This window comes from Poecile atricapillus, chromosome 3, assembly GCF_030490865.1.
Source record: "Poecile atricapillus isolate bPoeAtr1 chromosome 3, bPoeAtr1.hap1, whole genome shotgun sequence".
Taxonomy (NCBI): domain Eukaryota; kingdom Metazoa; phylum Chordata; class Aves; order Passeriformes; family Paridae; genus Poecile; species Poecile atricapillus.
The window spans coordinates 81,869,312-82,446,027 of record NC_081251.1 but is presented as its reverse complement, the minus strand read 5'-3'; the positions used below and the strand labels follow the sequence as shown (position 1 = coordinate 82,446,027).

The 576,716-nt window shown below is 40.9% G+C and overlaps 6 protein-coding genes and 2 long non-coding RNA genes across 9 annotated transcripts; 4 read left to right on the top strand and 4 right to left on the bottom strand.

The window, feature by feature from the left end:
- Nucleotides 1–12,309: 12,309 nt before the first annotated feature.
- LOC131578295 (uncharacterized) lies at nt 12,310–28,320 on the bottom strand. Of its 2 annotated transcripts, none has more exons than XR_009277434.1 (3): nt 28,271–28,320; nt 15,534–15,662; nt 12,310–12,393 (listed from the first exon to the last, which is right to left on the bottom strand). It is a non-coding gene; the product is annotated as an uncharacterized LOC131578295 (long non-coding RNA). The 2 variants fall into 2 exon arrangements; XR_009277433.1 differs by lacking the exon at nt 12,310–12,393 and adding an exon at nt 12,859–12,975.
- A 74,711-nt stretch (nt 28,321–103,031) lies between these two features.
- On the bottom strand, nt 103,032–141,003 carry ADSS2 (adenylosuccinate synthase 2). The gene is made up of 13 exons (XM_058834898.1): nt 140,675–141,003; nt 126,049–126,151; nt 123,538–123,606; nt 122,084–122,134; nt 119,749–119,815; nt 116,649–116,756; nt 116,279–116,360; nt 114,488–114,614; nt 111,462–111,616; nt 110,911–111,035; nt 109,821–109,918; nt 105,092–105,241; nt 103,032–104,350 (listed from the first exon to the last, which is right to left on the bottom strand). Exons 1-13 carry the CDS (start codon nt 140,834–140,836, stop codon nt 104,298–104,300), a joined length of 1,350 nt encoding a protein of 449 aa, XP_058690881.1. The 5' UTR covers nt 140,837–141,003; the 3' UTR covers nt 103,032–104,297.
- A 22,749-nt stretch (nt 141,004–163,752) lies between these two features.
- On the top strand, nt 163,753–178,612 carry DESI2 (desumoylating isopeptidase 2). The gene is made up of 5 exons (XM_058835610.1): nt 163,753–164,174; nt 170,468–170,540; nt 172,421–172,514; nt 173,012–173,153; nt 174,973–178,612. The coding sequence occupies exons 1-5, from the start codon at nt 164,136–164,138 to the stop codon at nt 175,204–175,206; spliced, it is 582 nt and encodes a 193-aa protein (XP_058691593.1). The 5' UTR covers nt 163,753–164,135; the 3' UTR covers nt 175,207–178,612.
- Nucleotides 178,613–196,689: 18,077 nt separating this feature from the next.
- On the top strand, nt 196,690–200,649 carry LOC131577603 (cytochrome c oxidase assembly protein COX20, mitochondrial). Its single transcript, XM_058835611.1, has 4 exons — nt 196,690–196,929; nt 198,401–198,515; nt 198,660–198,723; nt 199,183–200,649. The coding sequence occupies exons 1-4, from the start codon at nt 196,897–196,899 to the stop codon at nt 199,322–199,324; spliced, it is 354 nt and encodes a 117-aa protein (XP_058691594.1). The 5' UTR covers nt 196,690–196,896; the 3' UTR covers nt 199,325–200,649.
- Nucleotides 200,650–210,693: 10,044 nt separating this feature from the next.
- Nucleotides 210,694–225,167, bottom strand: HNRNPU (heterogeneous nuclear ribonucleoprotein U). The gene is made up of 14 exons (XM_058835608.1): nt 224,187–225,167; nt 223,214–223,325; nt 223,017–223,090; nt 220,534–220,673; nt 218,864–218,963; nt 217,638–217,750; nt 216,949–217,212; nt 216,578–216,697; nt 215,847–215,975; nt 215,308–215,476; nt 214,533–214,772; nt 214,086–214,288; nt 212,970–213,041; nt 210,694–212,548 (listed from the first exon to the last, which is right to left on the bottom strand). Exons 1-14 carry the CDS (start codon nt 224,920–224,922, stop codon nt 212,495–212,497), a joined length of 2,526 nt encoding a protein of 841 aa, XP_058691591.1. The 5' UTR covers nt 224,923–225,167; the 3' UTR covers nt 210,694–212,494.
- A 19,856-nt stretch (nt 225,168–245,023) lies between these two features.
- Nucleotides 245,024–277,277, top strand: EFCAB2 (EF-hand calcium binding domain 2). Its single transcript, XM_058835512.1, has 7 exons — nt 245,024–245,115; nt 262,937–263,021; nt 269,964–270,036; nt 274,120–274,199; nt 275,827–275,869; nt 275,970–276,036; nt 277,024–277,277. The coding sequence occupies exons 1-7, from the start codon at nt 245,088–245,090 to the stop codon at nt 277,158–277,160; spliced, it is 513 nt and encodes a 170-aa protein (XP_058691495.1). The 5' UTR covers nt 245,024–245,087; the 3' UTR covers nt 277,161–277,277.
- Nucleotides 277,278–297,741: 20,464 nt separating this feature from the next.
- LOC131578309 (uncharacterized) lies at nt 297,742–299,220 on the bottom strand. The gene is made up of 2 exons (XR_009277440.1): nt 299,082–299,220; nt 297,742–298,478 (listed from the first exon to the last, which is right to left on the bottom strand). It is a non-coding gene; the product is annotated as an uncharacterized LOC131578309 (long non-coding RNA).
- On the top strand, nt 298,472–574,738 carry KIF26B (kinesin family member 26B). Its single transcript, XM_058836915.1, has 15 exons — nt 298,472–298,788; nt 299,022–299,423; nt 385,759–386,292; nt 412,436–412,602; nt 474,162–474,345; nt 513,461–513,667; nt 515,310–515,403; nt 517,509–517,771; nt 520,450–520,633; nt 525,108–525,267; nt 553,639–553,801; nt 554,947–558,373; nt 571,049–571,251; nt 572,232–572,382; nt 573,966–574,738. Exons 1-15 carry the CDS (start codon nt 298,726–298,728, stop codon nt 574,112–574,114), a joined length of 6,351 nt encoding a protein of 2,116 aa, XP_058692898.1. The 5' UTR covers nt 298,472–298,725; the 3' UTR covers nt 574,115–574,738.
- Nucleotides 574,739–576,716: the final 1,978 nt, after the last annotated feature.

Below are 576,716 nucleotides of genomic sequence, written 5' to 3'. Positions count from 1 at the left end.
TTACAGAAAAATGAGGTTTAAGGGAAAGCACATGTTGAAAGACAGAGCACATTAATCAGGCTATGGGAATGGGAGGTATAAAGACTCTTTTCTACACCACTTTGATTCTTACTAAGGACAAATGCATTATGAGTTTTTTCCTCCCTTTTTTTTTTTTTTAATTCTGGCTTTTAGGAAGGAAGCAATATACTACAGCAAGGCTGGGAGCCTCACTCCTGATGCAGTCCTGGAGGATGAAACATTTTTAATTCATCTCAAAGGCTTCTTTTTTTTTATTTTGAACAAAGAAAGGCAAAGCTCCTCCTCATAACTTTACAGATGTCAGAATCACGGTTTTGAAGCCCACACCTGAAGTCTCATTGTTGGGGCAGTTCAAGACCCTATCCCTGGAGCAGAGGCCCCTGGCTTTCTCTTGGTCTCCTACTGAATGAGGCATTGGGAATGGGAAATCCGTGGCCAATGTTGCTTGGTAAAATGATGTGACTAATTCAAAGCCACAGAATGTATTGAAGAAGGATGAAAAAAAAATAAAAGAGAATGAAAGTCATCAGTGAAAGTCATGTTTTTCCTGAGGCTGGATGCAGGGTTTGATATTTCAGAGTGTTTTCATCACATCTTCTGTGCTACCTCTCCAGCCCCTTTGTGCACTATGTTTGATGCCTGATGTTAGGCTTGGCTCCGCGCCTTTCTGCTGTCGGCAGATCCGATTTGAACGCGTTCTCCCAGAGTTATTTGTTGCTAAGAGAAAACAATTTTCAAGTCCTCTGGAGAACACCGGAGGAGTATGGTTAAATAAAAGTTCATCCCTGGGTTCTGGGCAGAAATTAAGCTAATTATGGAAGTGTTTGTTCCATCACAGATCCTTCTGAGATACTTGCTGGTCTTCAGTGGGCACTTGCTGCAACCCCTGGTTTGTGTTTACACTATTTATTTAGAAAAATAGGAAAGAGCTACTGACTTTAGCTGTAGCATTTTTCCAGGTTATGTGCATACTCCTGCGACTGCCCCATTTCCTTTCCACCTCCCTAGCCTCGTTTTCCCTGGGAGACTGTTTTGCCATCCCGGGTACATGCCGTGAAGGAGGCTTTCTCCTGTTGTGCCGTGTGGAAGCGGGCTGTGAATTTCGGCAGTCGGCAGCGTGGCTGTGAGCGCGCAGCCTGGTGCCTGTCAAGCATCTTGTTAGCACAGCATCCACAAGAAAACTACTCTGAGAAATACAGCTGGGGGGTTGGAAATCACTGCAAAATTCCACCCCCCCCCCCCCCCCCTTTTTAAATACCACTCTTGTGCATGACTGGTGAGGGGTGGTGAGGAGAAGGAGGGAACAGGGAAGGGATTTTGCTCCTAAAATTGGGGTTTACTTTCCATTGCAGTCCCTTGGAAAGTGCTGCTGCCTGAGCTTGCAGCAGCCACACAGGGTAATGAGGTCAGCAAGGCCAGGCAAGTCAGTACAAAGGCTGGTGGCAGGTTCATGGCTCTGCTGTCTCCTTATGGTGAAGGAGAGGGAAGCACTCCTGGCCCCATGGGGTGGCAGCAAGACAGGGAGGTCCTTTCCCCAGCCTTTTGGTGAAGGGTGAGAATGCTGTGGCACCAGTGCAGGGCAGCCTGACCCCTGAGTGCAGCTGGGCTTTGCCATATCACAGCTGCACAGTGCATTTCTCCAGGCTGTGTGCTGCTCCTGGATGAAGGCTTCCCCTCCACAGCCAGCTCCAAACAACAGGTCCTACCCTGCACTTTGGTCAGAGTGAGGGACGCAGTGGCCCTCGTCTTTCTGTTTGTTTGTTTTTTGGGGCATACTCTAATATTTTGGAAACTCTTGCCTGATGATAGTCTCAGAGCAATTTCAGTCTCCAGCCGTCCATCCTCCTCGGGCCTCGGTTTGGGCACATTTGCGAGCCAACCAATGCCACAAAAACATCCGAGTGAGATCTATTTTTTCCTTCTCCTTTGTTGCTTAATGGATGACTCAACTTTCTTTTGTGACTGGATAGCTTTAATTTATAGTTTTTAGCCGAGCGATCGTTCCTCTCATTATTTTGGGTTAAATATTCTTATTTGTTGATTATTTAATAGTTTGTTTGGATAAAGATGGAAAAAAAAAAAAAAGCAGCTTGGTGCCATAGACTGAGTCCAAAAGAAATTAACTGCTCTGCTGCACATATTGGAGCAGGGAGTTTGCGGAGAATGCAGCCCCGCTAATGGACTGGCAAACTGATAAAGGCTTTAAAGATTCCATATAACCCCACGCTGCCTCGTTTTATTAATTAACTCTCCTTGCTTTGTAGCAAGGTTGTCCTGGCTATGGAATAAATGAGTGAAAGGAATGGCCAGTACACATTAAACATCATTTTACGCTTAGCCTTGTGGAGAATTAGGGCTTACGAGGGGTTTGGGGTGGGGTTTTTGTTTTCCAAATATCCTTCCTCTGCTGAGATTTTTCTCTGTGTTGGAGAGATGAATGAGGTGAGGGATTGCACCTGTGGCTATCCATGGCATCCCACAATGACAGCAGAGGTGTGGCCTGGGGGCACTGGGACGCTAGAGCTCCCACGCCCAGGGGTCTGCACATAACCCACCTGCAGAGGGGAAAAGGGGGCTGGGGTACCAGGGAAGTGATTGCGGTTTTTCTCGTGAGGGGAGGACAAGGAGCCACAAAAAACGAGGCACCGCTCACAGCAGCGGTGAGCGATCGTTCCCAAACAACGATTGACTTCTCAGTTCTGCATCCTGGAGAACAGGCGCTGTTTTGATGGACTGCTTTATTTAATCACTGTTTATCTGGAGAATGGCTCCGCTAAGGCATTAAATATTTCCGTTAAATAAAGGTCATTGTGAGTTAAGTTTTTTAATGATTCACTAAATATTAAAGCTGGTTTTTCTTCTGCTGCATTAATTTTCTAATATTCCCTCTGTGTGTTTTCTTTTACAGGACATTCAGATTATTGCAAAGCCTGTTAGCCAAAAAGGGGCAATAGATGAGACAAAAATTATTTATTTATTTATTCATTTAAACTACTGTGATTCGTGGGACAAAGTTCATTGATGCATCACACGATCCACTCTCTGTCTGGACCAAAGCAGGGGTTTTTTGTACATTTTTTTTATGGTGTGGTTTTGGTTTTTTTTCTAAAACATTACTTCTTGGCAAACTAGATATGCAAATGCCAGAATACACTAAAACCACATTTAATTGGACCCACTTGCCAACTTCTTGAACACAGCTTGGATTATTTCACTGGAGGCTGCTTCTGTTAAAAGATGGGGGAGGAGGAAGTGGCATATTGACAGGGCTTCAGATAATTTTTTTTCCACTAGAAGTACAACGATGCCATGAGCCAAGTTTGGAAGTATTTTACTATGTTTAATAATTATTATTATTATTAAAGAATATTGTAAACATACACATTTAAGTGGAATGTAATGGGAACACAATCATGTCACTGATTTAGCTTTGGATTAATCTTCAACTTTTTTTGAGGGGTAACTGACTCCTGCAGTAACTGGAACCTGTGTGGGGCTGTGAAATGCTGGTTTAGAGAGAGGACGCATATCCTTTTCCCATGCTAAATGAGCTGATTAACAATATTCATTCCTTTAGGAGATCTGTGAAATTTTCATCTCTCACTAGCAACCAATTAAATATAAACCATATAACAGGATTAAAATGACAAGGTTTACAGAGTTCCCAGCAATTTCAAGTGCACGTATGGATGCATATGTTATACTTTGGTATTTTCAAAGACAAACAGAAACCTCAATAAATTATTGCCCGAATAATACCGATTCTCTGAAAGCTGATCGGAGGGGATTACAGTCTCTTTCCAGAGCCCCTTTTGTGCGCTGAGGGTCACTTGCAAATGTGGGTGAGCTGTGGGGCACCAAAGAGCCGATTTGCTGATGGTGGTGGCAGCCGGGGGCTGGGTAAGGGCAGGCACGAACGCTATCGGCGGGCTCGGTGCGAGATTCGCCTGTGCCGTGTACTGCCCGCGGAGATGGGATCGGCCCCGGGGTGCTGCGGCCACCCTGGTCACGGCGATTTGATGGGTGCCCTTTTGGCCCAGGAAATATTTCCGCCTGATGCCCCCGGGCATGAAAGACGCTTTGTCTCCACCTTTATCCCTGCAGGAAGAAAAGTCTCGGTGCAGGCAGGCTGCTCCCCTGCCTACCGCGGTGGCTGGGCAGGGATGCTGTCAGCCTCCCTTGTGCCAAACTGCTCACGGTGACGGCAAAGCTCCCAGTTTTTCCCAGCCCGTGACCTATCGCAGCGCCTGGCTGCCGGTAAGCAGGAGCCACGGCTGCTCCCCTCCGGCGGGGTGCCCTGTCCCACCGGGATGGGAGATGTGGCCAGGCCCTGGCACCATACCAGGGGCTGAATGAACAGGAGGAGCGGGAGTCGAGGCAAACAAACAAATATTTCTTGGTGTGTGCAAGTTGTCGGAGATGTTGGTTTTCAGTGTCAGCCTCAGCTTTTTCTGCAACCGCCTCCCAGTCGAGGGTTTTGCACTTCTTTTTATTCCCATTTGCGATTTGGGGCAGCAGATTGGATGTGACGGGGTGAGGTGAGGACAGGAGCAGAGCGGTCCTCGCAGCACAGCACAGGCAGCCGTCGGGGGGGACCCACACCTGCCCCCATCTCCGTTAGCAAGCACTACCTCTCCAAGCAAGGCTCGCTCCCGAGGCTAAAACATGGTTTTACTGTCTACGAGGGTTTGGAAAAAAAAATTAATCTCACATAATAGTGGCATTGCAATTAGGGAAGAGGCGTCACTTTAGATAATGAACATCTTTTTAAGGTACTTATGCAATCTGAAAAATCATAGCTGGGCTGGTTGTTCTTTAATCTTGCCATCTACCCAAAGCAAATTTGCAAAAGAGAGGGTTTATTGTCATTAGAGGAATTCTTTCAGCTATCAGAGGAGAGAACAATTTCTTTGTCATTAGCAAAATCCCTGGCTTTCTTTCAGCACATAAACAGTTTACACAATGCAGTTTTAAAATGTGCTTGTCTGTAAGCCTTCGCAGGAGCCTGAATTGTGAACATTTCGGCGTTTGGATGTAAAATCTGGGATCTCAATTTAGCCTTCTGTAAATGCAAGGATGAAGGGCAAAGCACAGATCTGGGCATGAATTTTTAAATTAAGGGTATTCAGTTTCACAGTTTTAGGATGGCACCTATATGCAGTCGACAACCAAGATGTCTGAGCAGCTCACAGTCTGGAGTTTATTCTTAAATAGTCTGTGAGGCCTGGATTGTCTATTGTCCCCCATACATAAGGTTCGGAGATGCATTGGCCCAGGCTACGCCAGCAAAACTTCTCCATGCAAACCTGGCAAGCCACAGCAGTAGAAAAGGTTTGAAATCGTTTGTGTCCCTCCTCACGGTACCTCTGCTGATGGCAGCATAATGGGGGCTGCATTTAGAGGGATATAACATTCCTCCCTCGGGTTAGATCATTACACTCAGGGAGCAGGGCTTTTTTAAGGATGTCCGAGAAAAAGGCGTCACCTGCTGCAGTGGGCTGTAACTGTGTTTGGGTGGTGGAACTGTGCTGGTGAGCCCTTGCTGGGGCACTCAGAGCCAAAGAGATCAAGTGATCATTCCAAGCCTTGCGGGAAGTCAGTGCCAGAAAAGAGATTGCATCACAGTCCCTTGCATTGCCTCTCAGTGTCCCAAGCACTGAACCGTCCCATCTCTAGTCCTAGCTCTGTTTAAAAACAGTAAAGGGATGATGTTGAACCATGGCTTTGTGTAAGAGTTCAGTGATCAGGCCCCCAGAAAAGAGACCAAACCTTTCAATACCATACAAATCAGTTGTTTGAACATAAAGATGAACCTAAGGCAGTGACTGTGGCAATCTGCGTCCAGTAAAAGTGAAAGCAATTTATTTCAGTTAACAGAGAATTCTTTTTTCTAAAAGAGCAACTGGGTTTCTATGATGGGGCTGGAGAACTGGTGTGTGAGGAAGATTGAAATAATTGGCATGGTATGTTGGGCCAAGACAAGCAGGAAATAAATCCATGGGTGCAAAATGTAAAAAGAGCCAACAGGTAGAGGGTCTCAATGATGGAATGATCCAAGGCACTTTTTACATCAAAGCAGCATGGAAGTCCAGGTGAGTTGCACTGCAGAGTAGCTGGAAGGTTAGCACATAGGAAACCTCCTAGGTTCAGATAGTTTTTGTCATTTGCTGATCTGAACACTGGGGTCACAGGGAACAAACAGAGAGTGATGAATGTGCAGGGACCTCAGTGCAGGGAAGGAACAACCCCTCACAGTTAATGTCACAAGCAAAGGTAGTGAGATGTAACATTTTTAATTAACTTCTGGATGAAAACTGTGGGAGTGGCCTGTGAGTCAGTGCGCTCTACAGCTCCAGCATCCTGAATGAGATGGGGACACTCATGAGCGGGAATGTGTCACTGAAATGCCTCTGTGGCCCCAGTACAATCAATGCCTGACCATGGCATCACATTATGTGTGGACACAGGCAAAGCTACACTTCCAGCAGTTCAACTTTTTCACATGTGTGTAACTCTGAAATGCACTGGGTTCAGCAATAGCTGATTTTCAGCTGCGGATGTGACAGATGTGCTGTTCCTGGCCCAGTTGTGCTGACCTGCAGTAAATCCTGAGGGGTCGGAGGTGCCCCATCTGGGGCAAAGCCTTACCCACAGCAGGACCTAGGCCACATCTCTCCTCCCTGCAGGGAACCTGTGCTGCAGACCCACACTGGCTCTGCAGCATCAATGGCTCTACAGTGCTGGTTGATGATTGAGTTGCCGTGACCGGCCAAGGAGAGGAGGCTGATGTGTTACCACAGTGTCAAAGATCACAGGAGGGTTGAGGTCGGAAGGGGCCTCTGGAGGTCATCTAGTCCAAGACCCTGCTCAATCAGGGCTCCCCAGAACCAGGTCCAGACAGCTCTTGAGTGTCTCCAGTTGCAAACACCAAGCAAGACAGATGCCATTTTGCTTGGCCAGTTTTCCAGAGAGCTGTGTTTGTGCATGGGACCAGAAATGCCTTACCTGCAACTGCACTGGACATGGAGTTAGTGGACCCAGTACCAGTAGGGACATCACAGTTGCCCACCTCAGCATCTCCCACACTACCCAGTGAAGGTCTATCAATAGCTCTTCTAACATCACAAGGCAATTACTTTGCACTGCAGAAGTGTGACTTTTGCACAGCTGAAGTGGCTTTGGAAACATTTGAAGGCAAAGCAGCTCTTGGATATGAAGGTGGTATTTTGGAAGGGGCAGAGGCCAGTTTGCCTGCTTTTAAATGAACTGTGATCAAGGGAAATGACAAGACATTTCCAAGTTGCAAACACACATCAGTATTTATCTTCCTTTTAAAGAGCTGAACAAAGTTGCTGGTTTTAATAAACTTGAGTTTGAATCAAACGAGAAAGCCTGAGGTCAAATCTTACATGAAAGCAATCCTAGCAATCTCTGATTAAGAGGTGGTCAGATAAAATTTGGTAAGTCAAAATCTGATCCAGATATTATTTAAATGCAGGTAGATTTCAAAGGCTGGGTCATTACAGAACATGAGATTTCTGTGAATCAGCATGTTACATGGTCTGATGTATTGAGACTCAAACAAACGTTAGACATATGGAAAGACCTCTGTATATAATGAGAGATGTAAAAAACAGAATGGCTGTTTAATTTAGGAATAGGATAAGGAAGAAGGGCACATTAGAGGTATATAAGGCAGGGAACAGCACAGCAGAGATAAGCCAGTGCTTCTGTTCACTCTCTATGAGACTGTAATTTCTATTTACTGACACATAAGCACTAGAAAATTTTCTCCAAGCACAGGTAATATACCACTGTGCCACAAGGTACCTGCTCTTGGAAGAGCATATAAAGGTTACAGAATCTAGAAAAAAATATGTATTTATATGGATAATAAGCTGTAAATCATGCTTTAGTAAGTAAGCCAACTAAATCTTGGGAAAAAAATGTCCCCTGTGAGCCACATATTTCCAAAAAATGCCCCAAATGGAATCCTTGCTCTCAAGGGCCTGTGGCTGTTGGCATGTGCAGCAGGTGAGGCAGGTCATTGATTTGCCCTGTGATCTGAAAAATTACTACATTTTTTTCAGCAGTAACTGCATCTCAGATGTCCCTCTGCACTTGGAGAGAGCCACTCCAAATGTGGCCCAAGGGAACTGGATAAGCAAATCCCAGGGCCCCAGCAAACACAAAGTAATCAGTGGCTGGAATAACCCTCCTGCCCCTGGAGGTTGCATTTGGTGTGGCTTGAAAAGGGACTCTGGAGCAGCCCCTGCCAAGTGTATGCTGGCACTCAAATCAGTGGCCACTTGACTACGCTTCCCATGTCTGGTTTGGCTGGGGACCCGTCTGACCGTGGCATGGTGGCACCGGCTGAGGGGCCGGGCCGCCTGGGTGGGGCTCAGCCACAAGCTGCGCATTTCTGCGAGGTTTGGTCAGTGTTACAGTAATTCTTCGCATCCTTCACCGGGCTGGTAAGGAATACACTCTAACTCAGAAGCGAGAAAGCAATCAGCCTCCTCTTAGCTGGATGGGAATTGTATTAGGAGCCAGGCTGGCTCAATGAGACTGCTTTTCTGGGAGAAAAAGCAATGTGGCAAGAAATGTACATGCCCAGACCAAATGGCAGCAAACTTATGGTAAAGCCCCTGCATATAATCTATATTCTAATTAATACTCTGCATCATCTAATCACCAGAAATCTTCTGGCACACACGGTCCGGTTTGCAAACTATTCAGCAGAGAGGCTTTTCTAGCCTCTCCATAGATCAGAGTAATTAAGCAAAGCTGCTGGAGGGGCTTCCCCCCGTAGCTTCTTGAATACTGGGAAGGGGGAATGGCACTGAGAAAACCCAGGCAACCTCTGGCAACCTCCCTCAGCCCTGGAAGGCTCTCTGGAACAGAAAGAAGAAAAAAATTGCCTTCCTTTGCTGCTGCTGTTGAGCTGGTCTCGGTCCCGTTGTCGTGGTGCCAGTGCCGAAAGCCCATCCTGCCTCCCTCGCACTGCGCGTACTGTCCGTCCTAGAGCAGATGCAAAGGCGGCACTGGGACCGCTCAACTTCAGAGCCTCTCCAGCAGCCTCCCAAGTAGAAGAGCACAGCTCTTCTCACAATATGCTGTGGGGGAGGAGGAAGGAAGGACTTTGGCCCTGTTTGCTTGTGCTAATTGATGGCTTCTGTTGCAGCTATTCACACTTTTAAAAGATGGTAACAAGTCTACTGATTTAAAAGCAAAGAATAAAAACCCAACAGCCTCAGCAGTGTGGAGAGCAGACAAAGCTGCGTTGAAGAGCACTCAGCAGAGGCGCAGCAAGGGGCTGGGCAGAAGAAATGACCCACCTGCAAAACACTGAACTCTGCACAGACGCACAAAAATACTAAAATACTCCATTTGTTGGGGATGTACCGCGACACTCTCCTCTGCAGCGGTGGGCTTGCAAGTCAGGGCTCAGCCCCGGCACTGACCTGCTCTGTGCTCAACCTCCGTGCCTCACCTTGCTCAGCTGTGGTGGCTTCTGCCTTCTTTATAAAACATGTTCTGTGCCTCTGACTTTAGTGCTCTCCAGGTGAGAAACATACTTCTTCATGTAGCCTCCTCTCCGTCTACCGGGTCTCCTGTGCTGGTGTGGACAGGTGCCCCGGAGCTGTTTGGAGAAGGGCTCTGCACCCTTGCTCTCCCACCCTTTTCCTTGCAGGCAGACATTGTCTTCTCCTGCTGGGAGAGCACCGTACCTTGCTTAGCAGTTTACATGGTAAATCTATATTGCAAGTTGGAGGTGTGATCACAACATGCCTGGGTGAAACCCTGCTTGCTTTAATTTAGCGAGCTGAGATATTAATTTCAGAGGAAGAGGCAGCGGCATGCACTTTGGAGCCTGTGGTCTGGGTGGGCTTGCGGAGCCTGTGGTGTTTCAGCTTCCCTGGCATCGGTACCCAGGCAGCTAGACGGAGCGAGCTGCGATGTGTGAATAAGCAGTACAGCAAAAGACAACTGCACTGAGCAGAGGGAGCTGGGCTCCAGCCACACGTCAGGGACACCACGGGCTCAGCGGGGCGAAGCCTGGACATTTAACAAAGCCCTGCTGCCCACATCTCCCCGCCTTCCTGGGGACCCGCTTAGTGCACCTCCCTACCCAGGAACTCAATTATTCTTCTGTAAGGAAGGCAGACCCGGTTCTCACAGTGAATTTATCTCTGCCAGAGAGACCCCTGGCAGCCGCCGAGGTGAGTCAGCTGCTGCTGGCTGCTCGTCGGGTGCCTCTGAAGCGGCCGCGGAGCGGGGGAGGCTGTGTCCTCCCACCCTGCTTCCCTCCCTGCAGTCCGCAGCGGCATCTGCACACTGGCCTTTGCTTATTCTTGCAGCCCTCCCCATACTAATTGTGATTCACATCTGGGTGCATTCAGCCTGGTAATTTCTTATTCTGAGAAGGTCACCCAAAATATGTGTTCCACAGAAGTGCTCTCTATTTTTAACATAGAGAAACCTCATAAAAAGTCAGAAGACTCATGCAAAATAATAAACGAGATATTTAGTCATAGGTCTCCATCACATTCGCATTATAAACAGTTCAGAAATTATTTCCCCTTCTGAGACAAGATTTAATTGTAAATCATAGGAAATGGTGTGATATATATTGTCTGGAGCAGGGTGGTAAACATATTTCTGGGTCTGAAGGGTGAAAATAAAGCAAAATGTGTGTCACAGTCCGTGTGGACCCTGACCACATTTAAACCAAAGTGCATGTCACCCAGGCAGCAGCTGCTTTTCTCTAGTGCAGGACCACCAGCCTTCTTTTGAAGGCTCTTTCATTTTAGCTACAGAGGAACACTTTTCTGCTGTGATTTTGTGGTACCCAAGGCTTTGTTACTGCTTTCCTCCCATGAAGCTGCTTTTACTCCAACTTAAGCTGTTCCTTAAGCAGCACGAAACCAGCTCACAACTTAAATGGCAAATGCACGGCAGCAACTTTCCTAGCTGCAGAAGGTGATATAGACAAATCTGTTGCTGATACCAGCAAGTACTGAGCTGAGCCCCTGCTTCTCATTTGGAGTGCATTGCCGTGTCTCCTCTGACATGTTTCTTCATAGCACTGAAAAAGAAGCACTTGGAGAAACAGCTTTTCTGCTTGGAGAAAGCTTTAACTCCAGGGTTGTAACTCAAGTGCAGTAGTAGGTAATCAGCAGAAATCAAAGCACTTACAGTTTTTTCCAATGTAGAAAGAGGAAAAATCAATTTATTTTAAGTAGTGGAAGCTGATTTTTTGGTTGGTTAACCTGTTGGGAGAAACTTATGTGGGGTGAACATTTGGATTTCTCATTTATTTGTGGGTTTCAACCATTCAGTCGAGTTGGTACTGCTGGTGGAGCAGCTGCTGGTCCTCATGTGTGTGCTTGTTGACTGCCCACCCTGAGACTGAGCCACCGTCCTTCAGCAAACAGTGCTGTGTCTGTGTCTCCTCTTCTGGCTGTGTGATTGCCAGAGACAGGGAACAGTCTGCTTCAGTTGGTGCCCTGCTTACCCAGTGAGTAAAACAAGAAGGAAACAGCAACAGCTTTGAAAGGGGGGCACCCTCAGCCTGGGAGCAAAGCAGCTCTCCTGGTGCTGAAAAAAAATATAATATGGAGAAAGGAGCTGCTGGCTTGTACCTAGCCAGGGAGGCTCGAGGGTCTGCCTGGTTGAAAGCTTGAAAGTTAATAAGAAATAAACACTTCTCAGACCTTTTACTCTGCTTTTCCAGGGTAGTTTGCTGGTCTCCACACATTGGTTCATGCTGCAGTTTTCTTGCAAGTTCATGTATATAATACTTCACAACTGAAATATTATACTGAAATCTAAAGCAATTTTAAACCTAGTGTTTATAATACAATACAGCTGGTTTCCAGCATTAAGGAAATTTTAAGACTGAAGTGGCTGTAACCTTACCATGTCCACCTGAACACCCAAGCAATGCTACAGAAGTGTATCCCCCTTCACCACCCTCCTGCCTCCCCTCTCCTGGGCTTACCCGGCTCCAGAAAACATTGCCTTGTGATGCACATAATCTTTTCACTAACTGGAAATAGGAATCTTGCTCTATCCATTAGTTAGTGTATATGCAGTTTGTATATATAATATTTATATTTTTCCCCAAAGTTGTGAAATATATAAAATATAATTCCTCTAGCTGAGAGCTCATCATTCCCATGACAAGGTGCAATCAATAAATTATGCACCACTTGTGGTTATTCTGCATGTCAACTCATATTTCCATGTCGCTGTCCTGACTGTTACTGAGTGTTTGTGTTGTTGTACCTTTCCACCTCCTCAGTGTTGATTTAGGAGTTATTATTCTGGGCTCATAGTAACTGCAAGAAAATCAAGTTCCAAGTGTTTCTGCCAAAAGAAGGAAATGAAATGAGCAAGTCAACAGAAAATTCCACTTGTCAAACACCATTTGCTTACGACTACGGCTTTGTTAAAGAAACTTGCATTCGGACAAGTTACCCAAAGGAAACAATTCGTCTTTGCGGTGGGATAACCCTCGTGCCCGGCAAGGACTCTTGGTCGTGACAGCTGTGGTCCTCAAATGAGCGAACAGGAAAAAAAACCAAAGCCACTTCTGACACTTACAAATTATATCTCCTGAATAATGCATGACTCATCCAGATTGGCTACAGGAGGGGGGTACGGGGGGGATGCTTTTTCAATGGACAACCAGACGGATGAGGATTGTATTATAAGAAGAGTTTGACATACCAAGAAGGGAGAAAAAAAAAGAGAAAAAAAAAAAGAAAAAAAAGCCCAAGTACTCACACACACTTTGAGATTGACTGTCAAATCATTTCACATCTGTACCTAAAGCAAACAGACATAATGCTAACAGCTTGCTGGAGCTCAGAAATGCCACCCACTAATCAGTCCACCTGTGGAATTCTCAGTCCATCTTGCAAGTCGTGTACCCGATTGCCAAGATGCCTGACAAGAAAATGTATATTAAAATGTTGAGTAAGACTAGAAATACAATGTGGTGTAGTATAAACAGAATGCACTTTCTGGGCAGGAAAACAGAGATGCCTTCTAATTTCTCTCGCCATGACCCAGTGCCGCTTGCTCCTGCCTTTGCCAGCACTGGATGACAGAGACTGCTTGCCGCCCGAAAGGCACGTTCACCTCCTGTGCATGATTGTGTCTCCCTCTGCTTTTGTGCAAAAATAATAAATAAATAACGAAATAAGTATGGGCTCTGCAAAACCTCTATCCATCTTAATCACTTTTTTTTCTTTTTTTTTTTTTTTTCTGTTTTTGTACTTGGATATCATTAACAATTGCTTAAATACAGGCATTGGCAAGATAAGTCTCAATAAAAAAAATAGTGAGAAATAATCTCTCCTGCCTGATGAATGCACCCTTTGGGGTAAAACAAAGGGGTAATTCAAAGGAATGGTTTGTTGAGATGGTGTGTTGCAGGAGCACAATTTTTCCAGGCTAAATTACATTGAGGATTACAGCACCGGATTGCTAGTCGCTGTTTAATGTGCTGGCAAAATGATCATTTTGCTCTTTCCATCTCCAAAAGGAATATAAAGGAATAAAAGGAGAAAGTTTACTGGGATTGTAAGAGGAGGCAAGAATGGATGGGGAATGCCCCAGGGAGGATAATTATTCTGCGCAAGGCACCATCAAAAGGTTACGGGGTTTGTGGTGTAGCGGGAGGCGGCGTGGCACAATTAGACGCTTTAGCTTCTCTTTTCTACACATCCTGAGCTTTTCCATTTGCACGGTAGCCGTTTTCTCTCTCTGAGTACAAAATGCTATTTTAACATCTGTTCTTTTAAGGCTATTTGCTCTGGGAAGGCAGTGTGTTTTGCCATAAATTTAGGTCATTAATTTGTATCTGTTCTTTGTTTATTTAAGAAACAGGACAAAAGGGCAGCTGCTGAAACATTTGGCTGTGCCGAGGGGTAGTGGGCTCGGCATGCTGGAGTTGTGTGCACGACCAGCTTGAGTTTGCATCCACAGCTAGAGGACAGATCTTTATGGGAAACCTTTGCCAAGGCGTGTGGTGCTCCCCTCTCCAGCGCAGCCCTGCCTTTCTCATTACCTGCGTGTGGAGGGGCTGCCATGCACAGGGACAGGGTGGTGGGGACACGGATGGGGGCCACGTGCTGGTGGCAAAGCAAAATCCTAGAGAGTTGTATGAATACTCTGGTCTTGCTGTTGTTTCTGGGAGAGATGTATAAAGGAATTGTTTTTCACTGTTCTGAGTCAGAGGTCTGCAGCTGGCTACCGAAGGTAACAGGCTACAAACAAGTCTGACCTATATAATTAGACATTTATAAAGAGAAGCACAGTAATACCCAGCAAATTGATTGTTCACAGCATTTAATGCTCTTAAATTGCTCATTAAGTATAGAATGATTTCAGGGGTATTATTGATATTATGAAGCAATAAGAGAAGTTTTATTTATTCTTGTAAGTCAAATGGACGCAAAGAATTTGAATGTATTTGGAAAGGCCATTTTTTGCTTGTAGCATCTTCCAATATGTTTAATCAGATTAAACAGAAAAAAATCACTCAGGTATCTTGAAGCATCTTTCATTTCCACCTTTCTATTTGACATACATAAATAGGTGTATCTCAGAGAGCCCAGCATTACCATCTAGGCATGAGAAGCCCAAGTTTCCAGTTAGAGCCAAAAGCTGAAGAAGTGCTGGTGAGCACACTGGCTGGCACACATTGCCTGCAGCCCAGCTGCAATCCAGCTCTCTGCTGCTCTGTGGGCATGAGGTTTCACTTCTCCCCTGAGCCCATGGAAACCAGAGAAGATATGTGTCAAGTAAGTCACTGCAGTGTGTCACTGAATAAGTTGTTTAGATCTGGTCTGGCTTCTGCTGGGGACAACAGTCGGTCTCATGGCAGCAGCATCAAGACCCAGTTTTCAGAACTGGCCCCCAAACCCAGATTCAAAATATTCTTCATTGACTCTGATCTTTAGAGAAGAAAATTAAAGGCACTACTGACAGTTCAAAGTATGTCTTATTGCCATTTGTGTTTGGCAAAGAATTTCTCTGATCTTTGCTGGGTTTTTATATGCAGTAAATCTTGAAGTGCTCCGGGTGCCCAGACACACATGGCAGCTCTCAAGGGCAGATTTTTAAACCATTGCAGCCTTTTACTTCCTTAATCAGTGGGAAGGAGCACCTAAATGTCTATATATCTGTCTCTGTATCAGACACTACTGAGGAGCATACTATTTAGCAAAATCCCAGTGTAACTATTGTAAAGGGGATGAAACCAAAAGTGTTTTACAGAAATATTTGGAGTTAATCTAGCATTTGTTGCAGATCCACCACCTTAAATACTGACAGTGAGTTTTATTAAAACCTTAATCTTGTCACAGTGTGACTCATGACTTCTAGTATCAAGGTGCTTCTGATTGCCACCAGATTTGAGGTGAAGTTCATACCTCATTTCTGTTCCCCCTGACCCCACTACCACCCAGCCCTTGGAAGACTTTTTCTTCCCCACTTACCAATAAGGCAGGCCTCTCTGGCTATTCTTTATTTCCAAGGCTACAACCATGTTCGTCTCAGATGCGGACATGGCTCAAGACAGGTGGGCTGGGAGCCAGAAGAAAGCAGGGCAGAATGGGAGAAGGAGTCTGGAAAAAAAGAATGGGCAGTAGTGAAGAAAAAGTGGTGGGGGACTGGGGTTAACGGGAGGCTATGGGGTAAGAAGCCCTGGTTGAAGCCCCTAGAAGCAAACACCTGAGAGAGGAACAGGGTCAAGGGCTGTAGGGGTCAGGCTCAGGGGAACTGAGACTTTAGTTTGGTCCTCAGCAGACCTTGAGGTCCACTACAGACCTTAGTGTGCACCTCTGCTCTGCCCCAGCCTCCCCAAATGGGGGGGGGGGGGGGGGAAGTGAAGCTGGGCAGCTGTGAGCAGTGTGATCATCCAGCACAGAAATCTGTTGCAGTGTTTTCTTTACAATGTGGTGAAGAAACAGTTAAAATTAAATTTCTCCAAGATAATTTTTGGTGTGAAAGAGGAAGAAGGAGTAAGGAGATGGGGGGGTCTACCAGGGTTTCATGTTCAAAGCAAAGGCAGCCCATATGGGCAGAGGAGAGATTTTCCTTTATTGCTGTTCCCCAGACACTGCTGGCAGAGAATGTGCAAACTTATGTCTTAAAATTGGACTCTTTGGTGGACAACTGAGCAGATCAGTATAAAAGCCTGGGTGAAAGGGGATGCCATCTCTGCAGCCCTGGGATTTTGGAGGGCTTCTTGCTACATGTGTGCTCCCAAACTGGCCACCTATATGGGACAGTTCATTTTTATCTCTCCAGATGATTTGATAAAAGAAAGAAAGTAAGAAAGAGGCAAAACAAATCAGAAAAAGAAGAGTAAATGAACAGTTCAGGGAATCAAACTAAAATTGTCCAAGCTTTTTGAAATAAGGACCTCCAGGAACATGCAATGTTTTGTGAAAGATGTGGATAATCGTCGACATACGTTTTAAATTTAATTTTCACTGAAAAATATTATTTCCCTGTTTCAAATAATACAACATATTGTGAGTGTAAACTATTTCATCTCTGTAACTCAAAGGCTAAAGCCTACAGCTCTTGCTCATTCCTTACTCAAATAACACTCCTACTTACTTGTGGAAAAAGAAGAGATTTAGAAAGGGAATTAAATGCTGCCTGGGTGAGAAGCAGGACTTAGGCCCAGATCTGGGAAATTAATGGTGTATACTATGAGAAGTTAGGCTTGGTTTTTTTTAAAGAATGGGCTACTCTGCTTGAAACATGTCAAAACTTCTTTGTGGCTTGTGCTTTCTTTAGGTGGAGTGAAAACTAGCAGCTGGAATGGGAAGATGAAATGCTTGGACCAAAATGGCTAATTCTCCATTCAGAAGCAACAGGTGGCTTGCTGAAGGTGGCAGAGGCAGTTCACATCCAAGAAAGCAATGTGCTTTGCACATATAACCTCTGCACTTAAACATCCCCATCTGTAAAAGGAGAGCAGCTAAGCACAGTACTCAGCTTTCTGAAGCATTTTGGAGTCTTCAAATGAAAGGGTTGCATAGATACATAAGTGTGTGTGTGTGCGTGTGTGCGTGTGTGTGTGTGTGTGTGCAGCAAAATATACACACGTATATGTGCAAATACACAGATGAGGGTTTTTTTAATTACATGTATTGCATATTTATATTTATACTTATATGTAATACAATTGTATTTATATTCAATTCCAGTCTCACTCGTGTCACCTTCCTTATAAATGCTCCTTTCAACCTATGTTTCACCATCTTTTCTAGAGCATTTTAAAGTACTAAAATGTCTGAGTAGATTATTCATTTCATGCAAAAGTCATCTCTTTGAGTACAAAACTTAAAAATGTCTAGTTGGAAAATGTTTAAAGGAAGAAGAATTTTAATAGCAATAAAGACTGATTTCACTAAATTCTGTGTTGTTTTGATTACAGAAGAGATACACTTTCAAACAGTATCATGCCTTTTCTTTTCTCTGCTCACACTTTGAACTTCCTTGCAGTAGCATCAGATTATTCTGTAAGAGATATTTCATGCTTTCTTACTATTTTAAACCAGTTTGATTGTATTTGGAGAAGTATCCCCTACTCTATTTACATATGCAGCTGTCCCTGAAACATGAGTGAGTTTGGCTAGCTGCTTTGGGAATAGGTCATGCTCCTACATAATTTTTTTTCTTCAAACTAGAGTATTTTTCATCAACGACACTTCACAACAGGGAAGAACGGGTGTCAGGTTTCAGTCTCATATGTTCTGCAATTTTACATTCTGTGGCAATGCCCACGGTGCTGGAATAATTTGAAACAGAACTACAATCTTTCCAAGTTTTGTAGAATAAATGTTTAGAATTGGTAAGAGTTTTGAAATGCAAATGTCAAATTTTTTTTCAAACAGTATGTGATTAATTCTTACAGTACTAACAATGCTTGTCTGTGCATGGAATCAGTGACAGGGATGGAGATAAGATAACTGCAGGTAAAAGAAATGCGGGTACAGTTTTGGACAGTGAACCTGCAGTGCTCATTACCTAAAAGCTGAGACCCAGCCCCTAAGGAAGTGATGCCAAGTTTGGCAATTATAAAACATTCCCACATCCCTGAGCTCCCCAGGACTGCTGCCATAAACCCAGCTCTACCTATGGAGTAACTCCTGCAGATAGGGCGCCCACAGAAACCAGCCTGGCAAGAGTCTTCCCAAAAGGACACCCAGGGACAACCTTAACATTAAATTGTTACTCATATGGGGTCATTGGCACCAGAACCACTGTGGTCCCATCTTCACTCAGGGCTGTAAAAGCTTTGACTCATTCTATTGCAGACAATCACAGTGATGTGTGAATTGCCACTTACAGTCTTGATCCATGTGAAAGGCCAACAACCTCCTCCCCTCCCTCAATTAGCGGTGCTACTTGTACTTGTACTTGCAAGCTTCCTCCAATCCTCTGCCAGCAATGGGATGGGCCAAGAGCATCCAGCACTGAACTTGTGTCTTTCCTACCTGGTTATCTTGATGAGAATCACCACATAGGTGGGGAGCTTAATAGCCCTCACCCTACCTGCAACAGCTAGGTTTCACTCCCCTGCACCACCTGGCTTTGCTTACCAAGACTCCAGAAAAAGGAGTCATCGGCTGGCTCCAGCTGCCATGTGGGTGGCCAGGGAATCAAGCTGTGTGTTAAGGACAGGTGATGCGCAGGCTGTACACAGTAGAAAGACAGGAGATGAAACAGGAAGAGCAGTAAGGCTTCCTGGACATGAAGCATTGGAGTGGAGTCCCTGCTGTCCTATGACAGGTCCCATAAGACTGGGAGAGCCCAGTTCTAACAGAGATGATGTCCAGAAAGCTCAGAGCTGTAAGCCTGAGGAGCAATCACAGATTGGCACCAGGTGTCACAAGAGGCTTCAAACTCCCTTTTAGCTGGACTGCTGCCATCAGTCTTCATAGGGAACAAGAAGTCATGGACATGGCTTTCATGTCAGAGCTACTTTTAACTTTCCTTCCTTCTCCTCTTTCCTTCAACTGCAACAGAAGAAAGTCTCTCCAACTGTTGTTCAAATATTCCCACTATGGTTTTAGTAGCAGCTGCCACTCCAAAGAGACCCCTGTTATATCTTCTTGGGAAGAGTACTCAGCCTGCAAAAGCCATTAGCTCACAACATCTAAGCATCCTGAGTGTCTCTCTGGAGACACTGCTGGGACACCTTACTCTCCTGAGTGACCACATGCAACAGGCTATTATACAGAGTGAGGAACACACCAATTCCTCCACTGTGCCAAATCTTACCATTCCTGTCCCCTTTCCCATCTCCTCACATTTGGGGATCATGCTTAAAACAGGGACAGAAGCAAATATAAAACTTGCCCCTGGCCCTCCCATTTGGGTTTGTCAGTTCCAAAAAAAAGTGAGGGTAGGCATCAGAAATATACAAATTTTCACCAAATTTCTCTGGATTTCAAAATTTGTTTGAATGCTAATTCTATTTTAGCCTGACTGCTTCTCCATTTAATACTTACTATGGCTGTAAAAACAAAAAAGGCTGTCTGGCAGGCAGAAATGTGACCTTTCACGCTTTCTTCCACAATGTTTAAATAATAATATCCAATTGTATCTATGCAGACTGAAAGCCAGTGATGGGTATTGCTGCGTCTGCTCCAAGTAGTGACTCCCAAAGGCCAAGGCTGGAGTCCCTTCTTTGTAACTGAGCTGCTACATAGTAGTAAGTCTGACTCTACCTGAATATTTCCCCTTGGAGATGTTGCCAGTTAACATAGCTTTCAAATGCAGAGATCATCATCTGTAAATATAACATTTGCCATCTAAAAACTTCAAAAGCCCTTTTTTTTTTTTTCTTGGAAAGGATGTTCAGTGTAAGAATCAAGAGATATATTAAAGATAAGTTGGTATTATTATCTACAAACATTAGCTTAAATGAATAATCTTGTAAATTGCTAGCAGTTTACTTTATTGAAATCCACTGCAAATGTGTCCCAAACCATGCTATCTATATGCAGAAGATTATAAATTGTTTTTTTCATGTTTAAGCTGCAAACAATAAATTTTGTATTTTAAAGTCCTTCAATGTGTTATTTGGGGATTTATCTTGATGACTTTCTTGATACTTTCAAGGAGTAAAGAATCTGTCTCTCCTTGTAAAGAGAAAACAGCTCATATGACATGAAGCTTTGTCAAATGCCTGAAAAAGCTGTCTGGATTAATTACTCTACTTTTGCTAACACTGAATGCAAAATTAGTGATTTCAACTGTTTCTTTAAAATACAAAGAGGGTGAAAAAAAGGTTAAAATATAATACTGCTGTAAATCTATATCTACATGACTACAGTGTCATAGAACAGGATTTAACTGAAAAAAGGAGTTCTAAGTATAACTACAGACATTGAAATGTCTTCAATAAAGACATTGTAGCAGTATAGGTTATTTCAAACCATAATATAAGTGCAGGATAATTTAAATTAATATAAAAGATCCTTTGGGGGTTGTATTTTTTAATTGCAATGACACAATGAATATTCGGTACCTATATTTGGTATATAATGAGGATTAAAGCTATATTCCCCAAACAGAAGTTTAATAACAATGTAAACTACTGTGAACTTCATTAGAGTGGCTAAGATATTAGAAATTAGATTTAAAGTTGGCCGAGGGGAAAATCAGAAACTTCAAACACCTCTCCTAATATAAATTGCAATATCTAATATAAAACATGAAGAATTGATGTAAGCCTCAATCAAAGTGCTAAAAAGCTGCCTTTGAAACCAAGCCATCCCCGAATGAAAACCCTGGAGCTACAGACCCTGCCCTCACCCCGAGGATTAGCGTGTGAAAGCCCAGCTCCGGTGGGAGCCCTGCACAGGGATCTATTGCCGGCCCCCTGGCCGGGCTCCCGCCTGCAGCTGCGGAGTGCTCGGAGCGGCTCAGGGTGGTGTCGGTGCTGCCAAGCATCCCCGCCAAGGCCAGGGATTGCACCACAGACCTTCTCAGCATAAGCCTCCACAGCTTTTGCTAAAGAGCAAGTCTCTTGGGCTGAGAATAAGAGCAGAATCCTACTTTGCAGCGCAGCCGTAGAGCAGGATGTGCGATGCTCATTGACCTGTGGGTATATTATGTATTATGCAGAGCGTTTGCATTTGCTCCTTCTCCCTGAGTCACCTGTGAGCCAAAAATTGCCCTGGTCCAACAGCAATGCCACCTTCCCAGGGTAGAAAGCTCAGCCACTACTGCTCCCTCTCTGGGAAGGTCCCATGTACATTGCATTGTGCCAAAGCACCAAACACTTTCTGTGGTGGGAAAGCACAGTCCATCCTCTGCCTCATCCCCTTTTATAGAGACAGTTTCAAGGCCTATGGCACTGGTGCAGAGTTGAAGTAGAGTTGAAGAACTGTGAGGTTCTAGACTTTTATTCTATGGTTTCAGTCATTCAAAATGAAGGGTCATAATTTTTCAGAAAAGGACCTTCACACAAGGCTCCTAAGTCAGTCTTTGGGCTCTAGCCAGGTATTAGAAAACACAAAATAATTAACAACCCCCTTAAGGTTCAGTGGCCTTTCCAAACTCAGGCTACATATTTTCATAAATATTGCCTGTAAACCAGCGTCCAGTGTCACGTGCCTTCCTCTGCCCATCTCAGGTTAAACAGAGCAGCTTACCTCCTACCAACCAGAAAAGTCTTCCCCACCACACACTGAGGATGCCTGTGCATCACAGTGAGGCCATAGGGTGCACATTCCCACCTGCCAGAATCCCACCCTGCACCAGGAGGTCCTCCTCCAGGTATTTCATACTTGGATCAGTCTTAGAGTAAATAACTATTCCCAGATACATATGCATCCAAGGTGTCTCACAGGTTGCTCCCCTCTCCTCTGACAAAGGCTTTAAGGCAGCTCACATCCCTCGAACACATTTTCTACCACATAAATAAGTCTAAGTACATGCCTGTCTTTTCATGAGCAGACAGTGTTATTTCCAGCTGCAGCAGTTTGCGTCACTTGACTAAAAAGCTAAATATACTTATCTATACATCTATATGTATAGATGTGTGCACGCATGTGAGTATATACATACACTATATACAGATGCATGCAGATCTACATGTATGCAATTGTGTGTATTTATGCATATATTTATCTGCCCACCTTCACCTGTGTGCTGGCCAGGACAAGTGGTCCATAGCACCCATCCTTTACTACCGTAGCAAATGGCATCATCTGGGCACTGCCTGTCATGTGTCGCATCCAGAAATGAATTATATACCTGCAAAGTGCAAAGCAGCGCCTTCTCTCAGCTCCAGTTGCTTTTGTTTTTACTTCTTTATTAATCATCTTCCGCTTATATGTGGGAGAAAATTCTGATGATGAATATGTGTTAAATAATTTGCAAGCATTCATTTTTTTTTTGTCCTGGTTTTTCAATGTACCAAACTGGCATAAATATTGGCAAAATTTCATTTAATCCTCCAAGGGATCCATGCCTTGCTCTCCATTCTGAGTCCTAATCTCTCTAATATGTTGTTGGGTCAGTTTTCCAAGATGGAGTGTGCATATCCTTTCCTGATTAATTTTCTTTCTCTTTCCCTTTTGCCAACATTGCTTTTGACAGGAGAATTGCCCCCTCCCTCTCCACTCATCAGATAAATCTGTGTCCCACCCTAGACAGAGGGGAGAATGAATGGAGTAGCTAGAATTTTTAGACATGAAGTGGTACCTTTGTGGGTCTCTAATTCACCCTTCCAAATCTCGTAATTGCCAACAGAGGTCTTTTTTCCTTCTCGTAATGTACAAAATGATCTGCCCTTTTATGATTGCCTTGAGAATATCCCACAAAGCTGACGGTGAGGGAGCAGATGCCTCATTCAATTCCAAATAGAAGGAAATCTGTTGTCTCAAATAATCCCTAAATTCAGACACTTTCAGCCAGCTATTATCAAGAGACCACATTTTAAGAGCAGATGTGTTATTAAGGCTGAGAAATGTTATGAGTACTTCGTGATCTGACAAATGAATTCAGGCTATCCAGCATTCCAACATTTGATCTTTTAATAATTCAAAAAACGAAATGGAAACTGCTAAGCGCGGGGGGAGGGGGGGGGGCGGGCAGGCAGGGAGGGGGGCAGGGGTTCCCTTCCACAAGACACTGACCTGGAATTTTAGGGCTCACATTTTCCAGAGAACATTGCCAGCGGATATTTGGGGTTCCCGATGCCTACACCAAAACATCATTTTTTCCCTGTGACCTCTCGACCTCTGCCTTACGAGTCAATCTCGTATGTTTGCCACCCGGATTTGTTCTGCACACCCACCCAATGAAAGGGTTCATTTGGATACAGCGGCATTTAGAGGCTACTAAAAAGGCGAGTCTGGTTCTCATCTCACTTTGGCGTGTGTGAGTGTGCTGCCTGCTATAGCACTTCTGCTTCCCACATGTGTGAGAGAGCTTAGACACGGGGCCGGGGTCGTGCCCAAAGGGCGTGAACAGTCCATAAAAGTTTCCCTTGCCAAGATAACAGCTAACTTGCATTTCACCAGACGGCACATAAAAATTGCTGAAACCATCTTTAAGGGGTGTCTGGAGGAACTGCTCATTTTCTCTCCTGATGTCGAGCTCCTCGCTCCAGCTGATGTTTGAGCTGGTGTCCTCAGGGGCAAATGGAGCCTGGGCAGCAGGCAAGGAGTGAATGGAGCTGCAGTCCCGTGCAATGGGAAAGCCCACAAGCAAATGTGTGCAAGAAGGGCAGGAAGGCACAGGGCAGGAGGTGCTGGGGCACTGCCGTCTAGACAGGAACCAAATGAGCAGTCTGGGTCTGTGGAGAAGCATGCATGGCTGTTTACCTGGCTGCAGTACTTCAGCTCACTCGTCGCTGGCACTGCCCACAGAACAGCTTGCTGTGGGTTACTTGGCTCCAGGCTGGCACCAGGAATGTTTTGTCCTACTCACAGACACAAAAGTGAGGAAGTCTCTCCCTCACCACTTGGTTGCTGGGTTTGGTAGCATTGACTTCACAGGTTCCCCTTCCCCTTCTGAGTCATTTGAGCTTCCAGTACTCTATAGCTGCTATCTGGGGAGAAAAGCAAGCTGTGACAGACATACTGAGCCTTTTCAGCACCCACAAACTCTCTGCTCCTCTTTGTGCAGCTCCAAGATGATGAAAAAGTTTGCTGATTTTGAAACTTTCCCTGACTCCGCTGGGGTCCCTTTACAGAGGACAGCAAGTACATACCACCATTGTCAGTGTGCAGACCAAAAAACCACGGATCTGTTAAGGTTAGTGGTTTCTCCAAGAAAGAAGTACCAGAGCTGGAAATCAGAGGCACTCTTACATCACCTGGGCTGCACTGCCACTCAACAAAACCACAAAATGTGCAGAGTTCTTTCTGTTCACATGTCCTGGGCTACACACACCTCTAGATATTTGCAGTGGGAAGTCCTCATGAAAGGAAAGCATATAAATTCCTAAAAAAAAAAAAAAAAAAAAAAAAAAAATCAGCTAGCAACTGCATTGCCTGGGACTATCCCTTGATCAGGAAAGCTGCAGATAAAGCTTTCAGTGGTGTTTAAGTGTCACAGGTGCCCAGACTAAAAACTCTTTTGTGCACTTCTGGGATTACTGCTCAGCATTCCCACAGAAAACCTTTCAGATTTTCTTCAATTCCTCTCTTCCATGTTTTCTATTAACTTTGACACTTTCAGATTTGAAGATGGAGAAAGGGACCCAAGACCACAAGTGAAACGGGGGTGAAATGGGGAGCCTTTAGGAATGTCTTGCAGCACCCACATCTTTAGTAGACTGGATTTACCGGCAGCAAGAACATGCTGCATTAGCCCAGGAACCAAAGCCAAATGCTGCTCAGACATGCCATCTGCAACAAAAAATTATACCCTCCTCCATATCATTCTGGGATTTTTATTTCAGTTTGGTCACTCTAAGCTTTTCTGATCAATAGAGAAAGCCTTCTGCCTCTAAGCAGGTTTGTTCAAAAACCATATTTTTGACATCTTTTACTTCTGAGCTGGAAAAGAGGCTGCCTGCATAGAAACCTAGTTTTCTTCACTAAGATGTACCACATTTTAAATTCAGAAACAAAGAGATGCACATGGATAAGTGAAAGCACATCTTGCAGAGATCATCCAAGAGCTCCTACATTTTTCAGACTACCACCATAAACACAACTTGCCGACCACTTCATCTGAGGGAAGAAATGAGAAATTATGAGGGTCACCAAGCACCCCATGTATCTCCACTGCTGCAGTTATTTAACAAGGCATTTACTGTAGTGGGGACCCCAGGAGAAGGGACGTGCTCCTCCGTGGGCTCCACATGCTACACTGCCTGTGCACTGAGGTGGCTTGGCCACCACAGAGAGGACGAGTTAGCAAACCCCCCCAAACAGAGACTGTTTCCCAACAGCCGGGACTGGGGTGTTATCCTCATGTTTGTGATTCTTTTTCACAGGAAGATTGCAATGTGTGGGGTTTTTTTTCCCTTTCTTTTTAAATGCACATTTAGTCTGAGCAGTAATGCAGGAGATTTGAGGTGCTAATATATGATGTGAGGAAGGACTGAAGTCTCCTGGGGGGTGGGGGGGGCGGTCTTTTTGGCAATGACTTGCCTCAGTGAGGGATTTGAATGAGGAATGCTATGTGTACCAAACATCACTTACAGGACACATGCATACAAAGGTGAAATCTTGGTTGGTGCACAGAGAGAGCTTCCCCTCTTCACACTGCTCCGCTCATGACCCTTCTTCCCCATCCCTGGGAGGCTCCCATCCTGGTTTCTCCATTTCTCTCTTCTCAATGCTTCCCCAGCAAATTCTTCTGCAGGTCAGAACTGCTGGTACACATGGCGCTGCAGGGGCAGGACTGGCACGCATCCAGGTCATGTCTCAAATGGATAGGATTTAATATGTGCACGAGGCTGGATTTGTGGGTGGGGGTTAGAAAAGCTATGATTTCCAAACTGGATTCCTTACTCCTCAGGACAAGCAGTGATGCCAGGTTTTCTGCAGCAGACGTAACCGTCATGCCGTTGGCACAAGCAGCCCCACCAGGTTGTACCAGCTCTAAATCAGTTACTAAAATAAATAGCAGTACTAGTTAAATTAGTTATTTCTGGTCAGAAATGAAGACGAATTAGCAAAACTAAATCAAATACAGAAAAAAAAAATCCTGATATTTTAAATTAGGATTTTTTTTTCAAGTCAAGATTCTGAAATGGAAAGTAAAGGTTTTAAAAAAGCAAGCAGTAGACATTTTTAAAAATGGATGAGCCTACACACACTAACTTTTCCCCTATATTCTACTGTAATAAAAGACATCTCTGTGATCAAAGCTGATACCATCAAGGGTGTTATGATAGGTGTCCTAGTAGCCTGCACATACACTCTTTACCATATGAAAGCCCAAAATCTTTCAAACTGCTTTGGAGGTTTACAAATGCTAGACTGCTTGGTCAGTACTTATTTAAAGATTAAAATCAGGGCAATGCTTTGATTGCAAGGTAGCATATTTGACAGACAAGTTGCTTTCAGTTGCCCAGAGTTTTCTGGATAGACCTGAGGAAAGGATTTGTGGAAAGGATGCCTCTAATCAGTAGGCTAGATTTGCTGCTTAGCATGTTTAGTAGTATCACAGAATTGCCATATGGGTGAGGTTGTAAAGACCTCTGGAGATCATCTCATCCAATCCCCCTTTTCAAGCAGGGTCATCTAGAGCTATTTTCCCAGGACCACGTCCAGTTGGCTTTTGAATATCCCCAATGATGGACAGTCTACCACCTCTTGGGACAACCTGTGCCAATGCTCAGCTAACTGCAGTGAACTGCATAAAGCATTTCCTGATGTTCAGACAAAACCTCTTGTGTTCTAATTTGTGGCCATTGCTCATGGTATTTCCAGTCACCACTGGAAACAGCTTGGCTCCATCTTCTTTACACTCTCCCCTCACATATTTGTATATATTGATAAGAACTCCCTCTGAGTCTTGTCTTCTCTGGACTGAACTGTGACAGCTTTTTCAGCCTTTTCTCCTGACCCTTAATCACCTTTATGGCCCTTGGCTTGATCATCTTTGGTAACTTCATCTTTCTATGACACTGGGGAGCCCAGACCTGGACACACAACTCCAGCTGCGGTCTCACTGGTGCTGAAGAGAGAAGGATCACTTCCCCTAGACTTATGGCAACACTCCTCCCAGTGCAGCCCAGGATATTGCCATCCACCACTGCCACAGGGACCTGCTACTGTTGAACTTGGAATCCATCAGGTGCCCCGGGTCCTTTCCTGCAAAGTTGCCATCCTGCTAGTGGGCCCGTGTATGAAACATATGGAATGTTAGAGTGCAATTCTAGGACGCAGTTCACTGTGTTTAGAAGGGTTTTCTCAGTCATAATGTGCTGTGACACCTTGAATAGGTAATGTCCTCATCAGTAGCAGGGTTCACTGCTTTCTGTAGAGATACATAGGGCACTCTGCCATCAGTCGTGGTCACAGTTAAGGTTCACAGAGCTCTAAGACTGAATCTTTGAAGTATATTTTGAAATATCTTGAAAACTTTGTCTTAGTTTAGAATTTCCAAACTGAATATGAAATAGACTCAACATAGGAGACTATTTTTTTCCTTGTAGTACATATCTGCATTTACAGCCTAAGCATGTTAATTAAGCTTTTGATATACAATTTTTTAGGGATTCCTTCCGCTACACTTTCTTCAAAATGGTCTTGGGTAAATCTTGCTTGTGAAGGGAGATCATCTTTATTCTAAGCAAAAAATAAGGGGGAAAAAGTCTGTTCTGTGAAAAGCTTATGTGCTCTGCAGGAGTTTATTTGTGGCAGTAACAATCACAGAAGGAGTTCTGGGTGACAAATATGCCCAAGCCTTCAGTGGCAGATCTTTATCAGTGCTGTAATGCTACATGGTAATAATGCTCTATTGTCAAAGCATCTGGATTTTCCCATGGGCAGTGTTTCTTCATCTGTGAACTCCAAATTACACAAACCCTGTGGCCACTTGTTTCAATATGTAATAAAATTTGGTGACTTTAAGGCATACATAAGGTATACTCTTCCCTGAAATTTAAAATTTCAATGTCACTACAGCACCACCTAAAAGTCAGAGTACTAAGACCAGTATAAATAATAGCATTTCTAACTCCCAGAGCAAGACAAACTTAGATAAGTATCAGGAAAGAAAAAACCAAACTTACTTTTTAAACCTCCATGTTGTCAGGAAGGCAGATTTTTTTCAACACATTTTCTAAAAATAAGGCAAAATATCTATCAAAAGAATAAATCTATACATTCATAAACCTATGATTATTAAGGTCAGTCATTTAAGGTTAGATGATGCTAGGATGATAGAAATTGCATTTTTTCCAACAATTTAAGTACGTTGTTATCTGCAGAGACTTTATCAGCTCCCCATAATAATGTCCCATCTCTAGAAGTACACTTATTCCTTAAAAACAATCAGTTGCAAATTTGAATATAACCAAATGCTGTAGGGAAACATTTTATCTATGCATATTTCCCAGGATTGCTCCCTTTTCTCTTTCTCTTCATTCCTGGTGATAGAAGACTTGGTGTAAAACCACACCAGGCAGCAGGACCTTTCTGCACTTTACCACAGACTCCGTACTACACTGGGTTTGCACCTTTTTTGTGTGAAGAGGAGAACTTGCCTTCACAGCTTTGCATGCAGAAAGGCCTGTCTACAGCAAATCAAGTTACAATTTTGAGCCACATTCTGCTTTCCATGTTTGCATAAAACTCCCACTGACATGAATAAGAGTGCTGTGTATATCATGCTGTGTAATAAATAGCATTCAAAACAGAACCTATGCAAAGCTTTCTCACTGTTTTGGGCTACCAATTTATCCTTGTATTTACAGAATATTGATGTAAGCAGATGCCCAAACTGCCTGTCATTTTTAAAATATGCAGAGATGACTGGTGCAGTGGCTACTGACTACAAAACCAGCACAAAGTTTCTGGGGCTGCAGTCTTGCTGGTCTCTCTCATCTGCTTCCCCAAGACCTGGCAGAAGATGCCCTCACCCTGACTCAGCCCCATGCACACACACACACCCTCACGCAATTTGGCAAATGATGCACAACTGAGCTCACCCTTGCCTTCACTGGCACATCACTGTCCTCACAGCTATGTTGCCTCTAAACTGAGGACGGGGGAGGAAAATGAAGTGCAACTCCTGATCTACCCAGTTTTAGGTGGAGAGGTTTAATACAGCTTTATCTGCCTATTGAAAGGAGCAGATCCTTCTGTTCCCTCAGGCTGTGAACCCAAAAGCAGAGCAGCAGTTTCCACAGTGATCAGACACAACAGAGCAGTTCCCTCTTCCCACAACACATAGACCTCTGACTCTTCCGTATTTCTAGCATCAGAGGGATGATTTTCCTTCCTCCCATGTACAAAGTTCTCTCAAAGTTTCTAGGTCTTAATAAGGCAATTGATGAATAGCATCAACACAGCATAAATCAAATGCTAAATATTTATGTGCCATATGAATCTCAGGAACTGTTGTCATCTTTTGTCTACCCATTTCAGAACCTCAGCATGCTCATTACTTGTGCTAAGGGGGACGGAGAGAAAATGAGTAACTAAGCTGGTTACGACAGCAACCTTCCTCACAAAGGTCTAATGTGCTTAATGAGAGGCAAGCAAGGCACTCCAGATTTATGTATGAAGGTTGTCGTCAGTAAGCACTGTGCTTCGAGATGTAGGGATGGCTCTGTTAGGTATTACACCCAGCTTTTTGAATTTTTGTGAATATTATCCTGTGATTAAAGTTCTCCCAAACCAGTTTTGGCCTGGGGCATGAGTTCATGGCAGCTGTCACTCTCCCCTCCTGAAGGCCAGCACAACCCCCAGTGCATTGCTGGCACCTTCCTGTGCATTGTCCTTCACAGGGGATGCTGGTCCTGTCCATTCTTGCCCTTTTGGGGAGTGGCAGGGAAGCAGAGGGCAGGGCAGGACTGCTTTTCTCAGCTGTGGCACACCCCCAGAACAGAAAAACAGAGAAATCCTATTCAGCCTGGCAGCAGGCAGCACTAACTAGTGTCCTCCAACAGTTGACTTCTCCCCAGCCAACAAAATAGAATAGCTTTGTGCCTGCAGTCCATGTGTGTGTGTGTGTGTGTGCGCCTGCATGCCTGGGTGCATGCAAATAAGCTTTCCAAAAGCACCCTGTCCTCTCTGAGTGTGCTTTGGAGGTGTGCCACTCCACAAATATTGGAAAAGCCCTGTGGAGCTATTTATTTTATTTTTGAGCATTGCTAATATATGATGATATCATTTCCACACCACAGATGACTTCTACATTATTTCATGTTGATTATAAAACCATTTAATAATGATTTTAGTAAGTTACATTAATAAATGGAACTCAGATGTCTTTTGAAGGGAAATAAGTGGTTCTGCTGTCTTGGGGAAACCAGAGGAGACAACTCCCAAAAGATATCTGAATCCACACCTTGTATTGAGGAAACAAGGTCGCTGAGACAAGAGCAAAAAAATTGCAGCTGGTAAATCAGAAATCAAAATTTAGTTCTCTGCACAGAAAAAGGCACTTTCAAGTCAATTAAATTTTGGCTAAACAATATCTGCAGCAAGGCACCAAGCAATAACACAGTGCATCATGAAAGGAAAGATACTGCCACACAGTTGTAATGCTGTCATCAGTGATACTTAAATTTTTAGCAACTGGACACTTTCATTTAATGACTTTTGAGAGATAACGGGCCCTCAGTTGTCCTCACAAAGCTGGTTCCCATAGAACGTTTTCATATTCAAATGTTTACAATTTTAGCTGGTGTGCATGTGGCAAATAATTTTGAAGCCGGAGACATTCCCATGCATTTCCATGAAAGTAAATCACTTTTTGTATGTTTAGTCAGACCAGGATTAAAAACACTTAGTGATTTTCTACACCTCACTAATTGATTGTACAACTAAGAAATCTGACATTTGTGAGGTGTTTGTGGAACAAAAAACCAGCAAATTCTGAGTCTTATTTTTTGTTTTGTAATTTTTGCTTTTGAAATCAAAGCACAGTTTTTAATTATTTAATTTTTTTGCATATTTTAATGTGAAGTGTTGACCTTAAAAGATCTTTTAGGATGCATTAAAATCTGCTTTATCTTGTAAACAACAGGGGAAGACAGAAGCATACTAAAAATTAAAGAGGGGATAATAATGATTACAAATTATTTTGGCCTGTTTTTTGTTATAAATACTGCCCACAGCTTTGTATTATAAAATCAGGGGTTTGGCATCTTACAGCTGTGCCAGACATTAATGATTTGAAGTTAAATTTGCCATACTGTTCAGTTGATTGATTTATTTTTTTGGGAAAATTTCTGATCCATCAGCTTTGGCTTTTCCAAGAACAAGGTTTGGGAAAATATGTTGTTTTGCCCAAATTTAAATGTTCTGGCAACTTTTTCTTGGAACCATTGCATCATTCCCATGCTTCAAAGCAGGGCTTGAAATCTGGCAGGGGTTTGGCCTTGACTTCAGGGATATGCCTTGTATCATATTTCTGAAAAATCCACCTAATTTGGCCAACACATGCTTTTGAGGGAAAACCAAAAATCTCACTTCATAGCTGCTCAGTGGAGACTCTCTAGATGTTCAAACAGATAAAGACCCCAAGAATGCCACTGTCATGCTGCATGTTCCATCTCATCATTATCTCCAAGAGATTGAACATATACCTCTCCATGAAATAGCAGAGCATGTCTGAGGCCAGTAGTACAGCAACAGAAGCCAGTTTTTTCCTGTAGTAACTCTTCTAGGCTGAGTTAGAGCCAGCACTGAGAAGAGGGGCCATATCTGTAGTGTACAGAACTTTACCCATATAACAGCTGAATCTGGTGGACCTGCAAATATGTCTAGCTTCTTGTAGGTGGATGGGGTGGGCAGAGGCTCTGCCAAGGTCTCTGATGCAGTTAACTGGGGAATTGGGACTGCAAATTACAATCCCTTGAGCATTTTCTGCTTAGTTAACTTATTGCCTTAGTGACACTCCTGGTAGGTTTTAAGTAGGAGGCTTCAAATGCAGAGAAGACAGCAACTGGAAAGAAGATGGAAAAAGGGATGGAAAAACTGAAACAAGAGATCTGTTGACCCAGAGAGCCAGGAGAGCAAGAACAACTAGGGTTGGGATTAGCTGTACAAGTAGACTGGGAAGAGGACTCAGGGGCAGGAAGGAACAGAGCATTGAAGTGAGGGAGCAGTGGAGAAAACTGTGGACAGCAACAGGATCACCTGTGTTGCTGAGACACAAGGAACGTTGGGTTTTAGGAAATGATGAGATAAGTGGAAGTGAAGAACACAACCAGCAGAAGAAGACGAATTGGGTAAAGTGATTGCAGAGGATGGCATGGTAACAAGAACTAAAAGTGCCAAAATAAAGGTGGATAAAGAGCACCAGAACTGGACAGAAAGCTCAGGAATGCTTAACTAGGCCTTTTGGCCAGTATGAGGAAAAAAGATGTAGACCATAAAACACAGAGTAAGTTGTCAGGAAGAGACTGGATCTAGTAAGGTAGGGAGCTAAATAAATTTAAAGCCTAGAAGGCAAGAATAGGGAGCAGAGAGGCTGGGACATACATCATGTGGAGGGCAGGAGACCAAACAAGCCAAAGCATGACGAGGAATGTGCAGATCAACCAACAGCAGCAAAGAGCACTTTTTATTGACTTTCTCACAGCATCTACAAAGAACTGCATTGTTATGGGGGATCCCAATGGATTTAAATTTTGGAGAACTGTGTTCTCAGGAGTGCACTGTCGATGAGACTTCCTTGACATGGGAGACATGGCAGCCAGCATGAGAGAATTCCAATTTGGATTTCCTTATGTGTGCAAATCGATGGACTGGAAGTTGGCAGATGCTTAGGGTCATTTTTCATTACCTGAATGCACTCACTACACCAGAGACAGTATCTCCAGTACTACGTGTACTTGACATTTGAGAAGGGCTAATACCTCAGGGTGATATGAAACGTGAGGAAAGCTAGGAGTAAAAATTTGCAAAGACACCAAGAAGGGTGTGTAAGAATACTGAGGTCATTATATGGTCAAGTGGTCAAGCCTTCACAATTAAGAAAAAGAAGGCAGATTTGCCTGACAACTCACTCTGTTTGCAGGGCAGAGGAGTCATCTCGTAGGAGAAAAAATGCAAATGAAAGGGGAAGAGAGACCAAACAAGCAGCACTATAATCTAACAAATTTTAAAAAAACAAACCACAAAGAGCAGGGGAAACAGCAGACTGAGGTCAAGAACATTTTATTTAATATAGTAGAAGCAAATGAAATTTGCATTAGCCTATTATTGGGGAAGAGGGGAGATGCCAACCTTGTCAATAATGCAGAAACAATGCATATTTTCATTCTATTTGGAAAAGAGTATGGCAACATATCAGTATCAAATGAAGATATGAAAATCCTTTTCAATCTACAAATAACTGAAGGGTATATTAAATGACTCCTAAAGAGATTAATATTTTAAAATCAGCTGTTCTGGAAACTAGCATGCAAGAGTTGTAAAAAATTTGCTGAGAGAATCTCTTTGTCACTACTATTCTTGGTAAATATTTGTATATGAAGGAAATCCCAGAAAGCTCCAGAACATCCTACATTATGTAAGGCAAATCATTGAAAGCAAATTTTCTACAGTGAATAGATGATAAAAGTGCCTACTACAGTCTATTGTGTAGAAGTACCAAGCTTTCACATGCAGATGGGAGCCTGTGTTTGAAGCACAGAAAGCCCAGGAACCCCATAGGGGTCACCCTGAAGAACTGGAAGCCTCTAATCCCCCTGTATAATCTACCATCTAAAAATGGGAATAATTCCACCTTCTCATATCCAAAAGATGTTATGGAAATGAAGCCCACTGACACAACATTGGTAAGTATACTGGAATCACAGAATTGTTTGGGTTGGAAAGGATCTTAAAGATCCCTTAGTTCCAACCCCTCTGCCACAGGCAGGGACACCTTCCACTGGACCAGGTTGCTCAAAGACCTGTCCAGCCTGGCCTTGAACCCTTCCAGGGTGGGGCATCTACAACCTCTTGGGCAACTTGTTTCAGTGCCTCATCACCCTATGTGTAAAGATCTTCTTCCTAACATCTGACCTAAACCTACTCTACATTTAAAGCCATTCTCCTTTATCCTATCACTATATGTAAAAAAGTTCCTCTCCAACCCTCTTGTAGGTACTGGAAGGATGTTACAAGGTCTCCCAGACCTTCTCTTCTCCAGGTTGAACAGACCCAACTCTCTCAGCCTGTCTTCATAGGACAGCAGAACCTTCAGAAAAGTGAATTGCTCCATCTTCTCACTGGACTCTGAGCAGTGTTCAGTGACCAAGGCATGGGGTCTTGTACTGAGCACAGACCCAGAATAAATACTGAGCTTGTTAACTGAGCGCCGCCTGCTCCATGAGCTGGATGAGGCAGGGGTTCTGTGGGACAAACAGCACAGGATTATGGTCATGTAACTGAAGACTGCTGCAATGTGTGTATGCACAGAGGGGTCAAACTGCAACTCCACAAGCCAGCTTAGCAGTGGCTTTTTCCAGTTTCTCAGCGCTTGATTTTGTCACCCTTAGTAATGATCTTTCACTGTGGTTTGTATAAAGTCATTATGTACTCTTTGGTAAAGGACTGAAGCTGATGTGGCATTGTGGAACTCAGTGGAACCGCTTTTAATTGCTTCTGAGACATCACTGGTGTGAAGGAAGACAAAGGGCTGTAGCAGGAGTAGACAAAAGGAACTATGAGACCTGTCATACTCCAGAACACATTCAGTGAGAAAGTGAAAAGGAAAAAAGAAATAATAAATTCCAAGTGCAATGCTTGTGTGTAAATGCAAACAAACTTGTTTGTCTCCCTAAGACCCCAAACTTTGAGGAATTTTGCCTTCTGATCACGGTTCCAGCTTTGTGACTCAAGCATCATTCTCCAGATCTGCAGTGTATCTTCCCATTTATCTCTAACTAAGACAATTTCTGAGTCCTATATGAGTCATAAGTGTGTTTTATATAGAAACCAAAGAAGGTTCTTCCAGTCTCTCAGTAAGATATGCCATGCTGCCAGGGAAGCACTTTTGGTTGTTCTGACAAGCAATTGTGACTGCTCTGAATTACCAGAAATACTGTCTGAAGAGCAAAAGGATAATTTGCCATCTAAATCCAAAAGGGTTTATAATGCAATCCTTGTACTGCCTGAATGCGTTGATCCCACCTTGCAATCACTGATATTAGGCTTTGCAAACTGGCCAGATCCCAGTGGGTATAATTTTCAGGCTGGCTAACTCGCAGGGTTCGAGTGATGCCACTCAGAGGCTCAGAGCCAGCGGAGCAGAGGGGGTGGCATGCAACACACGGGAAGGGGTCTGAGTCAGGGCTCCGAAGAGCAAGGAGACCTGCCTCCTCTCTCCTTCCTGCTTCTGGAAACCACTCCTTGCAAGCCGGGTCCGCTCACTGACAGCCACCTACCCTGCAGTTAGGTCCTGTCCTTTCTCAGCTGAGACAGGAGGGACAGGTGGCCCATGCCGGAAGCAGTGGCTGCGGCACAGGAGCAAGGGGGGGTTCCTGGTCCAGAGCCCAGAGCTGCCATGTGACAAACAGGAGGCCAGGTATTAACAGGTGGGTGAGAAGACAGGGGCTGGCTGCCTGCTCAGGGAAGCGGCCGTTTTAAAACCAAGGCGGCAAGGATCACAGGGAGAGCATGCACGGTGGGGAGGGCATATTTTGAAGAGGAGGAGGAAGGAGCTGTTTTGGAATTGGTGTAAAGCCATTTGTTTGGAGTGATGCCAGGGTAACAGTAGGTGCCCAGAACAAACGAGCGCAGCCATCCCAGCACTCAGAGATTGCATGCTCGTCCTTCGCAGTACCTAAGTAGGTCAGCCCGTTTCTTCAACCTTTCCTCTTCCCTTTCTCACTTGCTCTCTTTGTGGGAGGTGGCGGTGGTGGTAGCAGAGGGGCTACACCCGTTTTCACTGATTTCCAACACTGTCTACGTGTGAACAAGAGAAGCGGAGAGAAGCTAAAGCTGCTTTCTTATTAACAGCTGGTGACAGTCCCTTTACACAGTGTGTGTCGCATTTCTTAGCCGAGGTAGAAAGGAATGAAAGAGGAAGACAGTTATTTAAAGTTTAACATTACAGATGAATTACAAGGATATTCTGAGGCTCACAGTCCCCCTCAGCAATTCTGCGAGCCCTAAGGCTGGCCCTGCCACACCTTTGCAAGTGCCTATTTTAAGCAAGTGTGCTCATCGGGTTCGGGAGGACAACTGCTCCAAGTAATTCTGGGATGCAGGTTTCGCACCACAGGATGCCAGCGGGATCCAGTGAAGGTTATGGACTGTCTAGCCTGAACTCCATCTGTGCCCTGAAGTTTCCTCTTGGCTGGGCACCGCTGAAGGACCAGAAGCAGCCAGTAGGAAGCAGTAGGCACGGGGGCTCTTGGGGAATTTAAGCCATCTGAACGTGGCACTCAGTTTTTTAAGACAGCGTTTTTTTAAGCGCTGTGAACATATTGCACCCAATTATAATTGCATTATGTACTCTGTGCCGTGCTATGAGTGCATGCCTCCTCCTAGCTATGGAGGGGCAAATCTGACATACATACAACAAGTGCCCTGTTTTCTCCTATGTAGCTTCTCCCAGCCTGTGTATCACGATAGTATTTGCATGCCTCCCAGTAGGGCACTGAACTGTGTGGCTAACATCTGCCACGTGTTGTTTGTTCTGTCCTCCTCTCCCAAGGAAGGAGGTGAGTGTAGTGGAGCATCTTGTTTTTGCAGTACATTTGTCTGGTTTTTGCCTTCCCTGCATGCAGAGCTATGTATTTGTATTAGTAAAAGTAAGGGCACAGAAATGTGTCCTGCAACTGAAAATGCCTTTATTTCAGTAAGGGGAATTATGGCTAATTAAGTCAAATTAAAAAGGGAAGGCAGACTTGATTTTCCTTATTCTCAGCATACTCTGTTTGACAAATGGGTCTTAACCACAGATGACAGTATTAGCTTCAGCCTTTCAGACAAGGAAATCTTGGCTGCTATTCCCTCTGCCCATTTATCTATGATAAATTTAAAGACACATGTTCCCCCTCCCTGGACAAACACTTTTCAATTGTTTGGGGATTAAAAAAACCCCAGTAAATTCTCTTTACATATGTCTTTATCTCCTTCTTTGAATGGACAGCCTTCTATGTGATACCTTCTGTGGATCTAGCCATACAGTAACACTGACTCTGGACACAGCTCTATTTTGTGGCACTTTGGGTCTGCGCCTGGTTTAGCGTCAGGGACACTTCTGAAGCCTAGGAGCCTGGGTTATATGTGCTTCTATCTCTAGGGCTTTAAGTATTTTAACCTTTCCATTATGCTGGGGTTTTATTAATAATCCTTACCCAATCAAATAACTAGTATTAGTCAAACAACAGTTTCTGGTATTTTAGGGCACACTGAAACATAGGACAGACTCACTTTTTGGAAAGAGAGGGAAAATCCGTATTTTGCCAGAAACTGAAACACCGTCTTGAGCCTGGAGGTGAAGTCCTACATAGAGGGTTGTGTGTATCCATGTTCCTGCTAACAATAAGCTGATTTACACGTTTTCCATGTGTAGTTTAAGATTAACTTTTTTTAAAGGGTCAGAGTGGCAATTTCTTTCCTTTAAGTTCCTGTAAAATGCTGTTTTTTAAAATCCTTGCCACTGCCTTCCAGGGTGCTCTGTCTCATCCTGCACTTGCCGACTTGATGTTATGACAAAAAGCAAATGCAGGTTCACAAAAGCATTGTATGAAGCAAATAGTGCCTTTGATTCTGGAGATTTGCCAGCCCAGCAGTATCAAAATTGAGCCTTCCCTGGCCTCTGTTCACGGGGCTGTGAGGTGTGAGGAGCCAGGCTGCGGTGACGGGGCCGGGACTCTGAGTGCCCGGGGTACGTGTGCTGGCCAGGTCTGTGCCACCTCCGGGCGCCCAGCATGACACGTCGCGTTTCTGTGCATTCAGCACCCACCAGAAGACTGAGTCCTGGGCTTTGCATGAACACAAGACTGCCTTTCCCTCTCTGTGGCTGATACTTGAACGATAAAGTGACTTTTACAGGAGACAAAAGGCAACAGTGACAGCCTCAGTGTTGAACTGAGGGTTCAGTTCCAGGGGTAGGGCAATAGAAAGCCCACCCTGCAGTTTACCGGGGCTGGGTGAGGAGTGGGCGCTGAGCTCGCCCCGAGCATGCTGCAGGGTGCCATAGCCTCCTGCGCTAGTCCTGTGCCTCTGGGACAGCCCTTCCCGACTGGACATCGCTCTGGGTAAAGCTAGGCACAGTCCCGGCGGAAACACTGCCCGGGCTCTCGCTGGCTGCCCGGCCCAGCTCCTGGCGAGGGCAGGAATCGGCACCGCGCTCGCAAGGGCTGGATGGCGTCCGCTCCTCGCCGCCTCCCCCACAAACAGTTGTTTGTCTTAAGTTGGGATTTTTTTTCCCCTGGGGCTGCCACAGATTTTCCACCTCCGGGGCCAACCAACGGCCAGGGACGGAGGCTCATTAGTGGCCATGAGGGCGGCCGTCCCCGCCAGTGCCAGGCCTGTCTGCTGAGGGAGGCGGGCGGCAGCTTCGCGTCAAATGCAAACAAGCGTCCTTGTTTTCCTTGGTTGCCAGGGTAGGAGTTGACATTGTCCCCAGCGGAGCACAAGGACTCCCCGTGACATGGCGGGGACAATGGGAAGGCATGTTTTTTTGACCCGCTGCAGGAAATCCTGTGCGTCTTGCCGGGGAACGCAGCATTTTCCTGCCCTGTCCGTGGCCGGGCAGTGGCGCCGGGGCCCCTCAGCCTGCTCGAACCTGCCGGGCTCTGAGTGCTCCTGAATCCAGCAGAGCAACCCTGCGCCGGGAGCTGGCAGGGCAGGACAGACCCTCCCTCCGGGGCTGCCGGGACACTACGTGCTCGAAAGAGCCCTGAGCTTCGCAGCTCCTACCTGCGGCCATTCCTGGGGACCGTGCTGTGCCTCCTCGCTGGAGCAGAGCCCACCGCTCCCAGTCCGGCAGCACTGCTGCTGTTGATTAACTGATTTGGGTTGTTGTTTTTTCTTTAAAGAAACAATTCAGAAAGTGACGCATTACTTCTGCCTGTGGACAGAGGGAACAGCTGAAACGTGGGAGACCAGACTACAGCTGTGTGACTACAGCTTTTTTTCTTTTTTTCTTTTTTTTTTTTTTTTTTTTTGACAACACATATTTTAGTGAATAAAAGCTACTGATTCTCTCTGCTGGTGTTTTGGACCTTATTTACTTCCCAAGGTGGTGGCAGTGGTGGTTGTAGTCACCAGATTGTTTGTGAAAGGAAAAGTGAGACAACAAGAGAAGCCACAACCTCTTCACTGCTGGGGGTCCATGCCATGTTTAAACCGCGGCAGTCACCCTGCTTGCCTTGGCTTCCTTGCCCCGCTCCGCTCATGCATACTTGTGTTCTCCTCTCAGTCATCACTTAGGGTCCTGTCCTGCAAAGCAGCCTAACTGCCACAGATGATTGCATCCATCAGGAAGATGGTGACATTTATAAGAAGTAAATATTCACAGGGATAAATTAGCCTCAGAAAGGCTTCTGTAGCCATTTGGAAAACCCTTACACTCCAAGACCCATCAAATGTTTAGGGAATATGTGTGAAACAGAAAAAAGTAGAACAAAACCATTTTTTTTTCTATACTGTGGCATGTACAGAGGCAATGCCATTAAGACTGGGTGACATCCATCACAGAAACTGATTAGTCAAAACTCCAAATAACCTATTTACTGGCAAGTCCAGGGTAGCATTTTCACATGTTTCTCTTTTTTTCCCAAATTCCTTGCCAAGCACCTATGAATAGGGGCATGCCCAAAAACTTGGTGTGACCTGCAAAATTAATGCTGTGAGAAGGCTTCATTTGTTAAGAGAGTTCATCTGCAAAAGCTAGTGGGGCTGGCTGGAAGTCTCCCTCTACCTTTTCTCTGGTTTTCTTTGCCCTTTGGAAGAGATGTGGGAAGAGCAACATCTCCTGGAGACATTTGTTCTGGAATCATGTGATTCCTTGCACTTCCAAAATAACTTCCCTTGCAGAAATGCCTGCAATGGGTACATGCAGTTGGAGCAAGAGGGATACCTCCTTTCCTACATGTTGTCTCCCAGCAGCAGTGCAACCTGGCAGCTCCCACAAGCACAATCTTACCATTAATCTATGGATCAGGGACACACACAGGCACAGGCTGACTCTCAAGAATGAGTGCACATTAGCAGGACCTCATGTAAACAGCTTCACAGAAATGATGTGCAATGTGCCAGTGGATCTCAACATGGGAAACTTTTATTGTGCCTCAGGTGGGGTTGGCTTCTGGTCCCAGTGTCAGAGGACAAGGAAATGTGTGCTGCCTTTCTGGACATCAAGCTTTAAACCTAGAAGGTAGAGAGTGAAAGAACACTGGAGCTGGGACTTTCCTCAAGCATTTATACTGATGTGGTGTGTACCAGAGAACATCTTTTAACATACCAATGTCTAATCATCTACTTCTCCAGCTGTCCATCTTACTGACTCTGCATTCATCCCTGTGCCTGGAAGATGAGGCACCTCTTTGAAGAAGTGTTTGCACAAGGATCATACACATACATTGGGGAAGAGTTAGTAATTCTGAGAGATTTTGTTTTGTCCCCCATCTGGTCGTTCTTCCCCTCTCTGCATCTCCTCACTTGCTCTCATTCCTCGTCTGTGCTTTGTCTCCCTCCTCACTGTGTGCCTTTGTTCATAACTGCCTGCCCTTGCTCTCTCTCAGCTTTTCTGCCTATTTCTGTAGTCCTGTAGCCCCTTCCTAGTGCTTGGAAAAAGAATATATGCAGTTTCGACAGGAAAAGAAAGCAAACAGTTGCAATAAGCAGCTCTTCTTCTTGGGAGCAGTCTGACCAGTGAGTCATTCCCAGGGCTTTTGAAATGACAACAGGCATCTCCTGCCTTTGCTGTTGCTGCCGTTGTGTTCCTCACAGCAATGCTTACCAGCCAGTGGAGAATGGGGCCCCCTTATGCTTGGTGCTGCATAAATCATTTTCTTTAGCCTGGGGGAAAAAGAAAAAAAACACCCAAAAACCTAAAGAAGATGAATGCATGATTCAAGGATTTACTGCTAAGATTGCTTTGGGGGTCTTTTATTCCTCAACCTTTCCTGTGTTTCTCTCCCAGGCTGCCTCTCCTGCTGGCCTAGCCCTTAACCCCATCCCATCACTCTCTCCTATGTCTGGCTGCCCCCATCTGATTTACCTTCCAGTCTCATTTGTCCCTTCCTTTGTCCATGTGCATGCTTCTCCTGCTGTCACTCTCTCTCCCTTGTGGCCAGATCCCCTGATTGCCTTCTCCATTCTGCAGTACTGGGTAGCTTTTCATCACCTTGCTGGTGGAATCAAGAGATGCAAAATATTCAGTGTGAGGTAGACACTGAATGGTTAAAACTTGGCAAAGTTATAGAAAACTGAAAACAGGCTCTCATAGCAGAAAGTGTCAGGTACCACCAGCTCCAGCTAAATTAAATTCTGTCCCTGTAGTGTATATGCACAGAGACATTTATATTCATATTTTTAACAGCCTTCTAAACTCTGCAGTTCACTGACAAACCCTTCATGAAGCTATCATTCCTTTTTTAACACCTGAACTTTAAAATGTCACATATAGCATTTAAAAGGACAGGCAAATAACCAAGGAAACATCCTAGCATGCATTTTGCTTTCCCTCCTTCTGGTTGATCTAAAGTCCATGGAAATCAATGGCAGCCTTTCCATCTAGTTCAGCAGAGTTCGCAGTCGGTAGGTTGTTTCCTCCTAAAATTTCAGACAAAAAAGACCCCACACAAATGTGGGGTTTTTGGGTTTCCTTTTACTCATGTATCTGGCAAGACTGATGTGCTGTCAAATGATCTTTTCAGTGCTAAATATACACCATTAACTACTAATAAAAAAACCCCAGGCTTTAAACATTCAGCTTCTTTTGGCATCTGTACAGAGCATTCCACTTGATCTCACAAGATGTATGGTTTGCACTAGGATTGCAGTCACAGTTTTCTTGTTAAAGCTGTCAACCATTCCAGTGTCTATCTTTACAATGCAATTCAAACCTTAGTTAGGAAAATAGGCAGTTCTCTTTGAACTATGATATTAAGATCCTTTAGCAGCCCTTTTCTGTATCCATTTGCAGGCTACAGTTCCTGTTAAAACTAGGTTGCAATGTGAAAACAAGGGAGGGAAGAGGCTGATCCCTTCTGTTTGAGACACTTCCTCTTAATGGCAGAGATACTGTGGACATTAAATGGTTCCTTAAACATGCTATTTTATAGAAAAAAAACATTTCGTTAGAACCACTTACAAGGCAAAACTTCACTGTCTCATCTTGTTAAAGTTACAGAGGTAACTCCAGAATAGAACATTGTCGTTTGACTATCTTAAAATCAGCAAAGAAATTCTCTTGAACTTTAGGTGATTTGCCATAGGATTGCATTGGTATCCGGCTGGACTCATTAGCAGATATTTGTTAATGAAATGAGAGAGGTAGAATCAAGCTGATAGTTGTTTTCTTGTGAAAACTGATCATGTTGTAAAGGTAAATGCCCAGAGCATTTCTGACAAGCCAGTAAAAATCGTCAGTCAATATTGCATGAAGTAACTTAAAAGTAATGACATAAAGCAAAGAGAGAATACAGGTATGGGATAAACATATGTCTTCTAATGCTTAGGCTCCATGGGGAGCCCCCTTATCTGCTTCCATAAGGCGCCTTATTGTGCTTAAGTAATGGGTATTAGAAGCCAAGCAGTATGTTACATCTCCTCCTACATGGTACATTCCCATACTGCCTAGATACATATGAATCCTGCATGTCACATGTCATTACATTTTCTGAGACTATATCTCCATCCATGCTAAAAATACACAGAGAGAAAGAGAGAGAGAACTTCAGTGTAAGCAACAGATACTTCTGCACAGACCCTTGGCAATACCAATGACTGAGAAATTTACACATGTGTTTATTATTCATCATTGTTTGAGGAAGAGCATTTGTGAAGACAACCAGCCCTAGGGGTTTTCATGGCAAGCACCTGCTAGGGGCTTACACCCATCCCAAGTGGGTGGTATCCAAGCTCAATACACTCAAATGAAGCCCCCTCCACCTGCCTTTTCATCTACATGGTGACCTGATTTTTTTCTGAAGTGCTTAGTTACAGAGCCATTCCCGTAAAAATAACTCCAGAGCTATCCATAAATACTCTCACTCAGAAATTCCAAGCAGTGAACAAATCTGTGAAACTCGTGACCTGCTGATGTCCTGCTCCTCTCCTATCGACACACAGGGACCGCAGAGCCCTGAGCCTGCCGTGGAGCGGAGCCACCTTCCAGCAGCCTCTGCACTTCCACCTCTCGCCTCTCCTATCACACGGAGAGGGTCCCCAGTGCTCAGCCACCCACCAGCAGCGTGAGGTGGCCTCCAGGAGTCCGCGTTGCGATAAGGATGTGAGGCAGACCTCTTGGACCAGACTCTACTCCCCTCCCCCAAAAACCCAGGAAAATTATTAGTGGCCTAAAATCTCGCTCTAGCGGCTTCATCGCTGGCACTCTGGAGTTGGATTTGGTCTCCATATGAGAGACAGGGGAGGAGCAGTGGTCCCCTGGTGACATGTGTCAGGCAGGAACATGGCACATGCTCGGAGTACCCCCAGTGTCCCGGGCTTTTGCACTTCTGCGTGAACAGCCGAATGGGCAGACCCCTCCTGCTCGGCTGCAGCAGATGGAGTAGTGAGGCAGGCTGCGTGTCTGCAGGGCTGGGCAGCAGAGCTGTGCTCTCGAGCTCCAACTAATGAAGCTGATTTGATGAGCTGATTATTCTTGTGTATTAGTGCATCGCTGACATGGTGCTCCATGCTGTACCAGACACAGAAGGAAGGGTACAACATGGGCCCCCTACCGAGCTTTCCACCTAGGCAAATGCACCAGACGATCCAGAAAGACAGGGTTCTGGATGACGAGGAGACGGAGCCCCTCTTTGTAACAGAGCACTGCAGCTCTCTGAGCTGGAATGTAGCAGCATTCCTAATTTAGATACTCCGGTTGAATTTTAAGTGGAAGTGAACAAAACATTTGAAAAGCTGTCCCTGTTCTCTCAGCAGGGAGATTTCGAGAATTTTCTGGGTTTGGGGGAAAAATACTGGCACAAAAGCAGAGAGTTTTCCCAGGTAGAGATTTGGTTCTTGGAAGCAAGCACAGGCTTTCTAGATGTGATGAATGTAAACAAAGAGGGGTTAGTTATCAGTAGGTGATTCATGATGGGAGGGATAATGATGAATAGGTGTTATGACAACAACTGCTCTGCAGCTGTAGCTCTCTCTTCTGCCACAAACTGCCAAAACCTCACCAGCTTTCTCCTGGGACCTTCTAATGGCAGTAAACAAGGCTCGACAGTGTCCAACACAGAGGCTATATGACTGTTGACCTCCTCATGGCAGGGGAAAATTGGCTAAACAATATTATGTCTCTGGGTTTTTGCAGACAGCAAAACATCCCCCAGAAAACATTCTTCCTGGTTTACATAAGCCATTAATTTTGTTAATAATGTTTTCTACCTGTGCAGTTTCTCTAATTTTAGCCCAATAGTCCTTCCTCAAAAGGCAAAAAATTACCCTCTGGGAACTCAAGGATGGCTTTTTACGTATTTTTGTTCATTTCTACTCAAAAATGAACAAGAACAAGCCCCAGCAGATTTTTTTTTTTTCAGGCAGAGTGGCAGTTCTGCTCTTGCTGAATCATGTATGACAATGATTAGGCAAGAACACAAGAATAAACATTTCTTGGCAGCCAGGCATAAATCTCCCCTAAAAAGTACCAAACCCTCCATTTAAAAATCAGAGACCGTTTGAAAAATGCTGCTCTAGGTGACTTGGTCTATGTTTGGCAGAGTGAACAAGCTATGCTGGACTTTGGGGAAGCTCAGCACAGTCCAGAGGAGGGACCAGCTATACAGTTATGATCAGATGTTTCAACAGAACAATCGTGTAGTCTCCGCCATGGTATCTGAACAAAGACAGAATAAACAGGAGAGATTTGCTAGAGTCCAGCGTGAGGCTGAATGCATACAGAGGTCTGCTGGAAAGCAAAACTGACATAATGGTAGCGTTGCTCATAGTACTTATGGTTTTGCATATATTTGAATATCTTTTCCAGATTCCTTTGCTTCAAGTGCCTTATTCATGTGAGTCCCATGCCTCACCCAGTCCAGGAGGTTTCTGCCTGTCAGGTCCCTGTCTCTGTCATTCCTCATTATGGCAGTCACCTATGAGAATAGGTAGAGAAACAAAAGGCCAGATGCACAGCTGCACAGATGAGTGAAGCACACCGCAACAAAGGAGAGCAACTCTCTTTGGACATAACTAACATGTGTGAACTTGCTTGACTGTTTGTAATCCCATTTCTTGTTGACTGTTCTCACAGCTATGCTGAATTTAAACATAAAGTGTTTTACAACCACACGTCCTCTTCTTCATAAGGCCTATTTAATCTCTGTGTTGAGGCATTAAGAAGAGTGGGGGTTCAGTGAGAAGGGATGTAGGGGAAGGAGTGAGGGTTATGGCAGAGAACTTCAAGCTGAAGTTGCTGACTTCCTTTCTCAGTTCTACCAAAAAATTTTCCTGCACAATGTTGGACATGCCACTTCATCAACATGCGCCTCACCTGGGAAATCTGTCAAATGATGAAACCTGACAGCCCACACCACAAGGTCTTGCTGGGTGTCCTGATGTGTATTTGAGTTTCTGAGATCCCACTTAGGCTAGCACTACAGAGAAGCTTTTAACTAATCAGGCTGAAAAGGAAGCTCTGAGATCAATCTGAGGATTCATGCCTGGCAAAGAATGTCAGTGCTATTGCCAAGCCTATTCTGCTGAACTTTCTGTAAGGTGACCCTTGTTTCTACGCAACAGCAAACATCCCGTGAGGTATGAAAGACAACTGCTATTTACCTGCACCAGATTTCCACTGCAAACCAAAGTACTCACTAACTAAAATTTCAGAGAAGTCATGGGATAATGCAAGGAGTGAGTTTAAAGACCTCAATCACTTGTACAGCCATTGTAGATCCAGTGGCTTTATAGCTGGACATTTATGTTGCACTGAAAGGCTGAATTTCCTACCCAGTGTCTATAAACCAGAATTTCTTTCGTGGCAGAGAATCACTGGACACTACCTTCCTACCTTGTGTATTGGAAAGCTGAGAAAAGAATGAGATGCCCAGACAGAAGACAATATTTGCTGTCTGGGGACCCCTCTGCTCCTTAAGGGGATGGGATTGGAATGGGCATGCAGTCAGTCCCTGTAACTCCATGGTGCAGGGTTTTCTGGCTCTCTTACTTCTAGAAGCGGAAGTGTGGATTACACAGTCCTCTGGCTCAAGAGCTCTGCTTCCAGCCCTGAGCTGTTGGCCCAGCACAGTACCTGTGCACAGGAGTCACAGAGCCAGAGCACACCTCTCCTGCAGAGCCATAGTCACCACCTGCCTATGACATGATCCAGGAATTCTTGCTCCACTCAGCTCCCACTATGTATTTTCTGATTGTCCATCTTGTGAAGATTTTGATAGGAAGCTTTCTGAGCCAGACAAGTTGGCTGTCTGCTCTATAGCTGTGCTTTTATGACAGTGAAGGACCCCACTTTTCAAGCTGGACAGAAAGTGATAGATAGCTCCAGGAGATTCTCTTATCTGAGGCTTATTGAACTGTCTTATAAAATTGCTGTGCCCCAGTCTATCTGTCCATTGCCTTTGTGGATTACCTCAGGTGTGTCTCAGTAAGGTGTCTTAGGCCTCCTCCCAAAGCTTTGGTAAGATAAAAGCAGACCTGAATGTGCAATGCTCCCCACAATCGTTAATAAACTGAGGATGCTGTGCCTTTTCTCCTTGTACCTTCAGCTGTGTGTTTCTGTATGCTGTGGATCACTCTTCCCCTCCTTCTTCATCTCTAGCTCCTTTTCATCCCTTCCTTCAGGGATGAATACATAGTACCCCATTTTTTAAGGGGTTATGCAACACATAGAACCACACCCACACATGCAGTGTTCCCTGGTCCATGTTGGAGACCTCTCAGTGCTCCTACAGGCCCTTAATTCTGACCATCCAGAAGCACCAACAGCTTGTTCTGAGTCAGCTTCCTCTACCATCATGTGCATGCAAATTAAACATTTTTTCCTGCACAGCCCATCAAGAAAAACTTGAGTGCTTTTTTCTGAGCCATGCTATAGCTGTCTTCTTGGTAAAGCACAGACAGTTAAAAAAACCCAATCATGCTCACTTTAAATGACTACTGAAGGAATGCCTAATGGATAAATTAGGCACATCTTGGCTGTGAAGATGGCACCTTTCAGCAACATCCCATAATAAAAGGTTTGGGAGTGATGACCTGATATGGTGGCTTGTTAATGTGAACAGCTTCTCTCAGTTACACATTTTATGACAGGACCTGAAGAGTGACGGATTAAGAATATATTAGATATAAACTGCTTTTCAGATGAGTTTCTTAATACAATAAAATTTGAAGGCAAGCTGGTAGAGTGCTGTGTAATCTACAGATATTTATGAAACAGTGAACAAACCTAAAAGGCTGTATTTCATGAATGTGATTTGGTAATTTTCTAGCAGAGTTACAAAACAGAAAAGATTTGCATTTGGATCATTGTTTTGAAGACTTGTTGCTTACCTAAATCTTGAGCCAAACTGTTTCTGGCATGGAAGCTGGGTGGGAGAAAATTCTCCTGCACCCTGTTTGCACCCCCTGTGCCCTGCGCTGGAGATGAGGTGTTGGTGAGAGTTGCCAAGAAAATGAGTGGCAGCATTTGGGGATAGAGAGGCAGAAAGCTACGCCAGGACACCTGGGAGGTGCTCTGATCCAGCACATGCACCTCCCTGGCAGGGTGAATAAACATATCAGGAACAGACTCATGCCTTGTCTTTCCTTCATCTTCTTCATTCCTCCAAAACCCAAGTTTTGCCTTACGTGCACAACCAAGCCCTAGAAAAGTTTGCTCCAATACCCTAATTCTGAATGTTGGTTTTTTCTTTAGGGAAGGAGAAATTAGGAAACAATGCAGCATGGAGGAGACTACAGCATAAGTGGGGTAGAAGCTTGAGTAAGGAAGATGAATGCTGGAGACCTGTCTAGGAAGGGCCCAGCATAAATCCTCAGAAAATTAAGCATATGCAAGGAGTAGCAGACAGTGACTATGGGAAAACCTGTCAGAACAAAGTAGCAGTCTTCCACTCTCTCCTACCTACAGACACAGCCAAACGCACAAGAATGGGGTTGGGGGTTGTTCATAAATAGTCTGGCTGCTGTTTGTCAGAGGCAACAGTTGAAATGTCCGTGCACAATTGCTACTTTAGCATGTGCTAAAAATGACAATGGCGTCCAGTCGCAATGGCCCCGCTGAGAACTGTCGTTCCAAGTCACAGTCATAAAACTACTGGTGGGTGGTCTTCATCTCCGTTTGTCCTCATTATCATTTCATTGTGTTTCTGTGGCCCACTGCACCATGGCACTCCCTGCATTTTAAAGCATTTCATTGACGGGACAGTTTGACATTCATATTTATATGTCCTTGTTGTATTGCAGTGGTTTCTTCTATTCTTGGGGTCCAAGCATTTTGTGAAATGGTGCGAGGAAGATGTGTATTCAAATCTTGGACCAATGAATTGGGTATTGTCAGGAAATAACAGAAAGTATTGAGGATTTAAACATCCTGGACCTTATCCTGCTTCTGTGGAACCTAACAGAAAAGTTTTTCTTGCCAGGGATTGAAAGCAGGGTTGTGGAAGAGGTCAGATGGGCGGCACGTACCTGGTTTGGGGTTCAAGAGCAAACTCCCTGGGTTACAATGTTAACAGGAGGCAGTCTGCTCTCCCTTCTCCTCTGCCAGAATTGCAGAACAAAGCTCCTATTGACTCCAAAATCAAAAAGTCCAAACCCTAATAATATCTCTTTTATTTCCTAATTCTTGTTTAATATGCAAGACAAAAGCTAAGCAAAGTCTATATGCAGTTCTGTGACTGGGCAAAGCTTGAGCTGTAAAAGCAAAATGCTTGCCAAACCTGTGAAAAATAAAAACAAGAGACAGCTTACATAGTAGAAAAGGGGAAAAGAAAACACCCAAACAAACTAGTGAAACCTTAAGATTTACTTCAGTTGTTTTACTTGTGCTCTTGGCTGGTGACTCCTATGCTTCAGGAACTGGGGCCAGAGCAGAGGATTTGTCCCCTGCCTCCCTCCCTTCCTCAGGCAGGATGGCCAGGGACACAGCAAAGACCTGATACCTCTCTAGCTGGAAGGCAGAGTAAAGTGGGCAGGCGTAGGAGGCACGTAGGGCTTCTGCCATTTTGCAGGGCCAACGTGCACATGGCTGGCTTGCTGTGTGGCAAATACCCCCGTTCTGCATACATCGGGCTGCACTACATGGCTCTCCTGACTTTCCAAGCTTTGCTTGTTCCAGGCACATAAAGGAGCAGCTGCTGCTCATGTGTGCATGTGTTGTTGCCCAGTGAGGAGTTGAGGATGTTTCTTGGCAAATGGCAAGAGCCTTAAGTTTGCAGGTGAAATGCCATGGAAGCAACATGAATAAGATAGGCCAAACTATAAATGTAAGGAGGGGTTTAAATGCTCTATAGATGACTTCAAAACACAGCAAAGCACAGCTTGCAAATCAAATTGAAGGAGGAATAAATACCTGACATGGGTTTTCTGCAGATCTTCCCAAACAAAAAACTGCCTGTGGACATGAAATCAAGGGGATAGACCAACCTTCTCCAGAAGTTCCTCTTCCTGGAGTATAGTTATTATACCTGACCACTTTCTCAAGCCATTAGCAAGAATGCCAGAACTGTTAGAAGAGTCCTCTTAACCTTACAGAATCACAATTTCCTTTGTTAGCTAGAGAATAGGAGCATACAAAAAAGAAGTGTGCAGGCATCTCATATTGCTCTTCCAAACATGGCTCAGTTCTGATCTGCAAGCTTTCAAAGCAGGATTCATCCCCTGTGCTCATTCAGCCCTTGGCCTCAGCTACTGGTGCCAAAAATGAGAGCAATGAGAGCCAAGTGGGATGACAGCTTTTGTACTGTGCTCTTTGGCCCACTAGAAACTGGACAGTGAGACAGCAATAAAGATGCCCTGCCCAACCACTGTGCCTGGATCCACAGCAAGCCACCAGCAGCAATAACTGAATTCTCTACTTTTTTGCTTATATAGCAAAGACCTGGGATGGGAGGGGTGGCTGTGGACACATGTCTCTGTGGAGCATGTCTGATATGCTCTAAGCTTAGGGCAGGATATGCCTGCCTGACCCTGCTCTGTGAGACAGCGGTCATGCCCAACAGAGCTAGCAATAGTAATACTATTGTTTAAATATTATTTGCCATGGTTGTAGCACTTCTGTTGGTGGATGATTGATGGACTAGCTGGAACTACACTGAGCATATTCATTAAGCTTTTGGTATATTTTTACTTCTAGCTGTTAATGGTTTAGACTCATGATTTTCATCCTGTGCCTTATTTATGAGCTGTTTGGGTTGACAGTCTCCTATTTGCTACTCACCCCTAATAGTATTGAGCTGATCACCTAAACCACACAATAGCTTGTCTGTTTCTTTTTGGGTAGGTGAAACTTGTCAAAGAGAACAGTAAACAAAAGGAAATACCACAAACTCATAAACATTTTTGGGTTTTACATGAAGAACATTACAAAGAGCAACCAACCACTCTGACAATAGTCAATGCTCACTTCCTTAAGGAAATATCCAGAAGACACAGCAAGGAATGACAATTCTAATAGCAAATATTCACCAGTCCTGTTTTTCAGCACTTAGCCTGCTCTATTATTTTGGACCCTCTGTCTTTGGTCATGTTGTAATCTTTCTTGGAGATAATATTAGCTTGTATTTTTAACACTAGTGGGTGATTTCCTTACGAATTCTATCACTACTCGTGCATAAGAGGGGACAGGTTCCCATTAAGGAGACTAACGATTATTTGGTTATTATTTTGATCTGTAATGTATGCTTTTAACAGCCTAAAATAGAAATTAACTTTAGACAAGGGCAAGACCTACTTGTGAAAATAAGGCCTGACATTTGAAACTTATTAAGCACTTTAATTTAAAAGGCAAGTAATTTCATCAAATGCAGGTAGTTTCCTCCCATATTTGGAACTGCACAGATGCTTAATCCTTCTGCCAGACTGGGAGCATCACCCATTTTAAAGGTGAATCACTTCCTTTCCCCAAATAACCTGCAAAAGAGAAACTAACAATTTTGTTGTGATTTAATTTTTTTGCATTCTGCCTTGATACATTTAAGAAAGACTGCAAGAACATAAGATTGTTACAAAGGATTGTGAAAAGATGAATCTTGGAAGAGAGTTCACATGAAAGACTGCTGTAAATCATGTGCAGAGACTGTCTACAGACTACAGGATGACATGGAAAGGAAAGAATCCTTCTTCCAAAATACAGAAAAGACAGGTTTAAAAACAGAAGCAAGACACACCAGAAACACTGCTGCTTTGAATGTTGTGTTACGTTTAGCTGGACTCCGTGTAACACTATATGTCACTGACATGACTCCTTCAGCATATATTCATAGGCATAAAATTTTGCACACTGGTATTTTACATTGTGAATAGCGAAGAGAAAAATAGAAATACCCTTTTGAAAAAGTGTTGCTGGGTTTTTTACTTTAATTTTTTTTTTGTCATTATCAGTACTGGAACTTCTGCCTATGGATCCTGTTGTAATGAGCAGAGATTTTGCTGTGCATTGTCCCCAGTGCCAGGCTGGCTGCTCAGAGCTTGCTCAGAAGCACTCAGCAGGGAAACAAGGTCATGTTGGGAATCAGCATGGACAGCTGTGACCCAGCAATGCCCAGTATCTGGCATCATCGAGAGGGCCCTGTCGTAGGCGGGGGAAATGCTCTGTTCCCCAGAGGCACTGTCACCTGTATTACCGTATGTACACTCTGATAGGGTGCCAACAAGCTCCCCTGCTCCCTCCAACCCCATCCCACCCACTTCTCTGGGATGCTGGTCTCTGCATATTCCCTGACTCAGCGGAATTGTTGCTTCCTGAGAGAATCAAGCTGCCCCAAATGCACTCATTCCAAGATGACTGAAAGCAGCCATCCCTGGTTCGGTTGTGCATGTGGAGGTACAGGCACTGAAGTCCAGGGTCCAGGAAGGTTCCTTCCAAAATGCTAGGAGTCACATCGTGTTTTGAAGGCTTAATTTGGTAATTGGGCAGACCCCCCTGGCCATCTGTGCTGAGTGGTATCTGTACTCCCCGGCTGGGCAGAGGTACTTGGCTCCCCTCTGACAGCAGCCTGACACCTCCGATTAGGGAGCACAGCCTCCCCACACCTTGCTATCCCCCCATACTCTCCAGGAGAGGCAGCTCTTGCCAAGAGGGTATTTGGGTGCCCAAATCCAGACCAAAGGGTGTCCAGACGGGGTCACGGCAGGAGCTGATAGCAAATACAGGAGGCAGATACATTACTTCCCTACTGCACCCTCCCAGGCTTTGGGGGTCTGTGGATCAGCAAGACAGGAGGGCTGTGTTCACAGCCAAAGCTCTCTCAGTGTCCACCAAGTCTCTGATTTCAAGGCTTTTCTTCCAGGCCTAGGCACTGTTCTTGTACATGGCTCCAAAACAGCATTGAACCTAAGCACCCAGAAACAGCAAGAAGCGGGGTTTTTTTTCCATACAGAGGTTTTTGGACATATGCTTGACGCAAGACTGTTGTGTCTTCAAAATTATCCCTCTGGAAGGAAGAGGAAGTGAGTGTGGGAATGCCTAGATGGTCTGAAAAAACGTTCAGTGTTGTTTTGATGCAAGTGGCCGCATTGCATTTCATTCTGGGAGGAATATTCATGGCTAAGCTCTAAGCCTCTGATTTATAATGGAAATACTGATAGATCCAGATCCATTTGCAGATGCTATTATAATGTTTCATCCTGGGGAGGGAAGGGGAAAAGGAAACGGCCTCCTTCCCTTTTCATTTTAAATATCGGTACACTCTGATATTGGTTTCATGAAGCATTTGGATGGGTCCTTATTCACAAATGAATAAAAATGAGTAAAGTCCTCAGAATCAAAGGTAAGCCAAAACTGGCACCCATAAGCACAAGGCAACCCAGAGAGCCCATCTGCAGCCAAACCATGCAGCAGACCCAGACACAGCTTAAAGGCTGGCAACAAGACCGCCTGCAGAATCTGCCAAGGAACCAGATGCTGTTGCTTCCCAAGCTTGGCATGAGGGTTCCTGATTGCCATCCAACAAAGAGGAAAAAGAGGAATGATATAATGTGGTGGGATAAAACACATCCCACCTCAACCTCCTTTATTGCTCATTGAAAAAAAAATTGTGGAAGATACTACTGGAAATGTATCATTGTTTTCAGAAATACATACATTAGCCACAACAATGGCCTTGCCAAATGGGAAAAGTAGGAGCTATTTAAATGTATGTGCCATTTAAAAAAAAAAAATTAAATCTTCATATGCTGTTTTGGGTATGGATGTCTTTGTGTCTTTTGTTAACTGTTACAGTGATAACCACTAAAATGAATACAAGTGTGGTAAAAAGCTTCCAGTTTTTTACAGTAATATTCCAAAATGCCCTGTCTCGGCACAGCTGTCTAGATCAGATAGACCACAATGATGGCAACTGAATGTAAAAAAGCCAGGTTTGTAAAATGAGGTGTGGAGAAATAATAAAGGAAACTGTAAATAAAGATATGTGATGAGAAAGACATTATGAAAGAAAATATATATTGAGGCATTATACTGATAAGGGCTCTGCTTTTTCTTTAGTTGCACAAGTCTATTGATGTAACTTGATTTCATTGGCATCTCACCTGAGGAAAACTGGAGTAGATTTGGCACAGGCAATATAAAAAGAAGTCATGAGTTGTGTGGCTGTGCACTGGAGGACATATAAGCCCATGAGGGCACCATCAAAAATTCCAGTGGAGAGGAGGAAACAAAATGAATAAGAAAATAAATGTTAAATAATATGCTGCAGGTAGGCAAAGAAATAGGAGGCAGTAAAAAAGTGATGTAAAAGAAGAAATAAACAAATACTCAGTTACCTGAACAATAACAGCTGTTATCATTACTCTTATCATCATCATCAAATCGTATTTTGGAAAATAGCAGGTGCTTCCACAAATGATATTTCAGGGCAGCTCAAACATATTTACAAATTCAAGTAATTTTTGCCAGAGACTTTCAGCTGAAAGAAATACATCAGAACATGGTAGACAAAACTAGTTCCATAATTTTCATTGTAAGCTGGTTTTGCATAGTCAAAAGACTCAGGCACCGGTTAAAAAGGGGGAGGCTTCCTACAAAATCAAGGACAAGGGATCCCCTTTCATTCAATAGCTCAGTGGTTAGAGCTGTCACTGAGGACAAGGAGACTCAGTTTCAATGAAACCTGTAGGGTTTCACATTTCCCACATGAGGTTGTTGTCTGAACAGGGCTGTGATGTGGTTTCACATCTTTTCTGGGCACAGGAAAATATTGGATATTAAACATGAGTCGTCCACATTAACAAAACTGTTCTGGCTGCTGTGATACTGGCCCACTTCTCTCCCATTCTGTCTTCCCATCTTTTACATCCATTACTTTTCATTAATATTTTTAATTTAAATCCTTTCTTGTAATTGTTTTACCTTAGAAAGATGTGTCATTTTCTTTATCTCGTTCATATCACTTTTTTATTTTCTTTCTTAATTCTTGTCTGTTTTGGTTCAGTCTAACTAATTTTAATTCTTTACCAAATCAAATTATTCATACTTTCAAAGAACACATTCAATAAAAACATTCAATAGATGCACAGTCCTTCTTACAATATTTTCAACAGGTTAAGTCAAAGCACTTGGTGAAATATGAGTTATGGAAATATGATTATTGTAAAGAAGAATTTAAGACAGTGAGAAATACATTGTAAAATTATATAATTACATACTAAAGGATAAAAGGTCATTCTTGGCGCATCTAAGTTCCAAATACATATTTATATTTACAGATAATTATATGTGATAAATTTATTGTATGTGTAGAATCCTAGCTGTTAAAAATTTCACTGCCATCCATGTTTATACACTGGGAACTGAAGAAATATGCTACCATGACAAGGTGCATCTCAAATGGTTTCTCTCACCTTTGCACAGCACTGGGAGATGTTTCCTTTTCTGAAGCGAGATATTTAAGATTAGTAATTAGTAAAGAAGGTTTTGGTTTGAAAGGCTGCTGTTTTTATACCTGTGTATGTGGCCTAAAAAGTATTATGATATATTTGCTTCATGCTGAGTATAACTCTCTTCCTAGAGGACAGCATTGCCTACTGAAGCAGTATCAAAATCATGGTATGATAGAATGAATTACAGCATTACAGAAAACCCAGGCACTAATGAGTACTGAAGACTGTAAGCACCATTGCCCGAGATTTTCTACTCTAAAATCTTCCTTTGTTATACTTCAACTTGGCTAAACATTGACTATTTGAGGTAAAATTTTCCATGATGCTTGGCTGTCTCAGGCTGATAATTACAGTTCTTGTTTTGCTAAGTTTTACCAAAAATAAATAAATAAATAAATAAAAACAAAAAAAAAAACCCTCCTTCTTTAAATAAGGCCCTGTGAAACGAGTTTTTACATTAACCGACTGGCTTATGACTTCTTTGATGGAAGAAACAAGAAAAAATGTCTGTTCTGGTACCAACAAGGTGTATCAGCAAAATGCCACGAGTCTGGCCATGTTACAGCGTTGAAGCAATCAGGTTGGTCTTGTCCTCCAGAGACGGAGTGGTGGCAAGTGCCGAAATCCTGCGGACAGACCTCTCTCTGGGGTGGCGTGCCTACCTCCCACTCCTCACCTTTGCTGCCCCTGGGTGCTGCTGCGGCCTGCAACACCTCCCCTTCCCAACTTGGACAGCGGGAGTCGCCTCCCCAGGCTTCAGCAGTACACTGAAACCATAGGAAATTATCTTTCTCTGGGTGCTGCGGCTGCACGGTCAAACATGGCCTTCATGACGAGATCCCCTGTGCCCGACCAGGGCACGGGGCCGTAGTGCCCAGGGGCTCCGGGAACAGCCTGCCCGACTCCTGCAGCCCGGAGGAAGTTGCAGGGGACCCTTCAGGCTATGGAGCCGGTCCCCCGCCCTCCCTGAGTACTGCTTGGGCACTGCGAGTGTGCTGGGTGCCGCCGCTGGTCCCTCCGCCGAGGCCTTCATGGCCATTGGGGTGTCTCCAGCCGGTGGAGCACCTGGAGAGCTGGCGGCCGGCGGCAGCAGCTGTGGCAGAGCAGGGCTGGCGAGCCAGCGAGCGGCGGGGGCACCCGAGGGGCCCCGGCCCCGCGAGCAGAGCGGAGAGCAGGCTCCGAGTTACTAACAGCTTCCCTGGAAGCCGAGCCGGGGCCGCGGCCAGGGCAGCCAGCCAGCCAGCCCAGCATCCCGGGAGGCTTCCTTGGCTGTCTTCGCCCACCTCTTTTGCTCCATCCAGTGGTGACGAGCCATCTTGGAGCCTCCAGGCTTTGAGAGTGAAGTCGAGGGCACAGGGCGCCTCAGCCGCCCTGCCTGAATCTCCTGCAGTCCTCAAAGCAGATGCCCCAGCCGCTCCCCCGGTAGCGGAATGCCGGGAGCGCACACAGCCCCGCTGTGCAGCCGCACCCCCGCGAAGAGCGGCGGGCTCAGGGCTCAAGCACCTGTGAGTGCAGGACAGCATCGCTGCTTTACAGCCCTGGCTTTTCTTCTGACCAGCTGCCTGACCTTACCTCCCTGGGGTGGGGTGCTGATTTCTCTGTCGCCTCTGGGGTGAGGCAGAGCAACAGGAGACGAGGGCAGGAGGGGCCTCTTCAGTCTGAGCCCAGCGGGGAGTGTTGGCTGCTGGAGTGATGCTAGGCCCCGGTTTCCATCTGTGTCCAAGGTGAAAGCAGCCTGCAGGGCCCCTCTACTACAGCCAGACCAGCTTGTCAGGTGCTTAAGGTGCTCATCACTAAGGGCAGCATTTGGCCTCCCGTCATCTGTTTAGATTTTTCTTTTTTTTTTTCTCTTCTTCTCTCTCTCTTTTTTTTTTTTTTTTTTTTTTTGGTGCCTTTGATTTTCATGTCTATTTTACCAACCAGTAAACCAGTATTCTCACAGTAATCTACATGTTGCCTAAAAGAAATGCACATTGTCCCAGAGCAGGAACCCAGCAGTGAAGAATAAGAGCCTTCATCATTCCCCCCTTCCCCATTCTGTCCTCTCTTACCCAGGGGCGTTTTGATGCCACAGGATAAAAATAAATAAAAGCGAGTACTTCCACTTCCTCGGAGCAGAGCTGATATGGCAGTAGCTCACTGGATGAGAGCAGCTCAGACCTGAAACGCTTTCTTCTCTGTTGGGATCACAGCTTGAGCGTAGGCTTGTTGTGTCGGAATGGGCCTACTGTACCCAAACATCTGAGCTTTCTCCAGCTCCTAGAGGAACATTTTATACTCATTATACATGCAGCAGAATTTCAAAATATGTCCCTGGGACCAGAATGCAGAAGGAGGACATTAAAGGTTAGGAGGTAGTAGGGGAAAAGCAAAAGGAGTGAGTAATCTGGAGTTGCCTGATAACCCTTCAAGTTTTAGCCAGAATTAACCATATTGAGATGTTGTGAAAAGGGGAGATGCGTTACTTGACACATTGAGAGAGGTTGACAAAGAGAGGTTTTCATTGCTTTAGGTACCTTCTAGAAGTAAAAAGCAAAGGATCAGCTACACATCCCAGGTTTCAAAATGTTATGATCTAAGCACAGGATTCATCACTGCCACCACTAAGAGATCATACATCCTGGAGTGCCATGAGCCATCCATGATTTGTGTCATTGCAGAGGATGATAAATCACTGCTAAAGACATAACAAGCAGCATCATCGCTGCAACACAATAGATCACGATGCATCAAGATCTTTGCTAGAATATTATTTACAGTTATCAGGGGCTTAGAATGGCAAAGCAGAAGCTGATATTAATCTTCTCTGCATTGTGCCTTTGTGCACATGATGGGCCCTCCCTGCCCTGGGAAAAATGGGATCTGTAACACTCACTGATGCAATAGCCACTGATTGCATACAATGGGGCTGAGAGGGATTTTTTATATAATTGTGTATATATATATATATATAGATTTATTTATTTATTTATTTATGGAGAAAAGGAATGACAGCAAGAGCAAGTCCCATTCCTCAAAGCTTGTGCTGCTCAGAACCCATCTGTACATGCAGACATGTTAAGGTCTCTGTTCCTTGCAGTAACCTTGGGGAGAGAATTTAGTCATAAAGCTTGAGCAGACAAGCGACTTACTTGTTTTCAAAGAAGCTCCAAAGGTCTGGAAAAGTTGTAGGAGTTCTTCCAGCTCTCACCCTATTCAGCACATGCGAAGACTTTAACAAATTAAGCTTTACTCCTCAAACTACTTTGGAAATCACTTTAAGGGAGGTGCTAAAAAACTGCTGGCAGAATTAATGTCTGGGGGGGGTTGCCTTAAAAGTAAAATTATTCAAAAATCCCATGTCCCTTAAAAAACGGAAAAAAAAAAAAAAAAACCCCAGACAATTCAAACTTCTGAAAACTACTACCAGCTATTTTTATTGGAGACTCTCTGAAAACAGACTCTCACTCTGTCAATCCAGTCAAGTGTTTCTGAGGCACTGGGGACTGTGAGTTATTTCTCTTTCTTATGCAGGACATTGCTGATTTAGGTCACATCAACAGGACTAACAGTTCCATTTAAAGAAATGCTGAGATGGATAGAAAGTTGGGCTTTTTCTTAAAAAAAAATACTTCTTGCTGGAAGGAAATCTGCATTTCCAAGCTGTTGGTGACCTTTTTGACAAAAAAAAAAAAAAATCCACAGTGCTTTACAAGAGTCTCTCCAGCTCCAGCCTTACCCTGTCAATGCAGGAATATTATCCCTCTTCTGCCATCCTAAAGACAAAAGACACAAGTAAAGTGCCTTTCAGTTTTATATCAGTTACTCATCCTGTGTTTGCTTCATGATGTGAAGCTGAACCCTCCCACAGATTTTAATTGAGTTAAATCATTGCCAGAACCTTTTAGGCTCCCTCTTGCACACCCTTCGATGTGTGCATCTCTGATGAGGCATGTGAGCAGAGACACACTCCCAGGACGTCTGGGCAGCAAGCCACCTACCTGTGGGCTCTAAATATTTCCATGAACTATATTTCACTTGAACATTTCTTTCCTGTTTAGACAATCATCAAAGTTAGGGAGGGGAATAGGGAGGAGACATGAGCAATTTACTGGAATATATACAGGCATTCCCCAGATTTCCCATCCTCCTCCTTAATTGGATATTATCCCTCATTAATGACTCTGTGAGAGACTGTAGAGTACTAATTGTCTGCAGTTCCTCTCTCTGAGCCTCCCCTCTCTCCTCACAGAGATTAGTCTTTTGTTCAAGTTCATGAAGTTTAATTTCTGTTCCTCTCACTGAGATGGGCAGCACATCCAACCTTTGTTCCACCAGAGCCCTCAGAACCTGGTGTCACCTCCCTGGGATGTTGTCTTAGGATAAGAGGAAAACCCAAAACCTCCTCCTGCTTCATTATGAGTCACCAAAGCCCAGCTATGCCAATGCCCTCACTGCAGTCCAGCACAGCTGTGACCATGTTGCCACCTTGCACACCCACCATGTTCCTGTTTCCATCTTGGAGTTATCTAAGCCTTTTAAAAAAGAGCAAAGGTTGGGTGAACATTTGCAGCATGTCACCTTCATTTATCTTTTGAGAGGCTTGTGCTTTTTTAAAGTAAAACAGCTAATCCCAGAACAACAAACAAACAAAAAACCAAAACTTAATTTAAGTTTCTATTAATCAAGGACTGATGTGAAAAACAAGTGGTTTTGAATGGCTGAATTATTCTGCATTAATGGTTGCTGGTAAGTATTTTTGCAGTAAGATTTTGGCTGGGTTTTGGCATTTTTCTGACTGGTATCTTGCTAATATATTTTAGGTCCATATAGTTAAAGGATGAAGCCCAGTAAGCCTTCCCCTGGCACTAAAAAATCCTTTGACTTGACTTTGGGTGTGATAGCCTGTTTTGACTTACAATCTACTTGGTCAGGGCCAGGGAGCATTCCTGCCATTGTTCCCCTCGTTGCTCTGGAGATTCTGGTCCCTCAGGCTGGTCCTTGTTAGTCTAAAACACTGCCGGGAGCCATCAGGCTGTGACCCCAGAGCCCGGCACAGCCCCGCCAAGTCCAGCCATTCCCGCAGCCCTGTCCTGGCATTGCAGGCACTCAGGGAAATGGGTGTCCTTTCTCTTAGACCTTATCTGGGATTTCTGCCATGCCTGTGAAGCACAGCCCTCCTGTCCCAGTTGCTTTTGTGACAGCAATACTGAAACCAAAGGCTGTGCTGTGTGGGGAGGCAGGGGGACTTTTGCTGGTGTTTTCAGCAGAGTTAAAGTGGCACTGCCTGCTTTCTGCTGTCCTGAGCACCTGCTAGCAGGAATCACAGGTACAGTGCCCATGCTTACTTTTTCCCCTCTCCTGTAACTCTCCTGCTGCTACAGCCACAGGCTGATTTGCTGCTGCCTGCAGCCAGCACAGAGTGATACAGACCTTGGCAATATGCAGGGAACATGACTGTCTTTTAACCAGTGCTACACAGGGAAGCCTTCCTTTCCAACAAGCATCAGATGACTTGAAGGCAATTCTTCAGGAAAACCCTCTATAACAGGAAATCATGACTTGAAAAAAGAGCAAACCTTTTTAAAAAAACAAAACCACAGAATTGCTTGCTGCCTTTCTGCTCGCAAAACCAAGCAGGTGAAGGTGATGGTAAGCTATTTGTCCCAGGAGCTACAGGCTCTCCAGCCACTAAGTCAGCCTGAAGTGGTTCAGTGTCCAGTTCATCCCAGGACACTGACAAGGTGATGGCAAATGATTTGGCTCCCATCCAGAGGCCTCGTGTTTCAGGCTGGTCTGTCTGTCAGGGAGGTCCTGCCAGTGCCTCATGGCTATCCATCCATTCCACCTCAGCCAAGGTCAGCCCTGCCCAGGCTGCAGGCCCACCTGCCACTTAGTCCCTGGTTTCCTGCCCCAGCATGGCTCCTGCCCCAGCTGCCAGGCCTGTGATTCATGCCTGGTGCTGAACAGGTCCTATGAGTCTTCCTCTTTGCCTTCCAGCCCCTGGCCACAGGGTAACACCACAACCAGAGGACTTGCAGGTGCTTGGGCTTCATCCCATGCTTCCTGGGATCTGTCTGCTCCCCAAACTCTCATTCTTAGGACAGCGACATCTGGGCTGACCATTCTTCTTTTGCCTGATTCACATGTGGAGAGAGCTTATTTTTCTGAAGATGACAGACGGAAAGGCAGAATGGCTTCCTCTCACACATACCAGCACTGCCCCAGTTCCAGTGGTTCAGGACACCTGGAGCAGGAGCGTTAATGTTCCTCACTTTCATCCTGAGAAATATAGGACAACAGAGACTACACCGTAGTTAGAAACTCTGCTATAAGGTCTGACCCATTTTTGTCCTCCGAAAGCAATCTAACATCTGCTCTCGGTATTTCTGTGTGCCATTTCAGAAATATCTTTGGAAGAGCACTGCTAATTCATGCCCTGCCTACTTTCAAATCGTATTATTTCAGACTCTAGTTTATATATGCTTGGGGATGGATCTTTATGTAAACTAAAACTTCCACTGAATATTATCTTGGGCATAAATTCAGTAGCAAAATGGACTTGCACCTGGCACTTAAATCTCAGCTCAGTCCATCTGTCCTGCAGATCCTGCTGCAGCTAAGTGAGAAAAAATCTTTGTTGTTCTGTGCTGAGGCAGTTTTTTGGAGTCTCTTGGAGGTAGTGAGGAGAAAGGACTTGGAAAAATGTCTCCCATTGCTCCTCAACCAGTACAGGCAGCAGGCAAGCCAGACCTGTGGGCTTGGTGGGGCATGAGAAGGAGAAACAATGGAAATGCCAGACATTGCTTCAGTGTCAAGACCTGGAACTGATGAACAGCAATCCCTGTGGTTAACCACCAAGGGAACCTCTTCAGCACTGCACAATCAAGAGGCGGAGGGATTTGACTCCATGTATCAGGGGCTTTCATGCCCTGGAAGAAGAAAATAAAATCCTTGTAGATCCGCTATGCCAACATGAGGCCTGGGAGGCCTGGTGGCTCTCAGAGGCCACTGCTAAAACTCTTGTTTCTGAGTAAGAACTTTTTGTTCTGCAGATATTATCTGCCAACAAATATTCCTCTAATTGGAGAGCCATCAAAAATGCTGGCTCTGCTTATTTTAGAGTCCATCTTTGACCTTTACCACAATGAAATACTTCTACTGATGTTCCACCAGAGGCTATAAAACATCTGGCCTGACTGTGCACCAAAGAGCTGGAATTTTCTAGCCATTTCAATGACTAGAAATTTAGTGGCATTGACCCCAAACTACAATTTATCTGCACCATTTATGAGTCCCCTGGAAGCCATTGGGCCTGAGATGCTGGGGGCAGCTTGATGCACTGAGCAAACCTAGTCCACGCCTGGGGGAATGGAGAAACCTGATTTTGAAGGAAGAACTCCAGTCTTACGCAGAATAATGCAGCAGCCTTCAAGGCAGGGCAGTGAGATTGAAGGATGTTTGCCCATGTACACACCCTTCCCGCACTGTGTCACTGCTGGGTGGCAAAGCAATGGGGAAAGCCAGGAGAGATGTAGATAACCAGGCAGGATGATGCCAGTTCCCCCTCAGAGGCTGCGTTTCACTGCCCCTGTAGCTGTGCCCCTGCCCCTCCAAATCCCCCAGGGGCCCCAAGCAGTACAGACGGGAGCCAGGTGCAGGGGTTATTTACTTGGACAAACAAAAGCAGTGACTTTCGGCAGGCCTGGGAGCAGTAGTGAGGAGAAGACACCTGCATGTCAGCAGGTGGGCTCAGCTGCTGCAGTGCTGCACTTGCTGCAGCTGCAAAAGGCATATCCCTGCCTTGGCTCAGGGTACCCCCAAAATACGCAACCAACAGATGGTGCCTTGCCCCACACCCTTATTTTCTGACTCTGTACCTTCCCCTGTCTCTTCTCCACAGACCATGGGTCTGCTGGCTGGTTAGGCTGGTGTGGACTGGATATAAATTCAATGCAATTTTCTTGAAGAGCAAACAGCACTTGACCTTGTTTCTCTCTTGGTGGGCTGCCAGGAAGGTCAGCTGCCCAGCAACATTTTTGGTGGTGGCAACCATAGCGGTGAGGCATCGCAATATGTTCAAACTCACATCTAATTCCCTGTGTGTTCTGCTACAGATGAATAGACAAAAGACCTCCTGGGCAGAGAGGGGGGCCCTGCTCCACCAGAGTTTGGATTTTTCACTGTCAGCCAAGCAGAGGATCCAAACTCCAACAATAAGCTCCCTGCTCCAGACGAAAAACATTTATAACCTCTCCAAGCCAGGCTCTGGCAGGGCAATACAAACTGTGAGCTCCACAAGCTAATGACCTTGAAAGTATCCATTTATCTTGGCCTTTCCCCCCAGCTTGAGATGCCACAGAAAATGTGAGGCTTGCTTTCTTCTTTCCATTACTTTTTTTCTTTTCCTTTTTGAGCGAGAGGAATGAATATTCAGGGAATGCAGGCAATATGGAAATTGCTCCGTTTCACCTCTCTGGCTGGAGCTCAGCACTGAGACCCCGGTGGAAATCAAGTCTGAGGGGCAATTGGTCCTGGTATTCTAGGAGGGCAATCGGTGGCAAAGAGACATCACTGCTTTGCCTCCGTTACCTGATTGCTCCACATTGGCTCTTCCTTCATTAATCTTCATCAATAAACAATATTTACAACCAACAAAACCCAATCCTTTGAGCCCATTGTTCTTATTCACTAAAGGCATCTCATAAGTTGGTGTGATGTGACAGCCTGAACTGCATTAAAATCCAGACAACAGGTTAGAAATGTCCCTGGAACAAATGGAGCTGGTGCACCGTAAATGTTATTTCCTCAGGGAGAGCAGTGACTCCCTGGAGTGTGTTACTTTTCGAAGTCAGTGTCTGTTTTCTATGCATTGCCACTGTACAGAATCCATTGCATGCCACAGCAGGGTGCTCCCTTTTTTATGGGATATACAACTTGGGTGTAAAATAATCCCACATCATTTCCTTTGGTGTTTGGTACAGACAGCTTAAAGTAAAAAGGGAAGTCACACAAAGGAGCTGACAACGAGCACAGGCAGAAGCTGCTACTAGGAAACATCCTTCTACTTACAGGGGGGAAAAAAATATTTGCCAAGATGTTTTCTGATTGCTGAATGTTTTAGTTCTCTTACAGATGTGGTGGGATCCAACCACTTTATTTGCAGATATCCTGCAGTAGATCTGGCTGCTGCTCTGCAGCACCTGCAGGCTGGGGCCTGCCTCTCACCTTTGTTCTCAGCCAGTAGAGCTGTCTGCTGGGATGAGCATTTGGTCTCCAGAGAGAATTTGCTGGCTGCTGCCTTTGAAGCAAGCACCAGCTCGTGTTTCCATTTTAGGCATACATGTAATGTACATCTTTGCTTACTGGGCACACTGCAATGCAATTCAGCCTCAGGAATTCTTGGCTTTCCTCTGGATTTTGATGACTTTATGAAAGGTGGTGTTGCACTGAAGGGGTCCATGGTAGTCATCTCCTGACTCACTGCCAGCAGGATGGAGACTCATGATGACTTAGAGTAGAAGTTTTGTTCCAGGAGACACACACCCAGAGCTGCCTGCCTAGTGCCATCACTGAACAAGTGGGTGAAGGATACCAAGGACACAGGAGTCAGTGTGACCCTGCATTGCAGGTAAAGGCTTCTATGGCTCTGTGAGCCAGATGTGTGTTTTTTGGCAGGCCAAGGAGGTTGAGCCAACTACTTGTGCTTCCTCTGTCCCACCTCAAGCTCTCCAGGTGCTGAGCAAACACCCTGGATCAATGGATAAGTCTCCGTTCAGCCAGATACTTCAGCATCAGCTTTAAGCAAGCACTCAAAAGTTTGTTAGTATTTAGAGAAGTACTTCAGGGGGAAACCAGATTGTATTCAGCTTGAATACAGCTATCAGAGTCAGGCTGCTTTAAAAGTACCTGTATGGTACGCAGGTTTAACTATTTCTTTAAAAATAAAAATCACATCACAGTAAAAGAAATGCCAAAGCCTTTTTAAGCTCCTTAACACAGTGAATAAGAAATCAAGAGTTGATTTACATAACAGAGATATACATACGTACGTATACGTGAGTGTACATTTGCATGAAAAGCATTTGCAGAGAATTCTAAAAATAGAAGACATTTCAGAGGTTTGTAGGCAAGTAAATCTTTTATGTTTTATTGCTTCCCTCCAATTGATAGTTTAAATTAAAACCCAGTCCTCCTGTCTTCTACAGTCTGCAAGCCAGTGAACCACAGACTTTGCTACAAACACCTCCTTCTAATTCCTCCACTGAAGAAGCAACCAGGAACTCCCACTGCTACCAAAATGAAGGTCAGTAAAGGAGAGACACCTTTGTCTCTAGTCTTGCGGTTCTCCTAAAATGAAATTCACCCCTTAATTTGGAGGGCAATTTTCCTCCAAGGAAGGTAGGAAAATGATAATAGTTCCCTGTGAAACCCTTACTATTTTAAGATGAAAATGTTTGGAGCTTTGAGGTATCCAAGCAAAAATGGGAGGAGGTTGGAAACCAGCTCTTGTGAACTTCTGCTCCAAATACTTGAAAAGATGCTTAACCTCAAGCTTAGGTATACCCTTACTGACTCAGGTGGAGTAGCTCCCCTGCTTCACACTAAGCGTATGTTTTACTGCTCCTCTGGGTCAGGGCCCCAATTAGCACACCAAGATCTAATTTTATTCTCAGTTACAGCTGCATAAGACTATATTAAGCCAACCACTTTATACCAGTAAAAAAAATTAGATTAAGCTTTGGCTCAGGGTAGAAAGGGGGAGCACGACACACAAAAAGGTATCTTGTTGGATGTTACTGCCTCTGTTGTGTCCATACCCTGATAGCTCTTTGTCCTCTTAAAACATCTCTGCTCCAACCTTGTCTCTCTCAGACCAGTCTAATTTCTTCTACAAAACAGCGTCTTACCAGAAAGTGCATGCCAGTAAGAAAACGCTGTTACCAGGGATCCTCCAATTCCTAAAACAAAGCCTGTTAGCCAAAATCTACACAAATCCATTGGTAAAATGCATGTCCTGCGCTTGTGTGCATGAGTAACCATGTTAGTGTCACTGTAATCTCTATTTCTTCATCCTTCCCTTCTCCATCAAGCCCTTTAGATCTTGATCCCAAGGCTTCAAACACCAGGTCCCTCGGAAGTAAAGCCCACTGATTTCAGTTTAGCTTATGTGTGTTCTTACAGCCCCTGTTTAGCAAAGCACCCCTTTTCAATGAGCTACACTAAATTATCCAGAATTACACTAAATTATCCACTTACAGATAAATACATGCTTTGGTGTTTTCCTGAACAAAATTAACTTAAACATGAAATCAAAATTATGTCTGAGAATCTTCCCCACCCAAGGTGCAACCTCTTTGGAAGATCAGCCCTTAAATTTTGTTCACCCTAGTACAAGCAGCTCCCTTCTGCATGCCAGTTTCAAAGCACCTCACACACTGCTGGATCTGCAAACACCAGCCAGTGCTAAAATATTTAGTTTGCCTGTCATTTGCACCTGTAAAAATGAGGGGTAAATCCAGAAGAGATTATTAATGGGAAGTGAGATGCTGGCCAGTTCAGTCCTCCCAGCTTTCCTGCTTACTGGGAGCTGCAGCAGGACTGGGAGACCCCCTCAACACAGCAAGGCCACAAGGTTTGGCCAAGGGCCCCAGAAGGCTCAGGGTTGGCTTTGGCCAAGCATCCAGGAGCTGGTATGTGTGATGCAGTGTCAAACAGGTCCCAGTGATTCCCACTGTGGCTGACAGGTGATGAATGCCCAAGTTAAAGCTGATGTGTGGTTTACCCCAATCTGTAGCAGAAGACTCTCTGATTTTTAAAAATATAATTTTGTCTTTATACAAGGAAAGTAGAAAAAAAAGCGTGAACAGAGGCACACTTTACGATGAACAAAGCAGAGTTCTTGTTTGAAGCACTGGCAGGAGCCCAGCATCTCTCAGGGGCAGGCACTGGAGTCAGTCCTGTCTGGCTGTCCCTGCCAGGAAAGGACAGGGAGCTTTAAATTTTATTAAATATGGTTATTTTTTTTTTCTTTTAATGGCTTACCTTTTCTTTTTAAACTTTTTATAATTTTTTTGCAATTGGCATTTGTGGTTGTGCTATGCAATATAAGCCAGAGGATTTGTAGAATTACTGGTAGGACAGCGTTGATGTGGCAAGCCAAAAGTTTGAAGAAAAATTCATGCATGCAGGCTCCTAAATATGGATCTACATGGTTATTTTCAGCCAGAGTCTTGCACATCCATAGTTCTGGGTTAGAAAACATAAGCCCCAGGTGAAGTGCATTTGGAAGATCTCTGCCATCTGATGTGAATGAAGACCTCTGTCACAAAGTCATCTGTATGACCTACTTGCTTCTCACTGCTAAGGAATTGTCCAGGACTCATGTAACAACTTCAAACTCAGGCACATTCCTCGAGCTGTGTGAGGAAGCTTGCACATTGCCTGACCACATTATATCTGCCTCTAGGCAGTGTTATCACTCCTTCCCTTCCATATGCTTAAGCAGAATTTTTACAAAAATAAATGAAATACATATGTACATTATGCAAAGAGTGTTCTTGAGCCGTGCTATATTTGGTTTTGCATGATACGTATCCAGCGTGTAGACCATTGGCACTCGTTTTTTAACTGTTAGAGATAAGCAGAGTCACAGTAAGCTATAAAAGAGTGTAAAATATGCAGGGCCTGATTCTCCGGCTCGCGGAGGCCCCTTTACATCACGCTGGCACTGCACTGGAGTCTAAAAGCAAATGCACATGTGACTGGAATCCACTTTCAGGCCCTTTTATACTGCCAAAAGAGCTTAAAGTTGCCTGAATTCAAATGAGACTCAGATGCTTGTAGTACAAGCCAGTAGCCATCATTAAAATCTTTATTAATGCTGCTGCCCCTCTGCCCCCCAGCAGTGGGGTGAGCAGCAACAGTCAACCCTGGGCATGAGGCGATGCTGGAATATTGGGGAACACTGTCCCTGTCACTATCCCTGGGGGTTATGGGGGTGTTCCTGTGACCAGACATGGTGAGATGGATGCAGTGGGGGCCACCACAGGCAGGGAGATGCAGGGACAGATGAACAGGGTGTGCGTGGGCAGCTGAACAGGGAGGAGTATATGGGGCTGAGCACCCCACTTTTCCCAGATGGCTCCATGTCCAAATTGAGATCCATATCACCTGAGTCTCCCTTTTCATGGCTGGTTTTTCTCCCTACAAAGAGCTGACACGGAACAAGCTGTATGTACAAGTGCAGGTACACCCGCCCTTAGTTTTAATCATTCAGCGCCAGCCAAAGTGGGAGGGACATGAAGACTCTGCCACCTTCCCGCTCTCCCTATGGCAGCCGCCTCCATCTCGGCCCAGGTTGAATCCAGCCACCCACCGTGCAGGCTCTGGCTCCGAGCGCCTTGCCCCAGGGCCCAGACACAGCCGCTTCTGCATCCAGGAGGGAAACCAGAGCTGCTGGCTCGTGACTGGCGCACAGATCACCAGTTCATGGCTCTCTCTTTTGAAAAAAAAAAGTTCGTTTGCATTTAAAGTGTTGGGGGAAAGGATTTTTTTTTTATTTTTTTTTTCCCTTTTCCAATCCCCAAAGTCACATGGCCAGACTATTTTAAACATTCCTGGCTATTCCCCCATGCACCAGCTCCCTTGGCTGGCACTGGGGTATTCTTGAAGCTCGGGTAGGAGAGTAAACTCTGCATGTATAATTTATCCATTGTAAAGGATGCAAAATCTACTGGGAACAGGAGGGGATAAGAAAGAGCGAAGACACTTGTGGATGCCAAGAATTCCAAGTGCCAGACCTTGCTAGCGCTCTTCCAAAATGGAGGGTCCTACACGGCTCCCGTTTAGCTAGAGCTGAGCCTAGCCTTGCCTGCTGTGTTGAGATTTGGCAGGCTGCAGCTCGCCATTGTTGTGAGCTCTCATCCAGGCGGCGGTGCCAAGCCTTCCCTCCGGCTGCAGCCCTTCCAGCGTGCACTAATCCCTTAGTATCTGCCTCTCCCAGATCCAGCAGGAACACCCTTCAGAGCTGGGGAGGGAGAGGGGGAGAGTCCTCTCTGCAGAGAACCCTTTCCCAGCAAGCTTCATGAAGAAGCCCTATTTGTTAACCCTAACAAATTGCCACTATCAATGTAGCAGAGACATTACAAATGAACAGGAAATCCATTCACCCCTGGCTCCAGAGCTGGGCAGCTCAGTGCGCAAAGGAAAGTGAGGATGGCACGGTGAACTTCTCATGCTGTCTTTAGCTTGCTGTTTCTCCTCTAATAGCCTGTCTACATGGTGAGAGCTCATAGGAGACACAGGTCACTCCCTGTGCCCAGCCATCCCGTGGACAGTGTCGAAGTGGATGCAGCCAGTGAGGGGTGTTCATCCCAGCATTCCCAACAAGAGCAGGTTAGAAGCTCTGCACTACCAGGCAGACTTGGCACTTGGGCCCCTCTTTCTATCACCTGCTCCTGGCTCAAGCACAAGAGGCAGCTGCCCCTTCCTTTCAGCAGAAGCATTCAGGGATCATGAAAGCTCTCATTCAGGGTAGGAGTGAGGGAGGCCACAGACCTCAGGCACCCACAGAGGGATCACCCTGAAACCCTCAGTCCACAGCTGAGCCCAGCCCTCCCTGGCGCTCAGCCTTTGTAGCCATGGGGCCTCCAATGCCATGGCTGTGCAATTGCTGTAATTGTGTAGGTTTTCATTAGGCATAGGTGTTTCTGTAGGCATTAAACTGGATTTTGCAAATGCAGTAACTGAGTTCTGGATGATGTCCCTGCACCCTGGCTGTCATCCCAAAGAAATTCCTGAGGGAATGGATGCAACAAGGCCCCACTGCATCCCAAATTCATTTGAGAGCAAAACAGGGTCCAAGGCAATTGGCCCTCTTGCCGAGCCCTTGGGTCTTGCCCATGGAGTGGGAAAACATGGGCTTTCTGGCATGCCAACACAGGGAAGCCAAGGGCCTGCCATGGGTGCCGCAGGGCTGCGGTAGCTCAGCCTTGCGTGGGGACAACACACATCTGGGCCACATCAGAGCAGCTTCAGGAGCTGGTGAGGAGCCCCCACAGAAGTGACCCCTCTGCACCATTGAAGCCCTTGACCCTGGGCAGGACGGGGACAGCCCATGTGAGTGATTTTCAGAGAATAGGGCTCCTTGTGCAAAAGAGGTATTATTTCAAAGCAGGCTGTGCCCACCTGCATCCATATGTTTGAAATTTTAAGACCAGAGTGCTGCTGGTCTGACCACAGGGATTGGAGTTGGCTTGAGGCTATTCCAAAACATTGATGGCTTCCCTACCAGAAGGGCAGGAGATCAATTCAGCCTTCCTGTCCTAGCAGGGATAAAATCTGCCTTTTCCATGTGATGTGATCACCACCTCTCCTCAGCAAAGCATCTGTTTTTTTCTAGCACCACTACCACAATTACCAAATACACGTGAAGCGGTGGGTTTGGCCACATCTGTGCTCCATAGACCTGCCTGTTAGCATGTGTCACAATGTTTTAGACAGTTCATGGGTGTAGCAGGTGGATGGGAGCTTTGGACAAAGTTTATTAAAGAAGCCCTGCTGCTGAGTCACAAGGGGCTGAGAGGACCTTCTTGCTTTCTAAACTCATTCTGAGACAGAAGAGCTAAGGAACAGCTGGATCTGATTTTAGCCTCAGACTGTCAATGGCTTAAGCTTTATAACTTTGCCCTACAAGTTTTAATGATGGCAAATCAGATGTATTTATAAAAGATGAGTCATTTATTAAGACAAATGAACAGTCAGAAGATCTTCATTGGAATTACTTACTGCACAGTATAGAAGATAGGCAACTGTAGTATAACATAAATAATATAGTGCACCATATTAAAGCAATTGTGTTAAAGCAATTATATTAAATCTAGCAATAGAAACATTAAGTTGAGGTTGATGTATCTCACCACACTTCTATTAGTGGAGTACTTCTTTCTCTTTCTCTCAATCCCTGAGAAAGAACCACAAAGAGGTGTCCCCAAACCCATGGGAGAAACTCTACACTTCCTAATTCAAGAAAAGGATGTGGAAGAATCTAACTTGTATGAAAGTAGACTGGACTTTTATAGCATAAAGAAGCTGGCTGCCAGTCATAGGCCTCCAGGTCAGTTTAGCAGCTTATCTGTCAAGTCTTACTTCAAAGGGACAGATGTGTGTTTGAAGCTGGTAAGCCAGGACTGCCTTTTAGCATATTCAGCACCAAAAAATACCACTGTGGTGCCACAGCAGCTGCGCTGCAAATGAAGCCAGGCTGCACCCCTTTACCCCTGCACATGTGGCCCAAGATTTACTTCAATGCCTGCCAAGGTGCTGGTGCCAGGATGCTGACCTTTGCCCTGTCCCCAGACACTGCAGAGAGTGCAGTGCACCCTCCATGAGGTGCCAGGGACAGCAGGGGACCTCCTGCCCCAAGCACTTCACTGCAGGGCCTCCCTCCAGCCTTGCTGCTCTCACCATGCCACTGGGAAAGCCTTCCCATGTTTCTGCCAAGTCGTTTCAAAGATCTCAGCTTCATGTCCCCAGGTTGCACTTAGTGTGGGAGTCAGGATTCCTGGACTACCTGTGCCTGTCCTGTTCTTTCTGGGGAGGCCAGGCAAGGCAAGAAAATTATTTTTATTGTCTTATTTCACTTTGATAATCAGCAATAAACCTATGAATTAAACAGAACAGCATCTCTGAGGCTAAATTCTGTAAGTAACTTGCCTTAGTCCAGCTTCCAGTGGGACAGAAAGGGAGGCTTAGTAATCAAAAAGAACTTGCTTCATAAAGAAAAACAAATAGAAGCAATTTGACTGAGTCACACAGCCCTTTTGAAGGAAGGCAGTCTGCATCCTTCAGGAAGGGCAAAGCACTATCACTACACAGCCTGGCTGAACTCTTAATTGCAGGCTGTCAGGTACCATACATCTCCAAACTTTCTGAAGTGCAGGAGCTGGTGTGATGGGAATGGATAACACACAAACATCACAGACTGGGCAGAGCGATGGAAAGACAATGTGTAACTGTTTGGCTCACAATCTTCCTGCATATCCAAGCTGAGAGACCACAGCATGCAGGATGTCAACAGTGGGGCCATCCTGCAGAAAGTTCAGGAGGTTCACAGATAAAGCAAGCTAATTTCATCTAATGGTTAGAAGCCGGCTGACTGAACTCAAGTTCCCTTAAAATTTCCATTAGTGGCTTATGAGAAATCAAAAATGTCCAACAGCCTCTTTACAGAGGAGCTACCAGTAAAATTACAAATTAGACCAGTCTAGAGAAATATGCCTTTGCTTGCTGACTCAGTGAAAGCCAATTGAGCATCTTCTTGAGCAGAAAACAGATAATAAACATCATCTTGAGAGATTCTCCCAGATGTTGGTTAAAGTTGAGTCTGTAGCAGGAGCTACTGAAGTCTCTGTCATAACTGTTTATTGTGCAAGCTGCACTTCAGAAAAAAAAACTGCACTGTGAGTCCCATGAATACAATGACTCATGGTAAAAACAGCTCTCAAAGGGCAGCCTCTAAATGATGGGCAGCCCCAGGTTGGTGAGGGCAGCCTCACCTTCTGCAGGGTCAGCTGGCCTAGGCACAAATCTGTGCTATTATGGAAGCTCTGGTGGGTTTTGTCCAGGCAAGATGTGGAGGGGAGCAGGATGGGCACCCCTCCAAAGCAAAGACCCTCTGCTGTCACCAGGGACTCCCTTCAGCAGGACTGCGCAAGCCTGGCTTGACAGAATACTGAAAGAAGGATGGGGAGTGCATGTTTCTGGAAGGCCATCACAGTGAATAGGCCTGGAGACTGTGTGATCACAGCAGCAGCTGCCAGGGAGGTCTTTGGCCAAAGCCCACATCACCCTGTGGAGCTCTGCAGCACCCTGGAGCCCTGCAGAGATGGAGCCAAGATGGAGCTGGAAAACCAGACGTCCTCATCATTGTCATCTTCTTGGGATGAAAATAGAGTGTATGTTCATTCCCAAATGCACAAGAGGAATATTTACTGATTGAAAAGCCCTTTTTGTATAATGTTTGACTGACAGTTTATAATTCCCATTGAGTGATACAGTGTTATTCAGATTGCCTGTGCTACTAATATGCTTTAAAAAACCCCACATTAATTGTCTTTAACTATAACTTTGTATAATTGTAATTCAATATTTTTTATGTTACCAATTCTGTGCTGTTCCTTGCCTCTTGGCAACATTCATTGCAACTCACTTCCCATTCTTCTGCTGACGTATGGAAGTCCATGTAACACAAACACCAACATTTCCAGATGCTTCATGATCAATGTGGGAGTGATTAAAGTGGGAAGGAAACCATGAAACCCATCTCTTCTGTTGGCCACTCCTGAAGGCCACTCATGCAGACATCCAGTGTCCAGGGAAGACTCCACAGGATCTTGTCCTTTATTAGTGAGTTCCTGTCTTCATTTATGTGTGTGTGCAAACATTCATATGTAGGCACAATTCGCATATAACCTTCACAAACATATTTCTTTATAAATATATACACATAACTTCAGTTTTATTCCCTTCTAATTGGGTTGGGCACAACCTCTCAATCTTTTGAGTTTAGGGATTTGGGCATTTAAGAAAATATCTTTCAGTAATAACAATTAACATTTTTCTTGTTTTCTCTGCCAGGTTATTCAGCCCATAATCTCTATCAATGTAAGCACCAAATGTCCCTAATTAGTACTGGGTTTTAATTCTTCTTTTTGCACCAAAAAAATGAGGTCATGATCATCTGGTACCTAACCAACAGCCAACTTTTATTTCCATTACTCATTTCTCCATGTCTCAAGATGGCATCCAGTGGAGGACCCCTCTGGGAGCATCAGGGCCACCTGACTTAGGAGATGGTCTTTCCTAATGCCCAGACTGCCCGCCTCCACCACAGGCAGTGCAGGAGAGGACCTGCGGAGGCTTTCGCCGCGCTCAGTCGTGCTCAGCTGTGGCCGTGCCAGTCCAGCAGTGCCTGTGGGGCTGCCAGCACTCACCTGGTTTGCATGGCAGCAGCCACCATGTCCAGCCCTCAGATTCTCCATGCCCTCCCTGGCAGAGTAATCCGGCCCTGAGGATCTTGGTGGGAAAGGTTTGCTGCCTTCCGCCAACTCCCCCAGCATGGCTGCTTCCCTTACTGTGCTCCAAGTGATGAGAGAGGCTCCTCTCCCCTTTAATCCCTCAGCCACAAATACCTGGGGGCTGCTGGGCAGCTGGCAGGCACCAGACCAACACCTGTGTGCCACATCTGTCCAGCTGTGCCAGTGGCACACCATCCATCTGCAGCACTTCTCACGTGCTGCTGCCAGTTTCTTTCCCTGGGGCCAGCTGGGAACGGAGATGGGGTCAGTGGGAGGGAGAGAGGGAGCAACAGTGAAATTTTATAACAATGCTTTGCATCAAAATTTATTTCCTCCTGTTGTCTCCTTGCATAGGGCAGGGCTCACAGCTATTGGGACCTGAGGGTGCCAAGCCCAGTGGGGCCAGGTGGTGCTGGCTGCTCCCTCCAGGGCCTGGGGCTGGGTCATGGAACATTCCTGGTGTGGCTCGTTCCAGGTGAGCAAGGGGTTCCCATACAGAATATGGTTGAGAACCCTGGTGCAGCTACCCAACATTTTGCATGGCTCAGGCACTCCAGGGATTCACTGTGTGTTTAGTTTTCCCTGCCTTGTCCAGCTTTATGCCCAGAACAGTCAATGTCAGCAGCAAAACTTCCCCTGACTTTGCAAGGACCAGCAGGGGGCTCTGGGCTCTGGGTGGGCAGTAGAAGAAGCAGACCACTGCTCTTCCAAATTAATTTTGGAGTCTCACATTCACTGGAAACTGAGGCCTGCATGATTTTGCTCACCTTCAGAGACTCACGGGAAATGAAACAGTGCTTGAGCAGTAGCATGCTCTTGGAGATTTGAAGGAAAAGCTTTTTGTGGCTGTATTGAGGGTCTCTGACCCACCACCCGGCCTCTCTCTTGGCATGTGGCTCCCAGGGCGGCCACTCTCTGAATGTGCACCTCTCACTTGGGCACATGTCCAGGCAACTACAAAGGGCCTAGCAGAGAAAGGAGGACTCCAGAGAAGTGTAAGATGTGGACACCTTGGTGTGAGCCAGGCAAGCAGTCACAGCGTGTACTGGCAGTATCACCATGGCCTTGCTTAACCCCTCTCAGAGCGAGACTGGATGCTAATTAAAGGGATGCTGGGTGCCAGTGAAGCTGGTGGTGTTGCTGCTGATCTGCATCAGTTCAGTGGAAGATTTAACAAAGAAAACACCCTTGGCTCCCTCACTGTATTTGGTGCAGCAGAGGGGTTCACCCCTCACTGCCATGACCCGCCCTCCCATCGCTCACCACACACACTGGGGCACAGCGAAGCATTTCCAGGCACGAGGTCCCTGGAATGGACAGATGGGAGCAGCCAGAGCAGCACTTAAGAGCCTGCTTCTCCCCTGATGGGAATCCTCAAGTTTCCAATGCTTTTCCACAAACTCATCCACGAACCAAAAATTCTGCATCCTGCTCCTGCTTTTGCTTTGCAATCAAAAGTCAAGAAAATCACTCCTCCTACCACCCCTGCTCTGAATGGAAAAGTTCCTTCCCCCATGCTCATTGCTACACTTCCCAAATGCCTTTTGCTTTCTTGCTTTTCTTTAAATACGTGCCCCAGTTGTCTTGTCTGGGTCAAACATGAGCTCACTGGTTCCTACGTCATTGCGCTCCCAGCTCAGCACATCCTTCCCTTCATCGTCATGCAGAGCATCATTTTCACCTGTTATTGAAAATTCAATATTGGGAGCTTTTAATTCCAAAGGTTTTGATTTTTCAATAAAAAAGTGAAAATTAATCTCTGCAGGATTGAGGTAGAAATGTTGCAAATGAGCTTGTCTCATAATGCAGAGAGGGAAGAAAAACATGGAGAAAGAGAAGGACAGAGTGAAAAAGAGGTTGCCCTTCCAGAAAAGAGCTTAAATAATTCAGATGAAAAGTATGACCAGCAGCAGTGATGTAGGTTTTTGGGCTGCTACGCACAATCCAATGAAATACAGTGCTGCTTGTTTGCTGCCCTGTGAGTTGGCTGGACCATATCCCACTGCCTCAGCATCCCTGATTGTCCTGCTTACTTCAGTGCTCATGTGCCAACAGCTCAGTTTAGACCTCTCGTGTATCAGGGCCCCCAAATTTTGCAGTCATATTATAGCATGTCTATATGTCCTTGTCAATATTATCCTCATTAAATCAGATGGGACTTTTCTATCAGGGTTAATTGGATGATTAAAACAACAGAAAAGTGGTGTTTAAAAAAAGAGTTTAATAACCAAAGTTAAATATGGGCCTTTTTCCCCTATTACTTCTAATAAAATAGCGTATATTAAGTATTAATATATTGCTTTTTGGTCTTCTTTATAGCCGGAAATCTCAGTGCATGAAGGGGAAAGTGTTAGTCCTTTGTTAGCCATGAATATATTTTTTCTCCTAGATCTAGTGCATTACTGGACACTTGACTCCTACCCAGATGAGAATCTGAAGTCTCATCATTGTGTGGACAAGCAGGGATGAGCTTGCATACAGCAAGGGTAAAACACAGCTTCCCATCTTTTGTCTCACCCTTTTGCAGATGGATCCCTGTTTCTGAGAGCTCTGCACAAGCCATTCTTCCCCCACCATTCTCCCTCCATTCATGCTTCCATCCGTCACTCCTCACTGCCTCTCCACAGAGTCACCTGGGCAGCGACTCCTGTGGGTGCCTCCCCTGGGCTCACATCCAAGCTCACTCTCTGCTGCTTGCAGATTCTTTCTGCATAACATCTCTGAGATATGGCCTTCCTTACCCATCTGTACAGCTAAAACTCTTGTCAAGACTCTCAGCATTTCACATCTCAATTACTGTAAAATCCTTCTTGCTTGGCAAATGCAGCCTCATCCAGCGCTTCCTACTCCATCTCCCTGCCCAGCCACTACCATACCCGCCAACCACAGCTTAAAATCATTTATGCTCAAAAGGATCACACACAAACACCTCCTGCAAGTTATTTTTCTTGCTGGCGATCACAAAACAACAGTGATGGCACACGTTCCCATCTGGATGTGATTTTACAGGTGCTGCCCTTGATGTTAGGAATGGTGAGCAGGAGCTGGCTCACACATCTCACGTCACACCGAGATCAAATAAAGCACCTGGGGCCAACCTCTGCCGTGCAGTATCCCTGCCTTTAGTTCCCGCTGGGAATGCTGTGAGGGCGCTGGCTGTGGCTTCGAAAGGCCCTGTCCCCGCAGTGGCACATGCCATCCCCCAGCACTGACCCGTCTCCAGCCCTACTCTGCCTTATGACTTTTGCCAAGAGGGAGTTGCTTTCCATGGATCAGCCCTTTCCTGTCCTGTGTGTTTAATCCTTACAAACCCTTTTGCTGTTGCTCTGTAGATTCTTACATTTTCTTCCCTCATCCTCTCTTCCCTGAGCTGCTTTTCTTCTTCCTTCTCCTCCTGCTGTTTCTCTCTTCCCCTCCACCTCCCCTCCACCTTGTGAGGAAGCCTGGAGCTGGCTCCCACATTTCACTCCTATTTATTCTCAGGTCTGTGTGGCTTTTACTTGCTGTTTTCTATTATGAAGATGGCAGCAAACTGAGAGCTTAAACAAATTTGGCTTTAGGTGCTTTAATGAAAAATTAACAGGTTTAATACTGGCTTCACCATCAAAAGAAGAACATTAATGTTTTATATTTAAACAATGCATCTTCACAATCATTCCATCACATTTCACATAAAGAACTCACAGTAAATGCCTGGGGTAAAGCAATGAAAATCCAAAACTGTAACACTATTTACTATTTTAACTGTATCTTTCACAGTTCATACAATATTCCTCTACAAAGAGAATAATTTTTTAATGACAACTCCCTCTGTCCTCTGCCACCGCAAAAGATAAGAATATTAGATTTCAGATCACAGTCCTGGCTCCTTATGCCTTTTTAAGACCAAGGACATGAAAATCTTACGCAAATGGGTTGCCCTTTAAATGTATCTTCAGGGAAAAAAAATGCGACAACACCTCACTGAAAAATGATTGAGTTGACATTTCATCTACAGCACATGCTGTCCAGGTAGAGGTCTCAAAGAAAATCTTCAAATGATAAAGAGTGGCTCTAGCACCCATAAATTTGTGACATTCCCCCAGATTACTGCATTAAGGGGATTTCTTGCCTTAAAATTGAGCTCTGCCTTTCATGGTGGTCAGAGCATCACCCCATGTGTGTCCGGACTCGCCCTGGCCAGGAACACCTTTCCTGGAAAGGGCAAAACCATCATGAGTGCCAGTACTTTGGGGCAGATGTTGATGGTGACACTTGGCCTCAGGAGGAGCTGTGGGCTTGTTCTCTCTCCGTTTTCCCTTCAGCTGAGGGGCAAGACTTCTGTATGTTCATTATTTATGTATAACCTTTTGACTACACAGGGATCTCCCTGATACATCATAAACAACTTGAGAGAAAAACACCTCACAAAGGAGGAAACATCAATTACCTTGTATTGCCTGGATTGGCTTCAAAATCCCTTTGCACATAAAACGAGAATGATTTCTTAAACTGAGAGTATTTAATTGGAGAAAAGATTCTCACTCTGGTAAATCTTCATCTATAAAAAAGCATGATCCAGCTGGATAGCAAGAAAACAAATCACATCCACTGTAATACAGAGGAAAGAATCTACAATGCTTCCAGATGCGTATTACAGGAAAATAATTAAATAGCAGCCCGGGTAGGAGACATCATGTTTGAAGTAGAAAAAGAAGAAAGCTTTGTTGACGTGAACCCAGAAATAAAGCAGAGGAGGAAAGCACTTAAATATAAAAAGTAATCAAAGAAGTTACGTGTCTGCCTTGATCGTGCTTCCAGAAAGTTTGTGGGTCATCTGTCCATGCAGTTTTCCTGCCTCCAAATCTAAATCCTGTAGCATAACAACTATTAGACAGGAAGAGGTGGACAGTGAAACAGGATGCAGACAAGGCTTCTCAAGCCACGACAAGAAACATCTCCTGACAATGTTGATTAAAATGTCTCAGTGCACTTTACCCGGCACAAATAAGAAGGTAAATACATCATTAGAAAAAACGCTGGAATGTGACTTCCTCAGCCACAGAGCTGGGACCCCTGCTTGCATGAACCCCTTGCTATGCCATACACCATGAGGTCACGCATTAGGATGTTTTGATTCCCCAGGTAAAAGATGTTAAGGTCAAGAATGTTCTTCTAAAAGCTGCCACGTCCAGACAGTCATGGAGTATGTGTGCTGAAGGTTAATGTTGTTTTTAATCATCCGCCTTCCTGAAGCAGCTTGGAGAACTGTTTGTATGAAACGTAATAGCTTCCAGGTGTCACCCCCCAAAGTCCCAGTGTCCCAGCACAGCCAGTCTTCTTGCTGATGGCTACCACACACCCTCAGTCTGTGAGGCTGCAAGCAGTCAACACAGAGACAACCCCCTCCACTCCTGTTCTTTGCAGCATTACTCAACTGCCTTTTTGGTTCTGCAGCTTTCTGTGATACCCTTAAGGTTTCCACAAACTGGCAGCATTTCTTCCTGCTCTTCTCCCTGTAAACTGTGCCCTCCACTCCCAGAGGAGCTGGCTTCCCTCCCCCAGGCAGGCTGATGGGCTCTGGCTGGGGGCCATTTTGGCGGGGTGGGAGGAAGCACCCTGCTCAGATCGCAATCAAGTGGAGAACATGCCGTCCTGTAATTATGCAGTTGTGCATGGCACAGTGCAGAGGGTCCTGCAATTCAAACTGCAGCTGCAATTCAAATCACAAGTAAAATGAGTAAATTTTTCAAGGGGAAACAGTGACACACAAGCCCTGGCTGCACAATGCCTAATTCCACTTTCCTTGGCTGTAATTTATTCCCCCAGCAATCGCTGCCCCATCTGTGAGGTCTTCAGCAGGAGGAAGACTTCACGTTGAGGACATCAGAAGGGCAATGTGGGGACACACTTCGATGCTCAAGAAACTTGCCTCTGTGCTGAATGGCAGTTTTGTAACAGGCTCAGCTTCTCTACGGTCTGTATCACATTCAGCAGCAGTGTTACATGTGCAAGATAAAGCCTTTTAACTCAGCTTTCTCACTTGTTTCCAGAAATTTTCACTTGTGGCAAGTACTAGGAGAGGGAGATGCTGCTTCCCTGCAGGGGCAGGTGATACCTGCTAGTTTAGGACGGTTTCCATTAGCATACGAGGCCAGGAAAATGTCAAACTAGGAAGGAGAAGAGGAATGGCCTCAGATGCACTCGCTGCACTACTCTGGTAGGAAAAGCATTTACTTCATTCAGTTGCTTGTCACAGCTTTTTTTGTGTTGGAGCCATACACAACTATGCACTTAGAGCCAATTTTTGCACACTCTTGCAGGCCCTTCACCTTGGGTATAGGAACCTGGACTTGCTGTTGGTGCACAGTGCAAATAAACAGGGTTTTATCCAAGAACTTCTTACTGTTTTGTAAGTTTGCAAAGAGCTTCACATGAAAGCCTACATTGTTTTGAAGTGCTAGACATTTTCCTGCTCTAAAGTTTCTAACAGGGAACTTCTGCTTGGTTTTGGATTCAGGTCTTGTCGGTTCCTTGGCTGCCAAAATGACTTTTGTGAGGCAGATAAAACTTGGAATAGATCTGGTTCAACCTTTGCAGCCAGCTCCTACGCCTATGAAGTTTCTGAAACAAAACCCAGAGTCTCTGCGGGAAAGAAAAAAAAAATCCACCTCCAACACTTTCGATTGTGGTTCAGTTCTCAGTCGGGTTTTATAGGTTGGGGTCGTCGCAGCCCTAAAATCAGCCAGCGAAAACCCCTTTTGCTCCGGCCGTGGCTTTAGTTTTCCTTTTCCCTTCGGAGGTGCGAGCCCCGGGCAGGGCGGGCAGGGCGTGCGCGGCGCTAACAAAGGGCCGAGCGCGGCCCGGAGCCGGCCGGGGCCGGGGCGGTGCGGGGTCCCGGGACATTCCCGCATCCGCCCCGCACGGCGCTCCGGCCTGTGCCGCTGGCGAAACCACCTGCACGACACGGTAGAAGAGAACAGCAAATAAAAAGACGACAGCACGCTAATAATGCCTGAGGTGCTGACTTGCTTTGAAAGCCCCGCTCACCGCCCGCTCCCTCCGCCCGGTCCCCGCGGGCCCCGCTCTGGCGGAGGCTCCGAGCGGAGCGCTCGGCGCGGCGGCAGCGGGCGGTCCTCGGGGCCGGCGGAGCGGAGGCGATGCCCGAGGGCGGCGGGGAAGGGGAAGGCGGCGGCGGGGCCCCGGAGCCGCCGTCCCTCGGCCCCCGCCCGCTCCCGCCCGGCGCGGTCCCGCCGCCGCCGCCGCCACAACCGTGAGCGGCGAGGGACCCCTGGCGGCCGCCGCCCGCTCCGCCCGCAGCCGCGCTGCCCCCGCCGCCCCGGGAGGCGGGGAGGAGCCCTCCCGTCCCCTGCCACCGGGTGCAGGGTCCCCCCTTGAGCTGGTCCCTCGCCTTCGACGGAAAGGACAAACAAAAGAAGTGCGGCCGGGTGCTGGCGTCGGTCCCCCGGGGATGTCTCGCCGGCTTGGCCGAACCCCGCCAGCACCCAGCGCTCCAGAGGGGTCTGGCACGGCAATCGAGAGCACAGGGGGGCTCTTTTCTCGCAGAAAGGAACCCTTAGAGCCCCCCTCGGGCAAGGGCAGCCTGAGTCGACTCCCACACTCAGCTCTTTCCCGGGGGTGTGGAGGGCGTAGGGATGTGTCGGACTGTGCTTTGTCTGGAGGGGCAGCAGAAGAGTTGGTGTTTGGGCAGCTGCTGTCACTTCGCAAAACTTTTTAACATTCAGCCCGTGTCCAGAAATACAAAACACTCTTTTGTATGTGTACGCACAAATAAATATATATTATAAATAAACATTATACATAAATATAAAACACACTTTTGTATGGAGGCAGCTCTGGAGGCCTCTTGGCTTTTCCCTCTGCAGTTCAGTAACATCTCACATGCTCATGGGCTTCCCTGGCCCTTTGCCTGCCCTTGCCCCTGCTCTCTGCTGCATTCCCCTCCCTGGCCTTATCCCATGCCCGCAGGGCTGTGTGCATGCACTATGTACAAAGCAGCAGAAGAGCAAAACCTGATGCGTTTCCCTCAAAGAAAACCCAAAAGTGACTTTAAAGAGTAGAAAGGTTGCATTTGTATAACTCTGCATATGAACTGCCGAGGTGATGCTGTGGCAACCATCCCACTCCCTCTTTTTGGCACATTTATCACCCCACCATGCAGGCACAAGCACCTCACTTTTCCAAAAGCACAGCCCAAGACTCAGGCACAGCCAAGCCTTGGCTTGGGGAATTGATCCCACTTCACACCAAGCCTTCACCAGCAAGCAGCCACCACTTGTCAGGAATGGTCAATGGCATTGCATTTCTTCGCTCTAGAAACGAGGGGACAGAGGGAGGACACGGTGATGAGGAAAGACAGAGGCAGTTTTTCATGCTGACTGGAAGCAGAGAGGGAAGTGGCACTCACAGACATCTGCAAGGGAGAGTGTCACCCAGAGAAGTGCTGCTTCTTGGCTCAGCAAGCAGGCATTTACTGTGCTCACCCTTTTTTTGGGAAAGGGATTTTAAATAAGACCTGGGGAGAAAATGTGCAGGGGCTCTTTGCAGAGGTTTCCCTGCCTTGTGCAAGGATCAGCAGCAGTCTTTGGGCACCCTACACACATCTATGGATGGCACCTGAACAAGCGAGCAAACAAAGGGGTTTGGTGGTTGTCTTGAGGGACCTCAAAGTGTGTGCATCTTGAGATTTAGGAGCCTGAGGAGAGCAGAAGTCTGGCAAGAGTCCCCAGCTGGTTTCACAAAATACCCAGCAGAGCTGCAGAACCAGCAGCAAATGCAGTGCCAGAGCCAGTGCACAGGCAGATGTTCAGCGTCCTGAGGCTCAGGGCTCTGCCACTCAGCATCTTTGCTGCTTCCACTCTCCCCACAGTCCAGACCTGGCCCCTGTTCCCTTTGCCCAAAATCTGTTTGCCCTAAATGATTGCCCCTGAATTCAGCCTGCAGGCAGTCAATGTTTGCACTCCAATGAAATCATCCCCAAGCAGCTGTTGAGTACACTGTGAAATCACCACACCTATTTCTGACTGTTTATGAGCTCTTTTAGCTCTTTTGTCCTTCCTCTGCTGAAACATCCAGCACTACAATAAAGGTATTTCTGATTCCTGCTGTGTCTCCTCTTGAGTCCGCCAAAAGTCAGATGCTGATGTACAAATACGTGACAAAATTCCTTTATTCATGTGAAAGAGAACTGGAAAAACCACCTACAATACAAAGAGGGTCTATTTTCCCACCATACAAGGTAATGTTTGCCTTGTCCTGCTTTTTTTCTTGGAAGACTGGAAGGATGACAGAGGAGCTTGTCAGATGGAGACAGAAGAGGAAAAAATCAGGTGAAAATTGATTTGCAGGGAAGTTACTTAATCATATTTTTGTCCTTTTCATTGTGCCTCGAGCTTTTGTTTATATCTGCATATCTCATATATTTTGGAGATGCTGGAGATACATGACAGTCCTGTTGATGCATCAATTAAGGACCACAGTCACAAGTGCCATGCTTTCTGAGGTGTCCAATGAGCTTTACAAGACAAGAATCAATGTTCCTGGAAAATGAACCTCAAAAGGAAAGCAAATGTCGTGGCTGGGATATCTTTTTTAATTTTATCTAGAAAAATAAAAATTGCTTTGCCCTTGTGGCCATCTATCATGAGCAATGAAGCAAGACTGTCCTTTTTTTTTTTTCCAGAGAAAGCTGCCTCCAAAACAGGCAAAGAAGAGCTGAAAGACCTAAGTATGGAGGAGGAGAAGCAGAATTGTGCATGCCGATGCCATTGCGTGCCGATCAATCTTCCCACAGTTGTACAGAATGGTGCAGACAAACACACGTGCCTGCCTCTGAGCCAAGTGCATCCTCAGTTATGCAGAACCCTTGTGTCCTCCCTGCTGTGGAAGCTGTGCTGGACCCACTGTGCTCATGATCTGAAAAACATCATCCTGAAACACAAGGCAGCAAGACACCTTCTGGAGCTGAAAGTTGCTGGAGGCTCTCTGGGGACAGTCAACCATCCTGAGGCAACATCCACCAGCTCCTGCAAGGTGGCCCCTCAGCATCACCAGCAGACAAGCAGAGGGACCATGTGCAGGGACAGGCTTGTGGTGGGGTCTATAGACCATTCCCAAATCAGCAGTGCCAAAAACTGCAAGGCCCTGTCAGCTGAGTTGGGGAGGATGGGCTTAGGCAAGAAGAATGCAGGAAGGGCGTGGAATACAGGAGAAGAGGAGATGGTTGAGGGTACTGCAGACCAGAGAATGCAACCAAGACATGATCTCCACACCGACAGATGACCCAGAATGTTTGTATGGGAGACCAGGTGAATTAGGAGAAAGCAGTAAGTCACTGAAGGGCCGATCCATGTAGTTACCAACAGTGGCTCCATCCCTGAGCTGCCAAGCAGTGGGCACAGGGGAAGCATTGCAAGGTAGGTGTTTGCCACCTGTCTGCCAGTATCAGAGGGACAGGCTGGAGGGCTGCATGGACCACTGTGCTCCAGCACAGCCTGCTCCTGGCTGGGCAGCACAGCACCTCACAAGGGCCAGGACCATGGTCAAGGAGGAGCAGGGAAATGCTGTCACTGGAGATGAACAGAGCCAGACTGCAGGGGAGATGGCAGTGGGCGAGGCTCAGCCTGCGTCGTGAGGGAATGCTGGGCTCCTTGTTAGCTCCACGTTTTCCTTTCCTCTCCCTGCTGGTGTGAGAAAACGCACACTGCATTTGTTCAGCTGCCAGGATTATGGCAGCTCAAGCACCATCTTGTTAGCTTTGCTGTGTGTCTTTTCCCACAGCATTGCTTTAAATAATGAAGGGAGTCATGATCCACCAGCTGGATTAGACGTTATGAACTTATCTGGCTCAAATCCAATGGTGATATATTTGGCCTCATTATTTTATGCACAAATGCCACAAAACAGCACAAGATATTTTTTTTTTCCTAAATACTCTTTTTCTTTTAGCACTGACATTTCTCTTATTTGCATTAAGATTTGCAATGAACAGCCTGTGCCAGACCAAATTTGTCAGATACTTCTGCTTTTATAGATGGTTTGTTCCAGGAAATCAGGGTTGGAATTGTATGCCCTGACCTCGGAGATAGGCCAGCAAGTACTCCCAGAATGGGGAACATCTTTTCACTTTCAGGGACCTACTGTGGAAGATATGGGGGTGGGGGGGTGGGGGGGGGTGGGGGGGGTGTAACTGGTGACTGCATCATGGTGCCATGGCCAGGACATCAGTTTAGGAAAATTGAAAATGAGGTTCTCATGTGATGGGGCTTTTAGCAAGCATCTGAGATGTCGAGGGAAGATAAAAACAATCAGCCTTCGTCATAAAGTACTCAGAGGCTTATAAGACATTTTTTAAATGTAGGTCTAGATGGAAGAGGTGGGAAGTGCTGTTGCATGTACCACACCCATGCTCTGGCTGCTCCCAGCACAGGGACCCAACAACGCCCGTGCAGGGTGACAGATGCAGCAGGGTAGGGAAGCAGACACACAAGACTTTCTATCCCCTGCCGTGTACTGCAAGACTTTCTATCGCCTGCAATGGGAATCAGCCCCACGTCATTGGGGAGACAGAGACAGGGAAGGTTTTGCAAGGGAGGACAGCTGACTGCATGCAAAAGCCAGAGATACAAGAAGATCAGAGGTCAGGGATGGATGAGAAATGCTTTGAGCACAGAAAGATTAGAGGGCAGAAGCCTTCACTGTGGATGCTTTGAGCTTGAAACAATACAGATCCTACAGTCTGGCCCTACCTGAAAAGCATGGAATTGCTCCAGACCAGGCTCTTGCACCCTTTGCTGTTCTAGCAAAGTAAAATAAAAAAATCACAAAGAGACGCCAGCCACCCGAGATGTTAATGCCATCAGCTTCAAAGTTATTTTTTAGTGATAAAAGTTCAAGAAATGAGGGTGCTGTGTGGGATGCTTTACCTAGCCATCCTGGCAAGATCATGCTGTGTTACAATTCAATTCAACCTTCAGGCAATGCACTCCTGCTCTGCATCCAGAACCAGTCAATGTCTGCTCTGAGTATTTCATCTGACAATCCAGAGAGAACAGGAGAATAGAGAAGCAGAAATGTACAGTATTTAGGGGGGAAAAAGAGTCTTTTCCCCTCACTTTTGTTTTGTGTTTCATATAGTGTTAGTCCTGTGCATGCTGTTGTGCTGAGTCTGCTGTTTGAAGTAGCTTCTGAGAAGTCAAGACCAAGTTCATGAGAATCTGGAAAAAACATGAACACAATGAACCTGAAAAGCAAAATCAGGCTCTCCCCATTTTGTTTTTCATTAAGCAGAAAAATGCAAGAGAGTGCTCCATGTATTCAGCCATTCAAGTGCCATGTACTCGGATACCGTCTGGGTGAGCCGAAGCATCACTCTGCAAATATTGACAGTCTCTTCATTTAAGCAAGAGCCCTCAGAGTCTAATTTTAAGTGCTCATTTTGTGTATTCCTCGATAAAAGTCAGGCAATTAGGGGAAGAACAAGCCTGAGTGTGGCTGGTATCTCTTCCAGACATTTCCACCCTGTACGACGAAGCACCTACTCATGACACGGCTGCATCATTGCTATTGTCAGAACCAAGCCTCCTCCCCCAACAGTTCAGCTCCTATATGGATGTTTTAGTCTCTCATATGAATCAAATGATTGAAGGTGAAACCTAGAAGCGCATTAAATTAATTAAATTCTCCTTTTTTTTTTTTTTCCTCTAATCTTTTGGTCCTTAGCATACTCTGGGACATTTTACAACCTCATTAAAATGCCTGCTGAACTAAAGATTTCTTCTCAAGGTGCTAAGTGCTGTTCCCAGGCACTTCACAAACCAGAATGACACGTTTGGATCTTCTGAATTCACAGTGGAAAAATTCCCAGCTCTGGGACAACATGAAGAAATTGTTTGGTTTCCTACAGTTTATTAACATAATTGGAAAACTCAGGGCAGGAAGGAGGTAATGCCTCATTCTTGCAATGTAGTTGGGATGTGGGGTTTAGGAAGCTGGAGTGCATTTCCACCTGCACACAGACACACACACACACACACACACACACACACACAGAGCCCACCTTGAATGTGCTCAGGACATGGGTATTAGTCCTGCAAAAAGCACCACTGGATGTTTAATGGCCACAGGTGGCCAGGATTTTGACTACACATCATTTGCAGACAGTTCAATAAAAGAAAGGCCAGTGAGCTTTCTCTGCTGGGACAGTCCCTAATCCCATGGCTCCTGACGTAAATCGCAGGCCATCTGTGCATTAAGATGGCCCTCTCTCTTTTCCTGGGTTACAGAAATGAGATACAATAATTAGATCCTTTGAGCTGAAAGGACATAAGGCCATGCCTCCTCCTTAATGCGATGATACGAGGCGACAGGCAGAGGTTTCAGCAGCATTTTAAACCCGCCAGATAATCAATATGGAAGCTGAGGAGGAATGGTGGGGTTTACAGCTAAACTGATAAGGTGTCGCATCACGTTTGACCTATTTCACAGCATAAGCATCACTTCTGCCCCAGTTGTCTTTTAAAAGATATCAGTGAATACTGCTACCACTGCAGAACTAGAGCTAAACATCGCGGTCATCAACAGGGTGTTGAATGAGCTTCCTCAAGAGTTAAATCACCAATCCCCAGTGCAATATCTTTTGTAATATTAACACTGAAAACAAAAACAAACAGTCCAATGGTTCAGTGGCTCAGGGCAGAATGTCAGCATGCTTCTGCTTTCACATTCCCATTGGTCCACTCAGTCAGCTTCAAGTGTATTTAGGTCCCTCCCAGGCAGCCCCATCCCTATGGAAGAGTGGGATATCGTCTCTCCCATTCCCACTCTCCTGCAGCCACTACAGGCTGACTCTTGCCAAATTCAGGGCCCTGCCAAGCTTCCAGACTGGAGCAGGCAGGCCCAACAATGTAGGAGTGCAATCATCCCAGCTCATCTTGTAAAATGAATCCTTGCTACTGGAAAAACAAGGCCATGCTGATCAGCAGGTATTTGTGTGTCGGGGTCCTGCCCCAAAGAGGTGTGTTGGCTCACATCCCAGCACCTATGGAAGGTCAGTCCCAAATGCCATCACATGCCACAAGAAAGAAATTGCTAGGTTAGGAGACTCCAGCCATTATCCTGCAAGAGTTGTACTGGACATATAAGGCCACTAGGTCAGTAAAGGTGTAGGCAATGAGGAACTGGTCCAGGTTCCTCACATATGGGGGAGAAGGCAAAAGCAGTCATAAGGACCTTTTTTCCAGGTTGTTCCACTACCTAAATGGCTGGCACTAATGACTACCTCCAGTTTTTATGTTTCAATGTACAGAAATACACAAATGATAGATGGTTCTTCTTCCCAATGAGGGCACAGATCTGCCTTGGGTGAAATCCAAGAGCATGCAAGAGAAGGACTATCCCTGACACAAAAGCACAAAGTGCTTTTCACCACTGGGACTCCATGCACCAAGTAATTTCCTCCTTAGCAAGCTGATCTTACACTGTTCTCCAGGATCTCTCGCTGCAGGGTGAAGTCAAGGCCTATGTCAGGATATTTAGAAACACAGGTAGCAATTTGTATCCCTCCTTTAATGAACAAAGCCTGTATGCCAGATTGAAACATGAACTACATGGCTTGGATCCTCATCTGGCATTTAATGAACTCTCTTCCCGATGCTACTGGCCAGGAAACAAAACATTTTGGATATATCTGATTCATAGGCAGTGGGACTGGAAGCACCTGAAGAGGACTTTCAGCCTCTCTGAACCCCTCACACATGAAGAAGAGAGGCAGGAGAACACTCCTCCAGCTTTCAGGCTTGCACACCTTTCTACCCTGTTCTCCCATGCTGACTGGGCACTGCCATTCAGTGTAGCTCAGTGCAGTTCAGGACATCTCCTATGTACCCTAAACTCCATCCTGTCAATTTCAAAGTACACAAACATGTTTCGGCCCCTAGATGGAGAAACTCATGGGAACTTCAGATTCAGTTTGAAACTAATTACAAATAAATGCTGCTGAGCAGATGAAATTCTGCAGGTTGGATCTGTAACCGCACGTTCTGCTCCTGAGTTACCTTGTGTTTAATGTTCTCCCTTTAGCATTTTCTCCATTTTGTGCTGCAAAAGGCAGATACCTGCTGCTTCAGTGCTTGTAAATCTCATTTCCTTCATGGCACCTGCTAATGCTGCTCCTGAGGTCCTGCAGGTCTGGGTTTGTTTTCTTCTCAGGTACCTATTAGGACAAAGGAACTGAACTGCAGGGACTGAACATCTTTGAGAACATCACCATCAAACTGGGCAGAAAGTTTGGGATTCCTCTGGAGGGAGCTAACAGGATGATTGTCTTGGCCTTGTTTCCACATGAAACAAGGTTAAATAAAAGCCCCACTGATAAAAACTTATGGAAGCTTCTTTCAGCCTTAGGAGAATCCTTTGCTGTCATTCCCAGTACAGCCAGCTGGTGCTCTCACCCTTCTTCTCCTTCTCACAGAAGTGTGCCAGACACCGAGACTATGACCTGTGTCGCTCAGCACTAAAATAGTCTCAATGTTTAGACTTCCTTCCCAGCCACCCAAGGGGACCATCATCTTATTTTACAGTAATGGACTAGTTCAATCTGGTTTTCAAGTTGCTTCCAGTTCCTGGGTCCTTTCCTCTTGCTGCCACAACCAGAGAGCCAGACAGGTTTCTGTGGGGTGGGAGCTGACTTCTTGCACCCTTCATTTGCTCCTGCTCATGCCTCACTGCTCCCCCTCCAGCACGAAGCTATCCTGCATCTTTCCATTCTGTGATAAGGGCAGCATATGTCTGGATCTCGTATCTGGATCAAAGATCCAAGCTGTATCTTTAGGAATCGCCAAGAAAAAAATACTCCTTGATCCAGCCCATGTGTTGCTTCTCCATCCTGGTGCCAGAGCGTATGATTTGAGCGAGGCACCCACCCACCTTACGCCTCCTGAGGACAGCTCTGCATCAAAGTTACTCTCATGCACGAGAGCTGAGAGCCGCACAGTGCTGCTTCTCTTCCTCTCTGTGAGAGTTAGATCCAGGCTGTCACACTCCTTTGCTTTTCTTGCTATTGCAGGTCAGCCCTTCCTGCAATAGTGGGTGCTTGTCCCTGGCATTGTGGGGGGAGCGTTCTGCCTGGGTGAGCCTCAGAGAGCAGTTTTCCCAGAGCTGCTGTTTATGTTAAATCACTTACTTTGTTATCTTCCAGAGGGAAATTATTTTATATTTTTTTCCCAGATTAAGAACATTAATGCCATTAAAATAATAAGAGAGTTGGAGCATCCCTTTGTTTATAGAGTGACATGCCACAGTGACAGGCACAATATAAATAGCTAAACACTGAGGTAACCAAACACTTAAGCTGATGAAAAAACCCCAGCATTTTTCTCATTCCAAATTCTTTAGAGTAATCTGATTTGACCTCCAGCACAATGCATACTTTAATGATGCCTGAATAATGACTAGGCAAGGAATTAACTCCCACAGTGGGTTAATGCACTCACTTTCACCCAGAAGACCTAGGCTCAAATCCCAAATAAATCAAATGGATTTGGTGATCTCATTCCAGTTCCTCATGGTCCTTTGTTGACACCCCGTGATTTGATGGAGCCGGCAGCCCCTGCCTGCCTCCTGCAGAGAGGGGCCAGCCTTTGGGGAACAGAGATGGTTTGGGTTGGGGGGGGGTGCAGTAGCAAAAACCAGCAAATCCCTCTGATCCAGGGATCTCAGCCAATGAAACAACAGGGACAGGGATAGGGAGGGTTTTCACAGATCAACAGTGTTGCCACATCACTTCCTGGGTGTGGGACATTCACTGTTGTCAAACACCCTGATGTTAAAAAAAAAAACACTTTTAACTGCATAACTGGTGCTTGAATATAAAGTGCCTAAGTGTGACCGACCAGAGGTTTGTCTCCCCAGGTTTGCATGCGGGAGAGCAAACATAATTTGCTTAGCCTCTTGCAGGGTTGAGGGAAGTCTTGAGTAGGTGCCTGTGCTGACAGTATTTATGAATCTTATGAAGGTGTCAGCAGGGTGGGATGAAACCATGCACCTATCAAACAGGAAACACAAAGAAAATATATTTTTCTGGTGTCTGGTTTTCTGCATTACTTTTGTGATCACTGCTAAGGTCACTTGGATGACAATGGAACCTTTGGGGGGCATTTCCAAATCCTGTAACCAAAAGCCAGACTGCTGGCACCCATACTGGAGCCTACAAAATACATCAGTGAAAGCTGAAGTTGTCCACAGCTATGAAAATTACATCACTCCTGCCTAGGAACTCCACTTTGGTTAAAAAAAGAATTGAAAGGCTGCTTTGTTTTCTATATTTTTTTTTTTAGCTTCTCCTGCTAAGACTGTACCAAAGTCACAACCAGTAACACCACAGACAAGTCCCAAGGAAATAACTGAAGGAGAATATCCTTTTACCTTTCCAAAGGTGGGCAGCAAAACATGAAGGTTGATGAAACAAAGGCCACGTATCCATGCAAATGTAACTGGTATTAAAAACACCATGCGGGTGGTGTGCTCTGTCCCAAAGAAGACAGAAACATCAGTAGTTTTACTGATTCAGCATGGAAATCTAAAATGACTAAGTGCTTTTTAAGATATTAACATGGACAAATTTTAACAAGTTTAATTGTGTCTTTTTCTCAAAGTGCCATTGACTGCAACACAGAGGCCCCCAAAGCAATGTGAAGAGAGTTTGTGACAGCTGAGTAGCACCAGCCGGTGAAATTCTGGTTACACCAGCATCCGTGGAGGTTGCACCATCATTTAAATAGTGACAGGATGTCATCCTGTGTTTCCAAATTCCTGATGCATGTATTAATAATCCAGTCTTTGTGATGATGCCCATTACTGAAACACTTAAGAAAAGAGTTTAAGTTTCAGTCAGGAAATCAGAGGAATGTTGCTAGCACCAAGCAGGATATCTTTCCTGTGCTGACTTGACAGCGAGAAGCTTTATTTCACATGTGAAACACAGGACAAACCAATGCAGCTGAATTGTGAAGCCCCAATGATGTCTGCCAAGCAGGAACAGTCCTCAGCCTTTGTCACATCAATCCTATTTATTAGCAGTGGCAGAGGGGGTGTGCAAGGCTCTTTTCAAGCTGTAGCTCAGCAATTAATGTTTCTGGGCTTAGTTCAGTATTTGTGAGCCATACCTGAGGCACAGATGCTCTGTGCTGACAGAGGACACTAAGGCACACAGGGATAATGCGGCCCCTCCACCTGATCTCCGGGAGCAGTCACATCTGGGGAGCAGAGCTGGGAAGTGATCCCAGCAGGGATCCTACCTCCGGAGCACCTGTGGCTCTTGCCTGGGAAGTGCAGGGAAGTCCATGCTGCGTCTCCAGGTATGGAAAACCACATCCAAAACCACATCCACTCTGTCACAGCTCACCACCCTAAGCCGGCACAGCCAGTCACCAAGTTCTGGTTACTGGCAGGAAGCAGGAGCCAGCAACCACTGAGGTGGGTGGGAAAGGTGGCAAAACCTTGGGTTTGTACCCAAGTGAGCCCACAAACACCCTGATCTTCTGGGTACTTCAGCAGGGAAAGCACTGCCACGCTGGGAAGTCCGCAGCAGCTCCCAGGACTTGACCCACGTAAGCCACGGGAGGCTGCAGCAGCAAAGGATGCAGAGGCTTTTAAAATATCACGCAGACCTGCAGGAGCCGGATGGGGTCAGCCTGGCTTCCCAGCAGAGCAGCCAGAGGGCACAGAGAGGACACAGGCTGGCAGAGGTGCTCCTGCCGGCCCGGAGAGATGAAGCCATGGAAGCGGGCGGCGAGGGACCAAGCGAAATTCACCTCGCCCAGTACACTCGGCACACGCACCGGGGGCTGCTGCTCCCACAGAGGCCGGCAGTTTCTAAGCCCTTCTCTGCCAGGAGGCTTTGCGGCGCTGGGCGCTGCTCTGCAGCTCGAGGTACAAGCCCGCGGCGATGGGTTTGCGGCAGGGTTTCCTGAAGCTCTCTGGCTCCCGAGGATTTCCGGAGGCCACCAGGGCCAGGCAGGCTGGCAGCCGGGGAGCCTCTGCCTTCGCCTGTGCCCTCGGGACAGGCACCGCGGCCCCGGGAGCCGCGCACGCCGCACTGTTTGTGCTCGCGCTGTTTACACACACGAATCTAAAGCATCTCCCCCGGTTTCTCCGCAAATTGCTGCATTCAGATGAAGTGGCAGCTGCTGTAATTAAGACACAGTTAATTACATATCCCCTTAATTGCAATGATAGGATTTTGTCAATTTGGTAAATAAGAATTGTTAGGTTTCTTCCGGCAAGTGCAGCCTCAGCAGGGCTCAGATGCGGCTCCCTTTGTCTCCCGGCACGGGGCGAGCGGGCCGGCCCCGGGCAGGGACGGCAGCGCTCAGGTGCCAGCGGTGCCCGCGCTCGGCTGCGCGGCTCTGTCGGGCTCCTGAGCAGCCCTTGCAGAGGGCAAATGTTGAGCCTGAGATCCAATGAAAGTGCGGTGCTGGGAAACTTCAGGAGCAGGGGGGGTAAGTTGGTAGGAGAAGCAAATTTTCTCTATTCTTTCTTTTTCTTTATTTAAGAAAGAAAAAGATAATGGAAATTAGTTGGATTCCTGAAATCTCCCGCTCACCTGCTGCTGGCCGCAGACCGTGGCCCTCAGTACGAGCACTGTCACAACCTTTTAAATTCCAGCTCTGCTCCCAAGAATGAGTACCAAAAAAAACCGCCTCCCTCTATTTCTTTATTTACTGTGTCTGTTTTTCTCCATTACTGCCTCTGTGGAATTTGCAAACTGTTCTTCTAACTCGCCAAGCTCTAGCACATGCCCTCTGTCCCTGACAATTTCTGGCTCTCACATCCTGTGCAGCCCCACAGCTGGCAGGCTGCTCTTCCAGGGACAAGACTCCACCTGCACCAAGATTACCACATTGATATAATTTTGTCTGAAAGAAGAAGACAGGAAGACAGAAGGGCTGCTAAACGCGAGGGCTGAATCTAACCATCATCACCTGTTTCTGGATGAGAGCTGAACTGGGCTCCTGCAGGAATGGCCAGAGCCTGGAGTGAGCAAAGCAGTCAACGTGGAGACCCCTTTCCATCCTGCTCTGGAGGCTGCTTGGTACCGATGAGCTGTATGTCCCTTTTGGAATTTTAGTGATTCAGTATACAGAGCTGTCATCCACATTAATTAATGAAATGTGGTTGACTTAACAAATATGCTGAGTGCTTGCACAGAAAAAGTGGCAGCAAAAAATTATCTAACTACAGCCAATTATTTAAGATCACCCTAGACTTAGTAGTTAGTTATGATTATCTAGAAGACAATGAAAATACTGTTTATTTGCCTCCCAATTCTTCATCCAACAGGCAAACTCAACCTTTCCCCTCATGGGAAGCAGCAAGCACCACCTCTAGGTGAGCAAGGCAAACTGGTTTGGCACAAGGCTCAGCAACCAGAAAGCAAAGATCAGGGTATTTTCTTGACAGCATTGGAAAGCAGTTGGTATCAGCTCAAATGGTGACACATTCAGACTTGTAGGATGCTTTCATAAGCCAACAAAGGAATGTGGTTAGATGAAACTACTTTGGAGTAGGTACAGAGTTGGTCAGGCAACAAACAAAAAAAATTACACCAAGCAAGTGGTTAATCTTCAAACAAGCAATTCAGTGAATGGGTCCTGTTTCATACAATTCAAATTTTCCATCAGTGAAGGCAGCAATAGTAAAAAGAGTGTCCTTAGTAAATGTGCAGGTGATGCAAAGCTGAAAGGAACTAAAAGTACATTAGAAATCAGGGTAAGAGTTCAAAATAATTTTAACAAATTAGAGAAATGGTCTGAGAAAAATAGGCTGCAATGCACTAGGGCTGTGGGCAAGTTTCTAAGTGTAAGCAAAAAAAATATCAATAAAGCAAATGGAAAATGGACTGGAATATGAATCAGCAAAGCAATGACATTGAAAAGATGGAAAACATCATACCACAATCCATAATTAAATTTCCTGATAGAAGATATAAGATTTCATCCATCCCTTACACTCACATGCAAACATCAATGAACAAACTGTGACCATTTTCAGGTCTCAAGTCCCCAGGGACAGAAAAAAATTAACAAAACACACCACTTTGGACATCTCTAAAAATTACCTCCAAGCAGAACGTCAGAGAATTAATCAGCCTGAGGAAAACACTGGGACACAGCAAATACACAAAAGAGTACTGCAGGGAAAAAAAGGGAATAACCTGTCCTCCCTATCCATACCAATAGACCACAGAAAAGCCAAGCCTAAACTTGCTGAGGAGGGCTCTAAATGGCTGGCAGGAGAAACTCTCCAAGGGTTAAACACTGGAACAGATTAGCACAGAGGGCTATGAGGTCTCAGGATAAGAGTTTAGGTCTCTATCACTAAAGGCAAAAATCCTCCTCCTATCCCAGAACCTCACGGTCTCTCCTGGCTCCAGGACATTGTGTCTCAAAAAAAAGCAAAGCCTGTCCTTCTTCCCTGCCCCACCTGGTTTTTCTTGAGGTCTCCCTATTCCAGTGCCAAGATGTAGGCCGTAGCTCGTATGACAGAAGGGTGCATAAAAAAATCCAGACTGAAATTACACCTAGGCTTCTAATTCCAGAAAGGTTAAAGAAAGCTCTACCTTCTGTCTACAGCAAGTAAGATGCACTGGGGAGTATGTCCAGTAAGACGTCAGAAGAAGATTTACCCTTTAAGACCCAACCCTGGGACCCCTCCCATGTCACATCTTTTTTATTTTCTCACCCTTTGACGTTCTTCTTTAAACTTCACCAGTTAGGAAATGCTTCTACACTTAGATCTAGGAGTAACTTGAGGAGAATGCAACCTGAGGACTAGCAGGTACTAGAGTCTAATTTACCAAAGTGCAGCAGCACTCAGGATGATGACTCAGGTATGCAGGGACACAAGTTTCCAAGTGATTTGTTGACAGATCCTCTCCCCTGTCCAGCTCTTAATCTCCCAAGACACCACTCCATTTTGTTGTGTATATACTCAACTGCAACACTGCCAGTAGCCTCACAAGGCTGACAACTGTAGGACTGCTCCCCTTACCCCTTGAAAACCAGTAAGGAAAGAAGGAACTATTACAAAGCTTGGTGAGGCAGAGGGTCTTGCTCCCAGCAGCTTAGCAAGGCAAAGGGAGCCCAAGCTAATAGCACCTTTGATTGTACCTGCAAGATTTGCCTTTCCTAATCTTCATCATTTATCTAAGTCTGCAACCTCACTGCATGGATGAGGAAAGGTAAGCTCACGTGGCAGCCTCAGTCTTTGCCCAGTCTGTAAGTAGAAATACCACTTAGTTAAAAAAATATTACTGGTATGGCCTTCCTTGGTTCTCAAAAGCAGTGTAGACTTCATCCTAGAAACACAATTCATTTTCAGCATATTAAGTTTGAAAAAGTTCAAAACCAAGATTATGCTATTTTTTAGTGGATTATTATTATTTAGCACAAGAAGTAGATTATGGACGGTCCTGCAAGTTTAATTGTATGGCTGTGGTATTTAGATGTACTGCTTCCCCTTGACTGCACATGCTCCCTGCAGGTCCCTACATGAAGTATTTAACCTTTGCCTTAAAGCTCCTCTCCTCCCGATGGGGCTGTCTGTTAAGATTGGAGCCACTCTTGCTCACAGCATGATGAGGTTTTTTAACACAGCAGGTTTGAAAAGGTTCTGAGATTTGTAACTAAAGTTTTGTGTGCAAAGTTACTAGAGAAAGATGTAAACCAAGCATTCTAATGGCAAATTTAAAAACTATTTCTGGATGTATATCCAGGGTGAGAGAGAAAATTCTGTAACAAGGGCCCTTGAATTGTACACCAGGAGACAGACAAGCAACCCAAAGTTTGGAAGAAACCTTGTAGATTCTGTAGTAGACACAGTCACTACTGGCATTCTCTCAGGTAGCTGGGCTGGCAACCTGAATACATGATTCCTGCTGGAGGAAGGAAGATGCAACCTCCCCCATTTCCCAAAGACGAGGGATGAGAAATGCTTCCTGCTGAAGCCACGCCAGGGTAAAACTGGAGAAGAATCACCCCCAGGGACGAGTTGGGGAGAGGAGTGGAATCTCTGTTGGTGCTGCTGACTATGATGAGGACAACAGTTGTGCAGAACTGGCTGACAGGGATATGGAAATGTTGGTAAATATAACAGTGATTCTCAACAGCTCATATTGTGTGTGAGTGTTGGAGTTGTCACTTTTGTATGTTGTATAGCTACATTTTCCAAGATTGACTGAAATTATCTAAAGCATGAAAATACATTCTTTTGTAGACTGGATTGGATAAGGAGTTTTTACATCGTGCTCTGCAACTAAGTGGAAGATGCAGTGGTCTTAGTTTCAGAAAAAAATGGAACTGTGGATGTGTTCAAGGAGTTTCTAAGATGGTTGTGTCATGATACTATTCAAAACAATACTCCCACTTAAGATCTCTGGTGAGAACAAATTTTAACATCAAACTCCTGGAGCTGCAATATTAATTCACACTCCAGTGAAGTATTGCCATGGAATAGCCAAAACATAATTCATCGACTTTGATGGGCAACAAAGCACAGAAAACATCTACTTTGTTTTCCAAATACTGGTGAGTCAGTGTTTTACACACAGCAGCCAAATTTCATTCCTCAGGAGGCAGAATAAATTATTACTTAATTGTGACAAACAAGCAGACCATATCAGACCATGGATAAAATGAATCAGTTTGTGAAGAAGTTCTGCCTTGAGTCACAGAACAGCACATTTTTGTCCTGTAAATAAGTCAACCGGTTCCCGCATTAGTTTCTGCTCTAAGACCTGCCACTAATAATGTGCAACTCATTCTAGAAACTCCTTAGTTCTGCAAAATTTAACCTTTTGTAGAACCTTTTCTGTTACATGCAGTTGCTGTTTCTTTTCTTCCTGAGGGTTTCCTAATAGGCATGCTATCCCATAGTGAATTTTGCTATCAAAATGGAGATTAATACATTCAAGCCACATAAGCATATTATTTTAGATTCAGCAGCAGCTCTTTAACAAAAGCACAAACCAACAAAACACCCAAATATTTTACACTAATGCTTGTAGGAATTTGGCATATTACACTCTGCAAAAGAAGCTAAGGGAGTTTAACAGATCCTGCACCAATCTCGCCACCAGCCTCCTAAACCACAGAGCACACAGTATGTGCACAGGTCAGGCTATCAGCTGCATAAAAAACATCCACTGAAGATTCTTAACATTCAGTGGTACATTTTTGGAGGGCAAAAGTTTGCTCAGCTTTTAATTCTTATATTCAAAAAATTGCATTCATCGTCATAAATTCACGTTTTTTCAACAGAGGCAAGATTTTTGCCTTGTGATCAATGTCATCCCATTATTCATTTGTAAGCTCTGTACTGGGACAAATGTATTTCTTTTCCATGACCACTATACAAAAAAAAACCCCTTTCCACAGCTTGGGTGGGATTCTTGCTCTCTGGTCTGCTAATTGTACCTTCACTTCACTATCTTCCATTTGCTTGCTTCATCAGCTCAGCTGTTCATCCTGGAAAGGATGTCTGGTTTCTGCCATGAGCAGTTAGGATGGCTCCACAAGTCACACGCATCCACAGGAGCTCCAGGGTAAGTTTGTGCATTGAAGTAAACCCATGAGACCTGTGGAATAAGCCTTCCCCCTTTTATGCCTATTGTGGTCAACACTGCAACAACTTCTAGAGATTTATTACTTTGATCTACAAAAGTAACAGGCAGAGGAAACCATAGCTACATTCAGAAGTTTTTTGCCATAACAGGAGTGCTGCATGGCCTGAATTTATCATAAATTTGAGAATCTTGAATGGAAATTGCTGTAAAGAAATCTGGATTTTTTTTCTCCCCCATGGAAATTTGTTGTATTGCACATTGACTTTGAAGCGTTTGATGAAAAAAAAGAAGTAAAATGTTGTAGGCTATTTATATTGGGTACTCAAGGCTTTGAAAATCCTATTGATACTGAACTAATGCAGTTAGTTGCTTGACTCAAGGCACAACCCTTATTGGGCTAATGAAGTCAGATGGAGCCAATCAAACAATACTGAATTATTAAGGTCTTATTGTACATTCTCAGGCTGTTAATATCTATTAGATTACAGCTGCATTATACTGAGTGCTCATTTCAGCAGGAGATTAGAAAGTACATTTATAATGCTGGCTACCCTTTGGGTGGATCATGGTATTTACATACCATATGTCAGCATGAGATTACAGAATGATTTATGCTTTTTGCCCAGACCTTTCAGTAAACTGCAACTGGCACCAGTAAACTACAAAGCTGAAATGCCATTCCATCCTGACTCTGACAATTCAGCTCTCAGAAAAAGACCACCAGTAACTGGTATCATCATGCTTCATTCAAAGCAAGAAATTACTTGCCCTTTCTCAACACAACAGTTTTCCTGTTGAGAGGGACACAGAAGATAAACTAGGGAGGTGTGCTTCATTATTATACAAGCTAATCCTAAATTGCATGCAGGGAAAAAAAGTGAATAGTCATCTCATGTTTTGGAAAAAAGAGCTGCCCCCAAAGCCATGCCAACTACCAACACTTAGGTACCCCAGTTCCTTATGTAATAACCAGACCACCTTTTGTAATCACCAGATTGCTGTCAACCAGGGAACAAGACAAGGAAATTCATCCATACTTGGGCAATTGTTATCTAAATATAGTTACTCAAATACACTATTGATAATTTCACTAGCATGCATCAAAAGACCTGGATGCATGCACAAATAGATTAATCAGTGAAAAAATCTAATGGAGTATAAGAAAACACATTGCTTTGATACACTTGACTAGTGGTTCCACAGTGGCAGTGAAGGACACTGGGATTTAACAGTGTTGTCTGTCTAAAGCTGAATGGAAGATATTAGAATGTGTATCTATTGCAAGGTATTTTAAAGACAAGTCAAATGGGTTGTTACACGCTGATCAACAAAAAATGGTGTAAAATTTTAAGTAAATAATGCATCAGCTGTGTGTACAGAGGCATGCACAGCAGTCTACACCTTACCTTCAGTATGTAAAGCTGTCAAACACCAAAAGTGTGTTTTGCACTAGGTTTGTTAAGTTTCACTGTTTCAGAGACTATGAGCAGTATGGCCAGGAGAAAAAAACTCACCTGATTGCATTGTCTCTTTCCTTCCCAGCTATTTTGCCCTTTATTTTTTTCTAAACTACTCACACCTTTATGTTTCAGTAAGAGATCTGGCTGTGACAGCAAAAGGTAACTATCATCTTTCATTAGAAAGCAGATTTCCAGGATGATGGTAGACGAAAGCACCGTGACATCAACATCACATCTACCCCTTCATCTGAAGGTTTCGTGCATTAGCTGCATGTCAAAACCCAATTACATGTGGAACACAAATGGAAAGGCTAAGCAGCAGAAGTATCCCTCACTTCCCCTTATTTAGTTAGTAAAGGAGGCTCACTAATCTGTAGGGACATAAGGGCTATTAAATGCTATGGTACAGCACAAGCCTGGGAGATTGAGCCTTGTAAATATTTCAGCGGCAGCAAGGACAGAGTGAGATCAAAATGCCTTGTCTGTTATCAGCCTTGTCTGGTCTAACAGGTATCCGTGCCTTCTGTAAACATCCCATTAGCAGGAGGGGACACTTGGAGGAGAATCAATTTCAATTACTATCCTATGCTGCCATCCTCTCCCTTACATGGCAGCGACTGAAGAGCCTTCAGAGAGAGAGAGAGAGAGAGCACAGAGGAAGGGCCCAAGAAATAGATGCTTGTCAAAGTAAGAATTTTTCTCTTTTTACCACAGCTTACTACAAGTCTCTGACAGACAACAAAAAGCCTTTTGCCAATGAGTGGGGCAATTCCTTTGAGAATTAGTTCAATTCCTTTCTTAACTAATAAAGTAGGGGTGAGGCAGAACATAGAATTTCATCTAGAGCTAAAAAACTACAAATGTCTTCAAAGTCATTTACCTTTGTCCCTGCTGGACACAGAGCTGAAGGTAAATTATTAGGCTGCTGTTCTGTTCCTCCTTCTTGGTTCCACAGTTGAACATGAGGCTTGAAAGAATCCCTGTAACTTGTACTATTTGCTCCCACCACACTCAGGGTGGTGATTACATCCCATCTATTACCCCATCTGTACAAGTGAAATAACGGGGACAAAAGGAGGGAGAAATTTGGTAGGGTATAACCCAAGGAAAGTATGCACCAGTCTAAGAATTCACTCCAGGAAAACCTAAGCAAAACTAGCATGCAGAAACAACATAAAACACTTTACAGATGCCAAATGTAACCACCTGAAATTGAAAAATTCTTTGTTCCAGGTCATGGGAATAAGTACACACCAACAGATCCTAGGCCACATACACCTTGGACAAGTACTGGTTGGAGAATGTTTTCAACTTTCCAGGCCTGCCCTTGAATGGAAGAATCAAAGAAAAATCTCAGCTGAATTTAAAAGACAGAAAAATAACATAAACACTACTGCATCCAAGGCAATTCTATTTTGTTTCTTTCAAAGTACTGCACAAATACTTAGTATCATTTTAGGCTACTGCTGTATTGCTCAGAAATACTGCTGCATCTGGGAATATGAATTCCTCCACTGAAAAACAATGGTAGTTTGTACAGTGGAGTTACAACAGTGGAAAAACTGAAACCTTGAAGGTCTCAGCTTGGCAGAAGTGAAACACAGCTCTATAGATGTGTTTTATTTATTCAATGACTGAAGAAGGAAACATGCCCCCATTTATTTATTTATTCACTTCTTGAACCAGCTAGGCCCACTGTCTTTGTCTGGTAGTTTCACTGACAGCACAGATCACCTTGGTGCCTCCTACAGCTATAGGGGAACAACAATACTTAGCGATTATTACCTATTGTTCACATTGCAACATCAATTCCCTCTACTGCCTAGAAAAAAGTAACTTTTTTTCCTTCTAAATAAACACTGAAATTTATATTTCACACAGTTCTAGCCCTCCTTCCTTCCATCTGGGAACTAGGAAAATATTTTCAATTCAAGATGTCCTTTAGCTAGGGAGGCATGGTATGGTTCTCTCCTGGACTGCAAGACTGACAGCAAAATTAGATCTTCACCTTCTCCAGAAAAAAAAATGAAAATGTATGACATTGCTGGCTTTTTAATACTGATGAGACTGATCTTTACATGCAATGCTGATACAAAAGTTTCTCAGTGTATTTGCCAATTTTCCAGCATTCTGTGGTATCCACCTCTTTCCTCATCTTACTCAAGTAAAATACAGCCCCCAGTAACTGCTCTGTCACATGCAAGCAATTCCATAGAAAATGCTCCATAAAAATCAGTTTTATCCTTCAACCCTCCTGTTTCTCCTCTTAGGATGAGCAATTTTATTTTGTGTCAGTTTAGAATATAAAAACTGTGCTCACCACCTCAGCAGCAGCATAGTCCAATAAATTATTAAATTTCAGGCAACATGTGGTTAGTCCAGACAAACAAGAAGGCCTCGTGTATTTTATTTTGCATTAGAAATTTCTTATATTCATTCATATATTCTTATATGCAGCCTAAATCTAAAACTATTGCCCCACCCTGATACAAACTTGGGTTTAGGAAACAAAGGAAGTTTTATTTGAAGTGAAAAGGAAGCACATGAATACCACAGCACAGTGTATAAAAACAGTGTCATTCTCAGTAATCTGGAAAGGGAAAATGCAATTACTGGGTTGTTGAAAAAATAAATCAGATTCTTTGGAATAGATAATAATGGTTATAAATTTAAATAATTCTTGAATATTTCCACATTTCCCAACAATAATCCAAAGTATGTCAGATGTCTTGAGGTGAACACTTGTTATTTACCCCACACCCAAAGCAAATACATGGAATACATTAAATGTTATTTCTAAAGCATCTTCATTTTATAAATACAGAAGTATCTGCACTTTGGCAATCCCCCAGAGAAGGATCTTCAATTGACTCTGAAGAAAGGAATTTAGAAGGGCATCAAAATGTTAGACTTCTCACAAAATATAAATACAACCCCATTTAATTAGGGGAACAGTTTAAGAAGATACACTTGGAAGCAGATCAGAAGCACACAGTTTTTAAAATGCCAGGAAAAGAAAGAGTAACATTATAAAACATTTAACTCAAAATCAGAACGGTTCTTTAATAATTGCAAATGAACTTTTTACAATATCAGGTTTTTAACTTTCTGGGCACACTTCCTGGTAAACACTTGAGTATCCTCTGTGAGTTACAAAGAGTAAGTTTCCTGTGTTATACAGCTAAAAAAACCTGGACATTCATAACAACTTGGCATCACATCTTCTTTTAAAAAAGAGATCACACAATAATTTAGACAGCATTTATAGCATTATAAAATCAGACTCCCCCTCTTTAAATCACTCACAAGAGCAGTCATTAAGAATACAACAGCCTTAGGAATACAAATAATGAGGATGTAAAACTATTTGTGCAAAACTGCATTATTTTTTACTGTCTAAAATTTCAGGGAAGTAACACCGCCAAAAGCAGAGAGAGGATAACAAAGACATAGTCATGAAAGCAATGCTACCTTAGATTTTTCAAACAGGAATTACATTATGGAATTTACATATTAGGTAAAGAAAAAATCTGATGGCACCTTGAACAACAATGACAAGTGTCCTGGTAATTGCAGTTGAACAGGAATTGATACAGGATCATGTTAAGAGTCTCTTTGAGGAGTAGCAATTGATCTGGGGGTATCAACTCTAGCATTTCTTCCCATGCAAAAATCTATCTTTCCAACATCTTTGCTTTGCGGGCTACTAATGCATTTAAGAATGAGCAGTCTTTTGAGGAGTGTGCTTTCTTCCATGCATCTGAAATCTTTAAAACAGCTGGATCATTGATTCCCTGGATTTCCCTACTCCAATCCATTTAACTGCAGGAGAGAAAAGCAAACTTCTATTGTAAGTAATACAAAGCAAGAGTAGATTGTATCTTAAGATACAAACTCATCATCTTAAGCACCACATTTTGAACAAAAACACAGCATCTACTATTCACACATTAAGAAATGGTAACTTTGTCTATTGGTTTTAAAGAATACACTGGTAACTTCAAAAAGCAGGTATTCCTGAAACTGCATAATACATTATTCACTTTTTCAAATTATAAGAGAAAAGATAGTCAGAAACTATCAGAAAAGTAAAAAATTTGCATCATCTCCTAACTCCCAGCTTTGGATGGAACCACAGGATCACCTTTATTAGGGAGCACAGAGAAATGTATCAGTTCAGGACCTCTTACTCTTATATACAGTTCATCATACTAATTAATAACCCATAGTCCCACTGACTTGACAATAGTAGCAAAACTAAATCCCAATTATGACCAGTCTAAAAGACACTTGAGCTAATTACGAAAAAAAAAAAAAATAATTGAACAAGAACTATAGTATAAGCCAAAGAAGGAATGTATATTAAAATTTCTGAAAATTTTGAGTTCAACAACTAAATAAAAAGTAGCAATATCATAATCACCAGTGGCACCAGGTACGTCATAATAAGCACAGATAGAAAATAGTTTTCAGTATTTTGCGTGTTTGGCATTAATACAAAATACCAAACAGATTTCATGGAGCAGGAATAAACCTGACAACAAGAAAATTCGTTTTACTTACCAGGAACACCCAACTCCATTTCTATAAAACGAACGTAATTTTGTGCATTTACAGGTAGCTCATCAAACGTCCTGGCATTTGATATGTCTGTAACCCATCCTGGGAGTGTCTCATACTGAACCTCTACTTTGTTTAAGACTTCGTGGTTGGCTGAGAAACAAACAGAAACAAAAATTTTATGTCCATGGGTACTGTATATTCTCTATTATGAAACATTAATGGTAAAGCTTTTATTCTTTCCTTACACACAGAGGTTTGCTCATAAGGTAATACAAGCACTGCAGCCAAAGTGTTGGGTTTTTTGTTAATATAAGCAATGGGGGAAAAAAATCCAGAAACCATCAGGATTCAGACTTTATGAATTCCAGTGCTCAGTCACATGCATATATTTTGCTGAAACCATAATTTTTTCAGTTCAGAAAACAGCTCTTCAGGAAAGTAATTCCCCAAAATGTTCTGATTTTTTTTTTTTTCCCTCAACAAATACTGAGATCCAGATCCCTCTTAATGAAGGAACTAAGAAAGCAAAATTAAGAACCAGCTTGTAAGTATCAAGCAGCTAGAACATATTTTAAAATGGCGTAGGACTGTACCTTTTACTAAACATAAAATGTAGTTAAGACTTAACAGACTTCTGATGCTCACAGACCCTTTGCCCCCAAAACTCTGTGTGGAGTCCCACAGGATGTATGAACAGTAACTGTTCCCACTACTTCTCAGAACAGAAGCAGTATTTTGTCCTTCATTTAGTAACTTGCTACAATGTTGTCCTATGAATCTAGGAATCCTGTGATGATTTCTTATACTGAAAAACATGCTAGGCATACTGTTCTGGAACTGAAATACTCCAGTAATTATCTGAACATTAAGTCTTTCAATGACACAGGGCAGCAAAAGAAAGGGCTTGAGTCTGAAAATGATCAAAATATATTGATAAAAAAAATAGGAAGAGTCAGGCATTCCTTCTTGCTTTCATGAAGAAGAGGGCATAACAATGTTATGTAGGCTCTGTGTCTCAGTTCAAGTCACTCCTGCCAGGACAGCTACTCAGCCTGGGAAAGGGTTTGAGGTACAAGAGGCACAGTAGAGATGCAACTACAAAACCACATGCTAATCTAATGTGTGCATCCAGCAAACTCAAGCTCAGCATACTGAACAATTTGTCCTGATGCAGGCAATAGTTCAACAGCAGCAGTGCTGTATGGACTGCCTTAATGGACTAGGCATTTTCAGAAAGAAAGAAGACTGCTCTGCTGTCCTCCAAGTCTCTAACATCAAATAAATGTGCAAAGTTTTGGACCAAGGTATTCCCAGGTTGAGGGAATCCTGAACCAATACTCATGGTAATGACAATACACAGGCACATTAAGAATGTTTGGTTGTAGGAGCCAAGGATAAGCACTTTATTGTGAGCAGTAACAACTGAGGCGTTGTCTGCTGTCCAGGTGATCTGTACAACAGAACAAACACACTCCAAGTGCAAAACCACAAACTAATCTCCCAGCAGCACAGATGGTTGCTAGCCTCACTCTTTCTGAAGAGGTAAAGTGAATGAACACCTCATCTTAGATGTCGACAGACCCTTTTTCTTTGAAGCCTCTCTGATGAGGTTAAAGGGAGACAGCTGAAAGCATTTGGTACTGAACAGTCTAATATTGACTATAATCTTCCATTAGCCTGTGTTAGTTCAATTCTTTATGTTCCCCTAAGAGAGAAGAAGAAGGGATGCATTGTTTTATGTTTCAAAGGATTCTTTAATTTTGTTCCAGCAGGTGTGATACAAGATGACGTGTGGTAAAGACAAGACAGAAATTGAGCTCAGTGTAGTACCAGATCTAGACACCATCTAGATTTCTCTTAGATTTTCACCGAGGGGATTTATCTTTAAGGGTTTCTAGAATGTTCCTTAACAGGTTAACTATATAACAGAGCAAATATAATGGTATCATAATTTGAAGAGTGATGTTACTTCAAAGTCAGAAAAAAACCCCTCAGATTTGGGACCTGGGAACCTTTGTAAGAGAAAGATACTCCAGCAATTTCCAGAAACTGAATATGGAAACAGTCATGTAGCTCAGACCAAAGGTGCATCCAGAATAGCGTCCCAGCTCTTTAATCTACAGCAAATGCCCAGGGAAAAAGTGCAAGTAAAAAAACCAAGCATGAAAGTAAAGCTTGTCCGAAGTAATCACTTAATTTACTAAACATCTGTGTTTTCAAAGTCTCCTGAGCTAGAGGTTATGTCTCTCCGTGCTGAAATCAATAGATGTCTGAACTCAGACAGGAGACTTTAGAGAACTAGACCACAGCTTTCACATTCTTTTTAAACTGATTGGCTCAAATCTAGCAGGAAGTTCTGTCTTCCATAAACCCCTGTCAATGGCCAGCAAAAGGCTACAGCCTCAGTAACACCAACTGAAGTCAGCCATAAATTTACAAGACATTTTAGCTTCTTGCTTAAGAGGCAATTATGAAATGCACACAGAAAACTAAGCTTAAAAAAAAAAAAACTGAGACTGGTATGATTCCCTGATCCAGGTGGAAAAAGGAACAATATATGAAACATGGCACACTTTTCCTGAGATGTTAGGTACTGTGTGCGCTTCAAATTTAGAGACAGTTATTTCACAAGAAGGGTAAATCATGAACATCTCCAAGAGAGTGGGAGGGTAGGAAGGGTAGAAAGAAAAAGTCTGCCAGTGAGAGCTTCCCAGACTAGTTTTCTTCTAAATTAAATTCAAATGTCAGTGGCCCATTTGGAAAAAAAAAAAAATTATACAAGCACACAGCATGCAGAAATGCAGACATCAGATACAGTCTAATAGTCTGCAAAACACAAAGTGGGAATAAAGTTACCTTCTGTTTTTTATGCCAGGGGCAGGGGTAACCTGCACCATGTGTGTTGAAAATGCTGCCAAATGTTGAGGAGTATAGCAAAGAGAGGCGTGGAACACACAGAGGCACTGTGAGAGACAGCATCTTCCAGATTACCAGAAGTTCATCTCAAACTCCTTCCTGACACTTTAAGGAAGACAGCATGTCAACAGCTTCTACTAAAGTTCTACCAGAACTCTTAGTTGTTCATACAGTAAAGAAAAATACAGGCAGGCAAGCCACACTGTGCTGCTATGACCAAAGGTCAGTTGTTACCTAGGGGTATACAGGGAACAAAGTTGCTCCCTCAAGAGTTGCATCTAACAAGATTCTGCCCCTGAGACATACAATGAATGGAAAGAAAGCCCACAAATTATTGACATCTCAATACTCTACAACATGACCACCTGCTTATGTCATCTTTAAGGATGGACTGTGAGAAAAGGTTTTCCTGGCTTGAGCCCAGTCATACAACAGGCTACAGGAAAAGCATTTACTGAGCAAGTCTCAATTCAAACGTGCAATCTCCATTACATTCAAAGACCATTTCAAGTAAACACAAATGTCCTTAATGTTTGGTATGAGTATCAATCAGGTAATATTTGAGTCTTAAAAAGGAAAAAACATTCCCTGGTCTAGTGGAAGACGAGTACTAAATTTCCTGAATCAAAGTCATTCAGCATGCATTCAGACTGGAACTGGCATTTCTGTTTGAAGATCCTGGACAGCAAATCAGTTAGAGAACTCCCACAGGCATATGAAGAAACAAAAGAGTTTTTTTAATTCCTTATGAATTACTGTTAACAGATATGTGCTGTTTTCAAGGACTAGTGGCAGATCACCTCTTATTCCTTTATACATAATTACTTTCTACTACATAAATCCTGCTGTGAGTTGTATCCAATCACTACAGTTGATCTCCTCACCCACAAGAAGTTCTCCGATGATGATGGTATCACATGAAAAACTGTAACCTGTGACCAGCCTCTAACCCTCAGGTACCAATTAAAACGAAAATAGGCATCTATATGCACATTATGAAAATCAAAAAGCCCAATCTTTAGTACTGTTTTATGTTTTTTTTTTGCTGGAATATGTCTACCTATCACAAACTGAACAAGATCCATTACCAATAAAAACACTGGCTTTGTGACAGTTGAATATTTTAACATGCAGGTACACTCTTGAAGTAAAAATGACCACTGTCCTCCTCAGGAACTACAATTTCTATCATGCTAAACTGATGTACATGGGCCATGCATTAGAAAATTGTCTTGCTTTCTCCTAAACTAGTTGTTCGTTTCTTGCCCTACCCCTTGTCTCTCTTTCACACTATGTAGCTTTTGTAGGTTTTTGGCTGCTCTGTGAATCATTAAAGGGAAATTAACTGTTAGAAAAGTACAGAGAGAAAGAAAAGCTTGGCTTTTCAACAGGACCAGCTCTCTAATGGGGTTTAATGCACGCTTAAATGAAGACCTGGCCTGCTAAAAATGGGCATCAATACAGTAGTGGGAACAAGATAATAGAGTTTAGAGTATGAAAAAAGCTTCCAATTTAGTTTAAAGGTGATGCAGCCTTTATAAAATAAAAAGGACAAGTAGTAGCAACATTTATGTTTGACAAACTTTATTTAGTTATTTGGACCTTTCTAGAAGATAAAATCCAGTATTTGGTAAAGGTATCTTTAGGGTGCAGGTATGGTGAAAGATATGTCTGGTGCATCTGGAAGACATTAATAGCTTGACGCTGAAGTAAAATAATGCACTTTTAAGTTTTACAAGTAGAAGTCAAACGCATTTAAAAGTACCACATTACATTTCACCAAAATCTAATATTTTTAAATAAGCAGTCTTACCAGGAAAATGAGGTATGATTTCACCATCTAGTTTGTATGCAACACCAACTTTGATTTCTGGAAATACATCCAGGATATCCAATTTGGTAAGTGCCAATCTATAAAGAAACATTGCTCTGGTTAAACAAGTTCAACAACTCTTGAATCTTATCACATTGTTAAAAAATAAAACAAACCACACAACAAAGAATCAAACAAAATTTATTCCTGCAATTGATTTTATTTCTTTAGGAAAATATCTCATATGGCACTAATCAGTTGTCTGGTCTGACTGAAAAAAACACTCCTAACCAAAAAAAAAACCACTGAAACAAGACAACTGCAACAAAAAATGATTAAATAGGATTAGTTTTTGTGGCATCCTTCAATCTAGTACTACATCAAAATGTCCAAAAAAAAAAATCAAAGAACAGGTATTCTCCAAATGAATGAATTTGTCTATGGCTTTAAGTGTTACAATTTTAACTGGTGAGGGTGCTGCCAAGATACCTAACCATTTAAGGTATAACCATTTAAGATGACCATTTCATTGCATGATGCCTGTTGGTGTCTGTTCCTGTCCTCTGCCAAATGTTTCTGTCCTACAGTGAAGGCAGAAAAATAATCAAACACTGGCTCTACAAATACCTGGTTGCATATTTTTTAAAACAAAACCCACAAAGAACAAGAAAAACGGAAGTATTTAAACAAAATATGTATTTACACTATTTGATCTGCTAGAATTTTTATAGCAGGTTCTTTCAGGCACCTATCTTTTATTTTTATTAACATCCCAAAGACATATCCATATTTTTAATATTTACACATACTAACGGAGATACTGATGGGTTCCCATCTAATTTTGAAGATAAATTAATAAAAGAAATCTCCATAAAGGAGAGAAAAATCTGCATGTATGAATATGTCAAATGTAAAAATATTTAATGATAAGAAAAATGAGGAACAGCTAATTTATCAAAATATCAAAACAATCAACAGATCCGTTTTAACAGTGCAAATGTTACTAACTAGTATATGCACAATTTACAGTAATCCACAACACTTCATGATTTTCTGTCAAGTTGCCAGCAAAACTCAGCAAACAACTCACGCAGTAAATCCATTAATCATATAGACATATCGGAGTGAGACAAGGTCCAGCCAGCCACATCTTCTCTTCCTACCAGTGGTAACACCAAACTCTTTGCCTCTCTGTTGCAGCAATTCTCCAATTTCCTAACAAAGAATAAGACATATGACTGTGTGGGTTTCTTTTGATTTGCAATACATGATGCAAATGTTTAATTAACATTTTACAATATATTGTAAATTACCTTTAAAGTCCTTCCCCCAGTTATTCACAATGCTGTCCATTTGGATGAAGACAGCAACACAAAATGTTCTAATCCAAGAGAACAATTTTTAGGCAAACTTCAAAATCTGTTCCTGCTCTAACCTTCTATTCCACAGAAATGTCTGAGAAAATTGCAATCAGGTTTGGCAGTCCTGTAAGCTCAGTCTAGAATCAGAAGATTGAGACATCCAAACACACTGTCACCTATGTACTTGCACTTAACCATTGTTAACAGTGACTTAATAAAAGACAGACGATACACCAAGTTGTTTCACCCAGCAGGTCACACCTGAAGCTGTAATACTCACATTATCCTGTTCAGTAGGAAAGGCACCAATTCCAACTCTGGTTGTGTAGGCTTTCACAACCCCATACACTTCCCCAACATTCTGTGGCGGCATACCCAGACCTGTGCACACACCTCCAACTGTGCAGTTTGATGAAGTCACAAAAGGGTATGTGCCTATTAAAAACCAAACACTGGCTTTAGAAAGTTATTGAAACACTAGGCTTAAACTGTTCGGTTTTTCAAAAAGCCTAACCTGGTGAGAAATAGTATTTGCACTGCACTTACCTAGATTTTACAACGCTCAAAACCAAAACACACAATAAATGTATTTCACAGTCAAGAACACATTCAATGGGCTCTTAGCTTTGTATGTACATTGTCTGATCCACCTTCATTAGAAAAAGGCAGAAATCTTACCACTTACTTCACCTGATAAGGATGGACTATATACCAATTCTGAATGACTGTACAGGTAAAAAAACTGGAGTAAGACACACCAGAAAAACATGCCTTACTTTCCTACATTAAATATACTCACTAATTGAACAATGCAAAAATCTGAAGAGAGACTCTTAAGAAAACAGTATTAAAAGGTTAGAGAATAGAGGTTCACTATTTTTAATTTTAGGAGGAAAAAATAAAATACAAACGCTACAAACTGATTGGCACATTATAAGGATAAGAAATTGCAATGAAATGCAGAATTCTGAAAAGAACAACTTTGCTTGCATAATCAAATGAAAAAAGAAGACTCCTGGAATATAGTCTAGTGGTACAAGTTTGTCACTAGTTAAATATTCAGCAGTCATTTAAAATGCAGCCTGGACTGCAAAGAAAAAGAGTTAAACATCTCAAAATTCTCAGGTTTATACCTTTTTTTTTATTAAGTAGTGGAAAATGAAATTGAGCATGCCAGTCCTCAGCAAAATTGTGAACAAATACTTCAGCCTCATTATAACTGCACATAAGCAAGAAACTTCTACCTGTTGTGTCAGACTTTTTTCAATGTCTTTTGATATGAATCAGAGATAAGTAAGAAAGGAACAACCAAGACAAAAGGAACTAAAAGCAATACAGTTCTTTCAGCAATACAGACATCTTTACAAAGTCAAAAATCCTTCAGAGACCGAACAATGAGGTTTCACTCAATGATTATTATTACTGAAGATTAGCTTCAGGTATCTCAAATCACTCCAGAGAAACACTCAGGCTTACAGGTGATATGTAACAGCACTTTGCAAGCATTAATTAGTTTTTAATCTTAGAACACAGTAGTAAAGCTTTTCTTAGTACTGACAGATGAATTTAGCTAGTGGATGTCAAAAACAGAGTCAATGAGTAGTTCTTACTCACTTTCACCTCCCAGCGATATTTATATATTTACTTTTTTATATTTATATTATATAATTTATATTTATTATTTATTTATATTTACACTATATATTTACATTGTTTTATCATTACTCTGTGCTTAAAAACACAGAAGATCACACATGCCCACACCATCCCCCACCATTCCCAGACAAATGCACATGTGAGTTTCATTAAGGCTCCAGGAAAGTGAGATGAACTGCAAGCCCGGGGATTTACTATCCCCACAGCCAACAGAGAGACATTCACAAAACTTACTTCATGATTAAAACTTCTATGCAACAAAGCACAGACAACAGCCTCATTCAGAATGCTTAATAATCAAATTGGTGATGTCAAACCTTTTGACCAGGGCTTGCCTATTGTTAACACAAGTGTCCACTCCACTGATGGTATCTACCTATGGAGAGCAGATTTTCTCATATATTTGGGTCTCACAGCAGAGGCGGGAAAAAAATCTAACCAATCTGAACAACGCCGTATGTATTACAGACATACCTGATGTGTTCCAGACTGCCTGCACCTTCTAGTCACATAAAACCCAAAATACTCACCATTTACAAGAAAACAACCCCCAGACTGATTTTTTTGCAAATATCTCCATTTTGCATCAAAGATTTCCCAGTGACAAGCATATCTGAAGACATCTTTCCTCTTCTTTTTTTGTCTTGTTAAAAAAGGATGTGTCTTCTAATATTCAGATTATCATGACAAAGTTTGGTGCTTATACTTACAGTGACTAATCTAAGACATATCTTACTCTTAAAAAAAGTCTTTCAAACTGAGTATGTTTGAAAATGCCCAACACCAGAACTCATATTGGTTGAAAGCTGAGTGCATGCCAGTTTCATAATTGTTTGACAGCAGTCCTTACAGGCTTCAATTTCAGGTGCTAGCATCTTCCTAACAATAAAAATTATGCCATTCCAAGGCTAGTGAGACTGAAGAAAAACATGACTAAACACAGGAGCCAATCACATAGGCTGCTTATGCTTACACACAGATAGCAGATTATCTTGTCATTACAACATAATAACCAAACATAATCATCTCATAAAAAAGAAGCTCCTTCTACTACCTAGAACCTGCTAATTTATTAGCAAACTTAGAGTGTTTAAAGAAAAACTGCTTCATTTTGAATATCAAATAGATTGGGATAATCCCAATCATTTCAGTCTTGCCTCATTAGCAATCCGGATTACCAACACCTTTCCCAACAATGTGAAACAGTGGAAAACTAAGTGTTATGCAACAATAAAGACTTTTTTTAAAAAGCAAGCTGATTTTTCAAAAGTCAAGAAGTATTTTCCATATATCTTTTGCCTCTCAAAACTCTCCATTTTTATACACAAGTGATTTCCACAGATGCAAAAAATTGTGAGTTATTTAATTTAAAATTTAGAGATGCTTAAGTAATAGCTACACTCTAAGAGAAGCCGCTTGATGTTTACTGTCAAATTATTACCCTTGGGAGAGTCTACAACTTTTTGAAATAATTTAATTAACACACCCACTCACCCATCCCTGTATTATTTGCTAGTCAGAGTGCTGTTCTTCCAAAACAAGAACCACTTCTGCCACAAGAACAGCTTATTACAGGAGAGTTTATATTTAATGTTCCTTTTTCACAACACAAGTGTATATCAACACGTGTTCCAAAGAGACCATACCTACCAAAATCTATGTCCAGCAGTGCTGCATTTGCACCTTCAACTAAGATCTTCTTTGGTGGTCCATGTAAAGCCTCATACATGAAATAAACACCATCCCTTACCATTGGTTTTACTTTTTCCATGTAGCCCTGAATAACACAAAAGACTATTGTATAGTATAATTTCATTATGATAAAGGCAGCCAGAGTAGAATTGCTACTGTTCCCTCATAATAACGCTCATATTCCTTTTGAAGAGGAAAAGCAAACAAATAAATGTTAAATATGTCATAATGTGAACCTCAGAATTACGTAACAGATATGTACACTCATCCTGGGAGGAAAGAAAAAAGGGGGAAGGATGAGGATGAAAGAAAAATCTAAACTTCTCAAATGTTTTAGAAATATTCAAGCATGAGTATTATCACTGTACTGTATCTGAGCTTTCATTTCCAAGTGTTCAAAATGTCTCCCCCAAAAACAGCATGTAAGGAGTTCCACTTCTGGCCATCTGAAGCAAACAAATGAATATAATTGTGAGCTATAACTTTTAAGTAGAAGTGAAGTTATTTATCAGAATTAAGCATCAAATGCTGGAATAACACTGAGTAGCTGGATGCAAGAAGCCAGTAATGTTCAGATTATCACCTGGTACACAGGCTTTCTCCTCCAAGAGAATACATGGAAGTTCTCATTTTAACAATTTACTCCACATGAAATGTAACACTTTGTCTTTCAGAATGGAATCAAGTGCATTAGCATAAGAAAAGTAATCTTCTTCAAGCTACAAATACATGTGTTTCCACTTAACAAGGAGTTTCAGATACTCTAATCCTGAAATGCATTAAGTAAACTATAACGCATTATGAAGCAATCAACTGTAACTGGTTTCTAGACCTACATATTAGTAAAAATACTCCAACTCAACATGTGCAACAGACTTTACTTTAAGTAAAGCAAATAGAAGTGCTAAGAACTCCCATATATTCTATTACAGAGCTGCAAAAATTGAAGACAAGAAGAATGATTTCTTTGGACTGATTTTCTTAAAGAATTATCATGTAATTGTGTGTGTCCTCCCTACTCCCCACACACCTCAATGGTTTTAAACAATGTCACATTTGGTTGACATTTTAAGGGTTAAAAAAAATATCTCATATAGGTAAGTTTGTATAAAAAGCATGAACAAAAAAGTTGGGTAGAGTGGTAAGACATCTCACAAGACTTTCAGATAACTTGGATGATGTGCAAATTAAAACCTAATTCCAGCAAGGAAACTCCAAATCACAGGGAAAACATCACATCAGAATCCATAATTAAGCACAAGACCAGTCTGCTGGTAATCAGGCTTCATTAGTTCTGCTATTATCAATTTCCATTTTTCTATGTTGCTAGACAGTATTTTTTTTTAGGGCTAATTACTTAAAAACTATTTACTTCAGTTCTTAACTTTCTGAGACAAGGACTTAACATTCTGCTTTACAATGAAACATACTTCCCCCAGCTACAATCCTGGCTTTTCTACTAGATTGTATGTTTGAGCAAGTGTAAGTCAAGAAGAAATCACCCCATACAAGCCTTTTTCTTAAAATTACCAGTATCTCTCTTGAAACCAAGTTTTGAAATGTTGCCATTTCAAACAGAGCCAAGAGTGTCCTTAAGGATAAGCAGCAGACTCTTCAACACTGATACATATGGTTCCCCATGATATAGTCTAACTCCTCACACAAGCACAAGCATCAGTCACCAAGAAATTTGCGTATCAGTAACTGCACAGGGTGATTATATAATCTAAGAGACAGAAGCAGGCTTACCTTCAGCTTTTCCAATTCCCCTTCAATATCTATCTTTAAGGTAGGATATATTGCTTTGTACTGATTGGCTAACACCTTGAACCTGAAAGGCAAAAATGCTTCACTGAGGTTTCTGTTTGTTTTCCTCCTAAACTCTCCACCAACCCTTGATTTTTAGTGGCTACATATCTGCAATTATTTGGTAATTTAACCATTTCAAATAATGAATTATGGTAACAATCACAATCATGTAAGTTAATAAAATTATATGTAATTTTTTATTTTAAAATAACTTTTAATTAAGAAAAGTAACAGGAATCAGATGTAATTGCTTCCACAGGGTACTATCCAGAAACTGAAAACTATGATTACAACTGCATACAGTAATTACCTCTCAGAAAAGTCATCAAAATCAGACACAAGATCGCACATTCTGAGTCCACTTCGAGCTGCCTTTGAAGAATATACTGGACCAATTCCTTTTTTTGTAGTTCCCAGACTTTGAAAAGATAATAACAAAGAGTTATTGATATAAAGGTGTTTTTTCTTTAAAGCTATTCCACCCTTAGGATAAAATGAAATGCTGTTAATTATGAGCATTTAACCTTCTTTTAAGCATTAAAAACAAAAGATACTTTTAGGATACAACCTAGTGTCAGAATATCTCTGTTTATACAAGCCAATATGTTAATCTTCTACATACTTATGGTTTTAAACCAATAATATTTGTACTTTAGTGAACGCTTACCTATTAATTTGTACACAATTCTGAACTTTTATACTTAAGGAACCAAATGTCAAGAAAACATCCTTCAGTATTATGAATTGAAACTAAATAAACATCTTCCTAGAACTCTGTCCTGAAGACCTAAGAAAGTCCTCCATAAAGCAACAGCACAAAGAGTATGGATTTTAAGTTTGTATATAAGAAATATTTCATTTAATTCTAAATACCTCCGTTGGAGCCAGGAAAACAGAAAACACTGCCAAACATCCAAAATAGACAGAGACACTCCAAATTCTCTCTCTGTATTACGAGTTCAGGTATGGATTTTCCACTGTAGCTGATTCTGAAAATCTGATTTCTTTTTCTGACTCTTACCTGCCCACTCTGCCTGAAAAGACCTTTCCAGCTCAAGGTCTGATGATACAATATGAAACTTCCTAGCACTGACTTTACAATGAGAAAAGTAGAGCTACTTCAGAGAATGCCCTCTGCCATAGTCATGCTAAGTAGCCATCAAAATGGAGCCAAACTGGACCCATTACAGGCAGATTATCAAGTATCTTCCACATCATGCTCAGTATATTAACTAACTTTTTTAGGAGAAGTGAACAGGTTTGCAGCATTTTCAGAAGTCTGCTACGTGTTGCTAAGCTTAATTGTGCACTTAGTTTTAACTGGTGCACAATTTAACTGGTTTTAACACCCCCAAACCACCACACACAGAAAGCCTTCTCTAGTTATAAATTCTGCACATGCAGAGTGTCCCATAGTTCTTCATGCTGCCTTGAAGGTACCACACCATAACTCAATTCAAGAGGGTCTTCAGGTAAAGTAGGAGGCACAGGTCATACCCAAACTTTACGATAGTGAGTATCACTTGATACGTGAGTGAACAGAAATATAGTTCATAGTAAGTACATAACTCCTTAGCAGTTTGGATTAGATTCAAAAATACCTTGGAAAAAAATCCTGAATTCTTCCAATTAGACTCAATACCAAGTAATCTCAGGGAGTGATGTTTATCTCCAGTCAAAGAAAAAAAACCTTCTAATGAACTTTGCATCACATTGTATCCTTTAACCAGACCTGAACTTTGTGGCTTTAACAACTGACTCTAGCCTCCACCCCAATTCATACTCTCCACAGATAATCTTTTAAAGGAAGGGTTGGTTTCCATTTATTTTGTTTCATTAAGACATACCAATTAATAAAGAAGTTGTCAGAAGACTGTATTTACAGAAGCTAAAACAATTGCATAAGCAGAATGTATTGTGTTAGATTAGCTTTTCTATAACCTTTCTGCAAGGGAAGCTATATGATGAGCCATACCAGTGACAGTTTTTGAGCTACATTTGACCAAGCAAAAGCATTCAGTTAAAAGAAAAAATAAACTTACCTTTTAGAATGCTCAAAGTCTTAGGCACAGAAGAATTTTAACACCAATTTGTGTTAAGCAGTCAAATCTACAGTAAGACATGCTAGCAGACTATTTCAATTCCTTGCCCCCAACAAACAAGAGAGTCTTTTGATAATCCATGATAGCCTGTTCTTAGCCTGTAGTACTACTCTCCCCATTAAAGCTGTTTAGCCTTAAAATTTAAGAGGAAATAGGGTAATTTTAACAAGAAGCTTGAAAACCATATGTTGCAGAATATCAAGAACTCCACAGAAAGAAAAAATACAGCATTTTTATGAGTGACTTTAGTTGCTTTGAATATAATATTTTTCCTGAGGTGTTTTAAAGCAAATTAATTTGGCTTTCCCTAGCAATCTTTAACACTAACCAATGAAGCGGTGCCTTCTCTCAAGCAGCTGATTTGACTGACAGTGTTTTGAACTGCAAATATTGTCATACAGCAATTTTACACTGTGCTCCATAAATATTCAAGAATAGCTGATACACACTGATAATAGCTGATAATGGTTCATTAAAATAAGAATACTCTTCCATATCTATCTGTATGTTCTGTTTGCTTTTTAAATCCTAAACCAGCAGGTAACAAGGGAGCTGGTACAACGCAGACAAGTGTGAAAATGACCCCTTGTAAAAATCACTAAAAAATCATCACTTAATGGCAACTTGTGTGAAGCCAAGATACACTCAAAACAGACACTCTCTTAAAGCTTATTATTATGGATGAAACATTTTTCAGGTAAGTACATCTGAATTACTTTTCATCCATGTAATCTCTCTTTTTGGAAGTTCTAAGTTTATTGTTATCTGAGAAGTCTATAGCAGTACACTGCTTCCCAGCGGTAGACAAAGCATGGTTAATTCTGCAAGCTTTTTCCCTATCCCCAAGAACTAGTGAGCTACTTGGAAAGCACAAGGTAAAAACATAGCAAGATAGTTTCTAAAAGTTTTGAAAGCTTCAGAAAGTCAGTAGCATTCTGTAGAAGACAATGTGAACATCTACATGCACCTCTGACTTTCACTTATTTGGAGATGCTAAAGGAGTCCTTCAATATTCATAAAAAGAAATATATTTTTACAGAAACAAATTAAAACACTGGGAAGCAGAAACTAGCAAATTACCAACTAGAAACCTTTTCATAAGGCAAAATATAAAGACAGAGTCCTTTAATTAAGCATATAATCTTTAATTGGAAGATAAAATATAAGAAATAATCCCTGCATAGTCTACATTCAAGAGTTACGTGGATAATTTTTTTTTAACCCACTGACAAAGCAAAACAGAGATTCAATGTATTAAGTCCTGTTTGTACTAAATCGTCCCATGTTTGACAAAATAAAACTACCTACTTCTTTCCTGCTTGTTCTTGCCTCTGCTGTTCTTGGATGCCATCAGCAGCTTGGTGGAAATCAAACACTAAGAAAATACAATAACTTAAGTTGAAAATTTGTGTGAAACAAATTATATCAGCAATTATTTCTTCAAACCATCTCTAGACACATTTACCAATGTGGAAAATAAATACACACACTGAAGAAAGGCAAATAAAATTACAGATTTTTCCTTTCTTTTACATTTTTACACAGGGAAGAGTTATAAGGTTTTTCAGAGACTTCTATAGAAGTATTTCCTTTGTTGAATATTTGTAGAGTGAGTACACACATCCCACACAGTAACTAAGCCATTTCAGCTTTGTAGTGGCCCCAAAGAATATATAGATAAATTATGAAAAAATGCAGTTAAAAAAAAAAATCCTGGAAATATAATATAGTAAAAAAAGGTCATACTGCTAAAATTTAGGTGAGACCTGAAAGTTAACATTCTCACTCATTCTACAGATTTCTTAAACCATTTTATTTTTATATTTTAGGCAACATCAATTAAAACACATTTGAAAATACAAAAGCTCCCACCAATGTCTGTTATGTAAACAGAAGTCAACTTCATATGCCCTGATTACTTTTTTATGCATTATATTGTTATTAATGATAAAGATTATGCAAAGTATCTCTTTTATCAATACTTTGTCTACAATAAAAGAAAAAAAAATCAAAAACCAAAACAGAACAACAACAAGGCTCAAAACACATACACATGCCCCCCTCCATCCCCCAAATCTTACAGGACTCATGTCAAACAAAGACTGGTTGGCTGGTGCACAGCTTATCAGCTAGCACAATTAATTTAACTGGTTTTCTTAAGTACTATTTCCTGAAAGTTAAAAACTATCTACACACTGCACAGGAAAGACTGATTTAAAAAGAATGCTAATCTCTCCAGAATGAGAGTGGTTTTCCTGTTTGCTGTACCGATTTGACTTTGGGTTTGTTTCCACGCATTCCCATATTTTAAAGAATTACATTATGCTCAGCAGTGTGAACCTACTTTTGGCTGACCTTTTGTTACCGACTAATCATTCACAGATCAATACCCACTTTAGAGAAGATATTTTTATCATGGTAACAGATTTTCAAATTGACATCAAAACTTTCTAAATAGAGGCATTATGAAAGCTCATTTCTGTGAAGAGGTTGAATGATTATGAGTGACAGTCAGCAACTGGTCCTTTTTACTCACAGTCTGTTTAATTATAAAAAATTCACAGCATTGTCATTGCAATATAATCACCACAGAACAGTTTTTCTAGTAATCGAGCAATGTCCACATAATTCACCTACAGTGATTCTACTATCAGAAAAGATACTGGTAGCTTTGAAACAATTATTCAACTATTTCAAACTCCTTAGTTACTCCAAAGAAAAAACACATTTACTCTGAAATAACTGTCAATAAGTTCATTCACTAAGCTATTCCAGATTGGTGTAAAAAACAAAGCAAAGCAAAACCAAAGAAAGCAAAACCAAAAGCAAAACCATTTTTCCCCCGTGTTACAAGCTTTTACCTTATAAAGTCCTGAACAGTTTACATCTTCAGAAAATGACTACCAGAGGCAGCAATAACATTGTAATATCTAAAGAGCTAATCTTAAGGATGAATTTATGTAATACAGACGTAGTAGGAATGGTACAGGAAGAGTTTCTAAAGCTCTGTGTTGGTGGATAAGACTCAAAACTATTTTACTACTTTGAACTGCAGTGCTGTCTCAAGCACAGGCTGGATTCAGAGCTTCAGTGATGAGCTCCTTGAGAGTAAGGCAGCTATTCTTTCCATCCCTAGAGTCCTTCCCATAAAATCTCCTTTAGGAAGCATGTGGCAATTTCCTTGGTAGGGAGACCATTAGTTTCAAGTCACACCCGGTCACCTGATTTCCCAGCAGAAACATTACTGTGAGCAACACCACTTTTAAACCAAAAGAGGAAATGAATCCTTAGTCAATTCACTTCTGAATGCTTTCTGACTGCTCCATGCTTATAATCTGACTTAGAAAGTGAACCTGCTTTCCTGCCTAGGTGATGCTTATGGAATAGGAATAAAAAATCACTAGAATAGAAAACTGGGAGGGTTCTGAGTGAATCTTTTTTTTTTTTCTAGGACCTTCAATAAACCAAAGTAACCCAGGAAGACTTAATCCAAAGACAAGTATCTATATAAAGAGATGGCTAAAATCCATCACAACTTTCACTGCCACAGAAAAGTCCAGAAAAAGCAAAAAGAAACAAAAACAAAACAAACCCCCACAAACAAACAAAACCAACAAAAAACAAACCACAAACAGGAACTTACCAATATGAGCCCTGTCAGAAATTATTAGTCTCTTCTCCCAGCCTTCCAGTCCTTTAAAGGCAAAATGAAATAGTTTAAATTATGTTTTGTATAGCATTTTTGTCTTCTGATGTATAAAGTATGAATACTTTTCATGCTTGGTCTTCAGTCAATCTATTTTAAGACTGAGCAATCACATTGCAGAGTAAAAAAAAAAAGTAATTTCAGTAATTAAAACTTGGCATCAACCTATAAGCCGAGAAAATCAGGCTTATTCTGAAGAAGAATTCAAGCTACTAGCTCCTCAATTTTAGCAAACAATTAGTAGCTCTTTTGGTTCTGAATAATCTAGACCATTGATTTCCCCCACGTACAGCAGACTGCTGCCAAGCAGGGCTATACACATAACACACAGTATCCAAAAACCGAGTTCTGAATAAAGAAGTGATCACCACAGCACCTGTTACAGGGACATCAAAGTGTACACCAATATTTTAAGAGGTAAAATGACTTTGAAAAGGTTAACATCACTTCTTAAATTAACTTTTTTAAACAAAGAAAAATGTCCACAGAAATTCTGATTTAGATTATATTCTGAAATTGTATAGAGATTTCTTTTATCTGCCTTCCCATGAGGGCTCTGGCACTTATACCAAGATGCCTGTCAGAAAGCAACAGCTAAAGGGAGATGTGGAAAAATACGTTGTATGTAACCTCTACAGAGGCATCCTTCCATCTAAATAATTTGAGGAGTGTCTTGGCTTGCAATGCAAGATGTTACCAAAAGTATGTATTCTATTACCAGCTGTTAAAACCAGGTGGGGCAGTGTTCTTTAGCTCTTCCACAACCCATCCTCCCTCCAGAGGGATGTCTTCTGTTAATGGGCCATCGAGTCTCACTGCACGACTGATAAAATTACATCATCCCCGTGGGAGATGCTCCACCCAGGGGGAGGAGCCAAGCATTCCTATCTGAATATAACCCGGAGACTCACAAAACCACAGCCAGCCTTTCCCCACTGGACTCCCAGAGGAATACCGGACCCATCTACACCACCAGTGGACCTCCGGAGGAAAGCTGCACCCTTCTACGGGATCATTGCTTCAACAGAACCACATCTGTCACTTCAGGAGGCCTGCAGCCACCATTTAATTGGACTGCTACCAACACCCTGGCTAACAGGGTGTCAGGTTTTATTCTCACTCTGGCAGTGGGTTTGTGAGGGTTTTTTTTTTGGTTTTTTACTACTGCATTTTTATTTTATTTTTCCTAGTAAATAACTCTTATTTCTGTTCCCATATCTTTGCCTGAGAAAACCTGGCTTTCAAGATTATAGTAATTCAGAGATGGGGGTGGTTTACATTTTTCCATTTCAAGAGAGGTTTCTGCCTTCCTTAGCGGACACCTGTCTTTTCAAACCAAGACGAGGAGTGTCCCACAAACTATTTTAAAAGTAGTATCTTCAAATTCTCACCTTTTCCTTTCTTTAAGTTTTTTTCAGCTTCTTCAAAGAGTCCTGGCAAATGAATTACAACACCATTTCCTGAAGAAAATCATTATACAAAATTTAATTAATTGCATTGATAATTATGTTAATTATGTTGATAATATATTTCAAACAGTTCAGAGACACTTTGTATTTTGTGTGCAGAGTATTTTATTTAAGATTTTTAACTTAATGCAATTTTGATTCTTAGGAATTTGTCTAAGCCAGATTTGCTCCTAACGTATGCATTTCTACCTACCTGCATTGAATCTAACAAATGCAACAAACTTTCAGTTTAGATCCGTACAAACAGTAAAGAATGGTAGAACAGTCTGAAGTCCAACTTCCTCTTATCTATAACCAACTTCCCACTTTGTACTTCATGTAATAACCCTATTGTTTTCTAAAAGCTTGACACATTTCTATCACCATTGTGAACAGTAGCATCCTTGCAGGCACTTTTTTGCTGTAAACAGACCCAGAATATTCTGTACATAGAGGTGGGACAGTTAAGAGACTAGCAAAACCAACAGAGGAAAAAGTCCTATCAAAAGCAAGCTCGCCTTCCTACAGCTGTCGCATTGCTCAGAAAAAGACTGCTAGTTCATACAATTGACCAGCATCACTGAGTGCCTAGGAAGGAGCATTCTCCCAGCAAAACGGAACCATCTCAAGGCCATGACAAACACAGTAGATTCAAAGCTACCAGTAGAACATCTAGCCGACAGAGGGATCTGCCGTCCAAAACTATTTGCATATCACCCAATTTCACACCAATAGAAACATTCTAAACATGAATTATTTTAAGACTTCTTTATTATTACCTTCATTATACAGTCCTAAACAATAGGAATATTCTATTATAATACTCCCATCATTTTCTATCATTTTGCCCTTGCCCTTTTTTTTTTTTTAACATAGATGAACATCCATTTCAGTGAAATCCTAAGCCATTTTTTCCCCCCGAAAGAGATTTTATACATAAGGCATACCTAAAAGAATATAGAAAAAACTTCAGAACAGACAAGACCAAAAGACAGAAGATACAGGCACAAGAGTTTGTAAAAACTTCTCTCCCAGCTACTGTACTGTTAAAGGATGGGGGCTTTCCTATTCAACCAAGTCTACCAAAGAACACAAGGCAAACGGGCATCCTTTTTTACTGTTTTCAAGCAATAATCTTAAGAAACATAGCACAATAACATCAAATGACAAGTATTACCATCTGCCTCAGCCCTCAAAACTAGGAACAGTTAACATCCCCAACTTCCCATCATCAACAGGAATCTATTTCCACACTCACTGGCTCCATTTCTGTAGAAGTATTAGGCAGGACAAGTTGACCCATAACTATCCCATTATCAAGTCACAATGTAACAGCTGAAAGAGGCAATTAGCCACCAAATCCCATCAAGTACAGATTTACTGCTGACAGTCACTACCAGCTGGACTGTTTATGAATCAACACAACTTTCGACAGAGGCTCTTCAGCTGCTCTTTAACAAACTGTCAGTGACCACTTGCTCTTGGCACATATACTAAAGCTGAAAGGCAAGACTGCAGGCTCAGAGCAATGAGATGCAGAAGTGACAGGAAGAGCATGGCAACAGAATGCTGATTTGGAGACATACTGCCTAAGGGACAGGAGCTCTGGATATCAAAGGAGCAACATGGAAGCATTGCTAAGTCATAGCCTTTAGTGACTCAGAGACCAAATTTGTCTGGTGAAACAGCACTCAATCACAAACATACTTATAATGGTGTGTATATATGTTTTATGTTTATCTTCATTTTTAGAAGGAAATTCCATGCGCTACACCACATTATTAAGTAGGCTGGCCATCCAAGCAATCCAAAGAAAAAAACCCCAATCATGCAGGATTGGAAACAGGATTTCAAGAAGGGAAAGCAGTAAGGACGCAAGCAGTTTTTTAGGGACAACAGATTAGATAGCCTAAATCCCTTTTCACAAAGCAAACAGATCCTGACATCACCTAGTACTGCCACTGCACTAAACCTTCCAATGTATTCTCCTGAGGGGACTTCTTAGTAAGAACTCTAGAGTGTGGAAGTCTTTTGCAGTTAAGCATTCATTTCACAATCCAATGGAAAAGGGAGGAAAGATCTATGGTTCAAAAAGTACTGGTAAGTACTTAATAGGGCTGAAGATTAAAAGAGAGAGTGGTATTCTAAGAATAAAATAAATAAATGGTAGAGAAAATAAGAGAGAATGGGAGAATGAAGATACACTGGGCAGCTAGCTAGCATTGGTAGGATAGGTAAGAACAAAGGTGAACCATCCAACACAAAAGAAATTTCTGTAATCCAAACTTCACAATTGAGAAAGGGCAGTATTAGGAAGACAGTGAACAGTCTAGGCCTAGGAAAAATTGAAGAAAAAGAATCCTGATCCTGTATGTCCTCACATATATTTTGTGTTATTTTAATGTGTCAGAAGTAACTACAGTACTGTCTGCTTTTTAGAGATGTCCCACTTACCAATGAATGCAGTGACTTTTGGATTGATGATCCCACTTGGCAGAAGATGAAAGTCATACTCCACAGCATCCACAACAACTGTATGCCCTGCATTATTGCCACCCTGAGTGGGGGGGGAGGAGAAAAAAAGTGTTAAATACTAAAGACAAATGAACACACAGTACAGCGATCGAATAAACTGGTTCCACAGTTTTCAATTCTGTTACAAAAAAGCATTCAGAGATTTCCCAGGAAATCAGCCAAACTTGTTCTTTCAAACTGGACAATTTCAACATCAGTATTATCTGCTATATAGACTTTGGACAGTGTTTTGGTTCATCAAAGGTACAAAATTGTGGAATAAGATTAAAATGTTTCTAAAATTATCAGATAGAAACAGAAATATTCTAGAGCAGACAAAACATTTCTAAAAGCCATCATCAATTTTATTAGTTTTCTGTTACAGTTGTGGAAAGTAAAGTATTAAGAGTGGAACTGCAACTTTAGCAAAATTAAAAAAAAAAAAAAAAACCAAACAAAAACAAACAAACAACAAATCCCCAGTTAAACTGGGAGTATAAAACCATACAGTTATTGGGATAGGTAAGTCTTGTCATCTGGCAATATGCAGGCCTGTTCTGAATTTTGGGTTCAGTCTTCTGAGTGCTCTTCTGTGAACAGTAACCTGCAAAACTACCTAGTTCATTCTATACCTCCTTTCTGATAAAAGAAGTTACGTAATAGTATAAGTCATTTATGTTAAATACATGTTATGTTAAACATGCTGTTTAAGGGATGAATCTAAAGACAACTAAAACAACTGTGGTTTCTTAAGTTACCAGAAACCATTTACAGCAAACCAACACTTCAAACATTTCTAGCTCTTTTCATTATGACAAAGAGAGCATTAAGAGATTCACTAAACTGTGAAATCCATCTAAAATACTAAAAGAAGCTTGTGACCAAGTCTTAAAGACGGTCAAGAAAGGCTTATGAAATTAAAAAGATTACAAAACAGTTACCAAATATCCCCAGTTCTTCTTTGCTGTACTTTTAAAAATAAGCTTATACTCTCTTGTGACCCAGTCATTTGTGCAATACAAGGTTACACACAAAATGGTTGTTTGTCGTAACCACAGGAACATCCTTCAGAGGCACCTCACACTAGAAGTTAAACAAACTGCTTCACAGAAAGGAAACCTTAAAGAAAGAATTTTAAGCTAAGCCACTGTTCAGCACAAGACAAAATAAAGAAAGACGTTATATGAAAAGAAGAGAAACTGTAAGAGTTATTAATGCATGGAATTTTAAATCTGAAATATTTCAGAATATTGTATCACAGATGGACTTTTCTAAACAATGGACTCAACAGCTACTCATTACTTCTACAACAATTACAAAGCATGAATCCAATACATTAAGTTGTATCTGACAATACAAATAAAGAGTAGTTGTTGATATCAAACATTTGTGCCAGTACACAGACACGCATGCCACAGGCACAAGCCTCATCTCACTGAAGTCAGCAATGAGAATTTTGTAATTTCAGCACTATTTATTTGAGGACTTGCGACCATTTCACCTCCTCTGAAAAGGAGAGAAAACTTAAAAACCTTCACCCAACAAAGCACACGCCTGAGTTTAATAAAAGTTTAACTTTTTTTAGTAACATATTGCAGAATTTTTCCATGCAGTAAACATTACCTTGAAGTAGCTGTGAAGATTTTTGGATGCAGATTTTCACTGCAAGTGACTCAACCAGACAATGAGAAATTTTCAATTCACAACAAATGAAATATATTGAATGAAAACATAAAGTAGGCTTTTCAAATTTACTCTTCTAAGAAAGTAATAAATGCTCAAGAATAAACTTCCTGTTCCTGTTTGCATTCTTTCTACTCAACAGCTTTAAGAAAGGTTATTTAGCAATCTACCACTCCACAATTGTGTGTTTGACTTAAAAGGATGCTAACTAGATACATTAGCAGATAGATCATTCACAATTATTTTTGAAATGCAACACTGATACTCCTGAGCTACTGCAAGTTACTCCAAAAGTAGACAATATTTTAAGAACTATTAAGTTTTATACTTATATAAAATGCACTAGTTATTTTTAGTAATAAAAGACATGAGTTTTCTACTCAATGTTTGAGATGGTAAGCAAAACCTTGCTTGGCAAAGAAGTTATGCACTAAAGCATTATTTATAGTCAAGTACTTGTGCTGAAAGTGATAGTTACCTTCTTCCACATCGGACTCCTTCAAATTATTCCTTTCTATTAGCTTCACTGCTAATATCAGTCTAGACAACTTTAACACGAGCACTGAAGTGCTTTAAATGAAAATTCAATAGATAGGTTGAAGTACAACACTGAAGTATGAGATATTAGTACTTTACAAATGGGAAGACAAGTTCAAAGTCTCCCACAGGAGCATAAATAAACTGGACTAACCCATAAATAACACTAACACTAGTGAATGACTATTCATTTGAAATTCTCTACTAGCTGGACAAGTTAATTTCATGTTTTGCTTCTCAATTTATTAAGAAGAAAAAAAAAAAAGAAAAAAGTTCTCTAGTGTCATGAATGCCAAAAAAAGAGGAAGAAAAACTGGCCACTCTAGAAATTAGATCATGATCAACAATACATTTTTAGTGTCCTAAAGTTTGCCAAGTTGCTAGTGCCATTCAGACATGGCAACTTAAAGTTCAGCAGTCATATGTGCCTGAACAAGGTGTACAGCGTGCAGCCTGACTGTCAGTCATGAGAGCATACTGCTGACTTCTGGCGGTGTCAAGATTCCATCTTTGCACTGCTGAATGATGCCAAGGGTGTTAGTTCCATGCTCACTGAAAAATACCTCATGGCTGACAGAATAAAAATGGCATTTTACCTTTTAAACCTTGAACTGTTCATGCAACAGAGATCAGGCTTCACCAAGAAGCAAACCAGTGGTATTTAATTCTACGTGTTTACTGTGAGCAGTTCTACTTTAAGGGATTTTGCTAGAGACTAAAGTAGAAAATGTGTGACAAATCACCATCTTAACCCATGTGAATACCTCAAGGTTTCCAAAGGCATACTTTCAGATTAGACCCAAAGTTGAATCTCAGAAATTATTGACTATAATATTACAATGCCTACAATAGGAAAAGATTCAATCCAGAAAGTGCTATTGATGGAAGCTGTCTGGTAGAATATTAAGTCAGTCCTCACATTGCTCTTGATGTTATTCTGTCAAAATGAGCCATTTTGAAAAGCATTATTAATTTCAAACCGTATTTTAAGAAAGCATTAAAGTAACAGCCTGTCATGAACTCGATTTTCAGAATTCTTCTGCTGATTTACAGGTATCAAACTGTATCCTAACTACAAAAATGCAAGCATGTGGTTACACAGTATGAGTTGTAATATATTAAAATAATGGTTTACACTGTACACTTTACAGTGAACTTGCAGTGAAGTGTACACACGTTGTGTGCTCAGACATTGCTCAACACGGGTTTGGTAAACAATTCTAATTACAGAAATCTGAACTCAGCGTTCTAGTGGTGCTGAGGTGAAGGGGAGGGTTGTTTTTAGGTTATGGGGTTTGAATTTGTTTGGGGTTGTTTTTTCCCTTCTCCAGATATTGACGTTAATGCAGGCAACTATTGCCTCTGAGCATAATTTAAGCTTTAAACTGATGAAGTCACTCCTGGCTTCTGTGCTTTCCATCTGGATTTCTCACTCCTCCTCCCTCATCCAACTAAACCAAATGGGACCAGCCAGGTCATTCAAACTAACACTCCTTTGATTCACATATTTAAACATTACTAATGGAGAACTAACTGTGGAAAATATTTTCACTATTAGTTAAACAAAATTCATGCTCAAATGATATGCAAAACCTTATATAAAGCTTTTGCCAGAGGGAAATTAAGACATACAAGTCATTTCAGTTAAGATATACAGATATTGAGGCTGGCAATACTCCCTAGCTAACTAAATAAAAAATCAGTTTACCACATCTCAGTAATCTTTTATGTACCCAAATAACAGGACTTCTCTCCCATATATATGAAAACTGAAACCTGTGTGCCAACACAGGCAGTGCGCAAATGTACAGCAAGACCAAGGATGCTCCTGCTCAGTCTGGAATACACTGCACATGTGTAGCAGTGGTTTCTTTTGCCTGTCTCCCTGCGCAACAAGATTTCATTTGGCTGAGCCAACAAGTGCACCATGGCCAAGATACTCAGCCCTGAGAGCGAGGCAACTCTGGATTCAGCTACAAATAGACCGAGACTGCACAACAGGACGGACGGGGGTGAAAGATGGCTTCTTGTACATGAGAGATGTAAGATCCCAGCGGAACTCTGAACAAAGAACTTCTTCAATGGGATGCTTTCTTCCCATTCTGCAGAACAGCAGCAGAGGAAATCTCTTTCATCACAGAAGAATGAGTGTATAGGAATAGAACAAAAAACAGAACATAAAACCAATTCTCTGTCTGGCAACAAAACAGCAACCCAAAACAAACAGCAGTAAGAACCAGCAACAACCAGTAACACCATGCTCCTTTCAAGGGGCTAACTTGAGCACTACACCTGAAGTCCCAAGCATACTTTACTTAAATACAATGCCATTTATTTGTACATCTCTATCAAGACATAGCATTGCAGTCTAAGCATACTTTAAGGTTTCTAAAATTGGATTTTCAGAAGTCAGCAACCTTCTTAGCACTAAAATAAGTTAAAAGCATTCAGTTTGTTTGTCTTCCTTCCTTTCACTATTTTTCCTCCTTGTATCTTTCAACACAATACTTGCAACAGCACTCTCTCCGCTCCCAAAAGATTTTCGGTGACCAAAGAATCAGCACTTTCAGCAGCCCACAGCTTTATCAAATTACAGTGTAAAATCCAGCTCAAAAGGGTGCCAGCTGGATTAGAATGAAAACACTTCCTTCCATTTATTGGGAGACATAGCATGAAAATCATCATGAATAACAAGCATGAACCTTTGCTGTGTGTCTCGACGTGACATGAGCTGCCGAAGCAAGTCCAGAGGAAGGCCACAAAGAAGATGAGGGCTGAAGCACCTCTTCTGTGAAAACAGGTTGAGAGAGTGGGAACTGCTCAGCCTGGAGAAGAGAAGGCTCCGGTGCGACCTCACTGCAGCCTTCCATTACCCAAAGGAGCTACAAGCGACCTGGAGAGGGACTTTTTACGAGAGCGTGTAGTGACAGGAAAAGGGGGAATGGCTTTAAACTGAAAGAGGGTAGGCTGAGACTAGATATTAGGAAGAAATTCTTTACTGTGAGGGTGGTGAGACATTGCAACAGGTTGGCCAGAGATGTGGTGGATGCCCCATCCCTGAAAGGGTCTAAAGCCAGGCTGGATGGAGCTCTGAGCAACTCAGTCTAGTGAAGTGTTCCCGCCCACAGCAGAAGGGGACTGGAACTAAGTGATTTTCAAACTACCTTCCAACTCAAACCATTCTACAATTCTGTGATTTCAGTACAAGGATCTAGTAAAGGACTTAATTTGATGCTCTGATGGATGAACAATTTAAAATCCTATTAACAGATAGTGACCTTTTTTCTCCTTGAATAATGTTGACACTATTAAATTACAGTATTATTTTTAAGTATTTCAAGTGGAATAGAGAAAGTAAGGTCAGGAACACAATCACTCCTTAATTTGTAATATTTAAACAAAACCTGTATAGGATAACTGAACATATAAACTCTTAAAAGAAATTATTCCAGTTTTACTAGTGCAGTATGCTTAAATCACTTCCTTGAAACTGCATATGATCCCTGACCACTAGCTGGTAATCTTGAAATATCCAAATTATTCAACATGTAGAAGAGCTAAATTTACATGAGACAAAGGTGCCCACTAATACACAAATTATCACACTACGACTGTTAAGACTGACAGCAATCCTTGTAACAAAAACCTCATACCTACCTGCCTTCTATAAACATAATTCCATAAAACATTCACTACAAAACACTATTTTTGAAATATTTTACACTGGTAAGCTGCTCAGAGGTATTTTCATAAAGTAAACAAAAACATCGAGGTTTTTTTTACCTTCAGTTTGTTAAAGATTAAGTAGCCCAAAAATCCTTCTCAGGGTAAGCACCACACCCAAGAATCTGCATATTCAATTCAGATAGGTAGGTCAGTACTACACACAACACAAGATACCATTCTAAAACATACCTATCCTGGCAAATGTTAACAGAATCAGTGACACGCACACAGAGGGGTCATAAGATAGCAAAGGCAGCTGCAAGCATTGCTCATCTGGGAGCTGTTTGATAAACACTCTTTGCAAATACCCTTTTTACAAGACTGTTGAGGGCCTGAAAATACTAATTTGTAAGGGGAAAAAATCATTATCTGCTAGCTGACATTTTACTAGAAACAAGCCTGAAATATCAATAAATCAAACAAGTGACTCCTGCTAGCCAAAAGCCACTATCAAAGCACTGGAAAGCAACACTTACCACTAGCACTATACTTGTATACCTGACACAAAAACAACAGTTACACAACATTGTGCCCTTGTCCAGACGGCATCACTGGAAAAACTACTGAAGACTAATCAATAGTATCAAAGAGGACACATTTTAAACATGCTGATTGAATAGTGTTTCTAACAGGACATCTATGTCCTATTACATCCTATGACATCTATCAGTTCTAAGGTTAATCATTTCAGCACTTCCTCTGGCTATGCAAAATTACTTACTTTTACTTTCTATAGCTTTTAAACACCATAACTGCCAGCATTTTGGGAAGAACAAAGAACAGAACTAGAAACAATGTTAATGGAAGCACCTGACTGCAATTTACAATTTTTTTTCTTATACATCTTAAGATTGAAAAAAATTTTAGAAGTGTCACTATTACAGAGTCATGCTTTGGACCCAGACTGGTAAACTCCTAAGGATGTATGAGCAACTTCAAGGATAAGTCTTCTCACTCTGAACCTTCCCAAAGCCCTTTAGATTGCTACATTATGTCCACAATAGCTTTCTAATCACATATACAGCATGGAGAAGAAGCATTAATAATAGCATTTAACAGCAAATTTTCTTCTGGAATTGCATTGCTGTACTAGTGAAAAGCCCCCAAAGAACATTCATGTATTAAGCTGATTCAAGGGACAAATAAGAACCAACCTTTTTATTTGAGTTATTGATAATTTAATATAGTTAATTTGATAAAACAGTGATGACCTATGCTGGCCTTCAGAAAGTTGAACTGATGACTACCTAATCAACATTTTTGCACCATGACCTCAACTCCCAGAATTAAAGAGAGATGCTCTTTTTTAACCAAAAAATTATTTTCTTACATAATTAAAATAGCACAAGAAAGTTTATCAGCTAAGACTTCAAGTTTACAACACTAACCAGCCAAAACTCAGCTAATGAAAGTGGACGTTACAAGCTCTGGTTTATTTTATGTGGAATGCCTCTTAACTCAGGAGCTCATGTGAAGCTGAGTGATGTCAACAACCCAGGAAACATGGAATCTCACTTTCCAAAAAGACTGAAAATTATACAAAGCCCTACTCAAATGCTTACAGAGACATTCTGAACCAGAACATCTTTCCTCTGGTGAGTTTGATCAAAGAAGTTCCTTGCTCTTCAGTTTGCAGCCAATCTCACTGGTTTGCCTGAAATGCATGCAAAGGATGTCACCACTTGTCTTTCCAGTTTAAGGGATAAGAATTTGCAGTTCTTCCATCTTCCTGGCACATGGGACTCTTTCAGGAAAAATATACACACTTAGTACATCCATCATTCACTGAAAGACAGTCCCTTTTAGTTTTAAATTCAGTCTAGCTTAAAACTTTGGGGTTTTCCCTTCCTTTTTTTTTTTTGGCAAAAAAGTGCCAACAATCTAATAGGAAATATGAATGGACCAATTTAGATATTCAGCAAAACCAAAAAGGAAAGCTGAGTTCTTATTCATAAAATGAAAGCAAAAATATAACTCCCCACTATAAGGGTAAAAAAAAAAACCAGTTAAACATTCCTTGTCCTGGAAAACCTTTGTGTAGAGCAAGAATACATGTGTGCCATGTGTGTTAGCCAAATATTACAAGTGCACATACGTAAATAGAAGATGCTAGTAAAAAATCATTGCAGAAACACATAGTACATGCGAAACAACATGCATGAGGAACAACAGCGTATCTTTCTCTAGATTTTAGATCTACACACATTGAAATCAGGTATTTTATTTCCAGAGCACATCTTCATTAGTCAAGGGCAGACTAGATGTTAGCATAAACACCAGAACTGTTAAATCCCTTCTGAGCACATCAAGACGGTTCAAACCACCTTGCCTACAGCAGTCCTCCCATAGCTGCTAAGACTGTTCTGCATTACTACAACTTCACTTTGCAGTGGAGGTGCTTAGGGGAAAAAAAAAGATTTGAGGAAAGCAGACTGAAGTTGCAATTAACACCATATTGTGAAATGACTCTCTAAACTGGTACTAAATACAAGAGTATTCAGAGCAGCTTTGAAATACTGACATGTGTATTTAAGAGAACCATCCACCCAAAAAGTCTATGATGACAGTCACTGCCTTTTCTTATGTCATGATCATGCCAAGTTGTCTATCTCAAAAATATGATGCCTCAGGGAAGAGCAAAGAAGTCTTTCAAGTTATTTCCTCTAGAATAAAAATTAGTTGTCTACTTTAAAGAGATGTTATCTCATGCAACATTAAGGAAGAAGCCATACACTCCTTTCAACTCTCTCCATCAGATGTGTGTGTGTATAATTTTTTCTACAGTTTACTTTTATTGCTACCACATTCCAGCATTCATTTTTAGCTCAGGGCAACCACTGTTGTTTCTGAGCTAGCTATCCAAGTGACTGCCAAGTTGGGCAAGAAGCAAGTCGATGTTGCTTTGGCATCATATGGTTGTAAACATTTTCATTTAACTCTTAGATGAAAAGTCAAAAATACACCAAGAAAGCTGGATATTACCATTACTTACAAGAAACATATGAAAGGCTGCTTCTTGCCACAATCAGATTCTGAATGCTGAGCACACCTTTAAAAAGTTCATCAGTCTAGTGAGGAGACATATCTGAACCCCATGATGTGTCTCAAGTAGGCACAGCTTTGCAATTACTATGCTATTCATTCTTCATTTCAAGACATATTGTCAAAAATGTATTTTGAACTTAAGACTGCAAACTATCCCGCTTTTAAAAATGTATAAACTATTTTAAAAACCACAAGGTTTTTATATTAATTTTCTCACATGCTCATATATTTTGTGATTAATTTCTCTCTCTCCCCTCTCCATCCACAGTGAATAAACAGCTAACAAACCCCAGTGTATAACCTATTACTGAATTTCAGTATAAACAGCAGCCAGCAGTTAGCCATTTTCTTAGTTTAAAAATCCATTCATGTTTGCAAGATCCAAACCTAGTTCAAGGAGCCATCATGTTGCACACTTTATAAAGGTTTCTCAAAATTTGGCTAGACTTCAGAAATTTCTGAATGTGTAGTACAAATGTTGTCGCATCAAGAATGTGGTTTGAGGCAGAATATAACAAAATAAGAATGCTATGTTTTACATATTCACCTGTCTTCTCCTAACAAATAAAACATTAACTTTACTGAAGAAACTCTATCCGTTTCTCTATACTGATAGAATTAGCTCTGAGAACTACTATTGAAAGGAGTTATTCGGAAAGACTCTTTAGAGATGGTTCTGACTTAGTTTCACTTGACCTGCAAAACTTTATTCTGCTGCAATGCCTATATATGCTAGGTAGGAAACAGGAGTCATTATTCAAGTCCAGAACAAAGACCAATCTATCCCTAAGAGATAAAAGAAATCAAGTGAGGCAGGCAGATAAGGAACAAGAAAAACATTCAAAGCACAGGTATGTCCAGCACCACACTGCTTCAATGCACAAAACCAATGTCTGTTGCAATCACAACAATATTCAAGAAAGGACATGAAAAACAAAAAGTGACTTTGGGAACACTTACAGAAAACACCTTCCAAATGGGTGAAATAGTACACTAGAAATAATAAAAAAAATAATTTGAAATCTTAATGAGCTGCTACAGAGTACTGCATCTCAGTCAACAAACACATAAATTAAGCTTCTGTAGTAACACGTGACAGTAAGATGTTAAGAGCATTGAGAAATCAGTAGATCAAGGTATAATTTGATCTTCAGTGCCTTTAAGGACTTCTTGGTTAATAGTACAAACTTTATGAGCCGGACAATCGTATTTAAACTGTTCTTCTGTTTAAAATAATGTAGACACCCTGTGATTGTTTACAGTAATAAGAGATCACCTGCCAGTGATGCATTAAAGTAGGTCTGTAAGCACTGATGGGGTAGGCCAAAGACATCATTTTAGTGTCTCTTTCCTCACCAGAGCACACCACTGGTATGCTGCCAACCACTACAAGGTCCAACAGTGCACCCAGCACTTAAAGAAAGCTCTAGCTAAGCATCACTTACTGAATGCCTGAGCAGCTAAAAAATAAGCACCAACAGCTATAGCTATTGATTATGGTATTCCTAATTCTGCATGGCTTGCATAGACTGTAAACTAAAATATTTTTCAAATAAGAATATTTAGAAAAACAGTGGGCTTGGCAAATGGAAGATTTTAAAAATTCCCATTTTTAAAAAAAAAGGTAGCCATATAAAAACTAGTGAAGGTGTCAGGCAGCATTGGTGTGAGGTCTTCAGTCAGCAGCTGTTTGATATGTGATCCTCAACCACAAGGATCTGCACACTGAAAACTTCTCTAGATGTTTCATTACAGTTGACACATTACAGTTGACACCAAGTGATGAGCAGTGGCATTGCTGTACACACTGCTGTTGGGCAGAGGAGAAAAAGGGAGTATGAAGATTCTACACACTGCAATCCCTTCACGTTAGCAACCCAGGAGTAGAATCCCACAGCAGGCAGATCACACTCAAACCAGATGTGGAGATATGGTAAGAAGCTGCAATTCTGCTTTGAAGTAGCAACAACATGTAGGACAAAACTAAAGAAAAAGGAAAATGGGATTCTGTAGCATGGGCAATATGGCATAAAAAAAATTGTGAAAGCTTAGAAATCTTACCTCTGTGAATTGTAATGCTGAATATATCAACTACGTCCAATAGTAAGAAAAGGAAGTGACCAAAAACTTGCCGATGAAATGAGTGAAAGAGAACAGAACCAGTGCAGATATGACATTTTTTGCTGCATGGTAAACACCGGTAGATTGGGTGGAGGGGTGCTGTTACTCTAAGAGATAGACAGCATCTTTTGGTATTGTATTTGTTTTGAAAAAAAATATTATCTAAAATAACTTGCATGCATTAATTTGCCATTTCCATCACTCCCACTAACAAATGAAACTCTGGTAATTTAATTCCCTAACTTGGCTGCATTCTGTAATGGTACGAAGTCCTTAATCAGAACAAAAAACATTTTCCTTTAACTTTCCATTATCTGTGGAATTTACAAAGCACAAGGTAACCTTAAAAATTACCAGGTTTGCTGGCTAACCTGCTTACTAAGAGGAAACTATAACAATCAAATAATACAAAGCAAAAGTTTTTTTGGCAATTATTCCTGAATCTCAAATCAATTCTTGCTCTATTTTATTGTCTGAACAATGACTTATGTGATAGCAGGTACACAGACTTTGTTCTTTAATACACTGAAGACAAGAAAAAGGTTTAAGTGCAAAAGTCCCACCAATCTATTCATTTTATCAATAGTATAATTTTACCAGAAATCTCCAAGAGGTAAATCAAGAGCAATTCAGATTTTACAGTGGAAGAACAACTAAATACTTCACTTGTTACGTAGACACATTTGTATTATTTGTATCTGAACCCCATGCACTAGCAGTATCTTCATGAAACTATCGGTAGTTGCCAGTGCAGTTGCATTAGCAATCACATACATGCAGCCTCTGGACATATTTTACTTTTAGCTTAGCTTCTTCTAACAGTTGTTTTTGAAACCATAATAGTAACTCTGATTAATTCTGGAGGTACCTTCTGAAAAGAAAACACCATTTTCTTCCTCTGAGCACAAGACTTCTTTTCATGACTTCTAAACCTAAGATAAAATACTCTAGAGGGTGCTATTTAGAAGTAAAGTCATAACACAACTTATTTCCTGACACACTTATTCAGCTAACTGCACCCTAGTAAGCACCTGGTTCCAAATGCCACAGTTGGTTGATCAAATTGGAGTCATCAGCACATGTGCCTAGAAGGCACAGCCACAGATTTCAGAGCACTTCTTGCAATGCCTCTAAAGGCATCGTAACACTAAGTGGTAAGTCACATCTTGCTTCTGGGATGGGACCATTTTCATACTCTGCATCTGCCCAGAACAAAGGACAGCGAGAAGAACCTAGAGTATTTCACTGCAAGTACAACACAAGTTTCCAAGACATATCAGACCTGCTACATCAACTTTCCTAGGCCTCCAACACTTGTACTAATAAATTTTCCACAAGAGCACGCTGGAAATGTTTGACATCATCTGCAGGCATTCTAGCAACTCTGTGGCATTATGAACAGAAGGAACCCTCCTGGAAAAAGTAAGAGCATTAACGGTGAAATAAGAATCAGAAGCTCCAATTACAGAAAGCTGATATTAGCAAGTGCCAGACCAAGTGTGTGACTGTCTTTCTTTCTGGACTTGCACCACTACAAAAAGCACAAGGGTCACACTCCGATTTACCAGCAGTAACAAAAAGTTCACAAGTATACACAGCAAGAATATTCGATAATAATAAATTATTTTATTTTATCAGTGCCACTGAAGGAGAATATTCCTATTTTCTCCTTTCATTCTGAGAAACCATTCTTTGTGCTTTTCCTGTCCTGGACCCCTCTTTTCACCAAGGTCCTCTGAATCAATAAAAGCTGGTTTTATTTACAAGAACAGTAGAAAGTAAATCAAACAAGTAAGAGTTTCCTGCCACTCTGAGTTAAATCAACTTACAGAAGTGTTCAAGTCCCAGAGCTAATGCATGGGTGGAGACTCGGGGAGCACAGCCATCAACAGGAAAGGGAAGAAAGGAGGAAGAAAAACTCCTTCCTTCATCAGGAGCAAGAAGCTGTTAGAAATGGCATGAGTTCACGGCTTGGGATATGGCCATGAATTTCAAGCTTGAGATAACATCAGAATTTTTCCCTTTCCTTCATCCTTTACCCAGCTGATTCAAAACAAATAACAAGCACATTATGACACGTGCAGACATAAATTCACTGTTTGCCTCTCTTGTCTCTCCTCCAAAACTTAGTATTAAACATACACGTTTATGTGCCCTTTAGGTTTCAAGAACAAAGTCGTAAAAGACGAACAGAGTGACTCAGTTCATCTTTTACCCACAAAGCCAGGCAGTCATACCACAGCACCACATCAGATTTTATTATTAAAAAAAAAACAACTAAAAAACCAACAAAGCCAAACCCAAAAACAGACAAGTGGAAAAAACAATTCATTTCTGAAAACAGCTATTTAAGAATATATTTGTTTACTTCAAAATTTAATTCTCTTAAGTTCAAGGTATTGATTTGTCAGCTTTGCAACTGACTTGTTTTTGGAAACACCAGTTTATGTGCAGTTCTCACTGGATAACAACCGTTCAGCGTTTGCACTCTTTGGGAAATGGTACGCACTTCCAAAATGTGTTTATTTAAGAGCAAATTTAATTTGCGCATTCAAGAAAAGCACACAGATAACAACACTTGACGTGAAACCTGCGCATACTACAGGCGTTTTATGTTGCTGTATCTCTCAACTTCAAGGAAAAACTGTGCGTAGCTTCAGCTCACTGTGTTGTGCTCTACAGAATTGCTATACTAGAGATACTAAGAAAAACATCTCATCAGATCTGTGTTGTTCTAACGTAGGCATTAAGAGTACTTTGCTTGCAGGCTAGACTCCCTTTTTTTGCTTTTTGGCTGGAATAAGGCCTCCGTAGAGAGGAAAAAAATATAAATATATAAACAGGTAAATGTAGGATCCCATTGGTACAACAACGATCTTGGAGCAGGGGCAGGCGAGTCATTTACCAGACAGTTTTAGCTGAAAACGACCGAGTTGTGGCGGACTACACGAATCCCCCACGTGCATCCTACAACTCGCGGTCGGTTTCGCGCCGCTCCCGGCGCTGCGGCCCGGGAGGGCTCCAGCCACCACTGCCGGGGCGGGATCCCGGCCCCGCGGCGATGCTGCCGGAGCCGCCGAGCGCGGCCCCTTCCCGGTGCCCCCCGGACACAAAGAGTGGGAGGTCTGGGGGGGAGGGAGGACGCGACCCCAGGCGCATTCCTCCTGCCAGGGGCCAGCTCTGGGCGGCGAGGAGGGCGCCTTCCTCCTCCTCTTCCCCCGGCGCCGGGACAAAGGAGGCGCGGGAGGGCTGCGGAACCCGGCACGGGGCTCTCTCCAGAGAAGGCTCCGCTGCCCCGCAGCCCCCGCCGCCCCCGGCCCTGCGCCTCCCCGGGCGCTCGAGATAGAACCGGGGCGACCACAAGCGCCCGGCGGGGCCGGTGGCGGGGCCGCCCGCCTCAAGGTGACACTCGCGGCCTCCCCCGCGCCCCGGCCGCCTCCCTCCTCCTCCTCACCTGGCACCTGCAGACGATGTCGGCGTCCTGCGCCAGCAGATCCACCACCTTGCCCTTACCCTCGTCGCCCCACTGGGCGCCCAGCACTACGGTGACCCTGTTGCCGGGGCGGCGGGCGGCGCACTCGCCGTTGGGGATGCCGGGGCCGCCGTGCTCCGCCATGGCTCGCGCTGCCCGCTCCGGCGCCGCTCCAGGCACATGCGGCAGCGCGCGGCGGCCGCTCCGCTCCCCCCGCCTCCGCCTCCTCCTTCCCCTCCCCGCCAGGCGGGCGGGCGGTACCGCTGCTGTCGCGTCCAGGTGCCGCCGCCTATCGGCCTGACCTGCCCCGCCGCTCCCCGCCAGCCCGACCTCTGCCCTCAGCCGGAGCTCGCCGCTCGTTCGCGTGGAAAACCCGAGCGGCCAACGCCGCTCACGGCCGCTCTTTTCCCTGCCGCTCCCCTACTACGCCGCCGAGCCCCGACTACATTACCCAGCGCGCCGCGCGGCCCCCCCACGCAGGACGCCGCGGGGAGCCGAGCGCGGAGCATGCTGGGTCACATAGTCCCCGTGGGCCGCACCTGTGGCAGGAGGGCGCCTTGGCGGTTGCCCCAGGCGGCCCCGCGGCGGCGGGAGGCTGAGAGGCAGGGCCGGGGCGGTCATGGCGGGCCGCGATGGCGGCGCTGGGGTAGCGCCTGTACATGGCGGCCGTGGGAAGAGAGCACCAGGGCGCTGATGCCGTGCCCGTCCCGCAGAGTTGGCTCTGGCTCCCGTTACCCCTGGGAGGTTCTAGCTGCCGCGGTACCTGCGGCTCCTGCCGTGGGTGTCAGGGCTGCACGCGTGTGTGCAGCGTATCACAGCATTGCCTACGCGCTTGGGCTTGCTGAATTAATGATTACAAGACTATAAATTAAAGTTTGGGGAACGAAGGCTGAGTATAAGAGGCCATTTTCTCCAGAGATACCGGAACATGGCCCCAGGCTTATTCATGAGGAACAAAAAAAAAAACCCAATAATGGAAACGATAGCAGAGAAACGCCTTCACCGTGCTCACTCAGAAGTGGAACTGATGTCTCAGTGGCTGTTTTCATTCCTTCCTCCTTCACAGAACCAACAACCCCGAGGGAAGATTTTTTTTATTTTTATTTTTACTTTTTCTGTAAAGCAGCTATTAAAAAGGCATAAAAATCTGAATGATGTAGTAATTATTGCCAAGACAGTTATTCAAAGACCTGAGTCACCGAGCAGTCACAGTCTGCAGCTGTCTGGCGGGCTGTAGTGTTTGATTTTGCTTCTTTGCACCTTCAGATGTACTCCAGCCAAGGATCTATAAAAGCCAATGGAGTAAAATTTAACTGTGTCTTATAAAGCTAGAGAGGTATGTAATGCATAATTAAGTACAACATTGACAGAAAACTTTTTTTTTTTAAAACAACGGAAATATATAAATCCTGAATGTCAGTGCTGACAGATGCTATGACAAAGTAGTCAGATCAGAATGAAGATATTGAGGAACTGCAATGATGGGAGGCAGTTGTTTGTATACAATTCAAGGAGCATAGTTCCGTACCTTATAGTCCATATTTTGTCTGCTTTTGCTAGAAAAAAAATATATAGTCATGACTTCTGTATCCCTCCACAGAGTTTGTGGGAAGTCACTGAAAGCCACATGGAGCTGCTGAAGTAATTTGTCTCCAGTCTTGACACAACGGCAAACTTTGCTCTAGGGCACTCACTTCCGAGGCCATAGATAATCTCATGACTCCTCGAGCAATGGTCAAGATTGTTTCAGGATATGATTTTCCGGTATAGCTGAATCATATTAACACTTCACCATTGCCAAAGCAAATATTACCTTGGATCTCAAAATAAATTTGAATTCATAGTGTCCTAGTAATGGGGCATTAGTGTAATGTCACTTTGTAAAGAGTCTCAGACACAAGAATCTGTTGTTCTGCTGTTTTCATTTGGTGTAAGAGAGCTATGAGATTATGTTTTGGTATGGTTTCTTGTTAGGGAAGAAAACAATAAACACTTCACTTCCAGAAAACCTGTAAATATTTAATGAAGATCAAGTTAAAATCAATACTGGTTGGTTCTGCAAGGTTTAGAATTTTTATGTAATATATGATATTATGTGGGCCCATCATCCATCCCCTCTCCTTTGCAAACTAAATGGAGGCTTTCATTCTAATACTAAAAGATACTAAATATTCTTTATTGGCATGATTCACTATCAATATTTATAGTATACTTCTAAAACCTGGTAACTTGTGATCAAATCACAAACACAACTGGTGTCCAATATTCTTTATCAAAATCATGCACTGCACTTGTTGTGGCTCCTCAGGTATAAGCAAGAAAACCAGCAAGAACATGCAATGCTACTGTAGTGGGTTTTTCCTCTAACATACATGGACTGTATTTGCTTTTTTCACTGCTTGGTCAAGCTGAATCTGCTCTGGGAGAGGTCAGATGGCCATTTAGAGGTGATACAAAAAGGCAAGAGTTTATGTTAAGGAAGTGAAGGAATGTGACTGCCTTTTTGGCATTAGCAAGATGGTATGTGGGATTGACTTTGTAAAACTGAACCATGGAAGAAGTGTACACTGGTAAAGCTCAGGTTATATTGGCTTCTGGATTGTTTAAAGTGTTATTAACTGGATATGAAGAACTGAGACAGTTACATTTATCACAAACTTCACTCTATTTTGGGTACATATAGGCTTTTCATCTGACTGCATTTCCTGCCTCCTAATAAATGGAAGAGACTCAGGAATTTTTGATAAACACTGAACAGAAGCAGTGTGAGATGTGCATTTCATTCAGATGTATTAAAGATATATGTGAAATTGTTACATCCCTGTGTTTTCAATTATACTAATGAAGTATCCCACATTTTCTGATTATGGATTTAAAAAATTAAATAACTAGTTTAGAGGAGAATTTGGGTAAGAACTTCAGTAGTTCAGAAAATCAAGAGCATGAATGAAGGGAAAGTGGTATAAGAAGCAAGAGGGCCAGCTGGACTATCAGCTCATGGCTGATGGGTGCTATTTCTTTCTCCTTAATGATACTTCTTAATTGTGTTGAAGGACTACTGAGACATGTTAATACTTTTCTGATACGGTTTTGCCTACTGTAAGCAATTTCTGAGTCTCAGGAAAGATATAGATTGAAGAAATGATCCTTGACAGTGAAAATGTCAGGGCACATGGCCTATGGTAGGACTTTTCTGTTAAAATTGGTTCTGCCTATGACAATGATGTGATACACAGATATTTTACAGGGAGGTCTTATCTACACTACAACAGTGTTTGCAGGAAAGTAGTCTGTGGGCCATGGTTAGCTAATGTGAATGTGTCCTACAGAACAGTGTTAAAGAATAAAATTTTGAAATTTTTCACTTATCTCATTAAAGCATCCAGTAAAAGATAAATTAGTTGTACTTACTGATTATTTACAGCGTCTTTAGAGCATTTTCTTATCGTAAGTTGATGTTAAGATGTACAGTGACTCACAAAAAATATTAGATGTTGAAAATGTCGAAGTCAAAAAAAGCCTAAGAATCACTGTGCCAGACATGGTTGGCATCTGTGGTACTTCAAACTCTCCACAATGCTGTCAGCTTAGCTTAGGAGGAAGAGAAATCATTATAGTCAGGACATACATAATTTTATTTGAACAGTGTGCTAATGTAATTGATCCTTGCTTGTTGCCTGTTATTACTATTTTAAAATTAGTTTTTCCATTTAAAATTTCCCTTAATTATTTTTGTTATGTTCATTAATCTTTTTTCATCATGATAAAAATGAGATAAAGAACATTACAAATTAATGTTTTTGTATGTTGTCACAAATTATATATTTGGATGCACTAGCTAGTGTTTCAACCCTTTGGTTAGATGTATCTAGAATATGAAAGAACTTAATTTATTGAGTGGAAATTTCCTGATGTATATACTGCAGAAGATGAAAGGTAAAAAATCGTAACATCACCACAACAGCAAGAGTTTGAATTCAGTGGGAGAACAGCTCTGATAATACAGGACACTTTTGAAATTTCAGTAGCAATTTACAGATGCACGTTTTTTACATGCAAGTGTAAATGAGATAGCAGTTGACAAGACTGGAAGTAGACAGGAAAATAAAATACTGTGGTTGACAAGTTTTAAAGCTAAATCCTTTGCCTGAAAATGAGATTTGTAAATTATTATTTGTTGTACTCTAGTTGTATGGCAAATACAACTATCTTGTATAATAATACTAGAAAAAAAGTAAACAATTTTGAGTTCTTCAGATCTGCATATTCCATTCTTGTCTAAAAGATTAAATAAATTGCTGCCTTTGCAGAGCAGAAATGAAATTCAGATTTCTGTATGTATGATACTGTTATTTAAATAGGTGTATGTTAAAGAGCTTGTAATATGTTGAATATGAAAATGGACATATATGTTATAAGTTAGCCTTTATTACAGTGTTCCCCTCAGAATTTCACTGCTATTTGTCATTTGAGCAGCAGGTTATCCCTCCAGGCAGCTGCAATTAAGTTCCCTGTTCCACAGTGTTACAGGTTAAGTATGTACAAAGACACTGTGTTGTCTCAGTCTCTAATAGCATCAGCCATTGTAAGTCTAAAGAAAGGAAATGTGGAAGATACTGGGCAATTGTTTTTAAGGACTTTATAGATGTATAAATTTCTCAGAATATGCCTGAGTCAGAAAGAATTAAGCACTATGTAACGGAAAGAAACAAACAAAAAATCCCTAATGAAAGTGTAAATCTGTTTTTATTCCTTAAAACAGGATGCCAAACATGACACAATATTTGACAAAAGAAAAATATTGAATTTGCTGAAAGCATTCCCTTTTCCCTAGGTCTGTTTTTTTGTTAGAATAGTTCCCTTATCTGGGTCATTGCAAGAGTGTCAGCTCAAGGGAGGGGAACACAGTAGCCCCAGTTTAAACAGACTTAATCTGTTTGAAAACAGCACCCTGAGTTCACAATCTCATGAAAGTGCAACTAGGGCTGTGGGTAAGAGTTACTGCATCAACAGAAATGCAATTTGGTTGTTAAATACAGGTTAGAATAAAGAGTTTTGTCTTTGGTAACCTGAAACACGAAACCCCAAGTCTTGAAAATGGTTAATTTCTTTTGCTACTAATCCTATCTGATGTTTTGGGCCATGATAGTGTGAAATTAAGCAGGTGAATGGATCAAAGTGTGACCTTAAAGGCAGGTGATCAAAATGTCTCGGCCTCTAGAATGACCCATTTGGCATTCTCAGAGAGCTCTGGGGCTGGGAAATGTGCCCTGCCAGCTGCCTGTCACTCAGAGACTTGTTTATAGAGCTGTTGAGAGACAGTCGTCTTGTACTTCCCCAAGTGTCACTGATACTGTACAGTAGCCAGGTTGTCTCACATACATGTAAGAAAAGCTTGAGCCAAAAGCTTTATGAATATTTTACATGCTTTTAGGCTCAAGTTTCTCTCAAACTATTATTTCTTTTTATTTTTCTCTCTCTTAATGCTATAATCATTCAGTCTCAGAGGTGTAGACTGTCTGTCATTGGAATGCTGAACTGTAGATATATTCTCAGTTTAAAAGAAATGTAAGGTTTTTCTTGGAGGATCCTGGAATCTTAAATTTTCAAGGTTTATTCTAAATAAATTCTTAGTTGTCCTTATCTCATGCTAATGAGCGTTAAGTATTTGTGTGTTATTTTTAAAATAATCTTAGTTCACCAAAACCAACACTGAACTGTCCATTTACTGAGACTTAGATAGTAAAACAAGAATAAAGTCTGTGTAAATAAATTTATGGTCTGACCATTGTATACTCATGATACTTTGGATGCAGATGTCTCTCAGAGCACCATAGTCTGTAGTGAAATGGAGCTCCAGAACTGGATATGCTATTTACAAAATAACACATCTTTGTTGCTAAAAGATTATGAAGGGAAACGACCAAGAACAGAGTTTCATTAGTGCCGAGATGGTTTGATGAATCAATGAATCTAAGATTTCTGATAGCCTCTTTTATTTTATATCATTACTAAGTATTTTACGTGTATCCCTTTAGCATCCAGCTACTCTGTTTGCTCTACAGACCTAGCAGCATCCCATACCTTCTTCTCTGGGAACAAAAGGCAGCTGGTTATCATGTACAGCTGCAAAACCTGACAGCTTTTGCAATGACTGCTAAAAGTGGTTTTATACTTCATTCTGTAGTATGATTAAAGCTTAAAAGGAATTTAGGATGTTACCAAATTTTAATCTTACATTAAATGGGAGATACAAAAACATTATGCAGACATTATTGATATTAATAACAATGAATGCAAAAAATGTAAGGAACGTCTCTTAATTTCATGTTTTCTCTTACCAGATGAGATTGCTGAAACTTATTTCATGAACATCAAAACTAATTGATACCTTTTTGTGTTTGCTAGCTCTCTCTGAGTTTCCAAGCATGCCCATGTGTTTGTAAGTAGTCTCACTGAACACAACTGGACTATCTATAAATCAAAGCTTTTTCTACAAGTAATAAAGCATTATGTAGATGTATACATTGATACAAGCAAAACATAAACAGATAGGACTAGGAAGAACAGTGTATCAAAGCAAAATGTATTCCTGATCATTCTGATTTTTTCATGTGGTAAGTGATGGCAGCTTCACAGACATGTAAAGTTTTTTTCTGTGTAAATATTTTTTATAAACATGTAACAGTATCATTTTCTGTAGAAAATAACAGATAGTATTTAATGATCTATGTAAATAAAGTAAAAAATCTACCAGTTTGGAATCTATGATTTTCGGATATTGCATATCTATATACAGGTCAAATTGAGAACTACTTTGTTTGCACTTTGAATTAAAAAATGTAAGAACATGCCTAAAAACGAAGGATATTAACAAGATGTAGTGCTGAACAAATCCACAGCTACCCATTCCCCGAGGCATATCAGCATTTCAAGACAATTGCAGAAGGCAGCTGAGCAATGAGCAACAGATTACAAAGAAGAGACAAACTTGGGAGTCAGAATAAAGTTGCAGATAAAAAATATCTGCTCAAAAGTAGGAATTAAAAGTTACTGAAAAGACAGTGCTACTCGTGTGGAGGTAGAGAGAATGCTCTTGAAGTATGCTAGAGAAGCCAGGAAAAATGAGTAGTGAAGCATAAGAGCACATATTTTAGCATAGCAAGACCTGACAGGAACCCTGGAAGTTGTCAGTCTAAGCCCTACTAGAGTTAAGATCACCTTATACTTGGAAGCATTAGGAAAAAGGAAAGGAAAAGTCTAATGGTTGTGAGACTACTGAAAAAAGCTCTGTAGACTTTCTGAATAAACCCATTAGCTTTTAGGTGAAAACAGTAACTTGAATTCTGCTCCTATCATCCATGGAGTTTGCTAGTATTTGGTTTGCTTATTTATTGAGGAGGTAAACATCTGTAATGCTAGTCAGGAATATTTTAATGGAATATTTTTGCTTACAAAATATGTATACAAAGTCCTGTTTCTCTAAACATAATAGAAATAAATAGCAGGAGATTTATTTCTCATGAGTTTTGAACCTTCTGATAAATCTAAAGCATCATGTGCTTGCCCTCAAAGCCGTGTAACTGTTCTGTTTATTGTACAGTAGGCTACTAAGCTTCTTGCTTGGATTTTTTTTCTGTCAATCCAAGATAATCCTTAAGGCATGTCTTCTGTTTGATTAATATTAGTATTTTCTGAGAATGTCTTCCTAAATTTCCCAGATACTACTGTAGAAATGAGCACTTAATTGCTCTTTTAAATTTTGTTTTTCTGGAAGGAATCCACCGAGCATAGTTACCAAACTTAAAACATGATTGACAAGAAGTCAAAAACAGCCTTAATAGCAGCAATCTCTCATCCTGGAAGAAACATAGATCAGTGTTTTCTTCTTCCACTTCAGACACAGTAATTAAAATTACTTGTGTGTTTGCTTCATAACTACAAATTTTGTTTTGTAGTCATAGAGATTTTTTTCAGCAAATTTAAAGAAAATCTGTAGTTAGAGGATCACAGAATCCTTAGAACCCTCCTGTCAAGGCAGAGTCACCTAGAGCATGTTACAGAGGAACTTATCCAGGTGGGTTTTGAATGTCTCCAGCGAGGGAGACCCCACAACCTTACTGAGAAGGTTCCAGTTCTCTGCCACCTTCAGCACTTATGTTGAGGTGAACCTTTTTGTGTTTTAGTTTATGGCTCCTCATCTTGTTGCTGGGCACTACTGAAAAGAGTCTGGCATCATCCTCTTGGCACCCTCCTTTGAGAGGTTTAAATGCATTGAGATCCTTCTCAGTCTTCTCCAGACTGAACAGGCCCAGCTCTCGCAGTCTCTCCTCATAAGAGGTGCTCCAGACCCCACATTGTCCTTGTGGCTTCTCTTGGACCCTCTCCAGTAGCTCCTTGTCTTTCTTGTGCTGAGCCCAGAACTGGACACAGTAATCCAGAGGTGGCTGCACCAGGGCTGAATAGAGTGGCAGGATCATCTCCCTCCATCTGCTGGCCACACTGCTCCTGATGCATGCCAGGACACCCTTGGCCCTCCTGGCCATAAGGGCACTGCTAGCCCATGGACAACTTGTCACCCAGCGGTACCCCCAGTCCTTCTCTGCAGAGCTGCTCTCCAGTGGGTCAGTCCCCAGGCTGTGCAGGCACTTGGGCTCATTCCTCCCCAGGTGCAGGACCCTGCACTTGCCCTTGTTGGACCTCAGCAGGTTTCTCTCTGGCCAATTCTCCAGCCTACTGAGCTCCTGCTGAGTGGCAGCAGAGCCTCCAGGTGTATCGGCCACTCCCCCAGTTTAGTGCCATCAGCAAACCGGCTGTGGGTGCCTCCTATGCCACTGATAAACAAGCTGAATCAGAATGGACCCAGTACTGATCCCTGGGGAATGACAGTGACTCCAGGCCTCCAACTGCGTTCTACTCCACTGAGCACAACACTCTGAGCTCTGCCATAGTTCTTTAACGTTTTACTGGAGGAGTGATTAAAACACGCTTCCACATTTTAAACTCTGATCACTGCGTACAACTTTTTTCCACTTTAACTGATGGATTAATTCTTGACCTCTTTTGAAAGCAGTGGATGATTTAGCATTGACTTAATCAGATTTAACATTTTTTTATTGAAATTTGATTTTATTTATTTAAATTAAATTTTAATTTAACATATTTATTTCATGCAAACCTAATTCTGTTATATTTCTGACATCCAAGATACAGCAGTTGCCTTTCCTCACCCTTGGACCTTGTTCATTCCTCCTGCAATAGTGCTGCAGAAAACTTTGAGGCTCTAATTTTAACACAAGCAGCACTTTGATCCATCATGTTACAGAGAGGGATGTGTCTCCTCTATTTGAGAAGGGAGTCTTCTCATATAGGGCACAACACAAGGTCTCCATTGTGCACTCTGATACAACAGATAAACTTCCTTGAAAACTGATCTTTTTAATCTGATACCTTTAAATAAGATGACATTTTCAGAAGTCATGCTTTCTTTAAATAGTACATATTTTTGGTAAGAGAGAAGCTGTGTTAGAAAAAAAACTATGAAAAATGCCTAGAGTTTGTTAAAAATGAGAAACATCAGCAAGTAAGGGTCTCTCTTTAATTATTCAAACATTTATGCAGTGAAAACAACAAAGACAGTATGTTAAAAACAGTATTTTAGACACTGTATATACATCTCATACAAGCAGACTGATTTAAATTGTGTAAAATACTCAATAGCAATCTTTTTAATGATAATTTAAAGTAATACATAATTTACTATTTTTGTAGAACTGATCCACTCTCCATCAGTGAAAGCAAGGTAAATTTAAATTTGAATATATTCTTTGGCCTTATATCTTAATTTAGCTCTTCCATTTTTTTTCTCATTTTTATGGAAAACAATTTTGACACAAATTCAGGCTGATTATGGCAGACTTTGGCAGACCAACCCATTATTAATGTCTTTGAATTTCTGTACTAGTTTGAAATTTTTTAAATGTGTGCGGCATACAATGACTCTGATTAAACATTCTATTGGTACAGTAAACTAATATCATCTTATTTATAAAATTCCTTATTTCATAGCATCTGCCAAATTCAATATAAAGAGTTGATAACATACATTATTTCTTACCTCAACCCCTCTTTGAGAAATTGTGATCATGTGGGAAAATATGAAAGCCTTCAATAGTAAAAAAAAACTTGTCCTTGCTAACACACTGAATTCATAAGTAGTTTGCAGTCTGCTAAAAATGATTGAACTTCACAGCTGTGGAGGCAAGCTTATATTCTTCCTGTGCAAGTTGTTCTACTCAGCCACCTCTGAGCAAGCAGCTGTATGATTACTCAGCTTGCCCTATTCTAAGGATGGATTGCAAGACTCGGCATTTTGATTTGAGCAGATGAATAGGAAACCACAGGATGCAAACTGTAGGATGTAAACTTACAGCATGTCAGCTGTTTTATAAAAACTGACTCTGTGCACATCCTTACACCACTGTACTTCATGGGGAAGGGCGTGAGTCCGTTCCACTGAATGTTTATTCCTCTTGCTTGTACCATAAGATGGAAATACCAGGTGTTAGTCTTCATGACTGACACAGCAGTATGTCAGCAATGTGCCAGTCATGGAAGCGTATGTGATACACACTGAAAGTATCAGCTTTGTAACATTTCCTTGGCAAATTCAGCAGTGAATAACTCCTCTTCCTTTGCTGCAGCAGAACAAGTTGTATATACCTGCACAGCACACAAGAATGGAGAGAGACTGCAAAATGGCTCCTGAGGGAAGCATGATGTCATGAGAGGACAAAAAATTCTTCTGCATGAAGTCTTATCCTTTCCCCCTTTATTTCTGAGAAATGAGGTGCTGCTTCCCTCATAGAATCCCAGAATGGGGAAGGTTGGAAGGAACCACAGTAGGTCATCTGGTCCAAGCTCCCTGCTCAAGCAAGGTCATCCTAGAGCACAGGATTGCATCCAGAGACTTCACAACCCCTCTGAACAATCTGTTCCAGTGCTCACTCATCCACACAGTAAAGAAGCTCTTCCTCATATTCAGGTGGAACTTCCTGGGCATCAGTTTCTGCCATTGCCTCCTGTCCTACTGCTCAGCACCACTGAGTAGAGCCTGGATCCACCCTCTTGGTACCCCGCCTTTAGATACTCATAGATATGGATGAGGTCCCCTCTCAGTTGTTTCTTCTCCAGCCCAAACAGGCCCAGCTCCCTCAGCCTTTCTTCATAAGAGAGATGCTCCTGTCCCTTAATCATCTTTGTTTTCCTGAGGAGTCCAGAATTGGACACAGCATTCCAGATGTGCCTCACCAGGGCTGAGTAGAGGGACAGGATCACCTCCCCTGACCTGCTGGCAATGCCCTTCCTAATGCACCCCAGGATTCCATTGTCCTTCTTGGCCACAAGAACATGCTGCTGGTTCATGGACAGTTTGTTGTCCACCAGGATCGCCAGCTCCTTCTCCGAAGAGCTGCTCCTCAGCAGGTCATCCCCCAGCCTGGACTGGTGCCTGGGGTTATTCTTCCCCAGGTGCAGGACCCTGCATTTGCCCTTGCTGAGTTCCAGACAGTTCCCCTCTGCTCATCTCTCCAAGCTGTCGAGGCCCTTCCAAAGGGCTGCACAGCACTCTGGGGTATTGGCCGCTCCTCCCAGCTTTGTGTTGTCAGAGAACTTGCTGAACTCCTTCATGCAAATCATTGATGAACTTGTGAAACAATACTGGGCTCAGAATTGACCTGTGGGGACACCACTGGTGACAGGCCTCACACTAGACCCTGTGCCACTGATTAGAACCCTCTGGAATCTGCTGTTCACCCAAGCCTCCATCCACCTCACTGTCCACCTATCCAGTCCACAATTCCTAACTTTGTCTGTGAGGATATTGTGAGAGACCTTGCTGAAAGCCTCACTGAATTCAAGGTAGACAATACTCACTGCTCTCTCCTCATCCATCCAAGTAGTTGTTTCATCATAAAGGGCAATCAATTAAAAGTTGGTCAAACATGATTTTCCCTAACCCATGCTGACTACTCCTGATCACCTTCTTGTCATCCATGTGAATAGAGATGGCCTCCAAAATTATGTACTCCATAACCTTTCCAGGGATTGATTGTTGTTGCTTGTGCAAATCAAAAAGAAACAAGAGTATAAGACTACCTTACAGCACCTGCCTTACCTAAGTTAATATAGTTACATTATCTAGTGTGCTGTCACAAGAAAAAATGCTATTGTGGTGATAAATTAGAATCTGTTAAAAAACTATCAATATGTGTCTCTCACTCATTACAAGTCAATTTTGTGGCTGTATAATCTTGAAAGTGCAGATTCTTCCATATAGATCTTCTTCAATTATTTCATCACAAGCTGAAATTATGCTACTTAAGAGAAAAAGTTAAATGCATGTCTTGTGACAACTTACCAGCTGAAAGGGAAAATGTCTTATTGAAATATACTGCAGTATACGTCTTTATTTATTTGCTTTAACTGTGCTAGGAAAAATAAATTTGCAGGGGTTTCTTTCCTGAAAATAATGCAGAAAATAGTGCAGAAAATAAAACCGGTATAATAAGTAAGATGAAGCCTATTATCTATTTCATAGAGATAGAATAATTAGTAAGTTTTAGTGATTCAGTGAAATTTTAGTTTTTGTGATAATTTTATTCAGAAATTTTAACTGGCAGTAACATGACAGTCAAACTAAAGACTCTTTTCAGAGTTCCTCAAACACCTGTTTGGCAAACTGTCAGAAAAGGGTTTAGACAAAAACAGTGTGGGAGTATATGTCAATTTACTTGTTTAATTTAGACCTAAAATGTGACAACCTATTGTACAAGCTAATCTCTACAGATGGATCTCTGAACTCAATGGAGATTCATTTAAGAGATTATCCCACATGGATTAGTTGTAGGGTTTAATATGTACAATAAATTTTGTTATGAATGGGTTTCTGACCAAAACAATTGGTGGAAAGTAATTAGTCTTTAGCACTGTATCTGGCACAAGATATGCATCCATGGCATCACAATTAATTTTGATTTTTTCTTTATTCTTAAGTTGCCATCATTATATTTTTTCTCAATTTTAAACATTCCTTAGTATCTTCAAGAAAAAAATGAAAGAGAAGAAAAAGATGTACTGTGAAGGCATTTTTGCTGTTAGAGTACTAGATGTTAGGAAATTGGTTTTGTTTTCTGTATGCTGCTGTGGAAAGACTGCAGTGAAAACTGAGTGTTGTATATTCTGAAATTATTACATTGAGTAAATATAATTTTAATGGTATGCCATTGTTTGAAAATTTATTTTATAATACCAATACAATTTGTCAAGAATTTCAAAAAAGAAATTATGTAATAAACAGCCTTATCCTAGATGGACTAAAATATGATTAATAATAAACTTTATTCTACTTAAATAGTGTTCTCAGAGACTGTGCAAACTTTTTTGGAATTTGAGACAGGTACCTATTTTTCATACCTACTTGAAAAACAGAAGTATTATTCTCAGGAGCATCCAAAATTAGGATACAGTATAATTTTTGGTTTGTTTTTATTTGTTGAATGCTACTCAAAATTGTTGCACTTGCAACTCTACAAACAGCCAATGATGAGTAGGACTGTGATGAAAGAAAGTTGTTGATGAGATGCCCATGTCTGGGTTTCTTTATTCTACCTTGAGACAACTTTGTGCTTTGATAATGATTTTGCCATTTTTTCCTTTTCTTTAAAGACATTTTAAAGACAGAACATGGTGAGCTGTCATCTGCATATTTAGTTGCCCTTTGTTTCATTCACCATAGTACCAAAACTTAAGTACGCCTTTCTGTTAGTCCTAAAAAGCTCAGTGCATGTAACTGTTCTACTTTCTTTGAATAGAAGCTTATGGAGTAAGTAGAAAGCAAGATCAAAAATTCACCTGATTGAGAGTTTATCATAAGAAAACAGAACAAAGCAGTAACTAACAGTGATGGGAACATATCAGGAGTTACATGTAGCAAAAGTATTTGCCACAAGTTTTGTGAACTGTAAAATTTTATCTATCACAGGCCTTCCTAAATCCAAAGCTAATCCAAATCTATCGAAGTTATTTTTTTCATGGGGTAGCGAGGATGACTCTGAACATGTATTTGACGAAGGGTTCTCAACTGCAGATGTTTCCTGCAGTATATTCGCCATGTGACCCTTACCCATTTTGTACACTCTCTTAATGCCAATTATAAAATGTTCACTTCTATTTTTGTGGCTTTACCTTCTTTTTATTTAAGAGTTTACTCTCTGCATGTAAACAATACTATTTATTATACTGCAAGAAAGGGGTATGATCTTTACTGGGATAAATAGTGACGTTTATGTTTGGTTTCCTCTGCCGCCATCTGTTGTACCTTTCTATTTCATCACTAGATGGCAACATAGCATAACTCCAGATCTAAAGTTGCTATAACCAGAAATGGCCTTTTCCTATCCCGTTTTTCACAGCAGGGCTTAAATAATCCACTTTCCCCCTTGAAATGGGAATTTATGTATTCTGGCAGTTTCAGTAAATTTCTTCTTAATGATGTGAGTTCTAGCATTACTTACTAGCTGCTACTTTTTTATGCTACTGAAGTGCAGAATAATCAAGTCAGAGAAAATAGAATTGCTTTATTTGCAGTCTTTTTTCTCCTACCAAATCCATTGGAAGGAGGAGAACCCATTGATTCATCTGAATTATCTCACATGTTTGGTTATTTTGTGGAAACACCTTAAATTGAAGACAGTGGCACATATGTTCACACCTAGATGAGCAGAATTTGAATAATTTTTGACTTTCCAAATATTTCATTTACTGAGATAAGTCTGGAAGTTAATATATGATAGAAACAACTGAAGTAAGTTTGGGGTGAAGCAACTTGTATCCATTTATCATATGCAAGAAATGCCTTACCATCCCTCTTCAGAGCACTGAGCCCATTGACTAATTCAAATTCTAGTCAGACTAGACAGGGAACATTATCACTAGACAAGGTATGAAAACTGAAATTTCAATTTCAGTTTCTCTGGAGTTACATTTTCCAGTGAAATGAGAGAAAAAAAAACAAGACCAATTGTCATGGGGTGACTTTACTTTTAAGATAGCTTTGGGAGCTAGGGAAGTTGAAGCTGCTGGAGGCTGATGGGAAGGGGTTTTTTTCTGACTAATTATTGGTCATTTCTGAGAATTGGAGGCGGTTTTAACTATTGAGAAGTGAGATCAACTTGTGAACACCGCCTTAAGATGTAAAGCCAGGGGTCTCTTGCTCTCTTTGGTTTCTGGCTCCCTAGACTCATGGCCCATACACACCTCAGAGTGATGTGAAATGGGAGGAGAGAACTGATGGCAGATTTCCAGGCAGCTGGCATCAGAGAAATAGAAAGCTATAACAGAAATCGTTTTCTTGTGAGAAACTCCATAGATTAGCAGAAGAAGACTTCTGTTTCTCTACAAAGACTGATGAAAAGACTAGCAGGAATTGGGATTGTTTTAAACACCAAAGTTCCAAAGTTTTTTGTCTCTATGTTGTCATGTAAACAAGGGAATGGTTGGGTAGTGAGGGAAAAAGGGTTTTCTGGAGGTTTTATTCTGGTTTTCTTATTGTAGTTTTGTTAATAAACTTTCTTTATTCCTTTTAAGTTTTAGGCCTGTTTTGTTCTTGTTCTAATCCATATCTCACAGCAAGAAATAAGTAAGTTTTCTAGTAATTTTTAGTTACTGCTTTAAAACCACAACATTTATTTGGTGCATTGGCCGGGAAACAAAATTAGCAAATCTAAACCACTACACCAATCTTGACTGAGCTACCAGCTGCTTTTGCTTTTGGAACCTTAAACAGACTCAACAGGTTTGCTAAGTTTTTGGTAGACAGTGAGAGGCTCTTAGGCTTCTTAAGTCTTCTCTAAAACTCAGCTTCTCAGGAAACTCAAAACAGTTTGTCAGAGTAAGAATGCATTCTAAGAATAGGTAACAAGAATAGATTCTTGTTAGAGTAAGAATAGGTACTACATCATGTTTACTCCTGAAGCCATAATTTAAAAGCTTAATACTGAGCTGAATTGTTTGATTTTGAGTTTCTGTTAGCTCTGCTGTATTCTGATGTATTGAAACAGAATTGCTTGGGCCTTGATATTTGAACAAGTCATCTGCTTCAGAGATTGTGGTCTTTTGTAGACAGATCCATTATTATCCTATGTACTTAATGAGTCATATTCTGCCAACTGTAATTAAGGAAGCAATATTGCAAGGCTGTTAACTAACTTTCATTATACACATTCTCATTTTCCTGGGAATGTTTTCAAGGAAACCTCATAGGTTTCAAACTCACTCCAGACTTGATGTATTTAAGCTACCAGAACCATGTAGGTATCCACATATATCCAAATGAAGTGGCAGTATGCTTTGTACCTATAACTGGGAGGATGACACAGATCATGGATCTCTATAAGGAACCCATTAATGAATGTTTTAGAAGAATTCGTTAATAATGTAGTGAATACACCAAGCATGGACAAGTGAAGCATATAAGGATACAGAATTACATAATGTGATTTGTTATTTTTATAGGATTCTCTAAGATAGCTGTTTAGCAAGCACACTAGCATTTCCTGCTTTCAGTGCAGTAGGGATGCATGTGTAACTGTGTGATACATGCACAGACACACACAGACAGAGTCTAAGAAATTAAGACAGTGTGTAAGAAATTAAGAACTCTTTTTCTAAATATTTAGAAACTCCTGTTTTCAAGTTTGCTAGTCTACATGATTTATAATAAGCCTATTCTTACACAAGGGTTGTCCCTTTTAAGTCCCATTTTCTCTTACAGCTTATTGACACAACCTTTGCAGAACTATCACCTGCTTGGTGTATGCCTCAACATGGTTTGCTATTAGTTCTCCTTAAAATGCCTTCTTCTACACACTCCTAGTAGCTCAAAGGAGGTTGTGGGAAAAGCAGGGAGAAGGTGTGCTCAGTAACAGTGAAATCTGTATTATTCCCTGGCATTATAATGGTACTCAGTCAGGTCTTTCAGTCAGGTATAGTTCTCAGACAGCACTGAAATATGAATATGCATGGTTTGGCAAGCTTAGCAGTAAAGTCCAGTTAAAACCAGTCCCTGATTTTATTTCATAATCTCTTATGTGTAATGGAATTAGAACAGAAGTTGGAAGTAGTTGTGTACCATTGAAGGTGAAGTTCTTCTATAAATGTGACATTAATCATGTAGCTGAATGTTTTTCAGTCTGTCCAATTAACTGAGGTTTCCATCTTTCCAGTTTCTCTGTTTATCTGCTGTTTCTTCAATTTTCAGATTATGAACACTCAATGGACCTGCAGTATCTGATGAAATGATAGCAAAAATGCATGGAAAGCCAAAAATATTTCAGGATTGCTTTTTTTTTATATATTTCTTTTATCATTCCAAAGCCCAAATAATCATTTCCTAGCCACGAAAATTGTATCTCCCTCTGTTCCCCATAAAACAGTGACCTCTCCATTAAACAGCCTGTTATGTTTCCCAACAACAGTCTTGTTTGAAAATGTTGGAACTTCCTATGTAAAGAATGGAGTACTTACACAGAAAAAAAACTTACAGGAAAGAACTTACACAGAAATAAAAGTACCCCCAGGTCCTTTGACCCAAGGCCTAAATAACAATGTAACTGATAAGACTTAACAGATAATTTAATCATATTTTTAATAAATGGTACTTCTTATAAGTTAGAAGCTAAGAAGTAAAACACAAGCTTCAGGGATGTGAAATAACTGGAATACATTCAAGATCCTGGTGTTTATCCATTTATCCAGTGCAGGTAGGTATCTCTAGTTCTCATTTGACATTTGTGGATGGTGTTCATTAAACATCTGGATGAATCTATTTTAGATCTACTTTCCATTGATGTAATTGGAATTAAAAATGACCAGACAGCAACAAGTTTATTTAAAGAACATTTTGACATAAGGTCAGCACACTGTCTTTGGTTCTCATTGCATGAGCTCATGCAGCCATATGAAATCATTTTTAGGATCACATCTTAAATTTGTAAATGCATTTCAGTGAAGCTCTTCCAATTACATTAGCTGCAAATGTATCCCAAACCATCTCGATTTCTTAATGTACATCCTTGATACAAACTTTAAGAGATGTTACTATTTACCTAATCACTGTGTCATTTCTCCAACAGAGTGGAAAACCAGTACTTGTCTGCATGGACTCCTTCTCGGATATAATGAAACATTTAATAAAATAGGAGATACAGCAAACTGAATAAAGTTCTTGAACTTTCAAAATGCTGCATCTTTATCTAGAAAGCTTCTTATCTATGACTCAGTCCCATCTAAATTTATGTTGTTGGTATCTACATCGGCTGCAGCTCCTCCACTTTTTTTTTGTTTTTGAGTTTATAATGAAGACAGATACTTTTGGGGCTTAAAAAATTTTACTTACTTGTTCCTTGCAGATCTGTTATGAGGAAGACATGCATGAATGCAGCATCATTTGGGCTGCTGTGGGATGATGTGTTTACCATGCTTACACAAACAACACTGCTAATGGATATTGTCAATTATTTGGATGAAAATCTCTATCTCTTCTGGGGATCACTAGTCTCATATTATTCTTGGTTAAGTATATAATATCTTAGAATGGTTATATTTTTTCATTAAGTGGTAAAGTAATAGATATTTCAGGTAGGAGATCATTGAAGCTACCCTTTTGTAAATGACAGCAGCAGAAAAACTAATTTAATTGGTCTGTTAAGACTGAGAATTATTATTTTTAGATTAACAGATATACCATGAAGAGAGTTAGCAAGCTAGAGGTATTTGTTCTCCAGATATTGTAAACCTGCATCCATACCAGTATGATTCTAATAAAAAAATCTTGTTTTCAGCTTTAGCATTTCTTACAGGAAGATAATTTATTTTTGTCTGATTCTGTTTGACTAGAAGTTTAATGCCATGATAACTTTGATTTTTGCCAAGAGAAGGTGACTAAAATGGCATGATAACTTTTCAGTACATCAAAAAGAGATTATTCTGCAGTTTTCTGTCATTGTAAGGCACTGGCTTTTGGATTACAATCACAGCATCATATTGAAGATACATGGAATTCCTGAGTGGAACACAACTGTTACTAAGAAAATCCTTTTATTCATTATTCTAGCCTAAGGAAACCTCAGGAAGTCTTTTCCCATGGTAGTTGCTCCTCTTAACTTGGCTATTACAGGAAAATCAACAGATGCCACTCACTCAACAGACAATGGTATGGATTTTTGGCTACTTGAGTCACTGGTAACTGTACAAAAGACCAATCTCAGTCCCTCTCTATGAAGTGCAGAGTTCAGTGGACCAGTTCTGGACATCACCACAGACATGTCCTACAAGATTGTTCATGAAACTTGACAGATCTTACTCTACAATTCTGAGCTGCTGTTCTATTCAAAAACCTTTCAGACAATGCAGGACCATATGGAAAACGTCTCACAGACAAAATTAGCCAGTTCCACAGTAGATATCCATTGGAACAAGGCTTGCAAGATGAAGCTATCAGGCTTACTGGACGCTCAGTCTTATCTACTGATACATTTCAAGTGGCACAGAAGTCGGATCCTAACAAGGCACCCTGGTGATTGCTGCACATAGAGCAGCAGCTGAGGCACTGCAGACAAAGAACAAGAAGCAGTCAGGCAGAGTGGGGCAGAATTGCCAGCCCAACCAGTGCACAATGGAGGCAGCCAGACCAAGGTTACTGCCAAGAATATTTTCATAAAAGGACTTGCTAAATATTTCTGCTAGTAACCTCCAGGTACCATACTGACAGTGCCATGAGAGGATGTCAAGGCACTGAAGGCATTTTCTTGTTGATCAGGGCTCACAGAAGACTCTACCTGAGTACCATTTCCATATTGATTCAGCAAAAAACATGAGAAAGAAACTCATTAATCAATCTTCCAGTGTTCTTTGTTGCAAGGGTTTCTGCCACAAGGCCACTGCAGCTTCCCTGGCTGACCCACAAAAGTCTTGCGTTACTACCCTTGGCATAGACTAGAGAATTCTCTGTCCAAATGGGAAGACAAGCTGAGCCTTTGACCTTTTTTCTTGGTAGACTGTGGGATGTTTTAAATAGAAGCACACTTTAATATACTGTAGCTATAAACAGATCTGCATTACTCAAAATCAGGTCCAGCAACATACCTTACACGAGATAATGATTGAGCTCAAATGCAAAACCAAATAATACAGGAGGTGGAAGCAGGGCAAGCTAACAAGGACACGCAGAGACAGAACTGGGAAAATCTAAGCTTGGTTGGAATTGAAACTAGCAAGGAATATGATGGGTAACAAAAGATGGGTTTGTAGGTGCATCAATAGCATGAGGAAGAAAATGGAAAAGGTAAATCCACTGCTGGGTCAGGTCATGCTGCAGATCTACTAACGAAGGATAGAGAAGGCTTAAGTATTTAGTACCTTCTTCCTTCCCTCAGTCTTCATTGATAAATTCTGTTTCCAGTTTTTCCAGGTCTCCATTAACATTAAATTTTATGGAGTTACTACTTACAGTGTCAATGGATTCAAACAGGGACTCATTAGATAAGCTGGACATGCACAATTCACAGGATGAGACAGGATACCTTTGTGACTGCTGAGAGACCTGGCAGAAGCCATAGCAAGGCCACTCTTCATTGTCTTTGAACAGCTGTGATATCAAGGGGAAAAGGCAATCAGTGACAGATGATTTTAAATGCTCATGTATTCTTTGTGCCAGATTTCTACATTTTTCATAATCTTTTAAGAAAATTTCCAGAAACTGCATCTCTCTGTGAACCTAAGGCAGCTTGGGCTTCTCTAACTTCTCATTTATGGCTGAAAATTGGTGCTCCTCTAATCTTGACTATTTTTACACCTTTGAAAATGAAACTGATAGTAGCATTTGCCATAAAGACAAAGAAACCAGACTGCTGAGTTTATTGAGTGTATTGCTCCAATACGAGAATAGAAACATGTCACGGCATAAAGTAAATGTAGCGCAGACTGGTAAACAATGACTTTGGTTTGTGTTCTTCTCTGAGATTTTCTGTGTTCCCATTAAGGGCTCAGGCATCTTGTTCTGCAGTTTTACAGTGCAGAAGTCCTTGGGTTCACACATTGTGCTTCTTTTGTGGTGACAGTGCCCACGACTGATCTCTGCTCCTCAACCAAACAGCCAGACTGATGTCTGTGAGCATCTTGGAGTGTTCCCATATCATACTTCCTCACTCTCCCAACTACTCAGATAAATGCAAACTGCTATAACACACACCGTACTTGGCATAACTTTCTGCAGTATTCACTCATGCTTAACATTGCTTCTGACACCTACCTAATCAGTCTTTTGGCTCAAAAGGATTTTCTTGTCTTTTGCAGATAACTGCATGAAAACATAAGCTGCACCACTGAGGAAGTCAGAACTGTAATATGTGTTATTACTCTATATATTAAGTCTAATATTTAAATGGTAAAATTCAATTTTTACATCAAAGAAATGACACATTCGGGATTTATTCTTCACAGAACATGAAATTTCTCTCTCCTGTCACTACAGGCTTCAAGTTATGTTTTCCTCTCCTTCTGCTTTACAATGCATCTTATAGACAGAAAACAAACAAGAGACAATGACGATTAAATTATTTTTTACAAGTGGTTCCAACTCTCTATTTCTGTCTTCCACTTAATGCATACTCTTAGTCGGAAATGGAGCCCCTTTACAGGTAAGGCTTTTGACTCCTGCAGATTTAAGAAACAATCATATTTTCTTCAGTATTCCTCAACATGGAAGCAACTTTTTCCCACAAAACATTTTGGTTTAATAACCACAAGTTTCCTAGATTTTAGCCAAAGGAGCAAAATCTGCCCAACAGACTTACGGACCTGTCTACATATTCTATGGGCAAAGTAAGACCTTACTGCCAACCTGAGGTTCACACAGAGGTCCCTCAGGTGCCTGAATTATGTTTTCTGACAATCAGGAGCCAGACCTGTTGTAAGTCCTCGTGACAGTACTCGTTTCTTCTAACCAAAGACCATTCCCCAAAGCAGGAATTGCTTTTGTAACTGCCTGCATCAGCTATGCTGTAGTACTCGAGGGACAAAGCTGTTCTGCACACAAAATGGAGCTCAGCAGCCAACTGGAATTTTAGCTAAGAGGGGCTAAACATCTAAATGGCTGTCTGCAGCCAGAAATTATAGTGGAAGCCAGGACACCTCTGGGGTGGGAGGTCCTGTAGCACCTTTGTCTCAAGGGTACATCCACAGCCTGCTGTGAATAGCATCTTTTTTAAAGCGCTATGAAGGGGCACTGCTTGTCTTTTATAAAATTGAGTCTGCTGAAAGAAAGAATGCATTTATTTTTCTCCTGCTTCTCTCCAGCTTTTAACAAATGGATTTTTGTTTTGCTGTCGCTTAACGAGGTTTTCGATGAAGCTTACATGGCAAGGTTACTCTCGGAAGGTGCCTGCCACCTTAGAAGCGCCCATATCTTCACCAGCATCCACGTGTGGGTTATCCCCAGGTCCGCACGGCTCAGACGTTCTTTCTGCCGATCCACTTAAAATTTCCTTTCTTCACTGAACTCAAACGTGACATGGCGGTGCCGGGGGATGCTGTGAACGCGGCAACCACAAAGGCCGGGAACTAATTCTCCTCTGGGAACCAACAACCTTAACCGCACGAGTGGCGGGCAGAGCAGGGCACGGCACGGGGAGGGGCAGGGCAGGCGGGCACAGCCGGGCAGCCGCGCGGCGGGGCCGGGCCGGGTCCCCAGAGGCTCGAAGGAGCCACAGCAGCGTTCTTCAGCCGCCTCGGAGAGCCCCCCAGGAGGCAGCTGGGACGAGGCAGGACAAGCAGCCATGGCACGGGACGGCCCCGCTCCCCAGCCAGGCCGCTGGGCGGGCCGCGGCGGCGCCGGGCACGCCGGGAGCCGCATTCCCGCGCGGCGCGCCGGGAGCTGTAGTCGCGGCCGTGCCGCTCCGCTCGGGCGCTGGGGGCGGGCTGGAGCGGCTCCATTTTGAGCCCGTCGGCGGGGCTGCCCGGCCGTCCCGCGGCCCGGCCCGGCGCCAGGCAGGGCGCGGCCCGGCCCGGCGCCTCTCCCTTCCCTCCTCCTCCCTTCACTCTTCCCCGCCCGCCACCGGCACCGCCGCCACCGGGGTGGGGCCCGCGCCTGCTGCCCCCCGGCCCCCGCTGCCGGCCGCGGGCTGAGCGCGTCTCCCGGGGGCGCGGCCCCGTCCCTCCACGGCGGCGGCTCCATGGTGCCCGCCGCCCCCCGCCGCCCCGCAGCAACAGGCAGGACGAGGAGGAAGCGGCCCCCGGGGGTCCGCACCGCCCCGCCGCCGGCCTGAGCGGCGCCGCCGCCGCAGCGGGAGCGACCGAGCGGGCGGGGGGCGCCCGCGGGCCGCCGGCGATGGCGAACCAGCTGGTGATCCTGAACGTCTACGACATGGTGAGCCACCGGCACGGCGCAGCTCGGGGCGGGGGTCTCGGCCCCCTCCCAGCAGGGCGGTGGCGGGGAGTGTCCTGCCCTGCCCTGCGGGGGCCAGGGCGGCTGGGAAACTTTGCCTGCCCTTCCCATGCCTGTCCCCGAGGGAGCTGGTGGAGCGGGAGACATAATGAACCCGGGGAGCGGAGGGGAGGGAGTGCAAGGGCGGTGATTTGGGAGGTCTGACGATTTCTACAGCCCCTCTGTGACCTGCGACAAAAGTTTGCCGGGCCGGGTGTTCCAGTGACAGGTGGATTTGTTCCCTGTCACGGGGGAAACTTTACCTGCCCTGAGCGTCCCTGGGCTGTGCTGTTCCCTCTGCCACTGCCCCAAAGCTCAGCAGCGGGAAGGCCCTGCCTTTCTGCCCATGAAAACCAGAAGAGGGTCCAGTTTTCCGGGAGGATTGTAAACCTCTGTCTCTCCAAGGATAAGAGCTTTTTAGCACAGTGTCACTAAAGTGATTTCTTTCTAGACCATATTTTTTTAATAGTTTTGTTATGGCTGCGACTTGGTAAAAATAAAAGGATTGCTTCAGCTAGATTTGCAGTCGTATGAGCTCACCTTCCTTCTGGATAATCTTTAGGTGGCACCTACAGCAGCTGTGGTATTGTCTTGTGTTCAGCTGGAAGCTGCTCAAATGCCATGGTAACAAATGAGGTGTAAGTACCTGCACGGAACAGGAGGTTTGGATAAGCAGTAAGAAAATATTATCCGTTAATGTGTTTCAATCGCTGGAAATTAGAATGAGTGGCAGTAACTTCTCCGACCAAGTTGTGAGTCTCCTGATAGAAGGACAGTAAGATGGAGAACTAGTTTCAGGTGACAGTAGTTGTGTTACTTAGCTTATTTTGGATAGGCTTCTCTACCACCACCATTTTAAAGTGAACCTTTGCTGTTTTGAAGGGGTGAAAGTATATAGTGTAGTGTCAGTGACTGCTGGAAGTGAGAAAATACAGCTTATTTTGCTTGGGACCAGTCACATTCAAATGCTGAAATGCTTAGTAGCAATCACTTGGGAGCTATCTGTCTTGATATCAAATATATTTACAATGTCATAGCAAGTAGCCTGATTTTTGTCATTACTTTCTTTCACTCTAATACTTAGCTTAGAAAGCAGTGTCCCTTTTTTGGAGGATTTTTTTTGCCCACACTCTCTCTCCAGTGAGTATAGCCTGTTACCTCGACTTTGGTTTCCTTCATTATAGACAGTGAGGGGAGACTGGAGACAGGAACAGTCTGTTCACGGTGATTTTCTGATAGATGGGAGGACAAAAGAAGGGGTCTTTGCTCACCTGGTTGAGCTCATATGTGATGCTAATATGAGAAAAAGTCACAGTATGCCTTATTTATACCAGACTTGAGGAGGGAAGGATGCCCTGTCACATGCATATATATGACTTTTCTGGACTACAGTGCAAATACATATATTGGGGAATCTCTTTTAGCGTTAAGAAAATATGTTTTTACATTTATTAACTATAAATATTTGTACAGAGAAAGAAGTAGGACTTTGGTTTCATGACTCTTACATAAGAATATCTTTGAAGTCAAGGCTTGATGCACTTCTGACTCACCAAAATGGAAGACCCACTGTTCTCACAAAGACTTGCCTAATTGTACAAAGTGGGCCCAGTTCACAGGCAGGCTGTGAAACCTTAACAGAGTGGACTGACTCCTGTGTAAATGCCTACCTGGAAAGTAGTGCCATGGCCTCTGAGAAACTCCGTTCTCGCTATGATGGTAGTACTGGTAGGGTGTGACTTCAGCATGCTGTTTCTTTTTCTCTTGTCATAGTCTACTCTTTCAGCATCCTTTCTTTTTCCTCCAGAGCTGAATTGCTATGATCAGTTTTACTCCAGCCATTGTAGGAAGGCTGGTGGTTGACATGAGGGAAATCAGGGAAAAAAGCAACAGGAAGGGTGTGCTCCTGAAAGGTAGTATCATGTTTTTCCTAAGGACACATTAGGGACTGTTGGTTATCCTGTTGTTATTACTGGGGCTCTGCCTCTGTTGGGAATTCACATAATCTCTGATGCCACCATCTGTGGAAGGAACTTGCTGTCCAGAAGAAGCAGTCAAGCACATTTTGCAGATGTTTGATTACATGTAGGGGTGACTTTAATGGTTGAAGCTGCACATCACCACAGATTATACATAGTATAAGATGAAACCACTAAGGAAAATACTTCTCTTTCATGCTTCAGTCCTGTTTGTTGTTTTGTAGTGATACCTACTTTACTTGACCATTAGAGAAACAGTTTGCCTTCACACTGGTGAGAAAAACACAGGTTTGTGTGATGTCTGAAAGATACCACCAGTGTACATCCTTCATCAGACTCCTGCTAAACCACATCTCAGTCCATCAGAAATTTGTTTGAAACCAAAGCCTCACTTTCATGTTGCGTGGCAGTTTTTACCGCTTGTACAACAGCTGAAATCAATGCTACTGCTTTATTTGGGGGCACTAGGAGTGGGTGGAAGAAGGGAGGAGTCTTCTCTAATAGCAGTTTTGAAGTTCTGTTTATTCACCAGACCATGCCAACTGCATATTTGAAACATTAGCAAGTTTGCTGTTTGCTTTTGACGTTCCATGTCACTTGAAAATGGGTTTGGAATTGGGGTTTTTGGTTTCTCCTTTGGAACAAGAGACCATTGCTATTCACCTGGTTGGCAGAACCAACATAGCTGTAAAAACGAACAGCTTTATTTTAACCTGAATGCAAACTGTGGCTTCATTTCCCAGGCAGCTGGTTAGGTATGCAGGGGAATACTAAGTGACCTTGCTACTGTTGGAACTCCTTGCAGGACTGAGCTGGTTGCTTTTGGAGGATATACCCTTCCAATGTCCTTACTGCTTGAAAAAGCAAAAATCTTTGATACAACCAGAGTGGGAGGGGGATGCATGTGTTGTAGAAGAAAGTCGACTTTCAAGTAGTGGTAACTTTATGGAGAGAGAGAAGCTTAAGGGCGTATTTACGTGGTACAGTTCATGCCTTTGAACATCTTTTATGATCATTAAAAGGGTAAGGTGAAGGCTTTGATATATTGTGTTTTGAGAACTGGAGTACTTTATGGCTTCATTTTAACTAACTGCTATTTTTAGGAGTCTAGTTTTTTTGTGCCCAAGTAGTATCCTATTTTTTCCCTTGTCAAATAAGGTGATAACAAGCTAAAGTATTAATATAAATGAAAGCTCTGAAGATATTTTTGAAGCACTGGGATTAGTGTTTTTCTTTCATTGTAGTGGCATGACTTTATTGTGCAGATAGAAAAGTACTTCTTTAAAAATTTCCTTATGATAGATGAAACCTGAAATCCTGTTTTACAAGACTGACATATTGCAGAATACTGAGAATATGGGATTGCACCATACTACTATGGCAAAATCCATATCAAGACTAAAGGGAATCCAGTTTGTGTAATGTAACCAAGGATGTAGGATTTGGGATCAGTTTGGGCATGTTACTGAACCAATGAGCCACACAGATTAATTTAATTTACAATCTTTATTTTGCAAGTTGTATATAATCTTTTCAGCTGCAGCCAAATTCAGCACTCTTGCATTTGTCCTGCATTTCATCCTTCAGTGAGATAAGGCATTTTGTTCAATGAGTAAGTGGGACCAACCTTCCAATAGCTCATCCAGATTAGTAATAATTATATATAATTACTGTTCCTAGGGGGAAAGTAATTCTGCCTCATTGAAATTCTTTTATCTTCAATTAACCTATTCTGTTCTTACTGGAAATATGAAGCAAAGTGCCAGCTTGCTTCAGGCACTTCTTCCAAAGCTGCTAACTTTGGTTCTATTTGCCACCAGTGTTCACTTTGTGCAGTGTAGCCAGCTCCGAGTGTTTAGGTGGCACCAGTGAGGAGGAGCACGTGTTTGGATAGGAGCAGGCTGTGCTGAATACCTTGTTGGATCAGCTTTCCATCCCGTTCATCCGCTTCTGTGCAGATCTGTGAGAAGGCTTGGTGACTCAGATTTCTCTCTCCTTCCAATGCTTTGTTTGGTTTCATGGAGCTATGGCTAGGGAGTACCGTAAATACTTTTTTCCCTCATTTTTTTCTGTCTAATAATCAACTAGGCTTCATTCTGTCCCACTGTGTGTGGTATCTTGTGTAAGTTTTGCTCTGTTTTCAGAGAGCAGCCATAACCTTGCTAACAGATCCAATGGGTACGTGATAAGTAGGTTGTTTGGAATTCAGCAGCCAGGTTCTGAGTTTCCTGGCCACAAGTGCCCAGGAGAGCAATAGACTAGAGCACCAGAGACCCTGTCTAGCTCAGTTCTAGATTAGGTTCACTTGGATACACCTTCCCATTAAGCAAACGTACTTTATTCCAGTGATGACAATCTGTACTTTGACTGTGCCTACGGTTTTGACTATAAATATAAACCTGAAACTGTTTTGAAATGGTGAGCTGGTAAACTGTGGGGTAGGAAGGGCTTCAGAACTGGAACACATTGATGTTGCAGTAGCTCTTCGGTTTTCCTAGGGACTTTGATTTCTCCTTGTGATTAGAATCCCTTTTTTTTATGCTCACAAACCCACTAAGATGAGTAGTCTTCGCATCCTTCTCCTTCCTTGCTCTCTTCGTATTCCCCCTGTTCTATGTCTTTCTATACAGAGTAAATTAACACAGTATATTTCTGGATGTAATTTGTTCATACAGACTTGCTCTCTGCTCTTTTCTGGGGGTAGAAGGAAAGAACTGCTAAGCCATTTAAATAGACTAAGGTGATGATTTAGTGTAGTCATCCATACCCCACTAGCTAGCATAGCACTACACTGACAAAGCCAGAAATTAAAGCAAATGGTAAAGTTTAGTCTTAAACAAAATGTATCCATGGATCACAATTGATCTTTAAATAAATATAAGGTACAAAATCTGCCTTCTCTTTATTCATATTGACAAAATTTCCCACAGCTGGCTTGTCTGTTTATAACTATTGGCATGACACACTCTTTTTGCCATTTGTTTTCATTTTTATTAATAGTTTGTCAACCTGAGGTGTAGTGTATCATTTTTATTGGGAGACAAAAAGCTTACACACTGTAATGTTTTCAATGGCACTGTAAATTACACACTGACTCCAGTCAGCACATCTTCAAGTGTGACACCTGCAACTTTTTACGTTTTTATCATCGGTTGTGCTGCATAGTGGCTTTGCATCAGAAAACACTGATTATGTCAACAGGTTGTGTGAAGAAGATAGATATTTTTTCTTGCTAGCCAATTTCAGTTTTTAAGGACACAACTGAGGCTTTTTTATTTTTTAGACTTTGTTTCAGGTTCCTTCTCAAACTGTGTGTCACTTGAAATCTTTTAATCTTGGAGATTGATACCTTGAGGGTGGTGATGTAGACAGGGAAAGAGTACCTTGAGGTTTTCCTTTTCCAGAGTTCTGCATCTTTCAGATGTTGAGGGTAGCAGCTTCTGATAGACATTTGCTGCTGGTGCACTTTCGTAAAAGAGAACGCACTGAGGGAAGTTTTCTTTCTTCACTATTTTTTCCCTTTTCTAAAAAATTTTAACTTCTGATCCCTTTTAAAATGCATCTGTTTTCTGTTGGCTACAATACAAGTAATATATTTGAAATAAGTGTCAAACCTGTGCAGAGGACTTAAACCTCATGTTTGGAGCTCCATGCATCAGCAGCCTGGAGAGAGCTTTGTCTCTTGTATGGTGACCTCTAATTGAGTATTGAAGGACAAAATATAATAAGGTAATTTCAGTCCATCCCTGAGTATGTCTTGTGCTCATCTGTTCTTAAGCAGGTGTGGTGATTACTGTTAATGACAGTCAGTGTGTTTATCTCACAGTCCTACGCTCCAATGTACTCTGAAGAAAAATGCGCTCCTTAAAACTGCAGCAATTGATTCTAGAATGTATTCCACCTAATGGCAGTTTGCCACTTACAGCTTGTTGACAAATAGAAGGTTGATCTGGATTTCTCCCAGGTACAGACTCCTTGGCTGACAAACTTTGACAGCACTAAAACACTGGAATATAACCTAATTATATATTATATATATATATATAAGTGAATTAATTCACTGCTTACGGTTGGGGAATTTTAGTGGCATTCTGTTCCTGTAAAATGGGTTGTGCAGTTTCCACTTTGTGATAGGTTTTAATACCTTGTGATAGGGTTTAATGCTTTTGATGTGGGGAACAGTCTGCTCTGAGAAGATAAATCTGTACTGCAAACTAACTAGAGTTTTGGGGATTTTTTTTCCTTCCTTTCTTTTAGTATTGGATGAATGAATATACTTCTTCCCTTGGAATTGGAGTGTTTCATTCAGGTATAGAGGTATATGGCCGAGGTATGTACAAGAAAATCATAACTTACTTTTTGTTTCAGTAATACTGTTATTTTAAAAGCATTTTTCAGGTAGTGAGGGGAGCCTCGCTCCTGAAACCTGTTCATCTCTTTTCTCATCTATTCTGCCTCTGGAAAAAACCTTGGATGTGAATAATCTGGTAGTTTATGCATTCTTTTGTATAAAGCTGTGCAGCTATGAAAAAGTGTGCAACTTATTCAGCCAGGCGTATAAATCTTTATTTTAGGTTTGGAAATACTTTTAAAAACCTACATAAAAAAATGTGTGCTTCATGTAAGCATGGTTGAATCCTTTCCTCAGTTTTCTGTAAGCACTTAGAGCAAGGAGTTAATTTTTAACTACAGCAACAATAATCTGTTGCAGAGAGACACCTAACAGTGTGTGATACTCAGGAAAAAGTCTATTCCATTTTGGTAGGTTTGTTTGTTTTAGAGACAGTTTCTTTCAAAGGCATCCCATGCATGCTGTTTATAAAAGATGCCCTTGTGATAAATAGCAGCAATGCTTTCCAGTTTTGCTAAATAGGTTGTGCTTGGGTGCTACAGCCTCCTGTTCTGTTCAGGTCACTTTGAACCTGCATTACAGCCAGAAGGTGTTTCTGTGCACGCCATAGCACAATGTCAGGTCTGAGCTGTTTCTGCCCTAAGTATAATGACACTCTCAGGTGATGGTGTTGCTGAAAGAAGTCCAGTTAAAGGAGGAAAATCTACTGCAGTGGCGTTTTTTTTGGAATGTGTTGGGAGGTGAGGGGAAGGAGCAAAAGGAGGGGCATGCACTCCAAAGACCGCACTGCCCAAAGTTATCTTAAACTATGTTTCAGCTACTGTAATGGTCACATTCTATCTGGTTTTGCAAGTGTTACCAGAGCAACAAACTGACAAAATATTTTATTATTAAATTTTTGTTTAAAACCTTTTTTTTTTTATTGATAAATTTTTTTTAATTTGTTTTAATCTGACCCAGAAAGACCTGACTCTTAATAGTGCTGTGCCTGAAACCAAATTTTTGAGCTGTACCAAATACATGTGCCTCCCTTCCTGTTGGGATTATAGGAGCTTTCTCATATAGCAGGTCATGCCCCTGCTAGAACAATGACTTGCATTTTTCAAGGCACATCAAGCCTTTTATTTATTAACCTGTTGTTAAAAACATTATCCACAAAACTGAGTGCTAGACTTGGGTGATGTGTTAGGAGCTTTGAGGAAAGGAAGTGTGAAGCCATGCTTGAAGCTTTTTATTACACTCTGGGTGCGGCAGGCTCTGTTATCTTACAGACACAGACGGAAGCTACAGCACACCATGGTACTTTCATGTAGTGTGAGTGCTTAAGCCAGCAGATGCTATGTGCAGACTTGAGATGCATGCACTGATTTACTTACTTGTTGTAATAAAGAACTTGTGACAATTGAACTCTTGCAAATCAAGAAATTTAAAGAACCTATTAGGCCACTATGCACTGCCACATTGAGGACTGTAGTGTACACTGAATAGAAGTGCCAGCAGACCTCTGAATCCCCAATTTACACGTAAGTGGAATTCTAAAGACAAGTATGTATAAAGATGTCCAATTTAACTTATAAATGCTTACTTACACAGTGAAAACAATATGTACTTACTTACTGCAAAGTTATTCAAGTTAAACCTGTACACTGATGTAGGAAGTTTCCTGTTGGTTTTTACTTAGGCTGAGTAGTAACTGACAAAACTATTAATTTCCAGCTCATTTCATTTACTCCCCCTGTAAATAACATGTCTGCTTGCTAGCTTTAGATCCTTGTGAAGCCACCTTCCAGTCAGTGAGCTCTGCTGTCTTTTACTGTCATCAGATGCTGGTTTTGTTAAATCTGAGCTTTCTCTTTCAGAATTTGCCTATGGTGGTCATCCATACCCTTTTTCTGGAATATTTGAGATTTCACCAGGAAATGCTTCTGAGCTAGGAGAAACATTTAAATTTAAGTAAGAAAGCTTACCTATTTTCTTGCTCTTTGAGAAAGCATCTGAAAAAGACAATTTATTGCATTTATTTTTGAGCAGAGATGTATCGAATTGTTCAGGATTTCTGACTTTCTGAGAAATGCATGTGTTTGCATAGAAATGAAAAATGAAATGGACAGAGGTTATGAGACAATGAAGTGTCTACAGCAAAAAACTTTTATAATACCATTAAATTCCTGAAATGTATACAAATTTTGGACTTGTGGCTAACTTTTATTACTCTTGCAGCATAAGCAATGCAGTAACTTTTTCAAGGTGGGTAATCAGCAAGGAAACATAGTATCTCATTATAAAGATGGAAGTGATGCCATAAAATGGAATAGAAAGAGCCTTTGTTATTCTTGGAGAACAGAAAGCTCTTGCTACCCACAGTGGAATGGCTTCTGAGCAATGTATGAACAGTAGTCCACCTATATCATGGGAGACTGATCACCTTCTACTCTCTATTTCTCTTCTAGAGAGGCTGTGGTTCTAGGCAGTACTGACTTTATGGAAGATGATATAGAAAAAATAGTCGAAGAGCTTGGAAAGGAGTTCAAAGGAAATGCTTATCACCTAATGCACAAAAACTGCAATCACTTTTCTTCAGCTTTATCTGAGGTAAACAAACATAAAGGTCTATAGAAAGGTGCTTCACAGGTGACTACAGAGCATCATCTCCTTCTAGTCCTTTGTAACATTTGGTTTAATTTTCAACTTCCTGTCTCTGTTGCCTTGGGCAATTTTTCAGGTTGTATTTGTGCTTATGTCTGAAGCATCAGATTTTGCTGCTAAATGTTGTTGTCATACATAGTTGCTGTTAGAGCAGAGGTGCATTCCTAAAGACATACCTAGTAAATAAAGTATTAACAAGATTTCAAAATAATTTTAGTTGTTTCAGGGATTGCTACTGAAGGTAGAACTACATGATATTTTTATCAGATTATTTGTATTTCCCCACAGAACCATCACACTGTAAATAATTTTCCAAGTTATGATCTAGTGTTAAAGAACAGCAAAGGCATTAAAGTTACTCAGATGAATGTTACTCTTCTGCTTGAAAGGCTTTTATCAAATTATTGCTCTGCCAGCACCCATGTCCTGGTCATGTAGATACTTGAGTGGTCATGCAAAGTATTTGACCAAGGAGTCAAATGGGCTTTGTTGTAACAGGATCAGTTTGCCAATATGATTGAATGCTTGATCATTCACATGTGTATGCACACAAGGGAAAGAGTCAGGAACAATTAACCCAGGACAAAGAGGGGAATGGAAACTCTGATTTTCAGTGATAGTTGACAATCTCTGCTTGCCAGAATTTATTCTAATGTTTCATTGAAACATTCCAAAACAAGGAGGGCTATTTTTCCCATGTGAACTTCCATAGATTTTAATTGGGGTTTTTTTCCAAAATAGTTAATGCATACTTACTGTATAGCCTGTGTTTTATGTAGACTGATCTTCCAGTGGTAGCAGAAAATTTCATTGAAATGATGATTCATATGCAATGCTGGTACAAGTAAATAGGGTAAGATACCGACAAAGCTGCAGTTGGTGTGAAATCTGGCCTATATGGCCAGGGTTTTGCCATACTCTTCAGCTGCATGGTCATCGTGTCCTATTTAGTGTTCAAATTGACTATAAAACTGGGTATAATTGCAAGTTAAATGCTGCTCAGTTACAGCAGAGTAACGCTCATGCTCTCCAGATTTGCACTGTAATACCAGAAGTGAATGTATTTAAGTGAAGTATCTCACTCCTTGAATATCAACAACAAAATTATTTAGTGACTGATGTGCAGTCAAAAATAAGTACTTAATGAAACTTTACAAATTTTTGAGGCATTGAACCCAGCTGTCCATTGTACAGCTCTTGTTCTTGTTCTCTTGTTTGGTGAACTGAAGTGTGTGCTTGGCCTGTGTTGTAAGATAGTGACGTCCTGTGGAAGTCATCAGAGGCCACTACAGTAAAGGGCCTAAACTGTGTGTGTAACTCCATACAGCTGTGGTATTAACACTGTCTTTCTGGCCACTTGATTTCAGGGTGCTTTTTTGTAATAGTGGGATTTCTCCTGCAATTTCTCTTTCTGAGGAATTAGCGCTGAATAGAAACCATAGCTTAACTAATTTCCGTGTCTTTTATAGAAGTTATTAAAAAATAGTGAGGTGGTTAGGCTTTTCAGGACTTCTAAGAAAATCACAGAACCAACCATGTGTCCAGCTTTCGCAATGGAACATAGGTGTCATTATGGGACTAGGAATGCTGCTGTTACTGATTGAAAATTGTCATAGTGCAGCCAACTTGGGTGCTTCTTGACTGGCATTTGTGATATGTAAACTGTAAGGCTGCTGTAGCTTTTGCTTTTTATTTGCAGTACTGCAGTTCTGTTACTGCTGAATCCAGAAAACAAATTAACTCTTTCATTTTCCTTCCCCCATAGATTCTCTGTGGAAAAGAGATTCCACGATGGGTGAATCGCCTTGCCTACTTCAGCTCTTGTATACCCTTCCTCCAGAGCTGCCTGCCAAAGGAGTGGCTAACTCCTGCAGCCCTCCAATCTAGTGTTAGCCAGGAGCTACACGATGAGCTGGAGGAAGCTGAGGATGCAGCAGCATCAGCTTCCTTGGCAAGCTCGGCATCTGGGTCTAGAACTGGACGCCACACCAAATTATAAGTCCTCCTCCAAAGTAGCAAATGGTTTGAAATACTTCAGTTTGATCTCTTCAGCAATTGACTTCCTGACAGAACATGAGAGCCAACTCTAGAACATTGTTTTTATATGCAAAAAAAAAAGCTCTCATCAACCCCTCTTTCAGCTCAGGATTATTTACATAGTGAAAGGAATTGCTGGGAGAAAAGGGAAGGATTTTGTGTGAAGCCACCCTTTTCATTTTCACCTGTTTGGTAGACTTGCGTTAACTTAACATCTCGCATAAAGCAGAACTTAAATTATTTGTTTACAGTATTGTGTACTGCTGTTTACAAGTCCTGCAAGGACTCCTGCTACCATGGAAGAAGAAAGAATTTAAGTTTGATTTCACTGTTGGTATAAATCAAAAGCAGTGGTATGATGCCCTGGATGAACCTTCCCTTTTGTTTTTGAGATTTAAGGCAGGAGAACATTAAATTGAGGAATGCCAGAAACTGCAGAATGCTATCTATGTGAACAGGGTACTGTGCACTTAAAGTGGCTGGTGTAAGCAAGTAGATTGCAGGATGTAGGGAGACTGGTTTGGTCTAAAATCTGTTCCTAGAAGTATGACCTCTACATTAATGAAACTGGATTTTTGCACATATGAAGGGAAATTTCTATCTCATTGCAATGCACATCAATCAATTTTTTTTTTCAATTCAGCCATGTAGTTTTCATCCTGTCTTGTGTCTTTACTTGCAGTTTACTTCAGGATTTAAACATGTGAATATCATTTGCTAGAAGCATCAACAAATGTTTCACTTCTTTGCTTTGCTTGATTTCAAACTTGTATATATGAGTTAGTACTTGTATTTCTTTTTTGTTTGTTTCATATAGTTTGGAATCGTGTAAAACAAGCCATTTATGGTTGGGGAATGGCCTTTGCTTCCTGCTGCTGATTTTGCTTCATATGAGTTTGTAAACATTTGTGTCCTTCTTTTTTTGAGCTATAAATTACTGCCCAGTTGCGCATATCCGCACAAATGATAGAGAAATCCTAATTTATTTTCCCATAGTCTCTATCTGTGGCATTAACTTTCTTACCAGATGTAATGAAGAAAAACCTGAAAATTGCTTATGCACCTGCATGTTTACACAGCAGAACCCACTAATCTGCACACATAATTATATCTGAAAGTAAGAGATATTATTTTCTAAAACACAGAAGTATGTTTGCTGGTAGATTATAATTAGAGCTAAATTATAATTAGTGATCAGAATATATAATTGAATGCCTTATTCTTGTTCATTTTCCAAGATAATTAATTGTTCTTCCAATCATTAGTGTAAATTAGTGAGGTTCTATTGTGCACATAAGGCTACAGTAGCACAAACATGAGGGAGGTGAGCTTGAGTATTTTGTAAGACTTGCTGCCTTAAACTAACAAAAAACATACCATCCCTAAACCGGTCAGCTCACTAAGAAGTGTGCATTACTAGAAATATGAATTATTCTTATGAGCTTTATTTAGCCAGTCTTTTGCTGGGTTTAGTTTTTCTGTTGAATGAAATACTGACTCTGCAGTTTCTGCTGTTTAAAAGCAAAAAAAAAGTCCTCTTGGGAGGCAAAAAGCTTCATATTATGAATGCTCCTGGCCATGGGTAGTGGTGCCATTGAACCCTATGGGAAGGTGCAGTAGTTGTATCATAGTAAGAATTCTTACGGTTGCCAGCTCCAACTTGTGTTAGAAACAAGTGGAAGTTTTTCTGCTGCCACCTGGGTTGAATCCTTCATCAGACAGACTTTAGGTTTTCACTTATCTTTTGTGATGCAGTGTAGTACAGAGAGAGAGAGAGAGAGAGATATGCTCAGTTGTAGTGAGGGGGAAATCAAGTGAGACTCCTTCTGGAAAGAAATAGTAGTAAATCTCTTTCTGGAAAGAGATAGTAGTAAAAGTCCTCCTAACTGTATTTTGGTACGTGTTTTAATAATCTCTTCTGCCAAGTGGGAAACGCTTAAGACCTGGTGAGTCTGACACTAACTTCATTCTCTGTTTGATATCCAGAAGCTGGGTATACTGACCCTCCCTGTTGAGTGCTTTCCACTCTGAATTTGAGTTCTTCTTTCCTTCTTTTCCCTGTAGTGAAAATGAATATGGTGGTCTCCAGTCGACTCTCAAGCATTACAGAACTGAATCTCGCACTACTCACAGCTCAGATAACAGGCTGCAGACAGGTTATTTTGTCTCTGCTGTGCAGCTGTGGTAGTAATGTGACTAAGTCTCTTGGCCAGGGCAGGTCCTTTATTTCAGCTCAGGGTTGAGGCCACTGATCTAGCAAAGTACTGTAGCTTTTCCTATGCTTTAGGAAAAATAAATAGACTGAATTTTCATTGCTACCTTTTATGTACCAAAATCAGCTTTTTAGGCTTCTGATACATCCAGAGCGCTAGGTCACAAATCTCTACACCTTCATTAACACACACAATTACAGCATGTACAATGCAAGAACGTGACAGATCACAGCACAGTTTTTATTTAGAAGTAAAACTAAGACTATTTTTTATAAAGCAGACTGGAAAGTTTGTAACAAAAACATTCATTTTATTGGTAGCTGTGCAGGTGAAAATGCTGTCTTATGCTCCATAAGGATTTGTTTTTGTTTGTTTTGAAACCATCCATTTGTAAATCCTGTGAGGAAACTGACACCTGAACCCTGAAGGCTGTTGGGTATTGTATCAAAGCGAGTAGTGCTGTAACTTCAATCATGTGCTGTCAGCTCAGCCTCTGCTGGATGCCTGCAAGAAGTCACCCTGCCAGTGGTTACTCTGATTTGTTAGCAATAGAGCAAGTTACCTTTCACCAGCATTACTGCCAAGCAGGGATTACTTTAGTCTACTAATGACCACACTGTGCTAGGACTAGAACACTTCAAAATGCTGTGAGAAAGCTGGACACCTGTGGAATCTTTTCCATCAAAACGGGTAGAAAAATATCACCACTTCAGGGTTCTGCTCTGTTTACTTTCTCATTCTTTCTTATTTTTCTGTGAGATAGTACTTTTGATATGTATTACATTGTTTCACTCAGTCATTTTATTTAAATGCTATTTTATGTTCAGCAAGCCAAAAAAATCCAATGTACTGTCAGTGTGCACCAGTAACTTCAGAGTGGCTTGGTAAAAGAAAAAAAAACATAGTTGCATTACTTCTAAAATTTGCAATGCAATTCTGATCACTGTTGATAGATGATAATTTTCACTGTTGGAAGTTGGTTACAAGCTGAATATCCACTGATGCATTTTTTGTAAACTTGTATTCAAGTTTACTACATAGTATTTGTATAAAATTCAAAGAATTTTGACTTTTGTTACCTGTACATGGCAACAAGTTGTCTAGCATCTTAAACTTAAATCCATCAGTTTATTAAAAATACTTTTATAAAAAAAAAAATTGGCTCTGTGTGTTACTTGTACCTACAGCTTGTTTTTGGCAGTGCCACCCAAGCTGATGTTTGGTTTTGAGAGCGATGGTTTTGAAGGACAGTGAGACTATCCAAGATTTTCCTGTAGTTAAGCTTTAGGCTGACATGAGCATCAGGTGCTGCAATTTGGTTTGTGTGAGACATCTTCCCCAAACGTCCCAGGCTCTGGCACAGAGTTGGCAGCGGCCCTTGAGGACATGCTTTGACAGCAGTGGAAGATGTTGGTGCTGGAATTTGCAAAGGGCAGATGAGTGCATGTGTTTTAACAGCAGAGAGATTTCTCTGCAAGTTGAGGGCACTGGTAAATGGGAATGCTGTCCTATGGCTGTCCGAGCTTGTGCTGTCCCTACCCATCCCTCCCCATAGCTGGGAAGGGGGTGTGTTTTGCCATGTTGTGCATGCTGAGGAGGACCACGTCCATGTGCACTGCTAATGAACATTGGCTAGAGCCTGACTTGTTGGAGAAGCTGCCCAGATGCAGGTGTGTTCCCTTTTCTGAGTTTCTCTCACCAGCAAACCTGCAAGAGAGTTTGAGCAACTTGTAACTATTGAAAGGAAACCTGACAGTAGTTCATCAGTTAAAACTAATGTGAGTTCCAGATGAACTCACTTCTGGCGTCCAATGGCCAGGAGTCCTGATCAGCTTCCAGGAAGGTGATCAATTCACAAAATTATCTACTGCATTGTTTGCTAGTGGGTGAGTGGCTGCATTTAATGGAGCTGCTCTTGAAGAAAAGATAGATGTTCCAAATAAAAATTTATTTTGTAAAAGTTTCTTCAGCCATGCAGAAGTATATGACAAATTTGTCATTGGAACAGCTTCACAACAGGCAGAGGTTTTTCATGGCTATAGCACCTTAGTCCTATCACCCCCCCCCCCAGAATGAATGCATTCTTTCTCAGTGCTTAATGCAGTGCAATGGTAATGACTATTAGACAGTTTGTTTCTCTGAAATCTTGTGGTTTGATCTAAATCGGATCATAAAAAACTTGAAACTTGTCAATGTAATAACTTGTCAGTGAAGCCATGACAGTTCTTTGGAAGAGCAGCTGTGCTCCACTGGCAGCTCCCATTCCTGCTAGGCTGGAGTAGGGATCCTGTATTTTTCACATGATCTGGTCCATTAAAATTAGCATATAGACAACTAAACCAGGATCTAGCCATAAAGAAATGCAAGATCCTTCACTGGAATAGTTTTAGCTTGCTTTAGGCATGACAGAGGCTACATTTATCTCTGGGTCTCCATAGAGGGACATTGCTCATACCAGAGTAACTCTCCACTCCATCCATCTCTGAGCAGCAGCCTGGGACTCATAGAACTAAGGGAACACTGATCCTTCTGCAGGTTTAAGATGGGTGATCAGCAGTTCTCCTGGTCTTTTGAAAGTTGTTGATTTTGGAATCCTCAAAGCAGTAAGTCTGTTGCACCTGCTGTGCTGTTTCAAGACGGTGTGTTAGTGTGAAAGGAGAGAAATCCCTGTTAGTGTCTCCTGGACAAAGTGAAGGTGAAGGAGAGGTTTCATGTGTGCCCTGCAGGAGCTGTTGTTCATTGCCTTTAACTCATGTTTTCTCCTTAGGGAGCTGTTTTTACCTCTCTATCCCATTTCACTTTTACACAGCCTGAAGCAAGGTACCCAGACACAGAACTTCAGGAAGCCAGGGCTGTGTTGCTGAACTGTTCCTGCTGGGGCTCACAACAGCTTGGGAGGAGAGTTAAGAAGGGGTACAAGCCATCGTGGATGAGAGAAGCCTTTCCCACATCCATGATATGTGCATCCAGAAGCATACCCTGTCTGCTGCCCCAGGCAGCTGTGGGGTAGAAGGTGTGGGGTTTTCAAATGCATCCCTTGTGGAGTTCTGTTCAGGTCCCAGTGTGGCTGGTGGTCAATATGGGTCCTCCTGTACAGTGAGACAAGTGATGTGAATCAGACACCCCCTGGCAAAACAGGGTACAGACAGGTTTTTATCAGGCTCCAGTGAAACATGTCCAAACTCCCTCACCAGGAAGGGATGGGGGTGGAGGAGACCCTCCGTTCCCAGTGAGTGCCTGAGTGATGTAGCAAATGCTCCCTCATGTTTCCCAAGAAGGAATGGTCATTACTGTTAGCTCAAACAGAGCCAGCGCCTTCCTCCCAGAATAAGTATAAAGCCCTATTAAACCCGCCTAATGATAACACAAATCATGTTGAACAGAAAATGTCTTGTGTTCCCTACTCAGGCTGCAGAGGCTTGTGGGTTTTGTCCTGATTTTCCCATTCCTAATTTGCCTGTGGGAAACGCTGTTTTCCCCCAGCCGTCCCAGTGCCAGCACACAATAGCTGCTTGTTTTTTGCCTGGAAGGAATTGCTGAGCCTTTAAATAGCTGGAATTTGGTTTATTTTTCTTCTGTACTTCAGCTCATTCATTACTCAGTCATAGCATCCTAAAAGTGAAGAATTCCAAAAGCATTGGCATTTGCCTCCTTTGATTTGTTTTTTTTTTTTTTTACAACCAGAAGATGCTTTGCATCTTAAATTTCATGCACTAGCCCAGTATTAGTGTCACTAATCCTGCAGTGAATTAATTCACATGCCGTTAAGCAAACATGAACTGAGTAGTGAGGACTAGCAAGAGCTGATGTCAGTGTAGCTGGCTCAAATGCAGCTGTAAAGGTCGATTATTTTTTATGTCAGAGAGACTTGGAAAGTTCAGTAAAAGCACTGCGGAGGCTGTCCAGGCTTGCTCTTCCCTCCAGCACTCTGGAGTTGAGGGCAGAGAAACACCTCAGGGAGTGCCCAGCTTCTGTGGTTGCTCTCATCTCTGCAGTTGCTTTCTTTAAGCTGCTTTGCCCTTCCAGGAGCCTTGTGGCTTCTGTGCATTTTAAGAGGTTTAAAGGAAGAACAGACTCCATGGCCTAGAGCACTGCCTCTGCCCATGGCTCCCTGCACAAACGCTCCCCAGGTGAAATGCCACGCTGTGAATGGCCCCAAGGGATGCTGTGCTTATCCCATGCTTTTGGAGCGTAGGGATGAGCATGGCATGGGAACCTGCAATGCATCCTTCAGACAGACAGGCAGCCTCTAGCACCTCACCAGCTGGCACTGAACTTCAAAGGTGTATCAATTGGTGCTAATATTGCTGTGATTATTGGTGCTAATGTTGCTGTCTCCAAATGAGAAAGAAAAAAGGGCTTTTGTACTAAATAAACTGACATGTCATTATTTATTAATAATAAACTAATATTGCAGAATTAAACTATGTACAAAATGGAATCTGTTCAGAGCTTGACTACACATCTTCCTGGTCCTGGCCTGTGGCATGACCTATATGTCCAGCAGTTTCAGAGCAGTCAGCTCCTGAGAGTCAACTTTTTCTCCCACAGTCCCTGCAGATGTACAACTTCCTAAATGGTCTCTGAGGATCTGCTTTTTACCTGCAGACCAGGTAATCCTATTGGTCATGACTCTCTTCCCTGACTGTGTCATGAGCTGATCAACACTTCCTCCTTATCATCTGGGGAGGTTTACTGAGAATGCAATTCGAAGAAATGCAACCAAAAGCTGCAGCTGAGCCTGGGTCAGACTAAGTCCCCTCTCTCTGCCCAAGCACACAGACAAAACTGCTAGTTCCTGAAGACTGTGACATAGGTTTGTGGCTTCTTAAGGAACACCACAGGGAACAGAATCTTCACCTGGAGTGCAGATATTTCTGGTAGTAGTTAAGAAGAATTCCAAGAATATTTGTAAATTCAATGCAATGCATGTAGGACTTTATTATGAGTATATACCTTCAACAAGTTGACCTATAGGAGTATTCTAGCAGCAGTGGAATAAGTGAACAAAGTATGTGAAATAAGTGGGTTTGGGGGGGCCAAAAAGAAAGGGACACATGCACATTCAAAGCTAACCACAAGTCCTTCTATCACTGCTGAGGCCTAGGAATGATACAGGGGTGGGAAGCGGGGTGAAAACATCTACAGACCCTTCTTCCCTCTGCCCTCCTCTCCTGGGTGCAGGACAAGCTGCCCTGAAAAGCAGGATGAGGAGGATGTGCAGTAGCCAGGAGAGACTGCACTCAGGCTGCTGCCAGTGGAATGGGTTGAAGCCGTTGAGTCTGGGCTTGTCCATCTCACAGAAATGAGCAAAGGATGTGCATGTGCAGACTGAGGGAAGCCCATCCACAGGGGCCAGGGAAGGACAATCAGGTCAGCTGTCTTCTTTCTATGCATGCTGCCAGTCATTTCTTGGTTTCCATGGAAACTAGCTGCTGCAGAAATGATGTTATGAAAATTACTTCTGAGATTTAAAGCTAACAGATTTGCTTTGCTCTAACAGGAGTAGAGAGACTCATCACTGTATTGCCCTGCGTGTGTTGTGAAAGCGGTTTCAGAGAAGTTGCAGGTACACCAGGACAGCCTGCACCACCTGCCCTGTGTCACTGACAGCCTGTGAAGCCCCAAACTCCAGCCAGGGGAGAAGGGGAGGAGGAGGTGGAGAAGGAGCAGAGACTTCAGACCCCATTAGCCCCATACTGGTGGGTACAGCTCACACCAGCATGAGTCAGCGCTGTTGCCATCTCTGGAGGCAGAAATTTATTGTTTTCCCTGCAAAGTCCAGGCCAGCAGCAGATGCACCAGCAATGTGTTGAGCATGTGGTCAGATATCCAAGAGGCTGCAAGGAGACTGTGCTGCAGCACCTTGAGTGGAAATAGTAAAGGCAGCAATGGTGGCTTAGAGACAAGTACAGCCACTGTGAGGCTTCCAGGTACTGAGCAGGGGACTCTTTATTCAGTTTACTACTGTATAAACTAATACACTGTATTAGTACAGTGGTCACACTGTACTACTGAGTGGTCAAACATCAGTCTTGTTGGATAGGCCTACTCATATAAGTTGCTGTCAGAAATAAATGTATTATTTAATAAACCAAGGTCATGTCTTGCTGTGAAGCTCTGTAGCAACAAAGTGAGCCAGTCTTTGATGGAATAATTGGCACAAAAGCATGCAGAATTTAAAAAGCTTAACTCTCCCTCCATATTATTAATTACTCAATTGAGTTTCATTTGGAAGGAGTCCATGAAAGTATAAAGAGGTATTTAACCTAACAAGAGAAACTCCAGAGCCCATGTTAGACAGTGTGATGGAGGCCTGTGGTCGATGATCAGGACCAGTGGTGTGAAGACAAGCTGTGCCCACCACAGCAGTGACTCACATCTCCCATGGAAGGAGGCAGGACAGATGTGTGTGACATGTCTGTCACAGATGTGCTGACAACCCTGTGCCTGTTCAGTTTAATACACTGCTTGCACCTGCAGGTAATACCTTCAGCTAGAAAACAGCCTTGGATAATAACCAGGCAAATCACAACATCTGGAAACAGATGCCAGTAGGATGGAATTCATGTCTAGCATGAATTTTGATGTTTCTAGAAGTTGATCCAACATTTTATAGAAATGTTGTCAATAACACAGAAATTATGAAGGCAGCCAAATCAGTCATCAAGCTTCTTTTTTCAAGTCCTGCAAATGACATAGCACTAACAAACAAGTGTTTGTAGTTGAAAAGTTCTTTGGTGCAGTGAGAGCTTCATGATCTCTGATACCTGGTATCTTCCTGTGGATATTTTTCTGCATCTCTGCTGTGAAATCCACTCAAAATTACTACCTGAGGTTACCCATGACCCCATTTCTGGAAAGACTCCCTCAGTGAGGCTCTACAAAACTTGGGGATGTAAAACTATCCTGGGAGCAATGCATACTCTGTTGCAGAGTGTTTAATCTTCTTATGCAATGTTAAAGTGCTTCTACATAGACCTGGGGAGTATAAACACTAATTACTGAAGTCATAAAGAACTTTACAGTACAACTAATAAGCAATCAGATACCTCTTAATTTAGAAGCAGAACCTGATGGTCTATAGTCCATCAAAGGAAGAACAAAATCCCACAGAAGACAGATCTGGTGTTTATGGAAGAAGTGTGTAGTTCACAAATGTAACTGCAGCATTGAATATACACAGCATGAACAGACACATGATTTGCCAAAGACCTGCTTTTACATGCAAGTTTAGCCAATCAATAAAGTGTTTAAAAGAATGTAATGGTCACTCCATAGAGGAGGACAGTAAAAGAATAATGCATTATGTAATATATGTAAGGCAGTGATTAAATGTACAGAGAGGAGAGTTCTGCTTGGGTTCTTTGGACTCAAGCTGCTGGACAGTCAGGGCATGATTCAGTTACCTGCACACTGGCACTTGGTGCTTCGTGATTTAGTACTGTTGGGGGTTAGGTGTCCTTCCTTTTGTTCCTCCTCACCTATAGATTTTTCCCCATTAGTTGCGGGGCAAACCTGACTGCTGGTACTTACTGAGTGTTTGAGAAGACAAGAGTTCGGCTGGGCCCAGGGGGAAGGGGGACAGGTAAAAGAGAGGGCGGGGGGGGGCAGCTGCTGGCTCGCTTGCTTCTTTGGCTTCAGAGCGGCACACTCGGAGCTGTTGTTGCTTGGAGAAAAGAATTCGCCATAATCCAGAGAGAGCTCCTTCTTCCTCTTCTTCTGTGGGCCCTCTCTATCCTGCTGGGACATCCTGCAGTGCCAGCCACTGCCGCGGAGCTGCTGATACACCTCATCCACCGGCCTGGGATCTCTGCTCATTCCTGCTGTTCCAGCTGAGTGTTCCTCAGAGCCCTGCAGGAGCACCAGGACTGACTGCCCGAGGGGCTTGTGAAGCAAAACATCTCCGGGCCAGGTCCATTGGTCTGACCCGGAATGGCACGCCTTTCCCAGAGAGAGAGGTCCTGCAAGAGACAGCCTTTGGGGGGTCTCTGGTGGTCCCTGGCCACCGGGTAACTTCAGCAAGGGGCAGCCTGTGGCTGTAAGTGAGTTCAGCTCAGTGATTTCAGCTCTGCTTGCAAGGTTATCCCAGGCCAACTCAGAGATAGAGAGACAGGAGTGTTGTGTGGCGATTCCACAGAGACAGCCTTTATTGTCCAGCAGCTCTGCAAAAGGTAGCCAGGGACCCCATCTTGGCCGAGAAGGCTGTCACAGGGTCTCTGGTTCTGTTTTGTTGTTATTGCTGTAGTTGTTGTTTCTGTGGTTTGTTATACATACTAGTAAAGAATTGTTACTCCTATCCCTAGCCCCTTAATTTCAAAATTTTAATAATTCAGAGGAAGGGAGTTTACATTTTTCCTTCCAAGGGAGGCTCCTGCCTTCCCTAGTGGACACCTGTCTTTCAAACCAAGACAAGTACATAAGGTGCTTTTCCAGCTGATTTAAATCTGTCATGGGGGTAACAAAACACTCATACCTGAAAGGAGCTTGTTTGGCATGGATGGAGTTTTCAGGATTGAGTAAGCTTGCCATCATGTAGCCTTTCTCAGATTTGCTTCAGAACCTTCCTCCCAGCTCATGTCAGAAAAGACTCAGATGTTCCTTGGAGCCTTGCCAGACAGGGTAGAGGCTGATGTGAGGGAATCAGATTTCCAGCCTACTGCCTTTCTTCCTGGATGAGCAATTTATCTCAAAGCTCTCCACCTCCTCTGAACACCTCTCACCCACGTGGGCAGTATTCCCTGAGAGAACAGCTCAGTTTTCCTGATGAGTTAGCAAAGTGCTTGGCTCTGTGCTCCAGCTGGTCCAGCCATGGCTTAGCACTCAGGAGCTTCTAGGAAAAGCATAGAGACAGGATGTTGTCTAAGTGGGCCAGAACAGAGTCAGGAGACGGGTCCCATAGGTCCCACAAAGCAACCAGAGGAGCCAGGTTTTGTATCCAATTAAGACTAAGTTCGGTCAGAAGATAAGGCAATGTTCAGAAGACAAGGCAAGAGCCTGAACAGAAGAGAGGAACTCAAGGAAACTGTAGAGGAAAGACTGTCTGCCTTGTAAGAACCCAGTGAGTAAAGGATAGACTTGTTTTCAAAAACTTTATTCTGTCTTACAATGTAATTTAGAGAGTTGTGTTGTCAGTTTTAACTCCTTTTCTGTTCTAACAAAACAGCCTTGGACAGCAGTGTGATAAAAGGTGGAGAACAGAAGCAGTCAGTTCAGCTCAGTACCCTGGGTGACTCATCCCAGCAGAGACAACAACCCTGCCAGCTCAGGGATGCCAGTCCATACCTCCCTCTGCTCTCAAACCCTAAGGCTGCCCCTAAGACAGTCAGACTCTCAGATCAGGGAATGAATGCTCACATCTGACTTCCAGATTGCTCAACTGGTCCTTCTTTATTCAGCCAAACATATCAAGTTTCAAACCAGTGTAGAATTTCTTTGACTCACAGTTGTGACAGGAGTGGAGACTGTAAGTTTCAAAGTTGGTTCCCAATGTTCCTTTCCCATAGCGGCACAAAAGTACAGGAAAATCAGCCCTGTGCGAATTGTTATCTGAGAATCTGACAAACGCAATTTGATCACACAGTGATAACTGAATGCTATCTCAGGTCACAAGAGAGGGGCCTTCTGATAGTGTCACTGAACATTTTCTCTGTAGCTTTGTCTCACAAACCAAGGCATTGTGGCTTCAGCTCCCTGCTGTTGTGCCACAGCACTGAGACTCAAGCATCCTCAGCACTGAGAGAAGAAACCAGGGCTGGCAGATACAGACATAGAACTGCTGCAGGTGAGTCCAGCAAATGACATATATGAAGTCTGTGTATTCTGATCAGTGATAAAACAGTACAGGTTTGTTTTCTGTTTCGTTTTTTTAACTGGCTCATGCATTTGGTTTCTCTGTCTGAGGGCAGTATGTATGTGAGAACTACACTTCCAGGAGCTAGCAGAATTTTCCCCCAGATGAAAGTTCCTTGGTCAGTAACTGGGGCAGAGACAGGTATTAATCATGTAGAATCAGGAGGAAGTTTCCTTGCTGAGAAGATTCCTTCAAACCCTTCAGGGCAGAAGCCACCAGCTTCACCTCTGACCTCTCTAACCTTTATCAAATTTTCCCATCTGTGGCTGTTGCCTACAGAGTAATTTTCAAGTTTCTCTTCAATTTGTTTTTTCCCCAAAAATTATACTAAAAAAGTTAATAAATTTGAAATTATCAGTAAGATTTAAGACTTTGGGAGGTTAGTGTTTTGCTAAAATATCACTGAATACGTGTTAAAAGAGATTCTGGAAACTTTTCAGAAACCTAGCTGGTTTAATTATGAAAAAATTACATTTAACCAACGCTAATATAAATCTGCAGACTCTGGACTACTTGTATCTGATAGAGATTTACAAATAAGCTACAATCAATGCACATGCCATTCTTTGTAGCTACAGATTGAAATTGTCTAAGAATGTGAAATTAACTGAAAAAGCAGCACATCTGTGGGTAATATTAAAAAAAAAAAATTAGCACTTTCCTCAGCTGAAGTCTGCATGATTTGTCAATTATCTGTCTTAGCTCTGGATGTGAAATCAGTCACTTAAAAACCGAGTGACAGGTGACAGATTGTACTTAGCAGACACACCCCTAGTTACTAAGGAGCTGATGGGTACTGCAGCTTAAATAAAAACAGGTGCTTAAATTCCACTCCTCTGAATACACAGCAGCTCTGCATTTTTTTTTGAAAAAGACCTAATAAATGAAATGGTGTGGGTTTGGAGACCATTCCATGATTTAACTTAAAAATAAGAGTGTAATGCCTGAGATTCTTCTTAGGGATTGGTCTTTTACCACAACTTGTCTGAGCAGATAATTATGTCAGTTATAGATAAGATTTCAAAAAGATCTCTAATATGTTCCAAATCTGAGACTTGCCTGTCGTTAAGTTGGGAAAAAAAATCCAGAACTTGATGAACAGCACTAATGAGCAGCATTAGTTTTTTAGTACTCATGACGAGCATTTGAAAAAGATGGGGGATTTAAGCCAACTGCTGTATTGCAGTGATCATCTTGAGTGATGACTTTAAAGACAAACAAATGTAGAAAGGAAACCATAAACTAAGGGAATGCACTTACTGCTCCCAAGCACAAGAATGAGATGAGAATCAGAAGGAACACCATTATTCAGTATTATACTGTCAGAAGCCCAAGTAAGTGCTCTGAAGGACCATTCATCACAATAAGCCCTCCTTTTTCTTCCTCACCTGAGAAATGGCCCCTTTCTGAAGCACAGGATTTGGTGATGGTTGTTGTTGAATATTCTGCCAACACAGACTTTCCCAGGCCTGGAAGAATAACTCACCAGCCACCTAATTTAGCTTGAGCAGATGAGAAAAAACAATCTACCAGACATCAATTACCTAAGAATTTTAAACAGATTTTAAGTGAGGCAATTAATCACGTGTTTAGCTGCTGCTCTTGTTCCTGCAGAGGTACTGAGAAGGCACAAGTCAGACATGCTGGGAAAACAGAACTATCAGTGTGGGAATATGTATGGGAAAATAAAACCACCAGTATAAAGGAAAAAACCCTTCTACATAATTCAGTGGCCCATGAACAGATGCCTGTGCTCAGGAGGTCTAAAACTCAATTTAGGGAGGAGGTAGTTGTCTCACTGGTGAGGGAAACAGCACTGAGCCCTACCATAGGGAGACTCCACAAGGCTTCTCCAGCCTCACCACTTCGCATATGGAGGGGGATGGCAACAGCTGAGTGCAGAGAGTGCACACAGACCCCCCCGTGTCCATCTGGGAGCACTTCCCCCAGCAAGCCAAAGTGCTCCAGTTCTCCTATTATTTTCTAAAACCTCAGAGCTCAGCTTCTGCACTACACACCCTCACCCCCTCCCTCCAAATTCTCATGACTGTCCTGCATCAGGTACTCTCTAGAGTTAATGACTTTAGCCCAGCACCAGATGCTTTAGGCAGGAAACCAGGATCCTCCAAAATGAAAATATGACAGAAGGTTGTAGCCCTCGGTAGCCAGTGACCAACAGACTGACTCAGCCTTCAGCCAGGTCACAGTGAGGCATCAGGAAAAGAGCAAAAATATTGGATCCAAAAACACCAAGCAACAAGGTATGAAGTATTTTTAATCTCTGCTGCTTCTCAGAAAGCAGCAGAAACCACACCAGGTAGAGAAATATTTATATGCTAAATTAACACTCTCAGTGTGCAAGACATGAAATCATTCCTGTCACAAACAAGAAAAACCTTGAATTCTTGCCAGGGAATCTGGACACCACAGCAGGACACCTAAGGTGCCTGCAAATCTGGAACAACCGTTCGGAAATAATATGTTGTGTTTGACTTTGAACTCTCAAATTTCATCCTTGCAGACTGCCTGTTTCTTGTGAGATCCTTCTGAAGCCACGCACACTTTTTTTCCTTTACCCGTTGCCAAAACCTTTCCTACCCTTTGTGTAGGAGATCCTGCCCTAGCAGACTGAAACCAGCCTTTGTAGCATGATGAAACAACATACCCTGACTTCTCTGAATGTATTTTGTATGGTGGCTGTCTCAGGAATACACTGTAACTTCTAGTGGAATAAAACACCTTGCATATGGCTGGGTACTAGCAGACAGTCATGTCACCAGGCAATGTGGGGTGGGGATAAGTAGTGAAATCTACTTTAAACTTGATTACAAAACTAAAATAAAACCCACAAACTCCTTTCCCTCCCCCACCTGCTAAAGAGAAAAAAGAAAAGGAAAACAACACAACAAGATATGAGATCTGCCTGGTACGTCATAATTTTTTGAAGTTGCTACATGGCATGGCTTTTGAACATCCTCTCCAGTTGTCTGGTTTGAGTGTCTACTTTGATATGCTCGGGTTCTTGAATGTGACTCCCCTCTCCCTGTACACTGCTAATTACACATCCACTTGAACAGCACACTGCATGCAAAACACATCACCAAAGTGGCTCCTGGCACACCATCTCTTTCCTCTCTTACCCTTCAGTTCAGTGATGTCACTGTCTGTGTTATATCACTTTCCCTTCTCTGGCCTTTAGCCTAATCTTGGCAAAAATGCAAGAGCCCCAGTGAGTCATGCAAAAATTTAATTTATCTAGTGTTGAATATATAGGGAAAAGTGTAAGGACAGGAGAACCACACCATGATAACTCCTCAGAATACCCTTGCGGCCTCCATTGACTTGTGCTGAGGGAGTCCTTACGTTTGAGAGGGTGCATGAGCATTTAATAATCTTCAATATATTTTTTTCCCCCCATGAATTTTCTAATTTTGTTGTGCTGTTTAAGCAGCTTATTTCTAAATAAAATTCATACTTGTGCAACTCTTTTCAGTTTGTTATGAATTCTCAGAAACCACGTCCCAAAAGAAACAATTACCATACAAATACCTTATTAGTTCTAGTCTTCAGTTTTCCCTCAGGAATTAATAAAGATTAAGCCTGACACATTCATATGACAGACGTGGAACACGAGGCACAGAGTTCATAATAACCACCCTCCACACTCTTTTTAACAGAAACCTCAGGGCAGCTACTGTTTTGAAAAATGAAGATGTGAAAATGGGAGGGGAAGTTTTGAAATAAAGTTAAATTAACATGTGAGGAATGGAACAGGGCCAAAGGAAAGTAGCTCTGAGACAAGAAAGGAGTCCCTTCCACACTCTTGTGCCTATGACCCTGTGGTTACAAGGTCACCATTCAAATTTGTGTCAGAAGTAGTTTATATCTCCCAATGTTTTTAGTTTAAAAAAAAAAAAAACCAAGTTCTGCAACTTACAGAATTGCAAATTAAGAAAAAACGACAAAACATGCAGAAATAAATAGTACCATCATCTGCTTGAAGTGGATTTCAGTGACATACAGGAATACGTAAGTGTCTGTTAGTATTTGCCACTAATACATTTAAGGCGTGCTTTATAGACAAAGTAATTTACATTATATGAAAAAAAATTGATTATTTAAGAAAAACGGCTCTATTTTTAGTCAGAAGCATATTTTAGTCCAATTTATACTAGTAAATCAGGAAATTTTAAATCTAGCTCTACATCCGACAGTATAGCTGCAATTATAACCCTTATGTTTTATATAAGCTGCCTTTTTTAATATAAAAGCCTCTTCCTTTTTGAATCAAGTGCCTAAATAAAGAGATTAAAAGATCTGGCAGAAAAAAAATAAAGCTATTAGAAGCCTGCCCTTATTTCCTTGGCTTTCAGAGGAGTACATTGAATTAAAATCTCTAATGTGTCGCAGATGAAAAGATCATTTGTACCAGCAGTTAGGAATAAGTTAGGCAAAGTCAACCCACAGAAACAATCAGCAAAGCCAACCCAGAATAAAACTGTCATGCAGTTGAAAGTTAATTTGCATTAACATTAATGCTTAGGGGGGGAAAAAGGTTTTTTTTTTAAATTCAATCGCATGAACGTGGTTGCTGACTGCCTTGGCAATGAGCAGCCAAGCGCACTCTTTGTGCCTGCCCTGACCCCATAAGGGTTACTCTGACATAACCTACAGCAGAGTATCTCTGCAGCCATCATAATAACCATTTACCCCCATCACAGAGTCACAGAATCATAGAGTAACGTGGGTTGGAAGGGACTACTAAAGATTATCTAATCCAACCCCCCCTGTAATGAGCAGGAGAATCTTCAATTAGATCAGGTTGCTCAGGGCCCAATCCAGTCTGAACTTGAATGTTTTCAGGGATAGGGCATCTCTGGGCAACTTGTTCCAGTGCCTCACCACTCTCATAGGGAATAATTTCTTCCTAATATCCAATCTAAATCTACCCTCTTTCAATCTAAAGTCATCACTCATTGTCCTATCACAACAGATCCTGCCAGAAGGTTCCCCTCCAGTTCTCTTGCAGGCTCTTTAGGTACTGGAAGGCTGCTATAAGATGTACCCAGAGCCTCTTGTCCAGGCTGAAAAACCCCAGCTCCATTAGGGTGTCTCCAGAGAGATGCTCAAGCCTTCTGAGCATCTTTGTGGGCCTTCTTTAGGCTCACTCCAACAGATCCATGCCTTTCCTGTGCTGAGGACCCCAGAGCTGGATGCAGCACTGCAGCTGGGGTGTGACGAGAGCAGAGTACATTAGAATTCAACATGCTGGCCACTCTTCTTTTGACACAGTCCAGCATGCAGTTGGCTTTCTGGGCTGCAAGGGCAGTTCAGAAATACGTAACTCCAGAACACATTATTCCTACACACTTGCGTTCAATAACGTAATGTTTGCCCCTGGAAGGACAAACACCTTCAAGGCAACTGACGACATGAGTGGAATAATCATCCTCTTCATGGCTTCTGGCAGTCCTAAGTACCTCTAGCTTTCATGGCTTACAAAATGGCACATGGTTACAACAAGCAATTGCTTCACTGCTATTTAAGTAGCTTCAGGGTGACCATGAAGACAAAGCCGGGCTGGACATCTCCAAAATTTGCCTTAAGGTGTGCCTCAGCTACTAGCCCAGGAACCCAATGGCCTGCTACCTTCCAAACATCTTCAACACAGTAACTTCTTGAGGCATTTGATGTAAATCAGCACAGCTCTGAAAAAAACAGCCTGTTTGTCACACATCATGGCCAGGAAGCAGCTTTTTGTGTAGTGCTAACTTTCAGCTGCATCAGGTGGTAGAGCTGGTGATACAGAGAAGGCAGGATTGCACAGCAAAGAGGAGGAAGGCCTGGAGCACCTCTGGTGTCAGCAGCCCATCTTAGAGCAGTTTAAGCTGATACCTATGGATATGAACAGGCAGAGCAGCCTCCACTTGCCAGCAACAACTGCTACAGACAGACCAGGAGAGCTTTTGCAAATGTCCTGGGCAGAGCATGCTGCTCTTGGGAGATGCTGAATTCACCAGGAATTTTAGTTATCTGTTCATGGTGGCCATCAACCTAAAGGGGTTGTCATCCACACCATCTAATAAATGTATTTCTATATCTTAGGACAGGTTGTCACAGCTTTTGCTTGCTTTTCCACAATGCTGTATAAACAGCCTATAGTATAGGAACAACTTACATGGCCAAGAGGTGCTAAAGGCAGGAAATTCCACCCTTGTGTAATGGTTTCCTCCTTCTAGGGAGTTCACCCCAAAATGGTGCAAGAAGTGACAAGATCCATGTATGTAGGGATCAGAACCCTCAGTGAAGTCTTCTGATGAAGGAAATAGGGACTGGAGAAGTCAGTGAGCCAGGTTCCTGTCTGCACTGTTGTGACATGAGCACTCTCTGTCTGCTGCTCCATGTCATGTACACGGTGGTCTCTTTCCTGCTGGTGGACTGACAAGAGTTTTGCCTGGCCTGACCTTTAAACACAGAGGTGAAGAGTGACAGAACAAAGATGCTGTCAAAGACCAATCCAAACCATTGACCAGCTGTCAATTTTGGGAGGGAGAGGCATACGGCTAAGGATGCCACACTTTATTGATCAGTGCTAGTAAGAACTGCATAAAGAGAGGAAAAATTCAAACACCTAAGAGCAGGTGGCAAGAAGCACACTATGATGGCTAGAACTGACCATGCATAGGCAGGTCTGCCAAGGGTCTCCAGCTGCAGTCAATGTCATTAAGGAAATAAGAATGTTTAGATACATCAGTTGTGTCCTTTAGGGTCAGAAATTCAAGGCAGCAGTTCCAAACTTACCTGGCTTCCAGAAACCGCACGGTATCCGTGTTAGTGGAGGAAGGCATGCATCCAGGGGCTTTTGCTATACCACTTTCCCTGTACACACACCGGCAGGATACAGTGGAAGATGCTCTGGGATGTGCTTCTGCTGGGCCAGGTGTACCAAGGGGTTAAACAAAAGTCGGTCCACCTCTTGCAGCAAGTCACACTGGCAAAGCAGTGGTCATGTTCCAGCAGCTCTCACGTTCCCTGTGCAATCACCCTTCTAAAGTACCACTTGCCCACACAGCCTCAACCTCCTTTATCAACTTAGAGGCTAAAACCTGCATTCCAGTGAGCTAGAAGTAGCTACCCTCATTTTTATTTGAACCCAGGATTTGAAGAGAAGACCCTAGTCCCAGAGCCTTCAGAGCACATGAGGGTAAAGGCAGCAGAAGTATGAGGCCCCCACTTCAAGAGCCCTGCCCTCCTCAAGTGTGGAGGGCATCACCCCATGCCCTCTGCTCACCCCGGCATCCCCCTGAGATGCCAGGGACACAAGGGAAAGATGGCTGCATGCTTCAAGCTATCCCAAATGTCCCTCTTCTCTTAAGCTAAGCAAGCTCCAGCTCTAGCATCTTCACTCATCTGAAGCACCAACAAGCATCCCTGTGCACTTCTAACTCCACAAAGGGTAATAGTAATTAATTTTGGAGCAGCTTCTGAAGGACAAGAAACAGAGCTGTGAGGTGCAGCAGAAAAGCAGAGTAATGGCCAAGTAAGAAGGAGAGGGGGGAAAAAATTAGAATGGTATTGTTTATTGCAGTGTAATTTGTATGATCTGGGTATTTGGGAAAAGGATAAATGACACAAAGGGAAAACCTTGTGTAAAATGTACTTCTCCTTAGTCTGTTCTTGACTATTAGACAGAAGAGGCTCTATTTGTGTACTTTGCTCTCCACCATCTTAATTCTTCTGAAGCAAAAAAGATCCTTCCATTCTTTTCCTTCAAAATATGAGCTGCTGCACACCAGGCTACCTCATTAGCAGTAAAAGCAGCGTCTTTTTTTCACCACTGTGCCCTTCTTAATCTCAGAGATGTCAGCATTCTCTTGGGATTCCTAGCTACATTCCTCAGTATTTGTCACTGCTTAATTTTTAAACCAACTGAAATAAATCTGGACATTATAAGCTTTTATACATAATATACAAGGGCATATTATGTCAATAATTTTTGGTTTTGCATCATATAGCAAATGTCCTATGTTTGCATCACTACATACATAATACACATTAACTTTAAAAAGGCCAAACTATTCACAGTTCGAGGGACTCCAACTGATCTTTTTAAAATGGATAGCAAGTGTGTATTTCATAGCAAATCAGTGTATTCCATTAATTCAGAGCTCTGGCTGCAATTTCTACAAAGATGACAAAACAGTGATATATTGGGACTGTTGGGAAGGATTGAGATTTGTTTCTAATCCATGGGAGATTGAAAATAGCTCATGCAAATGCGCAGTAGCACTTTTCAGCTAGTGGCACATGAAAATCTGAAAATCAATTGCGTGAAAGTACACTGTTTGCAAAACCCCACAAACACAGGAAAAAAAAAAGTAGTAACAGAAAATCCAAATGGACATAAATTTCAGTGTGTAAAAATTTACTTAGCATAGAATTAAAAAAAATCCAAACGTGTAATAATATTTGACAAGGTCTTAAGATACCTCATACCTCGTAAGTCAGGACACGCTATTTTTTAGATCAAAGAGCAGTATTACACATCTGTCGTCCTTGTTATACTTCACTGCTAAGATGGAAAAGACCCTAAATTGAACCTGCCCTGTAATTCGCTACTTAGCAAGAGAGAGCCTTGTTTTCTTCTGGCAAAAATGTACTTTTACAGTATCCTGGGGAACTGTACCTCTGTCCTAAGGCACCTGGCACTATGACCGTTTCTCGTCCTTACTGCAGGTACAGTGACACACCTAAGAGGTCACTTCCAGCATGCCAAGTGCTTTAGCACAGGCCTTAGCCCGGCTGAACCCACCGGGGTTGTGCCTGACGCTGCTCCGCATGGCCTCACAAAACGCCATTTTCCAGCGCACTTTCGAATCAATTCTTTCTCCGCCTCCTGCTTCCCGCTGCCACCCGGGGACTTTTCGCCCAGCTGCACACGTCGTCTTTTCCCGGTCCCACTCCAGCACCCTGGGATGCTCCCCCTAACTATCGGCTCTCCCCATCTGCGGTGCGGGAGATACATCCCCACATCCTTCAGGCTGGCCACGGTCCGCGAAGGATGCCATAACCTCCTTCCCCCCCGAGGTGCTACCCACTGAGCGCGTTTGCATCACCCAGCCCGGTTGCTTCTCTTTTAGCTTTAAACAGCTCGGCTCAGCCCCACCGCGGCAGGGCCTCTTTCTCGGGAGCTATGGCGCCGGGGACGCATTCCCTGCGGGAACCGCGCGGCTTCCCGGGGCCGCCCTCAGCCGCTGCCCTCAGCCCCGCCCGGCCCAGGCGCGCGCCCGCGGCGGGGAGCGGGCGGGCGGCGCTAGCGGGGGCGGGGCAACCGCCGGCGCCCCGCCCCCCCGGCCGCGTGCCCGCGCGCGCGCGCCCCCCGCGCCGTGACCCATTTCGCCGAACAAAGGATTTGCGCTGGAATCTCGCTCAGCGCCGGGACCTAAAATGGCGCCGGCGCGCCCGCCCCCGCCCTTTCCGCGGGCGCCATAGAGACGGGGCGGGCGGAGCGGCCTCTCCTCGCCGCCGCTCTGTACGCGGGCGCAGCCCCGGCTCGCTGGTGTGGGCGGGAAGGCGCTGCCGCGGCATGGCGGGCGAGGGCGACTCTGAGCCGGGGAAGGTAATGGAGGACGAGGGGGGAGCGGCGAGGGGTGAGGAGGAGAATGAGGATGAGGATAAGGAGGAGGAGGATGAGGAGGAGCTGCGCGGCTCACGGCTGGCCGCGGCAGCCCCGCGCTGGGGACGCGGGAGGTCATTGCAGTGACCGTCCCCCACACCGCTCCGCCTCGCTGTTTCACCGCCCGAGGAAATAATTAGGGAACAATACACGGAAACCCACGGCAGAGCTGAGGCTCTGCAGGGCCAGGTGGGTGGGGCGGGGGTTTGTGTCCCCCCGGGCCCCTCCGTGAGACTTTCTCTTGGTGGGCGAAACTCCGTGGTGAGACTGGAGGGTTCTTGAGGCCGGTGGTGAGACACATAACAAATGATGCCCAGCCTGGCAACAGGTGAGACGCTATTTTAAAAGGATGCATCACGCTGCATGGATGTAGCAGGGGTACCTTCTTAGCCAACAACAGCAACATATCAAGTGACTTCTTCCACACGAGACCACTTGAAATTACTCATTAGGAGATACGACCAACATAGGCCGCATCATTTCTGTCTCACTTCTACACAGGGACAGCTGATGGCTGTCCCTAGGGAACATGGATAAAACTGACGATGGGGATTTTCATGCTTGCCATCCCCATTACCACAGTGACACAATGACTCGTCTCACAGAGTTGCCAGCCCTCCACAAGCAGTTGTTTACTGTAGTACTCCATCTTCAAAATCTGCTTTGACCAAATGGAATATCTTCACGACAAAATAAAACAATCACCTTTGATGAATTTTATAAAGTTGCACACATGATTCTTCATGCTCTAATGATTTAAGCACAATAGAACAAAATGTGTTCTCACACCATCCCTGACCAAGGGTTTGAAAGCAGAACAATGTGCAGGTGTTACTGAGGGGCAGCCACCTTGACCCTGACCCAGGTGCCCAGCCCCTACCTAGACATAGGGTTATGTCATAGATTAGTGGTTTATAAATGTTTTTATTCAGTATAAGGTTCTCTACTACATGCTCATTCTCTAGTAACTTAACTTCTTTCAAGCATATTTGCTGTTTTGGGCACTAAAATTACATGGTATGGCTAACTGCATACTTGACTGTAACCTTCATTGTTTGTTATGATGTAACAAAACTACCGGATTCTTAAGGGTCTTCTCCCTTCCTTTTTTGGGGAATGTAAAGATAAAAAGTGAAGTAGTTATTTATTAATATTCAGTAGAAAGGATGGATCAACAGTTTTGTGTAAAACTATATTATGTAAATTAATAGTTAACTCTTCCAAAAACATTCCTGATATAGCTGTACTTGTTCACTTTTAGTCTATAACCCTGGAGGCGGTAAGTTCTCAACTGGTTATACTTGACTACTAAGATAAAAAGCCAGTTTTACAGTGGAGTTGGCATCATAGACTTCTACAGAAGTGATTTTTTTCAATTAATGGTTGGTTTTGTTTTTTTATTTTTGTCTTACAGTCCTTTAAACTCCTGGGATTTCTTGATGTTCAAAATGTCCCATGTGCACGAGAATCAGTGCTCTATGGTTCCCTGGGGTCTTTAGTTATGGGTCTTGGATATTTTTTAGCAACTAGTAAGTACTTACTCCTTTTGGATTTTATATATCTATTTGCAAGAAAAAAATAACTTCTATTTGCTGTTGGGTATTATTAATAATGAGAAGCCATACAAGTTGTTTTCTCTGACTTTTCATAAGATTTTTTGCTTTTTTTTTCAGGTAGAGTTAGAAGATCTTGTGATGTTGCAGTTGGTGGCTTTATTTGCACAATGTTAGGATACTGGTATGTAAAATGCTCCTTCAATTTTGACAGGCCTGTGTTGGCTGAATTGTACAACATGATCCCTGTGTTTCAGTTTTCTGAAACAGTGTTTCATGTTGGCTTTGAAATGACCTTAAAAAACCTGCCTAGCAAAGCGTCTTCTTCCTTCTCCCCAAAATACTTACTGTCTTTAAAGGAAAACATTTCAATGTGTTTGAATGTTTATATTTATATTTTAAATACTTTGTATTGTTTCTTGAATCCTAAGCAATCAACCCCCCCCACTTATTTCCATTTTTCTTAATTATTTTTTTCCTTTGCATATCCCATTCTCGTGTCTTAGTTCCATAACCAGCATGCTGAATTTTACTAGCATTATCACATGTACTTATAACTTGTCAGCTGCCTGAATGACTCTGTTTTGATACTGCCACTCATATAAAACAGGGAATTGTGTTTTCTTTTTATCCCCTCCTCTAGGTTTTACTGCAGGTACAACCTGGCCCAGCAAAGGATCCGGCAAAGAATGCTTAAAGAAGGAATGAAGAACAGAGTTTTATTTGAAGGCAGTTATCTTGATCCAGAAAAGGAACAAACTGGCAGTGAAAGAAGCGATTCATAGCTTGCTCTGGAGGAGTTGTGGTTTAATACATCTTTGGGAAAAGGTGGTCCATAAACAAGTCAGTCTACACTGCAAGCCTGTGAGGTGTCTAAAGGTGGTAAATAGTGGTTATCCTAGCAAATCTGAGCAGGAAATTCATAGTGAATCTGTTAAATCTGCACAAGCCTTGCTTTGTTTCATGTATGTATGTGACAGCACACATTTAGAATGATGTTAAACATCTGGGAGCTCATGTGTTCTCTTGCAGGGTCTCAGAGGATTAGTGAGACAGTGATTTGGGAGTGCTTTAACTTCCATTATAAACAGAGTGTGGTTTGTTTTAGCAAAGTTGTAATTACATCTCATTTAAATACAGGAAAATATTTCCATCGCCTGTTGATGTGTATCAACAAATGTATCCTTCGGGGCTATTATTAACAGTGCTGTTTGTAAAACAGGAATATTTAAACAATAGGAGAAGGCTTTGCTTGTGCAAGATGGGTTATATCAGCAGCCTTTGTAAGATTTCAGCTGCAGGATAACCAGATAATTTACACACACTGTGAAGTTGAAGGATTTCCATCTTTGTTCTGTCTGTTTGAAACTATGAATAAAATCACACTTCAGAGCAATCTAAACTATGTAAGTAAATAATTTTTTACTTCATTAAAAATCTTGCTACTTAAGACACTCCCCTACTATATGTGGAATAATTTACATTATTTGTAAGTAGCAATGTTTGTTTTTTCTTGTATTTTTTTCTTTAAAGGCATATTCTACTTAACTATTTCACTGTACGTTTTTCAGTTAAAAGCAATATCACTACATAATTTCAAGGAAACCATCTTATTTGGAAATACAGTGTCTAATAGTGTATTGGTAAAAAGATGAGTGATGAGATCACTCACTTTTGCCTGCATGAGTGACACAATGTTTTCATTTTTTCATATCATGATTAATGGTCTATTATGCTGTAAGCACTTTCTGATCTAAAGGCATTTCACCAAGAAAAACAGTCCTTTTCCCCCACCCTGTACTTTGAGAGAGTTGTTGATCTATTATTAACTCACATTGGTGCAGGGAGGTTTGGGAATCCATATGTAAACAGCAGCATTGCTCCACTTATTTATTTGGAAATATACTTGAGAGCACTAAATAAACGTGCTCTTTACACTGAGAAAATGAACCTTTTACCCTCTGTGGATTAGTCTTTTATAAGAAGAAAACAAACCTATATACTCTAATTCATTTTTGCCCCTCTTTTCCTCATGTTTCTTCTGGAGGAAACAAAGAAATTTTACTGGGGACATTGACTTCAATATTTTTATAAAAAGTCTTCAGAAGAATTAATGCAATGAAATGCTTCAGATCCTCACCACTTAGTCCAAAGTGAGAAGTTAATTGGTAGCTAATTCAGAAGGGAAAAACGTTTCCCCTGGTTCTGTGTTGGGTGGGGGGCCAAGGGAATGGGAGGCTCCTTCTCCTTGAGGTGGGAGCTGTTGCTTTGTAAAGCCCTTGGTGCGGCAGTGGGAAACCGAGCGAGCCATGAAGCTGGTCTTAACAAGCTCCTGTTTTAATACATGGTTGAGTTCTTTCCTATCTGACCTAAGAAAAGAAAGTGCAACCTAAGCAGGGGGTCTTTTGGCTGAAAGGTCATAGGTCAGATGCGGGGGTGTAGGCAACAAAAGCACAGGGATGAAAATTTACTCTTTGGCCAAGAGCAGTTGTAGAGAAAGAAGAGAAGGGTGTTTTGTGCTGATGGGAAAGAAGTTAGCAGGTGCATAATGGCATCCTTCAAAACAACAAACACTGTGACTGCTGAGAAAATAGCAGCAGCATTATGATGCTGTGTAAGTCAAAAAAATCTGGGCAAAATTTCAGCGTTGAGTCCTCTCTGGTGTTAATTGGTGTTGGTACAAGTTACTGCATTCAAGGATATTAGCCAAATAGCAGTGTAACTACAGTTTTAGCAATAACTGTGAAATGTGAGATGTATCTGCATTGTGTAGATAAGCCATCTAATACCTCTGCTTCACTGTGCAGACTGTAAAATGAGCATGCAAGATGTTCACAGAAAAACTGGGGAAGAGGCAATGTGCAGGCAGCATGGCCAGCACATTGGAGCTTCAGTGTTGACTAAAACTTGAGGTGGAATTAACTAAAAGTCGAGGCCTTTGTGGAATAGGGGAGGGCAGGGATATAAGATAAGGAAGCAGTGAGCAGGACTCAGTTGTTGTGAAAGGGGGGGTCTGCAACAGCAGAGGGAAGAATGCTCTCGGTCAAACAGGCAGGGGGAAAGGTCTGGCATAATTCTTTAAGTGTTGGCTCCAGCTGCTTCTGTGCCAGATATGGAGAGCAAATTGAAAGTGACTGATGGGTACCCCAATTAAAGGGTGAGAGACAGGATAAAACAAAAAAAATCTCAGAGCTACTAGTTGTCATAAATTAGGATACATTGACAAGAAACCAAAAATTTCTGTTACTTAAGTAATTGTAACATTTGAAAACAATGACATAACTATTTTTTTTTTAAATTAGTGAGTTGTATCCCTATTTATCTGTTACTGCTAATTTCGTAAGTTTCAATTCATGTGTGGAAATACAGAGCACACCTCTGTGTTTTATTACCAGACTTGAAATGTAAAAGTATTGCAGCTAATGACAGATATGATTGTGTTTGCTTTGCTTTGCCTAATTTAAAACTTACCAGACAGTTACTAGGAAGGAAAAGAAATAGTAATTTTGAAGATGTTTGGTTTTCAGCCCCCTCAGAATAAACCATAAAAAGGGAGAGAATAAAGTATAGCAACTTTGAAACCGTAAGGTGTTAAAACCCCGTTTATTTTACCGACAATAATGTTACTTGGTCACTGAACAGTGACAGACAAGCAGTTAGTTTTTATCCCTGAAGTTAGTGAAATCCTTCCTTTAAGCAACCTAAACCACCAGCAAAATCAAGAGATGGGTTTATGGCCCCATTGCTCCTCCACTCCTTTCTCTTCCTGTTCCCCACAGTAGCGATACTCTGGGAAAAGGTGTTTGTAGCCTTCTCCAGCAGGAACCCACATTTGGGACTCCAGCAGTGGCCAGAGGCCACTTGTGCGAGGTGTATCCTGCAGGTCCTTCGAGAAGGGAAGTTGCTGTGGAGGCTGAAACATTGAGATCTAAGGTTAATTGTCAGCCCCATTCCCAGAGCTGCGTGTGATCAGAGGTGGCCTCTGCTCTTCGGTGCCTCTCACAGAAGCAAATATCCTTCTTCAGCCATTGACAGATGCAATATGCTCAAAACTCAGAAAACTTCCTGAAGGTGACAGCAGAGGCAATTAGAGTTGCTATCCCAAACTTGTCATTTATCTCTTTACCCAAGCAGAGGTTTTTAGGGAGGTAGTGGGAGATATCACTGCATTTTGCAGGCTTCCAGACTCTCTGTGTGTCACCACCCACACCAAGTCCTCAAGCAAAGGAAAGGTCATCTCCTGTCACTGAGCCTGGCTTTTTATTTGGGTCTGGAGGAAGTATGTTTGTTATTTTTGGTATAAGCAATCCAGGTAACAATGAAGTACTGTGTGAATTGAGCTGCAATGAGCTCCCAACCAAAAGATTTTCTCCAGCTTAGCAGACTAATTCCCATACTTCTCTTGTTCCTATCCAGACATTCAGCTCAAGAGCTCAGTGGTTACCCATGAAAGTTGTTTGCTTGCTCCGTTTAACTCTTGAAACAAATATGTTGTTCTTGCCTTGGAAAACTGATCAAAACAAAGTTTTACAGTATATTCAGATGCTCAATGAAATGATCCCTTGATTTTTTTTTTTCCCTTGAGTGAAAAACCAAGAGCTAATTCCATATTAGAAGTGGAACTGAGGTTTAGTTAATGTGACTCAAGGCCTTAGAACAGGTAACTTTCTTAAAATTAAAATGTTACATTAAGCACATGCAGCTCCTAAACCTTCAAATGGTGGTGGTGGAGGAGGCTAATGAGAGGTAGAACCTGGGATGACACAGTTTGAGCAAAACACAGACTTTTGTTCATGGCTAACAGCACCCTGACCAAGGGTAGCTCCCCTCTTTTTCACACAGTCCTTTGGTTTTTTTTTCTGCTTGAGTTCATAGTTTGCCTGAGAGCCATCCAGAAGGGGGTCTGCCTGTTCCTGTGGGAATAGGTCACAGCATCCTTATGTCTACTTGTTTTCAAGATTAAGAGCAGTTTGTTCTGAGGCTATTTTAATCCTGCCAGCTTCTGTCATCTATCATGAGCAAGAGTGCGTCAAAACCCTCAGCTCTCCTGAACATGCCAGGAGCCCTCTGGCAGTACCTAAAATGTACCATGGGAGTGGACGATTACCACTGCAGGGATCTTTCTCTTTTAACTGGCCTCAGCTCCAAAAATACCCAGATTGTGGTGATTTATTTAACAGAAACAAAGATTCCTCTTTTTCCTGCTCTGGAGAGAAGGAAGCACATGCTTTGCATATTTTTTAAACTCCTTGTTTATTTTGTCAAATGCGGTAACAAAAAGCAGCAGGTGTGCTCTCAGCCAATGTGAGCTTTCCCCCTAGACAATAGATCCTCATCTCTGCTATTGATAGCAAATGGCTTGTGGTAACTCTGGTGCTCCCGTGTGCTTTTATCCATGACACATCTTGGCCTTCAATCCTGCATATACATGCATGGCAGGTCTTTGGGTTTCATTTACAAGCTTTACAACTCTGGCTGATATTCATGCTTTCTGTCATCCAGGTCAAGAGTTCCTACCACCTTTACCTTTGCCAGGTGGCCACAGTGAGAGATCTTTCTCCACCGCATCATCACTGTGACACTGCATAGATTCTGTAGAAACAGGATGAGGGATGCACAAGCCCACCTTCCCATTGCTCTTTGTTATGTTACTTAAGCAATTAAAGGGAAACTAATACTCCTCCTTTTGTTCAGGCTCTGGCTCATCTCTGAAGATGAAAAGCCAAAAACAGGTTTGTTATTGGGCTGATACATTACCACAAATGGCTGTTGCAGGAGTCTTCACAGAGCAAATACAAAGCAAAAAAAAATTCTAACAGCCTGTTCCTCAAAATAAAGGGGAAAATACCCTATTCAGACCCCCAAAAGAAATCTGGAGCTACCAGTGATTGTTACAGGCTGTCCATATAATGCTTTCATCCAATATTTAAAGCCCTTGAGGGCCGTCCTGAGGCAGCACTGGGAGGTCGTGACAGAACTTGTTTGACTTGGTTTCTCAACTCTGATAGTATCCCAGTGTCATATTCTTCCCTGACTGCCTACTGAGACTCCCAGATGGATAAAAAGAGCTCAGCCTTTTCTTCCTAAACCTCACAAGGTCCCGTTGAACCAGTACTGTAGAGGGCTTCTTACCCCCACTAACAAGCACAACGGCCTTCTCCTTCCCAGAAGCCAGTCAGCATTAATTTCTACTCCAAAATGTTTCTATCACCATTCATCCTTCTGCTGGGAACAATATAGCTCAGTCTGTACATCTCTGTCACCCACACCTGCGCTCTCAAAGAGACTTATCTCGAGAGCACCAAAGTGGGTCACAGAGCGGCCACCTACCAGATGGCCAGGAAGCCGCTCCCTCGGAGCACTGCTGGGTTCCAGCAGAGCCAGGGATCCCCCGGCACAGGGCTGTGTGGACACACACAGCTCCCTACGCTTCAGGAATGCTGTGAATACCACAAACAGCAGCTCTGTGCAAAGTCACACACTCCTGGTATGGCACCAAAACGGACAAAATTCGGAGGGGTTCGGATACTGATATAGCAGTAGCACTGTCCGTCTACTGACGGCCGCCTGTGGGATCCATGCTAATTGGAATACAGCCACCATTTAAGGTGGAGCCCATGCACTCCCTTCCCCCACCAGCCCTTCAGTTGCTTTCAGCACTGTAATCTTCCCCGGTTTGTTCTGGAACTAGAGAAGGATGATTGTACTTGGTAAATCATGGACCTTTCAAGGCAGTAAGTACCTATAAAACCAAGATCATTCCTGAAAACTTTTCTTCATTGTCTGCATGAGGATCTGCTGAAAGAAACGGTTGGAGTCTCTCGTTTCCCTTATGCGGGTGTTTCCTTAAAGGAAAAAAATAAAAAGGCATTGGCCAGCTGCCAGGCGGTGGAGGCACATAAATATCCCGGGGCTGTGCCAACGCAGACGCTGAAGCAGCAGCAGCAGCAGCAGCAGCAGCAGCAGCAGCAGCAGCAGCAGCAGCGGGAGCTGCTGGGAGGATACTGATTTTCAGGAAGTGTCTCCCTGTCTCCACCACCTTCTCCACCGCCAAGCAGACTGTGGAGATTTCTCAGGTCTGGGCTCAGCGTGCAGCCCTGCGGACCGGAGCACTGGATCACAGTGATTGCCCCCGCCTCCTTTCCTTTGGAGAAAGCAGCTCCTATCTCAGCCACATATGGGAACCAGGCAGTCATCTCGAGCTTTGGCAGCTGGTGTGATGCTTGGTGGGCTCTGCTCCACACAGGAGATACTTGATGGAATATCCTGTATCTGGAATCCAAATACCCAGATTGTTACATTTAAATGTTGTGTTTACTGATACTTAAGTATTGAAATAGTTCTTATTGAACTGTCACAGCTGCTTTCTCCAAAGTCCCTCAGACTAAATAGGGCTAACACACAAGATATTTAATTTGCACAAGTAATTTACAATTAATGTTTCTTTTTGAGGTGCTTGTCTCACTATTCAACAATAGATGTTTTTATTAGTCTATAATTATTCTATTCTTCTTGTTGTTGTTTTATAGGGCAGCTGCTTGCCTAATGGAGTGTCCACTAGAGGCTGGGAAGCAGCTAGCTGAGTAGCAGCCCTGCTGAAGAGGATGGGTCTTAGAGTGGCTGCCAAGTTGAATGTGGGCCAGGAGAGTGTTCTCTCTGTAAATAAGTCAAACTGCAGTCTGGGCTCCATCAGGAAATATGTGGCCAGCGAATGAAGGGATGCACTTATCCACCAGTACTGACACTGCTAAGCAGTGCATCTAATATCGCTGTTCAGCTTTGGGCTTCTTGCTCAACAAGGATGTTGAAAAAATGTAGAGTCTCCAGTGATGGGCTCCCAAGGTGTTCACAGTGCTCAAGGCCTGCCCTCTGGAGAGACAGTGGAAGGAGTTGGATTTAGTCTGTGGGGTGAACTAATAAGAGCCTAGTATTATCTGCAGGACAGTTACAAAGGTGGAGCCAAACATCTGATAGCTGCAGGAGATGTGGCAGGGACAATGGCCATGAACTCCAGCTTGGGAGCTCCAGGCCAGGCAGAAGGACAGGCCCAGTTTATTCTGAGGGCAATGCACTGGGCAGCACAGAGAGGCCGTGTAATTTTCACTCTTTGCAGGTTTTCAAGCATCATTTAGACAAAGCCCCAGCTGACCTGATCACAGGTGCCAGTCCTGCCACAAGTGGGAGGATGGACTCCATGTCCAGAAGCAAATCCCTGTGATTCTGCAGCCTACAGAGAGACAGAGAATCTGCAAAACCCAAGGCAGGAAAAGCCCAGTGTCATGCAGAGGACAACCTGACTCATTCAAGAGCATCCCTTTTTGCCTTCAGGAATTGTTCTCTCCGATGCAGTGCTCCCAGGCTGTGTGGGAGGCCCCACAGCATCGCAGGTGCTCTGGCAGCAGCAGGGAGCACACAGCTAAGACAAGGTGTGCAGCATGTGGAGCTGCCAGGCTTTGGGAACATAGCTCTGCTGCTCACAACCTGCATGTGATGCTGCTTGTGGACTCACCTCGGGTAGCTCAACTTTCTGAGTCTTGTCTCTCAGCATGATGTGAGCAAACCCCAAGTGTCACTTCTTTCAGAAAAAGATATTACAAGTAAATACCTCCTTTGAGACTTACTAATTTCTTTCCTCCATCTCTCACTACTTTCTTACTGCAAATACAGACGTCCTTTTATAATATATATATATATTATATTTATAATATTATATTATATAATTATATAATATTATATTTTAATATTATTATTTTATAATATAAAGCTTATCTCACCTGCTTGCTCAACAGCCCCCCAAAGCTGGAAGTTCAGCAGAGCCCAAATATAGCTCTAGCTTACACATGAGTAGGTTACATGGAAACTGAAAAGAGAGAATCAGACCTTTCCTGCACCTCCCACCTTGTAAACAATCACTGGTATTTTACGTGTGTATTTATGTCCAGGGAGATACTCAGTACCATTCTGGGCTTTTTAATTTTGTAACTGTCTTGGGCATCAGCACCATTTCAGAACTCCCCATGTCTAAGGCAAACAAATCTTTGTTAATACCTGGAGGAAAACCTCCAGAGCACAGTGTGTCAGAAGTTATTGCAGGCTAATGTGACATAAATGAAGGCCACACTCAGACTAGAGGACACATACATGCATTTATATGCCATAGGAGTTATCAGAGGTGTCCTAGTAAGCAGCCATCTGATCCTAGCTAAGAGATAGTTAACACTGGGACAATGAGTACCCTTTCAATCCTTTTGTGCTAACCAGACAGCAGATACCACCCCCCCCCCCCCCCCATCATTAGTGGAAATTGAATCTGCCCTGGGCTACCAAGTTGTAAAAAATTTTTGAGCATGAAAAAGTTTGAGGGAAAAACTGATTTGTCTTACCCATAGCTTTGATTTTAGTAACTTCTAGGACCAAAAATACTCTGCAGATCAAAGATTGTCTCCTAAACCGGAAGAGGTAACAAAAACTTGCTGTAAAGTAACACTTGCATATCAAGTCGCCCACAATACAATTGTATTTCTAGATTTTTTACACTTGCCTTTGTTTTTTGCTATCGATGCTGACGACGTGTTAAGCATTGAGCATCTTTTTTAAGCTACAGTTAAGTTTACATAGCAACCAATTAATTGCTGAATCCTCCTGCCACTCCCAGTACTGGCAGAAAGACAAACTAAGGCAAGAGTCACATCCAGAGTAAATGCTGGCCAAGTCCTGATTTCAGCCAGTTCCCAGGGCTGGCTCTGGAGAGGCCTTCTGTGCTGGAGGAGATGGCTGGTGCCTAGCAAAGCAGAGAAGCTGCACAAAACTAACCACTACTCTGACACTGTTTAAAGATAAGGCCTCCTTCCCCTCCCTACCTGCATGGGGGCTTTGCTTGGGATGAGGATGTGCATGAGAGAGGTGCTGCTCTAACCTTACAACAGCCAGTCTGCCACCTGAGTTACAGAGATGCCCTTCTGAGTTTCTGCCTTCTCCTCAGCAGCTTTTTCTGACACCCTGGAGTTTTCCCCATCCTCCACAGTGCTTTGGACCAAGTTGTCTCCAGCTGTACTTACTCTTCTAGTTCACAAATACAGCGTGTGCACGCTTCTTTGCTTGGGAGAGCCCAGCCCCTGGCAGTAAACATCTGCAGAAGTGTCAAAATATTTCACATCTCTGCAACTCAGCTTGATTTCTTGTGGCTTAGTCTGAGGTTGCCCTGTCAGTAAGCACTGGTCTAGTTTTCCAAAAGGTCATGGACAAGGAAACTTCCTAATCTTAAAAGATGACTTCATCACCTATTTCTATTAAAAGCATTGCTTGGAGTGTTGCAAGAAGAAAAAAATTAGTGGCTTACACCACAGGTAAGAATTTTTCTTTTAATGCAAGTGGCTTTGATTGCACAGGGTGTTGCCAGAAGACTGATTTAATTCATTTCACTATCAGAAAAAGTGGGGACAGTGTCTAAAAACGTCCTTGCTGCTGAGCTGTCCTGCAGTAGGCACTGAAAGGAGCTCGTGTATAGGTGCCACTTACACCGAGCTCCTACACACAGATGGCAGGACTGCTGAGTACTCCCGGTGCAGCAGAGGAAGCAGCCCAGCACACTGGTAAGGCAGCTCCTGACAGCAGAGCTGGGTCTGGGGACAGGGATCTCATAAGCCACCCCAGAACCAAAGCCTGCCCTTGATGTCCCACAGCTGAGTCTGTTCACAAAGTCCTTTCATGAAGGACACCGCCCCTCGCCAAGACCCTGGAGCACCAGGGAAGCACCTCCATGTACACAGTGTGTATCCTAGCAACTGTTACTAGCAAAGGCAGAAATACAACTGGAGTTTGTTTGGTTGTTATCCGGATGCTTCCTCCTGGGACACGCAACACAGTCCTGCCTTGGGCCTGCAGCTAAGCGTGCACAGCCCCCTCAAGCAAGGCAGGGTGGCCACTGCCTGCTGCAGGATGAGATGGCAGTAGCTTCATCACAGGGCTGCAAGGAGAGCACCAGCAGCAGCACTGGCACTGCCACCAGCAGCTGCACAAGGCACCATGTGCTGTGGTCCTGTTGTCACAGAGCCAAACCCGAGGTTACCCACGTTTGTACTCTGTTAGAAAAAAGCCCCATCTCAGTTAGAAAAAGCCAAACCCAGTTTGCACTCCAAAAGGAAAACCACCTCAAAACATGAACCCAAGCCCCAGTGTTGTATGCCACTATCTGTGCCACTGGCACCAGCAGCACGGCTACTCTAATCCAGGTACTTTTCTGCATGTAAACAAGCTCTTGTAAGCTGCAAGAAATCACTCAATATAACAGATGGCTCAGCCCTCTCGTTTTGGCAATGTACAGCTGTGCCCTCCTCACCTTTCTGTAGCCACCAGCTAAGTTTCATATTGTCCTTTTTAAATGCAAACTGTGGGGGTTTTTTAGTATTGATGACTCTTTAGATATCTGCTTCTCTATAAAAGCCATTTTCACATGGCAGAATAAATCCCTTCTCTAGGAATATTCAGAGCTACATTGAGAGTGAGTCTGTGTGGGCGGACCCAGGCTGAACACACATGCAAGCGCTGCTCTCCACTCAGCTGTGACAATGACGAGCGGGATGTACCTGGACTTTTCCACCCCCTCTCTGAGCTACATGTATCCCAGTAGACCATGTGCTGAAGCTTTTTTGAATTCTGTTCCTCAGATAGTGCTGAACTTACCAAAATGGCTTTTGTTGGAGAGGAGTATTTTTTTAATAGAAAGAGGATACTCCTTTTGAGAGTTGAGGCACTTCACGTGTGGCTGTTTCGTTGGGGCTTTTTTTAAATACCATACAGCAAAGAAACTGAAAACAAAACATCCCAGACTTTTGAATTGAAATACAGGCTTTACAACCACATAGTAAGTGTAGGCTGTTATATTTTCTTTTAAGACTGTATCATTTTATAGAGTACCAAAATAAGCAAAGGATCAGCACTCCATACAAAGTGTTAGTTCCTGTGAGGAGGGTAGAAGGGAAATGGATTTTAATTACACTAAACTTTTTTGCAAGTCTAAAGAAAACTCCATTTCAGCAAAACATATTTGGGTTTCAATTCCCCAAATTTCATTAAATAGTGTTTCTTTTAAGACAATTTACATTTTTCTCATTCAAAGTAAAGGGATGATTTAAAGCACTATTAACAAGGAGGTGGTGCTGTTAATGTTTAATGTCAATATGCAATGGCATCTGCTATAAAGGCTAGAAGAGCAACACAAGTTTATCTTTACTTCTGAAGACTACTAGAAATTGACTAACACTGGAGAAAAGTTGCAAGCACAGCACACGACTCTAGCTCTAGGCTGCTGCCAGGGAGCCTCTGCTAGTCCATACACTGCCACAGGGACTGCCAGCACACCCCAGGGCCCCGACGGCAGCAGTGCCATGTGTTCCCACGCGTAGACCCCGTGTCCCTCTTACAATGGGTACATCTTTTCCCTGTCTTACGGCATTGAAACGCAAGTTAGCAGCTAACATTGCCACTACAAATTTACAGAAGCATAAAGCTGAACAAAATAGCAGTTAAAACAAATTGAAGCTCTCTGTTAAACTCCATGACAATCCTTCCTCCTGTCCTACTCCCTGTCCTTCTCCTACTCCCTCCCTAATGTCTATTTTACAATAAAGAGGTTAAGTGGATTTACATGATGCAGGCGCAACTCAAAGACTTTTGCCCTATACATATAACCATGTTAAACTGTGAATTATACATGTGATAGATCTCTAACAGTGCAACCACCAGTTTTTTTTTAAAGAAACACAAGTATTTCAGCATGTACAGTAATGAGTTTAAAACTGTCCAACATCGTCGCTTTCATACATTCTCTTCCTCTTTATAGCATTAACGGGATTTTAGACCTTGATGGTGACAATCCCAAACAAGAGTAAAATGAATTTATTTTATTGCAAACAAACGTCTAAGAGTTAAACTTCTCCACCCACTTTCTTTTAAAGAGAAAAGGAATCAGCAGGCTAAGGGAGATACACCCATTTGAGAATTGACATGATTAAAAATTAAGATATAAAATGGGTGACTCACAGCTTCATTAGCTTACAAAATGGTGGAGTAACTACTACAAGCACACTAGGTATACAGTATTTTGTGGGGAAAGAGTTATACAGACACACAGCTAACTTCATATAGATCCCATTAGACAACTGGATTTACAACAAGTTTTGTTTAATAAGAAATGGGCAAAGCCAGCTTCTTTTCAGAATCAAAATGCAGAACAAATGGAAAAAAAATTATGGTGTTGTACCTTCACAAGTTGAGCCTCCACAAATAAAGCAACCGAGTTTTACAACTTTAAGAGCTTCTACATACACTCCACCATCACTATTTAGCCCCAGGTTCCTCTTTGCCCCCAACATCTTACTGAGTTCCAAATGGTACAAAAAAGTCCTAGTTATTGCCAGAAACTTTTGCCTCCCCTTCCTCCCCTCCCCACCCAAGAGCTTCATAGAGAGGATGGAGTGTAATAGGGAGCTTTACATAATCTCATGGTATTTGAGGGCTACTAAGATGCCTCCATACGAATCTGGTTGCTAACATTTCTATTGTATTGTGACATGACTCACGACTGTTTCTTAGAAATTGGGGGATGGGGAAAAAGGAGAAAATTCTTTAATAAAAAGACACCAGGTACAAAGCAACATTTTACTTTTGTTGTGGTAAAAAAAAAGTCACATTTTACAGATAAAATGTAGAACCCTGAAATACTGACACATTCTCTTTTCGTGCACAATGCTGAGGTTCTCTTACGAATCACTTTAAAACTGCAATTAAAAATGTACAAAAAAAGAAAAGAAAAAATCAACCCACAAAGCTTCTAAAAAAGGAACCCGCAGGCACTTCCTCTTGTGGAATGTTTAAAAAGTTAGCCTACTAAAGAAAACAGTCGACTTCTTGTGAAGGTTTTGGAGAAATATGTATCAGTTCATTTATTTGGGTATTCAATAATATCCTTGGTGATAATGCTGACTCCATGGCTTCTGACCCCAGAATTGCTGCAACAGATTAATAAATAGTTAGTTTTAACCCGCAATCACATAATGGTTACGTTTCTTACTTGGGAGAAAAAAGAAAGCATTTAACAAACATCTAGTTCCCTTGGAACTCGAGAGGATTAAAGTCCTCTCCAAGAGCAGCAAGTTCCTGAACAACTGAAGGCAGTTAAAAGTTCACTTCACAGCAGTAATGTGAAGCCAAGTACAACATACCATGAAGATCATTATGCCACAGCTGGTATTTGATATATCAAGACCATCAAGGCAGATTAAGTTTTGCACAGGAAGCTATTTATAGTGATATCACCTAGCATTAGAAGATTTTGCTATCCACTTTTGATTATGCATCTACTTATTTCAGTCAGCACTTTGCAACATTGAAGTTAACCATCAGTAAAAAGATAAAGTTGGGACTACTTACACCCTGCTGCCACTGGTTGTAGCCCTGAGATTGGTTTTTGTAGCCACGATTATTTCCCCTTCCTCTGAAGTTCTGCAAGAGGACAACAGTTTTTAACTATTTTGTCTGTATGTATTTTTTAGCAGTGTCCCAATACTTTGCACATCACACACCATATAGAAGTATCAGCCCCAGGTTAATAGAAAAACACATCACCAAAACATCCCTCCCTGATAAACACTAGAATATCAAAAGTCTCCTCCCTCCCCCCTCCTGAAGCAACTGCTTTTTAAGCATGGGGCAAGTACCTCAGAATTAATAAACCAGCTCAAACTGCTGTTGCCTGCTCTGGAAAGCTGGCTAATCCAGTTTTGACTCACCCTATTTCCAGCTGCTAAATGCACCAGGACAACTAAAAATACAAAAGCTTGTCTATTTTTAGTTAGGAAAGGCTGTAGTTGCTACAAGGGTATGTTATCTGATCAGACAAAGGGATATGGGTCACACAACTGAAAATAGAAGAGCTAGCCCACAAAACTTCAAACAGAAGTTAAGGTACAACAAAGGGACATTGATTTCCTCCTGTTTGTCAGTATTAGGCAAACCTGAGCCATGTTTACTGGCTTGGGCTCCATCTGCTGGCTCTTCAGTAATCCAAATTTTGTTTTCCAATAGTTCCACCAATATTCCAACAGGTAAGATCTAGGCTCGTGTGTCTTTACTAGTTGTGCTCATTACCAGATACCAAAACAAAGACTCTGTGCACAGCTATTTCCAGAAAGTTCCCTACATGTTTGATAAAGATACACTTTGACCCTCAGGCCAAACAGCAGTTACTATTATTTGGGATGGGGAAGAAACACAAAAAAACAAAGACAACCCTTCACATGCACGCGCTAAAAAGTCTCCACTTTTAACAGGACAGAGGTACAGCCCTAACATGAACCCCCCACATCAGCAGTTGCTACACAGCTTTCAGAGCCCTGGGCACATGCACTAAACCAGAAAGGCCTTGCACCATGGTATCAGTGTAGCACCACAATCAAGTTTGTGACTCCTTATAGGCACCAGAGCTGTCAAACAACATCATCCAAAGTACTGTAGTTCAACTTGTCAGTGCCCCCTCAAAAGCATCACCTGGTTGTAGTTTCCCCTGTTGGGCATTCCACCTCTGTTATAGTTTCCTCTGTTTGAGTAGCCACCTCTGCTTGGAAAGACAGGGCCGCGAGGATATGGGTAGCCAATTGCTCCACTGCTGCCACCACCACCACCGCCACCTCCACCACCTCGCTGAGGCATGTTGCCTCCCCTCCTGTTGTATCCACCACGATTGCCAGGGACTGCAGGGAGAGAGTTACTTTAATTGTTAGGTCTTACATATTTCCTACATGAAGATGAACAGTGCAATCCAAGCTCTGACAAGCCTCTCAACTCAAGCTGGATAATTAGCTATGCACTAAAACATTAAACTTACTGAAATTGAGATCAAGGTTCCCACTATGTAGTAACTGCAATCCAAGTACTACAACCTTTTTCCCCAGCAGCAGCAACCTCCAGAAGTCTCAGATTTATTTCTAGGCTCACCTCCTCCTCTGAAGTTGCCCCGCATGTTGAATCCTCCACGTCCTCTCTGACCCCTATTAAACTGATTCTTATTGCTCTTCTTGTTCTTCTTTGAGCCAGTGTTCTGTTTCTTTTCTGGTGGAAGAGCTTTCTTACTTTCTTCTTTGTACTGTTCCAAAAGCTTCTGAGCTTCTTCTTTTTGCAACTCTACATAGATTATTTCATCAAAACATTCTGCTACCTCTGGCAGTGTGAAGTTCCCTATAATTGCAAAAACACTGAGTATTCAGCATCTACATTCAGCTACAATCAAAGCCGCAATTTAACCACCTTTTCCCCATTCTTCCTCCCACCCTCTCCATCTCCTCAGCATAGGGACAAAATTACATAATCTGAGCATTTAGGAAATGTAGCAGTGACAAAGGTAATAAACAGGTCTTCATGGAGTTGCCAGTACTGTTCCAAACCTCGAAAACATTCTGCCTATCTTTTTTTTTTCTTTTATAAGCCTCCACTCAGAACACCAGTTTCTGCCAAATATGTCACGTATATAGGGCACTTTTATGCCAAGACAGCTTTGTGCATCTGCATGAAGCGTATCACCATAACTGAGTAGTGTTAAGGACTGCAGCAGAGGGAACACAATATAGTGTTATCCTACCAAGTTACAATAGTCTTCCAGTTTTTTGTAAGTACAACTGTTTAAGATAAAGTGATTTTTTAGACTTCACGTTTACTTAATCCTTTAAACAGATACTCAGCATCCTAAAACACAGTATAGGATTATGTTCCATGCCTTTCATTTTGAGAACTGCATGCTCTGGAAGATCTTTTCCCTCCACCTCTGCCTTCTTTTGTGTTCTTTGCTTGTAGTCTTCATCTTTTGGGCAAACAACAACTGCTTTGCGCTGGAAGCCTGCAAACAGGCACATTTTTCTCCTCTGCGCAGCTGCAGACACATTTGTCTGAAAAAAATGCAGTAACTTACTACACGTAGCTGTCATTGTAAGAGTTAAGGAAGTCAACTTATGGTGTATAGACTTCACCTCTACAAGAGCTTGCAATGAAGTTTACAAATAACTGGACATAAAGATGCTGCATAATGCAAAGTTACGAGCTTGTATCAACGTGTTAAAACACTATTCCTCCCACATCCCATAAATGTAGAGAATTTCAGACAAGCATTTGAAATAATATCTCAACTTTGTGTCCCCTGAATGAGTAGTAAGTCAGTAACTGAAACAACCGCTATTATAACGTAACTTTAATCCCAATTAATTACTACAACACAGCCTATAACAAATTTCCTTAAACGTTTTTCACTGAAGCTTCTACCTGATCCAAAATGAAATTCCGCTTCTTACGAGCTGCAATCTCAATGAACTTTCCAAGACACTGTGGAGCTCTCTGCAACAGTGTGTTAAGTTTTCCAGTGTCTGCCATCTGACGCTTAAAACCTGCAACCTATGGGGAGATTTCCCAGTTAGTCAGTGCAGTCCTCCTGTATGTGTGGCATTTTTCTTTGCTAAATGCTTTGCACCACACTTCAAGGGCCACTCAATTCAAGGCCACAGCTGCTGCAAACTCTTAATTGAAATTCTCAACCCTGCATAGAACATAAGAGATTTATAAACAAAGACTCCACAAGAACTGGTACCATTCAGTTCAAGTATACTCATCGCAATACTAATTCCAGCTAAATGTTGTATTCTGAGAACAGTGATGTACAGAGAAGTAGAAATACATTCAGTAGTCAACAACAGCCAACTACTTCTTACATATTATTACCATGAAAAGCTTCAGAATCCTGCCATATGTGAATAAGCAGCCCAGCAAGATAATAAAATCTTTACACGTAGTCATTAGTTTGGAAAAGACCTTTGAGATCACTGAGTCCAACCTATGATCTGACAGCACCTTGTCAACCAGACCACAGCACTAAGTGCGACAGCCAGTCTTTTTTTCAACAAGAATGGGAGCGAAGTTGTCCGTTTCTTTGATACCAAGAACCATAGCTTTACAGCAAGTTTTCAGTATAAAAAGAAATAAAATGACTTATCACTTACCATCATTTTGTCCATAATAGTATTTGTCCCAAGAATGTTGTATTTTCCAGGATTTGCTGCTGCATGTTTGGTAACCCATGTAGTCTTGCCAGCTCCAGGCAAGCCAATCATCATTACCACCTATGACAAAAAGTTCTGTATTTGAGATACTAGTTCAAAGATTTTCTTTAATACACAACTTAGCCCAGCATACCTAATAGATACTAGAGGGAGGATGTGGGGGTGGGGAAGGTAGTGGTAGTGAGCACGTCATAAGACACTAAACATCAAAGCTCCCAAACAAAAATGTCAGGAATGAGGTAGAATAGTCTCCTTAACCCCACCATTTCCATCTGCTTTAACAACTTTTGAGAAGATCAGAAGAAACTTACTTCACAATCTTTCTTTTGCTCAGGTCCCTTTGGTCCTCGGACCCTATCTTCCAGGGGGACCTTCTGGATGAAGGTATACTCTTCAGGTACAGGGAAATAAGGTTCCTCCTTCTGACCAAAGTTGAACTCAACTGCACAGTTATGGCAGAGAACATGTGGAAAGAGTGGTCGTCCATCAAGAACTTCCTTGCTTATTTTGAATGCAACACCAAGCTCTTGCCCGTTCTTGGAATATGAGAGTTCCACTTCATCACCATCAAAATTCTGTTTTTTAGACAAAGTATTATTTTGGATAAAATTAACTCACTTTATACAGGTAATTAGTCACTTCAGTCTACTGGCTATGTTCATTCAACTTCTGTAACTATATGTTATTTCATAAGGAAACTTTATGTTATTTCATAAAGCAAATAAAGTAAATTTTCTCTTCTAAATGAGACACTGTCAATGATCATCTTGTTCAAGATCTGTTTTTTGTTGAAAGGCTTTAAAGACATTTATCCACGAATATGAATTCACATTGTCAGCAGACACTGTTAGTAATAGCTGCTGCTTCTACTGCCTGCCTATGTTAAACAACTTGTCTTACTCCCATGATTTTATATATTTGCTTTACTGCTACTAATGTCAAAGCAGTCTAAAAATTCAAGGATGTCTTCGCTCAAAAGAAAATTTAAGTGGAAACTTACAGCAAAACATCCAATCACATCATTTTCATCAAACTTCTCACCAAAGTCTTCAGTCTCACAATTGCATGTCTTTATTCCTTTTAGAGAATACCCATAAGAAAATTCTTCTTCACCTGAAGGAACAATTTAAACTAATTACTAATAAGCTTTCCCATCTAACCCATTAGACATAAATCACCTTACAGCTACTTAAGCAAGCTGCTGTTCAGAGTATTTTTGTTAATGCCGAAACAAGCTATGTAGCCCCCCAAAAGCTATACAAGCTCATTCTTCTATTCAATACTTTCCCTTGAGATAGAACAGAAGTGTTTCCTTATCCCTGTTTAAGAGCCTTATGCTGCTGGCTCCAGATTCATGGTGACAATAAAAGCTGAACTGTCAGATAAAGACATGAACAAGTATTTTTAAACTGTGAAGACCTGATTATGCAGTGGTATACCTGCCGTAACGTAGTCAGAAAGGCTTTCTGAAGTTAGTCTCCAGGAGCACTTACCCCTCCCATTTTAAAGGGAGTTTAGCAGACAGTCAGCCTATGCAACAGCTGAGGATGAAGCTGCAAGGAACAAGCTAACAGGAAGTGTCAAACACAAGGACTCAGGTGTAACTTAAGTAGAAAGCTGTTGCTGATGTCAAAACATACCAACTCACCAATATTTCCCCCAAAGATGTGTTTCAGCAACAAGTTATAAATATTATTATAATAATCATTTGTCATATATATGTATATATATAATGAAGATGTACTTCCTTCTTTCCAGCTATTTTCAGAAACTAGGATTTTCCCACAAAGGAAAAAAAAGGACAAAAAAAAAATTAAAAAAGATAATGTAGTTACCATGGGTTAAATTTTATACCATGCCTCATCCTTTAAAAGTAGAGGGAAGGAAACTCCCCCTTTTCTACTTATGACACTACACTATATGAAAAAGACAAACCCTTTACCTTGTTAGGTATTCAAAAATGTTCTCCACAACCCATATATGATTAGTGGAATAATTAATTCTTAAATTATGGCCCTAGCCCTTACAGGTCTGAACACTTTTGGACTTTATTTGGTCCCAGTAATGAACTTTCTCACACCATGTCCAGTGAATGACTCAAATTAAGACCACTTTTTTGCAACACAGAGACTACAACCACTAAGCTTGTTCCCCCTGCTTCAGAAAAAAAAGTATTTAAAACTTCAACCACATTAACACAAAAGCAATCAAACATTTAAGCCTTACCGAGCAACATTCCACTTGTGTTCAGTGACCAGCCAACTCGCACTTCATGTATGTCAATGTCTTTTGTGTACAGGTGCTTAACAGGAATCTTTTCTGTAACCTATTTTTAAATTATTCAGTGAAAGGTAAGCAGTATTTATTATACACTAAGAAGATGGAAGAACAAAAGATAATACTTGGAACCTTTACACTTTGGTTAAATCTGTGCTATGTCTAAGTCATCACCCTCTGCAAAAATAAAACATGTTCAAGAATATGAAGCCACAACTGGTGACTAAACAGTTCTATTGCCTGACTTAGCAATGAAGATTGAAGATAACATAAATCTTCATTGCTTTATCATAGCAGTCCCTTGTCTGTGGTCAAAAGACTTAAGTCCTTTTGACACTGTATTAAAATCACAATTAATACACATATTTATTTTAAAAACTCCAGTTGCTATCAAGTTGGGATTAACAGTAAATTAGTTAGCTAAGAAAATGCACAATGTATTAAAAAACCCGCTTCTTAGAGACTAGGGAAAGTATTATATTGACCATTTTCACTCTAAGCAGACTTCCTGGGCAAGCTGCCAGGTTCCAAACAACCAAGTTAAACAAAAAAAAAGGTAGCAACAAACACAACCACACCAGAAACCCCAACAAACCACCTAAATGCACTGGAGTCCACATGCAACCTGCTGTTCTTTAACTGTTTTTAGAAACTTCACCAAAATAAAGTGAAAAACCCATCATTATCCTATCAACCTCTGCAACTAATCCAATCAAGTGACTTGAGCTGAAACTCTTAAAAGTGAACAGGACAATACATAGTGACATAAATTTCACTTCACTGGCCTTCCTCAGTTATAGGTATCAACAGACACAGAAATCACTCCATTCAAAAGGCTGGGTAATGGAATCACAGTTACATTTGAAAGCACTAGAGAAAGAGAACAGATTAATATACACAGGCCCATCATATGCAAAGAAGCCCTTAACATTGTTAAGTAAAAAAGGAGTAAGAAATACTTTTATAAGCAAGTTTGTGATCCTGTGCCTCTTCCACCAACAAGCTGGAGAAATCAGTTTTTACTAGAAGGCTGACTGCTCTTCGCCATTCTTACCCTTCAGGAGAACTCTTGCTCTCAAAGTTCAACTACCTGCTAGATATTCACATTCAATGCATCATGTCAGAATTAATGATGTTGAAAGGGACCTCTAGAGGTCATCCAGCCCAAATCCCTGCCTCCAGCAGATCAAACTCAAAGACTAAGCAGAACAAGAAAGGACTGTTGGGGTAATTCATATCCCTTAAAAAAAAAAAAAAAAAAAAAAAAGGCAAGCTTCCTGTCATCTTCAGGAAGTACAAGCAAACTTCTGACTAGAGTATAAAAATACTTTAAACGTTGAGACATAAGATGCGAAATAGAATTCATGGTTAAAAATCAGACCAAAAGTCTCACATTCGGAATAAATGCAGTGTTTTGCAGGTTGTTTTTTTGTTTTGTTTGGGTTTTTTTTTAATTTCTGGTTTTTTGTTTCAATTTTGCAAACTGAGCCATCTTTCTCATAAAGAAGGCTGTTTAAGAGTCCCGTTCACATCAATTAGTTTCAACCAAGTCCAAAAAATATGACAAGTATAAATATTCTATTTAAGCATGCAAAAGTCTCCCATAAACATTAACTCACCTTCATCTCAAAGCAGACTTTGCCTTTAGAAACTCCATAGGAGGCTCTCCCTCCAGCCCAAAGGAAAGCAAAGCTTTCCATGGTCAGAGAGGAAGCACTAAACCGGTCTCTTGAGATTTTAAAATGCAGGTCACAGTTATCTGTTAACACAAAAATCATTCTGTTCACTCTGATTACAAAATAAAGTACAGGCGTCAAATTTTATGCATTAAAGATGATGCCAGCTTTCAAAGGTGATTTTTAAGACAAACTGCCAACAAGTACCCAGGAACTTTCAGAGAAGCAACATGTCTAAATGGAACTGCAGACTGAAGCTTAGCCTTCACTTCTGTCACTCAATTTCCCTCTATTTTTTCCATCTGCTTAAAAACCCCTAACTTTCTCCATATCTGTTTGCACCCTTTGTCAGTTACCTCTCTCCATCAATACAAATAACAATGCCACCTGCATTGTACTCTCCACAGTACCCTCTAGAGGCCTTGATTCTGAAGCAGCCTCACTGCTCAAGCCCAAACCTAAGGGCTGCTAAGAAGTAAATGTGAACGCAAATGTTTTTACTTAAGTACTGAATGTAGTCTTTGGTTCATAGTCAATTAGCAAGTCAAATTAGATTATGTCTATTAACATGAAAGCAGTTAAGACAGAAGCAGATATGCTAAGCACAGAGAGTGTGCTAAACGAACCTACTTCAGCCCAGAAACACAACCTACACACTATGAATTCACCTATCATTCTAAGCGGAACCTTGGTTTTACAAGCATCTTCAGAGCTGCAAGCAATGAAATTGCAAATGAATCTCAGTAGGTTTCAGAAAAACAATACCAAATGGTAACAAGAGGTGCAGCATGCAACACTTGAATTCCCCAGAGCAAGGAATCCACAGAAGCAGCTCCAAACGTATCTGATGGTTACAAGAAAGGAGCAAAATGAGCAGACAGTGAGGAATTCTGCTCTCATGTAAAACCTGCATGATGCCAGAATACACTAAAATGCCATCTGCCCTATACTACTGGCAACTCTCAGGCACAAAATGTTGTTTTGTTTGCATACAGCTATCCCCAATTCCAAAAATACTATTAATGATTCAAGTGTCTTCTCATCAGTACTGCTAGCTCATATTTGTTGCATGAAAAGCAAATAAAATCATACAGAAGAAACCCACCTTTGCAGGCTACCTTTAGAACAGGAGATGAGAACAGAATATGAAGTTACAGGTTTTTTGTGAGACACAGGTAATAAAAAGTACATAAGAGTGGCTAAGCCTCTTACACATCTGGAACACTATCCAGAAGAGAGAATGCCACTTCATTACACAATTCAGCCTTACAGCTGTGTTTGAATCTTCTCTCTAGAATCTGTCAACACTTTAAATCAGAATTTGTCCAGTAACAAGATTTTCTATTAGAAAATTCTATTATCACTAGAAACAGTAATAATGAAAAGTAGCTATTTATGCAGCTATTGGAAAAATCCAAACCTCCCACAGAAGTGGCTACTCACCAGGTTAGCAGCTAGAAACTTGAGACTTAGTTAGCAAAATGTCAGGGATGGCATATTCAGCAATTTACGTGACTGTAAACTAATACCTCCTTCCATTTCAAACCATTTCTTGTAGAGTAAAATCACCTGAAACTTCTAACAAATATGCCAGACAATGCCAAAAGTTAAGCTTTCCTTCCATGGCACTGTAAGAATCCAACAAGTTCAAGCATTACTTCAAGTTTTCTAATATTATGCTGAGTACTTATACTTACCCTCAGGAATACAAATGTCAACTCTGCCATTATGGTATGTTACAGTAATAGTAATGTTTATAATTTGCCTCAAAAAAACCCCCAAACCAAACCTGTTTGCAGGTACTTCTCAACTTCTATGCTCTACTGACCAAGTCTCTCTGCCATCCCACTTGCATAAACCACCACCCAAGGCCCACACACTCACAGGTTACATGAATGGGTCATTTCTGAGGAGGCATTACCAGATTTTGTTAAATTTTTCAGAAAACAGAAAGAACACTCCACTGGTTGGTACATAAACAGGGGAAGTCATGTAGGAAGCTCACTTCCCAAACTGTATTTCATAAGCAGTTACGCTACTCTCTGAGCTTTCTGGGCAGTAGTGCTGAACAGCTGTTCCATCAAGCTGTCCCTAGGGTGTTCCATGGACACTCTACACTTACCCACCTAAGCTTCCAAACCAAATTAGTGTTTTGGTTAAGATTACTTCACAGAACCGTCGTCTATCACTACAAATCTCACAGGAAAACCAAGCTTATTACTACTAACATACTCATATGTTACTCATACTCATTTTTCTGTTCATTTGCTAAAAACAGGTGGAAACACAGTATTTTTCTAATTTTTCTTAAGTTACCTGGCAACGAAAATGAACAAATGTATCCTCCCTTTTCAGAAAGCATGGCACTAAGATTAAAAGACTTAACATCACATGTTTCCAGAGCAAACAAAAGTGTGTTTACTCACAAGTATCAAGACAAACCACTGTGTCATCAAAATGTTCATCTTCTTCTTCAACAGGTGGTTGAGGGGACTTGGCCCTGAAAGAAACAAAATCAAACAAAACATAATAAAGTAACATGTATTTTCATTAAGTTAAAATGACATTTTGGTACTCTATTCCTCCTCATCACAAAATGCTGCTTAGCAGCAACTCTGTTTACCTGCTATACTTGTTTTCCTCAATGTATTCAAAGTATCCCCGGCCATGGTCTTCACGTGGTCTCTTCACTCCTCTCTTCTTCTCGCCAGGCTTTTGCTCCGTTTTACCATCTCCTGTAACAGAAGCAATTATTTATTTTTTTTAAGTTTTAGTTTAATTGGAAATAAAATCTATAGGATGGTTTAGACTTGCAGCAAGCTACCGCATGAGATAAGCAGCAACATCTTAAAACGGAATATTACTATGTTACTAAGGTAAAACCCTGTATCTTGAATTTTTACGGGAGACTTAAAGCTTGTCACCAATCAAAAATGATTTAGCATACGGAAGCTGCCAATACACCCCACAGCAGCCAGTACGGCCTTCAGTGTTACGATTCCACTAAAAAGCACAACACTCCCCTCCAAAAAAGAAAAAAAAATAAAAATAATAATAAAAAAACCCCAAACCAAAAAACTGAAAAAAAACCCCACCTCCTGACCCGCCAGACCCGCAACACCACCACCACCCGCCCACCACGGGGGCAGCGGGACATTGCCGGCCTCTCGAAGGGCACCGTGCGATACGCACGACTGCGCCTCCTCCCGGCGGGCCGCGGGCGGGAGCCCCAGGGAAGGCATTCCTCCTCCTCCTCCCGCCTCCATTGTACCGCCAGGCCTTCCCAGCGCCATCCCGTGCAGCGGCGGCGGCGCCCAGCCCGGAAGTGACGTCACGCGCGCACAGCGCACAATGCACAGCGCGCCCCAGCGGCCCCTCCGCCGCCCCTCCCCCCACGCCCCTCCTCCCCGCCCCCCCCCCGCCGGGACAGCACGAGGCGCGGGGCCGCCAACGTCCTCCCGCGCGCGCCCCGGAAGCTGCCCCCCCCTCCCAGCCCCCCCCGGGCGGGCAACCCCCGTCACGGCGGGGGGGATGGGATTAATGGGCCCCCCATCTCCCCCCCCCCCACCCCGGTTCCCGCCGTCACGCTCACTCACCCCCGGCTCCCTGCGCCCCGGGGCGGCCGCCTCCACCGCCGCCTTCCGCTTTCTTCTGCTGCTGCTGCTGCTGCTTGGCGGGGCCCGCCGGGCCGGAGGCAGCGGCCGGCCCCGAGGCGGCCCCAGCGCTCTTGCCTGGAGCCTCCTTGGCGGCGGCGCCGCTGCGCGGCGCGAGGAGCGGCGGGGGCTGCTGCGGCTGCTGGGGCTGCTGCGGCTGCTGGTCACCGTGGCCGTTGGCGTCCCCGGCCGCGGCCTCCTCCTCGTCGGCCAACTCGTCCTCCCCCTCTTGGAAACCCTGGTCGTCCCCATTCTCATCCTCCTCCTCCTCCTCTTCCTCCTCCTCGCCGCCCGCCTCCTCCTCCATGGGGCCGCCCCCGGCCCCTGCCCGCTCGCCGTTCTCCTCGCCCAGCTCCATGGCGTCGCCATCGGCGGCCTCCAGCCCTTCCTCGTCGTCGTCCTCCATGGCGGAGGCCGCGGCCTGGCCGGGGCCTCCCCCCTGGCGGAGCTGCGCTGCGCCCCCGCCGCTCTCTGCCGCCTCCCCTTCCACGCTGCCGTTGCCGGGCTCGGCCGCGCCGCTGGCGGGGCCGCCCCCGCCGGCCTCCTCCTGGTCTAGCGCGGCCTGGAGCCGCTCCATGAGCTCAGCCTTGAGGCCCTTGTCGGAGAGGCGCCGCTTTTTCAGCTCCTCCTTCAGCTCCGACACCTTCAGCTTCTTCACGTTCACGGGCGAGCAGCTCATGGCGGCGGCGGCGGCACTGGCGGCTCGGTCCCTGGGCGGCGCGCGGGCGGCGGCGATCAGGGACAGACGGGCGGCTCTGGCTCTGCCTGCGGTGTGTCGGTGCCCCGGCGGGCGGTGGGTGCGGGCGGGAGGCGCGGGGGGTTCGTGCGGCTGCGGGAGCTGCGGAGCCGGACCCGCCTGGCGCCAAATCCTTTCACCGCGAGCTCGCGAGGGAGACGCGCCTCGCGGGGCCGCGCACGCACCGGCGCCGCGCGCGCGCCGCCCCGCGCACGTAGGCCCTCCCGCGCTACCGTAACGACGCATTACCGTAAATACCCACTGGAGCGCAGCCTAGCGCACCCCGCCGCCCTTGTCCTGGCGGGTTCCTCGGCAGCGGCGGATCGACCGATGCACCGCTCCGGCACAGTCAACCCGCTCCGGGCTGCGAGCCGCTCCTGTGCCGGCTCCCGCCCGCGTGAGGCCTCAGCCCGACCGAAATGCCCCCCATCCCCTCACGGGCCCGCATTCCAGCCACAGTCCTGATTCCAGCAGCGCCCTGTCCCGATTCCCCTGGCTCCCCTGTACCCGTGTCGGGCCTAGTCCCGCACGGTTTATTGCGTACAGGCTTTGAAAAGGGGCACTGCTGCTCGAAATAGCCTGGCACAGCCCTGCTAACGCAGTTACGTAAGGCGGGGAGCTTGGCTACTTCGTTCCCCTAAGCACCGGGAGACCGGCACGGGGCTGAGCCTTAAGCAGAGCCGGCGGTAACAAAGGTTCTCCAGTGCATGAACTCCTAGTCTGGAGCTCGGCACGGGTTCTGCTCACTCTGCTCACCAAAACTGCGCAGCTTTTCCTCTTCCCCCTGCCTTCCTCTGCACAGCGTTAATATGCGGCTCTCCCCAGCCACACAAGTTGTAGAGTCGCTGAGTATTTGATTTTTTCCAATTCGGTCAAAAGTAACATGAAACGAACAGTCACACGAGCGGAAAGGCAGCACGACCACAAGTCGGCTTCCATAGGGAGCCCGGATAAAGAGCTAATTTTCACTTGCAGGAAAAGAAATGCAAGTCAAACCGCCAGAGGATCAGTATGAGGGCACAACAGAAGGGAAGGTGTGTTTGCCACGAAGTTGCCTTGTGTTGGTACGGATTGCGTGGCCTCCTGAACCAGAACAAATTACGTTTATCTGCCCCGGAGGAAGGGCAGAGAAACAAGGAAAACGTCCTGTTTTAACTGCGCGAGGAAAGGGCTCTTTCACACACGTACACACACACCGCTCTGTCCTCAGTCAGGCTACACCTGCTTGGAGAAAACACGATTCTGTCGGTAAGGTTAGCTCAACCCAGCACTACACAACAGCTTGTTGGATCATAGACAGGAAGAGATGCAATATGTACAGGTGAGGAAAAAAGTTGCCAGAACCTTTCTCTTATTTTAAGGGCAAGTTAATAGTTTTTATTTCAGTCCGGTAAGTCACAGTCACCTCAATAGCAGAAGGATAAGAGTAAATCAATGCGAAGGAGAGGTCAGTGTGTGATTAAGCTGTACCACTCTAAATCATTGCCTTTGTCCATTTTTTCATGAAAGAACAATCTTAGCTAGTCTGCTTATGGACTCCTGCCATATACTGTTCTGCCAAAATGACAACAAAATTCAACTAGTTAATATTGCAAGATTACGGATTGAAACATACAGATAATTCTGCATCAGTTTAGATGTCATTTGCCTATCCAACCTCCAACCTTCATGTTATTCCTTTTTTTTTTTTTTTTTTTTTGTATGTAAACAGACAGAAAATACATCATTTACTCTTTATGGCTTGTATTATCTAAACCTCAGTCAGAGCCCTGTGTTTAGACCCTGATCTTGCACAGGGCTTTTCACATGTTGAATCATATTTCTGGAAGAGTTTAATCAACCCTGATGTCTGATAATCCCTCCCACCACTGCAAACTTTATGGATTGATAGATTCTTTTAGGCCAGCTTTATATCCCTAAGCCTTGCCTTAAATGAGCACATCTGCACATATTGACAATGCCTGTGTGCTGGAAAACACGCTCATTCAGAATCACCCGAGAGCTGCAGTCATCACATATAATCCCATTCCTAAACGATGTCATGTCTCCCTACTTCGGTAACATGCTCATACTGCTTTATACTCCCGTTACCATGGAGAAACAAAACAGCTAATAGCTTTGAGGCACATGGAGAGATTCCTTACCCTAAAGCATCCAAGCCTGTATATAAAGGCACAAGTAGATATAGTAGAAATCATTTCCCCTCCCCTCCCCTTGCTGAAATTTAGCACTATTAACTTGAGGCATTTTTTCAAAGTTACTACAGCTGTCTATTTATTAAACCACTTAGAAGGATAAACTTATTATTTTTAAAGGAGGTTAACTCATACCATCTTAATAAGGGTAATGCTTACTATCTGACCACACATTTAATTACACTACCAAACAGGTATAGCAAGACTGTTTTCAGACTACAGTTATGTTACCTGTTATTACAGAAGTGAGAAATCCCAGTTGATTTTCAGATGTCAGGTGATTTAATTGTAAACAATAAATAAAGTTGTAAATAATCATAAAGCTAACTAAATAAAACACACACATAACAGAAATAGATGTGCAACTTTATTGACTGCCTCTCAGTGTTGGAAAAAAAGCAGCTTTTTCTATATGTAAGTTAAACACATATTTATAACACATCTGTCCCTGGAAAAATCTCTCTTAAGAAACTCCCCTGTCCTCTTTGAGTCCTGTGTTTCAAGAGTTTGCCTTTCCCTTATTCATACTTTGAAGGAGAAAAATGAGTTAAGGATGTACATGCTCTCCTTGTTGCCGTACCTTCTCTTAGTTCAGATACTGAGTGAATCCTTTAATTCTGCTTTAGAACATAGAACATGCAGATAGATAGATGCCAGCCATATAAAAAATGAGTGTTTGGTAATGCAGCCTCCTGAAATAAGAAAACACTAAAGAAAAGCACTTTAAGCTTTAATATGCAAAGCTGCTACTTGTATGATGATGGCCATATGATAAACAAAACGTGCTTGCTGGTAACCACAATACTCCTCCATTAAAATTGCCTTTTTTGGTCTCAAAAGATATTGAATCATAATCTTCCTTTCCATTTAAATGGAAAGTGATGTGCTGCCATATATAACAGATACAATCCTATGCATTTTTTATCAATCATATAGCATTTTTCTCCTACCTATGTTACTTTCTAACCTAAACTGTTTTTCTCTCCAAACCAGTCTTCCCTCTCAAAAGTAATTTGGGATCTTCCCTCTGGGACTTGGCCCTTCAACAGATCAGTTACTATGATTTCTCTCATTTTTGTTTTTTCTCATTTAGACTTCAGTTAGTTGCTCCACTCCCCTATAATGTTCTTTCCATTATTCACCCTTAGTCTCTCCAAATCTCTCTCCTCTTCCTGATTACCAAGAGCAGTGATAAAGAGGTAACAAAAAGAAGGGCAAGCTTTCAGGAGGGCACTGAACAATCACAGGAGTCCAATCCCACCTGGGCTTTGAACCATTCCACACACCTTCAGTGTTGCAGGAGAATCCAGGCATTTGTGTTTCCCTGTTCTGCATTCTTAGAGCCTTGTCTGTCCTGTTCTGACTCCTCTTGTTGTGCTTTACCCTACATTTGACCATCACAGTATATTCCTAGTCTCTTCTGCATGTCCTTAATCCATCTACCCTCAATTAATACTGCCTTCAGATTTCCACATTCAACATACCATTACTTTAAAAGAGAATATCATTACTGAAATACTCTGCTGCCTTTTATGATAGCAGGCAGTGTGTGGAGTGAGTCTTTTTCTTTCTCCCTTTCCATCACTGCTCATAAAATACTCATTAATCATTACTAGACACAATGAGAAATTTTCAGGCATTTTTAAAGTGCTAATTTGTCCCAAGTGAGGTTGCATGACTAATGGGTAGTTCTGATGATTTCTTAGCCCTTATTTATTTATCTCCATAGGTGTGGTCCATCTTAGGATCTGTCTGCCAGGAGCCAGGAGTTTGTTTTGGAGAAGTAGCATTATGCTCCTCTTTCCCTGACATGCACTACTGCTTACCATTAGAGTCAGGATGCTGAACTAGATTGACCTTGCCTTGTCTATCTCTAATCTCTCCATGATATTTTAATATCAAAGGAGTTCAGTTCGTCCCAGAAATGAGGTGGTCATATGCCAAAATAAGGCCTATTAATTGCACAGGAACCAGATTAGTTAGGTCTGAAAGCATCCTGAGGACCTAAGGGGTAGTTAGTGTCTAATTACAAGTAGATCTCTCAGGGTTAAAGTGACTGAAATTCAGGTTTCTGGCACTAGTTTGGTTAGCTAATTCACTCCTCAGAAGCATTTTCTCTTATTACACTTTCTGCCATAGCACCCTTTGGGCCTCCAAAGTGAGCTGTCACTTCAAAGTCAGTAAACAAGTCCTTTTTAAGAGACAAATGCTATTTTGCTTTTCCTGTGTGCTGGATGTCATAGTTGAGTTATCCCACCAAGCAGAAGGAAGCGCTGCAAAGCTACACCGGAACATCACATATCAGCACAACCTGTGTTGGTCACCCTCACTGACCCCATACCAAAAAGAATCCCCTTTTTCCCATTTCCAAGGAGTAACTTTTTTTTTGTTTAACAAAAAAATCCAAAACCCAAGCCCATGAGTTTTTGAGAAACAGTTTCTCAGTTCAGAGCATTCAATGACTTACAGTTTCTAAGCCTGGCCTTGGAAAAAAAAAGCTGGATTATCCAACATTAAAACCAGGATTCATTTTGGATTTATTCAGAGCCATAGAGAAGTTTATCGACTACACATATCTCAAGTCCTATATATGAACTTGTTCATAAGAAGATACTTAGCTCCACAAATCAGACATCTGCAGTTCCTGGAGATTTTTTTTGTAACGTGCCGCATATATACACTCTCTAGAATGGAGCTGTGAACTCTGGAAATTTAGATTGACTAAACCCCTCTGCACAACAGTCAGTCTGTGAAGAGGAAGTAGCATTGTACATCAACTTCCAAAAATATGTTCTCCAGTGAGAAGACTATGTAGAAGAACCATTTCAAGAAAGTATCAATTAATCTCTGTAAAGGACTATTAAAACAATCATAAGTAGGTTTTAAGGTTGACTATCAGTTTCAATGTACCTTTCTGCTCACATATGAAGACACATATGGTCAAGATATGTAAACTGAACCCAAACAATCATGGAGACAGGACAATTCACAACTGGCAGCCACAGACAACTCTTGCATAATGTGACTTTTCTGTTCTACCTGACTTTGAAAATACAACCCCCACTGATGTTCAGATAACCACCTTTTTGGGCTGGTTTTCTCTCCTGGTACTTAACACTCTCTGTAGTACACACAGTACGCACCTATCATAATTTTTACTCTTTAAGCTTCTTCAATACATCTTTATCCTTTCCCTCATAAGATGCTCTTGTCAAAAAGGAAAAGTCGCCATACACTTTTTGTAGCACCAGAGTACTGCTATCTCTAAGACCATCTCCTCTCTCCCCTCAGTTCACAAAGAGTGGCTTCTATAGATTGGGAAGGCCATGTTAAAAAATGAACATAAACCCCCTAGAATTTTTAAGAATATGTTATGGTAACTAAAGGTACTACCATAGTCCAACTGCATACCTTAAATATGTGATAGGCAAAGCTGAGCAAGTGAACTATTTAAAAATGTTCATGAATTCATGTTAGCATGCTTTCAAGATGGCCACTCCCGCTGTATGACACACAGCTGGAGCTCAGATAGACAGATAGAACTTGGGTAGCTTTCTCTGTTTAGGCACTGCCCTGGCAATCCCACAAGGCAGTGGTTTAAAACTCCTGAGGTCTGCTAAGCAGACTCCAAAGCACCAAAAAGTTACTTGGAGAGTACAAAACTGCCTTTCCTCAGAGTTTTGGTTTCAGATCTCTTGGCTTTTACCTTTGGAAACAGTATCCCAAGTCCAGCTACTTTTCTTTTAAGCCCCAAATGAAGTCAACTCAATAAAGAAAAGGAAAGCTCCTCTGCACAGTGAGCGAGTAAAGGAATGGGAGCCCACTCACTTCCCATCACACATGGGCTCAGAAAACTACACAAAACCTAACTATGCACTAGCAAATCGCAGCACAACCATTAGCAAAATTTAACTTTAAGACTGTACACTATATCATCTTTAAAAGGAGAATAAAGAAATTAAGTCAGAGGTTTTGTCAGTTGATTAATTTTAGGAAACTGTATTAGTTGAGTTAACTTCACTGTAGAATGTTCTCTGGAAAGAAAGCCATTTTGTCATAGACTGCTCTTTAACCCACTCTGCTGGAGCAAATCTGCTCAGCCTTTCTTTTTTTTTTCAGGCTGAGGGAAACCAGCATCATTTCATATGAAAGACAACAACAGAAACTCTTCTGGCAACACACTAAAGCATGTGCTAGCAAATGACTACAGGTAATTTCTGAGGAAAGTATTAAAAAACTCAGTGAGTCCCCTACAAACTTTCTGAGAACAATTATTTGACAATAAACAGCAGAAGAAAACCTTGCTGTTCCACATCCATAGCCTAAGAATATTTCTGGGAGCGCACTCTGGCCAGAAGGCAGGCAGTCCTTCCAGCATGTATTATGAATCACAACCAGGTATCCCATCAGGTCATGCTGCTCTGAAGGAAAAGCACCAGTAAAGTCAGGGAGGAGGAGGCTCAAAAGTTTTCTAAGAGCTTTCAGTTGAAAGGTAGCTAATCCAAGAGTTAACAAGCTCCTAAACTATCCAACTAAGATTTTTTGATAGGAACATAAAGCTATCCTTTCAAATAACGTCAGGCCAACATGTTTTGAGCAGCATCCTGAATTATCAGTATTTGCAATCCAGGGCTCTCTATCCTATACCTTTTCCTGTGTCCCCAGACTGATGTGACTGCTGAGTTCATTACAGGGTCAGGGCCTCAATGAGATTCTGGATTTTATGAGTTCTTTTTCATACAAAAGAAAATAGAACTGCCTAGCAGCTCCTCTATGAGAAAAGGCATCTGCACTTGTTTCTCCTGCTTCACATACCAGCAAAATAAGAGATTCTCAACAGTGAAAGTTAAGAAAGTAAGCAACAAGATGAGCACAGCATGCCAATCTTAACAAAGAACTGTTTTAACAATCCTATTATCATAGACAAGACAGTGTTTCTGAAATAAGAGCTGGTTGCTGTGTGACAACCGTGTGCATGTCTATAATTTACAAACTTGAAAAATTTACAACCAAAAGCATCATTAAAAAGGAGTGAAAAGAGACATGCACTTCAAGCACAAATCTCACACCTTCAAAACAGAAAAGAGGCAGATTGTCCACAATATCTTGGAAGATTTTTTTAATCACCAGTATGTTCCACATGGGAAAGTCTCAGATACTCTAGTAAGAAACAAACCAAAATAACCACAAAACACTTGAAAAATAAGCAATTACAGGGAGAAAAGCTGTTATAACTGATCAGCTTTAAAGGAAATTAAGGCAGAGCCTTCAGATGGCAAGTCTTTAAATGAATGCTTAAAACCAGCTTCTTTTCCTTTATCCTCTTTCTTTCTGAAGCTGGTCTCATCACAAAAGCCAACTTTTTTTTTTTTTTGACTCCATAGTAACAAACTCTAGCCATCCCTGTCCAAGTTCTTAGGTTTAACAAGATGGGTTTCTACCTAATGCCATGGTTTTGCAAACAGCAATATATCAGAAGCAAGCTTTAAGTCCATTGTTTATTCGAAGCACCCTAATTATGAGGAAATATTTCTGGTAATATTTCCTTTTGTTCCTTTGTACTTCTCACATGCTGATTTATAGCTTTCCCTGTATTCTTCACCCATTTGTATGTATCTCAAATGCTTTCATATACTTGAAATACTTTATCATAATGATGCAGAACTTTGCAGGAACATTGAGAAATCTGGCTTGAACCTGACCTGCACTGGCAGCGGATCACAGCTTGCAGCAGCCCACATGAAATGAGCTGAATATCTCTGTCTGCTTCCAAGTGAACGAGGACTGCTTTGAAGAACTCTACCCCAGATAACCCCCAAACTGACAGCCTGGGAAGGAAGTGAACGAACATGGGTGCTGAGTCACTTTTCACTTTCTTTGCTTTAAACAGGTAACAAATCCAAAGAAACTTATTTGGATACTCAGCAGCAAAACTTGTGAAATTACCCCTTCTTCTCTCATACCTTCCTGATCCTCTCACCAGCACACAAACTGTTACTGGTGTGATGAGGGACCACATTGGAAGCTTGCACTGTTGGACCCAGGGACAGAGCACTTCACTTTGCAAGACAGCTAAATGAAACCCTGCAAGAGCAAAGAGCTGGTATGCACTCATCACCCACAACCAGCAGCGCTTTGGGCCCAATCTGCTCGGGAATAAGCACCTGGAGACCAAAGGTACCGTTGAGCCAAGGCTGGAAGAAGTCTCATCTGCAGCCTGAGACGAGAAAGGAAAGAATTTGTTTGGGATGTGTACTACTTTACTGGGAGTCTGTGGCTTTCAGTCAGAGGGCAGGAAGGAAGAGAGTGAAGTGCAGGAGCTGGAGCAGCCCACCCTGCGTGGGCTGCAGAAAAAGGGCTGGTGGAGCAGCAAGGAGCCTGCCTGCACACACGCACAAGGGTGGGTTGCCAGCTGCCTCATGCTGGGTTGCTACAGGTTTTTATCTCAGGTAGTATCCAGAACAAGTTTGAATAAAGCAAAGTTTAAAAAAGACATTTAATAAGTACCAATGGTAAACACTGGGCTCTTCCAGAATGTGTTCTGGATTTTAAGCATTTTTGTTGAAAATTGAAATTTACTTTCCTTCTTTGGCCAAGTTTATTATACCAACTTACTGTTTTTTCCTTCTGGAATCACTTCAGAGACTGATAATTCTAGAGAATATCAAAACTGAGAAAACTCCCTAGAAAAAGGACTCCTTAAGAAACTCCTTAAGAAAAGAAAATTTATGAGACAGTGTTCCAATTAGCAATAAAGTTGCTTATTGCAGGCACCAGGATCTCTTAAAACCCTAACAGTCTCTTTTTCAAAATTAAAAGATTTAAAGCTGGGTAACAGTATGTTGGTTTTCCCCTTTCTGCCCTTTAGGTCTTTTTGGAATCACATTTGTAAGGATAAAGAAGTATTTTCTTTCAGTACTTTTAACAGTCTGATGTTTTATCTGAATTGGAAATTGCATTTCATTCCTGTCTTCTCTTTCCCTCAGCCTTTACTGTGGCTGCATCTGCTGAAACTGGGGGTGTAAGAGAGGGAGAAGTGTGATTTACACTGGTGGATCTTACTGCTGAACTCACTGGTGTTGTGTGAGGTAAAGCTAAGCATATATATTTGCCTTATGACTGGGATGGAGTATGAGTATATGCCTCCAGACTGGGATTTTTCCATTAGCCATTTAGATCTGCTGATATTTTGTATCACTAGATCATCCTCTCTTCAATTTTTGTTTGTTTGGTTTTGGTTTTTTGTTTGGATCTTCCCCTCCCCCCGAAATTAAAGGTTCTTTATATCTTTATATATCACTCTGACAAATACAATTTTTCTATCTGACTATCTACATGGAGTTTTACTTTCATGTTTACAATTTTTCCTGATGCTTTTGTTTCAAGTGTTTGTGGTTTCTTTTCACTTCTGTTATTAATTTTTGTTCTGTTTTTAAATCCTCTCATTTAGGTTTCATTCTAATTCTTCCAACAGTAATACCTGACAGATCTTTTTCTTCCTAGTGTATATTTCCATTCATTTTTCTCAGTAGATAGCACGTATGATCACTGCAGCTTTCAGAAATTAGCACTTTTATTCTTGATTTCCAAGTGACAATATAAGTGATTAATTCCATGCAATTATTTGTGATCACAAAGTTGACTAAAAAAGGGCTCTTACAAGCTAGAGTTGTCTGCAAAACCTTATGCTTAATATAAACCCAATTCTCATCTGCTGCAATCCACCAAGCTATTGAAAGATGTGGGGAGGATGGAGGAAATTATTTGGTAATGGTTCTCTTAAAAACAAAAGGTATCTTCCCAACCACTTAATTGCTGCTAATGGCACTGGCCCCTCCAAAACCAACCACACCTTATGCAGATAAGATGCCAGGCCAGGAGCTTTGTGTGATCTGTGAATTTGTGGAGGTCCCCCAACCTCCAAATACTTTCTCACTCTGATATTACTGAAGATTGTCCCTACTGAGAATAAGAGATGGGTATTTATTTCTTTCAAAGTCTCAAATCAGACATTCTCCTCTGTGTTTCTCATTTCTCAAATCTATAAGGAAGCCAATAGCTCTAGGCTGATAATATTATGCATTTATATTTTATGTCAATGAATATAGGCTGGAAAGTGATAAAAACAGAGCTCTGAAAATCAGCTTCTTGCTTCTACTACTGAATGCGAGTAATTCGCAAAGACAAAAAAAATCTCTTTTTGTACTTTCTGGGACTGTGTTGTATTTACCAAGGAGCTCTTTAGTCACTCTGGGAATGGGACTTCTGAAAATATACTAAAAAAACTGGCTGCTAGAGTTGTTTAGGAGAACAAGAGGTTCTCAGACTTCTGAAATTTTAGATTAGAAGAATCATGTGTATCTCCATGGCTACCAGATCAGTTCATGAGCATCCTGGCAGATTTCTGGTAGCCATTTTGGATGAACTGCTTAATGAAAAGTCTATTGTGGCCATGCAGGCTTGCTGGGGAGACCAAGAGAGGTTGAACTAAACGACCCCTTCTGTGGTCCTTTCCAACCTTAACCGCTCTGAAGGCTGTAAATATTTGACTATGAGTTAGAAGGGAGAACATGTCACTGCACCACCTTTTTATTTGATCCTGTTAAACTTGCTGGTGTCAGGGCTAGAGATCAACAGTGTGGTAGGTTCAGTGTCTTGTGATCTGGTGATCACGGGTCTGTCTACAGTTCTGTGAAACCTCTACTTCTAGCATGCAGGTATTTCACTATGGGAGGAGGAAAAGTGGTGGTGCCACTGAAGGGAACACTTCAAGTATTGTGTCTGATGCAAAGAAGCATCTTTGGATGTTTAAAGAGGCACAGGACAGAAAAGCAGAACCTTTTCAGAAGGCTCAGCACTTGGATGTGCCATCTGTACTTTCAATGCATCTTGGATGCTCCATGCTGCACATAAAAGACAGACTACTTGCAAAGGGGATGAGGAGAGAGAAATAAATACTTTCTTAAAGATATCCTAAAATACACAACACTGATACTCAGCCTACAAGTAACAGATATATGATACAACACTTTTCAGGTGGGGCATCCTGAGCTGTTGGAGGTTGGTTCTTAATCTGGCAAACAACTGCAGATGAACATTCACTTACATGTCTTGGTCTTTGAAAAATGGGGGTAAAATACTTATCCAGGCTCCCAGTTGATGTCTGGTAACAGAGAACCCACAGTTATTAATTTCAATGGCAGACTGTCATTGGTTTACCTACAGTGGTTTAAGATTTTACTGTCCCAGCAGCTGCGCTGTTTGAGAAGTGACAAAACGGGATGTATGACCACTTCCTGGGCCACAGCTGTGCTTATCAATTTATATTTTAAATGTTCTGTGCTGTGTGGAACAGCCAAGGTGAGGGGAAAGAAGGTGGAAGGAGACAAACCAAGACATTCACACCCATTGTTACTGGATTCTTTGGTTACAGAGTGAGAAATGTGAGGTGGCAGTGGAAGATAAGATCACTAAGAGACATTATTGCCTCAAACCACTGCAGCAAGGTTTGATCTTCAGGCTTCCAGAATTTGTGGTTTACTTAAAAACTGAACTCTGTCTGCTTGAGTTAATCTGAACTGACAATAACTCCAGCTCTCTAGGTGTTACTGATATATACAGCAATGCCAATAAATACTATTGTATCATGCATGTACATATAAAGTACAGATAAAAACTGTGTTCTGTTTTAGTATATATTTCAATAAGCAATTAGAAAAAAAAATTATCTTGCACTGTAAGTGATACCACTTTTAGGTTTATTTCCATAGCCATCCTGTTCCTGAGGGTAAATCATGGTGCTAATGAAACAGAACTGGGAAGAGTTTACCTGTCTAGGGTTTACAGATCTGTAGTTTCAGATGGATTATTAAACTTCCACTTTGGAACTTTCAGTTAGCAGGTAGAACTTATGTATATATTAAGTAGTCCATTTTCACTATCCTAGGTAGTCTTAGCCATGACTTCCTTAAGTGAGGAGGTCATTGATCACAGCTTTTCTATGCTTTAAGTCTTTATATGCTGGAATAATTTTACTCACTGACCTATGTATGACCAGTGTGTCTGACAAGCAACTGTCTCATCAGCAGCCATGGCTTAAGCAGTTGTTGCTTCCTGCATTATGCTGGGCATGTCTTTATGTGGCTATTCAGCAAATGAGAACTTGTCTCACACAATAATAACCCCTCGGTACTTTGTGGCCTATTTGTATTTCCTAGGTTATTTTTCAGGTTGTTTGTAATTTCCCTGGTGTGGTTTATTGCACAGCTTCATAAATTCTTAAGTGATGTAGCTCTGAATGTCCAAACTAAAGAGAATTTAAATGGCTTTAAGTATCCTTATCAGGATGCTTAAGTGCCTCTTCCTGTTAAGCCTCTTTATTTGCATCTATCTGCGGTATCTATTAGAATCAGGTTAGCATGTTGCAGTTTTCCCTGCTCCCAAGGGCTCTGCACATGATAACTGCCTGTCTTTTAGTCCCCAAAAGTAATGTCCTTACCATGTTTTCCTTTGCAAACACTTACCTCTACCTTGCTGCTCCCATCTAGCCATTTCACTCCAACAATCCAAATTGGGTAACAAAATAAAGCTGCAGTTATTTGGAAATGATGACCAATGCACTCTGTTGAAGGGATGCAATTTTTTTTCAGAGCTGAAATGAAAAAAGGATTATATGTTTAAAATCACTGTGGGTTTTTTTTTGTTGTTGTTTGTTTTTGTTTTTTTTTATCCCCTCAACTCTGTCAGCTAGTTTAATAAACAATGATGTTTCTTTTTCCAAGCCCTGCTTTTGCTTCCTTGGTGCACCTCCAAGTGAATGGAGCATGACTGGAAGGCAGTTCAGCAGCCATCTGAGTTGGGAGAAGGCAAAGCCAATGACGGAACAAAGGCCCCTTCTTGGAGGATTGTGCCGAAAGTGTAAGACTGCTCCTCGGTGGCAGGACTGTTTTCTCAGCCCCTGTCAGTTGTTCTTACACTGTCCTTTCTGCTACACTAGCTCAGCTCGCAACCTGGTAACCACAACCACAAAAAAATAAAAAAGAGTATTTTCTAGCTGAATCAGTTTTCTCCTCAGATCCTTTCATGGCCATTCCTTGGATTATGGCAGAGAAGGTGATACAAAAGGAGGTGACATCTCTGCTTGTCCTGGCACAGGTCTACGAAAACTCACCAATCCAAACTATTGTTACTGCTCTTTGTTTGAGTTACTGTGCCTAAATGATGCAGTAGACAAACACTTCCTTTTTCTAGATTTATGCCATATCTAAATAGCTGCACTGGCAAAATTTACAAGTGGAGGAGTGGTTTTGATAGCTTATTTTCTCAGCTCCCTAGAATGAAGAATACAGCAAAATGTCAACTCTTTCTGGTAAAATTGGCTGAACTTCAGCTTTTGGCAGTCTAACAGTCTATTGTGGTATGAATATTTTACATTTATAGCCGACATGCAAAGTCTCTGAGCACAGATTAGATTTTCATTAATGCAGCTGTATATCTTCTTGCCATGGTACATCAAAGTTCCCTGTCCCTCCTGAGGGAATCAAATATGAGTTCAATTTCTTTCTTATTCTGAAGGTATAGAAAATGTTTCTGGGATGTGTCTTAGTTTTGTTTCATTTTTTCCCCTTTTAAAATAACAAAGTATATTTTTATTTCAAAGCAACTTTCATTTTACAATAGTAAGTCTGTATAGGAAGTCTACAAAACACTCTGTACAGTATCTCTAATTAGATCAGAGTTAACTTTATTTAAATATGGAAATACATTTGACATCTGCAAAGTTAAAGCTTATATTTAAGTAATAAATGAAAGTAATGAACCTGGAAAAACAAGCTAGCCATGCAATTAGTCTTTTGAATAAAAAAACCACTGAGATGAATGAGAATTGAGGTGGTGCTTATGCTGTAACATTAGGCTTAATCCTGTGCCATTTGTGTTAGTGGAGATGAGTAAGTTGTGAATTAAGATCAGTCACCCAGACCTTAACTTTATTCCCACTGAAATTCTGAATTTAACCTGAGCAGGTAGCAGGGTCAGACTTGTAAAGTAAAATCCTGGACACAATAATGGCACTTGTTACGGAAGATGATTTTCTCCCTTATTATCTTACTGTAGATTTAAAAGGATAGTGTTACATCAGTTATCCAAACATTATCTTCACAAGCAGATGGTCTAGAATTTTTTTTAATAAATGAAGATTTGCATTCTGAAAAAAAGCAGAATAATCACAAGTGCTTAAATCTTCTATACCCAGGTTGATTTTGGTTTGATTATTACTAACTTAGTGAGTGCTGCAACATTTTCATGTCCAAATAATCTTGACAGGTGATAGAAAAGGAAGTAGTTCTGCTACTCATGAGCTAGGAAGATTTTTCTAAGTATTAAAATGTATTATATCATGCCTCAACTGATTAAGTGTCATACATGATCATTCAGATGTATAACCTTTAGTTCCTTCTCTCATCCCAAGGTTAACTACTTCTGTGTCTTGGTTGATATCTTTGTGAAATGCACTTTGGGCATATTTATCTCTGCTATGGCCTTTATACTCTTAAATTGCATGTTATGATACAGCAAAGAACAAAGTAAGAGTTTGTTTTTTTTAAAATATTAACTTCACAATGTTGGTAACATAAATATAATTCCAGTATTCAACAGTCCCATTCAATTACAATAGTCCAAATGTCAGTCTAAAACATTGAATTTGTGTTTTCCTCATGAATCTGTACTTTTAAACAGCTTATAGATAACCACATTATCAGGGGTGTTCCCTTAAATATTAAATAATTATCAAGTAATCTTTTTTAAGAACAGCAAAATTAACCTTCTGGGACATGTCAAAACCTGTCTCTGAGTATCATTTCATCTAATGAGGCCCAAAGCAGGTGATCAGCGGAGAACACACAAATGACTATCTTAAATACTCTGTCTCTCAACCTCCTACAAATAGCTTGTGATTCAAAGATCTCCTGAGCTAGGGATGTTGTAAAGTATTTCCATGTCTTCAGTATCACTCACAGGTTTTTCTTATTTTCCTCATAAGAGTGAAAAATCAGTGATTTGATAGTATGTTATTGGGGATTTTTTGGGCATGGTATTAAAACATGGAAAGACCTTTCTCAAAAGAACAGAGAAGGGAAGAATGGAGCTTTAATGGTATTGATGTTCCCAACATAAAGCTTTTGCTTTTTGCAAGAGCAATTCCACTGGCATTGTCTCAGTACTCCAGAAATCCCTCATTTGCAAATTTCAGGCTGCTGGCTGACACATTCTAGGCTCCAGAGGAAGGTCTTGGAGATGGAATGCAAGGTCATCATCTAAGGAAGCAGGCTTTCTTTACCAGTACAGGGCCCTTGAGCTTGGCTTGGCATTCAGTGGTGAGCCTCTGTTGCCTGTGGAGCACAGGGAGAAGTACTCATGGCAACCCATGTTGCTAGGCAGATGGATGATTGTGTTTTGTTCCTGCTACTGTGTTCTTGGGGATCCTGGCTTCACTTCCAGATATAATTAATGGTAATAAAGTCTGAAGGTCAAAATATATGGATCTCTAGGGCCATTTCTGTGCCTGGGTGGGATGGGGAATAGTATCCTGACACATATAAAAGAATGAGCCTTTTTCTGCTGCAGCTCTTTAGGCATAGTCCCAGAGGCTGAGCACTGCCAGCAGCTCCTTGACATTGAAGAATATTGCTGCAGTAAAGAAATGCTTCCTTTTTCCTAGCAACTCATTTTTAATGTATGTTCAGTCGCTTTTCCTCAAATGCAGTTGAAACTGGACAGGAGGAGCTAAAGATCCATAGGACTGTAACTTTACATGAGCAGTAAGAGATATCTGCCAGGACAGCTCCAAAGACATCTCATGGACTGAGAAGGTCTTGAGATGCTGCTATTATCAGCAGCCTTCAAACCTGATTTTCCCCCTTTCTTCCTCCAGTTTCTTTCTGTTTCAGTTCAGTTTTTCTTATGGACTCAGACAGCCACTGAGCTTTTTCCCTCCAGAAGAATATCTCATCCTTCCTACCTTCCCCTCTATTTCTTCCTCTCTTCTAATTGCAGGGTCCAACTTCCTGGATGTGCTGATTGAGATGCCTGCCAGACCTTTTTCTGAGTTTCTTAATAGGGCAGAACACTATTCACTTTTTGATGGATTATATTTTTACTACCTCTGTGGCTCAGATTTGCTCAGTGAATGGCAGAGCCATCAAAAAGTAGAAGGAAGATGCGCAGCCAGCAGGAGGAAAGGAAGTGCAAGACCTGGATCTTCCCCTTTCAGCTCTAGTGAACTCCATATGTGTCAAGGAATCATACACTGACATTTTATTTAAGAGGTCAGATTCTGGGCTTCTAGGTTTATTACCTGTATGAAAAGTAAAGGAAAATCCTTGTAAATTTATGTACTTTTTGCTGTTCCATAGATGAGAACAGGAAGAATTATTTTTTTGAAAGAAAGCAAAATTATGACAGATATGGTTAATATACTAGCAGCCAGGAAGAGGTCAGTGGTACAGGAAATAATGGACGGCATGCCTGTATGTCTGTCTCTGCCCACTCTGTTAGGCTTCTCTTCATCTAGTCCAAGCATTAGATCAAAGCCTGCAGTGACAAAGAGAACAAGCCAGAGAAGAAGCTGTCTTCCCCTCCTACACACTAAGGAACAAGGTAGCTGCTCTCAAGTGTAATTTACCTGAATTCTGTAGGGAAAGATACAGTAGAGGCAAGGAAGGATGGAGAGATTTTCTCATTTTTATCTGGTTACTATGTATTATTTGGGTGAACAGCTATTGTTTAGATAATACTCTGTTTTGAAGAGTCTGAGTCACTGAAATCAGCTGCTGATCCCAGAGGAAGAGTGGAATGAAGGTACACTTGGGTCATTCATGTCACATTAGAGAAAAAGGGTACAGTGACATGGAAACTGCTGAACAGCTGTACCCCTTTAGCTGCAGAGGAGCTATAGGTAAGAGTCCTGTCACAGAATCATAGTTATCCACCTACTTTCTCTGTGAAGGACAAATGAATACGCTTCTTTGTGCCTTCAGTTATATGGTCCTCAAGGACCTACAAAGGGAGTCTATAGAGAAGGTCTGTGGCAAATGTTTGGAGCAAAGATATGTTGAGATGATTGCAGCCCTGAAGCCATGGGGACACGCAGCTTTGTAGGATATTATACCTCCTTGAATGGCTCTCTCTTACTTCACTTCTCCCATTTTAGACCTGTTTTTTATTGCTGAATAACATTTCTGAACATATGCACAGAAAATATGCAAAATGTGTGATAGGACCCTGATAGCTGAGAGGAATGTATGTGATGAAATTAGGTGGAGGTAAGGGAACCTTATGTCTATGAGACTTCAGTGGATTCATGCTTTATATCAATAATACTGGATTCTGCCATAATTTTCCTAAGATATTTTCTGACATTTTTAAAATGAAAAATCACAATTTTAAAAGGGTATGTTCTCTTCAGAGGAGCTCTGTAAAGATCTTGCATGCAGCAGCTGATATTTCAAGCTGTTGAATTAGTAGTTCTGGGTTTCCTTTTGTACTTGTCTGTGCCAAAATGTGATTAGTTGTTTCAGCCCACTCATAGCCTTGGTTTGAGATATCTGTGCATTAAGTTAAAAGGGAACCAGCTATATGGTTCAGGTCCAATATTTCATCTGCATTATAATTGTTAACATTTTTTTTCCCTACACAGATTTTTCAAGATACATTGCCAGGAAATTTTAAAGCAGTGAATTCTCATTTTGAAGTGCTTTCTCATTCATATTTTGTTCTGCTTCTGGAGACAGGCATGACACCAAAGCCCAATGTGTTAGGAATTGGGAGAATAAGGATGCTTGGCTGTGAGCTACTGGAAGCAAAAGGAAACTCCAGGCTAGAGCAGACAGTGCAAATGAAGCACTTTGATTTACAGTAATTGTCCTGAGTGGAATCTCAACAGCACAGGCAGGACAGTGCAAAATGCTGTTTACTGAAATTTGTATGAGCTCTGAGTCACTGAAGATTCTTCAGCTAGGCTAAAGTTATCAAACTTAGCAAGTCTGATACAAACATCCAGGATTTGAGCAAGGCCTTTATATACTCATAACAACACTTTCCCCAAGGAGCTATTCTAGCAGCTCACGAGGGCCAGAGTCAGCAGCTACAACAGGATGTAGATGTTATGGTGTAAATGTCATACCTATGGCATACTTCACAATTTCCCCTTTCTTCATTGGCATTTACACACTGCTTTTCTTACCATCCAAACAAAGATTAGCACCTGTCAAATAGGAAGGGGTTGTGAGGAAAGCGATGTGAAAGCCCTGGAGAAGTTGCTGGGAAGATGTTAAAGGTGCATGCCTGAGTGGAGTTACTGTCTTGTCATGTCACAGTTTCAGTGACTGTCTTCCAATCAAAGTCTGCTATAAACACACAATAATCTCAGTAAATATGCACATGTGATACTTGTATTTATTTTAAAACTAAAAGTTGTTCATATTTTGGGCATGGATTTGTCATGAAAACCCAAATAACTAGAATGGGATTTTATTAGGCTTTTTTTAGGGATATATAGTAAATACTTTGAATTAGTGTAGCATTAGTAGAAGAGCTGTAAGTGTCCTATGATGAATGATTTGGAAAGTAATATAAGAAATCTAATGCTGGGCACAGTATTCAAGAACATGAAATTCTACATTTGGGGTAGGGGAGGGAAGAGATAAGAGCAGTCCATCCTGGCCAAAACAATGTATTTTGCACTCTTCTTCAGCTTCAAATATGTGACTGACCCACCGCCACAGACCTACAATCAGGAAAGACAAGTTTTCTGTGTGGAGTGGTTAAGAGAATAAGAAGTAGGACCTCTGTGAGACTGAAAGGTGAAGCCTTTTCTTCTGCCACTGTATCCTCTAAATTTGTCTGCCATGCTCTTCTCACCAAAATTTCTGTTAACAATTTGAGAGGAAACAAATCTGTACTCCTCCTGTAGTCAAACATGCAGTTTGAAATATTTAGTTACTTTAAAAAACTGCTCAAGTCAGTAGATAACCTTTCAAAGGGCTCAGCTTTGTTAGAGAACATAATCAGCTCTTTTCCCAACAGAGTAAAGATGTATTGTCTTGGGTACCTATTATGCCCTCTTTACTCTGAGCCACGTTCAATAAAAAAAAGCAAAAATAAGTGTTAAAAAATGCAAAAATGTTAAAGAGTTATAAAAAATTGTGGTTTTTTCCTTTTTTTTCTAAATCAAGGAAGCCCAGTTTGTGCTCCATGTGTTTTTTGGAATTTCAGGCTTCCATGAATACTAAGAACATCATTAACTGTTTGAGAAATGGAATTGTACATGAGGAGCAGTCATCCATGCAGGCTTTGCAAAACTGAACATCTGACAAACAAGCACCTGCTGTAGTGAGGACAAGGTTTTAATTCTAGGAATTTCATAAATATTTATTTTCTAGGAATGTATGGTTGCATCTTTCCAGAATATTAATATTTGTATTTTTTTCTATGTTCACAGTTGTTTTAGAGTCAGAAGAAGCAGGCATCGCAAGCCTGTCTGCTAAAACACACAGCTAAATTTAAACCGCACAGTTTTATTTAATATCACTAAGAATATTTTAGCTGTTTTGGCGTGTTAGCATTTAGAAGAAAATGTTCTTTCACTTTCTGAAGCTCAGACACATAGAAATCTCCGCGATTGCTGGAGAAAGCTGTATTTTTAAGAGAAAGGGAGGCCTTTGAAGTGGCAGGTTGAAGGGGTTCCCTCGATCCCTGCCTGGAAGGGCGGTGGGGCGCAGTGGGGCCCCTATGAGGGGCTCGGGCACGTTTTCCTCCCCTTCAGCACAGCGGGAGCGCCGCCCGGCACCCGGGGTGTGAGGAGAGGGCCCGAGCAGGCCCGCGTCGCCATGGCGACAGCACGGCGCTGCGGCTATGGCGAAGAAGGAGCAGAAGGACAACGGTAAGGCCGGGGCCGGGGCCGGGGCCGGGGCCGGGGCCGGGGCCGGGGCTCCCCTCCCGGCGGAGTGTGCGGACGGGCTGGGGGCCGGGCGCCCTCGAGTGAGGCCCGCCCGCCTCAGGCCTCGGGCGGCGGGAGGGGCGGCGGCTGCGCGGGCAGCCTTGGCCGAAGCTGGGGCGAGGGCGGCCTACGGACGTGCATCGGGGGACGCAGACACACATATATACATACTCAACTGCATACATACATACATATATACACACACACGTGTGCATGTGTATACGTGTGAGTGCGTGTGTGAGCGTGTATTGAGGTCTTCGGCTTCCTCATGAGGGGAAGAGGAGAGACAGACACCGGTATCTTGCCTCTAGTGACCAGTGACAGGCTCCAAGGGAATGGCCTGGAGTTGTGCCAGGGCAGGTTTAAGTTGGATATTAAGAAAAGGTTCTTCACCCAGAGTGGCTGGTCACTGGAACAGGCTCCCCAGGGTAGCGGTCACAGCAGCAAGTCTGACACAGTTCAAGCAGTGCTTGAACAACGCTCTCAGGCCCTTGGTGCAGGACCTTGCTGTGCAGGACCAGGAGTTGGACTCTGTGATCTTTGTTCCTTCCTACTCAGCTCATTCTGTGATTTTAGATAATGTGCGTGCATACATATCTGTGTGTGCACGTGTGTGCATGGATATGTGTATGTAGGTATGTGTACATGAAAGGACACGTGTGTATTTACACAAACAGAAGTACAGCCCCTGACTTCCCATCCCATTCAGGGTGGCCACACCACTGCCTCCACCTCAAGGCAGGGGGCTGCCCTGCAGTGCTCCCTGCCACAGGGGATGCCCCCAGCTGTCTGTTAGTGCTGGCAGCCTTATGGTGGTGCTGCCACCACAACGCCAACTCCCTTGTCATGGCATGAGGTGACTGCCAGGGCAGTTGGGATGGCTGAACCTTTGTGGCCCCTTGTACTTGTTTCTGGATGCATTGGGCTCCTCTGACAGAAAAAAAGTAATCTGTGCTGCTGATAGCACCATGGCTTATTTTTAGATGCCACTGTGTTCTACTTTAGGGAGTGTTGCCAGAAATTCTATTTAATAGGCTAAAGGTAATTCCTTCTTCAAGAATATTCAAGTATCATTTCAAGGCAAACATATTTTCTGTAAAGCCCACAATATTGTGACTTTTAAAATCCGTCCTTTCTGTAACTAAACTTGTGTGTGTTGCAATAGTTTACAAAGTCTGAACATTGTAATTCAAATAATGTCATCAGTGGATTTTTTTTTTTTTAGGAAATAATGTATGCTGCAGAAAAGTCTTGTGTAAATGGTTGCTGTGGATGGTGCTAAACGTGTAATTTGATTTTGGTAGAAGTAGCTGCACTTTGCAACATAGATATCTTGAAGACATTAATGAGATGTAGCTTCCTTGAGGACTGCTCTTAAAGTTTTTGGGGGTTTTTTTTTGTTTTTTATTTTAATATTGGTTTTAATTTTTGTTTAGTCTTGTTGAAGCCTATCTTTTGAATCTTTCTAGTGGTGTAATTGAAACTGAGGCACACTACTGGCAGAGGCAAATAGAAATGATAGGATAATAGCCTAGAAGTCTGCTGAACCATCGGAGATGAAAGTAGTATTGGGAAGCCTGTCTCCATATATTTTGGGTACCCATATGTATAATATAGAGATTCTGTGCCATTTTGTCAAGCCACAGCCATAAACTGTTGGAGAAGAAAGGTCATGAGTTTTTGATTGCTCGATTAAAGACTTTTGACACCTTTTTTTTTGTAGTTTCAAAATAAGAATACTTCATAAGAAGTTTAATTACTGTATTGCTAAAGACAGACTCTCTTGGGGTCTTTTTATGCTTCATGTTTTTTAACATCCTATAAAACACTGTTCCCAGTAGACCATCAGATGTCACCTTCTAGAGGAGAATTGTAGTGTCATCCTAAACGGCCTTGACCCATAAACTCCATTCCTGGCCCAACCAGTGGATCATGGAAAGTGATATACTGGACTTGAGTTTCTTATCTGTAGAATGAGGATGATAACTTGTGTCACAGGGACAGTAACTTCTGTCACTCACAAGAATCCCAGCCTGTTATTAGGCAAACCAGTTGCTTATTGCCCTATAAAGGTGCCTCATTACTGTAAACATGGCTGAGGCGAGCTAACAGTCAGTGTCTCATTAACAGAAGCAATCCCTTAGGATTAAGTCACTTACACTACTTCAGAGTTGCTATTAGCCTTCCTGCTGATAGCAGTTAGAGGGTTAATTAGGATTCACTGATTCTGGATTCATGCGTTGATTTTGCTTTCCTCCAGCAAATACTCCACATCTATACAAGCTGCAGGTTTAACTTTATTATGCTTCAAAGTAATAGCATTAGTTGTATTGTCAAATAGTTAGTCCTTAGGGTATTCCTCTTGGTGCCTTGCAGAACCAGCTTTCATGGAAAGGTTTCCTTTAGGTCCTATTATTTCCTAGTTCTGTCTTCTTCGAAGCTGAAATGCCTGCTCAAATGTTTTACAGATATACATGAAGTACACAAGGAAGAACAGTGAAAGGCCAAACCCTGCTACCTCTTGTACACACTACTTACATGAGTATTACCCTCTAGGTTACGCAAATGTTGTAAATAAAGCCTTCTATGTGCATGTTAATGGGACCACGCCCACACTATATGTAGCTACATGTTTTATGTCTGAATTTATATCCCTACATTTATGCTTTCAACGAAGTTTAATATTTTTTCTTTAGACCCTGATCTGGTCATGCTAGAATATTTGGTTAATCTTTCATTTTTTGTCCCTATCTTGCCTCCTATCATTCTGTTTCTTTCCCCTTTTCTGCTACTTAATTTAGTCTGTCTGTTCTTCCATTTGCTCTCAGATACTGTCTTTGTCATTTGACATAGCATGTCAGATTTTCTAAGTTTTAATACCTCTGATCTCAACACTGATGTTGCTAGGACATGAAAGCAAAATGTCAGATGTCAGACTGGTAGTGCCTCAAGTAGAAGTAGACTGAAGACAAATTATTCTCCATCTGGGATTTAACAAATCACATGAAAGTACATAAAGGAGAAAATGCTCAATGTTCCTGTATCATTATGGAAATGTTATGTAATTGATCAGTATTAGAGTTTTTCAAAGACCATATTCTTTGTGCCAGATAGCACATATTTAAAATGCAATTAATAAGTAATGAATTTTAATCCAAAGGGAAATTTATTAAATAGTCTGAGCTCCTACTTCACCCACTTACACCTGCATGGAGCCATAAAACTGGTTGTGAATAATAGGTGTCCCCAGAAAGTGGCTTGATTCTGCTGTGAAAATCTATGGAGAGGAACTGGTCGGCAATGATGGTTTTCTCTGGTAAATGATTAGTAGTTGCTCTGGGTAGCAATTTGTAATCAGGCCTCACAGAACCTCTTTGCGCCATGGATGAAAACACACCGTCATGTGGATTTTGGGAAAGAGTTTTCACTCTTATTTCAGTGCGTAAATACAGTAACAGTGTGTTCAGTCTTACAGATATGTCTGCTCTTTGCCTGCCCCAGTTTGCTGCCTGGGATGCTGGTGAAATCAGCGATACCAGAGGTAACATTTGAGGAGAATTAGTTACACATTCAGCTACTACCCTCTTTCAAAGAAGCAGAGTTATGCCTGTATCACCTGCCTTGCTGAATCTTCTTGTGCCTAGGAGGAGGATCTAAACATTCCCCATCCACACCACCTCACCTGGCTTTGCCTACCTTTTGTATTGCTGGAAAATGTACTCTCACTTCTCATTCTGTTTTAATGGTTTGAGTCAAAGCTGAGGGAGCTGCCATGAGCACTGTAGGCAGTCATAACCATGAATTCTGCTTGGAGCACACTTAATAACATGAAAGTTTCAAACCTGACACAGAAAAGCACTTAAGCTTTGCATGACTTTGGGGAATCCCACTGAAAGGGATAACATGATGCACATGATGTTGAAGCACATGAGTTCTTTTACGAACTTTTTATACTGAGGATTTTAGAATGTACTTTTGAGAGTTTCAGAAGTGAGCACCAGCATTTGAGAAGTACAAAAGCTCTGAATTAAACTGAATAAATGCTCAAGCTAAACTAGTCCATCAGACAAATTGTCTCTAATTTAAGAAGTGTCAGTGTTTAATTTATGGGGAAAAATATGAAATTAGTATGAACTGTTAAAAATAAATAGCTTTCATAGGGCTCAAGCAAGCAGTATTTCAGCTATAGAAGAAAATCTGAATATATAACATCACTTAGGAAATAAGTGTGCAGTTTTATCACAGTGGAATTTATAGATGAACACTTTGAATATTTTTGTGTCCTCTTGTTGACATTGATGTAAGAAATTACATGAGGAAAAAAGTTTATACTCTTTATTAGACTGTAGTGCAGTTTAACATACACCCTGACATCAGTCTGATTTATGTTTTAATATTTGTTCTTATTTGAGAGCAAAACAAAAAATAAATTATGTCTATCTCCCATGACAAACAGAGGTTGTAGATCTGATCCTGTTGGCTATACTTCCACAGCAGAAATTGATCTCAAATGGATATAGAATAGGTAATTGGAGACTGACAGGTTTCTTGTTTCCATGGTGCATAAAATGGCAGAAATGTTTCAGTTTGGCTCTACTTCTAGCTGATTTATTGCTTAAAAAATTGGATGGTGTGCAAAGAAAGGCTTTGAACTTTTTGCCTTTTCAACAATGCCAGCCAGTGAGCTTGAAAACTCCCACAAATTATCTTTCCAACAATAGTTAATATGTTATTAAGAATTTCCATGTCTACATACTAATTACTCTGAGATCTGATGGGTTGGGAGGTTTTTTCAATTTAGCAGTACCTGTATTTTGTGTGAACAGATACTGCTTTGTTGCTATTGGCAATAAAATGTGTTGGGCAAAAGACTGTGAAAGGAAAATGGTCTTTTGGATAACAGAAATGTGACATGAACCTGTTGTCACAGCCAGTGTTTAGCCCCCAGCTGGGAGATGGCCATGCAGATGGGGGTGTTGGTCACACCATTGCTCTGCTCTGGCCAAATCCTGCCATGGGGTCCAGCTGTGCTGCTGTTTTCTGCCTTGAGATAATGGCTGAAGTGGGGGAAGAAACTTAAAATAGCTTCTTTACATCCTGTGAAGTATCGTGAGGGAAGCAGCAGCTGTAGCAGTGATGTCCCAGCTCAGGCTGTGTGAAGTTTGGCCTTGTTCTCAACATGGCAGTGATGTCAGAAGTGAATGGGACAGTCAGTGACAGGGCTTGGAGTGCTGCAGAGGTGGCCAGAGAAGTGGAGCTTTCAGACACCCAGTGGGAAGGTGAAAGCTATTGGCACAGGGAGGGACTGGAGGTCCCAAACCAACCTCAGGACTATGTGCTACCTGATGGGTCTCAGCAAGGTTTGTATAAATGGCCTTAAATTGTCAATGCCCATTTTTAAGAAAATATAGACTCCCAACTTTTTAGAAATGTCTTTGCTGTTCAGTGTTGCATAGGTGTGGGTAGGATGTGACAGCTTCATGAATATGAGATTGGAAGGGATTTTCTTGAGTCCAGCTTAGGGCTGTATGGAATCATAACCTTCAAAAGCCTTCCAAGCACCATCTTAAAAATTTGAAGGATTACTGTGTCACTGGTATAAACTCACAGGAGGCTCTGGACCGTTATTGTTGATGGTCAGGAAAATTAGAAATTAATGATGACGTTCATTTTTGAACAGCTTGTATACTTCTTTTCCAAGTTTGTTAGCTTTTTCCTTTAGCTTAGCCTGACTGAAGTGAATGCCAGAAATGTCTTATTTCCCATTGATGTTAAATGTATATGTCAGTTGTCACCTGAAATATTGTTCCAATTCAGAATATTACTCTTAGGTAAACAAAAAGAAAATTGGAGGTTTGTATTCATTCATGGTATGTAAAGAAACTGATTTAGCACTGTAAGTGATATGTTCAAGGCAGCGCCTTAAAAACCAAGCAGCTGCAGCAGCGAACCCCTGTAATCCCTTGTCATTTTGTTTCACTCTAACAGTCTTCCTCTGCTTGGGCAGAGTACTGCAGATAGAATTGCAACCCATCTAGAAACTATTTTTTTAACCCATTTAAGACACCAAATGGAAGGGTTTCTGATATATTACATAATAACCGCCTGTATTAAGTCGTACATAAACCCTCATTCTGCCATTATGTGTAGACTGAAAAGAAGAACATTTACATACTGCTCTGTTCTAGCAGCAGTACTGTGGTACTGCAGTTCAACTTCATAATGTCTTATGTTTAAAATAAATTACTTCTCAGAGCGCTTATATCCAGTTGATTCTGGTGCCTGGTTCTAGACTGCTTGAGCAATCAGTGTGCAGAGGCAGTTCAGGACGAATATTCAATTTACAAGATGTTTGCTGCTGCCACAAGTGCAATTGTGCGTACGTTGTCAGTGGCAAGTGACACGGTGCGCTGTTGGGACTGTCCCACATCCTCGGCAGAGTGAGCTGCTTTTGTGGGTCCTACAGCAGCGTGTGCATTTTACTGCATTTTGGTGAAACTTGATGTGGTGCATATGTGGGTGTCAGAGCTCTCCTTTGCAGCTCTGCCATCTGCTTGCGGGGCCAGCACTGTGGAGAGTGCAGGAGAAATGGAGACGGATGACAGATGCCTTCTATGACCGCACAGCACAGCAGCAGGCCTGCGCTCTGCCAGTATCACAGCCTATTTAAGCTGTTCTCTTTCAGCTGCAGCTGGAGATACAGCAAGACTCAGCGTCACCAGGAGAGCTATATATCCTCGCAGGGCAGGTTGCTGTTGGGGGTGAAAGAGGATATAAACATGGGCTAGACACAGCTCTTCCATTATATCCCAGATGTGGCTGAGGCATGTAGAACAAATTGCAATGAGATTACTGTTTTTGCCAGCTCTGAGCTGCCACAAGGGTGCTGGCTGGTGCAACTGCCAGAGTTGTGATTTCAGGGATGTGCAAGACATTCCTAATGGAGATTTATGCTGTGTTTATTTCTGCCTTGTGAAGAGGGACACTGCATGCAGCTAGTATTGACTTTAAAAAGTATCACTGTAATTCTTTGCAGGCTAACTAATGTCAAGTGCTGACATTTCTTTCACTTCACTGAAGGAAGGATAACATCATGAAGTATAAGATAATCATTCCATATTACCTATGAATCACAGGTGTGCAGAAAGCAATCCAGATCTATGCATAGATTGGACTTCCTTGCTTTCTTTGGATTACTGGAGGCACATCTCCACATCATGTGTTCCGCATCTCTTCAAGAGAAGATTTTTTTGTATTAAAAGGTAACTATTTCCCCCATAATTCTGTAAGTTAGTGTGACAAAACATGTTGTTTCGCTGCCCTCAGTGTTGGCTGCATGCAATAGCAAGTTTTTGGCAGCTTGTCTCTGGACACCAGGTAGCAGGAGAGCTTTGCAGTTAGAGCTGGACCTGTGCATATGACTCCAGGCTTTGTGAAGTTAGACTTAGCCGCTAGCTGACTAGCTGCAAAATGATGCTGTGCTTTGCTGGCTGAAATTCAGGTCATAATTGAGACCAGTTAGGTCCAGTTTGGACACTTCTGAAGAGTCCTTATTAAGTGCTGCTCCAAAGTAATAAGCTGGAACAGTTGTGAGGCCTGTGAAGCAAGCAGTGTGGCTATAGCTGACTGCTTGGGAAGATAGGCAGGGCCGTGTCCTGAGGGCTGCAGTGGAACATGTCATGCTATGATTCTGTTGTTGCTTTTAAAATGTTACAGCTACTTGTGGCATAAAATATTTGACATCTTATAAAATGAAAATGTATGCCACTGTAATCCAGGAGTCAATAGCCTTTTTTGTCCTGTAATACCACAGCAATTTTCTCATCCCAGGGTCTTGAGGACCCTTCCTTCTAAGAAGTGCAAAAAGGCTAAATGGACTTGAGGAAAAAAAATCTGTTTCAACATTTGATCAAATACTAGGGTGAAAAAAAGAAGAAGCTGTCTTTCCTGCAAGGACTCTGCAACAACAAATGCAAAAAGCGTGGGCAAGCAGACTTGTCTGAAATCTGGGAAGACAGAAACCCCCAGGGCCAGGGTAGGTGCTGTTGTATTATGAAAGATGCTCAGGAGGACTGCCAAGTGTTTCTGCTGTAAGTAATGATGACCTCAGATTCATCCAAGCTCTAAGAGATTATCCCTAATTTTTATCTGAGGTTTGAGCATACAGAGAAGCCACTACACACATTCCTTCTATTTCCTGGTGTTATGTATTCTCCAAAGGATATAGGCAATAAGATGTATGCTACAGTTCACATATATTTCACAAGTTATAGTCATGCAGCATGACCCTGCACTATTTACAACAGGAGTTAGGTGACAGTGGGTCAGGACACAAGGAATAAGGTGATTAAGAAGATCAGGTCAGAGCATTAGCTCTCACTGTTGAGTATCTCAGAGCTCAGAAAGGCTTTGTAATCATGGTGATAAAAGTCCTTAAGCTGTAGCTACAGGGAAAGGTGCATGACTGAGCTATGAAGTCACACAGCAAGGTGCTTTTCACTGGGCATGAGCTGTGGTACCTCCAGCAAGGGACCATGTGGGATGACAGGAGGAGCGCAGGTCTGCAGCACCATGGAGCAGGAGCAGAGCAACAGTAAGTTGGAGCTGGAGAAGGGCTGGGTATTTGCTTGTGCACTTCCTTGCTACTTAAAGAAGGTAATCACAATAATCTCCCAGCCTAGTGTCATCCTAGCTGGTCAAAACAGAAAGCAGAAAACCTGCCTGTGCTGCTGCGTGTGTGGGAATCCAACTTGCATTGCATTTTCTGGTGGAAGAGTTTCTGCCCACTGTCACTGGCAACGTAGTGGATGATGACCTCCACTGGAACATTTTCCTTGTAGATGTAAAAGGAATGCTCTAGAATGGCTTAAAAATAATTCATTAGAAAATGTGTCAGAATGTCTTGCAATTTTAACTGCCAATGGACCAACTTTTCTGATTTTTTTTTTTTTTTTTTTTTTTTTTTTTTTTTTTTTTTTTTTTTTTTTTGTGGACAAGCTGGTAGGTCCAGAACACTTAATCAGCAGGAGAATCTGGAGCTGTAGCCAAGTTCGTGCCCCAGCCTACACACTTCGAAGATCTGGGCTAGCCCATCTTAGCTAGTTGCTGCTATGGGCCACTGCCTGGGCTTGTGGCAGCTCAGGAATCCCTGACAGAGTCTGTGTCATCCTAATTGCTTTGACCTGGAACATGATGCATGCTGCATCCCAGATGCCTGGTCACAGCAATAAGCCAGCCACTGCATCTCCATTTCTCCTCTTCGGCAGATGTGGATCAAATCACAAATTCATTCTGTGAAGTGCAAGTAGGAAGGACTCCTTCCATATCATCCTAGCAAACAAACAAAAACCAAACCAAACCCTAAACAACCCCCACCAAAAAAAAAAAAAAAGAAAAAAAAAAAGAGAAATCACTCACTCGTCAAACCTCAGTGCTTCAGCTTTGAGAAGACTGAATTCCATCTTAGTATAGGCAGCTAGTATTCCTTGATCATTTCCCAGGATTACAGGCTTCTCTACTGATGCTTATGAAGAATGGTGGTTCAGTATGAATACATCTGTGTGCAAATATAGCATATCTACACAGATTGCATACAATAAAACATCAGGGCATATTTTGCTGAGCTTTTCCTGGGATACATGAGGTGCATGGTGGTGCATCACTCAGACTAGCTGTCTACAGGGGAATGATTTTTCCCTGTAGTGTTCTGTCAGTATGTCCCAGGACTGTGTAGATTGAGCTTGCCCTCACCAATGCCACAAGGTGCTCAGGAAGTCTTTGAACAGCAGGAAGAAAGGATTTTTTTCCCCTTGCCTGTAGGGCAGGCACTTGAAGAGAGCCAGAGATGCATAAAATAATGATTTGTTGGTCCCCTCTAATAGACAGACAGTTTTGTTTTGGAGCAATCATCTCTTGAGGAATTTTCAAGGTAGCAAGGGTATCCCTCATATTTCATCCTTCTCCGTTCTCATAGGCAAATGCATTACCTGTAGAAAGCCCAGGCAGTGGTTGTAGTTCTGCTGGGGCTTCATGCTGACGTACTTTGCCATCTGCATCCCCTGGCTTCAAGAAACACAGAATTAAGAAATACAGGCTGTGGACAGAGGAAGCAAACAGGATCCTGGACAGGATGTGGGAGTCAAGTTTAATAGAGCAGCTGTTCAAGGTGTTATATCATAATAACTCAGGGCAGGCAGGTATGAGTTATCAAGGACTGAGGATACAGAGTGATCTTTGCTCTGATCTCTGCTGTGCATCCAGTTTGCCCAGCACAGACCAGGGAAAATAATGGCATCTTGCAGGAGCAGACGGAAGTGACATCATTCAAGTGGCCTTGATAACCAACAAGAATTAGTACCATGAGGGAAAGAAATATTTTTCCTGCTGATCATGTCTGATCCAGAAGGGAGGGAAGTAGACAGGATTTCCATGACTCCATCACCTATGGGGAGAGATGACTGGAACAAGAACTTTGTCAATGGTGGATATTCCCTTTCAAATCAATGACATTTTAATATGAATATGAATACTGTGTTCAGAGGTAGTGTGAACTATGCATTTAAACACCTTTGGAAATTCTATGTGATGGAAGACACTGACTATTTATGACTTCTTTCCCTGCTTAATGTGGCATTCTTCATGTCTTGTTTTGTTCTATGTTACAGTGTCAAGTAGTTTAAGAATTTTTTTAGCAACTAGAAGCTTAACTGCTTATCAAGACAGCAACAGTTTCTACACTTTGTTTCTCAGCAGTTGAATGAGTCGTTAATTGCCCCATTAATTTTGTTAGTTTTAGTTCCCACATGTATTAAAACATCTGAATCGGTGGTAGATTAGAATGCCACGGCATTTAAAATGACTGAACAGTCAAAACCCAGGATAATATTCAGTATATCTTTCATTATGCGTGTTTCATTAGGTAAAAAGTTACTGGCAACTTGTAACTTTAGTAGTTGCTGCCAACTGACTAGCACAAACTAGATGTATTTTGCAAATTGATGTATTACTACATTTTTCAGCTTTGAGGTTGAAATGCACAGTTGCTGTATCATTTTTTATAAGTATTTAATAAATTTGTCTCCTTCTAAAGGAACTAAGCAAGATATTTCCATTGTGCTTGAACTCTTAGTTTTTTTATTGCTATTGGAATTCTATAAAATAATTTCATTTTTGTAACCAAAACTGGAGTCAGGATAGTGCTTTCTTTTTACATCACTATTTTCCCCATCACTATTTCACCACTGACAGCCTGTATTTTAATATCAGACATCAAATTATTTACCTGATATTTCTAAAAGTCTATTTGCTGTTGGAGGGGATTTTTAAATGGTTGCTCACACTAGATGCCATGGGGCTGTGCAAAGTTCATTCTGATTGCTCCACACTGAAGGCTCTGTTCTGTCTATCTATTTTAAAATGTAGTTCCTTTATTTTTTTTATCTGTCAGTTTTCTATAAGGAGTTACTGTGGTGGAAACCAGGTAACTTTTCAGCTCTCACTTGCACTGCCATTAGGAGAAGAGGTGTGACAAGAGCATAAAGTGATGCTCTTGGTCCAAGGTTGCTCACAGTCACAATGATGAGTGCAGGATTTTGGTTTTGTTGATTCACACTGGTGATGGGCTTTGCTTCTCATCTGGATACCACATGGTTTATGCTGTGACAAACATAAGCAATAGGGAGCAATGACCTGGCTAATTCTCAATAACTCTGAAAAACATGAAAGAAAAAGCATTTGCTGTTCTTGAGATTTCATTTCTTCTCCTTTAGGAAAGCTTGAAAGTGACCTCTACCTAAACCAGTTAAGCTTCGTGGGGGTTTTTTTCCACACAGACTAAAATTAAGATTGCCTGAGTATAATCTGTGATAACATGGAATCCTTCTTATGTAGGAGAGAAAGCATTATCCCTCTCCTGAGTCTGCAGGCCACAGCTTGCATCCCCAAGGTGGAGAAGGTGTTAACAGCCAGTGAAGACATCAGCTTGATCAATTCTTGGGAACTGATGTATATGAAATTTCACAAAGCTGTATATGTTATCTCTTCATATAATCTGAATGTGTAGACTCAGGTGACACATTTTCCATTGGTGCCATCAATACTTTCCATGAATCTATTTTCTTTAAATTGCCATTCAGGAATAGGTTTACCCCTTTTTTTGAGGAATCAAGCTCCATAAACCTCTTGTTTTTCTTCAAAATCTTCTTGATTTGTCTTTTTAGAATGCAGACTCTTCAATGATAACATATCTTAATTATTTAATTATGTATCACAAGACACAATTAACTATCATTATATGTTCTGCAAGCTTACAACTTAATCCTGTTGTTCCTTTCTTTTCTGATACCTAATACATTAATATCCTACATGCTACTTCAGGTACAGAGTAGAGAAGATAATATTTCTCTTACCTTGATATTTTTAGAGCATGGTATACAATTGCTGGTTAAGCATATTAGGCTGACTGGACATTTAGCTTCCTCTGAGAAGGAATTGAGAAGGTCACTAGGAAAAAATTTAACATATGCCTTTTCCTCTACAGAGCAGAAGGATCTTGCCAGTAAGTCAGGTTCAAGTGGCCTCAGGATGGTTTTCTCCATGTTCCAGTTCCTCAGTGATTTCCTTAAAATAGCATTAATTAAATGCTGTAAGGTTTTCTTCTTTGGGGTGGGACACAATTTCTGAGTTATTTTTATGTCAACCAAGCTCCCCACACTTCATATGAATGCAATCCAAATGTTTGTGGCAGAATGCTGATAATCATCAACAAGAATTCATGTTATGAGACCACACTGGGTTTCCCTTTTTATTCTGGAAACACAATGCCTTGATAAAACTGATGAGCTTATTTGAAAATGTTTGAGAATTCATCTGTACAGGTGATGCTGAGTATTGTGACAGCTTTTGAATATCTTGACCTAGGTGATGGTCCAGTTAGAACTTGGTTAAAAGTCTGATTAGATCTCATAAGAGTTCACTGATAACCTCCTCAGAGTCTGAATTGTGAAGTCCCTTGCTGTTTTTTTTCTTAATATTTGAGCAAATATGCATTGTACCTTTCTTCTCATTAGAACTACTGTCAGTTTTGGAGGTTTTTTGTTTGTTTGTTTTAATTTCTTTTTTCCAAATTCTTACGCCCCCGTTTCCATTTGTGGTTTTGGGAAGGATTCTGGGAGAGGTCATGTGGAACAGTGTCTGCAAACATCAAAGGCAAATCTCTTTTGGTTTTTAGTTTGTCTCTTTCATCCTAAAAGCATGCCAAGAGTGGTCACAGGAGCCTTATGGAAGTGTTGCAGTAAAGTGGAGAGGGTGGTTAAGAACAATAAGTTGGATCTGTGAGCAGAAATAGAATGCTGACAGAAGTTGAGTGCAGATTGCACTCACAAATCAAATCACAGTTGATTTAAAGATGCACATTTTTTTATGTGGCTGCCTGCACAGTCACATCCTCTCTTGTGTCCATTATCTTCTTAAAAACATTCCTTTTTCTTTGTGGCAGTCTTTGTATGTCATTCCCAGCTCAGCTGACAGGACCAAGGTTGCTGCCTACTTTTTTGGTTGAAATAACAGCTAATGGAAAAGAGAAGGAATGGTGCTGGAGTATAAAGCCACAAGATGTTTTACTTCAAGCTGATAAACCCTAATTACTGGATGGGGAAATCAACAGAAGAGCTGTTGATAACAGCACTTTAAATAAAACTGGAATAACAACATGTAAATTACTCTGAAGTCACTGTTACTGAGTTGGGGTTACCTGGTTGTGTCCCTTGTCCCTTCAGATTGACATATTCCCACATGAGAAAGGGTTCCTGTCAGCAGAGACCTCAGGCGTTTCCTTACACCTCCCTGTAGCCGTAACATAGTACCATGGAAAGAGGATGGAGTAATTAATAATTAATGAGATAACCACATGCATATAGGAGCTTAAATATAAAATTTATAATATTTGTTTAAATACATCTAAATTAATATTTATAAAGAATAATGTTTCAGGTGTGTGAGCAGTAACACTAAGTAATAAAATCAAGTCCACTGGCACTTCTACAGAACAACCCTTAATATTGCTCTTTTAAGTAGCATAAAAAGAATTTAAAATATATCATAGTGTTAATAGGTTCATCAGGATGCATTGGGACAATCTTCCCATGAGCAACAGACAGATGCTGCTCCCCAGCATTTTAGGTGATTGTTTAATCCTGGACTACTTCTTACGATAACTCATTTTTCTCTTTAGTGAAAGAAGGGCTTGGCTTTTTGAACCATCAGAGCAACTGGCCCCAAGGAAGGAAAGAAAGCAAGCTCACGCATTAAGTGAATGGTAGAATCTAGCAAATTGTATCAACTAGAAATCCCTTTTAAAAATTCTCATTACTCAGAAGTCTGGCAGAGCTACATCTAGCTAATGGTTTCTGTTCCCTACAAAGGCTGAAAGTGTGGTCTTTGAAGAAGAAATGTCACAACTGAAGCAGGTGTTCTGCTTAAGGGCTGACTTCAAATGGGCCTCAGAGTACTGGGGAACAGTCTGGACAAGCTGAAGAGGAGCATTTCATTCTGAAAGAACCATCAGAATTGACTTGGGAGTCACAGCTCTCTGTCAGTCTTACTTAACTGACAGTATCAAGAGCTTGTATCTGGTTCACACTAAACAAAGTGGGAAAATAGCACAGGATAGTATAGGAAAGAAAACTTGATAATTAATACATTTTCAGTTAATGTATCTGGGAAATAGATTTTAAGACATTTTTTCTTATTATTGCATATGTGGTAGGAAAATAAATTAGGATGGGACAACATTGACAAATATCTCAAGCATTTTAACAACATAAAAATGGAAATAATACATCATACCTACAGGACTTCTTTGTGGGAATAAATAGATGTAGCTATTGAAATCCTTTTGGCATGGTATGTTTCAATGTCTATTTATTTTAACCATTAAAAGAAGTGAGATAATTCTATTCTTGACACTGTATATTGTTTTTCTAGTTAGTAGAATAAGTGAGTGTAATCTTATTCTGTCAGAATGTAGGTATTTCTGTCCTGAAAAACTGCTAGAACATTGTCCAAAGGGCAACATGAAACTTTCATTGATCTACCCATGGTGGAGAGTCTCCCTGTACAGAATAATTTCACTATATTAGAGCATCACATCCACTGAATTAACTATGTGTCTGATCTCCATGCCCTTCCTGAGGGCATACCCATTTCTTATCCTAGAGTTGGAATCTGCATTCTTTTCCCTCACAAAAAGAGGTTTAGAGTGCATTGTAGAGTTTTTCAGATAAACAGCTTTGCCATCCTGAGCTATGTTGAACATCTTTGGCTTCCCTTCCTGGAGGGAAGACAACAAATTTAGCCAACAGCTTTTTATTAGGTGTTTTTTTTAGGTGTTTACTCATCTCACAGAGAGTCTTTAAGAGGACAACAGTATATTATGTTTTCTCCCAGGGATATGGCTCTTAGTCACAACTTCCTCTCAGTTCTTGGAAGAGATATAGATTATCTGGTACCTAGGCTAAATCAAGTTAATCTCATTTCAGGACCTTTCTTTATCAGGCCTCTTCAAAAGGTAAGATTAATGTATACTGTCTTCGTGGAAAAATGCTTGGAAAGGCTGGATGCCTACAGAGTTCCAGCACTTAAAATCTCTCCCTGCCTTCTCTTGGCTAATTTTTATTTCTACAGAAGTCTCATACATCATGCCAAGAATATACAGCTATAAATATTCCTTCAACATTTCTCTATTGCAAATTGTAGTGTACACTTTAAGTGCCTGATGTCAAGAACTAAACTCCAAGTCTGCATGGGAGACAAGATCCAAGACTCTTTGAAATAACCAGAAAAAAACTCCATCAAATTTAGTACTTTCAGAGTCTTTAGGGACTTTTCTACAAGGAATCAGGTCCACTTAGATTTAACTATGTGGGTTTTTAAAAAATAATTAAATGTGGATTTTACTGGCACATAGGCAGAAAAAAGGTAGACATTATTGTCAGACTGTGAAAAGAATACAGTTTGTCCTGTGCCTGGGGACTGCACAAGGCTCCTCTTCCTCAGTGAGCTCCAGTCACACATCCATCACCTGCCCATGCTTCCACTGGGTGAGTAAAGTAAGGGAGAGCAATACAGGATATGTCTCTACCTATCTGCTCTTTGTGTATCCTCTGGGATGGAAAGCAGCAGGCAGCTGTAGCTTTATGAGGTGATACACCTCTCTTCTAACTTGCAGAAGAGGTTTCTGATATCTCGATCAATCCACTGCTATATTGAAGTGCTTGTAGCCTGTGATGGGCTAGCCTTGGCCAGCTGCCAGACACCCACGCAGCCTCTCTCTGCCCTCCTCAACTGCACAGGGGGAGAAACCACAATAAAATGCTCATGGGTCGAGATAAAGAGAGGGAGATCACAAAGCCAGTGTATCATTCAGGCATGTTCAGTTCTGATACTCTGTCAGCAAAATGACATTTCTGTCATGAGGGCAAGAAAGCAAATGAAAAAAATGATTGTACACTACAGCCCCAGGGGTTCTCAAACTATTTGGATTATAGAAAACTAGGCATGAATTTGTTATGCCTGTAGAAAACAGATCTGGTTACTTAATGTTGGCCTGAGCCACTCAACAGCACTTAACACCACATCAGCTAAACAAGGAAGTACATTGTCTGCTAGAGGAGAGCTTTGTTTTACTTACTATAATTGAAAATACAGAAGACAAGTATGAAAATGAGAAAACAAGTGTCCCTTGTACCAACCTCAATTTGTCTGTCATTCAGATTTTCCCTGTGGCATCTCTGTGGAGGCTTGGGGGCTAGCTTAAAAAATGCTGCCTCCTGGGAGCTGGTTTGCAAAACAGAGTTTGGGGCTGTATTTAGCCACTGGCACCAAGAAGTCAACTCCATTTTGTCACTTTGCTTTCTATATTCTGTCATTTGGAGTCAAACTAATAAGTGGGATACCAGTTCACTATTTTTTTCACCCTGGCTTTCTTGCCAGGGAGTTTTCCTTTTGAGATGGACCCTTTCCCCACCTGATACTTTTTCTTCAGAATTTATTTCCTGGTTCTTAGCTTGCCCCAAGAATGCAATTTCTGGCTTGTATGAGATATATCTGTGATAACTTGTGGTTCCCCATTCTTTGAGATTAAGATATAAAAAGAAAATGCAGCAAATTGCTCCTCCTCCTTTGCTGAGATTGTCTTCCTTTCCAAACTCTTACTATGAATTATTTACCATAAGCCATATTCACTGTGCACAGATCTTACACATCTTATCTCTTTATCCCTGGTTCTCAGCTTTTCATACACTATGAATAACTGAATGGACATGAGAGCACTTAAGTTTCTCTGGATGCAGGAACCTGGATGAAATTACTCAGCCCCATCTCAGGGCAAGCATGGGCCAGTGTTTGCCTTGCTCCTTCCACTGGCAGAGTAGCATCCGGGAAGGGCTCAGGCTTGTGGTCTGGTGCGAGCTGTGGCGCTCTCCGGGCAGGGTCCACACCTGGGCAGCTGTGTGTTCATGCAGATGAGGCACACCATTGCCTTCAGACTTGATGTAGCTGCAGAGCCATAGCAAGGCAATATTACTATTATAAATGACAGATCCTGTTTTTAGAGTGGGGGTTTTTCATAACTTCTGCTTTTTCAAAGTGCCTTTTCTGTCTGCCCTTTATCAGTTTTGGTGCTTCTGCTGTCGTAAGTCTCAAATTGGAAATATATTAGTTGTAACAGCTCAGTGAATCATTATTTTTCTTATGTTTCTTTTTGCAGATGGCCTAGTTGCTGAAATTGAGAAAAAGATTACAGAAGCTTTTGACGTGTTTGACCGTGAATCCAATAAAACTGTGGATGTCAGGTTTGTAAATATATTCACAAAAATATTACAGAATCTCAATAGAGATAATCAGCTCCCTATACTGGCATCTGCTTTACCAGAAAATGTCATAGAAACAGTTCTTTTGGCCCTGTTTGGACAACTATGTTTGTAGTGCATTGACCTTGAATGGATGCCAGATGCCCATGGAAGCAACTCCATCACTCCTTTCTTCAGTGGAATGTGGGAGAAGAAATATAACAAAAGGCTCATGGATCAAGATAAGGGCAGGGAAAGATCACTTACCAGTTACCATCATGGGCAAAACTGACTTGACTTTGGGAAAATTAATTTATTACCAATCAAATCAGAGAAGGTATAATGAGAACTGAAATCAAATCTTAAAAACAACTTCCCTTCAGCTTCCTTCCTTATTCCTGGGCTAACCTTCATTCCCGATTCTTTATCTTGTCCCTGCCAGCAGTGCAGGGAGATGGGGAATAAGGGTTACAATCAGTTCATCACAAGTAGTCACTGCCACTCCTTCCTGCTCAGGAGGACTCCTTACACTCTTCCTCTGTTCCAGTATGGGGTCTTTCCCATGGGACAGGCCTTCATGAATTTCCTCCCATGGGTTCTTCCCATGGGCTGCAGTTCATCATAAACTGTTTCAGCCTGGGTCCCTTCCATAGGACACAGGCTGTTTCAATGTGGGTCCCTTGCAGGGCCACAAGTTCTGCCAAAAAACCTGCTCCAGTGTGGTCTCCTTTCTCCATGGGTTCACAGGTTCTGCCTCCCTAAACTGGCATCTACTTTACCAGAAAATGTAATTGAACCAGTCCTTTTGGCCCTGATTGGATAAGTGTGTCTTCGCTCTTTTAATAGACATTTTGCATTGTTTAGTGTTTGAGGACTGAAATTTACTTGAGAGAGGGATGCTGGGACTGGGGGAATAAAGGGACAAGAGGAAGCTGCAAATAGCAAGAGGTCTAAGGCCACAGTTACAGCTAGCAAATAAATCCTTGCTCTGATAGCTCATTTGGCACTACAGGTCCTGGATCCTGTATGAAATCCCTGACTTTCAGGATGTCCCAGCACATCAAGGGGTGTCCCTGCCAGTTTGTGTCAGTTGCCTGCCCTCAATGGCAATGCATCCTTCCTCTGGGGTAACGTGGGTGGTGGATACTGCTCTGGCAGTGAGGTGTTTTCAGAAGACTTGGAAGAAACTCGCCTATTATTTGGTCATGAATAGTCATAATGGTAACGATACTAATGTAAAAATCAATGTAAAAATGATCATACTTGATAGCACCAGGTGGTATTTAGCCCAGTACTCTCAGCTGAGCTACCAAGTAGTTTCCTGGGGGAGTGTCGTGGTTTTAAACCAGTAATTAACAAAAGGGGAAAAATAATTACTTATTTCTTGCTGTGAGATATGGATTAAAACAAGAGCAAACCAGGCATAAAATTTAAAAGGAATAAAGAAAGTTTATTGACAAACTACAATAATAAGAACACCAGAATAAACTTCCAGAAAAAACCTTTTCATTTCTTACTGCCCACCATTCTTTTGTTCACATGACAACAGAGACAAAAACTTTAGAACTTTGATGGTTTAAACAGTTCCAATTCTTTCTACAGTCTTTTCATCAGTCTCTGTAGAGAAACAGAAGTTCCTTTCTGTTAATTTATGGAGTTTCTCACATGAAAACTATTTTTGTTATAGTTTTCCGTTTCTTTGATATCAGCTGCCCAGAGCTGCTGTTATCAAAGCCCACCCCTCCCATTCCACATCACTCTGAAATGTGTTATGGGTCATTAGTTTGGGGATAGCATTTTTAAGGATAAGTTATTCAAAGGCAAAAAGTATTCTTCATCTGTTTCTGTGAGCTTCACTAGAAAACAGTTTTCTCATTGCCTCTCAAGGCTTCAAATCTCCCAGCACTTCACTATACCATAATTACTCTACTTTTTACTCAAATTTACACTTTGAACACTCTATTCCTCCCCATACTCCATCATGAATTAAAGGAGTTCTTTTCAGGACTTCATTGTCCATCCCCATAGTTTTAACAGAAAGATATTTCAGCTTAATTAAAGCATCTTCTTAATTCTCTACCTTTCTTGAAGCTTCTTTTCTTTCTTGCCACTAGTAGTTTATAAAGTCTCTTTTCATGCTGATCACTCTCCTTTTCTCTCTCTGGATGAAAAGATTAATCCGCAAGTCTCATCTGGGTAAGAAAGAGTTAAAATCCTGCCCAAGCTTTTGTAGATGGTTCGGTGATCTCTGCTGAACAGGAGCTGGAGCTGTCTGCGATGGAAAGTTCTTCATAGCTGCTCTAGAGAGTGTGGTCGGTGTCTCTGCTTGCTGCAGGCCCAGAGCCCCTCTCCTTCTTTACTCGGCAGTTTCTGGTAAATTCTATCACAGCAAAACCTGCAGCCAAGCCAGGAACCGGCCTGGCCCGGCTTGGCTCGGGGCAAGCCCTCGCAGGCCCCATCCCCCGGCCGGGAGACGCGGCAGGCCCAGCCCGGCCCCCGCCCGGCCGCGTGGCCTGGGCAGGGAACCGGAGGCCAGCCGGAGATCTGCTACCTTTCACAGCCAAGAAACAAAGAGAACAAGAGAGTTCTGGTTTCACACTTTAAGGTGGGGTTCACAAGTTGATCCCACTTTTCAATGTCTAAAACTGCTGTCAATTCTCAGCAATGACCGATAATTGGTCAGGAGAAAAGACTCCCGGCAGTCCCCAGCAACTCCAACTTTCCTTAAAGGTAAATTAACTCCATGACAGGGAGGTATACTAGGAATTGAATAAATATACAGAAATATTCTTGTTCTTTTACATCTGCTACATTATGATTTGAGTGGCCCCTGGTTAATTTTTTTAATCTGTGTTACAATAAATAGCAAACAATAGTTCTATATTAATCTTCTCATTAATTAATTCATACCTGGTTTTCACATTCATCTACTATCCACAGTAATTTAAGGTTGAAGAGTCTGGATGTATTTAATCACTTTGGAGATGCTATTCTATAGTTCTGGCCATTCTTTTTTGTTCCTCTTTTTGTTTAGATTTCTCCTTTTTGAAGTGGAATGACCAGAACTGGGGAAATGGTGCACTCATGGGAGTTTGGAGGGAGAACTGCATGCAGTGTAAATTTAGCATGAAATGTTATGGTGATGCCTTAAGTTTTAGCTTTCATATTAGTATTTACTATTAGTATATGATTAATAATATTAAGTACATTTCATTATTAGTATGTAATCTTCACATAAAATGTTACAAGTTCTCTTCACAGTTTAGTTAGACAAAACTTTCTTTAGACAAATTTGTTTTTGTTAGACAAAACAATCCTTTTCCAGCCCAAGAACCAAGGATACCGTTGCAGCTTCAGGCCCAAAAGTATAAACAGCAGTGAATTGAGGAGAGCAAACTGGGAGGATGGCCTCATAACCTGAAGCTGTAATTAGACAAATAACCCCAATATGTAAATGGGCCAAAATTTATAAAAGTGTGAAAACTCATGACTGGATGTCCATCTTGGGTGGACCCTTGGCTGGGTTCTTGCACTGCCCAAGGTGTATCCTTTGAAAGCCTTTTACTAAATACCTACTTTATTCCTTTAACACTGCCTAGCCTCTGTTTTGGGTAGCCTCTCAAGGCATCAATGGAAAAACTGACAAAATACATGTCTGGGCAAGGAGGTAGAAGTTTGGTGGAAGATAAAATAATTTAGACTGATCAGGGCATAACTGGCTACAAGATACAGAGCTAAAGGATGTCAAATGGAAAAATTCCTAGATGCTTTTAATTCTGGTATTTTTAAAGTTTGAATATTTGACAGTGCTACTGAATTTCAGCATAAACCTTCGTACCCATCTGACTTATAAAATGCATAAACCACAAGTTTATGTCTGAGGGAGAAGGTTCTGAGGTTATAAGCTGTTGTCATGAAAGTTTAATGGAGTACTTTTTCATATTTACAATTACTATTTTTGAAAGAATATCCTTTTAATTATGAATCAGTTATTAAGTAGAAACACTCCAATGGAGTGTAAGAATTGGTAAAATTGTTGTCATTAGACATTCTTCATGAAGACAAATTGAAAAACATACTTAAATGTTCTGAACATCTTTTCTACAGTACAGAGAGGAAAGGGAGGTGGAAAATATATGATGGTTATGACAATGCATGTTTACTAATGCTTCTACATTTAAGAAATTGCAGGTATTGCATAGAAGTAATGGTTTTTCAGCTATATGTGATGGGGAGAATATCAGGATATGTCTCCGTACACAGAATAGTTGCTGTTCCCTTGACTGTTGAGTTCTGTAAGGGAGAGTGATTTCTTAAATCTCTTGGTTCATGCCCAGGGAGGTGCCTGATGCCCGGGGCTGGGGTTGTCCCAGTGTCCCCTGGTGCTCTGCTCTTGGCTGGGCAGTAGGATGGGCCCTGACTGCCTGGTCTGGGGCAGAGCACCCCCCACTACCACCCATCAGTCCTGGGGGCCCCCAGCCCTCACTGCATCTTGGCATACTCACTGCTTGTGTGTTTGTCATTTACATCTGCAGTCTTGGCTAAGCAGCTGTAGAATTTTCTCCACTTCTCTCTCCATTACTTACAGATATACAGCTTGGGAGCATAGTACAACAATGAAATGACACAAGTAGACTCTTTTAAAAATGTATTCTTTCAGATGGGACATCCGGAAATCTATTTAACGTAGTAAATGCATAATTTCACAGTAATTATTTTGTAGTACAGATACAGACAATGAACAAAACCTGATTGTCTAATTATTCCTAGGTTCATATTGCAAAGCTGTATCACAAATGGGATTATTAATGGCTGATTATCATGTATCAGAAGGTGGCAGCACAACACAATTCTTAACCACAATTGTAGCTGTATCACTATTATTGCCTGAAATATCAGATATTTGTGAAGAATGAAAAATGATACTGGTTTCACAGGCCAACATTGGTGTTCCATGACTCCTAGTATAAATTAGTAAGAAACTAAGCACGAGGAAGATGGTATTTTTTCATGCATGTTTCATGTCCCTCAGTCAAGGACTTTTGTGATATTGTAAATCTTGTCATTGAAAGTGTTATATGTAAGGTGAAAACCATGACCCAAAATTTTCATTGCATGTGTGTTACAAAACTTGTATGAGCATAAGCTTGATTTTAACCACTGTTTTCATATTCTAGAAACTACACAGCAGAAACTGCAGTGCTGAACTAAGTGAGAGGAAGGGGCTGGGAGCAAAATAGTTTCCTATCAGATCCTTTAAACTCCATGTTATTACCAAATGGGACCTGACTTTTTTTTACCACAAGCACTTCAAGCAACATCCTCGTGCTGGCACACATGCAGACTGCCAGATACAGCATCCAGCAGTGCCAGATTTTGCAGACTCTTCTAGGGTATGACTTACCTCAGTCACATCACAGCTCTGCTGGGTGTGAGTGAAGTGAGGCAGGAGGGTGATGGCAGCATTCCCATCCCTGGCAGTCTGTGAGAGCAGAAATAGTGTGGGACAACAAGGAGGCAGGATTTGTGTTGAATGTTGCTCTGGTAGAGGCAGGGAATAGTTACAAGTAGCTGGAAAATATGAGGGAGTGCAGGAGTGAGAACAACAAATGCAATATTATACATACTAGAAGTAGGATGCATGGACAAAGATTATGTCTAAATGACTGACTTCCCTGAGGCCATTAGCCATTCACACCCACAGGGGCAGGGTCATTTGAGTAGATAGTTTAATTTCAGAACACATGGATGTGTGGGATTGGGTTTTGCTCTGTAACTAGTTTTGTGTGGCCAGCCTTTTTGTCTCTTTTGTCTATTGTAGTGCTTCTCACATATTTTCAATCAGAATTGGAACTTCTTGGGACCTGTCTGAGGAGGTCATAGACTTACACATATAATTTTGCATATGCTTGGATTGTGGATAATGGATAACGCATTCAGAGCCTTACTGTTATAAGCAGATTTTACAAAGATCATTCCTCCTTGTATCTACCATTTTTATTAGGCAATCAAATTTTTGAACAAAATGAAAAAATTCACCACTGCTCAAGATGAACAGACCACAGAGGTTTGGATCATGGGAACCACCAGCACTGTGAATACATATTCAAATGTGCTTAAATTTCTGTGTCATTGAATTGAATTGTAAGTCACAAGCTATATTAATGCTTCTGTTGTTTTGTTTTTAATCATAAGTCTCATTAAAGCTTTATTACAGCCTTACAATATTTTGTTTCTAGTCTGTGACATTGTTCCTCTTAGACTACTTTGAGGCATTGCCAGTTTGATTAGAATTTTATTTAGAGCCTCAGAACAGCTGCACCAGGTTCAGCAGTAAATGCAAATGATGAATATTTACAGCATAAACAGAGTGGTGATAAGCCACTTTGTTGCTCTGTTTGATTCTTTGAGAACGCAGCAGCAACATAGCGGGGCTGCCTTCTTCCTGACCTTTTATAATTGTTCTTTAATGCAGTTAGAATTTGTATCTTTATAGCATTTAATGGAAGCACATATTTTATCTTGCATCTTGGTAGATTTTGAAGTGATTTGTTAACTACATAAATATAGACTTCACTGAAAACAAGCGTAACAATTAGAGAACAGCAATGTAAAAGTAACTTGCACACAGTACAGTGCAACACAATAATTTGTGTAGAAAATTGCACAAACAGTTTCAAGAAGCTTCAGAATATTTAATGTCTGAAAAAAGTAGACATTGCTTACTGAGCCATCATCTTAAAATTCCACATCAATTTTCTTGTGTACTTTTATGTGCACACTCCTGTATGCAGGCTCTGAATTAGTATCTGCGTTCTCCACAGACAGTCTTGTATTGTCTTGTATTGCAGACTTATTAACAAAGATCCTTCTTCCCTCCCTCCCACCCCACCCCACCCCACCCCACCCCACCCCACCCCACCCCACCCCTCTTTTTTCTTTCAGGGAGATTGGTTGCATTATCAGGTCACTGGGTTGCTTCCCAAATGAGGCAGAAGTACAGGAACTGCTTGCACAGGTAAATGTTTACATCTCTTGTGTTTTTTTCAGTCTTCAACTCACACAAGTTTGGCCCTTCTGCCTTGCTGAATGGGAAACCTGAACTCTTTTCCAAGATGTTGGAAGTGTTATGGAAGTGTTTCTAGCAGACATGCAGTCTTGCAGGTTGCTCTGAAGCAAACCTTTAGGTTGATGAGGTAACAATATTGATGGGTTGAAATGAGGAGTCTTTGACTCTCTTTTACCCAGAGGGGCATTGTGACACTGTGCCAAGGTGGAGGGACATTTATAGAAAATTGAGGAAAATTTGGTTTTGACTGATGAAACAGAATGTCCTAAATGACACTCAGATATCCAAACTCTAACCTAAACTCTAAACTCTTCTGGACATGTCATGGAAACACATTGCAGGGTTAGGTAGTAAAAATTAGTACTTGAGCAGGTGTTAAAATTACACATCACATTCTAAAAATATTCAGAGGGAAGGCCTGCCTTTTTATTTAACTAGGTCCTGGTATTGCTATCTTATATCCAGACCTTTCAACATTCTGTCCTTCATGAGGTCTTTTTCAGTCTTGAGATTTCTGGGTGAGAATCTTTTCTTACTTGATTACTTAAGCTTGTAAATCAGGTTTCAGGACATAAAACTTCACAAGACCTAGTGGTCCTCTCATTCTCCCAGTGATAGGCAGTGATAAGGTAAGGAAATTTATCACATTTCTCCACAGTCTTTTCCTACATTGTTTTTTGTCTCCTTACATCATGCTTGTAATAGAAAAGTGGTGTGCTGGTGCCTTGGCGTGGTGTGGTTAATAAATAAGACGAAGAAGTGAGAAAAAGACTTCACATTCTTTTTGCAAAGGGGCATGCTGCTTTAAGGAGTGGACAGTGGTGGAGCTGAGAGGTGGGGTAAGGTTTTTTCACCTTTTCATGTGTAGCTCAGGATACTGGGAATTGATGTCTCTTACTGTTTTCTTCTTGCTCCAACAAAAATTTGGATAGTTGCAGTGTAGTCTCTCCTCACTAGGCTTGTCCAGTGTCTTGCAGGTCAGAATTTAGTGTGAGAAGTCTTGCACTAAGTCTTGTGAAAATGATGCAGCTGCTTCAGATGAGGAAGTGCAAAGAACCATCAGCGGAGAAAGCTCTTTTAACACAATAATGCAGTCTGTCTGCTCTGGTTTTGTACTCTCAGAACTGGATTGTCCCAGCTCCTACTGACAAACAAGAGAAAATGGAAAGAGAAATTGTGGTGCTTAATATAGATGATATTTTTAGTGTCCCACAGTGACTTTTCTTTACAGCAGATGAACAGTGCAACTCCTCACTGAAGATACAGATTTGTGAACAGGGGATGCTTTGACAAACCCATTCAAGTCCAGGGGAACCAGGAGAATTTAAGGCCTACCACTTCCTCTGGAAGAGATTGACCTTTTTTTTTTTTTTCCCAGTTTTCAGTATTACTGAAAATGTGAGATAAGTAATATATAAAAAGTTCAATGCAGTGTAGCCATGAGGTAGAAGATTCTTGAGATACAACAGTGTAACATGTATGAAAATGCTGATTGTAAAAATGTTAAAGTACAAATACTGCAAGAAGAAAGAATACATTCAAGAGTAATGGTTAACCTTAAGGAATACTGCACTGGAGAATAAATAGCAAAGAATGTTTCATGGTGTCTGTAAATTAAACTTTGTCATAGGTTTAGTACCAGAAGAACACTGTCTTCTTGTGGAACTCTTCATATATTATGATAATCACAAACATATCTTAATTTATGTAAGATGCCACTATAATTGGCTGTGGTAATGTGATTTTATTTTAATCTAGATAAGGTAAAAACTGTGTCTGTTAGCCAGTTTGTAACCAAGCTATTTCCCCAGTATTGTTGCCCATTGTGAGCTGTGATTCATTTCTGTTTCTCACTACTTGTGTCTCCTCATCTCATCTTCCTATTAGCCTAAACTGGCACGTGCTGCCATGCGTTATTCATATCTGCAAAATCAGCATTCATATTATTATGTTATCTCTATAAATTATCACAAAATGTTTCTTACATTGCCTTATACTCAGTTCTGTACTTAATATCATATCTTAGGCCTCCTTACAAAGATAAGATTAAATTCTAAATCTAGAGATGGTGAAAACTAATCTATGAGTTACTACAATGCCTGGAATTCCATGCAGTGCTCTGCCTGGTAACTCTGGAAGATGTTTTTGTTTTTTTGTGTTTCAAGTGCCCCAGTGTTATGGCTGGGAGAACAGAGATACAAAACATAATAGGTGCTACAATACAGTTGTTATGGGAGATGTGGATGCACCCAAAGGAAAGAAGTAGAGTGAAACTCACAGAGTCTGAACAAGCAAATACTGTTACTGTGAAAAGAGGAGGACATACAGAAAAAGAAAAACATCAATAAGAAATGAGATGTAGAACAGTAATGAGTCCAAGGAAGAGTAAGAAGTGTTAGAAATAGGACTAATTTTAAATGCTTAGGATGCTGCTGGATCTATACAGACTCCAAAAGGGAAGCTTTTTGTACCACATCAGAGGAAGCTGAGGATGCTGATCACTTCCCAGGACGAGGTTTTGCCAGGCATTTTGTTACATCTTTTCAATCAAGCAAGCAGCAAAACAAGTCATTCTGTAATGGTAAAAGTTCCATTTGGTTTAGAATGAAGCATGCAACATCTTCATTTCCTTGCTAAAGATCCTTTCTGCTAGGCTCACCAAATAGAACGGAAAATATGTTTTTTCAAGCCAGTTTCCACTCTAAAGCAGCAAGATGTGATGGCTGTCTTCTCTTAGCACCCAACCCCCTTCCAGAACACTGGCAGAACACTGGCAAAGAGCATGCAGCAGCAGTTGCAGCTTTCCATTTAAGCAACTGGACGTATCAGGAACTGCCCCAGCTTTGCCCCAGCTCCCAGGAGGAAGATTCCTTACTAAGTTTTTCCTGGCTCAGTTAGAAGATTTTGAATCAGTGCCTGTTTGAGTTTTCTTTCAATCTGGGCTGTGTCTCAGGGGGCCTAGCAAGGTGTTGCTGCTGCCACGTGAGACCTCAAGGCATGCATCCAGTTTCAACACAGACAGGAACAGGCTAACTCAGCTAACAGGGCTCCTTTCGGGAGCAAAACTTAAAATTTTCAGGGAAGGGATACACCCCAATGACACAGAGCAGTTTTTACCATGTTGCTTATCTTCTGTGGAAGTATAGGAATGGAGTGAGAATGCTGCTAGAAGTCCCCAGTGTTTTGGGACTAATTTGTTCATTTATTTGGGAGGCAAAGGGAAGCCTTTTTTGGGTAGCATTTTATAGGCTGCCTTATGGCTGTTTCGGTGTGCCCTGACTCAGTCTGCCTATCTCTCTGGTCCTTCCTCTGACAACTATCTTTGACTATGAAACATGAAAGCAAAAAATTCCATCATTAAGGTGCACTTGACTGGAGCTGTATCCAAGCTAGCCAATTAAATATGCCCAGAAACATCCTTGGGTGTTGAAGCCAAGTTGCACATAGCAGCTCATGCCCACCCTGGTAAATGTTTTGTGGACAGTGGCTGCACCAACCATCCGGCTGGGGAAAAGTCCTGAAGGTCCAAGCTGGGATCTGCTGGGGGAAATGTTGGGTGGCACAGGTCAAAATCACGCCAAGGGAACATGCTCATGGTTTGCTGTAATGGGGGTTTACATTACACTGCTTGGAAAGGCTCCAGATCCAGATAGACTTTACTAGTATGACTTCAGCCTGAATGTTTAAACCTCTGCTGAGTTATTGTGGAAGATAAAATCAGTTCCTCGGTGTCAGGTTCCTTTGCATGAATGGTTTTGAAGCACAAGAGGGCAATATTGAGTTGCTGCAAGTGTCTATAATAGCAGACCTGTATTTCCCTGGGATATTATCTCTTCCTCAAATCTCTTTCTATTTGATCACAAGCCTTTCACTCAGATGTTACAGTGCCATGTGATATCAAGACCTGTTATAAATATTCAAAGTCTAATGCTGTAATTTTAATGCAGGGATCACCCAAATTTTCTGTTTTTTGGATTAGTTTGATAATCAAGAGTCATATACCTTTCCACACTTAAGTTGGTCTTTTTTTAGATAGAAGTAGAAGAACCAGGTGGATTTGTTCATCTGGAAAAATTTCTTCCAGTGATGACAAAAGTTCTACTTGATAGAAGGTAATGGAAAGTGAATTTTATGTGTCTGTAGTTTATTCCAGATTGACAGAATTGATTCTGAATAAACATATCTACAGAAATTTTATGTAGCTGGAAGGAGTATAGATCTTCTTTGTCACTTAAATGTCATTTTACATTAGCTATATAGATTTTGTTTCAAAATTAGTTTATCTACATTAAATTGTGCTGTACTGATGATATAAATAATATTAGCTTATATTAATAATATGTAGCTTTTGTATTTTTTATTTGAATCAGAATTGCTATTGTGTATCTGAAATATTTTGTATGCAAATCAAGGTAAAAACTATTGCTTTCTCTGAACATATGAGTTACAGTTACTAAGAAGCACAGAGTGTTAGTGTATTCTAAATAAGTTGTGTAAGCAAGCTTCATATTTGTGTCTCAAAATGACTGCCAGGTACAGCTGAACATACACAATTAGCACTCTAAAAGACTGCTGATCTAAAAGTGGTCACAAAGCATAGAGGTGCATAGAAGTCTTTGCAGATACACAGGGACTTGTGCTCTTTTGACATTTTGCACTAAAGCAAGATTACTTACAAGGAGTTTATTTTTCATTTTAAAGGTGGTAGTCAAGGCTTTTGAGAAACTCAGTGTTGCCCAATCCTGAAAAGTTATTTTGCACACACAGAGGGCCTTTTGTAGGAGGGTGTTCTCTACGTAAAGTAGCTGTGGCTCCACGCTGATGTTTACCCTTTCACAAAATGATGCTTTTCTTCTCTGGGCTCTCCTTCTCCCCCCTTCATGCAAACCGCCCCCCCCCCCCCCCCCCCCCCCCCCCGAAATATTGCCTGCATGCTTTTCCCAGGCTTGAACAGGCTTGTCAAGACCCACTTCATCTTTTGGGGCACTGTGTCCATAGTTCATTTAAGCAAGGGCACGTGAGATTGGGATCACAAAATCCAAGGCTTCGTAGCACATTTGATTTTTAGATAATAAAAGACTGAGGCGGGTCTGGACAAAGCAGTCAAGCAGTTAAAACCTCCCTGGATTCAGCTCATTCTCTTTAGTATTCTGGGGGTTTGGTGAGAGCCTGCTGGGATGTGGAAGCTCTCCATTGCTGCACTGAGATTTCTTTCCAGCTCCAAAATCAAGCATGCATATGCATGCACACACGTGCCCAGTTCTTCCCTCTCTCTGAAATTGTTAGTGACAGACCTTTTCTCTTATAGCTACCAGCCTCTTTCGCTCATCATCAGCTCATTAGACTGCCCAAGTCCCACTAGGTGATCTGTTGCCTAGCTACCAGCCTACCTGGACAAAACTTTGTTGTCTTGGTTTGTCCATTTCTGTTCAGTGCATTGGCTATGTAGAATGATTCATCTGTTGCTGATTCCTACTAACCCACCAAGCCAGCCCAGACATGCAGAAGACATTCATCTGGCTCCTCAGCACAAGGCAAAGTAAACAGTAGGACAACAAAAGATATAAGAGTTAAATATATGGACAGTTCCAAAAGGTCAGGCTGCAATTAAATGTTTGATAGACAAAACTTAGTAAATTCTCATAGAAAATAAACTTTCCTTTTCTTTTAGTACTTGTATTTAGTTTTTTCAGAATGCTGGTGGACAGTAACTTAACTTTTCTGATTCTGTGGTTTCAGATTCCAGCCTATTCCAGAAGATGTTATTCTACATGCATTTGAGGTCTGTAATGAAATATTCAAGTACCGAATTGCTGGGAAAAAGTTGCTGCTTTTTGATACAACAAGCTTAAAACCACAAATTTTATTATTTTTCTTTAAAGGCTTTGGATGAGAATAAATGTGGGTATATTACCAAAGAGGACCTGGTTAAACATTTGACTGAAGAAGGTAATGACTTCTGTAATATCTGTATTTAAGTAAAAAGCATTACATATGTGTATGGCACCTTGAGGTCCTTACCCTGCAGGCCAAAACTTGCAGGAGTAGATACATTGTCTTCAAAAAATGCTGTTGCTGTGATGAGTGGCTGCCGACTAGGATATCTCACTGCAGAGAAAGACCATTTATCTGCCTGCTTGCAGACATTATAAAATAGAGATTTTTATTCTTATCCTTATTCATAATTCAGTCATGTCTGGATATTTTGTGATTCTGTGCACACCTCTGTGATCACTAAGTATGTGACTCTTTTGCTGTCCTGTTAAATTGCAGCTTAGATTTCCGGATGTTTCAGTTGTTTCAGTGCTCATTCATTCTTATATTATCTTGATCTTAATTCTAGAGCCACATGCAAACAAAGAGATTCAAAGACAAGATTTAAGTTGTACATTCTGTAATCCTCAATATCTCTTGAAGAGGCTGCTTTTCTTGTGTGGCTGACTCATGCCCACCTGCCTCATGTTCAAAAGGGTGTGCAGGCTTTGTGCAAGACCTAGCCTCAGATGGTAGCCTGGTTTTCTGAGGGATGAAGTAGGCCATCAACAGCTTTGAAGAGAAAAAACAGAAGTCTTCCATGATGTGACTATAAGTGTAAGGATAGCCAAATGAGAGATAATAATTCTAATGTACACAAGATAAAAACTCTAACAAAAATGGTTGTTTCAAAATCCAGGACTGAGAGGAACAGGCTGTTATGGTGTCTGGGAACTAGAAGATCAGATAGATCCAGATCCTCTGTCTCCTTTCTTTTAGACTGGCTCACTTGGCATGCAGGACTTAAATTGGCAAAAGGGAAGCAATAAGATCCTTAGTTTTGTTCTTTTTCTCCTCTGTGTGAGAATCAAAGAAGATCCTTTCTGGGGAAAAGCTGTGGAATTTGCTAGTCCTTGAAAGGATTCTTACCAAGACAAAGTGTTATTCTCTGTTGTCTTTCAGGTGAGCCCTTTACTCAGGAGGAAATGGAGGACATGCTTGCTGTTGCTCTAGATCCAGAAACAAATATTCTTCACTACAGAGACTACCGCACAAAGCTGGTTGTAGATGAAACTAAGACCTTCCCCTTTAATGTCTGAGATACCTTTTGGTAACAGCACCATGGCTTGACAGATAATTGAAATATGTATTTCAAAGTATAACAAAGCTCAGCTTGTGACTTGGTGCTTATAATTAAAATAAAATCTGTGTAGTTATGTTTCCTTGGGTTATGTGTGCGTGTGTGTGTATATATATACACACATATACATATAAAAATATATTCACACCTGTAAAAAGAGGTCTTGACTGTGTAAGGTCTAGAAAATAAAATAATGGAATTTTGTTGAAAAATAGCAGGAAAAATAATGTTAATGAAGTCAAGAAATAACTTTATGATTGCTTTTGAAAAACTAACAGAAAATGAGACCTGTGAAAACACATAATATGCAGGTAAGTGAGTATCTTAAGGTGACTAATACTAGTAAGATGAAGCTTTTATATTTAACTGTAATCCTTGTTTGTGTTTAACTAATAAGGAACCAGGTAGGTTATATATTTTGAAATATTATAATAGATCAAATGAACTTTTTATAATTCCTAGTGTTTTTCAAGTATTTGTGTTTCGTTTACCATAGACTATTGAACTGGACCAGTTAGTTCCAGTTCATATTACTAATCCACTGTCATGGTATTTTGCTTTCATTTTAAACATGCAGGGAACACTCCAACTATTTCCATAGTCAACTGAATCCTTGAGAGCCTTTTGGTTACTATAGGCAATGAACAGTGAACCCCTTTTGTAATCAGTTTGAAAGTCAGTAATTTCAACTCTTCAAAACTTAGGATCACAGGATGAGAACTTGATTTTCATAAACTGATGAAGTACCATTTTTCAAAAGATATTAGTGTAGAATGGATGTCTCAGCTTTTCTTGCTAGCAGACCACCACAGATCTCACAGCTCTTCTCATTTCTGGTTTGATAATTTCCTGTTACTGTATGGCTGTTCTTTAACTTGAGTTCAGGTTCTTTCCTGTCCAGTTCTTGCCATACATCATCTTCTAATAAGTGACCAGCAGCTGATGAGATCTCAGCTTGTAGGAGATTGTGTGTTTTGCTCCTCAAGAGTAGCATCTTGCACTTTGTACTCCACCTCATTTGTTTTACTACTGTCTATCAAGTTTGCTTTCTTCCTGTACTATGTTCTGTCTCTCCTTTGTCCCAACTGCATATTCCAGCTCTGTGTCATCCACAGCCTTCATCAGCTGATGAAACCCAGGGAAGACTGGCACGGAGAGGCACTGAGTCCTTACTCCTTGTCATGCCCTTCTAGTGGCAGTGCTGAGAATAGAGCCTAGGGCTCCTCCTTGTATCAGGTCTTTTGCCCTGCCCATTTGTTTCCTTTGGGCTGGAAGCTCATACAAACTGCTTTCATGCGCAGCTACTAGTGATCTGCTGTATTTCACAAAGAAAAGATTAGCATAATCTAAATTGAGTGATGGAAGCAGTCTGAAAGAGACCATTTTTTGATTCACCCTTTACTTCTCTAACGCAAGTTGTCTTTCACCGATACTTGCTTAAACAGCGAGACAATGAAGAGTTAATGCAGGTAGACAACATTTGCACAGTTCTAAGCTGCATCTGGGAAACACTGTTGCACTGTTCCTAAGACTCAGCCATGCACTCTGGTTAATACATTTTCTATGTGTTCCATTTCATTGCCAGTGAAGGAAAAACAAAGGCTGTCGTTAGTGTTGTACTGGGGGAAGATACAGGCTTTTGAAGATTAAAGCAAGAGCAAAAAAGAAAGTTATTAATTTAATATTATTAAATTAACCAATATTAATTTATTTAATAGGTAATAATTATTTAATAATAATATATATTAAATAAATATTAATTAATATGAAATAATTAGCAATAAATAGTTAATATTAATTAATTTAATATTAATTAATAGTAAATATTAAGTATATTTTTTTTAGCCTTCTTCAGTCTCTCTTCCAATGCTGAAATTATTTTCTCTAGATGAAACCTTCTTCCATTTAATGGAAGATGTGTTGATGTGTTGTACTGAACTTCTGAAACAGGTGATATGAGTGCAAGTTTCATTCATATACAGTCTTGGAGTCCTTGTCAGTGTCATCTTGGATATCAGCAGAAAGATGTTTATTTCAGGATATCATTTCATAACTCCCAGTGCTCCAGAGAGAGCACAATTTGTTTCTAGCAGTGTTTCCCCAGAGGCTGCCTCAGCTGTTGCTGTGTCAAGTCAGGATGTCCATGTACAACACTTACAATTCATAGTGCAGATAGGATCTTAACAAACATTCTTTTATTATATATATATATATATATATATATATATAAGTTCTCAAATGCAAGGAAAGAGGGTATTCTGGAAAGTAAAAAGTGTGATTGTGTCTGAATTTATTGTACAGCCGCTCTTCCAGTTCCATCTTCTTGTACCTGTCCCCAAGAAAGATATGTGCAAACAGGACAGACAAAAGCAAGTTGCAGTCTTATCTTTGGGCATAAGCAAGCAAATTTTATTGCTATAGAGTTTCAAACAGGGGGTGAAAGAATTGTCAAGAACCAACATCAGACTCTGTAGGATCCTAAAACTTGAGTGCACTCTGGAAGCTAGGATTAAATAGAGTGACCTGACAGGCTTCTGAAGCAGCTGTCACATAGGTCACCCCAGAAGAGGCTGAGCAGTGACCACACATGACTGTTTCCTTGCCTGTGCCTTTCATCACTTGCCAGCCCATGGCCACCCTTTTCCCCATGGCGTGGTAGGCTGCATGAGGGTCTGAATGCCCTGCTTCTCTGTGGGATGAGCAGAGACCCATATGCTAGGGAAAGGGAGAGGAGACTTAGGGAACCATTTTGGTGAAACTAAAGCCCATCTTTGTTTCTAAATTTGAAGGCAAAAATATGTTACTTTGTCCTCTTCTTTGAGGTGAACAAATTGAACTGCTGAGCGGGCTTGAGCTGTCTCTTATTACGTGCCTCTCCCTGCTGGTTGTTTTGCCTCTTCCCTCAAGATCGGGAACCAAGGTAAGGGACTGGAACAAAAGGACAAATCTCCAGGGAGGAACCAGTGTAGCACCTGGATTTCACACAGGGAAGTAGAGCCAAGGCATTGAAAAAATTAGGCAAGTTGGAGGGTTTTTTGACCTAATTGAAGGAGGGAGAGGGAAGGGAACTCATTATCCAGATGTGAAAAACAAAACAAAATTAAAAGAAGAAAAAGAAATCAAAGAAGCAAACACTGGAAACCATCTACATGTACAACTGAATCATCAGGCTGTTTACATCACTGCTGTGAGTTGTAGGCTGGACAAGACTTTACTTGTTTAAAATCTTAAGTAGGATCAGCTGTGTCAGGTCTTATCTGGTGTATAGCGGAGACCTCAGTCTTACTGATACTGTGAAGGAATTCTAGCTGCTGAGCTTGTGCTTGGGAGTACAGTTGCTCATATTCCAGGTAATACATTGCTTTTTGTGTTTCCTTCATCAGCTTTGAAGTTGCTTCTCCAAAACACTCTTCTGTCTGTTAGTGATAGTCCCGTATATATTCACACCTGAAGACTTCAGTGTTTTCCAACTGCAGTGTGTACCAACGTGATATTTACTGCTTGAGACTCTCCACTGGCTGTGGGCAGAAGCAGAAGTTGCAGGACTTCCTTCGCCAAAATACTAATGGGCCAGCATCAGACCTGGGACTCCAGGGAAAGAACTGGTTTAATCTGTGCACCTCCACCCATGACATCACACAGAGCCTGTAAAATGTTCAGGCTCTTAGCTCTGCTCACACAATAAGAATTTTCTACCTTTTCTTCTTGTTTCAGTCGGTCTTTTCTTTTGGTTGTCTTATGTGCCATTTTATTAATACAGTTAGTTGCATGATATCTCATGAGGATTGAAAATTCAAGAGAGTTTTGCTTTGCTCCACACTGCTGATGCACTGCTGTGCTCTCTGACAGCTGCCTGTATCAGGGTGGGATTTATCACTGGATCTAGACTTGTTACCACTGAAATCAGCATGGGCAGAGCCTTCATCACAACCAACAGGAAGAGCCTGGGCCTTCAGTTTCATGGGGGAAAGTGGTTGGGGATGCTGGAGTTCAGTCTCCAGGCATGGGAAGGGTTAGGATTTTTTATGACCAGTAATACTGTTATAATTGTGTGAAAGGTAAGGCTGGGATAGGCATGGGAAGTTAGGATTTTTTATGACCAGTAATACTGTTATAATTGTGTGAAAGGGAGACAGCAGTCTTGACAATGACAGGAGGTCGGCAGACAGGTTTCATTTTGGACTTCATGAGAGGTATTGGAAGGTCACACGTCTCTTGCTACCTGACCCTCTAGGTATAAAGTCAGAGGAATTATAAAGACTAGGAGACAGGAAATATCAGTAAACTCACTAATTCTGTTTGCACAGTGTTTTGTACTATGATGGTCTGATTGAAATCAGTGCCTATAGACCTCCCTGTAGCATAATTAATAAAGTTCTCAGACTTGACCAAGTCTTTTGTTCCAGACTGCATGTTCAGGTCTCAACTTCTAAACAGGTCAGTCCACATCAAATATGTTTGTTTTTCATTGAACACAACTCTGCTTCATAGTATCTCATGCCATGGTAAGTTTGACTATAAAATTAACTATTACAACATCTGCTCTTACTGTTGGAGGGTGTTTTTGGCAAGTCATAGGCATGGGGACAATGCTGATTTAAAAGCTAAAGAAAGATGTAGGTGAAAACAAAGCAGATTCTCCCATTTAACCTATTTTGAATCCTTGGGGCTACTCTTTGGCTTAGTATAGTTCTGAAAGCCAAGAAGATATAACTCACTATGCTGAAAAGATTGATCACAGCATTTGTGTCCTAAAGTCCAAATCCTAAAGCTGGTATTCAGAGAGAACACGCATTGAATTCAAAGGGAATTCTGTCTACAGAAGAGCTTCAGAAACAGTGATGCACTGGCTCACAAGGCACTGTAAAAACTTTTTAGTTTCTTTAAAGAAGACTTATCTATCGAAGATCCAATAGAAATGTCCAATCAGCTTCAAGTCATGCCATTGAAATGACGAAAACTGTAAAATCATGGGTGTAAGTAGTTAATTCTTGTCTATAGTAATGCAAGCAAGCGTTAGCAAGAGTCATCATGCTTCAGCATGGCAGTGTCAAATTTTCTTTTCCTGCTGCTATTCTGGAGACACTGCAGCCTTAAAAACACACATATGTTACTTCTGTGTTTTTGTATACTAAACCAATTCTTTTTATTCTAGACTCTATTTCTTCTAGAAGCCTTTTGGAAGAGGCTTCCTTGTTGCAAATACCTGCCTAAATTGTAGCATTAAAAAAATAGCTCAAAATAAGATGTTTCAAGTGGAGGAAAGCCCTTGAATATTTGCTGTCAACAGCAGTCTCTTTCCTATCAAGACAGCAGCATCCCCCAGTGCTGAACAGGTCCTAAGATTTACTTTATGGTGTGCAGCCATGTCTTCCCCTAGACACGACCCTAGTGATTAAAATAACCAGACTGGAGTTCTAAGGGTTTCTAGAGGTGTGGTTTAGAGCTGATAATGCAAGAATTTGAAGCTCTCTGATGTTTTCCACATCTGTGAGTTACTCAAGTTTTATGCATTACAACAGATTTTACAATGAAGGCTATATTATGGTCCATTTGGAAACTGGTAGCAAAGACTGAAATTTTAATCCATAGTAATATAGCCAGGAAAAACTCAGTAGTGCAACATTAAGGACTTTGTTCCAACTTCGTTGGAACACCTATTTGCATGGCAAAGTTGCACTCAATATTGCAGAGACAAAACTAAAAAACACACCATAGCCAGTTTTCATGTGGTCTTAAGCAGTTGCCTTAAGAAGCAATTCCATTCTTCAGAGCTCCTGTAAAGACAGAGGTGCACTGAAATTCAGCTCAAATTTAATGGAAAAATTAAACAGGAGAACCTGTCTCTAGTTCTTTGTGCTTTGTCGAAGTTGCAGAGATAGATTGTTATGCTAAATATGATGGTCTACTATCATTGAGATCACAAGGGGAGAACTTTCAGAGGAGATTGTATAACTAGGAGTAGGAAGAAGACAAAGTACAGGGCCCTTGACTCAATCTGTTCAAGACAGAAAGAAGGCAACAAGGAGGGAAAGGAGGAGAAAGAGAGAAGGAAGGAAGGGAAGGAAGGCAGGGAGGGGAGGGGAGGGAGGAGAGGGGGGAGGGAGGAGAGGGGGGAGGGAGGAGAGGGGGAAGGGAAGGGAAGGGAAGGGAAGGGAAGGGAAGGGAAGGGAAGGGAAGGGAAGGGAAGGGAAGGGAAGGGAAGGGAAGGGAAGGGAAGGGAAGGGAAGGGAAGGGAAGGGAAGGGAAGGGAAGGGAAGGGAAGGGAAGGGAAGGGAAGGGAAGGGAAGATACAAGAGCTTTACCAGAGCCACGGTTTGCTGATGTTCAGGAATTAAGACGTGTATTTGCTCAGGATAGCTATTATTTGATGTACAGAGCCTGGCATAACCCCCAGATTTAGCTGTTTGGATGCAATTTGTTTTCATTGCTTGTCTAATCTGGAGGCACAATGCAGTGCTGCTTTCATTCATCTTTTTATTGCAGTAGCACTTCAAGGCTCAAATGGGGAAAACGCCCAACAGTTTAGTCTAAGAACATCTAACACAGAAAGCAGAGGACACACAGAGTAAACCCAGTTACTCTTTTTATAGCTATTTAATTGCAGCTTTTTACAATTTATATTAAAAAGCCATGAGTTTTCTCTGCTTCTCTTTTCCCAGTACAGGTTTCTTTTGATGTCACACCAGAGTACATATCCTGGAAGCATCTGTAAAAATGCGCTGGAAACAGAGGTAAAAGAAACTACTGAAAGAATGTAAGCATTGGCTTTACTACACCAATGTGAAGAAAGAGGTTGATTCTTTTTTCCTTATTTCCTGTTGGCAGTGTGCACTGGGATTTCAGGAAGATGTTCTCCCAAAACTCTTGTGGCTCTGATGGGGTAGAACCAAGTAAAATAAAGAAAAAAATAAAATAAAGTGGCATGCTGAATAGTGTCATTTGGATTTTCTCATGTAAAGGACTGAAACTTCTTTTTCCATCTTTTGAACCACGAAGGGATGTAATATATTTTGGCAAAGTAGTACAACGTGAGATGCACTTGTTGGTGATATCTCTGGTTTCCTCCTCAAAAATGTACCACCTCTCCAGTATAACCAGTGTATTAATTGAGTAGGGGATCTGCCACCAGAACTTACTCTTTGAAACAGCTAAATGAACACTGGAGTCAGTAGCAGACACTGCAGAGCTGAAAAAAAACCAACCCAAACTAAGAGATAAATCTTTTTGTAAGGACTTTCCCAAGGGTATGTTCTCTCTGGCAAGAGATGATGTAGCAATACCTAGTGAGAGTAAGAGTTCCAGTGACGAAAGGGAATAATGATAACTCTTTTGGATGCGATGGCAGAATTTTAAGAAGGGAGTTCCCCAAGCTGCTTAAACTGTCTGTGTAGCATCCTTATTTCAGAACATAGGCACTTGGCACTGAGGAGAAAGGACCATTTAAATGTTCTGAGGACTTTTTATACCCACAGACATTAGTCCCTAGCTGTGGAAGAACACATTCCTTATGTAAGCCAAGCCAACTGGCCTGTGATAGCCAGAAACTGCTGCTTCCATAGGAGGCAATGTCAGCTGGAAGCATACAGCTGAAAAATGAAGAGAAAGTGTATTCTGTTTTCTCAGGATATCACAGAAGTAGAACTTCATTGCTCACACCCTGCCTGTTCTCACGAGGGAACCAAAGGCTTTACAGTGATCCAGTCACAAGGGGAAATGCTGAACAGTAAACTGCAGACTTTTGGGGCATAAAGTTAGAAAAAGTGACCTACAAGTAGATGTGTTGAACCCTTACACCTTTTACAATGTTCACCCCCAAGACAGATAATGTCAAGGATGTCATGTGCTATTACATGTTTACAGAAAATGAGCGCATGAAAAACATTTGAGTTGAGAGAAAAAAATACACAAATCAAGAAGTAAAGTCCAATTTGGTGATGAGGGCTTGCCAGATTAAGTTCCTACAATAAAAGAAGAAGCAACACCTGCATTCAGAGACTCACAGTGAAAGAGTGGCTGCCTGGTATAATATGAAATCTTCAGGAGCTCAATAACCATGGAAACCTCAGTAAAAGGAATGCATCTTCAATAAAATTCAGAAAAGAGAAGAAGAAATGATAACTGTAGAACCTTCAGAGGCAAAAATACATGTACTTCCTTCCCCAGAGATGCTTGTAGTGCAAACAGGTTTTATTTTTCAACAAAAATATTCTTACTGGCATCTATAGGAAACTATTTGATGCAAAGGCTTTGTAATATCTTTCATACAGTTGTCACATATCTGCATTTATGAAGGCCTTGGTTTTAGAAGCTTTTGGACAAATTCACTCTCAGTTTTCACTTAAACAAAAAATAAATAATCTGTCTTCCTTACTTCTCTCAATAGCTTCAAAAATAAAAAAAGCTGCCTTAAAGTAAGTAGTTCCAGAAGACTACAGCATGCCTTTCTATCTTGTGTTTCATATATATTGTACTGTCCCTTATTAGGAGGCAAGTCTGTATTAGTGCTGTTCAAACTCTTATTTCTATACTCTATTTCTATTTCTATACTCTATTTCTATAATCAGTGAGGCCTGTGAGGGACACTGTCAGAAAGTACAGGTAAATAATGGTGGGGAAAAGACCAGCTCTCTGCATCAGTTAATGGATAAAGCTCAGGGAGCGACAGAAGAAACAATGCATTAATCACTGCTAAAATTTAACTCTGTAACTTACCTTTCAATAAAAATTCATAACAAGGACAATAAGAATGGCAGAAGAGGAACATTCTTCCCCTTTCTCTATTGTTGTTACCTTCTGTTGTTCAATGCTCATGTGTATCCAGCCGAGACCAGTAAGTTCACTTTCTTTTTGTTATGATCTGTACCAGATATAAACTGTAAGGTAGAACTCTGCACTAAACTTTTGCTTTGTCAATGAAATCTTTAAGCCTTACAATATTTCTTAAAGAACAACAGAGAAGATTCTGTTTGCCAGGCATTTTTCACGTAGTAGCTGGATTAAATAAATTTGTTCAGAAATGGCTGTCTTCAGTCCCTGCTGATCAGTGAGTGTTCCTCTGAACAGCTGTTCCCCACCTGGGGAGGAAACCTTGCACTGTCCCATTACTGCCCCATGTCAAAGAAATTACATTAATGACAAGCCTGGTTACCGAGTCACAATCCTCTTGCTTAGGATTGTAAAAATAAACTAAACTCCCCACATTCATTGCTGCATTACTACAGTGGTGTTACCAATAACATCATTAATCTCCCACAACACTCCATAAAGATCCAGCTTTACCATCCACTAAGTATTCATCTCACAGAGATGGCAAGTTTTTAATTGTCTTTGCCCTTCACACTGAAGGTATTTACTTTGTACAGATGCACAGAAGTGCCTCTGGAGATATCAGGAAGGGGTCCCAAAATTCCCATCTCCCAGGTCTTTGTCAAAGGGGCACACAGTTAATGTGATTATAGTTAGCAAGCTCTGTGTCTTCTGTGTTCCCATCATAGACTCTATTTTCATACAAATCTGAAGTCAACTGGTTATGTCCTCATACAGTGGGGTCAATGTAACTTGAGAAGAAATTGGTGTCATTGAAAAGAGTATACCCTTTATACAATGATCCAGTGCATAACTGAGCTACGTATGCTGAGTCTGGTTTGTACAATTAATGGACCTTTCTGGACCATTAATACCTATACTATTGAAAGCAGACTAGGGCTGTTGCTAAAGGGACCTGTATTTTTTGGAATAGAGGACAAGTACCTATTCCATTTCAATTGTTGTATGTCTAACCAACATCAATGTGGAAAGTGCAAATTGCAGGAGCCACAAGGTCTTTAGCTTGGAGCCTAATCTAATGGGTTGTTGTAAAGTCTGTGCCTTCCTTGAGCAGTTTACTGAAGGCAAACCGGGGGAACATGGTTATGATGCTTTGAGAAGCTACCCAAAACAGGCTAGGCAGTGTTAAAGGAATAAAGTAGGTATTTATTAAAAGGCTTTCAAAGGATACACCTTGGGCAGTGCAAGAACCCAGCCAAGGGTCCACCCAAGATAGACACCAGTCATGAGTTTTCACATTTTTATAAGTTTTGGCCCATTTACATATTTGGGTTATTTGTCTAATTACAGCTTCAGGTTATGAGGCCATCCTCCCAGTTTGCTCTCAATTCACTGCTGTTTATACTTTTGGGCCTGAAGCTGCAACGGTATCCTTGGTTCTTGGGCTGGAAAAGGATTGTTTTGTCTAACTAAATTGTGAAGAGAACTTGCTAACACTTTATGTGAAGTTCAGAGCAATATGTCACAGCACAGCTGGTCTGTGGCAATTAATTTGGCCATAAATAAGAAACCCAGTTTGGCTAGCCTGGTTTGATAAACAGGTCCCTGGGAACAATGGTAGGATGTATTCAAACCCAATCACATTCCATCCTAAACTGCAGACATCTCACTGGTCAAGGAGCAGTATTAAAACAAGCTGTTTTAATTAATAATGATTAATTTTAATAAATAAATTATTAAAATCAGCTGTTTAGACCTGGGAGTTTCAAACCCCCTATATAAGGAGGCTTCCATAATAAAACTGTTGCTGTTGTCAGATGGATCTCTGAGAGTTTGTGTCCTCCCTGTCTCCAACCAATGACCCCATGTAACAGTTATATACTAATGCAGTACAGAATCTGGATTATATGAAAGCTAAAACTTAAGGCATCAGTTAACGTACCAAATTTCATGGTATTGTGTAGATTTCTCATTGCTCTAAAACCTGCAACTTGTAGTATTTCCTTGGAGTTCACCAGGATTCTGGTGGCATCAACTGCATACTTTGGATGCCTGCTACTTTCAGAACTCTGTAGATTGGCCACACACTGCTACATTCACAAGTTATAAATGGTTTCCATTTTTGCAGAACAGTCTTTCAATTCTTTATCAATTTGGGCTCCATGATCCACTTTCCAGCATGGCCAGTCCGGTCTGTGGGTTAAAGGAAGCTGTTTCCTTGTAAGCAGAGTTTGTTAGGACAAATTCTTCATGTTTAATCCCCTTACGGACATCTTCAAGAAGGTGAAAAGAAATCGAGCCTGAGAAGCCAGAGAGGTAGCCTGGGACCTTCTTACAACAGATGTGATGTCAAAGTGCACCAGCAAACAAGTCTCATTAAGAAGCCCATCCTGGCACTAGCCACCTGGCAGGTATTGTGAATAAGAGAATGAAGAACCTGTTTAAATTTAAAGAAGTTCTTACCTGCTTAAAGAAGGCATGCAGAAGAATTTTTTGGCTAGTTTTGTGCTCCATGAAAAAAAAAAGTTCTTGTGGTTGTGATGTATGGAAATGATCCTCATTTATCAAGACAAGAGCTGTAAGGTTTTTGCGTTTTAAGGATTGCTGTTATCAGTATCCCATGTGGCTAAATCTTGAAAAGCAGTCATGAATATGCAGGATGTTTGGTTTAGTTAGCAAATTAACTTCATATATTTAATCCAGTAAAAAACACTGCCTTGGCCTGTTTGCTCAAGGGAATGTGAGTTTACCATTATTCAAAACTGAGGACCATTACTATTAACACTTTCGAGATGTGTAAAATAAGTGTCTCTAATGATTTGTTGCTTCACTTCTTAAAGTTTTAATATCTCCTTACTAAGTCTGAATACAACTCTAATGTCTAATTAACCCCAGGTTTATTTCACTACTATGCTATAAACAAAAAGAGCAGCAAGTGTTGAGGCAGGTAGGCAGCCTTTATAGTAAACAGTTCAGCTTAGGAGGAGATGAGCATGTTTTTCTTTAAACACAGAAAATGGTAAACACAAAGTCACCCAAAAACCCACACCCACCCACCTGCTTGCCCTTTGCCAGACTCCTGAATGCTGTCAGGACCTTTCCCTGAAGAAGCATACAAGATTGTAGCATTCATTTTATTGCTATTTGCATGGCAATTACTAATCCTGAAGCTGCCATATGGCCCTGGCTGCCCATTATTTTTCCAGATGGACTTGAATGATAAAAGCAATTTTTTCTGCCTAGTTTCTCAAAGACTCATGCAACAGAAATTCTTCAACTCATGTGGACCCCTGCTGATTAGTTAGCATCTGAGCACCTTCCTAAAACACTTTCGTAAAAGATTCTAACCTTTCTTTTGAAGTCCATGAAAATTTGTTCCAGTCAAACATATGGAAGAATATGAGCAACTGGACAAGCCTGACATGGAGAAAAAAAGGTAAGTCAGCCATCTACACTTTTTAGAAAAATATGTTTGCTTTCCAGGTAAGTCTGAGAACCACCTTCATGAGACATCAACCCCGACAAGTGAAATTGAGGGTGTCTGACAGGATAGGCTCTATCTCCACACAGGTTCTCCAAGTGCTGAATGGTATCTAATGGGAGAATTTCAACTTCAGAAATTTTGACAATACTCTTACTGGTCCCTGTGGAGCTTTCTTCATACTTTTTAACAACAAAAATGTTTTTCTGTCATAAATACATCAGCTTGAAGCCCAAAGAAAATGAAGATTCTTTGAATGATACAACCTTACACAAACTCTTTTCTAGCAGGTGATCCTTACATCTTATATCCTTGTCATCACTACCCTGAGGCAGAGTGCAGCTTTTCCTAGGAAAAAATCAGAATCATACACTTTTTTGTTTTAAATAGGCCTAGCATGCTACAGAAACACTCCACTCGAGATCTTCCACTCAGTGGTGCTGGTTCATTTATTTATTTGTACATAGACACAGAAGAATACACATCCCAGACTTGCAATATCTCTTCCACCAAGAAAAGATATGATCCTCGCACAGACTAAAATATAAATAACATGGGAGCAAACACCAGCCTCCCATTGCCAACAAGAACACTGATAACACAAGATCACCAGTCCCTGTCTTCACACTGCTTCCCCAGCTGCACTCTTTTCCTGTTAGTGAAGAACGAAGCCCTGGCTTCTCCCAGCAGTATGGAGTGGCTCCTGAATGCATTCACAAACACAGAGATTTGACAGTTCCAGGGCACAGATTCCAGCTCTTTTGGGCCAAAGGCATGCTTCAATTTGTAGTCTCATTAGAGAATGAGCTGTATGAACATACTGGCACTCAAGGCTTCTCAGTAAACATCAAAATTATCAACAAGTATCCTCACTTAGCAATGTTCATCCCAGAATATTGGTTCATACTTTCAAATAAGACCAGCCTCAGCTGTCACTGCAGCCCATCATGTTTTTCTGTCACATACCCAACTGCTTCCCAAAAATCCTTGGTCACAGAATGTCATTGTGAATCTCCTATAGCACCAGCCATTTCCAAGCCCTCACCGAGCCTGTGCTATGACATTTGGAACAAATGCTTTATTGTAAATTGATGGTGTTGCATTATTGCAGATCAGGCGTCATGCAGTGGATACAGTGGTGAGGCTAGCAGTGGTTAAAATGCTCAATAATGCTAATTGCATGGGTGAACATTTCTTTAATATGGACAAGATTAAACAACCAAATTAAAATCTAGGTGATTATAAACACTCTTGAGCCTTGTCTATGCATAAAGAGACATCATGATGGGCCTGAGAAAAAAGGCAGTGAGGAGCTGTGCAGGCAGGCTAAGGGGTTTTTTTCCTTTGTTATTTTCCTTTTCATTACAATTTTGTGTTATTGTTTTATTTCAATTGTTAAACTGTTCTTATCTCAACCCATGAGTTTTCTCACTTTTACCTTTCCAGTTCTCTTTCCCATCCTGCTGGAGGGGAATGAGTGAGTGGCTGTGGGGGGTGGATTGTTGGCTGGGGTTAAACCATGACTGGCTGTTAGAGTAAATTGGTTTTTTGAGACTGATGCAGCTTTATGTCTGAACATAGTTCAACTTGCACCTGCTCACATGGGTACAAACTAAATGGGTGTAGCTAGTAAAAGGATATTTAAATTCAAACAAATAATCATCAAGGAGGTCATGCTGATTTCATTAAGGGAATTTGAACTTACATTTATGTTAAGCTGGTGAAACTTTCATCAGCAGATAAGCTCTATCTAAAGAAGAGAAGACCTAGTTTTGGTAACATGGGGTAATGCATTCCACTCTGCCAGAGCTTTCCAGCAGTAGGAAGAATGCCCATCAGTTTCTGGCAGTCCACCTCTGAAGATGAAGTGCTTGTCTTGCTAGCTGCCTAGGTATGGGATTGTTTTCCCTCTGTCATGGTGTCTTACAGAATAATTATGGATCAGAAAAGACACACATCAAAATGCAGAGGGTGGGGACATGCTGCTGAGCACAGCTGCCCTGTCCTTGTGTTGCTTCCAGGGAGCACAGCTCGGGGCCACAGACAGAGACTTCCACAAAACTGTGAGTATTCCTGCCCTGAATCTGGGCAGCAATACCCTAAGCCTGCCTGGGTGCCCAGTCAGGCTGTTGGAGTCAGCTCCCCCACACTGGTGTCTGTACTCAGTGACAAATCTGCTCTTTTGTTTAAACCTGAAAAAAGTTCCTGAACACAGCAAACTGTTCACCTGGAGCACTGACTTCAAGGCAGCCCTCTTAAGAACAGGCATGCCTTACTCATCCCCTGCTCCCTAGAGGTGTGTTGCCAAGTCTGAACACCCCTTGACGGCAGACACAGAAACTGAAGTTGTCTGGGTCCAGTCATGAATCCTCCTGGACTTCCCCTCTGGGTTACTCATGCTGTCAGAGCAGGAGAGCAGAATACACTGCAGAAAAACTCATTACAGTAGACAGGGAAGGGCAAAGAGAGTGGCTCTTTACCTTTCTTGGCCACCAATCTGCATCCACAGGATAGGCAAGGTCTGCCATGGTTCTACCTCCTCAGCTGCAAGTTAGTTGATGAAGAGAGGGATACAGGGACCAAATTTTGTCTTTTGAGGAAAACTAGAGGCTGGTAGCAAAGAGGTTTGAGAGAAATAGCAGCCAGATAAGCCAGCCATCTGCAGTTACTTCTATATAAAGAACATAATCAGTGTGGAATGATCTACAGCAAAGAGAAAAATGGAATAATAAAACTTTTGGAAATCTGTATGCTCTAGGGTTCACTTTTAACCCTAAACTGGGGATAAAAGGAGTGTATGAAATGTTTGAAGAGGAGCTGAAAAAGAGTTTCAGATGAAACAGATGCTCTGAGATCAGGAGTGCCTACTGCTATAAAAATCTCGGGCACATACTCTGGTCGGACCTCTGATGCAGCTTATCATGAATGTAATTCTCTGTTGCTTGAGCACTGAGTTGAATTAGCTCTCCTCATGTGAGCTGAGGAGCAGGAAAAAAATGCCTGATATCATCTTTCATTTAAGGTATTTACACATTCAAGACTATGATAGTGCCTGTGATGTCAGCTCTGTTGCTGATCTGCACTGCTATAAATTACTCCTGCAACAAGAAATGATGCAGCATGAAAATATGATGATATAAATGCTTTGCTGCTTGTTTCTCAGGGCTGTTTTGCTTCACTTTGCTGTGCTGTAGCCGCTTACTGCCTTCCACACCATCTGCACTGTGTCCTTGGCTCCTAGCGCGAAGCACGCACACACACTAGTTTGGCACTTGCTACCCTCCTTTGCCTGCTTTCTCACTTGTGCACGTGGTGGCCTATATTCCTCCTATTAATGCTGTTATTAGCTAATACCATTAATCTCACCTTCTCCCCTTTTCTGCCCAAAGATATTTACTTAGAATAATTCTTTTGGAAGACACGTTTCTCCTTGGTAGCTAGAAGGTTCTTTGAAGAACATTTGAAATAAATCCTCTGCCCTCTTATATCTTCAGCCATGTCTCTGTGCTCAGGGAAAATTTCTAGCAGTGTTCCAGAGCTAGTGTCTGGCAATTCAGGAGGCCCACAGAGGCAAGCAAAGTTTCTAGACAAGAAGCAGCCTGTATCTTTTTTGGCTAGAGGCTGTGACTGGCTGTTGTTACTCCAATGATTTTTTGCTCTGTTGCTGTTCTATGTAGTATCTGCAGTGCTAGGACTTGGTGCTTTGGGATTTATAGGTACTCCAAAATTTTCAGGCTTCTCTTCAGTTCTGGAGTTGCAATGAATACTTATTGTACCTGAGAAACAGAAAATGTGATTTTGTCAAATTTCAGGATTTGAATTTATGAACTTAACCAAAATTTACTGCATGCCTGTCATTGCAATGCATCCCACTGCATCAGATGATTGCAAACTTCTCCATACAACCCTGCTCCATGAGTATTCATATGTGCATGACACTGTATCCTTTATCACCCTACAAAAACCACATCAATATTTTATTAATAAGCAGACATTGATTTTTGCTGAGAATATAAAGATTTATGGAAGAAGGCAGAGCTGTGTGGCAGAAACGATGACAGCAGTTTCTAAAAAATCTATGGACTATTTTACATTTGAAATATAGAAAAAAAATCCATTCAAGGTGAATCCAAATAGAGAGTCCTTTGTGGAAAATAGATTGCTTCTGGTATCAAGCCCTGGTGAATTTTAAAGACAACTAGTTTGCAACAGAATGAGACTTTTTGTCCAAATTTGAACACAAGTAGTTTCCTTTTATTTTATCAAGATATTCAAGAGGCTCTCAGTGGACCAAGGAGAGTACAGGCTAACATCTGTGCAATGGCCCTGAGGCAAAAGGACTACACCAAGCAAACAGGGAGACGTAGCCCTGTCAGGAGGACAGGGAGACCATACTGTTGTTTGCTCTAGGAAAAGGTATACTCAAAGTGGACTGAGTCAGGTCTGCTGGTAAGAGCAGGAAGCAGAAGCTGTAATAAGGACAACCTGGAGGGATCCCTGTCTACGCTACACCACCTGGGAATAGGGACTGTAGCAGTGACTGGGAAGTATGTATCTTTGAGTGTCACACAAAGTGAGTCTTGGTACTGATTTAGAAATTGTGGTATAGCAAACATCCCAGCAGACAGCTCATACAGAGAAAATGCCCAGCCTTCATTCTCCATGACATCATGCTCAACAATTGTCAAGAGCAAGTAGGAAAACACCCTACAGACACATAGTATATCCCAGATACTATGGAAGGAACATTACCTACAGCACCAGAAGAACAAGTTTGGTCCATACAGCCGATTTCTTCCTGCATTGAAAGTATTCATAAACCTGGCAGAATACACAGAGTGTGGTTATGTGGTTCATGTGGGGGCTATATAAAAGGATAAAGCGACTTAATGTGTTTTATGTACCAGATCTTTTTACTGAGAAGGTCCTATACTTTGGTAAGGGGAAGAGAGCAAGAACTGAAATGGTTTTAGAGATGAAATATCTCAAACTGAGAAAGTTCTGCTAATTTTATTTGTAGCTCTTAATAATTAGCTGTTTCTATCTTTACAATTAATTCTTTGTCAGTATTACTACAAATGCCTTCAATTTCCTCACTGTCCCCCAGTGGACTCCAGCTCATTAATATGCAGCTTTAAGCAAGTATCAGAGCTGTCATGCATTTCAAATCTCCCCTAGGAAGCTTTTTAAAATTGTAAGTAAGACCTGATACTGAGACTTATTAGCACCAAACCTGGAAACAAAGCTTCTGTGCAGGCAGCGATGATTCTTCAAGTTACAGTTGCTGTCACCTTTTTCATCCTGAAATTTATTAAAAATGTGAATACCATGAATACCTCAAAGCACTTCTTTGATGCAGCCAACATTTCCAGCTCTTATAAACTGCCGTTTGTGGATAGAACTGGGCTTGTGCCAGCATCTCAGATTTGAGTGATGAAGCTGAACTTCTAGGTCAGATTTAATTGCACTCACACTGAGAAATACTCAGAAGAAATCCACTGAAGGCAGCAGAGAAATAGTACACCACGGCAAACACACTGTAGTATGACGGAGAAACTGGAAATTTTTATACTTGCTGAAAGACAGGTCATAACAGTCCACAGATGTGTCATAACTAGATTGAGATCAGAATCCAGCCACAATGCTTTGAGACCAGCTTTAGCTTGAACCTCTGACACTTAAACCTGCATTCAAGGGCTTTGGCTCTTGCCCACTTACTCATAAATGTCAGAACAGCCCAGTTTTTTCAGCTCTGTCTCAAATTAAGAGCAACAATCAGTCTAACTTCTGAACTGCTAGCATAAATTATTTACCAGGACTAAGGTTAAAGCACATTCCCATGACTACCTGCTACAACGACAGAAGAAATGTGTAAACCTGAGAGCTGTGGAGCTGCATGCCATTGGCATGTTGGTGATTCTGCTAATCATCTTTCGTTAGTGACATATGGAGTGTAAGGTTTTTGTAAGAGGAAACCAAACCAAATTCCACATTACAGAGCCTAAGCAGAGGGAGAAAGCCACACCTCAGAAAGAAAATTGTTAACCCAGAGAAAGGGTTCTTAGCAGAGCTTCTTGCTGGAGTGATACTATTGTGTCACATACTTGCTCCAGCATGAAATAACTAGAACAGGAAAGATTTTAGCAGCAAAATACCTCAAACTAGAAAATCTGGAATATCTCTCAGCTTCCAAAATTGTTCCAAATTCAATAAAACCTTTCTTGAAAACCAAAATGCCAATAAATACTGACACCCGTAAAGAAGGAGATGTGATGCAACAGCAACAGAGCTATTGACCAACAAAGTTGCAAACCTGCAAGCTGTGAGAGGTGCTCTGCAAATGCACCTTCTTAACATTTCCCATAAACGTGAGACATTAGGAAATGCAATTTTGCTACTGAGACTCTTCAGGCTCAAAGCTCAATTTCACCATGTCCTGAGGTCCTAATTTCTGGGCTGGAGGTGTTCTGCCTTCTCACCAGACATGACCTAACTTCTCCACCTCAAACCAAACTTAGCCACGAGCTAAGGACCGAGAAAGCCATCCTCCTCAAGATCCTGCTATGTGGAAGGTATCAGTTTTTGTCCTGCTGGGCTACTCCATCTGTTCCAGCACCCCTTCTTCACCCGCACTGTTGGCAGGTACCCTCCTGAAACCTTGAGTGTGAATCCATCTCGTTTGGGATGATGCTGGAGCCTTCCCCCAGCCGGGCTTTAAGAGTCCTGGGAGGAGTTCTGCCTGTGGAGAGGCGCAGCCCTTTGCCGCCGTGCCCGGAGGAGCCGCAGGCCGGCGGGGTTCCCGGAGGAGCCGTAGGCAGGGTGTTTCCCGGGGCAGCCCCGCTCCCGTCCCGGCCCCGCTGCGCGCAGCTCCGGCCGCCGCTCCCGCCGCTCGCTCCCGCGCGCTGCCGGCAGAGGGCGCGCGCCGCCCGCCTCAGCCGCGGGGCCGCGCCCCCTCCCGCCTGCCCGCCCGCCTCAGCCGCGCGCCCGGCCCGGCCCGGGGCTCCGGACTCGGCGGGCGGCACCGTCCCGAACCCGGGTCCCGCCGCCGGGGCCGGGCAGCAGCGCGGTCGCTCTGCCCGCCTCGCCTCCCGCGGGACGGTGCTCGGCCCCCGCGCTCCCCCCGCCCGGCTGCCGGGGACCGCGGAGCCGCCGTGCGCCCCTGTCCCGCCGGGCGCTGACCCCCCGGACCCTGGGCCTGTGCGGGGAGCGGCCGCGGTGCCGGCAGATCTCGGCGTCCCGGGCCCGGCGGGCGGGTCGGGAGGGCCCAGCGCGCCCCGGCCCGCGACGCTGGCGGCAGCACGGTGCTGCGCCCGGGACCGCGGTCCCCGGCAGCGGACGTGGTTAGGCAGGCAGAACTGGCAGCTGGGGAATTCAAGGTCTGCCGAAAAACAAAGGAAATCTCTCAGCTCGGCTCCAGAACTGAGCCCAGAGAACGAGCAGTTCTACTCCGCAGTGTGAGCGGTCCCCGGTCAGCAGCGCGGGGCCGGGGGAGGCTGTACAGCTCTGTGCCGCTGTGGGCTCGCACGGCATTTCCCTGCCTTACCTTGTCATCCCTCTCACGTCTGCCTACGGAACTAGCCACGGGATCTCCGCATGCGGATTTATGTGAAACCCATTCACATGCAACAGCAGCTGGGGTGCACCTCCTTTGTTTGCTCGTTTGTTCATCTTTTTGGGGTCACCTATGTAAATGCACAAGGCACAACCGATGCAACCCGGCTCTCTTAGATGGCATCACTTGCGTCAGCTTTAGATTAAAGCTTTCCTAACCACATCAGGAATGGCTGTTCCTCTCTCAGGCTGACATCATAGTGAAGTTAAAACACAGCAGAGCATTTTACACATCTTCACTACTGGTAGAGTATCTGTAAAGACATACAAGCACTGGGAGATTCCTTTCCCAGAGATTCAGCAGGCTGGTTTTGTTTCCTCACCGCTATTGTGGCCCAGGTACACTAGGGATGCTGGAAGGATGATCCATTTATATGGAAGTAACAATAGGAGGTTGGAAAGGTGGATGCAAGTCCCCTGTGTGTTCTGCCCTATGCAGATGGGTTGCATCAACCTACCCGTGTTATGATCCTATCAGGGGATCTGGCATTTAGCTTTTTATTGCCTCCTTTTCTGAGAAAATTACCAACCCGTTTTGAGGGAGAAGATTTATTAGAGATGATTTTTCTATCTACAGGATTCGAAATAAAAAAGGATATGTAACAGATACACATGATCAGCAAATGGAAATCGTAATTGGAAACGAAAGATTAACAGGGACACAAGTCTGTAGAATTTTATTGTTAAAAGATCAATTTATTATGCTCTTGACTGCAAGTTAAATTAATACACGTAAAATTACAACATGGAAAAGAGATGCCAGTGACTGTCATAAATACGGCTTGCTTTTCTTTCCTAGTTATTTAGGGGGGATTGGGAACACTTGTGAAATCATGAAAGCCTGAATAGAGGCAACTAACCAATAACTGCGGTGGAAGCAACAAGGTTCTCCCCCCTCCTTGCACCCACCCGCCCTTTTCAAGAACGGGGGGAAATCACAGACGTCAATCAAGAAATACTGCAAAATAAAATGGACCCTCCCGGCAGCCGAGGCGTCGCGCAGAGCAGCGGTGAGGCTCTGGCAGTCTGCTGGCAGCCTCCGGCACCGCCAGCCCTGCAGCTTCGCCGCTGACCGGGGAGCGCACGGGGCTCCGCTGCCCGGGTCTTCCCTTCCCTCCCTTGCAAAACTGTCAGGCACAAATGGGCAGGAGGATATTGGCTGCAAGGGGCGCGGAGGCTCCTCCCAGAGCCTGGATCCCGATATTTTTGGAGGATTTCTTCTAACTCAGTTACAAACCTTGGTGAAAGGAACAAGTTGCTGCTGTAGCGGACGCAGAAAGCGCCTCTGCTTGGGAGAGCGCTGCTCTCGCTCCTTCTTTCGCCTTCCCCAGGCTACCTTGGATGCTTCACCTCACTTGCAGATGAGAGCTGTGCTGCCTATCGGGGGGATCGTTCCAGATTTGGATGTTGCTGTTTCTGTGAAAACAAGGGTTGTAAGGGAATGAGAGGGGAGACAATGAAGAAAAACCGACCGGGAGAGAACCCCAGCCCCAGGCGTTTTCCTGAGAATTGACGGGTCTTTTTGGGGCTGAGCGATCCCGTCGGAGGCGGCGGAGGGAGCAAGCCTGCCCGCTGAGCCGGGGACTTCCTGGGACCGGCTATTCCCTTCGGATGCGGACTGGGAAACCTGTAGGAAATTCTCCCGCCGCCCTGCGAAGCCACCATGAATTCAGTGGCTGGAAATAAGGAGAGGATTGCAGTCACGGCGCGGAGCAGAAAATACGGGGTAAGTTGTCGGCGCCGGGGCGGCTCGGAGCGCTGGTCGCCGCAGTGCCGGGGCTCCTTCGCCTCCCTCTCGGCGGTCGAGGGCGATCGTCCCCGGCCCCGCGCAACTTCCGCGGTGCGGGGCGCGGAGGCGGGCGAGGCGCGGGGGCCACCGCGGGCGCGGAGCGTCCGAGCGAAACTTGCCGGTGCTGCCGGGCCTCCCTGCCTGACCCGCTGCTCCTTCTCCCGCTCCAGGTGACCGACCCCTGCTCCCCCACCAAGCCCGCCGCCCCCTTCTCCCCCGAGAGCTGGTACCGGAAGGCGTACGAGGAGTCCCGGGCGGGCGGTCGCCCGGCGCCGGAGGGAGCTGGCTCTGCCCTGGGCTCCTCCGGCACCCCGTCCCCCGGCTCCGGCACCTCTTCGCCGGGCTCCTTCTCCGGCTCGCCGGGACCCGCCTCGCCCGGCATCGGCACCAGCTCCCCCGGCTCCCTGGGCGGCTCGCCGGGCTTCGGCACCGGCTCGCCGGGCTCCGGCAGCGGCGGCGGCTCCTCGCCGGGCTCGGACCGCGGCGTCTGGTGCGAGCACTGCAGCGCCCGCCTGGCGGAGCTGAAGAGGCAGGCGCTGAAGCTCCTCATCCCCGGGCCCGTCAGCAGCAAGGTGAGCGCGGGGCCGGGGGAGGGGCGGTCCCTGTGCCCGGAGCGGCCCCCAGCAGCCGCCGGGGCTGTCGGCCACCTGGGCTCCCCTCCGCCGGTGTCATCGCCGAGCGCTTTGGGGTTTGTTCTCCCTCTTCTTGGTCTTGTTCGCTTTTTCTATCTCCTCCTCCAAGTGGAGCAGCGTGCCTCTGTCTCCGGAGGGCTGCCTGGCTTCAGGGCCATTTATGACAGTCCTTCCAGCGCACTTCTTTTCTCCTTCTTTCCTTGTATTGACAGTGGTTCTATGCCATTTCCTGAGCGCGGTTTTTGTGTTGGTTTTTTTTTTTTTTTCCCTAGTGGGAGGAGGAGGGAGTAAGTAAGGGTGGGAAAATGACATCGGAGTCACTGTTCCCTTGCCCTTTTGCTATCTTTGATTGCTACAGGATGGATTTACAAATCATCCTTAGACTTCGGCAGCCAGTTTAGCAGTGAGGTGTGTACCTATGGTCTGATGCCAGTGGTTTCTACTTCCATTGGGTGAGGAACCCTCCTGTAGCTCTGGGTTCACAAGAGGCATTGAAATGCTGTGAGGCCGTGGCAGACCATGACATTGAACCCAGTTCTCCCAGGTGTCTTTACCAGAAAGATAACTTGGTGATGCTTCTCTTACAGAGAAGTGCCAGATTTTTTATTTTTTTTTTATTCTGAGTAAATTCGGAAATACTTGAAGCTGCTGGACTCTGAACGTTGGGTTGAATAATCCTGTGCTGGAAGGGGATGTGTTTCTGACATTTGGTCTCATGTTTTAAGAGCTGACCCATCCTGAATACAGTTGGAAATATGCTTTCTGCCTCTCTTGGGGTATTTGGTACCTCCAAAGGCATACTCTGAATTTCCTTGGTTTTGTTTTGTTTGGCATTGTTTTTTTCCCTGTTTGTTGTGCATACAAGATGAAGGCTAACAGCCCTAAGCGAGTGACCAGCAGCCCTTGGCTGACCTCATGCTAGTAAAATAGTAAGCACTGAGTTCCTCCATAGCAACCCTGTGAGCGTTGTATTGTGAATGGGTCTACAGCTCCTGGAATGTAGTACAATGCAATTTTGTTTGCCTTGTTGGGTCCAGGTACTATCAAATGATAATATTTACTCTTCCACTTCAAAGGGTTTTCATTAGTGGTTACAATAAAGAGGTATCATGGAAAAGAGCTGACTGCTGAGAAAGGGTCCCTGGTATTGCTGTTGTGTTGTGCTCTCCATGATTTATTTATGTGCTCTTTGAGAAGGAGTTGGTACTCTCATGAACAAAAGACTCAAGGGCTAGGTGTTACCTTGTCTCAAGAGCTGATTTAACTGAATTATTACAGGGAAAGGTGGATCCACCCAAATTAAGAGTAAATTTAACCATTAATACATGGGTGATTCACTGTAAAGTGGCCCTGTATCAAAATCTTGTCAAATTTCAGGCTGTGTGATTTGACAGTGATTACCAGCTGCGAGAATAGGTGGGAAATTACTGATGCAGATATGGGACCCATCAGAATAACTGAGATTAGGTGTGGAGAGGAGGATAAAACTAACATCAAGGCACAGGGTTAAATAGAAATTGACTGATTTTAGTCATGTAAACGTTTGCACAGGGTTCCCTTACTGCAACAGTGATTGACATTGTCCATCCTAGCCTTCCTGAGAGGTTACCTGTATGTTTCTGCTGTTCACTTAGTTTAGCTGATGGTGTTGTACAGGCCAATCTTTATTTCTATCAGTAGCCTTTAAGCCTCCTTACCTATGTTCTTTTTTTCTTACACCTCCTTTCCAAACTTTCCAGTTCTGTGGGAGTGCCACTGATGAAAGTGCTGTCCAATCTGTGCATCTGGGAGCAAGGGAGGGGGCACAAGTAAGGTGGTCTTCATGGGCATGGGTGACCCTCTGCCCTATTTGCCATGCTTAATAGTACTTGTAGGCTCAATCTTGGTGAGTTACTCCAGCCTTTGGCACACAGCTCCTTTCTGTGGTGGGTGCTGGTTGTGACTGTTTGCAGAAGCATCTCTTTCTCTCATCCTTTCTGGCTTGTGACTGTTGAGAACTTTCTGGGCTTGTGATTTTTGCCTTCATCAGGTGCTGCCCAGCAGGGTGAGGCTCTGGGCTGGATGATGTGGGACACAAACATCACGGCTGGTGCCACTGACTTCTTTGGATTGGGTATACTGTGGTGGTCTTAGAAGTTTGTTTTTCCAGGTGTAATCGGGTAGCCTTCTCAGTGTCTGCTTTGAGGAAGGCAAGATGTTGGCATGGGCTCTGCTAGTTCAGTCAGAGCCTGTGAGCTACCTCTGTGTGTGCTACAGTAACACTCTGGGACTCCCTTCTGAGGGTGAGATGTACAGGGTTTCTCAAAAATATGGAAACCTGTTTGTGTCTGGGGAAAACTGACATTGGTTTGCATTGAGACTGAAGTCTAACCACACTGTGTTACTGTAACTGGCATTTTTTCAGGGTCCTATGAGGTCTCCTCTTGATTGCTGCTATGGAAGTAGGGGCTTTTGGAATGTGGAATGGATCCTGCCACTGAGTTAAGTGGAAGAAGGAGCAGATCATGATTCTGGGTATTTCCTCAGAACTTGCAAAGCATCCTACAATTCAAGACTCTGGTACCCATAGGACACAACTAATTTATATTATGTAAATATTTATATATTTATATTAAATATTTCTATTATATAAATATTCCTTTATTAGAACTATTAAATGAAGCATTTAAAAGATGTCTGTCATCTTTTAGTCAACCAGGTCTGACATATATTTCCTGTTGAAGACAGCCTAGAAATTTCTATGGTATTATAGGTACAGTCTGTGGCACCTGTTTCCCATTTATGATGTATTTAGAAGCACTTATGATCTGGGATAGCATGTTGCAGAACAAGCAGAATATGTGAGTATCTGTGTTTTAATGTATATCTAGTAGATGTTGGAATCTGCAGTAACCTATCCAAATGTGAACCTACATTGATGTTTTTGACAGTGTGCAATCATGTAAAGGTTTGTATATATCTGTCAAGTATAATATTATACTTAATTGTTCATAAATAGAACAGGCTTTATGCATGTGTACTGAAGCTTTTCATCTGATTGAGAAAAAAGGCACAATTAAGCTAGAGCAAACTGCTTCTGACTAGGTCATTGTTAGTGTTGAGGTGTTTAGCTTTCCATTTTAAATAGAAACATTCTCTCCTAATGCATCAACAGGATGGAAACTTTAGTTTTTTTTGGTTTTTTTTTGTGAGGCACAAAGGTGAAGAATATTTAATTAAAGTTACATTAATTCATTTGAGGCATTTAAAGTGCCAGGTTCCCTGCCAAGTAGCAAAAAGAATAGTGCTAAAAGCTTATTGTTTCTTTTTCCTGCTCTTGTGGTACAGATGTGACTTAATGATGTTCAGCAATTACATGCATAGAAGGGGTTATATTTTATGTGAATTAAATCTTATTGTAACCCCCAAGCGAAGCAGGCCTGTCTGAATTGGCTAGCACAGGTGGTTGATACAGTTGCACACTGCAGTTTGTGACTGAGAGCATCTTGGGACTTTTTGTGCCTGTTGTTTGTGGGGTTTATGTTGCATGATGATAAAGATTGTCTGAAATTACCAATAAAGATTTTTTTTTATGCTGAGCTTTTTCTTAGCGTATCTTTTTAGAAGGGCATCAGACAAAGTTATAGCATAGAAATTTATGGCATCATACTCCCTATTTATCAAAACTTGTGTGGAATCAGTTTGCTTTGAATTCAAACCTGTGATATTACCCGTCTTCAATAAACACTGACCTCTCAGGCATCTAACAGTTGAGTTGCTATATTGATGTGTAACAAATTGTATTGTGTGTAAATAAGCAATGGAATGCTAATAAGAATGTTTACAAGCTGATGGTTATAAATTTGTTAGTATGGGATTCCAAAAATCCTGAGTAATTTGAGAGTGTAGACATGAATTGCTGCTTGGGCATACTGTGATTGGGTCAGGAAGTAAGGATACTACTATAAATGGTAGAGATGTATAGCGCCGATATTGTTAGATGGTTTGTACTGTGGACTTTACCTAAAATTCTGTGCTTCTGCATATAAGAACTGGGTAAATTCTTAGCACAGTCTTTCCCTCTGAGCACAAGAGAGAAGAAAAAGGACTTACATTCAGGGTATAGTTTTGGGGTTTTTTTTTCCAATTTACTGGCACTATCCATTTTTTTGCTTACATATTGTTGAATTAGTCTTCTTGTTCAGGGGTTTTTAATGGTCAAAGACTTGTCTCCTAATTATTAATAATGAAGAAAGGCCTGAAGCTGCTATAATGAAGAATAGGTTTCTGTTAGCTGGTAGCTGCTTTAGAAACATTCCCGGTAGAGACAGGACAGTAATAAACCCTTCCTCAAAGCTTAGCAAGTGCCAGAATAATGGAATTTCATTTCTGTCCAGACCTTTAATTTGTGAATAAGCACGGCCAGTCTTTATAGTGACTTAATTCACTGTGCAAAAAAATCTCAGGCACCTAATCATTTCATCCCAACTCATTGTAATGCAGATAGGATTATTGCATTAGAAATGTGATTTTAAATGGCCTGAGGCAGTAATTTGTCAGCATTTGGGAGGATTAACTCCATTAAAGTTTAGGCAACAACAACCATTCTTTTGTGTTGCATCACAGGTCACAATACCAAACATTTAGCATAGCTCATCTGTGAATCTTCTTACAATTGTATGCTTCCTGGCAAGTTAAGAAACCAAGCTACTTCACTTGCACTGGAATTACAGCTGCCTGTGAAGGTCTAGAGGAGACAAATGGATATGCCTTTGCTGCTGATGAATTACTGAAAGCTCTTTTCTAGGAGCAGCTGGAAGTCTTGCCGCTGCAATCCGAAGTGTCAACATGTGAAATAATATAACTATTTCTTTTGAGCTTGCAAATATCTTTGAGGTAAGGGTGGAGATGTTGTGTGGTAAAGACTGCTCTTTAGGAAGCTGTCAAAACCATTAGCTCTGCAGCTTTCTCTATGGATTGAAAAAGGCTTGTCTTTACAAAATGCATTGGAAATTAGAAACCGGCCTATGGTTATATATCATGAAACTGTAGTGGTTCCTGTCAGAAATGAAAATACTTTTAGACAACACACAGCTGTTGAGGGTGAAGAGGGAAGTATTGATGAAGTAAATCTCTAGGTAGGAGAAAATTTTTTCCTTTTTTTTTTTAATCAAAGACTTGTCTGTGCATCTGAAGACACTGTGTTCAGAAATACAGAGTCAATGCTGAGTCTTTAACTGGCCTCTTCATGCTGGGTGATGAAGTGTCTTCAAGGTGTTTTACACCCTCCATGAATGCTGCACTGATGTCCAAAATCACTTTATATCTTCAGATAGTCTTATATTTCCTTAGAAGTGTTGCAACATCCACAGAAATCTTGTATAATCAGTGTAGGACTTTGGTGTATTGTTTTGGGAGGGGAAAAGGAACAAAGATTGTCCGAGTTCCCCTGACAGTGTTTGAAAAAATGTCACACATTACCAGTGTTGGCCATGGGCATGTAACAGGAGTCATGCCAGCGTCAGCAGATTATTAGAACATCGCAGGGCTGAAAGTCACGGTGGCTTTGCCACATCAGCAGCACATAGCCTTTGACATCATGTAATTGGGGTGCTTCCAAGCTCTGAACCTGCAGCCCGTCACCACAATAAATGTGACTTCCATGCTCTACGTAATGATGTAATCAGAACTGCAGCATTTTGTGGCATGAGGTCTGCGTGTCAAAAGCATGAGAGATGTTCTAAGTTAAATTGCTGACTTATGTCTTACTAGTGTCATCTGTGGCTTGAGAGGCATTGATATTGTTAAAATGGAGGAACACAGGCATACACCTTCCTCTCCTGCCAATGAATAAATAATCTCTAGCCCACAGTATCTGTTGTTGAAGCTGCAATTCAAGAAGTATCCCAATTGCAGAAAAGCAGATTGTTTATCACGGTGTTGTTACAAATTGCAGCTTGCTTAATTCACCTTAAACACACAAAGTAGTATCTTAAGAGCGGAAAGTTTAGAAGAGCCCAATGACTTGTGTTGCCCATTTTTATTTGCAGTTACTTTCTATGCATCTTTCTACATTAAACTGGGTTTGTTTTTGTTTTCTTTTTCATAATTATGAGCATAGTGAAGCTATGTTTTCATTGAAAAGATAGGAATTGTTTGTCTCTGGCTTTGAAACCTGAAATATATAATCAGACTTGGTACAGATGGGATTTTTTTGTGCAGTTATAATAGCTTGAATCATCTACAACCAGGATATGAATCTGCTAATGCTTCTTTTCCCTCCACTCTCCAGTTTAGAAAAGTTTACACTATAGCTTAGTAATATTTTGATGAGAGAGTGTTTGAAGTTTCTTTAAGTAAAATAGACCAACACAAGACACTTCACAGAGCAGGGGAGAGTTGACTGAGCTGTTTTGAACTTGTCATGAAGGCTGAAACACTCTGCAAGATGTACCAGAATCTGAAAATTATTTTCCTTTTATGAAATGACTTCAGCCTGGATCTGAACCTTGTCAATTGACTTACATGGAATTGACCTTAGTGAGGGCATTTGGACTGAAAGAAAATCAGTAGGATTTAATTTAGGCCACAGCTCCATGTATGATATGGCTCTAATCAGGGAATACTTGTGTGCCTTCAAAGCAGAAGGCATGCTGCTCAGGCAGAGCAGGTCTAAGACGTCCTGGCCCCTTGTGGGCTTTCCATGTGGCTTTCCTTTGTCCTCTCCATATGAAGGTCATAAGTTAGCATCACCGCAGGTCTCCCATGCGAATACACAGTGATTGCTCCCTGCCTTAGTGCTTATAAAAATGATAGATAGAAGCATTATTGAAAGTGTTTGAACTTTCTAAACTGAGATCCTTTTGATCAGGGAGTGACTAAATGTACTATTACAACAGCAGATGCAAGGAGCCAGTGATCTCTGAGAAAGCTACTGATGAGAGCAGCACAATGCATCCAACCGTGGCTTCCATTGTAACTGGAGTATGGAATACAGGAATTACTCTTTAATTACTTTACAAAAGAGACAGTAAAAGAAAATATAGTACCAGCTATATGAAAGAATCAGTCTTAAGGAATTGCTGTGTTCAATTGCAGCTTGAATTTATTGCTATGGTGTCAGAATTCAATTTGTTTTATTTAAAATAATACAGCATAGTAATGCTGTTAAAAACTACTTACTGTTCCAACATTGGTATACTTCTTAAAAATTATTTTTGTCTTCAACTGTGCTTAATTTTATTGTCTGTCATGGTTTCACCCCAGGCAGTTGCTTGCTGTCTCCCACACCAGCAGGATCGGGGAGAGAATGGGGAGGGTAAAAACGAGAAAATCTGTGGGTTGAGGTGAAGACAGTTTAATAAGGAAAGCAAAAGCCATGCACACAAGCAAGGCAGAACAAGGAATTAATTCACCACTTCCTGTGGGGAGGGAGGTGTTCAGCCATCTCCTGGAGAGCAGAGCCCCATCACACCTAACAGTAACTTGGGAAGTCAAACATCATCACTCTACTTGTGTTCAGCACAAAATGCTGTCTAAAACATAGTCCCATACCAGCCACTGGGAAGAAAATTAACTCTACCTCAGCTGAAACCAGCATAATGTCATTAGGATTTTCTGTTCAATCTGTATTATTAAATCACATAGTTTGTGGTTGATCTTGAATTTCTTATATATTATAAGACATTTTCTGTTTTCTGGGAGGAAAGAGAAAATACTAAATTCCAAAGAAACATCAGACCGGTTTCCTCTTCTCAGCTTTTGTCTGAAACTCTATTTGGTAACAGTGTTTGTGGGTTTAAAAATAATAAATTGTCAGGGAAATTCTGCTCAAGAGACCTGAGGAAACCAGTGGGGTATTCAACTGGATTTCGCTTGCAGTTCACCATGAAATCAAAAGACTTTCCTCAGAAGGAACTGGACATTTCTAGATAAAGCAGTTGTTAATATAAAATGTTTGTATTGCATGTTTAATGTTGTTATACCTTCCTATTGCCCTATTAAACAAAGAAGGGCTGAGTCTTCCCACTTTGTTGCCCTCCAAATAGGAGAATTTAACTTACAGGCCATATGGTATGTTTTGATAGTGTCTGGTTAACGATCTTACCCAACAGATTTGGTGATTCAGGGAAAAAAACATCAACTGTCTTTGGAAAATTACTTTATTCTAGTAAAAACTATACCAAGCCAAATTGAGCGTGCATCCAGAGAACACTTCAAATTTCTTGCTGGTAGTATGTGTCAAAGGAACTGTGTATGCTGAATGTAGGATATCTGTATCCAGTGCAATATGACTGATGTAAAACATCCATCTAGCTCTAGGAAAGCTAGCTTCCTTTTCTGTAGGAAAATTTTAAATTAGGAATACAGTCTGTGTTTTGGCTTCCAAATTTCCTTCAAGTGAAACTTGCTTTATGTGTATTTGTTCCTTACAAATGTGTTTTGACCTGTGGATTTCTTACAATCTATTAATAGCAAGCCTCTACTCTAACTTATATTTCCCTATGCCCCCTAAATCATATACACTTTGACATGATCATTTACTTGCACCTGAGTATTCACAACAGCTTCTCTATTCCATGGATTTGCCTTGGAACAAAATTCTACTCACACGAATGTTTGGGGAAAAGCAAATGAAAGGAGACTTTGATATCTACCACAGTAAATATTTTCTTTTCCTGAAGAAAAAGTGGAATTTCACAGTGGTTTTGGGGCTTCAACTTTGTTCAGAACTGTCTGAGGAGAACTGCCTCAGGATGGAGTTAATCTTCCCTGAGTTGTGCTTGTTTCATTCCCTACCACCCTCAAAACTGACTGAAGATGAACGAGGATTCAGGAATACAAACCCTCAGTTTCTGTGGGCCTCTGTGTTGCTCTGGTGGGAATTGCCCATTCCTTTTATCACAGGTGTACTTGAAGATACGAGAGAGAGCCCTGCACTGCTGAAGAAGGTGGTTGCTTGGAGCCCATTATTAAAAGCAGGGCAGAACTGGTCTCAGCATGTTTCTGTCCTGGTTCCTGAAAGTCACCTGGGCAAACTCCCATTTTACCAAAGCCAAGCTCAGGCTTCATTATGCTGAAGTTATTCAGGAGAGCAGACTTCTGCCTGCTAACTGATTGTCTGGATGATTACATGCTACCATTTCAGTTGGACAGTTTTATTTTCTGTGCCTCTTGGCTAAATGAACCTCTGACCTGTTAAGTGCCAAATGCTGAAAGAATTACCCGTTTACTCCATCCACCTGATGGACTCCAGCAGAAAGCCTAGTGGGCAATAAGGCAGCCTTGGCTTTAAGCAGGTGCTGAACAGTGAGAATAGAAGTCATTACTCTTCATTTCTCTTTTAGTTTTAGTTTCACTGCTCATTTAATAGTGATGGGCTAAGAAAAACATTAATATCCTATCCAGCATCCAAATGCACCAAAGTGGGAGTGTGACCAGTGTGTTTTCCTCTTTCTTAATGGTATCATTAAAATTTAACAAGTTCTCTAAATCATGTTAGTATTCCCAGGGTTAATATGCTGAGATTGCTGGCAGCATTCCCACAGGAAGAGTTAACAGTGGCTGAGGCTGTGTGGCTGGCATTTGTTGCTCAGAGGGAGGTGTTGGGACTGGAGAAGCCCTGGCACCAGAAAGGCACAATCAAGTCTTTGGTGATGGGGGCATTTACAATACACATACATATTCTTTGCTGTTTACCTCTCCCTTTTCATGCTCTCCTTGCTTTTCTCTCCCCATTAGCTGTCAGTTCATCTCATCTGCTGTTAGATTTCTAATGGAAATTCTTGACAATACGCCTGCATATGTGTGAACCTAGCAGGAAGGCATACAAGTGTGCTGGTCGGTATGAGTGTCAGATTTAAGAGATTGTTAGACCATAGATGGCTTTTAGTGGAGGTCGAGAAGGCTAACAAAGTGGGAGATGCAATTAAAATGGTATTTGTTAGAAAGGAATAGCTAGCTGTCTGGACAGACTGAACATGGGGAAATGACGGGTAGCTGGAAAGCCATTAATGATGGATTTGTAAGCAGCTCTGCAGCATGGGTGGTAAGCCTAAATACAGAACTGTACTTTTAGTATGCATAATAAGACGTCCTTCTTTTTCCCTGTGTGTCAAATCCATTTCTGAATAATGGATTTGACAAAAATTCTCAGGATTTTGGGTTATATTTAGAGGTGGGTGGAAGAAGTCATGGTGGGTAAGAGAAGAAACTGTTTTTTTGGAGCCTTTTCCATCACCTTGAAAACAAAGATTTGCAACATTTTACAGAGTTGATCTTTATAAAGTCGTGGATTTCAGTGCTCTGGCAAAGAGGCTGTTTGGTGAGGAATGTGAGATGGGGCAGGCAACTCATTGAAATACCTTCTCATTTTAAATGAACAGTTGGGATCTGCTTCTTGTAAGCTCTTGACAAGAGCTTAATTGTTACAGGTATTTTTAATCACATCTCTCCTTTGTCCTGTTTGTTTGTTTTCCCCACTGTTGAACTGTTCAGTGTTTGGCTTCACAATAATTTTTACAATTTTCAAAGTTGCAAAGAGTGGGGCAGACACCTAAGGTAGGATACATTTTGGTGTCCTAAAAGACTTGAGCAGCTCTGCGTATAGAAAGGGCCCAAGGAGAAATATGAGAGGGAGAATACAAGGTGTGGAGACAGAAATGAAGTTGGTCCAGGCAGCAAAGCAACAGTGCTTACATGGGACAGGTGGCATGCTAGGAAAGCAAGGAGAAATAGGTAATAAACAATTCTGTAAAAGCCTGAGCTCAGTTTAAAGTCTTGCAGAAATTATGCATATGAAGACTGTGTTTTGTTTTTCCTTAAAAAAGCTATCCCTAAAATTTATTGTCTCTGTCTCTCTCTCAAAACAGAAACCTAGCAAGCAGCTAGAAGAGTAGAAAGCATTAACTCAAAGTTGTCTTTGGTTTAATGCACTTTGGTCTTTTTCATTCTGAAATTTATTTTTTTATCCAAAGGCTAAGGTGCTGGTGTATCCTGCAATCTAAAGATGTGACTGGGTTTTCTTTCTTACATATGATTGATTTGTTTTTATTTTTACCAATCACAAAGACATCTATATTCTATAATGTCAGTTTGAGATTTGGTATGAAATAGGAATTCGGTTCATTGCACTAGCAATTTTACCCAGCATAACAAATAAATGATGTATGTTTATTGCATCAGCAATAGGAATGAATTCAGTCTCACTTTTCCTTTCCCTGTGCCTGTCTCTGAAGGAAAAAAAATGTTTGATTTCCAGATTAATTTGACTTCTTATAGTGTTAAGCCTACAAATTCTGTAGTATTATTATACTAGACACTCTAAAGCATGCTATTAAGTAGCAGTACTTGTTAATACTTTAAAGGCAGACTAGAATAGACTTTAGGTGTGAGAGGACAGCTGAGGGGGGGGGTATGCATGAAGGCTGAATGCACTGGCAGTGATGGCTCTAAATGAAGCACTTTACAGACTGAAGTTCTTTAAATTGCCATCCTTCTTTGTCAGTCCTAGTTACTTGGTTCTTCCTAGCCGGTCTGCTACTGTCTTGCCTGTTTAATATTCCACTTAAGTATAACAAGAGATGAAACATCCAAGATGCCTGCATCCTCCACGAGTCAGCACTGCTGATGGGAATACTTGTGTTAGCTGTTTATAAGCAATGAGCTAAACAGGGCTATAAAGAGGAGAGGGAGCAGGAGGGAAACTGTTGTGACTTCTCTTAATTTGCTGTTCTTTTTATCAGCAAAGGAAATAAATTTTGTAGCTTTCCTACTCCAAACCCATGTGCTCTGGGTAATACAAATTGTTTCAATGAGCACACTGCTAAGGCCTAGATAAGGGTTATTTCTGTGCCTGAAATATCAAGGACTAGAGTGTGCTGTGTGGAAAGCTGGTTTGGAATCATGCTGCTGAGGAAGCTGTGTGTAGTAATGCGCATGGGTGACACTGATAAATGGCTCCTCTAAGCAGGCATCTGCAGCAAATTGTCACATTGAGAATTCCCAGCATACCCTAGACCTCTGCATGAATGAAATCTCTGTTGTGACATTATTTACCCACCTCCATATGAAATGAGAGGATAGGATTCATTGCTTCAGTGCGGCTTTTATATGAGTACGCTCTCTTTATGTATATATATGTGCGTATATTTTTATTTTCCTGCACTTTCTGCAGCAATGGCTGCAGAACTCCTGATGTTCTCTCACTGATTAGACATACAGCTTTCTGAAATGGGATAAAATGGCTTTCAGGGTAAAGGATGGGTCTTTTACTTCGAGAAACCTAAAGTTGAATGTGTTTTATTTATTCTGGTTTTTGAATAATTAAATTAATTAACATGTGTTTAATTAAAGGTAAATAATCACTATGGTTTGGTTTTTGTTTATTTACTTTGTTTGTAGCTATTTTAGTAGAGGTTGTGGTGGCTGGAAAAGGGAAAAGCTTGTATTGTTTTCCTTTTTAAAGAGTTATGATTACTGTGTTCAAAAGGCAGTGAGATGGTCTTCAAATATATTTTGCATAGAAGGAAAGCCTCATCTTTTCCTTGTTATCACTGGACATCACTGATTCATGACAAGAATCAGACTTGCTTTTCGCTTTTCTTCAATGTATTTATTTTTTTCTGTCTTTGAGGTGATTTTCTAGGATAACTTATCATTGGAACTCTGGTAATTTAAGCTTTGATGGAAAGGTCTCTTGAGATCAGGGTAAAATTTCTGGCCAACCTATTAAAAAAATATGCAATTTTTTGTAGTTAGCATATATTCCCAGTACATAAAGATCCTGATAAGTTCCCCATTCTTAATTCCAGCCAATATGTCAAGCTTCAGTGCTCTAAGCTGCTGTGAATTTACCTGTGAGGATGTAAAATGATAATCTCTGGTGCAGCAGCAGAAAGGTAGCACTGTGTCAGGCCAGAAGGACTTAGCACATATACAAAATTTAGCTACTGGATTACACTAACAAGTGTCTTAGCCGAAGTTTGCCTTCACGGGGAAGGGCGTAAATCTGACAGGGAGTTTGGGTGCAGCCCAGGCGAGGATGGATGCCCTGTCCCACCACCCTGCTGTGGTGTTGATGGCAGTCTCCAGCTATCTGCTCCACCCTGCTGCTGCAGCTCTCTTAAATTGTTGCTTCATTATTGGAGCCCTTAGCTTCTTGCTGTTTTAGCCTTTGCCCTCGGGCTATTTCTGTGCGTCTCACTGGCTTTAAGTAAAAATGTTGGATATTTGCTGGTGATGTGGAATGGGACTTTGCCCACGTAATTTTCCATAGGTAAAGACCTTTTTCAAATCATTCGGTGGAAGAGGGCAGATGCTCTTAGAGGTAGTTTGGTGGTTTGTAACATTAAAATGCTCACAGAAGTCACAGGATTTCACACAACTGCGAATATTCACACCAATGTGCCCATTACCAAAGTACGTGCATAGATCTCATCTGAGTGAAATATTTGCCTCTTCTGTTTTTACAGCTGAGAACAGTTACAGAGTTACAGAGCAATGTGGTGAACTTACTAGTTGAATAAAATGATGTCCAGGTTTCTTATCTGCTTGTGATGTTGACTAATGGACTTTTCCCTTTCTTGTCCCATTCTCCAGCAGTTCTATGCTGACTAGGTGCTGGCTTTTCTGACTCTGTACAGAGAGGGAGAAGGGAATTGTGGGTTGCATTTCAAAGCTGGCAGCCTTAAAGGAATTGGAATCTGGCAGTTGAATGGATATATGGTAACTAATTACCCAGGTATAACAAAAATTTATTTACAAAGACCTTGACTTCTGATTCTTTGTCTGGTATCAGAAATTGGCTGTTAGTTTAAAAACAATAACAACAAAATTGCTAATGGGGTTAGGTGTGTTTTATATTTTTTTTTTCAAGAGTGTGTTTATTAATTCTCTTCCTACCTTGGACAGTTTGTGTTTATGAATAATTTAATTGTCCTTGTCTGTTTGCTGGTGTGAATGGCATGCTTTTAGGCATTCTGTATTCATGTAGTATTTGTTAGTTTGTTTTGTATTCTGTCTGCCTCTCTGCCTTTCCAGAGATCAAATAGATGATGCAAGTCTTGACAACATATAAATGCTATTAAACTGGATCTGAATGAACAGAAAAGGAGGCTTTTGTCATTTGATTAGTTAGAACATTAATTGGAATAGATTCTTCAGTGTTTTTCTTTTCAGTGGGGAAGTAAATGTTTGTGAAAGTGTTCTACTTTTTGTAAAGTTTGTCTTGAAAACGTGTCTAGAATTTATAAGTAACAATTCCTATTGGCTCACATGAGATCTCAAATGTGTTCCATCTCTGTTTTCCTTCTCTAGACATTCTTTTATACTGATATTATTCACAAGCTTTAAACTGCATAAATATTATTTTTCAGATTTCAGTTCTCTGTCTTCATTGAGGATTGTAACTGCTGTTGTCATGATACTTGCTAAGCAAAAAAAAAGGTATCTGTAAATTTGTTTCCATCCTTTCTGATCCAAACATAAGCATCTTTATGAGGTATTTATTAGATCCTGTCAGTAACCTTCATGAGCCTTGGGTTGAGACCCTGAGAACAGTAGGCAAAAAGCATACTATGAGATACTGTTGTCTGCAGTTCTGCCAAGTGGCTGGGAAACTAGGTTATTTGCAGTTTTTTGTTTTATTGCAGTTCTGTGGAGTGATTTCACTGTCTCTTTCTGACAAAGTTTCATCTCTCAGAAAAAAATCCTATGCTAAGAACAAGAAATATAAACATTTTCTATCATGGCTAAATTGCTTAATGCCTGCTTTTCTGCTGGCTGTTACATTAATAGTAACTTTTTAGAGGTAACACTGACATTTGTCATCCATATCTAAAGAGTGCTGGAATGTATGTTGCTGCTCTAACAGCCTTCACTTTTGTAGTTATTTTGCAGAAATTCTCCAAATTGTTCACCTATTTTTTGTGGTGCCTACCAGAGTCCGCTACATGTTGCTGGGATGCATGTGTTGCTGCAAATGTTGTATATCCCTCTAGGCAGCAGAGGTTCTTTTAAGGTGCTTCTGACGCTGGCTGCCTTGAATGCAGAGGAATAATTTCCCCAAAGGCAAGCCCAGTGTTGCTGGACAACTGGTTAGCTTGGCCTTTAACGCCCTGTCCTGCAGCTCTGTCTCATGGGTCCCAGCCGAGTGGCTGTGCTGGTGATCTGGGTGTCAGTGCTGCAGTGTCTCCTGAGGGAGGTGTTTGGAGACGCCGTGGGCAGTGCTGGATGTGCTGCCTCTTTGTCTGTGGAATGGCTTGTTAGGCTGCCTTTAATCTGAACCATCTGTGGCAACCTGCGTGCTCTGTTATAATACTGTTTTTATGTCAGACCCTCAGTGGCATGCTGTGAGAGAGCTGGAGACCAACATGGGAATTAAGGTAGAAAATCCATGGGAAACATATTGCAGTGCATGTACAATTAACTGGAAAATAATTATGCTCATTCTTAACTGTACATCCCACATCAGACCCTATCATTGTTTTTATTCTGTCAACTGTAGTAACTCTGAAACGGCAGGGTGTAAAACAAGGGTGAAATGCATCTGTAGTTGTTCCAGTGTTTGCTAAAGACCACCCTTCTCTTGAAGGGTGAAGCAGTACTGGACTTAGTGCTTTATCATTGTCTCTTGAAGGATCCATTGAAGTCTGAGACTTGTTAGAGCACCCAAAACATAGAGTTGCTAATTGGCTTACAGCCCTGTCCTTTCTTTACATACTGCTGTTTCTTTTCCTGTAGCCAGGAAACATACTGTATACCACTTCCCTTTAAAAAACTTCTATGCTGTTTTAACCTCTCTACCCCATTTTCTGCTCCCTTTTGATAATTTTATTTTCCCTAACTAATGGCTCACCTGGCTTGCTGCTGGCACTGTGATTATAGCAATTAACTCTAACCCTAAGGAAATGGCTTGCTGTGTTGCCTGTTAGCCAGGGTCTGCAGGAGCTGGTAAAAAAGAATGAATTGCACTTCACTTTACTATAATTTTAAACTTGTTATTGATTTTTCAAGGAAAGCAGCTTACTGTGAAGGATCTTGTCCATTTTCAGGTTTGCTAAGTTATTCCAAAATCTGTTGACTTGACTAGTTTTTCAGAGTTGCTGTGAGTTTCTTACACTTATAGCATATAACAGTGGGTTTGGTTGTTCGGTAAACAAGGCTTCTTAACAGGGTTAAAGGAATTGAGAACTACCGCTGGAAACAGTGTCATAACAGTATTTTCTTCTGCATGTTAGACTTGATTCTACAGTGGTGCTTAGCAAAGCCTTAGTGTTTTCTTTCACTTCGTGGTGTAGAATAATGAAAATCCAGTTTTAAGTGAGGTTAGGGCCTTGGGAATATGGTGTTGTCTTTAGCAAGCTTGCTCACACATGAGTAACTAACACCAGATGTGTAAGCAAGAGTTTTGAATGTTGGAATTGAGCAGTGTGTGTGTAGGTATCTGAAAGCAGGCCTCACTCTGCGCACCAGGTGTTATCAAAGAGCGCCTCTCAACTAACATCAGAGGCAATAATGTGAACAAGCTGTCTGAACTGGGGTGGCATGGCACAATTAAATCTTTGTAGGGCTAACCTCAGCCTGCCGAATTGGCTGCATGAGAGGTAGATCTGCCTACAAACGCGGGGCTAATAAACGTACAACTTGTTTTTGTACCTCCGTAGCCCCCATAATCATTCTTTTGCCCAGATGGAAAATTCAAACCAAGCTCACAGTTACTTAGTCCAGCTTCCACTTCCAAGCGGGGTGGACTTCAGTGTTAAATCAACTTGTTCTGAGGCTCATGCAGTGAAATGATGAGCATCTACAAGGCCAGATATTGTACAGCCTTGTTGCCCTGTACCCCTTGTACCCCTGTTGCCCTTGTTTTTTCAATCCTGTCCTCTCAAGTGCACATTCTTGCCCTGTCTCATGCCAGCATTTACTTTTCTCATCTGTCAGTGAACTTGTTAGGAGTTAATGTGGCAAAATCAAACCCTTCTCTGAACTTTACGGTACAGGCAAAAAGGGAGCTTAATGCATTAAATGTTGGTCAGCAAATCCGACCTTGTTTCACCTATGATCTCATTCAGTCTGGAGGTATTTGTGTTTTTTAGAGCCAAATCTATACCCAGGTGACTGATCGAGATATGAACTGCTCATCTTACATCACTGTACATAAACACCATGACTCTATCTATAGCCACAGACAAGCAATTTTTTTTTCTTTCCCCCACATTATGTGAGTGCGTGATGAAAAATTGTGTTTGTAACTAGAGGGGGAAAAAGCCAACCTTCTCACAAACTGCAGTCTCAGTTATTATACTTCTGCTAGCATTCCTCATGGTATTTTGTTGGGTTACTTTTTTTTTTAAGGTGATAGAAAGACTATCAATTTAAATGAGAATGCCTATCCTTAGAATTGGTGTGAAGGCAGTGAATTTGTATGGCAATGCAAGTAGATGGACAAGTGCAGTATTGACAGTAGCAGTTTAAATGTAGTGTTTCGTGCTCCACTGATGTGTGGTCATGGGTGACCACTTGCAGTGACAAATGGTGGATTATATATCCTCTAATCGAAGAAAGTCTAAAAGAAAGAAAAAGGTTCTTGAAATCCATAAATGGGTCTTACAAACACATTTGAGTTCCTCCTGCACATGATGAAAAAATGGGATTTAACTCTGCTGAGACCAAGGTGTTTATGCTGGGTTGTACTGGTGTCTGTCTCCTTACCAGGCAGCCCAACACAAAAAGCTTCTTTTCTGCAGCTGTGCAACATGCAGAGCTTTACCTTGATCTGCTTTAGCTGAAGCTAAACATCCTTCTAAAGGTGCCTGCCTCTGTGAGGGTGTATGGCAACAGGTGCATGGGGCTTGTCCAGGTTCTCTGTTTCTTGTCAGCACAGGCAGTGAGCCATTAAGCTCCTCTAGAGCATGTCCCTTAGTTGTTCAAGGCTTCAGCCTGTTCTGTTGACTCTCTTTCTCTTCATTCACCTGTGGTAGGAAAAAAGAACTAGGTGCAAGTCCCTTGGCTCTCACTACCAATCATACTTTGGAGTTTAGTACAGTACAAGGATGCTTCTACCTGTTAGAGGTATTTCATCAAGTTGGATGAATCCTAGGAATAGAGTAAACATTGATCAAATTCCTTTGTATCATCCACTCCCCTTTTGTTTACACATTTTTTTTTTAATTATAGCTATTTTGAAAACTTACAAAAAGACCCAAAGTTTCTTTGAGTAAGCCTCTTGGTGAAAATAAAACCTTACCTCTAATGGTCAAATTTTAAAGACATGATGGGACTAACCTCAGACCTGGCTGCCAGACACTGAGTGAGTATCCTTTTAACTTCAAATGATTCTGAACTTGGTCTACCCTGGTCTGTTTCAAGGCACAAATACCAAAGCTCACATACTGCAATTGTCTCTTGGGACAAACGAGTAACTAGGGAGTGGCAAGGTAGAAATGAGCCCTGACAATGGCTTTCACTCTCTGAGTGGATATTGGTTCTCCCACCGCTGCAGGAACACACGTATAAAGTAAAGGAATATGATACCTGTTAATACTAGGAATACTAGATACCCTTTTTTTTTCACCTGGGCAAATCCTCTAGAGGCTGGTTGCCTGGGCTTGCTGGTCAAATTGACTGGTGTTGTTTTGATTCCACACATGGCTGCTGTCTTGCACTGTGAGACCTTGGTGGGTATATGTGGTGGAAAAATAAATGGCCAGAGAAGGAGAAAAATCCACTCCAAGTTTTAATTCATTGCTGTCAGTTTCTAATGTCTTTTGAGCTGCCTCTATGTGGCAATGGAAACCGTATTTAATAGGAACCTTTCCATGTTCAGACAGTTTAATTATTCAAAATGCATTAAGACTTAAAATATCAGAACAACTTCTAGTAATAAATACATTAGTTCTATTTTCAAAGTGCACCCAAATAATTCACAAGTATTAATGAATTATCCTTCAGGCTTTTGTCTGCCCTGGGGGATATATGACTAGAGATCAAAGGCATGGAGAAGTGAAAAGACTTGCTACAGTCACAGAGAGTATGATAGTGTGACTTCCAGGACCTGTATTTTAATGACAAAAAGCAATGTGTCATAGAGAATAGTTCCTAACCTTCTATATGGAAGGTGGAAATCTTTCTTACAGTAGCATAGACAAATCTCATAGCCTTGAAAAAATTGTGTTGCCTACAAGTTATTTTTGCCTTTGTTTGCCCTGACTCCTTTGTGACTCTACTAAGACTGTAGATTCTAATTGGGAAAAAACTGACTTGTACCGTGCATGGCATAAGGGATCTTGGTATTTTTAGTTATTGTTTTAGCTGTTGCCTCTAAGTACTATCAAAATGTGTAACATAAAATAAATGTAGAAAGAGATTTTGTGTAATGTTATTTCAAGTTTTACTTAATGTATTTTTTGCATCGCTGCTTTAGCACTGTGGGTGTCTATTGTGCTTCAGATTGCCATAAAGCTTTATATTCTACATACTTGCATAGAATATTACTTTCTCCAGTCTAGTTGCTGCTATTATACAAATTAAATGCTGAGACAATGGTCTATTTCACCCTCTCTCTTACCTACCTCTTGTTTTGAATTATGGAAAAACCAGGTAGATTTGACTTAGCAATTCTTGCTTTTTTTTTTTTTTTTTGATTGTTGCGTTTTGTTTTTTTTATACACTGCATATAAATGCACTGACAAATTTAAATTAGCCTTAACAGTAATTTACTGTTGGACTAGGATCCACTCCATCCTATTGTATCCTGTAAAGAAAGAATGTGTTAATGTCACAAACACATTCTCTTTTTAAGGGCTCTGTAGCTTTGAACAGCATGGTTGCCTGTGTAATGCTTGCTGACACTCAGAATTTTGTCTTCTAATTGTAGAAGGGGAAAATACAACCCCTGTCAGAGTCAGTGGTGGGTCAGTGGAGAACAAAGGCAGTAATCAATCCAAGGCCTAATTAAAGGCAATGCTGCCAGGAAATGATAGGGAATTCAACATCCTGACACTCAAACTTCCCTAATTGGACTGGTGTTCTTTATAATCTGCCCTGTGCCCCACTCCATATTGCCCCAGCTATGATATCTCGCTCTGTGTTGAGTGTTTTGCTTTGCTCTCAAGTTCAAGGCAGAGTCGGATAGAGGATCGATTAGTAGTGATTGCTGTTGGTTTATACTCTTTAACTTCACTCTTTTTGGTAAAGGCTCAGTTTCTGAATGATGGTTATGAGCCAGTCAACACCCTACTATAGTTGTTAAGCTCATGAAAAGGGATGAGGTAGCTCAGAGAGGAATATAAAGGCTGCTGCTGTTCTCAGGTTCTTTAAATGAGAGAGCTAATAGGAGAAATGGTACTTTTGGATGGAGGAGGTTACTTTGGTTCATTAATGATTTCATTTGAAATGTTGTAGTTTCTATGTGATGAGATTAAAAGAAAATCTCTCTGAAGAACTCCAGGTCAGACATGGAGTTTAAACAGTCAATATTTGTGACCAAGAAGCAAAATTGCTTTCTGCATCCATATGTGCATTTCATACATCTGAAAAAGTGTTGCAGTTGTTGCAGGAATCTGAGGAAAAATCTTACAAACACTTTGATTTCTCCATAAGTGTAAAGCCAATAAATATATGTTAACATGAGTTTTTCAGTATGTTCTAGTTAAATGATTTTGAACTGAAGTTAAAAAGCAGATGGTCCTGCAGTGCATCTTAACTACAGAAAAGAAATCCTAATAGAATCTTCAGTAGCTTTGCAGAGAAATATGTTTTGAGCATCAAACTAATTGTACTTCTGTAGAAATTTCTTCTCTGACACTTGTTTATTGGACATTTCTGTACAACAGTGAGAAATAGCTTATGCTTTCTTTCACATTGAGAAAAACCTGCTTGGGAATGTAGTGGAATTAAAGTCTGGAAAAAATATCAAGATTTAGGGCTTTTTTCTTGACATGAAGATTTACAGCTGGGGACAGAGAGAAGATTGTGGGTGGTAAATGGCAGCATGTCAGGGTTGCTATATAGTTGATACTACCGTGCTATATCGTTGATCTTATTCTGAATTTTTGCAGCTGTATCACTGGTACATCCCTTCTCAGCTATATAATAAGATGTCATAATACAAGATAGTCAACAGTAATTTAATGAACTTTAGTGGAATGTTGCACATGTAACATTGTTATAATACAATGAATGAGACATGCCTCTGCCTGAATTAAGGTGCCAATGAGACCTATATGCTGAAGTCAATAGTACAGATTATATTTAACAGTGCATGTGAGGTAGAGAGAAATAGAAATTTGGGATGGGTGGGAAGAGAGAGATCTATCAAGTAGAGGACAGTCACCACCTGTGGATCCAGTGGCATCCTGTTGATCCTCTTTCATCCTAGACTTCTTGGTGGGAGGGATCATGAGGTTGTTCAAAGTTTTTACCTATTAATACATTTTAACAGAGGAATTAATACTCATTGGATACACAGTTCTGTAACACTAATTAGTCCACATGCTCAGACTTTCTCTTCTCTTGGTGGGTTTCTGGCATCAGTGGGCTGTGAGTTGGTTGTGCTCTCCCTCTGAGGGAATTACATTTTACCCAGTCAGAGCTGATTCAGCACAGTTGCTGAGTTGGCTTTCCTTGTGGCCCATAAATTCTGCATTTTTTTCTGTCCATTATCAGTGATACATTCTTCTCCCCCAGCTTTGTTAGCCTCCCCCTAGGTCTGAGATAACACCTAGACAATAGTAGCACCTTTAATCCGAAGTTCCTGCTATGGGGGCTTGCTTATCTTACAGTCCAAGTTCCCTTCTGTGCTTATCTCACGGCAAAGTCCTTCTGTGGCCTTAACCGTGTTTGAGATGGGCAGCTGTACTCTCTGGGTCCCCATACATATGCCAGCATATTTCTGAAGGGCTGGGCTGCACATTAGGCTGTGGCATTGGTGTGCCCCTGGTAGCAGCAGAGACAGGGGCCTTCCCGTGAGCCAGCTGCCTGTCAGTCTGTGGAACGTGTACTTGTTCAGTTTGCTCAGGAGTGTGAATGCTGTGTGCAGCACAGACAGGGATGGGCCCCTGGAAATGAAATTATTTGAGATATTTTTGTTTCCTTTTCAGAAATTGCACGAGTTATAACCACTTCTGTCTAGCTGCTCATTGAATTATTTGAGCTACCCTGATGACTCTTATTTCCTGAGTCTTTTTTAACTGAGAGTTGGATGCCACTGAGTAAGAGGTATTCTTCATTGTGAAGTGGAAAGACCGTTATAAAACAGTATTTAAAATACAGATAAATGCAAGCTATACTCTTTGTGTTAGTAGTGGATTTTTTTTCACTGTAGAGCCCTGTAAATGTTTCAAGAAAAAATTAATTTTGTACATAGATAAAAGGATTGTAGACTAGCTAGTCTCTGGACACAAAAGAGACCAGGTCTCAGGTGTTTTCTCTATGTCCACCATACCTGACTGCAAAATAAACTCTTTGGATGAAAAGACATTGAAGGAAGCACTGAGTAACTTTTTTCCTGTTTTCTGGTACAAACTGGTGCTGATGATACTTCTAAACACTTTTAAATAACGCAAGTCTTAAAGCAACAGAGCAATTTTTTTCTATACTGACAAATTTGAGTAGAGTTGTTTTCCAGTACCTAATCACAGTAATGAAAGTTAATCCAAGTTTGAACTTCAAGCCATTTGAAGAATAACCAATAAACACAACTAATGAGTGGGGTTTCTGTGTATGTATTAGAAACAGGGTTTCTTTGTATGCTGCTTAAAAAACTTGGAAATGTCTCAGTTGCCTGTTATAGGAGGTGTGGAAAACTCTCCACAGACTTGCTTGTCCCCTAAGCAGCCCAGTCTCCTGCAAATTATACACCTTGCAGGGAAGCATTATTAATTCCAGTGGAATAGCCTGTGGCACTGACCAAATCTGTTTATAATCCTTCAGCACTCTGATATTGCCTATACTCCTAACAAGAAGGATCCAGAGGCATGTAGTAGGGGAGAAATGGATCCACGTTTTAATGTGAGTGATACTTTGAAAAAAGAGCAGCAACTGTTCCCTGTTAAATACCTACAGTTTAACTCTCACTAGTGGTAGAGGAGTTTTATAAATTTTTGCAAATTAAAAAAATAAACCTAAAAATTACCAACAAAAAAAACCAACCAGCTGGTTCCCAAAGACGGTGGCATGTTTTTTTTTATCTGCATGGTATTCTGATAAACTAGATTCTGGGTCAGATCCATGAACCTCCTCTCAAAATTTGCTGGGGGGAAGGGAAGCCAAGACCAAACCATAATGAAATCATAATGTGTCTTGGTATTGTCACAGTGCAGCTGGCCTGGACTGGACAAAGTAAATCTGACCATAACACAAATCCAATTCAGCTAACCTAGTTCATGCCTGAACATGTCCCTGGATAAGTTATAGGGGACCCTCAGGCAGCCCCATCCAATCTGAGAAGTAAGCACACCACTGGCCAGGAAGCTAGGCAGGGAGAGAGATCTCAGCCAGTGGCTGTAAAGCCCAGGAGATTTGAATTGGGTATTTAAGTGAGTTCTGAATAATAAATGAGGCTGTTTTGTCTCATGAGCAGCCTGGAGCATGAGTCGTGGATTTTCATCTCCCCACCCATGAGCAGCACGTTACAATAATGTATCCCAGGCTATCAAAGGCTGGTATGTCATTATTTATCTTCTTAGGCTGATGAGTTTATTACTGTTTTGTGTGCTCTAACATGTTGCTATGTACTGGGACCTAATAGATGCATATTATAATGTGTGTGTCTATATTATGTGTATTATATATACATATAACATATATGTGTTATTTAGCTATAGATCTAGATGAGTAGCAAGTTTCTTTGAGCAGAAGGACCAGTTAAATTCAGAGCTTTTTCTGGCTGGCAGGTCAATAACACAGCTCTGCTTTTATCTGGCAAGAGAAGTTCTCCCTAGCCTCATTCTGTTTTTCTTCTGTGCAGTGTGTAGCAGATGGATTTGAGTCAGAAGATTGGCTCATGTATCGTATAGAATGCAGCCCAAGATACAAACCTGTGTAAATTCTCCTAAATTTGCTGCAGAGGATAATGCTGACTGGAGTAAAACAGGATGAGTAGGTTTTTGGGTAGACTTCAGAGGATTTGTCAACCTCAAGTGGAGCATTTCCTCTGGATTTTGAGCTGACAGAGTACTTCAGCTGCAACTGAGTTTTTCTGGTGCAGTAATTCAGAGGCATCTGGATTACAATTAGTCCTTGTTATTACATGTAATCTTTATATTTTAATTAAATCAGAAAGCCTTATGATGGAGTGATGATTTTTCATCATCAGTCTGCATCTGAGAGTCACTGCACAATATTTGTTTGTTATCTGCTATTGTTTTGTGGCATTAGCAAGATTAACTCTTGCAAAGAGTCCGTGCTGCTTTCTGCTGTTGCCAAGTCACTAGTTAACACTTCAAATCGTACTTTGACTGTTCACATGAAAGTTGGGGTTGTAAGTGAGCCCTCTGTAGGCTGGTGGCTGTTTTGGCCCTGAGTGGAAGTGGACAAATGAGAAGTTTTCAGTGGCAGAATGTCAGGTATGGACCAAGCCCTTTGCATGCCAGTGCTTGACCTTATGCTAGATTTACATGTTGGAATGACATTCACACAGGGTTACTAACTTCCTACCTACCTACCTACTTTCTTCTGAAATAATCTTTTTGAATTGACATCACTGACAAAATTGGCATCTTCTTTCTCATATGTATTCAGATTTCCTCTGCATGCCTCCTAACCTGTAGCCATCACTGAGCTTATAACAACTCATCTGATTACAATAATGTTTCTCCTTTTGGTTGTATTTGCCATTAAAAAACAGTATTTGCTGACACCTAGGCAACACTTAAATCTGAAATTCATTGGTGTGAGCTATGAGCACTTGATGTCTGTCAGATGCAGCAGGGCATTAATTAAAGGAAAATGACAGACTCCTTAACAATGCTGTTCTATTTTGAAGGGCAAATTGATTGTTATCTAGTGTCTTACATGAAATTGTCCTGTTCATAACAGGGCAGGTTAGGGGAAGAAAAAATACAGCTCATTGAAATTGTTTACGAAAGTTTGTATACAGGGTCATGTCCTTTTTTGCTTCATTAGTATTGGTTGAGCTGTCTCCTGCTCTTTTTTACCTTCTCACGCCTCTCAAGCAGACTCCATCATGTTGGCTGTTGTATTTCATTATTTGCATCTTATGCAGAATTCTATCTGTGGGAAATAGGGTCCTATAATGGTGTGCACTATGTACACAAAAGAAAGGACTGCTCTCTGCTCTATAATGATAGCAACAACACTTAAACTAAGTATGTCTGAGGCTGTTGCTCTGAGTGTTTATTCTCTTGCTTGTGACATGGGAGTACTGTTTAATCATGTTACACTAGTAGTTATTTACCCAGACAGTTTTCTGTTCTGAAAGATTTCTAACACTTCCACATACTGTGTAGCCCCAGAAAAGGGGTTGCCAAGCTGTCTCTGTGTGTTTCCAGAGTGTGCAAGAAAACCTGTAGAAGGATTTTAGGACTGAGGCAATGGGATGGAAATGAGTTTCACAGAATTTCCATGGAACTTTCTACAAATTCCAATGCCTGAGTTTCACTGCCTGAAGTACCACAAGCAGAGAACCTATTCTAGAAGGGCCAAAGGAAACTTAAGCTGGTATAAGTTTTCTACAGAAATGTTCAGGTGAAATTTGTAAAATTTCGATGTGCTGTGGTTAAACTGTATTATCACTCTAACTTACCACCACAATTGTAATAGCATAAATGGATTTGATATTTAAGTCAACAGGAATGATTTCACATTGTAATAAAAAAATTATTTCTAAGCGGTAAACTGTAAATACAGCTGCTTATTCTGTTTTTATTGTAGAAGCAAATGAGGGATAAAATGTTGTTATATGGATAAAGACTTCCCCAGGTCTTTGAACTTTCAATGAGTAAAGCACTGTACAGAAAGAAAATATTTCTTCAAACATCTCTACTTCTTTTTCTTTTCCTCTAGGCAGTGGTTTTCATGACTATAGGGAAGTTTTACCCTGCAATGATTATTTACCACCTGGATCTTTATACCACTATAACTTCTAGGATGTTTCTACCCAAAGGCAAGAGGAGATAACTTGGGTAAATGGCTTATAATTCTAGGTCTTGTATCTTTTCACCCTGCCCTGTTCTTAGTGCTCTCCTCTAGACACAGGTGGAGACAAGCTGTTGGCTGAGAAAACATCATGAAATGCTCTCAGAGGTTATTGCCTTGCTTTCAGATTAGCTAAAACTGTCAACACAATAAAACTGTTCTGCTTGTGTGGTGACAGCCTTTCTCTGGGGATTGTTTTTCAGCGGTCAGTGTGTGTGGCTGTAGCTCTGATCCTGCGAGCAATTGAACTGGCAGGGTAATTCTGTGCCAGTGTGTCTGTGAAGATTGGTAATGGGTTCCTGGGTGTAGGTAAGTGCTTCTTGTGCTGTCAGTGCAAGTGCCAACTTGCCCTGCCAGCAAGCACTTCTGTCTGCCACTCCTCCTTCCTTGTTGTGGTGCCTGAACGTGCACAGTTAGCCCGGTGTGCTTCTCTTCCACAGCTTTTGCCAGTTTTGCTGGCTGTGGGCTAGCTCTAATGTATGGGCTTTCCATTAAGTGCTGGGGGGCTGATCTGTGTCCAATTGTGTATGTCACCTTGGTGTCTGTGTTCAGAGGCAGCAGTGTCCTGGCATCTGTTTTGTCATTTGGTATGTCAGGAAGGTACGTGGTGTACGTGTTACTCCTATGATGCCAGTGCACAAGCCCCTCTCCTGCTTCTCACTTTTGTGTGAAGCAGTGCATGGAATTTCAGCTAAATTCTGTAGTCTGTGGTCATAGGACCATGACTCTCTTCAGTCTTTTAAAATCCATGGTAGGATGGCTGTGTGAGGAAATCCCTGATTTGTGAATAAGAATGCTTTGTCTAGACTTGGGCACAGCTTGGTTCTTAATTCTCTGTGGTCACTTGGGCTAGACCAAAATGAATGGAAAAGGGTGGAAATGATGATTCCATATCTTGTTTGACACAGCCTGCTCCTAGTGAAAATGTAATCTGCAAGCAGCAGGGAGCACAAGGTGCTCTCAGCTTGAGTAGATTCTGTCATCATTGGTGTCATGTAATCACATCCGTTTTTAATACTCATACCTGCTAGATTTTCTGTTGTTTTCTTTCAAATGTCTATAAAATAGAGTTGTTGTTTTTTTTTTTTTTCCCTGAAATCAGGGCTGTGCTGACCTTAACACCTAGTCAAGCTCAAGTATTGTCTGGAGAAATTCTGAAGGCTTCCAAGTAAGTTTTGCTTGGATGAGGATATCAGCATTTAGTCTGGTGAATATGGGTATAGAAGAAATACTTTGGAGGAGAGCTTGTGTGAGCCAGGGGTGAGTTGCCTTTGCTTGTGCTTTTTAAACGATTATTTCATGCACTGTGCTTCATCTGTGTGTAAAACAGCATTTAGTGCTTTACTGCTGTTATTGTGTGAGCAGTAGTAGAAGGGAATGACAGAAAGGGGTAAAAGGGAGCTTTGACTTGACTTGATGTGAATCCCTAATCAGGTGTTGAGTGAGTGACTAAATATTAACACCTTTCAGGATACTAAGCACTTATAAATTCTGCCCTAAATTCCTGTAAGGGTACTTGGCATGGAGAAAGCAGAAGCAGTTGTTATCAGGGTAGGCATGCATTTGAAAAGGGTTTGTTGATTTGAGAGGCAGTGCCTAATCAGGTGCAATGATGAGCTAAATTTCTAGTTCAAATTCAGCTTTATGTGAGTAAAACTGAACAAATGGTGTTTTCTGGATTTCAAACTGTAGGTGTACCCCACTTCCAATTATCCCTTATCAATAGAAATGCTGCCTAGCAAGCCCCTCAGTGGTGGGCTGATCCTAGATGGAAGGTCAGTCCCCCAGGACCGGCTTGCCTCCAGCAGGATGGTGATGAGAATTGAAGGGTTAAAAAGCAAGGAGGAAACATTGTGGGATGAGATAAACACAGCTTAAAAAGGAAAAGGAAAAAAAAAAAGGCCTTCTCCTCACTTCCACAAAGAAGAACAAACCACACAAAGTGTTGTAGTGGGTTCTTTCTGGGTAATGTTTTTTATTTGAGGGTTCTCGTGGGTTCAGACTGCAGATACCTGATTTGTACAGAAAGTAAAGGTGGAAAGTGCATTGCCCATTACTTTATCTTCCCTTAAAATACTAGGTTGTGACTCACCCTTTACTTTTTCCTTATATTAAGTCTTGTAATTCAAGCAGGTCCCGCCACAGGTCTAACCCTGCCGTTGGATGGCAACTAAAGAACTTGATACAGCCAAGTTATCTTCATCTGTCCAATCTACTCAGGTAGCACAACTTGTGGAAAAAATAAGGCATGTGAACCTCTATATTTGGAGGCACAATTTTTTTTTATAGCCAAAACTATGTGAACAAGCAAAAGTAAAGAAACATGGCTAAAGTCCACACTTAGTTAACCTAATTAGCCAAAGCTGCTGAAAACTTCTATTTTGGGTGAAGTTCTAGACCCACCCTCACTTTAGTCTTGACTTTGAAAAAATCTGAATCATAAAATAATAATTTCCATTATTCCTCATGACAGAACTAGCTGCAATTACACAGAAGATACAAGAGTGCCTGTGGGCTTCCTCAGCATGCAAAATAATCCTGAACTGTGGCATGCCTTTAAAAACATCAAATGCTGTTACTGGAGAAGTCTGTATTCTTCAGAATAAGCAAGAGGGCATAGGAAAGGAAGAAAAGGGTCAAATTGCCTACAGCAAATTGTGTGCTTTAGGTAGTGATGGACTGGCAGGTTGTCAAAACACATACGGATACTTCAGTAATGTATGAACAACATCAGATGACATCAGAATGAATGAGCAGTGTTCTGCTTTCCCAGCCTCCTTCCACCCCTATTGAGTCATTAGCTGCATTGCATAATTTGTGTGTGTGAAGCAATTTATAAAGTCACTATGGTACTTGTCAAGCTACCTTGTCATTATCCCCCAGGTAAGGCAGTTATTCTGTCTGCTTCTACTTTGGTCTGTTCCCCTCCCCTCGGGAGTTACAGCCCAGATGACTTGGATTTCAGTTTTAACTGATGCCTAAAATTGCCCCTTCTGAAAGGCATTGGCTGACTTTTGGTGGGAGCATTGCTTGCAGAGCTGGAGATCTACTAGTAAGCTAAGACTTTGGTGCTTTTGGACCAGCTAGAGAAGGCTGGTCATGTTTCCTTCTTCACTTGAATGGCTATATTAACTTAGAGTTGAGTGCTGACAGGAGAAGTGAATCTCTCCCTTGATTCTGTACATTCCTTTTAATTTTGTTAGAACTTCAGCTTTTTCAGTTCTCTTATAAAAGTGCTGTACACTTTGGCTGAGAAACATGTATATTTTATGCTTTGGGTAGTCTGAAGAAACCCTGTTGAATGTGTTGGGCTCTTAAAAGTATTTAAACTCATGCTTGTAAAAACAAATTTTCATCACCGTTAAAATTCATAAAAATCTGGTGATTTTTAGCTCAGAAAATTAGCAAATGACAGAGGAGGAAGACTTCCTACATTCTTTGATGTGTCAAGTTGTATCTGTGAGGAGGGAGTGGATGGCAAAAGCTAGGAAGTTTCACTGCTGATGAAAGCTGGACACGGGGTGAGTTTTCTTGTAATGTTTGCTGAGTGTTCTAGGACCTTGCTTACAACTGTATTGTAAAGAATAAAAGATACAGCGAGACACACGCAAACAAAAATTGTAGGCAAATTTGGCTCCCAAATACATGTCCACCCAACTTTCCAGGCTCGCTTACCTCCATCTTTCCACTCTGACAGGTTTCAGGTAGTCTACAGATGTCACAGGCAGATGAGAATAGCTTCTGTCAATCATATGAGCAAGCCCTTGTATGTCCCATGTGTATTCAGGAGATGGTGAAGTAGCTGGCTCCTCTGATTTGAGCTTATACTTATTTGTGTTGTTGCTATTTCTGCCTAAGTGGGCATAAGTCCCTACCAAAAAAGGGCTGGAATTGTGCTCCAACTGAGGAGATTTTGACATTGCAGTGTATTAAAATCAGAGAAATAAGTGGTCTGTCACTAACTTTGTGCCTCTAAAGCTGATGTGTGCCAGTAACAGACAAAGACAAGATAGGATGTGAAGGTGTGTGTAAGGGGCAGGATAAGCTATGGGAATCTTCAGGGAAGATGAAGGGACCGATGGAATTATGATGCAGGTTGCCTGGAAGCATGAAGCATACAGCCAGGATGTGTGGTTTGGATGTCAGTTATGGTGAGAGGAAGAGGAGACTTTCAGATGCTGTAGGGCGGTTTCAGCAGGTTCTGTGCTGGCCTCTGCCCACGCTGCTGTGTCCCAGACTGAGCTCTGGCTCTGTTTCCTACAGCTAAAAGCAGACAAGCACAGCTTGTGGCATGGCCTCCATAGTAATCAAGGAAATGGTAATTGGTCTCTTGGGTGAGTAGCTGTGTAAGGCTGCAGGAGAGGTGTTTATTGCTTATGTCCCTCCAAAAATGCCAGTACAGGAACTGAGTAGGGTGCTGCTGCAGAACCAGTGTCTTACTTGCCTTCTGCAGAGCAGGTTAAGGTAATTCACAAATAAGTGTGAAGTGGTTAATATTATAAACCACACCAGAAGATTAATCTTGAGAGTAAAAACCCAGATACAACAAATATTTTAAGTCAAAACAAGGCCTGAAAGATACATTTCTAGAACAGCTAAAATTAGTTTAGATAAGTGACCCCCATCACTGTTTGAAAATGCTGTTCTCGGTCTTTTAAGAGCATTGACTGGTCTTTAGCAGCAGGCCCTTCTCTGAACTAACGTTTTCTTTTGCGAGTGTGTGACACTTCCCTGTTGGTGTGGTACAGCTCCAGATCTCCCCTGCAGACAGGATGGTTTTCTTGGCAATCTGTGATACAATTACATCTTGAAGCATGCAATGAGAGACTACTTTTGGCCAGTGATAAAATGACAATGATTGCACATAATTGTTGAAAACAATTTTGAATTTTATTAATGAGATACTCCAAACAACATCTTGTAGACTATTGTCTCAGTTAACAGCCAATTCGTAAGAGTTAAGTGTTGTGTAATTTCCATTTATTTCCCCTATTTATATTGAAATGACACTTGCTGTCCATAATTACCCATCCTCCAGATGCAAGTTGTTGCTTTTCAGTTGCTGTTTGCCTTAGAAGTGGAAATAAACACACAATTTAGTGTTGTATTGATTAGTCTCATCCAGGGTATAAGCAGAGTTTTTATTGTGCATCTGTTTCTCTCCATTTTGGGAAGGCTAGCTGAAGGCACCAAGAATAATTCTAATAAAAATTAAAGTGGTAAGGCTGGTCACAGGGAAGTGGTTTTTTAAAATAATGGTGAGTTGTAGGAATCTTTCTGATCCTGATTCAGCAGAGATTTACATATGTAACTTTCTATATCATGCTTTCATTAGGACTAAATAAAGAAAAATGAATGTGCAGTTAAAAAAATGGAGGAAACAAATCTTAGCAGAGAGAAAAATTCTAAATTGTCATGTCAATTTATGTGTGGTTTGGCTCTACTCCTGGGAGGAACAAACAAGTAGGAGTGACAGGTACAATGAGGTGATTGTGGGAATTCTTGATCTTGTTACTCACATAGCAAGCAAAGTCAGGGACATAAACTTCCACCTATCTGTTGAGGAATAAAAGACTTCTTTGTGTGTCCTGCATCTAATGAGAAACTTCTCCCCAAACTTTGATGTTACTGTTTACTTTCAGGGTCAGGTGGAGGGATAACTGCTGTTGATTCTTCATGTGTCCTGATTTTGGGTAGTAGGGCTCATCAGCACTGCCCCCACTCTTTCTTCCCTACTGTCTTCCTTGCAGTGAAGTTAAGGATTTACTATCCTTAGTGAACTTGGTCCAAATTGGTATGAGAGTTCCTCAAAGATACTGAAATCAGCTCACTTGAGTGTATTCGTACCAGCTGGCCCTGTTCTGGGAAGGAAATGGGATCTGGCACTTCTTGATGTCCTTTTTAGTCTGAGGGATGCTGTGATCCTATTTTGTGATTAATGCATGCTTTACCCCCATGTTCCAGCGATACTGACTCCAATCTGAAGAGCAGGAATTACTGTGCTATGTTATATGTAATGCTTTCCTTCTTTTGTAGCCTTGCTGTAGCAATTTTATTTTTGGTTGAAGCTCTAGTAGTCATTTGAGATCAAAACATTAGGAAAAGAAGTTCTCCAGCAGAGCAACAGCGGAGGCTTTTATGTTCATCATTTCTTCCCATACATATTTTCAAATATTATAGGTTTGAGGAAATAAAGTCTATTGCACGAAAATGAACAATTCCACTCTTTCTTGCTTTGTTCATCAATGTTCTGTGTTTTGGGATAGAGGAAATGCTGAGGTAAACATAGGGTTTTGGGTTGACTTTCTCCCCAGCTGTGACAGGTTTAATAGAAATGCATATGATTGAGTGATTTCTAGTTTGGTTTGGTCTCCATCAATTGCTGCCATACCTGGGGAGGTATTACTGCCGGTTTCCTGCAGGTGGTGTTAAGTCTTGTAGAATGTTTTGTCTCACTGCAGGAGAGAAGGAAAAGATATTTCAATTAAACAATTAATTTTTCCATTGTGAATTCTAATGCTAACAAATACCTAATTAGGGCTAATGGAACTCCATCCACAGACTTGATATTACCCTGTATAGTAAAAGAGCATGCAGGAAACTTCTGACAAGGATCTATCTTGATTGCTGAGCCTTCTTCAGATTTGTCTCCTGCTAACTAAAATTTTGTGTATTTGTCCAAAACATACATGTCTAAATATTACCATAAGAAGTAGTATATGAAATAATTCAAGTCTTTGCTTAATCAAATAAGTAATTCAATTCAAAGATATTTTTTCAGTGGAAATGGTCCGAAATTCATCTTCTTATTCCCTGTCCTCTGCAGCAACTGATGATACCTCAGTTGCTGTGGAATTGACATGAAGGGTAGTATAGGGTTGAGGTAAAAGAACTGAAGACAGTTTTTCTCACTTCCTTCAATGATACACAAATATGTCACTGTGCAGCTCTTGTGAACAGCACAGTCTAGCAGACAGTTGAATATCTTGCTTATCTGATGAATTACAGGAATTTTTCCACAGATGTTACCTGGTTCAATTAAGAAGGGAAGGTACATCTCTCTCTCAGCTTTCTTTTCACTCATCATTTGCTGCTGCTAGCTTTGCCTTTGTTCTGGATGACTTGCTCAGGAGGAGCAGAAATACGAGATTCAGAAATGCACTAATGCTCAGAATAAAAGTGTTCAATGTAGTCATTGCATCTCTGAAGCAGATGATAGAAAATAGGTTGTCACTTTTTTTTGGTTGTGAATGTATGAATAAATTTGATGATCATTTTCTCATTAGAGAGGTCTCTCAATGGTGAATTTAACTATTCTTGTCCCTTACCTTCTTCTTTAAACAGGATCTTAAGAGCAAGTAGATCTTAAATGAGAAAAAATGTTGTTCTGAGCTGGTGAAAAGAATGGAGTGAAGCACAAAAAGCTTGCAAGTCTGATTACAGGGATCAGTTAATCAAACACTGAACTTTTCATTTAATCATGGTTTCCTTCATTTTTTCGGGAGGCTGCAGTAACAATAAAAATGAAGGAATTCTTTCAACTTTGCAGGTAGCAACACCTGAAATACTTCATCTGGTTCAGTCAGTTTTGAAGAAACAATGCTATTAAAGAGACCTGTAATCAAACAGGCCTGCAAATAGTAATCACTGGGTAAGAAATTATGGTCTCTTTCAGACACAGGGAATATCTAATTAATCCCTGAAGCTAGGGATGGGCTAGAACCTGCTGTGATGTTTGGAAAATGACACCTCGAGTGTACATGGGCAAGAGTTAGAAGGGGGATTAATCCTTTATTAGAAAAACAAAGCAAGCCCCAGAAAATTCAGAAGATTTCCTCCCCCCCCCCCCAAAAAAAAAATACAAGCCATAGTACTTTTTTCTCTCCCAAGTTCACTGTATTATTCTTATTCAGTTTCCTTTTGGAGAGTTCTGTCTTTATCAGTTTTTGAGAAGAGAATGAGGGCCAGATGCTAACATTCAAAGTGTTAAATATCTGTCCATCAAGCAAGCCTTGGATTGTTTTTATTAATAGCCATTAGAGGTTATGTATAGCGAGCATGCAGTTGTTGTACTTGCAGGACAATAGAGTAGTCTTGTGCACAAGGCATCTTTATGATACACTTACCTTAGTGTGAAGTGGGTTGAAGCCTTTCAGTTTAGTTTTGACTCCTAAACAGAGATATGCATGCTTGCCTTAAATGCCCTACTCTCACCTCCTTCCCCTCTTCCCACTTTTTCTCCCCAAAAATCTTAATTATGAGTGTCCTCAGGAGGTCTGTGGGGCCACAATGGTTTGTCACATAGAAGTTAACTGTTTTTACACATAACTGATGTGTAAGACATGAGTCTATGCCTTTTTACAAAAAAGTTAATTTTTCTGTTTCTAAGAATAACATTAAATCATAGTATATAATGTCTTCTTGCCAAACCTGAAAAGTATTTCACTATTAAAGGTAGAAACATCTTATTTGTAAGATAATTTCAGCCGTGCTTATGGTTGGATGTGAATGTGAGATGGATCATAAATATGGAAGAATCAAGTTCCCTTTGGGCAGGTACATACCACTCATTCTGTGGTACATGGTTTACTTTTTTTGTGTCTGTGTGTAGCATTTAAAATAGTTCCTGGGGGGCTCAGATTTGTAAATTAAGCCAGTCCCAGTGATGGTATGAATTTGTAGTGAAGTAGGAAGGTGAATAAGGGAATGGGGAATCAGGAAATCATATTGTCCTTAGTCTTTGTACTGTATCACACATACACTGCTGACAAATAAGATTTTCTCCCCAATAATCCTGCTGTGCAATTTTGTTTGGGAGAAAAATTGGCGGTTGTTTACTGGTATTAGTGTGCTGATTATACAGTCTATAATGGTTTCAACATTAAAAAATAAGTTTAAAAAGGTTGGCACTGAGTAGCCCTGATAGAGGCCCCATCAACATGTGCCCTTCCAAAAACTGACGGGTCCCAAGAACTAAGGGAGTTGAAGGATTAGTGATAAGACATGTTCTATGTAATCCATGGCCTGCAGATGCTGTTTCTGAGCAGTATAAAAGAATTAAGTTTCCAAAAGCTTGTGTCACAGTTTTTTACTATATAGTAAATTTTTTTTCATTATTTCATAAACTTGAGTTTTCATGTGTAGTTTTTCTTGGTCTGGAGGTTCTGTGAAGTCTTGGGATTGCTATCATGAGGAAATATGTCCCTTTTCTAAAATCTTGAATCAAAAGTCTTCAAGAGTCTAAATCTGTAGAATAGACTTGATAGTAAATTCATTCTCCCTTTATTTATTGAAGCAGTGTTAACTGTTTTTCTTATGAGATTATATGCAGAGTACATTTTTCTGCCTGTTCCTCTGATTTGCTGCCACAAGGGAGACATGGGACCTTGAAAAAGGGATTTGATTTCACGAGTGAAGGAGAACCTGACCTTCAGATGGTTCACCCTCCACAACTGAGGGAGAGGAGATAAGAGTTTAAGCATATACTTGAGGGAAGAGGGATGTGCAAATCTTGCTTAGGGAGGCAAAACTCTTATGCTTAATTACTGTTTTATCTGAAAGAAGCTTGATGGTTTTGTCCCTGCTGTTTTGTTCAGGAGCAGTAACTGATGTGGTGGACAGAGTAATAGGAAAGAAATCCTTATAAAAGCTTTCTGGAAGCTGTTACTTCATTCTGGGATTTTTTTGTCTGGTAGCAGCTGGCTTGCCAGCTTGTAGTCCTGAGCTCTGGGTCTCACAGCAACCACTTTCTTTCCAAAACCCATCCTTTTATTCTACCTTATCTCCGTTAGCCAGTGATATGTTTAGTGAGGTATGGGGGTGCTCACAGTTGCTTCTAATGGCTGAGAAGTGAGAAATTTCTGGGGTGCTGGGTGTTACCTAGACATAGATGATGCTTGAAATGAAACTTTGTGGTTGATACATCGAAGTGGTCATTAATCTTTGGGCCGTGATCCTCTTTGCCTCTGGTCAGTATTGTTCATGTGAAAATGAGCACATGAAATATGGTTTTGCTGGCATGCTTTTAGGTGCCCTTCAGAGGTGTTCTGATGCCAGTTTAAACAACATCATCACACTTAATATCTAGGTGCCGCTGGAGACTTGAAACCCTCATGGTTGCAAAAATGTGATGGAACTATTCATGTCTTAGTATTTCTGTTCTGATAGCAGCTCTCTCAACATGTGTTTGGGCCTAGGCTGTCAATCTAATTGTCAATACAAGGATCAGTTATTAATTAACTTCCTGAAACTGTATACTCAAGCTTTTATAATAAACTGTGACTCAGAACTTAAATCAGGTTATTAATTGCTATTGCCTGGCAGAATGGTTTCCCAACCTGAGCCCATCAAACATCATGCTACTCCCACAGCAATTTGAAGAACAACATCAAAACAGCAGGATGAGTGTTAGAAAGTGTTAGAGTCTTTCTTCTTGAAGTGCTGCAAGACTACTGCTCAAACACTTGTGACTCTTCTTGAATCTGAGGGTTTTCTTTTTCTGTTTACTGGATCAACCACTTTTAGTTGGTGAAATAATGAAATATCTTTATTTGGAAACGGAGAAATGGTGTTGCATGATAGCCATGGCCTTTAAGGTGCCTGTAATACTTTCCCTGTACTGGTAAGTTCCACTAAATGTGCAATTGAGGACAGTCTTTCTTCCATACTACCATGTAGTACTGAACTGTGAGTAAAACCTTGTTGTGCCATGCTTCATGCTTTCCTAGCTCGATAATAAATTACCAAGAACTATTGATCAAAAATGTTTTTTTTTCATCCATCTGTGTGCTTTTTAGGTGTAATTTGATATAGACCATACTTCCATAGTCCACAAATGACTATGTAGAATAACATATTATATACCACAATGTGGTGTAACTCAGTTATATTCAGGCAGTTAAGTTGTACATCTAATCCTTTTCTGCCATAATTTAAGTCATATATTGGTTTAACAGTGTTTGCTTTCTGTTGACTGTTATTCCCTTTATTCCCTACATGATTAGAACTTTTCTTCTTTCACTGCAGCATTGCTATGAGTATCAAAGCTATACTGACCATCCCTTTTAATATCTCCCTTTCTGCTGCTAGTAAATCAGTTTGCCCTTTTGCGGTTCTATCTATTTTGAATGAATTCGTAAAAACTAGTTTATTCTTTAAGTATTTTTGATACATCTCATTAAACCATGCCAGCCTAAACATATAGTCGGTACCTACTTGTATTCATTTCTCTTTTTTCTATTTTTTTCCTGTCTTAAAATACTAGTTCCTAACTCTTTTTAAAAATAATATAAAGCCCAAAGTAAAAGTAATTGTCTGAGCTGTGCCATCAGGTATTTCTTAACATTCTCTGTTGGTTAATAGAAGACTTTCCTACAGTAATGAATTTGACTATTCTGCATCTTTCTACTTCTGGTTATTAATTTAGCTTCCTTAGTGTAACTTTTTATTTCCCTTGGTAGTTGTGACTCATAGTGTGCCCTTGCTTTAGCCTTTCTGACTTTTCCATCTCTCCTGCTTGTATGTGTGTTTTTATACTCACTTGTGTCAATGTATCTTTGTACCGCTCCTTTTTTGACTTCTACAATCCTGAAAGAGCTCTTGATGAAGCCTTATTGAGCTGCTGTTATATGTCTTGACTTTCATCCTCAGAAGTACATTTTGCTGTGGGATCTTTTAATGCTACTGTCCTATAGAAAAGACCAACTTTTCATTTTTCCCCTCTGAGTTGCTTCCTATGGGATCACAAACTCCCTCACCACTTCCTCCCCTCCCTATTCATACTCATTGTTGCAGAATCACTTCAATCTAAAATGCCTTTTATGCTTAGTCTGGCAACTAGAGGCATTTGTTGGAAAGGGGGGTTACAAATGTGATCACTAATTTTGATATAATTGACAAACTAGGGTGACTAGAGTCTAAAGGAAACCTGAGCCCAGAATGGTTTATGTTACTCAAAATCAGATCAAAAATCTAGAAGGAGAGAAACTCTCATGCACTGGGGACAAATGACCCCTAAATGAATTGGTATAGAAGAGATGGATGGACCATTACTCTGATCAGATACAGCTATTTCTGTGCTTGGCTGATAACGTGAGTGGTGGCAGATTGGTGTATGGTCTGTCAGAAAGAGGGAAGAAAATAATTTTGTCTTTCACTGCCTGTCAAGATGTGTGTATTTTGAGGATAAGGATTAAATAATCATAATAAACGTCAGTGTTGCTGACCTGGCAACACTGCAGAACTGGCCTTGATAGGGAATTATTTATGTATAAATAAATGTGTATGGGATCAGGTGCCAATATTTCTAATGGTGGTGTCCATGTAGAGGAATTGATTCAAGGTTTGTGGAATTATTTTAAATCTACCCTGGTAACATTTCATATTACTAATAAATGTAATACAGCCATAGAAAATACATATGTGTGGGGACAGATAACTGAAGATGGAGTAATCTTAATTTTCCAGTTGTTCTCCATTTGCCAGCTGGATTGTCTTCATGATTATTGTCCATTCTATGGTATTTGTGTTGTAGATACCTGTAGACACTACTACTTGAGCACAGAGAAATTGAGATTACTCAGTTGTTCCCATGTCTGTGTTTAAGTGTATGGCAAGTAGGAATGTCAGCCATAATGTTGCTCTGAAGTTTGTTATTTTATCAAACTTTCTAATGCTGAGAGAAAGTACCAACTGTCTTTCAGCTGCTTATTAGTTTGTATTTCTGTGGTGGTTTCTTTGGTTTTTTTTTCCGACAGTTTAAATCATGTTCCCAAATAGCTTTTTCTGTGTGTGGGTTTTATGTGACGTGGTATAAAGTACATCACAGACTTTGGAAACCAGGGAATCGCTTTCCACAGAAGCATTGTTTGTTTTGTTTTGTTTTGGGATTTCTGTTTGATTTCCTTATCAAAGCAAAATGCTTTTCCTATGTTAAGCATATTGCTGTGAGTGTGAAGGGTGCTGTGTGTCTCAAGCATGATCTAGTGTGAAGCAGACAGACCACCCATTTTCACAGAACAAAAGATGTTCATATTGACAGATCACATGTTCTGTCATTGTAACACCAAAGTATTAAGTAAAACTGTCCCTCAAGGCAAAGCATTTCATTTATTATGCTTTGAATGAGTATCTTGTTTATTAAGATGTACTAAGTAGCTAAATCCAGATTGTACTGCAGGCAAGGAAAATTGATTTATCACAGCTCTTTGTTATTGGGCACTTTAGTGTAATTGTCTTTAGTTTTAGACTAAGGAGGATATTTTGAAGTATCAAGTCCTGCTCCAGAATATGCAATTTGTTGTTTTTTTAAATCACTCACTCTAGGAGTTGTGGTGATGGCTGACAGCACATGCACGCAGGAGTGATCAAGATGCATGAGCAGCATGTGCACACTTGACTTTATTGGAGCTCTTCTATTGAGTAGGGAAAAAACTTTGGGTTCTTAGACACTGGGTCTTCTTTTGGGGAATGAAAATAGGTGTGACCATCCTGAATTCTGTTTACGTAATCTCAGCAAGAGTCACCTGGTCAACATTGACTGTCATTAGAAGACATGACATGAGGTTTCTTGGTCTGACGTTTGTTTCCCTAAATTGTCAGAAGAGATGAGGGGAAGGAGTAAACTGAAGAAGACAAAGAAAGGAATTCTGTAAGGCATAGAAGTGTTTTGAGAAATTATGTGCTTGTGAGTTATTTTGGAGGTGGGAGGCAAAAATGTTCTCTGTGTCAGCTTTTATATCTGTACATAGGATCTTAATCTGGCAGAAGGGGCTAAAGCTCAGGGAGACAGCGGGCACACCAGAATTAGTGGCAACAGTTAAGAATCAAAAGAAAGTAAAATCCCAGCTCCAGATGGTCTAACCTTGTGCAGTGCTACTCAGTCATCTTGTGGGGACACATGGTGCTGATTAAGCTTAAAACTGCAAATAATGGTATAAATTGACTGGCTGGTTGTACGCTGTTTATGATCCCTAGCTTAGCAAGATTTTGTTACCTCATCTGAAAAATATCAAGTCAGACAATCATGTCTGAGGCTTTTGGGAAAGGTTTTAAGGAAAGCCAGTGGTAACATTGCTAACAATATCTCCTCCCCACTCCCAGATGCCTCCAAACTTCCCATTCTCTCTTTTTCTTGAGAGGGGAGAATTACTTGCTGTTACATGTACTGTAGCTCTTGGCACGATGGAACTACTCATGGGTTTTCTTTCCATCTGTGGACTTGGTATCTGTCCTCTAGATTATTTGAATTTGTTTTTGGGCATGGCTTTGTGATGAGCTATGTCACTGAGATTTAGTAGCAAAACCTTCTCTGACAGGCTGTTAAGCTGAGAAAGCCACAGTGATGCTGAGCCTCATTTCCTCCATCTGTGAAAAACTGAAAAAATGGTGGAAGGAAATATTACCTGTCTTGTTTCACAGGAATTACAAGCAACCCAAGGAAGGTGTGATCTTTAGATGAACACTTGAACAAGTATGTGGACCACCTGCCTCTGGCTTTAACCAATTTCTCTAAACCATGATATAACTCAAGATGATGGTTTGTATCTCTTGGTTCTAGAATAGGAGCAAGGATTTTCTATGGAGAGGTGATAGTTAGAAGTCCCTGTTTTCTGACAGCTGGTACTGCCACCTCAAAGGTTGTTGTAGTATCTTTCTGAAATTTGACCCAAAGTTGACACAGTCATTGTGCTGCCTGCTGTGTGTTGGAGCCTGTTAATTCTGACTTGTATGTGCTGGGTGGGTATCTTGCTGTGTAATTCCCCTAGACACCTGAATCATCTGATTGACCAAGAATAGGTCTACAGCAATTTAGTGGAAATCAGGAACACAGTCATTAGAGAATACTAGCAGGCTATATCTCAGCTTTCCATCCAAGATGTTTCTCTGTAGCACATGTGTTTTATCTTTCTTATTTGGTCCTTTTGGGAGGGAGGGAGGGAGAGGGGGAGAGCAACAATGTACAGAGCCTCCTGAATCCAATTTTTTTTTTTTCTCCTCCTTTAAAGTCTTATTTCCCCACTTGATGCAGATACAGCCGTGTGGTCTAACTACAAAATAGATTGTAGGCAATTCTGCCATCTGCTGATGATCTCTTCTGGCTGCTTGCCAGCATGCTTGTAATGTGTGACTAAATCCAAATCAGTCCATCAGGACTCAGCCCATGTTATAGGTAAAGAGAGGCAAAATGTGGCCTGGCTTTTGATAAAACAATTATTTTTGTGCTACTAGAGTTATTCTTAATGTTTTGAATCAGCATTCAAGGGCAAGAACTGAGTTTCTGTTTACAGCTTTATTAACTATGTCATATTAATCTCCTTATTACTGCTGATTGCAAAAAGTGGTAGCTAACCAATGTCTTGAATTTCAGTGTTGTCAGTTACTGGGAAATACAGGCAGTGAGAGGGGGATTTCACGTGCTGTAGGGGAGTTAAACCTTGCCTGTGTTTGTATTGGGACATACCAAGCTTGCTTCTATTGTACTTTGGAGATAGATAAAATTTCAGTGATGTATTAATTGTCTGCAGATGATTTGGTCAGGGGGCTTTCAGAAACGGGGCATCTCGCAGTGTTTGTGGTTTTCTGGGAAAAACTGAAAGAACAGAGTGGAACTGCATCCAGTAGTTGATTTGTGCTTGCATTCGTAGCACTTACCTTGCCCTGGGTTCCCAGTGCTTTTTTGAATGTATTCCAGCACCAAAGACTACCTCTTGGGCCAATCTCTTCCTAACCACTGAAATACAAAGGAAACAAAAATGAGAACAAGCTTACAGCGACCTTGCAGCAGATAACTTACAGAACATATAAAGATAAAATACTGAAACAATCTCTGGAGATATTCCTCTATTTTGGTTTGAATTTTTTTTATAAAAGAAACTGTTATTGTGGCTGCAGTAGGCAGGGATGTAAATGCTCTCAAATGGGCTATGTGATGTTGGTCCACGTTTTTTAGGACTGGCTGGTCACTGCAGGAAGGGGGAAATGTATGTTGTACATCAGACTGAATTTGAAGTGCTTTGCATCTTCCTCAACAAGATAGAGTTAGTTAATTAGAGCAGAAGTTCTAGCTGGGCTGTGTTTCTGGTGTAATATTTTTTAAATTATAGTTCTAATGCTATGTTTTTACTCCTTTTTTGTGGCTGAATATGAAACAGTTAACAAAGAAACGATCACTGAAGTTTTAAAGTGCATGCTGGGCAAGTAGTGTGTGAGAAGGATTTCAAATAAATGGGGAGTATGTGCTATTTTAATAATAAACTGTATCCAAAGAACATGCCTGTTGAGGAATCCATCCATGAGGGCTGCTTAGGAAGTAATGCCTTTTAGTCTTGAATTCCTATGTTTTATCTGTTTGGCTGCCATGTTATTCTTTAAAGTATTGTTGATAACACCTGTCTGTCTTGGGACAGTTGAAGCTAAGACCAGAGATATTCCTTGATGTTTTTTCCTGTCTTTTTTAACACACTGCAGAGCATCTGGAAACTCGGTGACACACCTGGAAGATCTTCTTTCCTCTGGGTTTCTCTACAAGTTGTACTGCAGCTTGGCCTCCATTTATACTAGGCATGCTTTAGGTAAAAGTACCAAAGATTAGTGTAAATGCAGAAGGAAGGCTGTGGAAAGATCTGAGTAGGCATCAGATAATAACAAAATATTTTTGAAATTTTAGCTGTCAATCCTGGAAGTACTTAAGTACCTACTTTATTTTATGCACCATGACTAACGGTACAAAAAGCAGTGGGACTCCAAAGACACTGATGCAGTGCAAGGGAGAGATCTTACATAGCTTCAGTCTGCAGTATGATTTTGATCTGTTAAATGGCATTTACTTTGCAAACAGGCTCTCCATCTTCTTGCATCACACTGTGGTGAACCCTTTGTGTTTCAACTGAAATTCAGAGAACACCTGGTAGTTGAAGTACAAAGTTGGCAAGTGTTTTTCACCAACTGTGGTTTTCCAAATACACTTTGTGATTCTTGCTTTCCAGTTCTTGATACTCCCCCTCTTTCCCTTTCTTGCCTGGAGAAGCAGGAAGTTATCTGTTTATTAATAACATTTCATATTCTCAGTCAAAAAGACCAGCTGTAAATTGGGATGAGGGAAGGGAGGGGAGAGAGGGAATGGGTATGAACTGAAGAGGTTCTTGGGTTCTGCAGTAATACAAGCTCTGGCTTGGATTAGTGCCAGCCACTGGGGGTTACAGTGGGAGGGGTAAAGGGGTAGGTATAGAGATTTATTTAGCAGTTAATTCAAGTGGCTTGTAAGCTTTTGAATGGTGAGCAATCAGCCCAGTAGGGGAGCTCTTCCACTGTGTCTTGTGATGTGTGCTTGCTATTAAGTGTTTATAACACAATGAAAGCATGTTGTGTTAAAACACTGGGTACTTAACAAGCAGCATGCCCCATGGCTAATCTAACAGACATCCTGTGTTTGGCTGGAGAAGTATGAGAGGTCAGCATGGCCTTTCTTTTTTTAAATTACGTTGTTTAAATTCTTGTTGACCTCCATCTTATGAAATAACTGAAAAGTCAAATCCACAAGTTCAGCAGCTTTTCTTAAAACCTTAAGTGGTTCACTGGCACAGACATTGAGGGCGAGGACATCAGTGTCTCCTTGCCAAGGCTGTGTGCACAGGTTCTTGCCTGAGCAAGTGTTTAGAGGGAATAGATGACATACACAAGGGGATCAAGAGCACCCCCAGCAAATTTGCGGATGCTACCCAGCTGAGTGGTGTGGTTGACACTCCTGAAGGATGGAATGCCATCCAGAGGGATCTGGACAAGCTTCAGAAGTGGGCCCATGGGAATTTCATGTGGTTTAACAAGACCAAGTGCAAGGTGCTGCACCTGGGTTGAGGAAACCCCTGGTATCAACACAGGCTGGGGATGAACAGATGAAGAGCAGCCCTGGGGAGAAGGACTTGGGGGTCCTGGTGGATGAGAGGCTGGACATGACCCAGCCAGGTGCAGTCACAGTCCACAAACCCAGTTCTATCCTGAGCTGCATCCGAGAGTGGCCAGCAGGTCAAGGGAGGGGATTCAGCCCCTCTCCTCTGCTTTGGTGAGACCCCACCTGGAGTGATGCATGTAGATTTGGGATCTCCAGCTGAGAGCACTGGGATTGATTGTTCAGTCTAGAAAAGAGATGGCTTAGGGGTCACCCAGTTATAGGAGTCTAGAACCTGAAGGGCATCTACAAGAAAGATGGGAAGAGAGCCTTATTTACAAGGGCATGTAGTGACAGGACAAGGAGTAATGGCTTTCAACTGAGAGTATGTTAAATTAGATATTGGGAAAAATATCTTTTTTGTGACGGTTGTAAGGCACTAGATGTTGCGCAGGGAAGTTGTGGATGCCCCATTCTTGGAGCTATTCAAAGCCAGGTTGGATGGGGCTCTGCGCAAGCCAGTGTAGTAGAAAGTGTCCCTGTCCCAGGCAGTTGGGTTGAAACAGGATGAACTATAAGGTCCCTTACAACACAACCTTCCTATGGTTCTATGATTTTTCTGAAGTGGCTTTTGAGCAGCTGGGATTTGTGCCTTTGATTTATTTATTTCTGTTTTTAAGTACAAACTTTTAAGTTGGCCTGATTCTCTTCTGTGTCTGTACTCTTCATTTGTATTGGGAATATTGAGTTTATGAGCTATCTTATCAAAGCCAAGCTTGAAATGTGTGTTCTAGGGTGGCAAAAGGATGCACTCATTGAATGTATTAAATCTTTGCCAAAGATGTTTTGTCTAAAATTTTTATTGTATGGTTGTGTTAACTGAATGTAAATAAAATACCTCTAAAGTAGTCTGACCTAAACCATAATCTCTTCTTGGCTGTTGTCTGTGGTTGTCAGGATAGATGGTAGTAAGATATGTTTGGGATACTGGAGAGTTGTAATGTGCTTTATGATGCATTTGAGTGCCAAAGTGAGTACATGAAATGCTGTGTAATTGTATATCCCCAAAGATGGTTGATGTGCAAGTTTAAAAAGACTGAGTAATAGGAAGAGTTTTCCACCTAAGAACTTAAAAGGTACAGCAGTAGATGTGATTAAAGAGGTGGAAAACAGCATATGTATTTTTTCTGGTTTGTTTGTTTTGTCTGGCTAAATCTTGTGAACTCCTTCCTGCTATAAGCAAACTGTAAAAAGCAAAGAATAGTGGTCAAGCCATCATGCACCTCCTGTGCTCAGATGGGGAGTTTAAAAATATTTTTCTAGGCTTTCCATTAGTTGGCTGCAGGCACAAAGCAATTATTTAGCTTTGAGTGGTGTTTAGGACTGTGGAGAGGAAAGGGGCAGTGTTCCCAGGGAAAAGGAAAGATCAGTTTCTTCAGAGGAGTGGCCCCAGTGCAAGCTGGTCTTACAGCTGTACAGCTGCCAGGACTTGTGTGCGTGGTGAGGGAGGAAATAGAGCCTCATGTCTCCTGATTCAAAATGCCAAATTTCAGTTTTGCTGTGGGAACTGGATGGCAAGCCCTGAAAATGTGCAAGGCCCTGCCCAGGGGGGCACCCTCATTTCTGAGATTGTGGTTGCACCAGGATATGTTGTCTGGTGCAAGTAAGAACTGCATTTTCCCCAAATCTTTGGAAAGCACCACTTCTGCTTTAGTAAAATCTGCTTTGGTTTAGATTAGATAAAAAAGGGAATAACTTTCTTTTGCAGTCCTTCATTTTATTCCCGATGCAATAAATGTTTTGTGCTTCTACTAAATGCCAGCACCTGCTTATAATAGATGGGTGTCAAGCCTTCCACCAGGTCCTGTACAATATGAAGGTGTGTTCAAGGCTGACACCCCAAGGTACCAACCATACAGTAAAATACTTAACAACCTTCCAGGTGTGCTTTTAAAAGAAGTATCTGTTTCCATCCTATTTTATTGAATGTTTCATAGAATTAAAGAAAGGAATAAAAACAATCGGAGACTTTCTCAATACAGCTTTCCAAACAATAGTTACCAAGCTCAGTCCACCTTTTTTTAATTGTGGTACTCAAATACCTTCTAAAAGTCATTGGTACCAGTCATGTCTTGACACTCTTTAGCCTCTGGAGAAGTTATTATTAAAAGTTTTTTCAGTAGATATGGCAGTAGCTGTTTGTTTTCTTTACAGGTAAATTAATGTTTACCTGCAAGACAGACAGTCCAGCATTTCTGAGCCAGAAGAATCTTGAGTGTTAATAGCAGGAGTTGTGAAATATGCAGCCAATCTCTGAAATAATTCCAGATCATGGCTGAACATATTGGACGCTGTATGTAAACAACAATGTATTTCTTGGAGCTGGATCAAAGCTCTTTCTTCTGTTTTAAATACCTAAAGAATAAACAGGTTAGTGACTAGGGATTAACATTCATTTTAGTAATTCCAAGTTTGCTTGATTAGCAGCAGACTTCTTTCTAGGCTTTACTTTTTTCATGCTGGGCTACCAAACTGCAAGGTGTACAGGTTCTGCAACTGAGTTTTCAAAGTGTCAAGAGACAGTGTTCAGCAAATGTGGTTCTGGACATTCATTTGCAGGTAAATATACTTTAAAATAAGCCAACAGACCTCAAACCTTACAGCTGATCTTTTGCTGTACTGGATAATTGTCTCCTTTTTCTCTGTTGGTTCCTTGCTGATCCAAGATATTTTACTACTTAGTGATTTATTTTCTTTAACAACCTATACTAAAAAGCTTTTCTGACAGTGGTTTTTTTTTGAACTAGAAATAAATGAGAAATTAGCAATTCATTCACTATTTACATGCTGATGAGGTTGAAAAGGTGGTAATAAAGACCTTGGATGGTCTGTACTGACTGGCATGTTATGCTGTGTGGTTTTCCTGTAGTCTTCCTTCTGCTGCAGAACAAATGGTAATGGGACACACTTGGGTCCAGGAAACAAATGCAAAGTGTTTTCCTATGTGAGTGGAGCCCCCAATATTTGATACTGGTAGCAGGAAGTCTTCCCATGTTTGTTATCTGTCTTCTCTCAGGTATCCATAGGGCAGATGGGCAGTGCAGCCTCCAGATGCTGAGGATCAGGACGAGCCTGTTGGTAGAATGGATGCTGTGAAAGTCACATAGTGCCTGTGGCACTCCTATCACATGCATGGAGAATATTCTGAATTGATATGGATAATGCCATGCAGAGTCAGAATCAAAACTGGGACGAAGAGCTGGTGTAATGTGTGACACCTTCAGTGGCCCCTCACAAAAAAGAAATTATGCATCAAATTCTGTTTCCCTGTTAGTAAGGAATGGAAATAGGACATGTGGAAGATTTAAACTGTACACAGTATCTTCATTGTAAAGTTCATACCATATTAAATATTGGATTTATCTGGACTTTTGTCCGTTTAGGGACTTTTAGATTTGGGTTCTTTTTCCCTTTGAACTGAAGATTGATGAGAGGGAGGCGGTTTTTTCTTTCCGTTAGGTCTCAGTTGTTTATTTTTTCTTATCAGTATTACAAGGTACAAGGAGCTATGTGCACTATGATAGAAAAGGGGTAAAATGGCTAACAAAGATCTTCTTCAAGGTCTTTTATATGTCCATTTACCCAATTAACAGATGCCAACTAAGCTATTTTTCTTAGTGACCCAATGACCTAACACCTGTGTGCTGCACTGTGACATTCTCTACCCAATCACTTACTACTACCCAAAAACCCCTAGGAGGAGAAGATGAAGAAGAAAGAAGAAGGACAAGGGACAACACCCTAAATCCTCCATCTTGTCTCCTGTTCTCTAAACTACTTTTTCACCCAGTGATTTAAGAAACTTTCTAATCTACACATTTACACATTTCCTATCTAACTTTAACATTTGTTTTCATGTATCACCATGAAAACATGCACATGAATTTCATATTATATGAAATTCAGTGTTTCTTTGAATCCTGGAACTAAATATTAAAAGCAAGGGCACACAGTCTGTATCTCAGACTCCAACAGACTTTTTGTTACCTAACTCATTGAGAGATTACTCTCCCAGGACTATCACAGCACCAATTCATGTATCCTCTGGGTTTCTTTTTACTTCCTCTCTCTTACCTCCTGTCAGCTTTTCCTTTTATACGGAAAACCAAATGCCAAACAAATTAAAGCAAACCCACAGCTGGGTTTAGCCCTTTTTTTCTGAAGCAATTCTGGCATGCTTTCTACTTTTGAGAAATCTACATGTTCTGCAGAAGTCTAGGTTATAGATATATTTTCTTGTCAGCAAGATCTACTGTGATAGTGTGAACTGTTGGTAGTATATCTAGAACTAAGTGATCAGTTGGCTTTTGGTTATATAGGAAAAGATTTAGTTCCTCCTGTGTTAGGAACACTGGTATTGATTACTAAGCACAAATATTATTTTGATGTAATGATTTTTATTTAAAAAAAACCCCAAGCCAACAAAAAAAACAAAACCCCATACCAAACAAAAAACCACAAAACAAAATCCCAAACAAACATACAAAACCAATCTTTGTTCCTAAGTCATCTGCTGTTACTAGATGCGGCACTGGGGAGCATCAGGGACTATTTACTATCCCAGAATGCCTGTTGGCATTTGAAAAAGCAAATCACTCTGGAACAGTTAGGTGTCTTCCTTTTTCTAAAGCAAATGAGGTTGTTTGGCTTTCAGTATTAGATAAAGGTCACAATTTCAGTACTAGAGATGATTTTTAATGCATTTTCTTCCACTGCTACAGTTCTAGATAGGTCTTAAGAAAAGAGAAGAGGAATGCTCTAAGTCAATTGTAAGTACCCATGCACATACTCTATACTTGGAACATGTCCTGAAGATAAGTTTGACTTCCTCAAGGAAAGTGTAGGGATCTGAGAGCTGATTTACAGAGTAGCTGTAAAATGAGTTTGTGTGGTTCAGGGATATCTGTGAGATGGTGGCAATGCCTTGTATGGAAAAGATCAAGCTAATTAAAAGGGGACTCATGGCATTCCATTCTTATGGAATCTCATATTTTTTTAGGAGAATTCCTTTTTGTAACCTCTTGAAGAAGGGGTGATGAGAATGAAGTAGAAATAAATGTAAAGGTCTAGGGTTTTGTCTGAGTTGAACCTGTGAGTTTTAGATACTTCTTTTAAAATCAGAGAGCATGCTGAAGGTATTATGTTTACAGAAAATACAAATACCCTGCATGGAGCTTTCTGTTTGATAATGAAGTACAATTTTGTTCTTGTCAGTACTGACAGTTCTCAACAGAACTACTGGCGTGCGAGAAACGGGATAATAAAAAGCTGATTTGAAGTCAATTATTTGAAATTATGTTGTTTCCTCCTATAAAGTTCGAGTTCAGAACATTCTTGAGAAAAGTGTAACAAGCAAGAGATTTTGTATATAAGTGTGTTAAGAAATAGTAAACTTGAAAAAAAGTTGTTTAACTGGTATTTTCAGGGTTCCTTTTGCAGTTTTCTGCAAAAGCTAGAAATATTTATCAGTAGTTGATTTCAGTCATTCCTTCTTTAGCAGCTCAAAGCCTTTGAATCTACTTACTGTTTGTGTTTCCCTGTCCAAGTAGGATGATCAACAAATGACTGTTTATTGCGGGTCCCCCAGCTTGCGTGTCTCCAGGTTGCTCTGACTCCTCCTTCCAAGCTCTGAATCCCTATTTTGTGTGTCCCAGACAAGTTTCAGTTTGAGGTTTTGCTTGAATCTTTCTTTACTTTCATTCAGTATTCATGTGGGCAGCTTGACTGGGCCTCAAAACTGATTTGTTGGAGTGGAAAATACATTGAGCTGTTTAGGAAGTGTCTGAACTTCCCTGGTTGGAATAATAAGCTGGGGACAGGGGCTGGTACCATGAGTCAAAATAATTCTCAGCAGAAGGTGCCTGTAGATGGGCTCTGTGTGTATGGTAGGAAAACTACTTAAAACTCAGTAAGGGATTCTACCGAGTTGCTATTTATAATGTCTTTGGTAGATATAACCTTGAAATTTTGTGTCTGAGAATGTAAGGCTAATTTGTAGGATTGAGAGAGACTTCAATGACCTCTATCTTAACTCAGCTGTCAGAAAGACAGATTAATCCCTTTCCAAGATCTTTCTTATCATTCATCACTTGTTTTAGTCTGAGAGCTCAACTACTTGCTTTCAGTTGCCCACAAACATGCTGCTTGTGTATGATAAGGAGGCATTGGTTAAATCATTTTGAGAAACGAGAGTTTAGTGAGGTAAGCTAATTTTGGTAACCTTTTGGTTAGTTTTCTTCCCTTATTCCCAAAATTACAAGTCATTTACAATACACTGGCTTACTTCAAAAGTTACAGTAGTTCTTAGCATGAATGAAATATATGTCAAACTACATCGAATGTACTCTGGATATTGCAAGCCCAATACATACTCCTTCAGACACTAAGTTTAATAATAGATCTAGGAGTAGAAATAACTTGTGAGGTTCAATAGCTAGTTGAATGTCCTGCACTGATCACTACAGGCTCTTGTAGATTAATTATTTGCATCTGAAGTGGGGAAAAAGAATTATATTGTATGTAACTTTTCTTATTTCCTCTGTTTCTCCCTTGCTGGGAAAGACCTGCATTCAAAAATAGTTCTTATTTTGGGGCTGAGTATTGCTTAGGTTTCTCAAGGAGCAGAAATGGTTGGATGTGGGTGTTTTATTTTTTTGCTTTGATATTTTTGGGGTTTTTTTTTTGAATGTTGACATTTTTAGTACTGCAAAAATGTACTTTTTCAGATTAATTTCTAGCAGCATATTAGAGGATAGTTTAGATCTCCCTATTTCTGTGTGCTGCTTCTTTGTACATTTTGAGTGTGTGTGAAGGTACAGTTTTACTTCTTGCTTCTCTGGTAAGAAGGTGAGCTGGGGGTTGCTTTGTTCTTCACTGTAGTGTAAGGCTGATTCTGAGCTAATAGAAAGGGAAGCTAGAAGCAGCAAAGTTTGTATAGAGTTTACCACATTAAAACTGTAGGAGGAAAACAAATTCTCAGAAACTTATACCTGAGTATATTTGTTTCAAAGTTGAGTAGTGAGGGTATGTTTTGAGGAAATTACTTGCCATGATCATGTGTTGCTCTTTTGATGCACTGGAATAGAAGTTCAGAAAGACAGTTTAGAAGAGTGAGGTTAGTCAAGTTTAAAAGGACAAGTTATGTCAAGAAAAATTATTCTAAGAGCAGTTTAAGGAAAAAAACAAAACACAAAAGGATGAAATATTGCAGAATTATAATGCTATAATTTTTAACCTATGCTACAGACTGCATTTCAGTCATTGTGCATAAATTTTAGTTCAGCAGTCTGCATATCATTTATGTAGACAGATTTTCAGTCACTGAAGTAAATTTCATTATCATGGGATAACATTCTCTGTTCATTCTGTTCACTTACAAATATTCCATTTTAAGCTCCACTTAGCCTTACAGGTAAACTGCAAACCATATGTTTTGTGGTATCTCTTGCCTGCTTCATGCTTTACTGATTTCTTTGGATCTGCTTGCAAAGATAACTACTTGGCTACTTAGGGGCTGCTGTAGGTAAACCCAAAGCATTTGGTGTTTTGGGCTTCAGACCTCAGCCTTCCTCTGAGGGACTTATTGGGATGTGAAGTTTTGAAGACAGTATTCATTCTGGACATAGTTTAAAAAGTGAGAATTCCTGCTCTTAAGAATATTTCAGAAGAAATCCTTAACCTTTTTATTTTCAGGGGCATGATGTGTTCAAAGATACTACTGGCACAGTAAAGATGTAAAACTACTGTGTTGAAAGATAGACAGGCAAAAATGTCTGTGAAAATGGACAATCTACAGAACTTGCATGGGACAAAACTTCTTCCTTGACTCTGTTATTGAAGGTCATGGATTGTTGTTCAACCACTTTTGTGTGGTGTCCTCCCTTGTAACATGAATGAGAGAATAAATAATGTCAAGAGCTGTTGAACTGATTTATTTCCTTCTCCATAGTTCCAAGCAGTTGCTTTTCGATTTGTTTTTATTTTTCATTGTTTCCCTTCTTTAGTATTTGAATACATGAGCTTGTTCTGTTTACTGGCTCTTGAATCTGGAAAATATCCTATGTTATAGAGGCCCCAGCTTGTGCCTGACACAAGTTTAAGAAGAAAGGAGAAATATTCTGAGCTATTATTGATGGAGACTTATCTCAGGAAACTGTTACTGGAAGCAGTTTCAAAGTAGGAAAAAAGTCTTTCCACAACCTGATTGTTAGAATGTCAAGGACAAGAGTTGCCAAGCCTTCAAAATCTAAAGACTGACATGATAAATATCAACTTCCATAATATGACACTCTAATTTTAAAATGTACCTTGAAAATGTTGCTGTTTATCAGTGTCTGTGTAAGGAGGGAATTCAGAATTCAGGGGGTTCAGAATTTCTGCAAGTTTGGTACAATGTCTCTAAAATAGCCTTTACCACATCCTGATAGTACCACCATGTTGACCCCACACAAGCTCTAGCAAATGCTGTTGTCCCCTGCAGCCACCCTGCTGCTCTCCCAGAGCTTGCTGAGATCTCAGGAAGGATGAGTAGCAGCTGGCGGTTCCTTCTCTGGCAAATGGCAGGGCTGAAGCGAATAACTTCAGGTAATCTTCCATGTCCTTTCCCCCCATGGCTGCTCTGCTGGGCAGAAAAGAGGAATGTTCTTCACTTCTGCAAGAAGGGAAAATGCACTTCCCAAAGCCTTGACAGTCAGATTCTACCAGATTAAAGTTTCTCTAGTGACTTGTTGTGTTTAATGTACTGTATTTTGGGTGGTTTTTTTTGAGGGTAAAGTTAAGTGTGAGTGCTTGAATGAATAAAATAGCTTTAAAACTCATAGGACAACTTTGCCAAAGAAGTGTGACAGCAGCTAGAAACACAGATGTATTTTGCAGTTAGACCAGAGACTGTTTCTTGTCAGTGGCCTGCTCTGGTTTCACGATTAGGAGGCTATTAACTGATTGTATAGTGCCTTTTAAGGATTATCAGATCTTTGGTCAAACTTCCACTAAAAACCAAACCAAAACATACTCCCAAACAAAAATAAATATCCCACACCTTCAAGTAATACCTTTTCTGTTTCACAAAGGAACAACTATGTTCTGTAATTGAACCATTTCAATTTAACTGCTATTATAAAAAATACGTTTTGTGGCTTTTTTTTCCCTCTCCCCTAGTTAAAAGCAACGTAATGAATGTGGCCAAGACAGTTTGACCAGCTTTGCTGGTGCAATGAGATGATTCATTACTAAGTAGATGGACTAAAGAGTCCAAAAACTACTGTGGGAATGAGCAAGGGCCTGAGGAATACCAAGGCAAATCTTTGCTTATTAACATCAGGTGTGAGAGAAAAAGTAGTCAGTTTCTGAAGAAGCAGTTCCACCTTAGACTCTAGGTTTGTTTTTGCCTCTTGCTCACTGGAGATAATGGTTAATCCAGTCTTAAAAGGACAGAAGTTATTAGATCTACCAGAGAAGGTGTTTGTGTGAGTGTGGACACTTTGTTCTGTCTTGCCTGTGAAGCAGTGGAAGTCTCTGCATGCCCACCCCTATTGGGCCCCCATCCCACATTGCCCCATGTCTTCTTTAGAGCCTGAACAAACCTGGTGCTTTAGTGTCTCAAGATAATCAGGCATCAGTAATCTGCTCAGTGATTCCAGCCCACAAACATAATTTAAAGGAACAAGATAAATCTAAATGGACACGTTTCCCTTGAAATATAAATTCTGACCCTGAATTTCTCATCAATGTCTGTGCGCACATGTAGGTACTGTGTGTCTTTGTGTTATATGTGTGTTTACAAAATTATCAAATGGATAAGGACAACAATAATATATATGTTTGGAGTCTGAGCAGAATTACCCACAAATGGAAGATCTGGGGATTTTTTTCCCATTTGTTTGCCATTAGTGAGTATTTTAAAGAAAATACTGTGTTCTAATGAAAACCTAGCAGTTGGTTTTTCATACGCATGCACATAATCCACTCAAGCTATTCCCTATTCACCTCATCCAAGTCAGTTCCCTCCTTCCATTTAGGAAATTCAGCATTCTCTAAAGCCCAGATAGGGGTTATCAATCATGTTCAATATTAGGTTACTTGCAGAAGAGAGTCATTACCTTTAATGTGTAATAACTGTGCCATGAAGATAATACAATAAAATCCAAGAAATGTAATTTAGAAAGGCTTCCTGCTCAAGCTTAAAAAAAAAAAGAAGTTATAATCCCATCCTTAGGGTCACAGAAAATCTTGTTTATTTTATTCCTTCTACTTTGTTTGTGTCTTTTGGGGCTTCTTCCAGAGTAATGCATCATCTGCCTGGGGTGGTTCTCGGTGTGGGTCTGCAGCATTCAGCTATTTCTACAGAAACACCCAGGAGTATTGGTGGTGTAGTACAGCTGCTGTGCAGCACTGGGAGCAACTGTTGTGTTGGATTGTGATTGTAATACTCCTGCTGAAAATTCCTATGATTTGATGGATTACAAGGAGTAGGACTACACTGTACTTTTGACATAGGTGTGAATGGTGCCCAAATGGAGGTTCTGGAAACTTGGAAAAATATAAGCAAGTTTATTGTGGTCAAATATCCTCCCAGGGAAGCAAATGACTGTTTTTTGGAGTGACTGCATTGGGAGGGAGGATCAGGGTGTGGAGCTGCTGTTACTGCTTTGTCCCTTTTCCTTTGGCTTTGTTCTCCAGCACTGATACACAACGGTGCCTGGCAGTCCCTCTGAAAAAGGGAGCAAGGTAGTGTCAGCTTTAGAAGGTAGAGAAGTAATGAAGAAATAGATAGCAAAGAGAACTTCTGTCTTGGGAAGAGCAGTGTAACCTGGTTATTTCAAGCCACATTTTGTGGGATTCCCTGCTCTGTCTGGATTTCATAGTAACCATTTACTGCAGTGGTTCAGCTCTATTTATTTTTTTTTAAATCTGGCAGTGGCAGATCCAAGCACTGCTGTTTTAGGCTTGAGCAGTGTTTCTCTACTCCTGGAGATGACATGGCTGGTAGATATCTTTGAATGAGAGCATCATTCCCTTTTTTGTCCACAGTGCCTTGGATTAAAATTCTTACTCAGGTGCCAGAATTCTCTCTTTGTTCACCTTATTGGCAAATGTTTACCATATCAAAATATTTTGTGAATTGTTAATTTTAAGTAATTTCAATATTTTTTCTCTATTGGGTACCTTCCCACAAGACTATGTGTTGTTCTATATACTATAATTCAATATATACTATATACTATAATTCAAATTTCAAAATTCAAAAGTTTCATTCAAAACTTTTCAGTGTTGGAGTTTTCAACAGGGACAGACTTCCATGAATTCTTCTTTCTAGAATTAAAGATGGTAGCTTCCAGTGTGTGTCTTTGCTGTGATATATTTTGCTGTTAAATGTTTAATGGGGTTCCTACTATTTTCTGCTGGAATAAGCTTCCTCCTGTTGTTGTTTCCAGTTGTACATATCTTGGAGAGCAAAGCAGCAAAGACGGCCTTCTTTGGATTTACTCCTCGTTTATTTTAGGTGCATACTTATAAGTAAGGAAGCAACCATGTAAAGTAACAAAATCAGTCAACTGAACTCGCATCCCTTCAGATCTAGAGTTATAACTAAGCAGCTGGAGTTTACAGTACTGGTTCTCTGTAGCACTAGCAGAGGGAGTGATCAATGTTTGAGAGGGAAACTGAAACAAGAACTAGAGTACTGCTGGGAAGATGTCATCGAGGATTTTAACCAGAAGAGGACATCAGAAAGCACAGACAGCTATCCAAGCTCCTGAGCCACTCCTACATTGGCTCTGGCCAGGTACCAAGAGGCCTAAGGTGGGCAGGAGTGGACTGTTAGCAAAGCTTCTAACAGTGTTTTGCCACTTCAGCTCACTTTATACTCAACTCTGAAATGTGATGTTTCAGTAGGCAGTATTAGCAATTCTGCTTCTTTAACAGTCTGACTTCAGTACAGTGGTGCGAGTTTATAGTTTCACGAGATAGTTCTATATGTAAATATTTAAAAAAAAACTGAAGGAATTTGGATTTTCTCTCAATAGGAAACAGCTCTTTTCACCAAAGCTCTGTAAAAAATAGCTATCAATTAAAACTAGAGGCAGCTGAATATACAGAAAGCTTTCTTCTTCCTTTTATTTCTTTCCATATATGCAACCAAAACTCAAACTGAAGTTCCTCTTAACAGTTCTCATGATATTGATGTTGCTTTGTCTCTGGACACTGAAATAATCCAGTAACTGTGCTCTCTGCTTAAGTGCAACTTTAATTTGAAAATCACATCCATAGCAGTTCTCGGAAATCCTATTTGGAATTACTAAGCATGATTGCTCATGCTGGAAGTGCTTTAAAAATTCAGTCCAGTCAGTTACCAAAAACTATTTCAAGTGACTTTTCTAGCTAATCTTTGTTGCACAGCATGAGTTAGAATTAGTCTCTGCACATCAAATATAGTCAACATGCTAATTATTCTGTCGAGCTGGAATCTTGACAAAGCACTATGGAATAAGTTCTAAAAGAGAATCATAGTTGATAAGCACTAAAAAAATGTGAAGTAGATTTGTCAGATTATATCTGTTGTGAGTTAGCACCTTGGCTTGAATTAATACAAGAAAAGTATCTAGAGACTATTTTCTGGATCGAATTTGTTGATGCAATGTCATATTTGATCTAGTAACTATCTTCTTAATACTGTACCTATTGCTAGTCAGCACTTGTTAGATATTTCTTACTTTTGTAGCCTTAAAAATGGGTCAAACTTTGTTTCTCCCTGTAATAAATGGTTGCATAAGTGAGGGAGTAAATCTACATATATGCTTTTGACTGGCTATCAGATTTTGCTTAACTGGAAACCACATCTGAGTAAGCAGTAGCCTTTGGAAAGATGTCAGCATGATGTGAATCCTGACCCCATAATGGAGGAGTGTGTGTGTATGGACAAATCAAAAGAACTATTTTGCAGTAAATTAAGCAGGATTATGACTAAGGCTGCATTTCCTTTAAAATGCTTACAAAACTTTTCTCAAATGCTTGGCTATATTCATTGCTCTTCTCACAAAACCAAGGCATCATAGCCTTAGTCGCACATCACTTCGGTTTGTTCTGGGCTCTGCTGGTGTGCAGTTGGAGAAGATGCCATCCAGCATATCCTGCAGCTGTTTGGACTAGCATGGATTTGAGAGATAAACATCTTAAAAGTTGTCAACCATCTGAGGGAGGTCATCCTTCTCAAACTAAGTCTCTGCTGAACTGGTTGGAGATCCTGGTGGCTGATACTCCAGCACCCAACATTCCCATTTCCTTGAATGGGAAGCTTCAAGTTGGTTAGAGGTGGCGTGTAAAAGATTAATCTGAAACTAAATCATGCAGTCAAACGTGCAGCTTTCTGCAGCTTGATTTCTGGCTCATAGCATCTTTCTGTGGAAGTTTTCTGCGAGCTCTGGGTTCTTCAAGAGTACTGAATATAATCACAGACAGAAAATTTATATTAACCCGCAATTTAGGACTAAATATCTCTCGCTTCAGTACTCTTCTTTTTTTGAGAGTGTTAAGTTCTAAAGTGATAGACACTGGTGGAACATCCTTGATGTGTATTGGCAACTGGTGTTCTTTGCTCTATTGACATGCATTTTAGCTCTGATTATAGCTAGGGCTAGGAAACAAGATGGATGTTCCCAGTTTAGATCTTAAATCATTTATAAGAAGAATGATTTGAAATGTGTTTTGCTAAAGAATGCCAGTCTGGAGACTTAACATTTTATGTGTTCTTGGAGACTTCACCCATTTTCATGTAAGAAGTAGTTGTCAGTGATTTCAGTTTTTAATATTGAAATGGCTTATAACGAAAATTATTTTTATGGCTAACCTTGTAAATAACTTTGCTTAAAGGGATGTGTCTCATTTTCTTCAGGCTGCTGCCTTTCACTATAAGACTGCATAGCAGTGGATAGTGTGTGCCTTTATTTTTTGTCGGATTTTACTTATTGTGTATAAACCCACATAACAAAACCAAGATTCACATAAAACTAGATATCCCTTGTGTCCATGTACGTGTCTGTGAGGCTGTGTGGTTTCCTTTGAAATGGAAACGACTTTAAAGTGTATGCTCAACTTTTCTAACTTGGCAGCAGGGTGTCAGGAGAGCCCGTGAAACTAGGGAATAAATTTTTTCTCTGAAGGGAGAGTAGATCTAGGGCTCCTACTCCTTTGTTCTTTTAATAGCAGCCTGCTTTTGTTTTGCTTTAAGAAAATGATTCTGTGGTCTGTTTACTGTGGCCAGAATCTTAAGCAGGGAGAGATGATAAAACCATCTGGTTTGCTGCTCAAAACACAGTTTGTTTGGGTTTGTGATAAAAAAGAATCTGAAAATACACTAACTTAAAGAGGATACCTTTTGCTTTGGACTCTTGATGGAACGGCAATGGCTTGAGCAAAGCTAATTGATTTCCATAACTTAACCTTGTGTCTGTCCCTTACAGTTTCCTTTAGCTTTGCAGTTTGTTGTGATAGTTTTGCACAACACTAGTTAAAACCTGAACTGGGAACAGAGGCATCAGTAGTGTCAGGAGATGTAGACATAATGTAACTTAGCATTTCTTTGGCTACCTTAGACTGAGCTGGCTGCCTGATTTTTATGTTGCTAGGTATCTGTGACTAGACTTCTGTCAAATGTATATACACACAGCACTGGTTCTGCTAAGCTGAGTTTATTATTTTTATGCAGATCTGTGTAATGTATTACATTGTTCATTGTCTTAAGATCAGAGATCTTAAACACATGGAGCATGCTTAGTATAACAGCACAGTGTTAACAAATTCTTTTTTTGCCTTTGCTAGGTTTAAATTTGGCAGTGCTTTCTGAGCTGTGGCTTACAGTGTACTTGTTAGTAGTTAGAAAGGAGCAGTAGGGTTCTGTGGCAATGACTGTCTCCAGCTGCCACTCACACTAAGAGAAAGCCACACACATGATGCCCTTGCCTAGCGTAAAGCTGTGGTTTCTATCATCTCTGGACTATCACAAAATAATTGCTTGGAGAGATGTAGACTTTGTGCAGTAGAAGGTGGTAGGGACTTCCAGTAGCCATGCACTGTTCTGTGAAAGCCTTTTGGAAACCTTGAATTGCTGTATTTAATGTTTCTTAAAAAAAATGATGATAAAAAAAAATTCTGCAAGTTTCATCACAAGATTTATTTGTGCCGTTAACTGCTGTGATGAAAGTGATCCCTGAAGTCTTCAGCACAAGCTTGATAACAGATGACTTTGTTGGAGTTGTATATTGGATCTATTACAAGCAAATGATATATTACTTGGCCAGATCATGTTTGGATTTCTGTTCTCTAGTAGTGGAAATTTTGTTGCACAGTCTTTCATGTGATTATTTAATAAAGACATACACCAGAAGTATGTATAGTACATGCACTAGTGTGCAACAAACATTAAAGGCCTAAATTTTTCTAATTTAAAATCAAAATTTTAATTTAAATATCTTGACAAAGGAGTTCTTAACTGTCAGACAGGGTAGGACATGCCATGTATTTTATGCTGTTTTTTGTAAAGCCCCACAGTTACTTCTAGCCTGATGGATCCATTTCTTCCAAAAAGCAGGGCAAGGAGTGGTCCTGGGCTCCTTGCTCTCTGTTTCTCAGGAGTAGCTGTTTTGTATTGGAATGGGCACTGCTCTGGTTCTTAGTTGCTTATAAAAATATAACGAAACAGAATAAAATACTAATTTTATATTAATCTTGGAAAATTTTTGTTTTCTTTGTTTGTATGGCTAATCCATGGGAAATCAGGAGGACAGGCAAAAGCCAGGCAAATTGGGTTTGTTCTTTGAATTTGTGACAGAAATAGTTATTAAACAAAAAACAGTTACAGTATCTGACCTGCTTATAGATTCACCACATTTGTTTTTGTACTTGATGAAGCAAAGCTTGGAGAAATAGATGGAAAACATCATGGGAATTAGAATGAATATAGAAACCAAAATGTGATTTGATCTAGTAGCCTTTCTTTTCTATTATTTTAATTTTCAGTATTGCATTCAGGGAACAAAATAAGTCTTCCTGTGGGTTATTCATCACCTGTAATTTTCCGTAAGTGTTTCTCAAAGTCTCCTTGAATAACTGTATTTGTTTCACATATCAAAGGAAGTGAGATCAAATCCTGTTATGGTGTTCTTTTCCATCAGGTTAAGTGAGTTTTCTCATTTGAGAATGAGCTTATGGGGGGATGGGCAAAAAGAAAGTAATATTGTATCAGCAGTTTTTTTGATTTTTATATATTCACAATTGCATCTTGCAAAGACAAAATAAGGAAAACCTTAGAGAAGAGATATGAGAGACATCCCACAGATATGTGCATGTAAATGTGCCACATGTGAACATTACACTTAGTGGGTTCAGGCAAAGAACCTTGCCTGTGCAATAATGTATAGGACATTACACATTATTATTATAATGTGAATCATATTATAATGTCTTCAAACTGTCCGTTATAGAAGAAATTCTATTGTTTTTGTAGCCATTGGAGGGAAAACTGGCCATTCACAACCTCTCCGACCTGTGACCAACTGGATACTGCTGATTTCCTTTCCCCCTTCCCTATATAGTCAGAAATATTAAGCGACTTTTATTTTCAACAAACTTTTGGTGGGATAGTGCCATTGTCAGAGCAAACCTGATGTGGAAAGTGCTTGCACAGCCTCCATGGGGAACACGTTTTCGTAGAGTCTGAGGTGCAACATCTGGGAACATAAGAGATTCTTGGGAACAAAATGCATTGTCAGAGTATTTGGTTAAGTGTATTTGTAGCTCATAGGTTCAAATCATGTTGCCTGAGTGAGGCAGAGTGGCCATCACAGGACTTAAGAGAAAGTTTACCATTTTAGAACCATTTTGTATGAGGAGATTAAACTTCTCCCTGGGCAACTGAGTATATGTGCTTCGTGTTGAGACAGTGGTATTTTGCATAAGAGTTTGATGGTAGGAAATAGCCTATGCTTTACACAATCATCCAGACTTTTATGGGGTGAGGACAAAAGAAGATAGAAGCAAAACACTGTATTTCATAGGCATGTATAACAAGAGTTAAAGTATTCTGTCTCTTCAAACTCTGGAGAAATATTCTAATTCCATCTGATTAGCAGTGGCACAAAGACATTACCTACAATGAGGTAGAGATTTTGGTGTCTGAAACGTTGTAGTTTTGGCAATGCATTCTCTGTGGAACTTGCTGCTCTATAAATGGGGTTGCAAGCTCTGATCTTCTGCAGCTGTCTTCCAAGCATTTTGGATAGGCTTTTTTGGTGGATGCTGTATAGATACTGATTGCAGGATCTCTCCAGTGGGAAGCTGTGGGAGAAGAGGTTTCAAAAAAGGGTGTGTATTGCATCAAGACAAATGAGATGATTCTTCCCCTATTAACCAAACTCTTCAGTTATTGGCAGCAGTGTGAATTTCACTGACTTGGAGTTGCTGTGTCCTCTTGAATGTCCCATTCTTGGGAAGCACAGCAGCCTAGATTTGGCTCTGGCTCTGGTCACTCTTGTACTATTTTTGTGGTTTTGAGAGAAGTCAAAGGGCTGAAACAGAACACGTAAAGCAGAAATGTGGACAATTTTAAAGGAGCTACTGCTGAATACTGAGATGTATGCAGAATGGTGGTGGTGGAGATGAAATTGCAGTTTAACTGTGGGAGTCTTGACTTTTCTCAGTGATTTGACAACTCCCTGTAGCTGAAGAACTGGGCCAAGGCCCCCTGCCTCTGGAGGCTGAGGCATTTCTGCAGCCACTGGGCTGTGTTCTGCATGTGGTAGAGAACAGATTCCATGAACTTTCTCTGTGCTGCTTTCAAAGTACCTACTTACCTCAAAGTTGATGGTAATTCACCTCTGTTTCTACAAGTGAAAATCTTTTCCTGGTAAGTTTATGGGAAGAAACCTCAGAAACTGTCATTTAGTTTAAAAAGCCCCACCATCTTATAGCTCATCTTTTTGTTTCAGAGATATGTTTGTGTACCAATTTTTTCTTGCACTTGACAGACAGTAGCTGCCAGATGCTAATAAAATTGTAAGGGATGGAGATGCTGAAATGGCATCCCTTTGGTACAACTAGTGTATTCCAGGGGCAGCCATAAATGCAATCTATCAGAAGCAGGGAGCCATTTTGCTCTAGCACAGATGGTTTAATGCAGCTGGAAGAGAGGAGGGGAAAGGATAAACCCCACCTGAGGGCTGACCAGGGACTTGTGCATTGCAGCCTTGCAGCTGGGATATAGGATAGGGCAACTTCAGAGATGTGACCTGTCACTGATAATGCACCTGGGTGGGATTTACAGCTCTATATTTGTCTGCCCAGGTATATGATGTTTAATGTCCTCCAACAAGGTGTCTGGTTGAAATTATTTTTATTATTTAATTTTAACCATTTGCTTTCAAGTGTGTTAGGGCAGTGTATCAAGTACTCAAGTAGCAGAGCTGCCATTATGGACAAATTCAGCTAAACTGTCAAGCTAAGAGCTTGAGGGTCCATTTTTTGTCTCCCGACCTCCATTCTATGGAGTGTGGGGTTTTTTTCCTGTTTTGTTTTGGGTAGCTAAACTCTGTTGGGGAAGAGCCCAGGATTGCAAGTATCATGGTGCTCATTAAAAAAAGCTCTGCAAGTAAGAGTGAGACCTTGGGTGCTGAGCTGGCAGTAAAACTGTCCCTTGGGAAAGTGTTGCAGGTTGCTTCTTCCTGATTTGTAGTACATATTCTTTACTCTTCTCAGCACCATTTAGGTTGTCCTGGTGCTCTGTTTAAAGAAATGGGGGAGATGACAATTTTAACTTCCTGACTTTTCTGATCATGCTCTCTCTTCATAATGATGTGAAGATGTGTGGAATCTTGATTTCTGGTGGTGTTATGGGTTATCCTTCTGTTTCTTAATACTGTTGTTCCTGCTCTAGCGTGGCAAAGATGATAGGCTAAGGTTGTAACATGTCTAAAAGTGTGGTGCTCATATCCCTGTAGCTAAATATGCCATTTCATGTAGACAGTTTCAGTTTTAATTCCTTTTCATCAGGTATTTATTTGTAACCCAATATTCAATAGCATATGTGGGTTTTTTACTTCCCCAAAAACAAAACACTGTTTTGTTTGCCCAAAACAGGATTCCCATGCTTTTCCCCATCTGAGTATTACCTAGATCAGCTGTTTCTAAAATCAGTTTCTGTGCTTTGTGCAGATGTAGGCAGTACTCAATTGTAGGCTGTGTATAAAGATGCTTATAATTTTTTTTCCTCTTTCTAAATGTGTTGCACTATTGAATTATTAAAGAGCCACATATCTTCAGCTTAGGAATCTTAGAAATTGCACCTGAACTGTAGAAACAAAATGTGTAAGAGATGTAGGCCAAACTTCAGTTACGCACCACGTGCCCAGGTGGCCAAGGAGGCTGATGGCTTTCTGTCGCTCTATTAAGGAACGGCTGGAAAGAGGCGACACAGATTCTCATGGAGTCAGAACAGGAGAATTCCCTAGTTTATTGCTTCAGCCTTATTTTATAGACTGGTTCGTGGAAAGTACAGAAAGGAAACTCTTATTGGTTAGTAAATCACTACATCACCATCATTGGTCAGTGATGAACACCACCCTCTGACCTTCTCTTGCCAAGAAAACACGGGGCAGACAAACAGCACCTGGCGCGGCTGTTTTCTGTCTGTGAGGGTTATTTTCAAATTTTCCCATGAATTTCCTAGGCTAGCTCTCCAGAGCTAGCATCCATAGCTTTCTGGCTTTGTGAGCAATACTGCGGGGAGGAGGACCAGGGCAGTGATTTTCCTCCAGTACTGAGCACTGGTGAGGCTACACCTCGACTGCCAGGTCCAGTTCTGGGCCCCTCACTGCAAGGACATTGGAGTGCTGGAGTGTCCAGAGAAGGGCAACAGAGCTGGTGAAGGGTCTGGAGCACAGGTCTGATGATGAGCAGCTGAGGGTGCTTAGCCTGGAGAAAAGGAGCCTCAGGAGAGATCTTGTCAGTCTTTATTGACTGCTTGAAAGGAGATGGTAGTGAGGTGGTGGTGGTCTCTCTTTCCTAGTAAAAATTGACAGGACAAGAAAAAATGGCCTCAAGCTGTGCCAGTGGAGGTCTAGGCAGGATATTAGGAAAGGCTTATTCACAGAAAGGGTTGACAAGTATTGGAACAGGCCTCCCCAGGGAAGTATTGAGGCACTGCGCCTGGAGGTATTGAAAAGACTTGCAAAGATGGCACCTAGGGTCATGGTTCAGTGGTGGACTTGGCGGTGCTGGGTTAATGGTTGGACTCAATGGTCTTAAAGGTGTTTTCCAACCTAAACGATTCTATGATTCTAAACTCCCTGTATCAGCTGTCAGAAACACATTTGTGAGGGCAAGCAGGTCACTAGTGAATATCAGATCAAAAATTCAATGGTCTTTCTTCTTTTTTTAAGTAGGTGTTGAAGTCCCAGCAATTCTAAGGGTCCATTCTGTGAATGAAGCTAAAGCTGAAGCAGTTTCATTTTACTGGAGACCCTTGATAAATTGTTAATCTGCTGCTCCTGAGAACAGGACTGAAAAAGATCCATTCAGGAAGATATATTGCTTTCAAGGATAAGCCCAAAGAAAATCAATCTACAGCCAGCATAAAAGGCCACTTCCATGTTGGTTGGAGCTCTGTTTATTGCAGAAGTTTTAGCCACACTGGTCTAGAAATTGTTGTAAATTTTCAATTTTACAGTGTGTGGGTTTTTGGTTTTTTTTATATATATACTAGCATTGTTTGCTTTACTCTTTTTTGATTACCATGAGGGTTTTTGTTCTATGGGATGGTGTATGTGGGTTATTTGCATTTTTTTTCTTCTTTTATGCTCTTATATAACATCTATATTGCTTGGTATTGTGCTTTCACATCCCAAGGAGCCATCATCATTTCATAAAGCAGATTTGTGTGAGACTTGTTCATTTCAGAGTTCAGAAATCTATATCTAATTGTAACATATTTACAGTTTTTACTGTATTTCTTTCATAAATTAAATGGCTTTTGTGTGAATTAAGAAATGACAAAGAACAAACATTTAATTCCCTGATTGTTCGGTAATAACATTATTCGGTATTAACAAGATTATTCAGAATAATCTTGAAAGCATCCTCCTACCCTAGCTGAAGACAACTGATGCCTTTTTACAGGATTTGGGATACATGGATTTGGTTCTTGACTCTGCAGAGGCTCTCAGTTTAACCTGGTTGTGTTCTCTGTATGCTTCTTGGGTATAAATACATCTGCCACAGCAGTGACAGCTTCATCCACTAATGAGAGAGATGGTGCTTTTTTCCTGTACCTGTCATTACTTAGGCCAGAGAGGTGAGAATGCCTGATTGTGCTTTTTTTACCAATATTTTACCAAAGGGGAGTCCAAGGTTGATATTCAGTCTGTGGGGTAATGGAGAAAAACAATTACTAGTGTGTTGTTCTTCTGTCATCTCAGGGGTGCTGCTACACTTCTGTCATTCACGTTGGTTATTCCAAACACTTTAAAGGGTATGTTCATTGGAATAGCTTTCTGGTCATTCAGGAACTGCATGAGCCAAGCCCCAAATCACCCCATTTCCCTTTGTTCTTCTGAGTAGTAGGTGGAATTATTCTTTAGTGCCTAACCTGATATAAAGGATGAGAAATCACATTTCTTTTGTACTTAAGGTAAGAATGACTTGCCTGTTTGTGATTTGTATTTGACAGTACTGTACGATTCTTCAGAATATAAACATGTGCTTTGTGTGATGGTCTTAAGAGCACCTTTATCTTGGTGATGTTTTTCAAAGTGAAGAAATGATCAGACAATTGTAAGGTAAGTCTAAACTGAAATAAAGTGACATGGTCTGTGGACTTTATCTGCTGGTAGACTGATTCATCAGGTCTAATCCATGCTCCTTTTGAAAATGCCTGTGGAAGAGAGAAGTGTAGTATTTCTTTTATGCTGTATTATCTTGTTACATTTTCTCATAATTTGTGAATACTTTTCCTTGTATTATCTGTGACCGTCCCTCTGCGTAGATACTATCTGGAGTGTTCATACAGAGTGTCTGTACTTCTGGGAGAATATAAGCAAAGCTGGTTAAAGCAAAGTCTTTGCCCTTGTGTTTCGGGAATTTCAGGATGTTTGTATTACGAATCCATGTAAATAAATCACCCACAACAATTTTGCTTTTTAAGTGGAAAAAATGACTTGGAATGTATTTCAGTATTTTAGCCTTGATAAACTACATACTTAGCCAAACCACTTGATGTACTTAGGGTATTTTTATACCCTGAAGTGAAGGCAAGCACAGTCCTCAAAAGGTGACTTTACCAGCTCAGACACTCTTAAAGGTGATCTGTTTTCCTCATCTAACTGTAATGTGTACTTAGGCTCATGTGATGTCAGAGTATCCCATCTTTGTATATGGCTTTATGATGCTGTCTGAATGCTGTTCAGATATGAAATGAATTGAAATCTTTTGCATCATATTCTCTTTTCATGCCTGATGTTACCTCTGGATATACTGCTGTGTCAGTGAGAAACTGTTAATGCTCTTGGGTTTGTCTTTTTGAGGTATGTGTAATTGTCAGCTTTTCAGAACAGGTTGAAGTTGTGGTACAGAACTATGAAAGTCACAAAATTATTCAACTGTACTTGTAACTGTGCTTCGAAGTCTGATAAGTGTGTGGACTTCAGTCTGTAATTGAAAGATCTGGTTCTCAGACTCCATATGGATTCCTAAGTCAAAAAGTGTGCTTGTACGAGCAAAATCCAGTTCCAGGTATTTGTCTTTTAGTAGCACTAATAAAATCTTATCTTTGAAGTAGTTGGACTTGTCATTGTGAGATCCCTAAATGAGGGATCCTGACCTTATCACTGACTCCAGGTCAGGAAGGCTAATGTTTTCTATGCTGAACTTTTTATGTGATGAATGAGCCTTTCCTTGGTCAATAAAGTTTCACTTTGCTGGCTGTTTTTATTTTCTTTAGCATTTGCTTCAACTTTCTGCATGAATTACATTTGCACTGGCTTACTGTATCATCCTCATCATGTTGAGTGTTTGGTCTTAGACTAACACCCTGCTTCGTAAGATATGCTAAATCTTATGTTGGATGGAGAAAAGTGAGTATCTCATCAGCTCACTAAGGAAGTCTTGGTAGGGGGAAAAGAATAATATACTCCTTCTACGCATGTAAGTGCTAGTTGATCAGCCATCTGGGCAAGATCTGGCTTTCAGGTGGGGTGTAACTGCTTCTAGTTTTGTGTTTAGTATCATCTCCCTCTGTTCCCTGATGGCTGGGCTTTGGTCACTTGTCAAACACAGTGATGATCTGTATGGTAACAGACAGGAGGAGGACTTTCAGTGTACCCTTGCTAGTCCGTGGGTTTGTGAGACACTTAACTTTAGGATGATCAAAGCAGAGAACAGATTTATTTTTTTCTTAATTATGAGTGCTAATCCAGTAGAGGAAGTAGCAGAATTTGAGTGGTATCTGTTAGCTAGTCTGTAGTGCATGGAACATAGCTTGGGGGCATAAATCTGTACCTTGAGCTTTTGTGTGTACCTTAAAGATTTAAATTAGGCTTCAAAGGTGAAATGGCTATACATAAAGAAACATGCAATGCAGAGCCTTCGTTCTGATGCATTTCTAATACTGCAGAAGCATTTCTGCTACTGCTCAAGCCTAGCTCCTTGGCAATGCAACCTGCTCTTCCCTCTGTGCAATGACTTCCAGAGAAACACAGTGCCAAATTTGGAGTGCTCAGAGTGGACTTAGCATAACTGAACTATTAATTAAAACTCTGGAGTAGAAACTGAATAGCCACGGCTAGTCAGAGGGAAACTACAAAAATGCATATTTCTGATTGAAATATAGCCCTTGTTCACCTAGCTTGAGGGTGAGTCTCAGTAAATTCATTGCAAATCTCCCTGTACCCTGTTTCACATACAAAATAATTTCTTTGATTTGGTTTTCTCTAGCTGAATATGTTGTGACCACCACCTGGTATGTCAGAAGTAGTGTTCATACTCTATTTTATTTGCTTCTCCATCTGGAGACAAGATGAAAACTAACAGTTTAATTTTAGAGCTGAAAGATGATTGTATACTGTAGTGGTGAGTGGAGTAGAATTTAGGCAGAGCAAAATGTCCAAATACCCACTTTCATGTTTGCTCACTAGTGTTTGTGTTTCACTTCAGTCAACACCCTCCATCTATTAATGTTTCTCTGCCATACCTATGAAATAAATTATCCCTTAAATCTTCTTTACATGTATAGCTAAGCTGGCAGGATGTTGGTTAGAAGCACTGTTAATAAAAGTTAAAATCTTGAGCAGTAGCTCTTTCAAAGTTCGACCTTTTCAAATTATGCCTCAACTGAGAAGTTGATATTCATGAGCTGTTTTGGAGAAGTGGATGCTGAGGAAACAAACAACTAACTTGATGGTATTAATTTGCTCAGATATTTGGTCAAAGGTTGCTTATAGAAGGAAAACATGATCAAAGAGAAAGTAACAGAAACTTGCTTTTGTGTTTGTTCCTTTTGAAAGTGGAAAATAAAATGCTCCAAGAACCAAATTTTTCCTTATTTAAGCTTCTCTAATTTTAAATGAGAGCACTATTTTCTCCATTTTTCAGAGTCAGTGGAAAAGGGAGTTAATTCTCAGCACACAGTGATCTTCTAGCCTTTCCTTCATGGTAATTGCTGTGTGCTGTGTTTGCTAATAGTTGTTTGAAGTGCAATATACAAGGAAATCCTATGTTTTGTGGAAGGACTTAATTCACAGAAGGCTGGAAAGAAAATAAACTTGTTGCATGTCTCTGCAGTACTTATAGAAGAGTGAGGAGTAAAGGAAAATTTTGGGACTGTGTGTGTGGGGGAAAATGGAAAGATGCAGTCCTGAAATTCAGTACTAATGGAATTAGTGTGAGCAAGACCAGGCCCTGAATGTTTTAAAGGATACAGAGCACTTGAAAGAGCTAAAGACCTGCTCTTGTTTTCAAACTGCAGTGAAAGTTGTTTATCTTTAGAGGAAAAAAATTTGATTCCATCTTACTCTTGCAAGATTTAGTTTCTTTTGGTTAGTATTTTACAATAAAAAAATCTAATGTGTTTCAAATTAGGGTAATTTGAGGTTTTGGATAGGAGCTCTCGAATAAACATAATCAAGAAAAGATGTTCCACGGAGTAAGTTGCATAATATCTGGATTTGTTACTGTGTTTTACTTCCCCATCTGCCCCACCCAACCAATACCAGAAGAGTTTACATTTATTTTTAGCTTTACAGGGTTTTTATTTTATTTTATTTTATTTTTTCTAGTCACTTAACATATCACAGTGGTATCTTGACTTCTGAAATGTTTCTGGTAGCTGGAAACCCTGGGGAGTTCAAAGGGGCGGGAGATTGTTGGGGGGATGGCAGGCAAGGGAGAGGTGGCTGGTTTGGCACCCACAGCTCTTCATCTGCATGGTGCCTCTATGCCCTTCAAGAGCAGAACTGAGAGGGTGGTTTTGCAAACATCTGAAAACTGAGTTTTGTACTGGCATCAAAGCTTGGTTGTCCACATCAGGAAGCTGCTCCTCAGCTGTGAGCAGGGTGCCGTGGGTCTGCAGCATGGCTACCTAGACACCATGTTTGTTGGACAAACCTTTTCACGGCTCTGTGGTAGCTGTGACACACATTTCCCTTACATGGAATTTTTCTGCGCATAGGACTGCTGTGATACCATTTAAAATTATATCATCTGGGCTGTTTTTTATACTATTTACTTCTGTTTTCAGACTTGTTTTAAAATTAAATGAACTTTGTAGAAGACAAAAGGACAACAGTTGTGTAGGTTACTGCGCATTATGAGCCATTATGGCTCAAATATGTCCCTCCCAGTTGAAGTCCCTTTACAGCCTTGTTTGGCTATGTGAAGAAGCACTGGGTTGCAGACTGCTGACTTTACCCTAAAAAATTCTTTCTGTTGTAGATGTGGCTCATAGTGACTTAGGCAACCTGTTTCATGGATTTATCTCGTAAGAGATGTACTAAAGCTGCAAATGAAACGTGACATAGGAATAACTTTCCTGAGATCAGGCCTAAAGACATTTTAATGCACTGAATCAAGAATAGGCTTAAGGCAGTGTCCCAGATCTGTCAACAGGGCCATAGTTGCTTCCCACCCAGGCAGAGCATGTCCCACAGGGCTGCATGATGCTGTTCTGCACATTTGCTCCTGGTTTGGAGTGTGCCACAATGTATTTGACAGCAGACTTGATCATATGAGTTCTGAGCCCAGTTTGTACATGTACAGTAGGTGATTTCTGTTCTGGCACTGTAAAGGAAGCCTGAGGATTCCCTCATCTGAGAAGGTAAAGGAGAAGGACTTTCAATAGTGGTTGCTGTGATCTGTAATGAATATGTACAAAAATGGGGAATCTTTAGTAATCACATCCCAGACGGTGATGTGAACATCTGTTCTGTCAGGTACAGATTTGGATTGCTCCAAAAGAAATGAGGAAAAATGTCAGGATCTTCCACCTGAACATCAGGACATCAGGAAACACTTTTACCATGCAAGTGACTGAGTGTCGTAAACCTCTGCTCCCAGCCTGATGAATCACCTGGCTAGCTTCCAGTCCACCGGGGGGGGGACGAGGGTCCAACAATGGACAAAAGTAAAAGATGAAGGAGGCTCTTTCTTCCGGGACCACAGTCCCACAGTTTATTCTCATAACCACTCCAGGGAGAAAAGAGACCGAGGGAGAAATCACAGGGACTTTTAAACTGGGGGGAAAGGGGAGGGGGAGAGTTACAACCAATGGGATGAGACCAAAGGGGTGGGGTGAGGGTTACCAACATCAAAAAACCCGGAGGAGAGCGCAGGGACAAACCACTTAATGTAAATATCTTAGTGCAACAGGACAACCGAACACTGGCTCAAGTTGACCAAAGAGGTTGTGGAGTCCCATTCGAGATGTTCAAAAGCTGTTTGGGCCAGACCTGGTCCTAGGCAAGTCTATTTTAGGTGGTCCTACTTGAGCAGGGAGGTTGTATAGAGATCACCTCTCTCCCCTTTGGAAGCAGTTCCTTCCAAACTCAGCTGTTTTATGATTCTGCTGCTTTGCTTCCCTTATTGAAGAATCTACAAGTACTCTTGGATCAACCAAAACTGGGGACCTGGGCAAGTAGAGTATAGAAGTGCATGGTTTTGCAATTTCTGTTTGGGACTGATTTTGCAAGTAGGGGTCAGATTTTTTTATTCGTTGTATTGCAGATTTCTGTCTTGAAGTTAAAAATGCTTCTAAATGCCATTGAGAGAATTAATTTGGGCTGTCTTCAAACCTTTGAGATTTCTTTTTGTATTGCCCTCTGAGAGCTGGCTTTATATGCTATTAAATAGCAAAGGCACTTTTCTGTGTGGATTTTTTAAAACCATGAACATGGGCATGAGGAAACTACTCACAACAAAGTTCAAGACAGAGACAGTGCTTAATTGTGTGGAAGAGGGCTGCAAACACCTTATGCATCTGATATGTCTGGCACTGCTGCCAAGTATAAGTGTGAAACCAATTTTGTACAAAGCCTGGCTGGGAACAGGGGCAGAAGGTTGGGTGGGGAATGAGAGGTTCACATCTGTTGTGGAAGATGGTGTAGAATGTTCTAGCTGTGCAGGTATAATTCTTCCTAGAAACAAAATGAACTTAATAAGTAGTGGTGTATTCAATGTTTCTTTTTTTTTTAAAAAAAGCTATAAAAACTCAGAATGCATACATATACATGTCAGATTTCATTAGTTATATTTGCACTGGATACCAATTGATGTCTCTGTAATCCTTCCCTTTCCACGTCCCTTAAGTTTTGCATAATAAATTCAGAAAATGCTACAGAAGTGGATGCCAGAAAAGGTCTCTGGTGAAATTTTGTGAGCATGCCAGAAAACATTCTATCGATGGTAACTTGGGAGAGTAAGTTAAATTACAATACTAAATGCAGAGTTTAGTTGAGAACACGGAAAGCATTTAGAATTAGGGGAGGGAGGGGGAGTTGAACTTCCCAGTAACTCCAGACTGCCAGTCCCTTTGGTAATCAGTGGAGTCCTCAATGGGGACTCTGTAAACATTAATAAAACAAAAAGATCCCAGTGTTCTAGTATCACATCTGGAAAACCCTAGAAGACCTTACATGCAGCTTGTGCAGTGTTGATAATTTCATATACTATGAGTTGGAGCCACAGTTCTGGTTATTAATATCAAACTGTACAAATAGCTGCAAAAATAGCTAAAATGCTTTTAATAAAAAATGTCAAATAATTTGATTGTGCAGTGCAATTACAGATCCATCTGCAAAATTGAAGTATGGGTGACAAAAAAATCTCCTCTATTTTACAACATACTAGATGGAGCCACTGTATGCTTCCAAAGTGGTCTGTTGGCATATAGGAATCAGCTCCTTGCATGCAGCTTCCAGCTTGCAAATGCAGTTTGATTTTCCTATGGGACACAGCTTGTGTTCTTGATAGCTTGAGTAGTTCAGTATTCTAGGGTTCTTCTGCCTGTGTTACTTGCTTATAAGAAAAAGTATATACAAACTAAGAGTGAATTATTGTAGGGAAGTCTCTAACCTTTGCTCAGGTCCTGAGTAGAAGGACTGACAATGGACAATCTGTTTCATTTTTGTAGTATATTAATTACTTGGTGGCTGTTTCTTTCTCTCTTTTCCCATCTGCTACAATTAGCTGGACTTTGGGGTCACAAGAGATGGCTGCTCAGCAGCACACCTTCTGCAAGAACATTACTGTGTCTTATCTTGCCATGCATGAAGGTGGACAATGCAGTTTCTGAGGAGATGGAGGTTTTAAACCCCAGAAGGCTCCTCTGGTGAGTGGTGTGGCCTAAAGGGGTGCAGATGTGTAGAGAGAATGGTCAAGCTGCCTTAGCAGTCTGGGAGGATCTAATGATGCTGGTAAAATAGGTCTGGAGGTTAGAACTGCAATAAACAACCATGCTTGGCAGCTTTTCTTTGCAAGGTTGTTTGCTTCCCTTCCAGGTGTGACTGATCAAGAGTCCCTGTTGTTCCTGAAGGCTTATATTAAGGGCTGTAGGCAGCAAGGCGGGGTTCAGGTGCTGCTGTGGGAGCTGGCTGCAAAATGCTTCGTAAGGCCTTGCTTTGGGAATCTGGCCTAAAACCACGGTGGCACTTCTAATCACTGCTGACCTTCTCAGGCTCCTTCAGCCCTCTGACTCTCAATCTTATCTCCATCTCAGTGCAACTCTTCTGCTTCAGGACTAGAAATAGAAATAGTGGGATTTGATGCTAATTCCAGGACATTATGCTCCTTAGTTTGTACCTCATCTCCTTCACAGAAGAATAATCTCTGATGGGAATCGTCTAGGTCTGCCGGGATCAGAAGGAGTAAAGATATCTATGAGAGATAAATAGACACTAATATTAAAATGAGACCCAAGCTCTGGAAATGAAACTAAGGTAATGCAGTGGTAGGACAGTTTCCTAACAATTTTTTTCTTTATGGATATGTAGCTTTCAGCTGTTTAGACAAAAATTATTTTAAACCAATAAAATAACAATTCCTTGTTTTCCCCTTCCTTGCACTGTTTTCCTTTAAGCATTTTTCTTGGATGATGTTAGCACTATTGCTAACTATCATTGCTTTGTTTGTTTGTTTAAGTGGTTTTTAAAATCTAAATCCAGATGTCAGTTTGTCTGTCAATAAATAACAAAAATCAGATTTTTTTTCCAGGTTTCATGAATTATGCATGTATGTAGATTTTAAAATGTATTTACTTAATCAGTGGTTGCTGAAATTCATAGAAAGTGCTTTAAGAGGCCATTAGGTTACTCTGCTGATTGTAAATGATTTTTATTTCATAAGGTATGTCTAGATTTTCTTAAATTTGGTTTGATTTCTGAATCTAAGACCTGAATCAGTAATGGGGAAACCTGTAACTTGATTTAGAGGGTTACTCTGTAGATTAATTGTGGGAGGTGCCCTTGGGGAGAGGGAAGAGCAGTGTCATAGTGGTAGTGATTGTTTCTAGATCTATTAGTTTTGTTCATTCAGATGTAATTCCCATTTCCCTATTGATACTGCTGTGACTGGGTGCACAAGAAGTCCTGTATTAGTCTGAAGTCATGATCAGTGTCTTTTAATCTTTACAAAAGTTGGAAATCCATGCTCCTCCTGGCTGGTTAGAGAGCCTTTCATCTGAAACTGTAACCTGAGGTGCTTTGTATTTTTGTTTAAGACTGGCTAATGTTACCAGCCTCTACTGGAAGTTTTTTCCCCCTTTTTTCTTTTCTTTTCTTTTCTTTTCTTTTCTTTTCTTTTCTTTTCTTTTCTTTTCTTTTCTTTTCTTTTCTTTTCTTTTCTTTTTTTTTTTTTTTTTGTGTGTGTGTACCTCACTTGGGGACTATTTGGAAAAAGATTTGTAATCTTAGCCTTCATCAGACCACACAAGTCAAGAGGCTGATCCCCTCATGGGCTTGTCAGCAGTCAGCTTAATCAGGACAGAACGTGAGCTGTGGTGGGAATGGGTTAGACATGTTTTTAGCCCACACTTGTAGACTGGTGTCATGGGGGGCCAGCAACACTGAGCTGTTTGGCAGTGTGGGCTCATTATGTGCCTGTCCCCTGTGGTCCCTCAGCAAGGGCTTGAGGCTTCTGTTCACAGTGAATGGATGTGGGGAGGGGAGTGCTTGGCCTCCTTCAGCTGTGAATGCTTTCATTGAGACCTTGGTGAGAACTCTTTCCAGCTGAGCCCTGTTGCATCCTTCAACATTTGAATTGCTTGGGACTTTGTGAGGGTGCAGAGGATGTGATACAGGCTGTGACAGCCTGGGGTTTCACAGTGTGAGTAATTTTGAACAAACCCAATAGTTCTGCACTGAAACAATGGCTACTTTTTGAGTTTGTGTTATTCTTTTTTTTAATAGGTGACAACAACAGGAGGTTATTAGCTGCACTCCAAAGCTCCCCTAATCTGTCTGTAAAGATATGCATTCAAATAGAGCATTTGCCAGCCTGGAGAAGCACAGTGGTAAATGTTACACCGTGTTGCTTGCTTCTGGCTGTGAGTGTTCAGAAGCAGCAGTGCTCTCAGGGGGCCGACTGTGGCCCACAGGATCATATTGTGCTCTATAACAACTTCAGCTGGCTTCAGATTCATTGAAGGTTTCTTCTATACCCACATCACCCTATGCCTGGCAGCCAAGTAGCCCATCAGCCTCTGGACCCAAGCTGGTACTGTCCCTCAGGGCAATCTTATATCATGCATGCAAGCTGTGTCAGCTTGAGTTAATGCTGGTGTAGTAGGTGCCTTCTGGACCTCTTGGCACAGAAGCAGCCAAAAGCAGGTTCTGCAAAAGCCATGGTGAGTGGAGTTGGAGCTCTCTTCTTGTCATGTAAAGCCACACTCAGCAGCCCGACAGCTTCCATCTTGACCACAGCTTCTTGTCTTCCCCACACATCTTCCTGCACTCACCAGCCCTTCAAAACCAGACTGTATCACCTACTCTTGGCACAAAATACCAAAACCTGTGCGATTCCTGCCTCAGCAGATGCAGGCAGAGTCTGCTGAGCAGGAACTGAAGCATATGCTGAAGTATACACATGAGTTTATAGTTTGAGTAGAAAGCTACACTCTGACATAGTGTAATGAAATGTAGCAGGTATGTTTGCAATAGACTGAAGAAAAAAAGGCTGTGTGTCATAACACCCTTTCTGCTGCGTGTGTTGGTGTGGGTAAACAGTGCAACTACCCCAAGGCTTGAGAAAAGGTGTTCTGTGCATGGCAGTTTGTCTTCATGCTGTATATAAGGGGAGTCATGACAGAGTTGCTCAGTTTGCTCTGAGGGTAGTTCAGATTTGTGTTACTTTCATGAGTTTCTTCAGGATTTTGGTTTTCTTCTCTTTCTTCCCCTTTGCATATCACAAATATTTATACTGTGCTAATAAAATGTAAGCTGATTTTGCAGCTGGAGTGGAAATCTGCAAACAACTTTGCTCATGAAATTGTTCCTAGCTGAAAAGCTGAGGTCTGCTCCTGCTTCTTCCCCTGTATCCTAGGTAAAATAGATGTTCTTTCATGGCTGCTCTAATGCTTTTAGATTTGGCTGCATGGAAGTTGGGGCATGTAACACCTTCAAAGGTAGATGTTAACTTTTCTGGTACATTTTTGTTTGTTTTTATTTGTCTGTAATATTTTTTGCAAGCACAAAAACGGTATCAATATATCTAAACTATTGTACATGAGAAACCTGTAAAATATGTTGAGATCAGAAGTGAAAAAAGACGTGTACATGCATATATAAATATCACTTCCAAAGAGAAGTTTTTGATATGTTACACTTATTTTAGGTGTTCAGGGATCACAGGCAATAGTTAAAAGTGATTTCATGTGCACAAAAGTAATTAAGCAAAACCATAATTAGACAACTTGATAACTAGATCATTAACAGGCTCTTAATATAACTGTGCTAATGGAACACCTATAAATACAAAACTATATCTGGTTACTGCCTGGTGTTACATCAAAGCTGAGGAGCTTTCACAAGCAAACATTACTCACACTGAGATAGTATAAAACTGTTAGAATTAAATTTCACTGGGTTGCACTGGGATTTTTCTGTTCTCAGTTCACAGTATTAATAAAAACAAACCCAAGTGTTAATAAAAAGTAACGAATAATATTATGCACACCCTAAGTGGTAAGTATGGTGTTAATTAACCTGAGCTGGGATTAGTGTTCAGAGTGAGGTGGGTTGTCACAGCAGAGGAGCAGGAGAAAGTTTGAAGGGTATCTGCTGCATTTGGGAGCTGTGCAGCTGATAAACCTGGTGAGCCTGAGGCTGGACTCGAAAAGTCTGTGTAAACCAGGAAGGGAGCATGGTCATTGTATTGCTGGCAGGAAAGGAACAGGATGGTGCTGGTGCTTTTCCCTCTCTGAGGTAAAAATGGGATTTCTAAGAGGCTGGGTCACTGAAAGGTAGTTTGATCTTGGACAAGTTGAAAGTTTGCAGAGTCCTGATGCCGAAGGAAGCCTTTCTGTGTGTGAATGGCTTGGGGTGAGAAGGAGATGATAATAACAGGCCAAATGTTGCTGAGGGGGGAAGATTTACCAGATGGCAGCGAGATTGTGAGAGCCTCTATGGCTAGGCAGCAGGGGACTTGAGCTGCCTATGGAGCAAGTGACTGTCAGTATCTGGTATGTGGCCACTACTTAAAGCAGCAGCCTGCTGCAGGCCTGGTATGTGTTGAGGAGAATGCTTCAGACAGGTGGTGTCGAACCTCAGTGTTGCTTACAGGATGCTCTTATGCAACTTCTGTCCATGCAAAATAAAGCATAAAGTCTTTTGGGAAAGCAGGGTGGCATACAACTCATTAATAGGAAGGTTGTGATCTTCCTTCTAGGTCAGCAATTGTTCACCCCATTAATAGACCTCCATATTGCTTATGTCAGAAATTAGGAGAAAAAATTATTTCAAAGGTCATTCCCTTGATTTCTTCTTTCTCCATCCTTCATCCCCTTCCAATCTCACCATCAGCTTCAGGTAGGTATTTTGTCTTTTTCTTCTGTAGTCTAAAGGATTGTGCAGTCATTTAGGACAGTTCTCAGCATCTCAAGATCTCCTAACTAACCCTCCAGATTTCTCAGTGCCTACTTGCTTGATCCTGGGTGCATTTGCATGAAGGAACTAACTTCCAAAAAAGGCTTATAATAGCTCCTTGAGTATTGAGATGCATGTATAGTTCAGTTGAGATAAAAAGCTGAATGGAAGTCCCCAGACAACAGTACTAGTGTGAGATGTGACTGCCACTGAATGGTAGGAGCAGGCTTGTGTACAGATTGGAATGCTCTGAATGTACAAGGATTTGAGAACCACTACAGAGAGGAGACCCATTCCTATTTCCAAATTACATATTCTTAACAATGTTATCTATCTAATGCAAAGTTGAAACATAGAGAAGAGGCAAGTTCATTTCAGTTTTTCATGTGCTTCTGACTGTGAATGTGCATGGGAGAGGCTTCATCGTTACTGTGAAGTTGTCTTTGTGATCTCCTTTCCTAGTGGTTAGGAACAATATTCATTCTCATTTTCTAGACGGCATGCAGATAAGCTCCATCTGATTTGAATAAAGTGGGCAGAAATTTTCTTCTGCTTGCTAAGATTAAGATTTCTTGGGTTGCTTGGTGTTTTTATACTCAAGGACATGAAAGAAGATCAGTTGAAAGTGTGAATTTCAAATGGCCCTGTCAAAATGCAACTCTTCAGGTTTTAACTGCCCATGATCAGTTCTGTACTAAGACTTGCAATACTCTAATTCTAATCAATTCACATCCTTGACGTTCCCAGCTCCTCTCCAGTCAAGGTGAGGTGGGAAGAAATCTGATAGCAGAAGAAAAGAAACTAGAAAAGAGAACCTGAATGAATGTTGCTTGAGGAGAGCATATTCAAGATGAATCAAAGGCAGCTTAGCTGCACCTCATTGGAAGCTCAGTATGAAGTGGACAAAATGGTAAAATTCTTTACAAAAGTCAGGTGAATTAAACAGAGGACCACAATAACCCAAAATGAAAAGGAAGTTTTGCAAAGACAAAATTCTTTACCTGCTGTATAAGCCACCAACAACTGTATCAATCTATTGACCTTTCCCTGTTTTTTGGTTATTTCTTCCCTTCCAAAACAGTGGTCTTGCATGCAATTTCAAGATAATAATGCTTCTCAGAGAGGAGAGAAAAGCATAAGAGGGAGCTGCAGAAATGGTTTAAAAAGGAGGATACAAAAGTTAGCTGAAGAGGAGCAAAAGTTTTTGGTTCTGTGATGCCTTTGAATTGTAGATGTGCTGAAGCTGAGTAATTTGTTTACAAAATTTTACATATTGAATAGTTCTTTTGAGATTGCTAAATCATTAAATAAACCCCACAGTAATCTTTCTAATGATTGTTTGCTTAAGAGAAAGGATTCTTATGTTTGAAAAGCAGTAACAAGTGGTTTTAGCTTTCCACAAACCTCTCTTAAATCAGGGAACAGTAAGCATATAGGTGTCACAAATACTGTCCTGACCTTCTCATTTGTGATATTTAGTTACCCCTCTTCAGGTATGACAGCTTTTCCAGAAGTCACTGGTTACTGTGTCAATAGTGGTTCAGTGCTGGCATTTTTTGAAGAACTCTAATGCTTTCCTTCAGGAACAGCAAGCTAAACTTTGAAAATTTTGGGGTGTGTCAGAATGAGAATTGCTACTGTAGCCTGGTTACTCAAAGAGGCTCAAGTGATCTGTTGATTAGATGTTTATCAAGGCTTCTAATAATGGGGAGGTTTAAAAGGATCAAAGAAAAACTAATGTTATTTCAGTATTTTAGCATGTCTGGCCCATGTAGTCATAGGTCAGTCATGCTTTATGCCTATCCCAGATGAGCTTGAAAGGGTGGGTAAAAGGATATGAACTACACAGGACAACATCTTTGTGAATGGCATCAGAGGGATTTTATGGCAAAAAGATATCATGTCTGCCACTGGTGGGGAGTAATTTATTTGATAAGGCTAACAGTTTATAAGCTTATGAAAGCATCTAATCCTGATGCTGGGTCAAATTGGTAGCTGGACCTCAGCTGAGTGAAGAGGCAGCAATAGACACTAACTTCTGTGAGGTGACTGGAAGCCTGAGCAAAAATGCATCTGAAGTACATCTAGGCTCCCTGCATGACACTAAATTGCGTATAGCCATGATGCACCAGGGGGTCAAGGTGAGCAATCAGTTGAGCACAAGCTCATAGTGTGCTCTGGTGGCTAAGAAAGCAAATGCAATCTTTCATTATCCAGTCAGGAAAGTAGAACGCAAGGAAGGGAGAACAGAGCTGCTGCTTTTTCCAGTGTAAGGGTTGAGGTTTCTGCAATTCTGAGTTTTTCTGTTCTTGGTTCTATCAAAAGGGTGCTGACAAATGCTGCCCTTTCAGCAACAGCTGAGTTTGTCTGCCACATAACTGCTGAAGAATCTTCCCTCCAGGAGACCCTGTTATGCTGTGGCCAGAGATTTAGCAGAGCTCTAGACAATTGCATAGCAGAGCTCTTTGGTCAAGACTTGGATTTGCACCACTGAATGTGTATTTAGATTTTCCTGCTGCTGTTTCATCTCTTCTTCCCAACCCAATTAAAAATCTGGCTGCTGTCTAGCTATTGAATGCTAACACAAACACCTGTGTGCCAGATGTGTACAGCTGTAAGTCCGTCAGCACTGATCCATCAGCAGAGCCATGAGCCAGTCCGTGGAGAAATTAGAAAACACTTTTTGTTTTTTTCTCCTCCTTTTTCTGTCCCATTTTTAATCCTCCTATTTTCCCAGGGCTTTCTCTCTTCTGCTTCCTGCTGCTCTGAGTTTGTAAGGTGAGCTCTGCTCAGACTTTCTGTCTCTTTCAGATAAGAAAACAGCCTAAACCAAAGGAACCCATTTTTCTGGCTGCAGAGTGGCTGGTTAATACTGACAAGTGTTAAATTATAGAAGTCCAAATGTCAGTTGTATGTGCCAGCTCAAGAAAAACACCTTGAAATACTAATGTTGTGAGGGCTACACCAGACAGGATTAAGACTTCATTTTTGAGTTCCTCCTCTTTCTGAAAAGAACCTGTCTCTCAGATGTGTTTTGGAGATACTGACTGTAGGACAGGGTGTACTCTCATTGCCTTTTTGAGGTGAAAGGCTCAAGTCAGCAGCAGAATGTTCAACAGGCAAGAATGGTAATAGTTAAAGAGGTGGGGCATAATAATACTAGTGAGGATTTTACTGCAGTTAGTAAGACAGTGCTTTTACAAGGGCTTTCTGGAAACAGGCTAATGTAAAAAGGCTCTTTCTTATTCCACTATGCTTTCCTCATGACCACTGTCTCTACTGTCCCCAACATGGAGTAACAGTGGGGGACGTTCCTGCTAGGGAAAGGAGAGAGTTTCAGAAGGAAGAGAGTGAAATATGTTCTTTTCTAGCAGAGGAGATGGTTTTGTTCACTCAGCTGGGAGTGATAATGGATGGCTTATTTGAGGATGCTGTGTTGGGTGTGAGTAGTGACTTCTGTGGCAGGGAGGGCAAGGAGTATGGTCTTGCCCAGAGAACGTATCAGTTGCTGTGTACAGAGCTGTAGAACAAGGGAGGCTACCTTGCGGCCCCCTTGGTCTTGCTCATGGGAAACCTTGGCTTTTACTTATCAGAAGACTGCTTGTGCAAGCAGAGTTCCTGCCAACTCAAATAATTCAGATGATTCAGTCTTTACTGACTGAAGTGAACTGATTTTTATCCAAGGGCTCCCAGCTCAGTTTGATGGTGCAGTGCTGCTAATTTAGAGTCATAGCATATATCCTGGCATGCTTATTTGAGGGAAACCTCCCATTGACTTCAGTGTATTTGGACTTTTGCTTTAACAGAAGTGGTGCCATTGTAATGGTGAGGAGCTCTTTTTCAACTGTTGGGGCTCTGGAATGCTGCAAACAGAAAATCTCTCAAATGTAGCCTAGAAGATGATAGGATATGTTTAAGTTAGGATGCAGAGTCACTTGGAAAATAGCCTAAATGCCTCTGAAAAGTAAATTACAAGTATAATCTCTTTATTGAGCTGGAAAGTACACCCACAAGAGAGAAAGAAGAATGGGAAGATATTTTTTCTTTTTTCCTCCTTTTTTTTTTTCCCCCTCCTTTTTTCCTAAATAGAGACCAACTATGGACTAACAGGATTGTGTTTAGAGCAGAGATGTTTGTGCAGTCATGGAATAACATGGGGTTTTTTATCACGGTGAAGCTTCCCTCCTACTAAAGTTTCTTTCTGCCTGGGGACTGGGAGAATCTGGAAAGCACACTCCTTCCTGGGAAAATTTAGATCACTGCTTTCCCCTACCTCACCTCTTACCTTGTATAATTGATTACATACCGGCAGTCATTTTGGCATGGACTCTTTCAGAAACAAAAGAACTCCATGAGTCTTCTGTGAGCATCTTCAAGCAGAAGCTGGTCTTTGTAATTTAGTTAGTATTGACTGCTTTGTCTTTCTGTAAAGAGCAATGAGTAATATAGGTGTTGAAGAAAACAACTTTTTCAAGAAGGTCTTGAGGTCCATTGTATATTTGAATTTTCTCTGAGGTAATGACATAAGGCTACCATGTCTAGCTTGCATAGGCTGTCATTGACCAAATAAAATAGTTGTGTATGAAATCTTAGTGAGTATGACCTATATTAATATCTGCTTGCAAAAGAATAGAATGTGTATGATGTATTTGTATATGAATCTATGATCAACTAGATTCCATGTAACATGTAAAAGTGCAGATTGTTCATCTTATTTCTTGCCTGTCTCTGTGTCCACCAGCTGAGCTTGTCCTGCTTTCATTGTACCTCCTTGTAAACTTTGTGTAAATGTATGCATGAAACAGAGGGTGCTTCGTGCTGGAAGTGGTTGTTTGCTTTCTGTCTTGAGGAAGATAGTCTCTAAGCTGGGTGGCAGGAAGGAGAGGATTATTCACTTTGTCCTCTGCTTTTCTAGTGATGGAGTTAGAACACTGTGAACTGTACAGCAAGGTACAGATTTATGAAGGGGTATGAAAGAGTTGGAGGATGCTTCTGCATTACCTTATCATGCAGTTCTTTCTCCCCCATGAAGTCAGGACTGCATTTACCCTGGTAGAACTGCCTGTGTACTTAAGTGTTTCTTAACTAGTGCCTGTTCTCTGTGTATGTTTTCACTGAGTAAAACAAGAATTCCTCAGCTCACCTATGATAGGTCTCTAACACACAAAGTTTCCTTCCATCTTCTTTCTTTCCCAAGTGGGTTTTTAGTTCAGGAACAAAGATGGGAGATTAGTTACTATCGTGGTGTTTACTTGACCTTGAGAACTCAAAGGTAATGTGAAAAGGCTTCTTGCAGAATAGCTTAGTGTGTGCTCTTTAGTTTACAGCTTGCCTCGTGCATTTATGCAATGGTCTGTGTTGTGGCTGATCTCTTGAAGCTTTCAGACCTCTTACATGCCTTCATTTGTTTATTATAGCAGTAAGAGTTTACAGTAATGCTGTTTATACTAAAGTTGGGTGAACCATTGCAGCAAGAAGAGACACCATCACGAACCTTTGCCCTGAACTCAAAGCAAACTCTCTTGTGATTTTTAAAGTTATGTTTCAGTTTTCAGTGTCACTATGCTTTGTTCCATCAGGACTGGAAATGAGTGCCAAATTATAAGTGGTATTTCCAGTGTCAACCTCAGATTTCACAAGCAAATCTGCTCCTATGCCAGGGAGTGTGTTTCACATGTTTCACTAGAGTCTATAACCTTTTTCAGCTCCTGCTTCTCTGTGAAGCTGGCTCAAAGTGCTTATCCAGCGAGGCTTGCTTGTCACTTTTGTATGGGACAAGATATTGGTTATTGAACTAATAAGCATTCCTGGGGAAATGTGTACAGACGATTGCTTGCAGGTGAAATACTGAAACAGCAAGTGTTGTGTTTCTGCTCTTCGAGCAAGGGTGTAGGGATTGTTCAGCTTTGGCCTCTTCCCTGCTGAATATGTTGTTAGGCTGTCAGCCACTTCTGTGAAATTATAGTAGAGCTGCCTAGTGCAGAATAAGAAAGTAAACTCTCTAGGTTCTATTAGTTTTGTTTTAGGAACAAAATGTGACTTAATGTCCTTCTGGAAGCTGAGTTTATCCACATTTATTTGCTGTCCCATAGACTTCTCTGTGTCATATCCCGGACATGGATCCAATATTGAACTATCCATCTAGTAGATTATGATAGATAAGTAGGACCAACCTTGGGAGTAATCAGTTCAGGTTGTGCCTGTTTCTTCTTTCTGCTCCTGAGGAGGAGCATTCTGCCCTTCTTCTGTCCCTCCCTCTCTCTCTCTCTCTCTCTCTCTCTCTCTCTCTCTCTGTTTATTGTTTTATCACAGAATGAGCTGATGTTTGTTTTAACACTGAGATGAAGCCGAATTCACTGCTGTCCAGCACTCTTTAAAGTTGGTGTGCTACTTGAATATTTATATCATGCTGACATTTGCTTACGTTAGAGAAGGCTTTATTTCCTTGGAATATTTATTGTAGTATCCAGGAATTTCCATGTTCCAAATGCTGCTGGGTCTGAATGTTGTGTATAATTACTTGGGTCCAAGCCCAGTTGCTTTAGGGAAGTTAATTTTCAAAGAACAGCAACTACCTCTGTGGCACTTGCTAGCTGAAGGAAGAGCTGGCAAGGATTTTTTCTTCACTGACGTGGAGCAGCTTGAAAAGAAGACTCATACCTCACTTCAGCTATATAGACAGCTTTGCCTAGTTCATTATGGGGAAAATAGAGAATCATTTCCTGGCACACCTGGCATCATGGAGTGGATGCCTATATCTGATGTGATCTGTTGACCTAGTTATGGTCTGGGATGGAAAATGTGATTTGACATATTTTGCATCCTGTTTTTTCCCCCTGATTTCCACCAGTCCCTTTCCCAAAGGTTAAGGGGGAAGGGTTGGAGCAGAATCCAGTTCCTCCTTCCTGACACACTTTGATGCTCTGACCCTCTTTGTGCGTAGAATAGAAATGACCAGCTTGAGGCTTGATCAGACCTCAACCTCCTGTTGTTTCCCATCAGCTTATATGACTCTCCTGGGCTTCTGTGGCTGGAACTGCTCTTTTGCTGCTGTGCATAAAGAGGCACCATGATTTATGAATCAATTAATCACTGCATGCTGAGGAGCTGTTCACGGTAGTTAAACAGTGAAAATAAAATGCTTGAGTCTATAATAAAGACGGATCATAATGAATATGACCCTCTACCAATGAATTCTCTTCCTCCCTATATTATACCCCCTACCCACTTTCCCAGCACAACCAAGGTATCAAGACATGAAATTTGTGTGTCTCAATGCGTGGGGTTCATCAAATTACTTAATTACTTATAAGAGTGCTGTCTACTTGTGGTGCTTTTTCCCTCACACACACATGCATTGTCTGATTTTGCTGCTAAAGCTGTTATAACTACAAAGACAAAGAGGAAAAGGATTCTGATACTCTTGATTTTAAAACTTTTTGACTACTCATAAAAAAATCCACCAGTAAGTCTCTAAAAATTAGGGAGGGGCAGGTGAAGTCTGTCCTGCCTGATCTGTAAAACCGCAGAAATGTGGTGTGAAAATTCCAATAAATATTTCCGTCAAATAACTGTCACTTTTTGCTCTGTGCAACGTGCACATCGTTGCTGTGAATTTCTAAAACTGTGTGATATTGTAAGAACCAGGCAAGTTTGGTGACAAGCCTGCTTTAAGATTGCTGTCTGGCTTCACAATTTGGACTTCAGTGATGGTAGAACAGGGTGCATGTTGCCCTGTGGGTAGCACCACTGATGTTCAAATATGAACATGAGGTAAGGCTGTAAGACAAGAGGCCTTAAACCAGATTATGTGGTTTGGCATCAGAACTATGCTTTCATAGAAGAAAATAATTATTTACAGATTATTAACTCTATACATGTTGCATTTTTTAAAGAAAATTGTTATTTTGTTTTATGTTATCAGCAGATACCCAAATTAGTGCTAGAACTTTCATTAACAAAAAAGGTGGTTTGTTTTCATTTGTTTTTTTTCTTTTCTGGATGAAAAGTGTATTCTTGGTAAGTCAGTTGATCAGCTATCCCTCTGTTTTGAATTCTGGAAAGGATTTTTGAGAGAGTGGTGGTACTTTTTAACTTTTTTTTTTTTTTTTTACTGCTGTCTTTGAAATGTTAAATTTTAGTTGCAGAGCATTTCCTGGGTTTTCTGAATACCAAAAGCTGATGTTGGTGAATAGATGGATTTGTGAATCTTGCTACAAGTCCACTGGCTATAGTGAAGTTGCTCTTAATCTCACCTGTATAACTAAGAGCAGATTTCATTCAAGCCAGAAATTAGGTGCAGTGGTGTGAAGCAGGTTAATTCCTTTTCTCTGCCATGCATTGAAGCTTGCAGTGGAATTATAATATTTGCCACTTATCAGTAAAATAATTTTTCCTTTCCAACACAATCTAGTTTCTCAGTTTTGTTCAGCTCTGCTGCTGGTGTGTGTTGACTATATCTAATGGCCTTTGTTTGCATTCTAAGCTTATCTCATAAATTTGCTTTTGAAATGCAGTAATAATGTTTCACTGTGGTGACTATGGTTAAACATTTCTTTCCCCCTCTTACCCTTCTCTGTTTGATTTTTAGGACCCAGGTTTCTCTTCGGTGATTCACGAGAAGCTCCAAGTTCCCAATACCATTCGTAAGGCGTGGAATGAGAAGGACAGCAGATGTGATGTTTGTGCCACACACCTGAACCAGCTGAAGCAGGAGGCCATTCAGATGGTGCTAACCTTGGAGCAAGCTGCCAACTCAGAACATTACGATGCCTCACCAGGCTCTCCCCCACCTCTCTCCAATGTCCCCACGTTGGTGAGTCCCAGGCACATGGGCAGCCTGCAGCCCAGGGACTGGGCATACGTGCCTGCTCCTTATGCTCCATCTAATTATACAGGCTTTGTTGCCAACAAACACAGTGGAAAGCCCAACAGTCTAGGAATTGGAAATGGGGTGGAGAAAAAAAATGGCTCTCCTGGACACCAAACCAAGGTCAGCTTTCAAATGGCCACCAGCCCCAGCAATGGTAATGTTCTCAACTCTGTGGCTATCCAGGCCCACCAGTACCTTGACGGCACCTGGTCTTTGTCAAGAACAAATGGAGTCACTCTCTATCCCTACCAAGTAAGTGTTTTCAAATAACAGAATGTACTTGTTTCCTTTCCACTGAAGCTGGCATGGGCATACTAACACTGTTTGCTCCTGTGGGGTAGGGGTTGAGCTGCCTGTGCAAGTGAGCACTAGAATAAGGAGTGCTGTAAATCACTGTCTCCCTGATAGGGGATTGAGTTGGGGGAGACACAGATCAAAAGCACTATTGATGGGAATACCTTCTATTAATTCAGTTGTTACTAATAGCAGAACTGAGCTCTTGTTTTTAATGGCAGACAACTAATCATACAGTATTTTCAATTATTGCCCACACAGTCCTCACTCACTTTCCCTCAGAATACTCAGATGGAGAAACAGCTGGGAGCCACAAGTGCAGAGTGGCACTAGTGTACTAGTGATTTCTGAGCTGGTATTAAGGAAGAATCTGGATGATCTTTTATTCCATCCTCTGTGTGTATGATCATTTGAGTACATATAGGAGGCACTAACTTCTTTGACATGTTTTAAGCTGCCTACATTCTTGATGCCAGTGGGTTCAATAGGTCCAGTAATCTCCAGGTCCTAGCAGTTCTGGGAGATTTTCATGTATTTTTCAACATGTTCTTTTCCTCTTCTTTGGTTTGTTGTTTTCTAGTACACCACACCTGTAAGTACCTGTAGAACCCACACCAGAGGGCACAGAAGAAGCTTTTTTGTGTGACAGGAGGTATGCTCTCTGACACACTTAACTGCAGCTGGTGGGATTTTTAGAGTACTCAGGCATTTGCAGATTGGGATGTAAGCCTGTTCTTCACATGTTCTCACAAATGTCCCTGATGGCTTCCTTTGGCACATGAACAACTTTGGAAATTAGTTGTTCTATTAAATTATGAACATATTGCAAGATAGATCCCTAAATTAATATTTAACTTTTATTAGTATGACTGATATTACAGCTGGAAAAAAACCGCAATGTTATTCATAAACATTAAGATATTGTCAAAGTGAACTAGGTAAAACCAGAAATGAAGTACAATTATTTTATCTGGAAAATATGTGACTTTATGTTTCTGTGGATTCATGCTCTAGTGAACTTGAATTGTATTTGGGTAGGTCAGTATGTGATCATAGTTTTGATCTAAGAAAAAAAATGTGATCTATGTTTCAGGTAAGAAAAAAAAACCTAAAGAATGCACCTTAACAAATCTGAATAACTGTTATTTGTATTGGGAAAATTAGTTCCATTTTATTGCATTCACAATCTTTTAGGTTCATGTTCTTTGAAGCTGTAGGTTTTGGTTACTTTTTATAATGTTTGGATTCCCTTGATGATTAATTTTGTCTTAAAAATATTCACTAAGAAGGATCTGATATTCAGAATTGTCTAGACTGATTCTTTAGTTTGGCTCCAGTTAAATTCAGGACTCTTCCCTACCCTCGACTTTCAATAACTTTGAAATAGAAAAGATTGCCTGCTCTCAAGACACCCCTCAACCAAAAGAACCTCAAAGCCAACACAAAACCCAATGAAAAGCCCAAACTAACAGCAATATAAACAGAAAATTATGGACAAAAAAGAAAAATCCCAAATGAGCCTATCAATGCTGGTCTGTGTTAGAATATGTTGATTGTAAATTTCATCTTTTTCTTTAAGATTCTCCTCACAAATGTTAAAATTCTCACTGTACTCAAGTTGCCATTTAATTCTCCAGCTGAGAAATAAAACCAACAGCTTTTGTCTTTAAGCACACGGAAAGGATTTTAGTGTTTCTTTACCTAGCATCTGTGTTAGGGTGAGAATTAGTCAAGTAAGAAGAAAAACTTTGAAGAGTAATTCGTTTGTAATTTCAAATATTGGTAAGATGCAAGCTCTTCTGTTTTTCTGTTTTGTGTGCAGAAACCAATCTTACTTGCTACACATTTTCAGAACATTTACATCTCTGTCCCATGTAAATACATTTTTGTTATGCACTTACATTTGCAAAACTGCTGGGGAGGAGCACAGGAAGATTGATCTGTTGTCTCATGTTAATTAGAACCCTTCTTGATTTGGAGGTGATTAAAAAAAAGTGGTGCTAGCCTACTTACTTGTGAATGTATATATATTAATTAAGTTTTCTTGCCTTACCTTAAGAATAAAGATTAGAAATACTTCATTGTGCTTTAGCTAAGAGGAGTAGAAAATGATTTCTTGGGATAAAAAGCCTTGCACTTCACACAGAGAAGAGTAGTACCCTTCCACATCATAATCTTGTTAAATAGATGTCCAGGGAGAAGTCAGTCTCATGGCTCTAGACTTAATGGCACCTGTGGTAGACACCTCCCATTGTAAATCAGCTTCTGTTAGACAGTCTAGATAACTCGAAAGAAATGGTTGAATACCTTGAAAACTGAGTGTGATGTCTTCCCTAAAGTATCATCAAAAAAAGAGAAAACATTAGTTTGAAAGTGACATTCTGTGGCTCAGAATTGACTCACTGCACTTTTAAGCACCAGAAATTATTCCTACAGTTGTAAGTTGTAGGATGTTACTCCTTTTTTATCATCTTCCCTTCCAGACGGCCTAAAATTGTTGTGGGCAGTTAATTAGTACACTTGTTTCAGTTCCAGTAGAAAAAGGATAAAAATAAGTGAATATAAAAGGGAGTGTTGTGATATTGTAAGGCTTAACTGCTGCAGTAGTTTAGGACAGGTCTTAAATGAAATGCCACTATTCAATTAGTTTCACAGAAAGAGCACTTTCCAATGAGGAGTAAGTAAAAAAAATGGGAATTTTACCAGGTTTAGTAATGTATTATATGTTTAAAATCTGGGAAAATGGAAGTGTACCAGATTTGACTGGCAGTGTATGTCAGATGTAAAAAGTTGCTGTAATTTCACGGATTCATTATGGAACTAGTGAATTGAATCTCCTAAGAATATCAGAGGAATAGCTGGTAAGAATTTTTTAGGCAAAACTGATCCTACCTGGAAATTAGGAGACAGTGTAGATGACCCCATCAGTCCCCACTGTCCCTGTTTTATGTGATTCTCTATTTAGACACTCCTTGAAACAGAAACAAAAATCTGGTTCTGTAGATCAATGATGTCCCCTAGGCCTGACTCAAAGGGGGCTGAATCAAATTTGGTGGTAGGTTCTTTTAAAAAAACAGGAATCAGAGGCAGGGAAATTGAATTGATTGATCTTAAACAAAGAGCATGGCGCATTACAACCCTTCTGTGGAAACAGGAATTCTGAAATGGTCAGGATAAAACTGATCCCTTTCTCTTTAATACATGTAGAAAAATACAAGCCAAAATTTGGTAAAATTTGATTCAGTCTGAAAATAGTTTTCTTTCCATGCTCATCAGCAGGTAGCATTTGCGTGCACCATGGATCAGACTGTTTTGACACTTCAAAAGACTTAGGTAGATCTCCTTATCATTCAAAGGGATTTCAGTCCTTCCCTGCTCAGAGAAAACTCTTAGAAGGTTTTTCCTGAGAAGGGCTGTCATTATTTGTGCAGCTGCTGGTGTGAATTATAGGATACCACAATGTTAAGCACACTTTTGTTAGTTACCAACGACTACTGAACACTTCCAAAGGGGAAAAAAACCCTCTGGGCCTGGGGCAGTAATGTAGGAGTGAATTCCATTATGAAATTATTGCTTCATGTCATTTTTATAGAGAATGCAATATGAAATGTAATGCATAGCACTTTTATTACTTTCTTATTGCAAGCTGATAAAGTAGCTAAAACAAAACCACCACATTAAAGAATAAGATTTGAGTCCTTAGGAGTTCAGACTGATTCAGAGTTTGCATTCAAAGCGAAAGGAGTTGATAATAGTGACTGGATTAAGCTGGGTGCACTTTTTCTAGAGTCAAAGCCCTCCAGTTTTTACTAAAATATTAAATTACCTGCTTGGCTCTCGTGTTGGTGTGCCTTTAAACCAACAGCATAATGTGAATTTCATCAGGGTGGGAACCCCAGAGCATAAAACAGTAGGCATTTCCTTGGTCTTCCAGTTACCCTCTTGGATCTGCACGAGGATCTTTCATGTCTTGAAGTAGATAATTTCAAAAGGCAAGCAAAAGGAAATTCAGCACAGTGTGTTTGGAAGGTTTGAGTGACTAGAAGGTTAGAATTAGCCCAAGAACTGGGGAAGGTCAACAGTTCCAGGAACAATTTAGGCCATAAAAGGGAATGATGGGTAACAGAAAACGTGGAGGCTGATGTGGGTGAGCACCTCCTGCTCCTGACCTTCAGTCTGTGAAGTTTGATTTTTCTAAGCAACAAAACAGTGCATGTAAGGATTTGAGTAGGGGCATTGTGAACAGAACATATTCATGGGAAAAGTGTTTCTTTCTCCCCTCCACTTAAAAAGACTCTTTTGACCAAAAGTTTGGAAAATTAGCTCTTAAACTACTGAGAGCCTCTTGGCCCCAGGCATAATGATCTCAAGCCTATTCAGAATTATAAAAGGCTGTGTTTGTGTACAATTGATGAAAGCCTACAAGATGTGCTTTCTGTTACCTCTTTGTGTATAATGTGTGTTTAGAAGAACAGTTTTCTGAGAATATACCAGCTTGTTCTGGAGCTTTGCTGTGATGAGTGGCTTGTTTGGAGTTTACTTAGGTCATGGCTGTCATATAACACATCAGTTCATTCAGGCCTAGGCTTTTATAAAGAAACTGGTAATGATTAGAGTTGGGTGCAAGATGGGAAGTCAATGCCTGTGTGGGAGGTATTGCCATCCAGGATTTTGATTCCAAGCTTTCTTCCAAGTCTTTGTTGTATAGGTTATTTCTCTTCTGTTTACTGCCGCTTCTATTGCTTCTTAGTTTTCAGAAGGATGAAGATAAAATGTTAGTGATTGCTACACTGGTGCCAGGGTAATTTAAGTAGCTTCTAAAGCATATAAAGTAAGGTACAGAAATCAAGTTACTTGCTCCATTTTCAGACTAACAGGTATCTTCTGTAATTACTCCATGCTTCCTACAGCCAGACCTATTTTATCAAAGCGTCTTAGCAACAACAAAAAAAGAAATTTGTATACTGACCTTTCTATTATTATATTCTTATGGAATCACACACAATTTCCTGAGATACCAAATGCTGGAGGTATTTTGCCTTTGTGCAGTTAGGCTTTGGTCCAGAATGTTTTGTATGGCTTATGTTTCAAAAGCAGTTGAGTCACTGTATATGAGATCCAAATTTGAGCATGGTGGCTCCCTGAATATAGTAAAAACATTTTTGTTCTTATTACTGTGAGCTCATGAATGATGATGCTGAGCAGATGTGTGCAAATTCTTGCACTGTTTTTTTTTTTTTCATTCTGTGACCTGGACTTTTAACAAAGTGACTCCATAATCAGACTATACACTGAAAGTGCAAGAATTTTATTTATAAAGATTGTTTGACTGGGCCAAGAAACAGATTGTCAAACAAATTCATTGGCACTGAAATTATATCCTTGCTTGATTATCTCTGTTGCCCTCTTCCCCCATGCATTAGTTGTTATCTCTGAAGTAGCTTTTGTCCGACTAAAAGCCTTTTTAAACCAAGTCACTAATAATTAGATATGACCCCACTAAAATCAGTGTATGTCATCAGTTGACATTTTGCCATGATTGTTTGATCATCCAATTTGTATATTACAGGAGTTGTCTATTTGTATTTCATTCCTCCTCTCTACCCCTTCAATTAGCAGCCCAGTTGTATACTGCTTTTATAATATCATCAAGGGGGGAAACTGGAGTCTATGTGAACTGTAGGAGAGGTTTATTTTTTTGGTATTACTCTGGCATGATCTGATCTTTTACGGCATTTTTATGCATGGCTTAATGACCTTAGAGTCATTACTTTTCCCCTTCATGATACTGGGGTGACCAAGGGAAGAAAGAGGTAAAGGGTATCCCATGGACTGAAAAGAGCTAAATAGGCTTATCCTGTGAATATGAAAACCCCGTGACTCAATTGTGATGTGAGGAAGAAATCTGGACTATTATAGGAGGGAGTTAATCCTGTAAATTAGCAAAAGCCAGAAGATCACAATTAGTGAGGATTTGGAGTCTTGGTTTCCTTCCCTGCTTGTAGCTTAAGGATTTTGTCCACATGTGAGACTAGTTTCATTTCTTAAATAATAGCTGTACTAATTGCTTGCATTAATTGAAAAACTGAGAGGAGGTGTTTTAACGGTGAGAAAACTGATGTAGAGGTGGGATAGAGAATGGGGAAGACAAACAGACATTGAGACAAAATTGTCATTTAATTTCCTATGATATAAACATAGAACAGAGATCTAGAGAGAAAAATGGTCACTCCTGCTTTATTTCATAGTTTGAGAACATAGAGAGCTAGTACAGGCAATTTGGAACTAAGAGGAAATACACTTTTTATGTGATGTACTGTTTTTTTGGAACTTACTAGAAAAAAGATTGAGGCCAAAGTCTTAGTAAAATTTATAAAAGGATTATGTGTGTATGTGGACAATGAAAAAGTCCTCTTTATGATATTAGGATGAAAAAAGTGGGATATAAATTGCTATATAGAATAAAGAATTTGATGTCTTATATTCTGTGGAGAAGGTACATGCTTCTTTCAGTACATCCAATATACAGGTAAGGGTGAGAATTTCTGAAACTACCACTGAATCTTGCTGGCACTATAACTTTTTAAACATATAATGATCTTTTTATTAAGATTCTGAGTTCTCTTAGGTTGAATCATTCATCTGAGCAACATGATGGTCTTTACTTTTGCATAAAGATTCAGTCTTGTAGGTGATACTGCTGTATTTTACTAATTGTTCAACATCTGTTACAAAGAGAGAGGAAAAAGAAATATACTAAACCAAAGGCAACACATTCTAGTTGAGATCAGGAGAGGATGACAAAGGAATTGGAAAGTAGTTTTTTAGGAGCTTCCCATTAAATTCCTAAGAGATATCATTCAAAAAAGACACTAATCAATTGACTGTCTCATTGACTAAGATATTTGCTTCTCATATTGCTTTACATTAATGGGACATAGGATTGAGATTAGATTTAGAAACATCGTATTTTTGTGCTTTTTTAGAATTCTGTTCTTCCACTTCTTAGAAAAGTATTTTAGACTTAAAATATGAAGAAGTATGTTACTATGCAAAAAATAAACTTACAAAACCTTTTTCTTTGATACTATGCTGTGCTTATGGGAAGTAAGGAATGCATGGCTAGAGACTTGTGTAACTCTGAAATGTGATTCCACAGAGCTATCATGTAAAACCATTTTTTTCTTTTTTCTAAAGTGCTTCTGAAATCGCATCAGAGAGGGAGCATCAACTTCTTTATTGGGCCAGCTCTCTTAATTCAGTAGATTTGAATTAAAGTGGTTGGTTCTCCCTTACATTCCAGGGCCTTCAGGACTTGAGAGATGGGTGTTGTCAGATAGAATACATTTGGGACCAGACCCTCTTCTGTCTCACTCCACGATAATGGCTTTGCAGCTGACATGGGCTACATTGGTGTAATACAGAGAAGAGTGAGAGCAACATCAGCTCTGTTAAGATCTGATCAGCCAGAGTGTGAGAGCAGCTGTGGTGATGGGAGCATATATGGCATCTTGCAATCAGAGGGGCCTCCACTTCCCTTTTGGGTTGGTGAATGGCAAAGATTTTTTTCCATACTATTCTAGTGTCACCCTGCTCTGAAGAGTCTGTTGGAACTGCTCTTGACAAATGAAAGCAGAAACCTGATTGTCCAGCTTCTTTTGAACTTTGAATGTGTCAAGATGTGTCTTATGGAAAAAAAGGAAAAATTGCATCTGTACAAGGGTGAGGAAAAGCTTCTCTCAGTTAATGAAAACATCTTTTTAATCTGCAAACTGAAGAAGAAATGAAATTGCACTTCACTTTCACTTCCACGTAACCTCTCAAGCAGAATCAGAACAGCTCCAAAGGTTAAAGGAATGGTAATGAGCTTTTGTCTTCCAAGAGGTTGGTTGGTGCTAATGTTGCTAGCAAACCTCAGCAGAAGAATCCATAGCTCCTCCTTGTATGAGAGCACTGAAGTTATCATCACATCTGTCATTCAGGTATCTGAGGGCTTGTGTTCTATACGCCAGAAAAGTCTTAGGTCTGACTGGTAGATGTCAGTGTCAAGTGGCTAAAGTGCCATCAGTGCAAGGTCACAACTGTGTGCATTGGTGTGCAAGTGAAATGTTTATTGTGAGAGCTCTTTGAATCAAATACATGCATCTGTCAAGCTTTACTTTAAATTGATACTTTTTTAACTTGGGAAAGTTGCCTGTATCTGAGTATATTAAACAGCTGCCTAAATTTATGTAAAGGATTTTGGCTAGTGGGAAAGGCAGAAAAAGAATTAAAAGTTGGAGCTTTGCTTGATGAAATCACTTCTGCTTCCCTGATTTCACTGTGGCTGCATGCTCAGTGTCAGTGGATAATTACAAAATACCTACCATATGAATCCTGCTATTTCTTTACATCATGGCTATTAATAAAAACAGAGTTTAGGCCTCATTTTGTAAAAACCCCACTTTTTAAAAAGCATATAGTGATATGCTCTTTCCTGTGAAAGATAGATCACAGATATGGTTTATTATTGCTTTTGTTCCTGAAAGGTTTCAGGCTGCTGGAGCTAGGCAGTGTAGCTGGATTTAAACACAAGTCATAAGCACAGACATCTCTTTGCATTATTCTTGTATATTTTCTCAGTTATTGCAGTGCAACATAGAAAATGGAAAATTAGTTCAAGTGCTATTAAAGAAATTATACAGAGTGCATCACAAGAAAATGTATAGTAATGAGATACTATCAATGCTTAGTTGATCAGTCTCTCTGATCCCTGAAGACATCGTGTGAAGTTTGTTGCCAGTGTGTGGGAGGCAGAAGAGGATGTGATTGTACGATACTGATACATCAGGGCAGTGATCAGAGACAGGACTGAAAGGGAAAATGCACTCAGAAAGCTTTGTCTGCATTTGGACCAGTTTCTGTGAAAGTAATTTTTGAAGAGTCTTGCAATGCTAGATGGGTTTAACTGAGGCATTGTTTGCAAGCTTGTCGAGATTTCTAATTTTTTTTTGCTTTGAAGTAATGTAAACAAAAATAATATTGTTTGTCATGCCCAGTAAATAATATAACAAGATACTATTCAAGTGACTTACAAGAACAACGCAGCAAAAGGTACCTGGCCACTATGCTTATTTGACAAATTACAAGAGCATCAGAGGGTGTCCTAAAGCTTATCTATTTTATTTTGCTTTTAGATGTAAATGCTGAATGAAGGATCAAGTTGTTTTCTTGCAGCTAAGTGCTTTGGAGGGAAAAATCTTGTTCTCATGTTACTGGCTTTTCATTGTTTCCCATCCTTAGTCAGTTGTCACAAGGGTCTTTGCCTCTGTAATCCTAAATGCTGGGATATGCCATTTGCAGCCAGGATTTAGTAGTGGTGCTTATGATCTCCTGACTGTTGTCTTGCACTTCAGAACCTTTGTCAAGATCCTTTTAAACACTGTCACAGCCCAACTTATCAAGATTTATTCCTGTTTATGTAAAAGTAGATGAAATGCAGACACCAGACCTGATTTAGTTCAAGATTGCTGGAAAGGGGCTCGTGATAGGGGTGTTATGAATGTGCAGATTATGAGATTTTTCCAATCTCAGTGATGTGGATTTCTCTGCTTCCTTTTCCATTCACTGCTCAATCACCTTAATCACATATTATGAATATTTGCTACTTCTCCCTGCCATCTCAATGCTTTGTCTCTGAAGCAGGCACAGTTGGCAGCAGTGCAATGGGCCATTACTTCTGTGGCCTCTAGGCATTTTATGATTCAGTGAATATGAATAATAAAGCACCTTAGTCCTCCTCTGTTCTCTGGGGAAGGTGTTTTCAAGTGTGGCAGTGGAGGATTATTATGGTTTGGTTTCCTTTTGAGCACGAGAGAGTGGGAGTGTACTTATAAGTTAAAAATGCTTAACAGAAATACTGCAAAACAACTTTTTATTCCTCAGTATCCCATTCTATCTGCTGGAAAATTTTATACGATTCATGATAAAAAAAATTCTTTGGTAATGCCATGGCTGCTAGTATTCTTTTACCCAGTTTGAATACATTGAGTAGAAATGCATCTGCACAATTTCTTGAAGAATCTTTAGATGCTACCACAGAAAGCCAAGGCACCTATCAGTACCCACAACTCTACTACAGCAAGAGTTTGTGCTTATGCCATTAGAGAATTTGCTCCCAAGACTTTTTAAACATTACATGGGTGTGGAGTGGGGAAAAATGAAATTTTACTGGGAAATGTATAATGTAAACCTAGTTGAATTGGTAACTGTAATATTTTGCAGATTTTAAAGTTCGTATCTCTAAAATGATAAAAAATATGTGGAGGGAGGAAAACAATTTTATTGTTATGTGTTAGGAAGTGGATGTACAGGAAAGTTGAAGAATATATGCCTTAGGTGGCTGCTATGCAGTCTGTGAAGAGATGAGAGAATAACCTTTTCTCTTGTTACATTCAGGACAAAAAGGGCCATCTTGTCATTTTGTGTGTCGAGGTTAGATTTTTCTGTGCCTGCCTGAAAGAATCAATATCAGAGTGGATTATGAAACAGAAATCATAAGGGCTCAAAACAATTTGAAAAAACATTGGTAACAGAAGGGACTGACTAAAAATATCTTGCTGGTTGATTGTTTTTTTATCTTCAAATACAGCTTGAGCTGAAATTTTTATCAACTGCACAGAGTTCATACACTCTGCCTTTTACAACAAGCTGCTACTGTGCTCTCTGAGAAGAAAAGAAACTTGCAAATAAGGACTTGCCTTTAGTGGGATTCACTTGAAAGCATGCCCTTGGGAAAGAAAAAGACTGCAGAAGTTCTAAATTGACCTCTGAAGTTTTTAGATTTTAGCATCATTGAAACATATTTTTTCAAGAAGCTCCTGAACCTGGGATATGTTTTTCTTGTTTACTGTGCCTTGATTTCTGATATAAAAGTAATTCCAGGAAATATTAAAATCTCGTCATTCTCCTACAGTGCTTTGCTTTTTTCCTAGGGTACCTTACAGTAATGCTTTTCTTCTGGAAAATGGAAAAGATTAGTTAGAAACAGTATTTTTTTTTGTTGGGTGTTTTATGATCATCTGCTCATGGTGGATAACACTGAACCCTGTGTGAATGAGCACCACTGTCCATAGGGGATACTGCAGTAAGCATCAGCAAGCATTAGTGCTAGAAGGCTTGGTTCTTTGTTATCCTGCATGTGTAGTACTGCTCTACATTTTGGAGCTGGTTCATGCCCATCTTGTGCTCCCTTTGTCCTAGAGTAAATGTCTATGCCGGATGACTTACGAAGCGCCTGTAGTAAACCTTGTGAAGAGACAGTGGGACCTGTTACTTCAGTTGTACAGATTACAGCACTGTATTTGCACTGAGCTGTGGTCAGTGATCCTTCTTTTGACATTTTACCATGGAGCAGCAAATCAGTCTATGATGCTCTATTAAAAAAGTAATTAAACTAGAATAAAGAGTTCCTTTCAAAAACTAGTTTAAAAGTAACTTATGAAAATTTTACATTGCAATCCACTAAATAAGTTGAAGGGGAAACATTCAAAACAGTTCACGTGCAAAGAAGAATTCTCTGTGCAGTAAGCCAAAATTAAAACTGAAGATAACAATGAGGTGTTTATTACAGTTCAGAATAGTTACTAGAGTTCAGGCATAATTTCAGACGGTGTGCTAATTTTTTGTTGTTATATTTGAATAATATTAAATACATTTAATTAAATCTACTGTAAATCTGTTTTATCCCCAAGGGGCCAGTTAGTATAATCCTTCAGTTTGCTTGTAAAAATATTAACCAATTAGTTCCTGCACTAATTTTAATCACTGTTTATTTTTAAACAATAGTGAAGTGCATTTTGTCTGTTTAGTTTCTTGTGCAAAGTTCTTGGGGCAATGAATTTTTGTTGTTGTTTGTGTCCTGTGTAGAAGAAAGTTTATATTCATTGTCAGAGTGCTTAAAAAAAAAAAGATAAAAAGAATAATAAGTACAACAGTGACATTTCATTTAGGCTGACTTTGAAAAGAAAAAAATGAATGTAGTTGTACTTTCAGACAGTAATAAAAAATGAGCAAATTCTACTAGTAAAAATTAGAAAATAATAAGCCTACAATGATACAAAAAATTAAAAAAATGACAAGAGCCTTAGACAATTTACAAAGCATGAATCTACCTGAGATTAATGTAGTTCAGAGACGGGCAGTCATTTATAGCAAAAACTGGAAGAGCATGTGTTGTATTGTGAACAAGTTTTGCTGTGCAAGTATACACACAGTGTAGCTATGAGTAAAGAACTGGTAGTATTTAGTGTGTGTACTGCATTCTAGAGTTAAATGCATTAGGTAGCAAGATGCATAAGACCTTGCATATGACTGTCTTGTATTTTTCTTTTACAGCACTTCTACTAGACTACAATTCATATACAATTTAATGATTAATAAATCATTAAAGCCATATGGTGTCTATCCCTGGTTTGATCTGAATTCTCTTTTAGTGGAAAATAATTCCTGAAGAATCAGGTTGTTATTTGTCCACTCAAAATTGCCATGATATGTTATACTGGTGGAATTTGAAAGAATATCACCTCTTGAGAAATGATTGCCATTTGTTAGTGCTGCATAGTGCTGAAAGGATATTCAATTGTTCTCTCTCCTGCCTTTTCAGGAACATCAGTAGAGCACACCCAGAGTAAAGCCTGTGCCCTTTCCTCTCTCTAATTAGTTTTTCAGAATGGTGCAGTTTTGGGAATATGCATGTCTGTAGTCTATATCTTCCAAATTGATCACTGATTTTTTTTTAATCCCATCTGAGAAAAGTAAAGGAGTTATGGTCTCAACATTTTCTTAAAAGGAGTCATTTAAAATCTGTGATGTGAGCCAAATATCCATGTGACCGCATTTAGTTGGTCAGTGGAAATGAGGATTGGTATTAATTACTCAGTCTGCAAGTGAATGTGCACAAAATTAAAGCTGAGAATGGACAGTTAGCATGTTTAAAGCTCTTAGTATACAAAGGCCCTAAGGGGACACGTGTGAATGTCATCTTTGTACTGTAAAGCTGTCATAGTGAAGACAGATTATGATGGTTCCTGCAAACCAAAATGCAAATTTATAAACTGGGGAGACATCATTGTGTGCACTTGAATTAAATGCTAGGTCAGCTTTGGATATTGTAGTGTTGAGTTAGAGCCTGGAAAACTGTGCTTTAGCTTGGATCCTTTAAAGACTTGCAAATCTAAGCTGAAACAAACAATTTGAATGCAAAACATGATAGAAGTTGCAGCAAATGAGAGAAGACAAAAACATGATTAGCTTGGAAAATAGAAGTAGTCTAGGAGCCTATGTAAAAAGCTGAGGCTGTTCAGTGCTGTGTATGAAAAATCCATCCCATTCCATGTAGAGTAGAGTGCCATGCCAAGCGTGTGTCCTGATGATCACAAGTTGTCCATTTGTGCCACTGAAAGGGAACCAGAACACAGAGAGGCCCTTACTTACTAATGATTTACAGTGTGCACCAACTAAACTTAATCTGATGTCCAGTTGAGGATGTGCTTCTCTTTTTTTCCCCCCTTTCATTAGCTGAGAGGGCAATAAATCTAGAGCAAACAGAAGACAGCATAGCATAACTGGCCACCTTGTCAGCTTATGGAATTCACCCCAGGAAGTGGCCTCCAAGTCAAATGCTTACAGCTGGGTGATTTTTATGACTGCTAATTACAGCTGTAGCTATGCAAAGTGAGGTAATAGGGCAACCAAATATATGGCTTAAGGCATTCACCTTCAGAGCAGAAAGCAACCGTTTCTGTCTGGTTACTGGTTTCATTTGAAGGCTATTTAGGATCCTTTTGAATTTTTTTAATGTATTCCTGTTAAAAGTTATAATTGTTGCTGTAAGAAAATACTTTAAAAATCCTAGCAGGATTTTTTTATTATTAACATGAAAGAAAGATGTGTTCGTGTATTGTGACACTGATTAGAAAGACCAACATTGTTAAATTTATAGAGGTCACTCCTGCTGATGCATAACTTCTGCAGAACAATCAGGGGTTTTTTCTTCAGCAAAAGAAGCTAAAGACTCCCCTGGAAATGAGACACTTTCATGGCTGCTCCCATGAGCACTGATAACTTATAAGCTGTTTCCCCATCTTCATGTTGGTGCAATGAAGGAAGGAGCATCTTCAAGGGACTGTTTATAGCAGGGACAGAAAAGGGTGATCTGCATTGTTGTGGTATCTGCCAGTGCCAATATGATTAAACCTGTGTCAGCAATTTATAAAACAGCTTATACTCGTGATTTCTTTCCAATGGGGAAGCCACTGGAATGGTACTAGTTTTTAAATAGACACTTTCCAGATCCCTGGGGGTCAAACTCATGCACCTTTCCATGAACAGGTTGGTAAGAGACCTGTCAGATGTGTACTGATCTTAGCCCCCAAAAAGGTCTGACCTTGAGGTGATTATGTGTGGACTGAATTTGCATTATGCCACATTCTTATGCAGTAATCATTGCAGGAATCTCTAAGCCTGTCAGGTTTGGTTTTTTTTCATACTGTAAATAGAGTAGTTTTCTCTCCTTGTATTTTCATGGTAGAATTTAGCCATATGTCTTCACTTAAATAAAGACTAATGATTCCACCTATGTGTGAATAAACTTATTGTGGTTTTTATTCCTTACTCTTTTGCTGGCTACAGAAAGAACTTCCTTTCTGGGTCAATAATACCATTTAAGTTAAATCCATATGCTGTCACACTCCAGTAGCTTCTAGAGCTGTTCTTGTCAACTGACAGGTGAAAGGTCAGTGTCTCACAGATAGTTGTTTGTGGTAAGAAAACAGCTACAGTAAGATTTAAACTTCTTATGATGTCTTGACATTGCAGGCAGTTGGTAACTGATCAGAGAAATGAGAGCTTGTTTTCATAACAAATGCATTACTTCTGCACACAGTGAAGTAGAGCTGTGCCTCAGCTTCAAGAATGCAGTCACTTCATTTAACTGCTGCCCCACGTGTACAGGCAGGAGTCAGACATACTCCTCTTTTGACGGCTGCACTACTTATTTTAGCACAACTGGCTTGGCTGCTGAGGACTCAAAAGGTAGCCAATGCAACAAAGGGTTACAGTGAGAGTGCTGAACCTTGATGTATGAAATCAACTTTAACTGAGTCACACAAAAGGAAGGCATTTTATCCTGTAAAACGTTGCTAATCTGATAGGCAGTAAGTCACAGTGGAAAGAGATCCAATTAATTTCCAGCTGCACAGCTTTATAATGCAGCAAGATATACAGGTGACTTAAGAGAATTAACAAATTCATAAAAGTAGATTTAAAAAAACAAAACTTCTGAAAGCTATAGGCAGCCTCATCTTGCCAACAGATTGCTGTGTGATTGCTGTCTTCTTGACAAGAAAGGAAGCAGTTTAATTGTATTGTTGCGCAGTACCTTGTTTTGCATTGCTAAAATGTTTAGGCACAAAATTGAGAACAGAACCTCTCTTTGCTAGCTGATGTTCCTTTTTTTCATTTGCAGAGTTGGTATGGGAATATGCTAACTGGGAAACCTTACCTTGCTGTTCTGTCAGCAGAGGCTTGGCTGGTGGAACTTCATGAATGAGAGGCGTATGTGGGCCTGGCTGATGGTGCTTTACTCAAAAGGGATGGCTCACAGCCCAGCAGGAGTCTGCCTTTGGCAAGTCTGCTTCACTGAGGACCCTCTGGGTCAGGGAGGGCCTGCATAGCCTCCAGGATGGCTATCCAGGCTGTAGCTTGGAGAGGAGTAGAAAAAGCTGGCATAATGCTGAATGGATATGAGAAAACTTTGAGGGTATTGAAAAAGGTAGTTCTGATAGCTGTTGTGGTTTTGTAACAAGGTAGAGGCCTTACCTTTCAGAAAATAGTTTAATAATTTAGAAGTAGCTAATAAATGAAATTTGTATGCTGTGTCACTCTGACTAAAGGAGTACTGCAGACTAGAATCTACTTCTGTACAGGGATTGAGTTCACTTGAGGTAGATATTTGCTGTCCTGAATGCTTCAGGTAATGAAATTTCCCCATCTCTAATACTGTTTTTCTTTGTTTATTTTCTGCTTAATAAATATATTAAAATAAAGTGAGGGAGCAAGAAGGTGGCTTGATCAGTACTGTTTCAGACTGTACTGATTTCTTCTGATGCATATACAGTACTATGGTGTAGATACAGGATGGGTCAATGAAAGAAGTGTATGTTGTCTGCTCTGACTTCAGCAAGGCTTTTGACACTATCTCCCATAACATTCTTGTAGGTAAGCCAGGAAATGTGTGTTAGATGAGTGGACAGTGAGCTGGACTGGGAACTGGCTGAATGGCAGAGCTCAGAGTGTTGTGCTCAGTGGAGTAGAACGCAGTTGGAGGCCTGGAGTCACTGTCATTCCCCAGGGATCAGTACTGGGTCCATTCTGATTCAGCTTGTTTATCAGTGGCATAGGAGGCACCCACAGCCGGTTTGCTGATGGCACTAAACTGGGGGAGTGGCCGATACACCTGGAGGCTCTGCTGCCACTCAGCAGGAGCTCAGTAGGCTGGAGAATTGGCCAGAGAGAAACCTGGTGAGGTCCAACAAGAGCAAGTGCAGGGTCCTGCACCTGGGGAGGAATGAGCCCAAGTGCCTGCACAGCCTGGGGACTGACCCACTGGAGAGCAGCTCTGCGGAGAAGGACTGGGGGTACCGCTGGGTGACAAGTTGTCCATGGGCTAGCAGTGCCCTTATGGCCAGGAGGGCCAAGGGTGTCCTGGCATGCATCAGGAGCAGTGTGGCCAGCAGATGGAGGGAGATGATCCTGCCACTCTATTCAGCCCTGGTGCAGCCACCTCTGGATTACTGTGTCCAGTTCTGGGCTTCTCAGTTCAAGAAAGACAAGGAGCTACTGGAGAGGGTCCAAGAGAAGCCACAAGGACAATGTGGGGTCTGGAGCACCTCTTATGAGGAGACTGTGAGAGCTGGGCCTGTTCAGTCTGGAGAAGAAAAGTTGGAGAGGGGATCTCATTAATGCACATAAATATCTTGAAGATGGCTGCCAAGAGGGTGGTACCAGATTCTTTTCAGTGGTGTCCAGTGAGAGGAGGAGGAGCCATGGCCATAAACTAAAACACAACAAATTCCACCTCAACATAAGGAAGAGCTACTTCATGTTGAGGATGGCAGAGCACTGGAATAGGCTTCCCAGTGAAATTGTGGAGTCTGCCTCTCTGAAGATCCTTTACCTTCTTTGTAGCCCTTCTTTGCACTCTCTAACAGCTTTATATCTCATATTGTGGCACCCAAAACTGTGCACAGGACTTGAAGTGAGGCTGCACCAGCACAGAGTAGAGAGGGACAATCACCTCCCTCGCTTGGCTGGTGATGCTGTGCCTGATGCCCCCCAGGACATGGTTGACCCTCCTGGCTGCCAGGACACTGCTGACTCATATTCAGCCTGACATTGGTCAGGACACCCAGAACCCTTTTCACAGCCCTGCTTTCCATCATCTCTTTCCCCAGTCTGTCTGTTCATCTGCGGTTACCCTGTCCTAGGTGCAGAAACTGGTAGTTGCCCTTGTTGAACTTCATATGGTTGATGATTGCACAAGCCTCTAAGTCTGTTAAGGTGTCTCTGCAGGGCCTCTCTTACTTTAAGGGAGTCAACAGCTCCTCCCAGTTTAGTATTATCAGCAAACTTACTTAGTATTCCTTTGAGCCCTGTGTCCAGGTTATTTATGAACCAAGTTTCTGGGGACCCCTCTAGTGACAGGTCCCCAGTCTGATGTCACCCCATTCGCTATAACCCTTTGCACCCAACCCATGAGCCAGTTGCTCACCCATCCCATGATGTATTTATCCAGCTGTGTGCTGGACATTTTGTCCAGAAAGATACTGTGAGAGAAAGTATCCAAAGCTTTACTGAAATCCAAAAAGATTACATCAACAGACTTCTCTTGATTAACTAGGTGTGTTACCTTGTCATAAGAGAAAGTCTGGTTTGACAAGCAGGACATTCCCCTCACAGAGCCATGCTGGCTGGGACCAATGACTGTATTGTCCTTCAGGTGTTTTGCAATAACTCCCAGTACAATCTTCCTCATGATTTTACCAGGCACTGAAGTGAGACTGACAGGCTTGTCATTCCTCTTACCCTTCTTGAAAATTGGGAGTGTTTGCAAGCTTTGAGTCAATCAGGACCTCACTGGATTTCCAAGACTCTCATGAGACATCTTATGATGACATCAGCCATCCACTTGAACAGTACTCTTGGATAATTCCCACCAGGCCTGTTAGAGGGATCCAGCTGGAAAAAATCCCTGTTTTGTAAGGCAGGTCTCTTAGGTAGAAGAATTTGAGGAAAATGTCTTATGGAAAAGGAATCCACCATTATTTGGATGTCTGATGAGCCTCTAAGTAGCTAATCTTGAGACCTTCAGTGGTTTATGGTAAAATGTTTCATTTAATGAGCCCTTGAGTGTGACATGGAACTAAATATAACAGCAGCTTTGATGGGAAGATGTGCCCATGCCTGCAAAAACTTGGATTTCATCTGTGCTGAAGAGTGCACTGGATCTGTGTTAATAATAATAGTGATGATGATAATTATCATCATCATTGTTATCTGCTTTGTGGAGGGACATGGGAGGTGGCTGCAGCAGTCAAAGGCCATCTTTCTTTTGGACAGCAGGAAGGTTGCAATTAAACTCTACATGCTGTCATAGTAACTAATTTATGTTTAAATAGAAGTAGTTTATGCTAAATCTTGACTCTGATTAAATACAAAGCATAATCAGCATTCTTGCCATGCCAGTGATTCCACCTTTGAAAAACCTCACTCTTTCTAAGGTACCTTGTTTTGTGTTTGCACACAATCTGTGCTGATACAGTAGCACCTTCTGCTAGATCATTATATCAGATTTTGTGCACAAGTTTGCATAAAGTAGAAGCAAAGCGTGCCCAAACTCCCTAGAGTTTCAGTATTCACAATGAGCAGCACGTTGCCTTTTGCTAAGCAGCTTCAGTACATCTACATCCAAGCAAGAGTTCGAATACAGCAGACATTATGAGTGTCCTTTTTCAGCCTCTTTCTCACAGAACACATTCTTTTGACAAGGGAAGGGCTATCAGGATATGCTGTCTTGCTCTTGTTCAGGCAGCATCTGTATCAGTAGTTGCAGTGGTCTCTGGCTATAGAGAAGCTCAGTACTTTAGTGGGAGAGAAAAAGGTCATAATCAAATAGCAGAGTGCTATAGGATTATGTCAGTGCCCTTAGCTACAGGAGCTTGCTTACTGATTCTGAATAATTTTTTTTATTCTAAAGGTGAACTTTGTCCTGAATAATTCTTTAAATGTGTCTTCTGTTGTAGTAAGTGATTTGTGGGAGATGCACCACTCTGTGGTGTATTAAAAGATGAATGACTTTGGAAATCACCACCACTTTCAAGTTGCTCTGATTGAATGGTGTAATTGTTCCTTTTTGCTCTGTGAAGGATATGTTAATAAATTGATAGTTGTGTGGGCAGCACAAGATTTCTCTTTTTCTCTACCCCTCTGCACTTAAATTCTAACTTCTGTATAATGGTAGTTCAATAAACAGTCTACCAGATTTACCTCAAAACACTGAAGTTTTATTTAAGAAGAATATTTGAAACTGACCCATTATTGTTTGTCTTTCCTGTTTTCACATGCTAACATCTCCCACAACATGGTAAAATTATGAAAATGAAATATAATAAATGTAAAATTACCCACATTTGTCTTTTTTTTTTTTTTTTTTCATACTGAGTACAACAAACCCCAGCTGTTATCTTGTCCTTTTAATGGTACCAAACATAAATTTATGCTGCAATTTTTTGTTACTGCACAGAACTTAATGCAGTAGTTCCATGTTAGGCAAAAAGGATGAAGTCATTATTAACAGAAGGGCTCAGAGAAAATTGCTAACTTTTGGGAAGAGGACCTACTACTTACTGATAAATTCCCTTGGTGAGGAATGCCTTTTCCAGGTGAGGTAGAATTCCACTATTTCCTTCATTAACCTCCCTTCTGAAGAAGGGAGAAGAAATGAAGAAGCTGACAAGAAATGTCAGCTCCTGCTCTGTTTGTTTTCTGATGCTGCTTCCTATAGGCAAGTTGGTGTAATTCCACTGACAGTTTCAGTGGCTGGGAAGCTGGTGGCTGACAGGAAAAACTTCAGGCTTTTATCTCATTCTGCAGTCTACTGCACTATCGCATCAGACAACAAACTCTTATGCACTAAAGGAAGCAGAAAAATTCTTTCAGTTTTCAAAATTAGTTTGTAAATTAGAGTCTTGCCTCAATGTTTAAGAATTAGTAGATCAAGCCTAGGAAAAGCAGGGCTGCTTAGTTCTCAGGAAAGATTTAGTTTTCCGTGCATGTGTCAGAAGAAAGACCACATGCAGGATGTACTGGGAGTTGTACCTCTCACTGCTTGTTTCATCACTTCCATACACCAGAAACCAGCCTCCTTGAGCCAAACGGGAAGAATAACTTTATCTCGTTATGACTGAGAAGAAACTGATGGGCCAAAAGGAGTTGGTTGGAAGGTAAAAGATTAATGTTGTAGAACAGCCAGAATACCTGACTGTGTGTAATGGAAAACTTTGTATTAAGTTGTTAAGCTTGTATTATAAACACATTTATCTTAATTTATTATGTTTTTGGTATGCAAAGCTTTGAGTGACATATTCTTTAGTGCTTCCCTCAACTCATCTTTAAAAGATAAATTTAGGAAGAACCTTTTTATTGGTTAATGTACACATCTATTGTCCAAAATAACTCAGGAAATAATTCACTCTATTTATTGGGCAGAAAATTCAGTGCTGCTTTGAATAAAGAGTGGATTGCCAAAGAAGTAATTCATGAGTGTATGTGTATTTATGAAAGAGAGCTTTCTACCTTCAGTTTCTTCTTGCCTGTGAGCTTCTCTCCTGAGGTTAGGAATTCTGGACACTGAGAATTGCTTTATAGTGAACTTGAACACAGATTTATATTTTTAATTTAGCTTCACATATGGTTTCATTTCACACATTTCTGTGCATCCACTTCATTTGTCAGTTACTGATGTTAGCTAGATTGTGGGGATGTTCCTCAATGCTTCACTGCCTCCGAAGCAACGGATATTTCACGTCTTTCATAAATGCAAACTTTCATTTGTTGTTCAGTTGGGAGTCGTCAGTTAGGAGTTTTAGAAACATTAATGAGCTTGGCTATAAAATGCCCTTATGTAAATATAATTAGCCTCATACTGCATGATGACAAATCTTATGCACAGTGAGACTCTAAATTGGAATGGGAAGAGAATCTAGCCTGGCTAAACCTGTGGTTTAACTGCAGTGCCATCTTTTCCCTATGAAGTACGGAATTTAAATCATGATTTATCTCCAGCTCTTGCTGTACAGTGTCAGAAAGCCATGAAAGAGGAGGTTAATGGTTGCTTTGCATTTATGAGACAGAAGGAAAAAATGGAGCCTTGGGAAGGACATCTGTCTTGTTCCATGTGCACTTAGAAGGTTTTTATTGAGGCATGAAAGGTTGTGTTGTTTCATGCTTTGTCTTTTTGTTGCTTATCCAGGTAGTGATGTATGGCCAACAATTCTATAAAAGAATTTCTCAGAATATCTCCTATTAACCGATCTTAAACCTCATGGATATGCTACGTGGGTACTCACAAAAAAGAAAGAGAATTTAGGAATCAAGTATCCTCCCCTTTAAGTACAGAAGCGGCATCTACTAAGAGAGATGGTGACAGTAAAGAGGCAGATTTCTGTGAATTGTGCTTGCCAGGCATATCTTAGTGTGGAAAAAAAGAAAAGTTAAAAAAAAATAAAATCACCTGAGTCTGTTAATGCTCAAAGTGTAATTTTCAACTATGTCTTTTGAACTGGGGTGGGGAAAAAAAGAAAATTTTCAAGAGCTTTGGAAGTGTCTGTTCTATGAGTATTTTTCCTTAAATGCATGATATATCCTGGGTGATTTACTCAAGTTTGTATGTGTGTGAACTTCAGAAAGCAGGGCCAGAAGAGAAAGAGCTAATTTAGTACTGTGACTGGAGCACAGAGTAAATGAGATGGTAAGGTTGCCTCCAAATCCCACTCTTCAGTTTGGCTTAATAGTTTGAATTATTTCTACATTCTAAATCTGTGAGGCAAAACAAAGAAATGCAAAATAACTGACCTGAAGTCAGTAGTCTTTGGATATGTGAATATTTTGGGCTCCTTTCTATCCTCTGCTTTATGTGTATGTACTGGATTCTGGGAATCTGGGAACCTGGAATATTCTGGGCACATATCTTGGTGTCTAGTGAGGTACTCAGCCTGCAGATTAACCCACATGTACAAATTTGTATAACAAATTAAGTATAACAAAGTATAAACAATACTCTGGAAAGTACTGGATACATAAAAGGTTTACAGCCTGACACAGAATTTGGCATAACACTACCTTTCCCTTTCATTTCCACTGGCTGCATGACCAAAAGGATGTAAGGAAAAGATGGCAACAGAGTGACTTGAACTTGTTCAGACAAAACCAATTAGAGATTATGAGTGTTGCAGTATCGCAAGATACTTCTGTGGGTCTTTTCCTGTGTAACACAAAGTAGTGTTTCAGGTTTCCCAGATTAGGAATTAGAGAATGTCTGAAATTCAGGTTAATATTTCAACTTTCATTGGTTCTGGAGACAGTTCACTGTTGAAAAAACCCCACAATGGCAGAAAGTAAAAAGTGCTAGAAGTGGAGATCATTTCTAGGTTAGGAGATCCTGAACTGTGGCTAGGCCAGTTCTTATTTTATCTTGCTTCTTCTGTGTCTTAGGTATGTTCCCATTTTCGTATCCCTGTAATACAATCTTGACTAAGAAGCGTCCCTGCTGAGGAAAAGGGTAAATCAGTGGAGCGCAAGGAGAGACTTCATGTTCATTTGGAATTTAGTTCTGAACGAGTTCCTGCTAAGAAACAGAATTTTTGCCTGGGAAGTGTGCCAACATCAGTAAGGAAATCAGGCAGTGTTGCTGGATCCTCAAGATAAAGAGGGTCCCTTACAAGCCCAACATGCTGTTTTATGAATGTCCATCCAGGGTGCCTGTAGGAGGGCACTCAGGGATGATGCTTTTTGCAGATGATGTGTCAATGTAAACAATAGCTCCCTGTTTTCTGTGACAAAGTAAGTGGTGTGAGTGAGCAGGAGGGAGAACTGCTGCCTGTCCAGCAGGCGCTGGTGGTCAGTAACATAGCGATGTTTCAGAACTTGCAGTTTTAGCTGACCATCCCTGCAGTACTGTTGTGTAGGACGTGATAAAACAGCAATGGTATGATACGATATGATATTACATTACTGAAACCCCTACAATTATATAGAACAACCCAATTCTGCATCTGCCCATAGTATATGTGATTACTTAAATAAGTATTATTTTTCTCACTTCTCTCTGTTCTATTTGTGGTACTCCACAAATACAGAATCTGTGAATATGTTTGATTATTTCCACCTTCTTCTTAATTTCCTTTGTAGTTTACAATAAGGAAATTTGACCTAAATAACAGGCTTTATAAAATCTTCATCCCCATTTATTAGAAAACATTAACATTCTATTTGGTGACTAATACCTACTTCTCTCTGGGTGCATAGGTGAGGGGAATTGGTTTGTATCTTTCTAAAGGAATCTCATGTTTCTTTGGTAAGTGATTATTTTTGAGTGCTTGTGTTTAAGAACTACTTATCCAAAAAACTCAGAAACCAAGCATCTGGACAGTTTTTGGGAAGCTTGAAAGTGATACTTTCAATACGGCAATGTGCACAAACAGCTTGAGGCATTTTATTACTCTGTGAAGTTCATGTTTGACTTGTGGATGTGGACGAGGATCATCGGAAAGTCTCTACAATTGCAGAAATGGTGCCACCAATGTGGTGTGGCTTTTATGTTGTCCTAAACACCAAGACACACAAGTACTTTCCTGTTTTGCAGTTGTCTGAAATGCCTCTCTCCAGCCTCCATCTCATGATGTCAGGGAGTCTGCTGACGCCAATAGAAGTGTATTGTACTGGCTGTGGAAATTCTTTTTTGGAGCTGCAAATCTTTGTGTGGCAGAAGATGGGGAGGTTATGATTGCAGTTGAGATAATCAACTCACCAACTTCTTAACTGCTGTCCATTTGCCATGGGAGTAGCACTTCCTAGTGGCATTGTCGGCAATGGTAATTAATTAATGATAATCCATCCTGATTACTTATATTTGCCTTGGATGAAGTACGATGAGGCTAGGTTTATATGTGCACTCTTCTCTGAAGGAAGAGCTATCTGTTTAGCAGTTCCCAACAGGGAAGGTGAAGTATTTGGTTTCAGGATAATTGAAGGGGACAGAGCAGAATCTTGTGTTAGTTAATTGCAAAGATAAACAGCTGAGTTATCTAGTATTATGTACTATTCAAGGAAATATTGTTAAGTGAATTCAAGTGTGCTGGGTGCCCCAGGTGGACATACATAGGGTAGCAGGACCCTGAAGAACTGTCTGCCTGCACATTGGAAATATAAGGAGGTAAACTGGCAGATGGCCTAAATTCCTGCATTTTGCCAGTAGTATGAGATTATTTAAGTCCAGATTTTCAGCTATAGCCTTCTTTGAGCAGTGCTTATTCAGTGTAGTGAATCCTGTATTTTGGAATGGCTCAGCATGGGATTAATATGATGGGGGCACTTTCAGCAATTCTTCTGGTTCCTCATAAAAACAGAGGCTAGTTTAGCATTCCTGTTCTTGAAGTATTACAGTTGATTGGTCTAAAAGTATATAAAATAAGGATAAACACTTAGATTATCTTCTTAGCTATAGCAGAATGGATAGAAATTTTCTATGAGAGAAACAGAGGTTGCATGATATTTGGCCTAAAAATTATTGTCATACCATGTCTTCTCTCCCTCACAAATAAAAATCAGTTCTTCAACTTTGCTTTTAATAACTGAAATGTTTAACAGGTGAAATAAAGAAAGCATAAGTGGAAAAAGAACTTCAGGATGATTTAAAATACTTTTTTTGATGTGCCTCACAAAGATGTTTTATTGTTTTTGTGGTGATAAGTAGAGATGTGAAAATGAACAGGTGAGAGACTACCTCTTGCAAACTTCTTGCAGGGGGAAGGACACTTTGCTGTGGATGATTGCTAGCAATAACCTGAGAGGGTTCTTTTTAGGCATATGTCACAATCTTGAGACATGCATTGGTGAACAGAAGCTATTTGTCATGGAAATGAGGGAAGGAGGAAAGGGAATTTGTTAGGAATTGCATTAAGTATTGGAGATGACATTACAGCATTGTAAATTCATGCAGAAGAAGTCAAGAAACTGAATTCAAAGTATTAAGGAGTTGCTTCAGTAGAGCTTTCCCAGCTTTCTCTGGAGTCAAAGATCTTTCAGTTGATTTGAAAACTGGGTCAAGTCTGATGGAACTCTGATTCTTTTCAGACAATGAAAGGCTGAGATGAGATTTCCTAACAGGAAAAAAATGTTAGCTGGGACATCAGAAAAATAAAATCACATGATGTTTAAAACCTTTTAAGAAAGGCAATGAAAGTTAATGGTAATGATCCCAAGTTTGCAGAGAGATGATAAATTGTCTAAGATCCCAAGGCACTCCCTCCTATGCTGTGTGTTGAGTTTGCTGGAGAAAGGTCAGTAAAAATGCTTAATGCACTAGAGCTGTTATTTTACAAAGACAAAAATATGTTGTTATTTTAATTCCCCCTCACCCCTCCCCAAAGAAAAATATACATATTTTGCACAAATCAAATCTGTCTTTCTTTTATTTTGAGGTTAGACCAAGCAAATATTATGGTTTACTCTTTCTTCTCTGTATGGATGGAAAACCATATACATTTTTGACATTTTTTGTGATGGGATAAATTTATCCCATTCGTTTTAATGCAGACAAGCTTAGAGCTGAGCTTAAGTACTGTAGATTAGTATGAAAGCAGCAATAAGCTTGTTCACAGAGCAGCGAAGAGGAAGTGAATGAAGTGCCTCTCACTCCATCTGCAATCTGGAGGCACTGCTGGATTAGGACGGGTCAGCCAGTGAGCTTTAGCTGATGACACTTCTGTTTTTTTTCTGTCTTCAGATATCTCAGCTTATGACAGAGACTAGTCGAGAGGGCCTGACTGAAGCAGCATTGAACCGCTACAATGCAGATAAACCCTCCCTGTACAGCTTCCCTGCTTCCCAGAGCACATATGTTGCCAGTGAAGTATCCACAGGCACCTCGGTGGCAGCATCATTTTTTGCCAGGTAAGAGAAATTTCTCAGATTTTCCTTTACTGGACACATAATTTCTTTTTAAGGAGACAACTCTGTAGTGAAGAAGTGGGGTTGACTAGCTGCAGTACACATAGAAACATGGATGTAGATACAGATCTATCACAAACTTGCAGGAATTACCATGAAAATGTTGTTAAATCCACCTACATGCATTTATCTGTAAAATGGAATGACGCTTCTACCCACTTCTGTAAAATATTTCTTTAATGCTTGATTTCGGTTTAAATGTGATTGCACTCCAGAATAGCACTTGACTTTGTGACATATTTACATATTTACATATCCCTGAATGAGAATGGCCCATCCAAATAATTTCCTGAGACAGGCAATTAACAATAGAGCTAACTGGAGGCAGCTAGTTCAGTCTGGTGGCAATCTTCAGATATCTTTATTGAATTTTACTTCCATCTAGGGAAATTATCAAAGTTTCACTTTCAGACTAAAAGTTAAACTTCAGTCCCCATCATTCCACTAAACTGACCTAAGGGTCTGAATTCAGCCTTGGAACATGCTTTATGTTGAATATTCAGAGATAAAAAAAAAATCAATGAGATAAAGCTTAATTTAAAAAAATCTTTCAGCTATCTTGATTAATTGGTTAATAAAATGTTTTGTTAAATGGGCATACCAATTAGTAAGTGAAATATCAATTATCACCAACAAAAAATTTTTTTTGTGCAGCAATGTGCTCTTTCCAGAACAGAATCTCTTTAGCACAGTTGAATCCTTATTGTCATGGGGTTCCTTTACCTTTAAGAAAGTTAAAGTTGCTGGGGTCTCCTGGGAGTCTTTTCTCCTGACCAATTATCGGTCATTGCTGAGAATTGACAGCAGTTTTAGCCATTGAAAAGTAGAATCAACTTGTGAACCCCACTTTAAAGTGTACACCCAGAAGTCTGTGGTTGTTCTTTGTTTTCTTGACTGTGAAGGGTGGCGGAGCTCCGGCTGGCTTTCGGTTCCCTGCCCAGGCCATGCGGCTGGGCGGGGGCCGGGCCGGGCCCGCCGCGTCTCTCGTCTCCCGGCCGGGAGATGAGGCTTGCCCTGGGCTAGGTCGGGCTGGGCCGGGCCCGGCCCGATCTCTGGTTCAGCTAGAGGGTTTGCTGTAACTACATTCACTAGAAAACTGCCGAGTGAAGAAGGAAAAGAGCTCTAAGCCTGCTGCAAGCAGAGACGGAGACCACGCTCTAAAGCAGCTATGAAGAACTTTCCATCGCAGACAGCTCCAGCTCCTGTTCAGCAGAGATCACCGAACCATCTACAAAAGCTTGGGCAAGATTTTAACTCTTTCTTATCCAGATGAGACTTGCGGATTAATCTTTTCATCCAGAGAGAGAAAAGGAGAGTGATCAACATGAAAAGAGACTTTATAAACTACTAGTAGCAAGAAAGAAAAAAGACTTCAAGAAAGGTAGAGAATTAAGAAGATGCTTTAATTAAGCTGAAATATCTTTCTGTTAAAACTATGGAGATGAACAATAAAGTCCTGAAAAGAACTCCTTTAATTCATAATAGAGTATGGGGAGGAATAGAGTTGTTCAAAGTGTAAATTTGAGTAAAAAGTGGAGTAATTGTGGTATAGTGAAGTGCTGGGAAATTTGAAGCCTTGAGAGGCAATGAGAAAACTGTTTTCTAGTGAAGCGTACCGAAACAGATGAAAAATACTTTTTTGCCTTTGACTAACTTATCCTTAAAAATGCTATCCTCAAACTCATGGCCCATAACACATTTCAGAGTAATGTGGAATGGGAGGGGTGGGCTTTAATAACAGTAGCTCTGAGCAGCTGATATCAGAGAAACGAGAAACTATAACAAAAATAGTTTTCTTGTGACAAACTCCATAAATTAACAGAAAGGAACTTCTGTTTCTTTACAGAAACTGATGGAAAGACTGTAAAGAGAACTGAGATTATTTAAACTATCAAAATTATAAAGTTTTTGTCTCTGTTGTCATGTGAACAAAAGAATGGTGAACAGTAAGAAATGAAAAGGTTTTTTCTAAAAGTTTATTCTGGTGTTCTTATAGTTTGTCAATAAACTTTCTTTACTCCTTTTAAGTTTTATGCCTGATTTGCTCTCATTTTAATCCATATCTCACAGCAAAAGAGAAATAATTCTTTTTTTTCCCTTTTTTTTGTTAATTACTGGTTCAAAACCACGACACTTATGTAACAAAAGACACTGAAATAATACTTATCTTTTAATGCTTTTTATTAATTAGAAGATTGACTTGGGAAGAGTAATGAAATAACAGGAGAATAAGCCATTATTACCATAAGCACTTCCAATCCAATCCAGTGTGAGATCATGACTTCAAAACATGGAGTGAACTCTGAGTGAGCACCTGAAGCAGCTTCCGATCAGCTTCCTTCCCTTGAGAGAGCCAAACTATTAGTAATTCCACATGCTTCTATTTTATTTTAAAGGTAAATGGAAAACTTATAAAGTTGTTGGACTCTGTAAATCTGGAAAAAAGATTTTCCTCTCCTGTTGTTCCTCACCAACATGAGGGCTGCACATGTTCGATCAGTGTCATACAGCAAGTGAGTTGTGTAAAAGGATTAAGCATAGCATTTTAGAAGATCCAGTTGTTTGGGGCAACTCTGGCATTTTTTCTTTATAGATGAGATGCAGCAATAGCAAATGTGAATGGTGACAGTGGTCTTGGTTTGCTGCCTTTTTCTGTTTAACTGCAGGCTATTTAAATTAAAATTGCTGAATGTACACACATGGTAATATCTAGCTGGAGTGCAGATTGGGATTAGCACATATTTTATCATGAATTGATTTATGAAGATGACTTAACTCATTTGTTCTTCATTGTTTCATTGTTTATGCTGAAAGAATTAATTTGGTCTTAATATACTTTGCTGAAATGTAGGAAACTAATTAAATTTACTCAAAATCCCTAGTGTAAATCGTAGCATTTTAAGTAGAACTCTGTTAGCTTCTAGCTGATGTTGTGAATTCTTGGGTGTGCGTGGTCCAGCAGAGATCTCATGTTTAAATTGTTTATTTTTAAACTGTACTTAGCAAGACAGAAGTGTCTAGTTTTGGGTATTGCACAGTTAGATTAATATCACTTATATAAGTCAGTTTTGTCTGGGATTTCAAGTTACATCACCTGCTGGCAATTTAAGCAGCAAATCCAAGTCAGTTGTTCACTGCTTGACCTTTTAACAGGAAAATTGCCAAGCTGTTTTCCAAATCTGAATCACTGATTTTTGTTTTTCATCTTCTGCGTCTATTTGCATTTCTGTCAAGTTGTGGTAAGAAGCATAGGGGCTTATGTGTACATGTATTATAAAATGAGAAGTAGAAGGCAGTGGTTGTCTAACTGTTTACAATGTGAAACAGTCCTTTGTACCAGACCTATGAATTCTGAGCTTTTGCTTTTCATGATTGTCAGTGACACATGGACTAGTGACTACCAGCTATATATGCTTTTTTTGAATGTGTGTCACCTGCTGTGTTTTCACAGTGAGCAAGTAAGAAATTATTGCAAAACCAGAGAAATTTGCCAATGTAAAGCTCAAGTTCAGAGTTGAAGACCTATTCTTTTGAAATCTGAATAATGACCCACAGTATTTCACTCTAACTTCCCTAACAAGCAAAGCAAACCTCAGATAAGGCTCAGATATAAGTCATCCATCATCAGGAAAAAATCCAATTAATGAAAATACTGTAGTACGGAGGAAATGTCAAGATCCATGGAACTTTTGGTTGTAATTGCTTCAGAAATATCAGGTGTGGAATACTGGGAGCTCATAGTTTTTCTGTTCTCAGGCACTACTGCTTCAGCAGTGACAGTCACTTGACTGGTCTAGAGCTGGCATTGAGCCATGGGGAGGTATCCTAAGGCCACAGTGACTCTCAGTTTTTTTAAAAACCAGGAGACTTATCAGATGTCTCAATAATTGACTGTTATATTTCATGATCTATAGCTGACAGATTTCCAAACCAGCTAAAAGGGTTGCAACTTCTGTGAATTGTCATTTGTTAGGATATTGCTGCGAGGGAACTTATGACACGTCAGGGTTCCCATGGGACAGTATGTGAATGCTTTAAAGGAACAAACACTGAAAACTGTCCAAAGCGCTCAGCTGAAAGGCTTATGAATATTAGATGATATAGGTATGAATAATGAATTTCTAATGGTGATTCTGACACAGAAACTGAATTAAATCAATTGTACTTTTAGTGACAAGCATTGAATTTGCCTTTTTGTTTAGGGCTATCACTTATTTTTGTCTCAGATATGCTTCAATCATGCTAATGTAGCATCATCTTGCTTATTACCAGTACACATTCATGATAAGAATAATTCATTTAGTGAATGTGAAATAATGTTAAGATTCTTTACTCATAATGAATCATTTACAGAGCATTTTAGAATTTTTTTGCGTGACTTAACTTCTCCCTCCAGTTTGGGTCTTTGTCCTAAGAAACATAGCATCTTTGGAGTTATTGCAGCCTAAGCTGTGTCAGCCTCTTGCTTTGTGTCCACCCAGCACAATGTAGGAGTGTGCCACCCCAGTTAAGGGATTAGTAGATTAGTATCTTTGGTGATAAAGAAGACTGCCAAAGAACTGAGGGAAGGGCCTTCTGTCACTTGTTTCCCTGGTGTCTCTGTAAAGCTTTTTCTGGCCAAGGGGCACAGTAATTTTATTCTTGTCAATGCTGGTTTCTACATGGAGAAAAGTTCTGGGACTGACTTCAGCTTTGGCCTGACTACTCTGCAAATAAACCTGCCCTTCTGAATAAAAAGTCACTCTCTTGTGACTGGGCTGTAGAGTTTCAGTAGTCTCTTTGAGGGTGATAGCACAATGCAGGAACTAGAAGTCAAAACTGGACCAGAGCCTTTCTGTTGTCTGTGACAATACATTAAAGTTTTTGGCATCTTGGTGCTGTTCCTTGTTTTCCCCATCACAGTAAACTTGCTTTATTGGGGAGGAAGAACTTTGCACCAGAACAAAGGAGAGACACAGAAGCCCATTTCACTTGGGATGTAAAAAAAAGATAAAAAACTTTTGAGGGGGAGATATTTTTGAATGTTAGTCTTTAAAGTTGTTTCCTGTTGCGAGTCAGGAAGTGTAGCAGTGTATTTGGAACAAAAGTCTGCCTCAGTCTGAAATTAGATATAGTCATATTTGGATTCATTGAGCCTAATGGGAATATAGATAATCTTGAAAGTAGACTGAAAAATCAATATTTTTAGGGATCATTTTCCATGTCTTTATGCAACTAAACAATAAAGAGGGCCACACAGTGCTACTGTTGTAGGTGTTGCAAGGCATGCTTTTCAAACAGAATGTCCAATTTTTTTAAAAGCTCTTACATTAAGACAGAATAAGAATAGAAAAACTTAGTTACGTGTATAATGCATATGAAGCTACTCAGCGTGGTATAAGCTCGACTTACACTTACCTTAATTCTTGGAAAAACTGCTGGTGACTGTCGCCCTGAAAACTCAGCTTCTGAGCTTGCTAACATAGTTTTCTAAAGACTTTCCCAGGAGAGTAACTGTAAACATAGATATGTGTACATTCTTTCTGTTACACGTCTTGTGATGGACATCTCTCATGGCCAGTGCTGTGAGAAAGTGTTATCCTGACCATCCAATCCCTGGCTGTGGTCAGGAGCCTATAAATCCTGGAGGGAAAAATAAACTCTCTCTTCTCTTCACCACACCTCGACCTGTGTCCGTGTGATCTATTCATCTTCAGTGGTAACAGGTGACCCTTTCCTCACTCGTTCCCCATCCCTGAGTGGTTTGGCAGCAGGGGAGGAGGTGAGGCAGTGCACTATGGCCAAAGTGTACAGTGAATGTTGTGTTCAAAATGCTTCTGAATATTCCACAGGTTTCCCTAACATTCCGGAGAATCCTATTGGAATATTTCTAAAAATTCTCTTGCATCTTTCATGTACTGGAAAGCTGATATGAAGACAGTATTTGTGGGACCCTCTTGTTAAAGATGTTGTGCTATTTTGATGACTTAGCACTCCAGAAACCCTGGAATCTCATGCCTCCGTGTTTTTTGCATACATGTGGAAAACTTCATTTAATCACCCAGCTTTTGATGTTGGCTGTTTTTCCTTATAGTTAGTCTATACAATCTTTGTGTATATGTCTGTTTTAAAGCTCAATGGAATTTGGAAGCACCAGGGCTTTCCCTTAAAGACCACTATGTATTGTAGGCACACCATTTTAATGTCCTGGCTTGAGCTTTTTGGAGGTCTTGGGCAAGTTTACAAAAACAAATTTTTCCTGATGTTGCAACAGAGAATTTGTTGGAGCATGCACAGGAAAAACAGGTAAGAAACAGAGGCAGCATCTAGTAGAGAAGGAAATGGATTGAAGAGGATGTTGTTCCATGGGGTCCATCTTTGGTGTGAGAAGGTCCACAGGAGAAACTCTGGATTTGTGTGGGTAGTCTGTCTGTAACTGGTGTAGCTGAAGCATGCCACTGGCAGATGTGAGAGCCAGGTCAGGTCAGGAATCTGCTGTTGATACTTCTGTGGCTGGTGCAGGTGCACGTCAGGCTGTGCAGGCACACCCAGGACATTGGAGCAGAGGCCTCAGAGACCTCTCAGGAAAGAGCCTGTGAGGCTACCTGTCAGGTAGTGAAAGCTGTTCACCTGTGCCTTTCTAAAGAATGTGTTAGTCTGAACAGCAAATGACTCAGGCGATAGTGTTTCTTCATGCTGAAGAGTGGTAGACCCAGTTGCTCTTTCAAGTCATGCAGCGGTTTTCCTAGTTTGGGCACTGTCAGCAAGAACTTGTGAAGTTCTTGATACAAAATAGTTGTCGCCTCAACATCCTTCAGAGAAAATTATTTTCTGAGACTTGGGTGAAAACATGTTCTGGTTTCTTGCTGTCTAAACTATGGAGAATCTAACAGGACTTTCTTTCATTAGCTGAACAAACTAAATTTAACAGTTAAATTGTTGTCAGATTCTTGGACATTTTGAAGAACTAATAACTCTAATCAGAATTTATGACTCTTTTCCCTCATCCTTATCATATATGATATGGATGCTTATACTTACACTTATACTGCATAAGAAATACATAAAAAGACTGTTAAGATAAAAGATCCAAAGACTATCTTTCAGTGGGAATGCTGGCAGCAAGTTTGGAAACATCTGTAAATAATTTTCACAAATATTTCTACCTTCAAAGCCTGTCTTGGGCTGGCACATGGGGGAAATTTTAATCACAATGATCTCAGTCTTCCTGAAAGACCATTAAATGTTTAAAATTGGCACCTAGTTTTGAGTGCACAACTTCAGTGGCTGATTTTTCATACTTGCTCAACCTTCCCCAGTAATGCAAGAGATCTGTGTTCATAGTCACTGCTTTTCTGTGCTTCCTGTAGCTGTGAGAGCCGTAACTAGAAGGCTGTTTCTGCTTTCTGTTACTGGTGTTATTTCACGCATATGAATTAAATGTCAGTCAGAAGGGAATTGTGACTCTCCTGAAGTGAAAGAAAGCTGGCAGTTGAGGCATAAGGAATACTCTTTTCTATGTTCAGTGTAAACAAAATGAAAATAACTTGGTGAGAAAGACTATGTGAGTTACATGCAAGAATAGTCAGTGTGTAAGTGGGGAGACCATGATCTGATATGCAATGAAAAAATTAAGACTTAAGTGCCACATCTGGAAGGAAAGAGGGAAAGCAAAGGTATTTAAATGATCTCTAATTTTGAATGATACTTCTATCTTGGGTCCCAATTTCCAGTGATTTTTTTCTTCTTCAAAGCTGACACATGTCCCATGACACTTTTGTTTGAATCAGTTCATGTTGTTTGATTAAAAAAACCAAACAACCCAAAGGCTTAACAGCAAGATTCCAGAGTAGGTCCATTTCTAACAAGAATTGTGCAGGGTACATGTCTGAAACAACGGTGAATCTGAATCTTTGGATATTGCATGCTGCCATTATTTAAACAAAAGCTTAAGAAAATGTATACTGTCTTTGGACCTGGGTTGGAAATCTGTTTGGGATTTGTTTAAGTTGCCACTGGGCTGTGAACGAAAGTAATTTGAATCTTTATGCCGATTACATCCATTATATGTTGGTTGCAGATTATTAGCTTGCATTCACATCTCAAAATACATGGACCTTAATTTTTAAATAGGGTTTGGGGCGTGACCCATGGAGCTATAAAAAGAAATAAGCTAAAACTACCCTAGATTATTGTAGAATACTATACTTGCAGGGGCGTGCCATCTGCTTAGCCTCAAAGCATGTAACTGATGAAAAGGATGTAAATCCTCCTCATGTTCCTAGTATCAAAGTAATCCACTTAAGGTAAACAACTCTGTATGTTTAAAGTTAACAAATGTGGTTTTCTGGTCTAAGCATATTTTAAAAATGATTTAGAAGAATCTGAAGGAAAAGATTACTATCCAGGAACAAATTATTTACCATTCAACAGAGAAATTAATATTCCAGTCTGTGAAAGGTATGTTACTTTGATTTTATTTCTTTATTGAAATATGCTACACCTGCTTCTATGTGCTGCACAAGGCGAGTGTTTTCTGGTCTGCACTTGCCCCACATATGGTTTGTTTTGTATTGATGGTAATGGTAATCACTAAGTAATGTTGTTATTGAAATAGTCATCAAGATTGGCAGTTTCTTGTGTAACTAGTCTTTCACAGTTTTAAGAAAATTTGCTCCTTTCCTCCCTTTTTCTTTGTAAAGTTTGAGATATAATGTTTCTCTGTGATGCAATGAATATCTGGTTGTGTAAAGCAAAGGACACATTCTGTGGAATTTTTTCTGCATAAGAGATTGTCTTGAAATGGATGTCTTGTCTCCTAAGTATAATTCATTATATTATTTTTTCCTGGTATATATTGCCTAAAACCCAGAATCCCAGATTTTTCTGATTCCTGTAGGAATCAGTGGTGTTTAGTTATAAACTTTGTTTCTGTAAATGTGTCTTTTGCACCATTTTAATTTTTACTTTTTTAGATACACAAATCTGACCCTCTGACTGGAATTTTTTTTCCCTATTAATTTTTATATTATCAGTTGTGTTCAGTTTTTATATTCAAAATTGCATCTGTGAATACAATGTATTTATATACACTTTTCCCTTCTTTTTTTCTGTCTGCTTATTTTCTCAAATAGAAATCCATGAAAATGCATAACCAAAGACCCATTTATCTAGTAAGAAAAGACTCTTCCTCTCTGAGATCCTAGAGTCAACAGCTGATTATATTACAATGAAAAGGGCCAGTAATGCAAACACCTACTTAAACTCCTTCGTGTAATGTAAATGCTTTGTAGAAGTTCTGTGTGTTACGTAGACTCCATCACAGCAGAAGGCAGTAACCAAGACACTTCCAGTCTTCAGTAATTAGCAATGGCCTTTGTCCCATGTTCTGAGTTGTTCCCTTAGCTTAAAGTCTGCCTTGGCTATCTGTACCCACTGATTGCTGATAAAAGGCTTTAGACTTGTAAATGACTGTGCTGGCCCATTCTTGCTGCGCCTCTCATGTCTTAGATGCCGCCTCTCATGTCTTAGATGCCGTGTACCGACAAATGCTTTGCATGCAGGGAAGAGTATGAGATGCTGATGATCTGGCACTGAGGCCCTGATTATTTTAGTGGTTTGTTAAAGAAGGAGGCAGTTTTTCATGGTTTTGTGTTCCTAATTCTTCTAGGTCATGTCAAGCATTCACTACAAAAATACCTATGTGTATGGAAGTTGAATTCCTGATGCTCTCCATACACAATGCTAAAACAGAGGTAACTTCTTTTCTACTTCTTGTCACATCTTGTGATTTTCTGCTGATGTCAACAGATTGAAAAGGGGGAGGCTAATTAACCATAGGTTTTGTCTTCTAATTTCTAACAGGGCTTTTTGAGTGCCAGAATACTGGCTACTTGAACATCTGCTCCCTGCATTGATTTAGAAATACTTAAAAGGAACTAAGGCTATTTCCTTCCTTCAACATTGCCTTTCCCTGAAACCTGACATACACATTGAGAAAAATTGATGGCAGCATAAGTAGTAATCCCTCAGCACCTGTTACCAAAGATTCCTGGTGTTCAATCTTGTTTTTACTCTTCGGGAAGTGGAAATGAAAATGGTCAGCATTAATCTTTTGACTTTTAGTATAGTTGTGACTTCCAACTATAGTAAAGAAAACCTCATGTTGATTTACTGTTTTGCATATTTCTTGCTTCCCTTAAACCTTGACATGAGAGTTTTGATTTACAGTGTCTCTATCTTGATTTGTGGGGAGAGAAAGATGAATTGATGTAGTTGCACTGTCTATAGCAGAAAATTATATGTACCACCAGTTGTTTTTTCTCTCTGTTTTTAGAAACGTCAAAATAACCTTTGCTCAAAGAGAACATAAATCCATAGTAACGAGACTTTTTCCTAAACACGTGGAAGTTCAGAGTGGCAAGCTTTTATTCTGATTACTGCTTTCCTGTTACAAGTACTGTTACAGTGCTGCCCCAGCAGCCTTGAAATTCACCTGTGCTTTTCCTTGTTTGTAGCATTCTCCATCAGGTACTCAGTCAGTGTTTTCTTAACCTTGAGAGCAATCTGCTCAACTGCTGAATGGCTGGCTTTTCATTACAATTACCAAGGAATACAGGGCATTTTAGTTTTCCTTGCTCATAGAATAGAAACCCAAAAAGAAAATGTGCTGAAATGTTGAAGTATTTATTTATTGCCACATAATCTAACATTAGATAGACAGCTGTCAGTTGGGCTTGTATATATTCATCCCTGTAATGTGCTTATAAAATATAAGACCACTTGTACACATGACTAGGTGGCTCAGAGCAAATAGAGATTTAGAATCTCACCTCTTTTTTCAGCTCTAAATTGGACATGATGCCTGTCTCCCAACTGCTGTCCATTGGCATATTTCGTTCAGATTCTTGGTCTTTTTTGTGTTACTTAAGTTCAGGAATATATGAATGCATTGCATGCAGGACAGCGACTCCAGAGTTTTCTGCCACGCATCTTGATTTGACAATACTGGTTGACTTTCAGGAGACAGACCTGTTAAAGAATAAAACAGTAAATGAATATACACATTCATAAGTAATTACATGAACATTGCAACTAATAGCCACAATTTTCCCTGTGAATGCATTTCTTGAGATTTTATGAGGTTGGAATGTAACTTTAGGGATTTTTGTATGATTGGGGAATTCTGGAGGCTTTTCCTTCAAGTATATTTTCTGTTGTTTAATAAAGAATTTTCAATGATATCTTCATATAAAGTGTTGACAGGGTCTGCCTCTTCAGCTGTTTATTTTCAGGAAATCAATAGAGATTTAATTTCTTTAATATCTCTGTTCTTCTGGTCAAAATTAAGCAATGGATTCAAATCTCCTCTTAGGGTATAGTCAGAGATTCATGTAGGTTTTATATTGGTACATTTTTTTGAATAACCAGGCTAAAGAACTACTGCTGCTAATTATTGATGTGATCTTTGGTTTTATCATCCCAACAGTCATGAGAGAAAGGAACCAAGATAGTTGCTCTGTTTTGGGAATTACAGCAAGAATCTCTTTGAATCTAAGAAAGAATGCTGAGTTAAGTGAAAACTGTGAAAATTTAGGCAAAGACAGAAAATACAACATTAGCAGAAATTATAGTTGTTTCTTGTCTGAATACCTCTTTGTATGTCCTTTCCTACAGCAGCATCAACCTTGTATTAAGACACAACTACTTTAATGAGCTATGTTATATTTCGAAATAACTGATTTGTTGTGCAAGGTGAGAGACATTTGAGTTACTTCCAACTACTTATTTCTAAAACCTTCAAGATAGCACAGTTCAGAGATTCCCAATGGCCTCATGGCCTCTAGTTCAGATCACCTAATTAGCCTTAGGCTTTCTGTTTGAAACTTGCTTATTCTGATTTATTTTGGTTCTCTCAATGGGATTTGTGCTCCAAAGCTAGCATGTCAGCCTGCACTATCACCTGTCATGAGTGAGATGCAAACCATCAGGAGAAAACAACCAACCAACCAAACAAACCAAAAACCAAACCAAAACAAAAAAAACCCCAAAAAACCCGCAGGAAAAAACCAACTCTGAGTTATGCGTCTTTAGATTTCACATATTTAGATTGTGTAGGGTTCTTTTTTTTCCCCAATTTCTCTCTGTATGCATGAAGATCAGAAGTGGACTTCCATAATGAAAGCTGAAAAAAGTATTTCTATGATTCCACAAGTTAAAGAGGAACATTTTATATTACAGAAGTCATGAAATAATGTTGGGGGCTGATAGCAATAAAAATTCATGTGTCTTTTCCATCAAGGAATGCATGGGGAAGGAAGGAAAACAAAACTCTGAAGAGGAAATAGAAATATTTCACTAAATCATGAAATTCTGGGGACACCAAGGAGGTAGTATGCCACCATTTAAGGCATACTACCTTTATTACCTATTCAAGAGTTCAGTAGAAATGTCCAGGTCCCCATAAAACATACTGCACCTGACATTGATGCAGGGCAAAGAGGAAAATTCCTATGATGGGATACAACAAGGAAAAAAAAAAAAAGGCAAATGACTTTAGAATTATGGAAAACGTGTTGGTAATACTGGCTTGAAATGTTACTTCTAAGGTGATTGCAGGTTCAGTTAATAAAGTACAACTGATATACTACCATCTATATATATCTCACTGAGCTGTTTGGTTAAACACCCTGTGAATTCTTGATTAATACATTACAGCAATATGAAACAAACTTGGAATGCATTAAATATCTGAAACTAGATGAAATCCTGTATTATGTTAAATGACTCTGCTCCTGTAGAGATTTGGTAGAGATACAGAATTCCATAGGGCACTAAATGGAAAAACATTGTTAAACCTTTCAAATGGTGTTGGGAAGATGGTTGGTAACAGTGATCTGTGTCAGCCATAGATTAAATGTAATGTCATAAAACCAACAGTAAAGAATGTAGACCATGCTTACGGAAAAGGGATCAGTGGACTGAGAGGTGGCTATTGGAAAAGATCTGTGACATGATTTTAGTTGCATATGAGCTCACAGTGGGACACTGTGGCCGGGAGCCCTAATGCAAATCTCGAGTGTCTGTAAGAAGAACATATGAAGGGAGGCTGTGAAGAATTAGCTCTGCATTAGAAGTAGATATGGCCATGGATAGAATACTCTGTTTAATTCTGCTGTCCACAGTCAAGAAAGATGTTGAAAAAGTAGAGAATGCTCTGGGAAGAGGCCCTCAGATGATTAACAGTTTAGAAACCATGCCTTTCGAACAGTTTGACTTCAGTTTATCAAACAGATTTACAGAGAGATGTGTTGACAATGTGCAGGGAACCCCTGCAGGGAACAGAAACGTGATACTGGAGGACTTCAGTCTAGCAGACAAAAGCAAGTCAGAATGTAATGGCAGGAAGTTGGATCTAGACAAATTCTAAATGATAATGAAATGTGCATGTTTAGGAAGTACATTTAGAAAAGGGCAATGACCTGCTGAAGTGAACAAGGGTAACAAACAACATATAGTTGCCTTTTAGAACCTGTTTTTTAAATTAGAATTGATATTTGGGGGGGGGGGGGAAGGCTAAAGGTAACCACACTTTGTGTAGGCTATAAGAGTTTTAATGTAGGTAAGAGCCATTGCTTTTGTTGTGTGGGAAGCTGCATTAGAGAGTCATAATTGTCACACTTAACAATCTGGGAAGACATACTCACTTGTGTGTGAAGGTGCAGCAACAAGGAAGAGTATTTCTTCTGCTTTTTCAGACAACAACACTGTAACAAAGCATGAGAAAAAATTGCCATGAAGAAAGGAGTAAACTATTATTTTACTTAATTTCTATAGGAATGATTTAAAAGAAAGCATTTTCATGATAAGATTTTTTTTTTTTGGTAGATTAACTTCAGAGGGTTTTGCTTGCTTGTTTCTGTTAAACTGCCATTACCTGTTATTTTCATTTTTGCCCTTTTATGCAACAAGATGTGGAAATCTTTGTTTTTTCATAGCTTCTCTGGGCACACATCTGCTGTAGTGGTGCACTGTTTTCCTGTTCCTTTGAAATTCTATCTCTTTCTTGTCAGTTACAGAAAGTACCTCAGTGTATAAATCATTAGGAGGAAAAAAAAAGAAAAAGCCTTCCTAAAGTTATAAAGGCTTTGCTTCTTCCTTTGCCTCTTGGATTGAGTACATCAGTCAAAAAAGGTGATGGTTGTTTCACTGCTGACACAAGTATGTGCGTAAAAATCATGAGAGTGGGAAAAGAGCATCCTAATATTTTTGACATATAAATGAAGAGTAGAATTTAGCAGCAAAAGCTGAAATAGAAACATAGTGTATCTGAAGTCAAATGCTTTGGGGCAAATGTCTATGCTTGAAAATTGTTGAATTGAAAAAAAAATATTCAAACAAAAAACTCTACCAAAAAAAAAAATCCCAGCTGTTCCACTTGATGGCTCATAAAATCTGAATAAAGTCGTTCAAGGACTTTTTTATAGGAAGATAGTATTTTTTGTATGCATAGTTATGGTAGCATCTGGTTCCCATCTTTGGGAATTCAGAGACTCTACAGGCACCAACATGCTGTATGCTGCAGAGAAGCTCTGCAGCACAGAAAAATGCTGCAGACAAGTGTGCAGTATGTAAAGTAATGTAATTGTCTGCAAGCTGGAAAGATGCTGGGGAGGAGGCAAAACCTGAATCGGTAAATTTTGATTAACACGAGACATAGGAGCAGCCCTTGCATAAAATTTCCTTTGTTCACCTGTGAAGAATGGACTGATAAGCTGGCATACCTGAATCAATAAGATTAATCAGAGAAGGTAAGCTAGGTATACCTAAGGCAATAAGGGCTGGAGAGTTTTCACAGAGGTTGTGTCCTTCACAGAGGATTCAAACAAGGGAATCAGTAAACTAATTGTCCACAAATATGAGCAGGAAATACAAAGGGCCTTTTATGGATAATCTTATTGAATTTAGTATCCGTGAGAAAGGAAATCAGAATTTGTTTATTTCTGGCTCATCACATTTGTCCTTCTAAAGATGCCTTCTTTCTAAAAACAGGACCTGCGTGTAAGCAGAAATTGCACTATTACATTATGTGAAATTGTAAGCATAAGCAATTAAAATAAATTAAATAATTAAAGTAATTAAATAAGAGTTTGTTACACATTGTTGACATCTACTGTCACAGAAAGCAAAATCTTCAGTATGTCTTGAACATGGGCACAGACAGAGCACTGAGTTTTTTTGTTTGTATTGTGCTCAGTACATTGTTTTCACTTAATGAGTAGTAGGAATGAGAAAATAGAGAGAACATGTAAAAATTTTGCTTCTCTTATGGCTGATGATGGACTCAGCCTCAAGAAGAGTCAAACCCAATATGCCTTTGAGTACAACTCTGTGCTTGAATGAAGCTTGCCTTCATGCCAGGACAAAGCTTATCCACACACACACACACACACACACACACACACACACACACGTATATATATACATGGAAAGACATGGAAAAAGTGGTAACATATATATATATATATATATATATATATATATATATATAGTGCCTCATGTAACCACACTGTATTGTATGAATGTGCTGGAGTTGTATAGTGTCCAAGAGATTTGTGCACTTCAGGAAACTGAAGAACTGGGTTCTTGGCATCCCTGAACCTGAAAAGAATAAAAAACGACAGCTCATGCAACCCAAAAGAATGTCTTTAATAATATGCAGGGATGGAATAGGTACTTTCTCTTGTATTAACAGAATGTCAGATGAGAATGCTTCACTGTGGAGGGAGGAGTGCAGGATCTACAGGACTACTGGCAGTGAGTGAGAGGGAACTAGCCCTTCCTTAGATGTGGAGAGCAGGTCCAGCAGGGGCTATAGCTTCAATTCTCTTCTTCCAGAAGCCATCTTAAAGAAAAGAGAGGTGCCAGCTCTTACTGGTGACTTTGTGACTACACCAAGAAGGAAATTTGCAGCTGTGACTCCCTTTTCCACACAGGTGCCTAGTTTTGAGCTACAAAAGGGACTGTGGTCTAGGAAAAAGAAATGGTTTCAGAAACGTCTGTCTTCACTGCTCCCTGTGGGCCCGTTTATATGTTTTCAGCACAGGAAGCTAGGATGGCATTAAGCCAAGTGCCTTAATCTTCTTATACTCTGTGTATAGAAATTAAGTACCTGTGGTTTTAACCCTCCCATTAGTAGAGCTGCTAAGAAATTGCCATGCATAAGGATGGCATGGACCTAGGCTGAAGTTTACACCTGGATATGAAGAATACGTACAGACTGAATGTTTCAGGTTTAGCTTGCTCAAGTATGAAAATACCTTATGTATACAAAACAAAATATTCCTGAACGAAAGAATTCAAGATTGCTGAAGAGGTCAGGTTTCCAAGAGCAAGATGGGAATAATTCAGAACCCATTTTCAAATAATTCAGTACCATTTTCAAAAACTACTGAAGTGCTTATAAGCTTAAGCTACAGTGACTACCGCTGGAATCCAGATACCTACAGACATAAGTAACTTCTGAAATGGTACCTGTGAAGCAAATACGATGTTTTCAATACTTTCAGGAGACAGCTCTCATAGATGTGTTCTGACTAAAATTTATCTCTGGTTTTATCATAAAGCACCATTCTTGAATTTTGGAAATTATGTTTATATTTAATTCCAAACAAATCACTACACTTAAACCCCAAACACATTATACATTATGTTAGCTCCAAGGGACAATATCCTAAATGAAAACAGATCCTTCTCTTTTTCTTCATGCCAGCTCTTTGTTTAGCAGTATGGCAATTGCACATATACATTCCAGATGCTCATGGAAACAAAATTCCTCTTTAATTTACAGCAGAATCTGGTTGTATCTCTTGCTGGCTTTGTATTTGTCAAACAAACAAACGTTTAAAGCCTTATACTAAAATATCTATGGCAGTATTTTTCATGCTTCATCAAAACTAAGGTTTGTCAAATGACAGAATAATTCTGATTGGAAGGTATAGCTGGAGGTCATCTTGTCTTCCCTGCTCAAAGCAGGTTCAGTCACATCAGGTTACTCAGGGCTGTGTTTCATGGTTTCTTTCTATCTCTGGATGGACTTTCTAAAATTCTAGACCCCGTTCCAGTGGCTGGCTATGCTTGTGGTGGAAAAAGGTGCTCTTTAATGTATAATTTGGCTTTCCTGTTGCAATTTGTGTCTTTTGCCTCCTGTTCTGTCATTTTGCACCTCCAAGAGGGAGTCTGGCCCTGTCTTCTCTAAACCCTCTCCCCAGTTGTAGACAACACCAAGAGCTCCCCTTCACTTACTCAAGATTGAATAAATCCTGTTGCAACATCTCTTCCCACGTTGCATGCTCCAGCCCCTGACCATCCTGGGTGTTCATCTTAGTAGACAGAGAAAGCAGTGTCTTGTTGGAGAGAATATCATGGAGGTGTGCCTTCAGCAAGGTACAGTCCTAGATATATCAGCAGTTTATGTGGGAGCTCTGGCTGCTGTGCAGTTTAGCTTGTGCTGGGACTGGACTTAAAAAATCATGCTCCAAATCTGAATTTTGAGATTCAGGTTTTAATCTCTGACCCTGGCTTTATTTTCCATTGCTTTTACCTGAGTGATACATAGGTAGGAGAGACTGAATTTATTTAATATTTGGTAAGAAGATGTGTGATTTCAGAGGTAGTAGTTTCTATAGCTAGTGTTTTATTTGCTCTTTTAGTAGTGAATATGGGCAGTACTGTGGAACAGCCATGGCAGATCACTCATATTTGCTTTGCAAAGTACTTGGCTGGAAGTCAAACAGCCCTGACAGCTGAGCCTCTGTTTCACATGCTCAGGAAGCATTAAATATTGATGTTTCTTGGAAAAAGCCATCATTGCAGATTGAGCCGATTTGGGCACCACATGACTGTGTAGGCCGCAAAAGGATTTTTCCCTGGAGAGCTTTTCTGTGCGGGCTGCTGCTGTGGGCTCCGGGGGGATGAAGGCTCAGCTAATGCCAGGTCTTGTCAGGCGCTGCCAGGGCTGGGTGACAGGACCAGGTGGCCAAGACCAGTCCCAGAGAACAGGCAGGAGCAGCCCTGGGCGTTGGGCTCCTCCTGGGGCACAGGCTGAGGCTGGGCAGGGGCGAACCAGGGCAGGATTGTGGGGAGCTGGAGCCCAGACCTGCCGCAGGTGTGAGGCTGGAAAGGCCTGCAAAACACCAGTGCAAGCTGTGAAAAGGCTTCTCCTGTGTGAGCTGGTTGATGTGGGCTTCGGCGCTGGCAGAGCTAAAGTTTAGCAAAGCCTAGGATTAGGATTAGAAGGTGTAAGCCTAGAGCTGCATCTGTCATGGGGCTGCAAAGAGGCTGCAAAGTCATGAAGCAGTCTGCAGAAAGATTTCTCCCTCAGTGATCTGTAGAGAAATTTGGCTGAGGATCATGCAAATACAGGGGATGAGAGGAATTTCTGCATTGCCTGCAAGACTCACCCTACTGCAAGCATCTACCAGATTCTCCAAGCAATCTTGTGTTCATAGCTCATGGGAAGCACACCAGTAAATAGACCTGTCTGAACTGTAATTTTTTGCTGGACTGTTCAGTTTGTTCAGCACTTTATTTTTACACTGGAACTAGTATATTTTCAAATTTTTTTGACTCCCACTGTGGAGGGTCATGAGAGATGAATACAGTGACACTCATCTCCCTGAGCCTTATTGCACTGACAAGTAACTAGCACCGCTTTGTTTTTCTTACTGCTGCAGCTACTAGTGAAAAGAGGAATAGAGAAGGGTCAGGAAATTCAGCCCCGGCACAATTCATTTTGCATACAAGACACAGAAGAACAGCCGCAAGTGCTAATTATATTTTTTAGGTTGAGTTCTAACTGTTTATGTGTCTGTTTGCAAACAGAAAATTCCCTTCATACCCATGTAGCTGAAGACACAAAGATGGTACAGGAGCATGTAAATACATATTTGTCTATAAATTGTATTCAGACTTTTCCTCCTTAGTATGGGTATCAGAATAGGAGTTCAACTTGAAAATCTCTCTTGACTAGTTGAATCTGCTGAATTTTTGTCAACATTGGCCAAGGCAAGCACAGGAAAGAAAGTAAGTTCAAAGTTATACAGTGCTCACAGAATGTCCCTGTTTAATCTCAGTTCTCTTCCTCGCTTCCTTCAGGACAAATCATGTTTGTGCTCACCCTTGCCTTGATGCAGGACACTTGCACTTGCATCTCCCTCATATGCTGTGAGGCTTTACACTCTTGTTTTCCATCTTCTCCCCACCCACTTCTGTCAGGAGCTCTCTGCTCTGCAAGTGGGTCTGAGTTGCTGTGTCAGGACTGGACAGGGAGCTTAAAGGTAGATGGTATTTGGTTTTGACCTGCAGCTTCCACAGTTGAGTACTTTAATGTGTTTTTCAAACTTCTCTACTATTTTGAAAGCACACTGTTGCTCATGGTGATCTAGTTATGCACTCTGCAAAACAGCAGCATATCAAAATTAATAAAGATTAATTAATAAAGAATTAAAAGAAGGCAATGTAATTAATGCCAATCAGCATGAACCTGTGGAAAATAGCACTTGTCAAAATGACTTGTAATCTTATCAAAAAGAAATATCAAGTAGAGTTGATTAAATATAATTGCATTGATGTAAAATTTGGTAGTTGATGACTTAAGTCTACTGTGTGTGTAAAGACAGGCAAATGCTAGGGAATAAAGAAAGGCTCAGAGTTTAAATAAGGTCTTTACTCTGAAGACAGTTAACCATTACAGATTGAAGACTAGTAAAAGCTTATTAATGGTGATTGCTATAAATGTGCAATGCAGATCTGTGGTCTGTTATATAAGAGAGCAACCATGGTGACCAATTGCATAAATAAAAGAGAAAAAAAAATCACATAGCTACATATTTGGTTGCTTCCACTTTTTATTTACATGATATAGTATCTTCTACTACTAGTGCACCGTTCAAATCTGTGGAAGGACATTGGTCAGAGTATGACATAGTGTTCAAGCTTCATGACTTTGAGAACAGGTACAAGAAATATTTTGCCTTGGTGTAAACTTGAGTGAAATTGAGCTGGGAGAATCGTGGACGTTCCTTTAGGACACAGTTCCTTCCTTTCTATTCCCTTATTCTAGGTCAGATTTTAGGGTTTGTAATTTCTTTCTGACTGGCTTCCTACATCATGTTTTAGTACCCCTTATTCATCTCAGTTGCACTAAGGGGAAAAGTAGCTGTTGAAATAATCCCTTTCTTCCACCTTCTTATCCAGTCCTTGCCTACATAGTGTGGTGCAAAAGGGTCAGTTCTGATGATTTTTTTTTTAAACTAAAAAACCCCTTTCTCAACAGAAGTAGTGTCCTGAACAGAATCTCGTCTTTGCATTAGTGTGAAGCCAGTTAGAAGGCCTGCCAAGAACAAACAGGATAATTGGTCTGCACAAATTGCAGACTGTCTTAGTGTGGAAAGAGGAATCTGGAAAAAGCTGTGATGTTCAAATATACCTAGTGATAAGATTGCTGTGTTGTTTTGTTCTGTGTGATTGCCTTCTACTAAAGGCTTCTAAGGAAAATGAATAAGCCAGGTATGCTCCTGGCTGTGCTTTCAGTCTTCTGGCAAGCTCAATACCTCAGTGCCACACCACTCAGGATGGTAGGTGTTAGTGTTTTTTTCCCCCCACTGTGATATGTATGCCTTCTACTCATCTGTAATATGAGCAAACTCATTCATAAGTTCAGACAGAAAAAATGTATTTGCCTGTCACACATTTTGTCAGTTTTTGAAGCTAGAAATAATGCAAAGCCTTCCTTTATTTCAGTTTTTAATAAATCTGACAGTCTGAAGCCTCTCAGAAGTATCTAGCCTATCTTTAACAAAGCTCTTCTGCTTCTCTCACATTTCTACACGTTGCCCCCCATTTTGTCTCCCTCTGGTTCATACCTACATTATCCAGTCATCGCAGATTATTTGTGACAGTAATTGGAGACTGATCCAGTTCCCACTGAGAATTGTTTAATATGGAAGCTGGGTCAGGTTCTTTGTAAGGTGTCTGATAACTGTTGGGTGATATTTATTACTTTTAAAGTAACATCAACAGATATTGCACTGCTTTGGAAAAGATAACCTTAGCTCAGGTCTTCATCTTCTTTCTGGAATAAGTTTATTTGTGGACAAAGAAAGCTTTAATTCTACAGAAATTTTTTCAAAGAATGCTCTGTGATGCATAGTTGATAATTAACTTGATGCCAGACAAGGTAGTTTAGATAATAAAATAAGAAGAACCTATACTCATTAACTCTATATTCCTATTAAAATGAAATTTATTTTCTCCATCTCTTTTTCTTTTTGGCATTTGTATTATAAATTGTACACAGTGTCATGGGCCACTGGACAGTCATCTGTGTGCAGCTTGCTCTGAATAAATGATGCTGAACAGCATTAGGCAAGTCTTGTTCCTTTACAGAGATAATTTTTAATTTAAATTTTGTTTGAACTAAAAACCAGGGAAGGAACTAATTAAAATTATTAAGAGGTATTTCAGTTGGCATAATCTGTCAGTAAAAAAGAGAAAAAAATTGTCTTCCAAAGAATGTTCTGGCACCATTTGTACTGAAAGCCTTTGTGTTACGATCTTGAATGACAACTGGAGGGGCAACGAGTTACCTAATCAGTTATATCAAATCAATACTTTTATGCACAAAGGCATTCTGAATAGCGTTAGGGGCGCTCCTTTCTTTGTTAAATAAATCTTAGCTCAGTGTTTTCTTAATGCATGGTTTTCATCACGTATATTTAATGCTGTTGACACACTTTGCTGTTCTTCTGCTCCTCCTCAGTGTCCCTGAACCAGTGGCCATGGTAACTCTTACTCGCTGTGCCTTCGGTTCCCTCCAACACTGCCTTACTGGTTGCTAATGAGCATCGTTTGCTGGTTCTTTTATACAAGGTCATTCTTAATTTCCTTCTGGTTTCAATGCCAGCTTAGCATTGGAGAATCTCAGCATTAACATCCCTTGAGTGGTTTTTTTGGGGTGTTTTTTGTTTGTTGTTGTTTTGTTTTGTTTTGTCTAGGAGAAAAGAAAAATGGAAATATACATATTTAAATATAAATAGTACTTTATTTAGCATTTAGCTGATGCGTCATCTTGCCAGTTTGTTATTTATTCATCCTGTAATTGTTGAAATATGAAATTTTATCAATTTGTGGCTCTGCACAAGATGTCTGGGTTCTTCCTGTATACAATCTAGTTCTGCAGACAAGATCTTAAAAATACCATGGATTCATTGCTGTCTCTCTGCCTGTGGGTTGGTGTATGGTGAACAGAGTGTTATTTGCATATGATGATATAGTTCTGCCCTTGTTGTTAATACATTAATTGTGTGTCATTGTTCTGCTGACTGACAGAGCCCTATCTGGCTTCAGCTCTTTCTGAGGGCTGATTAGGCAGCCCTGTCTGTAGCAGCCTGGCTTTCACAGAGCCTCCCCTGCAGCTGTGAGGGGACTGACTGAACAGCAAGAAGCCATGGCCAGAATTGATGAATAGCTGAACACTATTTCTTTTTTAGAAATATGCTATCTTGGAATTATGACTGAAAATACTAAGTCACATTTTAAGGCATTTTAACATTATGGAACCCATAAAGCCATGTGAGAGAGAGGTTTTTTTTTTCCCCAAACATTCTGGTTTTCTTCCTTCAGGAAACATAGAGCTGTGTGCACACCTGTTGCACAAAAGCAGGAGGCAAAAGGCTGCTCCCCTACACCAGTGCTCCCTTTGGCACTGAAAAAATCACAAATGACAAAGTTTTCTTTCAGCTTGAGCAGTGCAGGTTAGCAGTGGGACAATAATAATCTTGTGAATTTGAAAGCAGAGGTAATTGCTCACGATAAATGGAGGACAGTTAAAAAGCTGCCTCTTTTACCAGAATTTCAGAGTGTGGAGGATTCAGGGTTTACCATTCTGGATGACATGCAAAGGAATTACATGGTGCTTGTACCATCTTGCTAACTTGTCCATTTGTTGTATATAGGATATTTGTTTGAAGTTTTTTTACTGGGCTTCCTTCTCCAGTCACTTCAGTGCCAACTCAAAAATTACTTCTGTAGCCATTTAAAGGGAGTAAGAAACCACGTCTGGAAATTCAGTTAATGAACAGCCTTGCAAGTAGTTTAGTGAGACTTGCTGAATCATCTAGTCATGACAAGATCATGGAACTAATTAATAATTCTATAACAAATGACACATCAGCTGGAGAAAGCAGCACTGAGAAACTGGTTGTGGGTTAAACATTTCTTATCCCTAAACCTGAAGTTCTATGAGGTGATAAGGCTCAGTTGTCACTACTTTCTGAGAAGTAGAAATGGTGTTTCTGGAGCAAAGAGAGAGGCAAATGAATGGTAATGTTAACTGTTTTTTTTTTGTTGTTGTTGTTTGTTTGTTGTTTTTTTAAAAAAATGGATCTGAAGGGAAAGTTGCAATTATACCTTAAACCCCAAAAATTTTAAATTTAATTAATAGCAGAAAATTATTCATGCCTCTTTTCATGTCCCATGGTGGCCTGTGTACTGTGTGCATTCATTGTAATGTTTAGTCAGGGATGTTGTACTTTACAGCTAAACAGACTGCGTACAAGAGAGTCAAACTTGACTGGTTTGTGAAGTTACTGCAGCAGACAGCCTAATATCCTTGACGAATAGAGGGAGTTGTTTCAATGTATGCATAATGTCTGTTAAAAATAACCCAAAACAAACAACCTATGAAAAGCATGTCATATTTGTAAGGATGGACAGTGTCTGGAATGGAATGTCTGAATTATAATCCGAGTTTTAAAGAATAGGCATGAAATGAAAAAAAAATAATTCCAATATGCTGCTACTTTGTGCTGTTTTCTGTCCATAGATGGTGATGGAATACTTACACAATGTGCCAGTGTTGGCACACCACCCCATTCCAACCACCATCAAAATAATCAAAAGAAGCATTTGACTCCTTGTCAAGTGACAGTTTGGAAAAAATCTCTCTATCCATAGGGTGTCTAAAGATCGGTTTTAAATGCCCACAGAAAACCCAAAAATATATGAAGGGCCAAGCCACAAATAATAAAAGCTGTGGTTTTTTTCAGAGTAATGAGTCTTTTAAAGATAGAAAACAATTGCAGAACAGTGGGTTGTAAGTACAAGATACCGTGTTTGTTTCTCTTTGTAATGGTTCCTGTCTTAGCACTGAGCCATGTTAGGAGAAAACTATCGTCTGGGTTTATTTAGGTCTGGTGGTGAGCAGAAGTTGATCAAGCACCACAGCCAGTGCTAGAGAAGAGGAGAGAGTGCAAAGCTGGAGTCAGGGAAAGGAAAAAATAATGCTTAAAATCTGGAGTGGTAGGTGTTGAGGGCAGTTTTGTGTCATGACATGCCCAGCATCAGGTCGATTGCTATGGGTTAATTTTGCTAGGCAGGATCCTTGGATTGAGGCCCAGCTACTGCTGCCAGTCATAGCCACACCTTGTGGTTGTATTAGGCACTGGAGAACCTTCTCTCCAGGAGCATAGGTTCACTATGATCTGGAAGTAGCCATTAAAGATGTTATTCATTCACTCAAAGATAAATAGTAAGAAAGGCGATAAAACATTGAAAGGTCTCTAACTGTACTTCCTGAGATCTTTTCCCTTTCTTGAAAATCTTTTAAAGTTAGCTGCTTATCCTCCTACTTGTAAGACACAGTCCAAGCTGCTGCACTTGTTCATATGATGATATCAGGATCTTGCTTAGGCACCTACTGCCATTTGTTTCTAGGTCTCTGTAGATCAAAGTCTTTCATACACTGACTTCCACTGCATCCTACAATCTGGACTTTCTGAAGAAAGGAACCTGCATCTGAGGGGACTCAGTAGGTAGCTCTTCTTTTCTCTTGTTCTATTAAAGAGTCTAATGTTCTTTCTGATAGTACCTTATCTTTGGTGTTGTTTTCCCCTGCTTTTTGCTTACTGATTCCCCTGATTTAGTTCTATAGGGGTCAGATTAGTTGCTGTCTTAATCTGTCTCTAGTGGAAAGCTGATATGAATAAAAAGAACAGTGATCTGTCACCCTTGTTCTTTGCAGGACAGCTACGGAGAGATATGTTCTCTGTATTAGTGTACTCTGTACAAAAGAGAAAGTGACTTTAAAGACTGAACAGAGGGCTCTTGATAGCTTGAAGAGTTTGAACTCTTGTATTGCCCTAATTTTTGGTGCTTTAACCAGGTAACCCAACAAAATTTAATGTAGTTTTAAAAAATAAATATGCTGTACTACATATTTAGTACATCTCTCAATGACAGCTGTCAGGTCCTTAAGGCAATTGAACAGTGACTACAATCATTCTATCAGCCTGCTGCAAGGTGGTGCCATTAGATCTGTGTTGCTGGAATTGTGCATGAGCTAAAGTACTTGAATTTCTGTGTGAGCTCACGTCTTTAGTTTCCATTGAACAGACAGGGATATGTATGCACTGCCTCTGTGTGTATCGTATGTTGGGGCTCTTAAGTTTAGCACTGGAGTATCTGCGTTTGTGGTGTTCCCACTCTTGACGTGGCATAAGCATGTATCAAAGGTAGAGGAATAAAAATCACTTGCTTTTATTATATTTTTTTGGTGACTCAGACTCCGCATGAATCAGACGCTATGTATTTCATATACCTCAGTCTACTGAAGCATGGACTTTAAATCAAGCACCTGTTGGAGTTTGTAGTTGGACTTTAAAATGTTGAGCATGTACCTCAGTGGTTTTTGGACCTGGATCTTTCAATATGAGAAATGTTTCTTTTGGGTAGGAAGGGGAACACTAAGTAAAAAAGCGTATCAAGCAATGGATTCACAAATACCTGTTTTTGTTTTGATAAACTTGTTTTAAGGCCACCCAGAACCAGATGAAAAACAGCAGGTACAAAGTACAAATCTTTGAAATTATGTCAAGCCATTCTGCCATTTCATGTTTGTTTAAAGTATGTGAAGAGCTAACTTGGCTTTATAGACTATATTAATTAGATTGAGTATAATCTGTGCTCCCAGTATTCGCAGAAATGCCAGCCTGAACTCTCTAGATAGTGATCTAGCTAGGTCAAGAGAAATGCAATGGTATGTTTTTCTCCCTGTTAGAGCAAATTGTACTGCTGAGTAAAGGGGAAATATGCAGACATTGTAGAACCATGACTCTAACCTTTGAAAATTAGAGAAAGAAGTAAATATGGAGGCTAAATTGCAAAGTACTTTGTAGAACAAAATAACTTGATGAACCGACTCAAACTTTTGCTTTATTCACCTGTTCCCAGTCAGCACCGCAGGCTGTCCTGGTGGAACACAACCACACAAGAAACTGGATATGTAACAAAGCCTAGGATAGTACATCTGCTGGGCTTATTGGCATGGGCTCTGCAGTGGTACCACAGGAGGCAGCAGGACAGCAGGAGGGATACAGGGGTAAAAGAATGCTGATGAATCAGCAATATGATTCTTGTGGAATGAGGAAACATCTGTGAAGCTTTTCTTGGGGGGGGGGGGGAACAAAAAGGGCTGATAAAACCAATACCATCTTGGGAATTTGCTGACGTTATGAACTTTCACAACATTTTGTTTTTTCTTTGGTGTGTGTCATGGTTTGGTGCTGTCCCAGTAAGGGTATTTAACAAGTCCTAGAAAAAGAAAACTGTTTGTGGAAGCTGCTGTGTAGATTTGCTAGGATGTTAGGATGGAGAGGCAGAACAATAAACCTGTTGAGACACAGCAAAGTGAAGATAGTTATTTTTTCTTTTTGAAACAGTGTGAATCTTTTTACTGGCAAGTTCAGCTGTAAATGCCTTTTCTTTTACTTCCAGGATGTCTGCTTTGACCATGAAGGTTTCAAAACAATCTCTGTAATACTCTGTAAGACACAGTGTCTGCAAAGTCAGTGCTAAGAAATTGGTAATCCTCTCTGAATTGCAGTCCTACTGTGTTCTTGGTTAGCACAGCACCGTTGCTTTACATTTTTTCCTTTGCAATATATGCTCCACTGGATTTTGAAAAAAATGTTGCAAAAGCTTTGAAGATGGATAATGCCATTTCTTTTCCACAATACCACAAGCCTGCATTGATGGAAGAGGCAGTGAAATATTCCAGCAGGAAACACATTTAGTGGATAAATGGACAGGAGATCTGTTCAGGTGTATTTCTAAGAGCTGTCCAGAAGAAGGAGCTTGATAATGCCGTAGTACTGATACTGTGTCAATATCCTACAGGGCCTTCTAGTTCTGGTTGGTTGTAGTGGCTGTTTTCACTCAGAAGCCTCATAATAGGACAATTGGTTCTGAATAAGACTATGAGAAAGTGCCTGCACTGCCACATAGGTTTTCTGGTACTCAGCCTTAAGTGTTCAGCAGAGGGCTTGTGTAAAACAGAAACTCACAGAGAAGTTGCTGAAGGTTGGGTTGGCAGTTTCAAACACCAGAACCAAAACTGTCAGATGCAATTTTTTCCTATTAGAAGGCTATATAGTAATTTCAGTCACAATTTATTTAAAACATAATTTAAAGACTGCACTTTGATTTACAAAGTCAGAAAATAAAATGAGAATGCTTGATCATTTTGTCAAATTACATGAATGTTTCAATTATTAATATACATGGGACAGGGATGTAGACATAGAAAAATATACTTGTACACTAACTGAATGATTCCCATCTGAGTTCTTTTTGGTGGGAAATTATACAAGATATAATGAAGTCTTGCAGTGGAAATCAAAGAAATGTCACCCTGTATGATTTGATGTAATGGCACCAAGGGAGCTTGAAAGTGTTGTCTCAATTTATCATTTCCAAGACAAGCACCTTGCATTTGAAATGAAGCAGGAAAGTTTTCAGGAATGTTCTTTCAACAGCTCCATTTCAGCATTTGTAATTTTTATAGTGTACTTGAATTCATTTAAAATATCCTTTGGTTGCATTGAGTCACTGCTGGTCAAACCTACTTTTTCAACTAAAAAAGGAAACTAGAAATCCCCTTCCCTGTTTTTTTCAACTCTCCACCTAATAAAAATTACTGACCAAAACTTTCCATTCTTCCTTAAGAGTTTCTTCTGATTGAGATCCACAGAATAAGGGTCAGCGTGAATGCCTCTGTATTCTTGCCTACTCAGTATTTTCTTATGCTAGTATACTTCATATCCCATTGTGCCCTCCTTTTCACTGGTACTTTTTCATCCATAACATTTTAAATTCTTCATTAATTTAGTTTGTACTTCATCATTTCCTATCAGCTACTTATTAAGGTTCAGAGAGTGAGCTTTCACTCAGAATCATAAGATTGGCTTTTCTCCCTGCTTCCCTCCTGACTTCACCTATGCTGCTCTTTATACAAACCAACTAAAATATGAAGCTTAAATGAATTCTTTTTCTGCAAATTTTCCAGTGCTCTGGTGCACATTGTCATCTTAGATTGCTCCTGGGGAGAGCTGGGGTATTTGTTTCATTCATTAAAAAAAAGTCCTAAAGAATTTGATGGAGGGCTGTCTTCTATTCATAACTTTCTTAAAGTAGCTCATGGGATTTATTAGGGTAATGCCTCTCTGCTATTGAATTCAGTTACTTACATAAATATTTTTTGAACTCTCCTATGACCCATATGATGTTTAGAATAATTGCTATACAGTTTGTTTAATTTCTTTCAAACTGTATTGGTTTTATCCTTAATATATTTGATGGGGATTTCCCATGAGAAGAGGACAAAAACTCCAATGAAGTATGACTTGAAAAAAATACCCTCTTAGCTGTATACATTCTTTGTAGAAGAGATGTAGAACTGTGTCCTTAATTGGTAACATAATAAATTGATGTATATGCCTGCATTCTCTTAGGCTTATACTGTATTTGGGAAAAAATGGGAAATTACAAATGTTTTTCAAAATATAAAAATCTTACTAAAAGATTGAGTAAAAACTTTTCTTTTAAAAAAAATCATTATTGTAACGTTGAGATGTCTGCAGCGTTTTTCTCTGCTTTCCCTACTTTCTGAGCTTCACATTTGCACGGTATTAAATATACCATGGTATAAATAATATGTACTTTTTACTTTACTTTTATCTCAGTCAGTGAAATACAAAATAACAGTACAGACCATAGCACTGTGTTATTGGTATGACTTACTCTTTTCTATAAATTTCAACATAAATGTAAATACAGAGAGTACTTTCTCTAAAATTAATGAATTTTGTTGTCTGTTGCACTTTCATCTGAAATTCTGAAAGCACAGAACAGTGTCCTATCAAGCTTGAAGCTATTACTGACTTAAAATTTAATCAGTGCTTTCGATTGTGGATGGGAGCACAAAAGAAAGGGTTGTCATATGGTCCCTCCATCCCTTGATACAAATACACTGTTTCCTGTACTGGTGGTTTAGATTGCACCTCTATTGTACATTCAAGTAATATATGACCAAGCTATGGCTCTGGAGCTGTAAATGCAGTGTTTTCTGTTAAAATATTTTCCATATATTTGTCCATTCCAGACAGTGGTATCTGCAGGGCAATAGTGCTTTTCATTGATCTAGGGCATGATAATATTTTAGGTAGCTCCATTATAAAAATATAATTTGTTTGGGTATGCTTTCTTTTTAAGAGACCTAATCTAGGATTGTTTTAACTTCCTTTATGTCTTGGCCATTGTGCAAAGACATAGGTAAGACAGTGCATGTGAGCTGAAGAAGAGGTTTGATCTGTAAGAGCGGCTTTTCCGTATCAGGTTTAGAATTTGCAAGGCAAACCACCATACCAGTTCCTATGATTCAATATTGCTTAAAGTTGTTAGGGCATTCAGCAGTTCTGATGCCTTATAGGAACATAGTAGAGGAAAACACATGAACTTCTCCTGTCTGTCCATATTTTCTCATTATATCAAGACTGCAAACTTAGTGGTTATCAACATTATTATGCTACACATAGGTGGTGTTTTCATGTTATTTACAGTCCCTTCAAGTAATAAAGTTGGACTTAATGGCCGATTAATCTGCAAGGTAAAAGGGAATTTACAGAACACTTAACATCATAAAAGTTTACCAAATCTACAGGTATAGGAGAACATTTAGATTTAAGAACATAGAAGATACTAATGCAGTAAAAATGCAAAGGGCAGTTTTGAATGCATCCTGTATGGAGCAGCCAGGGACAGAAAGATCAGCATTTCAATTTACATGCCTTCTCTAATGGAAAAGGCAGCTTTTGAACAAAGAGAAATGCGATGATTGTAAGACTACCAATATTTTAACACGGATCAAATGGGAGACTGAAAGGAAAATATGCCTGTATCTCTGCCGGTTGAAGTTCTTTTGTCTTGGTCTTTCTCTTTTCACAGGGTTTTGTTTCTGCCCCCTGCATATTAACCCTCAGTACTGCGGTACCACTGAGGATGTGTGCCATATTGCACTGCTTGCATTTTCGATCTCATTATTCTTGCATGATCAGAGAAGCCAGAAATTGAATTGGAAACCTCAAGGGCCTCTAAAGTGAAAAGTCAGGCAGGGATGCTAAGGTTAACACTATTACCTCAGTCTGCTTAATTCAAAGTTCAGTAGCAGATTATCTTTTACTTTAGCAGTGTCGAAACCTTCATTAGAAATGAAACTATTGATGATGAATGTGTGGCAAACAGTCTGTGAACCTTAACTGAGGCCTGTTTATCTGAGGCAGCCACTGGAGAGAGTAAGAGAGAATTGCTTTGCCTGGCGCTATTCTACGTGAATGAATTTGAGTTGGTACTTCTGTGGAGCTGTTGAAATGAGTCTGTGAGGAGGTGGGGGGTAAAGGGAAGGAAATGGTTTTAGAGAAGTGTTCCAGTTGCTGGCATTTCTTTTTTCCTTAAAAAGAAAAGAATTTAAAGACTGGACAAAATCAACAGGAGTCCAACACTGAACCAGTGCCCAGATGCAAACGCTGGGATCATGGTCAATCATGTTCTGTGTCTGCAGATGGGTTTATGTTATTTTCCACAGTACAGGGATGTTATGTCTCTTTGGAGCCTGTGTTTTAAAAACTGGGTCCCCAGACCCCCAGTACCATATTTATAGCTGGAAGCTAGTGAGCTTCATCTTACCTGTTCAGGTATGTTATTGCCTTAAAAACAAACAAACAAGAAAACAGTCCCAAAACCAACCAACCAAAACCCAACAAAATCCAAACCACTCTGAACATTAATGGTGAGAATGAAGGAGTACGGTCTGTTGGGGCTTGATGTGATGGACCCTTCCCAAGCCTCAGTGAGCACATCATCCCACTGTGTGTGCAGAGGCTTGCAGACAGGCTGGCTCTGTTAGCTCTGATAGCCACAACATTTGCTTTTCTACCCTCAGCTGTTGATTTACTCCAGTGCTTTTTCATCAGATAACTTACTTAAATAATGCTGACAGACAGGTGGGGAGCAGTCACTAAGAAAGGTCTAGCAGCTTAGATGGGCAAAGGGAGATTTTAAGATATTTAAGGAAGGCAGATTTTAGTTAAAATCATTAACTGCCAGACAATTTTCATCATGGTTTTTTAGTGTCTCTTCTATCTGTGGTAGATCTCTGGTATGTATTAGCAACAGCAGGAGATCCCCATTTTCCCTTAGCACAGGCTGTGCTAGTGAAGCAATTCTGAACAATGGGAAATGCTTTTTCAAAATAGTGAGTGGCAAGAGTTGAATATGTGATTTGGATTTCAATTCTGCTCCTAATGCTAACACTGCTACTAGCTTAACAGGAGCATTTCATTATAGGAGTATATAGAGAAGAAAAGGGATTTCTTCTTCTGGAATGACTTTCTGCATGAAAATCCTGTGGAAGTGTTTTGTGATTAGATATGTAATTGTTTTAGACACTGTGAGAAGTAATGGCCTTACTTATTGTCATTGCTGCTTGTTCTTGAAAAATCAGTCTTTCACCCAAATAAGTGAATAATTCTTGGAGCTCCAGAGATCTAAACTTACTATTTTTTCCCCACTAATTGATATGAGCAAGAAAACTTACTAGATTCATGGAGTCCTTCTCTGTATGCTTGTGTTCCAGAGGTTTTGCCTACAAATAATAGCAAGAATATTAACTGAAGCCTTTTAACTTGCAGAGAGATTTGCTTGTTCCCTTGGTTTGTATCAGTGTGAAGAAGTCTGAGGAGATGACAACATGTGAAGCAGTCAAAAATCTGCGTCCCAAAGCTTTATCATGTCTTGCTGCTGCCTAGATTGCAGTGATGCCCATTCTTTTTTGCAGGTACCTGTGGCTTGATGGAATGTCTCCCCTCATGTAACTGAACATGTTTTTAGCCCAAGATCAGCCTGTAGATTTCACCCATGGTTTCACAATGCTGACCTGTGTCTTGTTCATGTAATAGGTGTACCTCAGGCCACGTGACAGGGAGAAGCAACAGAGCCCTTGGGGGGAAGAGAGTGGACAGGAGTTGGCTGATGATGCCAGCACAATTAATCTTCCTATAGCCCAATCCTTGCCCCTGGCTGGAGGCCCTGCAAGAAAACAAGGGTGGTAGGAAATAATCTACAGGTGGATGGAATATCTGACAGCTTGGTCCCTGCCTGCAGTCTGCAGGAGTGGTACCTGCTGATACCCCAGGGACCATTCCTTGGTTAGGCTTTTTGAAATTTCTGGATTGGTGGCAGTGGTGTGATGTTGATAGTGCTGATGATGACAATGAAAGAAAAACTATTTTTTCTGGACACCTAATACTGTCAAAGGTAAACAGAAGTAGTGTGTTCAAGTAAAGTTCAACAGAAATAATGTGAATGCATCTGGTCTACTACCTGTTAACATACTGAATGCCTTGTGCATGTTGGCAGAGCTTTTGGTGTTACTGCCAGCAGCTTCATTATTGCCAACTGACTTTCATTTAGAGCCCTCAGAAAAATATCAGGAGTAGCTTGTGGCTTGTGTCATCCTTAAACAAATCCAGCACAGCAGAGACAGGCTCCTGCCCAGCTCTGGGATAGTGCAGAATTAGAAAAGCTAAGTTGTTACATTTGGAAGCGCCTGTGAGCTCACGAAGGTGCAAAAAGATTCGGTAGCCCCAAGTGACAGAGTGGGTAATTGCTTCATGCATTATAAGCATGGTGATTGGATGGCTGGGATGTTAGCTTTGCCTTCCTTTATTTGTTTGTTTAATTATTAATTTTTTTTGTTGTTGTTGCTCTATAATGCGCACACAACTGGGACTACTAGCCATTTTCCAAAAGTCTTAGCTATGAAAGAAAACCCTTTAATGAAACTTGAAATTAAATTCTTCCCTTTCCATTGGCAAGTTTTACAGTTTTTTCCATTTAATTAAAAAAAGATCCCATGTGTAGAAAGGGTAACACTCTCCATACAAATCTGTTCCATCTGTTTTATTGTGCACCATATATAGAAGAGTCAACATTTTTTTGGACATAGATAATTTCTTTTTGAAGTTAAGAGGTTTTTATCAATAAAATATCTTAGGCAAATACTTGAGTATGTTTAAATGCATGTATAGTGGATTTTATGGTTCAAGCCCATTAAAATTCAGTTTACACTCATCTTTTGTATTGCAGCAGACGCTTCTTGTGCTTGTTGGCAATGTCACCTTTGATTTGGTTTACGTGCATATTAATTAGCTACCTGGTAACATGTGTCCCATCAATGTTCTAAGTAGATGCACAGAGTTTAAAAAATATAAATAAAAATGAGGCTTAGTGCTGTCAGCCTTAGAAGACTGGAAGGGACTTCTGCACTGGATGGATTTTTTTCTCCAATGTATTTAATCAATACATGGTATCTCAACAGAAGGTGCAGGCTCATAATGATGCTTGCTGAGTGCATTTGCTATGGCTTGTGTTATGCAAGAGGTCAGAAAGAGTGGTAGGATAATGCTTTTGACTTTAATACATAAAAAACAGCTTATTCAGAAGATTACTGAACTTTTCCCTTCTATTTTGCAGAATTTCACAAATTAGGCTTGTATTATTGCATCCCACTCTTTTCATACAAGCTTTAAAAAGACAGATTCAAGCACAGACTGTGCTTTGAAAGGAGTGTTTGTATGCTTTTTATACATTTGGCAGTTGCCATGGTTAGTTAGTGTCAGCACAACACAATCTAATTAGGTTACAATCTAATGAGATGTTTTTGAGAAAATTCATTAGCTACAGAGCATGAGTTGGTGCATATGAGTTTGTGCACGTGCACATGCACATGCATGTCCCAGCACACAGCCATTCACTCTGGTTACATGCTTGTGACCCAAACATCCAGTTTAGTGGCTCATCCTTCAGTGAACCAGCCTGTTACATTATGCATATGTGTTCTGGAAAGAATAGCATTGTTTGCTGTTTTTGGAAACTATCTTATGGTAAGAGAGAGGTATGATGTAGCTCCTGAGTGCTTCTACCAGCATTTGACATAATTCTGTGGTATAGCTGCTTCCCTATTATACAAGATAAGAGGGAAACTGGAACACTCTGGAAAGCCCAGATAGTGCAGTACTGAGAGGAGACAGCTGAGTGACCATTACACACAGCCAAGTTATCCGCAGCTTAGACAGCTTTGTGCTAGAGCTACTAATCAAATGCTGACTTCTGTGGAGCAGAGAGGAGACCAGGGTTATTTGCTCTGCCAGAGTATCCATCTGTGCTGCTCTTCATTGCAGGTAAGACTGTTACCAAGAACCTACAGATCTAGGAAGCATCACCTGAGTGGCTCATGTAGAGGCATGTCAGCTTGAGTCTGGCTTGTTAGCTCCCGGTGTCTTCTGTGACTGCTTCCAGCAGCAGCTGATGCCTGAACCGTGGTTCAAGGGACTTGTGGTTGATGACAATGAGTTCAGTGGAGCTCCAAGGCTTGTAGCTTAGGCAGGCCTGGGGTAAGGGCAGAAAGTCACTGTGAGAGTCTCTATATCAGTGCTACTGTTGATTTGTGATAGTTAAATTGTCCCGAAATACGGAAAGATTGAATTTACAGAGTGGTGACTAAGCATTAGAAGGTTTGGACTTAGAAAGCTCATTGTGTTGCTTGAGGCTAAAGGAATTAGTCTATAAACTATGTAGAAGAAGTAGATTTTAAATTCAGCCATTCGAAGAAGAGATGTGATCTTGTGCTTTAAAGCAAGTGTAGTACATAGAAGATTTCTCAATGGACTTTTTTGTAGCATGTCTTTATTTCCAGAGTAGCTGTGAACAGGACTTGTCTGAAAAGCAATGCATGCAGATTTCTTTGATGAAAATTTAAACATTTTATTGCTTTCTAAAATTTATATTAGATTTTATATTTTGTTAAGCTTTTTTTAAATAAGTAGTAACACGTCCTACGTACTCCTTTAAAAAAAGCAAGGAAAACATCCCAAAATCCCCAACTCCTCCCAAACCTATAAAAAAAAAGATTTGCAACAAAAGATTGATGCTGGAAACTAGTTGGAACTTTGCCCCAACAGAAGAGTGATTTTTTCCTTAATCTTTTATGTCGGCTAAATTCTTTACCTGGTCTAGGCATTATTGATGGTAGAAAGCTGTGTGTACCTTCCATGAATGAAAAAAATTCTGGTAGAAGTTCCCAAACACTTACATTTCTTTAGAGTAAAATTTTGTATTCGAACTTTTCCACAATAATTGTTTTTGACCAACCATGCTTACAAAAGACATAAAAAAAAGTCCTTCCAGAAAGAATTTCCTTGGTGTTCCCTAACTGCAAGGAAACTGGAGACATTGTACCAAATAGTGCATGATTTCAGTGAAGGGGTAAAGAGCCCTATTTTTAGTCTCTCTCAAACATTTGAAGAGAGCTTGTAGAAGTTATATCCTTGATACTTCAGTTATTTCTGGTACACACAGGCTGTTCTGGAGAGCATGCCCTTGGTGAGTGCTGAGGATCCTAGCAGTATTGTGTCAAGGGTGCAAATTGATCTGAAATGAAATTTCAGGGCATTTTTCCATATGGATGTTATGGATCGTTCCACTGTATTGGTTAATTGGGGTCTAGTGGTGTCACTGGGATTCTGGAAGCATAAATTAGTGTCATCCTCAGAACCAGAGCTAAGTGGTGTATTTTATTGGTTATTCCTTTTAGATCTAATGTAGTTTCAGGTATTTGTAAGATTAAAACAGAGGCCTAATATGATTGATTCTGTAAGTGGCTAGATTGGGTGTTTGAGAGCAATTAATATTGAGGAAAGTCTTTCTTGTATTGTTTTGGTCTCAGGGAGGAAAGGCCCTCTCAGACTTATGCTTAAAGATGCCCCAGAATACTGGTATTGCTACTTCACCAATCATTTAAAAAAAAAACCAAAACCCAGTATTTTAAAATTTGAAAAATTAAGAGTAATACAAGGACTTAAATAAATCTTGTGGGTTTTTTTCCACCCTTTCTTTTCTCATCATGGCTTTTAGTCCGTGAGCTCTCAGTGTCCACTGGAATAGATCCCCAGGTAGTAACAGAAGTAATCTAAGTAACAGAAGTCAATCCTGCTTCAGATTTCATCTTAAATTAAGAAAGCAGGTAACTATTTTATGTAAAATATATAAAAGAGGAGTGAGCAAGCAGATAATGATTTGCATCCCTCCAATCAGTTTCCCTAGTTCCCTTTGAACAGTACAGTGTTTGTGCTGTATTTCAAGCATGATATGAGAAGAGGGGGGACCTGGGAGCAGTGTATGCAAAGGTGGCTGAGAGAGTCAAGGATGGGGAAGTGAGTTCTGAATTTTCTTTGTGTTTTCGATCAAGCAGAGTTCTGCTTAGTGCCCTGCCATGCTCCTGACAGCTCCAAGGATTCTGCTCGTTCTCATCATAAATTGGTTTCTGCAGTTACAAATCCAAGAGGAAAGTACAGCTACTAATTGAATGTAAAGGCTTTCTGACTTGGCTCACAGCTTACTCCAGGGCTGCTTTGTGTCTATTTGCAGGCCATAAGCAGGAGTGAGTTTTCTGTTTACAAACAGTGCATTTGCTGTGCTGAGACTGCCCATTTAGGAAAAAAAGAAAAAAGAAAAAGCATCTGAAAATGTAGTGTCATGATGTATTTGAAACATTCAATGGTACGTAATCCATCAATTACATAATTCAATGGTTTGTAATCCAAAACAAAACTGAGGTTTTACCACAGTAGGTTATGCTGCAGTCTGAACTTGCTGTACTTGCTTGGTAGGCATATTGTCAATGGAAAAGATGCAGAGCTGTTTTTAATCTTAAAAGCAGCAATTGTTTTCTTCTTCTAAGATTTACTGTCTTGAAGCTCTAAACAGTGCAGGTAGTATTTTCAAAGTTAAAACAGTTCTTGTTTTTTGTTTTGTTTTGTTTATAAATTCTGAAAGATTGTCAGGGTGTTACTCAAAGGCAGGATGAGTGCGCCACAGTCAGCTGTGGTTGGAAAACTTGAATCTGTTAGTACACAGAAGATTAAAACTTTTTGAGGCATGTTTTCAGAATACAAAATAAATAAATAGGTTCTATCTGCCAAAACTGTTATTCATGTAAAGAAGTGACTGGAATATGAAGATACAGCTGAGGGAAACTAGTGCTTAAGAATAACATTATTTCAAATTTTATTTGAGTTTGAGTGGTTTTACACTTTGGCTGTCTACAAAGAATGATTTTGATGATGCAGATAATTGCAAGTGGAATTTTTTGCAAACTTTTGGCAAATCTGTTCATTCACTGTGAGTGAATTTTGCTGCTGAAAGGCTTTTCCACATGTAAAAGGAGATAATGATGAAGGATTTCTGTGTGAAGGAGTTTCTAAAGAGGGGCTGCTCTGGTTTCCTGTTTTGGGATAGCTTTGCAGAGAAAGTGTTTTCTGGCTGTGGATGCAATATGAATTATAACTTCAGCAGATAACTTGTTCTGGATCAGGCAGATAATGGCAGCTCCAGTAGGCAGCAGGGTGCTCAATGATGAATTGTGTTTTGACACTCGGTGCTCCTTCATGATTTCACTTTCAGTCAGTTGCTTCTGTTTGCCTCTATTGTAATTTGTCATTCACATCACTACACTTCTTACCCTTACTCTCTTGGTGTGTTCTGTTTGTCTCCTTGCCTTTTGCTTGTCCCCAGTGTGGTAGGCTCTGTGTCACTGCCATCCCAGATGCTATGATGCCCCTCTCACCCTACATTTCCTCTGAATACTCTGTGATCCCCATGCTAGCACCGCCAGTCCAAACCTCAGTGGGACTGGACCAGACTGTGGAAAATCATGTCCTCTATAGCTAGTTCTGATGTTTTGGAGTTATGAGGCTCACTTGAAAGTTTCTTGGTTAGTTCTCAGTGGCCTGGGAGTGGAAATAGTAACTAGGATAAAAATCAGTGATTACGTATGTTCCTATTCCCGATGGGTGTGCTTATGAGTAAATATTTGGTTGTCTAATAAGAATAAAATATTTCGCTTCTTGAGATGTGAGCATACATTTGATTAAGGAGCCAATAGGAAAGAAAATAATTTTGAGTCAGAAAATGAAAACAGGTTTTCTGGAAAATGCGTTTTGGAAAAATGATTATAAAGAGCAGCAGATACCTAGAGCTGCTTCTAAATCTGAAGAAGTAGATAAAACCTGCAGGTGCAACTAAAAACAGAAGTTACAGCCCTGTGATTATCTGCAAGTCTCTGGAGGAGGCTGTATCAGTAGTAACTAATTTTTATGTGTTGTGCTTTAGCCCCAACCAGCAGCCAAGCCCCAGGCAGCCGCTCACTCTCTCCCCTGCCAGTGGGAGTGGGGAGAGATTGGGAAGGGTAAAAATGAGAAAACTTGTGGGTTGAGATAAAGACAGTTTAATGGGAAAAGCAAAAACTGTGCACATAAGCAAAGCACAACAAGGAGTTAATTCATCACTTCCCATGGGCAGGCAGGTGTTCAGCCATCTCCAGGAGAGCAGGGCCCCATCTTACTTAGTGGTTACTTGGGAAGACAAATGCAATCACTCCAAACATACCCTTCTTCGTCCTTCCCCCCACTTTATATCCTGAATGAGATGCCATATAGCCTGGAATAGCCCTTTGGTCAGTCTGGGGCACCTGTCCCAGCTGTGTCTCCTCCCAGCCTCTCGTGCACCCCAGCCTCCTCACCAGTGTGGGTGGCTGTAGGAAAAGCAGCAAAGGCCTTGGCTCTGTGTAAGCCCTGCTCAGCAAAAACAAAAACATCTCTGTATTATCAACCCTGTGTTCAGTTCAGCACAAATCTAAAACATAGCCTTGTACTAGCCACTGGGAAGAAAACTCTATCCCAGCTGAAACCAGCACAATATGTAATGAAGGATATTTTTACTAAACCACTTACCGTAATTCCTGATCTATAAGGAAGCTAAACTCCACAGGCATCAGCTAAAAGTGGGACCCTAATAGAGATGCTCTCAATGTCTTATAGAATAGTTTCTCTCTCTCCACAGACTATATAGAGGCTAGAGGTACTGTCAGGAGAGATTCATGTGATTCAGCATTACGTATACGCCTAAATGTTTTCTATGCACTTCCCCTCACTGGAATTGACATAAATGTGAATTTCTGTGCAGATACGGAAAGACAAAAGAAAGTTTCTGATTACTGAGACAGCATTTGGCTATCTAATTAATTGTTGCTACTGTCAGAACTACCTTTCTAGAAGGAATCTAACTGTGACCTTTGCTCTTGGGCTTCTTTTTAGATTGCAGCATGTCTGTGCTGCCTGAGGGGTGCTGAAGGGCCCTCCTCTAGTTACATATGAAATCCCTTCCCAAACAGCACTTTTATCCTTTGAAACTCAGACAGTATAGTGAATTATGTAGGGCCAGTGAATTCACTAATAGATCAACACACAGAGAAGCTACACTCAGTCTAGTCATACTGTATATCTGTTGTTTTAAATGAAAGGCATTCCAGAATGAAAATTATATCAATTTTAATGAAAAACTCCTAAATAATGTTCTCCATAGACTGTAGTTAGAATAGTTGCCTCAAAACAGTGTCACCACTGATTGTTGCTACATTACTCATTGTAAGAATGCTTTCTTTTCTTAAAGTCTTTTCAGAATGTAAATGAATTTACATTATTATAATAATTTGCCTTTATCCGGCCAATTAAAAAAGAAGAAAGATGGAATAGAGGTATTGTTTTGCAAGTGACAATTAGATATCTTGCACTGCCTTAGGTTGCATTTCTGTTTGTTTTCCTAATTTCCTATGAATGCAGTTTTGTGTTTTTCTTTCTTTTCACTTCTTTCATTTTCCATGGGTATTGTCAGCAGAAAATTTTAATCTAATTATTCAGGGATCATGTTCATGTCATGGAATGCCTTTCTTGCCACAAAGGCTTGTATAGGCTCCCCATGGTACCTCTGGCTGACATCTTCCTAGTCCTGGAGTTCTTCTATTTGCATCCTGGTTATGTTGTTGAGTAGAAAGGATAAAAGCAGGATCTTTCACTTAAAGCTCTTCAAGAACTGTGTTAGCTTTTAAGTGGCTTGACTGGTGAATGTGAAATGCTGTCCGTACCCACCCACACACAATGCAAAATGTCGCAGGTCTGCCGTGGACTGTGGTTTAGGACAGCACATTTGAGGAGCCCCATGATGGTCACACTCTCACAGCGCTGCCATGACTTACCAGATATTGCTGTGGTCATGCCTGCCACATCTCAGCTGTGCTCCTGTGAAGCACAAAGGGCTTCAGCTAAAGAAGGGAAGGACGCATCACTGCAGTAGGTGGAGCCAAAGTGGAATCAAAAGGTCAAGAGTTTCTGCAAGACAGGATGTATGCTGACACGTCATCGAGTGGCAGAGTTGGTGAGTTAAGCAGCAGTTGTTGCAGAACAGAAATAACTTCTGGATCAAGTTCCACTTGTTTATTTCACTGCCCTCTTTGTAATGAGCAGCTTGTAGCTTCTGAGGAAATGCAAGAAATTCATCTGAATCTGGTCCAGGCAGCAATCCATACATCATCAGCTTGGCCAGTCATGTGGGGCAGAGTGTCTTCCTGGCCAAGACCAGCTGCACCTAAAAGATGAGCGCAGGGGAAGAAATACCCTGCAGAAATGAAGGAAAGATTGTTGTGCAAGTCCTCCTCTGTGTTGGAATGGCATTTCTTCAACAGACTGGATTTAGTGCCGAGTTTAGTACCTTAGTACCAAAGTTTGCCATTATATTACTTCAACTGCAGAGAACGTGTTAAGCTGTAAACAGCATCAAACTAAATTTCTTCCTGTTTCTTAAGGTCTAACCATCTTTATTTAATAATCTAGTTCACAGTAGATTTTCAGCAAACAAATTGACCAAAATTTTGGTAAGGGTGGTGGGAAAAAAAAGCTCTAAACTTTAGACAGTACAATGTTAATTTTGTAGAGCACAAAAATGTTAATTTTGGAAAAAGTCCATTTGTTTTTATTAAGCCCAGAACTTTTTTAAAAAGGACTTCTTAAACTTAGCCAACTGCAATAGAACAATTGCTTGATAAATTGGTTCTATATTACAGTTTGCCACATCATACTTTTAGACAACTCTGGTCAAATTGGATGTAAACTTCGTAGACATGGAAGGTAGGATCTAAAAAAGCCCTAGGAGGCTTTTTTAGAGACAGGCAGTATTGCATGAAAGATGAAATGTGACTTGAATCTGAAGGGAAGTCAGAGGTTAGTGACAGTAGAGCACAGGCTCAGGATATGTCGCTGACATTTGGGCTTCATAATATAAATGGTGAGGACAGTCAGGTTCTTGCTGCAGAAAGAATGTTATGCCAGCCAATGCTATTTTGTTGATCTTTTGACCCACTGTTAAAATAGTGATGAAAACATTTAGAGTGTCTTTGGAAAACAAAGTTATTCACTAATGTAGTCAAGTCTCCTCTGAGCTTTATCACCTTTCTGACATATTCTGAAGTCATAGCACCTGGTAAAAGATATGTTAACCTGTCAGTTAAATTTGGATCTAGTAGATGTATCTTTAGGTAGTGTTTCATCATTTCCTCCTAGTCAGAGACTGTTATTTTAGTAGCTATGGACACCTGTGCACAAGATACAGTTCCTATACTCAGCCAAAGCTGCTCTCTAAGAGCGGAAGTTCTTTTTCTGATAGATGTTTTCTATTAACCACCAGGGCTGCTCAGCAGATGAGTATTTATGTCACCATCTCTCATCTTGTCATGCTTGTGGTTTGCCTTCTCTTGCTGCTTATGTTGCAGAGGTCTCTGACTGACCTTTGTTTATGTAGGTGTGTGATGAGGCTGTGGGAGAAATGGAGCAGGATGCACTTTTGCCTTCAGACAAAGGCAAAGCAAAGAAGTCAGTTCACATTCCCTGCCTACTCTTTACCTCTCCAAAGCATCCCATTCCCAATGGGTGGAGAAAGGGATAAGAATTTGTTCTCAATGTATGCTGTAGCCACTGAAAAGGATTAATTCTGTGGGAAGTAAGATGTAGCCTATACATATTTGCTGTACCTCCTCCCCAGTCCTTGCCTCTACACCATCTTTTGTGTCAGTGTGATTCAGTGTCAACTCCTTAGCATTTCAGAGCCTTTAGTGGTGTAAGCCAAAGCCACTGATACCAGCAGTGAATTCACATTATTTTGGTGAGGCAGTGACTCGCTGAATACCTTGGAACACCTCAGAATTGGTGTTTTTGTTAAATACTAGCCAATTATTAAGGACATTAGTTGCACCAGGTCACTGCCGATATTTTCTAAAAGTCAGGTTTTTTTTGCAGCCAAAACTTACTGAAAAGCACCCATGGTGACATAATCATTGAAATTCTAAAAATAATTAGGGCAATATGAGACATACTTATACCTACCTTGTTATTGGAACTAAACTATGCAGCACTGAAAATACCATTATTGGAAAGAAAAGTCATTCCTAAATATCAGTCTCTCATTTTCAAGCATATTTGCTTGAGCAAAATATGTTGTTAACAGTGTTTAAGTCAGACTTGTAGGTATTTAGATGCTTAACCTCCAGTAGCTTTAGATATTACTGAAACTACACAAAAAACCTTTCAGAACTGGGCCCTTTTATTACTTCAGTAATGAACAGTAGTAAAGAAAAAGCATTGTAGTAAATCTTGAGAGAGCATTGAATTTTAAAGAAAAAAAGTATTTAAGAGAAGTGAACACAGTTTGAGATGGAGGTGAAAGCCAACTCTTAATCCTGTTTGTGGGCTTTCCTCCAGCTGGACTAGCTGTGTTGGTAAGGGAAGCCAGATTTGGCATTGGGAAGCAATAACACTAAAGAAGACATAGGGATGAAGAGATGCAGTATGCAAGAGCTAAACTGTATTCTGTATTTCTGGGAACACTGGGATGAGGAGAGGACAGTTTCTCTCTACAGTGTTACAATGCAGGAGCATGGGGAATACTGGCTATAGTGTTGTGAGAGAGACTGGGAAACCAGGAAGTTCAGAGGAGGGGATTAAGAATAATTAATGAGTCCTAATAAAAAGGACTAAATGAGTATAGTTTGGCTAAGTGGCGACTAATGTGGCCTAAGGGAACATATTAGAACAGCCCACAAATATCTGAGGGATGGAACTCCCGCAAAGAGAAGAATTATTTAGCATAAAGGATGAGTTGTAGCTGTAAGTAAATGGAGGAAATTAGACAAAGAAGAACTTAATCTCAATATTGGGAACAATTTCCTGTATGAGAGTTCAGTTATTACCACCTGGAATAATCATCCTCAAGAAGTGTGGGAGCCTGACTTTTTCCTGTGTTAAACACTTGGCTGTAAAAGTACAATACATACAACTGGAGCCATCTTGATCTTAGTGTGAGAGAATAGAAAAGGTCTAGGGGTCCACCACCCTTATGCTCTCTGAAGAAATAACACATCTGTGGACCTGTTTTTTCTTCCCTGATGTTTGGAAGTTTTTTCTCTGAGGAATCAGTTTAAATTCCAAAGTATATTGGCAGATATACCTGAATAGCTGCAGCTGCCCTTGTGCCATGGGAGGCTGGCCCTGGCTGCCTGGGAGCAGCTGTGCCAGGGAGGACATATTTTATCTATTTTATTTGATTTAAAAAAAAAAATGTAATAGGAGTGTTCAGAACCACCAGCACCTTGGATACCTAATGATATATATATGATATACCTTTTTTTTTATTGTTGGTTAGGTCTTCGCAATTTTGCTTTGAACAGAACCTCTTCTGTTGGACTGCACTGATACACTTTTTTTTACCTGGAAAAGAAAGGGGCCTCAGGGAAATTGTAAACAGCATGGGGTCCTTGAGACAGTTCTGCCTGTCTAAGGCACAGCTGTGTCTGAGGAGCATGTGGCTTCCCCACTGTCCCTTAGTGACATATTCCTGACACTGCTTTCAGTCACATCCCCTTTGTGCTGGTGCTGCTGCTGGCAGTGCCTTTGGAGCAGACTGCAGTGTGCTTGCTGTGTGTGCTGTAGGAACGTGGTACTACTGGGAGCTTACGCAAATGCTATTACTGGAGCTTCTTCCAGCTGTAGGGAGATGGTGCAGTGTTGTTTGGGGTGTCTCTTTGCTGCCAGAAGGGCATGCTTCACTTGCTCTGACATTCTGCCTCATGTGCAAACATTTATACTGAGGCCACCTGAGTTTATAATGCTTTAACATCTGAATTTTCTGCAGGTGTAAACAAATAATGAGTTTGCAAGGTAATGAAAAATTAGGCCTGAGGTCCTCAGGAGCAGGCTCCATTGTTATTTGAATAAGGAGACATGCAACAGTGATTCTAAAATCTCGGGAGAGTTTTTGCAAATCAAACTACAGTTAGAGAAATGAAATTGAAAGCCATGTTATGGCAACAGCTGGAAGGAAGATCAAAGAAAGAACCATGGTGGCATAGAAAAAGAGAGTGGCATAGAGAATCACTTGTCTTCATGCTTCTGGCTACATCGTGATTTCATGCCACAGTTTGCTGACCTCCTTTCCTTTCATTCTGGGTGTTGTGCCAATGTAACTCTTTGTGGGTCAATGCTGTAAATTGGATCACTGTTAGGCTAAAAAGTCAGCCCTTCAGGAGTGTGCTTGCTCTCCCAACATGACAAACCATGACCAGCAGGGCAGCAGAGGGAACTACGGTTCATCTTGGCTGTTACATGTGAGCCTCGGCTTTTCAACTGAAGTAGTTGGACATGCCTTTTCCATCAGCTGTTCCAACAGCCAAGGTTTGCATTTTTATAGGAAAGATATATACTATGTCTATTTATGTTTATGTATACTTTGCTATGTAAATTATATTTAGCTCTTCTCATTACAGAGGTAAAAATTACATTCTATGCATGTGTGTATAAAGAAACAGGTAAAGGCTTAACCTCTTCAACCCTCTGCACGGGAATTCTTGGGTTACTGGTTAAATGGAGTCCCAGCAGGTGTTTGCATCTCTCTCTGCCTCTCCCAGTTACACACATGCTGCGTGTTTTGCTCTTTCATAGCCGCTCCTGCACGTTAGATAGCACGGAAGAAAGAAACAGATGCAGCTTTTTTCAGAAAGCTGCAGGGAGAAGTTTGTAACATGCTATTCAAAACCTCCTGTAAATGAGAAAAGTATTGCTAGAGCGGGTACCCTGTGGGGTGGGAAGTTACTGTGAAATTCAGTCGAGACACCTCCTCAGATGAAGTCTGTTCAGCAGTAATAGCGTTTGCCCGGGGAATTGTAACTCTGCCGTTCCTTCCGGCTTTGTGCCATCTCTGTGGATTTGGGGAACTGCATGTCTTCACCTCCCTACTGTTGTACTTCATGAGGGAAACTACAGATCTAACTAGGAACATCTGAGCAAAATGTATTGTTATCAGACACAAAGAAAAGCTTCTTGCATTTGATTGTCTAACCATAATGTAGTAATGATACGATGGAATGGAAGGCAATATAATTGGATGGGGAACTGGAGGAGTTTTATTACCTTCTTTTATAAGTTTCAGTATTCCCATTTAAAAAGTATAATCAAAACAATATGTTTCCTTGGTTTAGACATTAGTTACTATGAAAAGTTCCTAACACTGTGATATACAGATGCTTTTTCATGAAGGGTGGGTTTAATATTACATGCATAAGATGTGCCTAAATGGGTCTTCCTATTTTTGAGTCAGCATACCAAGAACTAAATGGATAAAAACTGGTAAAGCATTACATCAACGTGTAGAAATATTCAGTTATTGCAAGTTTCAATATTTATATTTTTATTAGCTGACCTAACTTTGATCCTTTCATCTTTTCTTCTGCTATTTTAGCAGTCATTTGCAGATTAGGAAGCTTTGAGTTTTGTATCTAATGGGGATAAAGAGTGGGACAGATTTCAAATTCTCCATGAACCAGCTGCTGTGAAATCACACAGAAGTATTTGGAGCAAAGCTAACTTAGATTTCCTGAAAATTTGCCCCAGATGTGTTATGCACAGTTACATCTTAATGTCTAAAATATGTTTTCTTTTCTTGAGATTTGCAAAGTTTCTATGTGGTATTGCTTTTCTGGATATGGGCCATTTCTGATCTGTACACCTGCACAGCTCTGGGAGAAGCCGATGGTGGTTGGTTCGGGTAAAGCTCCACAAACCTGGGTAGTGTCCCTGCAATTCCTCCTTTAATTCTTATCAGGCTAGCAAAGTAATGCTATATGAATCACTGTTTTTTGGTTTGGCATCAGAAATGAAACTCTCAAAATTCTGGTTTGAATTAGACACAGCATTCTTTTCAACCAGTAACAAACAATTTTATTTCTCTTTCCATTTATGCTGAAGCTTAAAAAAATTATGCATGTGTGGTTTTAAGACACAGAAATGTTTCACTGGTCTTCTTAAAATTCTAGTACATCTTTTCATCCTGAACACTGTGACCAAAGCTATTAGCCAAATTCTAACCCCTAAACTAGAAACCTAAGAAACCGAGGATTCCATCCTGCCCTGTGTTATTTGGCTGTTCTTGTAGAGAGAAAAGGTAGAGAAGGTGTGTTAGCTCTTGGCACCAGCAGCTCTGGGCACCACAGTAGCACCTGCAGGCTAGGCTGGGGTAGTGGCTAAGAAGCCAGCTGGTGTCCCACAACCTTGAGGGACCCTTCTAGTGTTCCTGCTGAATTGTACATGGACAGCTGAAGCTTCACTCTATTGCTGTTGGATGGAAAAGCACTCCTTTGACAAGGAGCAGCCAGCTGTCCCTTGCCTCCTGGAGAGTGTGTATTCCTGCCCTGAAGAATTCAGACCAGTGTTAGTACTTAGCACCTGTGAATACCACACGTTGATCACCACCCTCATGTCTGAGCTTGCCATTTGCAAAAGAATAAAAAAAAAAATCTATTTTCCCCTTAGCTTTGTAATGATTTAGATATTATGTAGGCTTAATCTCCATGGCACTTTCTTCCTCTAATTCAACCTGCAAGGATTTATATAACCAGCATTATTACAGACTAATTAAAACTAACAGTCTTCAAATGGTGTCACATACTTCTTTATACTTCCTTTGCTTGTGGCAGTGTGACAGACGGTGTTCAAGAATCCAGAATAACTGTTCTTGTTTCCTGTTATATAAGATGCCTCCTTAAAATAGACTGCTGAGAGACTTTCTGAGTTGTTGCTTTTTTTCCTTCTCCCCAACCAGCTTCACAGTATCATTGTGCTGTCAATGTGACTGCCTGTCTGTTTCTGCTATAATTTTATTTAGTCTTGGTAGAAAAGAACATGAAAACAAGCTTTGTTTTTGTCATTCCATGCTTTTCTGTGGCATCAGATAGAGAAGGGGAAATGGCATGGTCACATGCCCTATATTTATTTTCCTTTAGTTACTAAATGCCTTCCTCTTTGAAGTTCTCATGACAGTGAGTTTATCTGCAGCAAAGGCAGCCAGCCTCTCTGCTTGTGAGCCAGTTTTACTCCCAGCCAGGTGTTCAAGGGCAGATGCAATTCAGTCATGCTTGAAAAAATTCTGTATCTTGCTTGGTAAATAATGATAGTGTAATCATGTCTTGCCCTCCTAGCACACATCGTGGTAACTCCAGTTTGGCTGGCTGCCCCTCCAGCCAGCTTTCCTGGGAGCCTTCTAAGAATCATATTGATGAACTCCACGCATGAGCTGGTTGCCTTGTGTTGTAACTTTAGGGCTTTCTGTAGTCTCCTTCTTCAAGAGAAAGAATATTTTGTGCTTTCTTTTCTTTCAGCAGCAATACAAGGTATACATCATGGTACTGGATCCTGTCCTCAGACATGAATTGCTTTTACAGTTTGGAAAATGCCTGTTCCTGAAATTTGTCCAGTCCCTTAAGGTCCCATTAGTCTCAGCAGGAACTAAAGGCATGCATCACATACCCCAGGAGATCCCTGGGTCCTTGCAAAATTGAACTTGCAGAGAAAATTTATCATACATTCAGGAAAAAGTGACCCAAGATTGGCCTCAGTGAGATTTGGAGCATGATTGTATCTCTGGAGAGTCATTGAAACTGCCCTTTACATTATTGATTTGAATTTGATGTGATCAGAGTGTGTCTCCTTGATGTGTGAAATATAACCACACAAAAAGGTCCCACAGATACACTGTTTCTCCTGTTACTAACTGTGTCACATAGTCCGTGGGTCTTCCTTCCATATCTTCATTTTCAGAGATAGGTATCTAGAACAGAAAATAAATCCAAAGGGGAGTATAAATGCTCTCTAGCTGGGGGAACAGAATAGCAAATGAAAGTCTAAATTGGTGCAGTGGACAGGAGCTAATCCTAAATAATCCTAAATAATCCTAAAATAAAGACTGTAACATCACCCCTGTTTGGTCGTTGGACTGCTGGTGATGAGCTGAATGCATTTCATCTGCCAGCTGTGTTTTTGATAGTACTTGTTTAATTGAATTGATGTAGCCAAAGAGAAAAACAGGTAACAGAACAGATGGAAAATACCTACAAGAGAACATAATAAAATGAAGGAAAAAGGAAGTCAGTCATATTGATGACTGAAAGGGAGAGATCTGTGGCCAGTGGCTTTGTCTGGTGCAGAGTTGTGCTGTCCCAGCTCAGGTGTGAAGCAGTGTGATGGTGTTGGCTCACACTAGCAAGGCCCCAAATTGATTCCCTGTCCTGTGCTCCACAGGGCTTTTCTTCTTTGGTTTGGGCATGCAGGACTGGTGGGCTGTTGGTCTGTGCAGGAAAGTGAATTTGGCTGTATTGCATGTGTGTGTGTTCATATATATATATACAAAGCTACAATTTTCATTATGGGGCACATTTCTTCTTGCCAAAATAATTGTATTTCCTTATTCCATGCTGTTCAGGAAGAAACTGACCAGAATAAATACTTTCACACTAAGAAGGCCATTTGCTGTAACCATACTGTTGAAATTGCAGTGGGATAACTTATGTTTAGGCAGTGGTAAAAAAAGTGTATTTATGTGGCTTGTCTGTCTATATCAGCTTTGCAGTGCTTTTGCATTGTGTGCACAGAATGTATGCCTTTGGCTTTCCCACTGAAGCACTGTATCACGGAAAATAATAAAGTTTATATTTACAAATCTGTTACGTCTTGTGGTGTAAAAAGGTTGTGTTCTCAGCTACTTCAAGCTAAAATACTTTAAACCCCTCTTGCCCCCCAATATTTGCCAGGCTTCTGAGTTGTAACACTCATTCTGGAATGACTGCTTGAATGAGGCTACTTCAGTGATGCCCACAGTTTATGGTGATATTGCAAGTGGGTAAAACAGAAGATTTACTAAAAATAACCTAATTTTGGGGAGCATGACTTTGTGTGTGGCTGTTCACAAAGCTGTGTAGAGCCCCACTCCTTACTGCGAGTGTGACGGGTCCTGTTAAAGACAAAGGACTGGTGTCAAACCCTGTGGCTCAGTAAGAGGGTGCAGGGGGAGTTTTTGGTTGTGAGAAATCAACGTGCTACGGTATACTGGTATCTGCAAAAAGCCTTTTAGAGGGGGCTGATTGCATTTTCTGGGTACTAGGTCACAGAAGAATCAGGGTGGGAGCATGAAGGGACAGTCTTCTTGAGGCTCCTCAGAGAGTACTGCACAGATTTGATATGAGCCCAGGAGGCATAAACTGATAAAGCCAGGCAGCTTGAATAAGTCCCAAATGGATCAATATCTTCCAGATTGAATGAAATTTTCATTTTACTCTGAAGCTTCAACAGGAATGTGTTTCACTGTGAAGGAGCTGGAGGATTCTTTAATTCAAAGAGGCAAGCCCCAAACATGCCAGATCAGCTGGTAATCTTAATTTTAACTACACTGCCTAGTCAAGAAGGCTTTCATGCTCTCTTGTTTAAATCAGATAAAAGCATTTCAAGTGACAGCAGAATCTTGTGATGTTGGAAATGAAATTCTGAGTTTTATTTTCTGTCCAGTTTAGGTTACTTAAAATGACTGAATATACTGAATATACCGAATGTGTGAGTGTGATCAAATTTCCAGAATGGAAAATAATGACTTCTCTTTCTGCAAACGCAGGGTGAGGGAGCAATTGGCCTGCTTGTGCCTTGTTGCAGGTGGTTGTAGTAAGGCAAAATAAACAGATTAATCTCTCTGTTATCATCTGCTCTGGAAAGCAAAGTATACTCTATTTTTTTTGTGTGCAGAAAGTGCTCTCTTCTTTTCCTGTCCTCTGTCTTGTATAAAAGAAATAGAGTGAGAAATACAGTTTGTGTTTTATTCTTAGAGGGACCCATGCACATTTTAAGAATCAAAAGATTTTTGTGGGTAGTGTTACCCCTTGTATTTGTAATATCTACTGTGGACCCAGGACACTCAGAGACTGCAGTTCTTTTGGTGTTATGGAAGAGCAGACAGATCCTTTTTATTTACGCTGTTATCCCTCCTCCCTGCACCCCTCACTCTCAGCTGTATTTCAGCAATATTGAACAGGAGTTACTGTCACTTTATTCAGGTGGAACAGAGCTGAAAACATTGGTGCTATCAACAAATCACAAAAGAGATTGAGAATAAGTAGAATCAGTCAACAAATACATTTTCCTGCCTTTTTTATATGAGATAGGATGAGTTTAGAGAAACATTTTTGCATAAAATTTTGAGCCATTTAAAATAACTTATTTTTCTACTTGTAGAGGTATTTTCAAAAATTTGCTTTTGCTAAGAAACAAACTTTTTCAGTGTAGCAGTTTGTCCAACTATCTGAGAAGTGCCCTGAGAACTGAAAATTAATTTGCTTTCACAGAAATTTGAACAGGTAATAAGCAAAAAGCTGCAGATTAAAGACTTTACATGTCATAAATTCTGCTTTTTCAGTGCCTGTGCCACACATCTGTATGGTTCAATTCTTCCTGGCAGTGCCTTACTACTCTGTGTATTGTATTTAATTTTATGGTCTTTTTGAATTTCACTTTACTGGAAATAGAAAAAAAAAGAACAAAAGGTTTGTTTTAAAAATATCGGAAATTGCCAACACTAATAGTGTTTTCCAGTTTCATAATTTTTCGTAATCATTCTGCAGCATGATTAAAGTAGGTTAAATATTAAGGTCAGCTCCCAAAGGAGGTGGGGTCCAAGCCAGCAGAATTCTGAGTATTCCTGCAAGAGGCTGGGCACACGGGACTTCCTCTGCAAATGGTAGGATATGAGGACATTTAGTATTGTGTAGAATTACTGCCTGAGTCTTCAGAAGGTCTTATCACAATACATTGAAGGTGATGTGGGTAAAATTTGTGTCAATTTTTTATCTCACCAAGAAATGCGGATTTCATTCAAGCTAAATTAATCAGCTTCTGCTGATTAGCTAATGTCCTGCCAGAAAGCAAACAATAAGCAATAAGTTTTTTAATGTGTTTTGGTTACAGCCTTGAAAAAAGAAGTAGCTATTACCCTTTTCACTTTGGAATTGTAGTTTGACATTTCTCCACTTACATTAATATTCTAAAAATTAAAACCTTAATTTTGAATTTCATAAATTTCTGAGACTGATGCCAAGTGATTCTGTTGAAAATTTTCAGAGAATGTACATTTTGAAAGAAAAAATAAACATTTCTTTCATAGCATCGTTGAATCATGGGGCCTCGAAGGCACCTCAGGATGTTTCTACCAACTACCTGCTCAAATCAGGCTCGGCTCTGAGATCAGACACACTGCCCAGGCCTTTACCCATTTGCGTCTTAAGCTTCCCCAAGCCCAGAATCTTCACAGTGTTGCTTGGCTGCCCTCAGGGTGAAAAAGTTTTTCTTTATACTGTGTCCAAACTCCTCTTGCTTCAACATATGCCTACTAGCTCTTGTTCTCCTTCCATAACCTGGTATGGAGGGCAAGTCCATCATCTGGGTACCCTCCTTGTCGATATTGGTGGGGATGCTGTTAGGCATCTCTAAAACCACTGTAACTATTCGTGTGAATCTGCCAAGAAAATCTAGATGAATTTATTATTTCCCATCATTCATTAATTTCTTTGTGCTTCAGCCCATCTCTAGGAAGCTGGGGTCATAAAAATTCTTTCTTTTGTCTACTTTGCTTATAAGCTGTTTGGACTGGACTGATTTTAGTCTGCTAAGAGGAGGACCACAGCACTGGATCTTAGCATGTTATTTATTGTAATTGTTGTAGTCTGCAGTAGCTGGAAACAACTTGTATCAAAGAATTATCACCATCTCATGGCAAAACAAACAGGAACTCTTAGAGGAAATATTTTTTACTACAACAGGAGATGGCTTGTCAGAGCTGGGCTTAAGTGCATTGAATTTCAGTGCATCTGCGTTGTCAGAATAATTTACCATTTGTATACTGGTGTTATTTTAAATGTGCTGACCTCAAAAATATTGATGAGGCAAAACCCCCTGTAAAACATACCTGCCTTTTGACCTTTTTATGGTTCTGCCAACCGGAAAGTTAAACAATGACAAAATGGACTGTGAATCTGTGTGCTGGCTGCTTTTTCTCCTGGTGTTATGAGAGGTTTTTGCTGAATGGGACAGATATGAAGCAGAATAGCTTTCTGCACAGTATGTGGTCAGGCTTTAGCATTCAAGGTAATAGAATAACTGTAATCGTATAAGCTCCATAAAACTTACAGCTAAAGAATTTTCTTTATGTGATTTTGAGGACCATTATTAAATGGCCAGTGGTTTGTGGGCCCCACATTGCAAGGCTCCTGCTAGTCGTGTTTTTGTGCTGTCACAGCTGCTCATGAGGAGAGTCAGCTAGGGGCTGAGTAACCAGGAGTCCAGTCCAATGGTTCGGCATTTCCTTTGTTTTCTCAGACATAGGGAAAATGTGCCAGCTATTACTTAGGGAACTTTCATGAGAAGTCAGTGTACCTGTACATCTATACAGGTTTACTATTTAATAGTTTAGTTAACAGCTGTAAGGTCTGTATATATTTCTGGTTGTGCACAACAACACCAGAAAGATAAAACAGTGCGCAGCTCCCTCCTTGTTACTTTGAGGCAAGGCTGGTGCCTTGCAAAATAAATTGTCAGTATAAATAGGTAATACTTCTTAACACCCAAAGGCTGAGCTGGATGGAACCTGTTTCTGACCTTTCCGTGGAAGATACTAGAGCCCTTGCCCTCAGCCCTGAGACTAAAATAAAGGCTACTCTGGTCTGAAAATGAGTTGTCAAATGAACATGTGGTAAGTGATAAATACATTTGAATGAATCTGAGTTGTAGTAAATATCTCTGGTTTTCTTCCTATATTGAACTACTGCTAAACATCTTTATTTTTTCCAAGTATAATGGGTCAGCTTGCTTCATGTATTAAGCATGCAGTGACACATATCCAATTGATCCTCAAAGCTTTCTAAGAAAAGAATAATGTTAGCACTGTCATCTGTCTGACTACCATTTTTTATAAAACCTTTTTTCATAGAGAAAAATAAGTTAGATTAATAGTAGAAACAACCTTTTGCCACTCATTTAAAAAAATCAAATAGTTATTTCTTTTCTTTGTTAGATTGATGAGCATTTTTCATATGGTTGGGTTCTTCTGCTGGTTACCAAATTTTTTTTTTCTCTAAAAATGCAGGTTCATTATGTGTGTTTGCAGTCAGTAACATCAGAAAAGGTGAATCTGGTCATTTTTATCATGTGTGTGACCACTACCGTGGTCTGCAATGCCTGAAATTTAGGAACCATACTAAGAAGAGAAGAGAATGAGGAGAAAAAAGAAAGCAATCAGAAATGATCTTTCTCTAGCTAAAATATCAAGATATTGAGTCAAGATGTACTTTTCTCAATAGGTACTATTGAAGGACAGGGGCATGAGCTCTTGTAGAAATTCCAAATATGCTGGTTCATTTAAGTTATGTTTTTTGCCAACATTACCTTTATGCATGAGTGATAATGAAAGATCCTTTTGCCAAAGGCAGAAAGGCATCTGTCACCAAATCAGTTTTCCAGGAACTTCTAGGTTAGATAAAAAGCTATCTGCTGGAATACAGTGCTACCTGGTAAAGAGAATGTTGTGAATCAAACAGAAATGACATGAAAAGGGGTTTGTTTCAGATCATAATATCTGATAATATCCTTCTCTGAAATAATACCCTTAATATCCTTCTCTGAAACTGGGAGTATCCCTCAAATAGCAGCTGTGTGGAATATGAGTCCTCTGTCCCACAGTACAGTTGTATTTCTACACAACTTTGAGCTTCTCATTAAGCTATTGGTCTGCAAGCATATTCCTCTTTGTTTCGGTGCAATTTAAGAGCAGCTCTGTTGCCAGTGAATTTACTCAACCTTGAAGCTGATATAAGAGCATTTCTGTGCTGTTAATTTCACTGAGTTTGCCTGTGTGCCTTAGCTTTTATAAGACCTATCCTGAATAAAGTTTGAAGTCCTATTTTGACTCTTTTAGAATTGAATAAGTTAAAAATAATGAGTTTCTTGGCAGTTATACTACAGTTCATGGGGAGAGTGCAGCCACTGAAGCACTGTGGCCAGAATATCTGAACTGCCACCCAAGATGTGAAAGATTACAGCCTGGGACAGCTTTATTGTTGCTGTGAAATTGAATGCATGCATAAAAATAAAGGAACAATACAGGGCAAGTGTTTACTGGGCATTAGAGAGATGTTTATTATACCTTCTACAATATAAGCAGAAAGTTCAAATTATCTCCAGATTTTAAAGGCATTGTAAAATAATTAAACACAAATACTAAGAATCTTACTGGAACTACAAATCCTGAAAATGTTCCTCTGAGGATTTTTATTTCATTCCTTACGTATCTTACTAGGCTGCAACACCACAGCTCTGGGTTTGGCCACTCCAAGAATTAAGGTGGAATAAAGTTGCCCTGATTCTTGTTTATAGCTTGTAGCTTCCTGTTACAAGGCAGGGACTGAAAGGGGACATGGCAAGCCAGCTGCAAGATTTATCACTCTGTCTTCTTGCTTTCACTCTGGGTGAGAAAAACTGTTCCATGTAGAGATATGAGGAAAAGCTCTTGGAGGCTGTTTTTGCTTCTTGAACAAGCTTCCCAGGTGGTACCCCACCTGGTAGTACCTGGTTCGCAGCAGATGGTGGAGGGGTGGCAGAGCAAGCTGTTAGCTTGTGGGCTAAACATCCTCTAAAGCATCTTTCTGCTCTTTGCTTTAGGAGATGTAAGGTAACGCATGGCACAGAGGAAGCCATGGATCCTGGCCAATTCATTGCCCTCTAGATAGAAATATGAGATTTATATGAAACCTCATTTCATACCACATGCCTCAGATTTTAAGGCTGGGAAAGACCTTACCATAGTAATTCAGGCATATTAGCCATATCAAATAAGTATGATTTAGAACACCCTTGGCACAAGCCAATTTAGGAGGTTAAAGCGGTAGCAGCCAAGCCAAAAAAAAAAGCGAGAAAAGAAGCAGGAGAGGGAAAGGAAGTTTGCAGACAGGGCAGTGGCAGGTGTGGGGTCTCCCCTTTCTGTGGTAATAGTCAGGTCAACGTGGCTGTAATGTCGCCTTACTGTGCTTGCATCACCTCTGCAGTGAATTCTATTTCTTCCTTCTTTCTATGGAGGAAATAGAATCAAGTTTGGTGAAAATTCAGAGAAGGTAGGTTAGATGCCTATAATAAGAAAATATGAACATCCCATTTAGTGCACTCTGTCCAGTTTGTATGGGCAGTTGATAGGTGATATAATTCATTAATAAAAGATCCTGGAGGAAACACTGTTTAGTGACCCCGTGTGACTGAAAATAAAGACTGTCTTTTCTCACAGGAAAGGAATCTGCATGGTTGTAAATTTCCTGTATCCCATTGGTTTTTACCTTCCAGCTACATGAAGACTTGTATATGACATAATGACTTATTTAATATAAACATATTTACCCAAAGCAGAAAATACACTTGGAAACCATGTTGGCAAATGTTTGAGTTGGAAATAATCAAAACTAATGGCAGGATTCCAGTATACCTTTGTTTGACACTGTTCCAGTGTCCTGGTTTAACCCCAACCAACAGCCAAACTGCAAGCAGCCACTCAGCCTCTCTCCCACCAGCGGGACTGGGAAGAGAATAGGAAGGGTAAAAGTGAGAAGATTTGTGCATTGAGATAAATACAGTTTAATAGGGAAATCAAAAGCCACACACAGAGACAAAGCAAAACAAGGAGTTAATTCAGTGGTTCCCATAGGCAGGAAGGTGTTCAGCCATCTCCAGGAGATAGGGCCCTATCACAAGTAATTGTCACTTTGTAAGACAAACACAAACATTCTGAACATTCCACCCCTTCCTTCTTCTTCCCCCACTTTATATCCTGAGCATGATGTCATTCAGTTTGGAATAGCCCTTTGGTCAGTCTGGGGCACCTGTCCCAGCTGTGTCTCCTCCCAGCCTCTTGTGCACCCCAGCCTCCTCACCAGTGTGGGTGGCTGTAGGAAAAGCAGCAAAGGCCTTGGCTCTGTGTAAGCCCTGCTCAGCAAAAACAAAAACATCTCTCTATTATCAGCCCTGTGTTTGGTACAAATCCAATACACAGCCCCACATCAGCCACTGGGAAGAAAATTAACTCTACCACAGCTGAAACCAGCACAGTCAGTTAATCAAAATACTACAGTGATTACATTTTACATTGCAGGTGACAGGCAAAAACTTCTGCTTTTTTTTGCAGGAAGAATTATATCTTGGGTTAAAAAAAAGAAAGAAAAAAGAGAACATAAATACAGCTGTTGCTTTGAGGGTGTGGCTGGATAATAATGTCTTTTGCTTATAGGAGCTCAACCTGAGACCATAGGATATGAATGTTTCATGCTGGGCAACCAACACTGCTGATCACAGACATAAAGATCTATTTTATAAATGGGTGATGCAGCTGCACAAATATGCTTAGAGAATTTGCTCAGAAAATTGATTTCCAAACTAAACTACCATCTATTTTCCAATGTACATTAAGATACAGCAGGCAAGGCAGTTTCGGGTAAGTAAAGGTAGTGTTTTAATAGCTAGGGAAGGTCATTAACCTGCTTTGGGCTTGTCAAATCAAGTGGTCAAAGTGTCAAATCAAGTGCCAAATCAAGGTTCTGGTAAGCCATCCTTTTCACAGATAAAGTTCATCCTGTAGTCCTTGAATGGTGTACCCAGCCAAGAATATTTTTATTATAGAATGGAATGTATATCTCCAAATAAAGAAGAAAAGTAGATTTTTAGTTCAAATTAGAATTGTAAATATTTACAATAAAGGTAGTTAATACATGGCTGTTCAGCATCCACAGCTTGTGAGTAATTTCCTCTGTGGAAAATAGGATATGCAAATGAAATTTCAGTTCCTATTTTGGCAGAGAAACTGATATGCCAGCTCAGTAGCCTCTATGATGGATTTTTTTTTTTTTTCAATGGTAATAAGTACTGAATGCATCTTAGTGTAGTATGAACATTCAGTAGGGAATAATTATGCAGAGATATACACCTAAGGAAATCTCTTCAGATGTCACTGATGATGGAGTGTGTCAATCAGTGTTACGTATTAATGATCTTTGCTGACTCAAGTATGAATAATATTTTAAGTATCCACTTAATGTTCCACCTTCTTCTGGATCTAATGGACCCAGTGGGCCTACTGACCTCTACTTTGACAGTCCTAAAGGTTTAACTTTATCTTGGATGATGTGTTGCTGAAATAAAAAAATTCTTTTATCAACCTAAACAAGTTTCCCTTAAATTTTATTAGCATTAATTTAGAAGCCCGTGTTTGAAAATCCCAGCCTGCTTGTAAAGTTTTAAGGGGGGAAAAAATATCACCATTTCTGCATAGGTGGGGTGCAAAAACTATTCTGACTGCCCAAAGATATACATCATTAAAGTTTTATTTTAAAAAACAAAAAGCTGAGAAAGTCCTTTCAAAAAATTATCTCAGTCTTTACTATTGATCAGGTGGACTTTCAAAGCAATTCCCCTTTCCTGCCAGGGCTATGTATTAGTTTTATTTGGGCTGAACTTTAATCAGCTTTGTAATGTCCCTCCTGTAATTTTAACTCCTGATCTTGTGATTATTTCCTCTGCCAGAAATCTTGTAAGCCTTCAAAAAGTCTCCAGATGCTTGTTTGCATCAGGACTCTCAGGAAAGAAATAGTCCACATTATCTGAAAGCGTTAATCCAAAGTATATTAGCTAAACTGGATTAAATATGCATTCTTTTGGAAGGTAATTCAGTAAAATGACATTAGAGACAGTTCTGTTGTGAATGAGTATGTTCACACAGTGGTCTAATGCAGTTTAAATTATGCCCTTCGAAAACTGAATTTGGATCAAGCTCCTTGTGTGTCTCTGTGGACACAATCCCTACCACAGCCATACCACACACAGTGGGGAAGTGGTTTGCAATGCACTGGAGCCCCCTGCACACCCCTGCATATTCCATAGCTGATATTACTTGGCTCAAGTGGGAGCTAATATAACCTGGAGTATGATCAGCTTATTGTCAGTGCATAAAGCCATGCTGCCATCACTGCCATCACCACTACTGCAGCAGTATGCAGAGTCTCAAGTGGAAATCAGAGCCCTATTATACTAGATATTAAATGAAACAAATAAAATAGCTGGCTCCTGTACAAAGAGCAGAGCCTAAACAGCTGCTGGCGGAACTATGCAGGGTGTGAGCATCACTGCCCTCAGTCCAGACTGGTGCTTTGCCTGAGGAGTCTGGTGATCCAGAGAGCCTGCATGAGAGAGCCAGGCCTCTGACTTGCCTGGAAAGGTAAAACATATGATTTTCTAACCTCCTGTGCTAGATCACAGGGCCAAATCAGTATCAGCTGTGTTTGGAGCAATGCTAGCCACTCAGGCTGAAGGATTTTGCTCACACAAATGTACTCACAAGGAAGCCACACTCTACATATTTGTGTCATATTGCAGCCAATGTATGGTTAAGCTATCCTCTTCCCAGTTAAATGCACTAGGAATTACCTGATGCTTACTGCCTTTTTGATCCCCTTCAAAATTCAGTCCCGTCTGATAGGGCTTGTAAGTGATTCTGTAGCCTGCCATGCATTGATTTCTCCTACACTGGGGAAAAAACAGACAACCCCATAAAGTATTTCATTTTTTTTCATACATTTTGCCAATCACAGGCCAAAAATATAAGGAAAATGCAGGTTTTTCCATTTATATACAATCTCATAGGTTATAACTGTCAAACTTTAATATAGTTCCAAGATTTTGAAAAGGCCAGGTACCCCCAAAAATGTGTTTTCTTTAAGAAAATGTCGGCTGTGTTCTTGGTTGGGTCAAGAAGTGGTTTGTATTACACTGTCAGCTTTGTAAAAGGAGCAGCAAATTCTGGAGGAGCATTTAGTGCCAAGAGGGATAATGGCTCTGTCAGTCAATTCAGGAAACAGCTTTTAGGAAATATATTTTCACCAGGTTCATGGTGAAAATGAGTCAGTGATACCAGATAGATGACCATAGTGGATGGAGCCACTTCCTATATTTCAGACTGGACTAATGAGCTTGACCACAGGGGAAAGCTTTCAGTATGTTTGACCAACATTTACATTTTCAGTTGTTGCACATAGAGTACAAGATTTCCCTTAAAATACTTTTATAGTGAAACTAAGACGTACAGACAGTCTTGATTCAGCATGGACAACTTCATAAAAGTGTTAGTGATGGACAGTGTGGAAGCTGAAATAATTGAATCCTCTCAAACCATGGAAATGTTGCAAGGAAATGAAAAAATGGTTTTGACCAACACATTTTGAGTATGTTTGCTATGAAAAAGAAAGTGTATGCTTAAATAAGAAGAACTGGTTATGAACTGCAGTCTTTAGGTAAAAGTAAAGAGAAAGGTCAAGGAGGTGGTACAGAAACTTCTGAGTTCTAATTCTGTTTCAGGTCATTTAAAATCTCCTAATGTTTTTCTTTCATTGGAAATGAATTTATCTGGAAGTGCTTTGCACTTGGCATAGGCTAAAAGAACATACCCTGGTGCTGCACATAGTGTACTTGTGACCAGCTGCCATATGGCAATGTCATACCAAGCAGTATTTTGTCCATGTGGCTGAGACACCTGATACAAACACAGGTTCCTTGCATACTGAAATATGTGTGTATGTACATGTGTGTATATATTCAGTCTTTCTTTCCTGACTCATTGCATAAAATAATGTCATTACTTTTGTAAATTTTGAGTTGTATAATATAAACTGATACCAGTATAATGGAGCTAAAGCTTCTTAAAACTTCGAAGGATTTAGAATTATTGGTCTTGAGTGATGCACTTCAGCAAGGTAAGGAGAGCCGTGGTCAGCACAGTTTGCTTTTATACATATATTATGTCCCAATTTGTCTGTCAAAGCAAACACAATTTTTCTATCCATCTCTCCTTTGAGTTGGTAGTCCTGCTGACCTGCTCCATTTAAACTGCTCTGTTTTGCAGAAGGGAAACCATGGGACAGCATGATTAATATTGATGTTATCCCTGGCAGTGCAGGATGCACAAGTGTTGGGACAAACCAGCTGCAACAAAGACTTGAATGTTGCATTATCTCTGAAAACAAAACATTTTGCAAAGCAAAAGTACTGTATGTTTCTGCTCCAGAGAAGCTTAGCCTTTTACTCAAACTCTATACAAACTTCTTATACACACACTTATCTGAGAATTAGCACACTTATCTGAGAATTCTGTAATAAAAGCAGTCTTCGCTGTTTCCCCTGCTTAGTGGTTAATGCAGCTGGAGTCTGTATGATTGTCTCCATCTCATCACAAACAGCAGTATTTTCATTGGTCAACATTTGTTCAGCTTTTAGACTGGCTTGTTTTAAGAAGTGATAAAATTTTTGAACAGCTAGTGCTAGGATTCTTACACCTCAGCAGAATCACCTGAGCATTTATCACTAATTAACTCTACACAAGTATTCATTTTCGAATCAGTGACCCATGCATGAGACACAATTCTCTGTGAATCTTTCATAATTTTAAAATAGCAGTTGCCATATAGCTCAATGGTTTGGGTTTGGAGCTTTCTTGCAGGCTGCATTGCTTCAATAGATAAAATAGTGACAGAGGCCTGATTGTCACCCTACTTAATGAAGACTAAATTTGGAGCAACTTTGTGGTCAATGGCATTAAAATAGTACTAAGGAGTGAAGAACAAGAATTATAAAACTATCAGGATCAGTGAGGTCAAAACTGAGAGCCTACATAGCTTGATAAATATTTTTATTTGTTCTTGTTGGTGAGTTCAAAGTTGTTTTAGCTTGCTATTGTCATTTTTCCCACAGAGCTGCTCAGAAATTGAACCTGTCTTCCAAAAAGAAGAAGCACAGGCCTTCTGCATCATCTGTTCCTGAATCTCCTCTCTTCTCTACCTGCTTCAGCAGTATCCTTCAGACTTCCCCACCCCCTGCACCACCTTGTTTGTTGAGGGCAGTCAGCAAAGTGAAAGACACTCCTGGTTTGGGCAAGGTAGGCTCTGCAAATATTACTAAAACATGGATTTTCTTTGGGAGATTTTATCCTTGTGCAAAACATTAAGGGAATTGGAAAACAATGTCCTTTCTCAGTTGACTTTGATGTAGCTGGTCCCTGAACACGAATAAAAAGGCCTAACAACTAATGCAAGTGAATTTCTAATAAAGTTAAAGCTGACTTAGGCCTAAGAGTGCAGCATTCAAGAGCCCAGCTACACTCATTCACCTGCACTGGGATCACAGTGCTACTAGGTAGAGTTAATGTCCATTCTGCCAGGAGGTAATATCCATTCTGGGTTTCAGGAGTAGTTGTCTCTGTGGCTGTGTGGAAGCTGCACAGCTGTTGCTTGCTATGGCATATTTTGTGTTCCTGATCCCTTTGCTTTCCTGACTGGTATCTTGGCTGGACACACTGTAATTTGCTTCTGGCTCATGTTTGCTGGCTTTCTTTGAGTACATTTACCTGAAAAAAACCTGTGCTGCTGCTGATGAGAAATTGCTCCTTTTTCCTTCTGTCATGTTATTTCCTCGCATTCTGCATAATCATTCCCTCTTAAAATGCTGTTTAGGTGCACACTTACATTGAGGCAATGAAGGAGGTGAGTATATAGTTTGCTGTTGCTTTGTAGTTTGTCTGAGTGGCCCTTCCCTTTCTCCCTGTTACAATTGGAGGGCCTGGCATATTACATCTGGGAGTATGTGAATGCAATTACTGAGAAAAGCAGTTTGCTTTAATCAAGGTAGTTTCTTATGCAAGCATCTGTGTGCATGGCTTTTCCATATTCCTTGAATATTCAGCAATGACAATGAATTTGGTGAACGTTCTGCTTAGAAGAGAAATTTTAATGTGTGATCTAGGACTGCTGAACATAGGATGGGCTTCAGAACTTCCACTGCTGAGTTTGGATACTTACTTTCTTATATTGTGCAGTTCCAGGGTTTCCATTATCCATTACTTTTATGGCTGGGTTAATGCCTGTTTGAAGAGAGATCCTGTACACATGGGGCTCCCTTCCTTTCCTGAGGCCTGGTAGGTGGGAAGAAATGTAGAAATCTGTCATGAGCTTACAAAACTTTAATAGGGATGTGTGTTATGACTTTAGTGGGGGAAAGAGGAGTAAACTTGAACCTGTTCCTTGTTATAAGAAGTTGTTACAGAACAGATTAACAATAGAAGCCATCCTCTCAGGAGTCTTAGTTTCTGTGCTTGGGATGGGTTACACCTGAATGAAAATTCCATTGAGGAATAATCAAGGGTATGTTCTTGGAAAGGGGCTTATCTCCCATCTTGGACTGGGTCAGCACTTTTCCTGATTATTATTTTCACATGTCTGAAGGAACGGGTCCATACACAGAGACATAAACATAGCTCTGTCTAAACATTCCAGGCTGATTTGAGCCTTTCTTGTTTCTCTCTCCACTGGTTTCCAGTGGAGAGGGCTTTTGAAATAGTTTTACAATATTCCTAAACAGACCTGTGATTTTCTTCTTCAAAACCAAGTACAAGAACAGGCTCCAGGCTTTCCAGCTATGTAAGTAAAACTGAAATTTCGCAGCCCACATGATTCTTTTAATTTCAGACTTACTGTCCCAAAACTCTCAGAGCATATAAGTAGCTAAGAGGTTTTAGCACACTGACACACGTGCTTCTTCAAAAAAGTAAATCAAATTAGGTTATTTCATATAGTCATACTACAGAAAATTAATTTTTTTCTGCATTTCCTTTAGCAAAAATATGTCTAACCTGCAGTTTCTGAAAGCCAGTTTCATTTTTCACCTTTTTGGTTTCTTTTATGAGTCACCTTATAATTATTATCTGAAGCTTCTATGTATACTTTCATGAAAGTTTCCCATCAGCTTACCTCTGTAGCACAATTTTCATTTTAGTATGTCAGAAATAGGTGCGAGGCACAACAAGTAAATAACTTCAGGATAACAGTATAATTTATTTGTCAGACTGGGAAAACATTAGATGAGGTATTTGCTTTTAATTTTCCTTGTTTATGTGTTCTGTTCAGTTAGGTTTTGATATATGTTTTGATAACATATGTGTTAAAAAAACAGTTACTTTTCTCAGCATTTTTTCTCATATAGTGTTTTCTGTAAGGCCACAAATTTATAAAATGTGAACCCAGGTGGAAGAAGTGGGTTCAGGGAAGTTAAGTGTTGTTTTCAATATTTCAGAGTTTTTTCCTGGTTTGTATGTAAATAGCTTTTTAGAAGAAATGTCAGTGTGATAAAACTCTTTGTCACTTTGGGTTTGAGTGGGCTGGGCAATTTCTAATATGACAATTTGTTACTGGAAATTCTGGTTCACCAGAACTCGGAGGATGACTGTTGCCAGGGATTGTGGATTTCTGAGACTCCAGGGGACAGCTGTGCACAGGCTGCCTGGAAGGCACACACTGGGTTTTACTGGCTTGGTGTCAGCTTGAGAGCTGTGAGTCTTCCGGGGGGGGTGGGTATCCGAGATGTGAAGGATAGGAAGTTGGGTACATCAAAGCTTAGACTTTCAGGGTAAATTTAATTTCACAGTTTTCTAAAATGAAATTGCAAGCAAACAGTTGCTATTTTATATTTTCACTTCTACGAGAAATTTCAAAGATTCTGCTCCTCATTGCAAAATTTATGACTGTGATTTATTTACAATTATAGAATTTCTTACCTGTCATGTGTAGGCATATATATATATTTTTTTTAAGTTAAAAGGGGAAGATCTGCTTGTCAACATTTTTAAAAAAAGTTAATTAGCAGTTCAGTTAAGATGGATATGGGTACAACCCCCCACTGAAACATCTAAACTGACCAAGAGGGTTAGACAGTATCTACTCAGGTTGCATGCATCATGCCTTTTCTTACTAAATGCCTTGCAAATCAAAACTCTGCCAAGCCTGGACTTTGAAAGAAGTATTATTTGAAATCTGAAGTTCAGCTTCACAGAAGTCAGAAGATATTATTAATAATGAAATGGTGGGACTGCATAATCAGCCTTTTACTTTGATGTTAGATACACCACTGAGCCTAGCAGAAGTACCACATTGTCAAAGTGAAAGAAGTGAAAGATCAGATTCTTTGTTGCATTCATTTCCAATTAACTCTTTCTGATGCTAAGTAAAAAGGTGTGACCCTGTTGTAAATATATTAACAGGAGTGTTTTTGTGGATCCTATTTATCTGTGTGCTTTGGATTTACATTTGCTGGTAGAGGGAGATGATCTTGAGTGGTAGTGTGGTATCCTCACAGTCAGTTCTTGAGAGTTTTTCTTTGGGTTGTGTGACAATCCTGATCCATAAAATGCGACAGCTTGAGCATAATTTCTTCTCTCTCTGCTACCTTTGGATCATCATATTTTGAGTAAAAGATTGCTTTTACTGAGTTTATCTAGAGAGCGAGTACTACTGTTCTGGATGGCTGTACATGATGTTTAGCCAAATCTCAGTTTTCTGAAAGGTACTCCTTAAGTCTGTTGTCCTTCCAGACAACAAGCCAGTATCAGAGCAAAAAGGTCTTCAGTGCAGAAATAATGAATTATTCCATGCCTGCCCGAAGATTAACTACTGTAAGACCCTTCTACCAAGGCTTGCTTGGATTTGCTCCCCAGTCTGCTTCCCTCTGTCCTTCCTCTACACCTCCACTTCCATTTTCTGTCAAACAAAATCAAAAGTTAACCAATACTTTTGAGGAAAATCTGAAATGTTCTTTCTGTGAAAGATGTTGTTTTGCTGAATCCCACATTTGACATGAAAAACAGCTGGAATGAAAAATTTTCTGGCAACCTGAATAAATAGGTTGTTTTCTGGTGGCAGGGGGTTAGGATAAATTGATGTGGTCTCCGTGCTTTCTTTCATTTATTATTTGTCTGTGTGTAGCCTTATAAACCTCTGTCACTGAGAGGTATTTGTTATGTTTGGGCAGAGACTAGTTTACTTTTCCTTACATATACATATACATATACATATACATATACATATACATATACATATACATATACATATACATATACATATACATATACATATACATATACATATACATATACATATACACATACACATACACATACACATACACATACAATTTTTTTGTGTGTGTGGATTTTTTTGTTATTTTGTACTTGTTAATCTCAAAATAAAATAGCTTGGGCTATTTTATGCTTGGGCACTAAAATCATCCCTATGCATCCCTATGCACAAGTTTTCTACCAGAGAGAAGCTAGTCACTATTGAACTTCCTTCAAGTAGTCTTTTTGACCTATTAAAAGAACAACTGTAATTTGTAATTCTGTTTACTTTTTATTTTTCTGGAGCAGCAGCAGCACTCTTGTTTACAGGGCCTATACCTGTTTTGCTAAATAATGTGTAGTTTCAGATTAAAAAACCCTGTTTCTGTCCAGAGCAGTTATGATCTCACTGTAGTAAAGAGGAGCAGACAGAGAGATGGGAAGCAAGAAGAATCATGGTAGTGATGTCCTCAACCCATCAGCAGTGTAATTTTAGATCCCCTTTCTCAAACTGGTGTAGAAGAGAAGATTATTGATGAGTAAATAATAGATTATGCTGCAGGTGCTCCTGAGGGGCCCTTTCCAAGTGTGTAGGACAGGGTAGGAAGTGGCACAGAGAGAGGGTTTTGAGAGTCTAGTGAGTGAATGAGAGATGTGGTAGCTGGTAGCTCATCAAGCTGGGGGCTGAGCATGGGGTGTGGCTGGAGGGGCCTTCAGAGGAACCAAGATGCCGCCAATTGACAGGAGTGGCAGCAGGATGCTGGCAGTGTGATAGATGCTCCTGACTCACATCTTTCTCCCAAGGATCTGTATCATGTAGTAAAGGAAATTCAGTTTAAAAACCTGCTGATTGATGGATGTCAGGATTTTTTTTTGTCTACATTACAAATGTCATACAGTTTTGCCTACATTTTTGTCATATGTTAAGTGGGAGTACATGAAAACCTCTCCTATGGTCAGCAAAAAAACCCAGCCCAACTTGCAAAATATTCTGTATTTCACTTCACTGACAACCATCTTTAAGGTTTTTCCAGAAAGAGTGAGAAGAGATTCTCTTTCCTTTGTAAAGCAGACATCCTTCTTGTGTACAGCTTCATCCTTCAGGTGTACAGGGGCAAGAGTTAACAGATAGATCAAAAAGGTGATTTTAAACCCTCTATCACAGAAAACAATTTCTGAGGTGAGACCTATTTTTTTCCCAAAGTTACCATGGCTGCTGAAAAGTGGGAGGATGACCCCGTGAGGCATTTAAAGGAGACATATGTGTTCATCTTTGTTGTCAACATGATTGTTGTACAAATTAGTTAGTTCCACTTGGAATGAAATCCAGGTGGCCTTTTGCCCTCTAGTCAGAATTGCTCAGAACTGTGTTTTTCTTCACAAAATGTACTGTTTGGACCTGGTGGAAGCTTTCTTGCACTTTGCCTACATTCCTGCTAGATGGGATTTTCTAGAAGGAGTTTTAAGCTCAAGCTGCTTTAAGTAAAAGGTGAACTTATTAAATCTGGAAGAATTGCTGTTAATGAAAATCTCTTACCTTTGTCAATCATGTTTCTTATGAACACTTGGTTTGTCTTTCTCTAAAGTAGAGCTTATTCTGGATGTGGAAGTACCAATCCAGGCATGCCAGAAGCCTGTCAGATTGCATTTTGGTTGACTTGGAGGTTTAAAGTGTATTTTAATGTGTATTTTAAAGAAATTTATATGCAGTCATGTTTTCCATGATTTAAAGAACAGCTGTAACTGCTGTTTCTTTGTGAAGCTTCAAGAAGCTGCTACTTCAAGGGAACTGGGAGCATTGGAAGTGCTCCACTAATGTTGGCACCTATCTTAATTCATTTGTCTCTGCTAATTTTCCATAAAAAAAGGTCATCTTTCAAACTAGCAGACATCTTCCTTTTCACTGGTCGGGAGGGTGATGTGAAAACTGCAGCAGAGAAAATGAGGTTTTCTAGAGAGTAAGTCTAGTTAGTCCTTACTTAAGGAAACTGAAGTGAAATTATTTGCTTTGGGAAAAAAAAAAAAAAAAAAAAGTATCTCTTCCCATATATCACAGAGAAAAAACTTGTATTCTAATCTGAGTACCAGCTATTGGTGATGGCAGATATGAACAAGAGACTGTTGCTCATTAAATTTCTTTTTTTTTCCTCAAAAAATACTGAAAATTTTGTTCATCCCTATAGTCGCATCTACCTAGGTGCATCCAGAAATTGTACTGATGAGCTTGTGAGCACAAGAGGTGGCTGGAAGAGATTACCAGGTGGAATTGGACTGGACCAAAAAAATATGAAAAAGGCTGAACCTCAACTCATTTTGATGGCATTTTTTATTTCTGTGTTAGAAGAATAAATCTTTTCTGTGTTTCTTTTATAGTACATTTCACCCAGAAAAAGAGCTACAAGTCTAGTTTTGTATTGTTTACCTTGGTCTGTTTTGATGAATTTTTCTGTAAACATTGGTGAACAAAAGAAAAATAAGCTTGCTCAAATCACTTCAGGCTGGTGGTACTAGGTTTTGTACTTTTCTAAGTGACTTTATTTATCCAGCACCCTCTGCATTGTCGTATGATTTTATGCCCAGCAATCTACAAGTTTTATACTAGTTTACTGTTTCCTTGCTTTAGGAATGATCATAATTTGTGGGTTTGTACTTGGCTATGGGCATTATACATAAGGCTCACACTGGTCAATTAATTTGACTGTTTTAATGCTGATAACCTAATGAAGCTACAGAAACCTTTACTCTTGCTCACCTAGCAAGTACACTTTCAAAATATTCTCATATTGTTTAAATAGTATGACAATACAGTGGCCATGTGTTTTAAAGTCTTGAATTTTGAAGGACATGGAATTTGAAGGAAAATTACTGGATTTTTCTAGGATATAAAAACCATTTATTTTAATACTGATCTCCTCCAAGTTTTTCTGAGATACTGTGTTTTCATTTACTTTGCTTTTCAATTTAGGTGCTACTGCTGGTTGGTATTTTGGAGCACTTTAATAGTTCTGGTTAATAACTTCCATTTCCTTTTTAAGTCTTCCAGTAGTACTTCCCAAAATGTTCCCTTCTTACTTGCCCTCTTCTCTACATCTCACCTCATTAAATTAAATTTTAAATTCAAGATAAAGAGATTAATATAAATTAGGAAAGTCAAGATGACGAAAACTGAAAATTTCAAGAGTATTTCTCAGACAATGCTGAAGAAGGAGTTTAAATACTGGATAGTTTGCTAAACCCAGGACCGTGGTGAGTTTTCTGAGATGTTAGAGAAGTAACAGGTACTGTACTTTGAGCAGTCAGCTGTAGACCTTATCACAATTCTTTTTTCTTTAAAATTTCCTAAAGCTCTTCTCCTCCCAGCCTTTTCCTTTTGTGTTTGACTCCTCTCAGCACGTGTCGGAGAGCAGTGGTGCAGGCGGGATGATGACACTGCTGGAAGCTCTGCTGTAGCACTGCTGTAAAATCATGGGCTAATGATTTGTCTGAGCCTCTTGGTTCAACTGCAAGGTCATTCTACTTTCTCTTATTCTAAAGGTCTGTGCCATACCTCATTTCTGTGGTACAACGTTGACTTCAATAGATAACTAGCTCAGCTGAGTAGGAGCCAACGTGAACTGCATTTTAATACGGAGAATACCATTGAAATGTATCTCCCCTGGTTCGCTATCTCCCCACTTTTTGCCTTTTCCTTTAGGAATCAAACCCATTTTTGGGAATACCTCTTTATTGTCATTTATCCATTTTCTGTGCTGTTATGAGAAGCATGTATGTCCATGTTTCGAGTCATTATATTCCTATGTTTTCCTTCATACATTAGTGCCACCATTATTGCCACCTTAGGATGTGATTCATGTTGCTAGCTTAGGTGATCACTGCCCCTCTGATCCAGGCTGGTCATATGTATTCTTCTCATGGAGAAATGGAGAGAATTGGGCTGACTTGCCTACCAGATGTACCTTTCTTTTTCAGTTGATTATAGAGGCAACATAGCTGCCTTAGAATGAGATATCTGTGTTTTGGCTGGCTCAAGTAAGGTGAAATGAATCCCTGAGTAGGGAGAGACACTCTTCTTGTGTTCTGCTTGGAACCTTTAACAGAAAACCAGCTATTGTGAGATACAAGTAACAAGTCGCTGGCAAAAGTTCTAGGTACTTTGACCTCTCCTCAGATGGAAGTCTGCATCCTCTGTTTTCCACTATACAGCACCCAGGTCAGGTTGAGCAGACCTGCATGCAACTCAGGGGATTGCATAAAGCAGACAGACCTTCATGGAGTAGGACCAAGCAGACTTTGTCACATTTGGCCTTAGCTAAATGAAAGCCAAGTTACGCTGCTGTTTATTCAGTAAAGGACTGGAGATGTTCATTGTACTTCTGTCAGGGTGGTTCTGTGAAGATGGTCATAATGTGCACACCTATTAGATCAGAGCCTCTGGCCCTCGGATGGCCAGATTTTCATTGCTCTGTAATTTGACCTATAAATCACTTCCAGGGAGGACTTTTTCCCAGAAGTCTAGGCAGTGTGGCTTGGGGTTTGGAAACATTTCATTAGTGGATCTGGATTCCTGATAACCAAATGCCATTTTGTTTTCCAAATGTAAATAGACTTTCTTTTCTGTATTGTTCCCAAAGTGATTAGCAGTTACATTATCTTTCATTGGATAGTGAGATATGAAATACCAGGTATGAAAATTAATACTTCAGTGTTTCTGTTTCGCAGTATGAAAGAATCTTTCTATAGAGTAAAGGGAAAAAAAAAAAGTTTGATGAAATCATTGACCTGTTTGAGATGAAAAATCACGATGTATGTCCATACATTCTTAAGGCCTGTGAGGCTCAAAACCTCTCCTGTAGCACGCAGAAATGAGAAATGGAGTAGGTGCACCTGTGATAGGTGTGGATGGACAGGTGTATGTGTAATTCTCACTGTACATGAGGTGTGTACATTTGCATCTATAAACATATAGGTGCATGCATGTGTGTGTATATCTCCTCTTCCTCACCAGTGCAGTGGAAATACAGAGGAAAAAGCTATAGATGGAGTTTTTTAGCAAGTTACCTGAAAAAAAATGGTAAGGCTAACTTGCTACAGACTTGCTTTTTTAAAAATGAACAGTTTTTTTTAAGGACAACTCAACATTCCCATAAAATACTGCCATTAAACTCACAGATTTTAATCCAGACTAATATCCTTTTTCTTGGTTAGTTCAGTCTTCTAATACAATACAATACAATACATTATCTTTTTTTCTCCTATGTGGTGATTAAAAATGCTTATACTAATAGCAGCATTTTACATTAAATTCTCTAAGTGTGTGCGAAGCTCTGTTGTGTTTCTGCAGATCCCAACAGCTTTCACCCCTATTAATTGCTGCTAGATTTTTCCACAGATCTGCTCAATTTACAGTGCTTATACTGAAGGAGAGACAGAAGAAGATGTGTTGGCAAAATGGGATGTATATTGAAATGTCAGGAGGAAAACTGTACAATAACCTTTACAGCATCACATACCCCATTACAGAAACATAGATGTGGGAAACCTTAAAAACTGATGATCCTTTCTTCCCTGGCCCCTTCTTTCCCCCACAACAAAAATATGACATATGTACTTCAAACCATATTGTATAAGAGTAGTTATCTTTGCTTTAACGTCTTACCCCTTCTTTCCAACATTTGGTATTACTGGAGTTTCCTCCAAATACAAACCTTCATTTGCAGTAGAAATCTATTCTTGACCAGCTTGGCTGCAGCACCTGAGCCCAGATTCTGGAAGCAGTGTGACTAAAAAAGTTGCCCTCCCTTCCCTCCCCACCCCTTATAAAATACCTTAAGTACTGCACATTGTCAGCTCTGTGGAGCACTGGTGAGGTTGTGCTGGCACAAGCTCTGACAGAGGCACCTGGGGCACGTCTCTCCTGGCCACACAGAAGGAGATGGCATCACCCTGACTGATAACAGCGTGTGCATGTGTGGTGAGCACAAGGAGGCCCAGGCTGCTTTGGGGAAATGGAATACTGACTCAGGGGAGGAAATGGGATTCCCCCAGCGTCTCCTAGTCTGTGAGCAGAGGGAATAATGAATCTCCTCAGATGGGAAGGAGTTATTCATCATAAAGACTATTATGCCGTGCAAGGCATTGCTGAAACAACACCACCAGGCTATTTCCTATCTTATCAGGGTATATTAATAATGCAGTACTAATAATAGAAGTACAAATTAAAAATAACTGGATGGGCAGATAAGCAGAGTTTTTGAGATTAAGGGTATTGGGAATTACTTCAAACAGTTAATTGCAGAGTAGCACATAGAGGGAAATTTGCCTTTATTATTTTCTTATTCTTTATTTTATCTCTGAGAGCATTATTTCTAGGGCTTTACATAGACACTAATAGGCAGAATATTTCCTCAGTAGTTCAGACTGCTCCATTTTATCTCCAAAGAAATGAAGTACCTTTTGCTAATGCATCTAATTCAGTAGGGATTAATAATGCTGAATAGGAAGAATATTCTGATTATTAGCCTTCCTCTACAAAAATCTCTTATCTTTTTCTCCTCCCACCCCCATTGCACAGTATAAAGGCAGACAAGACACTACATGTGTCAGATATTCAGGCTTCAGGACAAATGGATGCAATTTTTCCCCAGAGGTTTTGTAAGCTTCTTCTGGATTGCAGAAGCATGAAATCCCTAGAGTCCCTGAATCTGTTGAGGTGTAATAGGTGGATTGGGCAAAGAGAAATGTGAGTATCTGGTTCTCTGGCACTGGATGATTGTGCTACCCCCACGTAATTTTTTTGCACTGCCTATATGTGTCAGTCACTGGTCTGTCAGGGCTCTATCAGATTTTCAGGCCTCTGCATGACTCTTTTCCATAGAATTGAAATAATGACTCAGAACTATACTTTGTTCCCTTGCTGGGTACCAAAATATGCCTTAGGGAGGGCATGAGACTGCTGTCACTTTGATTTCAAGTCTTATTTGCTAAGCAACTGTCAGGACACTCAAATCATGCTCTTAGTGAAATAGGACTGAAGCTAGTACAATGCACAGTCATTCCACACAGCTGCATCCAAGCAACAATGGCCCACTGAGAGAGAAACCTATCAAGGGAAGACCATTTGATTGAACACCCAATACATGGATGGAGCAGCAGCTTAGCAAAGAACTCCATCCTCACAGAACAATTCTGTGCCCCTCCCCCCCCCCCCCCCCCCCCCCCCCTTATTGTTGAGGTTCTTTTATTCCTGTGAAATATAAGACTATCCACCAAATTCTCTGTCCCCCTTGGAAGTCTTTTAAAAATACACTACTAAGTAAACGTTTGTCACTTGGTCCAGGATCAAATGACCTGACAAGATGGACGGAGCAGAGCTGTAGTGTGGGATCAGCTGGACTAGAAGCACAGGTCTGCTGGATAATTAAAGAACAGTGACTAAATGAATTATAATTGTATCTTTTGTATGGATCATGACCAGCTGAATAAGATGTTTGGAAGGGAGTGTGTGCCCTTGGGCTGGAAGACCACCACTAAGGAATGTGTCGACTTGGAAAAGCAATCTGTGTGTGAGTAGGCATGGGTATATGATATCTTATTTGGCTGCATAGCTGGATATGGCTGTGTAACCTTATAAAAGAGTTAATCAAGAAAATAAAATTAATGTGGCATCCAATACTGACTTGTACTTTCTCAGTTGCCGCAAATGGTGCCCCATGTGAGGACTTGGAATCTGGTGGTGATCCTCTAATCCAACAGTGAAACTGAGTGTCCACAGCCTTCAATCAAAAGGCCAACAACCCCTGTTGAACAGGGGAGTTGTGGGGTTAGAGCAGTGATGTGGGACAGTCTGCCTCGCAGAAACATAAGCTTTGTTTATCTATTTTGCAATGGCTTTTGCGGGCTTCTTGCTATGACTTTCAGATGCTAAAATTATTCAGCTGGTTTTAATCTGTACAAAAGATACAATTATAATTATTTTAGTCATTGTTCTTGAGTCATCCGGCAGACTTATGTGTCCAGTCCAGCTGCTCCCACACTGTAGTGACTTGCTCTTGACACCTTAATCCTTACAGCACTGCTGCCCATCCATGCCCCTTGATCATCTCTGTGAGGAGTGTTTGCATCTTCCTCCTTACTGGCTGAGACAAATGCACACAGCCTTACATTGCAACATGCTTACTTGTCTTGATGTAAATTATTCTAGTCCAATTTGGCAATGGTTGTTCAAAAGTCCAGATGATAAAAAACTAACCATGAACAGTTAAGGACTTGTAATTGATTTTAATTTGATACTTTCTGGAGACTTGACCTTTCGTACTTCATAATGAGCTATGTTCTTGTAAATTGCAGAAATGCAACAAATAACTAGGATCTGAATCAGAAGATGAATTGAGTATTTGTCATATAAATGTTACCATCTGAAGTGAGTTTCTTTAGAACTAGATATCAATACAGATTTTTGAATAAAAGGCAAAAGGATGTAAAACACTGTATGGCTGACTGCTTTGAGAAACTTCCTGAACCAAATTCAGCTATGACTCTTACAAGCAGAAGGCAAATACTGTTTATGAGCGCCGCATTTCTGCTGCTGGGATTTCAAGAATGGAAATATGAATTGCACTTTGCTTTTGTCTTGCTCTGCAAGCCTAGGAAGATGTTAGCAGATCTGCTGCCTTTGTTCCCACCCAAAACACAACTCATGAGAGCAGCATGTGTGGTGACTGGCGTTTAAGGATTATTTAGGGCAGTAGTTGCTGCACAGTGGGCAAAAGTCCCTCTGACAACTGCTTGTTACTGTGTGGGAATATACAGGAATTCTGTTCTTTCCCTTCTCAGAGGGATGCTGTGCTGGAGAAACCAAATTTTGAAAGAGGCCATGGGAGCCTGTTTCATTTTAATGGTTTTTTATTGTATCCCAAAATGAAGCAGAATAAATAGTTTATTAAAATAAGATTTTTAACACCTGATATTTTCAAAATTCAGGCAGATAGAGATTCAGAGCCATGAAGTCTGTTGGTGGTCTCCCAATGGATAGACAAATAGATTAGGAAAACCCTTATGTGAGTTAGCAGTCTTGACTGAGAACCTAAGATTAAACAGGCATTCACAATAAACAATCCTTTTGCCCCTTGAAATGGCCCCAGTCAAATACAGCTGAGGTATGTTAATAGGTGAACTGATTTGTTTACGGTTGATGCAATACCTGGTCTGTTTAGAGAACAAAATTGTCAACATGGCAACTTCCTAGTTTTTAAGTCACTTCATTAAAAAAAACAATGAAACAACAAACCAAAAAAAACCCAGAATAAATCTTCATTTATGCACATTGGGCTAGCTAACCCAGCAATCATACCTTCAGTTCACATCCCTGTGCATGCAAAAGTCAAACAAAACCACTTCTGTCATGCAGTGATGCCTTTTAATTTGCACAAGCCAAATAGCTGCCAGAGACCACATCACTCCCAAGAGTATGCAGGGAGAGGTGGAAGGATGAGGAGGATTGTAGACTGGCAAGAAGAGCTTCATATTAAGTGAGATGTTAATTTGCATTTGATGCTATCGAGCTATTGAGCTTGAAAATAAGGGGTGTTATAACCCCATAGTATAAAAATGCTTTTGCTTGTGCTTCTTTCCTCCCATAAAAAAGCCAATTTGTCTCTGTGTTACTGATCTTAGAGATAAGACAGATAAGGAAAAGTGAATCTCCCTGTCAATTCAGACTGCAAAAATCCCCAGCTTTACACCTACTTCCATCTTGACATGCCTTTGCCATCATGGTTCAGATCTGGTCCCTTTGAAGAATTTCTTTTGAGTAGGTGTTAAAAATGTCAGAAAAGAATGAAAGAAGACAAGTAAGAATGAACTGGAAATTCTTAGACCTTGCCTGAATGAGAGCTATGCCTTTGCAGAAAGTATACAACATTGTAAATAAATCATTATTGCAGATGAGGCAACAACTTTTTGGTTGTGTAAATTTCTGTTTTGTGTTAGTTATACTCATCTGACCCTTATACTTGTTTATCTGTAAGGATGTACTGGTAATTCATGAGTTTTCTTTCCTTTGAATTGCCAGTATTGGGACAATGCTAAAAGAATTTAACTGATAATGGGAATGTCACGTAATTTCATGTAAATCAGATACAGAATGCCATTTAGAGATTAAGGTAGTATATTGTGACCATAAAGGGTTCCTTGGAAATAATTTTTCCTTTTCTTTGACCATGTAAGTTTTTTCCTCTGTATTTAATACAGCAGATGTTTATGTGCAGAGGGCAGATAGGCTAAACAAAGTAGACTGACAGGAGCAGTATCAAAAGTGTAAATGGACGTGCACAGGGACCAGTATGCTGTGCTCATCTTCTTTCTTTTGTTGTTATTTTCAGCTACTTCATATCACAAATACATGATTTTTTGATTTTTTTTTCTTTTTTTCTTTTGTTTGGTCACAGACAGGTTACAAGGATGCTTCTGATGTATTTACATTGATTCTGCTTCAAGCCTCTGAATATTGTTCTCACAGGACGCTCATTGCTATATGCTTCTGCCAGACAAAGAGAAATAATTTCCAACTGAAGGATTAGGTGCTTCTAAGGACTAGCCTTTTAGAATAGTGTCTGCAGTCAGAAAGACTGATTGTCCAGATGATAGACATGCATGGTTGACTTTCCTCTTTATGCAGCCTTGATTGAGACACGATGAGCATTCTGCTGGCCTTTGCTATGGATAATTTTGTTAGAACAATGTCCTTTGGGAAGGGCTTTTATATAGCAATGATGACAAATGTGGCAAATTGCTTACAAACCCCAGACCTAGAGGTTTTTCTTTCTGAAGGCTGCTAGCCCACAGTACAGCAGTGCTATGAAGCTGGAATTAAAAAATAGCTGTAGTGAAAACTGTAACTTTTATTTTCCTAAAACTTTTGCTTATTTTCTCAGAGTACTTGTTCTCACAGGTCCAACAGGTTTGGGAAGCCCAGGATACATAAAACCAGAACAGGATCAAGTATGAATTGCTTGTTCTTACACCAATAACAAGAGAAGTGATCACCTCCTGATGGAGTGAAATAGGTCACTCTTCTTTCCATTCAATTTCTGATATACAAATTTTGCCTGTGGTCTCTTGTCTTATAGGTTTTTTTTTGCTTTTTATTCTTTCTTTTTTGTCTGTTTATGTTCATCTGTGTATTTCTGCCAAATTCTATCCCATTGCATTTCTTTCACACTTCATAGTAGTTACACCAGTGTGTATTTTGAGGTGTGCTGGTTTTCTGATCTGTGTATCTTCTGAGGTATTTCACAGTGAAAGGGCTCTTTTTCCAGTTGCTACAGTCTCATAAACAGAAGTAGTCTCTGCAGTGGAATTAAGAGGCAGGGCATCATTACAACAATGGATGAGAGATCTGAAAGGATTTATTATCTAATTTTAGTTCATTAATTACTTTGATATTTAACCCTTCCAGCCTGCCCTTTTTACTGGCTGTCTAGTTTTCTGGACTGCAATACTACTCTGTGGAATTCAGCCTCTCACTACAGCTTGCCCCTCATTGCCTTATGCCTTTGCTTCCAAAATATGACCTATCCATGCTGTTTTACTTTCTGCCACTTTTTCATCCTCCAGCATTCATCTCAGGGCTGCCTTCCATGTTGTCTCCTTTTTTTGTAATCTGACTTTTCCTTTTACATCAGTCTGTGTCTTCACTCCCATGAGCTTCCCCCAGCAGTCCTCCCACCCGTACTCTAATAAAAGTGGAGGAAGATGCCAGAAGCACAGCTGAAGACAAGATTGAGTAGATCAGGGCAAAGTTCTCTGAGGTCAGCTCTGCTGATCTATGCTCACATCTGCTAAAGATCTAGTAGTAGCTTGAGCCTGATACATCGTGTCTAATTTTTTTTATAGATGGAAGATAGCTTCACTCTGTATGTGAAGAGGCATACAAAAGAACTGTAATTGGTGCAGATGCTATTACTGCAGTATCAAATGTCTGTATTAGCTGATATTTGAGATGCTGTTTGCCAGGAACAGCATCTTAACAGAATTACCATAGACATTACCTTCACATTCTCTTCCCTCCTGCTCAGGTAATGCTGCTGTTCAGAGTGTGGGCCAAGGTGGTGCTACCAGCTCCCCATTACCCTCCCTTCCTGACCTTTCTCTGCTGCCTTCTAATGTGAGGATCTGCTACTATTTCTCCCATAATGCTTTTTATTTCTGCTGATTCCATGAGCTTTATTGTACCTTTAGGAAGTATTTGTATGTCATGAATTATATTTTACTTCCACGCTGGTTTCTCTTTTCATAAACAAGTCTTACAAAAATCTCTGCATTGGGCAGTTACATATAAATTTGATCCTTTTGTTTTCTTCAGAGGGAGGATAAGGTAAATGATGGATTGCATTAATAAAAAAATGTGTATTGCTGCATGTAAACTGGTCCCTTATGGTATACTATACCTCTCTTCAGTCTGTATCAACAATGTGTTGAACAAGGCATTCATTTAGAAAAGGGGAAAAAATTTCACCTAGCCTGAAAGCTCAATTATAGAGTTAGTACAGAGTAAGGGTTAGTGAAACATACAAGTACTTCTTTGTCTAAAAGCTGTTCCAAGGAGAAAAGGCCAGAAACAACCCACCTGGTATGTGGAAACTTTGGGACCATAAATGAAGAACCCCTTTTTCATTTTAACAAAGAGTGTGCCTAGAGGTGTGCTCATTATTTTTTAGTATGCTTGCCCGGGAAGCAACTCAAAAGCTGAAGATGCTGTTCTAGCTTATGCATACAGAGTGGGACATGACAGATTTCCCATGCTTTCCTGTTGAACATAACTCTAGGTGTTGTGTCAGGATGCATCCTAGTAATCCCAGAGCAATCCCAGGCAAACCTTGGGTCTCCTAGCCCATTCCTCCACCCAAGAGAACTGTTGTCATGTGAAATTCAAGTACTCCTGAAATGACTTACCATGTCTGTTACATCCTGTTCCTATTTGCAAGCCTCTGGAGGTTATCAGCACCATTAATTAACGTGTCATGGATATTCTAGAAGTTAACTTCACAAATCAAGGTATATTTATACTACTGTTTTAGAAGTCAGAGAGTTAGAAGTGTATACATATTGAAACAAGAAAATCCTCATCATTCAGCGAAAAAAGTAATGCTGGATTTTTTGTCATTAAACTGACATTTACTGCTGTAAATAATAGTGACTGCTAAAATCTCTTGGTTTCCCCTATGTACAAATCAACCAAACATGGATTAACTAGTTTCCTCTGATGTGGTTTACACTAATCCAGTTTCCTCTGATAACAGGAGAAGGCCTTTAATTAGGACATTTTGGTTGCTCTTCTGTATATACTGTGGCTTCTCTGAAAACACTCTTTAGCTTTAGTCAAGTAAACTTTTAAAATCTTTTACCTGAATGATACTTTGGGTCATCTGTGCAGAGATTTTGCTGGGACACTGGGGCTGGGTGTGTGCCTCAAAATTAAGTTGAACACTACCAGAAAGAAGATGTACAGATCGCTCCTTCTCTTTCCTCAGACTGGAAAATCTGCAGATGGGTAGTACTGCCCCATATTTTCAGTTCCCCATGTGCTTCATTTCACATGGGAATGACATGAGGGATAGTGGGAGCTTTAGGCAACTCCTGACCTTCCTTGTGTTTTAGCACTATCTTCTGTTCTTGGTTGTAAGAGCTGCAGGGTTCCTCTCATGTGCTTTCCATGGTTCTGCTGGCAGCCGTTGCTTTTGCCTGAGAGTTTTTGCAGTGGGGCACACTCCTGCAGCATTTCCTTTGGTCTTGACATGCCTTTATCATGGTGATCCCATCTTGGTCTGTTCCATGGCAATACAGATTTCCCAGGAATGCTGCTCTACCTTGGGAGCTCCTTGTATTGCGGGTACTGTGAGAATATTGGATTTGGTAGCTCAATGGCTTTGTTGTGCTGCTGCAGAAAAATACAGAAACCAAATTGCTCTCTGAGACTGCCAGGCAGACAGACTGGCAGCAGCCATCTGAGTTGAATGGTTTCATTTTCATATTTTAGCAAAAACCAAGATGAAAGTTATTAAAGGTGACAGTACTAGAAGCCAGGTTCTTTGCTAGTTTCACCTTTTTTAGATGTCATTATGTTCTTCAACCTGTTAGCAGTTTTCTCTCTGGTACTGTCATATTTGCTGCTTCTGTCCCTTTTGATCATCAGATTTATAGCAAAATTATTAGGGGTTGGAGGGAAAGAGATGGGGAGATGAAAAAAGAGGCTGAGCAGGAGAGGCAGTAGTAGGTTACTTTGTTAGAATACAGGTGGGTTGGTGGCTGAATAGCTTAACTGAAGTTTCTGTGTAACAAAGCAGAAAACTTTCCATCAACATGAATGCCCGAAATACCTCTGAGTTCTTGCTGATGATGGGGAAATACTTAGTGCCTTAGAGCTAATATATTCTCAAGAACCTCAGAAGGTAAGTCTTATGTAACTTTTGTTTGGGATTTTTAGGATTTTCAGTGTGTGCAATTAGCTGAGCCCTTCAAAGGTTGGAGTTCCCAGAAAACCAAGTTTTCTTCTGTTTTGGAATTCTGTAGACTTTCCACACTTTGTGGGAGTCAACAGCTGGTGAGGTAGGACCTCAGCAGGGCTACAGTGCCAGAGATGGGACAAACAGTCACAGTTTTAGTGGGGTTAAAGATTTAAGCAAGGTTGTTAAGTCTTCTATGATGCATGTAGGACTGACTGCAGTTCCACCTCATCTCAAGCTCCCCTATGGCCAAAACTACAACTCCCAGTTTCAAAGATGGGTGTCGTGTCCTCCTTGCTTGCTGCCCTGCTGACTGATGTTCTAACCAGCTGTGCCTGGTGTGTTGGGCCAAGGAGGAGGAGCAGTGCACCTGAAGCACCACATTTCCCAGACTAGCTCTGGGGTCCTGCACCACGCGAGTAGATGTGCAGCTGTCCCATGCACACAACGTGCTGTTACGTGACTCAGCACACAGAGTTTCATTTACCGGAACAGGAAAAGATGAATCTAACCTGACATCTGTTTTTGACTCCCTCAACAGACATTTTACAAGAGGTACATCATACCCGTGTGGGTTTTCTCTTGACTACCTAAGCACACACTCAGAGTCCTACACCACGTAAACCAGTCTTCTACATCATTGTAAAATAGCTTTGCTGCAGAAAAGTAATGATTTAAGCAGCTGGGAATCATAGAAAGGAGAAGAGTGAGAAAAGGAAGTTACATTTCTGTCTTAATGAACATTTTTAAAGATTATCCCAGGCAGAAAGATACTTATTTGATAATTTTGTAATTTTGCAGTGTAAGCAATTATTTCAGATGAACTCATGCTAAAAAATGACCTTTCAATTTTTTACTTTTTTTTTTTACTTTTTTATTTTAAAAATACATCTGAAACATTTTCAGAAGGCTGTGTATAAAAGTATGGAAACTCACAGCTTAGGGGAGAGAATATTGATTTTATCATTTTCTGTAGAAACATACATGCACAGACAGAAGCCAAATCACTGAAATAGCCTGAAAAACAGATCTGATCCAGAAAAGTCTATGTAATTAGATTAGCCTTTGGCCTGGCAGACACTTAATAAAGTTCTGTTAATACAATGTGAGAGAGCTAGTAAAATAAAGAGGAATTTATCATGGGCTGAAATGCAAAAAAAGCCCCAAAAACCCTATTCTTTTCTAATTTCACAGCAGTGAATCCACTGGATAAATATGCTTATTGGCTAATCACAATAAGGGTGTTAAACTACAAATGCTCAATCATCAATCTCCATATTTTTTAGAGCAGTATTTTAAAAATCTTTACAGCTCTCAGATGAGGCATATTTCCCCTCCATCATGTACTGAAATATTGATAGTGGCTGTTGTTTTTTTTATCTTTCCTATCAGTTTGTTCAGTGTTATTCCTCTGCTTTTCTAGTCTGATATAGGAGTAGGTTATGGTCTTATGACCTGAGGAAAACAGAGTTTAAGCTGTGGCCTAACGCATGGGTAAGAGGGCAGAAGCTTTGGCAGAGCACAGCAAGGGCCCACTTCTCTTCATATTCCTCTGAAGGCAAAAGGAATTTTATCACTGGCCTCAGCAGCAGCCTTATTGGGTCCTTGAAGGCTTTTAAAAAAATCCCCCTTCATCTCTGATTACTGTTCTGCGTGGAGTCAGTGGGAAAGTATGCATCTTCTGTCAGTGCAAAAGATAGCTCCATCAAGAACTTTTTTTCTCTACAAATTAATATTATAGCACTTCTTTTGTCACCATGTGGCTGAAGAAAGTACAGCCTTGTCCATTAAAAACAGCATGAGTTTGTTACGAATGTAGACAAATGGCACAGTAGGTTAACGCAGTAGTCTACCTACTGGACATCTGGGTTCACACCCTTGCTCAGACCTTGTGTAAAAATGAGTCTGTCGTCCCAGAGGACTCCTCAGCACACCTCATTCACAGTACTCACAGTACTCATGCATGTTTTGGCAGGTTTCCATCTCTCTCCAGAGAAGACTTGGGACTCGAATAGCATTAGAGCTTTTCCAGGTGAGAAATGAAGAATGCTGATAGAGAACTGCAAGAAAATTGCTCAGTGGTAGATAAATAGAAATACCACCGATACCATGCAGCATTTTTTTGTGCTTGGTTGGACACTTACACAGTGCCATTTGTTCCAGACAGATATGGTTCAGCACCTTTATGCCTTTCCTGTGGTAGTGGGTTGATCTTGTCGAGCTGCAGAGGGGACTGGTAGAGCAGCTTTGGTGGGCACATGGCATCCAGTCTAGGTCAGACCGGCACACCTGTATGCCTGAATGATACTGTAAGGAAGGTGAGATCCTGGGATTACTTAACACTTACTCTTTCAGTAATTTAAAGAGTAAATTAAAGAGTAATTTTGCAATTTGCGTATGAATAAAATTACTATATTGCATTACTATATAATGCATTACTTAAAAAAAATCCATAGAATTTATCAGGAGAGAGTAATTTTTAGTCCAATTATTTCTTGGATTTACTGATTGTCAGATGCTTAGGGCAGAGAGATTAACTTTTCTTTTTAAGATACTTCAGTTTCTTGCAAAGTAACAATGGTATGTACCTAATGAGCCACAGCAACTTGAGTTGTATATAAATGTAAAATGGAATGGAGAGAATCCTTGAAGGCATTGAGCACAGGTTCAGCTGCAAGGACATCACGTAGATCTATACAAACTCCTGTCTATAACTGGCAAAGATTAGGTCAGTGGTCTGTACAATCCAGTCTCCTGATGCCTCTATCAAAGGCCATTGCTGGATTAAAGGACATCTTGAACTCAGTTGTAGGCTGTGAAGCAGCACTGGCTGGGAAAATGAGAGGAAGGTTTCTTTACTAATGGTTGCGGACAATTAGGTGACATGGTGTGGTAGGAGGTTTGGTTATTAATGCAGTAGTGAGCATTGCATATTGAAGGGAAATGCTTTGTATTAACATTCTTCAAGTTCTCCTGCTTGAGAATTCAAAGGGAACACGGGATGTTCAAAATAGAAAAGCCAGCTTCATCTTCCTTTCATTCACAAACCTTTGCCTACCAAAGTTCCCAAGGATTTTTAGTTCCCAATATACAGCAGGTAGCTGAACTCAACACAGGGACGCTGTCATATTTGGGGGAATTGTATTGCCGTCTGAACTGGTCAAGTGTTTGGCCACCTGGAGACTTTCTTCATTCTCTTGACTGAGGGCATTGTCAGAGTAAAAGTAATTTTCTGTGTTCAGATCCTGGGAGAGATATTCAGCCCTTGGGGAAATGGTGCTCTCTAGCCAGCCTGCTTCTTTCTTTGCTAAGGAAGAAGTCCAGCCCCTGATTCCTGGCCCAAGATATGTCCCTCTTTCCAAAGAGTTTCACTGTTGCTCTTAATAGTCACCTCTGTTGTGAGATGCTTACTTTTTTGGGTGACTGTGTCAATGATCCTTTCTTAATTTTGCTCATTCCTAATAGTGAAAGCTTTACAGGCTGGAAAGATTCCACTAATCTTCAAGAGTTCGGTTGACTTAAACAAGTCAAGGTCCTATGATTATCTAAATTCTCTGAGAGACGGTATGTTGATAAAATCAGTGGGCCTGTTTTGGATTTTCTGTGCACATATATTAAAAAAACCCCAAAACAAAACAACAAAAAACAACCACAAAACAAACAAAAAACCAAAACAAAAATCTTCCCATGATGTTTTTAGAGAGCTTATATACTTCTCCTCTACACTTTTATTCTTATGCAGAAACTATTTGCAAAGGGTTAATAATGATTTCTATATGTTTTTGTAGGTTTATATGTAAAAAACATTCCTACTTTTTCCTTGGAAAATGTAGATTTAGAACAGTATGCTGTGTATATCTACAGAAACTGCAGAGTTTTCTTTTCCTGCACAAAAATGTGTTGAATTTTAGGCTGGATTTTGGGGGCATCTTTTTTTAGAAACAAAACTTACTTGCTTCATGTTAAGATAATTATTTTTTTTTATTGGGAAAATGTAGTGTGTGGCTGTAGACTTTGCCCTGAATATGCGTTTCTAGAGAGAGTAATGCAGATTAACTCTGCAAAATACATGTTAAAGTACTTTAAAAAGATAAATTAAAAAAGAATATAATTGTGTGATTTGAACTCTTTATAGATATCAATTTGCTCAGTCTTACTTTCCTCAGTTTTATGGAGTCTAGTGTAAATATTTGAAAAATAATTGGGGTTTTTTTGTTCAGCTTGGATTTTCTTAACTCTTTCAGCACTCAAGTATTTAATACGTGTCCAGTAAGTAAGTCTGCTTCTAGTGAAGCAACAACTTAGTTTTTAATGTCTTTCTCTTTTTTTTTTGTTTGTTTGTTTTTTTGTTTTTGTTTTAATGCCTATATTTCAAGATAGCTGCTCCCAGTCAGGTTATGTTAGTTGCGAATATTCATCTAATTGGATTATTTAAAACTGATTGTTGAAAGTGGAACTAGTGATTGAGCTAAAAAATAGCTGAATTTTTTTCCATTCCATTGTTGCTTGGCTGGTTTATTGTTTGTTTTGGGTTTTTTCCCCTCCCCCCCCAAAAATTGTGTTTACACTACTCTATAAGTATGGAGTATTTTAATTTCATAATTATTTTTTGTTTATGTAATGCATCATTTAAGCTATATTTTCAAAGTATTTTTTAAAAATCAGAGAGGAAAACACTGTTTTACCAACACAGACTTTTAAAATGAATCCAAAATAATTTCAGTATTTCTTGGAAAATTTTAGTCTTTCATATTTTTGTTTCTATTCAGATAAAACAAAATTTCTGTCCTGAAAAAATAGGACTTCTGAATTTTGAGTCTTTAAAGATGTAACTGAAAGTTGTCAAGTTAAAATGTTATTTATTTCCTGTAACCAAAAGAGCTTTAATTGTATATTTTAACAAGATACAAATTTTCACTTTGGGTACATGTGAGAGTCCTTCTGCTACCCAGGAAAAAAAGAAGGCATTTTGCAAAATAGGTTGCCTGATTTGAGTTTGGAATTTTATCTTCAGGGAAATAAAAGCTAGGTTGTAGAGGTTCAGCAGGACAGGCTTTGAGTTCATCCCTGGCATTTGAGGTAGAGAGAGCAATGTTTCCATGCCTTTTGTGGGTGTTTGCAGCAGTGAGCAGACACAAGTGAGTGACTTGGTCCAGCTGTATCTGTACCTGTATGGTCTATAGGACCATAGGTTCCAGAATGGCTTCTTTGCCCACAGAGTCTACAGTTTCTTAAATGGGCTGTGGTTTGTTTCTGTCCTCAGAAGTATTCTAAGGTGATTGAAAGTTTTGGGTTCAAGTTGCTTTTTCTTTGAGGCTCATGGTAATACATCACTCAAGATATAACCTACCAAGTATTAGAAATTTCTCTCCTGTGTTAGGCTATAGAAAATCATAACATACTGAACCAGCAAATAAACTACCTCTTTCTAAAGGAAATCATGGGAGAGCCAAGGCAGCTGGTCCACAGAGCATATTCCTTGTAGCATATTCAGACATTGCTGTTCCTTGCCAGTGGTAGAAACTTTTCTGCCTGTTGAGCTAGTAGTAGAGATACTGAGTTGTTCTTATCTGGAAGTCACTGTTGATTAAAGGTGTTTTCTTCCTCATGCCTTTGTCCATCTGGTCACTTGCAATGTTTTGGAATACATTTCAGAGGATGCTGCAGTCTGTGGATGTTCATGCAGTAACAGACATAGTAAATTAGGCTTACTGTGCATGTCAGTGAGCTATACAGAAAAGATTTGAACCATGGACCACAATAGTTTGGAAAGAATTATTATAATGTCAAGTCAATAATTCACATTTTAGAAAAACCCACAGTATAAATTTACAGTTTGGATTCATTTTACAACCTATGAGACCATTTATCAGGGCTATGTAAGGTCTCCTAATGCAGTTTTATATAATCTGTATGTTTATGTTTTGACATGATGAACTGTAACATCATAATTAAAATATTAAGAGGTTTCCTGAATTCCACAGTATCTGAGGACATTCTGAGACACCCATTCCGTTGAAAACATATCTTGTTTTATCTTATTGCACACAGAATGGGGCAAGTCCTGAAGTACTTTGACAGAGACTACATTTCTTGAAACATCTATACAAATTGCTAGAAATTGGTGACAGAATGAATTTCCTTTACATTACATTCTATACATTACATAAATTTCCTTTTCATATGCAATGTTAACCTTACCAAAACTTGTACTCGATATTTGCTAACGTGCATTCATCTGCAGTCAAGTAATTTAACAGAATTTAACAGAATTCAGTGCAGCATTTAACAGAAATACAGGAAGAGCAGTAGTGTAGACAATGTAGTGTGTGAACCATGGCATGTTACCAATTATTAGCTTTATCTTATGGAATAATCAAAATCTAGATGTAAATGTACCCAAAGTTAAAATGCACACTGTCCAAAAATCTATATCCCAAGTTTTCATTTGTATAGCAAAAATACTCGAAAAATACTTGACTGTTGAAAGATACTTGACTATTACAGGTAAGCACATGGCTGCATGGTTTGCAGCACTCAAAGATGAGTGATGCTGTGAGAGCAGTCCTTGAAAAAATGAAGGACTAAAGTACAGCTTTAGTAATGGACATCAGGTGATAAAGGCCAGTTTAGACACGTAATTAAAAACCCGAACTGTTAATTTTTCACCTTAATAGTTGTCATAATGCCTGTTACTCTACCACATGCTTCCCAGCTGGACAGATTTGTGCTCCATTCTGTCTAAATATAGTACTGTCAATTCCAGGAACAATTTGGAAGGTTTTATGTACTGAAATAAATGACAAGTTGATCCAAGTTAGGACTTTGGCGCCACCAGTGAAAATCTGAATATTGTTGTGGTTGTCATGGCATGACTCCGATTTGGATTCTGGCCCAGCTCTGGCCACACTGTCGTTCTGTGCTTCTCACGTTTCATACTGATGTATATGATCAGTCTGGCTCAAGTAATTCCAAGACATACCCTTTTCAGGTTTAGTGGTATAAAACCATCTGTCACCAGAGAGACAGGCAGTAGATCTGTCACCTTCCCTAACACACAGCACTGATTTAGGATCACGTTAGATTTGAAGTTTGAATATTTCATCAAAGTTCCTTCTGTGCTGCACATTAAAAATGACTCTGTAAGTGTAATTTGTGGTAGTACCTTCTCCCTTTTGTCATTCTGATGTATTTTACTTTGCTTATTTGTTCTGCCTGTGGTCTAATCTGTTTTGGGAAGATGCTTTTTAATCTAAAAACAAAAAAACAAAACAAAAAACCCAAACAAAATAACCCCCCAAACGAAATGAAAAACCAAAAAAAGCCAAACACACAACAAAAAAATGTCATCTTCAACCCCCCCTTTTTTCCCTTCATTAATCTCTATTTTGTGATGAGTGATAAAACCTTACAAGCATCAAAGAACATTTTTTTCCTGATACTAAGCTACAGTAGTGACAAGCATGGAGGATGAATTATCTTAACATGAAAGATCCTTTTGTTGCTCAAGAAAAGGCTAGTTGCTTCAATCATTTGTGAAGCCTGTGCACCGACTGCTACTTTTATAGTCATTGTCTGGCATGCAGTGCCACCAATGACAAATAGCAGTGTCACCACAGAAATTGTCATAGGTGCAAAAACATTGTTTAAAGAGATGGATTTAGAAGCAGGTTAATTGGTGTAATAGCTAGCGTATCTCCAGTAGTACCAACAGAGCTGCAGGCTCTTTGCAGGAATTGTTGCTCACCGAAGGCACCAAGGCATCTAAAGCGGACATCTTCAGATTTTAGAGATGAAGCAGCCAGCTCTGTCATCCAATTCAGAGTGATGGAGCTATAGAACTGTGACTTGCCCACCCTCATCAAAGTTCTCCACTTGGTCTTATCCACCACCAGATCACTCTCTGCATCAGAAAAGAGAAATCAAATGGCCAGTGTAGTTCAATCTAGCTAAAAGTGAAGCCTTCTTAAGCAGTTCCTAGCTGATCAAGAAGCTGATCTTTAGAAAGTAATGTTACAAAGCTATTGCAGCCCCCATCCTGCTGCATCCCAGGTACAATGAAAGGAGCCTTGCTTGGATATGTATAGGCCAGGATGAGATTATGCTTAGCTATTTGAAAACTGATCACACTGTACTCAGGATCTGAGAACTTTTCCATTTAAAATTAAAGTTTTTAAGCCGTGGGAGACTAAAGCAAACTTCATTAAACCTCTGTTTTCATAATCTTGCTCAATTTTCTGAACTGTGATTATAGCCCTTAACTATTGCTACTCTATATACTTCTGGATGAGAATTATCAGCAAAGGGGCTGGAGTTACCTTGTGCTTCCTTGTTAGACCATTTATTGAGAAATGTAAAAGGTTTCCAAACCAGCAAAAACTACTTGTTGCTTTGATGCATGCTGCACATAGATATCTGGAGGAGATAAAAGTGCTCACCCTTGTCTTGGTTTGTAATGTTCTTATGATTACCTTGTCAATCTGAGATTTTGAAACTGAAAAACGAATGCATATTTGTGTTTGTATTAAGCAGCTCAGCCTGTCTAGAATTACAGCGAGGATTGTTTTAAAAGTGCACCTGGAAACCAAGTTAAAATAATCCTATGTAACTAGCAGCTTAGGGACAAAGTACTATTGTGGCAAAGTTTTACTTTAACAAAACTCTGGTAAAGACTATTGCATTCATACTCAGTAAGTCATTATTTTGTGGAAAAATCTAGTTATCCTCAGTACAAAAAACATGTTTTCAGGACTCAACACTGTATGTTTTTATAATTCTTGTGGACAGCAGCTGCAGGCTATCAGCCTGGACCCTTGATAAATGATTTTGACATTTCCTGCAGACACTCTTCATGAAAAAGGCCTTTTTATTTATTCTCAAATGTTGAATTCTGCATTATTGATCAGGTGCCATTCATTATAGGCTGCTACTTGCTAGAAGAATTACACAGTTCCTAAGTTACACACAGCAGAATGAATTATTCTGTTGACAAATAGCAGTACTAAAGGAATGTTAAGGTTGCATGGTTTAAGCACTCAGAAGTCAGAAAATGGCAGTTGAGGTTGAAGACAATGGAAATTTTGCCCAAATTAAGATTGCAGAATTACAGCTGAGAACATGTAGAAAGCCTACTAACAGGCACTGGATATACATTCTAGGGCAAGTGTTTGGTTACTGATCTATTCATAAATATTGCTGTTATTTATTGCAACATTTAACAAAGCAGCAAACAGTGGATGAAATCATTAGTGGTAGGGGTCACAAGGCAGATGGCTCTTCACTGGCTGTTTCTCATTGCTATAGAGTTGCATTTATCAATGAGGAGGGTCAGTGACAATGTTATGCTGTTATACTGCAGCTGAGGGTAGAAGAAGTTAGTGGCTCTCTGTGACATGAGACAAGTTCCATTTGTCAAAGTACTGTTTGCATTTAGTTCCCATCAGGGGCTCCCATTCAGTTTTATTTCTCTTGTTTTTATTTGTCTGCCTCTCTGATTTGGTATAATTTTTGTTCTGTTTATGTTTAGTACAAAATAAAGAACTGCAGGAAAGCAGTACACTCCTGTGTCTTGGTTCTGTGATCAGTCAGGCCAGGATCAGTGCTAAGCAAACAGTAGCATCCTCATTGCCTGCATACCTGGATTTAGACCACAAACTGACTCATTGGAGCTTGTGCCTCTCTCCTGATGTGTTCCTTCCCATTTGCATCTTGATAGGATGCAAGTGGTACATGAGCCATACAGGTATTGGCAAAGCACAGTTTTGGAGGGAGCAGAGTGATGGGAGCAGTGTAGCCCATCACAGTGGGAGGCTCACAGGGCAGAATGTTGGATCACTGTTGGAGATGGAATATTATGGAGTTACATGAACCTTCAAATGTATCTTGTATGACCTTGTCTTCTCTTGTTCCAGGTACAATAAATAATTCTGTTTGTTTCAAGGTAATGCAGAATCAAACCCCCTAAAAAAAGTTTGTTGTAAGGATTTCTGTTAAGGCTCAAAAAACCAGCACTTTTAATTTGAGATAATGTATAGCATTCCAGATGAATATCATAAATTCTGAATAGGTGCTTGGGCTCTGAAGTTATTGTGCCTCCCTGTACCACTGCCAAAGATATAAGCATGAGGGTAGCATTAAATAGGATACAATATGAAAGAAAAAGTAAATTTAATATTATGTTTATGCCCTTGTAAAGGTTACAGCCTGCAGTTATGGGATAAGAAAGGGAAGAACCAGAGTTCAGGTAGTCTGTTTAGGAACAGCACACTTTTCCTGGGATCTTAGATGATTCATTTACTCTTAGGCTTTATTTCTGCCATTGAAAATTAAGAATAATTGTAAATATATGTCTTGATCCTGTCAGAAGACTGCAAAGCCCTGAGGGGTCTTCAGGTGAAATCTTCATTAACAATATAGATCATATCATTGTTTGGACTCAGGTTATATCGTTTCCTCATTTTCCAAATTTAATGTTACTGCTGGTTGTTCCTAAACAAGGTCAAATCCTCATCTCATCTAATTGCAGGTAAATAAGGAATTATTGCTGAATTCAGTGACACCATAATGTATTACATTCCTCACTAAAGCATCTAGCTCTGCTCCTTGAAGTTTCTACTGATTGTTTCATGCAACATATAGTGCTGGAGGCTGCTTAAATTCCTTCTGGAGACTAGATTTCTCCTCTGAATACCCAAGCACTTATTAGATACGTCACCTATATTGCCTAATATAATGATTGTACCCCCTTCCATTTATATAGACTCTTTTTCACAATGTGACCCTGTGCTTTCTTTGGGATGTTTTCCTCACTATGAATTCCCATATTTCTAGTTAGAACAATCTCTTTTATTTACTGTCTGTCATTACCAATTGCCATTCCAAAGTTTTACACATTTTTTTTTTGTCCCTTATATGCATTAAACTGCAAATTTTCACTTCTGGCTTGGTTTAAATAATGTAAATCCTTGTCTGATTGTATTGGTGCTTGTTATTTATGGTGCCATGGCGTACACTTTTATGTGTGGACTGGGGAATCTTCTTTTGTATGCAGTCATGGAGATAATCTTTATAAATAATGGAAAAGCTTACAATTGTGATTATACATCCCTTTGCAATACCTGTATATCCTTTGTTTCTCTAGCACTGAAAAGACATCTCAAAGACATGTGAAAGGGAAACTTTGTCTTTTATCTGCATTCTTTCCATAGAAATTCTTGTTTCCTTAGGCAAAAAAACAGAGAGCCTTGTTCATCTTGGAATTCCTCATCTCCTGAGAATATATAATGTGAAGCTCTCAGTGCCACACTTTCTTTAATTAGTGGTAAGAGGACCTGCTGCTTATACTTACCAAGCTGCATCCTATGCACCTCTTTAACAGCTTCACAAAAAGGGAAACTGGGGTTTTAAGAAATAATATGGCAGATGTAATTATCAAGGCACGTGCTTGAGATACTGCTACTGTTGATACTGCATCTGCTTTCTATCAACACCAGTCTCTGTGACAGCTCAGTCATGTTTTGCTGGAAGGGCAAGTTTCTAAGAGGAAGCTTAAATAAGCAAAGCAAAGTTCTCTTCAGTCTTTCTGCACAGCAGCAGGATAAGAGCACAGTCTATGAGAAGGAGCCAAGTGACTCACCCTTTCTGTCTCCCTCCTCCCCAGGGGGCTGATGGCAGCCTTACGCAGGCAGCAGGAATGACAGCAGCCTTGCCATCAATCATAAGAGCAGAGAAGTTCCTTTAGAGAGCCTGCCTTGCTGATGCCGCAAATGTGTTTAATGGGTTTGGCTGATCTGTCAGTAGTATCTGTAGATATCAAGCCAGGTTGGAACAGAACAGAGCAACATATGGCACATCACATGCTTGGGAGGCCACTCCTGCACAGACGGAGTTTCTTGTATTTAACTTAGAGAATGCTAAACATGGCTAAGCTGTGCAAGGATCTGTGACTGGGACAATTCTGTGGCTTAACAATGGCAGGCAGCTCAGCCCCACACAGCCTCTTGCTCACTCTCTCCCAGTAGGATGTGCAAGGTGAAGGGTGAAAGGGAAAAACCTGTGCGTTGAGATAAAGACAGTTTACTGGAAAGAGCAAAAGGTTCATACACAGGCAGAGCAAAATAAGGAATTCATCCACTACTTCCATGGACAGGCAGGTGCTCAGCCATCTCCAGGAAAGCAGGGCTTCCTCACATGTAATGGCCATAAGTCTAATCATCTCCGTCTTTCTCCTTCTCCCCCCAGTTTTATATGCTGAGCTACTATACAGTGGGGGATATCCTTTCGGGCACTTGGGTTCATCAATCCCAACTGTGTCCCCTCTCCATTTCTTGTGCACCCACAGGCTCCTTGATGGCAGGGTGACATGAGAAGCTGTAATGGCCTTGGCTCTATATAAGCTCTGCCCAGCAGAAACTAAAATGTCCCTGTGTCATCAACACCATTTCCATCGTAAATCCAGAACACAGTCCCATACCAGCTACTGTGAAGGAACTAAACCTGGTACAGACTGTAAAATAAATTAAACAGGAACAGGAAATATTCCTGCGCACTGGCACTCAATCATCGTAGTCCTGCATTGTTAACAAGGTCCCTGGCATGGTGTTGGGCACTTGTCTCTCCCAAACAATTCCGGGCATGGCTCTTAAATTAGCGTGGGCAAGGGAGTATCTTGCAGACTGCTGGATATGGCCTCACCATAGCAGAAGACAAGACTTACAGGGAAAGTTGCCAGCTCCCCATTTTGTGCCAGGTAACAGTTTTTATCTTGTTTAATTTACTACCATAGGTACTGTGTGCCTAAAGAGCCTTTTGAAAAAATTGTATTAAGTAGGAAGAAAGGAAGGGAGGAAGCTCTCTAAACATAAACTTCATAAACTTCACTGAAGTGAACAGAAATATATACTTGATTTTGAAAGGTACCATGGGAAAGATGAAATCTTGAAATTCTAGGCAGTGTACTGTACTTGTACTGTGCACAGAGAAATAAATTCTTGTCAGAGCGGGGAAAGCAGAGTAAATTTTTGCAGTAGTGTGTTGGAGCCTTAAGTAAGCATCTGCTCACTGTACCAGTAGGCAGTGGGTGCATGCTTACATACCTGCCGTTCCACTGCAGAGAAAGCAAGATTTGCCAGCTGATTCCATGTTGTTCATGCTGGGACTGTTGAAGGCTGTTTTGGCTTGTTCAGTTCTTATGAAAATGCCACTCTCAGTGATGTTTAAATATATTCTCCAAAAAACCCCAAACCAAACCCACCAAAAAAAAAAAAAAGTAAAAAAAGAAAAATAATTTAATCCAAGCACACGAACTGAGTTAGGCTGTTGTTGGTCCCATCATAGGTACAGGTATATGGAAAATGTCAGAAGCTGGGAAAAATCCTCCTCCTGCTTGAGGCAATACACAGGCTGCCCAGTTATGCATTTCTGAAACACAGACTTACCTTAAAGAGCTCATAAGAAAGCAAATGGAAAGCCATGGGCCCAGTCTGCATGTGGGGACCTTTAAGAAGAGACTTTTTACCATGATGAGATGATCTTCATTTCTTTGGTTGTTTTTTTGTGGTTTTTTTGTGGTTTTTTTGTGGTTTTTTTAAGAGTAGAAGAAAGTTGCAGCACTCTCTCTCTGTTAATTTAGAATTTAGTAAATGCTGAAGGAGGAACGTTGGAGCTGAATGGTTGGTCTGATGTATATGCTCGTTTCAGACAGTTTTGGTGCTCAGCATTGTATTTCAACTGTACCAAACCATAGTGACAAACTTACAGCTGCTGTTGCCATGAATAGTACAGGAAACCACTGAGCCATGCCCTGTGACCTGAGTATATTTCACACCAGATTGTACTTAATTATTTAAATTCAGTATAATTTAAAGTTGCATTGTCCAACTGAAAAAGTGTGCAATCATGATAAGTGCAAATTTTTTGAATAACATGATTGCTGTTTGGGTACAGTGTGCTGCCACTACTTCCCATTAATTGCTAGAAGTCCAAATTAGTTTAACTGCTGTACAGGATGGGGTTGATGAGCTGGTAAAGTTTTAGGAATTACACAAGATAGAGAAACTATTGTAAAAAAAGAGGAGACTGGCATATTCTAATGCTATTGCTTTTTCAGTTATTTTCACTGCTTTGCCAAAGCATCAGTATCAGTAATATCAGCCATTTCCAGCAACAGCAAGAGTGATCAGGCTTATGTGTTTTCTAATTTGTGCTGAAGCAAAGCACTGAAGCCTGGAAGTGTTACCTTTGTGAAAATAGAAAAAGAGGACAACAAGGCCTGTTTGCACATGCTTTCTGACCAGGTTACACTGGCATAATTCACCTGGGTTTATTGGTTTGTGTTTTTTCCTAAATGTGACCGTATTTCCATGAAAGCAGTGTCCATTCATACAATACTGCATTTGTTGCATTCTGGGTCAGTTTGTTTATCTTGACCTCCTAGATTTTATGTTAGCATGATCAACTAATTGTCTCATGATCTGTAAGAAAAATTCTTTAACATACTTAACAGGTGGTTTCATATCCTCTTGGCACCATAGAAAGGCTTCAAGCTTTACATCCTTCATGCAAAAGCATGTATGTGCACAAGTGTATGGGATGGTCTAGATTTTCATGTGCTGTAGTACTTTGTGGCTGGCTACAACAAAAATGCATGTCTTACACCATTATTTACAACTGTAACAGTGAGAAATTACAAAACCTACTCTTCATTAACCTCCAATAAGGCTGTTCCTGCAGCCAGTGATTGCCATTACATTGATGGAGTGCTGAAACAGCTCAATAGTCCTGGCTGGCCTGTCTCTCCTGTGACTGCACTGCAGCTCCTGCCTCCCACCACTACCCAGAACACATCCAGCAGAAGCCGCTCAAATGATTGATGAGAAAAGCAGCTCATAAAGGCAAGCGCAGTGCCTGAAGCAACAGCTGTCTAGCCCTGTCCCTGCAGTAATTAGATAAATGAACCCCAAATGAAATCTTACAGGCAAGAGTAGAAGGAAGTTATAATATCCCCAGTGTCGATCTCTGCTTGTCCTGCCTCATTCCAGTCTGTGTTTGTAGCTATTAGTGTGTGATACAGATTTGACACAGCTTATGGCTCCCACTTTCCCTGCTCATTTTGCTGCAGGTCCTGCAGACAGACCCCTGTGGGCACAGGAGACATGGCAGTGTCAGTGGCTGGACTCTGCTTTCTTTTTTTTCTTTCTTTGGCACCAGTTCTACTTTGCAGAGTGTGCTGAACCTTTGTCCTTCTCCACAGAGTATGAACATAACTAAAGGTCTGCGACAGGTCACAAATTGAGTTTATCTGGGGAAAATCCTGCAATTAGCAAATTCCTTCTTTGAGAAATAGTAGATGTGTTTATAGGGATGCATTAGGTAAAAAAAGGAGAAAGAAAAATGGTTCAGGCAACTGAAATTTTCATAGAGTTGATTAAAAGTTTTATGCTTATTTTTACAGTACAGTAGCATAGTGATAATACAGCAATTCCTTTAGGTCTTGCCTTGATGCTACTGAATAGTACCCGTGAAGGAACCCATCAGTACCAATAACTGCTGTTCAGAGAGAAATTTATGGAGAAAAAAATAAAAATATATATATATATATTCAGAAAATGTATATGCTTTCAAAAAACATATTTAACTGAAATACACACACTTATGTGTAAAATAAGTACATAGACAAATATACAAAAACTCCCTCAAAAACCTGTTGAGGAAGCCTGAACAGTACAGCTCTGATTCTGCTTTTATTTGTGGCATTTCACATCTTTGAGTAGTGTTGTGGCATTCAATGACTGTAGAACTCATGTAAGAACAAGTCATGTGTTTGAAGGCAGGAACTGAAATGCAGAGAAGTAAATGGGGTTGCTGTTGGATTACATAGTTGTCCAGTCCAGAAATACTGTAAACTCATAAGAGAAAACACATTAAAATATGCTATCAGCCTGAGCAGAACTAAGAAGTAGTATCCTATAAAAGGCACAGCAGTGATGCAAAGTGTCTTTTTTATTTTATTCTCTCTCTCCACTCCTAAGGTAGAGTAATTCTTGCTGAGTTCAGCTGAATTTGCATGGGTGTAACATTAGATCAAAATTAGGCCCAGGTTGTTTGTTTTACCAAAAGCTCATGTCTCAGAAGATTGTTTTTGTGTTTCCCCATGGACACAATCAGAAGTACATCTAAGGCTGGGCACTGCCAAGACCTGGAATTCAAACGAGAATTTCTGGCAGACTGAGTGGTCCCATTAATCGCAGGTGGTGTCTCTGAGACATTCAATTACAAGAGATTAGTGGGAAATTGTAGCAGTGGACTGAAGGAGTAATGACACATAGGAAGTGAAGCAGAAAACCTTTTTTCTTCTTTTTAAAGAGAAGTTCAGTTTATACTTTTTTTAAGTATAAACTGCAAGCATAAAGTATTAGCATTCTTAAACTTCACTCTTCAGTTAGTTTCAAATTAACCATACTGTATTTCTGAGCTCCCCAGAGCAGCACTGTGATCTTCAGCCTATCTGTTCCTTAAATTGAGCTGAAATCTTTTAATTTCAGTAAGTTTCTGTGCTATCCCCATAGCTGGCTGAGTTACATTTGCCCATTCTTGTGCTGCCTCCCCTGTGGTGTGGATTTTCAGGGACCAGCACAGACTCTGAGCCTCCCCTGCTTACCCCCAGCTATAAATTGCATGAAGGACTGTGAAACAACAGAGCAGGAGGCCATGGACTCCCATCATTTCTACTGCCATTAGTTGATTTACTCTTGTTGTAACCACTGTTGAGAAACTCTTTGCCTGAATCCTTGGATTTAGGTTACAAGTGCAATAATGTTTTATAATGGGGTGTGGAAAAAATGGCTACTGCCAGTTCTTTGAGGCCAGGCAGTGACTGAATGTCTCAGTGTGCCTGGCAGTGAAGTAAGCTGTGACTCTGCCTCCTGTACAGGTGGACAGTGTGAAACAGACTGCACCAAAAGCTCATTCATACTGCATTTGGATACAGCCATCAGGAGGGATCCTAGATCCCCAACCGCAGGCTGATTCCCAGACCACAAGCTTGCCTGTCTTCTTAGAAGATATATCTTGCTTAGATGTTTTAAAATCTGTTTTAGTCTGCCTAGTTTATTGTGCCACTGTTACATATGTAGTTCTGAATGTGTTTCTCCGGACTGAAGTTTGCCTGTATTTTGCTTGCCCATTGGGTTTTTGTTACAGTCCCATGGCATATAGGGGACATACAGTCTGTAAAGATGGGATCTAATTGTTTTCTCAATTAATGTAATGTAAATCAGGAGTAATTTGAAAGGATTGCACTAATGTGAAACTGGCCTGGAAGAACATTTTAGTGCCTACAAACTACCAGATGAGTTCAAATAATCTGTTGTTACTGCTTGTATTCTGTGTCCATGACACTCATGTGCCTAGCTTTATTTTTGCTGGCATGTGATTTTTGCTGGAGACTGTCACACGGATGTGTGTGTGTGTGTGCTATGGAATTTGGCACTGCGCTGCCCAGAAAGAGCATTTTTATTATGCTTGGAGCAAAAATAATAACTTAAGGCAGCCTACAATGTAGGCACCTATATCTCAGCTAAACTTTTAAGATACCTGTGGTGCTACAGAGAAAGCAAGAGATATTTGTGGAGTTCATCTGTTATAAAACAGAACATGCAAATTAAGTGCTAGAAATGTTTGTTCCTCTCTATTGCCTGCAAAGGGGTCTGACAACTGATTCAGATGGAGACAGCTCCTGCAGGCTGATCTAAAAGGAGGTGAGCAGAATAACCTATGATATAGTGTCCCAAGGCACACAGACATCTTCATGATGAGTAAGAAGTGATCCAGCTAAGAAGATACCCACATGTAATCAATATGATATTCCTCTGCCCTAACACATATGAATGTGGTCTTTTCCAAGGTAAACTATTCTAGGATTCTGCGTAGACATGGCACTTAGGGACATGGCTTAGTGGTGGACTTGGAAGTAATATGTTAACAGCTGAACTCAAGATCTTATGGGGTTTTTTTCCCAACCCATGTGATTCTGTGATTCAGTGAACCATTAGGTCTCAAAACAAAAATCCCCAATACACAGGAAGTACAAAGGTTCATGGTAACAGCAGTATTTTTCTTGAGAAATGTCTATATTTGGCAGTGTTGAGGAGCAATATATGCTGTTGATAGTTCCTGGGGCTTCTGAGTTGAGCACACTTATTTTAAAATTTTTTTTAATGGCGGTTCATTCAGTTTATCTGATGCTAGTAAATTTTTAGGATTTCAGTTAAACTGGTATTTTACTCTTGGGAAAGAGGAACCTGATGCTTCTATCAATATAGCATTGGAAGTTAGGAGGATTTGCAGTATTACTTCAGTAAGAAGTGCCAGGTATTAATCTGATTTTATGTGAACAGGTTTAAATCCAGACCCATGCCAGTGATATTATACCATAGCAAAGCCAGTGTAGCTGCTGTTAAAACTGCATGCCCATACAGCTTGAGGCCAGAAAGAATTATTAGACTGCTTGTGTATGAAAGGTGATTAAATTTCACACACTGTCTATTCTCCAAAACCCAAAAAAACTTAGCCCAGAGTATTCAGTTAACTCTCCTTTGCACACAAAGATCAAGAATCTGAAGGACATGGTTTCACAGCAGCCAAAAATACACATTGACTTATAGGGAAAGAGCTTTCCAAAGCAAGTGAGTATTTTATTTAAAGTAGTTGAAGAATACAATTTATTTTGTTTTCCAGCAGATCAGTCTAATACTTGTGATATTGGTATCTACTTAAAAATGTGGGACACAGTGAAAGAAAGCCAAAGGCATATGAAGCTGAAAATAGGAAAACAGCACAAGATTGATACTGCCCTTTGTTTTCTTTCTCCCCATGGATTTATAGTTGTACTCTCTTCCTTTCCTGCTAACGTGACCAGTGCTTCCCTTCTGATCTTCCAGGAGACCTAGGGCTGGAATAAACAGACCTTGCCCAGTTCATGTGGTCTGACCGGGTGTGTTGACTGCTGTTGTCCTCAGTAGAAGTCAGCTCTGCTTAGGGTTGGGTCCAGAAGAATGCCTTTGGCAAGACATTAGAGGTGGCTTTTTACAGTCAGAGGTTAGGTTTCATAAGCAGCTCAGCTGAGCAAGAGGAGAACACATTCCTACCCAAGCAGTATTTTTCCTTTTTTCCTCAGATAATTCTGTAAAACTGAAATTGTGTGGGCAGAATTTGTGTCCATTTCACCATTTAATGACAACTTGTTTTGCCAGGTTAAAATACTGGAGTCAAATTACCAGTTTGACTCACTGACATACAGAGAAGATGTCATTGACATACAGAGAAGACATCACAGAAATACTGAATAATATCAGTTAATCTCTGGTCTCATTCTGTTGTCTTCAAAGGAGTTCTGTCAAAAATGAATCTTCCCAGATTTTACTTCTCAAAGCAGCTGATTTATTTGCATGTGAGATGAGCTTGGGTCAGCATGAAATGAGACCTACATACAAAGAGCACCAGTCTCAGTGAGACCAACAGGAACTGCAGCCCAGCTTCTTGGGCTACAAGCTCCTCCTGGAATGCGTCTGCTGTTCCAGCAGCAGATGTGCTCCCACCCTATGCTGACATGACCCTTTGTGGTCATTTGCATGCCAAATGTGGGTGGGTTTGATAGAAGTGACATACGATTAAGGAGTATTAACATAAAAGTTCTGTCTAGTTCTAGTTGGTGTGAAAGCCAGTCTGCTCTAGGAGAAGGTGTGTGCAGGTGTGACTAGAATTGGCAGAGGTGATGTTTGCCCTCCAAAGTCAGGAGCTGACATGCCTGCAGATGGTGAATTTATAGGGAAAACCAAAGCTAGATTGATTGTCATCAGTTTTACTTATATCTAAATTGCTTACCAACTCAGCTAAGGATACAGCATAACCTCATTAAATCTATGAAGATTTATTTTTGTATCAGGAATAACGTCTTATTATGTAGCTATTTAATGAGTTATGAGCTAACATGTTTTAACAAATCTTTTATCGCTTATTACATGCACTCCCTTGATGGTAATTTCAAAATCTGACCATTAAAATGGGACTCTTTTCACAACTCTTTGATGATGGCACTCAGAGCTCTGCATTTCATTTTTGCGTTTGGATTAGAATTGTAAAGGTGTAAATTATAGATTTGGCTTTTATGGGCTCTTATTGATCAGGCTGCTTGGTAGAAACCACAGCAGTTCTGAAAGCTTAGCAGTCTAGAATACCTTTCAGCTTTCTTAATTGGGCCACCAGGGTACAGTTAATTTTCAATTTATATTGAGGGTAAGACAAGGTGATGTAATACTTCCTCATTGTACTTGAGTAGCATTGACACTAAAACACCATGATGTGCATTGTAATTCTCAATACACAAGTTGCTTGTTGAAATGGATTGAGAGTTCTGGCTTCATTCACTCCGTAGTTTATGACAAATTCTGCCTTATACTTCCTGCATGTTCACTGACTTCCAGTGAGACACTAGCTACAACAAACATATATGGTTTGGTCAAATGTAGCTGGAAAATTCACTCAACATACCAGTTGCAGAACAACTAACAGACTAATGAATTGTGCTCGTCTTTTTGTGTGTTTGCTGACAGGTCAAAGTCATGGTGCGCATTTCTTCCACGCTTGCCAGAGACACGTCTGAGTCCAGCTCTTTCTTAAAAGTTGACCCCCGTAAGAAGCAAATCACACTGTATGACCCATTGGCCTGCGGAGGTCAGAATTCTTTCCAGAAAAGGGGCAGCCAGGTTCCACCCAAGATGTTTGCGTTTGACGCAGTTTTCCCTCAGGATGCATCACAGGTAGGCCCTGTATGATTGGAAGAGTTATCTAAGGAGCAGCATGCACCAGAGACAAATTGACTTCTGCTGCAGCAGTAGTACTTTCAGTGGACTTATATGAGGGCTGCATTTGATCTGCCTGATCATCAATAATGAATTTAGTTTATTAAATTTTAGCTGAATAAAGGTGTGTTTTCTTTATTCTTTACTGTAAATAATTTCTCCTAATATTATACATTCAATAAATGTGTTAAATGGTGCCCAATAAGCAAATCCTCAATATTAACAACTTACTTTGTATTATAAAATATTATTGTTTGGTCTTTACAGAGGTGTGATCAGAACTACAGTTCTCTAATATAGTCCTCTATTAACTAAGGGATCAAGGATTATTTTTACAGTGTTCTATTGTACAGTTTGCAATAAGAAGATGGGGATTTTAATCCACAAGTCTTTATTTACGAGTATGCATTCAAGTTTCTTATTAGAAACTTATTATTAAACTTCTTTTATTAGACTTTGGTTGATGAACTATTGTTACCCAAATGTCATGAGGACAGCAAAAGAGTAAAGTAACATTTGCAAAGTATAATTACAAAAAAATACTTTTTTTTTGTAATTACAATTTTGTAAGGCTGGCTCTGTATTCATAAATCAAACAGAGCTAGAACACTGGGCCATCTAAAATAATGTCCCAGAATTGTATCATTAGGTCACTCCCTCACCTAGTCTTGGTCCAAGCAGTTAGCATCTTGCAGACTAATGCCAGGATGCAGTTCAAGAGCTGGCCTGTGAACAGTCCCTTTCTTAGCCCATTTTATTTTCTGGTTTAAAGATAGTCTAGAAGTAGCCATGAACCAGGGTGAATTTACCTGATATGTTGTCAGATTCAAAGTGCTTCTCATCAAGGCCTAAACTGTGAATTCCGATTGAGTTTCATTCGCTGTTAAGCAGTTGCTGCAGGAGCACTGTTTACCATTCAGTCTGCTTGAACTTTAAATCCAAGAATGTCCGGGGTAAATTTCTGTGTTGTACTTAAAATACTGCTACAGTCTTCAGAATGGAGCCTACTACTGCAGAAAGCTGAGAAGACTCATGATGGCAAGTCACCTAGCTAATTCCAAAGAGGCTGTTTGTTTCTTTTACATCCCTTACCCACATGCTAGTGGAATTGAACTCAGTCCATAATTGAGAGAATAATTGACCCTGCAAAAATTCCTCAGTGTTGGATTTTTTTTTAATCAAAACTTTTAAAATCCTTTTTAAAAAACGTTTTTTAAAAAAACTTTTAAAATTTTATTTTAAAATCCTTTGTATGGGCAGTTCTAACAAGCTAACTACATCCCCATACAATATGTGTATTTTTTTTAACCGCACAAAGGATGTTGATGTATCAGCAAATGAAACTTATTTGATCCAGAGCAAAAGTCCTGCTTCATGTGCTTGCACAAGTAAAGCCATTCCCATCAACAGCACAGGTCACATGAATGAGACAAGCAGGATTAGATTTTTTGACACTTCAACATGGTATCTGGAGCAGGGAAGACATTACTACCACTTTCTGGTGAAAATAATGATTTTCCTTATTATTGTTAATGCTTTTGTTTTCTTTCTTTCTTTACTGTTTTTTTCATTCTTTTTTTTTCCCCAATACCTGTGACAGGCTGAAGTATGTGCTGGGACTGTGGCTGAGGTGATCCAGTCTGTGGTCAATGGGGCAGATGGCTGCGTGTTCTGCTTTGGTCATGCCAAGCTTGGTTGGTATTGCTAAATTTCCCTACTCAAGCAGCAATATAAATATTTTTAACCCAGGATTGCTAGCCTGTTAGGTTAAGGAAAACAAACTTTCATTTGTCTGTGTATATTAAATGTATCTTGAAGTATCTGTGCATCATCTTGTATTACATCTTCACTTCTTGCTTACACATTTATTCACTTTTCTTATTGTGTAAATGTTGGACAGCATGCTCTTTGGAACAGAAGTTACCTTTGAATTATTGCTTCATTTCAGACCTTAAATATTATAGCAGTTTTGTCTTACACTGTCTTCAGTCATTAATGAATGGTCCAACAGTGATTGACAGTTTTCCAAATGAGCTTGGTGTTGCTGAGGGTTTGCCCAAATGTCACTCTGATCAAGCTGTGTACTATGAGTATTCACTAAAGTACTTCATGTTTGTGATGATACTTTTATGGAGTGTGACTGGGCACTCAAATAGTTTGGTTTATACTCTATTCCCTGATTAGGCAATTCACTCATTACTGACCTCTTCCTACTGTATCTCAAATAAATCTTATTCTAATGGTTAACTGAATGTTACTGATGGATCAAAGTTCACACTTTGGACATGCTTCAATAACATGTCAGGTATTCATGGAAGGGCAATAAAAAGGCAAATCATCATCATTAACACACTATTATTTTGAAATAACTGGATTTTGAAAGTAACCACATGTTTTGTTCATGTTTATCTAATTGTACTTTGGCAGTACTGTGAATGAAGTACTTCTTGAAGAGGGGTTTATTGCATGTGTGCAATGATGTCCATTCTTTACTGTCTCAAAGATCCACACATGTACATATATAACTTAGAAGGATAATTCAGTTTTGCAGGTGGTAAAGAAGATCAAGCTATATCAGGCCATGATTATCCCAAATTACAGGCAACAAAACCTGGAGAGAAAGCAGGTCTGGTACGATGAATGGAGCAGGCTGGTGTTCCAGTTACACCAGAAGGCCCCTCTGGACCTTCAGGCAGGAGTGACACTAGGATGAGCTCTTAGACATTTAACCCCCCTGTGACCTGCCAAACACAAGATTCCAAATGAGATGGAAAAGGGAGCCACCAGATAACTCAGGTTATAACTCAGGCTCTCACGAGTGCTACATGTCCTTTAGAGAGCTATTCTAGCTGGGGTTTTGCTGAAGCATGAGTTGAGTCTCTGCAGTTGCTTTGTTAACCGCACCACCACCATTCCACAAACTATGGACCTACCCACACCTTGACACAGACATTGCATAGAAGTATTTTTTTCACTGATCTTTTTCCACATAGATTCAACATAAGAAATGAAACAAGGTAAAGAAGACACAAGTACTTGCCTGGAAGGATGTATGCCTTTATCATTTGGCTTATAAATTTACGAGCTTTAGAAAACTTACCCAAAAACATTGTATATAGTGACATCTAAAGCAGTTTAAGATAGTACTCTGTGTCTATTCTTAATCACCAAGCTTTTACAGCAAAGACAAGCCAGAGTCATAATTGTGGAGTTAAAAAATACCTAACCAGGGGATGTTTTTGACCTAGTTGAAATTTTAATTGCTGTGGAACCACTTCTTCACCAAGTGATCACATATACCTGGTTGGTTTTGGGGATTTTTTTCTGAATGAAAAAATAAAAATCTGTGTGAATCTGGGACCAGGTTTATGTCAATCTCAACTCCAGCATTTGAAATACAATTTAGTCCTTTGAAGTAAAATGGTATTGAAAGAACACCACACTTACAGTAGTGAAAGTAGAGGCTTTTAGAGACCATGGAACTCCTGCTCTGCTCAATTCCCCCCATGATTCAATCACCTTGCTGCAGCATTGCGAGGTGGGGGCCTGCAGCACCCTGCCTTGGGAACGGGAGATGTCAGGGGAATGCCTGAGGTAATGATTTTTGAAAAAAGCTCAAGATTCCATCTGCATTTTCCCTGTCCTATTTGTCAACCTGCCTTTATTTTCCCATTTCTGACTGTCCTTGTTGTAGTGAAGTTGTTTTCATGAAGCTGTGCAGGATAATTCTCTCTTAGCAGAAGGCTGTCAAGGTCCTGAGAATGATGTTATATTTTCTTCATCCCCCCATTCCTGACAGGGAAGTCATACACCATGATTGGGAAGGATGATTCCATGCAAAACCTTGGAATAATTCCTTGTGCCATCTCGTGGCTATTCAAGTTGATTAATGAACGCAAAGAGAAGACAGGAGCACGCTTCTCGGTCCGGATTTCTGCAGTGGAAGTGTGGGGGAAAGAAGAAAATCTGAGAGACCTGTTGTCAGAAGTGGCAACAGGCAGCCTGCAAGATGGCCAGTCCCCAGGTGTCTACCTTTGTGAAGACCCCATTTGTGGCATGCAGGTGAATCCAAGATTAATTTTACACTAAACAAGTAACACGACTTTTTTTTGTTTTTTTCTGGTGCTATTGAGATGGTTCAAATTCAAGAACTACCCAGAGCATAAAGTTTATAGACTTGAAAGTGTTTACTTTAAAACATGGAAGAACTTTATGACCTGCAGCTGCAGGGCCATCTGCTCTCCTGGCCTAAATATTTGTACCTCTGATATATCTGATACTGAGTAAGAGCTTGTGTTTGTAATAAAATGTGAAAACATTCAGTGAAAACAAAAATTCACCTAATTCTTTAAAAAAACCCCCAAAAAACCAAAAGTGTAATCTCTCTTTTGAAAAATAACAATCTAAAATATTTTCAGTACTGCAAAAATTGCTCTAGGCCATTAATATGGCTGTTTATTTTTTTTATAAACTGCATTATTTATAGCATTTGCATTGGCAGTGTTGTAGGGATCATTAATTGCTACTTATTAATTGCTGCCAAAAAGTAAATTCCTGAGCTGGGCAAGTCAAGAAAAATTCAAACTCTTCTCAGGTTTGGAGTTTTAGCAGGAATGAGTAACTGGTTCATCTGTTTTCTGGGTAACTATAAGAAATTCTCAACAGCCCTTTTTTTTCCTCCTCTCATGGTTTGAGGGGAAAAGAGACCTATTCTTTCATTTTGCTGTTTGTGAGGGAATAAATCTGCTTTTTGTATGAGTAGATGAAGAGGGAGCAAAAGAAGGTGCTGGAGCTTGAAAACATTCTTTCAGCTTGAAAGGCAAAGGCTGCTTCTCTCGAGAACCTGCAGAGCCCTGCTTATTCCAGAATGGGGAATGGAGGGAGAAGGGAACAGACCTACAGGGTCATATATCCTGTATCCATCTCCAAGCATCTAGAGATCATGACTCACATCCACACGAGTCATGAACTGTGATATTTTAAACAGCAAGTAATAAATTTTGTGTCTTATCTCTTTGTGGTTTAAGCTTTTTAGGCATACTTAGGTTATATTTTCCATTCTTTTGCATTCTGCCTCAGGACTATTAAGTTGTGTTTTGATTTTAAATAACAATTAGGGTTCTTATTTTCACTTAACTCTTGACTTCAGCATTTCATGAAATACTTACTGTATCACAAGAGATCTCACCCTCTGGTATCCAGTAACTGGTGCAGTCTAATAAATATGCGAGACTTGAGTCTGCGTAGTTCCCATTGGGGTGATGGATGGCTCAGTTAAGAATTTGCATATGTATGTTGCATGTGTTACGTAACCATGTCACAATCAGCATCTCCTCAGAGATTAATTCTTTACTAAGGTATTTTAGCACAATAGCAATAATAAAAAATATTCCATTATGGTAGCTTATTTTCAAACAGATACAGACAGTACAGCTATATACAAAATGAATTATTTTAGATCAGTGAAGAAGAGGTAGCTCTATGAGACATTTATGTATCTCTGCAGTGTGAAAGATTGAATTAAATTGCAAGGAAAGAAGTCTTTTTATGTGTGCTTACAAGACATTCTGGAGTCAAGTGTCGTACACCTGAGTTCTCCAAATCCTCAGATGAAGGGAGGATATTATATTATAGCCATACAGATATGCAGAATCAGCAGTGTGTATAGCAAATGAGTGATCACCATATGTCATACTGTCTGTCACTGGACCTTTCCAAGTATGCACATTTTCTTGTTGCTTACATTAGCAGAATCAGCCCACAGACTGGCCTGCCTTCTGCTGGCCTTGCTAACTCCTTCCTGACCCACTCCCTCTTTCCTGAGAGAGCTCAGACTTCAGCTGTGTCACTGAATCCTATGCACAGCCTCAGCTTTATCCTCTCCTCAAGGATAAAGGTCACAAAGTGAAAACAGAAGCAGTCTTTGGGAGAACTCAGCTGTCAGCTACTATATAGCCGGGGAACAAACTCCATGAACAGGGAGCTCCTTGCTGTTTTTATGCCAGACAAGACAAATCTATCCTATGGGCTGTAGGCCAGTTCTATGTACTGCCAAAACTAATGCCATCAGATTGCACAGTCATATGTCCCTTGCACAGACAGCCTAGTCTTAGGTGCCATGAAACACACATTCATCCCTAATGTTAGGAGGGGTTAACAATATCTGCCCTCCTATGCTGTCTGTCACTTAGGAGAGTTAAGAGCAGGCTGGTGACAGGGATTGAGGTCCAGTAAATATGAATGTTTGTACATTACCTGCCTTGTTCCATTTGATGGATTGCCCTGGCTTGTGAGCAGCTGCGTAATAAACTTGTGGTGAGCAGGTGTGTAATAAACTTGTGGTATGAGGAAACAAGGAGAAGGCTTCTCTTCTGGGCCGCTCCTCATATGCCATGGGGCAGGACACAAGGTTCAGTCCTGTTATTTTTGAGATTTATCTGTGGACTGCTTCCTTCTAACACTTTCTGAAGGGTAACACGTAGCCCTGCCTCTGCTGTTTTCCACCAGCTGTTGAGTTTGGGATTGACGTGTCTTCCACAATTTTTTCCCCACTTCTAGCTATGAGGGCTCCTGGAGGGCATGCTGCTACCACTGCCAGTGTCAGGAGGGTCTCATTCCATTGGGAACCTCCTCCTTTTTGGTCCCATTAGAAGCCAGTGTATGCACACTGTATGTTGATTGCAGGAAGTTGTTACCTGTTTGGGAATTTCTCAGCCATTTCTCCCTGGTGTTAACTGCAGCTTCAGAATCAGAGTGAGCTCCGTGCTCCTACGGCAGAGAAGGCCGCCTTCTTCCTGGACGCCGCCATCGCCTCCCGCCGCAGCAGCCAGCGGGACTGCGCTGAGGAGGATCACCGCAACTCCCACATGCTCTTCACGCTGCACATCTACCAGTACCGCATGGAGAAGAGCGGTAAAGGCGGAAGTAAGCTGTCGTCTTGCTCCTCTCTGTCTCCTTCAAGGATGCCTGGAAACTGGGGCTTCAAACAATATTCTTTAGTGGTGAAAATCAGCAGAGTTCTCCATGGGGAGGGGCCATTCATACAAGCAGGCTGTCCCTGTGCCTGGTGAAGACCCACCAAAAGCCATTATTACCATTACTTGTTGTTGGGAAGGTAGAATTAGAAAGAAATTATAAATATGACTCTTTAGCCCGAAAGGCTAAGGAAGAAATACAAATGATAGCACGGTTTGAATAATTCAAAGAAACCTGGCTGGTATGCCAGAACACATTCTTTCCTGCAATAAAACCAAGCTGAGACCCCTCATCCCAGCCTTATAAGGAAAGGTCTGAAGGACCCTGAGATAACTAAAAATATGCACAAACAGCGATTTCTATAGGTTGCACACAAATGTTACTGTATTAGTATACTTAGAAAGATTGGTTAGTGAAGGAATAGAATATTCAAATGGGTAGATTATATAAGTAATTGTGAAAGAGGGTTCACTCTCTTGGTCTCTCTCTTGCTACTCTCTTGCTACACTCTTTTAGCCCTCTTGCCTCACTCTTTCTACACTTTCTACATGCTCTTTTTCCCCAGCTCTCTCACTTCTGTTCTGTTACTCTCTTTCTTAGCAATCTTAAGTCTTGAGCTCATGTATTCGTATTTTACCCTCTTTTGTATTGCTCTCTCTGAGCGTGCTTTGAGCTCTATCTGCTGGCTCATAGCAGGCTCTCTCTCTCTATCCCATGCCCTGAAATAAACTTCTAACACCTAACTCGATTATAGAGGTCTTTGCTGTGTCTCTGACCATCCACCCCAAAAGCGTCTCCTACAACTTGTCATTTTAGTTGCTCTTGTGGAGACATTGACAGCTCTCAGCCATGTGCGGGCCTCTGCATCTGAAAAAAAACCACGTGCTTTTCAAATTGGCCTTAATTATTATCTTCACAGATAGCACTGAGGTCATGGATTAAAATATTGTGGTGACTGGAATTCTTTTCCACCCTTATATTAGCTGTTCTTTGGCACCTAAATAGGGCAGTGTGTGTGGAAGCTGATGCTGGAAATCCATACACTGGGAAGCTGATGTTGACAACCCATAAACTATACTCTTGGAGATACATGATATTTTAGTTGCTGGCCCAACTATGTGTGCACAAAGGACTCCTATGGTTCTTTGTAAAGGGTCTGGAGTTTTCAGATAGGCTTGTTCCCTCTGCCAAGTATGCTTTCACTGGCTTGTGTCTTTACTTCCATATCCCGCTTTTAAATGAGGAAAAGGTGCTTCTATGTGTACTTTTATGTTTCTATAATTTTCAAAGCTTTCTTTTTCCTCACACCATTAATATTTTTTTATTATAATTGGCTTCTGTTTCAAGTCTCCCAAATTGTTTATGACTGAAGATATACAGAGAGGGGTTTTTGTAAGTAAATTCCAATGATAAAAGATTTGTATAATATAGGAAACACCCTCACTGAAAAAGAAAACTCTGACATCAAAATTCTTTATTTTTTTTTTTAATAATCATTTTTTTAAATGTTTGTTTGAAAGACACCAGAGACATCTTCTTATTTAAATTTATGGGCTTAAGCAATTCTGCAGAAACAGCATATGTTTCATCTCCTGGCTCTGCATAGGTTATTGGTAATAAGGAATAGATTGCAAGGCATGATATGTAGTGGGTGATCACCACTGCAGTATTAATGTCTAATGTTTAAATGAAGGAAATTTGCATTGACTGTACTTATAGGAGAAAAAACCAGAAAGTTGCTCTGAATGGAAATGCGGCTTGCATGTATTTAAGTAATAACCCCTGTGGAATTGGCAGTCAGAAATCTCAATTATCTAAAGGTTTATTAATTAACCACCCTGTGGTGGAAAGGAAGACAGTGAATACTCAAACAGACTGGTTTGTAGGAATAAAATGGCTGATTTTGAGGGAATAATTATTGCAATTATTTAATGCTCCATAATTTTTACTACACGAAAGTACCTGTACACAGTCCTTTTCTACTACTTTCAAATACTGTTACTAAAAGGGAAAACATTATTTTCTTATGGTTATCATTTCAGAAAAAGAAGACACGATCCTGTTGGATTAGAATAGAATTGAGAATAGAGTAGAATTTGCCCACTACCTCTAGTTATATCTTTGTCTCGTGGCCATAGCACGCTCCTGTCTTCAAGTTCCCATATCTGAGTGGCCTTACAAGCTAGGCAGGGTCAGATCCCACTGATAATTGAACGAGGGGGAATTCCAGCTGCTCAGAAAGGGCGCCTAGTGATTATCACAGTCTCCTGCTGTAATGAAGGACTTCTGAGAAAAAAACCCATGAAGATAGTAGAGATATATAGATTCCAGTAACAGGATTAAAAAAGGATAGGAAGAAAGGGGAAAAAAAAGAAACTCAGCTTCTAAGGGATAAGAGATTAAAGGGCTGGCTAACGTGTGATTTTGGTAAAAAATGACTGTTAGAATAAGGCTTTGGTACTGTACTTACTTCCTTGTTAGATTCATTACCAGGAATGTCATGAAGCAGGCTTAGCACCATTGAAATAAATGACATTGTGGCAGAACTGGATCACTGTCATTTTTCAGCTGTCAGCTCTGCAAAGTCTCTGTGACCATAGGCAAAACAAGTGTTAAAATGTTCCACTTCTTTCTCTATAGTAGCCAGGCACATTAGTGGATAACTTGCCTAACAAATAACTTCATTTTCAGATTAATCAAGTGGATCTACAGTCTTAAAAATATTACTTCAACATGTAAATAAAATAAGAAAGAAACAATTGTTAAGTTACCTTATTCTGGATTTCCTCAAGTTGTGTAATAGGAGTGTATGTGGAAACAATATGACAGCTTTTGAAAGGTAGTGATTTCTTCCATTTTCGTTTGTTTCCCTGACATCTGGTAATCTTAGCAGCAGAAATATTTATTATATATGATTCAGTACAGTCACCTACAGACATTTGGAGTAGCAATTAAATACATTTCTTTGTTTTTCTAAATAAATGACTGGGAGACACTCAAGTAAGGAATTCCAGACTTCTGAGGATAGTGGTTAGAGGACTCAGGACTCTTTAAGGGTTTTAAGGACTCTTAGAGGGGAGACAAAGGTTCTCCATGATCAGAGGTTCAGGTGCCTTACTGGTTCCCCAAGGCAGCCTGATTTTCTGCAGTCAGTGCAGGAGCCCTTAGTGTCTGTGGATACTTTCTGGTGAGAGGAATACATGGAAGTCCAGTGTTGCATAACACCTGATAGAGCTGAAGAACTAAGAGGACTTTAAAGCAGCAGAAGTCACTGTATTTGAACAATTGCTGACAGCAATACTGGATACACTTTTGGAATATTAGTCACAAATCCCATAGGAGGTCTTCTGTCTTCATTCATCTTCTCTCTTTTTTCTTACCAAATGTGTAAGTTGAGATCCTGTGTCAAAATGGCTTTGAATTAACTTGCATAGAGGTAAACTCAGATGTGAAAGTATTTCTGCTGCTGTTTAAGGTGTGTTTGTGCCCCCATATATTGATACTACCTCTCTCTTCCAATCTAGTGAATCTGTTCTATTTTAGACCTATTGAGTTAAGATCCTAAAAATAAATCTGCCTTTTCCTATAGACTGCTTCTAAACTAACTCTTGAGAATGGGGAGGCATGGTCCCAGATCAGATGCAAAAAACTCAGCTAGGAAATTGTCTTGAGATGGTAGAGAGCTAGAAGCACTTCTGTTAAAGTCTACATAGTTCCCATCCCGGATTCATAAGGTACCGTAGACTTTTAAATAGAACAAATGCTATCAATCTTGGTGTTTCATCTTTTCACTCTGGAAGTACTGTGTTGATGCAGAGTAAACAAGAAAAAAACCCATAAACATCTATTGCTGGTTTTATAGAAACTGTTCTTAAACAGAGGTGCTACGTCACAATCCATCACCCATGTCTTGGCAAACTTTTCTTAGCTGTAATGATCCTGTGAAAGTATATAGACTTGAAGAAAAGTTGAACACCCCACAGATGCCACAGTGTCTTCTTAAGATACAGTATTCAGGATGGGAAAAATAAGAGAAGTATCCTTGCTTACTAAGTAGGAATTCCCAGCCTGTAGTTTTCCAGACAGAAAAACAGTAGTGACAGAGCCAGAAAAAGAGCCAACTCAGGTACAGGCTAATAGAGCTATATTTAAAAAAAATATAGTCACATTGGTGAGTTAAGCCTGCAGGACTGAGTACTCAGCAATTTTTAAGCAGGTGCAGAGTAGGCAGCAATGTACAGCAGTGTACAGCCATGAAGGCTGACAGTGCATTGGCAGGACCCCTACAGCCGTGTCTGCTAATAGGAATTAGGGAAGGCTCCTGGGTTGTTTCATCTTCACGAGTCATGGTGAGTCTTTTGCTTTCCTGGGAAGCTGCTTTTGGAGGCCCACACTAACTGTCTGCTTTCTTTGTTTATGGCAGTGTCTGGAGGTCGCAGCCGCTTGCACCTTATTGACCTGGGCAGCTGTGTGAAAGTGCTCAGCAAAAACCGCGAGGGAAGCTCTGGCCTTTGTCTCTCCTTGCCTGCGCTGGGCAATGTCATCCTTGCCCTTGTCAATGGAAGCAAACACATCCCATACAAGTAAGTGGTGGTCTGGGTTGTGCCTAATGAGAGGATTCTTGAAAGCAGTTTGTCTGTCTGGGCCTGAGGCACATTTGGGTAAGGAGGAAAACAGTCTGCTGGGGTCAGTGCAGCCCAATTGAGCCACGGCAAAAGCTGCCTGCAGTTCAGTGGCACCTTATCTGGCCTTAGGTGGTAGCTACACTGTGTTTGGCAAATAGGTTTCAGAGGAAGAAGCCTGCTGAAATAGGACCCAGTTGGCTGAAAGATCTTCAGGTTTGAAGTTCAGCACATTAGGGTTTTGTTTTCTGTGCCTGTTCAAAGATGTTTTTAATGTTTCAAGGCATATGAGAGGGTTTCATATTTGTTCCAAGGAGAGGAACATTGCTGACATAATGCAGTCCTGTGGAGAAAATTATCTTGCTGTCCATTGTATGGAATTTGCTTTCTTGGAAATACATGTCGAAATGAGCATGCACATTTGTCATGAGATTCCTTCTGTGATATAATGTTACTTTGTGGGGGTTTTTTTATGGTTTGAATCTCATTGTCCTATGCAAAAAAAGAAGTAGGCCCTATTTGCCACAGTAAACCAGTGGCCTTTGCTACTACAGGTGGCTTCTGGGAAACAAGAAGACTTGCTCACCTAGTGGGTGTTCCTTGTGCTCGTTTCTCATCATCAGTCTCCCTATGTGTCATGTGTGCAGGTCTGAGGGGAAGCTTGGATTAATTTTCCAGCCCAGGGAGTCACACTGCCTTCCTATTGAGAAGTTTCTGTTTTGTGGGCAGTATTGCTTTTCTGTAGCCTAGAACCTAGGGAGTAGCAGCTAGCATCATGGGAATGGCTTCCAGTGGCATCTTGTAATCAAACTGTCAATGAATGTCACCATTCATTAGGGACAGGTGAATGACTTCAGGAATTAGGAACAACAGAATGACATGGAGAATGAACCAAGTCATCCACAGAGTAATATTTCAGTCCATGCATTTTACCCTTTTTAGCATTCAAAAGGCTGCAAACATGATCTTTTGCACATGTTCATTCAAGATTGCTTCTTGTTTTTTGTCTTCATTTTGGCAAGTAAAAATGAATTTATACTGGTTATAATTCTGTTTCTCTTCCAACCTTTAGTTTCAAAAATTATTTGGTAGTCTGGACTTAAAACATGCTTAGTGGAAATATTCCATTCCTTGAGCTCAATCAGGCTGGAATTCAGTCAATGACTAACCACATTTCTATGTATAAATATTCATTAAATGTTTTGTGGATCATGCACCTTGTCATAGCATGAAAATAGCTTGAATTCTGCACTTCACAAAGTGTAACTCAGGCAATGCTTATGAAAAACCTGTCTTCTTTCCTGTTGGATTTTATGGATTGAAGAGAAGCTCACCGGTAGGAATACAAAAGATAATGTTAGTAATGCTTGCTAGGCTAGAACTAAACATACAAGGAAGAGTTACCAAATACAACAATTGTCTTTCCTGACAATGACTGACCAGGAGAAAAGCATTACCAAACACATCTTCTAATTGCTATGTGTTCAATCACTTTTTGTTGTGACTCCCAGCTGTTGCACTTGTGAGCCTACACAGACAGAGATGTCAGCATATTTTCTTATCAATGTCTGCAGTGCTGAAAGAAGATCAAAGCTCTCTTCAGGCCACAATCCCCTCTTTGGTTCACTCCTAATAAGAATTCTTCCTATAAGAAGATATTATAGAGTGTAGAGAAGTGGTTGGTCATCTGTAAATCAGTCAATGTCCTGTTTCTAAGAGGACTTTTAAAATATAATTTGAAAAATATACTGGCATATTTTGGAGCAAACCTTTTCTTCCTCTTGCTGAGAAGAATCCAGAAAACAATTTTTTCCCAAATGTGGTCTATTCCTGAGCAATGGAAATAAGAGTTTTGGTGGCTGGATGAGCACAGACACGATTAGCTCAGTGATCCAGCAGTACAGGTGTATCCTGCTCCTCAGTGGAGGAGGAGGAGTCCTTCCCTCAGAGGAAAGGGAATCTGGATGTGCATGTGCTGCATTGTAGAAGAGGCTCAGTACCCCACAGAGACAATATGTGTTCAGTGGCACCTCTTGTTTAGAGCAGTGACTAGCCTCTCTAACTGGGGTAGTTCTCTTTTCCCTAGAGGGTGTTCTCTTTCACTGTTAAATATAAAATTATGTTTTTGTTAACTGCCCTTTTTGAGTAGGGCCAAAGGAAAACAATGGAAGAGTTTTCTTATATGACAGCTCTGCACATTGTGTGTGGTCTCAGTAAATTTCCACAGAGCATCAGACAAAATGGAGCATCTTTTCTGTATCTGAGCTATTAAACAGCCATTAAGTATTTTATGGCAGGCTGTCAGTAGGCGCTTCATGGCTTCCTGGGAACCTGGAAACTCACAATGCATAATTTTTATCTTACTGCAAAAATTTGGTTCTCTAAACTCTGAGAAGCTTCAGGCTCTTAAATTCACTTCAGTTTTGTATACAGCTTTATCTCCACAGGTAGTAGTTGTAGAGAAAAGCTTGCTCAGATTCATAGCTGGTGTAAGCAGATGCCACTGCATTGCCTTCAGTGGTATCTGTGTTTGTGCCAGGGATGAATTTGCTTCTCCACCTGCAGTCTCTATGAGAAACACATGCTGGTTTTCAGCACATGTTGCTTTTCTTTCATTTTTACCCATAAGGCTAAGCCTTGGAAACCATTCAGCTGGAATCTTTCTCCCTTGGGAAGAGCCCCCCATACACTCCCATTTTGGGAATAGTAACAAAGATTTATGCTAGCTTTAGAAGGAACTTGTTTTCTGAAGTTGTAAGAAAGTCATGTAGAAATTCTCAGACATCAAATAATATGGCTTGATATGGTTTTGGGGCACTTGTCTTGTATTCAAGTGAAATTTCACTTGGATGTGAAGATGGGACAAGAATCCATACGGGGGCAAATACTTGCAGCTAATGAGTGACCAGACCATGATTTCTGGGAGTTTGTATATGTCATATATGAGCTTTTAATCTCTCTAACCTCTGTCTATTATTGTAACTATTTCCAGACCTGTTTTGAACCTTAGAAAACACATTGTTCTGTCATGGGATGAACCACTGAGTTCTTCCAGCTCAGTGTCATATATAAAAATAGAATTTTTATTTGATTTAAATACATTGCCATTTTATGTCACCACCATGAGGTATGAATAAATCCTTCAGACGATTGGGCAAGAATTATTTTCCCCATGGGAATGTCAAATATCTTCAAAAAAATTGGAAAGGGGCACTTGCAGGCTCAAGGAGGAGCAAGGGTGTCAGTTCCTGGATTGACCAAATATGATTTGGCTTAGATTTGCTACAGAAGGTTTTTGCTAGATGCAGTAATTGTTAGTGCCATTTTATGTTTTTAAGAGTATTTCAGTTTTATGTTTGTGCTGCATTATCTGCCTCTGATTTCCAAGATGAATGTGTTTTAAACCCTCAAATGAATACCCATTTGCACAAACTCCAGATACTGGTTTATATAGCTCACTATTCAAAAATTACTCCAGTTGCTAGGCAACATGGGTGGTGATAATTCATGGTAATGCTGTTTTGGAAATAATCATTTTTATGCATTTTAATGACTGTGAGAATATAAGAAGACTGTTTAGAAAAGTGCAAGGCTGTATGAATTTCTCTTCCAGAAATTGTTGCTTGTTTTATTTAATGGGCTTTTCTCTTAACGTGCAGTCCCAATGTGCTAGTGTTTCTAGAGGCATCCTGTATTTTGAACTACATGCTTATGCTTATCCAAGGAGGGAATCTTGTCTGTAAAATAGATGGGTGTGAGTTAAAAGCATGAATTTTGTTCTTGGCACTTCTGCTTCTCTGTCATATGGTTGCATTTCCTCCCAAATCTTACATGCTGGTATTGCTTTATTCAATCCTATATGCAGAAAATAAAATTTTATTAAGTGACTAGTGCAAGGTTGCACAAGAGGCTTCTTGGCAGAGCCATGTAAGATCTAATCTGGTGCTTAAAGCATGGGTTAATCCATTCCTTCTTTCTGCATGACCTTTGGAAAATAATTTATTCAGGTGTTTATTTCTTTATTCACATTTATAAAACTGAATTAGAAAAAAATCAAATATGATTTGTAAAGGGCATTCAGAGTTGGCAAAAAACACTGTGTACTTTTTCATTATTGCTAGGACTGTTACCCTATTTTTCCCCTTTCTTTAGAGTTAATGACTCACATAAATAGTCCTAATGGCATGCAGAATATGAGGGGTCTTTTGGTCAAATGTAGAATATTATTGTTTTTAAGTAAAGAGAAAGGGAAAAGTGTTGGATTATAGTGTTGTGGTATACTAGTTTAAAGAATGAGTTATATGTCACATATTTTCTTTAAATTCTTAGTTAATTATGGGAAAAAATGAAAATGGGGTTTGGATGGATCTAGTACCTCAGTTTCTTTTCTTAGTTAGACAGGTGTATCTATGTATGGTTGTTACATCTTTGTAAAAATCTGCATGTGAGAAGAACTGAAATGCCAGGTATCTTGTTCACATGTCATGCCTTTGCATTTTTAGCATGAGTTACATTATTTTTCTGAGAAAAGATGTTAGGATTTTCAGAAATATGTTAGGATTTTCTTGGGCAATAATTTGTATTAGTACTGGAGATTTCCCTCTTATTTATGAGCTTGTACTAAGTCCTACATTTGTTGAATTCACACAGCCATGTCTGCTTACTAGATCTAAGAATTTAACTACACACTTGAACTATATGTCAAATGAACAGCCTATTAATGGTTACTTCATCAGAACCTGAATATAAACTATATGTTTTTTTCAAACTAGATTTTTTTTATTTTTTAATCAAGAAACTTGAATCTCTTTTACTTTCCTCTGCTTCATCTGTATCTTCTATTCCTTAACATTTGCACCTCCTCAATGTGAATATGGTACAAAGATCACAGCCTCAGAAAAAAAATCTGGTGTGCCCTTCAGGATCTCTGGTCTTTTTGTGATATATATGTTCTGAATATACTAGAAGTGGATGAAAAACTGTTTTGCTGTTTCACTTGAGGAAATGTGAGAGCAGAAGAAGGGGGGAGGAAATGAGGACATGAGAGACAGCTGAAACAGAACCACAGGGCTGGGAAATGGCCTGAAATGAATGGGAAAGCTCAAAGAGACCCTGAAATTATGTGTAGAGGAGACAACAATCCACAGAAGGGAACTGGGAAGCAAACAAGGAAGAAGAAATGGGCCTATTCAAAATGAAAAATAAGCCTAAGAAATACCCCTGAATGATTCAATTGTAGGAGAGTGTAGGAGAGTGGTCAATGGACGTTTTGTTGAATATGAAATAGTTCCTAATTAGCTATCAAAAACATGGTCTGCTCAGGAAAAAAAGGATTTTTCCATGATATTTTTGTCCAGGTCATGTGGACTAGAACCTTGGCTATCAGACACTGAAGCCACTGGAGCAATGCCACCTTGTACCAGTGGAGGACCTGGCCTTAGGCACATGCCCTTTGTCAATGGGCAGGTGCAATGCAGTGGCCTGCAAGAGCAGTGAAACTCTGTCAGCATGAATATAGTGAGGACTTGGAGCATCTGGCAGTTATGTCCACCTCTGGGGTTTTTCTGTATCTGACAGTTTCTTAGGTTGAATTTCTGGCAATTTCCTTCTTTATTCCAGGGAACTACATAAAACAGGTGGAGTCAGGGATGCTTGGTTTGTGAGTGTAGGAAAACATCCTGCATTTTATTAGAATAATTTGATCAGCAGCTTAGGAGCATGCAGATGATGGGTTTGCTGTTGTAGTGTTCACCAATGATGTACTTTATTGTAGAGTCGCTTGTACAGCTGGTAGTGCAGATTTGAGCTTTATCTGCACACATCTTACAGCATTGTGTTTCATCAACTTAATGAGAGGCAGTAGACAAAATCCTCAAAAGAAAAGCTGCATTGGAGCTGCCATTCCCCAGCTTTGGGTTTTCAATTCAGTCCTGCCAGTCCGGCAGTGTGACAAGAATTGGAACAGTGGTGTCTGTGAACATGTGTAATGGGTGCAAGTGGCCATGCTGCATTCACTGAGCCTGAACTCCTGTTGCACCAGTTTTACAACAGACCTCAGCTGACAAGCTCCATTCTGCACAAGCATTCAAGTGAGAAGAATCAGGCCTCATGAAGTATCTCTTTGAATGCTCTTTAAGCCACTCAGCAAATTAGTACTTTATGGATGCTGTAACCAGAAAATAATGATGGACTGCAAAATGAAATGAGAAGGGAAGTGCTGTGGTTTACAGTCAGACTTGACAGCATTTACTAATTGCATTTAAATAGCCATTCCTACAAGCAGCAGATATCTGCATCATGGAAGGACACTACTTCACATTTGGTCCCAGGCCAGCACAAACGTGGCTGGTAATGAACAAGCAATCCAGTAGCGTGCAGTTATTCCTGAAATATAGCTTGAGTGGAACCCAAATAGGCCATTGTGGTAATTTCATACAAAAATTAATCTATACTTAATTCATTAAAATGCCATTTTGAACCTTCTGTCAGGGTATCCAGCAGTTTATTCTCACCTGTTCCACCACTGGGTCAGGCTCAATTGAACATTAATACATTTTCTCTCATAGAAATGTGGTGATAATTCATTTCATGTATAATTGAGCAATTTTTAAATAGTCGTATCCTTGGAATAACTACCTCTTGTACAATGCAGCAAATTATCAAAAAGCATGTAATAATTTTTATTAGACTTATTTCACATTTTTGGTTATCTCCAGTTTCATGAATAGTTGCATATGGATATGATGTGTTAAATTAAATTTCATTTCCATATTAATCCTTCTTTGCTTGTGCAAAACCAGTGTGACTCAAAGCAAAAAGACATTCTACTGCAGTAGACCAAAGAAAACAGCTTTTCTATTTATCTGCCAGTATATAGCTGCTTGTTTGGAGCTGTGCATCTCCTTGCTAAGAAAAGGTTACAGACTGCAGAGAATTTAAAAGAGAAGCAAGAAGAATTATGAAAGGTCTGGAATGAAAGGGTTACTCACCTGGAAGAACACTGTGACAGAAATAAAGTTTCATAGCTTGTAGGGAAAAGGAGGCCTTTGAGAGAAGAGATGACAACTACTCTGTGGTGTTTCAAGGATGTGAATACACACAGGAGGAGAGAATTGTTTCTGGCGAGACAAAGTGGCAGAATGATTTCTTTTTAAGTAATGATGTGGAAGAATATAAACTTTAGAGCATGCTAACAGAGCCTCCTATTAGTGGAGTAGCTACTCAAGAGCTGTAGTGAACACTTGGTAGAATCATTTAAAAGAAAAATAAACTTGTAACTAACAAATATCCTTTAACAATTACACGATAAACTGTTGAAGATGGGTTAACCACTAGGCTTATGCAATTTCAATGCAGAGTTCTGGGTCCAAATCTTTGACAATTTTCAATAGCTCTACTTCCTTTTGATAATTTATCTTCATTCTTGATTGCCAAGTGCATGTGGATGGCTGGCAGTTATATAAATAAACAATAAAATGCGTTCTAGTGTGTCTACTATAATCAAATATGCTTTTAGGAGCCTGAAAACCAGTGGTTAGATGTATTGTTACACTTGCACAATGTTAAAGAAATCCAGAAAGTCTCAGTGGCTTTTTTTTGAGACCCTGCCCTAGCAGGGATATGGGCTGTCCAGTCCATTCCTGTGCTGGGCGATTTAATTCAGTTAACAACTTTTTTTTCTGCCATCATTTAGTTACTAATTTTTTTAAGGTCTCTTTCTCCACAAATTGCAAAATCAAGTTCTCCCACTAGTTGATTCAAAACTCTATGTAAATCAATGGATATCTTTTTATTGGGATTTGGCTTAAACCCACAGATTAGAAAACATGCTTATAGCTAATTAGATGAGATAATCCTCAAATCCTTGCTAAGGGATATTTCATGTTCTGTATTTGATGATTAACAGCTTATTTGTTGAAAGAGGCAGTATGTGTTGAGTTTGTTTGGAATTGAAAGGGACATAATTGATGGAATTGGTGAATGTGAGAACTGCAAAAGTACAATAATCTATTGATTGGTTGCAAATGGGTCTGTGACCACAAATTTGAAGCTCAAGAAGTTTATACAGAAACTTGCCACACAAATAGGGATTTGAGACTACTGAAGTGGCACAAGCAGGACTACTTTGTTTTCCGTGTATATAAATAGTATTTGTGACATTAATTTAAGAATAAACATAACCTTTGTTTACATTTTCTGGGCAAATAGTTGAACATTTTTTCTTCAAACTCCTTATTTTCTTGGACTCTACTTAGACATCACCCTCTCAATGGAGTGTCAGGCCCTAGAAGCTTTTAAGAGAATTGTGTGGTTGTAAGTGGAGGACACTTCAGCCAGTTTGTCTTACTGCTTCAAGAGTATTTGGATGGTATTACAACTGCAAGATGTTTTTTTAAATTGAAGTTCTTATTGTCATAACACATTTGAGAGAAAGGCAATGGAGATAATCCTCTTGTGCTTTTCAGATACCAGATTCTGCTAAATGATCAAAGTTTTTGGCTGGTGGTTGCCTCCAGGTCTATACACAATGAACAGATGTGAAGTGGATTTTTAAAATATGCATTGACTTTTTGGATTTAAGCAGGCTGGTTAGAATTATTTTCTGAAACATGAAAATTACCTCTCTTGTGCCTCAGGATGAACTTGTTAGATTATTTTAGTTTTTAAAATATTTTTTTTATAAGTGCCATCCAGGTGACATGCTTTCTAGCAATATCTGACAAGACTCAGTAAATTAATACCAGACAGAAGACTTAACTGTTTTAGCTGTATTATCTTTTAGCTTTGTTTTGCCTTATCATCCTATCAGAAAAACTGTTCTACCTGCTGTATTTAAAATTATTACAATTGTTTTCCAATGGGTTTTTTTTTGAGAGATGATGGAATTTACTAAATTGTTTTCTCCCTATTCCTTAGTTCATGCTCTTGTTCAGAAACAAAACCTCATTCTCTTTGAAAATCAATGACAAAAAGTATGTCCACACTATCAGAAATATCAGCCCTTGTGGCTCCCTTTGGTGCAGGTGGTTCCAGAGAGCAGTGGTGGCAGCTATTTTGGGTGCTGTTACAGACATCGCTCAGCTCAGACAGCAGAGAACAAAGGAGGGGGGCCCTTAAAAGGTGAGCTGTTAAAAGCACCTCATCATCTCTGTGCAAGTGGGACCTGAACTTCCTTGGAGCAGTCTTTTAAAGATTGAACACAATGTTCATGTCTGCCTCCAGCGATAAATAGAGTAGCAGAATCTTTTGTGCTCCTAGACTGTGCTCCCTCTCTCTTGCAAACAACAGTTTTCACAGTCTCCGAGTGAAGCCTTTCTAAATTACATGCCTATGCAGGAGGACAGGAATTAGATGCAGTATCCAGATCTGCTACCCAGCTGGCATGTATACATAACAAACAAAAATGCTTTCAAAGGTATGGTGTTGAAGGAATAACTGTACTTTTCCGAGACAGAGGGAGTGTTCTGGGAGCTCTGTGTTCTGAGTCATATCATGCCAACATGCACCTCCTGAATCCTGGACATCTCTCTTGCATGTGGACATTACTGGTGTGATGGAGTACAGCTGTTCTCATGTCACAGGAAACTGAGAGTAACTGCTGGAGTTGTAGTGGTTTACATTGATGTATAAACTATGGGGGGAAGGAGGGCTGATGGAGGATCAAACCTGAATAAGATTTGCCTCTGAAAACACATGTGAAAGAGAACTTGTTGGCACCCTACCACACTGTGCTGCAGGGAGATTTGTGAAATACTCCTGGTTTTTTTCAGCTAATGTTGAGGCTGCTTACTGTGGATTGGGTCTTACAGAAAAAGTGAGGGTGTGCTTTGGTAACTTAAAGTCTTTGCATCATACAGAATACAAAATAAGAATGTTAAGCTGGTAACAGATTTTCCTTTCTCTTGCTAGGTGACTGCTGCCATTTTGGATGGTTATGTGCTGTGCATTGGGGTTATAATCAGTGTTTTTTATTGATTTTGTGCTACTCGTGATTGCAGTCTGTCAGGGCTGAAACCAGGGCACAGTCCTTTGTGAGCTCCTTTGCCTGGTATCATTTATGTGTGTGTCAGATTTGTTACACAGGTGGTAAAGTCCTGTGTGTCCAGTTGCAGGTGCCGTGTCCATTCTTCTCACTCTCAATTCCGTGCAGGGAGCCTCATGGAGATGAGGATAGTTTGCAGGAGGTCTCTGGCTGCTGTGAATCTGAATGTTCATGCTCCCTGGAACTGTCACCTTCTTCCCATCAAGGTCAGGGATAGTCCAGGCAGGGACATAATGCTTCTGTGGCACTGTAGCAGAACTCACCTGGTCTCTGGTGGTATCACAACCACATGTGTTAGGTGTACCTAGTTTTTCACATGTAGTTTTTCATCCTCACAAGAAAATTCATAGTTCCTATGAAAATGCTATTATATCATACCCATGCAAAAGACAGTATAAATAATTTTTTAATTCCATTGGCCAGGTTCCATCCATCAACTACTTCTCTGTGGAGCAATACCTGATTCTTTTAAGGAATCTGAACATCACACCAATAGCTGTTTTGACACCTAATCATAGGGAAAACTGCTGTTTCTAAGCATTTTCCTCCCATGGAAGACCAGAGAACAACAGGTAACTGAACAGAGTAACAAACAACTACTAGATCTTTTCAACAGGCAACATTTATCTGTGGGCTATGAATAAAGAATGTTGCAGGCTACATTTGTGTATGAAATTTCATACATTTGTGTATGAAATTATAGTAAGCTAATATTCAACTCACACAGTCATGGTGTGGGTATGTGAGAGCCATTTTGGCCAGCAATTACTCATCTATTTTATGCATTAAACAGCTATGTTATCTCTCTATTGGAACTAAACCTAAATTCAGAACAAAAATAACTGTCTTAATAATTTTGTGTTCATATTAATATGGATATGTTACCAGTGCATTGTTTCATCTCTCAGAAATAAAAATACCAAATATTTCCTACTAATATCTAATCTGTAATCCATATTAGCTAATGAATTCTGTAGACTTCTCTGTGTATTATCCATTAATTTTGCTACTAACTGAAGCTTCATATAAGCTCCTTTCTAAGACTATAATTTGAAAGTACTTCTTCATTTTGCCAGACGCCAACTAAAAAATGTTACCAATGCTTATTGTCATAAAGAAAAAGAGACTTATCTAACAAAGAGTTAAGTAAGGTATTGTAAGTTATATGCTGCTCATATTGTCTTTCATTGCATTTTGCAATGCCTGAATGTGTGAGTAAATTCTCCTTGGTTAACCTCATAGTATGCAACAGGTCTATTTGTACAGTGCTTTTTTCCTTCTGACTCCTGTATTATAGTGAAGGAACATCTCCCAACCCTGTGGTCTGATTATGCTCATATTGAAACTCTTCTGGCACTTAAATTTGAAAACCTTTGCATGTTTATGTACAGAATATTCTTTTGGGAGATTTAAAAATTTGGGCAGAGTAGCAGATCTTCTCTCCTCTTGCTGTGCAGGTTCCAAGAAGGACAGTCATAAAGGATTCTTGCTCCTTCCTCAACAGGAAGAAAAAATCTCTATTGCCATATTTAGGGAAAAAAGTCCAGTTTTTGGCATATTAAAGGCTTATTGTCTTGAGTCAGGGCTAGATGAGTGTTGAGAACATACTCAGCATAATGTGCTCTGCCATTATCCAGGTTTTGAATTGCACAAATACAGACTTGCACTGGATGTTTTTGAGTGGTTGTTTTAGAGCCATAATTTGGGGTTTTTAGGCATTCATGTGTGATCATGTCTGTTTTGACTCATTCAGCATTGGAACCAGTGAACACAGGAAAAAATATTGGTATTGTTGGGTAAATATCACAGTCTTCAGAAAAGAAACTCCAGCCCAGTAAGACTGCAGGAGATAAGAGCCCCTAAATGTGATCATGTTCTGCTTTTCAAATATTTCTGTCATTGTTCTCAATTTTTTTAATATTAGTTATTAAACATAGGGCTCTTATATCCCATGATGCCCTTAATTTACTCAAGTTTAACAGTATGGATCTGACACCTTTTGATACCTGATCCTACCTATGTCTTTCCATCTATAATGTTTTCTACTCAATAACAAGTGAGTTATTGAGTAACAAGTGAGTTATATTATATATATGAAACATAGCGTTCTTTCCCTTCTGCATCTCCAGTGTATCTCAGAAATAACTTTGATTTATCATAGAGTTCTGCCAAATAACTGTGAAGCAGTCATTGTCGCTGCTGCAGTATCTTTAGTTTCTCAAATGCTTTCATAATCTCAGGCAGGTGGGGGGAGAAGGAGGAAGGTCTAATTGTAAGCTGCATTTCTGATTCTGGGACATTCCAGGGTCCCAGCCCCCCATGTTAAATCTTTTGGAGGCTTAACTGGCAGCAGGCCAGCCTGACATCTCCACAAGATGCAGTGCACAATGTTGTGACCCCATCTCTGACAGGTCCCCTCTCCTAGCAGCAGTCACATCCTTGGCAAGCCCCTGTTGCGGGAGACCCAGAGGAAATAGTGTCCTGACTGCTGTCTCAGTGACTGTGCTCCTAAACATTCTCTCATACTATATATGATGCTCTTTTATATTGTGAAGGAGGTCAAGATGTGTGAAGCTTTCACCCTTTCTTGTTTTCTTTATATATATCTGCCAGGTCTGAAATGGAATGGTATGTTCTGCTGTCCTAATTGATTAAATGGCATCTATCATAACATAAAGAGATCAAACAGAATTATTTTTTCTCCCATGTTACCATTTAGAGCTCTCAATTCTTAGCGGATCATTAGCATATAATTTTCAGATGAGCTGGCCAGTAGGTCCCTAAATAAAAATTAGTAGAAAAGATTAGCTGGGAAAGCTAGACTGGTAATGAGCTGTTGCACTATAGTAATGTGATAGGTTTATATTTCATATCTAGCCCTAATCAGTGCTAAGTGCAAGTTGTCAGCATTTGATAGCTAATTGGTATTTCTTGGAATTACAGTTCAACAAAATCACTGAAATGAAAGTAAAGCTTTTCCTTATATATGACAAGTTAAGGTTTAATTATAAATGCGTGGGTCAAATACACCTCTTAGCTACACTATATGCAAATCAGCTGTGCTAAGGGAAGGTTCATGGGTTGTCAAAACTTCTCTGGTCCCTTTTGGGTAATTATTATTTTTTAAAAATTGGTACAGTAGTGGCTTTGAAAACAGAACAGGGCCTTTAGGCCCTTTGCTATGTATTTAATATGTCATACAACACACAAAAAACGCCTTAAACCTGAACTACTGAAGAATATTAACAATGCAATGACTACTTGAACTCTCGTAGCAGTCCTTTTCTTAATGATTTTGTTTACTCTGTGTTCATTTTAGAACTGCTGCCCTCCCACAGAATTAATTGGATATAAAGTCATAACATGGTTCTGAAAAATTACAAGGCAGGAATAATCTAAGCCACTGGATAGGAAAGATTTAAAAGCCTGGCTAGCTTCACATCTGTGAGCTGAGATTTTTTCCTTGCACAGCTATAAATAGGTGGCTCTAATCACTGTCATAGTGATAATACGGGAAACGTCCTGTCTGTCCTCAGTAGCTGGTGTTGGGAATGACTGCTATGTACAATGTTCTGCTTCCAAACTATGAACCCAGACAAACTCTGCGAGCAGAACTTTCTCTGAGAAAGTGTGCTCTGTGTGCTCTGAGAGAATTTTGGTTATCTCTTGAGAGGCTAAAGCATACATGGTCACACAATCTCATTGCTAGTCATCCAAATACATTTTTTAACTGGCTGTTAAATTGATCATTTCCAATTAGATTTAATGCAGGCACAGGCCTTTAGATGTGAGGTCTGTGCAAGACTCTTGAGACTGAGAGAGGGGTGGGGCAGAAGCAGGCTGGTCCTTGAAGGTGTGATAACCCTGCTCCCCTGCATGCTGGCTTTCCAGCCAGCTGAGCCACATGCCAGCCAGCATCCATGAACCAACAAGGAGAGAGGACAGAGCAGCAGCTAAAGGAGGTGAGTTAGATGGAATGTGGCAAGGTGGGGTTGGGGGGCAGCCAAAGTATGGAAAACGTAACACAGGACACAAACTGAGGGAAGCTAGCCTTCATTAGTTCCTCTGTTCATAGAACAACTTGTTCATTTATCCAGATGCTCACCATTTGAAATGCAATTACAGGAATGTATTTTCCTACTGAGTAAAATTTATACAGTCAACAGATGAACTTCTCTCTAAATTATTTGCTCATCAGTGTGTGGAGGAGGAGGGGGAAGAATAGAGAAAAGAGGATTTCAAATAACTTCACTGCTAAATCATCTGAATTAAATGATCAATTTTTGTTAGTGCAGTAGCTGCAAAAGTTATTTCTAATTCTAAGTTAAGAAAGTCTTGCTGCAACAATAATTTGGTATTATCCCTCAGATGTGGGAGGAACAAATCCTGAAACCTTGAGTTGAAACTTGCTTTAAAGTAAATCCAGACAACAAATACTGCCTTCTCAGATGGTGAACCTCGAAATATCTTGACAGGTCAGAAATATCTAACCTGATCCCAAGATCAGGAAATCTGGACCAGATGCCTGTGCATTTAAATTCAGCCCTCCTTTCAAGATGGGGATACATTTGGATACAACCTTCTGCATACAGCCCTAGCCCTCTGTTCTATGCAGACGTGGTACCTAATGTCTCAGTGAAAGAAATTTAACCTGTCTAGATCTGAGTAAATGCCTGAATTGTTGTCCCCTGAGAATATACTAGTTCAGCTGAAGAATACAAGGAGCAGTAAGACGCATTAAGTAGTGAACACTGCAGAGACAACAGTAGCTGACATTGAAGTGTGAGTTGTCAAACTAGATGGAAGGCAACTCGGGAAGTTCTTCAAGGACAGGTTTTAGGAGAGGTTTTATTTGGTGTTAATATCAGCAGCCTTGGCACACAAAGCGGGAGCATGCTAATCATAGTGACTGCTTACACAAAGCTGAGAGCCATCATCTGTACAAAGGCAGATCAGAACATCAGATGGGAGCAGCTGTGGGACCTCGAGGGCTACAGAAATACAAAGGGCACTGATGCAAGGGCTTGCCCTGATGGACTGCTAAAAATTTCTGATGTATTCTGGGAGCTCATCAGCTAGGAAGGGTATGGGGGTGTGTGGTGATTTAGGCATGTTGGCTGATCACAGGTGTCCACAGATAAATTAACAGTGACAAGGTAATGAAATCTGAGGAGATATTAGGAGTGACAGCAGAAAAATAGTAATAGTTATGCAAGGGGCCAGCAATTCCTCTCCTGGGTGCAGTGCTGGTCTCCCATATAGATGAAAATGAATTGAGACTGAAGAAAGTACAAGAAAGTCTGGCAAGGGGAGTTTCTCACATGAGAGAAAATGAAATTAATTTGGCTTGCATACCCAAATAGAGTTAATGGATAGAGAACAAGTGTCTGTACATGTGGCCAGGAGCATTCCCATTCCTGGGGAGGGAGAGCAATGGAAACCAAAGAGCATGAGCAAATAGAAAAGTAGTTGGCATGCCACTACTAAATGTAAATGTATGGGGGCACTGTAATGTTTTTAAGGATGGGTTTTCCAAATGCTTAAGAAGTGCTAAATGCTTATTGTTCCCTGTACTGGGTAGCTAATAATTCAGTTTCTTCTCACTCCATGCATCACCTGTGCTTTGATGCTGTCCCATGGGGCTCACAGCACCAAGCAACGTATTTCTCTCCCCCTTCTTCTGTGATGGTTGTATGCTGTCTTTCCTCTTGACCTCTCTGTGTCTCCAGGCATATTGGCCAGGGTTGGGTTGACTGAATGCTGAGGAGCTCTTTGCTGTGTCCTTAGGAGATCACAGCAGGCATGCATAGGGGATGCAGGAAGGAGGCTGCAGAGTTGGGCTACGAAACTTTAAGAATGTAAGAATAGCTGTACTGATTCAGGCCAAATGTCCTTATAGCATCCTGTCTGGCTAAATGCAACAGCAGATGCCACGGATAGAGTGTAAGGCTAAAATAAGGACTTTGCCAAAAAGTACTCAAGCCTCAACTATTTTCAGCTGTGGGAATTCCTGAGTATCAGCAGCGGCTTTGTAAACAGAAGTAGGACCTTCCAGGCACATTGTAAATTATTCCAGTCTGAGGTCTTTTAAAGACAGTTAAAGTTTGAAAGGATCTTTTTATGAAAGACTGGTTCAGCTTACCTTTGAAATTTTGTTTCAGTGCTTCTAAGATTTTGAACAGCTAATTTTAAGAGAGATCTTTTTGTGAGTGAAAACTAAATACACACAAACTTTAGTATCATCTATTGCTTTCTGCCACTCAAAACTCAGTTCTATCAGCCTTGTGGCGAGGCAGCTGGTAACATGGAAATACTCAAATTTACAGTTGTTTTTCTGAGCAGAATAGATACAATATTGGGCTCTAAAGCATGTTCTAGTCACCTCAGGTAAAACTGCTGGCAATTGTAGTAACATTTGTTACTACAAATGTAACAATTGCTAACCAGAAAGATTAAAAGAGTTGCTTTCCTTTGCTGTGGCAGGCTATGAGATCCCTGAAGTATCAGATATAGAAGAGCCTATTGAGACTCTTGTCTAATCAATGTTACCATAGTGGGCAAAATAAATAGAATAATCCATTTAAAGGGGGTGTGAAACTTCAGATAAGATGAAAAATGCATGTGCAACATTTTAAATTTTAAATTGCTGCATGGATGAAGATAAATGTATTGATAAAGCCTACCTCCAGTTGATTTAAATAGAAAATATCTACATTAAAAATATTTATATACCAATTTTTCTACTTTTACTTACAGCACATAGCACTTGCATAGCCTGGAGTCCCTCAGGTTTTATTTGGGCTCCTCTGTGTATGAAGTATGATGGAGTGTGAGAGATATAAAAGAATCAAACATTTAGTTTCCTTATGCCTGTGTTTATAGATGACAGAATTCCCACTTCCCTGCACCAGCTGCTAGATTTGGTCCTGTGCTGCCAAAACTGTCATCATAAACCTGCCTGTGGTTCCACAGTTTAATTTCAATGCCATGTATTTGACGTCAGAAGGGACCGGTTTAGTCTTTGTCTCATGTATCCCGTCACTAAATCTGTAAAAACCCAGTTCAGATGTGGATGAAGCTTATGGGAGCATTTCTGGAGATTTCAGTGACAGCTGGGTTTGGACCACAGTGCCAGTGGATTTCAGTTAATAAAATCCCAGTTTTTGGAGCTGGTCTGTAGTCTTAACCAAAACACAGGCACAGGCAGGAAATATTCAACTATGATCTTTATTTGCTATGCAAGTCATCACCATCACTGCTATTGCTCAGCTTGTCTCATCACACCTCTGAATCAGCCAGTTGTGTGAGTAGCTCAGCCCATCTGTGGATGAAAGTTTTGGCTGTCTGTTAGCCATTCATTTTTATGTGAAAGGAGTTCTTGGTGTCTCTCCATTTCCTAACAAGGTCACCCCACTCGTATTGACTGTTGGCAGAACAAATGTAGAGGCCAAGGATTTGCAGGCCAGAGAGTGCTCTGTTCATTAGATTCTGCAAGCATCATTGCAGGTGTCTAAGAAACTTATTTGGACTCTTGAATAATAAAGTAAATTGAATTCTTGAGGTGCAATTGGCTTCTAGTCCTAGGTTTTTAAAGAAATAGGTGTAATGGAGAAAGTCACCTTTCTTACTCTTCTCTAAAGAACGTGTAAAGTTAGATAGCTAAGTCCATACTTACTCCTCTTACTTTTCCTGATTTTTAGAAAGAGAGTTCTGTATGTTGTCTAGGATCTTTACATATTCCCTGTACATGCCAATGCATTATTCCTAAATGAAAGTTCTAGGTTTTTAATTTGTAGATGGTTTGGAGCTGAACAACTGAGGCCACTGTGTGTTTGCTGGAAATGGGAGATGACATAAAAAATTCCTCCTTTTTGGAAGTTGCTTCACCTGCTTGATTTCCATCCTAGTTAGCAGATTGCTTGGCTGCTGCAAAGTTCATCTTCCTTGACAATGTACAGGGATTGCTTCTTTTATCAGGTTTTAGCAGTTTCATGCATCTCCATGAAGCAATTTGAAACTGTATGTGAAAAGGAAATTTAAAAGGTATTACCAGAAAAGGAAGCATTACTTGGGGCTTCTGACTGTATATTTTGCTTTAATGCTGATGGTTTCATATTTTCACTGCTTTGCTTTGAGTTTTGGCAGCTTTTAGTCAGGACCCAGTATTGTGCAAAATCTTTTTTTTTTTTTTTTTTTTTTTCCTGTTGATCTAAAGAAACAGTTTTGTGAGCACCAGCATCAAGAACATAATGTTTCTAACAACTTGTCTCTCAGTCTGGCATCCAAAAGGGTGTAACTACAGGCCAAAAATATTCCTGTGTTTGGGAATTTCTCTCATCTATGTGCTTTCTCTGGTGTGTTCAAGAATGGGACTGAAGGCATTTGTCTCATTTCTGTGGGAGTACAAATAAGATTTCTCTCCATCCACCCAGATGCTAATCCTTCCAGCATTTACAGAGACTTGCTTTCTTCAAACTTTGCATATTATTTTCTCAGACTTTCTTTGAATTTGCCAAAAGCCTGGAAGTTTATTTCTGAAGGTGATAAGGCAACCTTGTGTGCAGGTGCAGAGGCAGTATGAACTCTTGAGCCTAACTTTCTTTGGGGAATATATCTAATGAGTGGCATAGAAGAATTGTATAATTTCCATATCATTAACGACAACCAAAGTCTGCCTTCTTCTTTCTTTTTTTTTCCCTTTCCACATGGGACTATGTGCACTTTCACTGCCCTCTGTTATCTATTTACACAAGGAGCAGTGCCAAGTGGAGTGGTTTCTAAAACTGAACAGCAGTCAATTTATTTCCAGGTACCACTCCATTTGGGATTGCAATTAGAATAACTAGAGGCGCTCTCCAGCGCAGGAAACTGGGAAGGTCATGCTGCCAAATTGTTGGCATCTTGATGAAGGAGTGTAAACTACTGCTGTCGCTACTGCAGATCAAATGAGCCTAAGCAGAATGAAGTAATTACGAAATCCTCACAAAAGATCATGAATATTCATGTATCAATTATAAACATTTGAAGTTAATTTTCGTTTGAGGAAATAACCCTGGTATTCCACCCCTGGGTACATCTGAATCCCGACGCTCCTTGCAGCGAAGGGCAGAGCGCTGATTCTCGGTGCCGCAGGGTGCGGCCGTGGGCAGCTCCTCCCGGGCCGTGCTCCGTGGGCAGCCAGCTGTCCCCTTCTGTCCCCGCTCCAAATTGCCACGGGCTGCTCACCGGGCCGCAGCCGAAATGGTCCCCGAGCTGCTTGGCGTGAGGGTAACGCAGGAGTCGGGCCATTCTGGCGGGCAGGTGCTTGTTGGCACCGAGAGAGGGCTGAGGATGCTGCTGTCCTGCCCTCTCTGCAGCGGCTGCCCCCTGGAGAGGCTCTTCAGCCTGTGTGACCCAGCGATGAGACTGGCAGCAGCTCGGCTGCAGGGAGCTGAGGCCACCTGACAAACAGGCCCTTTGCTTGGCCCCTAGAATTCAGAGTGGAGAGCCTTGCTTTAGTCTGGCCACTGCCTGGCCCTCGGAAGGGCAGCGGGAGCTGGGGGCAGCAGCGCTGGAAGGAATGTTGAATCAAGGAGAGGAGTGTCTTCATCTCTCTTCATGCTGATGCAGCGGTGGCGGAAATGCCTTCACCGGGTGTCTGCTCTGCTTCTGCTCATATTAGCCACCCAAAGGCTGGTGTGAAGGTGCTTTCCAGAATGTGTCCTCAGCAGATTGTCAGGGAATGTTTCTGCACACTTTTTCTTGCTATGTGTTTTCCCTATGACTGCCCTAGAGGCACAGGTGCTGTTCAGCTGCATTCCAACCCTTCCCTTCCCAGCACTCCTGCTGCACTGTCAGGGCACAGGCAGTCTGGAGGAGAGGCAGGCAGGATCCTAAGCTGCTCCAGTTGCTATTCCATAGCAGCTATGTTGTCTTCTCATATAAAGCAACTAAACCATACAGATAAGCTGAACCAAACTTGTGGTTGCCATAATACTTGCAAGTAAGGGAGCCAAGGAAGGAGGGACATGGGGAGAGAGAAGACATTTTCCTTCCCTTTGTTAATGTATCTTGGTAGAAGTTAGCCTAGCCAAGTGCAGAGTTCCTAAATTATTTAAAATCTGGATTATTATTGGTTTTAATGGCAGGATTTTTTTATTTATTTTTTTTTCTCATGTAAATCACAGTCTACTTATTAAGCATGATTCCTTGACATTGCTGATTTTGGGGAATCTGGCTTTAACAAAGAGTTTCTGAGCCTAATTGCTCCCTGGATTAATTGAGTTTCTGTTTTTCAGCTAGAATTTATGAGGAGCTGGCACTGTAATGAGACAGACCACTAGGATTCTTTTTTTTTTTTTTTTGCTTATATTTGAGCTTTGTTTGGATGTTTTTAATGGCTGCTTGGGAATGGTGTTTGGTTCTGTGCTGAGATTTGAAATACAGAGGGGAGAGGGATCACTTTCTCCATTTTCAGTGTAGTCTTCTCTCTAAGATAATCATGGACCCTCAGCAGTGCTGTACTCCTAACCACCTCCTCTCTCCCACCCCAAAACTTGCACTTGCTGTGGCTTTAAGCTACACCTGGATCTCTGAGCTCTCATTAGAGCTACTACTCTCTACTCTCTAAACATTAGAGTAACACACTGAGCTGCAAGTAAGGGTATGTCTTCAGTTTGCTGTTGCCAAAGTGCAAAGTACACCTGAACCAAAATACATAAAATTCACAGAGCTGGGGCAAAGACTGAGAGGAACTTCTTTCTCTTGTTGGTTGAATTATTTCAGTGAAGCTTGTGTGAATTCTGCTCCACTGCTGGCACAAGGCAGAAATGAGAAGATGTAGGAGATGTCTTTCTCTGGGTGCCTTCAGGGTTAGTGTGATGGTGCCCAGCCTGGAGCTGAGCTGGCACTGTCAGAAACTGTGCACTTTTTAATATGTGAAGATAAAAGTGGAGTTGTGTGATAGCAATGGCTTTATTGGGAAAGAGTTCTATTGTGATATCAGTCAGTGAGACCTTAAAAAAGTGGGGAACTTTAATGTAATTTATGAATAACAGGGTACTCATAGTCAGTTTTGAAGACTATTTAAGCTTCATCAGCTTTGGAGCAACTTTTATACAAAAGTTACAGCTCTTGAATGAGCCGCTTTTATGGTGAGAGGAGTAGTTCCCTGACTCTTGGGAGAAGATGCCAACCCCTATCTTGCTACAATCTCCTTTCAGGTGGTTATAGAAAACAGTGAGATCTCCCCTCAGCCTTCTTTTCTCCAGACTAAACAGCCCCAGCTGCCTCAGCCACTCCTCATGAGATTTGTGCTCCAGACCTTTCCCCAGCTCCGTTGCCCTTCTCTGGACACTCTCCAGCACCTCAATGTCTTTCTTGCAGTGAGGGGCCCAAAACTGAACTCATTTCAGGTGCAGCCTCACCAGTGGGTTTCTGTCCTTCTCTTAGTGATTTACTTTTCTGTCTTTAGTAAAAAGAAACAAAAGATGCACTTTTGTGCATCTGCCACATGCTCAAGGGTTATCACAGGCACAAGGATTGTTCAGCAATATGAAATTTCCTCTTAAAAAACAACAATTGTGTGGGGATCCCCCTACATTTTTAATGCATTTTGTAGTAATACAATTGAAGATAAATCCCATACTTGGATGCAGCAAACACCTTTTTCCTGCTCTTGACCCCTTGACTGCTGTAGTGTCAGATCCCTTCCAGATGTGGAAATTTCCTGGTACTGAACCTAAGCACAGTGTCCCCTCAGCATAGTCCTTTCAGCTGGCTCTCCCTTCCCCTCTGTCATGAGTTCTGGGTTGTGCTAGTGCACCTCATACAAGATTACTAACTGCAGTGGCAGTGGAAATTTCCACTATGCTTCATTTTCCCTTTAAGACTAGTCAGTTTCCACCTGGAACAAGTCCATTGTCTCCCCAATGCCTCGTTTCACCAGGTGAAGAATTCCCCAGGTTAAAAGTCCAACACGTTACCCATCTTTCTTCAACTGCCTCATTTTGTTCTGCTAACAAAGCCAGGCTTACATGGCTGAACCACCGAGGGCTTTATCTCTCCACCTGGACTCATTTTGCCTGTGCCTACACACATTGCTCTCATTTCCTCTCTCTCTATCAAAATTATTAACAGAAAGGAAAGACATAACAAAGCAAACTATACTGCTTCACAGTGAACTCAGCTGTTACACACCTGTAACATCCACTGCTGGGCTTGTGCTTTATGAGCTATAAACTGTCCTTTGTAGAGATTATTCCCATGCAGTAAGAGCCAAAACCAAATATAGTCTTTATGTGGTTCCTTTGTTATGTAAACATTTATTACTGTGAATAAAGCAGTGCATCAGCTCTAAGGAGCTGAGTTAAGACCTCATGATCAAAAATGACTGTCATAGTTACTGAGATTTTTTCCCTTTGACATACCTCTACAAATAATTAGATTACAAGGCACCTGAGGGCATACATCATCTGATGCTGTAACAATAATACCTGGAGGGAGTCGACAACTTTCTCCTTTTGGCCAAGTGCCTAGAAAGACACTAAGGTATATGATTAATAGAGAGCACAAACACGCTCTCTTGCACTTCCTAAAGCTTAGCTGTACTATTGTATTGTCTCCCTTGTGGAATGTTATTATTTCTGTTTCTGATGGTGCTGCTGTTGTTATTGAATAGCCAAAATCTGCATAGTAGTGGGGTGAGAGGAAAGGGAAAACAAAGAAAATATTTTTTATCAAGGTGGGAGTCGGGGAGGAGGGATACAGGAAGCAAAACAATATATTATTATATTACAGTTGGGTAAATAATTCCACAGAAAAATCATTATTCCAACACTTCAGCTGGATCTTCCTCTCTAGTATTGCCTCCTTTTTGTGAAACAATTTTGTGTTTGTGTCTCCCATACACAGAATGAAATGCTGGGCAACAAAAATTCCTGCAAATTTCCTGAGCACAATATTTATTCTTATTGCTTCATTTTCTATTAATGAATTCTGTTTTGCAGCCCTAAACAAAAGGAATTACCATTTGCTTCTTTTCTATGTAGCTCAGTTTGAACACATAGATTTTCTTAAAGCTGGAGAACCTGGCAGATGAAGATCCAGGAAGGCACTGACCATTCTCTGCCCCCTCACCTGGCAGCATGATACAGCAGCCATGCCAAATTACAGTCACGTTTTGGGGTTCCTCTGTTGGGTGTCAGTGAACAGCTGGGGGGGAAACTTGAGTGGGGAGAGAGGCATTGGAGGTGAGACAGTGAGAGTGGAGGATGTCAGTGGGAGGAAGAGGGGGACAAAGGAGGAGTTTAACACTGGAGGAGTGTCTAGCAGTGATGCTGGTGAATGGCAAAGTCTAGTGTAGCTTCTTAGACCACTGCAGGATGAAACTGAGTTCTGCCAGCTGTTTTGGGGAGGAACTGGGGTTGAGTGTCACAGTATGGGAATAAGAACAAGCAAAAAGGTTAGATGAGGAAAGCCCAAGACAGACACTGACAGAAGAGTGTAGGATTGTCTGATCAGAGAAGAGCATGTCATAAAGAACCTGGACACATAATAGCACAGCTTTCCTACAGTACAGGAAAGGAGTGTGTTACTCCCAAGTCTTAGTGTTTTTCTACAGGTGGGAAAACCCCCTGGTAAATTGTAAGTCATGTTCTCCTTTTCTACTTCTTGTCCAAACAAAAGGTGGCAGCCAGCTGCTGTTGCCAGCTAGTTTAGCAGCTGAGACTATTTGATACACTGGAATCTTCCAGGCTTGCTGATGTCTCGTTGAAGTGTAACCACAATCCACATGAAATTACATAAAATACATGCAATAAGAGCATTTGGATCATGAAATCAATTGCTATAGGGTCAGGAAATGTCAGAATTAATGGGCTATATACTGTATTTTCCTTTTAGGGTTCTCCTTCCATCCCCAAATATTATCTTTTTTCAAGGCAGGTAAAGGACCTGCTTTAGACATGAATCAGGACTGTGTATTGCTGTCATTGTCAATAAACATATGGAGGATGGGATGGAGGACTGTGGAAGAGAAAGGAGTTATTCTGAAAGTTATTCAGACTAGTTCTGACAATGTGTTCCTAAAATTTTTAGATGGACTACTAATTGTATGTTCCTGGTTTTTTGGGTATCTTGATTTGAGAACAAGCTGCCTCACTTGCTGTTCAAGATAAGTCAAAGTTAGCTGTACTTTGAATATGAAGACTGTGTAATGATCAATACTCTGAAAGATCTGTGCTTCACACCAAACACCTATACTTAATAAAGTCTTCAGTGTTTCAGGTATTATCAAAGGATTATGTGCCTCACCTCAGAGGCATTCATCAGATACTGCATTGATGACGTCCACAGGGAAAAGAAAAAGTTATAAAGAACCTTTGAAAAAATCAGTTATTCAGGATTCAGAAGACTTTATATAGTCCTAACAGTAAATAAGGCATAAATCCATACATTGCAAGGCAAGAATTAAATGAAAGATTAAATAACTTACGATTCAGTGAGCACTGTTTATTCTGTGCAGAGTTTGAGACAGGGCTCTAGTGGAAAAATAGCATCCAGTCACAAAATTAAAGACTGATGAAATGTACACAGGCGACTGGGATTTATGCAGTGTCCAAAGGACATGTATCATGATATTACGTGCTTCATTCTTCAGTATAAGATTCTGTGTTGTTTGAAGCTGAGTATAATTAATCATTCATAAGGAAGGGAAATACAGATGTGTATAAGAGGAGCATGAAGATCTACATCATTCCTTCTTACTGAAAGGAAGATGTACGTCTTCCTCCTTAGTGAAAGGACTAATTTACACTGATCCCAGTTTGAATGGTGGTCTCCAAAGAGAAGTAGAGAACACTGCTCATTGCAGCACTGCCATACCTCTCTTTTGCGGGGGTTCAATACCTCCTAGGGTTCCTATTGAAAGATTCAGAAAAACAGCAGGAAAACAGGTAAGTCCTTCAGCAGCTAATGTTATGCGAGAGGGTGGAAGCAGCAAAGGAGGAGAGGGAGCACAGTGAAGAGGAGAGAGGTCCTCTCCATATGGAGGGCTGCTACTCTGTGGAATGAACTGAAGCTTTCTGCCTGGCAGTCTGCACCTCTGTACCTTACCTGCTGACATACACCATAGAGATACCTGAGTTTAGTCTCCTGCACACAAGGCTCTTTCCTCTGGACTTTCCCAGAGATTCAGCTTTACATACTTTATTTTTAGTTTTTACCTGTGTGGGATATATATATGAATAATGTTTAGTTGCATTTTTTTCTGTAGCCATGATTGTCTAAGAAGCTAGTCAAGAAAAGGTTTACAGGTAAAGGTAATGTATTTGGTTAGACTAAGTGATGTAGTTAGAAAAAAATTAGATGACTTTTAAGTACTGAAAAGACTGCAGAATTGACTTACTGATATACAGGCTTTGGAGTCTGAAGTGTGGTATCCTGACCCCACCTTCAATTTCTTGTGTGTTTTATATCCCCATAATCATGATGGTTTAGGGTAAATTTCCTAAACTATAAAAACATTAGTGGATGGGATAGAAATAAATTTAAAATGAAGACAGGTACATAAAATGGAGTCATTGTGTTGCTCTGACCTATAATTTTTATTACTTTTGGAGCAGAATGGAAATAGACAATTAGCATTCCTGAAGTTCTCTTATGAAGACATGAAGACATTGATGCATTTCACTCTGCTGCTATGAGAAATCTGGGACCTCCTGATAGCCAGCTTCTTCTTAACACAGCGAGCAACATATACCTAGGAGCAGCAGACTGACTTTCTGTCAAAATTTCCTGTCTTAGTTTAGTTTGCAGAGTCAGAGGATCAACAAAGGTCTTGCTTCTCAATGCCTTTCCAGTGCAGAAGTATAGACCTCCTCTTTGTAAAACTTCTGCCTTCACAAAAAATTTTGCATTTTCAAATAACAGCTCACGAATGAGCTAATGAAATAATTCATAGCCGTTTTTTTTCAAGCAAAAGTACCATGCCAGCACCCAGAACAACAAAGCGTCTACTTTGTGTCTCACAATGACTGCCAAGCAAATTTCAGTGAGACATCCAGAATGTTTTACTAATATTTTAATTGAAGAGGATAGAGTGAGTTAAAAATTAGGCCACACATTTTTGTGTCTTATATTCTTTAATATTCTTTCTTTCTTTCCTTCAGAACTTAGTAGGTGAGAGTTATTGTGAGGGGTCAGTGAACCCTGAACAGCTGAACTTGTCTTATGACGATGTCCATATTTGTCAAAAATCTGTGTTTAGTAACTTCCTCTTTGTGGTTTTTTTTCAGTGTACAGTAGTGATGTGAGGCTAGTTATTTTTCTCTGGGTACGAGGTGAAGCTGAGAGTCAAGATGTAGCCTGTGCTGAATGAACAAACCCTGAAATTAGATATCAGTGCTAGCTGGGGTTTTTACTGCTAGATTCATGCTTTATTCCTTAACAAATCTGCCCTTTAGTTCTCATCCATATCAGAGGATAAAGTATAAATAGGTATTTCTTCAGTATTGTTATTCTTCTTGCAAGTGGGTATTTCAGTACAAGGCAGATGGCACCGATTATTTTGCATTCCTGATGCGTATATCTCTAGGAGAGCCATACCTCAGTGCTGATGCTGGCTGCATAGATTATGCATTCTGAGGGGACCAACATGTTTAGAATGTATTCTTCTGCACTTTCCTCTGTTGTCTCATGTTTTGCTATGATAGAAGCACTGGCAAATTAAAGGCTTGCTATTGATTTCTGTGAGATGTTAATAATTTCCATGTTACTCTGCACTGCAGTGGCAGTAACTGATGTACAAAATTTGACATCCTAATTATTCAATGATAGAATGGAGGGGCATTAACCTGAGACACAGCAGCCTTGTAACTCTGGATCTGTGGATTCAAAGCAGCCTTAGGTCACAAGTGAAATGAGTGAGGCTGTCTCAGTACAGTCTTTATGGATGTTTGTTTGCTTCTCAAAGAAACTTGACTGTCTTCAATGTGTCTGGAGCAGATGGAAGCAGAAATCCTGAAACAAAAAAATGTTTTATTTTCAGTATTTCTAGTCAAGCTGAAACTGCAAGTACTAGAAGCCTCAGGAGATGAGAACTCTCCAGAGCTATTGCATCAAAATTTGCAGCCCAAATGCTGTTGTTTATTCAGTCAAAAAGAGAGGTCCAAGAGTTTTGGTGTTTGCCCTTCGGTCCCATCTAGCAGGCATAGCTTCAGTTCCCAGCAGTTGCAGCTTTATGCAGAGTTCCTGTGAGCTGGAGATTTCAAGTGAATGAACAAGGACACACATGCACCATAGGTCATTTGCAGATATTTAACAGTGAGCCCCAAAAATCTGATCCATAGCCACTGAAGGAATCACCATCACTACAGCAGCAAATGCAATTCCTTTAGTATAAATAAGTATCAGGCTGTTGCTGTCTTTGTTTCCAGCTGTATGTAATCATCATCCACAACCTTTAGCACAGGGGAGACACACTTCAAGAGAATGCCATTTCTCAAATAACCACCCAGCTGACCTCTACACCATGGAGCCAAAGGTCTCTTTAAAAATTATATATTGTGCATTTCTGACTACAGGATTAGATGACCACCTTAAAAGTATTATATATGCACCATTATTCTGTTAAAATTCATATTCTCAGTCCAGTCACAGACAGCCCCACAATAAGGCATCAGCATTTCAAAAGCTATCTGATGCTGAACAATAGAGTAAATGGCAAGAACAGAAAATTTGATTTCTGCCTCAGTGAAAGAAAAGATCTAATATGAAAGAACAATTATGTGAAGTTTGAAGGCTTGATTGGTTTGTATTTTACCAGCACTATCCAAAATTGACTTTGGTGATTTAACTGTTATTAATATCAAGTTACCCAATGCCCTAGAAGGCAATAAAAAAATTGTGTTCTCTAATCTAATCCATTACCCTCTTGTCCTCCAGAGCTGGGCCAGGGTTTGTCTGTGCACTGTGCACTTCAAAAGAGCAGCAGTTTGATGTTTGCTGCTGTGGCTTCTTAACAGTCTCCTTAACAGTGCTGGTCTGCATCTCTCTGGTGGCAATGGTAACAATGGAGAAGGGCTGAGACCAAAAGGAGACAGAAAAGGGGAAGTGGGAAGTGAAAAGAAGTTTGAATTGTAGTCCAGGGTCTTTCAGCATGCTCAGCTGCACAATATAGTGCAAACCTGAGGAAGGAAACTAGGATTCCACTAAAAAGAGGAGAAAATGTCATGCCAAGACCCAAGTTACATCATGATGACCAAAGCGAAACCTTGCTGGCTAATGTAGCCTTAATTAATGTTATTTTGCAGAGACAGCAAGCTGACCATGTTGCTCCGAGAGTCCTTGGGGAATATGAACTGCCGCACCACGATGATAGCTCACATTTCAGCCGCTGCGGGGAACTACGCTGAGACGCTCTCCACCATCCAGATTGCCTCAAGAGTCCTCAGGATGAAGAAAAAGAAAACTAAGGTAAGATGATGTGTAACTCCCTTCTTATAATGATGGAGGAAGAAGGATCGTGGAGGATCCTTATCTGGGTAGAGCAGCATGTAATAAAATCAGCAATCAGTTCCAAAGTGTATGGGTGTATGGGTTTTATGTACTCTGTCCTAGGCAAGTGTTGGAGAGCAGTATCAGAAGAGTAAATGCTTCAGCTTCAGAGGCACAAGAGTAAGTTCAGACTTCTGAACTTACTTCTACATCTGTTGTAGCAGGTTTGTAAGCTGACCTTGTTTAATAATATAGCTGTCAGGGAGCATTTATTTTCCTTTATGTACTTTTAGTGCTAATGAAATAATAAGGAGTGAAACTGCTGTAGAGTTAAAGAAAATTTGGATTAATTAAGAATTAGATTCTGTATGCTTCTCAGAGAGAGTGGAAGCAAAATAAGCAATTGTGTCCAATTGTGTACAATGCCAGCATTGATGACCTTTTTATTCCTACTGCTTCTAAATATGGGTGATAGATTTTCCAAGAAGTAGAGTGAAGATGGACTATATTAATTTTCATGTTAGAGAGTTCTAGTTGCTTCTGTGCAACTTATGGTGCGAATTGGACAAAATGAATGAATTTTATGCATTTAATTTAAACTGGCAGACTGATAAAAGCTTTTTTATTGTCAATTGATTGAAGAGAGACAAATGAAGGGTTCAGTCCACATACCACCAGAGCACCGTGTCTCCAGAGACCTCTGAGTGCATGTTATACAGTTCCACACACTGGTAGCATGGGGTCATATGCAATGAGTTTTCTTGCTCCTCTTCAAATACACAAATGTACACACGAACACAAAATCAGCAAAGCTTTTGCCAAATATCGGATTTATTTGGTCAGGCTTAGTTAAGGGAGGTATCTTAATCCACATTTTTTAGTAACTTTTATTTAAGTCTTATGATTTTGAATGGGACTCAGAGCTGGGCTTTGGGTTCTCCATTGAACATAGCTATGTGTTTGCTCTAGGACTGTAGATAAGCAGCCTCAGATCTCTGTGCCTTAGTTTAGAGATCTCCCAGTTCATGTGTGACCATGAATTTTTTGTATATGCAGTTTGTGCAAGGAACAGCTTGCAATGCTGAAATGTCATAGACACACATTTTCTCTCTCTCATGTTGCAGTACACATCAAGTTCTTCTGGAGGAGAGAGCTCTTGTGAGGAGGGCCGGATGCGGAGGCCAACCCAGCTGAGGCCTTTCCATTCTAGAAACACTGTGGACCCAGACTTCCCTATTTTGCATTTATCCAGTGATCCTGATTATTCATCCAGCAGTGAGCAGTCATGTGACACGGTGATTTACGTTGGCCCCAATGGCACTGCCCTTTCTGACAAGGAACTGACAGATAACGAGGGTCCCCCTGACTTTGTTCCCATAGTTCCTGCTCTGCAAAAGACCAAAAATGAGGGCAGGTTGGAGGAAATTAGTGAATCAGGGCCCAGCACATCTGAAAGAGACTGCCTGAAGTGCAACACCTTTGCAGAGCTCCAGGAGAGACTGGATTGCATCGATGGCAGTGAAGAGACCGACAAATTCCCTTTTGAAGAGATGCCTGCTCAGTTTAGCTCAGACCAGACGTCTAAGTGCGCTGTCTCAAGCCAGCTGGCAGAGCTTAGCCACTTACCAGAGTCAGATAAGGAAGATACAATGCCAGAATGTCAGAATCCTGATAGAGAAGCCAAGGAAAATACAAATACAACCCCCAGCAAAACTAGGAGAAATCACTCCCCTGTTCCTTCTGGAGCTCTTACCAATCTTTCAACTCCTTCTTCTCCCAGGAGTGTAACAGGCAGCTCTAGTAAAGAGCTTAACTCTTGTCAGTTAGCACACAGCACCAGCTTGCAGAGCAGCAGAGAAGGGCTCAACACCTGTGGATTTGTGGAAGGCAAACCTCGGCCAATGGGTTCACCCCGGCTTGGCATTGCAAGCCTCTCAAAGACATCTGAGTATAAGCCACCAACTTCTCCTTCCCAGAGGTGCAAGGTCTATACACAGAAAGGAGTCCTGCCCAGCTCTACTCCCCCACCAGCTCCCCTGAGTAAGGATCCTGCCATGACATCTACTGAATCTTTATTACAGCCAGAAATCCGGACCCCACCTGTAGGCATGAGCCCTCAGATTATGAAAAAATCAATGTCGTCCAACAATGGGGATTTTGAAGAGATGGTTCTCAATGAAGATCAGCAACGAAGTGTTTCTCCAGAATCCAAGAAGGAGATTCTGAGCACAACCATGGTGACTGTGCAGCAGCCATTGGAGCTAAATGGAGAGGATGAGCTTGTGTTCACCCTTGTGGAAGAACTGACCATTAGTGGTGTCCTTGACAATGGGCGCCCAACTAGTATCATCAGTTTTAACAGTGACTGCTCTGTGCAGGCTTTGGCCTCTGGCTCTAGGCCAGTCAGTATTATTAGCAGTATCTCTGAAGATCTTGAATGTTACTCCAGTGCAGCTCCTGTGTCTGAAGTCAGCATCACACAGTTCCTTCCTCTTCCAAAGTTGAGTCTGGATGACAAACCCCAGGATGATGGCAGCAGGCGCTCATCCATCAGCTCATGGTTGAGCGAAATGAGCACGGGGAGTGACGGTGAGCAGTCATGCCACAGCTTCATAGCCCAGGCGTGCTATGGGCATGGGGAAGCAATGGCAGAGCCACCTGTCTCTGAGTTTGCAAGCACCATACAAAGCGCCAGCATGATTTGTGTAAGTGACAAACAGAAGTCAGTGAGTGACAACATGCTTATACTGTCAGAAATGGGGGAGGAAGCTTTCAGCAAAGTGCCACCCATCAAAGGCTGTAAAATATCAGCTCTAGGCAAAACTACTGTCACAATCAAAAACACAGCAAGTCTTAGCAGCTGTGAAGGCTACATCCCAATGAAGACAAACATTACCTTGTATCCATGTATTGCTGTTAATTCCTTCAAAGCTCAAGACACTGATGATGTTGTACCGGCTGGAACTGCAGACCCAAAGGCTGTTCATCCCCGTGAAGGGAAAGAATCCATTGCTAAGAAGGTTATCAAATTTGAAGACCCTTGGTTGAAGAGAGAAGAAGATGTTAAAAAGGACAGCTCTGGGAGCAATGATGAGCCAAGGTTTGACACAGTCACGGCTTCAGCCAAGCCTGAGCACAGCACAAAACAGTCCTCCACAGACAGGCTTAGTACCAGCAGTGGGGAGACCTCTATTTCCCCAGGATCTGACAGTCTTAAAAGGATTGTGGATGGGTGTGAGGTGGCAACATCTGGCTCTGCAACCCAAAGCCCTATTCATTCCAGTGATGGCTTGAAGAATTGTAGCCTCCCTCGAGGGCTCCCAAAGGCAAGCAAGGTGGAGGAATCTGACTGTCATCTCCATCCTACTTCTACTGACAGCACTGGAGTCAGTTCTTCTGCCCTTCCCCAGTTTTCTAAGGCTAGTCTTGACAGGAAAATAGCCTCTCCCAAACACTGCATACTCACTCGTCCCAAAGGGACTCCTCCTCTGCCACCTGTGAGAAAGTCAAGCTTGGATCAGAAGAACAGAGCCAGCCCCCAGCACAGTGCAGCCAGCAGCACCACAAGCAGTCCCTCCAGCCAGCCTGTGTCCTTCCTGGCCAGCTTCCCAGAGGAGCAGAATGCCAAACAAAAAGGCCCTGGCATAGATAGCAGCAACAGCAGCAGCAAGCTCTTCAGTGCCAAGCTGGAGCAGCTTGCCAGCAGGACCAACTCCCTAGGGAGGTCCACAGGAAGCCACTATGAGTGTTTGTCACTGGAAAGAGCGGAAAGTCTGTCCTCTGTGAGCTCCAAAATGATCCCTGGCAGAGACACCACCATGCCTAGGGCTGGAAGGAGCTTCAGCCGCAGTGCCATGTCCTCACCCACCAACTCGGGCCTCTCCCAGTCGGCAGGTGCCTCCCCAAAAGCCAGCCAGTCAAAGATCTCTGCTGTCAGCAAGCTCCTGCTGGCAAGTCCCAAGGCCCGCAGCCTCTCTGCCTCTGCCACCAAAACGCTCAGCTTCTCCACCAAGTCTCTGCCTCAGTCTGTAGGGCAGAGCTCCAGTTTGCCCCCAAGTGGGAAGAACATGTCCTGGTCAATGCAGTCCCTCAGCAGAAGCCGGGGCTCCAGCCTTGCTTCCAAATTGCCCCTTCGAGCTGTCAATGGGCGGATTTCAGAGCTGCTCCAAGGGAGCACCAGTGCCAGAGGCGTACAGCTGCCGGGAAGCTTAGAGACAGATGAACGTGGGGGCCTCCCTGGAGACGAGAAGCCAGCTGTTCACATGCTGCCTTCACCTTACAGCAAGATCACCCCTCCTCGGAAGCCTCACCGCTGCAGCAGCGGCCATGGGAGCGACAACAGCAGTGTCCTGAGCGGGGAGCTGCCCCCTGCCATGGGGAAAACAGCGCTCTTCTACCACAGCGGGGGCAGCAGCGGCTACGAGAGCATGATGAGGGACAGCGAGGCGACGGGGAGTGCCTCCTCAGCGCAGGACTCCATGAGCGAGAACAGCAGCTCTGCCAGTGGCAGGTGCCGGAGCCTCAAAACCCCAAAGAAACGATTAAATGCAGGTAAGCTTGTGGTGGTAGGAAAGAGGGATAGAAACCAAAGCAGATTAGTACACAGGGGATGGGCTGGCCCTAAGGGTGAGCTAGTTAAATACCAGTTCCATCTTCTAGCTGAAGAAGCAAGGACATGATAAGTATCCTAAGCTCTGCCTGTTTTCATTTTGGGACATTCACTAATCCTGTGTGTTTGTATTGCCTTTGCAGTGAAGTCTCATCCTGACCTCTTTCACTTAGGTTTTACTTAGGAGTAGCAAAAACTGGTTAGTGTTGCCAGTGATCTCCACATTCAAATATTTATTTATACAAATATTATTCTGATTTGGTTGCAGAAAGGTGTCTTAATATGTACATTTCACCAGCCCAAGACCAGACTCTTGATGAATAGCTGTATCTTTTGTGAACCCACTTCTTCTCCTTGTGTGCTCTGGATGCCCAAAGGTGCAAGGTGCCGTACATCTGAAACCACCTCTGAGTTCCTTCTCCCCACACAGAAGATGGAACAAAAATGTGTCCATGCCACTTGAAAGATGTATCCTGTACCTGAGACTCTTGCCTTCTGAGTTGTGGCTCCTTTTCCCAGAAATTTATTGATAACAAATAATAGATAATATTAAGAACAATATACGGGAACTACTGCACTGAAGCACTTTCAAATCTGAAACTTTTTTAGTGAGCATGGTATGAATTGGGAAGACTTCATCTTTGTTTATACATAATCCCCAGTAGCTTCACACTACATCAAGACTTTTTAATTAGATAACAAGAGCTTCCTGGGTCATATGAAGAGTCTATGCAGGTACCTTTTTCCACTAGAGCAAGTTTCATGAAGTTGCAGAACAGGGATGGGGACCATTCATGAGCTGGTCAGCTCACATTTTTCCTGGGTGCTGTTTTCCCAACCTATAGTGCTAGTCATGCCTAATCTACTTCTGAAAAAAATTCAGGTTGACATTGGATCTGGTGGCACAGGTATGTGGAATATCAGTGGCTACTTATTCTACAGTAGCTGTGTCTGTCCAAAATGTGTTTTTCTCATAGCGTTCCTAATTCACCAGCCATTCCACTTGCTGTGATACTCCCCTCTGGAGTTCATTTCCAGTGAACAGAGTAATGCATAACTCTCCCTTCCTTTATGCTCTTGACTGCGGTAGCAGAAAGAACATGTGCAGCACAGATGTGAATGCGATAGATACTGCTATTAAAGTAACTCCATAAATGCATAGCTGATTGTACCTGTTCAGAGGATGCATCTGAAAGCGATCATTCTACATAATGCAAGCCCAGACCAAATGACTGAATAATATTTCTGAAGTTAACTTTGCATCCTCTTAGAAAATCTCTTTTCCTAGCCCTTCAGTTAAATTGATTTTCCTCTTTCTGAGGAGCTCTGCCTCTAAAAACCCCTTTCAAATAAAAGCTTTTTAATAACTTGCAAGGAAGAGAAGGATGATTTCTATCTTGTGGAAAAGGAAAACAAAGCTGTCCACAGAGGTGGCATTTGTGGGTGTAAACTGACAACTCGATCATGTTTTGCGGAGAAGCTGCCAATCTAATGTGGGCTTTTTCCACAGGTCATTTAGATGGAAAAGTTTATCAAGTTCTGTGAAAACAGGCAGCTGTGCAGATGAAGGAACAGATTAGATACTAGAGCATGTCCCCCTTATTCCCCCAAGGGAGATATTTTATAAAAATACTCTGAGAAAACTTCAGGTAGAGCCTCCACATTCTTTAGACTCCTGAGTTCTGGAGTCTAAACTTCTAAACTAGTGATTCAAACTGAATCACTGGAGGACCAGGATTTGTTTATTCTGATGCTCACAAAACTCCTTGTTTCATTTCACTTCTCTGCTTTGAGGGAGAAGCTGGAGGCTGGACAAGGCTGGAAATATGAGTGACAAAAGCATTGTGTTTGTGGTGTTCTAGTTAAAGATAAGCTTCATATATGAGTGTCATATTTTATACCATGGCTGTATTTTTGGCTCACAGCTTTGGCTTTTGGTAACCCCTGTGTGGGACTAAACATTGTATCAGTAATAATGAAAAGGGAGTTGTGAAGGAGAGCTCTGTTTGAGACTCAGGTTTAAGATTGTTTTTGTAGCAGTCTGGAGGACACACCAGGAAAGAAGAGGCCTTGAGCCTTCCTGGTAGAACAGTGACACTGGTTTGTCATACAGTGCACATACGGAAAATTAGCAAGTGATGGTGTAAGTACAAACCTTTCATTAGCAGGGAACGTGAGGATTTCTAGATTTGCTGCTTTTTTACTGCTGTGTAATATTTCACCTATCATTTTCCCCAAATACACCTTTTTTGGCTGACCAAGAGATTATTCTCTTTATTCTAATTGTTGGTGTGAATTGGTTCCTCTCTTCTTCATTAGCAACATTGCAATTATCTGCCTGATGCTGGACATGGATCTCTGGGGTGGAGGATTTTCAGTGAAGGGTCTGTCTGTGTCCTTGGAATTGCCTGCCCTGGTGGACTCAGCATAGCCTGGCACATTGACCTCCCTTACAGTAATTTACAAAGCTTCTCTCTTAATTCAGTATGTCACCTGGTGTGGAGAGATTCTCGGTGTATCATCTCTGATACTTTTGAGAATGATTCCCTATATCAGCAAGTAATTCCTGTATTGTTTGGAATGACTTGTGTATACGTGCAACCAAGGGTTTTATGGAAATTAAAAAAACCTCAATCTTTACCACCATCCATATTTCTAGCAGAAAGCCACTGCCCAGAAATTAATCAGGCTTCACTTTCATATAACCAAGCTCCTGCTTGCATTTGGTCCTACAGCAGTGAAATCATAATTCTGTTTTGATGTGCTTGATAATAGTATAATTTTTCACATGTTAGCAGATTTATGATGGCATAAAACCAGGATTATTACTTCAATGCAGGAGAACATGAAAGAGGAGTTAAGATATAAGGGAGAATAGAGCTGTTCACGAATGTATTTTTATTGTATAATGAAAAAATGCGAAGTTTTGCAATCTTTCATCCTCTGTAGCATCTCCTTTCTTATAGTGTGTTATCTCTTAAGGAACACTTTTTAGTGAAAAAGATAGCACACAAAGGTTCTGAGATCTTAAAAGACAGATATTATTTTAATACAAAATGTCAAGATCATTGGACCTTTCCTGATTTGCGGTCACAGATCCACTGTGCTGTAATGGATATGGCACTATAGATATGCTCATTTCAGGTCAGGCAACCTTGTCCACTTTATTTATGATTATTATTAACAGAAATGCTAGCTGTCAGACACAATCAACATGAATCAGCCCAAGGCCCCTGTAAAAGAAGCTATAAAGAGTCTTTAAGAGAATCACCAGAAGATCTCACAATTACTTTTGAAGTTCTGACACATTGGAGAGACATCATTTTTCCCTGAGATTAAGATCTTGTCTTTCAGTGCTCTTAAGTGCATTATTTGTATGTGTAGGTGCTTCTGCCCTGAATTTCATACATGGAGCATCAGACCTACACTGACAGTTTTTGAAGGATAAAGCTAGTTCTTATCCTTCACTATTAGCCTTAGGTTAATTTTTGGAGTCTGCCTGGGTACCTGTGCAGTTCACAGACAGTGCAGTACAGAATTATGTTCAAAATTAGAAGAAAATATTAATAAAAAATATTCCTTTTGCATTCTGGTATCTATTGAAAAATCATGTTTGCCTCATGAAGCATGTAAGCCTGTTAGCCCTGAAGCTAACCTATGCATTTAATAAACATTCACATTTTTCTAACATCTAACGTTGGTTCTGTAACATCACGTCAGCATATATTGGCCCAAAGTGACTGTGGCAGAAACAAAGCTATTTAGCCCTGACCTACAGTTGTACATTTCAAAGCTTTGTATAGCTTGTCTTTATTCCACACTGTGGTGTAAGTATTATTCCAGACCCCAGACACTTTACAGATGGAGAAATGGAGGTAGGGCATGTTACTGACTTGCCTAATGTCCTCAGCCAAGTGAGAGCCAGATCCAGGGTTGAATTACAGGCACCCTCGACTGCTAAACTCAACCACAACTGACTTTGCCATACATCCTCCTGTGCCCTTGCTGAGCAATGGAAAACAGAGTTCTGTTTGTTATTTTCTTTTTGTGGCAGGCCCTTCTTCCTTCTCTGCCTGCAATCATCTGTACAACTACACTGCACTTTGATTTCTTTGCACACTCCATTAGCCCTTCCCTGTAAGAAACAACTGGCAGCCATATTTCTGTCTCTGGCTCCAGCCTCCTCTGTCTTGGATAGGCAGTGCTGTCTTGAGCAGGGCACTGAAGTGTTAGGGCATGGTTTGTACAGTTACAAGTTGCAGGAGTTATTTATTATTTTTTAACTGCTCAGAAATTCCAAGCGCAATGGCCCAGTGCTGCTGTGTGGAAAGGCAGTGATAAGGGTGCTTTATAATACATACTCCCGTATGTGATCAGGAAGTGCATTCTGGTTGAACTTTAGTTTTACCAAAGCTGTATTTATATCCCAGGGGTGGAACAGATACAAGAGGGAGGCAGGCAGGGCAGCAAATTAGGGCTTGCAAGATCAGTGTTGTATTCTCTGGTGTGCTGCTGGTTTGCTGTATCACCTTGGGCAACTTGTGTAATTTCTGTGTTCTCTTGTTACCAGCTCAGAAAAATAGATAATGCTGGTACAAAAAAAAACAACCAAAAAACAAAAACAAAAACAAAAACAAACCCAAAAAACAAACAAAAAGGTAATAGTAAGGTCCTTGAATCGGAAGGATTTTTTGCTCTTCTGGTTTGATTTTTAGCATATCTTCCTGAGTTTACTTTGGATGTATGTGGGCATTGCTTTAAAATAAATCTCAGTGCAAAACATGACTGGATGATTTCAGAGATGGAGCCTTGGTGCTAACTCTGGGTCTTGCCCACTGTGAGGTGATAGCAAAGGAAGATCCAGGTTCTAATGAGGTTTATCCAGTAAAGCCAAGTCCTGTTTGCATTTTCATGTTACATGCATAAATGTGTTGTTTCCAGCTTTTTCTGCCTTCTCCTACATATATTTACAGGTTCCTGTCTCTGAGTGTTTCAGTACTCTCTGTAAGGAAACCTCCTTCCACGGGAGCAATAGAACAGGAGGGGTTCAGAGATCATTCATCATAAACAAGGCATTTTATGGGGATTACAGTGATCTTCCTGAAGCTGTTTTCTTTCCTGTTCCCTATGACATAGGGTTGGGTACCTAAGAAAGTTCCCATCCCATGCAACATTGAGTTAAACTTACAGGCTTCAGTCTGTCACTCCTTTCAGCCCTCTGATGAGATGGTACAGACTTCTGCTAAGGAGTGTGTCTCCTATGATTCCTCTAGCTGAAGCTTTTTGGAGCTGAGTCTGAGCTTGGAGCTTTGCTGGTGCTGGGGCTTCTGCCAGCAGGGTGAAACAGGGAGGGCAGTGATCTGTGGCCCAGGCAGGACTGTGGGAGCAGCAGGTGAGCGGCAGCCACTAGGGGCTGGTGGGGACCTCTGCCTCGCAGCTGGAGTGCACAGGCCCTTTCATGGGAGCAGATCTGGCATTGGGGCACGAGAAAAAGATGTGAGACAGAAGGAGGCAGCTCAAAGACATCAGACTTTGGCCATAAAGTCCTTTTCAGTAAAGCACTTTCCAGTTGGGTCAGTCAGGACCTCTAATACTTAACATTTTCCTGAACGCTAACTATCAATGAACATCAGAAAACAAAAACCTAAGAGATATTATTCAAAGTCAAGCCAAGCAGAAACAAGACTGGGAGAAAATGAAGGTTTCCAAAGGTTGAATTCCTGACGTTTAAAGCTATGCCCTGAGTTGAAGTTGCATATCTCAGAATCTGGAGAACCCTGCTTTTGTTAATCCAGGATAGGACTTGGGTGACTACAGATAATTGAAGATTCCTGCTGCAGTATTTGATGACATTCGTAGTAAAGTTTCATGACTCCTTGCAGCTCTTTCTCAGTACTTTCAACACCAAAGAAGAGCAAATTGCTACATGATTTTAAACACTTTAGTAAAAAGACAGACTGTTAAGACATGACTAATTATCTACAATTAGCCTTCTTTTTTCTCATGTCAGTGTGCTCTGGGTTTCACTGGTGGGATAATTTTAAAGATGGAGGTTTAGAGGTTGGTTCCTGGAAAGCCCTAAAAACTCTATACTTGAACATATTTACTCTCTGGAAGCACTTAGCACCCCTTTTATGAAAGCAGCAGAAAAAGCCAGAGACTGAATCTACGGACTGTAAATTATGAAAGTCTGTCTCAAACCAATATTGCAAAGCATCACATTTTGAAACATGGCCAAAATTATGATGACAAAACAAAACACCAACAAAGACAGTCTGAGCTTTTCTTGTTGAATCCAAGTGAAAAGGAATTTGATTCATGTTTAAACTGCCTAAGGCACAGTGTGGAGAGCTGAAAATTGCCCTTTGTATTAGAAAGCTGTAGGGCACCTCCAGCATTTCTATTTTAACTTGCTTACAAGTGATGGTCGCTAATTGATATCCTGTATTATGCCTTTACCATGACAAAGGATGTTTAGAATTATATGAGAGAGTGCTGTTTGCATGCAGGTGACTACTTTATGCATGTGACTTGCTGACTGGACAGCCCTGGGGCGAGTAGAGGGAGGGAAAGTGCAGGCTTCAGCTCCAATTTTTTTTTTTTTTGTTCATTAAAACAACAGCATTGATTTTCCCAGGTCAGAGCCAGGCCATTTCATGCAGCAAATCTGTGTTGAAAGGGATCAGAGTAATCATTTTTTACACGCTTGACTACTGCGTGCCAGCACTGAGCTTTCAGCCACATGAACATAGGAATGATTTAATAGAGGAAGTGGCAGCAGGCTATTTTGCGTGGTGAGGGCTCCATGTAACATGCATGACTGAGTCACACACCATTAGGCTGGGTGTAAATAAAACCTGCTCCTGACACTACCACAGAATTGGCTCACTGAAATGCCTCCACCACTGTCCTGTTGGGAGCTAATGTTCTCCTTTAGAACCCTTCCCCCTCCAGCCTCTGCCTTTGCTTCCAAGTGACTGGAGCAGCTCTCCCATGCAGTGCTGTAGTAATAATAACCAACTTCTTAAATAATGCCACAATGCTGACAAATACCTGTTAAACCAAAATCCAGCCTGAAGAGAGAGAAATGTTTAGAAGAGACCCTGGTTGTTTTTCTTGCTAGGAATTGTGGGTGATGTGCATCTTCCCTGGAGCATCTCCCAGATTACTTGTCAACCTGCCACGCCGCAGGAGGGCTGCTTTCTGATCTGGTTTCAGCAGTGCTCGTTCACCAGCTATAAACTGCCCTGAAAAGCTCCTTATAAATAAGACAGTAATGTAGAAAGCAAGGTTAAGAAATAAACTGGGTAGATAGAAATGAACTGTGTACATAGAAAAAAATTAGAAGTTGGCTGTACATCAGCTTATTCCTTATACCAGTACAGAAACAACAAATCTAGTATAGGTGTGGATGGAATATTATAAACAAGCATTGCGTTATTCTGATAAACAGGAAACAAGTGATTTATTGCCTTAAGTGTCCTTGTACTTCTTATCAATTCACAACAGCGGGCTTGCGTAACAGTCAATAGAGAATATGGCCTGAATTATTTTACAGTGAGATGGACATAGAAAATTTTCTTCTGAATGATGTATCCTCTCAGTGTATCATATTCCAGGTGTTTGGGTGCAACATGGCCCTTTCCATGCAATCTGTGTAATCTGAGAGTGAGGATGAGTGATTGCTGTTTAGATTTTCTGGCAATATAGACCTTGGTTCTTTGGAGTACTGACCTCAAGATGGGCACCCTAAATACTTCTGGTGAAGTCCCCACATCATTTGAAGAGGGGCCTTTAAACACTGAAGGGACTTCCCCTTCAGGAGGGGAACTGTGCAAAATATATGAAAATCTGTGGAGTGAATAGCTGCATGCTCTTGCACTGGGCAAAGTGCACCATAAAATAAACTAGGAGAAAGGAGGTCAAAGGAAAGGGGAGGAGTTGGTTCAGTCATGGACAATTGACCATAAGGGCAGATCCCACTAGGAAATGAGAAGCAAATTCAGCATCCCATTTTCAACTCAAACAGAGCAGGAGCCCTGTTGTCAGTGAGGAGCAGCAGGATAGTGAGGAAATAAGATAGATACTCTTTGCTAGTAAGAAAAGTTTGATGCTACAACTGGCATAGGTGCTATTGATGTTGGAGCCACAAAAGGAATAGTGTGAGCTTAAGGGTGCTGCTCTAGTTTGTCAGGTCTGGTTTTTGTAATTTCCTTGGACTGTCTGGTGAGAAAAACTAAAATACTGAAGAACAGATTCTGTACAGAAAGGCAGTTTTACATCCCATAACATTAAACACTGTGGGGAATAGCTTTGGCTCCACATCCCGCCTTTGAGCATACAATATAAACTTCTGAAATGATGTTATATCAAGTTACAGTTTCTTTTTCTGTTTGAAGCACCTTGAAATTTCTAGACAGCAGTTGTTTTGTATCCCATTTGGATGTATTCTGCTTTGAAGAGATAAACGTCACGCTGTTTTTCATTAAGATTTTGTTCTTGCAGTTTTTGCCTTTACCTTTTTCAGAGAAAAGATGCTCAATCTGGAATGTGTGCTTGGAAAGCAGCCTAAGGGGAGCACTCCAAAATATACAGTACTTAAGCAAAACCAGACATTTTAGAGCTTTTGCCCTGGTCAACACATTTATGAGCACACATCCTTTTGCAGTTTGGCAATTCTGCTGAAGTCAGTGTGCCTTCTTATCCTTAAAGTTACCCTCACATACCTTGGTCAGTATTTCTCATACCTTAAGGCTCCTCTGTGCTTACCTTTACTTACTTATCTTTACTATATTACTGAAATATATTGTAGCTTCAGTGCCACTCTTCAATCAGATCTACTTTCACACTGCATGCCTTGACTGCTGTGCTGTTCTCTTTATCTTAAACTTAACCTGGCCAAACTTTAACCTATAGCTTAAGGTAGAGCAATAGATCTGTCTCAAAAGCAAATCTTGTATCCTGTGTATTTTCATGGCTATTTCACAGCCTAGTTATTCATACTCAAGCTAGGTTCAAGATGGGTTATGCTGAGAGTGGGTAAATTCAAATTAAATGAAAAACATATCCTTCAGGGCATTTAGAAAATGGCATTTTGCTTTATGTACTGCATGGTCATAAATGAATGTGATGTTATTTTACCATGGATTGGTTCATCTTCCTGGGTTTCTTTCAGATTGATTTTTGGTATCAATTTCTTTTTTGTATGGAGGAATGAATTCTATTTGCATGGTGGGAGGGTCAACCAGTTTGTCAAGGTGCAGAGGTAAAGCAGAAGTGGGAGGGTGCTGAGATCTGCCCCAGCTGAGCTCCCTGGCTGCCTACTTTCTTCATAAGTCATACAAGGGGAATAGAGGATTAGTGTGCTGTAATTCCCACAAAGCATGTTATTTATTATACAGTCAAAATTGATGAGATCCTAACTCCATCGAGTTCACCCAATAAATTTGGGACCTCGGATGGATATTTTCTATATGAATGGAATACTGCATTAATTTTAACAATTTAATTGTTGTGTGTTTTTGTGAATGAGAAAGCTGTCAGCTGCTTTCTGATATTCACCCCAAAGCTCTGTTTAGGTTCTATGTCCTTACTGATCTCAATTAAGATAAAATAAGATAAAAACCAGAGACTAAATGGAGCCCTCAGTGGCAGGAGCATCCTGTCAAATGGCACCATTATTTTCTGTACTTGGGCTGATAAACAGCAGTGCATGTTTAGTGCAAACTAGATCCAGTTTTACTTTACTAGAAATAGGAAGAAGATCTTTTAATTTAATTTCTCCTCAAAGCACTCTACGCCTCAGGTAAATAATTCTGAGTCAGCATTAAGGTGCAGATAAAGAGACATCCCTCTATTTTTTTCTCCTCTGTGTCTCACACACCTGTACCCCTTGGAAGCCCCGTGCAGGTCGCCTGTGTCCCAGAGGAGTCCCTTGGCAGAGGGTGGCAAGGTGGCTGTGTGAGGCAGCTCTGCCCTGCTGCATTGCCCCAGTGCACCATGAGCTGCAGCCTGTCCTGTTATCATAACCCACAGGCAATCCAGACATGACCTCTGGCTAGAAAACCACAATGAGTTAATGTCTCCTGCCACAGCTGCACTCTCAGCTGCCCCTCTCCCAAGGGCTAAGTGCTATTAAAGGATGCCTCAGGTTGGAGCCCTCCTTCTAGACTACAGGATTCTGCTTCCCATTGAGCCAAATGGGTATGAATGAGAACAAAATGCAAAAAAATTTACCATCATTCCTCTACTTCATACCCCAGCAATCTGGTTTGCTTTGCTCCAAGTAGGAGCCTGATGCTGTTCTTGTGGCAAGATGCATTGGAAACATCCACCTGCATTTCCAGAGAGTCTTGGACCTGGACTTCAACTCTGGCTGGAGACAGAGTTTTTCCAGTGAGGTGGTTTAAAAGCGCTTCATTGCACAAGAAGATGGTTTTAACAGCCACAGTGGGGAAAAGAGGAAGAAAATCAAACATCACAGAAAAGGGCACTACCTTAGTCATAATCCAGCCATGCATGGAGAGCTGGGCAGAAGGAATTTTCAGTCTGCTCAGCTGCTTCCTTGAAATGCTAGAGCTAGTCTGAAGGCATGTCAGGAAAGGAGATGTGACCACTATTGTGGGGAAGAAAGAAAAAATTATTGACAGCACTGGGTGCATTAAACAGAAGATCAGATTGGATGCTTGTAGATATTGCTGGCTCTAAAAGTTGTCGAACAGCAAAGAGATTGTATTTATACTCAGATAAAATTTGAGAGACTGCTTCTGTGAGGCACCATGGCCAAAAGCCTCAGAAGTATTTAAAAACATACTTAATGCCTGAATCCTTTTGATCTTAACACTTGGATTATACTCAGGACCCTTCCCATCTAAGCAAGTGGAGGACTTGTTTCCCAGGAGGGGCTGAGCCTATTTCAGGATCTCTCCCTGCATGTAATAAAATTGAATAGTCAACCACACTCTCACCTCCCTTCAAGTATATAGCTGCTCCCAGCTATACCTTTCTCTAGCACTGCTGACAAGAGTCACACTTAGAATTAAGTTTGGGGTCTTCCCGAACTGTCTCTCTTGTTAATTTTTGGCTATGGTAATGGGTCAGGTCTTGCTTTTCCTTTTATCAAGATCTGACTCTTCTCTTGGTCAGGCAGTTTAATCTAGAGATTAACTGAAATGCATTCAAGGTAAGGGAATGCTGACAATGTCTTCCACTGACTGGTACCACAGAACTAAAATAACTCTGCTTGCTGGTATTTGTAAGGCTTCATTTGTTCTGGCATGAGTTTTTTTGCTGGGCTGCAGTTTGAACAATAAACACAATTATGATAAGTATCATAGGATGAAAATATCAGGTTGTTTGGTATAAAGGGGCCTTGTAGAGCTCCCTGTCTACCTAGAACTCTCTATCAATCAGCTCTGGCTATGCTCTCTTTTTCCTGCATTGGGTTATCTCAGATGTATCCAAATAAAAGCTCTGTAGACTAGGCTTTCCAGTAGGCCATTCTCATCCATTTAAAAGCTCAATTACTTGTCTCTAACACAGACCTACTGGTTTCTAGTTGTACTCAGTACTGAGTACTGTTGTGCTCAGAAATCATGGGATAAGATGTGAATAGTTCTCAAAGTCAGCCTGGAAGCAGACTTCCATGAATGAAACTAGGTAATATTTACTTAAAAATCCAAAAATTAGGCAATCAGTAGATATTTTGGGGATTTTTAGCTTTTATTGAAGCACCAAGTTGACAGACATGTTGAAACTATTTACATTCAAGTCTCAATAAATGTAATGTGGGAAATTCCTGTAAATGATTTTATCTTATTCTTAAAATAAAATCTGCATGATCATTTGGCATCTCTTCCCTGCTAGCTGGCATTGCTTATGTACTTGTAGCCAAGAAAGCCAGTTAATAGTTTCATTCAAACTTGATGGCTCTGGGTTTTGTTTTTGGCTTCTCCCATCCTTTTTATTCCTGCTCTGTCCTAGGAAAGACTGTGTCAGCTACAAAACTTTCTGGGTTTTGTTTGCTTTTTTTTAAACCAAGCCATTGCTCTAATTGTACTAAACCAAGCAAGGAAATGCAACCAGTTGGTTTTATTTTTCGGTGTGTGTTTCTGTTCTTTCTCCCAACAAACCACTGCCATTAGGCCAAGGACATACATGTTCCTCCTTCCTCTACCGCAGGCCCTGACTTGGCATCTTATGTGGCATATGATTCGCAGAGACTGTTAAATGCTTGTGCTTTGACTCTAAGGGTCACTAGCAGTAAAGAGATTGGAAAGCCAGGCTAGACCAGTTCCATCCTGCTGGCTTGGGTCCTTCATCAGCTTACCTGCATGTGCTGACACCTAATCAGGGGGGAGCAGACACAAGCTCTGTGAACTTCAGGCTGTGTGTGCCCTCTGAGTGTCAAATCCTGGAGTCAGGCACCAAGGAACACCGAGGGTGTCACTCATGGTGAGTGCGTATTGCAGCTACAGCTCCTGTGGCCTCCCTGGGTTTTCCTTCCATTTTCTTCTATGTCAGAGAAGGCTAAACACGTATCATTTGTACACTTCTCTGCAATGGAAAGGAAAAGAAATAACTGTGCTAACATGCAATGGCACTTTCTTCATCTGCAGGTTCACAGAGGAGGAGGCTTATTCCAGCTTTATCCCTTGACACCACCTCCCCAGCAAGGAAGCCTGCCAACAGTCCTGGGGTCCGCTGGGTGGACGGGCCACTGCGGAGTGGGCAAAGGGGGCTGGGAGAGCCCTTTGAGATCAAAGTCTATGAGATAGATGATGTGGAGAGGCTCCAGAGACGGCGAGGTGGGGACAGCAAGGTAAGCGCAATCCCTGTAATCTCCTGGAGGGTGTAAATTGCAAAGGTCAGCACTTATAAGACTGGGAGGAGTATCTGGGGTTGAGTATTTTAAAATAACAATGGATTATAGACTTCATTATTATTTTAAGGCATGTTTTCTTCCTAGCCTCTGACACTTGTTGAAGCTATTTGTGATGTTTGGAGAAACTTGTTGGAGTGGGGTTTCCACTGCACTTCACCCACAACAGATTTGTTTACAGAGGAGAATGTGAAATAGTGTTGAGACCTTCACACTGGCTTGGATGAGGATAGTTCTGTTGTTGGAATTGCTTCCACACTACCAAGGGTTGCACAGTCCTCAGATGGCTTCATTTGCTGCACATCTTGGTGATTGCCACCCCTCAGAAGTCATGTGAGGCCAGGCTGGCTGTCTCTAGCACTGCACCTCATGCTGTTATTGTGCCCCAGAGGTTTACAAAAAATATTTCCTCTTTATTAATGATTGTGAATTGCTAGAGCTTTTCATAACATACTCCCTTTGTTTAAGGATGTTTCAAATTTGACATTGCTACCAGTTCTCTTATTTTAAAATATGACTAATGCATTACTTATGCACCAAGCACAGGGCTGTATTTAGGCTTTCAATACAGCAAGCAAAGGATTTCCTACTCCCAAGAGCTTAGATTTTCTTAGCCAAACTGCAGTGAGAAAAACAGAAATGTTTTCCTACAGTTAATCTAATTTCAAGATGCTGCCTGTTATTAATTATTATGGTTTATTATTAACTATCATTGCAAAGTCTCCAAAGCTCACTGATAGAAAACATGAAAACCAAACAAAAGCAATAAAAAAAAAAGCAGATGATGGATGATTTCACGCTTGTAGAATAAATGGCTCATTGTCAGTATTATTGATTGGAAGATCATTTCACTGAATGGACCTGGGTATTTCTTCTCCTCTTCACCTATTTTTTCCTTGCTTCTTTTTCCTGGCTGGCAGGAGGTGATATGTTTCAATGCCAAGCTGAAAATCCTGGAGCATCGCCAGCAGAGAATCACTGAGGTCAAGGCCAAGTATGAGTGGTTAATGAGAGAACTGGAGGTGACCAAACAGTACCTGATGCTGGATCCTAACAAGTGGCTCAGTGAATGTAAGGGCATCATTTTATTGCCTGAACTCATAGGTTTCCTTTGGTTTATTTAATGGGGGGATGGAAGGAAGTAAAAATGTCTGGTAAGAGTGAGATGTAAGCTACTGTTTGTAAACTAAAATGAACCAACATATGACCTAAGGGTAAGCTTTAGATTGACTGTCTTTCAAGAGCTAGTTCCTATAATTCTTATTAAATGTTAACGTAGAATTGAACAATCCTTTTTGCCTGAGAGCTGAATGTCGAAATGGTACAGCATTCTAGTGGTGGATGTTGCCATTGGTAGATTAACGTTCACGCGTTTCAGTCCACAGCTCCTGAAAATGAGATTTTTTTTTTTTGGCCTCAGATCACTCAAACATATGAGCAATATTATAAATCTGCTCTTCTACCACAAAATGACATTGTGGAGCAAACTTGTCCCTTGGCAGCAGTGGGCTTACATGAAATGAAATGAAATTTGGCCCATTTTTTATAACTATAGATGTGTAAAGTTCAGAGAGCTTAACGGGCATTCACATTCAAATGAAGAAGGACCTCAGCACCTCTAAGGAAAAAAACATAAAGAGTACTGCAGTAGTTATACAACAGTTTTTAATATTAGCAAGCAGGTAAGTTCATATCAAAGAGTTCTAGAAAATCCCCACAATGTGCAAAAGTTTATTTAGGATAATTGCAAGTGGCAAAAGGAGGCTGGCTGGTGTGTTCCCTTACAACATCCTAACTCTTCCTTTGACAGCTGTTTTAAGTTGACACCAGATTGGTACATCCTGCAAAACAAGCACACTATAGGTTTCAGGAACACTATAAAGGAAAAGAGTTTAAAAGGACAGTTTTTAAAAGACAGTTTTAAAAAGAGAAAGAGAATTTTCTATGCATTGCTGTCCACTTACTGTGTGATGCCTTTGCTTCTAATTCCAATGTGCTAAGTGCAGAAAGCCTGAAGGGCTGCAGAGACCTCAGGAACTAGAAAAGATGGGCAGTGCTGGCTCAGACAATGTATCTCACACTTAGCTTCCATGGAAGCTGCTGGGCACCTGTGTTGGAGGGATTGATGTGTGTGCCTTCCCTTCCCTTGCAGTGGTCTAGTGGGAATCACATGGAATAGGGAGAGGTAGGAGGATCAAGGAGCCTAGAGGTTTAGGTTTATTTTAAATTCCAAGTTCTGAATTCAACAAAGGGATTGCCGCCCCAGGAGAGAGGAGCTATCTAAAGCTCTTTCTGGTCAGCAGAACGGGTGATAAAGTCAGTACATGCTTAGCATTCAATATCTGCTGGAGAATGATGGAGCACAGCAAAGGCATCTGCACTTCTGGTGAGGATGGTAGAGCAGATCACTCCAGAAAGCATCCAGTGCAACTTAAAAGTACTTTTAAGTACTTTAAAAGTACTTTTAAGTTGTGGATGAGCTGCTGTGTCATTTTAATGACCATTAAACAGAAAAGGCAACTTTTAAAGACAATGGCAAGCCATAGGTAATGTTGCACATATATGATGAGTTTGAAGACTTGAATTAGCTCTGACTCTCCCACCTGCCATTATTAAGCTTTGTCTGCTTTTCCTGTGTATTTTCTTTCTCACAGTTGATCTGGAGCAGGTATTTGAGCTGGATTCTCTGGAATACTTGGAGGCCCTGGAATGTGTGACTGAGCGTTTGGAAAACCGTGTCAACTTCTGCAAGGCCCATCTCATGATGATCACCTGTTTTGACATCACCTCTAGACGCCGATAAAGTATGAACCTCAAGAGAATTTCAATGTGCATCTCTGCCATCCTCCTTTTCCCTTCCAAACAGCATCCCAAAGACAAAAGAAAGAGGATGAAGGTTGGAGTCAAGTCTCAGCTGTGCGTATGAGAGATTTGCTATATTATACAGAGAAGTAGTATTAAAAAAACCAAACAGAACAAGCATGGAAAATGGAGTGAGAAGGTTGTCGATACTCTTAGCCTAAAAGAGCACTTTGTGGAACCTTTTAAGGACATGTCTGTAAATAAGAACTGCTGGCAGAAGACACTTCTTTCCCTGCATTAGCTGAGGAAGGAGGAAAGGTGGTTGTGGGACTTCGATTGAGAGGTTCATTAAAACAAAACCTATCCAGAAAAACTGATCAAGTGCCTTGCAAATCTTTGTTACCCAAACATTTATGTTCATACTTTATTGTGTACAGATGGTGCTAGTCAAGAAAAGAAAAAGGAAAAAAAAAAACAAATACACTTTTGAAATGTATTTACAGCTTGTTTTTCTCTTGGTGTTTTCTCCTATTTCAGACTTGCTGTTTCTAAGTAACTTGTGTTTGTAGAGATATTTCCTAATCAGTACAACATATAAATAAATGTTAACTGTCTTTTCTTGTTACCAGAGTAAGGCCACTCAAAGAGAAATTCAGCTTTCCCAGATGACACAAACATATTTCTAGCGGAGAGTAAGGTTTGTTTAAATGCTTTTCTGTACTCTCTTATATGCTGGAGAACACTATTATTTTCCCAGCCTTTTAGGTTTTGCAGTGTGTGAGAGAGAAGTGACATTACTGTGAAGAAAATATCTTTTCGATTTGATCCAACCCCCATAACTTGTTTTCTTCTTCATGTATGTTTTGCTTTGCACTGGCTGGAGTTATGAATGAGGAGGTACTTTTATCCTAACCCTTTTTTCTGGTGCTAGTAACGTGCTGGAAAATTGTCCTCTAGCTAAGGGTTCCCATGTTCATCAGTACAAAAATGAGTTATTTTTTCTTTCTTGAGACTATGAGTGATCAAATGTAGCTCCGCCTCTTTACGACATATACCACTGCGAAATGCATTTTGTCAGCTTCTGATCCCTGGCCCAGTGTGTCCATACTCACAGATGTACCTGAGAAGTACAGGCTCTGCTCAGCTCAGCACATTTGGAAATAAAGAAAATCAGTAGATACAGCACTTTAAGCATGATGGCTGTGGCATCCTTTACTAGTCCTGAAGCCATGGTGAAATTCACATTGACATCGAAAGGACAAGGGTCTGCAGGTCCATGCACATCCATTTATTCTACTAGTTGGCCCCTTTATCTACAAAACAGTATGTGGGAAGGAACATTCTTTGTATTTCATAAACAAATGTACCAAACCTGCATTTTAATTACATATGAGCATGAAGAATTTGTTGAATTAGGTTTCTTATTCCTCTATACTGAAATAAGCATATTCACAAAAATTCCTCTCTCACATAGATTTGCATTACCCTCCTGTTGCCTATGAGGAAATAAGAGTCTCTTTTAATATACTCAAAATGCATCAATTAACTACTGTAATTAAGTGCAACTCTTTTTACCTGCACCATCATATCAATGCTGTCTTACAACACCCCAAGCAGCAAGTCCCAATGGAACAATAATACTGGTAGATTTTCTAGTGGTTAGTGAATGGAAAAGCTTTTTTAAAAGGTAGAAGTAACATTTGTATAGTTGTATCTTCTTTTAGTGCTCTACAACTTTTAATAACAAATCTTACTCTACTACCCTTGTCACTGGATTTTGTAGAAAATTCTACTTAAAATCTATAGGATTATTTGGAAAGGAAAAAAGGTCCTGTGTGAAAGTCACTTTCTAGTCTGTTCCACAGCAATTTCCTATCATGAAATTTATATTCTAAGTAAGTATTAAAGACATATCCCTTTTTCTCTCAAAGAAAAAAACCAACCAGCTCTGAAAATCCCCCCCAAACAATGCAATTTAACTGGCTTTCTTCTCTTTATAGCAATTTCAGTAGCAGTTACTATGTATTGGTTCTTTGGAGGCCATCTCTTCTCTGCAGAGCCCCATGGATTGAGTATAGCTGCAGAGAGCCAAGGAAATCCTCCCTGCACACAGTTCATGACTTACACAGGAGTGGTGATGTTTCTATAAATCAAGTGGACACATTTCAGAGCTATTGTAAAATACCTATTGCATATAATATCCCTCACCCTCATGAACTCAATTACTCATTGACTCTGGATTTGGTGCTTCTGTAGCTTAGGAGGCATAGCAAAAAGGCATTTTTTATGGTTAGGCATACCTAATCATTATTTTAAAGAGTAAGAGCATATGTTCACCCTGTTTATCATGATGGACAAAAATTGATCCCTGAAACCAAATTGATTAAGCCAAGGATGAATTTTGCATGCTAAAATATATATGCTAATTGAGCAGAATCACAGTACTTCTGTGTGAAATATATATTTTTTTCCTGAGGACCTAATCAGAGTAGCCGTTAACCCCCATAATATACTAGTATTCATATTCTAAAATCCATATGAATTCTTGACTTTCTGTCATTTCATTTCAGAATTTGCCACAATGTTTTTGAGAACTGTGATGG

Bases quoted from the DNA above. Each gene is read 5' to 3' on its own strand.
- ADSS2 (XM_058834898.1), bottom strand. From the start codon at position 140,836: ATGGCGGAGCACGGCGGCCCCGGCATCCCCAACGGCGAGTGCGCCGCC. The intron at 114,615-116,278 runs GTAAGCCTGCTT...TGTGTTATTCAG, and splicing joins GGGAATTGGAAAAGCTGAAG to GGCTACATGGAAAAAGTAAA. The intron at 111,036-111,461 runs GTGAGTATTACA...ATTCTTTGTTAG, and splicing joins TTCCTACTGAACAGGATAAT to GAAATTGGAGAATTGCTGCA.
- DESI2 (XM_058835610.1), top strand. From the start codon at position 164,136: ATGGCGAACCAGCTGGTGATCCTGAACGTCTACGACATG. The intron at 164,175-170,467 runs GTGAGCCACCGG...CCTTTCTTTTAG, and splicing joins TCCTGAACGTCTACGACATG to TATTGGATGAATGAATATAC. The intron at 170,541-172,420 runs GTATGTACAAGA...TTTCTCTTTCAG, and splicing joins TATAGAGGTATATGGCCGAG to AATTTGCCTATGGTGGTCAT.
- LOC131577603 (XM_058835611.1), top strand. From the start codon at position 196,897: ATGGCGGGCGAGGGCGACTCTGAGCCGGGGAAG. The intron at 198,516-198,659 runs GTAAGTACTTAC...TTTTTTTTTCAG, and splicing joins TGGATATTTTTTAGCAACTA to GTAGAGTTAGAAGATCTTGT. The intron at 198,724-199,182 runs GTATGTAAAATG...CCCCTCCTCTAG, and splicing joins TGCACAATGTTAGGATACTG to GTTTTACTGCAGGTACAACC.
- HNRNPU (XM_058835608.1), bottom strand. From the start codon at position 224,922: ATGAGCTGCTCGCCCGTGAACGTGAAGAAGCTGAAGGTGTCGGAGCTG. The intron at 223,091-223,213 runs GTAAACAGAGTT...TGTTTCTTTCAG, and splicing joins GAGGAAAACAAGTATAGCAG to GGCCAAGTCCCCTCAACCAC. The intron at 215,976-216,577 runs GTAAGTGATAAG...ATCTCCCCATAG, and splicing joins CTATTATGGACAAAATGATG to GTTGCAGGTTTTAAGCGTCA.
- EFCAB2 (XM_058835512.1), top strand. From the start codon at position 245,088: ATGGCGAAGAAGGAGCAGAAGGACAACG. The intron at 245,116-262,936 runs GTAAGGCCGGGG...TTCTTTTTGCAG, and splicing joins GAAGGAGCAGAAGGACAACG to ATGGCCTAGTTGCTGAAATT. The intron at 276,037-277,023 runs GTAATGACTTCT...GTTGTCTTTCAG, and splicing joins TAAACATTTGACTGAAGAAG to GTGAGCCCTTTACTCAGGAG.
- KIF26B (XM_058836915.1), top strand. From the start codon at position 298,726: ATGAATTCAGTGGCTGGAAATAAGGAGAGGATTGCAGTCACGGCGCGG. The intron at 515,404-517,508 runs GTTGGTATTGCT...CATTCCTGACAG, and splicing joins CTTTGGTCATGCCAAGCTTG to GGAAGTCATACACCATGATT. The intron at 517,772-520,449 runs GTGAATCCAAGA...TGTTAACTGCAG, and splicing joins ACCCCATTTGTGGCATGCAG to CTTCAGAATCAGAGTGAGCT.